The sequence below is a fragment of the Lepisosteus platostomus genome, chromosome 6 (genome assembly GCF_059453375.1).
Source record: "Lepisosteus platostomus isolate fLepPlt1 chromosome 6, fLepPlt1.hap1, whole genome shotgun sequence".
NCBI lineage: Eukaryota > Metazoa > Chordata > Actinopteri > Semionotiformes > Lepisosteidae > Lepisosteus > Lepisosteus platostomus.
In genome coordinates, this window is record NC_142616.1 from 55,972,398 (window position 1) to 56,549,113 (window position 576,716).

The following is a 576,716-nucleotide window of genomic DNA, read 5'->3' on the forward strand; positions in this document are numbered from 1 at the left end:
CAGTTTTAACTGAGCATCTGCAGGGATATTGTTTCCCTGGTTTTAATGTGACCTTTGTGACTCTTGATAACTTCAGAATGTATATTGCAATTCCAGAGAAAAATTACAGGAAATAAGAGTGCTTTGTTCTCAATTCCCTGTGAATACATTTCTAATTTATTTCAGTTAATGTATTCATATTTAGTTGAATTATATGGTTATGTGGATTGTTACAATTATTTTATTGCAGTTATTTTATTGACATTTGTATGGACATGATATGAATTTTTATTTTTTTTTATTCTGCATTATATATAGTATTTGTTCACCCCTATTGTAAAAGCCACTATTTTGATTATAGAATCCTTTTCTATATATATATAGAAAGGATTCTTTAAAGGAATGTCTCAAAATATAAATAAATATGTACAAGATTAAACATTTCCTTTGTAAAAGAAAGGCAATAATTTATTATTTGAGTTTTAAAAGACTAAGATCCAAGATTGTAAAAACTCTCACCACAGATACACACCATTGGATCTGATTAATTTTATAGATAAAAGCTTAGAATTGGGTTACAGTACATTATGGAGATGTGTGTAAATATTCATTGTAAAGTGTGGTTAACTGGAACTCAAACTGTATTTACAGTAGATTAATGTTGGAACGTTTTTTTTACAGCTGTAAAGTTGTCTGCATATTGAAGTGAACTAAAGAAAGTATTCTTCCCAAGCCATTACAGAGTCATCTCATTAAACACTCTGCATCTATTGTTTATTAGTGTTGATTTGTTCTTTGTTCTTTGTTGCCACAAAGTCTCTACAGACCTGTATGGTTATTGTTTTCCCTGGCTGTTGGAAGGGGTTACAGAATCTCAGATCACACAACATAACACCTAAAATCACATCTATCGGCGTAGGTGTCTATGGATGGAGAGGATGTGGGTTTGAATCTTGGCCAAGACGGCCTTAAAAGATGTAAGTCTCATTTCTTGACTCCACACAAAGAAATGATATCATCAGAGAGCACTCAGCCAAATCACAGCACTTGATCAAATATCATTTGAACCCATTTTTTTTTTCAGTTTAAAAACTGCTTGGATGTGAAAATCAGAGAAATGTGTGTTCAAATTCTGTGTTAAAAGAAAGAAATGAGTTCATTGGAAAATGAAGCTTTCTACAAATATTGAAAATATATTCCTTATACAGATTCTCAGTCTCTAAATTTGTTATTCATACTCTGGCTGTGTCTCATTTATACAGTTATGCTTATCGTTAATCCATAGAAATGTATAATTGTTATGCACATTACAGTTACTTTCTGCTGAACGTGATAAAAAGAACTGAAATTTCTCAGATAACTGATAAGAATAGTTGATTTCTTTAAACTATATGCAATTTCCAAATTGGTGAAAAACTATATTTAAGAACCTAATCCATTCATGCTTAAAACAAGCTAAGTTCCTAAATGAAAAATACATCAACATAACAAATGTTTCAAATGAGTTGAGGTCCTTTGGCTCTTCTCGTCTGTTGGGTAGTTCAGTAGTTAATTGATCTAAGGATCTCATTCTGCTGTTCCTTGGTAAGAACAACATTGCTAGCTAGTTTCTTCCATACTTATCCAAGGCTATGTGTAAATAACTGCCTCTTCTTATGGTTTTAAATGTAGCTTCCACTTACAGTAGTGTCCACTTGTGTCCTCTGTTTCCTGTTTCACTATTAATTATGAAGTTCACTGTTTCTTTGTCAATGGCTTTGAGGATTTTGAATACTTGGATCATAGTCTTCTCTGTTCTTCAATGCTGAAGACTAAAAGGTTCAGATAATTTAGCCAGCCAGTGTTCACGCCTTGGAATGTATGTGGCTGCTGTTCTCTGTACTGCACCAGAGATATATTTTTTATTTGTAATGTAATGACCAAAATTGTATACAGTATTCTTAATGAGCTCTTATTGGTATTGCACAGTTTTAACATGGGATCTCCAGATTTAATTTATATGACTTATAATTATATATACTAGCATTTAGTTTTGCCTTTTTATTGTTTACTTTAACTCAGGGCTCATCTATCTTTGTCCTACCGGTCCATAGTTCTGCAGGTTTTTCTAGAACATCAGAGTTTGAGAGATGTAGAAATTGGTCACAAGTAAGCCTAGTTAGCCACAAATTGACCATTTAATCCTCTTTTAAAAGTTCTTAAGATGTTTTGGATTTAGATAATCAGACTGCGTCCTTTGAGGATTAGAGTTGTAGACCCCAGACATGACCCTTTATTCCCACTGTTTTGCAGGTATGAATATTTTTCACTAGAAAGAGCTGGTCATCATACATGCTTTAAATCTGTTTTAAGATCATTTTATTGGCCATATACAATTTTTTTTTTATTAGGAATTTGTCTTTTCACATACCCCAACTTGCTCTCCATGAGACACACAGACAGGGAGAGAAGCTTAGGGTCAGAGCGCGGGTCAGCCATTTATACGGCACCCCTGGAGCAGTTGGGGTCAACGGAGTAGGATTCCTCTGCTGGCCGCGGGATACGAACCAGCAACCTTCCAGCCACAGGGGCAGATCCTTTGTCACAGAGCCACGGCACCACCCCTACACAATATATTTGGAACGTTTGCAATTTTTTACTGTCTTAAAACAATAAAGCCCTATGCAAAATTATCAGTTTTCCAGTTCTAACATTTCCCCAAAAATAATAATCGAAACTGAATGGCTACTGTAGATTAAACATAAGTCAAGTCAGAAGATGGTTGACTAAAATTACTGAAATGGCCAACAAAAGATCTTGAATCTGACTGAGGCCATACAAGATTAAGCCACAGAAAAAATAAGAAAAAATTCCAGAATTTTAGACTTGTGAAATGTTTTACAAGACATTCAGTATAAAGTTCCTGCAACAGTACTCCATTCGTGCACTGGAAACACAATTAAATTGTTGAAGAAGGGGCAAAGGGCAAAGGCTGGAAAAAAAGTACCGAGTAATTTTTCGGAATTATGTATTTACATGGTTTGTTAAATTTGTGCCAAAGTCGAATTTTACCATAAGAAAATAATACTAAAATACAACAGTAATATGTTAAACAATGAAAATTGTGATTTCACTGAGATCTGAAATATCTCAGATCTTTGCAAATTCATTCTTTCATTGACTAAAAGCGCACTGAAACTTGAGCAGTAGTTTGTAACAGACAAAAACAATCACCTCTGACTGAAACAGATTCATCAATACGTTATGTAAGAATCATTGCTCTTTTATTTACAGTACCTGTACACTGGTGAAAAAACTAGGGAAACATATTGACTTTTCTTCTTGTGCAGTTTACAAGACACAATATGTCTCTGTTTACAAGACACAATATGTGTCTGGCAAGACTCTGGAATCTCAAAGTTTGTGTTCTCTCAAAAGATAATACAGAGCTGTCTACTGGATTGAGGGGCCTATTTGTATAAACAGCTCTGTGCTTAAATTGGGCTGCACATCCAAACATATCTTCTTCCCCTGTTGTTTTCTGGGATGGGAATATCCATTCAACTCTTTGTGTTTCCTTGCAGCTTCTGCCTGACAGCAACACACGGTGCTGCATATCTGCTTAGCCCTAATAGCTAGAAAAAAAGGAAGAACATTCAGAAAGTGTGTGGTTGCTGTTACAGCAGAGAAATGAACTTGTTGAATTATGCACACAGCTATTTGTGCTTCACAAAATTGAAGGAAAGGATGCTTTTATTGAAAAACATCAGTCAGTTGTTGCCTCCACTGAAATATTACCGTATATCATATTTACTTATTCTTATTTGTTTTCATTTTACACCATTGCACCTGTATTATAGCTTCAAAAGGAAATGTTCAAAGGGAAATCTAACAATTGTCATAAAACAAATTATGTACCAGCAGAAGAACATTAAAGTCCCATTTAGTTTATTCCTTTGGATGACTGTTTCTGGTAAATGTAGTATAATTTGTTCTTCTATACAGGTTTCATTATATAATTTACATATAATTATAGACTTCTGATAAATTTATAGAAGTGCACTAGTTTTCCTGCAAGGAATGGCACGCTTCAACACCTGTCCTATTTTTAAGCCTCCGCAAAATAAAGCTAATGGTTTGTCTTTACAGACAAAGTCAAAAAGTCACAGTAAAAAGTCACAGTAAAGTCTGCGCCAAGGCTGTACGTAGTACTTCTCCTCACCATTGAGCCGATTGTGGTTCCCTATGTGCTCCTTCTTTTTTTCTACATTCTATGGGTGACGAGGGCCTTGTATTGATATGCCCCAAATCTCTGAAACCATTTCACAAGAAATAAGGAACTCAGCCATATTGGGTCTTTTAAAAGCTAGTCTGAAAACTTTCCTTTTAAAAATCCATTTTTGCATTTGTTTCATTTGTATACAGTCTGTGTTTCGTGTATTATACATTGCTTTGAGATGATTTCTTATAAAGAAACACATATATTTAAACAGGTCACAAAGGTGGCATGGTGAATCATTGCTGCCTCTCAGCACTGGGGCCGTGGGTTCAATTCTGGACCTAAGTTGCTATCTGCATGGAATTTGTATGTTCTCCTTATGTTCATGAGGGTTTCCTCTAAGTGCACTGGTTTCATCCCACAGTCCAAAGACTGGTAAGTTAATTGGCTTCTGGGGAAGTTGGCCCTAGTGTGAGTGCGTGTTTGTGTCCGTCTGCCCTGCGATGGACTGGCATCCTGTCCAGGATGTACCCTGCCTTGTTCCCATTACTTAATGGGATAGACACCAGCTCCCCTGCAACCCTAACTTGGATGAAGTGGTTAGGAAATGGAGGAATGGATGGAAATGGGCCGCATGGTGGCACAACGGTTAGTATTGCTAACTCCCAATGTGGCAGCCCTGGGTTCAATTACAAACATGGATGCAATCTGCATAGAGTTTGTATGTGCTCCTATGATTGCATGTGTTTCCTCCAGCTGCTCTTTTTTCGTCCCACAGTCCAGTGACATCCTGGTAGGTTGATTGTCTGTTGTTTGTGTGTTCCCAGCAATGGCCTTGTGTCCTGTTCATGGTACACCCCACCTTGAGCCTGTAGCTTGCCAAGATGGGCTCAGGCTCCCCTATGACCCTGAATTAGATGGTGTGGTTAGACAAAAGATGAATGTAAGCATAAAATAAATTGGGTTGACACCTTAAAAAGGCTCCACAGCTGAAACATTGTGTTTCTTTTCTTCTCTTTTCAGCATGAAATAAACCTTGATTTGTTCCTTTGCAGCCTACGCATGCTGACATACAGTAGCTACCTACTTGAACTATATATTAACGTTATTAGCTTAGCTTTTCCAATATAGAAAACATTGTGTTAAAAGGTCATGCAATCATCCCTCTACAACACGTTAAATCAAATTAAAAAAATAAAAAGACAATGGTTCTATTTACAGAAGCAATGGAAATACCTTGCAAACAACATGAAACAACAGGAAATGAGACACTAAACACGTGGGGTCAATTGCGATGAACTGAAAGCATGATCCCAGGGTTAGAATGCATCTTTGTTCTAAATCTGCAAGTTCGTTGCAACTGACCCATACTGTGAATACAATGTAGAGGTATGGTATACATTGTTGGTGTGTATTCCACGTTTATAGTGAATAAATGCAATTACTGGGTAATACTAACTGTTTGAGAAGTAATAACATCAGTGCAATGCAGAGGACGAGATACTGAATGGTGTCTTGACAGCTGAAAGATGGCAGGTACTGTCTAAACAGATGAGTCTTGAGCAGGTGTTGATAGGTGGTCAGGGACTTAGCAGTTCTGGTTTCTGTGGGAAGTTTAACACCAAGGGCTGAGAGTGGAGAGTAAATGGATTCTGGCAGGTAGGAAGATTTCATTCATTCATGAAATTCATCCTATGTGGCTTTAAAAAGGTTGCATTGCACAAACACTGAATCAATGAAAATGAAAAACAGGCCCGAAATCATGTTTAATGGTGCACAGGAAATGAAAAAGCACTCAAATGGCAGATGTCATGTCAATCTATATGGCTTTGATTTCTTTCTCCCAAGCAGTCAACAAGGAAACCAGTGAAAGAGTTATGTTCCAAATGCTGTTAGACAGGTTATCCTCAGCCCCCTCCAAATTAAAAGCATGCAGGATACAATATATTTTAATAGCATTCATTAGGAGTTTGGTTTTGCTGAACGTTTTCCTTAATAACCTTATTTGGTTAATTAAACTATGGCAAAATGTTATTTTAGGTGTATACACTATGTACTGTACTGTATATCCTTGTTTATCTAATCTTTGCTGAACATGTCATAGCATAATCAGAAATTGCCCATCTTAGGTTTCTTGTACAACTAGGGTTTGCCATCGTGAAGACTTTATGCTTCGCTGATGTGTGTGGTAGGTTATGAAACACACAAAGAAGTACAAAAGAACTTCAGAAAAGTTCCAAGTTAGGATTGTTTGAAACATGCTACTAAGTCTTTACTAACCCAGGATGTCATGCATTGCTTCTGGTGGAAATGTTTTCCATTTTCTTAAAATATAAGGATATTTAGGAATTAAATTAAAAGAAATTTAGCGTATGGTAGCAAACTACCACTCTGTTGAAAATATTTGCTGTAAGTCTGGTTCGTGATCAGTTCCTCAGCTGTTCCAATAGATGAGCAGATCCTTTTTGTTCTTCATACGGATTTGTTTTCATTTTAAAAAGTACGAGTTCACAGAGAGGACTGTAAATGATATTTAACTGACAGAATAGAGAATGCTTCATTTTTTTCCTCTAAAATGCTGGAGTTGTCTTCAAAGAAATCACATCACTGAATCCCAAGAGAGGGGAGAGCCCGAGGCCACCAGCAGTAATAGTCCTTAATGAGATCTGAATACTGGTGCCATGATTAGAAAAATGGAACGTATTTTTTATAAATAGAAAAGAACTAAAAATATTTAACTCACCATGAGGGAACTTTTTTGTATGAACAGCAATGTAGACAGCATGACCGAATATGTATTTTTTTTCTTTTATAATTGACACAAATCTGCATGAATTACGTCTGCTTCTGTAAATGTTCCGATATCTCTTGCGTTATGAGTATTTCCGAGCGGAATATGTGTTCTTGCTCTGGTGGAACTTGGCCTTTTTTCCTTGCCCACATTGCACTTTGGGAGGCGGGGTCGGAGGCGGTGGCAGCAAAGGTAAATCTCCGCCTTAGAGGCGTGTTAAACGCAAATAAGTGCATTGCATCCACCTGCCAGCACAGTTTTCCTGCAGTCAGGAGCTCGTAGAGCGACTCGAATGCGGCCGAAGTGTTCAGGGTACTTAAAAGAACGAGGGATAATACTTCAAGTCTTCTTTTCTACGGAATTGCAGTCCTGGGAACACCTTCCAACCTGGACACTCAACAGCCTAGCATATGAACAAGTTGGATTTTATACGACAAACCACCGACAGAAACAAGAACAGGCACAGCAAAAAAAGGAGCTCAGGTGTTTCTTAAGGATTTACGCGTATTCTCAGTTCCTGGTTGGGAAAACACATTATTGTGGATGCTGCCGTTTGCTTTATACATGACTTTAGATTGGAAATAAAGCACTTTGTGACTGGCAATAGGAATCAGGTAACATGATCATTTTGCACTTATGTATTTAGTTTAACACAGAAGTTTTTGATCTATGGCTATTTTTTTCCGTTGGTTATTGCTTTGCAAAAGCAGTAATTGTACATTTAAGTAAAAAAACACGGAATGTCATCCCATGTGCTTTAGGTTGTGTCAGACTTTGGTAAATAGTCAGATTTCGCCAACTGTGAAATTTCCATATGTACTAGTTTCCTCGAAGAAAGCTGATATATGTTTCTATACTGTATGAAGGTTGATATGTGTTTAAAAACGCAGCGGAAGGTGACTATATTACAGAAATATGATTTAAAAATAAAATTAATGCACATAAACGCTATGACGCAAAACATGTCAGTAAAAGTAATTCATGTTCAAGATTTGTAGCTGTCTAACTGTTGGTTATAGTCATTGTTTCTTAGAAGTGTACTTTGAAGCGGAGAGCAGTTCTGAGAATATTTGTAATTTGGAATTAATGGCAACAGTTAAAAGATAATACAGTGCGAAGCTATTTGCTGTTTAAACACAAGATAACTCAAAATAGATATGTTGTGTGTAGGCCTTTATCATACACATATGTCTACATGGTTGAAATCGAGAGCTTTTTTGTTTTAAGCTGTAACCCTTCGTATAGTTGTATGTCTCTATGATCGAAAATTTAGAACACCAACTCTGGCTTTCACTGGGGAAGGTTAACATTTAACACAAAGGCTCAACTGGGACTGTTAAAGCAGTTTTAGTTTTCACTAGCCAACATCTTAGCAGAATGATTACCCATAAATGTGGTTTCTCATACCTCTTTAAAAAAAATCAGTGCGCGCCAGCTCGTGATTCAGCCTGAAATAGGTGTGCGACAAGAAGGGTCGTCTGTTAATGGCATTTAATTCTGATTCTTTACTTTTAAGCATTTTACATTTTGTTCATTTTTGTTGCACAAAAAAATACATTTTATTTCTTGGTTGCCAGATAATTTGGTCCTGCTCTCTTTACTATATTGGCGCTGCGATATTTCCGAACATTAGAATTAACCTTAGGTTTTCTGTGCTTTGGAATCGGATGCACACCCAGGCTGCTAACCCAGCGGAGCATAAGAGAAGACATCTATTCATTTATATCGCCTTATTTAGATTTTAGCCTCAATGTGTAAAAGACTTCTTTAAATAAGTGGCAGAATTCTGCCAGCTTTGTTTTATTTATTTTTATTTCGTCGTCAGTTCATTTACACAAAATGAAAATAATTTTAAACGCGCTTTTGTTCCCCATTCGGTGGATGCGTCGAATCGGGGAAACCGCTATGATACAGTAGAGCCCTGAATCTTGAATAGCTCCAGTAGGCTGCTGGTATAGAAATGTGCATTTTCTTCCCCCAAGTTATCTGTTAAGATAAAAGGAGGAGAATGTGGGCACAAGGTTTAGAGTTTTTAGCTTTAAAGGCGCAGATCCGTTACCATGTGAAGTGTAATACTAGTTCGGGAGTTCACGCTCCCTCCAAATGAGAGTTCACGCTCCCTTCGGCTTTACCTGGAGCCTTCTGCGAGGAACATGATCTTCTGCCTAATGTTCGTGCTTGACCCGATAGCCCGCTGACCCGCGTTTACAAGCGGAACAAGACCGTGCCAGGGAAGTTTTAATGGCTAAAAGCAGGTCTTAAAGTAGACTATCTTTCCGTGAGTACCATAAATCATAGACGATACAATATAAAATGCCCGTGCCAAGCCCGAAACTCAACAGACAACCTTACTACCACAAGCGAAATTAGGCTTCAGGAGCTTTTTTGAAAGTCAAGTTTCTGTGCATGATTACTTTCAAGAATTTCAAATCACTCAGCACCGGGCATTCTCCTACATGAGTAATGCAATGAACATCTTTTAATCAAGTTTGTTTGCAAAATAAAATCCATATTGGTTCCTGACAGTCTGGTTTTGCATAACTATTGATTAATCTAAGACAAAAATGTTGTCAGTAGAGGTCACGTTTTACGTCCGTAAAGCATTCTTACTGTTAAAGTTTCGCAGTGTATGTGATTTTTAAAAGACTAATAATGGAATGTTATCGCAATCTGCCCATAATTTGCTAAGCTGATTTTAATTAACTAGTTCCCGTCTGGAAGTGGTGGCTGACCTCAAATGAATGGTTGGTTAGCCTGTTACACTTCGATTACCTCAAAAAGATAATCTTTCTCCATATGTTTAAGAAACAAAATATATCTGATATTTGAGAACACACAGAACGCCAATTGAAAATGAATGATTTTAAGTTAAACAGATACATTCGCCCGCAAAGAAATAACGGAGTGGTCAACTACATTTTTCCGTTTATTGTGCACAGCTGAATAAATTGTAATCTGTTTCGCTCTATCTCAAAAAGTTACCTTGTATATTCCTCGAAAAATCCTTCAAAGAATTAGGCACCGGAGCACACACAAAGAGATGCGTTTAAACACAATGAAAATGGGTTTTATAACCAATTGCAAACAAATAAAATGCCATGTTTAGAGATTATTTTACATAAAATGCAGACGGTTATGGCTACAAAAATGTATTTGGGAAAGGAAACTTTCAATATTTATTCGGAATTAATCATATTAAGTTATGTTTATTTCGTTACCAGTGTCAAGTTCTTTCAATTGTAAATGTGAGTTATTATGTTTTTAAGGTTGTTTTTCAACAGCTGACTCCGTTTAATCCCCACTTGTAGCGGAAACCACAAAGACTTTACAGTGTGTCATTTGCATGTAAAACAAATAGCCGGCCAGTAGAAAATGTGTTTATGTTGTCGCATCATAGACATCGCTTATTAATCAATTGGAGTTGACGTATCAACGCCTTTCCTAATTATGAAAATTAAATCATTTACATGTTAAAATTAAAAAATATATATATATATAATGAAAAGGCCAAATAAAGGCTTACAGAAATACAGTATTATGTAGTTTTACTGTGTATGTCTGTCAGTGTTCCCGGGAGCGCGTATTTATCATTTGTCTTAGAGGACTATTCATTGTTTTAAAACTTTCCCTTTATGTTCGGTGTTTAATTAGGCGAACCTGTCAGTTTTCTTCCCTTGAACAGAGTGCTAGCCTACTGCCTAGTTTGTAGTAGCTGTATCCAGAATCAGAATTTCCAGAAAAAGAAAAATCTTGCTTTAGTATTCAGTTTACTGTAGGGAACGTTATTGTACTAGCTGAAAAAAATATCTTAAGAGATTTGGGAGCAAATTTAAGGAGGCATGTGTGGGTTTTTTTTTGCATATGGTTTATTCTACAGAAGATACTGTCATCAAGTTGCTTCTTGAAAGATCCCGGTGTCAAAACGTCTCCTCCCCTTTCCTAGCGCAAATAAATTCTCTTTTTCTCTGTTTGCGTAATCCGATCCCAGTTACAACGTTGAGCCTTACTGTCACTGTTTAGATCAAAATAATCAGTTTCATATGACTAAGATAAGGATTGTGAATGCTTGAATCATATTGACATAGAACATTGTTAAAAAAATGAACTTGGGTTATGACATACCTTCCACGATCTAGGAAGTCTTGTACCTTTTCACTCCCTTTAAAATCCCTTTAATGCTCCATTATTACATGTGGAGAAAAAATTACGAAGACTAAGCACTGTATTCTGAATCTAGTCATACCTGTCTTTTATCTACAGTGGTTTTAACTATTTCGTTTGATTTTAATTCTTTTTGCACTGCATGCAAACATTTTTTGGCAGTCTTTGTTGCTTCCCAGGACCAGAAAGACAAAAATAGTGATGTGTCTACAAAAATACCCCAGGACATTTTATTAGCTGCCTCTGTAGGTGCATTAACCATTTTATATTGGCTAATAATTAGACCGACTTTACCAAAATCCTTTCTAAGAGAACATAGAGATGGAAGTACAGTAATGTTGTGTGCTTTTTAGCATTGTGTATAGTGTAAACAAGCATTTCAAAAGCCCTGCAGAGTCCTAGGATGAATGTTGTAGCATGTTCCTTACTAGGGATTAGCAGAATGCAGGGCACGGTGCATGTTTTCCTGTGAGATCTTTGCAGGAGGTGACCACAACCAGTTGCTGAAACCCTGCTGAGGTTTAAATGTCAAGCAGTGAGGGGGCTGGCTGCCACTTGATTGAGTGAGCAGGGGGGGTTGCCTGGCATCTCCAAGGATAAGCCCATGTGAGAAGGCTACACCCCCCCCACCCCCCCTTCAAAAGCTGAATCAGGGTTTTTAGTGTTCACAAATCTTTCCAGAGCAGAGGCGTTCTGGTCTTTGTTAGAGGTATCCTTCTTGCAGTTATAAAGGTAGAGGCCACAAAAGCATGCATGAGCAGAGATCTTGAACAAATCCCCGTTGAAGAACTGGTGCTAGAAGAGGCGTAGGAAGAAAAGGGAGGCACAGAGAAGCAGAAAGAGAGTGAGGAGGCCAAGAAAAGCGTCCTGAGCAACTTCTGTTCTCTGCCACATTTCAGGAGCTCACCATCCATACAAACTTACTCTTCATTATGAATTTTACGACCAAGCACATACCTTCTTTGAACTCAGCCTTTACTTGAAAGGAAAATGGCATGACACTGTAATCATTAGAGGCAGTTGTTTGCTGTACATTTTCTTCTTTGAAGATCCTTTGTTGGTTCCTGCTGTTTTGTCGGTATGTGCCTGGCCCAATAAAGAAGAATGTAGATTTTCCCTTTGTCCCAAAGAATGTGCTGTGTTATGGAATTCAGTTGATGAAATTCAAACAAAAGGAAATGGCAAAGTAGAGCTTGCCACGAATTGGGAATTGTTTACTAACCCAAACTGGTTGATGCTGATGTTTCTCTTCCATCAAAAGTCAGGATTCCAATGGTTTATTTGTAAATCTCATCAACACTCAAAAGCTTGTGTGTGAAATGAGGAATGGCTATAATTTGTGGATTGTTGGTGATATAAAACATGGACCACTCTTTCCAGAAGAGTGGAATGGATCAGAGCTGTAAGGTCATTCTAATGTTTCTGTACTTTCCATCCTTACATTGAACCATATGGCTTGCATCAGCATATAAACAGCATGGGATCAGACTTTACATTTGTAATATGTGTTTGTAATGTCCTATATGCAATTAACGTTATTGCAGAAAATTTCTGCTGGCTGTGTGCAATCACTCAGCATACTTTAAAGTACTGTTCTTTAAACTTCAGTTCAAATCGCAGCGCAGTGTTGTCAAATGGGCTCCATATGTGTTACTTTGCGGAACACGCAGCAGTTTTGACTACAGCACACAAAGATTCGTCTTGTGAGGATAGACACCAAATGTTGCTTTGTTTCTCTAGATCTTAAATGGCGATTTTATACACTGTTAATCAGACTTTAAGCAACCTCTTGTGGATAATGTATATGCCATAGCTGAGCATAAAACAATTTGCAATTTGCAAGCATGTATGCCATTATGCCTGTTGCTATGGGGGTTCCTAAAACATTAAGGATCATCTGTAGGTATTGTTCTTAATATATTCTAAAATAAACTTTTAAATCTCATTTGTCATGATTACATGATTGCGTGAGCAAAGCAAAGGTTAAACTCTAGGCAGTTAGAACCCCGAATTCAGAATTGAACCCAGTGCCCCACCACTGCGAGGCAGCAATGCTAACCACAGTATCACCATACCACACCTAGGAGTTTAACATTATGGAAAATAGGGAATAATACCATGTCTTCTGGGATTTCTTCTAGCCTCCCTGCACATCTTTCATGCTGCATAAAGGAGAAATAAAAAGTTGCTTCCCATTCCATATAAATTTAGAAATTCTAGTATACAATCTGTCCCAGTACCCTAATGGGGGAAGAAGACAAATCATTGAACTAAAAAACTTCAAGCAGCGAAGCACAGTCACTTTTATTACCGTGGCATGACTTGAAGAGTATTGGGAAATTAGTCCATCTGTTTAATTCAAATCCTTTCAAGTCTACCTGTTATAAGTGTATACTTATTCTTAGTTGTTTACTGTGATCACATGTAAACAAGATTAAATCTAAATACCAAGGTATCTGAAGTGTTTGACTGGCAGCACAATCAGAAGTAGGCTGGTGTAGTGCAGGTACTCTGTGATCCAATTGATCATATGCCCTTTTAGAGCACTGGAGTCATCAAAAGTAGCTAGCAAATTAAACAGGGATTTCTAGACAATGTCTACATCAAGACACAAAATCAAAATATAGTAATTGTCTATGTTGAGTATTGTTAACAGAAATAGGTGTGTAGATGGTAGACTGACAATTTATGTTAGTGTTTCAAAACACAGGAAAGACAACAGAGGAGAAAGTGGGTATTCCTGACAAGTATGCATAAGAAAAATTAAAAAATGAGAGGATGTTTTTCAATCTAGACTGTTTGATATTTAGTAACTAATTGGTTTGAGCTTACCCAGCCATTTCTTGTAAGAAGCCATGGAACTGGCTTTGACTTGACAACATGGTCAATGATGACATTTTAGACTATATATCACTGTTTTTAAAGAAATATAAACCAAGACAGATTTATTAGATAACTATTGTTGCAGTGGAAAACTACAGACCTTTAGCATGTAAACTAATTGTCTTCTCAAGGTCTGTCCTCAGGACAGATTTAACTGTCAATATGGCTTAGCTGAATGATAGAAAGATAACAATTTTCCTAAGAATATAAATGTTTCTGCATGGGTAAATTATTGGTTAAGTTATTATTTTTTCTAATAGCTCTTAAACATTCATCTTCAAGATCTGGCATTGTCATTGGCCCAGAAGGTAGTGCTGGTGGTATTGGAGAGAAATGCATTTATAATATGTGCTAGAGAATTAATGAAAGCCTGCTTTCCTTCCTCAGGGACCTGGGAGATTTTCACTGTGACTGGAAACAGACAGACCATGGTAGTGCACAGCCTCCTCTGGCTGGTGAAGAGCCTCCTGGTTCTCTCCGTCTGCGCACTGAGATCCAGCAGCCAGCCACTCTCAGCCCCGAGAGTATACCTCTCCTTCAAAGGTAAGGGATATTCAGTGTCCCAAATCCTGTTTTCTTCTCTTTCTGCTTGTGTAATACAACGCTAACTAATTGTTCATGCCAGTCCCCTGTAAACTTTGAGATCTATTTCAGGCTTTCTTGAAGTAGTTTTACCTTTTCTGTAATTCTGTCATTCTATTCTGTGTTCTACTTTGCATAATGTAGGAGCTCTTTGGGAATTATTTCCCATTTTACATTTGTGGACACACGGGTCCGAAAATACTTCTCAAAGCTTAGTGAAAGGAGGGGAAGGACAGAGGGAAAGACGATTACTGTACTTCTGTGCCAATGGTAGAAAGGAATGAGTGTGCCACTAGTTTGTTTCCCCCTGTTAACATCCTGGCACTACATTTTTAACAAATCATTTTCAAAGCTATTTTTGGCTTGGGAGTCTAATTCTGTTGTCGAAAGTAATCTTAACAGAATTTATAGTAAACCACATCAGATTAAGTAAAAGTTAAATAGTCAGAAATTAGTGTATTAAAGTGGGGAAAAAAAACGTCTCTATTGGCAAATTGACAGTTTTTAAGTATTTTGTTAAGTATAATTTTATTCTTTCTGAGGAGTAATGAAGGGAACTGCTCTTTGCTTAGAATTATCATGGGTTATAACTAAAACTAAAGATTAATTAATTTGAAATTAATGTCAAAATTCATTTTATGGAAGTAAGTAGTAAACAGTACATCTTAAATGAACCCCATGAATGGAATGGTGTCAAGTTTTCACTCAAAGTTATTATCCATTTTTATAATTGTATTATGTACTGTATAGCAGCCTAGCAGTTGTGCAGGATTACAAGGTTAGCTGGTAGAGAGAGTTGCACATTGCCTAAATCAGAAGAAGAAAGTAGAAAGTGTTACTTTTCACTAAGTCTGAAAGATCAAACTTTTGACTAGCAGTCTAAAATGAGCAAGTGTTAAACAACAAGTTTTTCTCATCAGACCAAAATGTGACATAATGTGCTGTTAAACTTCACAACTGAAGGGGTTTCCCCTTCTTTCCTCCATAATCAAGTGTGATTTCACAGTTCACTGGACATGAAGGCAGAGTGCTTTGGTTTAATTTGCTCTTTCCTTGTGGCTTTAGATTATTTTAATTTTTCAGCAAATCAAAAGATTCAGAATCATACTTTAGCAGCTCTTGAGATTCTCTGCCATTTGCTGTTCACCTAATAATCCTGAACATGAATAGTCAATCATTGTTTCTTTGGAATGCAACAACCTACGCCCTTTAAGAAAAAAAAGAACATTCCTTTCTGGTCCTTTCACGAAGACAGGAGCCTTAATCTAAATGGTTTCACGTGAAATGATTCGAAAATAATAAGAGCCTGTTCTCATGAAACTGTATTCTGGAAAACAGGTTAATTTTATGAACAGAGGCTTTAAAACAAGAAGAGAGCGACCAAATAAACATTTGGCAGTCAATACACATTATAGGTGAAAGGTCCAAACCCATTTCAATACAGGAAAAGGAAAGTGGGAATGGAAACTTCGTCAATGGGCAATGGTGGCAAGTGGTTATGATTAAAGAGTTTCTCTATGGTTTTAGAAGTTTTTATTAGATGTAATCACCCATGTCCACATCTATCCTTTGCTTCCTGTAATTTTAACTAAACCTCCTTGAGCAGCATGAATTAGTGTCACATTCTCAAGACCATAAATAGGAATTTCATAGCGCTGGCCATCACTGGGAGACAAACAAAAAAACCTCGCCTTTTGAATTGCAAGGGTGCAAACGCATTACCTTTGGACATCACAGAGGAAAAAGGCAAAACAAAGTCAAAGGGAGGAGTTCTGCAACAAATCCTTTTGTTCATCGATTTCATTGATTTCTGACTTAACTGCATTGTTTTTTCTGACTACAGTCGGGTTCAGCAGTCCCAGATTTGTTCTTTCAGTGCAATTCTCTCTTTTAAATTCATTTTTGAAAGGTCTGACATATGATGAGGGTTATTCATATAACCTAAGTGCTTCTGATTCATAAGTAGTATGTAGTCTAATTACTGTGACAGAAGGTATTACTGTCAAAATACCCCTATTCTCTTTCATGCATACACTAAAAGTGACTCCTAAACAATTTAATGATGGTAAAAGGCCTTGACTTTCATGGAAGATGCCACATACTCAACAGCTGATGGCAAGTGTATAGGCTTGTCACTAAGAAAAAAATAATGTTGTTCTATGCCTGATTGATGTTGGCAACTGACTTGATCATTTCTGTAGACACCAGCTAACTTGACTGGGATAGTTAAAGTTGCTGTCAGGAGAAAAATGGATTCATAAATTCTTTCAGACCAGTTTTATTAGTTATAATAGTATTCTGTTGTCAAGACAAAGTCTTCAGGTCAACAGGCATAACAGTTTTACATTTTTGCCAAGCCCAGAACAGGAAAGCAGAGAGCAGAAGCTAGGAGTTTACATGCTTGCATAATTTCCCTGTATTTCTGTGCTAATTTCTATTACAGAAATCTGGGAGATTATATTCTGGAATAGGCATATTGTCAATGTTTATATATGATTTAATTTTCAGTGTTTTCATTAGCCACCACAGTATATACATCTATTATTGTTTTTGAGATGAGCTAGATTTTCCTCCTTTTATATATTTTTGATAAATCTCATAATTCTGCCTGTAATTTTAAATTGAGAATACAAGCTTTGATATCTTTCAGAATTAAGCTTTGTTTCTCAAAGTGAATTGTCTTCTTCTTTTTTAATAATCTATCATTGTATTAGTTAATGCTGTTTCCATTTCAGTCACAGAGGTGGACCAGGTTAATATCTAGATGTGGCTCTCTCATGGTGTTGAAAGACTTCTTGATATCCTACTTCTCTATCATGAAACAATCATGATAAGAGTGGGCTACTACTTTACTATAATGCATGGTTAAGTCCTTCATATTTTTGGTCACTTTTTTTACTTCTGTATGTCATGAACAAAATATAATATTGTTGTACCAACCTGTATATCCCTATGGTGAACAAGGATAAATAATGGAGTCTGCTTGTGTTTCACTCACATTTTTCAAATCATCTGTCAGTGGTCTCAGCATTGATCCCTTTTCAACATTGAGCCCTTCTCAGCATTGATCAAGTCAAATGGTTTTTCTCTTTTACCGACATGTCTGATAATTTACGTCTGTGTTTTCTTAAATGTTATTACCAGAGAATTAGATCTTCCTCTGTCCCTGTCATATTAATTTGAATTCCACAAGCTTTTTCCACAGGACACTTTACCATCAGCTTGGCAGGCAGAGTTACACACTTTCCTCTAGAATAGTGCCTTCTATTGTTTGCTTGTCACTTTCCAAGATCTTCCTGTTCTCTTTAACTTGCCACGAGTGCTGTAACATTATTTATCCAAATGGCAACTACGTGAATGAGTTAAAAAAGGTGTCACTGTTTTAACAGGGTGGTATGAATACAACAACCTATTTTTGTTAACCACTCCCACTGTGTTGGATTTATTGGTGCGTGTGCTGGGAAATATTTGTCTTTATCCCATGATGTTTTAATATTTTCTAAAGTTGAAAGGACAGAGTTTTCCATTGTTGGCGTGCTGCCCGTAACGCTTTTGTATAGCCATGGTATCTGTTGTGGGCAATTAGTTTTAAGATCTCTCTCCTGGGTGTGCACACTGCAGTAATGCGTGAGCTTTGGATGAACTGTTAGCAAATTGTACTTGACTTAGAACAGTATTTTCCAGTCGTGTTCTCACTTGTAGAGTTTCTACTATATACTGCTTTTCATTTAGGCATAAGCAACAAACTTAAAATTAAATGATATATACTTACAGTATGTACATTTACCATGGATTTCCTGTTTGTGGTGTTTCAGTAGTATCTCTAAAGTTGAAGTTCAACTCCAATCTTTTAACATAATGTGTAATAACTAGTAACGTTCTGTAATAACAGGGGCAAATGTCTGAGTGAAAAGATGTCTTGTTTAAATCTGTTGCTGATCTGTTAGTCAACCCTGAGGTTATAACCTTGACCTCTAATACGAAAAGCACTTAATAACAGTAGGTACTGTTAAGTAGATCTGGCCGTCCATAATAAGCTGCACTTCCTCATTTAAAATAAATATAAATTATGTTTGTTATTCAAACCCTATTATTTCCTTTTTGTTTTGATAAAAACATTCCCTGTCATTGTGTTTTTCCTGATGGAGACTTGCAACATGCTTCGAACGTAGAAAAAACATTTAAATTTTATTTCAATTTTAGAGGAAGTGGTGATGTTGTGAAGAGATACTTGGGGGGAAAAAAGAGTTGTGTAACTTTTGTTCCCTGAAGACGGCCAAGTATTAATCATGGCTGAAATACTTTTAAAGAAGTATGTATAAGCAGCTCAGAAGTTGGATGCTCAGAATGGTTTTGTTTTGGGAAATATTGCTACCTCTTTTCTTAAGGTCATCATAAAACGTTAAAGTTATAAGTTAAAGCGGATGTAGGAAACTAATTTTACACTTATTTTGTTTTTTTTCTGTGCCTCTTTGGACTTAGGACTCTGGTCTCTGCAGATTTTACACTGGGATAAAAAGCACTTTGAAAGTTCTGTGATAGCACTTTGATAGTGTAGTAATGTTTTGTTTAAGTTCCTAGAGTTATTTTATATATGTGTATACCTAGAAATTTCTAAAACGGAAGGGCAAGCCACAGCCACACCACATTTTACATATTACAGTATTCTTTGGGGCATGAAAATGGATCCTAGGACTACATAATATAAATAATTTTTTGTATGGTGTTTAGAATTGAAATGTATATTAAAATAAGTGGAAGGGGATAGGTGCCCTTCACATTCCATCCAACACAAAACACGTTTACTGCTCAGTATTGACTGCAGTGCCTATTTAAGAAAGTTTTTGTTGCATAGCAGATTGAACTATGAGCTAATAGGCTTGAAGAACGGACTTTGTCCTGGCTTATCTCTTCTTAGACTGTGGCACTACACAGAAAAGAAAACTTCACGAAAGTCAGGAAGCATAAGCTGAGCTCTGGACAAGCAGTCTAACTGGGATATTTAGTAATCAATACCTCACTGCTTGGGGGGGTACTGGCGCTAACTAAGGTAACATGAGCTTCTGTGAATAATCAATTCACTTTTCTAGAGAGGGATGGGATAGTTCTTTTATAGTTAAAGATGTGTAACACTAAAGCCTGGTCAACAATGAAAGTCAAACAACATATCCTGGATTGATCAAGAACACTGACCAAGCTGAAAATCCCTCTGAGGAGTTTTACACGAGTCCAAAGATGCAAATATGTTTTGTCTTCGCTTTTAAATCCACATCCTGCCATAGTTCCCACATTTGCCTCAAATCACAACCCTACGTGTATAGAAAGAAGCTGTTTACCTATTGAGCAATCAGCTAAAGAATTACTCCAACTTTACGGTTTCAAATTTTATGTAAGTGATTTTCAGCAGTTTAAAGATAGTGAAAGGAAATTGAACTCCCCAGTTTAATTAGATAAATTAGATATGTATAAATAAATATTCATACATAATTCTCTCTTTAGATCCAGTAAGCAATGGGAAATGTATATAGTACAGCATGGATTATGCTGGAATGGATTATGAATTTTGCCAGTATACTGTAGCTATTGAACCTGCAAACTCAGACGGTCCCCTCACATTTTTCTAAAGCATGCAGTCATTTCCTGAAAAGATTTTTATATTTCATTTCAGTTCTCTGAATGCCGATGCATTCTGCACTGTATTTTGCAGAATAGTAATTTATTTAAAAGAAGAATCTTAATCACAACCTCCCTTATCAGTTAAAGCATAGGCCTTCTGTACCAATTGAGAAGTTTAAATAACATACAGGTGTGTTGTGAAAAGTATCCGGAGTGTTTTAAAATAGCCTTGAAGTTATGTTTGCCAAGAACATTATCTAGAGCAAGCAGTAAGGAATGTGTCTGGTGAAGACTTTTGATAGTAATTAGTGCACAGAGGCCCAGTTTATATAGGCTAAGTAAGCAAAATGTGAATATACTCCTACAGTAACTCCCTCCTTATCTCTAACTCAACTGGCATCCTGCTCCCTTCTTGCTCTTTACCATATCTGTTGTTTGCTGAAGTATAATATTTTGCTAAGCTGCCCTGTTACCTTCATATACAGTCAGCATATGACAACAAGTATTCTCTACATTAAGAAGGTGCTTTTATTAATGTGGTGGTTTAATTTATACACATTATCAACTCACTATTGGACACATTAGGGAAGGCAATGACATCATGGATAACTATACAATCAAATCCATTGTCTGTAAAACTCAAGACAGATGTCAGAGTCAGAGGAATGCCAATATCTTGTACAGTGACCTCTAGCATTGATGTGATGTGCTGGTATCGTTGTCTTGTGCTGCTAATCAAATTTTGGAAGTAGTGGTGAGGAAGCCTTTGTCAGTTGTAGAGAAATCTGGAACTCATCTAGGTTCCTGGGTTGGAAAGTACTAACAACTAATTCAGGATATTTGCATTTGCCAGACATTAGATTTGTAAACCTCAGGCCATTCAATACTTTAAATAGTTTGTTCATCCAGGTTAACAGCTCCTTCACAATGTAGACTAGCATTTAAATTCATCATCCAACAAAATAAAGTTAGGGTCTTAATGGCATCTGACAATACAGTTATGGAGTTAAGCATCGCGCAGCTTTCAGTGCAGTAAAATACATATATGCAAGAGTTTTGTCTAAACCTGTTCCTTTTTTTCTAGGTAAATATAAGTACTATAATTGTCCCCATTCTATAGCTGTCAGGCTTAGCAAAATTATGGCCCAGAAATCTGACTCTTCAAGTCTTTGATATCCTGTCTAATTGGACCATATAGAAATGGGGTTCACCTTTGAAGAGAACTTTCCTCCAATAATCAATTTCCTTTAGTGTTTGATTACAAATGAGTTCTTTTCTGAATAGCAGCACACAAAATAATCTGGACTTGCTGATACTGGCCATGCACACTACTGCCTGTGTCCATTATGATGTTAAGATGTTGAAGAAGTGATTGTTCTGGCTAACACTTCCCCGGTCTGATTTACCATGGCTATATCAATCTTCATTATTGGTGATACACTTGAATTGTGATATGAACAGGTATGTTTAAAATTGTGCACCAAAGGTCTTTTACACATTGTCACCAATGAATCATCCAGGTGTGATATCAAATCTTGCCATTTCAATAAAATTGAACATTTGGTATTTTCATTTATATCATCTTTGGATATCTCAGATCAGAAGTTAAGTAAGTAGCTGCAAAGTTCATCCTTGTAATGTCTGAGAAAAGCAAGCAATATAGGTTGAATACTCAGTTGTAAGTGGATGAGACTCTTTAGGGGAAAAGGAGAGGTGTTAAACTTTTTAATGAAGCCTTCCTTGGTTCCATTTTGAAGCAGATGGATTTCTTCAAGAATTGAAAGATTGATTATTTTAGCTTATAAAGTAGACTTCCATAAGTCTGTATACTGTATGCCATTCTTCTCTTGGCAAGGTTATATTGGACACTGGTTTTTTTCAGTTTTAACAAAACATAAAATATCTGATTTTTTTGCAAGCAGAAATAAGGTAGACTGAAGCGTGCCTTTTGACTTGAAGTACAGAAAAATAGAAGAGTGCTGCATATGAAACAATTCCATTTGCTTTAGATGTATTTCCTGTGTTCTCTCTTCATTTCTTTTTAATGAGTCAATGGTTTTCAATAGTGTACCCAAGAATAATGCTTATGTTTGAACAATTAGTAAGGTGTAAAAGCTGGAATAATAAATGACAAATAGCATTTCCTGACATTCCAAACAGTAAGTGATTATTCAAATAAATGAAGTAAATGTGAAATGTTTAATAAAAAGTCAAACTCAAGTAAGAATTGTGTGTTGTATTAAACATGCACACACAAATTACAGACAATCCTGTCCTTTAACAATGAAATCAGATTAATTCACATTCAGTGGACAATCTAGTGAATTAGTGGCCACATCACATTGGAAACCTAGACTTTGTGTTAATAAATGTTACCACAGAGCACGTGCTATAAAGCAGATTCTCCACCTTAACACGATGCCTTGCCATATCATTTTGAGCTCTCCCTTATGCTTCACATCTGCCTGCTTGCAGCAATATGAAAGCATGCTATGAATTTTATCCGTGAGCCTAATCGCAACCTACTTTCACCCAAGGTGAAGGTCCGTATCCTGCACTGGAATCAGTCAAACAAGAGGTAACTGCACCCAGTCAAGGATGTGAGATGTATTCCAGTAATACTTTAACACAGCTGACCTGTACTTATAACTGTTTTGCCTGCTTTAGATTATTTATTTTGCTGGGGGGTCCATATGGAATGACAGAGATGGTTATATGGTTTTAGCTGAAAATTGTGGCAGTGCTAGCTAAGGGTGTTCCAGGTTTGCCTTTTTTAATTGTGTTTAGAATCAGTTAGATTCGATATCTAAAATTTTGATTATGAAAGTTATGTATTCTTACGGATTGATATGATTTTTAGGATAAATTAAAACTGTGTTCGCTTCATGTATTTTTATAGCTATTTATTTTAAGTAATTGCTCCTGAAAACCTGCATCTATTTTATCAGTTGATCATGCTTATTCTAATTATCTGAATTCATTGTTCATTTCAAAGTTAATTTTCACAATTAATCTGAATGCAGTGGTTTGTGGTGCCTCTATGTTTGAAGGTTTTTTTTCCTCTGTTTGAACTGTTTAGAAGAGTAGACTAATAGATGGCCTTGTCCTCACACAGTCATATTCTTGCTGCCAAGGGCCAAGGTGATGATGAATTGTCAGTTACAGACAAGCTGCAAAGGAGGAGGAATAGTAGATGAACAGAGGCAGGATCTGATATCCTTGTAATAGAGACGGCAGCAGAACTGTTTGACGCAGTTGAAGTGATCTTTGTTTAGGAGCCGGTCAGTTCTGAGGAATGGATTTTAATCGATGAAGAGAGTAAAGTTTATCTCTTGCCAGTCTCCCAAAAGGGTTTTAATTGCATTTGTTTATCAGGATTGTTGACATTGGAGCCTGAACTAAGTGCCTTGGCAAGATTCAGCAAGAGCTCAGAGTTACAGGAGAGTCAATGGGGGGTTGAAATGTTATCCACGGGACCCTGGTGAGAGAACAGAGTAACACAGACTCACTGGTAACATTTCAATTACCATCTCATTTCTTCCCATGCTACTCTAAACTATGAGCTTCCTTCAGCCCAGTTGAATAATATCATTATATCTAAGTTAAGTATTAACCGCCCTCATGCTCTCAAAAGGAATTCTGGTACCTAATATGTAGAAGCAACCCATCACAATTATAAATTTAAGTTTAAGTCTGTTGGCCCATTTCAATGCCGTTTCTTTCTGCTATATAGCAGAAGTTACTTTAAGTTTAGATCAGGTATAAAAATCCTTTTTCTCCATTTTACCTATGAATTAAGCTAGGCTCGATTTGCATGTCTGAGATGCTGATATCGATCCATTATTGCTTCTTTTCTTTGTGAAGGATGCTAATCATTCGAATAGGTTCTTGCTACTACCAAGTACAGTACTATTGTGAGCAATTTTATACATTGATTGCCATGTGTAAAGATCGCAAAAAGCTACTTTTTCCACCTTGTTTAGCTATCATGTCTTATTGCAACACAGAGACCAATTTTACTTATCGCAATTGAGCAAGAAACAATAACTCAAAATTAGTCAAAAGCTTGACAAACACTTTGGAGAAGCCCCAGACCGCAATCACTCCCAGCGGCAATTATGCAAAAAAAAAACTTTTCTTGACTAATAAGAAAAACTCTGAATCACCCTTTTTTTAATATGGTGGTTAACCAGGAAAGAAAACACAGAAAGACTGTGGTGGTTTAGAAGGACCCAACATATTGGACTCAATACTTCCTTGGTAGTACAGGGAGGAAGAAGTGTCAAGCTCCCGAAAATCATGTCATGGCCTGTCATGTCATTCGCATGAAGCTTACTTCAGGGTACAGAAGAAAGACTGTCTCTGTTTTGTCAGGAACCATGATAAAATGGTTAGAACACTTATTCTCCTTTCATTCTATCGGAGAGATATAAAGTCACCAATCCTTTTTGCTGCAGGGACCTGCTTTTCCAAAATGGTTAATCCTCCACTGAAGAGCTCATGCCCTTAAGATGGAGCTAATTCTGTGTACAGGAGATTTGCCTTACAGTAGTTCCTTTTGTAAATAATGAGCTTAATTTTCTTTCACAAATATAAACTTGATTGTGTTTTGTTTTATTTTGTTTTTTGCCTGGAGCATAACAACATAAGCTACTGATGAATAGAAGCCATTTGGCCCTTCTAACTTTCATTGTAAAAACTCAGAGCAGGTCACATTCATTTTGGCATAGTCTTTCTTACAGAACTCCCACAAAATAAGTGTAGAAATCACATTTTAATGCTCACTTTGAGAACAAATAAGTAAAAAAAAAAATCTGTATTATCACATGTCCCTGATCCATTTACAGTATGTCACCAGTCTGTTACTGATCAGTCCAGATTGGATTTCTGTGCATTAGCTGGTTTTAGGCACGCATGCTTGTACACATGTCTAGATGTATATGTGCCCCTCGAAGGCTGCTGTTAAGAGCTTTCATTTGACCTTTGAATTTCCCTACATTCCATCAGTGCTTTAACATGGACAACAGAGTCACATTACCATTGAAAGTGCGTGTGCGTCTAAAATCCTCTGAAAGAAATACAGTTCATTTCTCCAGTCGCTTGGGTGGTCTGTCACTTCATTAAGCCAGTGGTGGTTCGGGATTGGGATTCTCAAAGGAACTGAAGAGAAGCATGGCCATGCTCGGTTTTCTCACAGTACTGGAGCCGGCACGGCACAGCTGGGAGAGGGGTGGCAGGGAGACACTTGGAAAAACTGAATCAAATCAGAAACGACGCAAAGAACTGATTACAGCTTCAGGGCCTGTGTCCAGCTCATATAGAAACTGAGTAGTAACAGCAGTGCTGGGTGGTTAGCAGGAGCCTCCTCTTTTTCTCATTCCTTCTCTTTCTGTTTCTTTTTCCTCCCAAGTCCTTTGGATCAGTGCAGCTGAAAGCTGCAGCATGCTAGCAGGAAATGTAAGGCTCACAGCTCTGCACCACCCGCAGCTCCACAGGGATCCTCATTGCTGAATTGGGAAACTTGGAGAAGAGAAACGAAAGGTGACAGCGCGCAGTCTAAATATAGTCTCTTGCTGTCTCTGGCATGCCGTTTCCTTGTGCATCACTGTATGGAGCAGCTCTTACATGCTTGTTGACAAGAGTGAAGCAATGAAAGCACTAATATCAGAAGTTTCAAATTCTTTGTCAAGCAAGGCAGCACTGTACCGTTTTAGAACTGGAAGCAAGATGTAAGGTTTCTAAAGTTAGCTACTGTCAGACTTTCACCTGTGGACATACCTATGGATTCAGTTAATAATCCTGCTGTTGTCGCACTTTTATTGACACTCGTATTGTTCCTCTACCATACCTGCAGCATAGACAGTTATTAATCTCTGCTGCTGCTTTTGTTGGTCTTTCTCTTTTATGTACAAAGATTCAGTGGCAATTATTCAAAATTGCAGAGTTTGAAGGGAGGATTCTCTCTGCATTGCTTTAAATGCCCCTTCCAAACCTTCAGTTTTTTTTATTTTAGGGTTATGACGAATAAGAAAAAATTAAAAGCCGAGAAGTGGTTACTAACGGGCGTGCAGCAGCAATGTTTTAAAGTTGATAACAAGATGAACATCTAATGGAATACTTAATCATTCTGTGGTGTGTCTCAAAGGAGAAGAAACAACACGCGTTCCAAATGAAATATATTTTTTTTTCCAATTTGTACTCATTGCCAAAATGCTCCTTTGGAACAGGCAAAGGGGTGGGTCTTAAGAGTTTAAGACAATTGAATCTGCCTGGCTATGTTTTAAGGCTTCTAATTAGAGGCAGATTATTTCTAACAAAGCAAAAGTTAAAATGCAGTATTCTCTCCTTGGCACAAAAATCTCCTCTTTTCTTGGTAACCAATCTACAGCACATCTCTACTAATAATCAATTACTAAAAGGCTGAAATCCATCTGGACCTTATTTCTTTGATAATATCTGGGGAGGTATAATTTAAGCCAGAGGGTTTTTTTTTAGAGGTCTAGAAGAAAAGTAGAGAAATAGTGTGCCTGCTATAGATGAACCTATGAATGGAATGGCTTGGCTCCAGTGAAGGTACAGTAGCTGCTCTAGGTGTCTGAATAGTCCTAACCCTGGTCCTGGAAACAAAACAAACCTGGAGTTTAGTGCAGAGAATAAATATATCCACGGAACAAGGAATATATTCTAATGATGCACAATATCTTCCATCCATCCATTGTCTAACCACTTAATCCTGGTGAGGGTCACTGTTGTAACAGGCTGTGAGCAGAGCAGACCACACTTCCCTTTCCCCACCAACTGTCTCCAGCAAATCCTGGGAGATTTCCAAGTGCTCCCAGGCCAGCTGAGAGATATGATCCCTCCAGCATGTCCTGAACTGGCCAAGGGTCTCTTCCCAGTGGGCCGTGGGCAGTACACCTCAGGAGGAACCTGGGGGGCATCCACACCAGATACCCAAACCCCCTCAACTGGCTCCTCTCAACCCAAAAGGAGAAGTGACTCTACTACGAGCTGCTCCCAGACTGACGATCTCCTCGCTCTGTCACAGAAAATACGCCCAGCAGGCCTATGGAGAAACCTCATTTCCGCAGCTTGTGCCCAGGATCTTATGTTTTCAGTAATTACCAAAAGCTCGTGTCCATTCTGTAGGTGAGGATGGGGACAACACAATGACACAACATTTAAGATGTAATAGTTTGTAAAGCTATTGGTATTTAGTGTTTTGACAACTAATGATTTGGATTTGAAGCGTTGGGTTGTAAGAATAGACATGTTATGTTGAAGATTTGAATGCTTGTGTTGCAGGAACAGTAGCGTAGCATAGTGTAGCTACTAGTAGTAGCTACCAAAGTCATTTCATTCTCAGGCAATCGGACAGAAGAGGCATCCTGGCGTGAAAATGAATTTTGCAGACACCTGTGAGATTACGTGAAGTGCAGCCTGAAGAATCTCTTATGACAGGTTCATTTTAATTTGCTAACGATATTGCCAAGGCTTTAGTACACCAAATAGTGTGTATAGGTCTGTCATTTTTACTTTAGAGAGCCAGTGAAGGATTACATCTTCTCTCTTGAGTGCACAATCGACTATTCCCACAGCATGATGCTGATCATTGCTGAATTAGGTTGCAATCTTTTGTATCTAGAGATCATCCTGTTGGTGTCTCCAGGCCTGTCAGTGCATTCATGCCACACCTTTGAAATGAATCATAAGATAAAAATAAGATTTAAGTTTGTAAAGCCTTTTTTAAAGCAGGCCAATCCAGAAAAACTGGAAGACTGACTTGGCAGTAAGGAACAGAAGAGGGTTTAATAGGAGAGTCATGTTCTTAAAAGAAACTGCACCATGATACTGAAGGTCTTAAAAATCCAAAGCCACAGGGATATCCTGTTTGTATTAATAAATTAAACTTTATTATCTTTGAAATCTTAAAAAAACAATTCCATAAAAGAGGGTTCATGACACTTGCATTCTGTGATCATATGAATTAATGTGACAATGAATAAGACAGCTGTGTTGCTACCTATAAGATCAATCAAACGTTATTTGACACATCTTGTGTAAGAATTTACTCTGTAGAATTGAAATAGTATGTATAGTACATTGTATTATTCTGCCTTCCTATGAACACTAATTTGAGTTTTTTATACACTTAGACTTAAACCAAACTTGTTCTCCTAAAGATCGGAAAATCTAAATTTTCTTTTAATGCTTATCATCACATCATGGTATCTATTCACTGTTTTTTTTTTTTTTACAATTTCCAAACTTTTAGAGTTTGATATTTTTTAGTTTTTCTTCTGAGCTAAATGTATCTTCTCTGTATGGATTTTGTCTCAGCGGCTGCCTTTAATGAGTCATTAGAACACAAGAGCAAATGTGAGAACAGTGTAGTGGTGATTTTAAGAGACTTTCTGTGGTTAGGCCTTGGCTTCCTGAGTATGAGTCTCCGCTAATGTGAAGAAATCACTATTTTACATTGCCCATCAATGGACCAATTTTATAGAATGGTCTGACTTCTAGTTGCACCATAAATGCACAGAGAAACTTTTGCAGTGTCATTAGCCCATTTCTCAGTCCAGGAATTTAGTGCACATGAGATTTCAAGAGCAGCGTTTTTAAAATGACACAAGATAATCATGGAATAGAAAGAGCAATGTGTTTTATAATCACAGAGAGGTATAAATAGATGTTTTAAAGGATGTACTTGTTTTATCAGTTGTCAGTGATGGAGCATTTTAATGATAATTACTGAGATGTAAGAGTTTAAATGGTAGTGAAGGGTTTGTGGGGGGTTTTTGTACATAAAGCATGCAGCATAATAGAAGTAGAAATGAAAAAAGCTTATGTTAGCCATTTTAACATATTCAAATATGAATTGGGCCTTGTTTTGTAACATGTATTTCAGTCCCCCAGCCTCAATATGCTGATATTTTGTGTAAGCATCTCATAATACAAATTACATGCATTATTTAAGCATCCCTGTGTTAGTAATATCTTTAATTCAACAGTATTTCAGAGAATGTCATTAAATGTTTTTCTCAGGAATAAATGTAAATAATCTGAGAAAAGAAGAGGGTTGTTTTGCTTCCAGCACTGATCCTTGAATAATTAATATACAATGCTGTTTAATGGTCTTAGATATCTAAAACAGTTATGTCATGTTCATTATCAGCGTGAACAATTTCCACTAATGTTGTCTTGTATTCTAACAAGGTTTGACTGTTATTAGTGCAACTTAGTTTGGGTGAGAAGAAATTGATCTTGTCACTTTGCACTTATTGATAAGTACTGTCAAGAGTCCAAAACAGTCTTCATCACAACTCAAAGGAACTCAAGGTAAACTACAGTATACACAAGCTATCATAATGAAGTATTGTAATAGTTAATTTATCACATTTATCAGTTGAATCTTATGGAGTCCTTGTCAGATATTCCTTATCATTAATAGAATTTCTTCCTCTCTGCACAGCCAGGCTATTTCTAAAAGACTACTTTTTGTACAGTAACATGATTAACTGTTACCAATTCCGATTCAGTAGAAGTTTGCTATGAATTTCTGCGTGAAGAAGGGCAAAAATTGAATGCATGAATTGAATTGAGCAAAATAATGCAAAACATCTTTTCCACTGTAGTGTACTTCCATATAAAATGCTGAAAATGGAAAATTGGTGCTGTAACATTAAAGATAAAAACATATAAAATGAAGATAAACTAATGACCAAAGGTTGTTTGAAAGAAGCACGTGTCCCTTTTAGTCAATAGACCAACAGTCTTGTTAAAAACAGTTTCAGTGTTCCAAGTGATTTAATTCAGTTAATTCAGTCCTCATTAATTGAGTGGCATTTTGTGAAAACATAGATGAAGAAATGTCTTAGCATCCACAGAATTGGAAACAACTGAGAAACATCTTCAGTACTTTTATGTTAGACGAAGAAAGTGTTTCTTTTGCTTCTTCTGCTTAATTCCGCTTCTTCTGCTTCTTCTGCTTAATTCCAAAGTACATTTAAAAACTTCCAGTGTTATTTTTGTTTTGCATTCATTTTCTAAGACACAACCACAATCAGCAGTTTTTAGGTCAACTTTCTTATTTTGTCTTTTTAATCACAAATAATTATCTGAATTTAGGAGAAAGAATACAAGAAATAAAGGTGGCTGCGAATGAGGAAAAGAATGCTACAGTATTTACCCTGGTCGTCATGGTATTAGTTTTTGTTGTAACAACCGATTAATTGTTAACTTACACTAAACATCTCTTTTCTTACTATTTTCAGCCAGAATGTACTTGAATGTGATTCCCACCAGGGAGTAACTACTACAACCCCATTCTATTTTTCACCCAAGGTAGAAACTGTCCAGGAACCAGACAGCTTTAATAGCTAACTTGTATTAAAAATGAACAGCCAGGATTTAGTGAGAACACCACAGTGACAAAGTGCCCAGTAGAAAATGGATCAGACACATACTTGGAAACTTGCCCTTCAGAGGACGGACATTTATAGCACAAATAACAAAGTGCTGTGTGAAAATCAAAAAAACTGACACCAGAATGGAAGGGGCTCTTTTAATTGGAGAACAGGGAGGCCCAATCCTAGTACAGATATGGAGTCTGGGAATGGTTAGGAGCTATGGAAAGCCCTAAGGAAGTGGAATGGTCTTGATATATGTCCTTGGCCACACCCCAATTGAAGCTAACTTTGCATTCCTATTTACTGTACGAAAGCATGATTTCTAATTGGTTGCAAAGTGAGAATAGAGATCAGCATTTGCCCCCACCCCCCCCCCCACGTTTCCAGATGCGCCAATGAGTGGGGAGCTCTCCAGAAAGGTCAGGCTTGCCACGTGACCCCAGGGTGAAATCTGTGCTAGCCTAGGTCAAGGGCACCTTTTCCCTGTTTATCCAGCCTGCCATCATTTATTATCATCTGTCCGTCATCTCTGTATTCTGTTACTCCGCTGCTGGGGAGCCCAGGGCCCGGAGTCGTGGTGAATGACCCGCGCTGGAAGACGGAAAACATTTGGATACGAAAGACGTGTTGCACTGCAGCTCGCTCGCTGGCTGAACCGTGCGGGGCTGCTATACCAGCGACTAACTGAAAGGAAGTGGAGTGGCTGGAATTTGTGGGGGGGGTGCCGGAGAATGCTGTCTTGGGGATTTCTTTTCATCAGGAGGGTTATTTCTGTTCATAAACCGTGGTCAGGCAAACAATCAGTGGGTATCAGTGGTCATTGCTACAGTATACTATACCAGGAACACTACAGGGATTTTCTTTTATTAGAGCTTGATGTTTTCTTTGCTATGTAAGGGAGGGGCTGTATGGTTGTTAGTGGCAAGTTACTATGGAAGGCTAAATCACTTCATTACCATGCCAGCTAGCTGTGACTGGAAAGAAAATGTTAACTGTATGACACAGCCACATTCAGGCACGTCAGCATTCTCAAGAGATTTATATTGTAGAACTGCTGCACTCCTTCCCTTATTTTCTTGGTATCTGTCCCACAAGCGAGCAACAATTTGAACTACTTAAATACTGGTTGGAAAAAAAGCTGTGGAAGTCCTATCCTATCTCTGGTAACCTATTTTGTGTCAACCTTGTAATGTTCTGAAGAAATACTTTACTTCCAATTGTAACATATGTGTATGTTGCTTTACAAACTATGAATTAATTTTAGGTTTTTAAGGATCTCTTGAAGGAATCTAGTGCTTCCTCCAGTTAGATGATGGACATTTTCTGAGAACTTAATTGTATGTGAATCCAAATACAATCATTCAAATATAGCTATTAAGAACAATGTAATAGGTGCTTGGTTTATTAAGTAAGCAACATTCTTGATACATTCTTTAATTTAAAATGTCTTTGCTCAAATGTGTCTGGAACTCATCTTACCTGGAAGCCTGCACAACCATCTGATAACCGAGGCAAAAGTACTGACAACCCAAACAGTTTACATATACACAGTTTATGCTCAGTCCTGCAAGCGCAAAGCCAGCATTGACATGCTTTTGCAAGTAGGAAAAAAAGTATGTAAGAATAATAGGCCAATGAATAAAACCAAAGGATTCCTCTAGATGTGTTTGGGAAGTCAACCAAATAGCTGTCAGCTTCTAGCCAGGACCATCTCTCTGGAGTGTTTGTTTGGCTTTGTTTTATCTTTGGATCAAACTGGAACTCATTTCTTGTAGCCTTTCATTTATGTAGTCCTTTGTGTTCTGCTTATCATCATTTACAAGAATGACTTTTTTTTTAGCAATAATCTTTTTTTCCGTTTTAAGAGCGAATATACTGTACCTTTCCAGGTTGAACTTTCTTAAAAAGAATTGATATTTAATTTTGTGTAAGGAGTGGAGACCAGAGGTATGGGATTTTCAGGCCTCGAAGTTTGGTTTTTTTATTAAAATAGTGCTGTTTGGAAACTGGGAGTTGGTGGAGTAGGTGTGAATACTGGTGGGAGGTAGCAGCTTCTTTTCGATGGTTGTTGTTGTTATTTGAGTTGTATTGATATGATATTAGGCTCTCTTGTCCCCCTGGTGTTGCTTTGTGAGCAGTCCCTCTTCACACTCTTTGAGGGTAAGAATGTTTTCAAAAGGAGCTCTGGAGTGAGCCCTGCACTTTGTTCAAGCCTTCAGTGTGGGTTGAGGAGAGAGTGTGGGAGACCTTTTGATTAATTTAGCAAATGGTATTTTTGTGTGGGTTTGCCACCTCATTCGGAAAAACCTGTAGGTGTTCATTCATATTGAGAGACATCTTTAGAAACAATAATAAAACAATTTTATTTAGGCGCTTTTCAAGTGAAAAGGCAGTGCAGTACAATTCACTCATACAATACACAGCAGGAGCAGATAGCAAGTGAACGGAAAAGGTACAGCAGGATTCACTAATGAAAGATGAAGACTAAAGTCTACAGTAAAAGCTTTAGTGAAAGGATTGGTCTTGAAGTGAAATTTAAAAATGTGAAAAACTGCAGTTTCTTAAATGGATTTGAGTGGAATTCCACAGGCGTGGTGCTACTCATGTGAAGGCTCTATCGCCCATTGTGTGCTGCCTGATCTTCAGCCAAAATCGGCAGGTCCAAGATTAAGAGCTTGACTATATTCATGCAGCAAGTTTTTAAAATAATCTGCAGCTGAACCATTTAGTATCTTATATGTGAGCAGGCTTTGAAGAGATTTCTAGTATTTGAACAACTTTGACTGTTATTAATACAACTAACTGTGGGTGAGAGGAAACCAAGCTGATCATTCAACAATCTTGATTCCGCATTGATCAGAATCTTCAAAAATGTGACCACAACTCAAGGTAAACTATACATGAGTAGTCGGTATGATGTGTTGCAACTTCACAAGTTCACGTTATACAATTTAGCTAATTCATTCGTATTTATCAGTCAAATCTCTGTATTTTCAGTTGTTCCTTGTCATTAACATTTGTTCTTCTTTACACATTCACAAAGGTAAAAGGTTACTTTTTGTAGAACAAAATGGTCATGTCTTAAGGTTAATGGCTAGTTTATTGACTAAAATTTCAATCAAAGTTTCCCCAGGAATTGTTTCTGCAAAAAAAAAAGATAAACAGTAATTGAAAAGTTGTTAATCCATTTGTATATTTTTCACATTTGCAGGAGTGTATATGGAGAAATTAGAAGATAAAACTGAACACTACTCTTTCAGATTTGTATTTTTTCAGTTCTGTCCCTTCCAGCTTTCTAAGCAGGAATCTTGTCTGCGCTATTCTAAGGCTATTAGGTTACCTGGTTGTATTTTAAAACTCATCTCTTCCCCTATGCCTAGAGACATGCGTCTCGCCAACGTTCTGGATTCTGCCATTCAGAAATCATTATTTATAACAAAGCCAGATCAGAGGTCATCAGTCCAGGGGTGTGAATGCCTCAGGATCAAATTTCCAAATGACCGAAGAAAATCCTCTTAGTTTGTGGGGACATTGCAAAGCTGTGCTTGAAGCCAATGATCCCAATGCATTTGTTAATGAAGATACTGAAGAACAGTCCTGGAGGAAATTCTCTGCAATGTGCATATTGGTAGCCAAAGAGGTGCAGTTCTTCACGCTGGGATCAAAGTAAGTATCTGTTTAGGGAAGAGGGCCTGCAGTTAAGTTTTACAACACAGATAACATTGCACTGAAAACATAGTGGAAATCAGACTCGGAATGAAAAGGTTCTGGTGTCATTAATCAAATGTTCGTTGTGATTTCCTTGTTTCAATTAAGGTAGTATCAAATAATTTTTTGTATAACTTTAAAATTATTGTTGAATGTTAAAGTTCTTTTAAGGTTATAATGTCTGGTTTTTCAGTCTTAGAATCATATTCTTATTTTTTTTTTTACAATCTCTGCTGAATTTAACGTGAAGTTTGTATTTAATTCCACCTCAAAGAGTTGTTTGTAGATGTAACAGTATGGTAGTTCATCCTTTCTGTAGTGATTGAAAAAAAAAAAACACTTAAGCCCCAGTAGGGCACAATTTCAGTGAAACATTTCAAATCTACATGACTCCATGGGAGTGGAGACCCCCAATGGGGCTACAAGAGGTGTTGGATTTCAGTTTAGGGTCAGCTGAATCCATTGTTGTCATGTAAACTGGCCTTATTTTGACAAGTTTAGAGCTTATCGGGTTGAGAAAGATGAGGACCAAAAATGCTGAATGGAAGGGAGAAGAATCAAGGGGTGCACTGACATCTTGGAGTACACTATTGAGCTACTGCATTGCCCTGGTTCCTACACTCTCGTCCTATTGCTGCATGTACTGTATACGATCCAGATCCCTAGTTCTCACCTAGTTTTGTCTCAGTCTTTCGTCTTCTCCTTCTTTTCCTTCAGACTTTCTTTTCCCTTCTCTGTTTTCCCACTTCTAGAGCCTGTTTATTCTCTTTCCCGAGTAGTGGCGATGCCTCGGTCCCTGATCACATTATGGCCGCTGCTCAAGACAAGACTCATCTTCTTTGTATATAAAAAAAATGAAATCCCTCACATTATTTAGAGTGTATTCCACTAATGTTTTAAATTCTTAAAATAGTTATATAGTATAATTTGCACATTGCACTTACTGTAAGCATGGAATACAGACATGGTGTTACATTATTCCTGTGAATTTATACTGTTTTAACTCGCATTGCTTTAGTTTTCTTGTCCGCTGCACTTATCTTCCAGCTTGTGCTAGCTTCATTGGCATTTTATAGATTTCTTTTCTTTTTGCCTTTTTCTTGGTTACTTCGTACTTGCACATAATGTCAATTTCGTATATAGTAAGTTGACCTCTGCTAAGCAAATAAATAATACAAATCATGTTGATTGTTGGGCTTTGGCATGTTAGACCCAAAGATGGCTTGCAGGACTGTGTAAGAAAGCCTTTAACATTGTTTACTTGGAATAGTGCCATTGTAATTCTTGATGTGTGATCCTGCATCGTCCTGCTGGAAAAACTACATGTTGGAATTGGCTTGCAGGAGAGGAAAAGCCTGTTGGCTTGAGGATTATTGCTCAGCAGTAGAGTTGCCCTCAATGTGCACTAAAGGCATTTTTGTGTTTGTGGAGGTTCCATCCTACATCATACTTTCACCATGTTCCACTCCATTGTTTGGCTTGAACACAATAATCAGCTTTAGGCTCACTCTGACGTCTCCACTCATTGTCTTCTGTCAGGCCTGTCAAAAGCAAATCCTCTTTTGGCAATGGACAGAAAAACTGCATCATTCTCTCTGCTGCCATCTCAGATGCTTTTTAGCCCCCAGAAGCCTGCAATTTCATCTCTCAGCTGTCATCCTGTTACCCCTATGTGGCCTCCTAGCATGCAGATGGCAAGCTTCAGTTTTTCTGCTGATGGGCAGGTTATTTATTCTTGGTATTTTTCATGCTGTATGCAACATAGCCTGAAAGCAATTGCACAGATAGATGTGATGATGCTAGGCCAATGTGGTAATTCAACATCTTCTAGGATATGGCCAGTCTGTCACACATAAATCTGTTACTTGCTTTCTCTGGAGTTTTCTGGTTGTTGAAGCAGAAGATTTCGTTCTCTAGGCACATTCTCTTACAGAAGTGCCGCTGCCAGTCATACCTGTGACAAACAAACAGTCTTCATTATTCCAACTGGGCATCTTTCATTGTTCTTGCATTAATTGAAAATAAGTCTTTTTAAAAATACTGTTTATGACAGATTTTTTAATTGGCTTGTTTGAAAAACACTGAGAAATTGTATTTTTATGAAATTATGTGACCAGGTACTTTATCTTGAGGAACACAACACCTCAAGTAGTCAACAAATCTACATGCTCACTCTTTAAAATTTGCACAACGCTGTGTCTGTGCCGAGTGAGCTCTCAATGTAAAACGCAGACTTGGTAAATGTTCTTTTTGATCTGGTCAGTAAGGGAGATTCAACAAAGTGGACGTACTCAGGGTTCTACCACAAAAATAGCTCAGAATATTGCCTGCTTAAAATAACTTAAGTTAAATAAACAAGCCGGTGGGAATATTTAAAGGAAAAAAGACGTTGTTGAAAACAATCACGTCTTCCTGTTTTGAATTTTCAGCCAGCGTTGAATAAATTAACTGGGTTGGAACTAATTAGTGGTAGCAGTGTAATTGCTGGTGTGTGGCATTATTGCAGGTTAATGATACACCAGGGGAGGCTACCAGATATTTTAGAATTAACCCCATCATACTCATGACTATGCTTCTTTTATTTGTTAGATGCTGTTAAAATGCTACTGAATTTTTAATGTTTCTTGATCTGTGTTTGAATGTGAATTGATAATATATACTGTACCTTTTCAATGGGTTGGACTTTTGATTTTAAAGCATGAAATTGCAAGCGTATAATGCCTTATTTTTTAATCTGTGGCAAAACCACTGTGCCGATTTAGCAATGTGAGGGCAGGCTATTCCTTGGTGGTAATATAGTGAGAAGAAACAGATTTATAGGTTAGATTAAGTAGAATTGAGTTTCCAAGGATTTTTTTAAAGACCCCACAAATATGTATTCTGACTCTCAGTTCCCCTACTGCAATTTGTCATGCAGTCAAGATGTTTTGAGAGGTGAGTACTACGACAGTCAGTTTCTGAAAAGAATACAATCCTTTTATAATTGTCACTTAGACCTTTTTTTGTTTTAATGTGAATGAAAAGCTAATGTACGCAGAAAAAGAAATACCTTGAGTATATTGTTCTTTTTGGAAATATTTTGGGCGCCTATCAAAACTTTACAAATTCAAAAACATTTCACTAATACTCTCTTTGAAAGACTCAAAATAGCAGCTCAGCTGCTGGCCTGCATTTCCTATCTGTGAATTGAGAAGAACCACTTAAACAGACCTCAGTAATAACAAAGCTTTTGCTCACTCTGAGTTAGCTATAGCCAGGGCAAACCTAGTTATTGGCTCCCATGATAGATTCAGGTTCACTTTAATCCCTTTTTTGATATGGTAGTCTGATATTTTGGTTCAGTAATGGCACCCTTGGGGTGCTAGCATTACCTTTCCTTTTAATATCAAGGTTATTTCAGCTCTTGGCCCTGCCTATAAAAAAAGTTTGATGTCTGGTGTGTTCAATATACTCCCCACATATAGTTGTAGTAGTGCTGTAGTTCCTGGCCTCCTGCAGTTTGTAGAAAACAACAACATACTGTGTTGTTGAGGTGAGGGATGTTGTAACCCATCTCTCTACAGGGTGTCAAAGCCGAGTTGTGTAGGTGCTGCCTGGTACCAGTATTTGCTAACCCTCAGTGAGCTGCATGCCAGCTGGCACACAACAAAAAGCCCATGTGGTGTTGTAACCATGTATAGGTCTGGTTTTGTTTAGCAGTTGGAAGAAAATAGTGAACTGTTACAAAATGCCAGACTTGGCAGGACCTACACTTGAAACAGTGTGAGAGTGACTTTAGTTTGATTCAGTTTTATAGATTTTTATTTCTCAGATTTCAGTTGTTGTGTAAAAATGGAAAAGGTGCTAGTAATATAAAGGGCTAAGACTGCAGGCTTTTTAACAGGCAGCTGTGGGGTTGGGTTTTTACCACAGAGCACCTTCTGGGATGGATTGCTAATGAGAACCTGCTGCATGTTCAATATATTGCCTGTATACAGCAAAGCAACAGAACAAAATTACTCTTAACTCTGTGGGTGGGTCTATCAAAGTTCTTTAAAGATGTTGACTGTTTTAGGACCATTTTTTAATCCCCCAGAAATATAACAATTTACAGTATGTTTTAAGCACTCAACTTGTACCCCAGCCACATTTAATTTAAGAACTCTTTAATCATGTATTGTTTTTATCTCATCCTTCATACAGTATAATACACATTTTTCCAAACAATTGATATATAGGGTTTATACTTCAGTACGTCTTGCAGTTTTTGCTTGGCATGTTTTAATTTGGGGAAAAAATGAAAGCTGTCCGTAAATTACTTGTCACTTAGGAAATTTCATGCTTGTGAAATAATATGTTAAACTCATATCTCTGTTTGGTTTACCTGTGCTTTCAGAGCAATTTAGAATGGTATGTAAAACTTCACATGATTTTAACATTATCTATAGCTTCAGACCAGTTGGAGACACTTCTGTTTAGATTGGATTTATTTCAACTTCACAATTCATTATTCTCCACATATAGAAAGGAAAGTGAAATGTGTCTACTATGCTGAGATGTACAATATATTCAGTAATTAATGGGCTTGTGGCAGACTTCAACATTTTCAATGCACCATAGTAGTGATTTACAAAGAAAATTTTCTTGCTGTAACTTAAAACTTTAACCTGGTGAGCACATTTCTGGTTGTTCATTGTTCATTTCCAAAAAGAACAATATACTCTGTTCATTCTGAATTGCTTACCAGCCCTCAAAAATACTTTCCCAACCGCATAATAAAGTACACTTTCAGTGAGAATCACTCCTTAAGATTTAAGTGACTGATTTTAATCTCCCTTTCAACAATGTCCCCAGCAAATCTATCGATGCAAAATAGCTCAAACTCTGTCAAGTTCAGAAAAGAACAGGTGGAAATTGTACAATTCCCATGTAAAGTTAGTAGAAAAGACTTATTCAAGAGTAATTTCTTAATTACTTTTTTCACTCATAAATGTCTAAAGTGACAAAAGAAATACTTTTGCAAGAAAGCAGTGCATATTCAAGCATAACATTTGCTTTTCATTTTCTTTTACACTTTCTTCTACTTTGACCTTGAGCTTTGCAATTCTCATGGCCATTGTTTTAAATCCTACAGTATACTTTATGATTTTTTTTTATTTTTTCCATGTACCCTCTTTAAGTAAACAAGTCATCCAAAACAGCTTTTAAGTGTAATCTGGCAATTTGTAAACCTATAATTAGTTGGCTGCAAATATCCCCCACTTTTCATTCCATTTTGTATTGATTAAGTGCTCTTTTGCGTTTGTAAGCACAACCAAAAGAATTGCATTTTCACAAAAAAAACTTTATAGGTTTTTCTTTTAAAATATTTCATTTTAACAGAGAAAAAATATTAAACCTTTGGTAAAATATTGAATAACAAAACAGAAAAGAGAGAAAAATGGAAAAGATAGAAAAAACGTATTTGCTAGAAAGAAACTTGCTTTTAATTTAAATAATCCTAGTGGCGCTTTTCTTTTAGAATTGCATGATTTCTTTGGCAGTGGCGTTCCTTGTTTTCTTATTAATTCAGAGTTAATAAAAGAAGAAATTGCCTGAGGATGGAAATTATTTCTAACAAAGAGGTTTTAAATTAACCCACTTATAGCTTGTCTCTTAAAATTATTATAACAATTAACTACCATGCCAATTTTAATGATAAATAATGTTACTGAAGGCTAGTCAATTGCTTGAGTTTGTGCCGAAAGGTAAACGGAAGTAGCAGGTTTGTACTTACTAAAAGCTTTGTGTCATTGGAAAAGACACCAAGAGAGCAGTGTTAGTGCACATTTTAAAACAAAACAGTTTCCCAGACAAAAATCCGATTTTGAAAAAGTGAAAGAGGTTTATTTCACAGTAATTTCACGGTAGCTCCAGTCAAGATCGGTGGACGTTTTTTTTTTTGTTATCAAATCTAAAATATAATTCAAGTGGCTTGTTGTTTACTAAGTACACAGTGAGATAAGAGTTTTTTGGCATCTGTGTGTCTTGTGTTGTCGGGCTTGCTGCCTCCTTCACTGACAGCGATGTGGGTAGCCGCTGGTGACATCTTGTTTCTCACGCATAGCCAGATTGGCACTGGTAATGTTCACGCTGTCCTGAGTGTGGGGAAATGAGAATTCAAAGACGCTCATTAAACCGAATAGGAAAGGAAGGAAACCAATGACAGAGATATGGGTGTGTTATTTTTTCTTCTTTTCCGTCATCAGCATGCAAGTCATGGGGGTGTTTTCATTTCCAGCTGCTTACGCATGTTACTATAAAGAAGCCGACTTCCTATAAAAGCACCTATGGAGTCAGATTGGAAAATAAAGCAATTGTTTCACACACACATTGATGCCACATCTCCTTTCTCTGGTTACTTCCCAGGTTTTGTAAAAGTTGAAGATTTGATTTGAGCAACTAAAGACTTTTCTCGTGCCCACTTCTAACACTGCATCTTTTTGATTAGTTTGAGTGTTTCATTTTTGACCAAGTTGAAATAGTTTCTCTTTAGGAAATAAATGAATAACTGAACACTGTGTGCCCGTGACATATTGAGGAAATGGCCGCTCATTACTGTGTAATCTGCATTAAAGAAGCTTAAGTGATCAGACTTAGGTTTGCTTGAGCACGAATTGAAAATGGCACCCTGAAAATAGGCTAAACCTGTCTGTGATTCGGTGATTTATATCTGAGACACCTTTGTTGGTTAGGTGTACAAGTCCTGGCATAATTGCAGTTTCTCAATATTCTTGAAGTTTGCTTTAATTCATAGTGTGCTTGAAAGTTTGGTGTAATGATTAAAATGCTAGATATGTTATCACTTTACAGCATTTGCAAAAGCTCCATCCTTACGATAGAAAATACAAATATTTATTGTAAGAACTCTAAGGAATGTCTAGATGCGTTTTATTTTGTGGAGATCCTCCATGTAGGAAGAAAAGGACTCAACCATATCAGTGCGATCCAAGACTTTTATGCACAGTAAGGTATCAACGATTATACCACTGGATGAGTTTTAACTGTTGTGAATTAGGCCCCTGGATGACTGTAAGCAAGCTTAGCATCAGATTTGTATTTGTAGGCAAACTTCCATCAGTGCGTACCATTGGGACTCTACTTTTCAACACATCTGACTCCCAGGATACAGTTCCTTGAATGAAAGTGTTGCGGAAAATGAGATTACCAAACACAGAATGCATTTGAGATCCAAGATGATGGCTTTTCCATGCTTCCCCTTCAGCAATTTTTATCCCAATTAATTGAACTGTTTAATTCCTCCATACACCTCTGTTCTCCCTTAGTACATGAAAGTGTGCCAAAAGCTTGATTGTGCTCATACAGGCTTTTCTAGGTCTTTTGCATCAGCTGGAACCCCAGCAGAAATTTTGAGAATCTTGTTATGGTCATGGCTTAACAGACACCAGCCTTTCAGCTGAAACTCACCCCTACTGTTTCATTCTGCTTCAGTTTCTTGTCTTTGACTTTTGTCTGCAACACTGTGGTGCGGTTCAGCTAGCAGTGAAACATGTTCTGAAAGGTTTACAAGACAAGACAGTTGTTTTTCTTCTTTGTTTTATATTAAATGGCACAGCAGTACACATTCACTGGCAAACACTAGCCAGTTATAAATGACCCACTCTTTTTTTTTTACCATTTCCGTGAGAGAAAAACATGTGCTTTTTAAATTGCACAGCATGCAATCTGTGACACCATGTACTGTGGCTATACACAAGGAATAATCACCTGGAAATATTTCATATGTGTCTTTGTCCAAACCTTTTTTTTTTGGTATCTGGGATCAAATTGGGCGCATCTTTGACCTTTTTGAATTCCAGATGTGGTTTGTAGGGATATACCAAAGGAAGAGAAGAAAATTCTTTCCAAGTTTGCCTTTTTTTTCTTTCTGTTTTTGGGAGGGCAGAAATCACATGTTCAAATTACAGTACACGGAATATATGTAGAATCCATCAACCTGAATCTGTGCAAAAAGGTGTAGGTAAAGAGAGACACCAGTGCTGTAGTGGTATACTGTATATTATATTACCAGGTCAGTATGTCAGGAATGCACACATCATGCTTCACTGTCTTTACCTGTAAAGGAAGTGTGGCATGCACTGCCAGGATTCGATCATCATCTCTCAGGCATGTTCCCATCCCACAGACTCCCAGCAACCTCCTCCAACAATTCATTCACACCACAATGTGGGCCCCATATCATGGGAGAATGATGGGATCTCCTAGGTGTCTACTTTACTGTAACATGTCACACCCTTAATGAGCCATCTTGCATCTCCTCTAACTTATGCAACTCACGACCCACACTGTCATGTGCCAGCCAGAATTTCTTTGCGGTCTCTCAGGCATGCTTCCTGTCCTGAGCCACATAGCATCTCACCAGCAACGGAGTAAAATGAACCACTAGGCCTAGAGGCCAGGAGGAGAACTCATATTTGTTGGTTGCCTTTGGGGCTGACATCCCAGTAACAAATTCATGCACTGGATAAACCCTGTTGCATATACTTGGCACTTTGCTGTCAAATTTTGTTAAATTCATTATTAGGAAATTCAGTAACTTTTTTTCACTGGACTTTTGCCATATGCCTTTTCTGTGCTAACACCCAAGTTGGGGACTTTAGTTTTACACTTTTAACTTTATTTGATCAAATATGATTTTCTAGTAAAAATATAAAATAAGTTCAAGTAATGTAATTTTGGCCTTTGTTCTATTCAGGATTAATCTTTTGATCAGTATGAGAGAATCTCTGCATTAATGGTCTGGTGCTTAGTTAATGGTTAATTGCAACTTAACCAGTGAAGAATGTTGTAAACATGTTAGGATGTATTTTGCTATTTAAAGTCCACTGAACATAGGCATCTACAAGGTCCTATGAAGATACAATCTTCAGACTAGCAGCATGTTTGTGTGCGGTAAACCAGAACAAAACATGTGAGGGAGTTCACAAACCATTATCAAGAAATTAAAGCGAAAAGTGCTTTTGGCTTCTGGCTTTCTGCTCCTGTTTTTTTGGTTTGTCATTGGCCAGGTGCTCCCATTCAGCATTGCAGAATAACTGTTGAATTCAACAAAGCCAGGGACTGTTTAGCAGAGTGGTACAATTAAGTCTCTTTTTGTGAAGTTTCTATTTATAAAACTGAGTTAAACACCACTACATACGTCAGCTTGATTGGCCATACGTTGGGGTGAGTGGATATATTGAACAAAGTAGGAGACAAGTAGTTGATTTCTAGTTAAAGTCATAATAGTAATAGTTGATTTATTGATGTCCATCCACTTTCTAAACATTTTTACGATACACGTAGCTTTGAACATTGAAATTAAAAGTCCAACCCAAATATCCTAAAATATTGTATAAAAATATGGATTTTCTACTGGTGAACAAGGTAAATTAACAAAATTCCTCTCTAACTTGTGTTCTTGCTGTGTTTACTTAATATGTGCATTAAATAAGTTGACTAATCAAATACACAGTCATCCCCTAGCAGCTGCAAGTGGGTTTTGTGTTTTTCTTTCGTTGATGATGCATTAATTCAGCTCTGCCTTACACACCCCTCCCACCCATGAGAAATGGAAGTAATTATGTTTTGTTTCTTATTTATAATCCTTTAGATTTGTTCATGCAGTGTGTTATAAACAAAGAATGTGTGGTTTGAATCCTTTGTTATGTAGGCTTGTTTGTCTTCAAGATGTGCATACTTTTATCAGTTTGCATTAATTAATGTTGCAAATTGTCAGTTTCGGTCTTGTGTTGTTGTGTTTTGGGTTTCGTTGTACTGATGTTGAAACCATTGGTAACAATCTATTTTGCAAGACTGGGAAAGAAGCAACAACTAACTAAGTTGGGGAAAATCTAAGCAGTAGTGCAACAGCTTAATCTTTAATGCATTAAAATCTCATTTGAAACAGAAATAAGGTTTTGATACTGTATGTTAGTAGGATTACTAGATTTGTTTAACTCTTATTCTCCCCCACTTTAATTATTTTTAAATTGAATATTGTACTTGTGTGCAGTGAGCTAGCATTTCTCAGGCAAAATCTAAATGCCTAATAAGTAAAACACTTTTTTTTTCTTAGTCAACCTGCAGGTTTAGCCTTCTTTCGTATGAACCTGTCAATGAAGTTCTTGTGTGTTTGAATACAGGATTAGCCAGGTCTTTTTTAATTCCTCTCAGGCGAGCCTGCTCTTGGCTTTGCTTTTCCCAGTCCCTGCTGGTCTCCAGGATCTCGGGCAGAAAGAGGCCAGAGGGTCACGGAGTAGGATGTCCTGCCTGTCTGTCAACATGAAAGAGATCAGCTAAACGAATCTTAGCTGATCTGCAGATCATGTCCTCTGGAGATTGGGGAGCCTGTCAGTCAGCAAAAAGGTTGCTAGATTTCAGAAAAAGATGGTAATCCATGAAGACAGTCAGTCCTCTTGTGCAATTCATTCCGGATCTGGCTGCTTAATTGGGGGGGGGGGAGGAGGAGTGGCAGTCTTTAAATAGAGCTTGCCATAAGGCTTGTGAGATCACCAGCACAGATTTCATGCAGGTGATGGGCTCTGAGAATTCTGTATGCAGTAGGTTCTGTGCACTGTTAGTCTGTTAGTTCTGTGTCCTGTGTCGCAGTCCCTTGACCTATATCTGTAAGGTTCAAATCATGGTGTTCTCATTTCAGATATCATCTTCTCTCTACGCTGAACTCTGCAGAAGCTTGAAAGGGTTTGCCATTAATGCTGGGTTATTCTTAAAGCTCCCCAGTGCTTCATATAATGAATTCTTCTTACAAAGCATGGGCAAAATTTTGGGCACTGAAAAAAGTATCATCCCTTGATATTTGTTCCACATGGCAATTATGGATGTTCTCAGTGCACATAGTATTGCCACATTCGTTTTTATTATTTATTTGCTTAACCTTCTAATTTAGTCTTGCCCTAAAGTATTTTTATCCACCCATCTCTCTTGTGTTTATTTTTCTTTTTTCAGTAAGTGTCAAATATAGAATCATGTGCTGTCATTCTTCTTTTAAACACTGATAATTTTTTATTATTATTATTCACCAGCTAGCCAATTCTGTGAAACAGTTCAACACCTTTTGAATTTCCTGAGGTTCCTGGTTGTGGTTACCTTCAGGATTTCTGTACTATTATAACCTCATTGGTTTTTTTTTTTAGGGTTTTGCACATCAACAGCCCATTGCTCTTTATGATGCTTGGCTCACTACTCATGATTTCACTGATTTTTACTACGTTTTCAACTGCAACTGCAATTTTCAACTACGGTTTATAAGTGCAACAGGCTATGCTGTGTACTTATTGGGATTTGTCCTGGATGTTTTGTGCCAAGGAGAGTTGAAGGTTGCTTAATGAATCTCGCCAGTTTGGACTGGATATTAGTGAGGTATCACTATGTAGATTATGCTCTCTGGATGACCCTGTGGTTGCTGGGATTATATCAAGTCATAGGAGGGTTACTAGGGTAAGATCTTGTAATTTAATTTATTTCCCTCATACCAATGGACAGAATCAGGAGATACATAAGTAAAACAAAACAAAATCCTAGCAAGTACAACTTGTACAACAGTCCTCAAATCCATGGTAGTCCAATGTAGTTTAAGTAAAGGAATCGTTAGGTTTACTAGAGATAAATGAGGAAAGTTTTGTACATGTTTATATAAATATTCCTTTAGATATTTACAGAGATGGATTCTATAGGCCAGCACAGTGAACTTTAAGTGCACTTTGGGGTGATGAGGCTGTTGCTCAGTGAGATATTTCTAGGGACTCCCATTAGCTGAGATAAGTTGGGCAGGACAGAGGCTCTCAGATTAATGAAACATTAATGAGGGATTTTCGTTGATGTGCTAAAGCACTGTTGAATTAGCTTAGCTGACATTGAGGTTCTGCAGTCTTGAAACTGTAGCCAAGAATTTGAAGTGCGAGTGTGTGATGATGAGGCTTACCACCTTACATTTGGTGACAACTAACAGTTCTGGAAATGCACTGCTTTCCAAAAAAAGTAAAGACGTGGAGCCCAGTTTGTATACAGTATTAACATATTCCAAGAAACTACACTGTGGATGAATTTAATAATTCGTTGGCCATTAAATTGTTTTTTTTGATTGTTATCCAGTTTTATCTTGGGATGCTTTGAATGTGCTGAATACGTTTGCTTGCAATTTCACATGTTCAGCAAATCGCTGTTTTAGATTTAGTTTGAATGTTTTGGTTTCATTCTCTAATGTAAATGGGGGGGGGAAAAGAATTTCAATGATCTCTTGCAGATTTTGTCAAGGTATTGTGTTTCAATGCAATGGAAATGGCTGAAAAATCTAAAAGTGAAGAATGTCACAATGACCAATAAAGAAATGTCCTCAAGATAAAAGTGGTCTGTCCCTTTATATAGCAACTTTAATGAGTCTGTAATTTAATGTGATGGCTGGTGTTTTTTTTTTAATATTCCATTGGTCCAAAGTTTGTAGATTTTTTTTGTTTTGAAAACATTACACCTCGGCTATTTATTGTAAAAAGAATCTCGACATTAGGTAGGTAAGAAATGTAACATTTCCCCCATTTGAATTGCTATCATGGTGCAATGTCTGCAGACTTCTAACTGTAACTGAGTTATCTATTCATATACCTTTTAAGAAGTTTTTTTTTTTTAAATTCAAATCAGTGCTGCTTTCTTTTTCTCTTGTTGGTCTGAAGTAGGATAATGGATGCTCCTGGTCCCACGGTGGAGGGAGTAGAATAAAGTTGCCTCTGTAGAGAGCAAAGACTGTACAGTACATGGCTTTTCCATAACACAGAAATGTAATACAGCAAAGAGCTTTCAGAGTGGATGCAATACCAGTTATAAAGGCAACATCTTAAAAGTACACCTGAAGAAGGCTCCACGGCCGAAACGTTGTTTTCTCTTTTCTTTTTTTCAGCATGGAATAAATCTATTACTTGTTCCTTTGCATCTTAAAAGTATAATAACTTTTTTTTCCCTTTCAACAGCACAACAGTGTTTTTGTGACACATGCCAGGCTTGAAGTGGCTACTCTTTTATCTCTTATTGTAAAGAGTCTAGTGGGTGTGGGCTGGCCAGTTTAGCCAGAGTTCCTGACCTGATTCAGCTACCCTGAGGCTGTTTGCCTTGCTTTGTCCCTAATGGCTTGTCAATATGATAACCCCTTGACCCCGTTACTCCTAGTCTGGATCCTGAGCATTCAAATTAAGCGAACAATCGCTCCTCCAAATATCCAGTGGTAATGTGGACTGGCAGAGTGTGAGGATTTAGAAGGGCAAAACTCAAGTTCTCACAGTTTTATTCAGACCACAAATGCATAAAATCAGGCTTTTCATTTCAAAGGCAATAAGCTTGGAAGAGGTTCAGTTTCCTAATTTTTGTTAAGCTTTTCACGTAAGGCAGGCCTTTAAGTCTATTATTAATTTTCTGATTCACATACATACAATGGAACGTTGTCAAAATAGTCTTTGAATGGTCTAGACGTTATTACTTTACACGTTCATCAGTTATACATTCATCATGTATGTAACTTGAAATTAAAAATTCAAGAAATCCTTGTGAACATCATCAATGGATCAGTACTAATGCATGATACAGAAGATTGTTATACAAGTGAAAGATTTTAAAAATCGTGGAGTTAAATGATCTGTAGAAACAAGCAATGTAAAGTGTGAGGTGGCAGTCTTTATCAAGGACTCAACAGTCCAATTGTGATATTTTCTGTTAATCAAAAGATAAAGATAAATCTAAGTGAATGAGAATTTAGGGCTTTGGGTTCGATCAGAATTAAGTTCCAGAAAACAATGTTCACTATGTCTCACCCATGAACATATTTGTAACATAGTCAAAGGGCATAGGGGCAGAGAATTACACCTTTAACATTTGAGAATGGAAATTTGTGCCTTACGAGTATCATTCTGGCTGTTAGCACTCCCTAATCACGGACAGCTTCTGTCCACACAGTCTCCAAAGCAGGAGAGTGATTACTGCTGTTGCCAGTGCAAAATCTCGCTCAGAAGCTCTCGGTGGTTTGTGAATGTGCAAACCACAGGAGATGGCCTGTGTCTTTATTTCCTGTCCCTCCTTTTCAGTCATTCCATCCTGAGCTCCACCAGTGAGAAACTCTTATTTCCATAGGGGGGATGAAAACCCAGAGCTAAAGGACAAAGCAGATGATTTAATGCTTCATTCCGCTCTGATTAAAATCCCTACAGAGCTCCACACCCTGTCAAACACAATGTAGAATAACTAAGTTCTAAGGGAGAATAAAGAAGAGGGATGTGACCTTGTCCAGTTGATTGCATATTCCCTGACATGGTGGTTCCATCTAAACAGGTGGTTTGTCCAGCTTCCTCTGTCAATGAAAGAATATATTTATTTTACTGACTCCTCAGACACTGCTTTTGGCTCATTTTGTCACGCAAGATACACTGGAAGCACAAACATACAGAAAGAAATTAAGTACTTTCATCCTGCCTGAAAATATCAAGACTGTTTAGCATTCCTTAAAATCACTATGAGTAAGTTCTAAGTGAAAGTCTGTGGTTTTGTTATGTTGATTTGATATTAAAGTACATCTTTACTTTTTAATATCTTGATACACCCCTTAACCAAACTGGCATGCAAATCCCCATAACTAAATTGGGAATCACCTGAAGGATAAAAGATAGAGTTTCAAACTCTACTATCGTTTTGTAGCTGGGAAGCTCTGGCACAAGACCTGGCTCTCTACTTGTCTGTATGTATGGGCAGCAGGGCTGGCATGGGGTTTTTCTTAAGCTTAGGAGCTTTTCTTAGTTCCTCAATGTCCCTGAGGTAGTCGCTGCTGTGACAAGGACTCCGTCACAATTCAGAGCCGGAGAGATGTGCACAATAGAAGGGAAGGGAAGAAGTCAGCTGGAAAATTAATATTTTGCTCCTGTGGTTTGTGTGCCCCTGTGGATTAAATTCAAAGCTGTGCTGTTTTTATTTTGGCCTGCTACAGTATATAGCCTAGTGACTGCCCCTGGCTGACTGCATCAACAGTTCATTCCATTCAGTCTTTGGTTGGACCAATGAACAGCAAATATCACTAAAAAGTCACATTTAAAAAGAATGAAACCGATTATGGCTGCACCACCTTGTTGCATATTAATTTAAGACTAAGGTTTTTTTTACTGACCACAAATTAGGAAATTGAAAAAAAAAACAAATTCAATAATACCTACCTTATACCCAACCATTGATTGATTGATCTGTCTGTCTGTTTTGTGCTATACAGTAATTTTGACGAACAAATGTAAAAGTTCAAATGAACAATTCATAATCAAAGGTGACAAAGAGAATCCTATTTTAATTGCGACGCCTTCAGTCTGAGGTACAGATTCATGATGTTTTTAAAAGCTAATAGATCAGGATTCTGTGAAGATATCACAAACAATTAGCATTCCAGTGCTGGGTCTACAAGTTATATCTAATTTACCAGATAAGCATGAAGATTGCAATCTCTCTTCCTTTACGTAAAGGAATGACTTTGGCAAATAGAAAAATGTATGATTGTGAAAGCACATTTTCAGGTTTGGGGGGATATTTCAAAGGCAGCCAGAGCAATGGGAAGCATTGCAGGGCCAGAGGGACCAGGAAGATCATCTGGGGAAGAGTTTAAATTGAAGGACGGCGTTCCTAGTTTCCTACTGGGATCTGTGGGCTCGACCCTTCCACGACAAAACAAACAGCAACATTTATTCCACCACAGGGGAATGGGGTACACATGCTCTTTCACACACTTTCTTTGTATTTTGTACTTGCTTTGTAGTCCTGGAAAGTCAACTATCTCAGCCCTGTGGCAGAATGTTGCCTGAAGATGTGATAAAATAGAAATAAACAGCATAGCTGAAACCACGTTACATGACATGCTTTTCATCTCTTTGAGCGAATCCAGGAAATTTGCAAAAAGACAAGAAACAAGATCCTTCCTTTGTTCTTTTAACATTTTGTATGCAAGAACAAACAGAAGTTAACTCTGTGCTGAAAATTAAGTACGAGTAAAAGCAATGTTTTGGCACACACCTGAAGAGGGTTCCACAGCTGAAATGTTGCTTTTTCATGTCATATCTCAATAAGGAACCTTTAATTGAGAATATGAACAGTGTTGCTTGAAAGGATCATAAGGCTTAATGTAACCACAGAAGAACACCTGAACTATAATCAGTATCGGAATTTAATGTCAAATGTGCTTAGATTTCCAAGCTAGGCCCAATACGGATCTTTTTTTCTAAGTTTCTGGTTACATTTTTGATATGGCTGGTAATGATTATAGTAAAGGTATAGGTATACCTATAGCATGACCAAGGTATAGTCATTTAACAAGCAACATGTTTGTTAGATTTGGACTCATGTGTGGCCAGCATGAGTTAATAAAAATTAGAACAAGAGATGCAGGATACGGCTTGGAAGTAATTAGGAAACAAAAAAGATTTTTTGCAAGAAAGTCCTGCATGTTTAAAAGGCAATTTGCCATTATTAGGGATTTATAAGTGGTGAGTAAGCACACAAAAAAACATCTACTTTCCTGCATTATCAGCTTTAAAGTTTTATCTCACTCCTCTAGCTGAGTGACTGGGGAACCAGGGAAGGAAGTACAAAGGGGAAGTACAGCTGATGGGCCAGATGTGTCTTTCTGGATCAGACACTAATGTATTCAGGCCCAAATGGCAGATGAGAATTTATATTTAAAGAGAATCGGCAAATGCCCTCAGTGGTGTCTCACAGCAACCTTTGGAAATCAGCACAACTGTATACACCCAAAACATGGGTCTGGATAAGTACTACTGTATGTTATTTAATCAAGACCTTTTAAAATGAAAAACAACACACGCTTTCATCTTCTTCCTGAGTCCCCAAGATGCTTTTATTGCATAATGAGATTAGCGAGAAGGGTTAGCCAACATCTGTAAAGGGGACATAATGAAGGGCTGTTTGTCCATTTTTTGGCAATTAAAAGAAACTGACACACAAAAGAGCAAACTGAAAAGATTGTGATCCCTGAGTATTGTTTCCTGCTAACAGCGTTAGTAAGCGTCTTTGGTAAAACTATCTTTGAAGTCTGATTTTAGACCTGTGGTTCTGAAACTGAAACCACCAGTGCTTGCATTAACAGTAATTTTCTCTAGAAAAAAAGCATTGAAATTGAGCAGGACTTTTAGACGAGGAGTTCCTTGGGTTTGCATTTGTTTTACAGATTGGGCCCAGCAATGTTATGCTTAAATAGTAGGTGAAAGACCAGATTGTGCCATATTTCTCATACCAGCACTGATCTTTCTGGAGTTATTGCCATAGCGTTTTGCAACATTCTTAGCTGTTAAGGAGCAGTGTCATTGTGCAGTTCCTGGCTACACGTTAAGCCGGTGCATGAAGAGTTAACACCCCTAGCTCTTTCCCATGGGAGCATGTGGAAGGGTTACGTAGGGTACTTTTCAGCACCGCTTGGTAAGGGGTCTGGAGGACTGTGAACGGACAAAAACACCACACTGTTTGTTAACCACTAATCGCTTTTATTTCAGATGAGCGCATTCTCAAAAGAAAAGAAAATGATGAAGCAGAAATGTATGGTCCTGTTTACATAACCGTGGGAAAATGGGATTTAACTCCTAATCCAGCTTCCTGGTCTGATGGCCTGGGAAATTGAGTACCTTGTAAATGAAACACACTGCAACGTGGTGCATTTCTTCAGAGTTCCTCCTTGATAGTTAAAATATTAGTTCCTCTCACCCTTCTATGCCCTGGCGCCCACAGAAGGAAACACCCCTCTGTGTTATTCTCATTCTGTGATAATATAAAGGTTGGAATTACATTCTGTGCCCTCCTCTATATCCCCCTTAAAAAAATACTTTTCCTGTGTGCCAGGGCAAGGAATCACAGCAGGTCATGAGGAAATATGCTGAAATAACTATATAAAGAAGTTGGCCAAACATTAAGCAACAAGCAAACAAAAAGGAAGACCATCTCCACAATAGCTGCAGTCACATTTGTTTCCTGTCATCGGTCAGGACGTGTGAAAAACTGTGCCCTTCCCACCACATTCCGCCCCCACTCCACATCTGTCCCCATAGCCCTTTGTGCTACTGTGCACGAATAGTAGAGAATACTCCTCGTATTGGAGCAGACTTTTAACTGTTTCCTGTTAGTTGACCAGGGGTGGTAAATTATTGAGCAAGGTTCCTAAGTCAAAGGGTTAGCTCCATAGGTTGCAAATTAATCATCTACTGAAGTAGGATGCCTTCCTGCAGGCTGGCATTGTGAATTTAAGCCCCTAGACAATCTTGGGAATCAACTGGAGGAAATGGAGAATGGACGTCTTCCTGCTGTCTTTTGACAATAGTCCAAGTCTTCATATTTGCCTAGCTATGCGTTTCACCTCAGCTGACCAGATGCTCATCTAAATTCTGGAATTGTCAGAATTGATTATTTTAGGGTTTACCCTTTTTTATATCCCCTGATATTGAACAGTGAACTGTTATTTTGTCTGAATTACCAGCGCAAGCCTATGCAAAAGTGTCCGTTGAGAACTGCACCTCATCTAGCCTGCCTTCTATTTGCAGTGCTGCAATGTGAATAGCAATGCACATCACACTCCTTTCAAGTATGATTGCTTTGTGGAGCTATTGGTTATACAAAGATAAGCTTCTAAGATTGCCTTTCTGTGCATTTCCATTATTAGGTTAAGCAAATATTTCATACCATTTTAAAAATAATAAACGACACTGGAAAAAAAAAAGCCATTTGCTACTAACTTTCTTAAAAAAAGAAATATTGGAAATTTTGTAATTTCCTCATGAGTTGGGGAATAATTGTGCTTCAGTATGGATGTTCGCTAACTGTTGTAAAGGGGACTATAGCAGATTGATACTTTTAAATTCTGAAAATAAATCAATCAAAGTGTCATTCTCCTGATAAGAATCAGAACCATTAACGCAACAAGCTTTGTTCTTATTCTTTCTAATGCATCATGCACCTAAATCAAAACACTATGGCAATATATTTTAAAAGAGAAATACAGATTATTATTATTTCAAAATAATCTAGAATAACACTTTCTAAGAAAGTTTGTAATTGATGACTTCAAACCTTTTGGGCTTCCCTTTAATATTTAGATTTTTAGAACAGGTATTCAGCAGTGCTGAGAAACATCTGCAAAGGCAGAAGGGTTAGAAAACGGCACAGAAAAAGAAATGTAAGTTCTGAATGACAACACACACTTTATTTATTGTGATGCACGTTACTAGACATGGAAAGAACAGTGGAGCAAAACACTGTGCGTAAACACACAACATCCCACACAGACAAATTAGTCATTCCAAGCGTGCCTATTCCCAATTTGAAAATGACAGCAGTTGTGGCGCCAGTAAAAAAAACATCAAAATTAAATAGACAAACGGTGTGCTGTCTGCCACAATCCAGAAAAAAAAGAAAGAAACATCGCACCAATCCTGTGGTTCTTAAGGCTTTCTAAAAAAGTCCAAACTCCTGTTTTGAGCCTTTTGGCAGTCGATGCCATTAAAGCCCTCAGTGCTTTTCTTCAGATTTTCCCAGAGTAGTCCAACCAGCGAGAGCGACAGTGTACAGAAAACAGCAATTGTGGGTTTTTGGAATTTACTAGACATCCATGTTGTTGAAGCTGATACCAGATCTGTTAGCTACTAAAAACCAAGCTGAGCTACATGGCTGAATGACCTTCTCGCATTTTAAAACATGTTTGTGCTCTTTACTACTGTGCAACAACTCTTGGTTAATGGAAAATAACCAATATTTTGCCCGTCACAGAATAAACTGTTTTTCTAATGAAGTTCTGCTTCATCTTTTCTTTCCCTTTGATGGGCACTTAAAATGTCTCTTTTTGAGGATATGAGTTTTGGAGGGAAGCCTCCTTGGCTTTCTTAAAGAGACTGAAATATAAAATCTAAAAATGGGAATGTATTTTGCTCATGAGCAGTTGGACCTGGCACAACACTAAGGCAGTACACATTTAGAGAATATATTCCGACAATGTCATTTCATGGCACTGGGGTGATTGTTTGCAATCTGGGGTGATTGTTTGATTGTTTTTAAATATACTATTCAAGAAATGTAGGCTTTTTTATTGAGAGAACATGCATAACACTTTCCGAAGCAGTTATAGAGTATCCTGTAACTGTAGCCTCACCTTTCCTTTTACTCTTGCTTTATATCAATGCTTTGGCAGACAAACTCTGTGAAAATGGTCCGTTTGATCATTCTTTTTTTCCTCTGGCAGTAAACATTGGCTTAGTGAATGGACGTTTCCTGCAGTATCACCTTAAGATTTGTCTGGCGAGGTTTTTCCTAGACCAGCATCTTTCTTTTGGTATCTTGCTTCTCTGTAAATGTTTATTGAAGGTGATCGGGATACATTCATCTAATTTGCAATGTTTAGCAAAGCTTTTGCAATTTAAGCATTGCCGTCTGTTTTTTTTTTTTGCCAGGTTCATCAGAATCCTTGCATTGTTGGGGTTTTCATCCTTTGCTCAAACAAAGGAACCTATGCTGGGGATGCAAAATGCACAGCCCCTTGAACAACCCGTACTGCTCAGCAGATTCCATTAACTTTGTGTTGCAGCAGAGCTGAGGGACCTTTTGGTTATGTATGAAGAATTAAGAGTAGTGCTGTCGTGGCAATTGCATGTTATTTCTCTCGCTATTGTCATGTGCTCCACAGGTATTGTCACTTTGCTTAATGTGCTGATTCAGATTACCTGGAATTTAGGTCTATTTTTCTTTTGATTAGAAAAGAACCTCTTTTTAAGCCGGCATTCTTCCTAAGTCGTTTCTGGTGCTGCCACATCAACTTCTCTGGGACTACTGTACATCCTCTGAAAGAGATCTGTGTCGAATAAATGAGAAAATTAACATGAACATGCTTGTTTCTTATTTTCTCAGTTTATTTTTTTGTATGGCCCTTTTGTATAGAAATAGTAAATAGAACAAGAACATTTGTAAAATAAAAGAGAGGAGTGAGGAAGAAGACAGACTTACGTTTTATCACAGTGCACACAAACCATAAAAGCACACTGATAACATATAAACATAGCTATCTGTATCACAACAAACTTAAAATAACATCAAAAGCTCTGGTCTTGAAGAAACACTGAGTCTGCTGATTTTCATTTCAGCTCACCTCTAAATCTTCAGTGCTAATGGATGACTAATCCATTAGTCAATTAATTTGTTTCTGTGGCCAGTTCTGAGTCCCCTACCTCAAGGGTACTGTTTCCAACCACGTTAATACACAGAACTATACACTTGCTTTCCTCAGCTTGCTCATCATGTGGGAATGACACTGTATTGGACACTCCCACAATGAGCACTTTTCCTTTTCTTAAGATCCAATTGGTTATTTGAATGAAGGCAAGTTCTAAAACTTAGAGATCAGTACAAGGTTGATACCAGTTATAATTTCCATTTGGCCTTTTAAGAGCAGAAAACAAGGTTACGAATACATCCCCAAATAGCAAACTGAGATAATTTAGCCTGTGATTAAGACTTTGATCAGATCAACAACAACAACAAGGTCCTCCCGGACCAAGATTTGGAACCACTTATTTAATTCACTTCATCACCAGGCGATGTACATTGGTGGAGTAGACTAATAAGTTGTGTAAAAAGTGAGGTCAAGTATTTGGTTTTCATTGACATTCTATTATGAAGAATCTCAGCATTTTTAATAACCTTCAATTAGTCATGATCAATACAACTGGAGTCCAGGGTCACTGTTTTTCCAGAAGCTGCTCCTTTGCTCACATCCTCTGCTGTTCATTTTCCAGTGCTGTCAGATGAAAAATAACTGTGAAAGGATATCCTTTTGCTCTGAAAGCTCTCTCCAAGTGGAACACTCGATCCGTTGAAATGTGGTTGCCATCCTCTGTAGGACCCATGTAAACAGAAAACAATGGCTTCCTTAAATAAACCAGTTCTAATGTACAAGGTAATTTTATACTTGCCTACCTGAGTGTTCAAATGAGACAAGGGTGGTGTGGTATAATAGGTCACAGTGCCAAAATAATTCACATCAAGGGGCCTATTGTGCAAATGAAAAGTTTGAATAAAACATTTCTATGGTGTGTGTTAGAAGAATTAGGCAATTAATGTGCCTGGAGCCTTGGATTGGAGTACACAGTTGTCACAATGGAAGATGGATAATAAGAAAGACAGAGACATTATTCATACATCTGTTATCGCATGTAACAATATCTAGCTTCAACATCAAGTACTATAGTCTATCTGGAGGGCTGTGACTGCACTTCAAATCTTGACATTCTTGCTTATGTTGTAGACATATTAATACTGTATGTTCCATAACTTTTATAATCTCATTTTTCCCTCTGTTTGTCATCCTATGACTTTGATAAGTAAACCAACTATAAACACAACTATTCTCATTAGAAAATAATTTGGGGGGAGACGGTAGATTTGGTAAATACAACCCACAACCTAACCTTCAATCAAATTATGCCCATCTCTGTACAAATGACAGAAAGAAAGAAAATGGTTTCTTCAGTCCCAAGATGGTCTGAGGGACTGTCTCTTTAAAACAAACCAAGAAAATGCAATGCAGTTATAAAGGGCAAGTATTGTTATTATTTACTTAAAAGTACCCCTTAAAGATTCTCTGTTTGCATTTCTCTGTTACTGTATAAGTAACAGAGTATGCATAAGTATGACATTTTGTTTTTGTACTGACATTCCATTATGTCTTATTCTTAATCTATTATGTCATTGGAGTAACATGTTCTATTTATTAAAAAAAAGTCAGCCCTCAACAAAGAAAAACTTACTGTATTTTCTATATGGAAGTTAGCAAAGTAAGAAATGAAGCCTTCCTTTGGGGGTTATCTGGTGGACAGTTTGTATTGTTCCATAAACCAGTTCATGACTGTCTAGGAGTGCGTTAAACATTGTCTTTTTCTTTATTGTTAAGCCTTACTGTCACAGATAAAGAACTCATTGGGATTCTGTTCAGGACACTACTATTGCCACTTATTTACCAATCCCTACTCCCTGCTCCCACTCAAAATGGTTGAGATAACCCTGACCTGACCACTAATCCCAGATTCAATCAGAAAGCATAAAGGCAGAAAACACTCTGATGCTGCAGTATGACCTTCGACCTTTGTGTAGTCACCTCTGTAGCATCGTTCTGCAGATTCAGCCTATGCATCTCCATTTCTAGGATCCCTGGAATTCATTTAAGGCTAAACACTTACCACAGTAATTGAAGTCACTAGTCTCCAAACAATCTCACAGGTCTTATAATTCAAAAATGTCCTTCCTTTGTATTTGAAGGGTCATTGGCATTTGTCCATTTAACAGATATAAACCTTACCTTTCATTTCACTTCAGAGATTATTTACAGATTTTCTTACATTGCCAAACAGCAACATAATCACTCATACTCAGTTATTTGCAGTTAAAAAAGGTTTTGTATGTAAACATTTTACTAATGGCATTTCTTATCAATAACAGAAAATAAGTGTTATTCTTGGACGTAGACACATGTTGAAATTCCATTGGCACATGGTATTTAATTTGCCTCATCACAATAACCTTTTAAATATTTAAACTTTTCAAAATTGTAAAATAAAATGCATTATCAGAGTGGGGAATATAAAGTGTATTCTATGAAGGAATAGGAGCAACACACTCTGGGGAGGGGAGGACAGGTGTAATAGCTAAACATAAGGTCAATCCCATTATTTTATGTTGTGTGGTAAAATGCAGTGCTTGCATAGACATTTGTGTATAAGATATACAATTTGGTATGGATAGCAGTGAGGTCTAGTGCATATTGATTTGTACAAGAGGCAAAACCGGGATAATAAGGGTCACGGATAAGTACTGGTGTCATACGGTGAAAAGCAATGTTTTCTGATTTCCTTTCGAGTGTCATAAGCCTCTTGATCTCTTGCTTTGTATTTCTGTGCATGTTTGCTTAAAAACTCCAATGCAGTATCGCACTCCAGGAACAGTGAATAAAATTGGGTTTGTCAGAGCAGAAGATGATAGGCACGTGCTTTGCAGAACTACTGGCACAGGGCTTATTGAAGAATTTAAAAATCATTTGATGAGACGGTACAGTATGTATAGTTTTGGAACACAGATGCATGGTACAGATGAGATATTTGGAGAGCTGGAGTCAATTTGAAGAACAGGTGTTCTGCGTAATAACTGTTTTAAAACGTGCATACATGCTTTAGCTTCTGGGTCTATAGTTGCTGTTAAAGGTCTAATAGCCAGGAAGTCCTGCAGTTGAATTCCTGACCATACTTCCCATGACTGAATCTGCACTGGATTCACACAGCTTAACCTAATTCACTGTGGCTTCACGCAAAGCCATGACATGATGTGTTGGACAAGTGCAGATTGGAGATTTATACCTGCAAAGATAACCATCATAAAAAACATTAGTTGTGTGGCAGGCTGAGAAGTGCACAGTACACAGTACACTAACCTCTTTTACAGTAAAACGTCTCTTGTTACTGTTAAGCCATCTATGGGCATAAGAAGATAGGACTATTTTTCTTCAAATATGGAAAAAATGCAGGTTTTAACAGAAACGAGAACTGTAGACTGGGAAAGTTATTTAAATGCCTTGTGGTATTTTTCAATTGGAAGAAAAGCAAGGAACATGAAGTACATATTGGATTGATGATGAATTAACCAGAAAAGTTGACATCTTCCTGTATATTGACAAAATGTCACTCTGTTTTGCCATCGAAAGGTTGCGTTTTCATTAAGCAGCCCTGTCATCCAAAAACTAATCAGCAGTAATTGGAAAATATTAGAAAATCTACCTGTCACTTATTCTAAGTGTGGGTGTCTGTGAAAATCAATGCTCTTTCTTTATGCCATTGAACATACTGTGAAAGCCTGGTGTGAACTGTCCAAAAGCAAAGCTTTAGACAGCAGTCATGGGGTCAAAAAACAGACTTGTTATCTTCTACACTGTGTTCTCAGTAATGTAAAAGCTCCTCAGTCTGAGAGCTTTGGACCCTTTTGTACCTTGCAACCAGCCTGTCAGTGCTGTTAGAGTGACAGGAAATAAAACTCAACTCAAGTGACAATTGACTAAATGGATCTGATAAGGGCATTATTTGCTGCAGTTTGCCCGTGAGAGCCCTTGAGAACAGACAATAAATACAAATTGGTGCCATTAGACTGGAAGAGAATTAGGAATCAATTTGTTTTAATTATAGAGCTTGTTTGCCAAGTCAATAGTCCATCCCTGAGGGGGAACTGTTGATAACGAAGTGCAAGGGGGTGCTGATTGGGATCAAATGGAAACCTTCATAGACTCTGGTGATAAGGCCTGTTTTCAGGCCTGTCAGCTCTTTAGTGTCTCTTCGCCTTAGAAGGGCTCGGTCTTGGTTGTCTTGGAAGTCTCCTTTCAGTCTCTGCATTTCAAGGATGTCTTCTGTGACACTGCACGAAGACTTCTGTAGCTGCAGTTTTCTATCACTTCTTCTCTTGTCTGCCTTTTATCCACCTGTCAACAGCAGTCAATATAGCTGCTGTATGCTCAGCTATTGTCACAGCAGGGCTGGACAGTCCTCTCCGTCAGCTGACTCCATTTCCTTCTCTTGCTCATTACACTTACCAATGGATGTTAGGCAGGGTTTACACCTTTTGCACTCATCTGGCTTCTTTTAAGCTTCTTTAATCTTTAAAACTGGTCAAAGAGGTTTTAGCAAGTGTGTGCCCTTCTTTCCAGCGGCTCCCAATGCTTTGTATTTTGTTTTGGCTATGCTTAACTGGAGTAAACCTTTTTAAAGTGCTGCCAATATCAATGAGCTACTTATCCAAGAGAAGTCTGAGCCCATCCCTGGGTACAGTGTGAATCTGAGAGCACACTGATCTCCCCTGGGTGGGAGGGGTCATCCTTCACAGGGCCATAGAGAAAGGAGGCATTTAAAATATCCTAATTAAACCTAGCCAGCACCTGCATTTGTGAGATGGGAGGAACCTGGAGCAACTAGTAAAAACTGCTGCAAACCTAGGAGAACATACAAGCTCCAAACAGACAGATGCCTGAGGCTACATATCCGGGCCCCAAACCAGCCAGTCTTTTTTAGTATAGTCATCTGAGCTAATGTAGCGTACTTTTGAACTCCTATTTCTCCTCTAATGTGTTTTTCCTTGTATGTTCTTCTGATACCATGACAGCTCCTTTTGTTGTGATTAGTTTCCATGTCCACCAGCTTAAAACACGTGTGGCTGTGAAAGTGTTGCACATTACAGTTTCAGTGTAATGAACTGAGAATCCCTGCTGACATTTTACAATTTTGGTTTTTAATTCCATAACATGGTACAGTGGTTCTGCAAATCTTAAGCCTGGTTTCCCAGTGTTAACCTAGATAAGCAAGTCTAGGACTGTGAACAATCAAGATGTATGAAACCTGTAAATTGGTTCATCCCTTTATTTTGTGAGGTTTTTTTCCAAATACAAAAAATAGAAGAAGAATATAATAACATCTAAAATAGTCACACAGCTAGAATGGAACCTTCCTGCTACGAGGCTTTAAATGCATCAGCAGACTTTTGAGTCTCTAAGGTGGGCACCTTTTAAACAATATCGAGATGGGCCTTTTGTCCTCTTGTCTGGTTGGGTAGAGCATATTCAATTCATAAAGGCTAATTGGGCTGTAGCATATTCTAGTTTCTAGGGGTCAAAAGATCAGAAAACACATGATTTCCCCTTGAATGGGACACAAGATCATCAAAGGGTCTACGTCTAGGATATGTGGTGCTCATTTATACCAAAGACTGGACTGGAGCAATGGGAGTAAAAAACCCTTTTTACCTGCACAGCAGTGTCGGGACTCTGCCAACCTGTCAATTATGAATCCAGTGCCTTACCACTACGCTATACTACGCCTGCCTTTGGCAGTTGTAGTGAAAATAGAGCAGAAGAAAACGCTATGTGATTGTGGGAATGTCTTTTGAAGTGATGAACCTTGTATTACCATTGTAATTGTTTCTCAATTTGTAGATGTAAAATTAAGGGGAGGATTTTAAATTAAATATGGATACATAGATTCTGCAATATATCCCCTACTTTTTGATGTGGCAACTGCAGTTCTAAACCAAACTAAACTGCTTAAGAGTCCAATATGTGCTGTCTGAGAGTCTTCAGCTTGCCTTTAGAGCTCTGTACACGGTATTTAAGAGTTTAAGTTTGACACCATTTTGAATTCACTAAATAGAGTTCAAAATCATCTGTGGATCAACTCTTTATATACTCAAGATCTGTAATAGTATAGTACATTTTGTGACATGTAAAACAAAATTCCTGATCCCTGCATTTCAAGTTGTCAAGGAATGAAACAAAAAAGTCTATCTTCCAAAAAAAAAAGTGTAGATTACTGGTTCAGGTTAGGTGCACCTAGCTTCTCCTGAAAGCAGGGTAACTAGGAATTAAGCAGACATTCTGGCACGGTATGCATTCTTAGATGAGCACATGCACGTGAGATGTTCACGATGACACTGTACAGATGGTGAACACATACTCCAGCTTCCACACATGGCTGGAATCAAGCTGCAGTTGTGCAAGGGCACATACTCTGTCATTTATAGGATTCTGAAGGTAGGTGCAGAGAGGGAATTCAAACAACGTACTGAAAATGCCTGGGCAGGTATGTGTTTTTGTCTGTGCTCTTCCTCTCAGCTTCATCCCCATTCAATACGCTGGATGGTGGAAGATAACCTTGCCGATAGGAGATCCCCGTACTGATAGATGATGACAAGGTCCCAACAAATCTGCTCCAAACCAACAACATATTTCATTACCTCCCTTCTTCAAAAGGAAGGATTATTGGAATGCATAAAGAAGATTTTTATCTTTAATAAGTATACTGAGTTGCAGCACCATTTCTTGCAGCGACAGAGTGAGGAGAGAAGAGATTGATCTTTTAGTTTGTTATGTAGTGGCAAAACACAGATAGTATTTTAAGTTGTTTTTTAAATCATTTGCCATTTATGATGGGGATTTGGGTTGGGAAATATTTTTGGAAGGGGGTCAAGTAATGAGAACTTTTTTAAAACATTGAAGACATGGGTGTATTTTTTTCTAGAGCTGGTAACTGCACATTTGCTTTGTAACAGTAACCCACATCAAGTGGCTCTTGACTGAAGCATTCTGTCATTTTCTGTGAGCAAACACAAACAAATACCTCTCTTTCGTTTTACTGAAGCATGAGAATAGATTTTGCAGGCAAGCATAGCACATTTGTGCTTTTAAAATGACTTTCCTGTCAAACCTGTTTGATATTAACTTTTGAGGTGTCTTCTTAAACTTGGTAGTTCAATTAATATTTTTTGTTTCCAATTAAGAATGGGGTATTGTTATATAAACATGTTTCAATGCATTGATATTCACAAAAAAAGATGAGGTTCACCGTTTTGCTCTCTTTAATATAGACTCTTATTAATGGAATTTTTTTACAAGTGAAGTAAAATGTTGTTCATCTTGTCTACAATGGCAAAAATGTGATATTTTAAATTGGCGTTAGAAGTCTCAAATACCAAACAGATCTCAGTAAACAGTTTTTTACACTCCATCATGTTTGGCCTTGATTCAGACAGACACTTAGGATTTTCTTGGTATCTAGTGTGATAAAATATAATGTGTAAAGAAATTAAGTATTAGGGTGCTAACATTCCATGCTGGATAACTGATGAGCTGATATTTGTCTATCAAGTACAAACATTATCCTTATACTGTACATGTCAGCAACAGTGTTGTAAGTGTTGTAAAATATACCCTTTTAAGATCTCCAGCACTGAATTTTCATCTCAGTTGAAGGTTTGAGTTTTATTTTACAGCAAGGAGAACTTTATCCCGTCTTTTAGTGCCTGATTGACATGTTTGTTGGGGGGAACTGGTGTGTCTTCTTAAGGTGATGTGCCTGGTTGTCACTCTTATCTCTGCTCGGAGTTGTTTGTCTTACAGAGGATCACCCTTATCACCAGACAACAGGAAATCAGCTTGATTAAGTTGTCTGAGATATTTACAGCACAAACAAGAATAACTCAAGTGTCTGATACCAAGCCATCTTTGTGTAGTGCAAGGTACTAATCTGAATGTCTCATAGCCGTGGAGCACACCCCAGATGCAACATTCTCAGTGATCTGGGTTCCTCATAAAATATGAAAATTCACGTCCTTGTAAAGAGAGCTAAAGAGAAACTTGTCTTCAAGTAAAACTATTCAATAGGTTGTATTGATGGTGGCAGTAGACTTGTTTGTCGTTCTTTAATATGTAAAAGTACTTGAGGTGGAGTGGAGTATAGGTTTATTTTTAAAATGCCACAGACTTTTGCAGAACCACAAAAAAAACATGTTTAACAGTATTGGAGACAATAAGTGAATAAGCTTCTCTTCTATAAGACCCTAGTGCACTTCAGCTCAGCACTGCAAGACAGTAAACAGATTATCCTTTTTAGGATAGACACAGCAAAGCTGATAGCTCTACAAGAGGGGAGAACACTGATACAGGGTAATGGGGTGTTATGTCATTCACACCTAATACAAAAATATCACATAGGATTTTTAGGGATTAATGTTACAGTGTTATCGTTCTGACTGGAAGTGGCTGGTATGGTTGGAGCTATGACCTTCATAGAAAAAAGAAACACAAGTAAAATGTGAACTGGAAAATTGTATTTGTGGATATTTTTTATGACAAAATGTAGTATTTTAATCTCTCCCAATCTTCCCCTCCCCGCCATGCTCACACACAAAGCATAGCATAAAGGGTTTATGGTTAAAGAAGGAAAAAAAAAAGTTCCATATGCCAAACATATAGTTTTTTTTAGATGAAATTCAATACGGTGGTGAAGAACTGCAGGTTGTAGCATGTTGCGAAAAAAGCCTTTTTTTATCAGCACAAAGTTGTCATGTCAGTTATCACCTCAAGTTATATCTGACTGGAAAAAATAATACACCTCCTGGTGTTCAGATTAATAGGTTGCAAACGTTGGCAAGAAAAGTCATTCTTTTGTCTCCCTTTGCTTTACAAACTCTATACCTCCAGACAGCCAGGGACATAGTATCCAATAGACAGAGCAGGCACTGTCTCTAGCCTTCAAAAAACATTCGGAATAACATTCTTACCATGTTTCTTTTATTTGGCAAATAAAAACTAACAAAGATCTCTTCTTGAATAAATATATATAGCAAGGATCGGTTATCCCCCAAAAAATAATTCCAGATATGTTTGATCACCCATCTACCTATAGAAAGTGTTAGGCACTTTGGTGGCATGTGAATTTTTATGGGTCAATGAAGTAGAAGTGATTAGGGCCTCCAAGGAGTTTATCTGGCTCTGCAAACAGCAAGAATGTATTTGTATATAAAAACTGTTCTTGCACTCTATATATAACTATAGGTACACAGAGCACAGAGATTGCCTTTTAATTTGTTACAATTTAAAGTACAGTACAATTAGGAAACCTAAAACCTAGTATGCAGGAGAACTTATTGGGGAGTTATTTCTATTGAATAATGTTTAAACTGTTTTGAATCAGAGAGAATGGTTTGTATTCAAGTGCACCATGGTTGTTATATGCATTTTATAGCACTTCATTAGAAGTCTAATAAGCATACCTTTTTTAGTATTCCCCAGAGCTGTATTTTGGACTACCTATATGTATGTTTCTTAAGAACTGGAAGAATTCTCTGATTTACTTTGTTTTAAGGCTGTTATCAGTATTTAACAATTCACTTAACCTTAGTTTTTTTTCAGGTCTGTAGGTGGCATGGTGATGCAGTGGTTAGCATTGCAGCCTTGCACCACCGGGGCCCTGGATTCAATGCTGGGCCCTGGGTGCTATCTGTGTGGAGTTTGCACGTTCTCCTTGAATTCATGTGGGTTTCCTCTGAGTGCTCCGGTTTCTTCCCGCAGTCCAAAGACAAACTGATAGGTTAATTGACTTCTGGGTCAAACCTGGCCCTGGTGTGATCGTGTGCGTTTGTCTGTGTGCCTTGTGATGGACTGGCGTCCCGTCCAAGGTGTATCCTGCCATGCACCTGCTGCTTTACCAGTATAGACTCTGGCATCCCTGCAAACCTGTATTGGATAAAGCAGTTAGAAAATGGGTGGATAGATTTTCAGGTCTGAAGTGCTGTTCCTTTTGTATTGTTCCTAATTCAGTTAATTTCTCACATTATATAACCACAGATTTGTTCCAAAAGTAAAGGCTTAAAACATACCAACTTTAAAGTATATACTCTGTGGAGTTGTGCAGGGTAATAGTGCATAAGGCAAAAATGACACATTCTGCAATAGAATTATCTGTACATATGCTCAGAAGAACAAAGCAGTCTGAGATGGAAGGCAATCTATACCCAAATGAATAGCAATCTGTATCACTTGCTGCTCAATAGGTCAGATACACTATAACTTTGCCCTCTGCCTGAGCCTAAACCTCCCCAGTTCAAGCCCAAGATGAGAAGGACATCAAAGTCTGTCCTGTCTTACGCAAGCCATGGGTACCTGTTGATTTACGAAGTCCCCTTAGGAGAAAGAGAAAGGGTGAACCTGAAGCTATGCAATTGGATATCCATCTATGTCCTCATGAATTCTCTCCCAGTCCTGCCTGAGCGGCCCTCTGCCTGTTGTCTCTGGATTATCTCCCTGCTGTTTGAAGAATTGTTTTTTTTTCTGTCTGAATTTTGCTTGCTGTGGTTTAACCATCTCTCAAAAGCTCTATATCTGCAGAGACGAGCAGAGCTGTGTAGTGTGTTGCTTTGGTCTTTGGTCTGCTAAAACAAAGATGGTAAATATCTTGTCGGACATTGGTTTGAGAACGTCTTTCAAGTGAAAAAAAGTTAAGCATGTTGTGACCCGTTTATCTCCTTTTGACTGTGTAAATTGACATCGGAATCTTAGCCTGCTGACTGAAATGTATTTACTAGTATTGATTCGATGTAGCTGACTTGTAAACCATGCTTGTTGTGCAAGTCTATAGGTGTAAATAATAGAAAATATGAGACAAGAAAAAGTCTTTATCCCCTCTCTCCCCTGCTCCTACCTCTAACTTTAGGTTAATGTAGTCTATCAATTGCTTACTTGCTTTTCTCTACTTGTGTCCCAAACACACTTCCAACTCGATTACATGCAAGAACATGCTCAACTGTGTGTTTGGCAGCAGCGATGCTTTTAATTCACCCCTTTGAAAACCAGATATATATCCTTCATTGTATCACAAAAAGTGAAATCAGGAATAAAGTGCAAAATGAAGTTATGAGCCAATTTTGTATTAGTTTGAAACTTAGCTGAAAAGATTTCTATGATCCCATAATGAGCTTCATTTACTATAAGGATTTGCCTGGAAATGTAAATGTGGGTAGGGCTATGTGTATTGAAAAATATTTCTTGTAAGAGAATCCTCATTTTTAACTCGCTAATCTTTCCAAAGATCCAGTACTTAACGAGAAATTATAAAATGTTCATCTCTAGAATAATACACTGAGAACCACAAGGGTGGATTATGATCATTTCCACTTGTATACTTCTTATTGATGTAATTGGGATTTTTTTTAAGTTTTAGTTTAATATTACCTTAACGTGTATTTAAAACACGAATTTCTTTAAATTGTTTCCCCTTTAACATTTACAATGTTTTTTTATTTGACCTTCACATTTGTATAGGTGCTCAGCCGATCAGTCCTTGCTACAGTCTCAGCATGGGCAAAACACTTTGTCTGTGCATTAGTGAGACTGGATAAACATAATGAAATCCATTCAGCTTATACATACCCAGCTCTGATTAGTTGTGCACAATGGTGTGCAGCCCACAGTTGTTGATGCAAGGTGTAAATTACCTGGACTCCTCTGTGAAATGAATAGAACTGCAGGGAGCAGAGGGTGAGAACATACAGGTAATTATACCCTTCTTGCTGGGAAGGAGAGTTACTTGGAGCTTCAAGGCAAATTGCTGCACAATTTGTCATAGCTGCATATCCTACATTCTAGGGATGGATGAAGCAGTAAGCCACCCTTTACATTTCAGCAACATGGAGAGTATTGCAAGGATAAGGGTTCAGCAGTGGCTCTTGGCTGTACAGTTCAGCATAGTGTACTTACAAAGGAACAGTTTGTTCTGGAGCAAGCAAGATACAAAAAACACAAATGTATAGCAACAAAGGAGAGGCAGAGCAAGACCAATACTGGATTGCTTGAGTGATAGGCAATGGTCATTTTAGAACAGAATGACTGGTTGTGTTTTTTTCTCAATTTTTTTTTTATAATTGATTGGAAGGCAGTTAATTTGGAAATCCACCTGTCAAAACTCCTGGCTTGGCCTTTTTTAGGAAATGTGAAAGCAATTACTCTGGATTCTGTTCATTCTAATATGCAGAAGGAACAATGTGCCGTGGAGAGTGGAGTTATTAATGCTTATTGCACAGGGATGATGGCAGTATCTTGCTGCCGTGACCTTGAGTCTGCACCTCTGTACTGCGATACTTATTGGTACAATGCAGAGCCTGTACAGTGGACAAATATGTAGTCATTACCTGTATGTCACACTTGAACAGGGGAGCAATACGAAACATCCTATGCAGTACTTTATGAAGATACTGTTATTACTCAGAACCTTTGAGTTTGAGTATGGAAGGCCTAGTTTTTTAAGAAAGTAGAACAGGGAAGTGGCGATTATCAGACGTTTTCTACCTTGTGTATTCAAATTCTTTTGTGAGCTGGAGAAGTTTAATAAGGGCAATGGGTGATCAGTCTAATGGAATGCTGATCGGTGGAGCCAGTGTCAGATGTTTTGCAAGAAATGCAGTTAGAAAGGGGACAGTGTGTTGGCTTTGGCACAGAATAAAGTATCCTGTAGATGGCTTCTTTTTCCAAGCCTGTCAGCGCCCGCACCTGTGCCCTTGCTCAGGTTACGAGGCAGCGGACAGTATGGCAGCCATCCTGGTGAGAGCAGGCTGAACAAGTGCCAGCCTGCGTTTGGGAAAGCTGGGTCATGAGCAGAACACGTCTCAGTGCTTCAGAGATACCCTGCTTTGGGAGGATTAAGGTTTCCTCTTTCGTTTCTTGGAGAGTCTTTGGCTTACGGGGGATTTATTGCGCTGATTTGTTTGAAACTCCCCGAGCACTTGAACTCACAAACCTCCAAATCTTCAGCACTGCTGCCTGCAGGGTCTGGCAGCCAGTTCAAATGCTTATGTCAGTCAGTGCCTGCTCAGCAAATGACATTCATTGTTGTGCTTCAGCCCATATAATCTAAATTACTTCATACACTAACCATTTCTGATTGTTATATACAATTAGTGTTTTGAGCATCATTCAAATATCGCATTCAAGTTAACAAGTCTGCACAAAGGATGTGTGATGTATCTATAAGTGGATTGTGCTCCTTTTCATGCTATTCAAAGCTAAAGAAAATATGGAAAGGCAAATTTAAATGAATTGTTTTATTTTTACTTAAGTAATTTTAGCTATCAGTGTTTTAGAATCCAATTGCTTTGGAAAACTGGCATTAAGCTCCAAAGGCATTTCTGTTAGGTAGAACACGATAGCCAAGATGAAATTTACGTTTAAATCAAAGCATAGTGGATCATTGCAAGGAATCTATAATGTTTTTAAATGGATGAGATAAAAAATGTCATTATTGAACCTAATCTCAGTCCTTAAACAAGCATTCTTACTAAACCAACGTCAAGTCCTTAATCTGACTGGGTGAAAGACGGGAAGAAGTGACCTGTTGCAGTAACTTCTTTGCTACATCTTCTGCAGCGGCTGCTAAGGTTCTAGTGCTGCACTGAGGCTCAGGAGGGGTGAGCGCTGTGATCGAGACAGCAGGCTCGATTGTCTGAACTCATTAGACTGGAAAACAAACAGGACTGTGATTAGACTGCCTGTTGGGAATACAGACCTCCAGTAGGGATCACCTTACCATCCTCTGCCAATGCCCACCTTGAGAGCCAGTGTGGATCGAGTTGCTCTTCATAAGCAACACTGAGTTTCACTTTTCCCTTTAATAGAGCTATTTCCATGCCACTGGGGCAAAGTCTTCAGAACAATGCCTGCTTTTAAAGAACTTTGGACCCCCCAACTTGAGACAGCAAAATTCCAATGGGAAATAATAATGGTCTTGAATGGATCTGTTGCCAGTTGATTCCATAATGGGATTTGAATGTGGTGTTTTTCCTTTTCTTGGTTCCTAAATGTGTTGGACCTGGAGAGCAGCAGCAATAATAATAATAAGAGATAAGAGTCCAGGTGAAGGCAGCACAGTCTCAAAGTGAAGCAGTACTCCTGGATTCTTTTCTCAATTTCTGTTGTCAATGAGGTCATCCCAGTTTGGGCTTCGTATTCTTCGTAATCTTTGTATTGCACAATGCAGACTTAGTTGAATTGTTATTATAATATTGAATTGAAGCATAGAAGAACATACATCAGGCAGTCATTTGTGGAACAGTGTGTGTATCGTACCTAATTGCTGTAATAGCCCCAACCATTTTTTGTATTTATTTTTTCAATTAATTCATTTCAATATTGGTGGAGTCTCAGTCCTTTTGAGACTTGCAGCTTGTTTCCACAGGTGGCTGGCCACAGAAACAGGCTATCACATTACACAGCTTCAGTTGTGTAATGTATCAACATTTAATATACACAGTGCAAATGTTTGAATCTTGTGAAAAGGGAAGATAATAGACGGTAGCTGACAGGCTTCGACCTTTTTTCAGGCCAGGCAGTAGGAAGTTCCTGTTCTTTTGTATAACAAATCCTAATGAATTTTGTTTGCAGTATTCTTTTTTTGAGGAGTTTGGGTATATTGTTGTAGTGGTTGCATGGATATAGTGTTAAACACAAGCAACATTAGTTTTGCTAGTTGTAGATGTGGATCAGTTGCATTTTGCAAAGTATACAAGTAGGGTTTTGCATAAGTAAGATGCTCTGTGTTGAGTCAACTGGTTGTTAATTGGAATAGTGCATCATGAAAATCGCTGATGCCTCATGAAGGAAGATCTGTCAGTGGTTAAAGAGCTTGAATAGCACTGTCTTTCTATAGAAGAAAAAGTAAAACAGTGCCATTTTCTAGCTTAGCCATGAGATTTGTATGCTTTTGAGTGAGTTATGTGAGTTTCTTTTCTCATAAATTTCTCAATCCCTTTTCCTTTTTCTCTGTAAGAAAAAATATGCTGATGTACGTATAACACATGGTGTGAATTGAGTATCACCCACATGTTACTAACATGAATAATTGTAGATTTCAAAGAGAAGTTTCACATGTTTACCATTGTGTAAGTGCGTTGTGCTAAGTTTTAAAAGTTACAATGTCCTCACACTTTTACCATGCATCAGCTATTTGATCCTGACCCTGATTTTCCAGTGTAAACACGATTCCTTTATGCTTCTCAGTTCTTGTTTTTTTTGCTGAGCTATCTTGGCATTGCATGGAAAACACATCATAATGCTACAGTATCCAACATATGAATAATGTTTATCTTCAAATATTATATTCTGCCAAAAGTCTCTTTGTGAAAAAGGATAAAGATTCTGTTACTATTTGGAAATGTGTATTCCTAAATTTTGAGAAAACTTTTACAGAAATACTTACAACAGCCTGCAGTTTAACAAAGTTTTGTTATTCTTTATACAATTCTTTAGGGATAGACTCTTGTAATCGGAAATACTGTATGGTTGTATTATGAAAATATAACACAGTAATTTAATTTGTGTTTAAAAAAGTAATTTAGCAAGAATAAAATTAGACTACTTTTCATTTGATTGTTTTTACTCTAAATATAGCTCACAAACCATCAAAGTGACTAATCAAAGAAAATGATATGCAATTACACTTAATTTGTACCCAATACTTATTAGTAATTATTGGTACAATGAATGTATGATTGATTTGACGGAGGAAAAATAATATTTTTAGAATAAAAAAATAATGCTGGCCTTCTTTGTCAATTAGCTTGTAGTTTTTGTCTGGTTAAGGGGAATTTTAGAAATTGAACGGGTCAAGTCAGTATTCTTTGTACAGGTTTTTCTTGCAGTATGTTTGCTTATCTGTATAGGCGCCCCATGAAGAAACGTTTAATAAGAGTTAAAAAAAGGTTTGTGAGGTACTGTACTTGCCTGGCAATAACACGAGACAGTGGACTTTTGTGACGTGAAGTGGAAGAGTCTCAGACAGTCAAATTTGTTCTCCTCTCCAGATTGAAAGACAGTTGACTTTTAGCCCTTAAACTGTCAGTCTTTTCCATGACATAGGCTTCATCCAGTTGTGTTTTTCTTCAGAGGTAAGACTTAAAGCTGAGCTGGGCCCACCCAACAGATGGCCACAATGAGCTTTTATTTAAAGACAAACAGACACTGATAAGTTATTGACAGGCTGATGGAAGAGAAGCTCAGGTCCGGCAGCTTTCGCTCGCGTCTGGCCTCTGGAATTCAGCGTATGTCTGTAACCTTTTTAATGAAAGCCATTCCAACAGCGACCCATCACCAGCCATTTATACTCTAGGGCCTGTGATTGTAGTGGTGAGGAGGGGTTCACTTTTTCCAGCTTCATCTGTAAAGAAAACACACCCTGGGCAGGGACATATGTTTTATCTTTGAGACCACAATCACTAATAGGCCTCAGTCACAAATATTTGATCAAGAATTGAATAATATTCAGAATAAAACTGATCTCAGAATAAAGCTTCGAACAGTCAAGTAACCAAAGACTTGGAAATATGCCCTCTAGTTCACTTAAATGCTACAAAATACTCGACTGGGTTCTCTTGGTCAAGAGTCTTTTTAAAGTTTTTTTTTTGGTTGACCTTTCTCTAACAAAATGTTGAATGGCTGAAGTTTTTTTCAGAGCCAAAAAGAGTGCTTTGTTTCATTGTAGAGTCTTGAGTGATTGTATGTGTATTTGAGTACCTTTGTGCTATCATTTATCAGCCTTATTATACGAGTGGTGTTTGCACATTGGGAGGTGATCTACTGAATGCCACTGAACTGACAATAAAATCTCAAGCTACCTGCAAAGCAGCATATGCAGTATATGGAGAAGTCCTCTGTCATTGGAGTTGACATTACCAATCATTCATGATAGTCTATTTAGTATAACCTAACTCTGCAATAATGGCATATGTTTAACATGTGGGGCTGTAAAAGATAAAGATTAAGGTTTTTTTTTGCCTTTTGGTCTGCGAATAACATTTCAGAAGCAGAGATGTCACATATAGAGAATTATTTGTGGGATAAAGCACCTTAGCTTGAGGAAAACATGGACAGAATCTCTCCTTTGACCCTTTTTTCCCCCATTTGCTTTTGACAGAGCTGAAATCCACTGGCACTGCTCATCATTTCTCCTTCTTGTTGAATACTACGGATTACCGGATCCTCCGAATGGATGAAGACCATGACCGGATGTATGTTGGGAGCAAGGATTACATCCTTTCACTGGACCTACATGACATTAACAAGGAGCCTTTAATAGTAAGAGACTTTTGCTACAGATGTCATTCATTCGTGTCTATGCAAAATTATCCTATCCACAGGTTATTGACTGTTAAATACTTTTTTTACCTGAAAAATATTTAGAGTTTTGAATAGTGTTATTAATATGGTCTGTTGTGAAAAATCCTTTCTTTACATCCGACATCCCCCTAGACAATTTTGTGAATGCACTGCATGGCTGTTTCTTTCAAAACTGTCTTCAACAATTAGCCAAGAAGATGTGCAGGCAGATTAAAGTAGCATGTGGATACAGAATTAACTGCACTTTGTACTTCTGTGGAATAACTTTGAATGTACTTTGTTGGTTGTTGGTGACTCAAAACTTGCTTTTTTTTTTTTTACAGATCCACTGGCCAGTATCTTCACAGAGAAAGAATGAGTGTGTTCTATCTGGGAAAGACACAAATGTAGGTTTGACTTTTGGAAACATTTTTGATGAAGTGGTTTGTATTATGTAAGGGGAAGCTCACTGTGATTTAGCAACAGCCCTTAATATTACAGGTATCACACTTAGCCAGACTTGATAGTAGAAAAAAATAACTGAGATCTTAACTCATTCTAATCAATATTAGTTTTGCTAATTTCTGTTAACTCTGAAAACCTACTGTATATGCTGGTAAGTCGTGGTACCAACATTACACTGGGTATTAACACATTTGTTTGGAAATCTATGAAATCATGGCAGTATATATGTATAGGTGTGCACACACATTCACTAAAATTTATCTTTGTATATTTGTGCCACAGGCAGGTCCTCTTAATTTGATATGAAAAGCTAGCACTCCCCAAAAACCATCCCCTAGAAGAGCAAATTTCCTTTAAAATAGAAAACTAAAGAAATGAGAACAACACTGAAACAGATGACAGATGGAATTTGTGTGCTTCATACTGCTGTTGATCTCCTTATTGCAGTTCTCCATTAAAATAGTTTTAATAAATTGTGTGAACTGCATTGATTACTAACCTAGCTAAGTACACATCCTACCATGTCTGGGTGTAGTGTTAGTATGTGCCTGTAGACATGTTCAATATTTATATTTTTTAAATGGGAAAGCAAGGGGCTTTTTTATATGTACAGCCGCTGGGCAGTGTGTACTTGCTGAGTACTATAAAGGCCATGAAGCTCAATGTGAATGAAACCTGAAAATAAACAGCAGAAGAGATCTTGTAGACCAATTCCAATAACAACAGTTATGATGGAGAAGGGATTAAGAAAACAGCAGTTGTTGAAATGGCCTGTTCAGCTCCAGGGCAGAGAATGTGCTTTGTGTGTCACCACTGCCATTGCTGACCATGTTTCCCTGCCTATCTCCACTTCCATCCAGCTTCTATTTATTTTCTGACTTGAACACAGATGAATTAAAAAAAAAACTTTTTAAGATGTTATAAAAACACTGACCTGTGCTCCTTTTGAGACGAGGGTTGTGCTAATTTATATACTCAGCTTGGTTTCTTCAGACTCCTTACCCTCTCAGTGGCTCAGACAGCATGTCCTTCTCTTTTTTTATTTTTTGCTGTTTTTTGCTGTGGCTGGGCATAGCAGCACACGTTCATCTGCTGAGATTTTTCTCTTCCATTTGCTCATTGAAAGGCTTTGGTTAATTTAATCTTTCTGCCCCTGCGATGGACTGGCATCTTGTTCAGGGTATATCTTGCCTTGCGCTTGTTGGATAGGCTTCATCTCCCCAGAAACCCCATATTGGATCTTTCTGTGCATTTTCACTTGTCTTTTTATTATTTAATGCATCACATATAGCTGTCCATTTGTTAGTGTGATCTTAAAGATCACATTGTTCACTACAGGCTTTCTTGAAAAGATGTCTTTTTGTCATTATCAATTTTCTACATCATTGTGACCACCCTATGACAATCGCATATTAAGAGAAGGATTAAACAGGTCTGCTTTAAGAATGTTTGCTTAAGGAGGAATTCATATGTTCTCTAAGGTTGCTGGGGTTCTGTAATGCCAGACTTGTTCCGGACAATCCCACACCACCTTTAAACACACACAAAAATAATAATCACTCTTCAGGGAACAAAAACATGACCCCTATGACCTGCAGAAAGAGAAGAAAAAGGAAAAAAAACATCCTTACGCAGATTACCTCTAGGTAAGACATGACAAAAAGGAATGTGATGCCATAATTTAGCAGAGCAATTGAGAGGCAGAATCGTTTGTACGTTTTTCATAAAGTAGCCGTAACTTTTAAGCAAATACCTTTTTACAGAAATACCACCATTGAAAGCTTCCATCTGGCTCAAAGGTTTGTGTATTCAATTAAAATCATGGGTAGAAACCAGAGCATATTTGAATTACTAAACATTTCATTTATCTCCCTGGGAGAGAGAGAATTTGTCGTTAATAACTGGTGTCTCCTGCTGACATGAGGATAGTTTGCCAGTATTTGTATGGCAGGCATGTTCATTTGCATGTGCTTGGCTTTCTGGTACAGTTTTGCTTTAGTTTAGATTATAGTGCTCCTACAGATTGTTGTGTAAAAAGACAGGTCCTTTACTCATGCTATTTTCAGATCATTAGCATGACTTTCACCTTGAATTCACCAAACAACACTGTCTGTGCCACTTATCACTGCTGTAATTTCAGTATTACAGTTTTAACCTTCCATGAATTAAAACTATTTGAAACTATTAAGAATAATTCCATTAATTAAGAATTAAGAGGTCATTGTACAAGGATTTAAATGAAAAAACTGCTTTTTTATTGTTGGTGTGTGAACGCACACTATATCTATTTTAATTCTGTGATTGAGGTAAACAGCGAAAGCTCATCACTCAGGCCTGGAACAATGCAAAGGTTAAGCCAAAAGAGTTGTGGTAACCATGGCAATGTGTAAGCAGGCTCCCTTTGGGGAATTATGATGATTCAAAAATTAGCAATTCATAAAGGACAGCTTCTTTCTAGAAGGTCCATAAATTAGTAAATGAGGTGATGGCAGTATTGCAAGGAATGGCTGTAGGACCTCTGTGGTAATCTAATCTGTAAAGGACTTTCACTAAATAACAAAGAAATGGACCAGAATATTACTGCTATCAACAACTTCTTTTTACTAATTCACATTATTCACAAATTTCTCTGAGCTGCCCAAAGAAAATCTACAAACACCTATTGCATCAGTATGAAAAAACACCAAATTCTGAATTAAATGTCAATCAACTATATGCATGCTGAGCAACAGAAGAGTCACTGTGAGGTTACTTGTTGATATAATTAGAGTGCAGGTTTTTATTACCACATGAAAGACAGCACATTCCCCTACAGAGAGCTGTATGTGGCTACCATAGGGAGCCAAATTATATTATTGTGGTATGCATAGCAATAAAGGCGTTTTGAATCTGAATTGTGGATCTTAGGGGGACTTTAGGAAGTCCAACAGCCTGAATTTGGTGCTTGGCCCCCTACCAATGTTTATGAAAATTCAGAAAATTTTAAACTGCTTCAAGATGTATTTTCTTCTTGGACTGAAAGCATACACCCAATGTGAAGTCTACTGAGATAGTCTGATGGTGTATTTCTGGCTCTTCATGTGTTTGGTGGGCCTCGCTCTGGAAGAAACTTGGTAATACGGCACTTTTTAGCTAAGAGTTTAATTTAATAACTGAAGAGAAACTATTTTTAGAGTTCGGTTATATTTATTATATTTCCAGTCTTCATTGATTCAATTTTTCAATTTTATTTTTTTCTTTTTAACAACTATAATCCTCATTTCTATTTCTAGGGTGAATGTGGGAACTTTATCCGTCTACTTGAACCATGGAATCGTACCCACTTGTACGTCTGTGGGACTGGAGCCTACAATCCTGTCTGTACCTACGTTAACAGAGGACGCAAGCCACAGGTAACCAATTCCAGTCTGGACTGAAGCCAAGACGGGCTTGTTGCTCAAGGTTTCTTTCATAGCATCTTCTCAGGGTTTTCATAGGTGAGGATATCAGGTAATTGGTCTAATTCATCAAGAAGAGGAATTCATCCCCCAAGAATTCTTTTATCTTCATCTTCTTTAAGATGAGAAAGAATCTTCCTTTTTTGTTGTTTTCATGTTCCTTGTCTCATGTATCAGCCATCACTCATCTCGGTGCTTTTCAAGTCAAAGTCTTTCACATATAAGGAGGGGGGATCAACTCCATGTACCAGTGAAGTGCGGCAGTCATTCTGTGTGATTCAACTGACCAGATGGAGAAGTTAAACATTTTTTTACCATTTGAATCAAATGTGAAATTTGCAGACTGAAGTGGGACTTAGTCAGGCTTGGATTAGAAATTCTGGAGCAGAGCGAAGAGCACCAACTACTGGTCTACTGACATCACTTTATTCTCCTGGTTTTCCTTAGAGGTCTCCCATCTCAGTACGGACCAGGTCCAGCCTTGCCTAGCATCTGAACAGATCAATCTAAAAGGTTTTAATGGTGCTGTTTTGATATTCATTTGTTATTTTTTTAATTTCTTTATTACTGATTTCCAAAAAAGTGTACAGTATACTTAATGCTTTCATAGATGTACTCCTCATCCTTGCAGGTAGGTTCGAAAGCAAGCATATGCTGGTGGTGGCATTCAATGTTGCATTGATTCTTAATAAAGCCAAGAGACAGGACTAATAGCTTCACAGTGTCAGAGTGACCCCTACTGATGAGGTTTGCAAAAGCAAAGCGAAGTAGTCCTAAACTAGCTACTGACCAACACCTGAATTGGGCATGTATTAATCCTTAACTTCTCCTCGGAAACTAAACAAATCGCTTCTGTTAGTGTGCACGCTGTGGAAATTGGATGATACTGAAATGCCTTCAACTGGAAAGCAGATGAACTGGGTCATTTGGAGAAGGAAACAAATCTTTTTCCCTTTTTTTTTGCCCTGGCAGTACATGGTGAGAGGTTCATCAGTGAAGCCTCTGAAAGTTCATCATTAACAAACTGGTCTCCCTTCCATCAACAACCTTGTTATTCCCCTACATAGCCCCCCCCCCCCCCCAGCCTGTGAGCCAAGCCATGGCAGCTGCTGTCCCTAGCGCCCTGTTACTCCTCGGCCTGTTTAGTCTCATAGTTTAATTGTGGGGCTTGAATTTCCACATCCGAGCCAGCTAATCCACTTTGGGTGTATTCCCTTTTTTGCAGCCCCCCCCCACACACACACACTTCTTTTAATTTTTTAAATCCCTCACTTGATTTTTAATAATAGTTAAGGGGATTTTAAAAAAATAATTAGCTACAGGTCATTTGTTGAGAATTGCTCCCCTTGTCCTTGTTGAGAGGTTGACGTAAGGACTCAGATGCATTCTGCACTCCATTCTTATGTTTATGCTTCTACTGCTCCTCCTAGGTTTCCAACATATTCACATGAAAACCACACAGGGAACATGTGGCCCAAGCAGAAAAAGCATGTGCAGTCTACATTGACTTCAATAATTTTATTTCACTGGGAAACCGTTTCTTAAGGACTGTTTAGTGAAATGTAGTTCTCTCTTGATCTTGCTTACCAAGCAACCTGTACTGTATTCAAAATGCAGCTAAGAAACTCTTACAGCTTAAAAGTAGCTATCCCAGTAGTAGAGATAAGGAATTTAGTTTCATTCTCATTATTACAATCAATCTTCTAATTTGAATTGTTTTTCTTTTACTGTGTACATTTAACGTTTAACACAGATATACATATTAGCCTTTCACTTTACTGATGCAGCTCTTGATAATCATTTATTATATAGATATAATTATATCATTTATTAAATATAGGTATAAAGCCTACAAGCTGCTTTTTTTCATCATTAAACCACAGAATGAAATAACAACATTCCAACTTTACCAGCTGCTATGTCTTCTGCTACAGACACTGCGGGACAGATTGCAAGTATTTACAGTAGTTTCTTCTCGATATTTTAGGCCTTGAGATTTCTACTGGCACGACGTTCTTCTTTGTTCTCCCTTCCCATTGAGTAACACTATAGACAGAAAATGTCCAAGTTCTGTCTTTCACTTTCCACAGTTTCAGAACTCCACTTGATGAGACACTTTACTGTATATTTCTTCCTCGTGTTTTCTGTGACAGAAAATGACTCCTCCTCCTTCCCAGTCGCTTAGTCGCTTGGACGTCGTGGTAAACTGTTGCTCACATCTTTCTCCGGAGCAGTGGGGGCCTCCACGGCCGATGGTTTTCCCAGAAGCGCCACCAAGACAATTAGCCGCTGGCGGTTAACCCCTCCCTGTGTCGTGTCTTCTGTTTTTAGGCCCCCTTAAACCTGCAGATGCCCCAGCCAGGAGGGAGGGCCAGTCGAGCAGCAGACTTCACTACGGCAGAGCCAATGGAACATAAGGTGGGGCATGGGCTTGGGTCACGTGCCCATCCTGTGCATGGGCATCCTGCCTGCCCCCGAGCCCTACCCATCATGGGCTGGGAGTCGGGGTGCCATCCCACACTGGGTCAGATCCAGCACGCTCTCTGCGGGGGGGTGCATGTCTCTGCCACTTAACATTTACTTTATTTTTATTTTTACGGCCTCCCTGAGGGCGATGAATGCCCTCGATGATATTTATGGTGAAATCACCACTTTTTTTTTCCTTCAGCTAAGCATGCCTCTTCTCTCACCTTTTTTTTCCCCTCTCTTTCAAATCCAAAGTTTAATTTTTTGGCCATTCTTTTGCTCAGTCTATCATATGCCCTCAGTCACTCTTTATCTCAAACCTTTCACAAGAAGTGGGCTTCAGAGCTGAAGATTGACTGCTGCTTGCCCAGATGGAGGAAACCCTGCATGCCTTAAGACTTTATTCTCTCCAGTGTGAATGCTGTGTGTATTCAGAACAGAGCAGTTGGCTTTTCTTATTAGTTTCACAGATTGTGAAAAAAAGCCACTTTACATTGGTTCACAACCTATTACAGGTGCTGTATCTTATAAAGTGTTCACATGAATCAGTCTACCTACCCTGCCTGTTACCGTTCTAGTTCAAATTGTGTATTTCATTGTCAAATGTATCAAAATCAGCAAATGAAATTTTTTACTGCAAACAATTTGCTTTGCATAAATCCCTTCTTTTTGATGCATGTTCTGGCTTGAATAATCTCAGAAGATGCAGAATCTATTTAAAAGTAGATGCAGGAATATATTAGTTACAAATCAGAGGAGGCCATTTGGCCCATACAAATCATCAGTTACTCGTAACTAACTGATCCGAAGATCTCATCTGTTTTTTGGCAATATGGCTGGGTAGCTTTGTTCCAGACACCCACAGCCTTTTCCTCTCAGTTTAAATGCACTTCCCTGTAGTTTCCATTTGTGTCATCAAGTTCGTATTTCACTGTGGATCCCACAAAAGTCCATTCAGCTGACTTTGTCACTACTCTTAAAAATGTATTCTGTCCTGACTGTTTTAAAAGATCTTCATGTTGAGTATTTCATTTAGGTTTCCTTATAGGCTTCTATGTTACGTATAGGCATTGACACAGTCTGTCAATGTACTGTACAGTAGGTTAATCATCTGAGGCCTTGAGTATATCTGGTTGTTCTTCTCTGGACTGATTGCAGAGCAGCAGTATTTTATATGGCATCTGAATCGGCGTATAACATTGCAAATGATTTCTTACTAGTGTATTGCACAATTTTGACACTACATCCCTAGGTTTGAATTCTTCACTTTTAGCCACATATCCTTATACCATATGCTCTTTTTTGTGTCTCCACATCTGTGCAATGCTGCAGTAGCTTGGTAAACAATGTACCTTTTACACTCTACTTTGTGGACCTTTCTTGACTTGTGTTTAGAAGAATTTATCTTCAGAACGCCAAACATATCTCCATAACAAATGTTGAGGTTAAAGAAACATGTTTTATGGTTTCATGTTACTGTCATCACTAACATCCTAAGCATGATGGAAAAGCCTATTCCTCTGCTTTAGTTAAGCTGGTTGTCTGTCCCTACTGATAATCAATAACTATTTACGAATACTGGAGTCTGAATCTTCCATCTTATTGTTGTCTTTCAGTCATTCGTGTCCACACCCTCAATAATGTTTGCTAATTCTTAGCTATGCATGGAGCTTCTGTTTGCACAGTTACTGTTTAACCTGCCTCTGCAGTCTTTTGTTAACCCTAAGTAAAGAGTAGGCTTCTATGGTCAGCAGCTAACTGACTGAAATACCAGAAATGCTGTTCTGACCATGACCATTATTTCAGCATTTAAGGGCTACAACTGTTCTTTGGTGCTGAACAATATTTATCCATTCACAATCCAAGTTGATTTTAGCTGTTTTTTTTCTGTTCTTCTTGGTGACCCCTAGACTACAATTGTAGGTTTCATTGGAAAAACACATTTTTGTTTGCAGGGAAATTAGGCCCTCAAGGCATCACCTTCCATTTAATTACCATGAAGGACTATTGCTGGGTCATCCTACAGAATCCTCACAGTCCTCTGAGTTAAATACGAAACAAGAAAACCTTTTTAACTGTTTACAGATCTACATCAGGCATTGTATTTCTGAGTTTTTGATTTATCTGGAAACTGTGTGGCACCCAGCCCTTGATACCAAATTTACTGGCCATTATATAATGACATTTCTGATAATAGGCCAAGTGGAACCTTTGAGGTGTTAAAGGGGAGATGCAGTCCCTATTTCGCTTGCGCGAATTGCAACGTGAAGTGGCCCTTCCTGCTCACTAGTCACTATAATGATTAATGTAATGCGATGTATAACCGAATAAGTAAAGGTTCTGTAGCAGACATTTCACCACAGAACAGCAGAAAAGTTCCAAAGTGATCTGCAAGCAGAAATAACCTGCAAGTTGTATTGTATTTTTGGCAAACCATCTCAAAGTCAAGAGCAATATTTCTGTTGGAGTAAAAGAGATGTATTAACGAGCCTGCTTGTTTACAATGTAATAGGGCCACTTCAAATTACTGGAAGTTTGGTTGCACAGGTATGGTAATGCACATAACTGGAAATTTTTTGTATTTTGTAATGTAAGTTGGGAGATTTTACACGTTACAGTACGTGTACATTATACTTTCATTGTGGTTTGAAATGCACTCATCAATGCCGATTCTTTCTGATCCTGAAATATAAAAATAGTGTTAAAGTTCCCCCCTTAAAATGCCTTGGTTCCAATTACAGATTTCATTCACAGCACTGAATAAGCTTTTATTTTTAATGTAAATATGAAAAAAAGATTATATTTTTATCAAGAGTTGATGTGATGGGAAAAGAACATTAGTGATGACCACCATGTGAAGTTTGAGTACAGGGTAGAGTGCCCCCATAATTATGGGATTACAAGTTCTTGCCATGAAACCCTTGTTAAATTGTATTCAGTCTTTTCTTTAACAACTGAAAAGGTTTTATATTTGCCAACTCAGTGTTTATTGGAATACAATGGTAAAATACAAAAAAAAACTATTAAGAATCAGTGTATTTAAAAGTGAATCCTTCTTTACTTAGCATAGTTAAGAAGATATTTACAGTAAGTAAGTTATAAAATTGGGTAACCAAGAAACCAAGGACTGACTTTGGCCAGATCTGTCCTATAAAATGGTCAATACCTTTGAATTCGAATTCGAATGACCTCCGAAAAAGATTAGTTAATGCTTATCACTATGGAGAGGGCTAAAAAAAACATTTGTTACTTGTTACTTATTAAATTTTGGGGACCATCCGCTGCCAAACAGATGACAAATGGAAAATATTCAAGATCATAATGACTCTGCACATTGCCTGTCATCCTGCAAAGAATTCCTGGAAAATCATCCAGGACGTCCCTTAGAACCCCAGAGTGAAATCGAAGGATTCACATGCCTCTCTCGCTTCAGCTAATGTCAGTGTTCACGCCTCATTCATCAGGAAAAGACTGAATAGGAATGGTTTTCATGGGAGGATAGCAAGGAAGAAACCACTGCTCTCTAAAAAGGTTATTGTCTCCCATCACACAGTCACTAAAGAGCACCTGGACAATCCACAAGACTACTGGAAGAATGTTCTCTGGACAAGTTAAAAGTTGATCTTTTTGGTCGCAATGAGTAATAGAATTCTTTGTATATATAACCTTCTATATAAACAAGGTTTTATATGAAACACTAGTAGAAAATGTCACAGCAAAATGATTACAAGATAGAGTTTGTTTAGTTATGTGCAAAAGAAACGTTTCTAAACAGCACAGAAAGTTCATTCAGTTTGTTGTAAGCAAGGACGGAGGTTTCAAAGGTCAATAGGCCCAGAGTAGGCATTTAAATTAAAACTATAGGACCAAGTCAAAGCTTTAGGTATTTCCCCTATTTGATTGAGTGAAACGTATTGCTTTCCCCAAGTAAGCAGTTTTACAGAATACATGAAGCTTCAGCAAGACTTTGCTGTTTATTATTGTGTCTTTGCTTGACTTGTTGTGGATCAGCAAATCAGCAATGAACTCACAAAACTTGTCACTTTGGATGACTGTTTCTGCTGCTAGTCCTAATCTGTGTGTTAGTGATGCAACATCTAAAAACTATCAGACAAAGGCAAAGAGCATGACGAACTGGCCACTTCAGACTTGATAAGCTCTGCTGCGTCCAGCTAAGTCCAGAAGTCCTGTGCATTTAATACACAGAAACTGGGGTTCTTACAAAATCTCCCAACAAGCAGCTCTCCATAAACAGTCTCTTTAAAAGCTTAAGGAGTTCCTAATATTGCCATAAAACCAAATCAATAATGTTTGCCTAATGTATACTGTTTAAGTATTTATAGATTGTAGTCTGTGTTCTTCTTTCCAGGAATACATCTTCCGCCTGGAGCCAGGCAAAGTGGATTCAGGGAAAGGGAAATGTTCATATGACCCTAAACTCAACAGTGTGTCTGCTTTGATCAGTGAGTATTCCCTGTCTGGGATGGTTCTTTCAAACAATTATAAAGAAATCACATTTTATGAAAAGAGAATTCTATTTCAGACATTAATTTTAGGTCCCTAAGGAGTGCTGTAATAGCTCCTTCCCAGTCTCCATCATGCCAGTTGTGTACTCTCAGTTCTTACTGTAGACTCCTAAATGGAGCACTGCTAAAACATTGTGGTGTTTCGGGCAAAACAGACAACTTGGAAAATTGATTTTACATTTTTTCCCACGGGATATATTAATACAGAATTTTTATCATACTTTTCTCATGAAGTTATGTCTTAATTTATCTATATTGGTCTAGAAATAAATGAAAAGGGATAGAAATGGCCTTTAGAATGTGTCCTTTGAGAAAAATACAGTTCAAATGTAGCCACTTCAGATCCTGCTATTTAAAATAGATGCGATGAAGGAATTTGCACAAAAGCATGATCTTACAGCATAACACAGGCATTTCAAAAATATTTTTTTAACTCTGCCCTGTTCTCTGCAAAATGGCCTACATGATCAGTATTCTTTATTACTGCTTTCTGGTCTTCCTTGTTTATCTCCACAGTACTTTAACACATAAGAAGGCAAAGCTTTTTAAAAAATATATTCAGTTTTCAACAACTGGGAAGGCTAACTGTAGCTGATGCATTTATCAGTCCATCTTACTTCTTGAATATGAAAAGGCTAGATTGTCAGATTTGTACCCTTCTCCCTTCCCACATGAATACTGTCCCAACTGAACAGACTGGAACAAATGACCGTGATTTAAAAAAATTTGCTCTCCGTCTGTTTTAATCGGATTCAACGCTGGGATTAGGTACAGAGTTCTTGAGGGGCACAACATGGGCACGCATTGGAAACAAAGTTCTGTGAATGATTACACATGTTGCTCCCCAGCTTGCTGCCTCCTCCCCTTTTCATCTTTGCACCTCAAATCGCCATTTTCATGGCTAGCTGTCTGGCAAGAGGACAAGGATGGTCAAGTGTTTCAAAATGGCAGGAGAATGCAAAGAATTTGGTTTCATCTTTAAAGACTGCAGTTCTTATTCCTTACTGTTTCCTCACCACAAATGGCACCACTCCCTTCACTGCCATGCTGAGACACCTGCTCATAGATGCTGAGCTGAGGCAGCTGCTAGTTAACCTCCTCCAGGCAGCTCCTGCTGCTTAACAAGGCTGAGTCTTGGCCTCCCCTTGACCACTTAAGCCACCTTGCCCTGCACATTACAGTGTGCTGTTCCATCTGACCAAGCCAACTGTTCTATACATTCTCTGGATCTGCTTGGCTGAACCTCTGACAGTTTACAACTGTAGGTTATTTCTTAAGAGACATGGAGCTACACAGCTCAGTATAGACATAGCCAACACACATGCCTGCTTCTGCAGTTTAATGATCTCAGACCCCTAAAGGGCTCTGACATGGCATGGATACCTTACTATATTAGATCACTGAACGCTAGTGTAGCAGTTACGTCAGTCCTATTCCCTGATCAGTATCATCCTTTGAAATTGCATTTATTTACTTCTGTGTAAATCTGTGTCATGAATACATGTTTACTTAAAATGCTTAGATTTAAAACATTCTTCATTAAAGAATTAAATTAAATAACTCAGGATATAGCATAATTGGGAAAAAACAACAACAACTGCAGTAATGTGAAGGAGACAAATTCAAGACCACATGTATCCAGACAGAGCCCATTTAGGTTCTCCTAACTGCTAACATTTCTCCTAAATGGAGATTCTCTGCATGAATGATGCACCACAGGGGTTTACTAGCATCTGAAACGCAGCCATTTAATTCAATCCTTCCCATGTGGGCCCAAGTGCTAAAGAAGTAACTGACACAGAAATCCCAGTGATGACACACTGAAACTATTCAGTTGAGTCCGGGGAGTGTGACACAGCGATGGACAGGGCACCTGTGTTTGGCGATGGCCTTCAATGTAAGAGGATCTTTCTTGCTTTGTGCCCAGGGTGCTCGCGCTTGAATATCAAAGAGCCGAAGAAGTTGGCTCCTCTCCTTGGATTCCATAGCTGAAGTGTGTTCTGAACTCTGATCTATGTCCTTCTCTGTCTCCTTGTATAGATGGTGAGCTCTACGCAGGAGTTTACATCGACTTCATGGGGACGGATTCTGCCATTTTCCGCACTCTGGGGAAACAGACAGCCATGCGCACAGACCAGTACAACTCCAGATGGTTAAATGGTACAAGTGCCCATTAACGTTGTGAGGTTTAAGAAGAATGGCTCCAGTTTTCCTTGCATTTTGTAACTTGTAACTGTGTTTTCAGAAACTGTCTAAATTTAGCAGCTTGACTCATATACTACAAGCCTTTCACTACATTTGGGATTGCCACTTTTCATTTATTGACTATAGGTTTGTTAACTTCAATACAAAATGTGGACACTCAGGTTTCCATGTAGCTTGAGTATAGATGCAGCTCTTTCAGTAGAAACAATTCCTATTTTATTGGGTCTGTAACTGTCTACAAAGTGTACACTAACACCTGTTGGTAATAATTCAGAAAAGTGGGATATCTATATGTTTAGCTTTTTGTATACTGTTTAAATTTGTTCGATATGCAGTGGCAATTGAAAATCACATAAATTGTTGATGGACAGATGACAAGATAGTGTTTTCTTGCCAAGCAGCCAATTCCTCCTGCCCTTCTCAATAATCCTCTTATCTAATGAAGTATAATTTAGTCATCCTGCAGACAGGTGGTTGGTCATATTAAATTGTCACCTCATCTGTGGGAGCCCTGATCAGTCCTTCAGCTCTCAACTCATGGGTTTGAAGCCAGATACTAGAGCATTAATCAGCAAAGGCTTACAATCCAGCTCCATTCCAAAAGTCCTTCAAAATGATTTTGGCCTGTGCGTCTCATCTGGGGAAAACCTTTGCCTTCATTAATTGTTTAGCTCTACAACAGCTCGTTTTCCTTTAATATTGCATATAAAGAACCAAATTGGGTGTGACTATGGAGGCACATTCTAGACCACTGTGTCACCTGTTATCACCTGCTGTACTATATATATATATTGAGTTTTCATGAGAGACATTTTGCATAACAGACTGCACTATTTTTCTACACAATTACGTGAAATAATTAAGGCACAGAAGGTTAAACTAAATGTAAATAATAAAAATTAAAACACACAATGTTTAGATTAATGACAGGAAAGGGTGGAACTTGCAGCTGTCTGGAAATCAACAGCTGCTTATGTCCTGCAGAAATTATAATTTGACTAATTTGTTTAGTCAGATTATTGTTTTAATTAATCTCATGTATGTAGAGTTTACCAGGAGACCTTTTTACCTTTGAGAACCACTGTTTCCCATCACAAAGTTAAAGTCCTTTGACTGTTAAGTTTAACAAAATTGCTTTTCTTTTTGTTCTTCAGAAGATCTTCAGTATTAATCTTCCCTGAGGTAGTTTCCAACATTTTAAATAAGAGGCTTTTTCTCCCAAAGAAATCATTCAGCTTCTGTAACACTTAAGACTGCTTCATTCTTTCTTATCACCTGCATGCCCCCTCACACCTGCCTCTTTTGTGTCTTCCTCAGACCCTGCATTTGTTCATGCTCGCCTCATCCCTGACAGCGCTGAGAAAAATGACGATAAACTCTACTTTTTCTTCCGGGAGAAGTCTTCGGAGATGGGTCAGAGTCCTGTGGCCCAGTCACGCATTGGTAGAATTTGTCTGGTATGTTGAAGTCGGGCGTCTTAATTCTCCTACAACTGAATGTAGCGAAAACTGAAAAACAGCCTGAAACAACAAATCTTGCAAATGTAGAAGCTGCCTGAGGCAGTTCTAATTTTGACTTAAAAAAAAGTTCCTTAATTGAACACAAGAAAATAATTTCAGGTTGCCTTGCTTTTGTGTGTAAAATGAGGTAATTTGATCATGCCTTGTACCATAACATTAGAACATGTTAAATATGCACAAAACCCTCAGGGAAAATTTACAAATGGTAAAAGTGTTTTATTTATCGTTTTTTTTTCTTTTTCTTAATGTTCCATGTTATTTTAAACAGGAATTAACTTGAATAATGAGTTTAGCATTTTATTTTGCTATAATACATACAGTATAATACAGTGTATGTTCTTTTCAATTTCCTGATCTGCTGCACATTATTTCTAGAAATTATTTCCTGCTGTATATATACAGTATATCCGACATTTTTTCATGTCCATTACTGCTATAGTATATTAACACAAAGTTGCTGAAGTATTTATTTCTAAACAGTAAATCAAAATTCCTGAAGAAACAGATACCAGTTTTGCTGTAATTGCTGTAAACTGCTTCTTTAAATAGTCTTAACAGTCCTAACTCCTAAAATGGTGTTTTATTAGACTTTTTAAATCTCAGGAAAAACTATATTATCAGGCAAACTAGTCAGCAGAACCAATAATGTGCAAAGAGAGTTTTCTGTATCATAAGACAAGACACCGACTTTGAATCACTGGTGACCAGTTATGAAAGTAAGGAAATCCTGTGTGCAATTTCACCAAGTTGGTCCCAATCATGGAAACTTACTTTTGTAACCTACGCATATGGGGGTCCAGAGATGTTTAGCATGTCAGTAAACAATCCTTTTCCTCAATGGAGAAAGGGGCAGCTGGACCACCCTTCCTCACTGACAGTGCAGCAATCTTCCTGCATACAGCGAGTCCTGATCTTAAGGAGTACTGAAAGTGAAAAGATTCTTTCTAAACATGGCTGCTATCCAAAACCATCTCCCTTTGACCTGTCAATGAATCAAACGTTTCACAACAATCTCTTGATGCAAACATTTCCGGCTCCCCTCTATAAAAAGAGGAATGAAGAAAAAACAAACAAACCACAATGTCGTCCCTTCCTATAAACCCGCAATGAGAGGTTCTTGCGCAGCTTGATGGTGTTAGTTTACACAGAGCGCTGTTTATCTGGCTGTGCTTGCATCACTCGTGCTCCAACCTCTGCAGTTTCTCACTGGTTGTTTATAAAAGTAGGGCTGTTCGGGACCTTCGGTATAAACGTTTAATTTTCCCTGTTTTCTTTTGGACTGTTCTTGGGGGATATTGCTTCAGTGGTTTGAGGCAGAGGTCTTGGTTTATATTGCTGTTCAATTCACTAGTTCTTTCCATTAAACTTATACTTCAGGTAGTGTTTTCTGACGCCTTCCTTATCAAGGCTAAGTAAGTTTCAGAGGGCAAGTATGTTATTGGCTGAAATGTGAAAGGACTGAAGTGATAAATCATATTTAGTGACTTTACTCATCCATATTCTGCAGGAATTTGGCTTGTGTCCACAGCAGATGGGGAAAAGCCTCATCTGGTTCTATCTTGGAATTAGAAAATGCATTGTAGCAGTGAAATGTCCTTATAATGTGGGCTTGGAAACTGCAAGCCACCATGTTAATCTGTTTTAAAGATGCTCTAGTGTTCCTTTATATTTTGGCATTTTACTATGCATTTCTTACAACGTGATAAATCTTTCAAACACATTGAATGACTATAATCAGTCCAACTACAACAGATTAATTTGTTTTTATTGTTCTGATACAACAGAGGTGCAAAGAGGATTGGTTAAATTGAGGAAATAACTATGACTAAATCACAACTTACAGAAATTGACATTTTACAGTAGCCTGAAATACTAACTTGGTCTAAAAAGAAAGAGGCTTTTGATGTACAGTGCATTTAAAACTTGTAATGACTACTTGAAAGGAGACATGTCCAGTTTAAATGACATTGAAGTATCCTCATTTCCACTTGTGTCTTTGTATTAGTAACTGAATGCATGCGTCTGTATATCTGGTCATGTATGAGTTTAGTGGCTACTGTGTGATTATAAGGTGTAATGTGACCACATGGTTTCTGTCTCTCAGAATGACGATGGTGGCCACTGCTGTCTGGTGAACAAGTGGAGCACCTTCCTCAAGGCCAGACTCATCTGTTCTGTTCCAGGGGCAGATGGGATTGAAACGCACTTTGATGAGCTTCGTGAGTAGACCTCTCTTCCTCAACAGTCAACTACCCAACTTCCCCTTTTCCTTTTAACAGAGTATATTTTGAGTAATTATTTTAAAACAGTCTATGTAGTGTGATTTAAACATCTCTGTTTCAGAAATTACAGCTAAGGCCTAAGGCATTTCTTAAAAATAAAATCCAATATAGCAAAATGAAATATGTATCATTGTTTTGATAACTTTTGAGCACATTTTTAAAGACTTTGGATGTTACCCAAACAGCACTGCTCCCAAACTGGCACACAGATCATGTGCTTCATGTGTCTAGTACTGGAAAAACAGGAGTGCTGCTAACAATTTGTTTCCAGCATCCAGCTCAGTCCTCTTTTACTGTCTTTGGCTTAGTCACTCTAATCTGTCTGAATAACAACAAGCAGAAACAGTGTGAAAGGCCTCACTAGAGCCAGTGTTGTGGTACATGAAAAAGAAGTATCCACTTTTTATCATTCAATATCATTTTCTTGATTTCTTTCTGTACGAATTGCTATGGCTATGTTCTGCAGCCTCCTTTTTCTGATTGGAAGCTCAATTATAATGACTGCTTCTTTACATGAACGTTTGTTGATATGTCAGCCATGTTGTTGAAGCCAATACCCAGATTTATTTCAGCTACTAACTACAAAAAGGCTAGATGGGCCTGCTCTCATTTGTAACCTTTCTCACGTGCTTGTGTTCTTATAAAAAGAAAATCCCCACACCTATATTTTGATTCTGCAATATAGCTTTCACTTAGATTGAACAGGGCATGACCAATGTTTGAACATAAAGTCAACAATGACCAACAGGAACTAAAGTTTTCCTTTAGTATTGTAGTACTTCCTACTTCCTTTAGTACTTGGTAAAGTTTTTTTTTAGTACAGCACTGTAACCCCAGATCTGTTATGCATTGGATTGTCTTTTGAATGGGCATTTGAAGGTTAAAATTGTAGTACTGAAGGAGAAACAGGAAATAAGGTTTTCCAGGGAAATAGAGTGAGGTTTTTTTTCTTTTTTGTATCACGTTACAAAGAACTGACACATCTACCAGATCACGTTTTGTTTTGTTATTGGACACATGGATCACGCAGAGGCCAAATCAATCCAACTGCACAAAATGTCTGTGATCGTGCCTTTCACAGCCCTCCCCACTCCCTTCTCCTGGTATTTTCTTGCTCCCTCGCTCTTCCATCCCCAGAGGAGAATTTGAATGAATGGATCCAAAAGGCTGAAATTCCACCAGCTGGTCTGAAACTTGTTCGTTTATCTGGGCCTGCTGCCAAGTGGTGATCAGCTGAGGGATAAGTGGGGGGTACTGACTGCCGAACGGCACTTGTTTTCAGGTTGTCCTCTATTTTGCCCCCAACTTCACCCTCCTCATAACTGTAACAAGTGTAGTGCCCCCTTTTTAGAACTTCACCATACTTACCTTCTGATGGCGAGAATGGCGTTTACCATTCTGAACGTCTCCCCCAAGGGTAATGCCAAATAATGCACTTCATTTCACAATGTCACCCTAGACCTTTGAGCATCTACTGACAAGCAGATAGTAATGAGAATCACATACACATATTTTAGAGATGTTGTCTCAAGCAGCTTGAAACATATAGCTCCCCTTTTTTGTAGGAGAGCAGGGTGATTGGAAACACTTAAAAGACTGAAAGTTATATGTCTAGCTGTTACTGCCAGGCCTTACGTAGAATGTGCTCTGTTCCTAAAGAGGAATTTCTGATTCATTTGCATCTCTAGGGTAGTGCTTTGCTATCTTATTTCCATTCCTGCTTTAAATTAGAACTTGCAGAATGTGGTTCAGGAAGAGCTTAACTGACTCTCAGAGTTTAATATATGGCTAGTCATGCTCCAGAAAAATATCATGTTAGATTTGAAAGTATAGACCTATGGGCACATCCATTCCGGACACTGTCTTCAAAAGTGCTTGTTTACACCTTCAGTTTACTTTTATTTAGTTATGATGAATTTCTATGCTAATATAATTAACAAACACTTTAGCTACATGGCTAAGTACTGTAAGTCTTATGCCAGTATATCAGTTTTTGGCTGCTGTACGCAACTTTCAGATTCATATTTTGTAAACAAATGAAGTGATTTCCAAAATGTGACAATAACGTGGCAGCTGGTGTTGGGACATAGTGATTGTAATTCGCAAAGTGTTTTTTGTACTTGTGTAGGAATTCTGCCTTCCTCCTATTCATTTGAAATTGAGTTCATACTCCCTTAATATTGTATGATGATGTAGTTGTAATTTCACTTTACTAAATGTAAGACTCAGACATAGGTGCCAAAAGACATATTTGTCATGTCATGTTGGTTTAGAACATTTTATAAAGTTTAAGTGGTAGATGCTGGTATTTTGGAATGTGCTTAGCACAAAAGGGCATATGTAAAACCACATGGAATGTTGCAAATTATTGTACTGAAATAATTTAAGTGCTGTTTAAGCATTCTTAGGTGAGGCTCACAAGTCTTTTGTTTATTCACTCTTTGGCCTATTCACAGCATGATACTTTAAATCCCATTAGTGTGTTTGAGTCTGATGAACCATAATGAATTTGGTTTCTTATTAAAGCCCCAAATGTGCACTGTGTTTGCTGTGCCACAAACACCAAGCTTTGTTCTATCTGCTTGGTGTTTGAAAGCTTGCGTAACACAATATAGCAAAAGTGTGTGGGCCAACTAAATTGGAATGATCTGTGAAAACTTTTAATTCCAGAATCTGAGCAGGTGATTACAGCACACTGTAATAAATGTGCCTATTTTGATTTTAATTGAGTCTTCATTTACAAAGGTCAGCTATAGGGACTACCTCTGATGGGTGGATTAAACCTGGCACAGGTACTGATTTGAAAATGCACTGATTCATTGAATCATGATTGAATAAACTGTAACTCTGCAGTTTAGTGTGATCCCTAGAAAGCTGTTAATGAACAGATGCAGCCCACCATTTCAAAGCAACATATCAGAAGTCCCAGCAGAGCACCATGGTTAGCGTGATAGTCCTGTGCTGCCAGTCAAAGCAACTTCACAGTAACATTTGTAGAAGGAGGTAGAAAAAGCTGTTTTTTTTTAAATTTCAGATTTTCTCAAACATGCCTCAGCTTGACAATTTGACCTGCATGGTATTAATTGATTGTCTTATACAGCTCTCACTATTGTACGGTCATCTTCCATTTTGGCAAAGAACATATGTCACATACAGTATATCCTGTAATTTTCTATAAACCTACACATTTTGAGTTGTTCATTATCTGGCCCACAGAAGAGCAACAGGACTTGCAAGAATATAAAGATTCTCCATGTAAGTGTTCTTTGACATGAAGAAAGGAAAATTAATTACACACTGTAAAAGAGGTGAAGTCTATCACAGAGTCACAGTGACTCATTAGGCCAGAGCTCATGCTGGTTTCTGTAGTGTTAAGCAGAGTAGAGAGTACATGACTCACCCCTGGATAGGACATCCAGTCCAGAACAGGGCTTGGCCCCCAACAATGCTGGTCCCCAAAGCCACAGCTGGGTGGTCTGGAGCTGCAAGGCTAAAGTACCTCTTTCAAGGTACGGCAGCAGTGTCTGCAGTGGGGACTTGAACCCACAACTTGTCAGTCAAGAGTCTAGAGAATTACCCACTACACTAACCCACCACTGGTTGCCAATACTAACTTTTAGTTAAAAAGTTATTTTGTTGGCTGAGACTCCAAATGGGACGAGCGTTGTAGGCAAGAACCTAGAGTGTGTACATGGTGAAGCATTGCGTGTTTGGTATACAGTTGCATACACTGTATTACTCTTTTGAAATATATACAAATATTAAGAACTACTCTGGCCAACTAATACTAATATTGGGGCTAACTTTTTAAATCGTTGAAGGATTGTATATTTTTTTACCAATTTAGTTTAAACTTCAGAAGAATTGATTGAGCTGAAATTCATAGGACTTGTTTTATATGACTGGAAAGCAGCAGAATTAAACATTGTGTGAAAAATGTGTTGTTTTCTCCTTAACTCAACATTTTCACTTATGTTTAGCCTATGTCCTAAAAAAGCCAACACTGCTGTCTTTTGTAACGTGAAGTTGGAAGTTAAAGTGCTACTGTGCTTTCCCACAGGAATTTGTCAATTTGCACATGCATTTTGCATAAACTTCACGACCTTCGAGACGAGGGTAGCCAGGCAGGAGTTAATCCAGGCAAGTGGTAATAGCATGGTGTCAGAAAGGACCCCAGAGGGAAAAGAGAATAAGCCTGTCTGCAGGACGCCACTATTAGAGCTTAGTTGATTCAGGCAGAGCTGCCGAATGTGCCCGAACAGGCAGCGCGAGACGGCTAGAAAGTATCAGCTTGATTCAGAATTTGCTGGGGAGAGGCCGCGATTGAGAATGGGCAGCATTCCAGAAGAAATAAATTCTTACTTTTTAAGGAAACAAAAAATGTGTATAGTTAGTTTTTATTGCTTACAAAAGCAGGAGGGGAAAGCAATTTTGAGCTTAGATCATTTTGGACTTATTAACTTGCATGTATAAACTGCGTTTTAATCTTATTCCTTAAGATACAAAGATATTTTTATAGAATTCTATCATGCTGGAGTTAGATTTGGAGGTTTGTCTAATGTTGTAATTTTTTTCCATATCACCATTGCAGATGTTTTTGTTTTTGTTTGTTTTTATAGCAGTGATCCAGTAATAATTATTTCAAATGTAAGATCTGATCTCATCTGACAGATCAAGCTAGCCATGACGGATTCAATTTTATCATCTTTAACGGCATTCCTCCACTGTCTCTCTCTGTGCATTTCAGTATTTTGATTTTATTATTATGGGTATTTGTGAAGGCTGATGACTGAGGTTTTGAAAAGAACCGAAAACATGGACATTGTGCTTCTCCTGATTTGGATTAGATACTGTACACTCAAAATGAAATTATGACAAAGGCTGCAAAATTAAATAAAGACTTGGCACGCAGTTTGTATAGATGTGGTTCCAGAAACACAAATCACCACTATGACACAAGCTATCAAAGACTTTCACTTAATTTAAAGTAGCTGTCTTTTCTATCACCGCAACAATAAAACAATGAAAAAGTTGATTTTCAAAAGCTCGCTCTGATGGAGAGTCCAGTTAATGTAAAATATAAATGATAATTTAGATGCATATTCATGTGATTCTGTAGGAATAGATTTCAAAGACCTACCCGCCAGTTGTCCACAGGTTTAATCCTCTGTTTTTTAAAGCTGTTTAGGGTGAAAGGAAACAAGTACTAGCAAAGCTAGAATTTATCGTTGTTTGGACACACCAAAAGAAATCCTAAGATAACTAAATAATGTAGCACATTCCAAGTTTCCCTTTTTATTCTTTTTTCTTTCCGTCTATAGCCCAGAGGTCTGTCAAGCTGGCGTCAGATATATTATGAATTTCTCTGTTTTGTTTGCCAAATGTTAATTCCTTTTCTTGTTCTTGCCCCTCCCCACTCGCTATACCTGTCTCTCTTCTCAGAAATTAATGCAACAATACTTAATGCAACAATAACAAATTCACTAATGCCAAAACCTATCTGGAAGTATTTATTATATCATACGTCAACATTTTTTTTTTACTTCAGTCGGTTTCTCTTTGCTTGGGACAATGAGTAAACCAATACCAAAATCTTTTTTTTTTTAAAAAAAAGAGTTTTGGAAAAAACCTTCTTCAGCTTAATTAATAGAGGCATGCATCTTTGTGGTGGGGAAAAAATGTATTTTTTTTTTTTAGTTTTCAAGCATACCAAAGGACAAGACAACGCATAACAATTCTCCAATGCGCCAAAATCCTTTTACTTGTCCCCCTTTCCGCATTTCTACTTAAGGACCCTAAAATGTGGATAAGAAGCTAGAAAGTTACACTGCAATGAGGCTTTGACTGTCGGCAGTAGTCCACAACCTCAACCCCCCCCGGCACCATGGATCCTAGCACTTGAGAGATTCTTATAAATAACATCAAGATAGCCAGAATCCCATGATACCCGTAGAGAGAATGGAGAGGCTTCTAACACAGTGCCAGCAACTTTTCAGCTGCAGTCAGTGCAGCCAAGCAGATACTTTTCTGCCCAGATTAGTGTCATCATCTAACAAGAGTAAGGAACAAACACAAAGACAAACGCCTGTCTAAAAGCTACAGTATATACTTTCTTCTCACTGATCCGTCATTAAGGGAATTGAATTAAGCATTGCTTTGTACAATATGTTTTGGTCAAATATGTTAGGTTTTACTTCTATTCATGTGGCAAGTTAGATATTTTCACAACGTATTGAGTTTCACGGCTGCATGAGAACATTTTGAGCTCATGCAGTAAAACAAATCCAACCTAGCAATGATGGAATTTAACAATATCTCAAATCAAATTTATCAAGTAAAAGCTGCAGTGGATTTTTATATAGTGGATAGTTTCAAACTATAATGCAGTTGTTTAGAAAAGAGCAAATAACAAAAGCTGTTTTATTATAGTATATAAGAACGTGCTTGTTCAAAGTTTCAGATTTTTTTGGATTGTACCCCACAAAATCTGCAGTTAGAGCTCATGATTGTTTCAGTTGAACTAAGGTGTTTTGAGACAAATAGGACATTAAATTAGGGGCAGACTGACCATGTGCATCTTCCTACATATGTATGTGTGTATATAGACTAGAGTGAGGAGCAGCTTAAGAAGGAGAGCTGCAAGGAAACAGGTAAAGTTTAGGACAAAGTATATTTGCTTTTCAGCTGTGGAGCAGCCTTACGGTATGTGGAGGAATGAGGTAGAGACCAGGAATATGAGAATCCGCAGAACAAGAAAAAGGGGTTGTGTGGGTCCTTATGGATAAATGGAGGTGAAAATCGGGCTAAAGAGATGTTAACCTGTAGTGTGGAATGTGGAAATCTGTAAACAAATAGTGCAATTTAGAAACAACTTAGTTGGTTATTGAGTGTTGGGAGAAGGCGTAAACCTATTTCAAGGACAATCTGGCTTTCTGATATCTATCTAATATAGGAGCCTTTGAATCCCCTTGAAAGGACACAGTCAGAAAGTATGATTGTGGACTGGGAGAAGTAAAATAGGAACTATCAGCTTGGAGAGATCTCTGATCCTCACTTCCCTGACAAGTTGCCTGAAACGGTCAATCTTCTTCCTGTTACACCAATGTAATTGAGATTGCCGGACAGACCTGATGCTCTCACTCAACACCCACGAATTTTTACTCTGGATGATATGTTTTATTAATAATGATGGTTATCTGAAAACTCATTTCAGGGCTTCTTTTTAACAACATCCTAAATTTAATTCAGCTTGTACATGAGCCTGAAACCTTCACTATGAACCATATTTCATTTTTCTGCTTTCTTGTTTCCACAACTGCATACAATCCAGGAAATAGATAGCGAGTCTTTTCGGTGGTTTAAAGCTGAGGCTTCTCGTGAAAGAGCCCATGGTGGCATAGAGGTAGTTAATACAGACTTAGGATTTATCTTAAAAATGCATCTGTACAAAGTTAGCAATTTATTTTGTACAAAAGGATAATTTTAACAGAACAATACAGTAATGTGGAAGAAATATTAATATCAGTTTCACACTCTTTTTAACATTTTTTATTAAATGTGCATAAATTAATATACACATTATTTGTATTGTATTGTGCTGTTATTGCTGGTTCTGCTGTAATTTTGCTGTTGTTATTTATATCAGTCAGTAAAAAAAAAACTTTGAATTGTAAACTATGAACCCTGAAGTCGGAAGTTTCGAAACTCCTGTTGATATAAGGGTACAGGGTGAAGATATGTCTTCATTTTTATCCCTGGATTACCTTTTTTTCCATATTACTGAAGTTACAAGCATGTCTTCTTTACATTACATGAATTGATCGGAATTTGTCTTGTGAGTCTGACTACAGTCGATTGTCTTGACGTTTTTACTAGGAAAGTTTGTGGAGGATGTTTGTTCCCTGTATAATCAAATTTGGCTTTTGTCGCAACCGAAATATTTTCAGTAAATATTAGACTTTACTATTTCATATTCATTGTTGATTTTGGGATGGACCATCTAATGTAAAAACCAATGCTACGGTGGAGATAAACTGAAACAATTGCACTATAACTGTATTTTAAATTTATTTCACCGTCAAACATAATTACCTTGCAAACACTACCAAGGTAAAAAAAAATAATGCCGTCAGTATTTGTGTGCTTATGGCAACACATTTTTTTCAGGTTAAAGGACCACCGATCATATGTTCAATGTTGACCATTCATACTACAATGGCAGTATGTCCTACCTGAGTGAGCTAGTTTAATTTTCAGGGAAAAGTCTCAATTAACCGACAGTCTGTTGTTTTTTTTTAGTTTAGAATTTTAAACTAGCAGACAAAATACTGTAATGTATGTCTGATTTATTACTGTTGGTCCCAAAATGCCTTTGTATATATATTTACAATAATAGCCTAATTACTGTACATACGGAGATACCACATTTTTAGGGGATGAGACTATGGGCATAGACAAGAAAAACCTCTTTTCTGCATGATTTTTACAAGGCATTTTTCAAAATGCTTATAATCCTGTATCTATTCTGTTCAGAAAATTGCATGTAATAAACCTGTTAGTTGTGTATTACTAGAAGAATGTCTGCATATATAAATGATTGTTGTATGCAAAATAGGATTATTCCCATTTCCCTGAACTCACAACTGGAGAGGATGACTATGTGCTGAAATCAGGGTTTACAGCTATGCTTTGCTGTTTTTCCATTTTTTATGATGACAATGTGCTCCCTTTTCACTCTGTTTTTGCTTTTCTGCCTGAGCGGTTAACACATTTCTTTGGAAATGATTCTTTAGTACTTTCTTCTGGGGCCTAGTGCCAGGCTTCACTTGGGAGTGTGATGCTGGGCTGTAACTGGTACTCCTTGGAAGAAAGACATGGTCTCACTGGTTCATTTATCTTCAAGCGCTGACTGATGGAGTATCTCTTCCAGTAATCCTTACAGTCCTACTAGGCTGACAATCTCAATTCTCTAGATTTTAAAATTCCTAGCTCCCTACCCAATCTTGTGTTACCCAAAGCCAGAAATAATGCAGTATCTGTTGTGTAGTCTGGATTAAAATGAGCTCAGTGATGCATCAGTATTGTCACCTAATAACATAGATCACCTTATGTGGTTCTTTTTTGTGTGGCAGGAGACGTCTACATACAACAGACCCAGGACACCAAAAATCCAGTCATCTATGGCGTCTTCTCTGTATCAGGGTGAGTTGCCATTGTGCTTTCTTCTAAATTATCAATGGATAATTTCTGCCAGCTCTGGGTTACACAGGAATCTGTCTGCATGATATCACCCGTGAACACTGAAAATGGACTGAACATTCCAAGCTTTAAAACACCCACTGGTATGGTAACAAATGCCTTTTCAATGGTTGTCATACCGCCTTATTTCTCTGATGAATTTACAGAGTATACACACAGTGTGCAAGAATCAACTTTTTCCAGAGTGCCTCAGGATAATGATTAAAGTAGTTTACGTTTCTAAGCATTAGCCTTAAACATAGTCTCTGAAGGACCTGGGACTAGTGGCGTTCAGCCACATGAGATGGAGCAATAACAGGTCTGTGATGCCCCTTCGATGTTCGGGGCTGCACACACGCCACACTGAATGGATCAGAGTGTGTCTACCCTTTGTCGACAGGCGCGGGTAACCCCCTGAACCCCATGCGTGATGGGGATCAGGGATTGCATTAATATATGTATATTGTGGATGAAATCAGAGTTTGTTTATTTGTGTAGGCTACTAGATCTGTGACTCTCTTACAAATCTACTAATTTCGCATTGTAGAATCAATTTGGTTACCATCGGTGCACTAATTATTTAAATTCTAATTATCAGGATCAATATATAATATAAAGTGCTGCCTGTATTAAAGACCGGCAGTGAAATTGTTTGGAAAGACCAAATGACAAGTATCCCTCCGTTGTCTTAAGTTGCAGTAGATGGTTGCGGTTTTTTGACTGTACCTTCAGTGTTTTTGGTTTCAACCCCATTTTAACCCCAGTTTGATCACTCTGAGGCTGCAGTGGTTAAGTGCTGTAAGTAGGTCTTCAAATCAATTGACAAAGAACAAGTGCTTCTGGATTTTAAGTTGCTAACCCTGACATCAATGTCAAGGGTTTCATGTATTTCAATAAATTAAGCTTAACGTCTTAAAATAAAAGATAAAAAATGAAAACAAGTATCCTTTCTACGCATCCTTATTTGGTCCATTTCAGGTATTCCAGGCAGACTAGTCTACTAGACCTGAATACCTGTATTGATTAGTTATTGAGTCTGTAGTTGATGGATATTTAGTGCCTTTAGATTGAACACTCAGATTCATGGTTTCCTAGCTAAACTGAGTGCACTTTTTTTACCTGAGGACTTCTGGTTTATGTTTAGGCAGTAGACATCTGTATCAGGATGTGAGCCTTACTTATTATCCCAGAGCTGATATGGGATTTCCGTGTAAGATCTTTATAGGTGCTTCTTCCATATCAGACTTTAAATGATATATGGGAAGATATCATTCACCAGACATTCCAAAACACAGGATTATAGGCAACAAGTCTACAGTAGCCTTATGCCCGGAATCAGAATGTAAGGTAACAGAAATAAACACATTTAACAGTACTGTTTAACTACAAACTTCAGTTATACAACAGACCACAGGTTTCATCAAAACCTAAGTAACCTAACTATCATGTGAAGACGTGTGGGCCAGTTTGAAAACTGCAAAGGTAACAGAAAGATGAAAAAATACATGGTACACTGCTGAAAATTGAGAAAATAGAAGGATCAAAGAAGGCAGACAAGAAATTTCTAGAACTGTCTTAAATATCTGGGCATCTGATATGAATTGAGGGTTTACAAACTCATCATGCAAGAGATCTTGTTTCCCAGAAGTTGACACTGAATTGGCTATTGTTCTCTGCTTTGGCTGAAAATGAATTCAAGAGTGTATAAATAAATGGATCGCTAAATATGCAGTGGTATGTGTACTTTTAAAAGTAATATTTTACATTATAAACTCATTACATTTGCAGTTCATGAATAAAACACTGTTAAATTAAGCTATGCAGTTAGAAATTAAAGCAAAACCTGGTTTATTAAAGACTACATAGAACAAAAAGAAATCTCTAACAAACCACAGGTGAGCTTCCTGTGAATTAGCTATTCTCCCTAGGATATCTTTAACAGCAAGCCATCAGCTGTCATGTATAATAAGCCTGGGTAACTAAACTGTCAAAAAAGAAGTAAACCAGCAGTGATTATTGACACGGTAATTGATTTTGAGAAAGTATGAGAAAAGGTCTCTCATAGAGATGTTTTGTGAAATCATTATACATACTGTATTTCTGCTCTGTTCTGAATGGACTGCTCAGCTTGTATTCATCTCTTTCTGTGAGAGATGAGCACTGACCTATTTTCCTGTCGTCAGTGAATGGCGTGTGGAAAGACACAGAAAACAATGGTTGTGCTTTTTATAACGGATCAGTTACCCCAGCACACACTGACAGCATTGTGGTTTCACCTTCCAGGTCAGTGTTCAAAGGTTCAGCAGTATGCGTCTACTCGATGGCAGATATCCGAATGGTGTTCAATGGACCATTTGCTCACAAAGAGGGACCCAACTACCAATGGGTAGCCTACACTGGGAAGATCCCTTATCCTCGACCTGGGACAGTGAGTTCACTATTTCCTGCCATCTCAACCTCGTTGTCATCAACTCATTGATTGTTAAATTTGTCAAATTGTCCAGGTTTTCTCTCATCTCTTCCACACCTGTGGAAAATGTCCATCATCTCCATAGAGACATTCGTAACACCCCCCCACCTGTTACACAGGGCCAACCTACTGGATATACACTGTGTATATACACTGGATATACACTCCTCCTTTTTGTGCTTTGTTGCAGTTATCTGAAAGTTGCTCAACGTGTTTAAAAAAGTATTTAACACTAACCAAACTTAAATCATTCTTTCCTTTTCAGCCCCGTAATAGGAAGGTATAAATCTCACTAGGATTTATTTTTAAAATAATGAGGTGCTATACATGAAAATGAAATAGCTGTGAATTTTAAATGATATGAGACCTCCAATGATCTCACTAGTGCACAGTCAATGCCAGACAGGTTTTGGAACTTTAAAGCTTTGCTTTTTTGAAACAGAAGCCCTTTGTCTATCCAAGGATACAGCACTGGCATCCCATGACTCAGTTTTAGGGTTTCATTTGTTACACTCATCCAACTTTTAGCTTGTTTTCTCCAGGTTGGCTGCAAAAGGGTCCATTTGTGCCAAAGATTCAAATGAAAACTTGTTTTCTTTAAGTACCATCAGCTTCATTATTTGTGCTATGTGGAGTAGCATGTGGAGATGTTTTATAGCTCATTAAATACAGTGGATAGACAACACTGGAAAATTGTTGTTAAAAATGTCATTTGAATCGTTGTCTACTTTGTGGGTTCCAAATCAGTAGTGGAGTTGGGGAGTGGGAATGTTAAGAGTTCTCCTAAGGGTGAAACCAATTAAATTGCAGCCTTTGTTAGCTTGGAGCTCGGTCTTGTGTTTGAAAAAGAAATGTTAAATTGAATCCTTAAGAGATCTGGTGTTCTAAGTTCTCTCTACGTGGTCTGATCTGCAGTGCCCAGGAGGAACCTTCACTCCAAACATGAAATCCACCAAGGATTATCCTGACGAGGTGATTAACTTCATGCGGAACCATCCCACCATGTACAATGCCGTGTACCCAGTGCACAAGCGCCCCCTAGTGGTGAGAACCAACGTAGATTATGAGTTCACCACAATCACTGTGGACCAAGTCACTGCAGCAGATGGGAGCTATGAAGTGCTCTTCCTGGGAACTGGTAAGTTTTTAACCTCCATATCAATTTAAAATCATTAAAAGTTTTCATTACTTTTATTCCCAAAATGGGCTTAAGTAAAATATATGTATATACGAGAACACATAATCCAAAAGTGACCAAACCAGAATTGGAAAGCCACAATAATTTATGATTTATAAAGGTTACCATTAAATCATTAGCATTTAAAGAATTGGAACACATGAATGAACATCAAGTTATTGAATTAGTTGATTCAGTTAAGTCCGGAATGGCCAGCCGTTGTCCTTTAGACCAACAGGGTGATGTTTTCATTCTGATTATCTCTTAACGTGACTGCGCAAATTTAGCGCAACTCAATGAAGGTGATCAGAAATTGAATTTAATAGTAAAAAGAAAACTTGCACCATTGTGGCTCTCCAGTACAGGGACTGGCCACCTAGAAATCACGAAATGATGACATAATCCATTTAAAATGCCTGACCCTCAGTGATCCAAAACGAATGCCATCCTGCGGCTGCAGGTAAACTCCTTTTTCACTTGTATTGGCCTGAAAGTAGGGTGTGTTTAAAGACAAATTAAACAAGGCGAACAACTGTCAAAATGAAGGGCATCGCAATTCAATTCGTTCCTGACACGAGGTCTTTTATTCACCCAGCTGGTGCTAGTCTCCATGCCAGGAGCCACAGCTGGGGAAAACAGCCTCCATCTCAAATGTCTAATTTCAGAGAGTTCACAGATACAGCTTGTAAAAGATGTCACTCTGGTCTTCACTGGCGTTTAGATACTGATTTAAAACACTGATTCTTTGTTAAGTTACTAAGTTTGTTTTTTGCTGTCAGGGACTAGAACGCTATGCCATGGAACCAAAAGGCTCGGACCAGTTAGAAGTAGTCACTGTTGACTGCATCTTCCAGATTTCTACCTCACTTAACATACTGTAGTATTGGTAAACCCTGAAAAGGCCAAAGAAGTCGATAGGGCCAAAAGCATATGCGTTTCAGTCAACTTATTCAAGTGTATTCAACAATAATATGCGTGTTACATCAATTCTATGTCTGCACATTTGGACTACTAAAATAAGCCATCAGTATCTGATGATTAAAAGAAAATGTGCTGTTAATGAAAACTGGATAGAGACTGTTGACCTTTTAACTTATGACAGATAGGGTGATCCTTTTAAATATCAGTTTATTAAGCAACATCGTACTCACCTTTTAAAAACAGAACCAATATCTCTAATTTAGAATATCTCTAAACTAAGCATATCTTGGTGCACAACACTTGTGCCCTGTAGCAACAAGAGCTGGAGTCATTGTATCTCAAACTCAAGTCATTAAGCAACCGAAGCCCTTGTGAAATTATAACATAATCTACCTTAAAACAAGAACTGACAGTCCAACTCTGCACCCAGGCTCTGATTTGACAGAGCAGTTGAGATCCTGGGGATTAACTTGACTTTTACAGACTGACTGAGAGGTTGAATGCTCCCTGCCCAGAGCAGCCTAGGGGAGATTGATACTGCAAACCATAATAGGAGTTTTATTTTTTACTCATAATTAACATTTTTGAAGAGTATGAATGGATTTCACTTTTTTAAATTCAATGTGGACAATTAGCAACAAGCATTTTTAGCATATGTGAGTCTTTGCAAATAAGAGTTTTTAAATGCCTTTAGGGAATAAGAGGCTACAATATATCCATTATTCTGGTGTTTGCAGTTTTCATGCCCACCAAGTCTTTTGTTACATTGCATTGAGCCTTTAAAGATAAATTACATCACTCTCCCTAAACATGGTTTAGTTTAAACAAAAGTGTTAATTTACATTTGTACAGTGTGGGCCTTTGTGTCAGATCTTGCATGTTGAATCTAGAAGTTAAAAGACTAATGAATTTTATCTGACAAGAAAGTCAAGCTGTCTGCACTTTTTAAAACTGAACTGACTGTTCAACCAATGTTTCTTATGAAAGGCTGTCAATGTTCTTTTTTGAAAAGCCTGTCTATATTGAATTTGTGCAGCTTTTATTCAAGGTAATGTATTCTACAAAGCAAGTGCTTCTGTTCTAATTGTAGTCAAATGAAATGTATTCTTGGAGGTTACGATTAAAAATCAGAAAATGCAACAGATTGTTGTGGTTTAAATTAAGGTACTGTATTAATGTGTTGAGTATTTGTATAATATGAATATAATACTGCTGTCTAAAGTTGTAGTGTTTTTGATTAGGGATTTGCAGAAGCTAGTTTTGCTGGTATGGTTTGCCGGCAAGACAATACAAGAAGACACTACACGTGAGAGCTAAAAAGAAACATTCAGGATGAGAGACAGGATCGAGAAATACTGTACAGTAACAGGAATCAGCTGTTTAAGAGAAAGGTGCATCTACTCCAGTGTAGCTCTTACAACATTTTCCATTCTTCTGCAGATCGAGGCACTGTTCAGAAAGTAATTGTGCTCCCAAAAGATGATCTGCAGACTGAGGAACTCATACTGGAGGAGGTGGAGGTTTTTAAGGTAAGGCTGTGTTTTTTTTTATTCTTGTACTGGAAAGGGTTTAGGTCGAAATTCATATTTACAGTAACACTCTGAAGTTTGACTTTTGATGACCAAGGCATAGAAGATAAAAACCCTTTACTGTGAAAATGTTTTTTAAGTGATATCTGCAAGCAGACAATCTGCATTGTTTTGCAAAACCCAAAAATACCATCTGGCATTAAACAGTTTTCTTAATGCAAAGCTCAGATGAGAAAATAAGCATTTAACCACAATCTTTCATTGCAGATATATTTTAATAAATGATGATATTTTGTTCATGCTTAACCAATGTTTGAGTTTTATAAATAACAGGTTTGAAACCAAATGTAAAACAGATGTATCCTAGTGGCTATGAGGCATATCATTTTTGCATGAAAAGAGAGGGCTATTTTTTTACAGTGAATTTTTTACACTATAATTTTTACAGTGAATTTACACAAAAGAAACAAACCAGTCAGGTGTTAAAAACTAATTATAACTAGACAGATACTTAGAAACAGTCAAAGTGAAAGGGAACAAATCTTATCTGGATTCTTCAGAAATCTGGGTATTAATGACGTGCCAAATAATATAAAAGTTTTCATAACTGTGATTCGCTTGAAGGAACAATTGATTCTCTTTATCCAGGACAATTGATTCACTGAGCTGTATTTTTAGAACTAAACCCTATTAACTATTACTGCCTTGTATTCTGCCAACCTCAAAGGATATATTCTTGGCTAAATAAAATAAAAGGGAGAATTATGCTCTTCTGAAGTTTGTCAAGGTCAACAATATATCTGAAACACCATATATTACTACAATCACATTTTTCTCCTTGACACAAATAAATTAAATTTAAGTTAAAATGAGTATGTTAATAAGATATTTCTACTAATGCATTATACTGCATTATCATGAGATAACAAAAAACCTATGAATGTGCAGAGCTTTTAACCTATTTTTGTATAAAAACAGAATTGTCTTGTATATTCCAGGTACCCACCCCAATTACAACCATGAAAATTTCATCAAAAAGGGTAAATGTGTTTATATGCTTCAAAATCCATCATTTTTTTTACATCCTACAAACTTTGAAATAGTAGATGCTGCCTCCGTCATTTACACAACTTTCTGAATGGTTCTCTCCAGAAGAAAATTCATTGTAAAACCATGATATCTGTGATCTTGCACAACACTTAATTATAATTATTGTTACTGCTGTGAAATCCATTAAACCTTGTACATGTCTTTCTGAAAACTACTGTAAGCAAATGTAGAGGGGAAAATAAGTTTCCCCTTTTACTGTAAAACTAAATTTCATATTTAAGGTCAAAGAATGGAACATAGAGTGTATAAACGTCAGCTGTGACAATGCAAGTACTGTACAAAGGGAAAGAACAAACTACTGTACCTATAGAGTGGCTGCACAAACACTCAGACGCGTTATAATAATGCTTCCAAATATGAGTTGATAATGAACACAAGGGCAGTTACACAACAACAGCAGTCATTAAACTGAAATTTGGAGCTTCCCAAAATAAAGCACAAGATATAGGGGTTCTTTTGCCTTTACTAATGCATCTGTGTTCTTTTATTACAGCAACAGCTGTACGTTTCTTCTACAGCGGGGGTAACTCACCTGGCCCTTCATCGCTGTGATGTCTACGGGGAAGCCTGTGCCGACTGCTGCCTGGCCCGGGATCCCTATTGCGCCTGGGATGGGAAATCCTGCTCACGGTATTCAGCATCGCTCAAAAGGTAAACAAGAAAGAATAAAGCCAGAGTTCTGCCTTTCTGGATGCCTGTCTTACAGTATGTTCTTGGTTTTCTCTGGAGAGGTTGGGTTGAGGCCTGAGCTGTCTAGTAAAATTAAGTTGTATGCCTGTGCCAAACCATTGTCATACTCGCATAGTCAGTGTTGGAGTTTTTATGTTTAGAAGAAAAAACATGTGCTGTGATTCTCAATTGCAACATGTGCATGACATTATATTACTTGACATTTTGACTGTATATGTTACACTCTTGCTGGGGCAGGATAGCCACCTCCAGAAGATTTTTTAATTCTCTGAGAGGAACTGAGAGTGCAAGTGGTGAGAGAAGGTGTCCTGAAATTTCAGCTACACAGATACAAGATGGTATTAGTCAAAGTAAACAGAATTAGACACAGACATTGTCATTATATTATGTAACCCCAGCATTACCTCTTATGGGACCCCCTTCCAAATTATTTTTTTACCATTACTTTATTTCTCAGAAATATTTACTGCTTTAACTCCTCCAGGCGCAGCAGAAGGCAAGATGTGAAATACGGAAACCCCATCCGGCAGTGCAGGGGTTATAACTCCAATGGTATGTAGCAGATTTCTCTATAGTCTTCTTAAACCAAGTCTATAGGTTAGCCTTCTCTACCATCTCTATACGATCAGTTCTAAACTACATTTGCAACAGTCCATGTGTTAAGAATCGACTGTAACACACTTTGTCTTTTGTGCTTTTTACGGAAATTTTTGCCAATGAGAATTGGAATACAAAATCACACAAATTTGTGTGGTAAAATAATTGTAAATGTTCATCTTCAGAAATGCTCAGCCTGGGTTCTCATTTGCATTTATATTAATCATTGTTTTGTGATTGCAAAATCAAATAACTATTAAACTTTTTCCTGAAGAAACTCTTCAATGAACTTTGTTTTCCACACACTGTGTTTTTTTTAAATGAGCCCCATTACACATTACACCAATCAGAAAGCAATTATAATAAAATATAAAAAATATGGATAGTCTTAGTCATGTCATTTGCCAAACCGCTTTATACCATACGGTGTCGCGGGAAGCTGGAGCCTACCCAGCAAACAAAAGCACAAGACAGGGTACACCATGGACGGGGCACCAGTCCATCGCAGGCCAAATGCAAGCCAATCATACATGGGGACAATTTGGAAATTAAGGCTGAGGGGGGAAATTTGGCCTGGACACCGGGATAACTCCCTACTCTTATCGAGAAATGCCCGGGAATCTTTAATGACCACTAAGAGTCAGGACCTCGGTTGAATGTCTGATCTGAAAGATGCGCATAGTCTTAGTACATGGACTAAATTTATCTTGAGGCTGAATGTGTCTGAAATCTATGTTGTGGGTGTTTCAGCCAATAAGAGCACACTGGAGATGGTGCAATATGGAGTGGAGGGCAGTAGCACTTTTCTGGAGTGCCAGGCCAGGTCTCCTCATGCTTCTGTCAAGTGGCATCTGCAGAAGGAGAACAGTGAGAGAAAGAAAGAGGTAAGCATACTGTATCTCTATATGACTGAAGTCCGCATGATGAGAGAGAGACCTCTCTTGCAAGGATACTTCTTGACATTAAAAAAGGTGTCATTTCATTTTTTGTTGGTATCAATATCTGCATGAACTTTGTGAACTGTATGCTGAAGGTCAGTATTAATCAAAGAAATAAAGGCATGGTAACATCACTCAGCACTTAACAGTCTTAACACAGCAGACAATAGATAACTTGCACCGAGGTCCTTAGAATGACGTATGTTAAGGAACTCTCCCACTCACTAAAGAAAATGGAATGAAAGAAGGAAAATTCTAGACTGAAGGATTGATAGATTGGTCTACAGTGTTTTTGTCTAGACTTTACGCATTGTAAATTTTTTAAAAAGGTTAGCAATGTATCCCTTGCCTTGCACATTTCTCCTGACTGTTCCCTTCAACTATAAATGCTACCACTCTTATTGGCCTACATTTTCATAGCAGCACATATCAGAATGTACCTCATTTTCAGTATGTACTTCAGTTCCTCATTGTACCATAGTGTGTATTCTTCATCAGGTAGAGGAAACAAAGGATTTCAACAAGTCCTTGAGTTGTATGTAATGTATTATATCAACACTGTTGATAAAAAAAAGATTAAGAAATATTATTAGTCATATTAACATGGAACACTTGAGTAGGTTCACTAGGATATTATACTTTGGGTGGGGAACAGGGAGGGAAGCAGAACTGTTCCCTCCCGAATGAGGAAGCTGGGCTTTGAACTGACTGGCACAGTTAACTGCCAGGAGGAGACCTTGGCGTGAGCTACACAGTGGCTTAGTCATTGCCCAAAGGAGGTAAAGAAAATATCCTTTTTCTCAAAAAGAACAAAGGACCTGTGCCTGTACCATCTTTGGTGGTCAAGAAAACAAGGGAGTGCTGCGCCTTATGGGAGGACCGTTCCGCTCCAATAACCGTCTGATGTCATTTATGAAAGCCGCTCATTTCCAGGCACATTTCCTGAGAACAAAACTTGATGGCCATCCCTGATTGCTGAACCTTGGGCTGCCATGACCAAGCACTTGCTTTCCGCTCGTGTCCAAAAATAACAACGCACGCACTGGGAGCAAGGCCTCTAATGTGGAGAGTTTTGGTCAGAACAATGAGGCAATCCATGGACAAAAAACGTGCCTGTAACACAGTTCTGCTGTGGGCTGTGAAGACTTAAACAGGTGGTCACCGCTCCAGCACAAAAAAGGAAGTTTGCTCACATTTACGTTTTGGATTGCTTGAAGATGCATCTACATATGCTCCGTCATTTCCTTAATATTTCCTCTGTTCTGCTTTCATCCCCGACTTGAAACATCCCTTCACAAAATATGTCCCACGGCACAGGACAAGAAGGGCACATATTTTTAGGGATAAGAAGAAGATGAAAATAAAACTATTGTTACAAATGAGAATCAATTAGCTAATTGATTCAAGCATCTCATTCAGCCATTTATTAAAAGAAGCCATGATTTTCCACAACCTTTTGGGTGAAAAGTTTCTCTTTCGGTTTCAAAAGAACTTCTCCAAAGGTTTCATTTGTGACCTCTGGTTCATGTTTCACTCTTGAACAAAATCCAATGGATTGACTTTGGCAAGGCTTTTGAGAATTTTGAATATTTAATCTTGTTTGTGACATGGGAGCTGTACTGATACACAGTAGTCTTAATGAGGTGCTCATAGATAATTGTGTCATTTTAACATAGGGTTCACTTTATGTAGGGTATGTATATTCTAAATGAGGAAAATGTACCTTAAATCTTTTTCACAATGAGCTGCTATAGTCTCAGTGTTTCATTTTTGAAACCATGACGATTTTGCAATTTATACTAGTTAACCTAACCGAATTTAAAAAATGATATTAAACCTAATCAAATAGAAACGCAATGAAAAAGTATTTTTGTGAGTACATGTAAGGAAATGTACACTCAATCTAATTTTAATTCATTAGCTATTTCCCTTTCACTTCCTAAAAGTTTTCCCATTATTTCTGATAAAAGTGAACTGAGTAACGGTACCACTTCAATTTCCATTTCTTAACCCATGAGGACTTTTCTAAATCCATCCGAAGAAAAGCAAAGCCTCCTGTGACAGCCATTTCTTAACCAGTCCAACTTGGCGACTACAAAGTGACATTAGAGAAAGTACCTCTCGCGTTCTGCTTCTGAGGTCTGGGTTGTTGCTGCTTCTCACGTTCTTCCCCTCCTTCCAGATGCGCTCCGATGGACGTATCCTCAAGACGGAACAGGGCCTCCTCCTGCGCTCCCTGCAGCCTTCAGACGCAGGCATGTACCAGTGCACGGCCACCGAAAAGAACTTCAAACACATGCTGGTGCGCCTGCAGCTCATCGTGCTTTCCAGCAGAGCGGTCAACAGCGTGCTGGCCGAATCTGGAGCCCCCGTGGCTGCTCCATTACAGTCCAGTCCCTGGACCCCCAGTGCAGGGCAGTACAAAGACCTCCTCCAGATCCTGAGCCAACCTGAGATGGGGCTCATCAACCAGTACTGTGAGGACTACTGGCAGCTGGGCAGCTCCAGTCCCAAAGACCCTCTGTTGGGAGCTATGAGAGGGAAAGAACTCAAGGAGCAGAAGAAACCACGCAATCGCCGGAATCACGATGATCAGATCCCAACGCAGCAAACATGAGGAGGCCAAGCCCCCAAAAGTCAAAGACTCAGACGTGAGAGCTAAATCTTAAAAGAATTGTTCCTTTTAACAATTTAAAAATTATGAAACAGTATTTATTGTAGGTTGTACATAGTATGATTCTGTGGATTTCTTTGTACTTAAATATAGGAGAGGCTCTTTGTGTATAGGTACCTTCTGGGCAAATATTATTGTTATTATTGATGTTATTATTAATTTTATTATAAAAACTTGCGTTTTACCCTCTTTAAAAGAACAAGAAATAATTCTATGTCAAGTTGAAAGTGTAAAATGAATAGTAAGCCTGTCTCAAATGGATCGATAAAAGGGTTTTGTAAATTGAGATGAAATGAATTTGTTCATAAGGAGAATAGGAGTGGGACAGAGATGGAAGGGTTTATCCAGATGACATGGAACCAGGAACTCCCTGAAAGCTGTGATGGACACATCGCTCCAGAAATCCACAGGGTCATGAGTAATTGGGAGAACATCTTATAATGCCTGGGTGAGCAACTTTTGGGAAGAGAGGAAGCTATAATAGGCAGAGCTGTGTCCTGATGCTGTGCCTTGGGATTCAGTGGTGCAAGTGTGTAAATACCCAGTATTTCACAGCTTAAGAGTCAGATATTTGTACACTGGTTAAGTAAGTCCATCAAAGCTGTATATAACCAGCATCAATGCCACAGCTGGTTATTTATTTAGTGCTACTGTAGAGGTCAGCACCAGTATGTCAGTTTAAATAGATTTTAACCATTTGAATTGAACCAAAGTACATTTTGTGACAAATGTTACACTATGTTGTACTTTTTCACTCAACCCCCCCCCCCCCCCCCCACCACCACCACCTTATTAATATTTGGTACTTGGGCACATTCACAAAAATATTTTAATAACATTGTGTTGCTATGTGTTTCAAAATATATAATTTTGTTGCATCCAAATACATGGACGGAGCTTTCTGTCAAAACCTTGAGTGAGGTTTTGAAACACTGTGGATGGGATTTTTGCTTGGTAATAAAAGGGAAGGGGAATGACTGGGGGGAGGGTCTTTTCTAAGCTTTATTCACATATGTTATTCAGTTGACTCAAGAAACATTTAAAGTAAAATGGAATGCAAAGTTTGAATTTTCACTAATGTTGTGCAGTGTCTGCTGTATCAAAAACCAGAACTAATTAAAGTAGAGCTGGTTTTGGTAGAAACAGGAGGCAGATCTGTGTCTCTCAGAGAAAGATGGAACTTCTCCTAACAAACTATTTCATTGACTATTAATTACAAGCTCAAGTACATTATTACCAAGAACAAAATTAGCTAGGGCTGCCTTTTCATAATAAATAGCATTCTGAATTTTTAGAGCTCCCACTTTATCCCTCTCACCCTTCATGGTTTTTGTTAAGGCAAAACGCTTTAATCAAATTTGGTCTTCAATATATTTGTAGAAAAATGGAAGAAAAAAGAAATTTATCTGATGTATGTGAATGACTGTTTGTCTTTGAGGTGTTAGTATTTTCTTTTGGAATAATTCCAAACATGGGAACACTGTGAGAACTTAAGGCTTGATAAAAAAAAAAATCACTATCATGGTTTTATGCAATTTCTAAGCTCTAAATCTTTAGTTGCGTCTTCATCTGTTGTTATTAAGGCTGTTTTCTTTTTATAAGAAAGAAGCTTAGAGGACCGTTTAGAGTGGACTCAATTCTGGGTTTAATCCTTCTGATTCTTTTATTTTGGTTTCACTTTGACCTGTTTAAGTGTACAAATTAGAATTAAAATATTATTTTTATACCTCCAGCTCTTCAGATTTGGTTTTGCCTGTTGTTACTTAACCTCTTTCCTGATCTCATGAGTTTTATAAATTCCTGAATTGTGCATATTGCCCTTAAAGACCATCGATATTTCTCAATGATATTAATATTTCCTCCAGATCTAGGAGAAACTCAGTGGACTAGACTTGATTTGGGCCATTTTATGTATGAGGGAGTAGCACCAATTGAACAGAGGACAGCGTTCAAACCCTCAGAAAACTATTTCAAGACCGGAGGAGGATAAATGATGGAAGAAGTCAATCTCTGACAATATAGGAAAGGTGGAGTGAGTTATAAAATGTTCGTTATTCGTGCAAAAATACAAGAACAGCTGAGCCGGGAATAGAGCTGGGGAAACCTTGAACCCTTCAAATCAGCAATATTGATTATTTTTATTCATGAAAAGACCTGTTTTCCCCATCAACAGATGACCAACATATTGGCTTTACATATGTATATATGTGTGTGTGTGTGTGTATATATATACTTTATGCATACCAGGACTTTTTAAAAAAAAGTGTTCACATACCAAAATGTTGGGAAGCTGGCTTTTCATTGTGTGCATGAAATTTATATGTACTGTATATACTGTAGATGTAAGAAAAAAATCTGTACTCTGTTAATGAAATAACAGGACACATTGAACTTCAGCTTTCATTGTGAATAATGAAATGTGACATGCCAACATCAATCCTGACCTAGAGACCCTAAGAAACTACACTAGGTAAAGCACATTGCAACTGGGCCATGTTTTTTTTTTTGCTTTTTCAGTTCTACAGTGAGTTAGCAGTAGAAACTATTGCACCTGACTGCTCTCACTTTTACTACTTAAGTAAAATACAGAGCTACAACACAGTTGTACATTTTTTTGGTATTTTAAAAATAGCGTTTTATCTGTTTTACGTTTTTTGCAGTTAGTTTATTAAAAAAGACTATTCTGTTACAAATAAGACAAAATGCACAGGTGATGTTACTGTAATGGCTCTGTGTGAATGATTCCCCCCTCCCTCATTGTTAATGTTGCTCACTAATAAATTAAAGCTCTATATTTTATAAAAAAAAATGTAAACTACTTTTACATTTCATTTGATTTGTGCATTAAATTTGTGCCTTTCATTTGCACCATTGGAGTTGTAAACACAACACTCTCTATAGACCCTGATTTACAGAAGCCTACTTTGGGTTGGGGTGAGGGAATATCACATACTACCAGGCAAGCAGTCTTGTCAATCAGAATGTTTTTTTTCCAGCTATACAACTGCAAGCCTGTACCAGTGCAGTCTTGCTGTAATCCATCCACAACAGGGGCAGGACAGTTCTTAGTATAGTATATATTGGCACCTACAGGAAAGTGATAGGTCCAGCTGGAAGAACTGAAATGCAACTGTTATCATGTTTGCTACATGTATCTTTCTATGATGATATTGCGAATGAACTCACAGAAATAAACCATTCTAGTGGTACAAGAAAGTGAGTGGCACTCAACATCACTAAAAATACAGATGGACGGAATATGCACGCATAACTGAATACCTGTCAAAAGTAACATCTCTGTTTAGTTTTTTATCTGAGATCCTCAATTGTCACCCTCGGGATCAACAAAATAGCAACATCTAGGCCAGATGCCCTTATCCTGTTTCAATGCAAACTCTACCAACACTGTTGTACCTTAACTGCCCATGACTACAAATGAGACAACTGCAGCAAGAAACTTTGAACATGATTTGATCAAAATGACGATCTTTGTCACCCATATAACCGGATTCCAACTGATAGAGAACACTGTCCACTAGACAACACTCACGATACAGTGTAAGAGAAAAGTGTTCCCTTTAACACAAGCCTAAGAGACTGTCCTTACAAGTTATTACAAAAATAAACTTTTTTAAATGCTATTGTGAAATGCATAAGAATACAGAAACTGTTTCCAGTAAAATAATTCCTGAATACTATATTATTCAAAACTGGATACTACTGTACATACCTTGGTCAATTGGAGATCAAAGTACTTCTCACAATGAGCACGGGCAGGCAAACTGAGCTTACTAGGATTTTTCATGAAATTTATATGACATGACATGTCAGCAGCCTGTGTTATTTAAGATAAAAAAACTGAATACAAAGAACAGATGAGCAATTGGATACAAATTTTAATGAAATTCACTTTAGTTACTTTTACATTTGCTGCTAGTACTCTTAATTTAGGTTTCCAAGGACAGAAATGTTTATCAGCCATTGAACTCAGGTACACATGGCATAGTTAGTTCTAAAGTAGCTAGTTGAAAAGGAGACTAGCAGAAAAGTACATTTAAAAATAAACCAATGATTTGTTATCAAAAAGCACAAAATTAAATGACTACTGAAAAGGTGGTCTCAGTTTTCGCTTGCTTCATCGTGTTCTTGGGATCTTCAAAATAATTCAAATCAAATAAGCTTCAGCCTCAGAATTCAAATGTTTTGCAAACTCTTTACTGAGACATGAATGCTTAGTGGGGACATGCAAAACATTAGACAATTATAATTAATAAGTTGTGCTAATTAGAATGAAATGCATTTCAGTACTTCACATTGACGGAGATTCTGTTTCACTAGACATTGTGACCCCATAAATAACTAAAGAGGAGCATATAACACAAAGGATAGTGTTCTTACTATTAATGAAGTCTTCATTAGTAGTTAAAAAATGCTTTATTGTTATTTTAAGATGCAAGAAGAAATGATTGTTTAGATCGTAATACATTTTAAGACAAACCCCCCATCCCCATAAGCCAGAAAAGTTGCCTCCTATTTTCCTAACGCTTTTCAAAATTAAACTGCAGCATTGTACAAGTGTATAACTATTGGTAATATTTACCTACACTGATTTTAGTTAGAATAAAAAGAAAATTCAAATACTGTTGCTGCTGGAAGTAGTATTTCCACTGTAAGTCTGTAAAGAGTTACAGTATCCTTTTCAAAGATGATGACCAATTAAGAAATGTAGTTGTCTAAAAAAAGACTGCTATGTTCAGTTTAATAATCACAAGATGGCAGCAAAGACTCACAGTATTTATTACGATATAATTACAGTATTCGTTATCATACTTATCAGCATGACTAGTGTAATCAGGGAAGATAAAAAAATATAGAAAAGCAATATGAATCACATTTTACCAAGGATAAAACAGCAGTTTAGGAAAAATGTTGATTAATTTGTTGATTAATTTCATTGCAGAATGTGAATACTATTGTGCATGGATGATACCTGATACATCTTTTATTACAACAGTTACTTTACACAGCAGTATGATTTTTAAGCATTATAATTCTATTTGCCCCAAGATAATCAATACAAAGTTTGGGCTTAACAGGTTTAATTTGTAACCAAACCAGTAGAACTTTGTGGCTGCATTTTGATATTTCAGTGCAGCCATTTTCATATCTAAATTCATTAGTGCAACATCACCCAAGTTACATTTCAATATTGAGCGCATGCTGAGGGAGATGTGAGACGTTGCTGATACCTGTCAATCTTGAAATGTCTGATTCTGAAAAGCAGTCTGAAGGATTTTTTTGAAGAGTGTCGACAGCTGCAATCTGAAATTGTCACGAGCCACTTAGCCACTAACCATCTGCCCTGGATGATGAAGATGTTTGACTGAACAGTATACAACTGAAGGAACAGAACACAACACATTCTGCATTGTATCTTTCTCAGGATGATACATAACGGATTTGGACTGGACTGGTTAAAGCAGCATGAAGGTTGCACTGTGATTTTATTCAATGGTACCATGGTTTACCGAGGAACACAGCTGTTGAAAAATTCCTAAGTCTTAATGTGTCAACTACAGTGAATGCCAACTACATTTTGAGCATGTGACGTATCCATCCATTTTCTAACCACTTCCTCCAATACAAGGTCACAGGGGAGCTGAGGCCTATCTCAGCAAACTACGGCCGCAAAGCAGGATACACATTTGAAACATTATAAATGTAAATTTGGTGAATAACATCATAGTTAACTGATTTAAGAATTCAGTTTCAGATTAAGAATGGAATGTTTTTATGCGCACAGGTAAATAAAAACTGTAGAAATGACGGAAGAATTGCCTCGCTGTCTGTCACAAGTATAATAATCACAAGAAGTTCAGGTGGGTAGCTGCGTCAGCATGCGTAGGCTGCAAAGGAACAAGTAATAGGTTTATTCCATGCTGAAAAAAAGAAGAAAGAGAACACAACGTTTCGGCCATGGAGCCTTCTTCAGGTGTCAACCTGAACCGTTGACACCTGAAGAAGGCTCCACGGCCGAAACGTTGTGTTCTCTTTCTTCTTTTTTTCAGCATGGAATAAACCTATTACTTGTTCCTTAATAATCACAAGAAGCCTCCTTAACCACCTCACTAACACAACCTTTACTGCATAGACAAACCTCCAGAACAATGTAATCCTTTCAATATCGCCTTCTTTTACCTCACAAAAGCACTGGACTAGCTTTTGTTCTAGCAAACAGCTAGAACTAATGACAACAAATCAATGATAAAAGACAGAGGCACTATAGGTATTAAAGTTATTCCACTATGACAGTTAATCATTAAGAGAATTTATGAAAGTTAAATTTCTACCAAATATGCTTCACAGGTGGGGACGTCTTTTTTGAATGAAAATGTTGAAAAAAGAAAGAAGTATGTAGCAAAATAAAATTGGTTGGTTCTTAAACCATTCCTGCACCACGACCAAAGGTTCAACTTTGGTGAACTTACTAGATGAAGACACAATGATGAGACCCCCCCCCACCACAACAGCTCATATAATAGGTTGACTGGTCTAGTCACCTTTCAAAAGCAAGCTCCTCCATGCACTGCTCCCTGTGAGGGTGTGTGTTGTCATGGTGCTGAATGACACCAGTGCTGGGAGCCATAAAGGAACCAAAAGAGAAGCCTGGCATATTTGCAAGAGTCTGTGTTAATTACTGAACATCTGCCCCAGGGCACTTTGCAAACCTTTGTGGATAATGGATAATAGGAAGAGCAACCTTTGTCGACTGTCCTTGCATATCAATTCTGGTCACATGGTTCTCTCAGACAGCAGACAGTGGTATCATAGGCTTTAGTTCACAGCACTCTCACATTTGTTCATCCTTTCCAAAATGTTTCACACTAATTCTATCCCAATTCTCCTGTGACAGATAGGTCGCACCATATTCTGCAGTCATTTTCTCATATTAATATCAAATGTCTGACAAAAGGTGATGCCACTAGGTAAAAACCTGAGAGCTGACAGCACTTTTCACTGCAAGACTGCTAGCACTACATGCAGGGAAATCAATCACTAAATTGTCAACAAGGTGTTCACATTTCTGCCTCAATATTGCACATAATAAAACTGTAGTACGCACAAGAACTATTAAGGATAGCAAAAGTCACTATGGACTTCTCTTATTCTTATAGATATACTATATATAAATATCCTGCTATAGTCAGTTCAGCTGGAGGATGAAGGTCTCTTCAATGAGACCCTCTAGGACAGGCTGTGGATAAAGCTCTTTTTGCATCCACAGATTGAGGTCAATAAGAGCTGGCAGGTGAGACATTAAAGCTCCCCTTTAAGCACCTCAAGAGATTTGGGAGTAAGCCTTGAAAAACTCCTTCAATCTGCAGTGATAACACAAGGAGGGAAAGGGAGATTCTAAATTCATTGCCATTTCAATACAATGACACGAAAAACACCATGCTCTTAAAATGGAGACCTTTTTAATATTTGTGAAGAATGGCACAGCTGTCACCACAGGTTTGTGTGTCCTGAAAACTGTTCATACAGCCACTGTTTAAATCTTAAGACACTTCACACAGATTTAGCAAGATTATTTTTGACTAATCACATACAGTACTAGTATTGAATGAAAACATGTAAAGAGACAAGTGGATATCCCTTTTCTACACCTTGGGCTGCTGTCAGAAGGACTGGCCTGCCTGCAGTTCTGACAGAGTGTATCATCAGTGACCTTAGCATTGCAGCCTGTTTCTGAGGACCATGGGTATCAAGTGTGAGGTCGAGATGACACCAAAGATGGCTGAGATGGAGACCTGTATAAAAGAGTCAAGCCCATTCTCTCTCACACACATCTAGTGTTTTTGTATGTTGAATCTATCAGATTATTACCCAAGTACTCAAGGGCTCTGTGTGCTTTCCCCATCACTATAAATGAATGCCTAATTTATGGATTCATAAAAATGAGGCACTCTGGGGTTTCATGCATTATTCAATATCTCCTCATTAAGCCATTCCCAACACTGAAAAAAAGAGCACTTTTCAATACAATTCAATAACATTTACTTCCCACTCTACAGATGACTAAACTCCTTCTTGACGTTTATCAATTGTCTACTTTTCCATCAGTATGTCAAGCACCACAGTTTGCAATGTTTATTACTACAGTTCAGGCCCCAACTCCGCACCAGTCTAGATTACTTTCATATTAGAAAAATTGTGTTTAAGGACTGAATTCCTTTCAACAGGCTTTACAATAGCCTTTGAGGTGTGCGAGATCAAAGGCTTCAACCGTTCATTAGCTTCTATAACACAAGTCACCTCATCTTCCATGAATCAGGTTGTCCGATTTCCCCTATCCAAGCATTAAACTAAACTACAGCGTGCACAGAGCAATTAAAAGCCTTGCGCTGTTACACTGCCTATGCACTGCTTAATGAGCATGCGTGTGTATATAATTGAAGGTAAGCGGTTTAGTCGACTTAACTGCATCACATTCTGCACCTTCAGCTGAGCAAAGCAAACTCTGCCTAAATCTTTTTCTAATTCTCCTGCCCCACCCCCCCTCCATCCTTTCACTTTTTCCTAGTTACCCCTCACTACCCTGTCCTTGTCTCCTGTTGGCTGCCGAGAACCAGGTGACTCCAGGGGTACACGAAATCCGTCTAAGAAGTAAAAGACGCCGGCATTTGCAGGCAAGCGAGAGGCAGTTGATGTCCCAGCTGCGTCGCTGAGGCCAGAGAAGGCTTCGGACGGTGAACCGGCCATCGAGGACTCACCTGAGGCCTCCCCCCCTCCCCCCCAATTTCATTTTTGATCTCATTGAGAAAAACTCCCCAACTTCATTCTCGTCGGTCAAAAAACCAAGCCCAAAGGTTCCAGGATGGGAGCAGGTGCCAGCGCTGAGGAGAAACACTCCAGAGAGCTGGAGAAGAAGCTCAAGGAAGATGCGGACAAGGATGCCAGGACTGTCAAACTGCTGCTGCTGGGTAAAGTCTGACTTGTGCAGGGCAAGGCGCTGTGTTTACTAATATAAGCTTTCTTGTTTCCCCTATCTAGTGCAAGAGGGAAAACCAATAAGACTCTGCTTTGAGGGAGTTTGTTCTGAGGGTTTACACTACTGGTGAAGGTTGTACAGAATTCACTTGCATTCTGTTGAATTCACTAATCTTAAGAGTTAGTTAGGCAAAAAAAAAATCTACTGGGCAAATCTTTTCCTGGGCATGAAATCAGGAGACACCTTTCCTAGGGTTCTGTGGCATTCAGAACTGCAGTTTGTTTGACTATCCTTTGGATTAGAATAAGTTATGGTGGGTTTCTTTGGAAAGATAGGCTCATTTAAATCTAGTGGTGTTCTGCCTGTATTTTTGTTGCTGTCTACAATCAGATAATTGGCTTACAATAGCATCTTGCTTTCATATCTCCAACAGTGTGGCAGATGATTTTGTTTTCAAAAAGCAAAGATAATGTGGTATACATTTGCTCAGACCAGAATTTTCTTAACAAAAAATGGCAAAAAAAAGTTCAAGTTTTAATACAGTGCAAAGGTTATTGTTGTACGCGTTTCTTTTTTGCAAAAAAGTTTGGAAAGCAAAATGCAAATATCTGTCTAACACCTTAAAAAGGTACAGAGAAAATGTAGCCTCAATGTTCTAAAGCTACTGTGACTCCTTTTTACCACAACATCTAAATGTAAGTGGCTGATTTTCGGCCTGTTCTAGCTCTGAATTTGTGTTTGATTCATTTTGGAACTAGTCACAATACTCCCCTACTTGGAAACAACGAGTCCCACATTCTCCAAATGTATCAACTTACAGTAATCTCATGAACCCTACAGGCTTTTAAACCATGTCCACTGCATTTGGGTAAAGATGTACAATAAATCACTGTAAAATGAGGAACCCTGGCACCATCTAACGGCCTCAAGCCAAACAATGCTTTAATCCCAATTATGTGCTCAAATTATTTAAATGCATTCACTAACAACATTTAAAACTCAAATATATCCTAACAGATATTGTTAAATAATGTTCTAAGGAATGTAAAAAAATCAATAAAAGTCCTTTATTTACTGTATATAACTATGTGATTACAACAAAATCATATGCAGTAGCCTTGACCAGACTAACCCAGTACTCCTGTGTAACACCTCAGAAACACTTGATTAAGTAAAATACACCCTAAAACCTTTCTTGAGGCTGGAAGCTCAGCTGTTCTTAGGCTTTTCCTATGGTGGTTTTTGTCATTGTTCTCTCTTTGCTGGCTTGGTGGTGAATTAGGGTGGAAGAGATGTATTAACACCAAAAACACTACATTGGACTAGAGGCCCATATTTATGCCTAGGAATCGGCAGGAACTACAGTCTTACTCCTAAAATTTCTTTGAACTACACAGCTGATGTTATGGTCACTTCTTCTTATACGTAGAAAGGATAATACTGTATGCTGTATATTGTTACATATGTCATTTTATTGTTAATCATTCTGTACTATTGTATTCTACAGTACACTTTGAGCTAGTACACTATTATTGGAGAAACAAGACATTCTTTCTGTTTCATAATGTGTGAAATAAGTTGATAATTTTAGTTTATTTTTTGTAGCAGTGTTCACTCTGAAAGACACGCTCCCAATATTAAACAATTGTTACAGTACATTGAAAGACATAAGTGGGTTACTTAAAAAAAAACTCTTTGTAATTCTACTTAGGTCAGGACCAGAATGTTAAGTAAGGATTCAACACATACCTGGACATATTCAGTGCCCAGGTTGGGCCTTCCTGCTATGTGTTTATCCTCCAGACAGGTACAATGTAACTGAGGCTTCAGATTTCTGTAGAGAAGTCAAAATGACAAGAGTTACATTTTTATACAGATACACAATTAGCAGTCTATTCAGAACACGACTAGAGGAGGCAGCAATCATCTGTAGCATGAGGGCTTTATTTTTGTTGGGCTACTGTATCATATCCAGACCAGCTGTGGGGATACACACAGGTTGTAAAAAACCTATTAAGGCGAGAAATAGCTTCTGCTGTGATCGATATTTAGTGACTCGAAGTATCCCATGCAAATATGGATCAAGAGATAAAAAAGTGCTTAAAGAGCTCCCCATGACGCACTCTATCTGTGTCCTGACTTAAAAGGCTTAGTCCAGGAATAATTAGCTTGGCATGCCCTTATCACAATCCCTACTAGCGGTACATGTTTAAAAACCTGTAGCTCCTCTATCTGGACACTATACTCTCTTGTTATTTATAAATGACCCAAATGCAAAGTACACAGATACACTCTGTGTTGAGAAACTGGATGAGGCCTTCCATATTTAAGAAATGTTTTTGTGTGAATTCACGCTAATTATAAGACTTACTTTGATACAAATGGATACAGACACTGTCATTCTTTAGTTGCAAATGGCGTGAAAACAAAACACCTTTTTTACAACAGGTCCTCTATGCTGGACTGCAAATTCAAAATCCTGTTTTGTAGAATTGCTAATATTTCATTCCACAATCATTTGAATATTTTTTTTTGTTCAAGAATAGGCTACTATTAGCTTACATTAACATATGTACGATACTCAATGCATGCAACATCACAGATAATGCAAGAACTCCGTGAATTTTACCTGAGAGCACATTCATGCACCTAGCATTGACTAACCTCCCTGACACAAGCTGAAAATATCAGTCCTTAAACTTCAGACAGGGTGGAAATTCAGATTTGAGCATCACAGTTGGTAAGCATGATTATCGCTTGTGTGGGCTTTGTTCATGTGGCCTGTGAACCGGCAATGCACAGACACCACGTAATAAAAACAAGAGACTGGAAAAGCCCCTCACTTCATATGGCCCAATGCGTGTTTCTTGATTAGTCTTGACTAGACACTACTGAAAAGTGGCATTGTGCTCCTGCTTTTATGAACCAAAAGAAACCAGACCAGAGACGGGTTGAGAGTTTGTTCCTTTCAATTAACAGTAAGAACCAAATAAAATAAAAACTTTATTTGGATTATTAGTGCCTTACTTGTTTTGCCCACCCACTGAGAGTATAGTATCTTCCTAAAGATGCTGAGCTCCTGTTACAGCTACTTATTCTGGTATTATTCCTCTAGACTGTAAAAAAAAAAAAAGAGTTTCACCGACTCCAAATGCAGCAAGTAATTTTAACAAAAATCCTCAATTTTTAAAATTCAACTTTAAAATATTTGGTTGATGCTACACAAACAGATGGAAGCTTTATTTGTCCATCAGCAAAAACACAAATAACGAAAATTAACGTCCACACCCACTATTTCTTACAACGGTTTTTGACTACTACCACCATGTTTGGGGGTGAAATGCCTTTACAAAGAAAACATGCCCGCTACTATAACATTTAGAGCTCTTGTGTATGAATGTGGAGAGGAGCCATATTAATTAAGGACTCCATCAATCTAACTCCAGCCCTCTTGTTTCATCTCATTTTGAGTGGATGACATAATACTCACAGACTCTAGCGGTTTAATGTTTTGCTTATTTATATTGGCTTTTCAAATGTTCATTGTTAATAAACAGGCCGTTGGATTAGGAAATACGTATGGCTTTGTTTTTAAATGAAAACAATAATGACCCAATACATTTTACCGCCGGAGGAAAATCCATGAACAATGTTATTTTAACCAGGCTTTTAACAAGACAGATATATCACCAAAAGTATCGGTATGTAAATATCATCATTTGTAAACACTAGAGAAAAAACAAGGAAACTGTAGAACCAAAAACATGTACATTGCCCCGGGAAAATCTGTGCATGTGAAATGAAAATCAAATAAGACTTTATATTAATAAAAAGTTAAGAAATGAGAAGTACGTTATGCAAACCCCCAAAGCAACAAGAAAAGTTTGTTCTGCCACGAGCTTCTCCTGCCGTATTAATTGGAAATGCAATTTGCAAAAAAGCAATTAGTTAGAAGCAATTAAGTTTTCTAATGAAAATGCAAAAAGCTCCCCCGAAACCATAAACAGATAAACTACTGAAACCCCAAGTGAATTTCTAAATACAAAACAATTAAAAATAATACAGTAAAACAATACAGGTACCTGCAATTTACTGCATATTTCCTTCCCCATAAAAAAAGGTTGACGAAATCATTACAAAATCTGTCAGTGTTTCTGCTTGCTTCCAAACATATTAAGAAAAAAGGAGTCAGTTTTGCTTCGCAGACGTAAACGATATTTATAGTACAAATAAAATAACAGCTCCACCTCGTGGCCATTTTATATAATAATTTGACATTACCTGTTATTGTAAACTAATCACGCAATGAATCAATATCAGTTTATTTCTTAAGTCTTTCAGCTAACTGCCCGGCTACATTTTTCAATCACTAACCTGACGGTCTGCTAGCTATGCATTCGCTGTTTTACAACGTATTTTCGTATTTGCAACTGAACATATACTGTATTAGTAATAGCTTCGACAGCATGCATTCACAAATAAATTCAAAGAAGGCAATAAAATAAATATCACAAAGAAAAAAGCACTTAAAAGCATCATTTAAAACCACCACTGGTTATGTGAGGTGCTGTAGAGGACCAGCTTTCTTTTGAACACAATAAGTGTATTTTATTACACAAAATAATGTATTTTACAGATATGTAAGCCAAGGAATGTTTATTTAAACCTAAAAGAAAAAAATATTTTAATAATTATTATTTCAAAAAGAAGGAACGTGGTTCTCCTGTAAACACCAAGAGATTTCAAAGTTTCTCACAACAGAAAGTACATTGCATCTCATCTGACCTAAGCATCCATTTTTAACCGCTTTATTCAGTACAGTGTCTCGGGGAAGTCGGAGCCTATCCCGGGTTGCAACGGGTTGCAAGGTGAAAGAAACCCACCTTGAACGCCGTTCTATAGCAGGGTATACACAGACATAAACGCACACACTTAACAGTACACCAGGGCCAGTTTTTTCCAAAGCCAATTAACCTATCAGTGCAGTATGTCTTTGCATTGTGTGAAAGGAAACCGGACCACCCCGAGAAAATCGTGTAAGCACAGGGAGAACCCAGGACTCCAGAGGGGCTAGACAGCAATGCTAATCACTACCATGTCACCCTTACCTCTGACCCCTGTGGTTTTTTACAGGTGCTGGTGAGTCTGGGAAGAGCACCATTGTCAAGCAGATGAAGTGAGTGTACTTTGTTGTCTCTCAATGTAAAAAATACTGATCATGGCAGGAGCACAAATCACATTTTCAGCTGTAATGTTTTAATTAAATCAGCTTTCATGGTACAGTGGACCTCATCTTAATGAAATCCCAGTATTTTTCCATCCAAAATTATTTTGTAAAGCAGAGTATGTAAAATGAGACCTAGAGATCATTCATGTTGCCTAGATGTAACAAACACTCATGAGACTGCACAAGTCATTAGAACCGTGTAGATGGTGTTACGTGACTACTACTACATTATTAAGCTCTAAAACAAAAAAAATGCAATACTATTATATTGTTCCATTGAGAATGTGCTCCTCTCTTGAAATTCAGATTCCATTAAAGTGGCCTCAGATTTCCTTCAAACATGTACGTTTCAGAACGTTTAATTTCCTTTTATTAATTTAGCAAAAATTCAAATATATTAATAGTTTCTTACACTTGTGAGAAATTACACTTACTGTATTTCTGGACACTCCACTAAAACCTATTTACAGGTCATGGGTACACCCCTCCACCACCACCAATGTGTAGCACCCACCTGAATGATGCAATGGAGTACAGAGTGATGAAGCCAGTTATTAGGATTATTGGTCATGATTTGTAAAAGCCAGGTGGAAATTTGGCCAGGATACTGGGGTTAACATCCTTACTCTTTTTTGAGAAATGCCCTGGGATTTTTAATGGGAGCTTTACGTCTCATCTGAAAGACAGCACCTTTTATACAGTATAGTGTTCCTGTCACTATACTGGGGCATTAGGATCCATACAGTCCACAGGGTGAGCGTTACCTACTGGTCCCACTAACACCTCTTAGCTTTCCCAGCAGGTCTCCAATCCAGACACTGGTCAGGCTCACACCTGCTTAACTAAAGTAGCTTGCCAGTTGTGATGATATGGTTACTGACTATAAAGAAAACAAGATCAAACTGCATCTTATGATATTACAAATCATATCGTACTTATCTTGTCATCACTCAAATGTGCCACATTTACTTCAATCTGTGTACAATTGAAACCGGAACCTGAGATGAACAACAGTGACACCCTCTGTTTTCCTTACAGAATTATCCACAAAGATGGTTACTCGCTTGAAGAATGCTTGGAGTTCATTGTTATTATCTACAGCAATACTTTGCAGTCAATCATGGCCATTGTGAAAGCAATGAATACCCTCAATATAAGCTACGGGGACTCAGGTAGACAGGTACAGTGTGAGATGGGCTTTTTAGTTGTTTCTTTTCCAACTTGAGCCATCAAATAATCCTGAAATAGACCACTCGCATCTTCCAGTGCAATTCATACAAATACAATGTGCCTCAATTGGCACTGCTTTTGTTTGCTACTGGAAAGTTTTAATGCAGGACCTCATTGGTCTGTTTTTTGGCATTGTGTGTCAAAGAATCCTGCCTATGTGTGACAGTGTCTCTCTGTGCATCTTGTCTATAGGATGATGCCCGTAAGCTGATGCATCTGGCCGACACCATCGAGGAGGGCACTATGCCAAAGGAAATGTCCGATATCATCCAGCGCCTCTGGAAAGACTCAGGGATCCAGGCATGCTTTGATCGGGCTTCTGAATACCAGCTCAATGACTCTGCTGGATAGTATGTTTCAGACCTTACAGACCATCTGTACAGCTTGAACTCCCGAAGCCCAGTAACTTGGTGTACATTGCTATACTGTTTTTTCAACATCATAAATCTTGATTGGTATTTCAATAGTACAGTTAACCCACTCAGGACTGTACTGTTCGTTTATAGAAAACAAAATTCTTCTTACATTATTCTTGAGCACAGCGGGTTGGTCTGTATGCGTTTCTGGTTTCTTAAAATTGACTAGCCTGCTCTCTCCTTCTCTCTGCGAGTTACCTGAATGACCTGGAGAGGCTGGTCACACCTGGCTACGTCCCCACTGAGCAAGATGTGCTGCGGTCAAGAGTAAAGACCACTGGTATCATTGAGACCCAGTTCTCCTTCAAGGACCTGAACTTCAGGTGGGTCTGAAAGCCTCCTGGGCAGGATAAGCTAGGAACGTAGAGAATGGAATAGATGAGAATTGTACATCATTGCTGGCACTTGATTTTTTCCTTTAGATATGCTTTTCAGCCAGCTTTAGATTAAACAAACCAACCAAAAGACGTTTATCAAATTTCTGAAAGAGCTGTGAGAGGCAAAGGAGTTCAATTGTAAAGCCTTGCCTGGAATTAGCTTCAGCATTGCAGTCAAAGGTTGCAATGATTGTCAGTTATCTCCAGTATAAGGTGCAGAAACTTAATACAGACTCGGCTGAGTCACCTCTCTCACTTGCAGGATGTTCGATGTGGGCGGTCAGCGCTCTGAGAGGAAGAAGTGGATCCACTGCTTTGAGGGGGTCACCTGTATTATCTTCATCGCAGCTCTGAGCGCTTACGACATGGTGCTCGTAGAAGATGATGAAGTGGTGAGAGAGCACATGGGGCCAGGGGACTCAGCCACAGACTCAGAGAAGTAAAAAGTCAGGAAACGGAACCCAGGCAAAGGACTTTTACAGGGGTCTTAAGTTCTTTCAGAAAGACCATTCTTTCAGGTCTTTTTCCAAACAATCTTGAATTCTGTAAACAAATATGTGTGGTAGTACAGCATTGTATATTTTGTAAGTCAACCTGGTTAGAGGTGTCTGATAAGCCAATAAAAAACAATATTAGTCTTATATGCTATTTTATTAACTCCACAGCGGAACCAGTTCAGAAACACTATTCTACTGTATGGTAGCAGACTGTATGTGGTGTAAGACATGTCAGAGTACAATGTTTCAGTTTCTCTTTCACAATGTATTTTGTGCCCCAAAATTGCCCATCCCCTGCCTTTTCCCAAGCTGGTCTTTCTGCTCTCTTCTTCTAGAACCGAATGCACGAGAGCCTCCATCTGTTCAACAGTATCTGTAACCATCGCTACTTTGCCACCACCTCCATCGTACTCTTCCTCAACAAGAAAGACGTCTTCATTGAAAAGATCAAGAAGGCTCACCTCAGCATGTGCTTCCCTGATTACGATGGTTAGTAAATAGCTCAACATGCAACAAGAAGATTATTTTCACCATATTAAGTCTGTAGAGATACAGTATTTAAGAGACTAAAAAGAGTGCTTTCTGCTAAGATCACAGAAATAGGACTAGGAATAGGCAGTCCTGGTCCTGGAGGGAAGATGTGTCTGCAGGTTTTCTAGGTCTCTTCAAAGCACCATTGAAGAGCTAGAGGAAGCTGTGAAATTGGTCCCATCAAACCAGTATTGAGCTGGTTGTTAAAAGCTGAATTGGAATGAAAACCTGCAGAACCACACAGGTCCTTATGGACTAAGATTGGACACCCCGTGCCATGTTCAGCCAAGCTGTGGGACTATATAGCTAGACGGAAAAGAACACAAAGACAGTCAGAGAACTGCATGGTTCTCTGTGACCCAATGGGAGTCATTCAATATGATAATCAATATTTTAAGACATACGTTCAAAGCCCAGTACTTTATCTTGGCCATGAGAAGAGGTGGGAGCCTGACCTGGAAAACAGATACTAAGTAGTAACAAAAATTGTGGAAGCTTGAGTGACATAGTACCAAGGTTGTTATACCCATGTCCTGTTTTTAAATGCTAAATTTTACTCTTCCTTCACTAGGCCCAAATACCTATGAAGATGCTGGTAATTACATTAAGTTGCAATTCTTGGAGCTGAACATGAGAAGAGATATCAAGGAAATCTATTCCCACATGACCTGCGCCACAGACACAGAAAACGTTAAGTTTGTGTTTGACGCTGTCACAGACATCATCATCAAGGAAAACCTGAAGGACTGTGGTCTCTTCTAAGAGCCACAACTTAAACAGGTACAGTGCTCCTGTTTTTCTCCAGCTTTGAAACTTCAACTTCAAAAATACACATCTTTGCATATCGTTTCCTCAGTCCCAGTGGTGCAATTAACCAGAAAAAACACTTAGCAAGATTTTTATGAGTAACAACAGACATACTAATTAAAATATCACCACTTGCTTTATTCTTGTCGACAATTTGTACTAGCCTGGAAATATTAACAATCAGAATCAATTAGTGCCAGCACATACAGTAGGACTGAAGATGAAGGAATAAAAACAATTAGGAATTACATACTAAATTATACAGATTTGCATAATGTTTATGAGCAACAATCTTTTCCTATTTTGACAATTTAGTTTTTCACCCAAACTGCTTCAGGAAATAAGCTATTATAAAACACTAGCCAGTCAGTTCTTTTGTTGCCTTAGTTTCAAACAAATCCCATTCCACACTCTCTAACCTTCTATAGGCACAAGTAATATCATTAAAACAATGCATACTGAACAAAGGACCATCACGTAACAATGTAATTAAATCAAGTGTTACCTACTACAGATCACTCCTACCCATCATTAGCAAGGCTAGGTTGAGGCAGACTAGCAGTCAATGTGTGATTTGGTGGCTCAAACATTCCTTGTTTGGCAGATTGAGACTGTGCTTCAAGCTTTCTATTTTACCCATCACCTTCTCTCTAACCTGCAGGCCAGACCAAGAAAAGCATCTTGTCCCCACTGCAGCTTTCAGCCCATAACATCTCCTAATCCTTCCAGTTTGTAATTTATTGATTCATTTTCAATTTCTACAGGTATGCAGCAATTCCCCATTCACCTATGAATCCCACCTCCCCAAAGAAAACAAACAAACCCCCGAAGAACAAAAAAAGGGTAAAGGACAAATGACCAACTCTAACTGAGACTGCAGGTGATTGAGCTGGACTGATATGCAAAACTGTTCAAAACTCACCTCATTAGAAAATCTATGACCATATGCCAGTCTCTGTTCATATCTGCTGTGGGCAGTAGCATAAGTTCCCAATTTGTATGGTAAAATGCCTGTCATTATCATTGATGTAAAGGTAAATTTATCAAAGGAGTTACAAGAGGAATGGTGTAAATTGCTGTTGGAACAGTGCTTTGTAAACATAGGGGTTACTTAAGCAGGTGTATGCAGCAGTTATTCAACTGTAAATCTTAAAGAGTGGTGTATACTGGCACTGATGTAGTTCATTCCAGGTAAAAACATCTTCTATGTACCATTATTTCGTGAGAAAATGATCTTTCAGAATTATGAAATCCAGTAAAGATGATATGTGTAAAAGTTTAATTCCACCTGCATATGCACTTGATTTAGCTATCAAAATGAAAAAAAATTGGCAAAGCATATACAGTATTAATGAAAACTGAATGTAAACTGGTATAAGATTGAGCTTTACTAGCTTAAATTAGGAAAATTAATTTAACCTGGAGCTCAACTTGTTTTAAACAGACACATCTTTATAGATTTGTAAATGAATATTCATTCCTAAATTGAGGCAACAGATTGAGACACCTACTTGTAGGTCTTTTTAGAAAGAAGGCACTTCAGTTACATTGTAAGCAGTGAAATAACTAAAAAGATAAAATATTTGTCCATATTAAATACATTTAATTATTTATTCTACTTTCTGTAACCACTTTAGACCATGTACTGTACAAAGGGTTGTATGTAATGTCACCAAAGTGGAATAAATTTGGTCAAGACAGCTTGCGTAGCAAACAGAACTCTCCTGATTTTCACTGCTGTTTCTTTCACTACTTTCTCTCTAGGATCTTAAAGTCATCCTAATATCATTCTTTCTGAATATTCCTATTATTGCCTTATGAACCACACCGAACATCACCACTTTCATCCACAGAAACACCAAGTCAAGAGATGTCAACTGAATGTTTATTAAAGAACACTGGTCCACTTACAAAGGGTTTCACAAAGATCAAGACTTGTAAAAATAATTTCCTTTTAAAAATATTGCAAATAAATTTTCTGAATAACAGACCATTCATTTGAGTAAAGAATTTCTCTTCAGGAATGGCACTTCAGGTGAAACATTATACCCACCAGCAAGCAGCAATAATAGACAAGCTGTTCATGCCTGTGGAAATATTGCTCAATATTCCAAATTCGCTTATTATGCAATCACAATAAAAATAAAATATCCATTTAATGATTTGACTTTCATGAGACTACCTTTTTGTTACATAAATCTGTGCAAAAAACTTATTGAAACAGTCATAGTGTGTCTGGATCAGTCTTTAATACTTTGTCACATTACATTTTAACAACAAAACAGGGCTAGATTCAACAAAGCAAGTTGTATCAACACAAATAACATCTTACCAGCTATGGATGTGTTGTACAATTCATTATAATTCCTTTAGGCTCCTGTGAATTCACTCCAGCTAAGCAATTATACACCAAATTAAATCAATTGCTTAGTAGGCACATTCAAATATGCTCATTAGATCATCTTTGATTAATTTAACCACTAAAACCATTAAGGACCATTTAGTTGTTTAGCCCTAAATGATTTCCAAATATCCTCGAGCTTTGTCCATTTGGAAAAACACATACCAAAGACCACAGACAAAAGCCAAGTACAATTTAGGAACAATTTTTAACCAAGAAAACTCAATCAGATCACACCTCCGGGAAACATAAAAAGTTTGTTTTTTCCATTGTATTAACAGTCTTTTGCCACTATTAACTCACTGACAGAGTAACAGTTACATGTTAATCCATTGCTGAAAGCAAACCAGAAACGCCAAAGGCCATGTTTACAAAACATTTGCACACGTGCTGAAACAATGTTATATAAAGTTAGTTTGTTTTTATAAGATGCTTGTTATTAGTTTTAATTAAAACAAAACTACATAGGGTGCCTTTAGAGGCTGGTGAAAAAGTGTATCCAACATATAACCCAACATTTTGTAAAAATGTGTTGGGCTGATGCCTTTATCCAAAGCAACTGACATCCGTACCCATATATACAGCTAGGCATTTGACTGAAGCCATCTAAGTGAAATGCCTAAACCCAGGGTACAATAGCAGTGTCACTCAGGATATAATCCAACAATTTACCACTTATTTCATGAACCCTAACCCCACATGCAAACTACAACCCCATATAACAAGTCAAAGTAGCAACCAGACTGCAAAAAAATGGAACAACTACTTAATTAACATGCTAAGAATGCCAAGAATTGCTTAATTACCTGGATATACTTGTGAAAGAGAAAAATCAGTTGCAATTTTATTTTATAAACACAGCCCAAAATGTTCATTCCCACACTTCAGAAAAAACTGGAAGATCTTTACAAATATTCTGCTCTAAAAGTGGGCATCAACTGGAAAACTTTAAAAAATACAAAGAAAAATTCCCTGAGTTACAGGCTTTTGTCTCCTTCAAATAATAGCCCTACTAGTGTCCCTAGGCACCAACGTTGTTGGGATAAAGGAAGACTATGACAGTGCCAAAAGCATGCTTGAACTCCACTGGTCACACACATTAAATAAGAATAACAAACAAACCAAGGCTGTGAAAGTGACATCTTATAATCAACACAACTTTCTGCTAAGTAAGAGCAAAATTCAGATCTAGAGCAAAAACCCTTGTGGATTCCCAGCTTTTTTTTTTAATAAGGTGTATAATAACAAGGTTCAACAACAAACCCTTATTCCTTTAACCCTCAGTAAATAATGTATACCTAGTATATTAACGGAGTTCATTAGTTATGAAGTTCTTACTTATTGAGTACTATTTATATATGTGTTTATATAATATATATACACAATACAGTATCTGAGGAAGACATTGAAAAACTTGCTGTCTAATAACTAATATCTTGTTTCCACTTATGAAGTAAAAAAAAGTTTATCAGGTGTCTTACATTCACTTTTGCTGGTAACAGTGCTGTTTAGACATTTTATAACTAATCTATTAACAGTGCATATACTATGTATTCTTTATCTATCAAGAGTTAATAAAGGAATAATTAAAGGTTTATTATCCACCTTATTAAAAATTAACTCAGAAAGATGCTTATTCCTGGCACTGGTTGCAGCAATCTGGAACCTATCGTAGAAATACTGGGTGCAAGATGGAACTACACCTCGCACAGGACACCAGCTCACTGCAGGACAAACGCACACACAGGGACAATCCAGCAACAATTCAACATGGGCATGATGAGAACATGAAAACACCATAAAAAAAAACAAAACAACAAAAGCAGCATCGGTGACAAGACAAAACAGAAGAGATTCTAATTTTAAGAATTGAAATACTGACTTTGGAAGACCTCATTCAGTGTACATTTGAATGTCAGAAAGAGCTTTACAACAAAAGATCATCAGTTAATTAAAAACCAAAATTTGCAGAGGTGAAAAAAAAACATATCTTAAGGAAGTTACAATTAAAAAGTGAATAACCTAATTGGGAAAATTACATTTTGTAAGGAAAGCTTGTTTTACTTATCACCTTCTATGTAGTACACCACAGAGATTTCTACAAATTGTGCTTGAAATAAATGTGTTGACATACTTGACAAAAATGCACAGGATATTGTTTTTAATGGCATTTACACAGAAGGACACACCTGTGATCTCAGTTAAAAAAAACAGTCAAATCATGATACATGTAAATGGATAAAACAGATAATGTATCCTGAATTCATGTTCAGATGAACTTTCTACTTTAAAACTGGGCAAGAGAATGTGGATTATCATTTAACCTGTCTAAGAAATTAATTTGATTAAAATAAGGCTTTTAAAGACTTTATTACTATTCACCCACTACCAATGGCATAATGAGTCACCATGCAACAGGTTGTAAGAGATAAAGGTTAATGCAACAAAATAAAAAAAAAATGCTGACCTGATTTAATTTATAAATTCTATCTGCCCAACTACATTTAAAGATCGTGCATGTGAAACATTTTGAGGGAGACGGAATTTAGATTCTAAAAAATAGGAAAACAATGTTTATGGGAAAGCTCAGTCAAGGCTCTTCAAGAAATACACCTTTATTCTAATAATAGTCAAAACATTATTAGTCAAAATCTCAGTTATTTCATTCTAGTACAATCATTTCACCCTCTGTCATATATGATTTCTGTGGTTTTACACATGGAATGTTTTATGCAATAGCAACAAAAATAAACTAATAACTGGGTAGCACTTAGTGAATTTATTGCATTAATCTTCTTAGCATTTAGACCACTTTCATGAAGCACTTGTCAGTTTACCTGAAAGGGCAAAGTTCTGCATCACTGTTTGAAAACAGATTCATTACTATTACAATCCCAGCGGCTTAACACTGGACATTGGTAGCACTCTGAACAGCAGTAGTTTATGATCATTGCTCAGACTATACCACTAAAGATTACAGCCTGTATGAAGTTTGAGTTTTTCACAGATCTGGTCTTTTAGCAGCAGCTCCTTAAACCCTTATCTTAACCCATCTTTTTTTGCAATGAAGAATTACTACAGCAATGCAATTAGCTCATACTGCATTAGCCTTTGAATTAACCACATTATTCAAAGCACAGACCATCACTGTAGTGTAAACATTGTATTCCTGGACTGATTGGGAAAACATAGCATCTCAGGATAACATTTACAGAAATAACTTCAAATACAACTAGTTCAGTAACAGTATAGGAAAAAGTCTTAACACTTCAGAAAAAAACGGAAGACAGGTCCTACAAGGGGTAGTTATGGATAAATTGTTCATAAAAGACTGAAGGTTAAGACTGTTTCAATAAGATATAGTATTGCATATAGTGTGTATACTAGATGTACACTATACATTATAAAAGAACCTAAAAAGTGATACTTATTAAATGGCTTAAAATAGTGTCCATATCTTATTATAAAACTGGTCTTTTCTTTAATAAAAAATAAATCTGTACTTTAATTGGTAATGCACATGTAATGTATGATGCACGTGAATGTAAAGCAGTAACTTTGCATTGTGGTCGTTGGCAAATGTGCCTTTTCAGATTTTTCCTCTAACCTGAACTTTAATCAAACGGAAGGAAAACTGGGAAATGTTATGATCTGTGACCGTGATACAGAAGCACATCTGTAAATTCCTGGAAAAAAATACAAAAACACCTGACAAGGCAGAGCCCAGAATATGGAGCCAACTTATCATCCAATAAGTTAAATGTTCGCATTAATTTAAAAATACATATTGAAAATCATCAATTAAAAGTGACAGAAATCCAGATCCTGTGCAATCCTCTGTGATTAGTCAGAATTTCTGAACACCTTCAACTTCTCAGGAGAAACAAATAAGATTGAAAACCCATTTTACTGAATAGCTTTAATAAGCACGAATACCTGAAATCGAGTATATCGGAGGTTCAGAAAAGCTCAACCCATTCACTCCCTCAACATCATGTTTGTACAGAGCTCTTTCCCCCGTCCCACACGTCTTTCTGCAGCACAGCAATGTTCCCATACAGAGTAACTTTTCTCCATCCCAGAAGAACTTCCTCACAGCAGCCCCACCATTTGATCAATCTGTCTCATGTAAACACTTTTCAAGGGCAACGCGTATCGCCTTTCGTCTGGAATCCTGTTGCACTGAAAGCACACACACAAAAAAAAGAGAAGCTTTAGTATTCCTGCATATTAAATTTACATCTTTTTAGGCAACTGCCTCAACAACCAGCGACAGCTGAAGATAATCAATTTCCTTAGCCTGCTACTAAATGAAACAAACTGCATAAAGAATTGGAGGCAAGGAAATGTTTTCATCCTCACCAATACATACTGTACAGTAATACTCGTCCCCCCCCCCCCACACACACACACACTCTGTAATAGCTTATATAGAGGGTACAAAAACAGATGTGGTTGTCTCAATTAATCTTTGTATTGTGATTTAAGATTTCAGATGCAAAAAGGGCTATACAACAATAGCTGAAATTTACAAGTATAAAGAAAAGAAAAACCTAAACTACCGGAAATATTTCTCTAGCGAGGACCACAGTGTTGTTCTACAGAACTACAGATGTCCCTTTCCATCTATTTACATTGTTCTACGATTTGTGCTCTAGAGGAGCTTGGCTGGAAAAGGCTAGCTTGAGTCATGCTACCAGCTGAATGAGACTGGAATTGCCTCAGTGGTACTGCATAACCGAATCAATACCAGCTGAGATAGGGTTGGGATTATCTAACCAGGGCTCTCCTATCTTCAGTGAAACAATGACCTTCCGTAACTACCTGGGTGAATGTAAGCTCACAGTGATGTCAGTGCAGGAAGCACCTCTCCTCCAATAAGCACTGAATCTCCTACACTATACATCACTGCAGAGCGAGAAATGTGTGAAAAGAGGAATAGACTAATAGGTGAAAAGGTCAGAGTTGCTGATCAGTCCTTTCGGCTTCTCCCCATCTGGTTACATTAACCATTTTACAGAAGTGTGATTCTCTGATAAAGGACAGATAAATCAATTTGAAGTGGGAGGTTATTTAAAGTTTAACTAAGAGCAAGCATGTCTCTAAACCCGTACATCACACAGGACAAAACATATACCCAATTGACCCACTATCCCTTGCGTATTTATAGTCAGAAACCACTTCATTATACAAGACCACAGACATTATACAAGTCTGAACTGGCAATAGAAAGTAGTCTGGAGTCAGATTTTGACCACATGACTAATACAATAATGAAAAGCACACAGAGTTCATTAACATCTGCCAAACGTTTTGTACAATTATAGACTGTAAGAAAGTACGTAATGAAGAAGGAATTCTGCAAGTTACGATAAGCAAGCCGTAAACACGCTTACCTAGTTCAACATTAATAACTAAGCAGAGTCAGTGAAACCAGTGAGTACTGGCGAGTACTGGGCTAGGAAGCATAAAAATGGTGCATTCTTTCACTAGGGTGGCACAGTAGCACAGTGGTTAGCATTGCTGCCTCACAGCACGGGGGCTCTGGGTTCAACTGTAGATCTGCTATCTGTGCAGAGTTTGTATGTTCTCCTTGCATGCACTAGTTTGCTTCCAGGTTGTCCAGTTTCCTCCCAAGGTCGAAAAAAATATACTGGCAGGTAAATTGGCTTCTGAGAAAAACGACCCTGGTGTGAGTATGTATGCGTCTGTGTCTGTGCGCATCCTGCAATGACCTGGTGTCCCACCCAGGGTGTACCTTGCTTGCGCCCATTAGGCTCCCGCTCCCCAGTGACCCCGAATTGAATGAAGCAGTTAAAAAATTGATGGATGGATCCTTTACTGAAAGCAAAGCAGACACTAACAAAGCTCCCAGATGCCCCTAAGGCCCATTAGGGTGAAAATCTTACATTGCTGGTGTTGGCTGGAGGCATATTTGGCTTTTCCCTGTCTGCGTGCAGGGTTTCGTCCCCAGGGAAGAGATCCCGCCAAGTTTTCTCTCGGAAGCGCTCGTCTATCGGTACAACGTGGCCCTCAGTGGTGAAGATGTACTTATTCTCAGACTTGTGCAAAGGGTTATCTTCATCAAACAGCTGGAAATGAAATCAAACGAACTCAGTTTTCTCTAACATTATTACACACACACATTCCCTGCACTGTATTTGTGGCGGTAAAATGTCACTTTATTAGATTAAGGATCTTAAAACAAAAGCATGAGTTAGCTGAGGAGAACTATACAGGGCTTACAAACATCTTTGCTTTTTTATTCTTTATACTACAAAATGGAGTTAATTATATTTTAAAGTACTGGGGTACTTAATTACTTTGGGCATAAAACAAGGAAACAAAATACTAAAAACAGACTATATAAAATATAAACATTAAAACAGATGTAAACAAGGACACATTATCATCAGCAATGAATACAACATTTCTAAAATAACTGATGTTTTTCTGGAATATTCATATTAAAACTATCATAGATCAGGAAATGTAACGCATACCAGATACAAATATTTACAAGTTTCACTGAGGAAAAAGCTCTCCATTCTGTCTTCTTTGGACTTGTCTACCACATGATGAAGAGTGGCATACCCACATCTGTGGAAAAAGATGCAAACACTTCAGGCTTTTTGATATTTCTGACACTATACAAACCCAAAGACAATGGCAGATGGATAAAAAGTATTTTGCGTCTCTATACAACGCTATACAACGCATCCACCTTGCGTCTGGGCAGAGGCAACATTGACAGTGACCTGTTTCTGGACTGAATGCATCTACTGCTACATCTGTTCTCTTTCTTTTCCCGTTTACAACCGTTTTTTGTGCAATATATGCCAGGGACCTGTGCAATACATTTACATCTATATTTATATTCATATGTGTGATACGATTTTTCTGTGTACTGTTCTGTTCTACTTTGTTCTTTGTGTGTCCGGACTGTGAGTAACTCTTTTAGTGCTCCCCTCACTGTACTGATTGTATTGTATGTATTGTACTATTATTATTATTGTATCATTCGTTACACTGTGGCCGTGTTGTCTGTGTAAAGCTGCTGTTGCACTGCAATTTCCCTCACGGGATCAACAAAGTATCTATCTATCTAGTTGTAGGGGAGCCGTGTCAGTGTGCAAGCTGGAAAGCAACTAGCAGAAATAAATTCCGCTCTGAAATGGAGAAAGCAGTAAAAAAACATGTCTCAGTGATGAAGCCCTCTTAGTGCATGTGGGAATGAAAACAGGACTTTTACCGCACCTCCATGTTCCACATCCATGCTGCACTATGTACAGGAATAAGGCTTTAGATTAAATGTAAGGTTTCTCAATGAAATTCTTCTATACATTCATTTGCTTTTTCTTTGAACCACTTACCTGACTTTGGTATTTTTTTCAAGGCTTTGAAGGATATCCATTCCAACATGCAAATAAAAGGGATTCTTGGTAGCCTGTGCAATAAAGAATACACCATTTAAAAGTATTTCTATCCATTTCCAACAACATTTTCCCCCCCCCAACTAGTCTAGACTATGGACAATCATCTTGGAATACATTTTCACATTGTACATCTTCACAAAAAATATAATTCCATTATGCAGCTTCGACAATTTCTGACACACAACAAGTGAGCTTTGAATTACTGGATTCAGGAGAAAGGTATATCATAGTTGTTCATCAATAATTGCCGATGAATATTTTAAATGTATTAATTATATAAATATTTAACTCTTAGGTATTAGAAATAAACATTTTTAAGACTGCTAGCAATTTAAAGAGCATTCAGTACCTGATATAAAAGGTAGGTGGACTCCACTAGCTCAGGTCTTAGTGGGTAGAAAAGGACATCTGGTGCCTGTAGCTGCCAGTTGTACCTCTCTGGTAGAGCACCGAATCGCTTCCATATGGCATAATAAAAGGCGTGCAGGCAGATTGCATTTTCTATATCTCCGTTTAACACCTGAAAATTAAATTTTAAAACAGTGTCACCTTCAAGACCATGATCATAATTAGAATGCTGTGCTTAAAGTATGGAAAGCAAGCCTTTAACTGCAAAAATCATCAGACTTTAACTTCATCAAACCACAAATGCATTAACCTTAACCGTTTTCTCAACAAATCCTTTGAATGTCTGGAGCCACCCTCGGGAAGACTGGCTGCCGATCAAGCCTCACGATGTACAGGGACATACCATTTCACCCCAAGAGCAGTCTCCTCCTAGGCTGCACCAAGATCAGAGGAAACTAAAGCTTACAGTGAATGCAGCCATTTTGGGTAACTTGCACTAATATAATAAAGCAAATTTATTATACAAATAGACAGAAGTAGACAAAAAGTCACATTTTATACCTGAAGACCAGGGAAAAAAGCCTGAAGGGAGTCTATCCAGGTGTTCATGATCTGTCCGTTGAACATGTTCACGTTGACATACAGTGGGGGATCGCCCTCCCCTTCATTGCAGGACTCCCGCCTACAAACACGGGGAATGGACACACAAAGCGAAACGAATTACGGATTTTAAGAGGCATCGTCTGAAAGACTAAATTAGCCGATTACAGAGGTAAAAGAGCTCCACACATCCAACTCTGTGAACCGGGCATCACAACTTCAAACCCGGATCATGTCACTAGCCATATGTGACCCCAAGCAGAACTGCACAAATAGCTCGGCACCACCAGGGTACTCTTTGGGTTTGTGGGCCATGACTTTCTTCGGTTCCGGTGAAACGGTGACCTTTGAACTTTCCCAGGCATCTGCCGGGTCATGATGACGCCTCTTCCAGTCCAAGACGAACTTCCTGTACGTTGCTGCATAGCATGTCAAAACATGCTCGATGGATGAGCTGGGCAGAGGAGCCCGTCCCTCACTTTGAAACCATGCGTTCCAGGCAGTTTTATCAGAAAACAATTTAGAGCCTAGAGCCCACATTTAAAAGCCAGTATGGATGGGGCTTCATGTGGTTTTGCGATCAAGAACACATAAGATGCATGGTGCTTGCAACTACAGAACCATGCAACTTGTTTCAAAACAAAAAAGCAGTTCTGGCATGGAATATAAGCGTATTCTTGGTTCTTAAACTAAAAAATGTTAATCACAAATGCCTTTAATTATTCCAGCTGCATAAAACAATTATACCGAGTGTGGTTTTACTCAGGGCTCTAAATGTTTATCCCTGCCTCTGTTAAATTAAGGGACTTTGAAGATATGACTCAATATTGTGAAAACTATAAAGTTAGTGTCCATCAATCTACAATAAAACTGCACTGGCAGAAGAGTAGCACCACATAGATATCTGTATGTTAAACTCTTTCATAAATGTTCTAAATTAAATATATAAATACTGCAACTCTGAATAACACACAATTTGACGTGACAACTGTTGGGACTAGTTATACTAACAGGATCTGAACATGGCTCCAGGCTTCCATCTTGAATGTCTTCTGTAGCACAAAATGATCAGTGCTCTGACACTGTTTCAGTTCTGCTTTGGTTCAAACTGATTTCCCTCTCCAGGTAGGATCTAGCATGATTCAGAATGAAGGAACTACATTTTACAAATAAAAATAGCAGGTAGGTTTCTTCACACACAAAACTGCAAATGGAGTGTTGACGAGCCACTTCACCATGACATAGTGACCATATATACTGAAAAGACTACATTTCACTTGAAACAGTGAAAATGTTTCAAATAATTATGATTAATAACGCTTAATAAACCTCCCCTACTCAGAGGGTAAACTTCTTTAAATTGGCATCTAGTGAAGACTTAATATCTGCTAATTGCACAGCAAAGAGAGATGTTAGTTGTAAAATTCATAACTAATAATGCAAGACACTCCATATTAGATTATGATGCTGTCTAGTATTTTGGAAATTATGGTTTGTAAAAGCCTCTTGAAGCAAATGTGTACCAAGGTTTGATTTCACCAGAAAACCCAATAACTCTGAAGCAGCCAGGCACACATTGCCATACTGATCAGAATTGAAGTAATACCAAGTTTAATTTTTTTTAAGAAGTTTGGAGAAATGCATTTTGCACATGCACCTACTTCCAAATGTACCAAGAAAATGTAAATAAGTCTAAGTATTGTTCTCCAATTCAGAATGTGCTGAAAGAAGTGTTCCTGACACTTAATTAATGAAATTCAACAACAACTTCAATCCATGAAAGCAGATTGGATTAGTAATATTCTTTTAAGGGAAATCCACACTCTCAGTCAGGTTTGTTTGTGAGAAAGGTGCAGTGAGTTTATTATGTATGCATACAGGAACTGCTCAGCTACAAAAGCTGTAGGCAATTCAGAGTACCAGCTGGGACTTTCCCATTTATCTAGTCAAACAATTACACAGAAACAAGCACAGAAGACAAAGCCTTTCCTGAGGAGTGATACCACTCCAAGGGAGTAGTTAACATATTAAGCAAAGATGTCGTAGAACAAAGACCACTTATTTACAACTCCAGATATCCACCCCCCACTAGTCCTTGAACATTATTTTTTAAGTCCGCAATTTCAGCTCCACAAATCTTACCTGACAACTTCTGTTACTCTTCAAGCAATTTCTCTGCCCACAATATGCTCTTAAACCCTTTCCTGCACAGGTTAAGCCATGTTGTATATGCAAAGCTATACCTTTGTTTTGAGGCTGGCCTACCAAATTTCTCTGTACTTTGCACAATAAAGGAAGGCCTGAAAATGTATGGCCCTAGACACAAGTATGATGTATTGCTAAATTCTGCACCAGAAACTTGCAGTAGTAAACATCTTCCACTGATTTATCAACTGCTTAGGTTACAGAAGTATCTGCACAGGAAGAACTGCAATGCTATTTTTATATTTCAGAGTTTGAAAGATTCTGCATTGATGGTTTATTTCAAACCACAATAAAAGTAAAATGTACACAGTAACTTGCAAAACCTCCAATCTACATCACAAAATAGACAATCTTCAGGTTTGCGTAGCACCATATTGCGCGATTCAGAACAAGGCAGCAAGGCTTCCAGTGACGTGTTGTGGCCTTATTACATTGTAAAAAGGCTTGAGAATAGATTTCTGTTAATCCAATAGAAATATTGGTTTCGATTTCGACAGTTTTGCCAACAAATACTACTTGTTAATTCTGCACGCAGATCACATTGTAACATTTATGCCGCAAAATGTCTGCTGCACACCTGTACTTATTCGCTCGTACATCGCATTACATTAATCATTATAGTGTATAGTTATGCGGCTCCTCTGGCTCATGTCGCAATTCGTGTGAACTCGAATGTGAGTTTGCAACATGGCGACTTACAGTACTTTCACACAGTTCACGATTTTGTGCTTAATTTGAAATTTGTAATTTTTTCCTATAATGTCAATGAATTTATTTTGTTACTGAGATTTAATTACCGGTCTGAGAAATTGGGACTGCAGTTCCCCTTTACAAACCGAGGAGTCGACATTTCATACTGACCCTCTTCTCATATGGCTCTGAATGCTCTCATAAGCAGCATGAAACATCTTGTAGTCCTCTTTTTCTCCAAACAGAATATAAGATTTGAGCAGATACTCATAGAAGGAGTCCATTCCGGCACCCAGTCCACTTTGCTTGCCAACCCACTGACCCGTCTGGATGTTGATCACATTGCCTAAGTTGAAAAAGGAAAGAACAACAAGAGATCGCATTTATCATCCAGGGCATGACAACCTGATTTACTCTTCTAAGCCCTAAAAGAAATGGTGGACTGCTTGATCTGCTGAACTGTCAAAAGGAACTGCATTTTGTAGAGAGATCTCAAGCAGACTTACCCAATAGGCCTGTCTCATTGCTCCTGAAGTTCCAAAGGGCTTTAACAGCCCTTCGTGCCACCCACTCAAATGTTGAGTCTCCCAGAAGGCGGCTAAGAATCCCAAACTCCACCAATAAGGAGCCAGCACCAGCTGTGCACGTTTCATTGATGCTGTTGGGAGGAACACCATTCTTCAAGTTCACCTTTGACAAGAGAGACCGTTTTTGATGTCAAACATCCAATGAATTTAAAAAAAAACTTATTTTAAGATAAAGAAATATTCTTAATATTATTTAATATTTACAAAAGGATACTTGCTTTTAAAATTGGACTTGAAAGGGGTGCAGTCCATGTAAGCTGAATAAACTTTCTTTGCCATTTTGACAGCACTTGCTTAATTAAACGCCAATTTAATCTTTCTTTTACTCTGGAATAGTTTGTATCCATTATGACCATGTCTATGGCGATTTCAAAAGCCTGGAATCCAAAGAGCAATTATGCTGACTAGCAATTTTCAATGGAGACAGCAGAGATTGAAAACCAAGTTATAGTACCAGCTCTTCTCTTCAAATATTCCCGAGATAGCGTGTCTAATAGTTGGAAGTCACCACTTACACGAGGATAAGGAATCCCTGTACTGGTGTTCTCAAAAGCAGGAAGGAGCCTGACGGCTAAATCACGAGCCAGATGCAGAAGCTCATTGTCATAATCCACCAGGCCAATATTGCCAAATGGCTGCTTGGAGTCAGTCAGAAGGATATGTGCCGAAATCAAGCTGCCTAGGATCCTGTGGAGACATTTTTGAGTAACAGTGAACCCATAATTTAACAGATGCTTTCACCTAATGTGACTAGCAATCAAAACAATTCATGCACTGAAAAAAGTAATATAAAAAATAATGCATTGCAGTGAACAGCCATGATCACAATCCAAAATACGATCATGCATATATATAAAATAAAAAAAAACTAACAACTGGAGTGCAAAATCTACCAATTTTATACTTTACTGCCTTGTGAAGAACCGAAGACCGTTAACTTGGAGTACTACCAGAATAATTTGCATTGGTGGTTTTCCATGTGTACTTTTAACCATTTGAATGCATTTAAAGTAGATTGCAAATTTTATGCTGCCTGAAAATGTTGTCACCGATGGTAACCAAAACAAGGCGTCAAAGACATGCAAGTTTTAAATAAGAAAAAAAACAGAACTGCACTAGTGAGAAGGAGAAAGCTAAAAATGCACAAACACACAGGAGTATGTTTTTGGAGCAAACGTCACAGGTATAAATATGGATTCTGGGGCCCCAGCTTGGCACCAGATTGAAAAACAAAAGAGATTAATGAATACCTGTTGTCTGAGCCTTCAATAAGAAATCTCTGTCAAGAACAGAGGCTAAACTGTTGGCGCAGAGCTAATGGGCCCCGAAAGTTGGGACTAAAGACATATTCCATAGCTATGGTCAATTCACAGAATTCTCCAAGATGCAGATCTCAATCCTGATAGGACTCCAGAGCAGACAGAAATAGAAAATAAACTCTGGGATCCACACAGAGAGCGAAGATAATGGCTTTGGCCACATGCACAGGGTGCAGATTGTGTGATGATCACACAGGCTGAGTGAGAACAGAAGGAGCAGACAGCACAGCAGCAAGGAGATCAAGGGAAGATCCGGGAGGTTTAAATTGGTGGAGCAGCTTGAGGGTCTCTGGACTTTCTACAGTGTGAAGTGGGTGCCTTCCAAGAGGTCTTTGCAGACTGCACAGGGAAACTTGTGGCAATCGGTTTCTGAAAGTCCATGCATGCTCAAGAAGGCGAGGTGACTGGATTCCTCAGTTTGCTATGTAAGGTATGTGGTATATTTTCAACCTAATTACAATTCAGTGTTCATAATTAGAAGGTTCAGTTATTGGAAACTGAAAATCTAGGTGTACAGGGGATTTGCTCTGAAATGCCTGGACAGACAGAAAATATCTGCAGGTCCTCACTGGCTGCAGAGTTGATGAGGTGATGTCAGCTTTGTCTGCAGAAGTGAAGTTTGAGCTAGATGGTAGAGTATCGGCTCTACCGCTTTCTTAACGTCTAAAAAAAAAAAAGTCACAAAACAAACTGCAGCACTCAAATGCCAGTAAAAGCTTAAAGTTTATGCAGAGCAAGGCAGAAACAATAAACGGTCCAAGGTTGAGCAGGTATCAGTGGAATTCAAGAACAACAGGTAAGACAAGTGAGCAGTAGCAGTACAGTGGTGCTTGAGCAAAGAATTCTGGGAAAGAATGCTCCTGTAGAACTGGTATCGTGCATAACAAAAATTAACAATGAAATACAGCGCAACGTAATGAATACATTTCTATCAGAGTGCACAGCACATATTCTACAGGGAAAGCAGAAGAAATAAGACACTATAGATCTTCACAGATGTACAGGCTGTGGAGGTAGAGCAACAGCAGAAAGCTTAATACAATAAGAGCATTTGACTGTCGATTCAGTTTATTAGGGACTTTATAGTTCTGTTATTTTTAAATTACATGTGGCAGACATTCAAGGTAATGCATGTGATTGGACTGAGAACTAATTAATGAATAGAAAATGTTACCCACCTGATATTAGCCTCAAACACCTGAACAGTGGAGTCTTTGTCAAAGGAGACCGTATCAATCACAAGTTTGACAGCTCTGTGAAACTCTGAAACATTCCCCAATACCTGGGAAAGAAGTGACAAACAGACTGTAAACTTTGAAAAGCATACATAACGTTAGGCAAAAACTAAACTCTTACTTTACTGCAGGCCTGAGAAATATATTTATTTCCTTGTTAAATGTGTATTTGCTAGGTTATTGCTGCTCTAAAGAAATAAAATACTAAGCCCAAGCAGCCTAATTATTCTACAGGACCAAAGTGTTCCTGAATGAATCATTTATAAAATTATTATTCTACATATCCAAAGTGATTTTACAAACATTTTAGAAGCACAGTATTTACCTGTATATTGTAAACTAAGATTTTCTGCTTTCATTAAAGAGTTTAACTACTTCCTGTATATCTAGTATGGTAGGGGTTTCCACTGTAAAAGTTTAATAGGTGACAGTTTTCACTGGATGTAATCCTTTTATGCCTTTATTTAAAATTTGAAAGGTGAAACAGCTGTATAAAGCAAAGGGCAAAGTGAATACCACTGAAGAATACAAAATAGCATTTCAAGTTTGGAATAAAAACACATCCATTATAAGAAACCTGCTTATTCCCGGTATTGTTTTTTCCCCAAATATCAGCAATACCAGGTCTGTAGTCATCTGAAGTCTGTCCAGGAAACATACAGTGCATAGCAAGACGATACCCTGGATGGGACACCAGTACAAATAAAAGACACCCATGCACACATAGAGACAGTTTAGTGTAGAGGAAACCAGGGCACTCAGGAAAAATCCATGTAAACCTGAGGAAAACATGCAAACTCCACACAAAGGGCACCCCGATCTGGAATCAAACCCAGGACCCCAGAGCTCTTAGCCTCAGGACTGCTAACCACTTGTGGATTCAATATTTTGCAAATAACTGTTTCATTTTTTAATTCTCACAGTGATTCATCAGGATGTAAACCAAAGCAGGGAGTCCTGTAGGACTCGCTCTCGAGACAGTGCTACACATTGGTATTGTGTTCCAACTATCTGAGACTTATCATGAAAGCAAAAATAAAGAAAATGGTGCAAACAACACTTCACAGCTCATCAGGATCCCTGCTTACAGCTTTTACTTAAAGCAGGTGTTCATTTACAGTTGACTGAGTCCCACTTTTAACCCAGCACGTTCGCATAAAGTCTTGAGCTAACCAACAAAGAGCGGAAGAACAAGAGACGTCATTCTAAGAATGATGTAGCTAAATAAGAGGGGGTTGTTAACTTTCAAACGCACAGGTGGCTTTCAACTCTAAAGGTTTATTTCTGAGAGTTAATCTAGGCATATTATGACAGGAGATATTTCTTCCAACTGCAACGCAAACCCCAAGACAAAACAAGAACTCAATTAAAAGACCATGTTGCAGTTATGCAATGTCCACTATAAACAGGACATGCAGTCTGGACGAAAGCAAGAGGGAATGATGAGCACAGGAGACCTGGGGTACTGCACACTCTGTAAAGACATGATAGGTGATGGCATGAGCAGTGTAACAGTGATGGGATGAGGTGTTTTCTGCCACAGGCCCACACTTGCAGCTGCTTGCTCATTATCTACCACAGTCACAAAAGCAACAAACACCGGAAGCACCCCAGTACATATGTACAGCAGTTAGGTTGCCAAGTACAGCATTAAAAAGATAAGGCTGAGGCACACCTGCATTAGCAATACAGTATATAGAATTTGGCAATGCCTTCCAAAACCTGCATGAACTTCAACGAGAATATAAAGTAATGACCAAAGATGAATTCAATCAGAGCTTCCAGTCTCAAGAATCCATGCTATGGTTGTCTAATATACAAGCTGTCACACAACAAGTACACACGGATTGTGTGGGCTGAGCTCAACATCATAGATAAATTATTTTCTCACAGCGATAGAAGATTTAAGCGAGATCAGGAGACACTTGTGTGAATTGAACATTGAATTGCCTCAACATCATTTAGACCACTTTGGTCAGATTTTTCACATTTGGGCACTATGGTACAAGCACGATATTGCGGATGTCAAGACATTATAAAGGAGAGCAACCAGACTTAATTCCTGGTCTGAAGAAACTGTAATATTCAGATTAGGGTAACTGAACAAATGTTTTATTTTTAGAGAAAATTACATATCACCAGCAACGGATGCAGCCAAGCAAGAGTACTAAAAAAGTTCCAAAAAGTAGCATTCAGAAGGAAAACAGGTGAAGTTCCACCTGAAGTATCATAGAAATCCGAAATACACTTCCTAACCCGGCTGTTGAAGCTGACACTGTGGGCTCCTTGATGAAGTTCTTGAATTATTAAGCTACTTGTTGCCAGATTAACCTCATGAGCTGAACAGACTTTGATCTCATCCATAAACTTTATGTTCTCACGCTATATCAATTCCAGGACAAAGGAAGTGGGCAACATTAGAGAGGGTGAAAAATAAGAGACGTTTGTATGCCCAACTGAAAACTCTCAGCTTGTTGATCCAAGGATTGAATCCAGCAGTTACTCGAGAGATCTTGCAAGGTCCCAAGGAATCACCAATGTACTGGTAGTTAACTCCAGACAACTTGTGTAAAGAAGTGCCACTTACATCCAATGCTGCAGGCACTTCTTGGTTTACTGCTTGCACCCTTACTTCAGAAAAACAAAGGTCTGCAAACCATGGTGTCATTTGGTAGTTTAGTAACCAAGTAAATCTCAAATTTTGGAGAGGTATTTCTTTAAGGTGCCCCAAGGTTGAATCTAAACTACTGTATCTGGCTGGGAAACCCATTCCAGATACCCACAGCTCTCCGAGTAAGGAAGGGTTGCCTATTCTCTGTCCTTAGTGAATTCCCCTTAAGTTTCCAATTGTCACCACATGTCCTTGTTTCACTGCTGAGTGTGAAAAAACACAGTTGGCTGGACTATGTTTACCCCCTTAGAACTGTGTACTGTATAACCATATCAAATCTCCTCTATTCTACAAGGTACAGATTTAAGATTCTTAACCTGTCTGTATGCAACAGTCTCCCTGAGACCAGGAATAACTTTAGTTGCTCTCCGCTGAGCTCTTTCCAAGCGAATAATATCTGCTCTGAGGTATTGTGACCAAACCTGAACACAGTACTCAAGTTAAACACTAATTGTGGAGTATGACGTTATCCACTAGATTTACTTTGCCCATACCTTCGCCAGTCTGAATACTCTGTTCAAAAGTAAAAGATTCATTTTCTTTAACCTGTAAATGACATTACTGGAAAATCAAGTATTGTTCTCTGTACCCTATTTGTTTATAGACCTGACTGATATAGTAAGAGTATAGTTCACTGAAACCCCATACAAGACATATGGTATCTCTGTATCTATGGATCTACACTTTTGTCAGCGAAACGTGGAATACTTACCAACAGTGTATCAAGCGTGTCAATGAGCGTCAATGAATAGTTTCCTAAGACATCGTTGATATTGATGTTGGACCTGGAAAAACAAGATCTCTATAAAACTTGTGGGATTAAAGAATGTTACTAGTAAATTGTGGCAGCGGTGAGGGCGCATACCCACGTGAACCCGAGAGCGCTACAAAATGAATGTCATATCTTGAATCAAGCTTGAAACACTCCATAGCTTATTTAAAGACTTACAGCATTTTAGTAACACATTATATCACCAGATAAACGTTATAAAAGTTACTGAATATAAAAAAAAACTTTCAGGAAACAAAAGTGTGGAAATATCTGGTGCAGAACGAATAACTAAGCACCACTAACAATACAGGGCTTATTTTCAGAGAGCAAATACAATGGAAAACTTAACCAATAATTAAACAGCACTTCATGTACTGTATATAAAGTTAAATCGAACTCCCCTGTTACAGACCAGATTGATATCAACAGAAACAATATATCCCTTTTTGAGATTTATTTTTGCTAATCCTGAAATAGCAACTGTGGCAGCAAGAGATCCCTTTTTAAAACCAAATTTCTATTCAAATGAACACGTTGCAAGCAGTAATGCTAAAATACGGCGTGAATGTCAAAGATCTAAAGGTTCATCAGTTAATGGTTTTATAAGTCGACTTTAGTTTTTAGTGCTTGTGAATACTACGTAAAAAAGTCCATCTGTAACGTTTTTTGTGAACAAATAGCTCGCCCGGACTGTACACCGACCAGGATATGGCTCAACACTGAATAAACCGACACATTCCAATATAATAAATGTAGTAGAGGTCTAGAAGCATACAAAGGTTGTCAGAGTTTAAACTTTAAATACTGGAAAACCTATTGATTAAAGGCCTAGCTGAGTAGCTACAGTAAAGTAACAACAAAAGAGAGTACCGGTAACTGTATTTCCATGATTAATAGCATTGAGTCCTATTACGAATTGTAGTAACAAGAACTGAATCGTCTCAAACAACAGGGACCATCTCTTCTGTTTTTGATCCACATATTTGACTAAACTGGTCAACTGGTTATCATCTACGTTTGTCACGATGACCTGAGAGAAAACTTCTTCTAGCAACAACTTAAAATTGCACTGGCGAAGCTTAAAAGCAGTTGTGTAGGAAAACACTCGGACTGAAAGACAACAGTAACATACGCAAATGACTTGTTCCCAGGTATTCATGGAGAACGGTAACCTACTTATGCATCACCACTGAGTGGAACCACTGTTTGGACTATGGTGCAGTAAATAATGAAAATTAATTACTGAGATTAAGTAAAGAGAAAGACGTAGCTAAACTTACGGGTTAAGAACATCGGGTCCTCTTCCTTGGCAGTCAATGGGATTTAGTTCGTCTTTGGGAAACGCGTATTTCATGTAATTTTCATATCCAAAGTAGAACATTTCTTTAGCCATACCCTTCATCTTTGCCTTAAGAGTCTCTGGGAATGTGTTGTATTTCCTCGCGTACTCATCCCTACCGTCCTCAAAGAAATTGAGATAAGAGTTTCCTCGGTCGCATTCACTATTCCTGGGGCAGGATCCACCGTGTTCAGCCCCATTCTCAAGTCCCTGATTAAGCCAGGTGTTACTCCGTGCATTCGCTTTCTCGTTCTCTTTGAAAAGGTCTATTTTTTGCACGTTGAAGTGGAAATTTATAGGAAAGCTTTGATAAAATCCCCAACTAGGTCCCAACCCAAACGCTAACCAAAGGACAAAGCTTAAGGCCAGTCTTAACAAGAGCAGACCAAGCACTATCGACCTCCATTGCATTTTTGCCCCGGCACGGCCTTGAAAACCATACTTCACATACGGCTGTTTTTAAGAAACAGAAAGTTTGATCGTCCTTTTACTTCCCCTTCGCCCCGCAGTCTCTCTCAGCCGTGTTCCTGTCAACAAGGTGAACCTGCCCCCTTTCTGGCACCCGATTGGCGTTCCATAGGGCTGGTCTCCCGGGCACGGCCACCACACGAGGCTCGGGGATTGGGCCTGCCAACCGTCTGTCTCAGACAGGCGTGTCTGGCTGCGGTGTCGTGGCAAGCTCCTCATTCAGTAAATTTCTTAAGCCAATTAGGCAGCCACAAGTAAAAGCAAAAAAAGCAAAACAACGCGATTACGTCTATGCTTTTGGGAGCATGCAGATTAATGCAATGTAGTATTTTCTTAAATTTACCTCATTGTGCGCGATTATTTTTAAGAACATTTTAAACTAGATGGTTTTCGTCTCATAATTTAAAGTCGATCAGCAATAAATCCAGTAATGACATTTAAGTGCGGAGGAATAGTAACAAATTACGTAGAAGAGTGAGAGTTTCTACATAGAAACTTTTTTGTAATTACCCCGTCGATCAAGGCCATCGATATTGACAGTAGTGACATAGCGGAGACTATCATTTTCATTATCTACATGTTGTGTTATTTTATAATCTTAGGGAATAATGTAAACCACGAGGTTAATTGTGTCTCGAAATGTCAGAAACATTGAAATAAAAATATTTTTCATAAATACAAGTGACCATTCCTTGAGACATTTACTGTTGTTCAGCATTAGGAAAATCCAGCTTCGCACAGCTTCACATGGAGATGGCCAATGTCCTTTTTGTGTTGATAAATAAATTATTGCGAGTTATTCCGACAGTTTTACTTTACTCTTTCAACCTCAATCGGAAGTTATACATTTATTTCCGAAGGAAGTTAGAATGACACTCGTTGAACTAGTTTATCCGCATTCTGCACCGTTTCATAATTAAAACATTTCTCACTACAAAGGTGGAGGTACTGTACTGTACGATCACCTGTTAAAGCACAAAGTGAAAAACATTTCAAATATTGTTTCTAACATATATTATATAAAATTGTATATTTTTATCTCGAGGTGATGGTATTGTAGTTTGTAAACTAATTTATCTCAATTCTGTTTTCTGGTTCGCGTTTTACGGTTGTCCAAAAATGGTACTGGTTGCTCTCTTTTTGTCGGGTTCCAGAGCAGCAGTGCCGTTTTTTTTTTGTGTGGAGACCAACATTGCACACTGTATTATAAATATTAGTGCATTCAAATGTTTAATATCACTTGCTGCAATCAACACAATTGTAACACCATATCCTAACACTGTCTTCCCATATTCTTTAAATGCATTTCCCTCAACTCATTGTTTTCCCAATTAGATCTAATTTCTGTTTCTGATCCTTCATGTAATACTCTGCACTTGTCAACAATAAACTTTAATTAAGTGTGTGCCCAGTCCCAAATTTTGTCAAAGTCTGATTTAAGTTTTCCTTAAATTTTTCAGAGTGTTTAGTAATCCTCCTTATTTGGCGTACTCCGGGAATTTGACTAATTATACAAAATATAGTTTACTAACTATACAATAATCTACATCAAAAGAAATTAGGATCAGAGTCCCAATATAGATCTCCATGGTACTCCACTAATTAGAAAAACCTTTTGAGAGTTCCCTCCCTATTGTTTCCAATAACCAAATCCATGAACTGCCTTGATACCTAATGTTTCTAGTTTAAGAATAAATCTAATGAATTAAATATCAAAAGCTTTCTCCTATTTTAACAGGTCTTTCCTAAATCCTTGCAGACTATCCCAACAATCATATTGTCATACAGATGTTCCACCAGTTTATTATTGTTTCAAAAACCTTCAATATAATAGAACTAACACTTGTTTGTATATTATTGGTTTACACCCCTCCTACTAATGGACACTACATTGGTTAAATATATTGTGCATTACTGCTTTACAAAATGAACATCTTCTATATGCATAGCAATACTTATGTCTTTTTTAATTCTTGTCCATATGTTTTTTATTCATTAGAATAGATCACTAATGTTGTTAGCTGAGCTTTTGGGTGCATGTACTAATGGAAAAACCACTAGTAAAGTAAGAAAATAAATAATTGCAATAACCTCCATTATTTTAAATATCAACTTCAATCAACACCACGTAAGTGCAGACAATAGTAAGAAATGTTTGTCTTACTATTCATATAATCCCCCTCAACACTCAATTTATTATAGCAGTCACTAAGGAAAAGAAACGTATGCAAGAAACACAGAAGAGAGCATTCACCTGAATAAAAAGGTTGTTTTTTTTCTTATTTACAAAGTCTGTAATTGAATGATTCTGTTTACACATGCAATTTTTAATGCACAGGGAAAAACACATCTTTCTTTTCATAATAGTGTCTGAATGCCATAAAATGCTGAAAGCAGTTAGTATATCAACACAACAAATACATTAGCTTTACCTACACCCCTGATTAAATATTTAAATAGTGACCTGGTCCCCACATAAAGCATATTAACATCCATGTTCTGTCTAATTAGGCACAATGCTGCACAAATACGACAAAAGATAAAGAAAATCCTTGCCACTGTAACTGCAGAAAGCAGTTTGAAGAAGCTATAACTGCTGAGTAATGCAAAAGCACCTACAACCAGTACAGAGTGCTGGGCGACATGCTCGAACTAGTCAAAAGAACAGTGGTGAACAAGTCTGTGTTTATTATGGCAAGGCAGTAAAAGCTCCATTGAATTCCTCATCCCCAATTTTCTTTCAGTTCCCTTGAAGTTAACACTTTGTCAAAAGAACATGACGTGATGAAGGAAAGCATGTGCTTTCTCTCTCTGTGCTACTTTAAATAACTTGTAGAACGATGTAACTATGGCCAAACAAGTACTCAAAGGAGATGGCTAGGTGTCCCAGTGTGATAATGTAATTTTGTTTTGGTTCCCAATAAGTAAATCTGGCTTCCTCAAAGCCAGCCTCGTTGCAATCTGGCGATATCGTCAAAATGTGTAGTACATGTTCTGAGGGCAAATGGAGGATTTAGGGTGTAAGATATACGTTTCCAATTTATGGGCATCTATACATGTATATTATTCGTTCAAATGAAAGCTTTTCTAAGCTACTTCCTTTATGTTTGACATACTTTCATAAAGTTTCTAATGGCCAAGCAATTACATGATTGATTTATACAATTACAGTAGTAGATTTTGAGAGTGTCATTCCTGATCTTCCCCTTTCTTGTGGCTAAGGTGGAAATCTCCCATGTGTCTGAACAGAACTGGCTAGGCATCCCTCCATTTACAATTCCTCTTCTCAACTTCTGCCTTGCAGACCCAACTGCATCTGATACCAAAGATCAAGACTCTGAAGTTGGGAAAAGGAAAAAAAAACGGTTTACAGTATGAGACAGTTCACATTAACGGTTAAAATGAAGGCTTTTGTGGCACTCAAGCTTGATACCCATTAAAAGTTCGGTATTAATTTGTATTATATCAATCTTTAAAAAAATGATAAGCTTTATATCAAATAACACCCAATGCAATTTAGTTGATCAATTTTCTTTACATCCAAATGTTAATTGCTTAAATGATTTTCAAAAATACAAAACTTCTTACATGCCACGCACAACAAATGGCTTATAAAGTTTCATAGATGTCTTGTGTAGTTGAAACTAATTAAAAGGGAAAATTCACATTTTAGTGCCGAACTTGCCTCGAGGTAGATTTAATGGAGAAAATTCATATAACAAGGTTCAGAGCCAATTCTGTCCTTGATTCTGATGTAACTGAAAGCATCTTAAGAGCTCAGAAAACCACAAAACAAATACTTCATAAAATAGATCTGAAGAGTAGTGCCATAAATCTGTTAATAGTTCTGATCACAAATTAAATAAGGAAATAAGCTGCCCCACTCTCAAAGCAACATTTTGTGCTGAAGTGACTTCTCTAGACACTCATGTAAAGTTTAGGTCACCGGTGGCAGTAATATATCACCTACTTCTGCAAAGCTTTTAACTTTTAACTGACAAAGGAACAGAGTGCAAATGCAACCTGATCGTGCTTCTAGTTTCTCTGATGGGACGTCCCACCCAGAAAAGCTCTGTAAAAAGGGCCAATGTTTAAGCATTACCTTTCTATTATTTTTCTCTAAAAGAAAAGGATGTGCATACTAAATCAAAAGTGCAAAGAGTTTGGGAGGCACCAGCATTCAAATAAAAATATAAATGCAAATAGATGTAAGGCTTCATACAGAATATCTGCAGGATAGCCATAAAGTGTTCGATATTTAATTGTGCGACCAATTCATACAGAGCTAGAGCCTAAATAGTCTAATCAGAATTGAGTGACGAAATGTATTAATTTGCCATTGGATTACTACTCGTCTTCTAGTTTGCCAATGGACGTCTTGAAGAAGGGCACCAAATTGTCTGAGTGACAGATTAAACCTGCTACATGAACTCTTTTTCAGTAAGGCAATTTGTGAATGAGATTAATTGATAAAACATGGCTGTTTGGTCAACCTAACTAATCTGGAGGCAACAAGGCATTATATGGCACCCTTTTCCACCAAAATTTCCTAAATCACATTCTGAAAGAAACAAAAGGGGAATAACACACAGTGTTTTCCAGGTTAGATGAAAACCACTTTAAACAATCATTGGAACAGCATGCAAACTGCTGTGAAAGTCCTGAAAAAGTGAACATTAGTCCTTCATTCAGTTGCTGGCATCTTGCTCTAGTTTAAAAAAAGGTGCAAAATGTGTCATGAGAACTACAGGAGCACATGCTCCATTGTTTTACATAAGCAAAGCAACAATTAGCATCATTTCATTGACTCCTCCTTGTGCTTTTACATTACTGTCTTCAACATTTTATCATACATTTTTAGCATATTTACACAAGTGCATTAAATAAGGTAAGGGAATGTCTAGAGTTGTCACAATATCTTAACTGCTTCAAATACAGAACCACAGTGAATTTTACCAGTCAAGCATCATAAGTACATCAAGTTACAATCATCCAGGTTAAAAAGCATGCTTTTTATTGTACTTTATCAGCTTTTATGTTTTCCTTTTTTCTTTTCCTACCCCACACACAATTCCATGTTTAAATGCTGTTTTGGTCCAGTAGTCAGAGCTATTGCAGAAGGCACTTTCAACTCTGCAGACCACTCCATAGACAGAAACAGCATTGCAGGTTTCACCTGACACTGGAAAAGTACAGACAGGACTCTTGGTACAAGACCCCACAATAACGTACAGCTTTACCTTTGAATTTATTACATTCAGACTCTTAAATATATGCTCATTAAAGTAAACTAAACTGCATGATATCCTCTCCCTGTTTACTACGTCCATAGAGTTGCTACAGTCTGAGGACTTCTGACTACAATAAAATAATGTGTCACATTTTGATTACTTGTAGGGATAAAGGATTTCTTTAAGCCAAAAGGCAAAATTCATAAAATGTGTACAACCTAACAAAACATGATTAACATAAAACTGGTAGAATCACAGTTAAACACCAATATTCAACAAAACAGACGAACTGCCCATTTTGGCTGACAGATATAGTGGATAAACGTCAACCTATTTACAAAACAAATATGACAGACGGTAACATGATCTACTTGTACAAAAAAAAACCTGCTGCAGAACAAGGATCTTAGTCCACAGGCTTATTTGGAAAATAAAAAAGGACCTGTGATTTGGCATTTCAAAGGCATATGACATTCTGGGCTGATCTGCATTTCCCAGCTTCTAACAGTTCTAAAGCTTTACTTACATTATCATGACAACTCTAGTACTTTAAGCTGTTTTTTTTTTTTGTTACTGGAGGTTACACATCATTAGCAGTGCACAAAATGGACTGTGAAGGAAATTAAGAACTGGGCTACAAGGGAGACTGTGGTGTGAAAAAGGATTACGTCATCACAGAGTGAGCGGGGCATTTTGGAACTGATATGGCCAACAGGACAAGGGCAGGGGTCTTCAGCCTCAGCTCCTCCGGGACTTTGAGTGCTGGATAAGCCACTGCAGTGTGATATCTGTGGAGTCAGGAAACATCTGGAGTCAGCATTACACAGGAGCTGTTAGCATTACCACCTGATGACATCTGAGGCATGACTATAAATACGATTTCATAACCGATGCATTATTGCAAGTCTTAGGACAATATTACAATATACTGTACAGATGCCTTATTAACCATTATCAGGTTAACGAGGCACCTCAATGTTTGAAAACCATAAATAAAGCAATATAACAAGGATCTCATTTACATTACATTAGCTATATCAAAATAAATTTCAAAGCCATGGTAAACTGATTGGGTTACAGTTGTAGCATTCATCTAGATTTTGTGCTGCCTAAACACTCATCTATTATACAGAACAAATATTTGCTAAGCTGATCAAAATAAGAGTTCAGCAGATTCAGGACTAAATCCCTCATTCTCCTATTTTTTTAAACCATTTCCAGTAACATATTCATGTGTTTCACTCTTTTTATATTACTCTCCTCACTGACACTTTCTTCCTTACCTATGTTGTCCTTTTCTTTGCAAGAAATTGAGTAGCAGCAAATCTCTCTGTCCTGAATAGCTGCTAAATTCCTGCAGGAAGAAATCAAAAGTTTTTGCTACAAAAATGCTCTAAACAAGACTCTGTTCTAATACAAGACAGATAAATAATATCAGGTTTAGTGATCATGCAATATTTAGTGATCATGCAATAACTTTTTGTACTACAGCACTTTTGCAATATTAATATAAACAAAGAATTTTAGTGTCAAAATGCACTTCAATCATGAAAACAGACAACAAACTACATAAAAAAACTATGCAGTGTATCAAAGGTTATGCTTTGTATACATAATGACCAGGAAAAAGATGTACTATGTACTATGCAGATGTACTATAATTTTGCTGTACTAACAAGTAAATTCATTACGATTACCATTTGTCATCAACAGGTTACCTACTATGAAAATCACAGGCAAACAACTTGCATGGTCACCTTTGTAAGCAATAAAAGCTGTATGTCTGCAATACATGCTTTGCTCTAGATTATGGATTAGATGCCATTTTGTGAATTTTCTACTATTCCTCTTGTACAACATGGAAAAACTTGTACCTATTCATTCCCCGCCGAGGCCTAGAGGTTAAATGTCACCCCCACTCAACCCACAAATGTTCAGTGGTGTTCAGGTCTGGCAAGTAGGCTTTAAAAAGCCTATGTGTCACATTCAAATCGTCTTGCTTCTCATTTGCCAATGACTGCCAAAAGCCGTTGGCAAATGAGAAGCACGAGGATGTACATTGTCAAGTCAGGATAACCCACAAGGAGGGCAGCAGATAAAGTCCCAAGGCTTGGACCAAGGATTAGCAGGCCATAATACAATCTTTGTTTTTTTACATCTAACGAACGTCTGACTATAAAACAAAAACTCAGAACATACTGCAGGACTGCAGGAGAGCTTAAAAGCTTACCATACCACAGTTCCTAGAATACTTTAAATATTACAGGTTCTACTTACATTTTTTCAATAAGCTGCTTCTCATCCAAAGCACTGGGAAGATCCCTCTTGTTTCCAAGCACTAGAACCTAAGAAATACAAAACCCCAAAACGTGAAAGAATAAAATGGCTGATTTACATTGATCACTCCATAAAACTGGTATTTTTAACACTTCAAAGGCAATAAAAATAATTCCAGGTCTAAGAGTATAATTCAAAGCTTTGTTAACATTTAAAAGAGGAGATCAAAAGTGTTCATAATAGAAGTATTCAAAATCCTCAGGCATACAAAGTCAACCCAATGGATAAATCTATACTTGGCAATGGAGCAAGGGTGTGTGAGGACACAGCTAGAAGACTGGAAGACTGATCCTTGGATCAATAAGCTCCTAGCAACCAAATGAGCCTGATGAGTTGAATCATCTCCTCTTGTTTGTAACTCACACACTCTGCAGACAGCAATAATAATTCAGCCGATTCATTATCTGCAGATGAAAATGTATAGTCTTCCGATACCTAAAATAAGACAACCATCCCCATAACCAAATCTGTGTATTAGAATTACTAAGATCAAGAGATGCCACTATATTCTCTGCAGGAACTGATGTAATTTTTCATTACTGTAACCTGTTAGGTTCAACCGATATGTCAAGTCATTTACCCAACTTGGCTTGGGTAAGATCAGGCTCCTAAGTCACAATCAAAATGCTTTGAGAAACAATAAGGCTTCCCAATTTATTTTATATGCTAAACCTTTTGTTCTTGGATATAAATTCAGGAACAGGTGAACATTTTTGCTCTTTCTTGCAAGAGCATGGCTATTAGAACCCGTGTTGTTGCCATTTACAAAAACGGATGAAGTAGCCCATCTTGCCTGTAGACCTGCTGTCTTAAAACCCCAGCTGAACTTCCTCACTTCTTTTCAAGCTGGTCCTACTGCTCCTACTGGTTGCTATGTGACAAGCTTTGTTCAAAACATCTGTGATGTAGTTACCTCTGGGGTGAGCCAATTCAGTAAGCAAATGACATTCATGCTGCCTATTGAAATCATGTGATTAAATTAGCTATTTAGGTGCATCTTGTAACTTTTGCTCCAGTTGTTCAGAGACGTACTTGTAATACAATGGTGCAACAAAAGCACCTTCCATCTGGAAAGACAGGCTTACTTACAGGGATGCCTTGTAACTGTGGCTTGTCTAGCAGATTGTGAAGCTCATTTCTGGATGCCTCTATTTTTTCACGGTCAGCAGCATCTACCATGTAACTGTGAAAAAACAGTTAGCAGGTGCATGATCTTCAGCAATAAAAAGAAGACAATCTAGAAATTACACATGAAGTCAAACAGTAGTGCCAACCAAGTTCTTTCACGCATTAAAAAAATCATTTTTGGGATGTTTCTGCATAAATACAAATGCAAAATATAAATGTGCTGAACATCGTGGTCTACCTTTAACACATTTAACAAATGTATAACAATTACAGATATATAACTAAAAGATGGTGGCTATAGTAATGTATATACATGCATAAATAAGAGGTATCACCATTAGCTTTCCTACTCAAGTCACTTAGATACAAGAAAGCGGTAATAGGTTTATTCCATGCTGAGAACACGTTTCAGCCATGGAGCCTGACACACCTGAATAAGGCTCCATGGCCGAAGCGTTGTGTTTTCTTTCTTCTCTTTTCAGCATGGAATAAACCTATTACTTGTTCCTTTGCAGCCAACACACGCTGACGCAGCTACCCACCTGAACTACAAGAAAGCGGAGTCCATTAGAACATTTACAGACGCCACAGACACAAATATGCCAATAAATCCAGACAAGATTTGTAACTACAATAAGAGCAAGTCTACACTCTAGGAGTGGCCTAATGTTTTAAATCAACTATCGTAATACTCTGTTAAATTTATATTGTGTTTTGCACCTCAAAAAGAACCCAGAAAGGTACCCAACTCATCCACCTGTGAAGTGCAGCTCCAACTGACAGCCCTTATATGCCAGCAGCCACTACACAGCATCTCAATAGGAGAAGCGAGAAAGCGCTTTACCCATTGAATAAAGGAGGAACTGTAGAAAGGCCAGACTGTATACACCCCGAGTGGAATTTAGGATGGACATTAAGGTCGGCACCACTAGTCTTCCAAAAAGGACCAAGGACCAAACAGAGATATAACTATCTAGACCTAGATATAACGTTGTTTTGGAAGGATAACACCTCTTACAGTAGTGTGTCCCCAGTCATCATTTTTATCCAGAGGGACGGATGAAATTATTTATTAGATTGATTACATGACCTTGACATTTACATTTGTTACCACAGTTTTTTTTTCCTATCTGACATTATTACTGAGCTTTTAAAATAACTGTCTTGGAGATACCCGAATTAAGGGTCAGGAAAAGTCATAAGTCAATAGCATACCACAAAGAACAGCCAATTGCATTAAGATAAATATTTATATAGAAATAACAGTTTTAAAGCAGGAAAGGCACCGTTAGGCAATGGCATTTTGTGAAGTTTCCTAGCCTGGTATGCCCTTTACCCAGTCTGTTACTTACACAATAGCATTCACTCCTCTACAGTATCGCTCCCACATGCTTCTGAATCTTGGCTGTCCTCCTATATCCCAAATCTATTGAGGGGGAAGAAGCAAATTAAATCACATTTAAAAATGACACCTGTTAATTTTATCACTAAAATCCTAAAATACTTAAAAACAGACTACAATAGCAAGATTGTTATTCCTACTATATGCAATCCCAAGACTGAATACTTGTGAAATAGAAAGGACAATTTGCATGGCTTCACAAAGAGAAAAGTGTGAAAATCACCAAAAGCAGAGAGCTTTTACATTTTTACCACTAGATGGCACTTTCTACAAAGAAATCTTCTCAGACATCATCGATCTCTTTGCAGGCTGTAGCAAATGAGATGTGTTTTCATCAAATGTAAAGTGAAACTGAAAACATAAAATGTCATAACTGATGGATACCACACAAAGAATAGAACATACCATTTACCATAGGGCGAATTAAAGCCAAATTGTATTTTATTACTTTGAATACTTTTAATGCTCAATATCAATTTGTAGTTTCCTGGAGAGGAGACAAACATTCATTACCCTGATGGGCTGACCATATAACAGACGCTTATGTCATCTGTGAAGGCTACCACAATCACTTTCACCTTCTTATTTGCAGCACATAAAAAAAAAAAGATACTACAAACAATTTGTAGGATTACACTACAAAAATTTTAATTGCATATACATGTTTTTGTAGATAAATTTGCACATGAAAGTACTTGCTTCCCAAATCTATATACAAACCACTGAATATTGGCAACAGTGTTGTACAGGAAATACATGTGCATGTATACATTTTCTTAAAAATGTTCTGATACATCTCAAAATGCTTATGTACAATGTGACTAAACCAAATGATATTCAACAAATTTGTAAAGCACAAAATAAAATAAAAAACTTCAATTTTGATTTAATATTGATTTAAAATATAATTCAGCCATTAGAAGCTGCATATTTTTAAACTGTCTATTGTGCCATTCTGAATTTCATAAAACAAATAATAGAAACAGGTGAAAATAAACCACCTACATACTACAGGTATGTCAAAGTTGTACTGGAGGGCTTGGCAAAACCAGCAAGTAGTCTCGTGCTTCAGTTTCTTGTGTTACATTCTCATGGTGTTTACTGCACTCAAAATTAATGTCACAGAAAGGAGAGCTTGTTAAAAAGCTATTACCTTTATTGTCACGTTGCCTTTGGTGACTTTTCGCATGTTAAACCCCACTGTAGGAATCATGTCTTCGCTGAACTGGCCCGACTACAATAGAAATTAAAGCATTATTTGTGTATGCAAAGGCAGCACGCATTTTAGAAAACAAAATCTAGATCTCGGCAAGATCAAAATACTTGGGAAGTGAAAATTGTCTACCCCCTCAACACCACAATGAGCGTTTTGTTCAGTTGTCAAAAAGTAACCAACAGAAAATCCCATCCTGGAGATGAGTGCTCGTTTCCTTTTCTGCATTCATCATAATCAGACATGGCTATTAATGAGTACACAGTGAAGTACAAAGTGAAATGGAAGCTCATATCAAATATATTCTGTCTTTAGTACATCCAGGTTTCAATTGTAATTTTGTTGCCAAATTAGCCATCCACAGCATGTATCATAACTATCAAAGAAAGACACTTGTAAAATTTCAAACCATGATTTAACTAGAGGAAGGACTAGTATCATGCACACATATCTGTACTAGCATGCATACAGGTATAAATATACACATTTATATAGCAGGTAGACTTCCTCTACCTCACAACAAAGTTTTGGAGGTACAGGGAGTCTGCATGGTCCCTTCCCTGGAAAAACAGCACAAGTATAGGCATCGCTATTTGATATGTGCACCAGCGCCACAGTCTGAGATGTGACAATGGTACTTGATTTTAGAAGTGGCTTGACAAATCAAATAGCTAATACATGTCCTTGAAGTGAACCCATAACCCTCAGCAAAGGAATAAAGCCTGAAATTCTGAAAGGATCCACATTAAATGAAAAGGGCTGCTGTGCGCAAATGCCCAGGGTAGCCGGATGAAACATTCTAATGGTGGCACAAGGCTGGAAAAAAAAAACTGGGACAAAGTTCAAATGACAAATATCCGGTTGGACTCTTTGTTGCGGTTTTAAAAAAGCCTCAGCTCTCACAATGCATTTTGCACATTTTTTACAGTAGTCACATGGTTTTTCCTTTACCCTGGAAAGACAAGAAGAAAAGCCTCCTCATGGACACACACGAACTACAGATAACCAAAATCGCATTTGTATGAGCGCTGTTCATCACCACAAAGTATGTACAATTAAATTAAACACAAAGTATGGCCTGTGCCAAAATAATTTTAATTTTATGGATATGTCTGAACTTTAACTGAACTTGGAAACTTCACTTGAAATGCTTAGACAAGACTGCCTAATTTCCACAGCGGTATTCCAGGTTATTTTTCAACTGTCAATGCTTCCTTCCTGCCTTCTTTAAAGGGCTCAAGTCAAAGTGTACTCCGCAGATCCAAAGGAAATCCTTAACCCTATTTTTTTTTAAACTTTCGCTGGAATTTGGAGTCTTAACCCAATTCTTAACACTTGTAAAGACAAAACCTTGCTTGTTCTTCAGTAAAAACACTCCTTTTTGTATGCGAGACGTTGTTGCCTCAAACTTACCACCCAAGCACATGAGTCCAGCGTCACCTGACTCATACTAAGTGGAAGTGAGTGGGTGTGTCTTGTGACTTGCACCAGTAATCCCCTCAGATTCCTGGACTGCTGCCTGCAGACACAGCAATGCTATATTCCTATCAGTTAAGATGGAATGGGGGTACATTACGGAGTCAATTTCAACAACAAAAAAAGAATATGAATACTTCCATGAAGCTTCATATTACTGAAGAACAACACGGGTGGACAATGGTAGCAAAATAAAGGCAATACATTGACTACTGTTCTCTGAAGGCAAATTACTAACTTCATCTGCTATCGTCCACAGTGCCAAGCAGCACCTCAGAATATCACACAATAAGACTACACCTCAAGTCTTTAGACATTGATATTGGCAAAACAGAAAAACCAATATGTCTGGGTGAGACAAATGAGACTTATAGACAGGATATACCAAATAAGTGAAAGGTCCTTAGTTATGGAGAGAAGAATTTCTCTTGCAGACACAGAACAGGTTACTGCACTGGTCTTTCTTATCCCGCAATTCATGCAAAACACAAAAAAGGCTGATTTCACAACATATCCATCCCTTTCTGATCACAAACTCAACACAAGACCTACTATTGTAAAAATCAGTCTTACAAACTTCCCTCATATTGAAGGTGCAAGAGAAACTCCTGATCAGAACCACCGATTAAGGAAAGGAAGGGTTACAATTCAGCACTGGTTTGCTTGAAAGTGGCTTACATGAATAAAAATATGCTGTGAACCCAGGAGATGTGGAATTATACCACATCTTAGCCTTGTGGTGCTCTGACCAAAGCTTCTTGCTGTGAATTGTCTTCAGGCTTGTGAATGGAAGTGATGTTTATCTTCCCTCTTCAAAATGAAACACGATCGGCTGTAGAAGGTTTCTTTTTAAAGCTCATTAAAGTAGTCTTTGATTGGCTTGAGAAACTATTGGCCTTCAAATACAACGGAGTAATTAAAACCACAACATTAAAAATATATTCCCGAAAAAGTAGACCACAAGTGTACTACAGATGTTAATAGCTCTCCACTCAGTAAATACAATAAAAGTAAAGCCGAACCCATTACTGCTTTTCCTTTCTTTCCTCAGATTGGTAGACCACAAGTTAAACCGTATGCTGCAAGCTGTTACAAGTGTCTACATTCAGTATTGGCTCAGTTTCTGCTCTAAGAAAATTACAATCCACTTTCAGATCTCATGGGCTGACCTTCAGGTTTTCATGGTGCATACCTTGGGATATGCTATTCCCTCCCTAATGAACCACACCACGCAGTATTTATGATGTACAGAACAGCTATCATTACTGGAACTGCCACCGGAAGGGCCAACTTACAATAAAAAGCCCTTTGAGCAGAAAAATAAATGCTGTGTACATTGTGTTTTACAGCTGAATTTGATTGTCTTGAAACCTTTTACATTTGATTACACATTATGCGTCTTATAATTGGGGGTTCACATCTGTTTACAGAATCTAATTCATAACGATAGCCTGAAAAACAGAAAATCCTTAGAAGATCACCAGGTTCAATGTCACTTGACCTGATATGGATTTCATGCCCACTTCTATGCTGTGCATATCCAGCATTTAACATTGCACAGCTCAAACCATATTATGCATCACAACATTATAATTAAGAGTAATTCAATGTTGTTGCATCCACTTTGGTAGTTAAAAAGTTAAAAAAAAGAGATGCAAATGAAATACCCATTTTCCTATGATTACAAACTGAATTAAAAGAAACATTCGACATGGATTCAACACATCCATGAATTAGAAATTACACTTTGGTTCTCGGAGGAAGTTTAGTGTTTGCTAAAGACCTCTTATCTTGCTGCTTCTTAGTGGAAACCTTACATCCTGTGTTGGTGTGTAATTTGAAAATGACAAGTGGGTGAATTAATCTAATACCAGCCTACATTGGTAAAGATCTCATATCAGAAAACATAGGCTCCGTGTTTTTTTATACCAAGGGGTATAAAATCCATATCTTCAAATCCTCAATGCTGCCTAGCAAGCCGATATTATCAAGGAAGGATTTAGACACGATAACCCCTAAAAACCAGTTACTAACCAGTAGCGAAATAGGCCAGTTACTAATTGGCCTGTTTCAAGACTGGATTACAACATCGCCTGTACCTCTGGCGAACTGAAAACTTGTTGTTGAAGAGGACTGCTCCTGTCATTTCTTGCTGTGATGACACATGGGTACCAAGTCAATGGTTCTTGATAAAACTCATCTGATTCCAGTTAGACTACAGGATGGCAAGTGTTCAGGTTTTACTGAAAAGTTCCAAAGTAATTCTTTAATGTTATAAATATGATATGATTCTTTAAACAGTCAGGATCCTGACTTTATTTCCCCACAATATCACAAGAGATTCATCATTGTATCATTGTAAAATGGCAACTTGAAAAGCCCTTTTTCCTGTACTGACCTGAAACAAAGCAAATAGCTGCTTCAGGCATTATCCTTCACATTACTTGTGTTATTAAAGCATAAATATCAGAAAATTTACTATCCGCAAAACATATTTAATTTATGTAATTGTTTCCACAGAGAAGCTGCTCTTAGAAAACAGCCACTCAGCATCCTACTTTCAGATTTCAGATACTTTCAGACACTTTTGAAACCTTCCTGGTCTGTGGCGGCTAATTCTCCAAAATTATTATTCATTAATTCAATTATTTTGATATCACAAATATTATCACTATAATCGCTGGATTTTATCACACAAACTGCTGCGACTGACAAATTATTTAGGTTAATTTGCACATTTTACCATTTGTAACTGTAGTAGAGGTAGCACTATTAAGCCTTAACTGCAGCACTAGTATAATTAAAGTGAGATTTTAAGCGATAATCTACAACTTTTGCACTCAAACAAGAAATGTTTTCTTGAGAATCTTCTTAAGCTCCACCAACCCTCCTGAATCTATATTTTCTTACTAGTGTAGTGACGATGTTAACTCCCAAGACACAGGAACACAGAAAATCATCTTTACTCAATGCAGTCTTCCAGGTTTCACTTGGAGCCATTACTATCCAGCAAAAAGAAACAACTCACAACCAGTTGGAGCCACCAAAGCACAATAACTACTGAATATAAGCTTCCTGCAGCTTACATACTGTACACATTTCAGTTACCTACGTTCCTCCTAAAGCTGTATTTCTCAAGATGGGTATGTGGAAAAGATCCATATTTGGTAATCTAACAGATTCTCTGACCTAACCTTCTCTGGCCAAATATTTTGACATCGAGGAATGTTAAGTTCTATTATTTGTCTGGGTCTCATTGTCCTCCTTCATTCTTTCTCTGGTAGATCAAACATTTGAGCTGCATAGTTGAATTTAACCCTTGACCTCCTGCCCCAGCTGACTAGCTATACATTACAGCACAATACCAGAAGGCAGGGCTGTCCAGTTACAGTATCGTAGTTCTCATTTATGGCACATAACCACACGAGTGACCAAAGGGAAACATCACCCACAGCACTGTAAAGCCCCTTGCTGATTCAGAATGTCCTAGGTGGAAATGAAAAAGTAGTGAAAGTACCGTACTTGCTTGCACTTCATCTTTATCAATGAAGTACTATGTAATTTAAAAAGATGAAACTGTGGTAACAACAATAGCTGCCTCTTCAGCCTGAAGGATGACAAAGAAACTACACAGAAAATCACTCAACTCAAAGTATAGTAGTGAAAAGCAAATTATAAACTAAAAATATATATATTTCCAAAGCATTAGAAATGTTTCTTCTCTAGCAAATAATCATATTTATCTCAGAAATAAAATGTGTACTCCTGCTTGTGATTTGTATTAACTGGATTGCCTAAATGCAAAGTAAACACTAAGATGTTACAAAGCCCTCCCTGTACAAACAAAGGACCAATGCTTGCTTGTATTTCAGCAGTGATTAGGTGTCAAACCAACAATAATAGATTGCTGAGTGCGCCTATGGCTTTTAACTGCTGATTAACATTTGATTCAACTTGTTGAACTTGTTGTACAGAATATGGCAACTGCTGGGTATAACAAACCAATTGATAAGAAGTTCGAAGTGTGAAAGTGTAAGCAAGAGTGTCTAGACACTACAGACAGGACATCAGTGAAGGCTGACATCATTTATTTCTCATCACTATGTCCTGCTCCCTGTGCATTAAACACTTCTCAATAGATGAACATCCCTCTCTTCTGTGTTCCTATTGTATAAAAACGTTTCATTTAGTTTTCAGTAAATCTAACTACAGTGTAAGATATTCCAGAGTTATAAAGCATACACAATCTTTAAATGTTAACAATATCAGTGTTGTCTGAAGGTTTTTTGCATCAAAATGGCATGCATGTCTTTCACAATCTGATTCACTATTCTGCTATCAGCTGAAAGTTTAAAGATGGTGCATTGCTGAAGAACTACATCTGAAAGCTTGTTTAAATGAAAAAAATATGTTTTCAGATCATTTTTCAGCAGCTCACCAGGCTTAACATGTTTTAGAAAGAAAGAGTAATAAATCTTCCTCCTACAGTAGGTGTGTGTCCCAAAACAGGTAGACTTTATGCTTCAAAGAAATCAGTGGCTCTGATTAAGGTTGTGGTTCATCTACAGTGACCAATAACATCTTATGTCTTCTCACTTGAACCAACATTTAAGCTCAGATGTCAAACTGAAATCAAGATAAACCATTAGCCTGTGCTGTTTAACCTTTAGCAATTGCAAATGCACTTTTTGCACTGTTATACCTCCACTAAAGTAAACTTCTAAATCCTTCATATTCAAAGAGATGCCAGGGATGCTCAACCAGTAAAGGTACTGACCCAGATACAAATCAGACATCACCAGTTCAAACCTAGGTCATGTTACTAGCTCACAGAGGCTGGGGTTCCCCAAGAGGTGGTACACAATTAACCAAGCAGGGTCTTGGGATTAACCACACAGGGTGCTCTTGGCAGGCCTGTAAACAGCAATGGCCTGTGACTTGCAGTGGAGTAAGTAAGACATATGCCACACCTCTGATCAGCTCAGACTCTGCTGTCAGTGGCTGTGGAGCTCACAAATTGTTAAATAACAACAAGGCAAGTGTGTCAGAAAAGAATATATGCTGTTTTTCATTCTTACTAGAGTATGTAAAGGAGTCAAGGCTAGAAAGTAGAGTATTATTAATAATTGGCCAATCTACATAGAGCAGGTATTGCTATTACTATTTTTATTACTAAAACATAATATCCAGAGTGAGATTTTATGACAAGCTTGTATTACATACATTGTCCCTCTACTGGAGCTGGCTGGGCATTTGGGCCCATTTTACCTTGAAGAGGTGATCTTTACCCTTGGGGAAGGATCTTCGGAGTCCAACAGAGAATAAATTAAAAAGCGACAGTTCAACGTTTTATAGGAACAGTCTGAGAGCTTCACTTAAAACATACAATTTTCTGTCATTTTTCCCCTTGAAATATATACCCATTCATGAATCATATCAATAGTGCCATTAAGTATACATTCAGCTACTGAAATTTAAATTATGCCACATTTCTTACGTTTTGGCCTGTTGGAAAGTAAAGTCCTCACTCATAAAAAAAAGTTCACAAACGTTTTAAAATATATATATACACCAATATATTCTTTGAATTGAACCTATGAACTATCACAATGGTAATTTATAGCCCTGCTATTAAAAAAACTAAATGATATATGTAGTTTATAACGAAGATTCAGGAGGGATGACAATTCCCGAATTCAATCAGTCTCAGCTGTCAGTAATTTTTAATCATTCCTAACGCCATTTCCTCATTTCAAACATAATAAATACTATGTTATCCCCTTCCCTCCCTCACATCCATCCTTAGCATCCCACCTCCACCTTTGCAGGTGTCCCTTGGTCACTCCTCACTCTGCATGGGGGTCTCAGCCTCCTCATCCTATGGCCAGGAGGTAAGCCCTCAGGCATGTGGAATAAGCCAAAGTTACTGTCTAAAACACTCCACAAATGCACTTGATTATGGTCTAAAACACTTGGAATGCGCTTGATTCTTGGGTATTATTCCTAGTAAACGTTTACTTTAATGTAACACATAGGTGGTCTAGCTACTGATGTGGCTTTACAAAGATCATTCCCCAAATACGTTTCATTCAATTTTTTTATGTTAATTATTCAGATTTACAAGCTACTGATATTGTCTTTGGTACACACCGTACTGAATTAGTGTAAAACCAATAGTTAGTTACCAATAGTTAAGTATTTTATGATTTATATCAGATATAATGGTCTTATGTGGGATGCTAAAACTGCAATCATCCAGGCATTTTATGTTTTTTAACCTATTTGTTAGGTTTAATAAATGTTATTCCTTTGGGACATCCAGATCATGATTCAGCCTTAAAATGACTGTGGTTGTCATGGCTACAGTGTAGCCCTCTGCAGACACCCTTGTGTAATTATATAACTGACTAGGTAGTAAGTGAAAAGATCTCGTTTGCCTCGTAAAAAGAAATCCTCCCTTCCGTGTTTTTGTAATATGCATGTACATGAAAACAATTTCTGCCAAGATAAAATTCCATCTACTAATATAAAGCATATTTCTTTACAATAATTCAATTGTTTATGTAATAACTACGGCCCAAATATGACTAAACTGTGTTTAACTGCGTGACGTTGTTCTTTTGACAGCCAGGATGTTTTTCCTGATTTGTTACACGACCACACGCATATACAAAGGTGCTTAACTAGTAAGTATTAGAAAGCGTGTAACGGTAGACTCACAACACACGACCGTCTGAATGTGTTTCAAAAACAGTGTCAGATTTCACATAAAAGGTGATGCACAACAGTGACATCGAGTCTAGTGACGTCGGTCAGGGTGAGCCAGTCACACTTGAGGCACACTCACATGATCCAGTCCTGTTGGCCTTCGTATGATAAAATACGAAAGATATTTAATCGAAACATCTACATCAATGGTATAAGAAAAGCTTTAAATTATTTCAAACCACATCCTTCGATGTGTACTGTATTAATTTCTCCTGATCAGTTTTAGAAGACTGACAAGTTTGCAGTGCTAAGCAGCTAAAGTCCTTTAAATTTCCAACCGCAAATCACCCCAAGATGTGTCACAAGATGCAAAACAAACACTTGCTTCAGGCAAAAGATTAGTAGTCACCGACTGCATGGCAATTTGGGAAAAAAAGAAACGCAAACGAAGCAATCTGTTTAGGGCTGTTTACAAGTGTAATGCTGATGTGTAACTATCGCAGCTTATTCCGGTCTTGTCAAGTCACCTGCTCCTATTACCCAATACCCTTGGCCTTAAACAACACCACGGGCAAGACCCATTTCAAAATCTGCAAGTCAATAACGTTTTCATGCTCCGTACGATTAAAGTTACATCCACATTCAATGCAGCTTCTCACATATAATGACATTCTAACTTCGTGGCCAGCTACAGCTGAGGGCATCGTTACCGTTGGCCAAGGTGCACATAAGAGAATGTAATAACCGCTTGGCCGGGACTTTGACCAATTCATCCCAAAGGACTCGTATTTCTCAAAACAGGGTCGTTCACCTGCGTGTCGACGCAGCCAGGAGACGATCTGGAGTGAAAAGGTTAGTCTCCCTGTGCACACACCAGCGAAGCACGAAAAGGAGGCCTAGTAAACGTTAAGTTCCCCATCTCTTAAATGACCGATTCATGCCACTACAGCATTACACGTGTACAACCGAGGCATCGGTATTCTTGAAATAATCTAAAAACGAGGTAAAGAAAACAAAACCGAAATTTTTTGCCGCACATCCGACAAACGGCCTCGGAGCCTAGACCTGTTGTGTTTACATTCGCAAACAGCTCAGCTGCCCGGTTAAAAAAACCCCAAACAAACCTATCTTTCCTATTTTAAATGTTTGGTTTCTAAAACATTACCATCATAGTCAATGTTCAAGCGTTACTGGCAATAAATAACGAAAACGCTTGCTTGCCGTCCCCTCCCAGTCTAGGGCCGGACAAATGTTATTATTCACCGGTTGGCAATATAATATTAAGAACTCACAGCTATCACGTTGACAAAGGTGGTCTTCCCAGAATACTGGAGCCCCACCAGCGTCAGCTCCATTTCCTCCTTCCAGAAAAGGGATTTGAACCAGTCCAAAAGCCTGTTTATGAGCGCCAGCATCTTGAGGTGCAACGACAACCACACGAAAACTGGGACAGAATGTTGTTTCTGTCTCCAAAGCCCCAGCCAGGAGTGCAAAGAGTCGACAGGAAGTGAGCTCTTGTCATATGACTCTGAAGCGCATGGAGACCTTGCTCGAAAAGGCAGATGGGCAAGTTTGGTTTACGGGCACAGCGCTGTGCTCAGCAGCTGAGATGACGACCTCTAGTGGTGGTTATTTTTGGCCAGGCGAAACTGAAAAAAAGAGATTCCAACATTTTATTTGGACAGGGCTGTCTGATATCGAAAGGAATCAATAGTAATAGGTGCCCAGTATGGAAACGTGAGAAATATCCATGTGAACAAAATAAAACTAAACATCTTAGAACATTTGCTTTTCAGCATGGAATAAACATTTACCTATTCTTTGAACCTTAGAACGTGTCTATACATTTATGCGACATATCCCCTCTTATCATCCCGACAAATTGTATCTTGATCTCTAGGATGGGGGCAGGTTCCGTCTAATAGATTTTGTTTTTCCCCCATCCAGGCTACACTTAACATTCTCTGTTAACATGGAACTCCAAATGCAATCCTAGAGGATTAAATTACAAAAACTGGATATAAGAGCAGTAATTCACATAAAGTCTCTGTTTTAGAGTCTGATTGATGCCTTACTGTCAGGGTTTGTTTTTAAGCATATACTTCAGTGCCACTTAACAAACAGACTAGCAACAAAGCACAACAACAAACACTTGGTTGCTGGAGGAAACTCACAGTGAGGCCGTCTGGTTTCATTCGTTGGTGTCTCTGGTGCTACAGGGCAGGATGTTTATTGAATGAGATTAAACGCAATGGTGATATGAGGACATGCAGATATACTAACTTACCTTATTGCAGATTCAGATCTTTAATGCAGATGCAGATTCAGACTTTGCAAAATAAAAAGTAAGCCTATACTGTGAGGCTTTCCAATTCTCATTTGTTTTAAGGCCTCTCGGTACTGTACAGGAATGCTTAATTTGAAGCAGCTCGGAAAGGTTAAATGGTCTTAATACATTTACGGAGTATTCTTAGGACCTAGCTCCTTCGGAGGTGGTGTCCTTTAGATAAGATGTGAAACTGAGCTCTTTATTTCTTGGTTGTTAAAGATTGCCTGGTACTTTCTAGGAGAGTGGTGGTGCTAAATTATTTTCTGGGCTTCTGCCATCTGGCCTACCCAAAATTTCCCCTTAATTCAACTGGTGAAGCAATTTCTTGTCTGATCTGCAGTGTGGTCACTGCAAAATAATACTTATCACCAATGTGGAAACTTCCTATATATAAAACACTATGGGATGCAAAACACTAAACAAATGCAAGGTATGGTGTAATACTGATCACCCTTCATCTAAAAACATTGAACAATTCCCTGCTGACAACAGTCATTGGTCTAAAGATGTGAAATAGTAATGCTTGGGCGTGAAAATATGAACAGCAAGTAGGATTCCAAGACCAAAAACTGTCCTCTTATAAACTAATCAAATTGCTTACTTTACAGATTAATAAAAAAAACTGACATTTGTTAGGTGTGTATAAACTTGTAAACTATTTCAGAAATGGTAATACATTTTAACCAATTCTAAGATGGCCAGTCCTGCACAAGGCAAACTACAGGGGAATTGTTATAAATAATTAAATTAATTTTAAGAGCAGCTTTTTCACCCTGCATCTCACAATTGGGAACCCAATGAAGCTCAGCAGATGTTGTCTTGGCCAGTACTTGGATGAGAGACCTCCAAGGAAAGCAAAGATTGCTGCTGGAAGAGGTGTTAGTGGGGCCAATAAGCTTACCCTGTGGTCTGTGTGGATCCTAATGCCCCAGTCTAGGGACACTATACTGTAAAAAGGTGCCATCCTCCATATGAAATGTGAAACCAAGGTTCTGACTTTCTGTGTTCATTAAAAGTCCCAGTATGTTTCTTGAAAAGACTAGTACCCAGGCGACCTGAACAATTTTCAAATTGGCCTTTAACAATCATCTCCTAATAATCCACATCTATAAATTGGCTCTTCACTCCTCCCCATTGATAGCTGGTGTGTGGTGAGCATACTGGCACACTATGGCTGCCATCACATCATCAAGGTGGGTGTTGCACACTGGTGGTGGTAGAGGGAGCCCTAATTACCTGTAAAGCCCTTTAAATAGAGTGTTCAGTGAAGTGCTTTATAAGTGTAAGGAATTATTATAATTATTGATTGAGTTTAAAGCTGAAATCTTTTTCACTTAAGTATGAACTTTCAGGATTCTACCAGTAGGTGGTACTCTATCACAATGATACAATACACTACTCTCGCGATTATCTATGAAACTCTCCTCAACAGGAACAACATTTAGCATTATTAACAACATAATAGCCTGCCAACTTGTTGTTAAAACCCAGATCATCTACTGTACGTCAGAATACAGAATGACACTTACATTGTGTTTCTAACTTGCCTACGAAAAATTGAGAAATTCCTGAATCAATTTTTGGTATTTTATTATTATTATTATTATTATTATTATTATTATTATTATTATTATTATTATAACTAATAGCCAACTCTCAAACTTACTTAATTGAGGCACGTCTGGAAAACATTCTTAATTGCTTAACAAAGTAACTGCAAAAAAACAATAAGAAAAAAGCACTACTATATTACGTTGTCGATATGTGCATTAAACTGTTGAAATTCTCAAAACGTTTGCATTACAAGGTCAGGACCACAGCTACCTGTGCCCTGTTTCTGTTTATTTGAAAAAATGAAATGTGTCTTTTTCTTTTTACAAATACGTGACAGTACTACGTGTACAGTACTTGTAGCATTTTCTGATGCAATGACAATACAAGAGGTGTACGTCATTAGTTGATTCTTGTAACCCAGGAATAATCTAATTGTACATCCATTAACAGTTATTGACACGACCCTGCGTTTCTGTGCAATGATGAAGCTCATTTCCGTCACCAGCAGAAGTTAAATCCAGGAAGAATAATCTTAGTTTTGGAAAATATATTGAAAGGGTTTGAAAAAATACTTTTATTGCTTTCACCTTATTAGATGTGACAAGCTCCAGGCTTGTGAATACATTTTTATGTTCTTTATCCTCAGCCACTCAAACGTAACCCGTAAAGCACATAAGTAGATATCATGTATTTCACAAAATAAACAGAAATGCTTCAATACCGAGTAGCACACCACACGATTAAAGGTCGTCAGCTATCTTTATCAAGGGACAGCAACCTGTAATGCCCAGGTTGTCTATGAAAGACTGATTAGTACAAATAAACGTATGTGTACTGATAGACCGGTAACGGGGTTATAGAAGGTTACCACCCATGCTTTCAGCCAGCTGAAGCTCCCTAACTAAACTACTAATCTACCATGTTATTTACCGGCTGTGAACAACGCCCACCAATCAGAGCCGCAGACCTGCAGGGAGCACAATGTGGCAGCGCATGTGACGGGCTGCAGCTTTTTTTTCAGTGTGGTCACACAGGGTGTCTCTTAAAGGCCTACTGTTTTTTTTTCCAGCGTGGAATCTGAAATAAAACACAGAATGTTCATAATAATTTCAAAGCCCCAGTTATAACAGTTAAGAAATGTAAATGCTCTTTCCCACATTAAAATGTATCAAACCAAAAAACCATTTCATTGTGATTACAGATGGTAAAATCGTATCAAACTGAGCTATGCAGATCTTTTATCGTATTTTTTTTCTGAATCGTGCATGTTAATATTATTTTTTTCTTCGCCCATCATAAAGCAACAGGAAACAGAATTGCCTTAATTTTAATATTTCTTCGGCTTTATGCGCATATCAAGTCACGGGGAGCTGCTTAGTGCTTGCTAAAGATCATCCTAACATAACTAGGATTAACCATTGATACGTACTATTACATATTAAAGAACACCTTTCAAGGTCTGCTTTGACTTTATGTGCAAAAAAGGTGTGATGAAAAGCTGAAAGTTCCACCCCCCGTAGCGATGTGATCGTGCGATTATAAATATTAATAATCATAACTCAATATCACAGCTACAGTACTCTCTGCACCCACTCTAACCTAGGAGGGTATCACTGTAAAAAAAAAACACCACAATCAACAACAACCGATAGGAGACCCAGCATTAGTGGGAGTAAAAAACAGTTCAACACTCTTATTCATAGAGTGTGACATTGACTATGGAGAAGCAGGTCAGCTGAGTCTCATCACCAAGGATAATGAAATTAGCTGGCTTGCCAAAGATGCTCACCAACAGGCCTTCTTAATTAGAGAGGGAAGAAAACAGGCATCCACATTTGCAATGCGCAAATGAGGGAATAAAGGAAATCACTATCCTTAACTTGGCGGTCTCTGTGATTGTGTTAATGTTGATATAAAATAAAGGACAATAAAGTTTTGGCCTTTAAAAGTTTCAAATGACCATGATCAAAATGGCTACATAAGTCCATACTGTGAAAACCCTGATGAGTGTTCCCTTTCATTTTCTGTGATGTATACTAATACCAGTTGTACATAGGGAAATACTATTTGATATGGTGTTCATACTGGTTAGGCTCCCACCAATATACTACATATTCATTAATTTGTATAGTACAACCCAGATTTCATGCTACAAATGAGCACTTGCAAGTGAAAGATCCAATTTATGTCTGTGATTTTTGTATTTCTTGTAATATGTGTTAATAACACCCAGTTCTTTAAAAAAAATATTAAAATGTGTCTGAATTCTGAACTGGGCTTATTTAACACGTCAGGAAGACTGCAGTAAAAATGGTGTGTTCACTTTAAGACCAACTCCACATGTGACCTGTTGATAATGTTCACATACTGATTCACCTTAGCCTTTAAATCACATTCTGTTACCAGGGAACTTTCTGTCTGGCACTCAAAGATTGTTAACCCTTTATTTTCTGATTATAAGAAAAGCTATTTTAAAAGGTGCAAGAGCCCATACTGTAACTGTACCAGTAAAAACATGAGCTTTAGCAGAGTGAAATCAGATGACATGGAGTGATTTGGGAAAGTTGTCCATCTTAGTATCTTATATCTATTAAAAATATTACTTTTATTTATAAGCTTGTCTCATTTAGTCACTTTGGGTTTTAATGTTTGAAACACATCACTGAATAATTGTTACCTGCCCTGGAAAGTCAGACTCTTCAAATTACATTTCTGATTTTTTAAGTGTTTTTTTTGTTGTTGCTTACAGCCTAAATGTATATATAAAAAAAAACAAAAATGGATAAACGTAAACAGGTAGGCTATGTCAAGCCAATATAGAAAAATAAAACTTGAAGACCATGGGGCTGGGGAGAACAGGATTCATTTTTAAAACATGTAAATGAGTTTCTCACCAAATGTCCCTTACAACACATCACGTGATGTAGAGAGGACTAGGGTCATGATACATCATCTCCACCCTAATCCTGCATCATGACAATGGGGAGTCTGTCAGAGGGCGGAAGTGAAACATAATAACCCAAAGTCTGAAAAGATTAAACTTTTGTATTTACTAAATATGATCATGTTCCTTATTAATACAGAATCACAGCACTTCACTTTACCTACTATTACTGTTCATACACAGAAAAGAATACGTGTCCGTCCTACAAATTAAGACTAGACTTCCTACAGTCTGGCAGACACTAGATGACACAGCATTGTAGAGCAAACCACAGTCCTTCTGACTGATTAAAACGACTTAAGAACACATTTCAGGAATGTAGTTAACAGCATGCAATGTTAATTTTTGTTTAAACAAGAAATAGGAACATGTCACAATAAAAAAAATACTTTTTTTTTTACAAAAAAAATCTCTAGAGGGCATATATATATATACATTATCTTCTACTAACGAACTTTGTTTAAAATCAATTATTCAGTCATTTTCTATTTTTACTCAGGACATTCTGGTAAATTTTAGATTGAAAAAAAAAGTATGAAATAGAAGTGAATAACAAATATCCCTTCACCCTTCAGTAAGCGTATTCAGTATCTTCTCCGTCTCCTCAAGTACTAAACCTCCCACTACAAGCATTCACTACTCGTAACTAGAAGAGGCTCAGCAAGCGTTACTGTGCCTAATCACGGTGAGATCAGGTTTCTATTGACCGGATGCCAGACACATCTGTTCCCGGAATCAACAGCACCGTATTTAGTGCGGAGGTTCACATGAAATACTGTGGAAGAGAACGTGACATTATTTCACTTCTTGGCGGAGGTCACTGGCAGGGTAGACCGTTTAAAACAAGAAGTCTTTAAGACGCGCACGCCCACCCTGTCTGACTGATATCTTAAAAGATAGCGCACATACTCCCACACCCTTTCCTCTCGGCAGTCTGGGCTTGCCTTCTGTGCAAATTTAGAGCTACCTTTCTGATGACCCTAACTCGTCAGAGGCGGCGTTGTCAACGTTGCGTTGAGAAAACAAAGGAAACATTCATCGCAGGCAGGTTAATCGCGTGATTTCTGGAGCGCACGCAGTGGGTCCCACCACAAATTTGTACACTGGAAGTGTGAAGTTTTGTGTTCTTTGATTAGCTTCTAGTTATATATAATGTACTGCTGACAGATTCGTCACTACTTTTGACAAGACCAAAAAAGGATAACACCAGCAGTAGCCTCAGCCGATCTCTTGAGGAGAGGAAACTTGGTGAATCGGCCTCAGTTTAGATGTTGATAAAATTGTATAAAATATTAACGAATGGGCCTTATAGTCACTCGGGTAGCTTTTTTGTATACAGTGTGAACGCAGGCGTTCCCCACTCCACCTGAGTTCTGAAACTTGTCGACCCTATTTGCATTTTCGCTAGCTGAAGATAAGTCCTGACTGGAATAGGAATGAATTAGACTTTACAGCCATTTTTTTAGGCGTGAGTAATGGAGCTTTCATTTACGAGCACTGATGAAATTATACACAAATCCCCCAGAAAGGTTGATAACTGGTATTTAAATCCTGATTTACAGTAAAAGAAAAGCGTGAAGTTCGGAAGCACGGCGGGTTTTTCAACGGTCTGCATTTTCGATGCCTTTTTTAAAAATATGTTAAAATACTGCCTACTAATAAAACATCACAAGAGCGTAGTCCTAAATGGTATGAATATTGTATGCAGGATATTTTATAGTTCTTAACGACCTGGCATTCACCTCAGTGAATAAGGTAGGTACAGAGTACAGAGGTGACTTTTTAAGGCGTGATCAGTCTAGTTTTGGACATCATCGGAAGGGATATTTTCCTGATATCTAAGGCACGTGTATTAAGCCTGAATGCCTTCAAATACTAGAAATGGTATAGAAATTAATAATATTGTTCAGAATACCGTATTATTGCTATATTATTCAGAATACAGCATAAGAGCAAAGAAAAATGATCCTTACACTGCCATGTGTTATTTCTACATGGTTACAGATATCTTAAATGTCTAAAACCCCGCAGTTTAAGCAGGGTTAATCGTGATCCAGGTGCTAGATGTAAATTTAATAAGTGTCTTGATTAATTCAGTAATTCAATTTCCAATGGTGTACAAATTACGTGTTCCTTGTCTCTGGGAGCCACTGTTACGTGACATTATATTTTAAATTGTAAAGCTACAACATCCGAAGTGAGTGGCACAAAAAATAGGTTTCTGAAAAGAATGAAGCGCCTCCTTCTTAAGGTGTGGGTTTCATTGCTTTTCTTAAGCAATGTGGAAAGATAGATCACACGAAAGATGACGAACATAAAAAATGACACTGCATCTTCATGCAAAAGCAGAAAAGAGAAGATTTGGAGACTCCTGAAAATGTGCACACCTAACTCAGGGCTCCCCAACCGGGGAGTCACGAACCCCTAGATGTCCGTGACGGTACTGCAGGGGGTTCGTGAGATTGGTGACGGAAACGTCAATGTCAAATTAAAGAGTCCTATTAATAAATAACAATGTAATAATGAGAATAAGAAAAACAACCGTAGTAATATTAATATTTTACAAAGTGAAAAGAAGCAATGTTAAGATGGTTGCTGTAGCATTATCTACATTAATTGAAAGGTTTGATTAAGTTAAAATTTCAAGGGGGTACTTGTGACAAATAATTAAGGTTGAAGGGTTTCAGCTGACAAAAAGGTTGGGAACTCCTGCTTTAGACAGATATTACCCCTCCTGGGGGTATAAATCCACCAGAGTTAATTTTCCAGTTACTAAACTATTATAATATGAGATCATTTCATTTAATAAAATAGCCTGCCTGCAATGTAGTTCTAGACCTAAGAGAATATTAATGAGAGTAAAAGGGCTTTATTGGAAAAAAGAAATAAGCCTCACTCATGACCATAATCTTCTAGTGCCACCTTCAGTGTGGATTGAAAAAAACCCATCCTGTCATCATGTCAAGTGATATATTCACATGATTCTCATCAGCTATTGGGATAGTAATTAACCCCAAGATGAACAGAGTGTCTATTTTTTACCACTATGTAGTGGGGTTGAATTCACAATCAGTCTGAGCTGAGAAGTAGGTTAAAAAAAGTTATAATGAACAGGTGGTTGACATGATCCCTAACAACTTCAAAGAAATATTCCCAACTCTTTGAGTCAGGAGGTTGAAAATGAATAAACTTAACAATGTATTCATCAAAACATTTTATTGCCATTGGCATTTAAACAAGAAAGCTTACATTCCACAGGGAAAAAATACTTTATTAATACGCTTATATAATGTATATCAACATTTACTTTATAGACAAAATATATACATCAGACAACCTTCTGGTAGGTCCCAAAATAAAAAAAAAACCCAAGTACCTCTTCCTATACAAAACTAATCTTGTTTAAAATGTTACATTCACTTTTCTTTCTTTACTTTAGACTCCAGTATTTATACAAATACATTTAATAAACATCTGATATCAGTTTATTAGCTTCAACAAGAAAAGGCAACAGCATGAACAAAGAACAGGTTGAACTTGAATATTAAGAATAATGCAAATCAGGGCTAGCACAGTGCTATGTACACGTTTCTTTTACATATATGACTCTTTCTAGCCGTAATGGTAATATCTGCAGAACACGTATCAAAAATAGAGATGTACAGGTAGTATAAACAAAGTAGTTACAAGAGCTTACATTACCATTTTCTTTCAAGGCTACTGCATAATGGTAATGAAATGCAAACTAAAAATTAAAATGCATTTGTGCAAATCCTTTCCCCCATCTGCAAAGAATGCTGCACAAGAAGCCTGAAGAAACAGCTGTTGTCTTCATTCTTAAAAATGCCTGGGTGTACCTTTCTTTCAGGGGAAGCAATGAAGAGTAGGGAGAGCAATTCCGTTACTTTATAGTGGCTGCTCTGGCCCACATAAGGTTTCAAACAGGGGAAAGCCACGGCTAATATTTGGTGTAAAAAACAGGATGATCTGTTTCCTTTTCAGCAGCTGCTAATACAAGTAGTATAGATCCTCCTGTCCTACATTTACAGCACATAAACTTAAAAGCAGCATCTACAGGGTTTTTACATTCAACCAAGGTGTCTGTGCAAAGGGGACGTCCTGGTAAATAGGGAGTTTCTATATTTCACATTCTCAACACTGCTGGACATTCAACAGAAGGATAGAGGGAGCCTTCTGGTATGCAACCAACGTATGTTTTGGCCTTTACATACTGTATAATTTAACATTTTCTTTAAAATTTACCTTCTTCACAGTGTCTCACTGGTACAACCCTTTGCTCTTTCTCAACACCCTTGTGAACAGATCAAGAATGCCGACTGGCATCTCTGTTTTTTTTCTCAGCATCAGGTTTAGAAGGTGGGGCTGGCTTCCAAGCGTGGTGGCGTGCTTCCACTGCAATGAAACTGGGTCAGAAGAACTGCTGCTACCAGAAGGACTCCATTCATGCTGTTGAGTTGTTGTTGTTTTTTCCTTCCTTTAGTAGTTAACCAACCGGTGGTTTTGTCTTTAAACAGCGCCAACCTTTAGAGCGCAGCGGTTTCCAAGTTCTCAGTCTTTGGTTTCTGTGTTTAAGGGAGGAACCTGTTTCAAAGCCTGAAGCAGGGCAGGAGAGTCCATGGGGGTCTGCGCAGCCAGTGGAGAGCCCACTCTCGGGGACATCAAGAGCGACGATGGGTGCTTCTCGGGGGACAAGCCCCCTGCCACTGACCCTGGCAGGCCAGGGTATAAAACTGGCAACGCACCGGGGTACCAGCATTTCTCCAGCATGGGCAAATATGCAGCGGCTGAGGGTGGGATCAAGTAAAAAGGCATGCAGAGTGGAGCCTGGTGTGGAGAAAAGCCTAGAAAGCTACTGTTATTCCCCAGCAATTCTCCGCCAGAGAGGGACTCCTCCTCTGAAGACTCAGTCCTGATTCTTTTCATTGGCGGGTCATCGCTCTCTTGCTTAATGGAGCCTGCCACTCGGTCAGCTAAGGCATACTTCAGTTCACTCTCCTTGCCGAAGTACTGCCGCTCCATTTTTGAGTCATTTTTCTCCAGCTCTCCACCGTAGCCACTGTCAGTGTCTGTGTCACTTCCGCTCTGTTCCCCACTTCCCTGGGGATAAGTCCTCTGAATAACGGGCACACAGTTCTTCCCGTGACCCTCGAAGATCTTGGGCTGCAAACCGGCAGGCTTCTCTTTGTGGTCATGAGCTTTGAGGCCAAGATCCTCCATTCGGGGGCTGGGTGTTCTCTGCAGGACCTCAGACGCTACCTTGTGCAGGTGGTTGATCATATGGGAAGGGGTCAGCTCTCGTCCACTCTCCTGGTTGGCCAGGTACTGCAGAACTTCCTTTGCACACATGTGAAAACCAGACCGGAACATTTCCTCGCTCACGTCAGGGCTGTGAGCTGGATGGTCACCTTAATAAAAAAGAAAAAAAGAAGGAACTTCTAATTAATCATCCTGACCGTCACAGAATAGTTGCACTGGAACTTAATTTCAATACAAGATGCTTGCAGACATCCCGTATTAAAAGGTTATTCACTAAGTTACTGCACTACTCAGTAAATAAACATTTAATTTTTGTGTTGGGATTTTGCTACTGAAAAGCTATTTTGAGTTCTGAGAAAAGACATAACATTTCATCTTGCAGAAAATGTCTACTGGAATAGAATGTTTCAAGGGAATTTTGCCATTCAGACATGACATTTTGAATGATACGCACAGGCTTATATTTACATATTATTCCTGATTTAGCAGCTTAGAAATGTCACATGCAATCGCCCTTTGCAAAGACTCCTTTCAATAAACGTAATAAAATCAAAAGCCAAAAACGTATGCTGTTATCTATTAATCTATGCATTTACATTTGAAGTTGCACATTACTTACCGACTTGCAATCCATTCTGTAGTGCGATGATTTTTTGCTGCTGTTGTTCTAAGAGGCTAGTGAGGGCTTTCACGTGCTTTAGGGTCAGCTCCAGAACCACCGCCTTTTCCAAATGGCCCAAAGTCTGTAAATAAAAAAAGTCTGATAAGCACGCAGATAACTTATGTAACAAACTGTGGCTGACAAAGCTGTGATCATCAAAAGCAGTTTAAGAATAACGTGATAGAATGAACAAGAACTTTGAAATATAAAATAAGTAAAAATACGAATCCCTCTAACTATAAATCGTACAATATTTGTAACGCATCAACAAAGTGCATACAATTACGCGTTACAATTGTTAAAGGATGGGCACCGAACGGTAATTTTAAAAGAAGCATTTTTATCAACAAGTTAAAACCAAATAAAAAGCCTTTGAATATCAACAATTCCCGTGTTTATATTGTTTCCACATAACCATATTTTCAAGTGATATTAACACAATTACCGTACCTATAATCACTTCATATCCGATCAAAAAATAAACTAGAATTTTTATTTTCAAATACGCCATTTGGCACCTATGATCCTATCCTGTGGAACTTTTCGGTACTTTCGGTACAACTGCAGAAGCTATATAATGTCAAGGCGAATGAATAAATCGAAGAAAGGCTTTGATCCATTCCCTTGATAATTTCCCATGTAAAGTCAGCTGCCCTTCAAGAAAACCCTACGCCAACAAGCAGATGGCGCTTTATACCACAGTTGATTTCTATTTAAAAAAATTGACTTTATTCCAAATTCTAACTTACAGTAAGTTTAAGGTGCTCTGGCAACAAATCCTTAAGTTGAGCAATGCATTCATTAATTCTGTCACGCCTTTTCTTTTCAATGAGTCTATGGGGCAACTTGTAAGTTTCCTAGAGAAAAAAAAAATCAACAGTTAGGTTCTTGTTCAAGTATGCACGTTTAAGTACACTATGTAAATTTAAAACCAGCGAAAGAATGAATGCATTATAAGTTTAATTTAAAATTATATTTACGTTATTGCATTTTTAGCCCATTAAATACATACATATATGGTATAAGCATACATCAAAATAATGATAAATGCCTCGATTAAATACATGTTTAACTTACAAAAACAGCTTTCAAATGACATATAAAAGATCCACCAGAGAGGTATTTCAAATTGTAATCAAGAAGAGAGAGCGTTTCGTACCTTGCTGTCTTCCCCTCGCTTTATTCCTCTTCTGGGCTTGTACACGTACATGGGGAAATCCATTCTACAAGCAATATGAAAACGGGGGAAAATAAGATGTCTGCATTTGAAGAACGGCTAACTTTATCAAACTTGCACGAATTGCGCGACACACAGAAGAAGAGACAAACTGCAGACTGGAAAATGCACAAATCAGCTGTTAATAGACACGTACATACCCTTGCATGTCAGGGATTTCCAACGATGTGTGTTTTGTCATGCAAGGGGGTGGCTGCGCAGCTGTGATCCTTTCCATTTTCTTTTCTGACGACGAAACCAACGTGAAACAAGGTACGATAGTCAAAAGTTTTTTTTTTTCGTTTCTCCCGTTCAGTCGCAAAACTGAATATGAAAAGTGTATATGATTTAGTAAAAAAAAAAATCAAAAGACCGCTCTTGCTCTGACGTTTTATTTTTTCTTCTTCAGATTTTGCGAGCTGCTTATTGTTCTACGCTTTACTTTTCATCATCCACGATGTCTCTTGAAAAGCAGAACGACAGCGCTCACGACGTTATCACCCAGCGATCCAAAGCGCAGTCGGCTGTAGTTTGAAGCTGCAGGCTGGGTTAAATGTATGGGAGTGGGTGGATTGGGCTACGTGTTAAATAAACCCTGTGACTACAGACACGTCTCTAGCTCAGTAACTGACCTACCTCCGTCACATGAGCCTCACGTGTTGGACAGCACTTTCAACTGAACTACGAACAACCCTTTTTTTTTTTCCTTGTTAAGGAGGATCTGCACGAAAACGTTACGCCCCCGTCACACTTGTGTGTCCCGTGTACCACCATGCTCCACTTAAGTGTGCTACAAAGCAGCATCCCCGGAGCATCAAAGACTTTTCATTACAGATGAGGTTTTCGGCATTGTAGAAAACGGGGAGGGTAGAGTACCCGATTTTAAAAGGGAATCGATTAATCTTGCATGCTGCTATGTAATGTTGAAATCACATAAAAGAATATTAAAATCGGTAAACGTGACACTACTTATATTCTTTCCAAAAATGAGAAACCTCGACCTCACCCCGTGCCTTTGAAGTGTTGCGATTATTTTCAAATTGTATCAACTACATGTCGAACATAGTACATTTTTCCAATGGCTATGTCGCTACTCCGCATTTTTTAATTTAAATCTCTGTGTGGATTTCTGACTCGTGAGGTTTTCTTATACCAACGCTGATGTTATTCACGGCAATCTGAATAGAGCTTGTCATGTTACCAATAATCAGCGACGCCACGTTTTTAGGATTTCCTAGGTATGCACGATATAATTCTGACAAGGCTGTGCCAACCTTGAACCACGGAATGTCTTCTGTACAGTTAGTTCACCTCTAAATCGTGCTTGACAAAAAATTTAAAATTACAATACTATTAACTAATATTAAGTACCGTGACCACAGTGCAGTGCAGACAGCATTACTAAAGTTAACTGATATGTGACGCAAGATTTTGGACTCCTAGTCTTAGCGCAATACGAATTCCTGCTACAAACGTGAATACCAGGCAATTCATTTAGCAGCTGTGCGGGTCTTTTAAGGTTACTGAAGACTAGCATGATCAGAGATGTTAATTTCATTTTGAAGCTTCGGGTTCAGACAGTTGCGCTTTTTATATATATGCAAAATGATATGTAACCACATACGGGTATGCTTGCATTGCGTGAAGATCTAATCCTTTCGGCTGAAGTGAGCTCTGTATACCGTTCTCTTTTACTTTAGTGTTCTGTTGTCGACAGCCATTTACAACATTCAAGTCGATGTGAATTCGCCATTAAAATAACTAGTCGTATATTATTCTGAAATGGAAAAAATATAAGCAGAAAATGCCGTATAATGCATTATTATTATTTTTCCTCCCTTGTTGGTTTGTCTCGAAACCGTACTTAGAATAATTTATCGGTTTAGCTATCCAGCTACTCAAAACCAGAAAAATAAGATGGTCCACTTTTTCAGCTATATTTTATAATATGGTGTGAGGGGCAAACGCTTTGAAAACATTTCCAGTTGAATAATATAACGCCTTCTCAGTGTAAAACCTAAATGCAATGTGTTTATTAAATGTTCTTGCAATTCGTAAATTGGGTTGAATTGAGAGTGCTTTAATTTAAAAATACAGCTTGCTCAACTTCACAATTTCCACTTTAAGGCAGAAACACCACTCTTCACGGTTTTTTAGTTAATGTCTGTATTATGTCTATTTGAGGAGAGCTAGCCGGTGAGTAAATAACACTAAACTGCTACCTAAATGTCAGAATGGACTACAGAAAAATGCAATAGAGAATGATACACAATGGGTTAACACAAGCTGTGATTTCTAGTCAGACACCCAGTGGTGTGCATTTTAATAGTGTTTACTCAGGGACCTGAGTGTTTACTCGACATATTATCTGGGTAGGACCTATGCAGACACGGTGTTATTTCGTGTTGGTTCCATCTGCCCATCCACGTGCACCTGTTTGACAATGTGTCTGTAGCAGATCGGTTTGCTGCTCAGTGCACCACCAGCAGTCACGTTGATCTCCTCATGGCAGCGAGAGGAGAACCAGATCCCTGCCACTGACGTCACCCACTCATTAAACCCTGAGCACCCGGCACGCTGAGACAGCTCTGCCAGCGCCGCCTGTGCTGATTTGCATGACCAGCGCCTTGCAAACAACGTGCTTTCGCCTAGTTGGTGCCGTAGCTGCCAATCCAAAGAACAGCAGACTACCGTTTTTGGTACAACGGAAACCCGACAGTGACAGACGAGGTACAAATCCTGCAATCTGCAAGTCGCCACTGAGCGCGCACTCGTTGAAGCTATTTTCCCAGTTTTAACAGTACGTGATCCTTAGCTGTGCCTTTTTAATCACATTTTAAACAAAATCCCGCGTATTCCCCGTTAGTTTAACAGATAGCAGTAATGAATCACCAATGTATTCCTTAGACTGTACTACATGCCAGTATAAATTTAATATCGGTATCCGACGTTTGGAAAATCCAAATAGGAAACCCCCCCAGGATTAATATGAAGCATTTTATTAATTTTCTTTGGCAGGAAAAAAATAAAATATACCGTAAAAAACTACTAGCCAACATAATCTGGGGTTTGTCGACAATTTAGTACATATTTAACGCATTGAAATTCACGATTCGAAGACGGTAAAGAAAAATGCCCGTTTACTGTATGTGTACAGTGACTATGTGTACAATGTGCATGCTTTCAATGTATTTGCAATACATTTTATTCAGATCTGGTTAGAGAAGGTCCAGGAAAATACATTTCTCTAACCTTTTTGTTTTCTTTTAAAGATTAAAAAGCACGATGCTCTGTGTGAGATCATGATTGCACCAACTCCAGTGTGACAGAGTGACGCGAAGCAGCAGTTTGCCTCCACCATTTAGAGTGTCTGAACCTTTTTCATAGGACGTAGAGCAACATCATGTTGTGGACATCTCGAATCGGCAAGATGCTGCCGTTCTGCCTGGTTCCATAAAACCAGCGAAAGAATGAATGCATTCATGCGCCCTTGTGGTTTTCCTGGAAACGTCGACTGTAATGAAATCCAAAGCAAGCAGCGTTTCTCAATTTTGCAAAGCCTGAAAGGCATCCAGCGAGTGCCAAGACCGAAAGAGCAACTAAAAATACTCTTGACACCTGATTTATAATTCATCTGCGCGCTGAATAGTTAGCATCACATAATAAGCCATCAGCCAAAAAAACGTATCGATATTAGCACTCTTAAAGGAAACACCCAAAATGCCCGTAAATGCAATGGAAACCAATTAATTTCCCGACAAAAATATGTACAGTATGTGTGCGCAAAAACAGGTCTGCAGGTTTGCCTAGCCTAACATTGCACCGTATGTTTCTCACCTGTACAGTATACGTAAGCCAACCTCCCAAAAACTCGTCTGCTTAATTGTAAACCCTATCTGGGTGCTGTATTGGTATCAATGCATTCCAAGAAAAAGTACAGATGAACAAAAGACGGTGTCTGAAAGACAAAAGAACTGTATTTCAAGGTATATCTTACCCAGTTCAAAAATAATGGCGTTTGTACGTTGTATAACACTATCATAAATAGCAGTTATGTTTTGGGAGCATCGTGATGATGCTAAATGTCTAAAATGGTTTACATTTATAGCGTTACACGGATTTCCGGTTTTGTAGTGTAATTATGTCAGCATTTGGTAAAGGACTATTTTATCAATAACAATTTAAAGCACTATTTAGTCCTTGGATTATTTTTTACATGGCTCCTTATGCATTATTTAGTATCTGATCTGAAAAAAACGTTAAACAAATCAGAGCATTCACAAAAATCTGTTGCATCAATGTGAATGGCCTTTTAGTCCAGTCACCATATTCAGGATTAAATACAGAAGAACATAAGAAAGGTTTCAAGTCTTTTGGCCCATCTAGCCCATTTGGCAGTTAGTAATTAATTAATCCAAGAACCTCATCCAGACCTTTTTTTGAAAGAAATCAGTATATCGGTTTCAAAAACATGGCAGTGTAAATTGTTTCATACTGACATAAGCCTCTGGGTAAAGAAGAGCCTCCTGTTTTTGTTTTAAGTGTACTTCTTTGTAGTTTCTACTCGTGCCCTCTGGTTTGTGTTTCACTGTTCATTCTGTGAACCAATATACATCACTGATAACTTGCAGAAATGTATAACTTTCCATCTGTGTAAAAACACCCCGTAACTTCAGGACTTTTTTACTCGAAAGCCCTAAAAGGCCTGGGGAATGTTGTTCTCCTTGTTGACCCCTGAACTAAGCCTTGGGTGTACCCCTTAGAAAATTAGATTTGCTTTAGTTTCACAGCCAAAACAGGCCGAAGTGTGAATTTGTGGAATCATGCATAGAAAGTTTGCGGCTTTTTGTTCTTGCCAATCGGTGGAAAATATTTCTCAGTTTGTCGTAAAGTAGAAATAACGTTAAGGAATTTGTCAATAAATGCCCAGTGCGCAGGACAAACTCAAAACCTCTAGATTGTACGTTTCTAAGTATACAGAATCACAAACTGACATACATTCTGTAAGAGTTGTTTAAAGCTGTTAGGTAGGATTATTTGCAGAGTTAAGTGGTGAATTCATTCGATATTAGTAATAACTCCATTTACTATAATTTTATCTTTTAGAAGGGAAAGATGCTGGAAACATATTCCCAAATGTATAAATGCACAGTTAAACATTTTTGTTAATATGCTCAAGGTGATACAAATGGTATATAGAAATGTCTTTGCAAGAGATGTATTTGTTAAAGGCACTTGACGTCGAGAGTGGAGCTAAAAAGACAAAAAATAGCTTTTCTGTTGCATTTAATTATGTCAAAACCATAAAGCTATCCTTTGAGACGTATTTGGAGCTAATAAAAAATTAAGCCGAGCAGACAGTGTATGACCGTACAGTTTCAGGGCTACAGCTTTTCTAATGTCTTTATATTTTTTCAAACCAAAAGTGACCACAATTACAGAATAACCCAATTTCAAAAGTAATACTATCTCTGATAACACACCATGTGCTTCTGAGAGTGGTAAACTTGTATAAATGAGTCGTGCATGATTAGAATTAACTTGATCCCTTTTGGAAAATAAATGAAATAAGAAGTAATGATCCAGAGAGAAGCTTGAAGAATCAGTCTACAGGCCATCCAGTGCATTGACTGAATGAAAGTCTGAGTGTCAGCAGCCATATCACTCTGCAACTCACAACTGGCAACCCACTGAAACTAAGCAGGTGTGAGCCTGGTCTGTACCTGGATGGGAGACCTCTTGGGAAAAACTAAGGTCACTGCTGTAAGAGGTGTTAGTAGGGCCAGCAAGGGCGCTCACCCTGTGGTCCATGTGGGTTCTAATGCCCTAGTATAGTGACGGGGACACTATACTGTTAACAGGCGCCGTCCTTTGGGTGAGATGTAAAACCAAGGTCCAGACTCTCTGTGGTCATTAAAAATTCCAGGGTGTTTCTTGAAAAGAGTAGGGGTGTAACCCCATTGGCCCTTACCAATCATGGCCTCCTAATAATCCCCATCTATGAATTGGCTTCTTTACTCTGTTCTCCTCCCCACTGATGATGGCTGCAGTCACATCATCCAGGTGGATGCTGCACATTGGTGGTGGTGGAGGGGAGTCCCTATTACCTGTCAAGCGCTTTGAGTGGAGTATCCAGATAAGCGCTATATAAGTGTAAGCAATTATTATTATTATTATTAGTATTATTATTAGTATTATTATTATTCTATTCCACTGCAATAATGGAATTTAGTTGGCAATGAAATAGGAGACATAGATTACCCTGCTCTCAATGTCCAGTATCCAAAAGTAAACTTTTTCTGTCAGGTGATAAGAGAAAGGAGCACTGATCAGTTCTAAGAACACATTTTGCATTATTTCCAGGGTTAAAACAGATGACTGGTTAAAAAATGTCATATATGTGTAAGACAGCTGCACTCTAGGATTTTTAATGCTTACTACTGCTCAAGGCTGTAGAAAGACAGTCCTTAGAATTGTTTATACTATCTTTAACAGTCACTTGGAGGCCTGAGGTGGTAATATTTTATGTAATTTCCATGTTTTCCACAGCTACACTCTCAGCTTACATATTGCCTTTTTTTCATTACTCTGCCATCAAGCCTGACCTAAAGTGACCATCTTCTGAATTAACAACAGTAAAATTATAAAAGAGCTTCTCACTTGGAAAACGCACAGTCACATATATGAACAAAGGCATGTATAATACTCAGTTACATGGCAGAACTTTCTATAAGCTCTCTACACTACTGGCAGCTCCATTTTTAGCAATATTAGTATGGACTTTCATATTAATATAAATTTAGGTGGGAACATAATATAAAATGGTTGCTTTAACAATAGAAAAGTGTGAGCTCTGAGTTTTTTGCTGTCTACAAATACATTGAATTACTATAGCGATGCAACGTAGAAAGAGTAATGCAAAAAAGTATTTAACAAGAACCTGTTACAGGATGTAGCCATAAAGTATAAGCTGTTACAACCAAATTTGAATTGAGATTTGGTTTAAAAACAGTTCAAGATACAGGTTTAATATTCTGTAGCTTCAAATTTGGAAATATTGCAAATGCATTTCCAATTGGATAATAGCAAAGCGGACTTGTCCAATGCAAAGTAAATCTATATTATTTTGTATCAGCCTTTTCCTAACATTGTTTATTCCTCAATTCCAGAATTACAATATGCCAAGAATACATATCGGAAACATCAATACCTAAATGTTCTAGAACCAAAACTTGCGCCAAGTATCTCGTGTAAACCAATACTTCGTTTCCTTAAACCTATCCAAATTTTCTTTCTTAAGTTGGTCAACTCATTTCTTTTTAATGGAGTGAAGATGTTCAAGATAGAACATTTTAGAAAACACCACGGAAAAAAATAGACCTTCTGAAGAGGCAGTTGTTCTGCACCTGGTGCTCAGTGTATGTGAATGAAACATGTTGCCCAGGAGATTTCAGTTAGTGTCCTGAATGATCCGTATGTTGAAGGCACCTCTTATCACATCCTAGGTACTTTAGTAGAAGTCAGATCTATTGCTTTGAATGGTTTGGATCTCAAACCTCAACAATTGCTAGCACTCCTTTACCAAACATGCATGGTATCGGTTCCCTAATATCACTACATTCTTTACATCCCATGACCCAGGAATTTTATCGTAAGATCTAGTGTTGATGAGGCAGAACAGTAGTGCAGTGGTTAGCATTGCTGGAGCACAATTCTGGGGCCCTGGGATCATTTCTGGACTTGGGGCACTATTTGTGAGGAGTTCGTATGTTGTTCACGTGATTATAAGGGTTTCCTCTTGGAACTCTGATTTCTTCCCGCAGTCCAAAGACCTGTTAATTGGCTTCTTGGGAAAACTGGCCTTGGGTGTGTCTGTCTTGGAGCTGACTGGGGTCCTGTCCATGGAGTATCCTGCCTTGCTTGTGCTGTTTGCCAGAAGAAGCTCTGTCTCCCCCACAACCCCAAATTGGATGAAGCAGTTAGAAAGGATGGATGGATTTACTGGTGACTGAACTAAAAAAAGTCCCTAAAACCAGACTTATTTGAAAGTGTTTTTCGAACACGAAAGTAAATCTGCTTAAATTTGGTTCCTGAATATATATGAATTCCTATAGAAGAAACAAACCAAAAACAAACAAACAAAAAGAACCCACATTCAAACTGGCAACAATTACATAGCAAATGACAAGTTTTACAGGTAAAGGGCAAAATCTAAACAACAAATATGGCTGGCCTCAAGGGAAATGGAAAACCCCTGAAAGTTTTTAGGTTCATCAAACCAAAAAAGTCCAAACCATCTGTGCATCAGAGGACTGCCGTGGTAGTTGAGGTTTGAGTAATAAAGACAGCTTGTGGGTTCGTGGGAGGCTGTGTGAAGACAGAAATGAGTGTTGCCCTACAGTCTGATTGTTGATTTAAGGTCATGTTCAACATCACTGCAGGGGTAAGACACAAACAAACAACGAGAAAGAGTATAACACACTAGGCTGATTAACCATGGGGGCTGGGATGACTGCACACTATTTTCCAACAGGGGCCAGATCTGGTTTGTAGGTAATGTATACACTAAAGCCCATTTGATCTTAAAAGAGTTTACAGAAATGAAGCGTCTGTGGAATAACTAACATATTTTCGTCCCACGGAAAACCCAATGATACACGAGCAGCATGAGGATGTATGATATCCTGCTGGAATGTAGTCACTTCAGGAACTGGCCCACAGGAAGGTCAGCAAGTAAAGAGTCTTGACTTGATCAATGTAGTTGTGCAGCCTTGTCACCTGCATCAATCACTGCAAGTGAAGCTCTGTAGCATCTACTCACTCCTCTCCTGACAAGTAAACTTTGACCTGCCCATCAACCCTAGCAAAGTGATGTGACTTGTGGTTTCCCCGATTGTGGTCTGTCATTGATGGACTACATTTTGACATCTTCCCAGGTTAGATATTACTGGCTGTGAACACCCAAAGATTGGCCAGCAACAGTGTGCTGGCTCGTTTCAGCCTTCAACATACAGTACTGATGGCATGAAGCTATTGTCCTCCTGATAAGTGGAATATTTTGATTATTTTGTTTTGTTCTTTCTGTGTTACTCTTTCTCCACTTCACCAGACTCAGACATTCAATGGTTTAAATCACTTTATCACCTGTGCCTAATTAAGGTACTGTTGAGCTAATTGAGTGTTTATGCAACAGAGTCACTCAGATTTACCATGTCAGCCATGAATAATCAAAAATGAAGTCTAAAACATTTAATATAGAAAATCTGTGTGCTTTTTGTAAAATGATTTCATTATTTATAGCTGGTATATATTAGGGTCAAACACTAATGATTTAGTCAATAAAACCCTACCAGTAATTTTCAGTGACAAGTATTTACTAAAATATTGATGGTTTCTTGTTAAAGAATCTAAGGAGACATTGGCTGATCAGATTATAGAGGGTACTCCATAAAATTGTTAATTGGACATCAGGGCAGGCAATGAATATGAGCAGCAATTAGAGGCTTTGCAGTTGTACCTGTAAAACAGGCCTACTTTACTCACATTTTAAGTTACAGTAATCAGATAAGGGTCTGGTCAACTGCATATCTCATAAAACCCGGAGTGCTGAATTCTGACAGTGATTAGTTTAACACTGCAACTTGTTGTCCTTTATGTGACTGCTGAATTGAAAGCCTTCGCTCTAAGTTATGAAACTCTTGTGTCATATTTTCCTGCAGTACATCGACTTCTGTCTGCACGTCTCCTTGGTGTCATCAGCCTGCAGAACGATTTTAAAGAGACAGGGGATTTTGAGAAAACCCCTGCAGGGACAAACTTTATTTACTCTTTGTTTCTTGACAATTCCCCCCAACAGGGTGTGAAGAGATCTTCTAATGAAAGCTCAAGAACTGCAGCTCTTTTTGACTGGAAAATCTGCTCTGAATCGGGTCTGAAATCATTACTGTTGATGTCAAATTCTGCAAACTTTGTTTAGAGACCCTTTTCTAATGGCTTCTATTACTCTGAGAAGATCATTTAAATGTCATAATCCGCATCCTGCTCTCCTCTTTGCATATAGTCCAGGGATTCTCCCTTTTCTACATAGGTCCTGTTTATAACTACACCCTTTTTCTCTCCTGAAGACTCTCAGACTTCTTCCTGAGTCTGTTTTGCCTTCAAGCCATCCCCTCATCAAGAAGTTTCATCTGCCCTCTTTGTTACTCCATGTCCCTGATCTGTTGTAGTTTAACCAGATTCTACAATCTCCTCTTTGCAAGCCTTTTTCCATTTAAGATCCATTTTCCCTTAAAATATAAAAACATGCCACAACTTTCTTCTGTCTGACCTTCCTACATCAGTCTACTTGTAACATTTGTAACCTGTCTCAAATAAATGCTTTGTTTTTTTTTTTAGAATAGCAGTTAAGTATAATGTAACATTTGATAGTAACCTCTGGCTTATTAAACTGCAGTTGTGTTATGTGACTATAAAGTCTTAATTTTCAGTTCCTCTACAACAAAACATGACACTATCTTTCACGACACTATCTTTTTTAGTAAAACAGAGGCAACCGTATTTTAGTTTCCTATCAATGCCTATCAATTATCATCTACTCCTTTCGAGGTCAAAATTGTTTTCTGAAGGGGGTGGATATTTTCCTGCTTCCTATAGAAACTAGAAAGTATATTCTCAGAATAATTAACCCATCCATCTCTGTTCTGTACCTGACACCTGAGAATACTTGTAGTGTTCTAGCACCACATGAGTGAGTGTAGTTAGTTATCATTAAAAATCCTTGCAAATTATAAAGCTCTATTCAAATCAAAGCAATGCAATATGCAAACACTAAGGTTAAAATGGCAAAACTCACCCTGCATAGACTGTTTACTAAGAAAATGTGCATACCACATTCAAATCCATTGTGCAAGGCCCTGGTCTCTTTAAAAAGCCTATAAGACTCCATGTTAAGTGTATATAATTGTATCTTATGCAATTGTACATAAGATTCTATGTTAACCAGACTGACATATCATATCAGGGAAAACTGAAGAAAAAATTCAGAAAGGTTGATTAAAGTGCATTTCCCCATTAGTGACATGGTTATATGTATCTCAGATTTCACATTCAGCAGGTGTATTACAGATATAGTTTTTCCTCGGCTTTTCCTGTGCATGTGATCCTCTGGGTGGACTGAATACATTAATTAAACTTGGTTTTTATAGGCCCGGTCACTGAAATAACACATGAGAAAGAAAAAAAGAAACGCAATGTAACTTATTCACTTAAGAGTTTTAACAAAAGTTTGAAAAGCAGTGTTTAAGAGGTTTGTAAGCTTTGAATTAGGGCAACAAAGAAAAATCCATACCTGCATTATAAAAGATAAATGCAAGAAAGGGAAAAAAGGTTGGGGCTAATATATGCAAACAACACCAGCTATTTTTTCAGCCTTATGGAATTCAGAGAAATTATAATTTCTTACACTTGCGTAGCGCTTTTCTGGATGCTCCACTCGAAGCGCTTTACAGGTAGTGGAGACTCCTCTCCACCATTATTGTGTGTGCAAAATGCTAACATGAGGGTAATCAACTACCAGATTTGAAAAATCTTCTGCATTGTATGATTGTGGTATGACTACCTCATTAGTTAATGGACTAGTTTATACTTCATTCATTTATACAACTAAAAAGCTGGCTCAACCAGTGTCAAATAGCAGAACTTTCCGTCTTTGCATCTTTATGGTTTTCTGAAATTCTGCTTGAAACTGCTGATTCTGAGGCACTAATCGGAAAATAATTCCTAAAAACGACTCTGTGGACACAGTACAAGAAGATAGACTGTTGTGGAACCCCTTTAATTACCAACATTGACAAAGAAAATTTGTTTTCTCTTTTCTTCATTCATATTGAAATCCTATAAGGCATCCAAGAAGACCAAAAAATGGATTATCCTTGAACTTTCATGTAGTTCTCCCTATGGTTTCTGATCATCTTGTGATAAAACAGGAAAAAAAACAATTAAACTGGGTGTGGCAGGTATTTTGAAGTATTCTTGATGTCTGAGATACTTGACATGAAAGACTATTCTGTGTCCTTCCTAGTTTGAGGGATTTCACAGGTCATTATCTGGATAAATGTGAACACTTGATAAACTTCAATCTTGATAGATGTAATCAAGATAACAAAACCTTCAGTAATAGGGTTACATCTGGGACAAAGATCAATTTGTGAAATTGAGGCAAAAGTGAGGAGGTAACCAAGACAATGTTTGGAAGAGACTAAGAGGGCAAGAGGATACTGGTACCTTTGACAGAAGAAATATTGTGAAAAATGACATTTTACAGTTGGGAGTCATTCCATCATTTGTAAAATAAGAGCTATAGCACTTATATCTTGTAACAAGCTCTAATACACATGTACAGTATGTAATAAAAAGGATTTCCATAACCATCACAGTACACTAGTGAATTATTCATTAATTTTATTAAACAGATTTAAATGCATTTGCACCTCCAACAGTACTCCAAATTATATATGTATTTTGTGAACCATTTGATTGTTTTCCGTAACACTGCTTTTTACGAGACTTTCCTTCAGCAAATGCAGAACCCTAAACAAAAAAACCTGACAGACTGATACACAGAAGTAGCATTTTTGATTTCTCAGCCATCAGAAAACAAAATAACCGTCTCAAAGTGTTGTACAATAAAACAAAAATCAGCAAAACGGAACACACAAAGAAAAAAAAAAAGACAGTGGCTCTTTCACAGGTAAAATCAGTGCTCATCTACAGGTCTTAAAGGGACAGATACGCAAGAATAAGATGGGGAAAAAACTCCAGGCAGAAGAGTCACAGAAGAACTATATGTAACAAGTACAAGATAATAAGTGTCTGTGATACTGAACAGAAATAAAAAGAAAAAAACATCAAATTATTATAGTGGGTTCTATAGTTTTGGGCTCTACCAAAATTTGCTGTCCAAAGACTACTAAGTTTAAAAGACATCTGGATATAAAGGCAAATATCATAAAGGCAGTTTTAAAACACATACAACACAGATGGCATGAGCATTATGTTTAATTTAAGAGATAAAATTTCTTATTTTCAAATGAGAATAAGATGCTATTTATTGTCTCTAAACAAACACTGTCCATTAATAATTTATGTGAAGAACTTTATTTATGGTACTTAAGAGTCAGAAGAACAGAGCCTGTACTCAATGGACTCAGTGTATTCAATACCACTGGTCCATGTGGACTCGTTATTCAGTTTAGAACTGTACCTGAAGTCCTTTGCAAACAAACTCTACTAGAGAAACCAAAAAAAAAAAAACTTTAAAAAATTGTACCTTCCCTTTAAGACATAAGGATTACACATTATGGTGGTTGCATATTAAAGTATTCATATTGCACATCATACAAAAATAAGACATTAAATACTGCTTGCTCTACTGTTTTAAATAAAAAAATGAAAATGTCTTTCAACAAATTTCTCTCGTTCCGCTTCTTACTATCCGGTACAGCCCTGCTGTGTTTCAAGTTCATCCAGTAAAGGCCATTTTATTATAATTCACTTCTTTTATTTAGAAAAGTTTGGCACCAAATCCAAAAACAAAACAAAACAGGGATGAGCTACAAAGTCTTATACCTATGTGGCCTGAACTCTGATACGACTAGTTATTTCTGTTTGTTGCTACTGGTGCACTACACACTCACACATTGCGATTCAGTAGTTGAAGCGTGGACCTCTACATAGCTTGGCAGTTCCACTTTAGTCTGGCTTCTAAGAAAAAATAAAGATAGTCTTCTGCCTTCTCTCTCAGGCTGGCTGCTGTGGGTTCACATTCATGTGGGGAGGGTGGCCAAGAAGTCCAATTCTTTGCTTCTGCTTCCTCTGTTCAGTCATCTGGAAAGATTGACAAGATTGTTTTTTTTTTCATTGCTACAAGCCATTTCCTGTGCTAATACAACACCAGTTCTGACGTCTCAGTAGCACTGCGGCAAACCCGCGGGCTGCAGGCACTTGTTTCCACTATAGGATTATAAGAAGCAGCTTCTTCCAAACCTGTAGTTTCTTGTTCTGAGAAACAAAACTAAGTCAGTTGAGAGACAGAGAGGAGAGGCAGGCCGAGAAGAAATGCTGTTTCAGACTTAATACCTTCAATGTCACAACAGTCTTTTTTTCTAGAAAAAAATCCCCTTTGATTTTTTTTTACCAATTCAGAATGTGTCAAGCCAACAATGCGGCCCCCTAAACTCCTGCCTCCCCCCACAAAAAACTTACTGAAGCAAATTTAAGTTTTCATAGGACACATCCATTACTGATTTCAAATGTTAGAATTAAAGGGAAACTGCACTGAAGTAGAGGTATCTTGTTTTGTTTTTGGTAAACTGTTATTTTGATCAAAATGGCAAAGCTTACCTCAAACAAAACAAAATACTTTAGTTCTTTTGGGCAGTTCAGCAAATACTTGAAGTTAAGGACCAGGCCATCTGAATATCGCCTGCATTATGACATTATGTGGCAGGTTATGAGGCTTTGCCTGTACCGAAACCGGTATGTCGAAAACCCTCTTCCTTACTAGAACGCTGGTGTTCTGTGCTAGTGTAGCTTCATGTGACTACTGCAAACAAGGGTCATGAGGACAGCATATTAAAAACAACCTTAAAAAAAACAAGTTTGCCTAACTAACATGAAAGATATCTGTCAAAGAAGCCTTTAAAGTAGAGCACGGCCTCGGGGACAGCAATACGATCACAAGATCAAAAGGGGCTCTGAAGGGGGAAGAAAAAAAAAAAGAATGAACGAGAAACACAGGGAACAGGGGCTAAAATCTCTCCTGCTGAAATGTAGGCCTTCTAAGCCAAAGCACTGCAAACTAATTTAGGAAATTAGGTTTGAAGTGATGTAACAGATGGAGCAGTCGGTTGTGGGAGTTGTTTTCGAAAGGATTTGCTTGTTTGTGTTCCAGTTGCGTGCGCTGCAGTGTCCGTTAAGACGCAATACGGGCTCCTATTCTCCTGCCCTACACGGCTCCTGGGTAGACACCTTCCGTTACTAGGCTACTTTATTAAAAAAAATAAAAACAGTCATTTGTAACTCTTGGACATTATTTGAAAACCAAAACGAGGAGAACTCCAGCCTGCTTTTGGCTGCTCTAAAATTAGCCATGACCTCAAATTCAAACACTCTTCTCATTTCAGTACATACTTAAAAAAAAACAGGTAGGTAGAAGAATAGAAGGCAAGGGTCCCGAGTGGCTCAAATGGTAAAGTCACATGCTCATGTGTAGCTTGAGGTGTGTGATCAGGGCTTTGGGGGGGGTCGAGTGGAGGCCACTTGAGGAATCCTGGTCACGACTGGCTGAGGCTGGTGAGGGAAGGGTTGGGATGAGTCAGCCGAGGTTCTCTCGACTCAAGGTGAGACGGTGACCCTCGCAGATTCTGTGGTGCATGAAAGCTGTCAGTATAGTAGGTGGGGAGTATGCCTCTTTGCCAGCAGGTGCCTGGCCTCCGCTCCGGAGCTGTAGTGCCCGTGATGCATTAAAAAAAAATGCGTTGATCGAAGGAGCCTACCTACATTTTCTCTTTCTTCCCCGTGTGCGGTTGTGGTGTTTGTAACCGTGAACTGAGTTGTGAAAAACACAACTGGTGAAACCAAATTGGGTAGGTATAACACAAACAATGGGCAAATTGTATACGGTGTTACTTGCAACCACTGTAATGTATTCCTTAGAATACCCTTCCCTCAAATGGCAGTAGTAGATTTGATTTTGATTGAGTTTATTTTTTCTAGCCTTTGTACCGTACACTGGCTTTTGAGACTTGACTAGACAGTGCCACAACCCCCATTTCCTTTTTTGTCTGGACCACAGGTTCAATGTCAAAAATTGGAGTTCCTTATTGAAACTTCTCCTTTCACAGCCTTCCCCAAACTTTACTAATGGTTTTTGCCAAAAGTAAATACCAATAGCATAAACAGCAAAACATCAAAAACACACAACCAAAAAAACATGTGAGAAAGAGATGTATATTATGAAGCAATACTGGATATTTTGTGTGGAGACAAAGGGATTGATGAAACAAGAACAAAGCAAAAATAGAATACCAGCCACAGCTTTTAAAACAAATTTCAGGGCCAGCCTCACAGAAGGCTAATGGACCAGTTGTTTCCGAGTTGAAATGTGATAAGAACTTCATGTGAACACCACCCTTAATCTGATTTATTTGGAGCAACAACAATTTTTATCTTTTCTGTGGCAAGACCTAGATGAATAATCAAATAAGAAATGGAATGCCAAATGAGTGCTCAATGCATGTTTTCTGTCATGATCAAACACTTGTAATGCTGAGTTAACTATACAGAATACAAGAATTTTGATCCACCCTGTCTGAACACTGTACTAAACAGCCCAGGCATTAATGAGCAGAGTGTCTTGGGCCTAAGGGAGGTGGGAGTCACCTCTCAAAGATCTTTTAGCAAAGGAGGCTCAAAGCAATAGACAGCAGGCCTAGAAGTGTTACCATTTTAAAGAGTATTATTGAAGGTATCACTCCTGAAACACTGACTAATATGAAAGTGAGCTATTATCAGATCATTGCTTAAAATACAACTTTAGTTTTAGACAGGATATAGAAAGAAATACTCTTAAATGCTTTTCCTTTAAGACTTTTGGAACAGAAACTGTTTAAAGCAAAGTTCTCCATAGATATTCTATATTCTATTATCCATTTTATTCATTCCGACAGGGATCACATAAGGTCCTAATGGAAGAGTTTGTTTTTGAGCATGCAAGGGGATTCTGTAACAATCTGTAATCTCATTTCATTATAAGTCAGTTGAGGACCTCGTGATTCACTTTCAGTTCAGAGTATTTCTTTGTTCCTAAATTATTTAATCAGAACTTAAAAGGCTCTTCTGAAAGTTTAAAAACATAAACGGGACAAACACTTTCATTTCATCCTGATTACTGCACTACAAGGCTCCCTAGATAAACTGTGAGCATGAGCAGTCTGTCACTCTTCAAGAAAAATTAGCGGCATGACACAAAACAGGAGAAAATACGCTTAAAGTAGGTGGATATAATTACTGGTGATGGCACTGCATTTGGATTAGGAGCAAATACCCCCAAAAAACAACAATGAGACATCAGAAAGAAAAAATGTTGAGCTTCTAATGTTTAAGGGAGATAATTACTGTAAAACGTTCTTGATGCAGTATCAACAGCACAACTCAAACAAGTATGTAGGAACAGTGAGTTAGACTGCTTAACTGGACTCAGTAGTTGTGGGATAATAGGACTGACAATGTCTTCACAAGTGTTTGTACTGGTGCATGGCTTTAAAATCTGAGTTCTAGTTCCAATCAGCCCTCTGGTCTGTGGATGCCAACTGCTCGCATGCAGTAAAATCATGGAGCAAGGCCAGGCTGGTTGGCTTTTATGTTGGCGGGCTCTCTCGGTGTCCTCTGCTACAAAGAGCGACCTGTAAAAATCTGCCCCACCGTCCCTGTAGCGGTGCAGTGCTGCCACAAGTGACCGGGTCAATATCCCATTACGGCTCTGTCACAGGGCAAGTGATACTGAGGCACGGCTGTAGTTCGTTTCCCTGTTCCACTTGCCTGTTCTTTGAGTTCCGTCAGCTGGCCCGACAGGTTGGAGACCAGTTTCATGGTCGACTCCAGCTTCTCCTGCAGGTTGCGGATCTCATTCTGCTCCCCCTCGGCGTCGCTGCTGACCAAGGACATGGCGCGCATCCGGGGGAACCAGTCAAGGTTGTGCTCCTGCAAACACACAAGGCACAGTGCAGACTGCCTCAGACATCCCAGCCTGCCTCAGGATGGAGCTCATCACGTGGCAGCTGGTCCAGTCTGTAGTTCGCAAGCAGTTCTCTTTCCAGTGAGCACTTCAGTAGGTTTTATCAGCAAGCGGTGTAAAGTTTATCCATCTTTGGCTCATGTGAGGATGATGACTGAAGATCTCAGGAATGCACCAGTATATTATTCCTATCACTAAAATCATTTACATTTAAGGTGAAATTATTTACGTTGTTGCTTTGGCTCAAACTAAGATCAATTACTTGACAGAAGTAATTTTCATATATTCAAGACCCTGAATCTGACCAACTTATACATTTGGTTTTCTTCAAGTAAAATGAATTACATTTGCAAGTCTTACTTAGCAAGACTATTGACATGGGATATCCTCAAAATGTATTGGGACAACACAGTCAAAAGTAAGGTTTTGCTTTACAGTTAGGCAAGTTGCATTTTTGGTTATGAAATTAACAGGAATGATGAGTACAGGTTTTATTTTTGGGTAATACCATGCATACACTTGATCATATAAGAACAAAAACACACTTTGAGCTCAAGTCATGTCAAGTAACCATAAGACTCAGGACACATTCACTTTCAGTAAACCTTAGGCTGTAAAAAATTTAATTTCTCCCTCAAAGGGATAACCAAATTCATTACTGTATTGGTTGAGTGTTTCCTAAAAGCTTGCAGAAAATACACGATTCAGACTATGCCCTTGGGGGAAAATAAATTTTTCAAGTATCTTGAATGCACATCAGCATTCAGACTCCCATATAATGACTATTAGCACAATTCCTCCAACTTAATTCAGATTACACAGTGGTTAGCATACATTATAATCCTCACTTCTGGGGGCTTCACAGGCTCTAAACCTGGACTCCTGACAGGTTAAAAACTTGTACAAGTTCTCAACCTGCCCACGCGCCTACTGAAAATGCCAAACTAAATGGGCAGTACAGCCAATTCCCCTCTGAAAGGAAATGCATGTACTTGCTGTATACAGTAATAGACAGATTTCAGACCAGGCTGTTGCATAGTCTGTCCATATAAACTACTTTTTGTATTAGAATAAAAGAACAAAATGACTGGGCATGGTTTTGAAATATAAAGAGAAGAGTGGTAAAACCTTTGCAAAAACATTAAGAAAAAAGCAATTAAATGCTGCATGTAGTTTACAAACCACAAACACAAAGGTGAGATGTGAGAATCTTCTGTCTGAATAGAAGAAATAATGCTACTATTGAGCCCATAGTGACTCAGACAATTCAGAGTGAGTGGATTTGTGTAGGATTTCTAAAAAATAATAGGAATTGCGTGGGTAATGAATTAATTTAAAAAGAGCAGTCTTTGAATAATTAAATTACACGGGTCTCCATAAAAAGCAGTCACTTAAGAGTGAATACTATTGTTTTTTATGTAACCTGTCTGACTTTTACAGATTTTGATAATTTACTGCACAAGTGCTTGAAAAACAGAAACCCGCAGATTCTCAAACAGCACAGATGTTGAACAATGTGTTCACACAGCAGTAAGGAAGAAAATATGAGCAAGAGCACCTGTAATTGTATACATAGACTGAATAAGCAAAGACATTCTTCCCCAAAATAAAGTTTAACAGGGAAATACAGCACCCTTCAATTCTTTCCACAGAAATAGGAAAAAATGTTTTAACTTAAAGCGTGTTCAATTGGGGAAAATGGGCTTAATCTCCAAGGTGTTGTAGTGGTGAGCATTGCTACCTCACAGCACTCGAGTCCAGGGTTCAATCCTGACTGTGGGGTTCTATCTGTGTGGAATTTGTATGTTTCTTTATTCACATGGGCTTCCTCCGGTTGTTTCGGTTTCTAGCCACAGTCTAAAAACAGACTAGTAGGTTAACTGGCATCTGGGAAAACTGGCCCTGGTGTGAGTGTGTCCATGTTTGTGTCTGTGTGCCCTAAGATGGACTGGCATCCCATCCAGAGTGTATCCTGCCTTATACTTGTTGCTTGCTGGGATAGGCTTCGGCTCCCCCTTGACCCTAAACTGGATGAAGCAGTTAGTGAGCATGGAAGTATGGAAGGACTGTGTTAAGAAAAAAAAAAGTGTTGAAAATGTCAGTGACCATCAGCAGGTGGAACAGGTGTGGATCATAAGAAATTAAATCCCAACAATCAAACCACAGGACTGTCTACACCAGCGAGACGCATGGCCATGTTCCCATCAAGCTTAGGTCTAGACTAAACCAAAACCCAGGCTCACCTGACTGTGGCACCTTTATAACTTGACAGCTGATGACCAGTGTTTCACAACCAAAAGCCAACAAGTATTGCTCTGAAACCTGGGACAGGATTTAATTGGTGCCTTAGTTAAGTTCCTCCTTAACTATTTCTCCGTTAGGAGCATTTTAATAAGCAGAACAATATCTTTAGGTTTAGACTCTCAACAAAACAATTCAGTATTAGGTTGGGATCAGAGATAACCTAAGAGAAAACAAGTAATAGGTTTATTCCATGCTGAAAAAAAGAAGAAAGAGAACACAACGTTTCGGCCGTGGAGCCTTCAGAAGGCTCCACGGCCGAAACGTTGTGTTCTCTTTCTTCTTTTTTTCAGCATGGAATAAACCTATTACTTGTTCCTTTGCAGCCTACGCATGCTGACGCAGCTACCCACCTGAACTACTAAGAGAAAACAATCTGCCTATACAGACAATTATTAAAAGCATTTATAATCTAAATTCTCTTTAACATTGTACAAAAGAATTCTGATACTGTATATGATTTGTCTGGTATTTATTGTTATTTTCTTAAAGTCTGACATATACAGAAAGGATTTCTAAAGTATATTTGCGGAAGCTGTGAGGCCATCATCAATGATAGATTTCACCTTTCAAATTTTCATTTTATTCACAAAATCCTGAATTGGCCATTTATTTTCACCTCTGTTAAATGACATGGGACTTTTAAAAACAAAAGGGAATAGTTTCTCCACCCTTATGGATTTCCTTTAGCAGAGTCTTAAAATGCTTTATGGGATGACAGTCCAGCCTTTTTAATACGTAATTTCCACATCCTTCGTCAGGTGACCATTAAAGGGCAATGAAGGCAGAACAAAATAACTAGAAAACATGTTTTAAAAACCTTAATTGCTTCCAAGCACAAATCTAATAATGTCATGTACTGGAGCTCAAAAAAGCTTGAGTCAAGAGTTAGTCTTTCATCAGAGACATGTGGACAGCACTGTATGTAAACTTTGTGGTCAAGCATTACAGATGTCCTCAACTTCTCCATATGACCAATCCACGGATGAAACACAGTTCCTTCATCAAACAAAACATCTGCAGGCTTAATGAAAACAGGGAAAAAAAATGGTTTATGGCGATTGTTAAGCATGTAACTCCAAAAAATCTGCTGCAGCTTTCAAACGCAGCAGCCACAGGGCAGCCCTGCTACGCATTCTTTCTGGTCTCTTCCTCATTCAGCACTAGCCTGCCACATACCAATGTTATTGTGTACTGTCTCAACTCGCCCTCCCACAAGCTTGGGCAGTGCAAGTGGGGGCTGCACAGCCTGCTTGCTTGTTCCCGTCAATGTTCACCGTCTGACTCGCTTTCATCTGGAGGGCACTTGAAACCACAAAAGGAAGCTGGCTCACCACATTTCACAGGCTTTCTGGTTAGGGCCCTTCTAGGTAAAGTGGAGAATGGAAAAGTCCCCACAGCACAAACAGCACTGCAATCTCAGACACGGGGGAGTGCTGACCAGCCTGCAGATCTGGCCGCAGCGCGAATTTCAATCAAACAGCGGAGTGCGAAGAGAGAAAAAAAAACGGAAGAAGAGGGGAATCACAGAGTTAGCAATGCATCACTACTCATTCTGAGAAGACGCACAAAGTAGCGTTTCTCAGCCTTCCTTCCTGAGACAGACGTGGCAGTTAAATTTACCTTCACTGCCCTCAATCACATTAACCTGGCTTAACCTGTCAGGCCCACTTTTTCCTTTAACAATTTCCACAAAACTTGTAAGGCTTAATGACTGTAAAACATTAACAAAAAATAAATAAAGTTAACATTGGCAAAAGCACTTACTTTTCTTAAATTAGCAAGTTGTATTGTGACTGATTACCTTCCAAAGGGCAGTAAGACTACCTTGTGAAGAAGGGAGAATTCAAGGCTTTCTTCAAGCTGTTGCCCACATCTTAGCAACAACGCAAATTAATCTCTCACTCATTCCTTGATTCACATCATTAAGCAATAATGGTAAAATACTAAATTAACAATTTGTCAATATCTCAGGCTGTATATACCCTCACATTATGTACTTCATTTGTCACTTCATAGACAAATGGATGTTCCTAACAGTTAACTGCTGTCTTGTTTTATTAGACTGTTTTGCCGGGCCAGCTAATGGTTGAGGCAAAGCATTGCTTCTCAGGAGACAAATAGGGTTGAATGTGATAGAGCAAGTGTGTGCAATGCTTTACAGGGTAAAATGGTTCATTGATGGGCTTCACAGTTCTTTGCCAAACAGATTTGCCTCAGTTTTTTATAACCCCCTTTGAATTATCTGTTCAGAGAATAATTATTTTCTTTCCTGGGATACTAAAAGACTGAATACTACAGACAATAGTAACGTAAGAATGGATATATGGAATGCTGTACAAGCTGAATACATAAAATCCTGTCAGTGTTGCATGTTTTATGTTTCTTAACCTGTGTGTGCTTTGAGATTAAGCAGCATACTATCAACACTGTGCCCACTTGTGTTTCCAGGAACGGAAGAAATAAACACTTGGCACATGAGAGTTCTGGAAAAGAGGATTCCAGGGACTCTCACATAGCTCATCCATTAGAAACCTCCCGCATGAGTGATTACAAACCTGATTCAGCTCATTTCTCAGCTCTGTTCCCGGAATCACCATGTTGAACGCTGTGAGCAGTGTTACAAAATATATCTTAGAGGACATCATCGCTTTGTCTGCCTTGGAAACAGGAGGTAGTCAAAGAGCAACTTGCAATATAAACTGATGTGTTTAAAAGACAACTGCGTTTTCAAATGAATTGTATTAAAAATATCTTGGACGCCACTTTCTGCACTAGGTTTAGAGACATACTGTCAATTACAAGATCTGGAGCCTTTAATTTCTTAATTCACCCCCACATTGCTAACGCTGTTTACAATTGAAAACATTGCCAGTAAGTCTGATATCACCTCATCACATTCTAGTTCGTCGACTACTACAATTTTATACCAATTCAAGTGGAGTGAAGGAAGTGCATTTTTCGTTTTTAAAACCACAAGGACCAACACACAAAGACAGGATGCTGTGCGGTTTTTCAGCTACAAAACAAGACGCAGCAAGAAGTGGGGTCTAAATGCTGTTTACGGAATCGATAACAAAACTACAACACGAATGCATCTGAATATTAACGCTGATAATATGCAACAGACAAAAAGATCAACCTGTAGGCACAAGTGAATTTGAGCTTCAGCTGTAAAAGCTGTGGTGGAAGCACTTTTGATAGAACTGTATCTGGTTGACCAAGCTAGCAAACCTCACTTGTATCACATCAGTTAAAGAAACATCGGTTAACACGTTTCACGAGCTGACGGCATTTCATTCAAGTCTGTCATCAATTTTAAACTGACGTTTACAGTTGTCACGTCTTGTTTTACTATGTATGGTAGTTCCTGTTTTTTTTTTCTCGCATACATGATGAACTTCACTAGGCTTTCTTTTAGATGTGAGGCTGATAAGCCTGGGAATACAGTTCTGACCAGACCGAAAAAACTCTTAGAAAATATTCTAGTGCTGATTCAAAGGTTCAGTCTCCCTGGCCAAAACATCTACTGAAAGAACATTTCCTGTTAAAAAAAAGTTATTAAAAGCAATATCTGAAGGAAAACAAAAAGCAATCCTTTAAAACGACTGAAACCATTCAGCCACAGCTGACTTTATAAACATCCGCAAAAGATCTTTAAGGCAGAATGGCAAACCATTACTGAAAAGCACATATAGAATAAAATACCACAGTCTTAAAAGTTTCAGTTTTGTAGTCCCAGTGTATAACTCAGCATGTCTAAATATTAGAATTATCCTATTTTCTTGTCGAAATTCTGTGGTATAAACAACCTTCTCCATCTTGCCTTCATTGTAAGGATACTGTACATAAGGCCAAGCCACCAGAAACATTTGCTTCTGTTGCTTTTTCCATGTTGTGTTTAGTGTTCTCCTACAGCAGTATCACCTTCCTCTGTGTCAAGGCTGCTTGTTTTTATGCTGTAAGGCTCTGAACCAACCTATCAAAATGAACGCCTTTCAGGTTTGCCGAGCTCTTTCGCTTCTGTACAAGCAGGGGAGAAAACAGTTAAGCACTTCAACACATGCCAAAGCAGGTCAGTGGGGGCTCAACGTGAGGAAGTCAATGACACGGCAGGAATGCAGGCGGTCTGCTTCACTGAGTGGCTCCCAGACGGGGGCTCCGATGTGCTTCATGGTGTGGGTCGGCTAATCCTCTCTCAGGTGACTACTCACAAGACTCTCAGGCTCCCTCGCATAAATAGCAGGACAAAAAGCAAGACTGCAGAAGCACATCAAGCTGAAAGGATTTCAACTCTCCCATATCGGAAGGCCTCATCATTAAAAGACAAAGGAACTGCGGAAAAAAACCCAACTATTTTCTATCCACGACCTCACGACTCAAACAACAGATAAGATGATTGTCATCACCTTTAATGCTTCCTTCAATCCTGAAATTCACTGGGGGAAGTAGGACATTCCACCCATATAGGGAAGATAAAACACTTCCATAGAATAATGCTTAAAAGACAAGTGATCAAGTAAATGATGAAAGGTACACTGCTTACACCAATACCAATACAATGTCAGGTTTCATAACTTTCCAGGTTAAACGCCATAAAAACGGTTAAATATTCAACAGTGAGTGCGGAGTATGACACCTACATTACATTTCCCACACTGCTCAACAGTCATCAGGAGGCGGCTGGGTTTCTGATCACCAGACTGGTGTGTTTTTGCAGGGGTGGGAAGTTGAGGATGACTAAGAAAATGCAGGACCAGCAAGATGATTGACATCTTGGAGTTTATCTAAGAATCTAGCAGAAATGCATTTTAAGATTAAAATAGTTTGATCACAATACAATAATTAGAACCTTTTACTCATTGGCCACATCTTTAATAAAATGCATTGGAAACCAGATATTTTTATTCACAAAAGATGAATCTCATCACAGAATCTTATTGCATTTACGTGTAAAGGGTAAAAGGTGTATTAAACCAGTCTTTACTTGCACTGTAGAAAAAATGATAATTCTTTCAAGTGGAACATGTCATTTGAAAGCATTAAAGATCTCTACGAATTTACCCTGTAGATTAAATGATATGCAAATAAAACCTTATACCATTTATGTCCACTTCTAACACATTTCCAAGTTTACTTTTCAGGAAACTAACTCGATTCAGTGTTTAAAGCTCAGATAAGGCAGAACTTTGGAAATGTGCGGTCATTCACAACCTCTACCACCCTGGTATGATGAAATCTGAAGTGGTTCCAGCTATGTCTTGGTCAAAAGGTATGAGTTGTAGAGACTAAAAAAAAACACTGAACAAGATAAAATAAAGGAGTGCCTACAGGAAATCCTGAATTATGGGTATTGTAGCGATACACAGTGCATATAATCAGATGTATAATGGGGTGGTTTCCAAAACCATATAGCTTCAACCAAAATTAAATGCCTCAGTACTGTGTTCTGAGACTACTTCTTTTAATCAGTGGCACGGTCTGACAAAATGTCAGGAGGCAATCTTCTTACTTCAAGCTGATCTTTTGAAAAATGCCCAAATAAAGTTTGTATTTGGTCCCAGCTCTTCAGCCATGCGATTCCTTGTGGTCTTACCTTGATCATTTCTGCTACATAGCTCTCAGGCCCAGTGTACTCTGTGGAGTCCTTCACTCTCACCAGGACTATGAAGAAAAGGTAATGCCACATGTTGTGTTCCTCCTTGATGTGCTCCTCAAATGTCACCGTCTTGTTGTCAAATTTGTCTCGCTCAAGACCTTTTGGTGAAAGATGAAACCACAAGTGGATTAAATGACTTAAAAAAGAATCATGTTTTCACACGTGTGTTCATAACAGGACTTCACATGATAAGATGATGCAGCCTTCCTCCAAACACTAATAGGAAATGGTAACCACAGAATCCCTAATTCTGCTTGGCTCTTTGAACTTTCGTGTTCGGTCTTTGACCAAAACTCACATGTAAAACACCCTCAAAATGTTGCTGATCATGATCATTTCACAAGGCCCCAACCCCAGAGAAACAGCACATCAACTCATTTGATTATGATTGCCTCTGTAGAGATTTGAGGAGTCCGACTACATAATCTCATTCTCCCTTTCAGACATTCAAACAATCATTCAATAACATGATTTCTGGGTAAGGACATCTTAGGGCAGAAGCTGAAAGATACTATGCAAGCAGAAGGAAACCAGGCTTCTGAGGTAATAATGACTCATATAAGCCAATAACACACAAAATCTAATGTTCTCTCATACAAAAAGATGTATGAGAGATGTTGCCAAATTTGTCCTTTCCCACCTATTAGCATATCCCACTAAGTTAAGACTAAGAAAGACGTGACTTTCAGGATTCCTTCAGATGCCTCCTCAGTTTGCTTTTATGTTCACTCCTGCTTTATTGAGAAAAAACATATGCATTTCTAATATGATATTTTTGTTCTCACAGTCTCAGTCAAGGTCAGCCAGTAGGAAACAACGGCTCTATGCACAACATTTTGGCATTTAGACATTTCATTTTTCTGATGTGAAAATTAATGTGTGCTAATCTTACAAAAAGATGACATCAGTGATGTCTAACAGCAAATAATAATAATCAGTGACTGATGAAAACACAAATAATCTACGTAATTTATAGAAGAAAAGCTCTTAGCAGGACCATCTAAATAGATTAATTATATGCCCCTTATACACCTGTGAAGTCAAAGTTTGACTTTACAAATGTGAAACCGAATTAGAAATCTCACTTCATGCATGCGACAGGATTTCGAATTCTGCTTTGAGAAATTGAGAGTTAATCCTCACATTGTCATCATTCCTAGCTGTAGCTTGCTCCTGAAACACTATAATGTAGATATCTGTTTCCAGCAAAAGATTAAACATATACTACAGAACCCCCCTTCCTAATCAATCAGTTGTTGGGTTTTGTCAATCTACACATTCAAAAACCTTCATTTAAAAAGAAACAGCCAAATGCTGTATATACTGTGTATGTGGTCTCCAGACTAGTCTCAGCTGTGATTTCTCAGCAGTGAGGATAACAACCGAATGGTAACAGGAAGAACTCCTCCAACACAATGGTGACTAACCATTCCAGGAAGAGGGGGTGGTTTGGTCCCTGGCTATCGCCAACGAGGCTAATATTAACTCTTGAAAAAATTAACTTTCTGTTGCAAGCCAGCTGCACAATATGCTGCAACAGTGCTTTGTCGTGCAACTGGACATATGGTACTTCTCCATGTTCATCCATCATTTTGGTTGCCTGCAGTCATTTGCTTCAGGACAATGTAACAGAAGCATGTCTCTTTGTAATGTGCACTAAAGCTAGTTTGTAAAACTGAATGCAATCATTTCATTTTCCAACATTTGTGAAGCTAGGCATTTTTTTAACTCAAATTCACTGGATCGCACAGCTATTATATGTGAAAACCCTGAACTTCCACCCATCCACCGATTCATTTTGAAATAGATTTTTCCAGTTCATGTTCGTGGGAGGAGCTGGAGTCTATCTGGAGTCTAACGGGTACAAGGCAGGGTACAACCTGGTCTGTGAGACCGACACAGTCATGCACATTCTGACACCAGGACCAGTTTTCCCAATCAGCCAATTAACAGTATATTTTTGGACTGTGGGAGGAAACTGGAGCACCTAGAGAAAAAAACATGTAAACCGGGGAGAACATGCAAACTCCACCCAGACAGCCCAGGTCTAGAACAAAATCCACAGATTTACCCTTGTTTAGTGAGGATGTTTTCTGTGATCTAAAACCAAAACACAGGACCACATTAGCGTGACAATAACGCCAGTGTTTATTCAAAACCTTACCACAAATAAAGCAGGTTGTCTTCAGGACTTCCTCCTTTTTCTGTTTCTCACTCCTGAGATCGGCGAAGGTGTCAATGATGACTCCAAAGATCAGGTTGAGGACAATGATAATGACCATGAAGAAGAACAGGAGGTCATAGATCACACGGGCAGCAAAGAGAGGCTCCTGCCAAGGTAAAATCGAGCATAAGAGACCTGGGAACAGCATGCCACAGACACTGTACTATCACTATTGGGAGATAGACAGCCTGTCAGAGAAACTCTACTATTGTCTAAGCAGTAGTTCTTGAAATGCTAATAGTGCCAAAATTCAAGTTTCAAACAAATTGAATTTAAATTGCAAAAGCAGGCTGTACTTGGATATGATAAACAAGGGTGTTGCTTCATTTTTGAGGTCCTCCACAACATGCAACACGTGACATCTCTCTTATGAGGGCATGTTGCATACAAGCTGATTAACAGACCTACAGTGCCTTGCGAAAGTATTCGGCCCCCTTGAACTTTTCAACCTTTTGCCACATTTCAGGCTTCAAACATAAAGATATAAATTTTTTATTTTATGTGAAGAATCACCAACAAGTGGGACACAATTGTGAAGTGGAACGAAATCTATTGGATTTTTGAAACTTTTTTAACTAATAAAAAAATGAAAAGTGGGGCGTGCAAAATTATTCGGCCCCTTTACTTTCAGTGCAGCAAACTCACTCCAGAAGTTCAGCGAGGATCTCTGAATGATCCAATGTTGTCCTAAATGACTGATGGTGATAAATAGAATCCACCTGTGTGTAATCAAGTCTCTGTATAAATGCACCTGCTCTGTGATAGTCTCAAGGTTCTGTTGAAAGCGCAGAGAGCATCATGAAGACCAAGGAACACACCAGGCAGGTCCGTAATACTGTTGTGGAGAAGTTTAAAGCCGGATTTGGATACAAAAAGATTTCCCAAGCTTCAAACATCCCAAGGAGCACTGTGCAAGCGATCATCTTGAAATGGAAGGAGTATCAGACCACTGCAAATCTACCAAGACCTGGCCGTCCCTCTAAACTTTCAGCTCAGACAAGGAGAAGACTGATCAGAGATGCAGCCAAGAGGCCCATGATCACTCTGGATGAACTGCAGAGAACTACAGCTGAGGTGGGAGAGTCTGTCCATAGGACAACAATCAGTCTTACACTGCACAAATCTGGCCTTTATGGAAGAGTGGCAAGAAGAAAGCCATTTCTCAAAGATATCCATAAAAAGTCTCGTCTAAAGTTTGCCACAAGCCACCTGGGAGACACCCCAAACATGTGGAAGAAGGTGCTCTGGTCAGATGAAACCAAAATCGAACTTTTTGGCCACAATGCAAAACGATATGTTTGGCGTAAAAGCAACACAGCTCATCACCCTCAACACACCATCCCCACTGTCAAACATGGTGGTGGCAGCATCATGGTTTGGGCCTGCTTTTCTTCAGCAGGGACAGGGAAGATGGTTAAAATTGAGGGGAAGATGGATGCAGCCAAATACAGGACCATTCTGGATGAAAACCTGTTGGAGTCTGCAAAAGACCTGAAACTGGGACGGAGATGTATCTTCCAACAAGACAATGATCCCAAACATACAGCAAAATCTACAAAGGAATGGTTCACAAATAAACGTATCCAGGTGTTTGAATGGCCAAGTCAAAGTCCAGACCTGAATCCAATCGAGAATCTGTGGAAAGAGCTGAAAACTGCTGTTCACAAACGCTCTCCATCCAACCTCACTGAGCTCGAGCTGTTTTGCAAGGAAGAATGGGCAAGAATGTCAGTCTCTCGATGTGCAAAACTGATAGAGACATACCCCAAGCGACTTGCAGCTGTAATCGCAGCAAAAGGTGGCTCTACAAAGTATTAACGCAAGGGGGCCGAATAATTTTGCACGCCCCACTTTTCATTTTTTTATTAGTTAAAAAAGTTTCAAAAATCCAATAGATTTCGTTCCACTTCACAATTGTGTCCCACTTGTTGGTGATTCTTCACATAAAATAAAAAATTTATATCTTTATGTTTGAAGCCTGAAATGTGGCAAAAGGTTGAAAAGTTCAAGGGGGCCGAATACTTTCGCAAGGCACTGTATTTGTTTTTTACACAGTAACAAACGTTTTCCCAACAGTTGCCATTCTTGCACTCACAGCTATAACGCTAACTTTTTGTATTAAGTAACAAGGTAACACAAAATACGTAATTCCCATGGTTGATAAAGCATTGGCAACGGAGATATTTACACCTAGAAAGCAAAAGGAATAGCCATTGTTTCTGAAGCAAGCTTTTCAAGATGTAAAAACAACCCTGAAAAAAAAACTATTTCTTGACATGACGATTATTCTAAGACAATTTCAAACCCAGCAGTCTTATATTACATTTTTGAATATTTTTGAAAAACAGAAATGTTGGGAGGAATTTCTTTTTATAGTCCTTATATATCCATATTTCCTAAGTGAGTAATAATGGGTTCTTAAATGAAAGTATTTTACAGAGGTTTGCAAACTTTTGTCATTAACTTAAATCTTTTCTCAAATTCAAACGTAAGATATCATTGAAACCATACCCCCATTGCAGAAGCAAATTCATTGTATTTTGTTTTTTCAACCTTCAAGAGACCAGTTTCACAACACATAACTCAGGACGTTTTTTTCCATTTTAACAAGTAAGGACAGACAAAGGATACTATTGCTAAATCAGTCCATGGGGGAAAGGAGCTCAAAGCCCCATGTGTTAATATTCAATTCTCTTTAAGGACAAGTATGCACCAAAACAGGCCTTGCATCACTTAAAATTCAAGACTCGCTGAAAAGAAACCAGCTTCTTAGAAAAAGAAAGGTTTCACATTTCTTTGGTAAACCATATTGACATCTCTGTTCTGAATTCAACATTTACTGATTTGCATTAAAAGCACCAACTACAGTAAAGGCTGCCTTTTTGTGATTTCCCCACTAGCAGAATTCAGTAACAATGGAAATCTCAAGCAACATCTGAAAAGGTACTTTTTTCAAGCTGCAAAAACATTTATGCAACACGACAGCCGATTATTTTTTTATTGGAAATTCTTCAATGTTTTTTTTTTAGAGCTTATGACATTTTTGTGCATGACTCGGTCAGTTTTGGCAATGCGTTCTGCATCTGCGCTGTTAATCTTGAAACAGTTTTAAAATGTAGTGAACTGGGGCACAACTCTTACATCGGCCGACAAGATGAAATAAAAGAGCAGAAGCCTGCAAATTGCACGAACAATATCACATTTCATTAAGGTCAAAAGAACGAAGAGCAAACACAAAACAAAACCTGAGATTAACGTTGGTGGCTTACTCAATGGTTTTTCTAGGCTCTACACTTAAAAATGTGGGGTTAACAGGCCAAAAGTGAAGTGAGTTGGACAGTCAGCTCAAATTTTGGTGCTGGAATACCCAAAACAGCAGAAATCATAAATAAGAAGTCTTGACTAAAATGATTCACTCGAAGGACCAAATGATTCATCAGGCCAGGACTTAGGTTCACCGGAAGATCTCCAATATATGTTCTCCCTGTCACCCATCACAGACCATCATATTTGACAGCCCCACAACCTGGTGGCACTAAAAAGACTCCAAATTCTTTGAAAACAACGAAAGGGAAATTGTTCCCTCCAATACCTCCTTGGATGGCTTGCGGAGCACGTCCCCCACACCGCCCCCACTCCTCAGCCCGTGGCTCAGCACAGTGACGATGCACATCAGCAAGGACTCGCAGGTCCGCTCCTTATCTTCGAACACAGTCGACTCTGTACTGTGAGCTGAACAAACAACCATCCAAAATGACATTAATAACATGTTTTTAATGAGGCATAACTTGAGTTCTAGGTGTTACGCATTGTTCACAAGGTAACATTTATATACTGTAAATATAGTATGTGTGCAAAAAGTTACAGACACATGCGCATATGTAAAGTGACAAATCACTGGCTATGAGTGAAAGTGATGGCCAGCTAACTTCTACCCAGGGTTCACTGTTCAGTTCAGCTGTAGGACGTTCAGAGCCTAGGAGAGCATGACAAACTAGAGCCCTCTGCTTTTTTTCTTTTGAAGCCGTGCATAGTGCTGGTGTGCCGATTAATGCCATCTGACTTTGCTTTGGGGAAAGAGATCTTGGTAAAAGAAAGAGCTTGTAAAACCTGGAAAGATGCTTTGATGAAGCAAAGATGATTTTTTTTTCTGAGGTGAGACACCTAGGTAGACATCCAAAGCTTTATAGAGGAGAGTCTTTGTCAGAGTTTAGACGAGACTTTAAAAAGAATAAGAGTTTTATTTGGCCTTTTTTCCCCTCTATTGAGTAAATGATATAGTCCTTCACTCTTTTAAATGAAACTACTTAATGATGGCAGCATTCCTACATGAGAGATATACTGTATATATACATATTCCAAACATTTTTACATATACTTTATACATACAGTACAAACACACACTTGCATTCTGCACAAATGAAAGTAATAAAGTATTTAGTAGAACAGAGAACTATACATGCCAAATAAAAACTAGAGGACTTTTGAAACTCACAAATTTGTTACATTTGAAAATTATTTACCTTTGTCTGTCAGGTAAGGCAAATCACACGATTGTAGAATTTAACCCAAGAACTATACTTCTGAAGCCCATAGATTAGTATCTCCTACAGCACTAGTTAAGACATTCAGAATTAATGAACTGCAACTATTTAAGAACAAATACATCAGAGTAATAGTTAAAAAAAATAAGTGTTGGCTTCGAAAGATCACTGTGGATAGAGAGTTTTGACTGCTTGGCTAAACACTTGAAGCTACTTGGTTTTTGACAGTTTGGGGTTATTTTTTGGGGTTTTGCACAGCTAGTTGGAAAATTTGAGTCAGCCCGACCTGAACTTTAATCCCGTCTCTGAAGAGGTGAAAAGCTGGCGCCAAATGGCATTAACCTTCTGGCTTAATTCTGCTGGTTCACCCACAAGGTCCGCTGTGGTAGTTTCTTTTCTGACTGGGAAACCTGATTTTTTAAAATCTTGTGCTTCCCTAATTATATCTGATCCCATGACAGCCATGTTTATGGATTAAGAGCTCAGAAAAAGTCAGGAAACTAAACATATATAAGCAGCTATCAAGTTGTAAAAAATCAGAAATTACCAGTATTAAAAAAAAATACTGTAATACATTTCCAACAGAAAAGATTACAGAAGTAACTGTTGTTCAAGAAGTGCAAACATTAGTGCAAGAGGAACAAAAATCGAAATACTTCTGTTCGTATGAAAGCAAAGCACAGGTTCTTACCTTCGATAGGCTGAGCTGAACAGTTTTCACCACTGTCTGGCCGACAGACTCCTGAAGACAGAAACTCCCCTGCCATACTGGCTCCACTTTCTGTAAATTAGCAATACAGATCTGTCAGAGTCTGAGGATCACCTTTTAAACGCTCAAACAGAAATTAAACCTGCAAAGAAACTGTTTGCAAGCATGTTACAGGTGGAAGTACGTTACCTGGATTCAATCTTTTAAGTAGCTACAATACTAGTTGAATCCAGATTTGTAACTCAGTTTATAACAACGTCTTGCTGTGAGAATGAAACTTTATACATGAAGCTTATAACAATTCTTGCTATGAGAATGAAACTTAATTTATATATAATCTACGCTGGATGTAATATTCAAGGTGCTCACAGAATTAAATATTCATGAATGTAGCGGAGGAATGAACCTTTTAAAGGCAACTGTAAGCAGAGCTCATATGAAGTATGGAACCCATGACAACCAGAACAGCACACAGTGTTTCAAGCGCATTTTCGTTCATAACGCACGGCAGTCCTGAATTCCTGCCAAGAATGACTGGTTGAGAATAAGAAACACCCAAGATACAACAAGAATAAGAAAATATCTCTCATATAATGCACAGATATACTCAATGTCAACTGGTCTTGACCTGGTCCTCATGCTTTGATATACGGAGGTCAACTATGAAGCACAAAGCAATCAAAGTTTCAAAACTCAAGCATATTATGATGGATAGTTGTATGTGCAAGCTGCCAAAAAAAGTAGGAAGTTAAATCAACACTGCAATGAAAAAATGAAAAAAAAAAATTTTAGCTATGAAAGTCTTCTTCAGGTGCGTGAAGACACCACAGCCGAAATTTGTTTTTGCTTGTTTTTTACCTATTTGCAGCACGGGATGAATCTTTATTGAGATACAGTATGTTGTAATTCATTAGATCATCATATGACTTCTTTCGCATGAATGAGATGCGTGTTAAGAGGGTGGGGCATGATATTCAACGGGAAGTATGATACATGCTCCGTCAAGAGCCTTTTACCTAGTGTTTTGTTTGGTATCCTATCGACCTCCAGGATGAAGTCATCTTTGAAGAAGATGTACCCAACAATGGAGAAGAGATAGACGAGGATGAGAGCGAGCACAGCGGTCAGGATAATTGAACGCCCATTACGCGTCACACTCTTAATGACATTAAGCAGCGTCTCTTCTCTATAAACCAAATCAAACAGCTGGGGAAGGGAAAGAAAGAATCTGATTGTAGACAGCAGCATTCTCAAACAATTCTACAATTATAAAGTCTTTTCTTAACCTACTGCTTAAGAGAAATAAAACGGTATTGTAACAGATCTGCTAACAACCTAAAGTGCAATCCCATGGTATTACATTCATTCAACAACTTAAGGCGATAAAAACTTAAAGTGATCAGGTAACGTTACTTTCTATGCTTTAGCTTCAAAATAATCATTTTTAATGTTGGTCACTTGGGTCCTGATCTTCATGAGGTGTTGAATGTAATGCCAATCACTATAGTCTAACCCTACATCAATCATCCTAAACTAAATTGTCTTCAAACAATGATCATTTCCAGCACAAATCTGGAAGGTTAAATATTAACCTTTGTCATACTGCAGAGATTAAGACAAAAGCAAAAGAGGAAGCTTGTGTGGTTAAAGACAGAAAGTAACAACTCAAACCTGAGATTCACAAAAATAGCACTTTATAGATGAGACTTATAGAGATGCTCTTCTGTGCTGTCTTAAGCAAGAAATATTATTATATCATATAAAATCAATTTTAAAATTAAAAGCAAATAAAACTGACCCCTGACCCCCGACTTCATTTTTATTTGCCAATGTGGCAAGAAGACTGCTGGTCACCTTAGAAATGATTTTTTCTGCTATTGATTTTTTATTTATTTATCTCTGCTCACTCACCAGCAGGCTGTAGAAGAATACATGGACAAACACCCCCAGGCTACAGATAATCAGGTACAGAAGATGATAGAGGAACTCCATGTCCAGGATCATAGCTTTATACCCACGGGTGAAAGTTCCACGATTTCCCACAAAACTCATCAGGAAGATAATTTTATTGCAAACCTGGGGAAGAGAAATACATTTAAACAAAAAAAAAACAGGAAGGATCAAAGTTCATAACTTTGCACTGATGTGGACTAACTATTCTTAAAATTTGGTGCTTTAGACGAGAGATGGACTGCCTTGTGGTTGCAAAAAAGGTGCATGGGTTTTACAGGTGTGGTTACATTATGACAAAGTTAAATTTGTCAAACTGCCAAACTAGATCAATTATGTCATTGAGGCCATAAGTCAAACCAAATGCTGAATGAAGATCCTGTGAACTTTGAAGAATAATTCAGACTGCTTAGATCTACTTACTAAAAGGGTAAAAATACATTATTTTTAAATATGAGGTAACAAAAGTCAAATGCACAACACAGCCCCGTTTTATGTTTTTCTATCCACGTTTGATCTAATTTATTTTAAACAAGTTCATGACTACCAACAATGCAAAAAGTGTGGCTCTAACTACAAGACTGCTTCTTATGATAATCGATAAAATCTTGCTCTTAAGTGACAAAAGTTTGTGTTACCACACAGTGCTGACACCAATATTGCCTACACTGCCAGAATTGTGACATATCTGACACTAAACCATGAACACCAGACCATTCTATGTGTGCATAAAGATATTGAAAGTCTACACGTTTTTATGGTCCTTTTTGCTTTGCTCATGTTTAAAGCATAAATTTTGAGGAAAGGGACAAATAAGTACAAGGACAGGAATTAAATGTCGCATTAGTTACCCTAAATCCTAACCTTAACGAGTAACAATACACAAAGGAAAACTACCGGAGATGCAACGTTTAAGCAGACTGAGTAAAGACATAAGCAAATGGAATTAAATTAAGATCAAGCTTTCTTACATTGAAAGCACCAAGCAGGAACAGAGTTGGCTCCAGACCGACTGAGAATATCAGCCTCAGAATGGTGGAGGCGATCAGAGCTCTTATTCCATGAGGCTGGGGCAGTGCAATCACTATGGCCAGAGACACAAACATTCCCATCCACAGAAGGGCTGACAAGTGTGGCTCGAGTGTACCTGCAAACCAAATACTGGCTGAAACATTCAACATCAGAGTGTTTCTTCACATTTCTTTTGTGATCAAAAATAACCTGCACAAATACATATATTTTAAGAAAATATTTACAAAGTCCAAATATGCCCATCTTTGAAAAGCGATGCAACTCAACAAGCAAACATCTTTAACATACAAAGAAAATGTCAGACAATTATAGTGCAAAATATCCTTTTAATGCAAATGGAACTGGCAAACCATACTACAAGATTTAAATTAGTCCGTGAGGGACCTGCAAAAAATCATTCCAAAAAAGGAGGTCAATAATGAACCTGTGCAACAGCCACGATGGGAATTATTTTAACACATTGGATGGGACTTCTCCAAGCTGTGTAATCACACAAAATACAAAGGTTATATAACGCAAGAAAACAGTGACATACTTGTGTATTTTGTACCTCCATGGAGATAAATATGAACCCACCTCATGTTCATTTAATCCATCAGTAAATCTCAGATTAATATCAACAGATTGAATTTAATAGGTTGCGAGGAACTCTCTAGATATCACATTTTCAAATTAGGGGTAAAAAAAAACATTAAGCATTAAGCTTGAAATAAAGCCTATTTCTTAAAGCAGGAGATCTTTCAGGGGCACAGGGATGGAAAATGTGTGCATTTTCTGAACTGGGTCAATTTGAGTAAGACAAACAGGAGGACCACAGCTGTTTACAGACGACCTGTCCTTTTTTTGATAAAGTCACATAACAGGTGCCAGTTATGTAGCTGTGGTACTAAAAATACCCCACGCTTTTGAAAGATTAATGAAAAATTCTGAGGGAATGACCATAAGTTATCGAGTGTTTAAGTCAAGGTGTCTCGATCTTAAAATGCTACTCTGATCATCTTTCCCTTTTCCACAGGGCGTACTGACTCACAGAAAGCAAAAAAGAACCTTGAGCTTTTGTAGCTATTAAGAAATGCCACTACAGTTCTAAAAAATACATTATTTTTGCTAAGACAAACAAGGCAAAGGGGCTTTGTGAAAAAGATGGCCCAACTGACGCCTGAAGAGTGACTGAAAATCAAAGACGCTACAATTCTTGGGTGAGAGAGGAGGTGGGGAGATTCCATTACATGTTCAATGATTCGGGAACACCGGAGCTTTAAAGCAGTCATGTCATACATGTTAAATACACATTTCTCACATGTTGATACTCTGTTTATTTTGACCTATTTAAGAGTGATTTCTTATCGAACACTTCTATCAACACATTGCTCTGTGCTTCAATAAAGGGTGGAGGAACCATCCAACAATAACCTGTGAGCAGAACGAGACCAAACGTATTTGGTTTTTCACGTGACTTACCGTGCTTGGTAAGAGTTTGTATTATCTGTTGTGGAAGTGGTTTTCTGTGCTGCCTCACATCTGCTATGTTATATATGAAATTTGTGTTTCAAACGTCTCAAAAGCCTTAAGAACTGTCCTTTCATTCTGAAGGATTTTAAAACCACATCACAATCTCAAATAAGTAGTTCCTGAAGTGTCAATTTTGATTTACTGTTGAAAATTAATAACAGTGTTTAGGAATTTAGTGTAAAAACACTGCATGTTTGCACATGCAACCCAAAGGCACTGGCAAGAAACAGTTTGGTGCATAGCAGCAAACTATTGCAAAGAACTTGCAGACATGGAAAACCTTTAAAAAAATATGACTTATATTTAAATTGTAGTTTGAAGAATTAAGTTACAGAAAACTCAGGAGCAAAGACAGGACAGATGATTTCATGAGGCACTGTGGGTGTTGCAGATGCTGATTCAAAAAGAACTTTCCAGTCACGTCTTTGTGGGGTTCCTGGATAATAAACTGCTATCTAACAAATGAGCACAGCTGCTGGATGTGCTTGTCCCACTTATACCAGACCATGTTTTTCACAGAAATTTGACGGGGTAAAATGTGGAGACCGCATTTTAAAAGTTTAAAGTTAAAAATTGAGACACTTTAAAAGAAATTTTAAGAATTACAAAAAATATTCCCATTTCTTTTATCTGTGGACAAACACTAGTGCTCAAGTCACTTTTAATTTTACAAAAAGCGGTGATTAAAAGCTCAGTGGAGAGAAATTCTTTTTTAGGCGGATTTGAATACTTACACATAACAATGGAATACAATGATACTTAAAAAATACTTTGCAATTTTTTCATATAATCACAAAAAGTGATTTATGTACATCAACACACAGCTAATATGGTAAGGCAAGATTTTCATTTCCAGTGCTGAGATGAAAGCGTCCTGATCTGAACTTTTCCTGGAGCAATACTGTCTTTAACAAGAGGATGTCTAAAGCTGGGGTTTCAGCAAAGCTCTGACATTTTTGGAGACAGATGAAAGTTCCTTGTTCAGAGCAAACAATTTTTTCCTTACACAGAGGAAGTACAGACAAAAGCGACTGCGCTGCTTGACCCCAAGTGAGAACAATTGAAAGTTTATGTGAATCACAATATAGGGTTTATTCCTCCATCTACATATGCTAACAAAGGAATACTTCATTGCACTGGTCACACAGACTATGACTGTTGCTGCTTCTTCATTTGGGAAAATGCCCTATTATTCAGGTATAAGAAACAAAATGCTTTGGGTTTGTAACGCAGATCAAAACATGAACAATCATACTGAAGCTTATAGCTTAAGCTAGCTTTGCAATACTGGTGCACTACAGGCTACCAGGTTTAAATGTGCATCTGAAACCAAGAGACAGAGATGCCTTTCCTTATTTTCAAGTGTAAAAACAGTGGATATTTTGTTCAGGTATCCTTTAAAAGATTAGAAACTTTCAACATTTACCTGTATCTTCAAAGAAACTTGGCACAAATCTAGATGCATCAAAATAAACCTCAAGTAGGTTGAGACCTTTATTTTCAAAAGGTCATGTTAACGCTTGATATGAAATTGTGACATGTGATATCTGTCCGAGTTTAGAGGCCTAAAAAAAGCCAGTAAGGGCTTTAAACCCCGCAAGGAGCAGAGGAAGGGGAATTCAAGACCATCACCTGATCTACACATGCAGTAGGAGAGGAAAATTCTGCTGAACAGAACTGATGTGTAATAGTGAAACTGTCTCAGAGTGAAATTTCATATTTGAAACAAAAGGTGACTGGTTTAAACACCTGCCCCAAGCAAATGTACCAAAACCTTTCTTCTCACATTTCAGGAATAAAAGTGATATCAGTATTCCTCAGTTTATTGTCTGTTACAGAATTTAATTATGTGTCGTGGAAAATAAACGTTTGGTCTCCAATGTTAACAGCCAGTGCATCTTTCCTTTGCATTTTTTTATGTAGAAGATGTAATTACATGAAGATTCCAAATTCAAAAGACTCCTTACAACCAAGGAGCCTAGAGCACTAAAATACACCGATGTGTTGAAAAGGAAGACTGCATGTTAATTTGATAGAAAATAATAACACTGACACAGCACACTTCAAATTAAAATCTTTGAAATGTAAATGCTCTTTTGGTATCCGTAACCAGGTCAAGCAGTCAAAATGAAAACTAATTAGACACTGTTACTTGTGACATTTACCCAGGTATTCATTAATAAGGTGCAAACGTTTGTATGTTTTGCATAATACCGTAGTACTTGTGTAAAAAGTAGATAATACTGACAGAGGGTACAGGTTCTTCATCAAGTGCAAGAACTTTGTGGGCCACAATGACTGGTGGATATAAAGAGCAAAAAATGTTTTAATGCAGTTAAAAGATTTTTAATACAAAAGTAACTTGTGTTACACAGTCTGAAAGCTTAGGCTTTGTCGACTTTAACTTTGTCACAGGGTCAGGGTATTAAGAACCAGTGTTATTATGAAATGAAAAGCTTTGCACGTTCCTCTATTTTTTGCATAGCTATGGATTAATGGCATTTCTGATGCAGCAAAACATTATTATTATTATCAATTCATTAGGTTGGTGTCTTTGTTTCAGGGTTCCATTTGGGACTGTATAAACCCTGGCACTCACTTATGTGCTTCGGTTAGGTAGTAGGTTAGCATTAAGGTAAAGTACTTTGCTCATGGGAACGACAGTGTCCTTAGACTGAATTTGAACCCAGGGCCTTCCAAGCAGGATTTCAGGACGCTACCTCTTAACGTCACACTGCCACTGCACGTGGAAGTGCAGAAGTGCTTACATGCAGTTACAATTCAGCTTTCTAGTTAGCATGCTGGAATGTTCCCTAAAACTCACTGATGCGTATTATTTGTACTTTAGAATAAAGCCCAAATCAACCAAGCATCCCACAGGTTTCCTGTTCTTCAACGGGTTTGTAAAGCATGTAATTGAAAAGGCACTTCTTAGCACTTTTGCTTACTTACTCCCCCTTCTTTTGTAGAAGCTCTTGAAAAGTTAGATATAAAACACATAAATAACTGGCTTCTTTGTTCTGCCAATGAGGAAGCTGCTGTGGAAGAAGTCAAATAAAGGTGAGAGAGATGAAAATTACTGAAGTGGAGGATTTGTTCCTACACATCCTGCTGAGGCTTATGTATATTTTAAAAAAACAGAAATATCAGATAAAACGCAGAATGATCTGTCAGCTCTGCAACTCAAGGGGAAAGATTTGTGTTCCTGAAAAACGAACCCCCCCCACAAACAGTATTTTGGGAAGGCCATTTCCAGCAGAAAAAGTGAAACCACTCATCTCAGACAAATCCTTACCACAATAGGTTTCTTTTTCAAAGAGTCAAACCCAGTATATCTGGGCACTTGACTAGAATTTCTTAGGTCCACTCACCTCCCCGGATTCCCTCCAGAGGATAGAAGAAAGCGACCAGCAGGTTCATGAGCACAGCCAGGTTGAAGGAGATGCTGCTCCAGAAGGACATATTGCGGGAGCACCAGTAGAGCACAGGCTGGGCTGTGGAGAAGGAGACAACACAACCCCAGACTCTTCACACACCATCTGACTGGGAACCTCATGGCCACATGTGTCATCACACCCTGGCCTGCAAAAGCCTTATGGAGCTGAACTCTTTACTTTTTATGCTCCCTAGAACAAGAAATGGATTCTGTTTAAGAGGGGGGAAAAAGGAGGAAAGAATTTCTCCTTTTTCCTCCTGGTTCTTGGTCCTCAAAAAGACTCAGGTGGTAAAATGAGCCTCAAGGAACCCAAATGTGACCAACAGTCTGCAAACAAACATCTTCAATTTCTTAGATTCAATACTAATCGGGCTGTGTGCATCTGACACTTGAAGAGAGAAGCTTTGAAGGCCTCCAAACCTAATTTATACAACTCTGCTCTGTTAACTTTGCAGCTGTACTCCACCTATAAGTCTCCAGTTTAATACAATTACAGCAAAATAAGACTCTTTAAGGCAGCATTAATTTTTAGGTGAAGTGTTAAACTGGATTTGTTTCCTTGAGCTATAAACTGCAATTAGAGATTTTAGATTTCTGTTAGCTGGTAAAGTATTCGGTTTAACGGACGCTATTTTGAAAGCACACTTTGGTTTGGTTTTAAAGGAAAAGAGGAAATAAGTGAGGGGTTTTTTCTTCTTCTAAACACAGGCAACACTCTCAAGTCTTTACATAGCACAGAGAGACTGCAACTGCACTTCTCAATTCTGATTCATATAGATAACTGTAATCATGTGTCTGGCACACAGACCTCAGCAGCACATAGTGTAATTCCCCTGGCAGAACAACTGCCTTAGACAATCCCATTCAGAAAAAAGTATGCCGAACCACACAATAGTTTAGGACGGCTCAAAAGCATTTACCAGGTAATGAATTCTTAGGAATACTTAGTGACGGAAAAACAAATGTTATATAACATCATTTGGAACTTTACAAAATAAATACTACTGTATATGCTTATGTCAGAATGTCTAAATACACATTGTGAAGTTGGACAATATTAACCATCCAAAGTTCTTTTTGCATTTGCGCCAAACTCAAATGACATAAAATTCAGTGCCACTGACAGGCTGCCTTCATAAAAATGTTAAAACAACAGTCAGTACATTTCGCCACTCTTGGTATTGCTCAGGCTCAGTTACCAGTGGGACGCTAGAACAAGCAGTAGGTGTAGTTGAGCACAAAGCATGAAAGTGAGTATGGGGTAGCGTGGAACGTCTGGGAGATTTCGGGTTTTGCTTTGTGAAAGAACGCCTGCAGCTCTGGGGTTTATCAGGCACCATGGGCCTTTCAGCTCAATTGGGCCAAACGTAAGAAAGGCCCCTTGGGGTTTTGCAAGTAGTTCGACCAGTCAAGGCACTCGCACAAGCGCAGGTTGAGACCAGGTTCGAGCCCCTTCATGCTGCACTCCGACTGCGAGTGGGATTCCCCAAGCAGCGGGGCACAGATGGCCGATAGCCACCGACGGTCTAGGCTGGGTTAGGTCAGCCACCTCAGTCAACTCCCGGGCGCTTCCAAGCATACAGTGCTGTCGGTGAGGGATGTACCTCTAGCTCCAATCAGTGTCGAACCTCCTTAACAGGGCTGTGAGGCAAGACGGGGTGGATATTTATCCCCGTGTGAGGTCACGGGGTTGGGATCCGAGTAGCGAGCCGAGATGTGAAAAGCAAGCAAATCGGCAAAAAAAAAACAGAGAGAGCTCTCACTGCACTTGGCATAGATCCCCGAGTGGCAAAGCTCTACTCCTGCAGACGGCTTGCACTGTCAGACACCAAGAGGAAATGGAGCAACTGCACTTTGCAGAGCCTCTAAGTCGGCACCCCAGTCATTTTAAGCCTTCTTCCCTTCACCAACCGAGATGCGTCTCTCACAGAATGCCAACACTTTGAGTGACATCTGCCTAAACTGTAATGAAAACATTTAGCAACACTGCTTTTCACCTGCTGAGATCTCAAAGAGATTTTTTACTTGTATCACATTATGATATCAGTTTAAGGGCAGTGTTCCTCCATACTTCTCTATTACATAAGGCTTTGAGATTACTTTTTTTGTACAGAGCTGTGAAGATTAGCTGCTAACAGAAAATAAATGGCTACTTTAGTAGAGATGACCACACAATTGTGTTTCTGAATAAAGAAGGTAAAAATATGTTTAAATGCATTTTTTCGCATGTAACTGTAGTTGCCAGACATTAAGAAAATGGTTACATTATTACAAGGCTTTGTAGCAGAAACTCCACCACTTTTAAGCCAAAACTGGGGCTTTTATTCAAGTTCTGCACGTCTCAAAGCAGGTATGGGCAATGGTGTGATACCTTGACCAAGCAACACTACATTGATGAGGCTGAAATGGGTTGCCTGTGCATCTCTTCGATGAAAATGGCAGATGGGCATTCCTATTGCATGCCTTTGTTCTTTTGAAAGAGCGGTTGTTTTCACCATGTAACATCAGTGCAATTTCTGAATGGGATTCCTGGCCAATAGCGATGCGCAGGTCGGCTTGTTTTTGACTGGCACCCACCCGACCCGATTTAAAATGATAGAAGGTACGGACCCGAACCCGGTCCGAACCTGCTCCATTAGAAATTACACCAAAGAATAGTGACTTTTTGGGACCCGTACCTGTCCGTGGTTGTGAGACACGAACCTGCACCTGCCCGACCTGATCGAAAATCTTTTGTTTTTCTAACCCGAGCCCGCCCGACCCGCGGGTAAACCGCAGGTGTGAGTCAACCCGCGCATCACTACTGGCCAACTTCGTTGCTGTTCCTCGGACATGGAAATTTAAAGTCAACTCACAATCACATGAAATTAAAACTTAAGGTTCTAACGTGCATTTATACGTCCTCACCCCCTGGCTCTTACATTCAATGTGGTTATTTGTTTTTTTTTGGGGGGGGGGGGGTACTTGACACTGTACGCAGCAGGATCAGAAGGCCGAGGTGGGTGAGCTCGCATAAACAGCTACAAGGAGAGTTACTTAGAAGACGCACAGGGAACCGTGTTTGTGTTACCAACAGCCTCTTGTGTACCTCGCAGCTTCTTCTGCCAGTTCATCTCGTTAAAGAGGTCTTCCGATCTCAGGAAGAAGTCATTGATCTTGCTGCCCTGCTCATCCCGCTCGGTGGTGTAGTAAACCCTCAGCTTTGACTCGTTGGTGAGAAACTCACAGATGTTGGGGACGGGGAATACGATCTGCTCCATGGTGCGATCCTGCCGCACAATCTGAACAAACAAAGCCCACAACAGTCAGTCATCCTTTCGGGTAGGGGGTTCCCTGATTCTTCAGGCCTGGAGGGACCACTTTTTAGGACCAGTGTCTTCACATGGGACCCCCTATATTTAAAATATCAATGCAATTTCATCAACAATACAAAAAGCCAGGCAGATTCACAGTTAATGCAAGCCACATTTAAAAAGTGAGAAAAATTGAGTCTGTGTGTCTGCGTAGATCATTGGATTATGTGTTCTAAGGCTTTCCTAGAACTGGACAGAGAAAATGGCTGAGGAGGTCTGGGGTTTCCCACACCTCCCCTTGGGAACCACTGCCGCAGACGCCTCCCCACTTTCCATTCGATTCAGCACTGAATAATGTCAGATCGAGGTACACATCTGCTCTAGTCTCTTAATTCTTGACATGTCTGGGATCACACCAGGATTTATGGGATTTTCAAGGGCACTCTTAGGCATATATTTTGCAATCTGCCCTGCATTTGAATGCAGACTTATTTAAAGTAAAAAGTCAGTGCTTTATCTAGAAGAATTAAAGTATAATGTGCATTCCCAGCTAATCACGTTGCTATGGGCTATAAAATTACACCAAATGACTGTGCTCTTAAGCTAAATAAGAGACAGATTTTTAAACTTATATACAACTATAAAGGGAATAACAAGTCAATCATACTGATCACATATTATTCTTAACCCTTCAGAGTCAAACTTTCTTTGACATTTTAAGAGGGTACCATCTACAGTGTATAACTGTTCAGGACTACAAATGTCAGCCACAACTTTCTAAATTAAAAAAAAACATTTACATCAAGACATCTGCTTAACATGATAAACTTTGGTTGCCCACGATATCCCTAATAAGTATGATAATAAGCTGAGGTCTCCAGAGTTCTCATAAGTTATTTTTCAGTAGATACGGCTTCATCTGACTTAAAAAAGAATGGTAAAATAGAATATAACAAACAGCACAAAAAATGCTTAGTGACATTATAAAATGCTAATTGGAGGGATGTGAATAATTTAAACATTATTCTATATGTTCTAAATGCAGCACATCTTTAGAAGCAATACAATTTTAATATGTAGTGGTTATTTTTAATTGCCGCGTATATGAAAAAATTGGCACTCTAAAATTGAAAAGCTCCTCATGAGCTTTCCCACTCCGTCTCCTCCAGTCTCTACACTCAACAGAACTCTGAATTGGAAAATGATGCAGGGGAATTACTCTTAATAGCTTTCAGTCAGAGGTGAAGTCACCGCTGTGAAGAACAACATAGGCAGTTCACAAAGTGAACATCCAGCATACATTCTCTTTGTCTAGATGCTTTGAAAAGAATGCTGTGTAACTAGAATTTCATAGTCTCCCTTTATATATATGGTATTTCTTGATAAATTCATTTGTCATTGAAACATTGGGAATTATTTTGTTTTGACTTTGTGTAACATGGTTCTGCTATAGATGCTAGTTTAAGACAGTAAGATCCATTACCGATGCAAAGCATACATAAAAAGCATACATCTTTCATTTGGCTTTATTTTTTTAAAGATACATTTAAAAAACAAACAAACAAACAAACAAACAAACAAACAAACAAACAAACAAACAAACAAACAAACAAACAAACAAACAAACATGATAAACAGGACAATATCAAAAGCAGATTTAAAAGAAACAAAACAAAAATATCAAATACCACTTTGAGAAAAAGATTAAAATGTCAGCTCGCAAGCCAGCAATCCCATGTGATTTATTGTAAAATAGGTTATGCTGAAAAGCACCTGGTACTGAAAATAAACAAGGGATCAAAGTATGAAATGCTCAAAGGACGTCTTATAGCAGGAGAGTACAAGAACGCCTTTATATTATTCGTAGAAAACTGGAGCTCTAAGGGCAGTTTCCCTGTCCACTGTCTGTGCTCACTGACCTCGATCTGAGCAGTGTGCTTGGCGTAAAACTCCAGCGCCTCATCTCCTTCTCCATTCTGGCCTCCAGGCTTCAGCATGTGCTGGAGCTCCTTGTTGTGGCGAGCCAGCTAAGGTTGAAACAACAAACTGCGTTAGCAGACATTACAGCTCTGATAATCCCCCACCACAGATGATGACATTTCTAAAGGTTATGCCATTTTCCCCTTCAAGCTTTCTGAAACTGCCTTTCGAGGATGAAATGCTTCACAGCAGCAAGGCTTGTCTGGAAGACGTTTTGGCTCATGGTTACCTCGGTGCTATCATAAAGCATCACTTTTCCATTTATATACAAAATTTGCAGGTGAGGCAGTGTTTCCCCCCAAAGAACACACATTAATAACAAAAACAAAAATGAGGTCTACACTGTGTGGGGTTACTCAAGCCTAAAAATGTTTGACACAAATATTAAATGATTCTTACACAGTAAGGAGGATAGTTCCCGGTCACTTGCAAACATAATTGCAATTTTTTTTGGCTAACTTACAGGTTGAGAGATCTTTTGTTGTTTTTCTGAAAATCTTAAAAAGCCAGCCAGATAAGAACATCCCCTAAGGGAAAAACTTTTTTGCTTGAAACAGAGTAGAGAACACAAGCAGTGCGCCCATGTCACATAGAGCTGCAGGCAGTATTTCTCAGACACCTTCAAACCACGATTTCAAGCACAGAAACCCCATGCTGCCCTTAAACCAAGTTTCACTATCACAATTTATCCCACGTACAGCATCTTTATGCACCACTGCCACTAAAAAAGAAAAATAAGCTGCAAGACTTTGAATGCTGTGGCCATCAAATGGAACTTGTGAAATGGGAGAATTAAAGCAGAACTAAAAAACAATTCTTATGCAGAATGGCTATTTTCACTGAAGCTTCATCTTCACCTAAAGTGCTTTTGCAATTGCCTAACTGAACTTTACAATTTTCCCAAAATAAATGTTTAGGCATATACTGTACCAAAATGGCAACAGCTTCTTTAGTGTTCAGGATTTAAGCACACCTCCAGAACAACATCAGAAACTGACAACAGTCTAACTCGATATAGAAATCTATGACCGTCTCAAAGGGCACACATGCATCTACTGTGCGTCTTGCAAAATAAAACTTCCCCCACCCTCCAAAGCAAAACGGGATGTTCAGCCTGACTGCTGCCTGCAATGACTCTAATCAGTGGTGTCCAACTCTGGTGACAGAGGAAGTTTCCATTGTGCAGATAGCTAACACTGTAGAATTACTGTACAAGGGTGGTGCTTTCCAATGCATAACATACTGTACTGCTTTTTAGCTGAAAATTGCACCCTCAAGCCACTGTTAAGGTCATATTCTTGTCCTTGGAGTGTCAAATATCCCATTTTCTGTCACTATGTCTCCTTAATACCACGTTCATCCTAGAGATAAGAAATCTTTTCTCTCTGCAGAGAAGAGAATGTACTTTAACAGAGGGTACTGTAAAAACAATCTATTCTCAGCTTTCGGTGGCTTTAAAAGTGAGATTTCCCACAGATTTACATGTAGGTTAAAGGTTCCACCTTGGAGTTGTATGCTCTATACCTGATGCGCCAGAATGTAGATGTTGTGACCCACGTTGCGGGGAGAGGCTGCATGATCTTCCCCATTTTCTCCCTCCTCATCGGTATCTTCAAAATCCAACTCTCCCTGCAGATATGCCTTCTTGATCACCTCCACCTGTGAAGGAAAAGCAAACTCTTGTTCACTCAGCACCTAAAACACTCTCAATAGTTCACCAGCAGGAATGGGGGTGTAAATGGAGATAACTCACATTTTTCTGTGTTTTTTTTCCTCCACATTTTGTTGCATTTTGTTATCATTTTAAATTATCCGACAAAGTTACAATAAATCACCAACTAGTCCTTTAAAAGGTCTCACTGGTGTTCCCAATTCTCAATTTATCGCCAGGATTTCATTTTTTGCTGTTCAACAAGCCAGAAAACGAGGTCAATAACTCTAATTCCTAAAACCGTACCAGCAGAAGAAAAAACAAACTTGGATGAAAAACTAATCACAGGAAACAAAAAAGACTACATCAGCTCCATCAGTATTTTCTGATGATTTAATCCCCTCACAAGTGATGCTTCAAAAGTAAAAGGCAGGGGGACTGTGGGTGGTAGCAACTGGGAAGCACACTGAAAGGTGTTAAGTGGCACACCCACGTTCAGGAAATCCTATCCACGCAAATGGAGCAATTCATTTTGAGCAGATTGGGGCCGACTGTTACATGAATGGAAATCAGCAGTCGTTTTTCACACCAAGCGGTCCAATTCTGAAGCGAATGCAAAGTGTGTCCTATTTTTTTCCCTTCCGCCTCAAAAACAAAGCCAGACCTGATTTTCCCGTTCTATGCTGTACTCCAAGTTCCAACACCAATCTCTAATGGCTCGCATTAGAGTTTTGATAACAAAGGAAACCAAATAAAGATGGGACAAAAGTGTCTAATTTTTACCAGCTCCTTCGGCCTCATGTTGTAAAGTATTCGCTCTGCATTTTCACTGTCATGGCGGCTTTCCATGATTGCCAACAGCAGCTTCGAAGCATTGTTCTGGTGGAGAAAGATTGTCAGATGTAAAGCAAGCAGCACTGACCTCTGCATCCTCTGTTTCTTCCCTACTTTTTTAGGTCTAATGTTTTTTAGCACAAAGACAAAAGTCAGAAGTTGAACACTCAGACGGAGGGGTTATAATTTCAGATTTCTGTTAAACCGAGACCACGGAATATACCAGAATAACCCAAATCATTTAAGAAACAGAGACGTGCTTCTTTTTTTGTGTTCTGAAAAAAACACAAAAGAGGTCTCCTGAGTGGTTCAACCACAAGTTGAGCTTGGAGATCACGAGACTGAGCCTGGGACTTGCCCAGGAATTCTCATGCAGCGGTGTGCGATCAGCTGAGCTCTGTTGAGGGAAGGGTGTGATCTGGCCTGGATTCTCTTGGCTCTCTCAGTGACCCCCTCTGGCCTCCTGATCATTTGCAGACATGCAATGCTGTCAGTGAAGGATGTGCCTTCCCACCAATCAGCTTTGCCAAAGGGCTGTGCTATCTATGATGTTTTAATAGGTGGGTCAAAGGTACACTTCCTCAGTCGCTCCTGTGTCTGGTCACAGGACTCGCAGTTCTGAGCTGACGTGATAAAAACAAGACTGGCTATTCCAAATCATGTGGTTGTAACTGAAATAATAGTCTATTAAAAACAAAAAAAAGTTTTTAAAAAAAGATACATTTTTAGGTGTCTAAATGTAAGAAGAACATGTGAATAATTTGGACACTAGCGATTAAAATAGGACTTGAAAATCAAAACTTTTTCTATGACTGTTTGAGCATGACCAGGCTCAAGACCAACCAAGGAACGACCCCAGCACTGATACAACTGACAGAATGCAGAAGCAGCTATTCTGCAGCCAACTTACCTTAAGTTCCAGCACTAAATCCATTCTCTTCTTACCCAGGGGATTGATGTCATTGAGAATCAGGGCAATGATAATGTCAATTCCATTCGACTCATGTGTAGCAATGCAGTTCTGAAAGAAAACATTAGAGCATAATAGCTCCAGCAAATATGGAAACTACAGTGTGAAGAATATTAGCGATAAAACCAAAAAAAAAAAATCAAAGAAGGAACTATATTAACAGACAAGTCCCACAACAGCCCAAGAGGAAAGAAAGAAAAAATGAGTAGTATTGACACAATAGAGGATTTTTATAGTATTGTTGCCAGAAACAATTCAACTGTCATTGTTTTTATCACCCAAGTATATTGAATCATCTCAACAGGAGAACACAAAACCTTTTAAGTGAGAAACTTTGAATATCCTAGACATATCAGAAAATGTATATCAAGGTGTGAATGCAAATCAAAATATTTGCAGCAAAACAATACACAATGCCTTATAGTCGTTAGTAATGAATCAGAAATACAATGCAAATTAGTACACTTTTAACTTAACTGAGAAAAGTGTTTTTGTTTATTTTGACTACTTGAAAACTGAATTTACCATTTGTAATAAATAATCCATTTAACTACTGCTGGCTAAGATGATCTTTATGATGTCTCAAACCCCCTTTACCTAGAGATCGAAAACATGACAGGTTTTTCGTTCAAGACAGATGTCTACAGGTTTTACAAATAAAAAGGGTGCACTTCCAACAAATTCGGACATAATATCAAGGGCAGGAGCATATCTAAAAATTAGAAGGCTTTTTTTTCTAGGGTTAATGTAAACCAATGTTGTCACCAGCAACCAGATGTGAGATTCAGTGTTCAGCTGGGCCTCAGCATTGTTATGAGGGTGTGGGGTTTTCTCTTATTAATAATAACTCCTTACATTTACACAGTGTTTTTCTGGACACTCCACTCAAAGTGCTTTACAGGTAATGGGGACTCTCCTCTACCACCAACAACATGGAGAACCCACCCGGATGATGTGACGGCAGCCATGGTGCGTCAGTACGCTCGCCCTACCCAGCTATCAGTAGGGAGGAGCACAGAGTGATGAAGCCAATTCACTCATCTGAAGGATGGCATCTTTTTACAGTTTAGCATCACTGTTACTATACTGGGGCAATAGGACCCACTGAGCCCACTAACACCACTTCCAGCAGCAACTTCAGTTTTTCCCAGAAGGTCTCCCATCCAGGTACTGACCAGGCTCCCACCTTCTGAGCTTTAGTGGCCTGCCAGTTGTGAGATGCAGGGTGATATGGCCGCTGGCTCTTAGGAAGCAACGTACCTGGTTCTCATGGCAGGGGCCCTGGCAGTACTCAGTGAGGCTCTCCACAGTCTGATTGATAAGGGCCACATTCTTCTCATTGATATAAAGGCCCAGGAGCCCCAGCCCCCCTGTGGTGCTGCCACAGATACAGTCCAGGAACTGCAGGGTCTCGCATACCAGATTATAGTTTGTTTTGTTATTCTGACAACGAAGAAAGTTCTGAGGGGAAAAAAAAGGGCAGAACATGGTGTTTCAGCATTTAGGTCTTTTGGGCAATATGAGCACTGCCAGTAGATCGCCTCATCCCATCTCATGCTTCGTGAAGGTCATCTGTTTCACCAACAGTGGCGAAATCCCCAACATAGCCAGTCCATAAGCACATCTGTGTATCTTCTCAGGATAAAAAGAAAAAATCCTTTTTGAATATACAGCAGGTGTTTTTGACAACAGTGGTGGAAAAAATAAATGCTTTCCTACACTTTAAGTGTTGTTGGTCGTCTTTCTCTGAGTGACAGGGCTACAAAACGTTTAATGGAAAACTAATGGCACTACACCAACATGGAGGCCAAATAACCTTACATCCCTGTACATTTGCAATTATCTTGAAGTGTTCAGTCAACGGCAAGATGTACGTAATTTTAAACACCTCAATGGGATCAGACATTACAGCAACAATTAAAGTGTCTCACAGAGGCTGACCTGAGAACAGTGTGCACTGTCCACAGAGAATATCCTTGCTCACACAATCTCTAATCCAAAGCAAACATTCAATGCCTGACAGCATTCAGGGCTAAGAGACAACTCAAGGCTACTTGCTAATGTGGAACTTCCCTCGAATGAATAGAAACTGTGTTCTGCTGCATTTTTTTTTTCAAGAGGGGCACATTGAATTGAATACAAAAGTCTATTTTAAACATTATGCAGATTCATTTCCACCCTGTACGGTAACTTGTGACATTGAAAACATCTTCTTAAAAAAAAAACTGGTCTTAAAATGTGCAGATAATTAACAAGGAAACTCCAGTTAGCTACTGGGTGGGACTGGATGTCTCTCTCATGCCCTTTCCCAGGTCATTCTCACAAAAACATGGTCTCCTCCTTCTCAGTACTCAACAAAATCCCACAAACCCTCCTTTCTCAGCACCAAGTGAGAAGTGCTTGGCCAGACATTTTCATTTCCTCCTGTACACAGATTCACACAAAACAAAAGCTTGAATTATACATCATCCTTCTGCTCCACTTCCAACAGGAAGGAGTAGCTGACTGACCCTTTTGCTTCAAGTAGAACTCCTCCTATTTTAAATCAAAACAAGAAGTGCACCTTCCAGCAGTTTGACCATATTTTTAGAGAACTGGTTTATCCTTTTTTCTCATACAGTCTAGAATGAATTACTTTGAATCAATTTGGAAACATTAAAGGGATCAATGCATAGGGTGAAGAAGGCTGGGATGATGACATCAGAAACTAAAAGTGTAGTCACTCATTAAACACTCATGTTTTTGTTCCTAGGTTCGTTTCTATAATAAATGCCTCCTCTTGGAAAATTCACCAGCGTGTGGCTTGCCAGCACAGCCCGCCTACACCACAACGAGACGGTGTTGCTCGAGGGCTGATTGTGACATTGAGAAATCCCCCAGGCTCAGGACTGACCTGCAAGTCTCGGTTGTGGTTCTCACACAGCAGCTGCAGGAAGCGGAGGATGGGCTGCATGATGGAGATGACGGTGCTCATTTCGCCGTCGTCCTTGTTTTTGTCTCCCGAAGTGGGCTGGCCGTCGCCGGAGACGAAATGCTCCTCCGAGTCGGCCTCCCTGCGGTAGGAATTGTAGGCTTTCTTGGTGGCAGAGGAGGCCTCCAGCAGTTGCTCGCGTACCTCCTCTGTGATCTGGGCTGTGGCCTCTTTGGCTTTGAGGTGGAAGAGTTGGGAAGGAGGAGAGAAGAGGGAGAAGCTTTGACTCAGAGCTGCTCTGACAACGACGGAACACTCTGTACACAAAGCAAACTTGCACCTGGGACCTTAGCCTCTTTGCTGAGGAGATCATTGGATAATGTGGAGAGGCGATGTGGCAAAGAAGTAATGTTGAGAAACCGGGCCTTGCATCCTGTGTCTGGGGGTAGCTGTGGCACTGATAATATTAATTTTAAAGTAATTTAAAGTAAGTACTTTCAAGTAAATAATTGGTGCCTTAATTCAAACAGTTCTTTGAATATTCAAATTAAATTCCCTGTGTGGTAAGGGTATCCAGTCTGGGTAATAAAACTGTGATATCAGATTGGTACAACAGTTCTCATTACGACTTTAACAATGTGATCACTATACGCTAAAGAAGCTGGCAGTACACAGATCTGCTGTTGCTCTTGGACAATATGCAAGAACACAGGCCAGGAAAGGGCTACTTCTAGCCCACAGCAATAACCTACACAGTTCAACAACAATAACGCCTCATTTTGCTTGTGGTGCCCACTGACCTTTCTTGCGGACTGGCACATCGCGGTCAGAAGCATCATCGTCCTTCTTCTTATTGCCGAGGTCGCTGGTGTTGACCGTGACGGTGGCTTTGATCTCCTGCTGGGCTAACTTCATCCGGTCATAAAACACCTTGAAGAACTTCTCGGACTTCTTGTCCTCTGTCAGGCGGCAATAGAAGGAACGCTGCAGATGAAAGACGCAGACCCAAAAAAAAAAGAAAGAATTATGCTTCTCTTTTTTGACTGTATAAAAAACTGTTTTATAGAAACATATTTGAAATTGGATTGGCTTGTCAAATGAGAAGTTATATACCTATGTAAGGAAATGTGAATGCATACGTTTATATATAAGAGTCAGATCCGCCACATGGATTACTTTAGAGTAAACAAGTTAATTGAATACTATTAACTCAGGTAAACCTTTTACTCTAAAAGCTTTCTTATTCAGAATATGCATTCCAATTCTCACTTCTGTCATATTTCACCTGTCATAAACAGTATGGATGGACTGCTATGTAGACGGGGGAAAAAAACACCTCTTAGAGTTTTACAAACAATACTTGTTAGTATGAACTTCCTCTGTTCAAGTCACTCATTATCTGCAGTATTTCTAAGTCACTTTCCTTCAGCAGTGCTGGATGGGGCCCTCAAACACCATTACTGCATATCACATCTTCAAAGTAGCTGAGGGAAAAAGCGTGAAGTGATCATCCTCCGGACCCAATAGGAATGTACTATTCTCTAAATTTTTAGAAAAGACATTTCCATTTGCAACATTTAGGAATTTTAAAATTTAAAAACAATTTTTAATTATGAGCAGGACTTACTTATTGTGCAACACTGCATTTAAAATAAAATATTTTTAACTCTCAACAGATGTGTAAAGGATATCTTGGTCATGAATAATTCTGTGTGGTGTGGAAGAGGAGTGTAAATTCCTACACAAGCTCTTGTTAATGTCCTAGGAAAGCTGCTATAAAACGGTAACTGAGCCATCAGAAAACAGCCATTTGATTCTCTTCCATTTCAATAAATAGCCTCAACAGAGAAGAGGATGAATGGCACTATGATTTAATCAATGTACTTCATTCCTTTTCTGCCAAGTTCCAAACCTGACAAGCGCAGGTTAAGTTAAACGCAATCAATGATCTCCATTAATGTAATGAATTTTATTCAAATCACACTGACAAATCCTGCCCCATTTTCATCCGACACTCCTGTTTTACGTAAGGTCCCGGTAATCTGCTAAGCAGTTATTGGAAGGGTTACTGTAAAGGCAAATTCGGCAGAATTACACTTGTTGGAAAAAAAAAATTAGGACAATCCTGCCCTGCAGTTTAGGGCCAGTCCGGTAATTATGTGTGAGAAAGAGATATCAGCTGGTATCTAGACCATTTTTACAAGCTTTTTACATAAGCAACCTTCTTACGGAATCAAAGCTCCTCTCAGTCTTTCTCCAGCTAGAGAAGTAAACAACGCAGCCAAGATCAAGCCAGTCCCATCTGGAAAATTGCACTGAATCATAGACATTTGCAATTTAACAAACTGTACCTCAGATCATTAACTGACACTGGACACCTGGACAATAGATGGGACCGCAAGAAAATTTAATTAATTTTAAGCCTGGATATCTCCAATCGCAATCCAAACAGCAGAAAAAGAGATTTGTCTTTGAACTGAAATAGACAACAATCTGCAACATGTAAGATAACCACAAGTACACCACCAGCATGCAATAAAAAACATTTTCTCCCATATTTCATTGAGTAGGGCAATCCACATATACATATGCATTTTGCAACACACTTTACTACACTTTTGGTGACCAACCACTCCTCCAATATGCCGCAGAACAACCCAGTATGCAATGCAGTTCAGGTGTGCAAGGGGTTCGGATACCCAAATTGCTGACTCAAAAACTAGGGGACTAATCTGTATGTAACAAGTGACAGGAAGAGGTAATTTTCACCGAGATATCAATCTCACCTCAAGATCACCATGATCAGGACACTACGAGCTACTGTTGCTCTGTCAATTTCCTGCTCAAGGTGTAGCAAACAAAAAAAAAAAGAACAACTTTCAACCTCTTTAATAATTCTGCACAAAACATCCAATAATTTCTATTGCAAAAGGTGTTCCTTTGTGTATATAAACTACAGAACACACAATGCATGCTACGGCAATCGTAACTGATGACTGTGAAAGACTGGAAACCAAAGTTATTGCTATAAATGTCATAATAAATCAGTCATGTAAATTCTTTTCTATTTCAGTAACAGATTTCCTTAATACACTGCAACGTGCCTTTACTACTATACCAAAACTCCAACCATTACCATGTACCTCCAGTGAAACCTTACATTGCAACTCAAAGCTTGTACACAAATATAATTCTGACTATTATTTGAAGCTTGGTTTTTAAGGGCTTTCACTGCCACTTATAGCTGAAACATTCATTTAACAACCTCCGCGGACAAAGGAGTAGTAAATAATCATGTCTTAAAGTTACGACAAAATTGTCAGTGCTCACTTTCAAGGAGTAAGTAAGCAAAGTTACTTTATATACTGTATTGATTTGCATTATAACCTCCAAGACATAAAACATCTGTTGGCAGAGTGAAGCTTGGATACATATACAGACATGCACGGTTCTCCGATTTTGCTACTGAGGGGGAGCCCCTGATTTTCAAGAAACGTTTTTCAGAGGTAATCTGACCCACTTTATAGCACTGTAAGCTGTGATATTAGCAGTATGTGAGTGAATAATATTTTAGGTTTTAAATGTGGACTGTGCCTTGTACTGAAATATTTGTTGCCACAAACCTACTGAAAAATCTTGAAAGACTTTCAACTGTGGAAGTATGTCCTTATAGCTTTAGATTATATCCAAATTTTTGGATTAGAGTGCCAGACGTTTAGATTTTGTCATTATACTGAAGTTGAAACTTGGTGGAATAGAATCATGTTATTGATAGCTAGACAGCAGAAAGAGATTTGAAATTAAGAGTCCTCAATTTAAAAAAAAAAGAAATTATTAACACGCATGAATATGGGTCTATCATCTGAAACACTGTATACAATACTCTTTTTAGCAAGAAATTAAGCTATATTTGTTTCTTTTGCAGTACATTAGCTGACGTAGGTCCCCACTCTAATTTATAACATTATACACATTTTATCCTAAAAATTACAACTGGCGCAAGAAAGAAATAGTGCAGGGAAGCTCTAGTTTCAGGTCTGTGGTGTGGGCAAACCTTGCGCATTTGTCCAAGCACTAGGTGCTGTCAATCTGAGCCGACAGTTCTGGAGGAGAGACAGCCAGAGGAAGAGGTTGAGCTGGAATAATAACAATCAGATTACAATTATCCCCTGTGCACATCACAGCTCTCGCCTATGCCTTCACCCATTGGAAACCTTGGAAACCTGAGCCACTTACATAACATTCACCTCACACTCTGCCTGTGGATTAAGGTCAGCTGCCTCTGCCAGGGGCTATCTGCAAAGTCCATCGAACAAACATTCATTCGCTTCACGATGAGCAACACACGGGGGGTCTCGGCCAGCTTGCAAGTCTTTGCGTTATCCAATACTGTTCATGCCCATCTTTTACGTTATCTTAGCAAGCGGGGAAAACCTCCCACACGTACCTGAGCTGGCAAAGGCTGGAAAAGACATTTTGCAGTGAAGAATTGTTTTGCAGCAAACAAAAACTAAAAGCAATGTTTTGAAAATGCATATTTGATAGATTTATAGTACATTTGATAATATATCGTTCACGAACACACCCTATAGCACACCCTGTGTAAACAAGGGTCTCTACTTTAAAAGAACCCCAGTAAAATAAGCACTCCATGACCCATTTTATTAACACCATGATTTTTTTCCCCAATGTTTTAGATTGTTACTGCAGTTCTAAATTTGCTTGTCAGTATGGAAATGCAACTATGAGTTCACAAATCTAGGCAGAGATGAATGGGAAAATCCCTGAACCTAAAATTGGAAGGGCTCATGTAAACTTTTCCAAGGCAGGTGACAGGCACGGAATCTGTGTATATGGGAAGAAAACCCCTTCTATTTATGGATTTATGGACCTACCCTATAAGGAACGGAACTACCCTACACTTGCAGCTGGGTTTCAAGCTGCTCCACTTCGTCTCTCAACGAGTGGCATCATATGTGCTTTGAATTCATCTTGCACCCCGATAGGTTGCTGGAAAAGATGGGAATAGCTCCCTGTATCTGCTAAAGGCAGTAGAGCTGCCTCAAAGAAGGCCATTTGCTTCTTATTCTGCACACCTGCACCATCGTGCCAGAATCAATGTCTTGAGGTTATTGAAAAGTGGATTCGTCAAGCTGCCATTAGATGCAGAGGGCCACTCCGGTGTAATGCTGTGTTCAGCAAAAGCAGCCGTGTGTAATTGCAATGGGACAGCTTTCTGTGAGTGCCGATTATTATACGGCTTTCAATACCTGTACTCTTCCCTTCCTACTTCAGATCAAGTGCAGGACTTTCAAACGTGTATCGATTGGCCTAGCGTGTGAAGCGTAGGTTGGCTAACATATCAGGACTCGGCGGGGATGACTTTACTGCGCACTACGGCACCATAAAGTTGTTTCATAAGAGGGCGGCGCACAGGGCTGTGGGGGAGGCCTACCCCAGTTCTGGTGAGAATTCTCTTTTTTTTTTCCTCTGTAAATTTATAATGAAGTCCTGCCAGGCTTTTTAGTGATGATCCCTCGGTGGAATAAGAATGTTCAACAGGCAGGCGGGGGCGGTCTATTCTGAAAAACAAGGTCATGCCGCTTCCCTCCCCCCCCTCCTTCTGTCCCGGCACTTGGCATCAACAAAGGGATGTTATATAACTTCTATTTATAACCTACATGTTCTCTCACTGCAGGCAGAGGAGCGCGCCGGAGAGGGGGATTTAATGAGCTCTGAGGACTCTCGCGCCTTTCAGAGCTGGCATTAGCCAGCTTGTTTTGAAAAGCAGGAGCAAATGAAGCTGGCAGTTGTGGGTGGACGACCATTGTAGGTGGAATCATGGAAATGTCATTCACAATATTTCATTCCCAAGTTTTTCTTTCATTCCCCTCACTCCCTACCACCCTCCCTCTACAGGAAGTGCTTATGGACATTTCCTTGCCTTCCTCACAGTCTAAAGGCATGAGCTAGTATATGACAACACTTCTGGCCTCTGAAGCACGACGCTTTGGTTTCCTATCACAGTTTTTGCCTCAGAGAAAGAGTAGTCGCTTTTTTCTCATCTTTTTTGCGCTTGGTGGTTTGAGAGACTAAAAACGTTATGTTCCTAATGGCACTAAGGATAACGGATTTGGTGACAGGTCTGACAGATGCAAAAGCAGGGCATTATGAAAAAAGAAAACTATATCAGTAACAGAAGTATCTGATGCCAGTTTTAAAAATAGTTCTCGCTGTTAACACTGTGAAGATGTCAATCACCATAACCTACAACCTTTTCCTGTAGCAGAGACCTAAAGTCTTACGGCCTTGTATTGTAGCAGGGAAAAGGCTGATAGAGATAATTTCATTGGGACAAGACACAAACTGGGCATTTATTGGAGATAAGCAGTCTTTTCTGCCTTTGCCTGCTCTAGTTCTTTCAAGGCAGGTGCATACTAAGGTATTGGAGCAAATTTCAAAGTTACAATGATTTCACAAATTTCAGTATGTGTCAGATCTTTGTGGTGGGGTCATACAGTTCAAAAACTATTATTTAATAGGACAGATGCACAGAAGTCATTATTTTTGAAAAAAATGTAGTTGCATGGTTGGAACAAACTGGCACTGTGGAGCAGTGGTCAGCATTGCTGCGTCACAGTCCTGGGGCCTTGGGTTCAATAGCAGACCTGGAGAGCTACCGGCATGGGTTTCCAGTGCTCCAGTTTCCTCCCACAGTCCAAAAACATACTGGCAAGCTAACTGGCTTCTGGGAAAATTGGCCCTGGTGTGAATGTGTACGTCTTTGTGTCTGGCCTGTGATGGACTGGCGTCCCATCCAGAGTGTGCCCTGCCTTGTTCTGGTTGCTTGGCAAGATGGACTCTGGCTCCCCTGTGACCCTGAATTGGAAATAAGTGGTAAGAAGATGGATGGGTGGCTAGTTGGATCTCAGGTTAACATGCAATTAATACAAGGCTTCTAACAATTACTTCATGGTTCTCACCCCTCTCCTCTCCTACTCCAGATTCTACTCTGCATACAGTACGTTCCTTCTCTGGGAGCAGCATTTGTGCCATATTCATGAACTTTGACCCACATGAGAAATATTTTGGCTTACAAAAACAAATGTCCTTATTAAACAAATTAAGCCACTGAATTTCAGCAGTAAGAACGAGAACTAATCGAACTAGCAAGTCCAAATACTAGTTTATTTAGTATTTACTATAATAGGATAAACTGGTCCTGTTATCTACCACAACATGAAAGAAATTAGTGGGCATAAGGGTCACGATTAACAATCAGCTAAACAATTTGGATTCATTAACGAGTCTATGAGTCCCTACAAGCCTGCCCATTAACGCAGCTGAAATCTGTTTATCTAAATACAACTGACAAGGGAAGGAACAGTAGCGAAGCAGGGAGCTCCTTGCATTTGTTAGTATGCACAGGCTGCGCCGTTGACATCTATTTTCAAGGCAGCTGTTTAGACGTCATAGAGGGGGCACAAAGAGGCAACTGCGCATGTGTCGCTTATATAATTGAGCAAATACTTGACCAGACTTTTTCACAAAAATACGCCCACATTTAGCTGGCTGGTTTCCACTGGTGACGCTGAAGACAACATTGCAGGAGGCTGCGGAATACTTTGCACTGAGAAATTACTCAGCTGGCGTACAGTACATCATACAGATCCTATATCTACGATCAGATTAACGCTTTTGACATATGTGGTTAAGGGCTTGTGCATCATGACTTTTCTTCTTAAACATTTTTCAAAACATGCATTCATTTTTTTAAGCTGTGGGCCTTCCAGTTAAACGGGCGATCTTGTGCACAGCCAAGTTTTTTTTTCCATTTAATTTTTGGCTACCCTTAGTTCGCCGAGGTATGTAGGTCACAAGCTAATCGTTCACCGTGTTGCGCAAGTATGATTAGGAGATCGAACTGTAGTGCGTGCGTAACCTGAGGAGTCAATGAAAGGGGAGAGGCAGGAATGAGCTGTCTCTCTCTCTATTGGGGTGTCTTCTAGGATTTTCCATTGGCAAGACTTCTCAGATCCCACCCCACTCCCCATCCGCCCTAATACTATAAATACTATTACTTGAGCTACACGTTATTTGGAAAACTCTTTTAGTGAACCTTTAAGGTTGCTCACTGCTGTAGCTTCCCTTCAATTTCTCACTATTATCAATATTGATACTAAGAAGCTAACATTCATACATGTCCAGAATCCTTCCCAGCAACTCCACTTCTCCTCAGAGAATGTCATTCGTTTTTATCACCCGGCCTTGGACGACCTCTGACTCCATCTGTTGGAACAACGTCAGCTGGAGTAGCATGAGAAAAAATCAAGATGCTGAGCCAAAGATTTCTATAAATACTTCCTGGAGAAAACCTGGGACCTTCCCTGTGGCCTGAAAGTGTTCAGATTAAAGGAGAGAGATCATTTGCATGATACCTTACGTGAATCAAAAAATGAATGGAATGTCAATATGCTTTATAACAAAAAGTTGTGTTTGGTCTTCAAATATATTCAAAACATCCTTATTGTAGACTCATTTACTTATCATAGTCAATATAATATAAAATCTCCTTTCAATCATAATTTATATATAATTAATTTCATTACTAGCACTTCCTGCACTTAGTATTAATGGGATGTTTTCAGGAGGCTGGAGATATGTGATGACTGCAAGGTTCTGCACTGGTCAGGCACATCAATGCATAGCGCTACTCATTCAGAAGGATCCAAAATTACTTCACCTGTTGGAAGAAACTCACTTCTTGTCCCACTGAAGTGAAACTGCATCTACATGATGCTCAGTAGCCCTTCTGTACTTTCAATTAATCTACATTATTGATCATGACTTAAGAAATGATTTCACCCATTGAACTAGGGGAGAAATTTAGGCAGCTTAGACTGACCACACCAGAAATGAAATTTAGCCAGGACCACAGGGTTTGTGCAGATGCAATTCCCAAACATTAAAAAAAAAATACTTCTCTAAATGGACTCGGTTACTATGATGTCAGTTTCTGACCACTTCTCATTTTCAAAGAAATTATATACAGGGGGATCTTTGCCACATTTTCTTGAATTTAGGAAACGCTCCATTTTTTTCCAAAGTGTACAACTTCAGATACAAACAGCTTTTTTATCTTACTGGATGTCAAATATTTGCTTTATGGGCAGAGGTGTTCTGAAACATCATTTGTTAACTATGCAACAGCACCTCGTGAGGAATAGAGGAGAGAGTTTCACCATGGTGGAAGTAGAGGCCTAGAGCTTCGTCACATTGCATGCTGGCTCTCCGCCTCCAGTTGCTCCAGTTGTGTGGGTGCCGTGTGTTAACTGGGCATATGGAAGTGCCGCATCATTGCCAGCTCCAGAAACGGTATTGCTCATCAATGCCTGCCCTTTCAAGCATTCGGTGACTCAAGAGTAGGTCTCGAGAAGCAAAATAGGCCAAGCTCTGCAAAGGATTCTCGCAAGCAGCTTGGGAGATAGCCTACATAGCGAACACGGTGACGAACACAAAAACCCACTTCTGCGCGACAAGTTTCAAGACGGTTTGGCCCGTTTTAAATGTAAAGGTCCGATAAATTACTGAAACCAAATGGGACATGGTCATTAAGAGTGACAGCCATGAATAACTCTGGAAAGCAATTCATGACAAACAGAAGAAATTCCCCTACAGGAAAGGAATGATGTGCAGAGGGGTTTGAAAAAAAAAATAACTCATGCTACGGAATGTGCAAACAGAGGAAGTCAGTCTAAGCTAATCACCCACATCAAAAACACAAAACGATGTCAGCTTGACATGCTAAAGAGGAACACTGTGAGATTTTAGGAAGATGCTTTATTTCATTTGAGGAAAAATGGCCAACATTTGGACACAAAAATCAAAACAAGCAACGGTTTTGATGGATAAAGATTAATCTACAGCAGTGGTTCTCAAATGTTTTGGACCACGTACCACCCCTGATCAAACCAAAGCATCCAAGTACCACCTACAAGTCACCTCATAGGAACCACAGAAAACCTCAATGACCAACATGAGTGTGCGCACGCACACACTCACACACACAAATAGCACTGAGCACTTAGTTAATTTGGATTGTACCACTTTGTAGCTGTTTTCCGATGCTTGCTCACACTAGCAGTGCTATCTGTGTCAGGTTCAGCAGAAGAGCTAATGTCAGTGGCTGATAAGGTTACCATACATCCAGATTTTCCCGGCCATGTCCTCTATTTTGATCCTTATATCTCCGTTTGGGAGAAATTTTCAAATATCCAGAAATGTCAGGGAGTTCGATCCCATTATTTTCACCATGAAGAATAATTAACAAAAGTTAGAAAGATAGTTAGAAAAAGAGATTATTTCTTAACTTCTCTAGTTCGCGTCGCGACCTACGTTGTAATTTAGTTTTCATCCTGTATGTATATGATTATGTCATGAGAGAGTGAAATCGGGCATCAATGTCAGTGTCTTTACTTCTGTGCAGTGCAGAAGTATTCCCTTGAAAGGCTCCCTATTCTGTTTCTCACTTTCCTACCCTCAAACAATGCCAAAGCGAAAGTGTAAATTCACAGCAGAAATAAAAAATAGACAGTGGCAGAGAAGACTAGGGAGCTGAATGTTTGGTGTGTAAGCCTGGTACTTTTGCCTACATGGCAAATAAAGGTGTACTTGATTTGCAATCTCATGTTGACTCAGACAAACACAAAAAGGCAATTCGAGAAGAGAGTTCGTCAACCAAATTAACAGATTCTTTTGTAAAATCTGGCAGCAAAACACAGGATACTGTTATTGCAACAGAGGGGACTTATGCATTTCACACAGTTAAACATCATCACAGTTATATGTTTTATGTAACGTTACGTTTCCTCTCTTCTCTTTATGGAATAAACCTTTACCAATGAACATAAAACATGGGATATTTTGAAAACCCTCTCCATCCCAACCCCCTTCCCAGATAAGGCAATTGGAAGGTTTCTCAGGGTGTCTTCTTTTTTTGATGTTCAAATATACTAACCCTAGTGGCCGACGTATAATCCTGCTCGTTCTCATCGGGTGTGTGTGATCTATCGGAGCTGGCGTCGGTACTCTTGGCATCTATTCCTTTCAGCCATGACATAATACTTGATTTTTGCGAGGTATTCATTTTTAAATCACTTTTTCTGTTGGCGAACTTGGCGCCAAGGTGTGTCTCTGAAAGCTCGAGAGGAGTATGAACACTTGACTTCATAGACACTTGTCGATTTGTTGGGACTGTAAGCACAATCAACAGGTTCTTTTCTCTACATTATTCCATCCAATGTCAGGTAGAATGCTAAATAAACTAAAACACTAGATGATTTTCAGGTGGAACTTCCTTGATTTCTAAGTTTTCAGGTTCACCTGAACATGCTTCCTTTGCTAATTCACCTTTGTGCAACTTGTATCACCTCAGAAGAAAGGAAGGCTTTTTCATTGACTAAACGTCTAAAAGCAGATTCATGACACACTTGTATAAAAAAGTATACGTCCCCATTCATCCAAAATCTCAGAGTTGCATATTTTTAAAGGTGGGAGGCGATCCCCTAACCTGATAACTCATTTCAAGAAATTATTCAACTTTAATGTGGTTATGAATCAGGTCAAGTGTAATTATACCAGAATGAGAAAATCCTTAATTAAATGGTTTGGTGAAAATGTTCTCAAAACCGTAGTACAGAAAATAACTAGAATACCTGTAGAAGAGTTTGAAAAGCGTTTTGCATGCTAGTTGTGATCTGGCCTAATTTCCTTTGTATCTCGTAACGTGGCTGTTTCTTTTCATCCAATGATGCATATACTGCATTCGGGAAATTTAATTTCTTTTTCAGTTAACCTCCTGTCATTCCAAACAGACGCAGAGCTCACAGTCAGCTTGACTACCGAATGGGATTATCCTACCACAAACAAAGCACTCAGAAGGGCAGCTAGCATGTTTTCTCCTGCTTTTCATTTTAAAAAACAAAAAGCTTCTGTCCAAAAACAAGGGCAACCACCCAACATTATATAAGAGAGAAATGTGATGCATCTGCTGATATATTTTAAATTTGCTATGTGCCATACGTGATCCAACAACAAAGAGCATTTGTTCCTATAAAAGCTGCCAAGAATTATGAAACAGGGAGGCTTTTTAACGTTCTGCAGGCATTGCGGCTAACACCAGAGGAAATAAAGCAGTGAAAATGTAACTCTGTCCCTGACAGTGATATCGTGAGTTATGACTGCGAAGGCAAAATTTTGCTGTTCATGAACCGTGTTATACTAGTCCCAAAAAAGAAATATTGCATAAATGAACTTGTTACAGGAAGCAGTTTTAAGACCTCAAAATCTGTGGTGCATTTGTTCCAATCCACCAGTCTAAAGTGGCTGAGCACTTAGCTGTTCTAGTTAAATTCATATAATAGTCCTCGAGAGATGTGGAAGGGGATATTCTCAAAAAGTGCAATGAGTATTCTTAGGCAGGCTCCAGCTGGCAGGAGAAAAAGTCCTCAAGAGGACCAGAGAGGACAGAACAGAAAGCTTCAGCTCAACTTTCTGAGAGCATTCTCACATAACACATCTGTGCAGATCATTCTGTGGGTCACGCCTGACCTCGCAATGTGGATAGCTGATAGACAAACTGGAATAAGGCAAAGAAATTAGCACATCGACAGTTGGAGCCAAAGACACTGATAATGGGATTTGACAACACTGCTGGCGCACAGTCATCCTGTGTAACACAGTGGTCAGGTTCATTCCCAACTCCTCATGCAGCTGGGGTTTCCCACACAGTGAAGTCTGGAGAGGCTAGTGAGTTCAACACTCCCACTGGTTCATGTCTGTCAGCTGCCAGATGTGACTGATTTCAGTTAACTGAGGACAGGAAAAAACAAGCAAGGCCTAACAGACTATCAGAATGACTTTCAAAGCTTTCTGCCCAGTACAAACTCTACTTTTTCCATTTCAAATTAAAGTTCACCCAAACCTCCATTTATAAGTCTTGTCAGCAGTGTGGAGTAGTGGTTAAGGCTCTGTTCTCCTGACCTTGAGTGTCGTGGGTTCAAATCCCAGGTGTGGTATTGCTTTAGAACTGTTGAGCAAGCACCTTAAAATTGCTTTAGGAAAATCCCCAGCTTTAGAAGGGGATTAAAGTCGATTGGGTTAAAAGCAGCAGCCAAATTAATAATATAGAAAGTTGGAACAAATGTTGCTTTGCCACTTAAGCATCACACTTTCTAAACTTGCCTGACTTTTAATATAAAAACTGAAAGGGCTACATCCAGACAGAACAAAAACAGCAAAAAAAAGATTAAGCAACAGAAAAGGAGAAGGTAGTCTAGAGGAAAACGTGGTATGAAAAAGGCGATAGTAAGGCACGGCCTCAATTGTGGGAGAGTGAGAGGCCTGGTCGGCAGACTTCCTCTTGCCTAGAGCACCCTCAGGTTGCTATCTGGAGAAGTTTTAAGGGTGGTAGACGCACCACAGACCATCTTACACAGACGCAAACACAAACCACAGTCTTTGCAACCGCGAATTAAGAGGTTATTGTGACTGGAAGAACACCCATTTCAACTAACAACATCATCTACCATGACAAGGATACTCAGAGTACTGGCATAAGGTCAGTGGCGAGCAGCCTTTGACAAACAGCTTACGTTTCACCATTTCCTGGGAATAGTCTGTAGGTGTTTGGTATGCAGCACTCCAAAAGCCTATACAAATTTTAACCAACTCAATGATTGTTCATTGTTACAGAAAGATCTGTAGCCAGGCAGCCAAAACACATGGGGGAAAAATACTCAGAAAGAAGTACAGTAACACACAGACCTCTGGCAAAAGAACCAATACGTGGCTCAATGTATGAAAACCAGATGACTCTATCATACACAATGACTGCATTTGATAAAGTTTTGCTTGAAACATTCTACATTTTCCAGTTTTAGGTAGTTTAGGACTAAAAACCAGAAATACCCAAGGGTTATTCCATCTACTACCAAGTGCCTCACAATTTGTATAAGTTACACAATTGATTCCACCATATGGACAGCCATACAGTATATCATGAATGTCCTCTATGCACAATGACTTCATAATCAAAATTTGTAGTCATCTAAAAGCATATGACTTCATGAAAAACCTGAAAGTAATTTACGGTATGGCATATTTTAAAAAACTAAAGCAGATAATTTATAATGGATAATCTGGAAAAAGAAAGAAAATAAACTGCAAGACATTAAGGCACAGAGAGAACAAAGCACAAAGCACAACCAGCTACAGTAAAAGCAAATAAAAGGCGGTCTATACTCTTCAGTGCAGGTCTAAGCAGACAGAAAAATGTAGTTCGTCCACGTCTTGAAACAGAAACCTCTATCCCCTCTGCGGCTCAGAACACACCTCCTCAGGTTGTTCCATTTATGCTGGTAAAACCTGACCCACTTCGGGACCTGGAATGTTTTGAAGCCTGAGCCTTTCTGCATTGTTCAGTGAAGCGCGGCTTATGTAACTCGTCACGTGAGCATCTTTGTATGCAATCGTGGGAAGCTTGGTATTATCAGGTAGAAGGGCTGTGTAAATATAATCTGATTATGTAAGCCACCCATTTGCGCAAGCACACTCAAATATCATGTGAAGCTGGGCGAACGCACTTGCCCTAAAAGCAGACCCTGCTTTTTGCTTCTACCTAGCAGAGAGGTTTCTTAAGTGATCAGTTGCCTAAGCAACCTGAGCCCTGCTCTCCACGTTCCGAAATGGTAAAAGGAAACTGTTCTTGTCTCTGCAGCTGCCTGGAACTCATCCAGCAGACGATCAATTAAAGGTCCCGATGAGCTTCCTGCCTGCTGACACAACCCCTGCTGCGTGTCTGATCAGTTGAGGGCTCATCTAGCAAGTAACCCATCCTTCAGATGGATGGCACCTCACTGAATTATTAACACAGCAACTGGGAGATGAGTGTCCTTAAACGGAAGGGAACTGTTAATAAACCAGGTTTATGTGACCCCTCTGGTGGCAAGGGAGTTTGGCAAAAACTGATGATAATATTAGCAAAAAATGTCTTTATCACTTTCATCATCTGGGTGTGCACAGCTATGAGAAAAATCTTTCCCGTCACACAATCTGTTTATAGGTTTCAGCTGGACGAACACAGTGATGAAAGTAATTCTGCTCATTTCCTAATTTTTTTTTATCACAATCAAGCCATAACTTGCACATCAATCTAGCACTGGAAATTGCATTAATGTCTGAGGAACCACTATCCCTCACGGCAAAACAATCTAAGCTCTCACAGAGGAAAACGAAGCAAAGGTTTAGATCTACTTCTTCTCTTCTCAGTTTGACCCGAGTCAGTGGCTGCACAAAAGCTGAACCAACAATGAGGACAAATGGGGAAAAAAAATAAAAAAGCAATGCGACCCTTCAGTTTGGTAATCATCTTATGAGTGACATCTCAAGACCATTTCAGAGCAACAAATTGTTCTTCACTACCTCCCTAGTATTCAAATAGCTTTCCAGTATACTAGGTCTGCCATTCACAAATATTGGTTAAAGGAATTAACTGTTTATGTCGCACACACAAGCAACTACATGGAGCCGTCATGAATCAGACAAATAAAAAAGAGCAGCCTGACAAAGGGACAACCTATCAGCTGCTGGCACAGCTAAAAGGGACCACGACACAGTACTCTCCAATAAATAATGTCGTAACTTTCATCCTTATGTCATTTTACTATATGTCCCAACAGCCTTATGTCCTAAACGGAACCAGGGGGCTAGTAACATTGACATTTCTAATTTCAGATTACTTTGCAATTCATTAATATCATATATAATACCAGATAAGTTGTGCAAAACAATTAAGTCAGATCTGAGTAAAGCTAAGAAAACGTGCATTACTTACTCATTCTATCAATATAACTTTGATGGCATGTATGGGCAAGAACACTAACAATGACACAGAAGTAAACTTTGCACCATAAATCAACGCAGTTATTTAATCAGAGAGACATTAACACAAAGAAAAACAGCGGCACACCTCGTGCTTTGTGACGTCTTTTCAAACTCGAGGCACGCTGGTAGGAGGAGACCACTCGAGCTCACCTGTATGGTCGTGTTTCCCCCCTCTAGCAGGGCGATGGCTAGCAGGATGCTCTCCTGGAAGACGCGATCGCTGGTGGCATTCATGATGAGATCTATGACCAGGTCTGAGGCCCCTTCCTTGTCCAGGTGACATTGCACCTCTGCTAGGCTCATCTCCCCACGGCTCAGAACCCCAGACCCCCCGCCTCCACCTGAAAGGTACAGGAGGCCACAAAGTCAAAACCTGCAATAGCCTTGCACCTGGACAGTCTGTCCTTTCACATGAGCCATTCATAGGACATTTAACAGACACAAATTTTACAATAAGGCCTTACCTTCTTACCATTCTGACAGTTCTGATTGACAGCACAAAACAATGATTTTCATATGGAAAGGTACAAATGAATGGTTAATAAATTGGAAAGGTGTAAGTTTTAAAAACTTCAATTCATGCCCAAAGTTCATTAATGCCATTTAAACTGCAGGTTGTAGCTTAGACAACTGCACCATGACCTTCCTAACATGACTAACTTGGAAGTGATGTTTTACATCCTTTTATTTGCCTGGCTAAACAATAGAATGCTCTTTAACAAAAATATTAATTTCTAACAGGATCATACTGCATTAAAATACATAACACAACAATCAACAGCCAGAAATATAATACACACAATTTTTTTATTGCTTCTTTTATTATGGAATAGTCAAAATCGGTAATAAAGATAAAAGCCTTTAATGTAGTTACAATGGACATTTTGAAAGCACTCCTCTATTATCTTGAATTTTCTTAAGCACAGCTGCATTAGGATTATTATAATAGTCCTTTTATGAATTTCATTTTGTGCTTTACTAAACATTCTTCAGGAAATCAATATTGGTTGCTTTTCCAATTGTTTGCCTGCTTCCGTTTATGTTCAAGTTCACATTGTAGCTGCAAGCAAGCTGCTCTTTCGTTACTTGCACAGGTGCAGAAGACAAGTCTCTGAGGAAGAAATCTCCTGTTGCCTAGCAACTTCAAGCCTGAATTGAAATGCGTGGAGATACTTCCTGTAATCTGGGACAGAGTGTGACTACGAACTGATGCACTATTCATGGGTGAAAAGGGAAATGATGGTGAACAGGGTAACAAAAATACATTGTAACATATCTTATATTTTTTTTTAGTTTGTTGTGAACAATTAAAAATGCAAAATCAACTCATGAAAAGTCTCTTATTTTAAAATTTGCCAAATGCAAAGAATTGCCCCCCCCCCCATCCTCTGCAGCAATACCTAAACCATCTTAACAGCAAGAGTTAACAAGGGCAAAAAAACACAATTAGCTCTCCCTCACTGTCTTTTTAACTGGTGAGAGATGCAGTTGTATTCAAACAGTGCCTCCAAATAGGGTACTGACCAAATGGCCTTTCCTCAGTTCACTGCGGAGCAGACACGGAAAGACTGCAATGTGTTTTAAGGTTCAACTGAGGGTCAGATTCATAAGCAACATTATTTACTTCCTTTTCAGTACTGAAAGAGGAAAACGCCAAGCGTTCAGATTTTACACAATTAGGATTGAAGAAGTGAGGCTTAGAGGGCTTTGGTGGTGTTTGGTTTTTGTGCAACTTTCCATCATAATCTTGGCTTTAATACATCTAACTAAATAATTCACTAACAAATAGCAGTGTGAAGGCCTACCAGCCAGCAAAAAGAGATTCATTCTATATCTCAACAATTGCTGATTGGCAAGCTATTAGGATTAACTTGTCACTGTTTAAGTGATTATGGGTATACTGCAAGTGATAGTTTTTTACTGCCTGGGAAAGAAATAAAAAAGTTTGAAACTAATATAGAGTGCAATTTCATTTTTGAAACAAAAAAAATTGCCAGTGACATTATACAGTTGGCAAACGATATTTTCAAGTAATGAAGAACAACACTAAGAACTCTCCTGGTATTGTTCAGCTGGGTGTTATAAACAAGGAATGAAGCTGCAGAACACCTGTTGGGCCCTGCAGGACTATGATCTGAAAACCCACAACCTATTCATCATTCAGTAGACAATTCAATGTACAACTTGCTCCTTGGTCTTACCTCCCTGTGGTTTGCTAGGTCCACCTGGGGTCAGTGGGCCATTGCTGAAACTTGTGATGCTCTCTCTCCTTCCTCCAGGCCTGAAGTTTCCATAGTAACGATTCACCAAAATTTGCCTGAGTGCCTCACCCTTTAGAAGGAAAGTGTATGGGGGAGGGGGGGGAACAGACTTTTTCAGTATTGGTTGCAAAATGATCCTTCAGTAATCTTCATAGAGTCATGAGTCACTGGGCACATGTGGAAAGAATAATTAATTTCCACCTTGATTTTAAGAGCCATTAGCCATGAAGATACTCTTCACAACCAGAACATTCAACGATAAATTGTTATTTATTTTTATTACTTAAATGGGCCAAAACTGTTTAGGCACAAAACCAAGAATATATCTGGAGTCAAGTTAAAAGCAACTAGAAACATCCCCGAGTAACTCGAATTTATTGCAGTTTTATTAAAAAAGCAAAAAGGGATATTAATAATCAAAGTTCAGAATAATAAACGTTAAACATTCACATATTTCCCTCTAAAAACCAGCTACACCTAGTGCTTTGCGTATCTCAGGATCCATCTGAACATGACCAATAACAGACCAATATTTCAGGACACTGCTTGTATCATGATTTCACTTGCAATTGGAAAGGCCAGAGAGTGGAACTGGCAAATGTAAACTAAATATTCTGGGACTGCTTTTCTGATTCCCTGGAGATAAAAAATAAAAACAAATTAAAAAGCAGTTATTCAGCAGTACCTCCAAACAGGCAGCACACAGCTAGAGGATGGGTCTGGGACTAAGTGACCATCAGGTCAATGTGTGAACAGAGTCATGGCACCAGGAGTCTACCGACTTCGGCCCTGCTCTTGCTGAATAAACAATTTGTTCTCGTCTGGGAAAGAACTTGGGTTGGGCTGGCATGATTTCAAAGAGTTCCTGGTAACAGATTTCCTAGATAAACCAGGTGGAGACCATGTGAGCCCAGCATCCTTTGCATTGCATGCATAATCGAACCACTCAGCTGAGTACTCTCATTGTTTGAAAGAGAAGATTGCCAAGACGAGAAATAACAAGATCCCAGTTGTGGCAGGGTGAATGTGATGTCAATTCGGGATTTTAAAAATACCCTCCTGTAGAAGTTCTAAAAAAGGGCAATGTTGTAACATGAATCTCTAGAACTAACACCACACATACAGTAAATCAAGTATTAGCCATGCACAGATCCATCACAGCCACCAGAGGGCTAAAAATAAAAACTACTGCTGGAAAATGTTAATTCTTGCTTCCAATTGACGCTTAAGACAAATTGTAACTTAGGCCATTAGTTAAGCATGTGTCTTTGGATTTTAAGGAGAGGCAAATGGGACAAACCAGAAGAGATATGAAGTGGTGATCTTCTCACATTTAAATATTATGGGAATTGGAAAAAAAAAAGGATGGGTCACTGTAGCAGGGTGTTCTTCTGGTACTAATAAATCTATGAGCACTGATTAAGGGTTTCGCATACAAACACTACTAGACCTCTTTAATTAATCATCCTACCTTTCTACAAATTGATATTATCTTACAATTTGACTTAAATATTTTGACTTGTTCTAGGAGAACACAAAAATAAAAAGGGACCTATTATCAGACACTTTTTATAGCAAAACTATTTCTTTTAAGGGGAAAGCTTAAACCTGCAATACCTTCCTTCAGTTCCTATTGCACGCATACTGAATCATCAGAAAATAGGAGTACTGCACTGACCACCGGTATTGTAACCCAAAGGATGGAACTGATTCTTTTGGAAATCATTAAAGCTCCATGCTGTAGATCCACCAGACCACAGTAATGAGCCAAAAAGTCAAATTCTTGCACACATGAAAAAATATATATTTTCCTTTATAAAAAGTCTGTTTCAGATTCTGCAGACACCAGCTGCCCTCTTTTCCTTGCAGGCTCTAGGGACCTGCACATGCTGTCATTCTGAGACATGCTTCACGAATCATTTCTTTGGTTATTTAAAGTGAAGGTGTACAGTTACCCAGTTCTTAAACATAAAAGGCTGCTGCCTTGAGACTTTGCAAGCGTTTCTTTCGTCTATCATGGTAATCTTCTGAATACCGTGCTTTGAATGTGTAACATCTGTCCTTGAACAGAAATGGTGTTTTATTTGACATTTTATTGCCTTTTCCCCCCCCAGTCAGTGTAATTTCAAGTTCTGTATATGCTGGCTTCATACAACTCCTCAAGCAGAACACTTCTTGTAATGAGGTCTCTCTTTAATCAGCCGGTCAATACAAATTAGGTTTGTTCATTATTTGAGGCCACAAGAACTAATTGCTGTATTGCAATATAACTGTTAAACTACAATAAAGGGAAGTACATGTATGAAATCCAATTTTAAAATAGACACATGTTTGCCTCCGGTATCATGGATGTACAGCAATTCTCATTCAGCACTGCACACAGTTGGTTAGTAAGTTCCGGTGTAAATTGCATGCGTTAGGGAAAGTCAATGCTGAACTCCTTGTGGCGAGCAACCATCCAAATGTTGAAGGAATGAAGAAAAACTGGTAGAGAGGACTGGTAGTGTTGCTTTCCAGCGTGCTGTGCACTACATACCCTTTTCTGATCCTCCAGTTGCTTCTGGGGCTGGTTTTGATCAAGCTCCTGAGGGTGAGGTGAGAAATGTGGAAAGCAAAAAAAAAAGTTTCAAAAAAGAAAGCAAACCGAAATGTGGCACCAGTGCAAAACGCTATAATTTCCATCATGCACAAAACTTGCAGATTATAACATGCAGTTAAACTGGAGGTGATAGCAGGCTGAGAAACATGCAGGACAAGTTGACAGAAACAACTAGTGCACTGGTTAGCAAAGTCCAGTAAAATCAAAAAGAAAAACAAAAAATGGTTATTACTTTTATTTTTTGCACATTTCAAGTAAAGACCCTGTGTTAAAAGGGTTTGTGATAAGTAACCTGTTAGTATGTAATAAGTAATAGAATCTTCACTACTACTGCATGAACCTGCTTGTTATTTCTAGCTTACAAATTTCAACACTGCAGAAACAACTAAAATGAAACCACCTTAATTACATAAGACTACTGATAAACTGCCAGAAAAAAAAAAAACACAAGCCTTGGACAAAAAATGGGTTTGAACCTGGTTATATAATGAGACTGAAAATCTGGTTATTGGGCTGCTGACAGAACATAGTTCATTTTCTCATGTTACCAAAAACACCCGATCTGCTCTTTTCAAAATCCCTAAAAGACCAGAAAACAGTCAGACTTTGTTCAGCCATTTAAGAAACTGTGTCAAGAGACGCCATGACACAATTAATTAAAAGAACGACCAAGAAAGAGGGCTTTGAAATGAGAAGATACTGGGAACATGCTTTCTTCTCTTGAATGGCTAAAATAAGGAATGGAGTAGTTATCTGATGGGATGCAGGCACAGGACATCTAAGATCAGCAACAACCCATATTTGTGTTGTGAAGCAAATATGGGTGTTGGACACACCTCAGCTGGGATTTCCGGTTCGGGAGGAGGGACCAGCTAATTGGAAATAAAAGTCTTCCATTAGTCGAGACATGTCTGCACAAGCAGACGTGTTACCTTTAGACATGAAGCACATGACCTTGCCCACAGGAAAGCTAATAAACATACACCAGGCTGCCAAGTCACCTGAACTTAGATTAAACAGCTTTTGCAAAGGAGTTAGGTGTGGTGACAGAATTCTGTTTAACTACTTTCCCAACTGCCAGACTTGATTTCTCCAACTGGTCTTGGCGGTGCTAATCATGGGGTGATCAGGTGACAGAAAATAAAGCATCTGACTGGAAACAACAGGGAAGCCAAACATGAAATATGTTTTTCCTCATTCTGTAACACCACTAGAAATCACAACTGACAGGAAATCTAGACCATTCTAGCAAGAAATCTACAGTATGTTGCGGACTCCTTGATTTATAGATTGAACTCAAAATTGTATATACTGTATAGGGTGATTACTGGCCAAAATGTATGGAAAATAAGGATACCTATTGAAGAGATACGAAGGCCACCTCTCGTGTTGCATTTCACACAGATCATTTTAACCTCAGCCAAGTTTTACGTCACCACCAAGGCTGCCTCACAATGTACAATTTTCACATAAGCATTCCAGACATGTTCAGTGAGTTTGTGCTCTGGCAGGCCAATTGATTTGAACAAACAAGACCTTCGTTTGGGGAACGTCTAGTCTTATGGCTTCTAGCTTGGTTTAGGAAGAACAAGGTTTGTTCTTGTCCAATAAAACTTTAAATATATGTCCCAACAAATTTGTTGAGAATTCAAACCCCCATGTCAAGACAGATACACTACCTATATTAAAAGCAAGGATTTCAGTTAAATTATCCATGACAATCATTCCTAAACTACAACCCCATCACACCATGGGGTTAATTAATTCAACTACATTGGATTTAGACTCCATTCCTTCCAAATTCCACTGAAAGTTCACAAAGGAAAGACAGGAAAACAAGACGCACTACTGCAGCTTCTAGCCAGGGTGAAAAGTGTGTGTTTAATGAACAATATTTCAAAATACTGTTACATTTAAAAAGAAAATGTAACAAGAACCTAAAAGGCAATTTTGTGATCATAGAAAACGTTAAAAGTATTTTATTGTCCCAAAATACATATTTGTGTTTTGTCACAATGCCATGAACGTCAAAGTTGCTGTAAACTAGCAAAATGTGCAGAACACATCTAGTAGAGCATTGAACATGCTGAACAGGTACATACTAACCATACTCCCTACTCTTACCAAACCTTGCTGCAAAAGACATACTAAAGTTCCACTGGATTCTCAATTCATCATGAAGTTCTACTGACAAATTTAATATTATATCCTCGTTCGTCCCTGCTAATGATATGGCTACTGTCAAAGTGACACTGTCAAAACACAGGGCAAGGAGCTCAGGAAGTTTCCATGAATTTGGAGGATTTTTTGTCTGCTGTAGCTGTGAAATCAGTCAACAATAAATTAATCACACACACCCGGTCTCCGAAACAAACTATGTGGACTGTGTCCAGTTAATATAAATTGATAGTGCAAATGGTCTCAAAGACCAGAACACCTGTAGAAAAATAAGTCACTTTGATTTTTTTCACATTGCTAAGCTTCTGTTGAGAAACCAATAGCAAAGTGTCCTGCAAACCTTCACCACCATATCGAGGATAAGGAGACTTAATGCACTTTGCAGTCAGCCGATATTCCTTGGAGTCCCATTAAATCAAAAGGTAACTTACTTTCCTAATGTCACACACTTAGATTTAATTGGACAATTTTACAAGGACTCAGACTTGGCAACAAGCCTCCCCTATAGTCGCCAAACAACATTTCATTTTAGCAGAAAACCACTTTTAGCAGTTCTATTGCAGTAGAACTGGGTGGCATTGGTTTAGTACATGGAACAATGACGATGTTAAGAGATAGAGTGATAAAAAAGAAAGCTGTTGTGACCAAAGGCACCCAATGAACAAGTGACATTTAATACTAAAGCACAGTCTGGCACCACTCAAGGAAATGGAAGCCTTTATCAAATAATGCAATTTGGCAAGATAATGGCAGAATCCTGTAATACAGAAGACATAATGCAGGGAAGAAACATACTAAGCATGATGCATAGTTTCCTCATTACAGTAGCTGTATTAGAGAAATAGTCTGAATTCGTGTTTAGGGTCCTGGACTTCTAACTGAAGGTTGTGGACTCATCCCAGGTGAGACACTGTTGTATCCTTGAGCAAGATACTTCATCCAAACTGTTCCAGTATAATACCCAGCTGTATAAATTGGTGCAAATGCAGACTGCTTTACATAAAAGTTCCAGACAATTATATATATATATTTTTTTCCTACCTTCACATATGTTTACTTTATGGGTTGTCACAAACAGCACCAGTTCATGTGTGCCAAGTACACCATTGCTCAAGCTGACTTCTTACCAAGCTCAGCTCAATGGATTATATCTGTCAGTAAAAATCAGACTATTTACTATAGTACAAAAAGACTCTTTGTCTGTCTCCTCTCCCTGTATGAGTTGGCAACTTCTTCCTGCCAGTACAATTTCTACTGGCTTCAAACGTGGTAGAGAAAAAAAAATCTGCATTGAGCTAACTTCCAACTCTGAAACCTCAAGTAAACACTGAGTGGGCTGACTTTAGAAGCTGAGAAAGACTCACTGATTTCCATATACTTTCAAGAGACGCAACAAAAACCACATCAAATGTGCGAGGGCTGGAGATTAGGGGAGAGAACCAACCTACCAGGACTGGGCGCTCTGTCACTCAATGAAATCTTTTCACAAAACTCAAAGGAACTACTATATTTCCCTAATCTAGTCACTTTTGCACCTTGCAAAGGTTGTTTGCCACAAGTCACACTACACATGACAGGTTTAAAATAAACCCAATAACCTTTTTTACTGGTCTTTGTTTGACTAACTGCTAGACAAGTCAGGAATCTCCCCCACTCTTTTTATTTAATGAAAGGAAAATGTGTGCAGAAAAAAAAACAACTGCTGTCCAATCTCTTCCATTTGCAGTTAATTTCCTCTGTTACTAACCAAAACCCAAACTACACATCTAAAAATTGGGAACAAACTCTTTTCTTGTAGTCGTATGGTTAAAATCTGGGAGAGTTGCTCTGAGATCAGCAATTCATGTTTTTCCCCAAATATATATATATATTCAAAAAGAACAAAAGCATGATTTTAGAGAAGTGGCCAAACAGCTGATGAGAAAGAACTTTCACACGTAGAGAATATTCACAGGCTAGACAGAGACTTGAGAAAAGAGAACCCAATCTCTTTTCATCCCTGAAGGTCACGTTATCACTCCGTAAATAACATTTCCCTTCCACCACTGCTGTTCAGTCTGCAGCTTGCACTCATCTTCACACCCTAGCTGTGAAAGTACATAGTCTACCTAGTATTCTGAGGATGCCGTATTCCTCTTCAAAAAAAAATGTTCATTTTAATAAAAACACACTGCTCAAACGTCACATTGCGAGAAACCAGAGGCTGTATGATAAATGTCTTGTCCACTTTTCAGAATTACAAATGGGAATCATAGTGCCTCCAGTGCTTCACCAAGAATTATTTTAAGCTAAAGGACCATTAATAAAAATATGAAAAAGAAACAGGAGCATAATTTACAATGAAATATTCATTTAAAACAATGCCGAGATCACTTTACATTTAATCTGATGTTCCATGTAAAACAGATTGCAGATTTCATGGTAATGTGTTGAACGTTTGGATACATTTGCATTAAAACATAGCCCTGGGAAGGAGCACTGAGCCCAAGTATTGCTCGAATGCTTACTAATGGAATTTTTGCAGCGTTGTGCCATTTTATTACATAAACCTTTCCTGAACAGAGCCCTTAAAGAGCTCTGACGACAGAGCTGTCACTGGAAGCAACCCAGTTCCTGCCAGCTGGGACATCCTGATGCCACACAGAAGCCTGAAAAGATTACAAGCCCACCTGAACGTCCGATCAGCCCGCATACATTTCTCTTCCATGCCTAAAAAAAAAAAGTTTTTTTTTCCTTTCTGAGTAAATGATTAGCAATGACACCTAGACTATATGAGGCAATTTTTCTAATTGAAACCTTAGCCAAACCAAAGAGCTTCTTGCTAAACCCCCACCCCGTGAGAATGAAAAAAAAATGTGGTCACAACGTATGTTTTCTGGTATGGCTTCCTACCTCACGAGTTTAAAGATCGTAATCTAGGGCAGAAGTGATAAAGGCAGCAAAAGAATTTTCAGACACTTTCAAATGATGAAAGAGACCATGATTTTTAGATATTAGGTTATTTGTATACAGAAACTCTTGTTCTCATGGACACTCACACACATTGCACGGTACATTTAAAAAAAGGCTTTGAGCATACATACTTTTCTGAAAGTGGACCAATGCAATTGTGCCCTGCAAATATGTCAATTATCTCAACCCGCATGCAGGTGCCATCGGAATAGAGTAAAATAAATTATGTTAAATAGTTGCTGTGGGCTCCATGAGTCTTAATCATTTTGCTTTAAGTCCAGTACAGCTTCCACCTGATGACTAGAATTAGTATACGTTTCCTGTTTTACAAATGCGTACAACACCCTTCAAATACACAGCAACACAGATCAGTAAGCCTCAGGTGACGTCATTAATAGGTTTAAAGTAAGGCTGCATTTCAGCCAGAATTTGGGAAAGAGTGAGTTCATTGGGGTGTTAACAGTTCACTCAGAACAGAACAGAAGGTTGTTCATTAAACATGCCTCCTTTTCAAAACTACCTTCAGAAACAATTTTTGTCTTGGTAACAAAGTTACCTAATGTCATATCCTTTTTTAGATGAATAAAAAACTATCAGGTTGTATTTGGATCCTCAAGGCTGAAAAGCATATTTTTAATCTTTTTTTTTTTTTTAAATGAGTTACAGTCTTCCTGGACTCCAAATGGGCATGTTAATTTAGGTTACTTTAAACACATCTGCTTCTCTCAAAAGAAGACAAAAAAAAAAAACATTACACGTACTGTGCGTTTATTTTTGAGATATGTGCATCTGGCACGTGAGCACAAAACGTTTTAACTTCAGGGAGATAACTTTCCTCCAGGGCTTGGAAACTAAAAAGGATGAATAAACAGAATATGCTCAGGGTCCAAATAAGTTGTGTTTGAAAAATGTCCCGTTTTCCTGCAGGAAAAGAAAAGCTCTTCAGCTACAGTCCTGGGCTGTTCTTTGCCTCTTGTCTTTAGATAGCCCATGAGTTACTTCAGCACAGAGGTGTGTGGTCTGGAACACGAAAGAGTTAACAGGCACTGTCTGCAAGGGCCTGCAAAATGGGCCGCTGCACTCCCCATGCACTCTGCCTGATCCGTGCTGCGCTGCCAGTATCTAACAGTAAACAGCTCTGCCGCCCATTTATTGGCAATTACTGCTGAAGGTCACACATCAGTGGAGAGTCTGAATTCCAGGAAAAAAAAAGAAAAAAGGCAGGTCTTATGTAACTGCTGCTTGAGAGCTGGCAGGGACCCAAGAATCGTGCAGCTCTGAAGGCATGAAAAAGTAGGACACGGCTGAGCAGCCGACAGACACATTCACAACGCCCCCTAGTGAAGGAAAAATATAGCAACAGCCAGCAGCCTGGAGTCCTAGGAAAGCCTGTATCCTTGTATGCATGGATTTTCCCCCCCTGCGCTCCTCAAAGTTCTTGTAACTTGAGGCAGGCCACATACACACACATGGATTGCACTGCTCTAGCTAAATGAACTCTTAGAGGTGCAAGAAATTGTCTTCACGTCATCAAATAAGCCAATGTCGAGGGACTGCTGATACCAGATGATGAATTCATTCAGATGCAAGTGGGATAAAATAAATAAAAAGCACTTGATATATTTTGGTTATATTTCCTGTTCTAATTATAGTGAAATTATCGAATTCTAGTGAAATTAATTACCTGCTGCATATCACTAATAAATTCCCTCTTAGATGTGACAGTTACTTAGTTTTAATATTATTTTAAAGGACAAAACACAAAAAATAGAAGTATTAAAAAATGCGTTTTGCAACAATTCACACCAGAGTTTCAAAGCTTACTCTGCTACCCAAGGACAACCTCAAGACTATAAAGAGATCAGCATTGACTGGCAGCATACTGGCTTCCTGCAGTTACCACTGATGGACATATGGGGCACAGGGAGAGTTACACTAGGGATGTGTTTCTTACAGTTCTTGAGGTCTGCAGAGGATGTGTTACTAGACATGCCTCTCTTGTTTTTCACTGGCCTTCTAGGAGCCAATTTTCAAATGTTATCTTAAGTGATTTATGCTTTCTGATGCTGAAAAGCCCCTGTACTTTTGAGACAATACAATGATAAGCCTGGACTGGTAATGGTAATGGAAAGGTAATGATTATCTTTAGTTTCCTCAACAGATTTACTATAAACTTTAACTATATGCTACAAGATGGTAAAAAGAAGCTATCCTCTGGTCACCAAAATCTGTTCCATCAAAATGTCTTTATGGTCAGGACATATTTTCGGTACTACTTTTGAACACCAATCTAAAATGTAAATTTGGTCGTTTAACAAATTAGGCATGCAAATGAAAGGACATTGCTACCTGACTACAGAATGAGGTTTCAGTAAATTGCTTCCTCTGAAGATACCTACTTCTACAGCTAACTAAATATTAGTTCCCCTTTAAATTGAGCAACTAGATTCTATCCGTTTGGTTACAACAGCTCTTTGTTGGCTCAGTTTCATTTCTAGAAGCTTACGAAAGGAAGGCTGTAATGTTGACAACATTACAAATTCCTGGATAACTGATACGCCCTCTCAGTCTAGTAGAAGTGGGGGGTAGAGATTTCAGCCTGGACCACTTTACCTCCTGGGAAGCTCTGACATGGACCTGTCCTCTCTCTTCTCAAGCGACCAACAGTATACAGATATACCGCCATTTGCCTTCCCAGAATTCCCTCCCCACACCTCACCCTACACTCCCCAGGCTTGTGTGTGAGCATACACAGTTCACATTCTCCTCACCTCTGGACTGGCTTTCTTTATTAACACTTACACCTGCTTCACAGAGGGGCAGGCTGAAGGTGAAAAGCACCTTTCAGTCAAGCATCACTTACGAGTTCAAACACATACGTTAGGACAGCAACTCAGAGCTCTTTCTTGGGCACACCAGGAAAAACTGTGGTTGACAGCAGACAGTGACAGAACTTTTAGGATATATAGTCATTGGTAGACTACCCAAAAAAATATTGCATGGAAAAAGGAACATGAATCTCTCACTGTAAAGTTACTCCTCGCTGGTCACCTTCTTAAAATACAGAATTGTTTCTCAATGAATGACTCACTATGCTCTTTTTGGTAATCCCCTTTCATCATCAAATGTTTCCTCATCAGAACTAATGTTCTGTAAGATTTGTGAGTCTGTTAAAAGTTTCATTTTAATGTTCTCACCCTTTTGCTTATTATTAATGGAAATTGGAAAAAAACAGTTCTGCTTTTAAGTCAATACCTCATTTGAACCAAGATCAGTAGCAGAAATGGACTCTCTAATTCAATAAAAAGCTTATGGAAAAAGTCAGACAGAGCCATACCACGCAACTGTTTTATGGTGAGAGGAACTAATTGTCCATCTCCTAATGTCCACAAGTACAGTGAAGCTGGACTATTAAGCAAAAATAACTCAATATTTCTACAAGTTTCAGCTGACATGACCAACTTAAGCTACAGATTAACACCTTAGTTGACAAAATTCTTCTATTCCAGTGTATTCCTAGGCAGATTTAATTAATGTAATAACAGGCGTTTGACTGCTTTTGTCTAATTGGATATTCGAACTTGTACTTCTTACATACCGTCAACCTCTCCATTTGGATGAGAGAAACATTGATTGTTGCTCAAGGTGACAGAGGTTGAAAAGTGAAGGCTGCTCTATGCCTAAAATCAAGAAATTATCCTAGTCTATGCAGAAAGTTTGGCAGCTTTGAAAGTAGCAGGTGACTGCAGACATTCAGGGACACCACAATACGAGTGGTTTCCATGACAAACAGGCACATGACACATCGAATCTGGCACATCTACACACTGGCACAAAGGAATGGGAAAAACAATACTGTGTGACACTACATAAAACAAAAACTACAGCACAGTTAAAGCAACACAAAAAGGCAAAAAGAAAAGGTCAACCTCATCCACATTCATTTCATCATCAAAGGCAATCAGCTGTGAAAAGAAGAGTTAATACCCAGAGTTAGTAGTTTAACAACTGTTAGAGCAGTTAATGTTTAAAGGAGTTAGGTGAAACAAAGTGCAAAAACAGTCTGGAAGAAGCACACACTGTCTGTTCAGTTCATCTTGTAAAACGACACTTCAAAACTGTGGCTCTTACCAATAGAACAAAATGGCATCAAGAAGAAAACAATGAGGATTAGTCAAAAATGAAAAGCCTACTGCTACAAACTTGTCCTGAATATGTTATCACATGCAGGTACTATCCATATCTGAATACATGCTCCCTAACAGAATGCAAATTGCAAACAGGACTATAGACTATCTGCTGAACCCTAGCTGAAGCCGATGTCAAACTTCAGGTTGCTAGAGTAAAGCTGTAAGCAATATAGTGATGAGGAATGAGACGCACTGATGTGATAAAAGCAAAATAAATGCATCTGTTTCTAGAATAGTGAGTTAAATATTACAAATATTAAGACAGTTCAGCAGCCCCCTTGACAAGGCCTGCTCTGTGCCATAAAACACAAACCTTCATAGACATGCACATCATGAATACTTCATTTTAGAATTATAATGGTCTCTGGGAGATCTGCTCAAGCACAAAACGCATACACACACCCCAGCTGTCTTTCTGTATGAAGTACAGCATAAATGAAAATATTGCTCAGCCTTTAATATGATCATGTTTAAAAGGTTGCATTTATTCTGGCAAACACAACTGAGAGCTGAGAGTGAGAGCTGAACCGTGTTAAACAAGGTGACCAGTGCTGATCCCGGAGGGCTGGTGTATCTGAAGCTTTTCACTCCAGTGAGCTTAGTGTTGCTAGCTTAACTAGACCAATTTAACATCTTCTCCCAGCACATGCATAGCCCTCCAGGACCAGAGATGGACACCCCTGAATGTAAAACAAACAAGCATTTGTTTCTACGTACAGTATGTCCCTTAACACCCCCTCGTATTTAAACAATTATCCAATTATAAAACTTCAAAGCACTTATTTCCTTAGCAGTGTTCAGAACCTGTGATCTCCAGAACCTGATAAACTAACAAATGTGTGGCAGTTTTAAATAACTAAGAAATGTAGAAATATGTGAGAGGACCCTTTCACATTGCTCATCGCAGACACTGCTGTCGCCTTAAGTCACGTCATTCTTGGGAAGCTAAACACCATTTTACCTCTAACCATTTACCATTTTGATCAGCTCAAATCTGGTTTTTAGGATACCCTATCTGGTTTTTAGGATACTGCGCTTTGCAGCCATTTAATGAGTCAATATTTGCTTGTAATCAGAAATACGTAACAGCTTATTAGAAGCTCATAAGATATGCACACTTAATCCATCACCAAAAATTTATTTTCCTAAAAAATGTCTGAAGTAAATTACAAATAAGCTCTGGTCACGGACTCTTATAATGAGCAGTTGAAGCTGCAGTAATTAACCTGCACATTTTAGTTCTGTCACGATTTGCATTTCAAATGAATTGAAACCAATTTGCAAATAAAAAGGGGGCTGACACTATATATCCCACAGATTACGTTCCATTGTGGTCCAGGAGGGATCCTGTCCACTGAGTATTATAGATAGCAATCAAACAGAAGATAGACTATGTGAACAACTGATTCAATCAAGTCACTAAGCATCCAGGGTGGACTTTAAAACCAGAATACAGTCCAAGACCACGAGTGAATATGACTGCTTAACATATCATTAAGCATTAAGTTCAGGGGATACTCAGCATAAAGTGCTATAAAGGGGCTATGGAAAGTCTTCACAGAGCAATGAGACAAAGACGTTGTACTATTCTTGGCCAGGGGAAACTCTGGTAGAGGTTTGTAGTAGTCCTGCTGCACAGTGATTTCCTCAGAGCTGTGAAATCTGTAAAGGAAGGAAGATTTTTCGACTGTATCTAGAGCAAAGTGGTACCAGTACCTTCTCCCCATAGCCTCTGTCTTTGGTCATCATCTCCCTCAAGGTCTGCAGGACTTTAATACACAGCCGTTCCTCATTCTCCTCCAGCAGCTGTTTAGTGTGCTTTATCAGCCTAAAAAAAAAGGAAAACACGGGGTATTCCTTTTGTTAAAAAGTTTCATTTTAATGTTCTCAGCTTTTTGTTAATTACATTTAACGGAAAGAGGAAAAAGAGCTTTTGGATTGCTGCCGAGTTCATTTTAGGCAAGCAAATGAGTTTTCACATAGAGGTTAGAATGTAGCGGGAAACATGCCCAGGACAGACGTCAACTCTGGTACTTGTAGCATTTGTAGGTAGTGCAGTTTTTAGCCATAACCCAGCAGTCAACATTCTTTAAGTCATCATGTTCCTCTCGTGTGACTTGTGTTACCAAACAAAAGTAACAAGGTGTCTTGCCTGGTTATTCTTATAATCAGGCACAAAAACATACACTTCTGTGATCTTCATACTTTAGTTTTCTGCCAGGACAAGAGGTGCTTCTGCTACAAACATCTAATTTTCACTAAAAAACCAAACAACATAAAATACCAAAGTATAACTCATGCTGGACATCAACATATTTTCTTTGATTGACTGCTCACTAGGTTAATCCACTCTGCATTCAGGGACAGATAATCCATATTTTAAATAGGGGCCTTTTCGAAGAGCTCCATATTTAGTATAATCCCTGTCACACCAGTGAGGTGTGATTAAGTGAGAATGGCTCATTCTATCATAATGCACCTGTTTTGTTCCGTCTCTTTGTAGCCATTGTCAAACAGTGGTCCAGGGGCATATGTACATGGAATACCTGAGTGCAGTACCGTTTAAAATATTGTTTTGTCTTATAGCATCCAATGTTATATTAAAACAGTCATGTTTAACCATTTTCACCCAACTTCTCTGATGAAAAAAGATTAGAAAAAATTGTAATTAAATTAGAGCCAACAGTGCACTGGAAAGACTCTTGACTCGACATTCTTTTTGCTTTATTCATGGCTGAAAGGGATGGGTTTGGTTGTCTTAGAATAAATGTTTCTGCTGTCCCCCAGTGGTATGAAAATGTAATGTCTGAAGATGCATACAGTATGTACGACATGTTTTTACTTTCTTCAAAAATCATTTTAAACATACTTAAAAATCTATTATTTTCTATTTTCACAGAAAGTTGTTCTTTGGGATGGGCTATAAGGAATGTTTTTTTAGAAGGTTATGTTATGTTCATTCCAACAGCATCTACTACGTTTTTAAGAAGCCATCAAGACAGCCAGGTTTTCCCACAGGAGATCTGGCCTTTAGTGCTCTAACAGGTCTGTCTGACCCACACAAGCAGACATACATTCTTCTCACAGAGGAGCCCCTAATGAAGTAACATGTCTGTGCCTGGTGAGAGTTTAAAGACAGAGAGGTAATGTAGTGCGAGAGCTTGGCAGTGAGTCACCCTGCCAGAGACCCATGGGCGGGATGTGGCTTTCACGGTGTCTGCACCCCAAGCCCTTCTGTTGATGTTAAATATGCATCTGGAAAAACTGTACAAATAGTTAATTGAGGAAAGTAGAAAGTGCTGACTTATCTTGATACGCCATTGCGTCTTGACTTCTGTATTGGATTTTACCTCACCCTTTCAGCAATCACCAGAGACTGCTTGCGCCTTCTCAATAAAAAAGTCCTGCATTTACAATAAGCAGTGGCACTGGTAAATCAGAATAGGTATTTACGATGTAACAAATACATATTTGCTGCACCTTTGTGACAAAAGAGTGATAATATTCCAGAAAACAAGGGCAAAGCAAAAAACTGTAATGCAACGCAATGTTGTTTATTTTCCGAAACATTTAAAATTAAAATAGGGGTTGTCTTTGCTTTTAAATAGAACAGTATCAAGAACTAAAATATTTTTAAATGTAGAGGAAATGCATGAATAATTCCAGAGCATGAAAAAATAATTTTGGTTATTTGGTTAATTTTGGTTTCTGCAACTTGTCTTTCCAGCATAACAGTGTTTCCTGAGAAATACTTTAAGACGGCACCTGCCTGAAGGTACAATTTGGTCCCATTTCTGGCAGATACATTTCTTGATACGTTATCACAAGTTAACATTAGTTATCAAGGTTACATTACCAGAAGACCTGAAAAGTTGTGAATGGATTAAAAAGTCATTATTCAAGTAGAAGTCACAAGGTTATTGATTGACTGAACTGCATGGGTGTGTTAATCTGGTTTCACGGTGACATTACCCTTCGCACACCCCAAAGCATAATGTCACTGTAAAACCAGATTAACACACTTCTCGTGAAGAGACCCATGCAGTTGCGTCAGTCAAAAACCTTGTGATTTCTACTTGAATTATGACTTTTCATGGGGCGGGGGGGGGAGGGGGATATAAATTGCAACGTGACTCTTTAGGAATCTTGCTAGTTTTTTATACTGTGTCTTGCAGACCCAGGCGATGATCCTGAGCAGTAAGTGCTGCAAATCGGTCTTGATGTGCGGTTTGGGAGGACTCATTCAGAAGCGGCAGAAGGACCGCTTACTTGCAGATAAACCCGCCACTCTCGCACTTCCTCCGCGCGTCAGTGTTTTCTGGGAAGAGCAGCTCCGGCCGATGAAGAACGTCGACCAGCACGCTGAGCTCGGCCTGGACAAGGGGCCGCAGCCGGTCCTCCAGCGCAGACACGATGTCCTGGAACAACAGGCCTGGGTTCACACATGGCTAATACATGCACGCATATAAAGAAGGTTTAACAGAAAAGCCATATTGAATTATCAGCTGATAACTCCAACCTGCTGACTGGTACAGGCCGATGCAGAAACATACGTTTTTACATCTTTTCCTGGGTGAGATTTGCCATAAGCAGCTCTTGCTAGAACATTCATGAGAGAGAGAGGAAAAAATGGGAGCTATGGGAGCCGAAATTAATGCTGAAGACGTTTTTCCACATGTCACAGGTGCAAAGGATCAATAGAGGAAGACAGGTGACAAACTGAACTTTTCTAGAAGATGGAACAGGTCCCCTGACATTCAGACATTTTCAGTGATTTCAGAAGAAAATGCGTGCCATTGGTAAAATAATAATCCCACTTATCCTGGAGATCAGAACATGAGGATGAGGTGTTAAATGAACTAGGAGAATTAGTATTGGGAAGGAGAGCTTCAAAAACACAGCTGGTTAGCTTGTTCCATACTCCCACAACCTTTTGTGTAAAGAAGTACCTTCTGTTCTCAGTAATAACGTAAGAATGAAGAAAGCAACATGCACAGGCTCATCCAGAATTTGAACCAGGGACTCCCTGGGGACACCTAGCAAACAAGCTGCAGATTGTCCAAAAAATGCCACTTGTTCAGTCAAGTATGGTGGAAATTGCATCAATCATGTGAAAACATGGGTCCTACCCAATGTTTGCTTTGATTTTAATATGTTCAATATATGCACAGAGCTAAGCAAAAATAAGATGTATATTTCATGGTCAGAAACACAAATTGCTTGGCGGTACAGCAAAAATAAGTTTAGATTTTGCTGTAACAATGTTCTGCAGAGTACTGTAGAATTTGATAAAAAATAAAAACTGGTAATTGTATGGGGAGCAATCTTAGAATGGAATGACAGTGAGGTGCCCAGGAACACCTACCAAAAATCCAGGATCTGTTTTAGTAAGTAAGTAAACCAATCAAATCGTAGATTATACAAAAATAAGTGTTGTTGCAAATAATTCAACAACAGAACAAGCAGGACAAGAAGACTTCATTTGGACTGGGAGATCAACAAGCAAAGTAAATTTAATGAGACTAAACAAAGGACATGCATTTCAAATATCATATGTCCTATTAAAATCTTTCAATGTGCAAGCTCACTTGAACTATTTTATAGTATTCGGTTTTGGACACTGTAATAGATATTGTTGCTCTAAAGGCAGGAAAGAAAACAGACTTCAATAAGATATTCAATTCCAAAAGGATTATCACCAAATAAAAAGCCTGAGTCACTATACACCAGGTACAAAAATCTATAAGAACAATTACCTATTTTAATAATACTTATTGTAATATTTTGGAGGAAATCCAAACTCACTATTCATAACCCAATTCAAAGCATTTTAACAAACAGAACAACCTGGAAGCATTCAAAATTCGGTGCAGGAAAATGCTTTCGGGCACTTGTATGGTGGATTGTGATACTAATTTAAATGTTATTTATTTTTCTGGGAAGTAAGACAGGACTAATAAGATTAGCTACAACATTACTTTTAGTGAATAAGTGGAAACAGAATTTTTCAAAGACCCATTTAACTGGTTTGCACTTGTCAGGTGCAGTTATTTATCTTGTTTTATTTTTTTGTGGTTCTGGAGCAGACTGTGACAGTCCGTTCACTTTCAAAAAGCCTCAATTCCCCTTTAACACTTCTGGATGGTATTACATCAACAAGTTACCTACTCACCAAATTAGTCACCACAGTGGGGAAAGAAATGGGGAACTCAAAATAAACTTCAGCGCCCTAATATAAACATATGCTGAAGACTCGAGGAATATCTGCACAGCTACAGAGCACATTAAACCACGCCAGACCTCAAAGGAACAAATGGGGCTCACACTATTCGAATGGCATTTTCATTTGATAACACAAAAATGGAATATTCTACAAAAGACAGCCGATTCAGCAATAATGGAGAGAGACTATACAGTAAAGACAGAATGAATCTGATAAAATCCAAACTGTCTGCTCAAGTTTTAGATTATTCTGACTTTAATTAGCTAAACAATCTACTAAGTAAATATATTTTGAGTGTAGCCTTACAGGAAGTTAATAAATAAGAGCTGAACGGGAACCTTTTTCAATCATATTCTGCTTTAAAAAATATCAGAAATAATACGATCACGGCCTAGAATTTTTGGGGAGTCTGTAAATTACTTTCTGTCCATGAATTATGAGCACTCAACCACAGCATTTAACCGGTCCGAGAAACGGAGTTCTAGTTGATCTTCATCTGTTGTTTTTTCCAGATAAACAAACGTGGCCCTGTAACCTCATGGTGATGACTCAGGAAGAAAGCGCTCATGACTGAGATGAGATGAACCTTGTGACCTGCTCACTGCTGACTACTCCCACTGGAGCTGGAGGGGCTTAGCCAGTGTCTGGAAATGCAGCCTCATCACCACTGTTCGAGGAACCCAAAATACAAAATTATTTATTTTTTTCCTCCAATTCTGAAGAAAACGGATGTCAGGAGGAATTGACCCCTCCCAAGTCAGACCACATTAAAGCCCAGTAGCTCATTCCATCTATTAGCTAATTGCTTACTTCCATTTAGGGTCGCTGAGAGCCGGAGCCTATCACAGCAAGCAACAGGCACAAGGCAGGGTACATTCCAGGACACACAGACACGTACACACTCACTCATAGTCATAATCACACTAGGGCCAATTTTCCCAGAAGCCAAATAACCTACCAGTATGTTTTTGGACTGTGGGAGGAAAGAAGAGCACCTAGAGGAAACCCACATAAACATGGTGAGAACATACAAACTCCACAAAGATAGCACCAGGTGATTCCGTATTGAATGTATTTATTAAACCTAATCAATTTTAATACTCAAATATACATGCAATTGGCACTTTCCTCAAACAAGCGGGTACTGGTGATCTTTTACGGGAACAATTGACTCTTTATAGGAATACAGATATTTCTTTTACAATTTATTACGTTCTGTATCTAATTACATAATATATTGTACATTATGATGCACAAATAAAGTAGTCAGCAGCTGTAAATGTGCTCTCACAGAACTTTAGTTTAGTAAGTCTCAAACCCAGTAGACTTATGGTAATGTTTACCTTCTTTCACAGAAAGAACCAAAATATGTATTCGAGAAGGAGCTGTAACATTTAATTGTAAGGTAACATTTTTCTCTATTTAAATGTAAGGGAGCATTTTCTTCTAAAATTCAACAGAATTTTGAACCGGAATTTCAAGGATACTCATCGAGAACACAGGTAGCAACAGGAAAATGTGCCATGTGTCATTCCAAAAGGAGTTACAAGGTCATTCTGCCTTTGATTTGGAGGCCTGCTTTACACAGTGCTACTTTAAAGGGAGAAAATATTAATCTTCAAAAATACTAATTATACAAATAAAATACTATATACTATATAAAATACTAATACATTTGAAAGTAGTTATAACACAGACCAAAAATCAAGAAACCCTCTTGAAAATACATGAATACTAAAAAAAAAAAAGATTTCTTCAAATTTTGAAGACCACGCAATTACTTTGATTCCACCAAAATAAGTGGTTAACACAACCACTAGAGCTGATCTAAATGCCAGACACCCAAAGCATTACATAAAGGCCACGTCTATATAGGCAAAAAACGCTGGGATAAAGGTGAAAACAAAAGGGCAAAAAGTATTTTTTACAGGTCAGGCATGCATTGCTGAGTGGGGGCATTGCAGGATTTGTCCCATAAAACAGGTATTTCAAATTCCAGAGACAGAGGAACGTCTCTTTCAGCAGATACAGGAGCACATACCTGTAGCCTCTCTATGATGTTCCTGTAGTCTCGGGAGGCAGCCAGCACAGAGTCCCTCCGTGCTGCGTTGCGGGCCGACATCCGCCAGCTCATGGCTGTCTTCTGGACAATGTTGTGGGATTTCAGGAACAGGTTATTCACTTGGCTGTCCAGGTCCACAGGAATGGCTATAGCTCTGCTTTTGGCTACATAACAGAAAAGAGTTAAATGGTATATTTGAATCTTTACCTTGACTATTTCAAGTGACTGTGGGGCTTGTGCACAGCTGTGAAGGTTGACCATCATGACAGAAATAATACTGCTGAGCACTAACATGCCTTCTTTCATTACAGTACATACAGGATGACACACAACTGTACACTCGTGCCATTGCTACCATTCCATCAAAAAAGCAAAAACCAGTGACTGACATTAGGACCTCCATGCACAGTAAGGAGTTACCCAAGGGGTCGGTGCAAGAGATGAGTTGGAGGAGGGATGTATGAGACGAAATATGAAAAGAGAGTGATTTGTGAATGACAGTTTTGAGAAATAACACTTGGAATGATGACAATTTCTGGCATGGGGTAAAGTTGGGGTGCAAGTAGCTAGTAGTTTGGTTTCTGACATCCCTCCCAACAGTCAGGTAATTTCCTCATTTAATAAACTACTGTACGCTAAGTTTGGTAGTAATGCTTACTACAGTTACAAGGAGCTCATGAGTTTAGCAATACTGAACCAAACCTGACGGGAAACAGCAAAGTCTGCTTGTAACCCTAGACTCCGGAAGTAGGGAAAACATTAATAAACAATAAATCACTATTTAATCAAGCATTATGTTCATTGAAATAACACACAGGAGTACAAAAAGAGACATATGCCTTAGGCTAATATTACAACTAAGTAATGAATTAAGGATAAATTTAATATGCTCTGGGACAGCAGAGGTTTGGAAAAGAACGATTCATTTGAACATTGAGAAATTCCAGCAGATAACATGGAGAAAATCCACTGCAGGCTTTAGATAAAGGAGGACCTTCTCCAGCTCAGCACTATTCACCCCTGCAGGATGAAGACTGCCAAGCGTCTTACCCACGTCAGAGAGCACCTTAATGCATCCCTCGACCGAGCCTTTCTGGACCGGCATCAGCCAGTTACAGTGGTAGACCCTGAACACACCCTGCAGGAGCTGCACAAACACTGGCTGCCGAGTCTGGGGAGAGAGGAGATGAGGGATTTTAGAGAGGAATCCCGGAACACCCACACCAGCGCCTGCTCTGAGTTGTGCTACTGCTGTCGCTTTGCCATACACAAAGAAGAAAATAAAAACCACAGGCCTGGAAAATGATCAATCAATGATACTTTTCAACCAAAGAGGGAAAGAAATGTCATACACTGAAGATACAGTACATTAAACCCCCCCCCCCCCCCCCCCCAACATTTTTCTTCTTCGGAGCTATGGTATGTTTTTCTTTTTGTATTCAAGTTTTGAAAGGACAAACCCACCCAGTTTTGGAACTGCCAAGTTTTTTTTAAAGTTTCATGTTTTCATCCAGGTTTCATGTCAATATCAGGAATTGTGTATAGAACTAGAACACTTCCTGTGTGTTAAGGTTCTTATTACAATTATTGTTGTACCAGTCACCCCAAGTGAGAACAGAGCCACTTCAGAGAAATCATATTACTTAAACAACAGCAAACACCACAAGATGCAAGTGAAAACATCCAAAATAATAAACTACTTACTTCCTACTTTCAGTTGTAAAGTAGTTGCTTAGAAGACCAGTACTGCATCGACTATGCACAGTACAAAGACTTCTCGCATATTGCTTACAAATCAACTAATTGATTTGTACTGACAGTCTAGAAAATTAAAATTATAGTATTTAGCATTTAGAAAACAAAGACAATATTTTACTTTGACAATGTTCCAAATATTCTGAGCATTTGTTACACCTTTTTGATATGTACAATCAGAAACTTCAATAATCAATATAACTAACTTCAGGATTTAGTAAAAAAATGGATTAACACATTAAGAATTTGATACTTAATTTAAATTGCCCAGAATTCTTGGTAACAGAATGGCATTGCTCTGTAATCCACTAAACCCTAAAAGGGAGAGGGATTTCTCTTTGTAGAATTCTACTGGAATCTAAAAGCATGTACAAGAAGTGGACATTTAACAGGGCCTCTCCCAAACTTGTGAGAAGCCGGTATCAACACTTGCTGTCTAGCAGGCCTGTAGGACTGCTAACATGGGCACTGAAGCAGCTTTTAATAACAGATGTAGTTCAAAATAGAAAATGTTTTGTAGAAAACTTGGCACTACAATTCTCTTTTACAGCCCTTCAGACCTACTACAGCAGTGCCATACCATCTGTGTCACTACCACCATAACCAGACCACACCCTGTGCACTCACTGCTGGAGAAACTATTTCAAAATACCTCTGTTATTTTCCCCAGAATCGAAGCCTGTTACGAAAGAAAAAGGGTTAAAATGTCAAACCACCACTGTACAATCCTGTGTGATTGCCCTGTGTGGCTTGGTTTGTAAAGTACTTAAGATTCTTCAACTTCAGGAATTTGGGTAGGAGATTCTGGCCAAAAGGTTGTTTCTAACTAGGCCAAAGTCCCCAGTTTAGACTATTCTGTTCACTATGTGCATTTTTATTTTATAACAATGTATTTCCAATGCATGTATTTCCATTGTGAGCCTCCGAGTACAGGAAAACCTGACTTTTAAAACAGCCTAAACATTTTTGATCCAGTGATAAAACCAGTTACAGCATACACAGCTACGTGTATAGAACTGACCATGCAAACAAAATGAAACTTAAAGGTTGAAATGTGAATGGCAGTACTTGAATTCCTTACAAAAAGGCATGTAACATCCAATGTATTATCTGACATGTGACCAATACTGATCTTGAGTTTGTATTTATCCTAACTTTAGTGTTAGAATTTTACTCAAATCAGGAAAGAAAAAAATATAGAGGCTATACATTTCCCCCTATAAAATTGGATTATATACTGTGTGGAAACCCCTGCATATCAAAACATATTTATTCAAATTTTAAGGGAAATAAATGTCAAAAATAAATTCCAAAATCAAAACAAAATGAAAGGGAAAAAAAGGACCATGAAGAATGCACCTTTCAGTTGGTTTTAACAATAATGCTGGAAGAAAACATATGGAAATGTATTTTCTCAAAGTATTTTTGTTTTCTTTCAGTTATATTTTTCTATTTTGACTTCCAGTCCCCCATTCTTTCATTTAAATTTTGATTGTGTATAATCAAAAAGCACAAAAGGACCCCAAAGGCAAAGCACCGTATTGTACATTTGGTAAACAGTAGGAGAGTAAGACTTAAGTAACAATACAGTATGTTATATACTGTTTTAATCAATCTGACATCTGGCCATGTTTAAATACATTTTCCATTAGCGTAATGTCTACTGCAATGCTTTATTTCCTGTTCTTTCAAGTTGTCATTCATGTCTTTTGGAGTATTGTGGAGTGCCGATGCTGAAATGCCAAAAAACGTCCAGAGCACTGATGTGTTGAAATGGTTGTACTGGCTGCTGGTGCATTACAGAATCGAAAAGTACAAATTATTTTACTTGTGCTTAAAGCGCTTAAAGACCTGACACCGGGTTATTTAACTGAAATATATCAGTCAGACCTTACACTGAGATCAACTGATGTGGTTTATTTATAGTTTAAGAGTAAAACAAGACACTCCAGAGACTGGATCTCATTACCCTCTTTCACGAGAGCTTTACACTCAAACAGAAGTTTTAAAGTTTACTTGAATTGCATCCTTCATCTGATATTTTTCACAATTAAGTCTGCCGCTGAATGGAGGGGTACATAAAGCATTTTGGCTAACTAAAGCTAAAGCCTTTTCAATTCCAGAAAAGGTTGCTTTCAATTGTTTTCTTTCCAAAATAAAGCACTTAATTACCACAGAGTATGTGGTACACAATTCATGTTGTAATACAGGCATTAACACAATCTGAGGTACGATTACATTTAAACAGTGGCCTGTGTGCATTTAATATAAATCAGTCATCGTAACAACTAACAAAACAGAAGTTTTTTTTAAATCTAAGAAAATGCAATTATCAGTAAGGAACTGTTTCCAAGTTAAATTTGTATAAAGGAAGGAAAACAGCTTTAAAGGGGAGCTATGTGGGAATACAAAGCATATGGGGTTTCCAGTCTATGGTGTTACAGCAGATTCATACTTACATATATGTTACGAAAGACCTATATGAAAAGAAACTGTATATTAGCTTGGAGAACTCCAGAGAATCCCCATAAGACCATGAAAAAGAAAGGTTTGCCTGCAATGTCAATTACTTCAGTAATAAAATTCAATCCATGTGCGTCTAATGAGTGCAGAGGACAAAGTGTTGCACAAAACAGGCATTCTTGTTAGGCCTCTCAAGTACATCTAACGCAGAATTACTGTTACAAGAAAAAAAAAACGTGGTCGAGTTGTTTTCTCTAAGCTGCACTGCCATATAAGATTATAGAGCATGGATAAAACCAAATCTTGTGTTATTTACTTAATCTTGTGTATTACAGCTGAATGAAAGGAACTCTTATAAAGTGGAAAAAAGTTGCACCATCTCTAGAAATGTAAGTGTGTTGAAATGTTGACCTTATGACACTGGTTTCATAGACAAGTTTTCGTCAATCTCTATCTTGTTTTTTTTAATCCTCAGACCTTCAAAGGACATTTGTACAGTACTGGAAAAGGACATGCAGATGTGCGTTCACAATAGAATGTTTTTGGTGGTGGCTATTTTAGTTTTTAGGACTGTGACTTCATGATTGCTAAACGGAGTCTGTCCCGAGGGCATGTGAACCGGGTTACCTGTAAACTGGTACTCTGGTCAGAGAAGGGGGAGCTGAAGAAGGTAGTGACAATGCTCATCACTGTCTCCGTCACATAGCGCTCCAAGATGATGTCTGCGTGCTTCCTGTCGCTTGTATTGTTGCAGACCTCAAAGGGTGAAAACAGACTCTTCTTGAACAGCTGACATTTCATTCTCTTTCACCACTGTACTCACCACTTGGTGAGAAAACATGCTAACAAACCAGTTTGTTTTTTGGGGGGGCTATTAATAAGGGCAGCTTGTAGCTTGACCAAAATAAAGCAATTACACAACTAGTTCAGTGTATAAATATAACAATACTACACATAGAAAAAAGGGAGTGCATTTTTCTCCAATAGGGTTTCACCGAGTCATTTTGTCATGTTTCAGACAATCAGCTTTATTTTGCTGATATGACTTGAAAACCTAAATATTTGTTCAAAAATTCTTCAATGCTTCGAGGAACAAAACTACAAAACTATTTAAGAAATGCAAATGTGTTACTGGTTACAATATAGTGTTTGATGTAAACCAATTACAAAACGTTAACATGGTATTATTATTGCAGCATAACATAACATAAGTTCACAACAACTTCCATGCACCTGAAGTACCCATCCTTCCACATAGAATTACAGACAGAAATCGAAAAGAGACTGGAAGATACACGTGGAATGCAGAATTAACTCTAACATTCACAATATGCACATAAAGGATTTCACACCTACCCTGCATATGTCAACCAGGAAATTCTCAAAAAGTTTCCACATGTGATTGCTGGTATAGATTTCTTTCATCTCCACTTCAGTGTCCACATAGCAGTGATTCAAAAAGTTGATGTATGCAATTTTCACCTAGGAAAATAATCAATCACTAATTTCATTTAAAAGAGTGAGATGTCTGCAGTTAGATGTCTAACATACAATATTCTGTGAGTACAAATCCTCTACCTAGCAATTTTTTCCCCATCTTTTCAAATTAAGTACTTTATTTCTAACATCTTAAGCTGCAAGCCTGCACCTTTTCTATAAAATCTTATGCCTTCCAGTATAACATGGATCTGAAAGGTTACATAAACCTTTATACAATGCAAAATAATGAATTTGTCTGTATAATAATGCATAGTTTAGATCGATGTAGTCATTACATTATATAGATACATGAAGTCTTACAAATATTTCCTCAGAAAACCTAAAGATTTTACTTAAATGAAGATTTGCTATGCTCTGGACATAGTTCACCTACACAATAATCATATAAACTGTTTAAAATAAATTTCTATGGTGTGGGCAGAGCTCTGCAAGTCACTGGTGTAGAATGCAGATGTAGTCCTCTCGTGCAACACACATTCCAGGTATAGGCTGCAAGTCTACTGTGACTCTTACCAGCAACTTTCACTTAATGGGTGGATAGAGAGGGCAATTTCCCTGAGGTGTCTAAAATGAAATCTAACATTCTGTGCTCGTTAGCAACCATTCCATATTCCAGACCAGACCCTGTGCATGCTCCTAACTCACATTTAACTTTAAAACACTAATCACCAGCCTTAAATAAGGCTTTATTTGGACAGTAGTTCAACTGTATGACACATCTTTCCATTTTCCATGTGCCACCACCCTAACCACTGCTAATCTTTCTGGAGATGCAGAGAAACCAGAGGCATGTGCGGACAGATTTACACTTTCAGGACAACCCAGCCAGAGGTCTTACTTCAGGAATGCAGTCCTCGTGCGTCACCACCCTGACAATGTCATCCAGAGGGAGCAGCGAGTTGCACTTGATCTCGGTGTAGACGTTTTTGCCCTCTGTGCACACGGCCAGCAGCTCCACCAGGTGGATGTGATACATTAGGGGGCTGTTCTCGTCCATGCGGTCCCTTTCGGAGCGCATCATCAGCACGAGGGTCTGGAAGGAGGCCCGGTCATTGTAAAAGACCAGGACGTCCTCTCCCGCATTCACCAGCTACAAAAAATTTTGGTTTTTTTCAATACAGATGTTACACAGTACACCTTTACTTCTTTTGTCTTCCCATCTATAACATTTTAGTACTGCATCATTCAAATAGCTACAGTATTTCTTATTTAGCTTTATAAAGCTATACATAATATATTACAGAAACTGCTCAAAGAAAAAGTGGTGGGAAATCCAATTCAATACACTTTCTAAGCATTTGTCAGCTTGAAGTGGGCAGGACTCTCTGGTACCTAGAATACAAAATGTAAGTATTCATTGCCTGTGAGAAAAGACAGATAAAAGTAAAAAAAAACTCAAGTATACCCATTACAATGTATTTTGTTATACAAAAGCAAGAGGATTCTTTAAATGCAAGGAAATGGAGTCATGTTTTGTCTTGTCACATGAAGGGTCAGCGTACCTCAGCCATGACTATATCCTGGCACTTCTTGATGAACTTCCCTTCCGCTTTGACAATGGTCTGAAGGAACTTGAGATACTGGACATTTCGGCCGTGGGTCTCAATACAGTGGACAAAGTGCTGCACCACGCGCTCGCTGATTTCACTGCACAGCTGAAAATTGTTCATGAAGATGTGCTGCATAGTCACAGCTTCCAGGATCTGAGATAAACAGAAACAGAACAGTTCAGAACATCAGCTTGTCACAGAAATAAGCAGCAATACCTAAATCTGAGGAATCTGAAGACCTTTGGTTGCATTCTTTTAGGAGTCTAAATAATAATCATTTGGACCTGATCATCCTGTTAAGTAAGACAGCAGATATCATAATCCATATTCAAATCCTAATGATTTCTTAATTTAATGAAAGATGAAGCCCAATTTGCCAATAACAAAAAAATGGTTTATCCAATTTCAAAATGGAACACGACAAAGTCCTCCACTGTTTAACAGCAATGTCTGAAAGAATAGAACTATACAAGAACTGGTCTCATACCATGCTATTTTCTAGTCATAAGCAACTGACCAGTGAAATTAAGCCAGGCCCCACATTTTTAATGAGTATTCAAAGTTTAAAATGACATGAAACTAAAATCTCAGTTTCATTTGAAATGTCACATTTTCTGCATCTTTTGCAGCATGAGACTATACTGTATATATGCATTACCGAGAACTTTTATAAGCACTTTCTATTTTGCTGTTCACCCAGAAGAACCCGTCCCCTGGTGCTGCGTACCCCTGGGTTGAGGAAGAGGTTGATATGTTTGTGAAGCAGCGCCTGGTTCTGTTGATTCCCAGCACAGAAGTTCTGCAGGAACTCATGAGCCAGTTTCATGATCTCTTGCATACGGATGTCCTCCCCCTGCAGCCAACACAAACAACCATTACTGACGCACACTGGACTGTTCACAACCACCTGCCTGCCAGAGATGCAGAACACATTTTCGAGTATCTAAATTTCTGCAGTTAAAGCCTAAAGGGCAATTAAAAACATGTCGCCTAAGTAACTTGGAGCCATTTTCAGAAGGAACACAATAGCTCTCCCACGTCACCTAGGTGATATGTGGCAGCCACTACACGCAGATCAGGTGGAGAAGGAAGGCAAGATCCAGTGGAAATTTAAGAAGGCCAGCTTTGCAAGCAAAATTCAGAAAGGAGACAGGTTAACGCAGAATCTTAAAATAACCAAATAGTCAGGACTTTGGTTTAACAGCTCATTCTGGGAAACGTGGGGCATTGTTATTTTGTAAATTTGATTCCAGAAGGAAGAGAAGGTTGTCACCTACTGATCAACCAACTCCATGTACATGAACAAACTGTTTTTTGTAATACCTCTTCCATACCAGTGCTGGCTAGGCCCAACAATTATTAACTTCCAGGAACTGACAAAGTCATGCTACAAGGTGGTAAATACCACTGTCTAATCTAGGTAGGACTTATCCAGTCAAAAGCAGCTCTTACAGAGATGAGCCCACAATGCAGCCCCCTACCTTCTCATAAGGGATCTGCAGTAACTCCAGTACCACTGTGTGAGCACCCATATTCCTCAAGAGTCTCTGCTGCTGTTTCTTGCTCTTCCTGCCAGATGAACCCTCCTGGACACACAGTTTACTGAGCCTGATCAAGATCTAATGGGAGAGGTGTCATTAACTCATTAACAAATGAATACAATACAACAGGTCAGGTGTTTATGGTTTTAAATAAATGAATGAATGTGGAGGATTTACAGAATGGGGGGGGGGGGGGGGTAGTTCTGAACAGTGAAGTGGTTGAAGGTCTTCAAAATCTCCTAAATTGTGTGGTTCTGTCTGGGATCATGAAGGCAGTTTAACTCATGAAAGGGCTGGAATTCACTGGGATACAGTGTGATGGAAAGGTAGAAAATCACTTATGTCTCTCAGGATAAAAAGCACTGCAACCTCAATATTGAGGCAGAGAATGAATACTTAAGGGACACCTTCTGCAGAGTAAGTGTTTTCATTTAGCAGGGAGCTGAAAAGAAATTGTCATGCATCAAAAAAGAACCAAGTGTTAAAAGTTTGGTAAGCTTTTATGTACTGGCTTGACACAATGAGCCATTAAAACATACCTCCTTCACTACTCTGTAATTATAGCTGCTGGTGCTTTCGGGCTTCTTTGCTTTATCTGAACCACTTGCATTTGCATCTCCCTGCAATGAACAACAAACTAAAAAAGCATGTTTTCACTCAAGATCTAAACAAGTGAACAGAAAGAGAGGAGTGACTCAGTTTAGAGAGTTAAGGGCACTCCATCCGAACATCTTAACAGCTTATGTAAATTAACTGTTTAATCATTTGGTATAGGAATACATTACCCTGTGTTGGAAACCATAACATATCTGATGTTATTAAAACCAGGCTGTGGATACATAAAAAATTCAACACAGCGGACTTGGCCAGTATTGATGAAACAAGGAACGCTTCCAGCGTTACCTTTGTCTTGCGCTCCGTGTCACCAGCTGGCCCATCTCCTGCGTCTATTCCCTCATCGGGACCCTGTCGCTTATAAACCCACAGCTCTGACTTCTCCACAATGGACCTCAGCTGATCCAGGTCCGACTTGATCTGCTTGTAGTTGTCAACGTCTTGGCTTGTGACAAGGAGCTGAACCTGGCAGAGGAGTCTTTGCTTAGTTAGAAATTACTGCAAAAAACACATAATACATTCACACAAGGTCCAATACTGACGACTTACGTTATGATCAGAATATCTGGATCTAAGGTTAGTGAGACTGGATTGGGAAACCTTTTCTTTCCAGGAATATTCCATCAGAGAATGAGTTAGCTGCAGCACACGGGGAATACAGATACCTGTTTGAATGCTTGCAGGACCTCCTGCCTCTGGCTGAAGTGTCTGAAGAGCAGGTGGAGAGCCCCGGACACCAGCGGGGGGTAGTCATGCATGGTGAGATGCAGCAGGACACGCAGAAATGTCCTCCCTCCATGGTCGTCCAGGTCCAAGGGCGTGTTCTCCTCACTAAAGAGAGCTGCTATGAGTGAGAAGCTGTGCTGCATAGTTCCAGACAATGGATAGCCAGTTAAAACTAGCACAGATCAGCCCTCCCCAGTTTCACAGTGAAGCACCTGGGACTGTACAGAACTAACCTCCAAACGTTTAACAACATTTTTGTTAACATGCATGACCCAAGCTCACTGCATCTTTGGATTAGCATCTCATCCTGCTATTCTGCACCTGCAAGCTGACTTGTGCTTTGTAGCAAAAGGATGATCAACAGCATTTGCCATCTTTGACTGTACCTGCACTAACACCCTCTATTTCAGAGGCTTCAGGGAAACCATTCTTGCTCATTTGTGTATTTGCAGAACATTTTAAAATATTTTTTTAAATGGAAAACCAGGAACTCCCTGCATAGTGTTTCAGATCCCCAATTAAATGTATCCATATTTTTGGAGAGCTACAGCAACAGTATATGAATTACTTCACCTTCCGCCAAAAATCCCCTCTGCTTGCTCCTCGATGTGTTCAAAATCGAGAGCTCCTAAGGAAGTGAAAAACAAACTTAAATAAGAAGAAACATTTCCAAGTTCCAGTAATTGATTTGAAAATTGTCTGTAATGTGCCAAAATCAAAATATACAGCCAACTTAAAAGGCCTTCCCGTAACTAGATACATTCTTCTAATGTCCTCTGAGTGCCCTCATCAACTTTTAACATCTCTACAGTACAGACATGAGAACTATGGTACGTCATTCTCCTGACCTTGCATATTGTTGTGTCCATCTTGACTGTTGCCTGAAGACAGGTCTGACTGAGAATTGCTTTCATCGAACTCCCGTTTAAAGATGCACAAGAGACATGATATCCTGTAGTCCAGCCTCACATTTAGAATGAACTGCAAAAGAGGATGTAAATGTGTTTAACCCAAGCAGTGATTCAAAAACTAATGGACTTACTATGGGTAAAGTGGACTTACTATGGGTAAGGGCCAATTTCCCATCGGCCCTTACCAATCATGGCCTCCTAATAATGTGTGGTGAGCGTTCTGGCACACTATGGCTGCCGTCGCATCATCCAGGTGGATGCTGCACATTGGTGGTGGTTGTGGAGGAGAGTCCTCATTACCTGTAAGGTGCTTTGAGTGGAGTGTCCAGAAAAGCGCTATATAAGTGTAAGCAATTAATATTATTAAAGTTCTACTTTTGATTCGAAATCACTTTTTGATAATATCTTCATACTGACCACTAAATATGTTTCTCACCAGAAACTTTAAACATATTAATGATTAAGACTTTCTGCTAAATGGTGAAAGCATAGCAATTTGCTCATGGGAAGCATAGACTGTTAGAAAAAGAATCTAAATTAGTATTTCTTCAGATAAATTCTGAAGTACACATACAGACAGAACACAAACGGACTGTTTAGAGGAAAATAAATAAAAGAAAACTGAGCAGAGAGAGTATTCTGAACCTGGAGGATTTCAATGATCTTCAGCTTGGTGTCCATGACTAAGATGTCTTCTTTCTCTGGTTCAGTCTGTGTTTTAACAACATCCCCATCTGGGGGATTATTTGTGGTTGCTGGGAGAAACCCCCCTCCTCTCAAAACCACCTGGGTCATCAGCTCCCCCACTCCATGGATGGACCTCATGACATTGCTGCCTGTGTACAGAGGGAAGCTCTCAGTAACACTGATCTGAATGGAATGGAAACCTTTTAAATGCTGTTTAATATATATATACAGTATATAGTGGAACATATACTTGACAATTATGTAGCTTTATATAAAATCATGATGGCACTTGATGCTTTTAGGTGCATTTTAGATTTATAATTCTCTGATGAATATGTTGACTAAACTTGCTTGAAAACACGATTCCTTACTATGAGAAACACCTGGTGAAAAGCACACAACTTCCAATTGACATACAATTCATTCCTTCAAAACACAGCACACCCCCCCTGAACACAAGCTAGTAATCCTGAGCAATAATTAAAATAATCTCTGTATATGATAGACTCTTAGGGAAACATTACATCCTAAATGCATTTCGGAGGTTTTGTGAACAAAAATCTTCTAATTGAAAACAACAAAAAGAACAACTTTGTGCGCATGATACTTGAGTAGCTATCTTTTATAATACCATATATTGAAAAGGTACATAACTTAAATGAAATCTTATTATCCAAATTAAAACATATACCCCCCCTTAACAGCAAAAAAAAAAGGCTTATCTATTAGTACTGACATACTGTATACAACTGACTGTCAGAAGCCACAAAATCATGATTTTAAAACCAAACTCTCACTTCACATTTTACCTTTGGCTTCATCTCCTTTTTCCAACTTGTTGATTGGAAAGATTGTAGTGACATGGACACAGTCCAAGATAGCCAGGAGGATTTTGGTCAATCTCAAAAGATCGTTAAAATTGTAGAACCCAAAATAAATGAGGTTTCGGGCTAAATTCACCACCTTGAGAAAGAAAAAAAAGTAACAAAAAGGTGATTAGTCTATCTCTTAGCTCATTTTTTAACGTTGCAACGTTCATTCCACTCCCAAGACAGCAATACAGATTTTTGTCAATGAACATACCTCAAAGGTGAGTTTATTTTTTTCCTTGTCTGCAAAGGGGAAGTTTTGAACAACGACATCTCTCAAATAACTCTCCACGAATTCCATTGTCTGGGCAAACCTCTCCTTGATTTCATCCTTTGAAGTTCCATTGTTGTCATAACTGGCAGGGTGGGGAAGTCTTGTTTAGAAGGCGGCACTGAGAGCTTACAGCATTTAGATTCAAGACCTAACTGATCAATTCCTAATTTCACAAACAGCACTTACTCATCAATGGCGATTTTGGAAGGGATCTCTGACCATAGACGGGCATACTTGACTGGGGTAACCTGCTCTTGGGGGTCACGATCCACATGCATGTGTAACATCAGACGGCAGAAGGATGCCCTGAGATCAAAGGGCAGGTCCTCATCCGACATACAGCGGAGGATGAGATCAACATCCAGCTGGCTGGAAATCTTATTGATGGCCAGATACTGACGGTCCAGACACATTCGAGCAAACAAGTTTAACTGATACCTGCAAAGACAGAAACGTTATCCTACACCAGGGAAAAATAAGAATGGTGTCTATAGTCTAAGACCACTTCCACTCAATAAAACTTTCACATTTTATTGTTTTTTTTTCCCCATTGGGATCTGAAATATTATATGAAGTAAAATGTTTTCCACATGAGTAGAAAAATGGCTGAACGTTATCAATCCTGCAATATAAAACTAAATCTCATGCAGGCACACAGGGTGAAAACAATATAGTGTAACCTGCTGTCTGCACACAAAGCAACCAAATCCTAAAAGTGCCACCAATTTACTGCACAACTAGCAAATCAGATGTTAGTGTCATGAAGAGAAACAATGCACATAGATCTCAGCAGGAGATTGTGAGTGAGTTTTTTTAAATGCCAGACTACAGGGTTGAGAGTCTGGCTCCATTCTCCAACGTAGCAACAACGCGTCTCCTTTGCTGGGTTACTGCTCACCGGTAGTAGCTAATGACCTCCTGGTCCTCCTTCTGCCCTTCCTTGGCATCCTGGGCCAGCTCGCGTATGCTCTTGCTGCGGATCTCCTTGTTGCTGTCCTTCCAAAATAACCACACCTCCTCTTCATCTTCCTCCGATTCCAGGGGGCTGTCCCCACATGGGATACCTTCAATCTCGAATCGTGACAGCACCAACCTGTGAGGCATTGGGAAAGCACATCTCACTCACTGTGAATAGCAATCTGAACAGCTCAGGCCTCAAAGCTCGGCCTGTGACTAGAAACCAGAGAATATCACACTGTAGATAGGCTCATTACAAGCTGAATCGAAGTCTTGAACATAAATATGTTGCTTAACATACTTGGTTATATTCATAGAATACTGAAATTACTATTGCCAGGATCCATATGAATACTACAGTGCAAAACAGGGATAAATTACAACTTCATAAAAATGTAATAATTTCATAATTTAGCCTTCAGGCAAAAGGATGCACCGCCACTGACATTTTTTTAAAATACCCAGTTGTGCAATGTGATGGGCCAGATATTAGTTAACAATAATACAATTTTCCCCAACTTTCATTTAAACTTTAAAATGACAAAGGTGTGAAAATGCATCCCTGTCGCTTGGTGCCATTTTATATTTTAATAACCAAGCTCAGGTTCCATGAATAAGACCAAACACAGAAAATAAAATATTAAAAAGATGTAAATAACCCATCAGTTTCAGTCACGACTATGAGGTTATGCTATAGACTGCCATCTTTATTGTTAGTTGATCAGTGGGGGGAAAAAAAAAGAAAATTTGAAAATGTAACACTCAGACATGTCTGCACTAAGAAAACTAATTACAGTGGAATGAAGACTAATATATCCTTTAATGCTCGTGGAAATAAAAGTTAAAATTATTCTTTAGTGTCCTACTGCTAAAACATCTTGGCTTTATGTGACAAGTCTGTATGTACCAGTCAAGGTCTGTGAGGATAAGTTATTTGAATGGTTTAAAACGTATATGTAATAAGAAATTCCTTTAAAAACCTGTATAACCTGCGTGAAGAGTATCATCAGCTCTTAAAATGTATTTATTATTTTTCAGCCTATCATGCAAAGATACTAGTATTGTGAAGAACATAAGATGAAAGATCTTGCCAATTATAATTGGAGAACACTAAATACTTGTTAAATACTCTTTATGAAATGAGCACGTGAAAAAAAAACTCTGTAGAGTAGATGGCATTTGAAATGGCATGTTAAAGAATTTTATCTGCTTAATGTAAAAGCAAGGTTTGTTCACTCCTCAAAAGCATATGTTGTGTTTATATTACGCTGTACTGTACATCACAGATTATACTATACTATAGTGCAAAATGGGGATAAATTACAACTTCATGCAAAGGCAAAAATATGTAAAGACCGAAGTTTATCAAATGTGCTGAAAAAGTGAGTCAGAAAGTGGTTGGTACACTAATTGCTACTCACAAGCTTTCACCAATGGGTACAGTACATTAGCTGTTACCTCAGTCTTAGCAGCCAAACTCACACAATAACAAATATCGGAGTTGAACTAATTTCATGGTATGGGTCAGAAGAGAATGCATTATATCCACTCAAGTGGCAAATGATTGTAACACAACCACCTACAGTAACAGTTTCTCACTTTGTCTCAATAAGAATGTCTGAATTAGCAGAGTCCAGGACTGCAGTACAGATGAGCTCCTGGGTGACCGGAATCGATTTGTTCATTGACACACACAGATCTGACAAGTAATCCAGGAATCTGAAAAAAAGACATATGTGGTCACATTGAGATGTCACAAACAGTAAGGACGTTTTGGGTTTTGAAGCCCAGCAATGTGAAGCAAACTTAATGTGTTGCAGCTGTGAATACTAACTGCACAAAGGGGAACATCTGTTGAGCCAAGTGATATTGGGCAATTTCACCTTAAAATTAAAATTGAAGACATGCTGGTACTCCATAATGTAATATTGTACATTTTTCTAATTATTAAGCCACCAATCATGACTGCATCCTGAAATGTTTTCACATTTAATAGCATGCAATCATCTGCCTTCTATGCCTTCATGTAAAACACTTACACATATGAATGTATTACATTTTTTGATAGGCCCATAAATTGTGCTTTTTGTCATTTAAAGCACTGATGAAGATTCAAAGCCATGCCCGTGTGTCATGTACAACGTAAGAAAAAACGTGCTAAAATCATACAGCTCTTACATGCATTTTGACAACAATACTTTGCTCACCTGGGCTCCCGGTTTTTTCTTACTAAACTGACAAAGGTGTCAATCTCCGCAGCAGTTATGTGTTTTTCTAGAAGTTTCCGGTTGTTGTGCAACAAGGCAGTAATTGTGTCTTCAGCCAGTACATCATATCCAATTTGCTTCTGCATGAAGCGAAATTGCTTAGCAATGTATTCCTTAGAAGATAAAGGGATAGTATTACTAACACAAACTACGCCTATAAGGCACAATTGTATTTCTCCTACTGCTGAAACAGCTTAAGTTTAAATGACCCAAGTCACAATATGCAAATACAAGGCCCATTACAGAGATGTCAAAAGAAAATCTGCTGCATTAGAATTCATTGGATAATTATTTACACAACTAATTTATCCCTGAAACATCTTAAGTGAATAAATACGGGATCAGAATCATTTCTGAATGAAAGACCTTTTACTGTATATTTCTTGGTTTATTAAGCATACATGCTGTGTGGAAAATCGTTTATCCAAGCGCATATTAGCTTGTTTAACCGAGCAGTGCTGAAATCACTGGGGCTATGTGAGCAAGCCCTGAGGCGCACCTGGTTTTTCCTGTAGTCCTGCTGAGAGTGCCTCAAGACCCTGTAGCACAGTCTGCAGATGTGCCTGAAGGGGGCGTGCCGCTGGTCCGCCAGCTCCTCCAGTCGCAACATGGGTCCGTCCCCACTGTCGGTGAAGGGTGCCTGTAGCAGTTTGAAGATCTACACACCACACATACAAGAAACACCTGCTGATAAGCCAGTTACCAGTCGCCAGTAAGGCATGGGCAGCACAGCAACAGGACCTATTTTATTCCCCAGTCTTGCAACTGCCATTAATTACTTGGCTCACCACTCAAACCCTTAAAACCACAGTTGGGAAACAAGTCAAGAAATTCTCCATTGACGCCAGATTCTAAATCTGACAGCTCTGCTTGGGGAAACCTGGTTGCAGTGGACTAATGACAAAACCCAGATCGCAGCTACTTCCGTTCTACAAGGATCAACGCGCGCTGCATGCAAGCCCTTTTAAAATGGCCAAGCCACCATGAATCACAAGGACATCCCACTGAGACAGGCAGGCTTACCTGTTTCAGGATGTTTTGCTCTCTCATTAGCTTCTGCCGTTCCCTGTTTGGCTTGTTGACCATTATTTCAAGCACGTCCTGGCCGTTATTCGGAATGTCCACAACAAAGAAGACCAAGTCCTCCAGCAGCTTTGTTACAAACCTGTTTGTAACGATATGTAGCAGTGAGACAGAGTTTTGTCGCACTCTATTAGAGTGATGTGACATGCGATGAATGTTGGTTTCGATTGTAAGATAAAACATTATTACCAGTTTGTGTTTTTGCCTGACGGGCAAACTGTATGTGTAAACAAGAAAGAGAAGGAGACAACTATCTTGGCCAGTTCAAATCTTCCCATTAACAGAAAAGGGCTGGCAGACAGAAGAGGCATCAATATTCCCCACTAGCAAATCAAACTAAAAAGAAATCACTCATCTTTACTTTGTAAATACAACACCAAAAACAAAATCACGAAGCAATATTTATCTCCTCTGATTTTACATTAGAATAAGACAGCCGATTAAAAGGCTTGTTTGGTTCACAGTCTGATTTCTGACAAATGCTCATTTCCTTCAGCTGACATGCTGTGTCATCAGGTGTTTGGATACACAGCTACATATATTTTTTTTAAAAATGCAAGAAAAAACAAATCTGTGTTGTTTAAAAGCTTCTACTTAGTGGGTTCTGCTTCAGTTGGGTTTTACAATTTTGAAAACGTGCTTACTTACAATTAAAGTCAAGAAGCTCCCAAAAATAACAATTAGAACTTCAATATAGTAAAGGACAATTATAAAATTTGAATAGCCACAAAGTTAATATTCCTTTACATTTGGTTACCTTTATATCTTGTACAGCTGTTTTTTTTTTAAATGTTGCAATCCCTGAGGACTTTTCTCATCAGAATGTGACTGAAAAACCACAGAAGGTCTCCATGGATTCCGGATAGAAGCACTCACAGTGTTTATGGGAAATATTGTTCATGACGTAACCATAGAAACCCTCAGAAAAATGCATCTGGAGCAAGGCGCCGAATAACAGTACTGAGACATAAGTAAGAGGATTCACTTTAAATCATTAACAGTCCTAACGGCTAGAAAGAACTGATGAAAACGACATTAATCCCACTGGGAGGGGAATCTGGCTAAGGCAATGCTCTCCTTCTCCGTTGTTCCCAATGCACAAATGTGAAATTCCTCTGTTTGTACAGCTTTTAGGTTCTGGAAACAAACTCTTCTCATAATAAACTGCCTTTTTTCAACAAGGTTGCTGAATCAATATGCCTCTATGTGGGAGTCTTACCTCCTTTCATTCTGGGTTATTGTTCCTTTCTCCAGTTTGCCAGCTATAGAAGCCAACACTTTACTGGCATCATTGGCAAAGTCCAAATCTCGCACTTCAGCTGGTGACACTGGGACAATTGCAAAAGCTTCTTTGTCTTCTTTCAGTGGAGATGTGCCAATCTTAATTGAAAAAAAATGACATGTTTTTAGGCATAGACAAAAGGGGAACACATGCAAATCTTAATTCTACATCTCTTAATAACACAGTGTTTTCAAATAAATTCTAAATTACTGACTTTAACATACTGTATGTGCCAAGTTCAAACACATCAGTGAAGTCTAAAAATCTTGCCTATCAAGATTAAAATTTGGCTTGGCTGTCATATGATGTTCATTTCTAACATTTGATGTGGGTTGTGATTTTATTAAATTGCATCAAGTAGACACGAGTAAGCAGCCCTCAGATAATTAAATTGAGAGCCACAAAAAGTGATGTTGGTGAGGAAACCAGCCCACTTACTCTAAGCATAACAGGCTTCTCTTCATCCTTGTCTATGGGGTTGTTGGTACTGTGAACCCATGTGTTAGTGCAGAGATGTCTCAGCCTTACGTAGGAGTTCCTTAGAAAAGATGAATTTAATGTTAGAGAAATTTATTTCTTGCAGCTTGCCCACAAAAGCCTGCAGAAAATGTTATCTTTACCTGAAACAGTTGACTAAGTATGACTTACAATAGCTGGACTAAGAAAACAGGAAAAGCTCACTATTCATTTATTGATTAAACAGTCATCTCTGCACAATTTTAATTCATTATAAAAACACTAGGAATGTACATGTCTGGAGCCTTAAAATGAAACAACACATGTTGTGAAAATATTCCCCTTTTACCTCAACTTCAAATAAACCATAGCTATCTTTTAAAAGTAAAATATACATTTTACTTTTAAACTTCATTCCATACCATAGATACAAAAGGCATCCAATTTATACATAATCTATCCTTAACTCAGTGTTTAGCAAAAGCAATGATCCAAATCAAGTTGAAAACAGATTTTCGGGACAAGACAAAATTCTAAACTTCCACAGAGCAATCTTAGCCCTTTCACAGCTAGAACACCAGAGCAAGTCTTGTGTTGTATAAAATTCCACATATTGCAAAGGAATTGGAGAAAGGAGCCTTTCAGTGACAGTTTGTAAGAGAGGAAGCATTTCCTTTCTGAATTAGTCTTTTACTAAAACCAGCCGAATAGTTAAGGCAGGGTCTAATGTCTCGCAGATTATTCGGTTTACCCAAAATAAAATACTGTACTTAAATTAATCATCTTAAATTATAAAAAAAAATTCAATTTACTTCTTGCGTAGCAGTCAGATCCAAAAGGCAAAGTAACAAAGGCCATGTGTTCCTTAACACAATGAGTGAAATATTTTTTTGAGGCAAATCTAAAATTAATTTCACACATGGACAACTAAGACATTCAGTGACCATCAAGCCAAATCATGTGAGAAGCTGGAGAGCCATCAATTACAAATATGAAAGCATCAGTTGAAGTGAATCCAAAGTGTAATAAGATCCCGTTACCCCAAAAGCAAACTTTGTCTCTATTGAGCACAAAACCTTGTAAAACAATACAGAGCCAGTTGATAATAACTCAGAACTATGAAGCCATAAGGAATGAAATCTTCCAGAAAGTGTCACAGCAGTCTGACAACTGTAGACATTAACTGTGATGCATTTTTGAACTGCATCCTATTATTCCTGGAAAATAAATGCCTTAATAAAAATCTAATTTTTCTGGATTTATGAGACCGAAAAATAATCTCAAATGTGAAACATCTCGCGACAAAAGTGAGAAGGGCTCACTTTCTGAAGATTACACCAAGCTGTCTATAAGCGTCGCTTGAAATTAATAAAATAGTTACCTTCGAATACATGGTTGCTCAATGTCTAGAACATTTCAAACATAAAGCTTCAACCATATCTGTAGTATTTACCATTTCCTAGAGTTCCAAAGAATACTGAAGTGTTTCTACAGCTGTTCTTTATATTTAAAAGTAAAAATTTAATTTGAAGATGCTGTATTTTGCATACTGCCTCATCACAACTATTGGTTCAAAGGCATCGAAGACTGTGATGTGCTGTGAAGAAAGTCACAGACCTTAACATTTTAACTTATGTACAGTAACATGAAAGGTGTAATGGTATGAATTAAGGATATGTTTAAAATGTGGGGAAACATTCTTAATTTTATAGGTTGGAAAGTCAAGATCCTTTTATGTTAAATTGGGCGTTTATCATTTAACTGAATATTCCATTATTAATTTTAATATTTTTTTATAATTTTAAGTTCCTTATTTTATTGGAAATTAAAAGTTCAGTACAGTCTGATGTGCATGATGAACCAAAATTAGGATTCAGTTATAGAAAAGGGCCACTAATATTGAATATCCGTGCTCCGATAAAAATGAATGAAAACAAAGCGTTTCAAAACATGAATTGCAGATATTGTGCTAGAAGCCCACCATTCAAATCTTACATGTAAAATAAACAGGAGACAACTTTCCAACTTTATGTACTGTATTGCACATCACCCGTGTCCTACTTAAAACAACTTTGAAATTAAAAAATGAAAAAGAAAACAACAAATCACTAAGACACCTGCAGCAGTTCAAGGTAGACTGCTAGAGTTTAAACAATGACATTAAACCCTTCAGTTATCCAAATGTTGCCAGAGACCAGAGTGTAAACACTGTGCTTGGCCTACCCCCAGCCTTTTGGTGAAACAGTTCTGCAACCGAGATGATGCAGGTGTTTGGCACAATTAGGTAATAAATTCTTAATAGTTTATTTAATTATGTTATTTCATAATTGCAGGCTAAGATAAAAATTGATCAAAAATGGTTTGGAAGGTAGTCCAGATTCTCATATAAGGGAAAATGTGTGGATATGACATAGTAGACATAGTAGAACATAAAAATATAGTGTTCTTGCAATTGTGATAGTTGCAATCCTCAATCTATCCCTTTACTTTAATAGCTGTCTGCTTATGCAGTACATACAAATAAGACCTAAAGAAAATGTAAGATGGCAATTAGGTCAGTTAAGCTAATTAATTTAATTTAGTAAGCCAAAACAATGACTTCTCTTGAACAACAGAAACTGCTACAACCAGGTTTCATAAATCTGTGAAACAGATCTGTAGTTTTACCAAAGTTTACCCTCCTCTTAGATGCAGAGTTACTGTAGATCGTTGAATGCCAACAGCAACAAGCAACTACTGTACTTGACAATAGTTCCTTTAGGATTTCCAGGAGAGTTGTCTTGGAAATGATGCAGTACATCAAGCTGAAACAGGAAGTTACTTAAAATCGCACATGAATGCTCCTCACTGGCTCTCAATCAATCAATGGGTATCTGTAGCAACCCATACTCCTTGTTGGCTATATTAAAACAAGCAGTAAAGCCCAAGTTATAACTAGTCCATATAAACCTGTTTCTACTGTCAGCACGTAGTATGTCAGAATTTCTCATTTCTAGGAAGAATTCATGTTAGAATTGACTGCATGTTATTTCTATATTTTTCTGTTAAATTAAGCCCTAATCTGCCACCATCTGCTACACTCTTTAGGAAAAGCCCATTGTATTGGGGAGAAATGACACAGCTAAACAAAATAAATCATAACAGCTGGTTATCCTGTTTATATGCATAACATGTGAAGGTCAAATTGTTCATTGTGCCCCATAAAGAATAATTGATTATTACCGAAATTTCATACAAATCTGGGGAAGGAATGGCTCCCATTAGCTTTAATGTGAAGTTCTGAGGTTATGTCTACTTGTTAGTCTGTGCTACCACTTTGAGACCTGAGATCATGAATCAATGGCATCCATCTGTTTAGGAGATACTGCAGCACAGAAAGGTTTTTGCAACACCTCATTCTTTAGCTCTGTACACATATTGAACACATGGTAGCATATCATAACTAGTTGAAAACAGCATAGTTTTTAGTGCTATGTTGCAAATACAGAAGCTTTGCTAAATTGGAAGAGTAGACATAGAATAAATATTAAAATATATAGCTCACATAATGGCTTGTGTGTGGAACTGAAAATCACCGAAGGCAGTGTCGGCATCTCTTATCGTGGAGATGAACAAATGTTAATATTAATAAAGTAACAAGTAACAAGTAACAAATAAAGAACAAAGATTGCCATGAGTCAGCCCATTGACTGTGGGCTGTCATTATGGTCTACTTGCAATTGTAATGACTGGAAAAAATACCAAGACATCCTGCCCACCTCTTATCAAGGACAAAATTCCCAGAGCTGTCTAAAAGCAGACGGTGGTCATGTGACCAAGAAAGAAATAGCTAGAGAAGGAAGATTTTCATGATCTCACCAATAAACTTTAACAGGACCAGGATTTAAATAAGCATGTTGTATGTCAGATTATACATTACCCGATTATACATGCCTAACCTCTGGCATTTCTCAACACTGACATAAGTGTTGAGACATAGTAAGTCTCTGAAATAGGTTTCACAGCTAATTAGTTTGTCCAAATAAGGAAAATGAGATGTGGATTAAAGATCAACTGCTATGTTTTTCACCCGACTTTTCACCTTCACTATGCATTTAATTAAGCTCTTAATCCTTCCATCATGGCGATCACATAATGAAGGGTTTCTTTATGCCACACAGCACATTACTCTGTCGGATTCAGTTTTGTCTGTGAATTAAAATAGCCATGTCCTGCAAATGGCTAGTTCAGAAAAAGGAGGAAAATAAGATATCTTGAGCCAGCAACAGCAAAAAAAAAAAGTTATAGGAAATAAACATGAAGCTAAGGTAATTTTGTCTGTTCATGTGGGTGATATATTGCACAACATCTGCCTTCTGTTTTTAGAAGAATGATACGATAAGATTTACAAGGCACATTACAACATCTTCAGGATCAACGAATCTATTGTGCCTTAACAACAGGCTGTCTGGTTGTCATGGTGTCCTACTTTAAACAGTAAATGGGTCTTTTCTGCAGCAGAATCCATCCGGCTTTCTATCACTATGAACCACGCTTCCAAACTACAGGATCAGGAATCACTTCATCCCCAAGTCATTTTTTATATGTGGGGCCACAGCTCTTAACATGGTCCTCTTGTTTACAGTAGGTTAGTAAATTACAAAAAAGCACCTTGAATTTAAGGTATTTGAGAACTGCAAGCTGAGCAGCAAGACTCCTGCAACCATGAAGGACTGAGCAGATGAAAAGACATATATTGCAAATTCTGGAGCTGAACATAATGAAAATGCCGAGGTAACTAATAAAAGAGATGCTTATTTGGAGTCCCTCAGATACATTAAAAAATGCCAAAATTACCAGTAAGTTTTATTTTTTTGGTGCCTATAGGCCTAAATATTTTAAATTCGGTCCTCATTTTTTTTTTGTTTAAAAGGGATGTACAATAAATATTTAGCAAAACCCAAATCCAGATCAAACACACAGATAGAATACTCTAGCAGAATTCAAAAATACATTTTTAAGAACCAAAAAACATTGATCTTGAACTATATAAAAATCTTTAGCTGGTTGTAACATACACATGCTCTGCAGGAAAATCATGCAAGAAGATTTAATCAGTAAATCTTGTAGGCTGGAGCAGGAAAATAACTCCAAGCAGAGACCCCCTGAGAGTGAAATCTATTCAAATACTCAGCTCAGTTGAATCAACAGGGGGGTTTGGTTGCAATATGTTTTCAACACCATGTAACATCAGCACACTACTAAATTGGCAAACAGTTTTTCATAGACAGAGCACATTCCAAAAAACATTAAAAAACTGTTGACAATGAAAAAGAATCATGAGATGTAACTGTAGCATGTTCTCTGTTTAAAAAAACATGTACGAAGAACACACAGAATATGTGGTATAATATTAAGGGTGACATTATGTGGATCCATATTGGATCAACAGAAGACATACCCCTGACAACACGTACTAAACCTAACCAATTTCATATGAGCTGTGATGCATTTAGGTAGGTAGCTGTCAGCATATGTAGGAACAAGTAAAAGGTTTATTACATGCAAGAGAAGAAAGGAAACGCAACGTTTCGGCTGTGGAGCCTTCTTTGGGAGAAGAAGAATGTGGAGCCTTCTTCGGGAGAAGTCTCCACAGCCGAAACACATTTCCTTTTTTTCTCTGGAATAAACCGTTGACTTCTTCCCAGTCAAAACTTCATTTCTTTAATAAATGCATTTTTTTTCAAAACATTTTTCGGACTATTAGCATGCGTTGTTCCTTGAATTGCACAGAAAACTAATAGTTTCTTCAAACCAAACAAAGCCTTATAACTTGACTAATTACCTGGGCACCAGTGAGTCACCCCCTCTCAGCGTGGTAGGGTCCAGCTCAAAGATGGAGGAGATGTCATTTCCGTCAGGCACAGACACCAAAGTGTACATCACCTTCTCCTGGGCAGTACGCAGTCGCGCTCTCAGGGCTTCCTGCTCGGAATCCACCTAAGGAGACAAGAATGATTACAAGTGAGAGGAGGCCATTTGGACCATCTAGTCTGTATGACAGGAAAGACAGATATCTGATCCAAGGATCTCATCGAGTCGTTTCTTGAAAGAAGCCAGGGTATATCAGCTTCAACAACTTGGCTGGGTAGCCTGCTCCACATTCCCACAATCCTTCAGGTGAAGACCTGTGGGACAAGCTAGCTAACCAGCCTTGAGTCCAAGGACACAGATCAGCCTACTGCTCTCCCTATACGCGATGGAAAAAAAAATGATTCAGAAGACAAAGAAAAAGGCTTAGACTGAATTTCTTGTAACTTCTTTAAAAAGACATTTTCACCATTGGGTTTAAAGATTTTGCTGTGTATGTACGCTCTTGTAGTGGCATGAACTTCTTATCCAGGTGGCACTGTACAGGGGAATTTGGAGTATCTGGTTAAATAAAAAAACTGACTGATCTTGGTTTATAGACTTGTCCATTTGTTTCCTTCATGTGGACACCCATTAAAAGGACAACTATGGCGATTTTCGAAAACATTAACAATATGCAGGGATGTTAAAACAAGCATATCAAAAGAACCCATCTATTTTTATTTTCTGTGACAAAAGATGCTTGTACAAATGCTACAGGAATGCTAAATTTGAACTTCAAGAACAACCATTTGATGATGTCTGGTAGAACATGAAATGTCTGCAAATATTTAATTTGACAGAGCTAAGGGACTGAAAGACATCTTTTCACTCACTAAATTGAAAATGCGCAAGTAAAGCCCCACTAATTTATCATGCGTTTTCATCACTGACTTATTTAGTTATGCTCCTCTTATTTAATTAAAGGACAAATTAAAACAAAAGACAATTGTGCAAAGTCCTGAAAATGAAAAGGCAGGATACAGGAAAAAGTCAGCAGCACAATCTGGACTTCAGGTTTTGATGCTAAACTGTCACTGTGTAGCTCACAATGACAGAAATGTTACATTTTTCCTTACATCATGTTAGGAACGTTTATTGGCTTTGTTTATTGTGTTCAGAGAGGAGTGAGCCTCTTAAAGCAACCAGCCACAAATTTGTGATCATACCAAGTTTTGTGCTAATACAAATGATAATTTATTTGTGAGTAAATGTGTCAAAATTATGACAAATCTTTCTATGTCAATAAACCCCCATCTTCAATGCGTGAAACTATTGAACACTTAACCCAAGCATAAAATATAGTGGGAGTGAATACTATCACCTAATCTATGTGAATAATGTTGAGATGGAAAGGTTGTAAAAAAAATGATCTATAAAAATTAAGTGTTGTGATTCAGATTTTAGGATTACTTTAAAAATACGTTTTAGGAGGTAATTTGGTAAAATTGGAAAACAAAAGGGTCTCTCATCTGTCTAAAGCACAGTGGAGCCTGAATAGATTCAAAGCTCAGCATAAGATGCTCCATAAGTGTGGCAAAACTGGGCAAATCAGGACTCTTATTTTTCTCCTCTTAATTTGTTCTTCTCTTCAGAAAAGCCAAGCCTAAGGTTGATGGTGTGTTAAATGGAAAGCCCTACAGCTGAGGGAGCTGTTTAGAAGGTACACCAGGTTAAAACACATTAATAAACATAAATATGGATAGTGTGCCATCTGTAGGCAAAAACTCATATTACAGTGCTGGTGCTATGATATAAATTACTATTTTCCATCACACTGGATGACACCTAGTGGTGTAAAAACATAATATTCCAAGCGACAGATTGCAATGGAGACTTAAGCCATGCCACAGAGCATAAAATTCCTGAGGTCTGTACTGTAGGTCCCACTACCCTGCTCACAACCAAGCTGGTCTATTTAAAAACTGTACTTAACCTTCCACTCACATTCATAAATTCCAGGCGAGAGTTCAAAGTAAAAGTACTTCATAAAAAAACTGACATTGGTATGATTCTCTTATGATTCAAATAGTTAGTTTTTAAGATGTCAACCCATATTTTGAAGACACTCAATGTGATATCTTGTTTTATATTTCCTGTTGAAGCTTCAAAAATGAATTCAACTTGTTGCTTATTTTACATTTTCCTGTCATAGCTAACTTACGGGGTCACTAAAGGATTTGATTTGTGAGAGCGTGTTTTCTAAAAAGAAAACTAAACACTTTATAGTGTTCACTGCTATAACCACAATCTGAAAGTACCATGTACTGCATTTCCAGTCAGATGCACTGTATTTCAATACACTATTGCTGGTATGTTACTCTATAAAACCCGTCATGCATTTTTTTTGCAGTGTGCACTCTATTAATACACAGAACAATGTCATGTCAATTGGTACTTTTTAGAAGGGGTGAGCTATACAAGTTTAATGAGACACTACAACAGACAAGGGGAACTGGAAGGAGGAATTGCTGTACTGGAGGCTATTATTACCATGACAGATGGAGAGCAAATTGGTAATGGCAAGTGTTTGTTAATTGAACAAAGGGATTACAAAAAAACACATAGATTTAACATTGCTGTCACTAGAAATTGTATCTATGACCTTCAAGGCCAGCCAACCCCCCAAAACAAGTACCACTGCAGGCTGCTGTTTATACTACCAACAGACAGGTAGCATAACAAGTCAGGGCTCAACAGATGCAATTTTACTTTAAATTGTTGACCGCTACTCACAGAGGATCGGGATTCTTGGCATTCTTCTTCGTAATCTGGGTTTACCTGTGAAAACAATACCTTAAGGTAAAAACCAATATAAACGATATCGCATGGATCTGTCCACTTGTAGAAGACAGACTAAGACAACAGCTAAACTGTGACAGGAATAAAAAAAATTGGCTTGGAACTGAAGTTTGAGAGACTGCTTCCTTGCTTTCTTATAGAACAATCACCTAGAAAACATGAACTAACGCGGAAAACAAAGTTGACTGCAAACAGAACAATAAATGAGATCTACTCGGAATACAGAAACATTTTTGGGGAATCCAGTGTTATGAACTAAAGGGCAATGTGACAGGATCAGGCACTGTGTCGTACCTCCATTACATGATGCAACAGGCAGCACCAACTAGAGTGAACTATAAGTGGCCCGTCGCACAGAAAATTGAGTTGTATCTCTTACCTCTGCTGCCAGGTAGTGGCCAGTGGCTAGGTGCTTAAATCTGAACAGACTGTTCCAGTAACCAGCACCACCTCTACAAGGGTCATGCTGGACAACCTTTTAAAAGAAAATAATTGAAAATAAATTAGAAAACTCATAGCTGCTACAAAAAAACCCCCGAAAAGCCTGTCAGAAAGAGATGCTCCCCTCCAAACCACACCTTCCTTTCCAAGTGAAAAGGGCAAGTTAACAATAATGCCAACAACATCCTCCCATTGAAACGTACCAGAATATCCCCCAAATAATTAGTGCGGTTCTTTGCACAATTCAGTGTTGATCAGTTTTTTTATGGGTTGAGATCCCTGCGCATGTTTTTAAGTTTTATTTTACGATACGAAAAAGCCAGCTCTTCAGCAGTTGCTCACCTCCACCTCCCATAGAGCTTTCGAGCTGGTTGCTGAGGTAGCTGATTGGCGTCCTGTGGTCCTGAGGAACACGTACTGCTTCTTACGATGTTCGTCGCAGGTCAGAAACTTTTCCTGCTCTGCGTGGAACAGCCGCACTACATCTCCCTGAGACAAGTGGGAAAAGTGAACTGATTACCACAGATTACTTGAAACTTTACAGGAACAAAGCTTAAAAAGCACACAATTCAGGATATAACTAAAAGAAAATATTCAGGTGCAAAGTCCAAAAGGGCACTAGAAATTAGCAACAAGTTTCAGTAATCACACAAAGAATCAGCTACCTGGTGGCAAAAAGAAGCTGGTCATGATCTGTCCAAGTGTAAAAGAGGCAAAAATGTACCAGCCATATATATATATATTTGTGTCTAAATATTTATATACTGTATATAATGAAATCCTGCACAGGCATGTGGTTTCTGATATGGATTCATTCCAGGTTCATCCGATATAAGATGAAGTGTAAAGAAAACCCAGGGTAAGTGCGTGAAAGACTTTGAAGTAGTCTATTGTAGTCTCATAAGAGCTACTGTAGTGTGGTCAGGGGTTTATTAAAATTAGAACTAAAACCAGCCACCAAGTTCAAAACACAAAAACCTCTCACCCCTTTTAAAATAACCTCTTTGTTGTCACTCCACTTCATGAACAGAACTATCTTCCAGCTAGTATTACAGTTCACAGAGTTCACCTGAAAAAGTAAAGAGAAAGGATAAAAGTGATATAGCAAATTAAAGAATGTTCACCAAAGTGGAGCTGAATTTCAAAATGAAAAAAACACTCATTAATATCGGTCTATCACTTAACAACACAGTTAAATCGAAAGCTTAGAAATCTGGTGCTTATGGTACAACATGCCCCTATGGATTTTTTCATTTTTAACAATGTTATGAAGTTAATTTTTCACCTGGCTTGTAAGCATTTGTTATCTTTAATAGTCCTCCATAGTTCATGTTAAACAAGACAATCGCATTTTGCGCAAGTTTTTTTAAAAATCTATTAATGTTTCAAGTAATTTAATCAATTTTGTGGAAAGCTAGTCAAATAAAATTAAAGCAATTTATGTTCACTGATTCACTGATTTTGTGGCTCACCTGATGCCAATGGTTATGCTACAGAGTACTTTTCCGGCCAACAGTGATGTTTGCGCAATAATAAATAAATCCTCTTCATTTCATGCCTTGGGTAGTATAAACAAGGCTTCAAAGGTTTCATTTTTTAACAAAATACCAGAACAATGAATACCTAGATGAAACAAAAGCTTTCTAAAGCCCTTCATAAACATGATGCAATATGTTTCAAAAGTTTCGTTTTGTTTCCTAGTAAAAAAAAAAGTCCACACTCTAAGGCAAGCCTAAAAAAGGCCATTTTCCTTGTACAAAGTGGGAAACTTGGGAAAACTATAGACATACCTGTTGATCTAGGATAAACCACTACACTTTTATAACATTTATTTTACATTACCATTCATTCTTTTCTTTTTTCATTCATACCTTGTCTGCTTATTCATAAAAAGTTCAGAAAGGGGGGTGGGGGTGGGGCTCTTGCAAATTTCCTCTACACAGCTAAATGTTGCATGTAACAAATTCATCTTCAACTTGCAAAGGAATGCAGGAGCTTGCTGGTTCAGGTGCATCCTTGACTGGGATAAGAAATTAACAACAGGCAGCCCACTGAAGCTAAGCAGATGTGAGCCTGGTCAGTCCCTGGATTTGAGACCTCCTGGGAAAAGAATTAAGGTTGCTGCCGTAAGTGGTGTTATTGGGGCCAGTAGGTGGCGTTCACCCTGTGGTCTGTGTGGGTCCCAATACCTCAGTATGGCGACGGAGACACTACATTGTAAAAAGGCATCGCCCTTCAGATGAGACGTACAACTGAGGTCCTGACTTTCAGTAGTCACTAAAAATCTCATGGCCTTTCTCAAAAAGAGTAGGGGTGTTATTCCTGTGTTTTGGCCAAACTACCCATTCGCCTTTACCAATCATGGCCTCCTAATAATCCCCATCTATGAATTGGCTTCATCACTCTGTTCTCTTCCCCACCGATAGCTGGTATGTGGTGAGCGTTCTGGCGCACTATGGCTGCCATCGCATCATCCAGGTGGACACTGCACATTGGTGGTGGTGGAGGGGAGTCCCCATTACCTGTAAAGTGCTTTGAGTGGAATGTCCAGAAAAGCGCTATAATTGCTTGCATTTATATTATTATTAATAAAACATAAATAGGACACCTCTACACACCTCATTGCACCCTGGGTTGTCTACCAGTTGGTGACTGCTGGCGTGCAGGGGCTGTCCAGCATTCACAGGGTTCAAGACCACCTTGTCTCCTATCACCACCTGCACAGACAAAAGCAATCATCTTCACCCTCTCCGCTGCTCTGCAGAACAGAACACTCACACCCGGCAGAGACTTACTTGAAAGCCACGATTTCATTGGAGAGTTGTACAACCATGTCATCTAACAGGCAGATTAGAAACTTGTGCTTTTTATTATAAGAAATAAATTGAGGCTTACAGCAAAAAAAAAACTCCCACATGCAATAATATGTACTACAAATAAAAGCAACGTTAACTTGGCTGAATGAATACTCCCAAGTTCTGAAACAAACCAGCTCCAAAGACATTATACTTCCAAGGAAAAAGACGTTTGTTTTCTTTAGCGTTATTGTTTACTACAGCAGTCAAATCCCTTACCCACTGGTATTTATGAGACGTAACAAAATTAATGTCTGAATAGTTGTTAAGCATTCAGGAAAATGACTGGAGTTTTTTTTAAATGCATCTAACAGAATCAACACTAGGGGTCAGAGTTCCAAAACAGGGAAAAAAGATAAATAAAATATTCCAGTCAAACAGAGGATGCCAGAATGAATTACTCCTGTAGACTCCATTCTCATTACGGAACACAACATACAAAGAAAAATCAGTCCAATTAGACAAATTCAAGATGACACACCAACGCTTCTATAGTATAGTATAAAAAGAGTTCTATAGTAGAAAAAGAGATGGTAGAATAATGTGCCACAAGGTTTTGGAAGGTCTGATGTATTCCAGAATCGAGATTCCCATTGGCCACCTCGGTTTGTCCCCGTTTAACATGTCAGTGGGACAAACCAAGACCCTTCATTAAGGTCAATCTGATCCATCAGCAAACCTTCAATTCATGTGCTGAATTATGGAACGTCAAATAAATCATGTGAATCAAAAATGTATCCAATAAATGTATTCTAGAATATGGTGTGAGCAGAACTCCATTTTCCATTTTCTGGAGCTGGAGCCTGTCCTGGCAAGAAACGGGCACCAGGCAGGGTACACCCTGGGTGGGACACCAGTCCATCACTGGATGGATACGGACACATACAAACACACCTATGGCCAATTTTCCCAGTAGCCAGTTAACGTACAAGTCCTTGCACTATGGGAGGAAACCAGAGCACTTGGAGGGAACCTAAGCGAACACTGGGAGAACATACAAACTCCATGCAGACGGCACCACAGGTGGGAAATTAAACCCCGCACTGCGAGGCAGCAACGCTAACCACTGCGCCACCATGCTGCCCCAGAAGAGGAATGAAGATATTGAAATCCAGTTTATTCAAATTACCTGAGGGGTTCCGTGGTGAGGAAATGGCTATAAATCTGTCCCTCAAAAGATCTTTTCAACCATTTCCAATGTATGTATATAACCCCAGCATTAACGTAACTTACGCTGTCCCCAATTGAGCGCAGTTTGTAGAAGGGCTGGATGTAGAACCAGGAACCCTCATTCCCCGCAGCGTCTAGCGTCACTCTCATGGCATTCTTCTCCAGCAGGGCAGGCAGCCGCTTGTTCACGGTCAGGTACTTATTGCTTTTCAGGTGTAACAGCTGAAACACAAGGATGCGGAACATGACCTATAAAAGCTACAGCTAACACAACATATAGGGCTAAACACAAGGGCTTATTGTGCAACTTCAGTCTGAAAAGGTTTAGACTTATCAAAAATAAATATAACTTAAGGGTCGTCTATGGATCCGGACTTTACAAGCAGTGTAACCGAGTGCCACTGGGACAGGGAGTATTTCAGCCGGCTAGGGCTCCCTGAGTTTTCAGAGTCTAGGGTGCCAGTGAGTTTGCAATGACATCAGCGAGACAAGCTGCTCTGCCAGTAAGGCACTGTGGAAATCCGGGAAAGCCAAGAAAAGACAACTCCGACAGGAGGGAATGTTAAAGGATTGAGGCCACAGGTCCTCCATCTTCCCATGCATTACAGAGGATGTGGCTATAAAGCAGAGTGGACACATATTTGGAGATTTCAAATTCAAGGCATAAGAAACAGAACAGAACTCTAAGCTCCATATTCACAGTAAATACATTTAATGTGAAGGACATATCATCTCCGTTTTGGACTATAGATGCCATACATGTTAAAAAAAAGCAGTTATTAAGTCATATAAGGCACTTTCAACTTTCTGAATATTCAGGCTAACCAAATGCATCTGGAAAAGCATTTCAAAGCTCCTGTCACTACAAAACAATACATGTATTCAAACTCATTGTACCAGATGACTCTGCTGATTCAAACATGATGCATACAACAATTATGTATAAAAAAAAATCCTTGCTGCATATTCCACATAGCATCTTTCTCAAAGTAAAATGCACCTCTTTTATCCGCTGTGTAGAAAAACCTGACCACTGGTGTTCTGTGTCTATTAACTTGAATATTTGCTTTATTAGAAAATATGAGCACAACATAAATCCACAAACAAGAAACAAAAGTATTTTGTGCCTCTATTTGCATTATTAGTGTCAGCTGTATTTTTTTTTTCAACTTCATAACAGGGACAGAGGAAAGATAAGAAAGTGTAATAGCAATGCTACAGAACACAAACACAAGGACGACTTCACTGAAAATGGTGAAGTGACTGTGTTAACACAGTTTCAGATGAGCTATTTCAGGCCATCTACTTCCCCTATCTAAGTTCTGGTGATAGGTCCCAAGGCCAGGGGAAATCCTTTGAGTACAAGCACTAGCTACTCTTGCGACGCACATGCTTTGACAAGTCAGTGATCAGGAAGATCGATACTTCTCTCTCTGTTGTAGCTATGGTGGGGCTCAGTAAGGACAAAATGTCCATCACTTTAAGGACTGCTGAACAGAATAGAGCTGTATTAAGGAAAAAACAGACTTACAATAAATGATGATTTTAACATGCACTGGTATCTATGTATGGACACCCCTTTTCCAACAAAAGGTAATGGTGTACTTATATAAAAAAGAGGCGATTTACACTTCCCTGTATTTTTCCTCATAATATAAAAAAAAAGATTTAGCAAGGTGCACATGGATACAGAAACAAACCACAACATATTAGATGGTATTAATGAAAGTTCGTAGGCTTCATTTCTTGATGTTTCAATATCTTGGGTTTTTTATTCCGATATTTAACCAGATGTGTCAGTTGAGAACCAATTCTTATTGACAATGAGTTTGGAGAACCATTTATACAGCTGCGCAGAGGAAAGGGCTGTACTGGAGCAATCTGACTGAAATACCTTGGCTCAAGGGCTCGTTTATCTAGAATTTAAACTTATTTCTCTCTGGTCAGGAGTCCTAACTACTACTCCACACTGCCACCTTTATTTGCTTTGTTACCTCTTTAGCGTTACAAAATATTTAACAGGCTAAAGGCTTAATCTTTATAAAAAGGTTAAAGGTTAACTTCCAAATTGCCAGTTGACAACAGAATACACACGTGTGTAGTAAAAATAAGTCAGGAAGGCTAATACTGTTCTTACCTGAATGACATTTCCGTACTGTATAACTGTTCCCAGCAGCTTTCTGTTTTCAGACTCATTTTGCTTCTTTTCTAAATCAGCAGCGTGCTACAGCAGGAAGAAAACAGCGAAGTATTAAAATACATATTCCACTAGTGTGTTCAAAAGGATTTTCACCTCAAAAGAACAACTTGCAGATTTACCATACTTGGGCAAATCATCGTATGTTGTTATTTTTTAAATGCGTTATGAAAAATACTGTATCAGTGTGCTGGTTATGGATTTTTTGGTCAATGGACGTTGAGACAAGTGTCATGAATCTGTGCTCACTGGTTCCTGTTACCGAACTGTTTTCCTCTCTTTTATTATCCTTTACCAAGCAAGCTTGAATGAAACTCTAGAAGAATGGCAGGGAACAGAAGAAGCAGACAGCTGGAATGGCAACAGCCTCATCAATGCTGCTGAGGAAAGCACAGCTCTTGCTGGTACATCTTGATCCGACTCTGCCTGGTCTGTGCCAGGGGCACTGCGTGTTCTTGGCTAACTCTTCTGTGTCACAAAGGAGCTAATGTGACTAGATTTAAACCTGTTGCCAGTGGGATGTCACAAGGTACAGCAGAGACCCTAAGTCATTCTCATTTGCTTTTTTCAAAAAAAGGCACACCTGAAAGCGTGTCCAAAAAAGATCTTACTATTGGCCTCAAATGTTTTACAAGAAGGCTTTTAACACAGTGGTAAGAGAGCACCTAATATTTATTTTTATTTAAGCTATAATGTTTTAGACAGCTGAAGAAAATCTAAACAGGGAAAAGCTTCATTGAGTTCTAAGATGTCTTAAGTGCTAATCGTTTACTTATTGTAAACTGTGAAGCTTTAGGGTTTTTTTAAATGCGCTGTAAAAAAAGGCACAAAGTGTTTAAATATTTTAACACTGTCCCTTAACCACCTGTAGGTTGTGCCGATCATAGACCGAGCTTGAACAGGAATGTCAGTAACAGCCCATAATCATAAATTATAAAGGTCCACAAAATCAAATTTTATATGAACATTGTGAAATGCTTCTTTTGCTCCAAAGAAACTCAGAACTACGTTTTTAGGTGTGTAAACTGTGTATTTAATTTAAAAGTTGTTCAAAATACAGCTTAGTTGGTGGTTTCTAATTCAGCTTGAAATATGTTCTGAATCTGCATGCCGGGAAGAGACAGAACAAAATGCATAATACTGGAATTATAATAATCCTGGGACCAATCATATCCTGCATTCCTCCTGTGATGGGATTGCTGGCCAGGCTTACAGCATTTCAGCTGTGCCCTGAATAGTCTTATTCACAATGAAAATGCCTAAAGTGGTTCCCTTGTAAGACTCTCCTTATTTACTGTAGATGAAGTCACTGGCTTAAGCCCTCTGCCAGTGGAAATGTAACTCAAGGTCTCTGGCATACTATGCGATGAAAAGCATTACATTCTCAATGCAATGAAGGAAAAAAACTCACATGCAATTTATTCAAAAGCACTGCATCTGTTGTGCTGTTTCCTCCAGGTTTTGCAGCTTTCCAAAACTGCTTCTGTGCAGAATATCTGTTCATAGGACATAGTTTGAAGAGGCAGTCTGAAGGAACAGCAAAGAGAGGAAGGACAGTTAGTTCACTGTGATAACATTCATCAAACAACATGATATGATCTGTAATGGTAAACATAAACATAAACATTTTGAGGTGACAACCTTTATGCTTGAACTGTTCAAATGTATATTTGGAATACCGTGTCGTTAAAAAAAACAACACACCTCTATTAATTTTCTTAACCCCTTTCAAAAATAAGCAAAAGCTGTCTGAAATAACTAGATAATCTCATATAGCATCAGCACTCTGCTAGTGAGAACACAACACACAGGTACTGTTGTGACAATCACTACAAAAAATATTTAAAAGAGGACAAAAGGTTTTCCCAGATCCAGAAAATTATATATAATTATTCTTCCCCAAGAGGCCGCAAAATAGAATGTCAACCAATATTTCCTTAAACTGCAACCAAAACATTGGCCAACTGTGACAAAATGTTTAAATGTATTATTAACTGTGGGCTTAAAAGATGGAACCAGAAGATGAATAACCACATCTAATTTAGAATTAATATAATGGCAGCTATGTAATAACCTATATAGTATATTTGATTCAGTAGAAAACCTGTTAATATTTTTGCTTAAACAGAGCAGAAATCAATCCAGGAATCTCCTCAATACAAGTGTTGCTGTTGATACCTACTTTTTAAAAGAAGGGAATTTTACCCAACCATTAGTTATAAACCATTTACCTATTTGTTAGTAGAGAGTGTCTTATTTGTAAGAATATCTGTTTCCACAGAAAGAATGTTGGATGCATGCCTGTTCCACATGCCGAAATAATATCTGCACAAAATTATTGGTCTTAAACCGTGACTGGTCATCATTTTATTTGTTCTTCTGGCATTTTATTCTGGTATCAAACTGGGATAAATTGCCTGTGAATACAGTGTCCAACACAGTGTCACCCTTGTATAAAGCAAAGGAAATAATATGACTTTACAAAGTCATTTTTCAACAACTTCCTGTATAATAAAAGAAAACCAAACACCACTTCTCAATTCTACTGCACCTAATCTGACTGCAATTGTGGGACTGTGGCACCCAGCCAAAATCCCCGAGAGGAAGCAAGCATTTAAACGTCAAGCCAAAGCCCTCTGGAAACTCTTTCATTTAAATAGCTTAAGCAGGCTATTAATACATAACAGGGATCTGCCGATTTATCCCCAACACACTTGCACATCTCTCTACCCTGATGCTGAGCCCTCAATCCTTCTGGCCAAGCCTGAGTGGAGGACGCTGTGCAGAGCAGTATCGCAGAGAGACTGGACACGTGGGCGGTGGTGACAAAGGTTCCCAGCCATTTCTCAGGCACGCAACAGGACACTAACCGCGATGGACCTGACAGGAAGCACCAGATTCTGAGAACTTTCAATCGCATACCACTGCTCCTATCACAATGCCACAAGGTATCTAATCCAGAAACAGATTAGCCTCTATATACATCTGTATAGAGAGACAGCATGAGAGCTCAAAAAACAATTAAGATATTTGTTCCAAAAGGGACTCATGCAATCATGTTCAGAAGCTATCAAGTTAAATGTTTACAAAAGGTGGCGCACCATGGCCTAAATAGAAACAGGAAGCACAAATGATCTTGACCATGAAAATACTGAAGTAACACTTTTGCAAGCTGTAAGGCACAGGACAGCATCACACAGCATCCCATTTTGTTTTTGCATAGCAACTTCCATGCACAATTAGCCTAGTGTATCAGAAAGAATCCACGTACAACTGACGGATACAAACATACAACATTGATTGCCTACTGTATGTATGCACACTTAAGAAATTGTTAACAAGGAGCTTTTTTAAATAAAGTGCTGGCAGGACAATCAATAAGAGAGGCTTAATTGCCATGTGATCCACTATGCAAAACAGAAAGCAAACTCTAAATATACATATTAAAAGTATTTACAACCTGCTGCTGGCTTTAGAAAGCCATGGTTGTGGTGTATTTATACAATAGGTATTGGTGGCCCATTGGGGGAACACCACCTTAGCTTCTGATGTTTGCATCCAGTTCTAATGCACCACTGAACAGAAATGGTGTTAGATTAGGGAGCTGTATTGAAAATGTCGGTTATTTTCATACTGACAATGAGAAGCAGCCTAAGGGGAACTTTCCCTTATTTGCATGAAGAGTCAGTTAGATGAGCATAAACCTCTACTACTTTTAGAAACTAGGAACCTCCAGCTGCAAGGGATGCTCACCGCTTTTTGAACGATACAAAAGAAAGTTGTTTCGCTTCAATAAAGAACAGACCAGCGTATCACTGGTATAGTAATATACATACTGTAATATTCAACACAGATTTGTAAAAAAATTCCGAAGCCAAAGTCTGACTGCTTTTAAACTAACCGGTAAGAAAGGTGTATTTATCATTACAGTTCATCTGAAACAAAGGGCCCAACCATTTTTTTTTTAATTTTGAGAATGCAATTACTTTAAAACTACATTTACCTTTAAATGAAAGAAAGAACTTGAAAGAAGATTATGCTGAAGTTTTAAACGAATGAAGAAACCTTGTTTTACAAACGGGAGGTGAGTTTAAGTTGTTCCTTCAGTTAGACAAACTTAATTAATGATGTTCCAAATAACAGATAGTCTAGGTTATAAAAAGGACATTCAAAATCTATTTAAGATGTACAAGTATGGCATGCCACTAACTCTTTCACTTTCTGTTCAGAAGAATTCAGGAGGTTGTACCAGATATATCAAGGCCTAATCTGGCTGTAACATTCCATTTACATTTGAAAATATGGTGACCAGAACCAATTTACTAATATGCATGTTTAGCTTATGATGTCGGGTCAAGTATTCTCATTTATCCACCAGTACATCACTAACTCAAAGTTATTTCCCCAAGGTAAAGGTAGCAGTGCAGACACTGTAATTTTGCAGGGAGAGAGATGTAAACATGCCATATATAGCTCTGTCTGCTTTATTTCCTTTTTTCTTCATATTCTGCCAGCATATGCTACCTACAAGAAAAGTCTAGTTCAATATGCAAATCTTCATGTGTCCAAAACATTTATTCTACAGTAAATAGCTTTGAGGTACATTGTAACATGAGTGAAAGAAAATAAAATTAGATGACTGACTCTGGTCACAGGCAGCATGGTGGCATAAAGGTTGGTATTGCTGCCTTGCAGCACTGGAGCCCAGGGTTGCTATCTGTGTGGGGTTTGTATGTTCTCCCCATGTTTGCTTTTGCTTCACTCTTTGCTCTTGGTGTCCAAAAACCAAAAACATGTTTAAATGGCTTCCGGGACAGTTGGCCCTGGTGTAAGTGTGTGCGTGTTTGTGCCTGTGTCTATGTGTGTCCCCTGTAATGGACTGGTGTCCCATCCAGGATCGATCTCCACTGCCTTGTGCCCATTCCTTACCAGAATAGGCTCTGGCTTCCCTGTGACCCAGAACTGGAAGAAGGGGTTAGACTCTTACACCCAAAGGTGAATGGCATTTCTGACATCAAGCCCCAGACTTCTTCACAAAACCCAGCAGCAAGTGGTTTGAGACCAGACTTGTGATGAGGGCTGCCTCATGGTGAGAGCTGTACTGCAGTGCTCATGAATTTTCAGATTTCCACATTACCCAAAACCAAAAGAACGCCGTCTTAAATGTCCTCAAATGGCTGATAGATTTGTAACAATATTAATCTTTCTTTTTTTCTTTACATCTGTCAGACATGGTTACGATTTGCTTTGGCAATTCATATCCATGTGGAGGTAAATGGAACTATGAAATCATTCATGCATTTAAATCCCAACTTTTTTTCAAAGAACCGAACAGGTCTTCTTAATACTGGACAGCAATTCAACATATTCCAACATTTGGTCTAATGAAAGCAGATCTGCTGAGGAAGATCTGACAAAAAGCCTTCTTTAGAGGTTTAAAACTGCACCAAAAAAAATCTTCCCTTCATTTCCTTGGTCTCCCCTTTCACTAGAAAGATCAGATCATCCTCTCCAGAAAAAAAAAGGGAAAAAAAATTGTCCGTCCTTCCCCATTCCAGCTGCAGCAGTGTTACCAAATAAGGGCAGTGAGAGTGGAAATCGGGTACAAACCCACCCAGCCTGCGTCCTTTCTAGCTCAGTTAGTCTGTTAATCAGAAACTACGAAACACAGATTTACATGATTTAACCTCAAATGGGAAAGCAGAGCCTGAACAGGGAGCTAAACGGAAACTGTAGGGAGAGAGGGAGGAGCTGGGGGGGGGGATCAGCCAAGATGTCCAAAACATTCTTCTTTTTTTTGCCCGTGTTGGAAGTCACTTTTGTTTCACTGAACTGAAGCAGGCAATAACAGAACTTGTATCCTGATAGAATTGGCACCAAAGCAAAACAGCTCTATACAGTAATAAGAGCATGATAAAGGAAACGGCAGTAGAGCTGCTATTGCCATCCAGGCAATTCTGATTTAAATCCGACAAAAAAACCAGATGAGAAAATGGCACTGTCACCTTACCCACTACTGGGAAGATCATTTGTAAGTCTCAGCACATCACCAATCAGTCTTGCCTGGGAGAGTGCCAGTTCTTTTTTTTTTTTTTTGAGGGGGGGGAAAGGGGCAGGTTACATATGTAAAAAGGGAAACCAGAAATTCTGAAATTGCAGAATTTTCTTAAGCACTCGACAGACATGATAACGCTTGAACCGATAATAGCACTATAGGGTAACTGTAAAAAAGAAAAAGCTCACAAAGTTCTGTATGAAACCCATTTCTAGACATGATCATTGTAAGGAAAATAAAGTACTACATACTGCACGCCAAATCAGCTCTCCTAGCAAATTCCGTGCACTCTCAACAGTCAGCATTCTGAATCACCCACATGTGCAGCAAGCTAAATTTGAATGACCTATAGTAGAGGATTAAGCTGAAAACCAGAAATCTTCTAGCCCTTCAGGACTGGAATTGTGTGCCCCTGATCTATAGTAATTATAATGCAACTAAATCCAACACTGTTGTCTTTTTCCTTTTTTATTTTTAAATCTTGGAAAGCAGTTAATAAACCCCAACTAACACATTAAACAAGGAGCTGAAATTAGTTTGTTTCCCATTCTTCTTACATGACATATACACTAAACAATAGGTGAAGCTCCATAAGAGGAGATCACACCGTCATCAAATTTCTGCTTAAATTGCTTGCTGCACTTACAAAAATGATGAATAGGAGGTAAATGTTCAGTACAAGGAAGAAGTAAGTCCTGCAGCTACCCTCAATAAGGCAGTCATAGAAAAACAGCTGCTGATACACTTAACTTCTACAGTATCGCCAGTACTGCAGTTCAAAGTGATAATACAGTACTGTATGTAAAAGTCTTTTGCGATCATGTACTGAAATTTAATCTCTGTGACCTCGACTTCAAAACATGACATTAGCTTTTGGAAATTACACCCGTAATCAGGCTATTTCTCTCAAATACCTGTTTGCAAAGCAAGAACTGGCTTTATGCCATGGACTACTTTATGCACAAAATCCATTGCTGAAGCCTTTTAAAGTCATTTTCAGATTATTTTTTGTTGCCTAAATAACAGGGTCTGTGGATTTGTCGTTTCGAGAGAGGACAATGGTCAGATATGCCAAGTCTTAATTCCTCTTTGCCAAATAGCATAGATGTCAAGGATCAAAACATTACTGTATTAGCTGAAGTGCTGTACATTTTACTACTACTGAAAAATCCCTATTTTTCTCTATGCTAAGCAATCCACTCAAATATGAGCTGAACATTTTCAAAAAGCTGAAAGCACCACAAAGCACTCCAACACACTACATAAGGGGTGAAACTTTGTTTGCAAATAAAGGCTAGAATCTGACTTTTTCCAAATGATTTTTGTAAACACTGCTTTGCAAACACTGCAGTGTTTGCAACAGAGAAGTAATTCCAACTAATATAATTAATATTGTTAGCACTAGTATTGATGGGTTAATACAATTTTTTAAAACTATTTGGTCACCTACAAATAGTTAAAAATACAAAGCTCTGTCAAAGGAATTTAAGTCCACTAGTGGATAGTTTTTATGACTTACAGCTTTCATTTACACAGGTCACTTATTTTTGTAAAGTGGATACTACATCTGGGAATATCTACAAAAGTATGTTCTCAGAATGATCTGGACTGTTTTCAGAAAGCAGTGGGTGGACGAGGATCCAGCAGAGGCTTATGAGCGATGAAGGATTAATAAGATTTATTAATTAAAACCTTCTCAGGTTCTTTTTGGCAAGGTTTTATAAGATCAAAACACAGAGTGGCAAAATACGCTGGCTATTTTCAGCATTTCATTTCCAAACTGAGAGTCAGTGCATTAATAAAAACAGACCTTCTGCTCCTCACAAAGACTTGATCAAGCTCAGCTTTAAAAGAAAGAATATCCATGCGCACACATTATGCATCGCATGCTACAGATACAGTAAAGCTGCACAGTTTCCAGTCTGCTCAAAGCCAATCAAATCCTCATCTCTATGGTCTTACAAAAATAGAATTTGAAAAAGTAAATACTTCACATTTTTTTCTGCAACACTTGCCCATGGAAAAAAAAAATTAAGCAAACATTGTCTGACGCAAATAAAGACTTGGCCTGCTTGCACTGCTTGTGGCTACCTCTCAACACTAAACAAGACCTCACATAAACATCCAAAAATCCTAAACATCTATTTCCAATTGATTAGATAGACCTGACCTTTGTCAACATTACCCACTTCAATCACTGCACATACTGTACATGTGATGGAGGTAACAGCCTGTACAGCACCAATGGTACGGTGGAGTTTCTGCACTGTTTCACTTTAAATTACATTGAATTTCTAATTTAACCTCCACACACACACTAGATCTTTAAATGCAAAGCTCACATTTTACACAGAAACTATGGTAACTAAACTGCCCTAATTCATGTAATCAGTGTTGTCAGGCTGGGGTTTAACTTCACTGCAGTAACACCAGAGAGGAGCTAGACCCCCATCAAAGCACAGCCACAAGAGCATACAACGATCTTCTGTGTGGTTATCACACACGCAGAAACAAACCTCTTCCCTTCCAAACTAGGCCTGCACACATGATGTAGTCAGGGTGGAAAAAATGAGAAAAATATAAACATCGACAACGGGCTTGGGCTTTATTTCAGAGGTACTAAACTGAATGAAGACATAATAGAAAAAAAAAGTTGTGAAAACCTTTTCTGCAAAGGTTTCAGAGGAACTACTTAAGGTAAAGAAATACTATTTTTAAAACAGCAACAAAAAAAAAAGATTCTCCTGGGAGTGTACTGAAGGAAACACACCTAATATTTATACCCATACTGTATATAAACATACCAAGCAATACAGAAAAGAGGGAAAAAATTGGGAATTCTAGATGCAAGTTTTACTTTAATACAGGCATCACAAAGAATAAAAAACCCAGATGTCTTGGATATAGATATATACCAGGGAAAGAAAAGCTTATCTAGACGTTCTTTTTCAAAAGTTTAAATGCCTTTACTACTATGTTGTTCAACTGTTTTATTGTTAAAGAGGTTTGGCTCAATCATCAAGCATAAAAGCAAAACCACAGGTGGAACATAGGCTCTCAGATCTCTAGCTTCAAAAGATGTTCATAAATTACTAATAGCTAACATGTAGCGGTTATCAAAGTGCAATGGCAGCACAAACTCGGACATTAAAGGTGCACAACAAACAATTCTTTCTTTAACAGGACCCCCTTTAATATAATATACAGTATTTCTGGTGCATGTATGTGACTCCAGATTATTAGGTATACTGGTCATAAATGTCTTTCAATGGTAAACTGTCATTCAAATGGTATTTTACCATGTGCTGTGTTCATAGCAAGCACCACAGCAGAGCACTTTGCAATGAGTCAGATTACAATAGGCCATCCAAAGGTTGACCAAATAATATCTGGAGCATTTCAAACAGCTAACAAAGGTCTATCATTTTGGTGAGAGTGGATTTGATGACTTCCCTTTTTAAAGAATCTCTTAAACATTTTAATTAAAGCTCTACTTCACTCTGAATGTTTCTAGCACGGCCTCCAGACAGAAGACTGCGTACTTAGCGCTTCAAAACAAGAACAAATTACTATCAAGCGCTGTCTTGGAAGAATAAAACATGGCGAGCTCCATGAAAAGAAGTACTAGCTCCATGCTGATAGATCATGCAGGGGAGTAATTGTTGGAACAGAAGTGATTTTCAGAAATAATCTTTTTCATATTCCACTGGTTTTAAAACAATATCATAATTTTATAATATTATTAAAAATGTTTGGAACAATTGAAGTCCATTTCCTCAGATTTTATTGAGCAGGACTATGAAGTTTGGCTCTGAGCCACCAGGATTCTCAATGGCTTTTTAAAATGATCATTATGGCATGTGCTGCCAACAATGAAAAGAGCCAAGAAGAGAATGAGAAAACATTAACTTTTTATGTTTAATGAATGGTTCTTATTAACAAGTGTTGGGTATTTCCAGTTATTGCATGCACCATTGTACCTAGCTTCCACTGCCGAGAGTACATACAGTACAGTAAACTGTATACTTAATATAAAGCAACAAAGGTTTTTCAGCCAAGAACATAATATCAAAGGGCTACATTCATGCTTTTGAGCCCAACATAGTATATCATAGGGCAAAAAATGAATAGATGTTGCCTATATTTTAAATATAAATCTGTAAGCAGGCATTCAAAGTTAAAATGCTAAATATCTAATGAAGCAAGAAAGAAATCAAATCATTCTCTATTCATCATCTGAACATATAAGTTATTTACAAAAAGGGCAAAATCTTTACAAAATTGTTATTTTTAGTAAAAACTTTGATGTTATTTCCCAAAGGAAAAACTACACTAAATATGTTAGTTCACGACTCCATAAATCACACAAAGTATTAATTCACACGAGCAACATATGGATAAACAACAACAGAAAGAGCAGACACTTGGCAGGACAAACTCTGCAGACTGCCCTGTGGCCTACATACACTAAAGCTATAAAAACGACTTTCAACTAGTTTACAGGCTGCATTTAGAACATTGTGTACAATTGTTACCATGTAAGAACATAAGAAGAGTACAAGAAAGGTTACAAACCTTTCAGCCCATTTAGCCTGTTTTGTATGAGTTAATTGATCTAAGCATTTCTTGAAAGAAACTGGGTAACAGTTTCAACAGCATGGCTGGATAGGTGTTTTTAACACTACCGGAATACAAGAGTATTCTATAGAAAAGATATTGCTGCTCTGGAAATCAGTCCAGAGAAGAGCAACCAGATACATTCCAGAGTTTAACAGAATATCCCACACTGATTGGCTAAAAGCAAACATACAGTATAGGTAAAGGTTTATTCCATGCAGAAAGAAAAGAAAACAGGCTCAACGTTTTGGCTGTGGAGCCTTCTTCAGGTGGATCCACAGGCCTCACCCTACAGGTGTAGTGAAGTCTCTTGTCTTTTCAGCATGGAATAAACCTTTTGCTGTCCCTTCGCAGCCTACACATGCTGACGTAGCTACTTACTTGAACTTCTAAAAGCAAAGATTACAGGAAGCCTGTCACTACTGAAAGTCCTTAAAGACATTGACAAAGTAAGAGCAGTGGACTCTTCTAGAATGAGCAATGAAACTTACATTAGGTCAGAAGGCACGTCTTTACCTAGACAGTTATGGGAGTTGTGGGGCCTTCTTTAAACAGATGCCATGTGACAATATCTGGTAGGTATTATGTAAAGTACCTTAAATAATTTGAAAATAAATTTATTTTATTTTGCACAGAAAACTGCAATTCTTACAGATCAGCCAATTTTAAAGATCAGTTTTTGGGTACAGAAAACGTTTTGTAAGAGGAATCCTTTTTCTCCCTAACTTTATGACACATATGACTGTGAAACTCATTAAATATAAATTAATTTAATAATTTCATCCAATTCTCAACTGCAGCTTTAAATAGTGATCTTAAAATGCACTACAAAGTACAGGACGCTATCAGCAGTTTTAAAAGTGCTATAAATACTGCTAATAATAAAAACAGTGCAAGTGTGGATTGGATTACTCTCCACTACAACCACCAAAACAGGATGTGCCTGTTTCTCAGATCTGCTACACTATTTTTCCAAGTAATAAATAAAACTGTAAACATGGCTCCAAATATATTACTAGCCCAGCAGTGCTGTAGTCCTCGTTGACAATCATAAATCAGGGTATAATTTTGATTACACTTTAATCTAGGACAGTTGGTGAACATGAGGTTAATTAGATTTGGCCATGATTCATTTCTAGATTGGAAACAGTTGCAGTTTAACAGCAACATTACCTCCTTGCATCTTTTCCAGGAAAATAATTTTGACGCCACTCTTCCATCACAAAAAATGTCTATGAAGTTCTAACGACTTGGTTTGCTGAAACCATATTTGGGAGAAAACAAACCTTAATACAGTATTGTACAACCACTTCTCTTTCAAACTATTGAGCATTCCCAAAGCAAACCCAGATATTGTCTTCTGGCAAGCCTCTCTCTCCAGCAGGAAAATAAAGAACAGGGCTGCTTACAAGTGTCACAAGCAGATGTGACAACAAAGCAACAGCAATTACAGCTTCAGAACTGACATCAGACCCGCAGGTGGAGTCGGAGACGGACAATCAAAGCTAGCAGAGCACCAGTCATGCAAGCTGAGCTCATCCCAAAATGGCCAGCATTTCAGGAACAGTCTACCCCTTCTAACAACATTAACCCTTCACTGCTCACACAAAGATTTTATAAAGAAAGCCTCAGCATTCTCCTGTCTTCCAGAAGGGTATGACAGAAGTACAATGAAGCGAAACTGGGAACCTCCGAGTTGTAAGATACTGTAAACCACTTTGCCTTTCTACATACAGGTTGGAACTCATTCTTGCCCCCATCAAGGTGGCCATTCTGCACCAGCAGCCCCACTACATGGTAGATCAGGTGGGGAAACCTTTATCAACTGAATTAAGGGCAAACACAGGTGGGCCATATAGTCCAAGACCAGAATAGAATTTATCCAGAACACCGGGGTACATGCCAACTCTTACAAACAGTGTCTTGGAGTCAGAGAACAAGCAGTCAGGACCTCGGCTTAATGGCTCATCTGAAAGACTGCACCTCATACAGGACATGTTTTAGAGATACTGGCCCAGTGTGATGATCACTCCTTCCTGGTCCACCAACACCCCTTTAGCAGCTACATGGTTGTTGTCGGCCTAGTATTGATCTGGCCCAGAGTTGTTTCGGGTCTGAGCTCAAGATCACAATACAAGGTATGAACACTGCAGTTCATGGGGGATACACACAGTACTAAGTACTAATAGACTGCTGTGTATTACATTGTGTATTTAGATTCCAATATATTTGATTTCTTGGTGCTTTAGAAAAGAGCAATTTATTACCAATTCCCTTTGTTTTTATTATGTTTATCTATAACAATAGAACTTAAACAAGCACAAGAGGGTGTAAACTCATATTTTTCAGTGGAACAGTATTGTGTGCAGGAGAAGCTTAAAGGAAGCCTAGAAAGGGATGGTATTGGCCTCATATCCATAAACATAGAGGTGACTTACATTGTATGCTCCGCATGTGGAATAAACATCCTCACAGTGATGCAATTAATAGTCTACTGTACCAGTAGCTGATGTTCCAACTACATATTAAAAGCATATTGCTGCATATACTGTATCTACATAAATAAACCAACCTTTTAGCGCTTTAAACCTATACAATAACAAAACCGTTTTTCTAAAATTGCACATCGCCTATCAAATAGCTAGCGTTTATTGTACAGGAAGATTCAATAAAATGAGACACCAAATGTCTCTGGTGAGTAGCAGGCACAACTGTGATTATGCTCACTACAGGAGTCAGGCAGCTTAAAAATAATGTTTCACAGATGGAAGATAGAATACAGTTTCAATTCAACAGCTTTGAGTTCTGTTATAAAGCTCAATTGAGTAAAATCACAATATACTATATTAATTAATAATTAGTAGTGATTTGATTTTTTTCACTTTTTGGTATTGTAATATATTTGACATACAGTGTACAGTATGAAGATGACAGTTCAAAACCCAATATAGTCAGTGTGTACAGTAACTTAACATATTTACACAACTTCTTTTTATTTAGTTTTTTCTTTACTTCAATTGTAATTGAAAAAAAGGCTGGATTGATGGCAACCAAGTGAAAATGTCATTTTTACACAAACTAGTCAAAAAAGTAATTGCTTACCTCGAAACTTCTTGGGAGGGTTATTAAGATCCCCAGCCTCTGGCTGCACCACACAGCGGTCATCTACAAGACTGAGGAGAAATACATTTAGTAAAACATATCCAGCTCTGTTGCTAGGAGTAAATGGAAACCTACAGGAATCCCTACAATATCACCCTTAAAAAATACTTTTAAAATCTTGTCTGGAACTGATTTTAATTTAAAATATCAAAATGGCACCTAAAGGTGTAATACTAATTTATTATGGGACTCAAATGCCTGTGAGATGTGCTGTGCACAGGCCCAGAGTAAACTTGTGGTAAACCAACAATGTCAGCTATATCAACAATATATTCACTCTTTTTTTAGATATAATCTTGAAGGTAAGACCGTGGGAAGAGCAGTACTTTATCAGCATGCATTGTATTTTCCTGCAATAACAAACCACGAGAAAGAGGGGACGGCACTGTTCATCGAGTAGACATTTGAAAAGAAAGAGGATTATTTTTGAACGTACAAAACAAACTGATGCTCAATGAAAACAAGACTTCCATTAAAAAGAGCAATGGGAAAAATCATAATGTTATTTCCATTTTAAATCGTAAACATAAAAGTGTGTTCATTGAATAGCTTGGGAACTCAACCTCAAAATCACAGCTGCTACCGAACCCAGCAGCACATGTGGACGAGGGCTATAGATAACAATACTCCCAATCCATGTTGTCTTCCGGTTTAACTCGTGTATTCATTTCAACATGAATGAACATGAAAGATACTTCATTGATACTGTGAGGGAAATTGCAGAACATTTACATATGTTGATACTGAAATAAATATTTTCAAAGGATAGCTCCACTTTATGTTCTTGCCTTGCTAACACCACATCAATCTGTTGAGATACCTTGTATTTAGAAGATTCTAGACTTCTGACAATCTCTGGGGTTTAATGAAAAAAAAAACTTTTCAAGGAAGAAGGACACTCCAGTTTTGTAACCTTTGGCTTCCAAATCATTTTCTTAGTCTGAAAGTTAAAAACTGACATATACAACACTTATTAGAATTGTCTTTCTTGGAAAGACACTGTGGAATGTGCTTCAGTTTAGTTTATGTTTTTTAAGGTTTACTGTATATAATTCTGAAATGCATTGCCTGTGTGTACACAAACTATTATGTGTTAACTTTAAGTTCTTACCAAAGATCCTCACTTTGCAACAAAAAAGGATTTGGCATCTTATGAATGTGAAAAGATTGTTTTGATAGTGTTTTTACAAATGAATACAAAAATCATCTTCACTTTTAACAAAATGCAAAAAAAATTGACATCCTTCACTAAGTAAACACCTATTTCGAAAAAAATCATCTCAAATTTTTCATGCAGTTCTTTTGAAATTTAATAAAAATCCTTGGCTTTCATGGAAAAAAAAAGAGATGTGGGAGGTACCACACTAAATCATAAACTAAGTGTTTCCTCACTTTAAATAAAGAGAAAACTGGATATTAGCCAAACCAAATATTCATTAAGTGATCTCCATGTACCACAATAAAAGCAATATTTACAAAGCTTTTACAAGCAAGCTTATGTATTTTTTCTAACAAAAAACTGCATCTGACATTCTATATATGCATGTTCTCTATGTTAATATAAAATTCTTATTATGCACTAGAAGAAAAAGTTTAAGACTATGTAATATTAAGAGTGTTTTTTTTTATTTTTGTGGTTAATGTAGAATAGGGGAAAAAATGCCTCATGACCAACTCACAGGCATTCATAGGATTATAGATAGGATATAATAAGGGCTAGGTTAACTTTCTACATATTACCCAAGGCAGTACAAGACAATTGATTATTACTTGGATATTTGATTTATACACTATAGGTCTACTGAGTCTTTTACAAATATATATAGGTATAACAATCCTCATTTCTGTAGAATACTTAAACTGGTTGTGCTTTTTTGTCCACCATCATCTCAAGTGCTCTGTCACAGGACAGAAAGCTATTCTTATTAAAAGCAAGCCAGATAGCACACTGGAGGCATAATTAAAGCTATGAAAAGAACATATATTAGGGGCATTTTTCAGTAGAATAACGGGATCTCTCATGGTCAGAAAAAGCAGCCCCCAGGTGGGCTTAACACCACTGCCTCCTTTGACTCCACGAACCTTTTTAAAAGATGGATGGCCTTGACAAGCAGAGGTGCACAGCATGATTTCATTTCTGTGCAGGAAGGACATGAACCTAGCTGAACTTACAACTCCAGGAGAGCTACAGATCCAATGTTATGTCACCAACGCAGGTATGGGTAAGGTGTATAATGCCTTTAATACCAGCAGGATGGATGTTTAATAATATGAGCAGTAACCTAGGTGTCCAAGGACCTTCTCCATGGTTGAGAATGTCTGTCAATCAAAGTTTATTTATGAAATGCACAACAATACAGTGTGCAGCAGTAGTTGCTGGCAATGAAATGTCTTTTCTGCGAGCTCATCGGTTACAAAAAAGGTTACATAATAATACATAATATTGCAATAGAAATTGAATAAAATAAACTCAGACAGAGCTCGATATAAATAGAGCTGAGATGTGTCCAGGGTGTATGCAGTACATTATGTCCAAGTAGTGCAGTATGCCGAATACAATGAAAACTGTATATTCATGTAGCCATTACGGGTGATTTGCTGAAGGATCTGCAGCTTGGCTATTTAGCAGTCTTATTGCCTGGCCAAATTTCCAATTGGCCCTTACCAGTCATGACCTCCTAATAATCCCCCTCTATGAATTGGCTACATTACTCTGCTCTCCTCCCCACAGATAGCTGATGTGTGGTGAGCGTTCTGGCGCACTATGGCTGCCTTCGCATCATCCAGGTGGATGCTGCACATTGGTGGTGGTGGAGGGGAGTCCCCATCACCTGTAAAGCTCTTTGAGTGGAGTGTCCAGAAAAGCGCTATATAAGTGTAAGCAATTATTATTATTATTATTATTATTATTATTATTGCCTGGAGTTAGAAGCTGTTCTGTAATCTGTTAGTCTTTGACTGAATGCTTCGATTTACCGGATGGTATGAGAGAAAACAGTTTGTGACTGGGATGACACGGCTCCTTGAGAATGGGCCTAGACTTCTTAAGACAACTAGCTGAGTCGATATCCTGGATGTTTGGTAGCTCCCAGCCCATAATGAGCTGCGCTGACTTTACCACCCTCTGTGGTACTTTGTGATCCCGAACAGAGCATTTACCCGTCTGTCACACCGGGGTCACAAACTGTTAAACTGAGCCGCATTTTGAAACCACTCACATGGGGCACTCTCTGCTGCATCTGGGGTATAGTTCCATGCCACTGTTCTTGTGGCTAGTGGTGTCTGGACCACTATGTTTAGCTTTCTTAACCCTTTGTTATCCCTGAGTGCAGGAGCTTGACATCAATTCGTTTTACACTAGATTCTATGCATTGGTGTCAAAGTGGCACACCTAACTAAACTAATTCAGAGGCTATATGGAAAGCAATTTTTATTTATTCAGTTTTACCCTTTTTAATTCTACCTGTAGCTAAACAGTATATGAACAAGTACAATGGGAGCTCCTTAACTGATTTATTGAAATACTCTTGCACATTCAGCTTAATTAATGATAAGCTCATAATGACATGCACCTACTTAAAATGGTTACAAGAAAAAAACGAGGATCACATTACTTTTAGCACTTATCATGTAGATAAAGACTGTGCATGCTTACATGCTATAGAACTAAGACACATTATAATTACTGACCAATATTTCTTTATGCATTCACTGTTCGAATGAGATGTGCTTGGTAACACAGGGTGTAGGCTAGCTGGTATGAAATCCTGGCAATTTTATTTAATGCAGTTATTCTAAATTTAAATTGGTCTGCTCAGGAACCTATAACAGTTACTCAAGATTAATTTCATCCTACTATATGGGGAGCACCTTCTGCAAAAACAATAAGCTGAAAACTTGAAATACATAATTTATGAACTATTAAGGGCTTTAAATTCTGTAACAGCTGAAAAGACATTTCTGATAAAAAAAAACTGTCAGCATACCATGGTTAAATTTCCCACAGGATTCTTTCCTTAGGTTTTTAATTACATGTGCTATTTTAAGAGTGAAAGCCTTTACAAAGCTACATTTCTTTTAAAAGATGAGCTTGAACACTGTGAATTTTGTTTCATTAACAGCTGAAAAGCCACCCTCTTATTGAGGAGAGAAGCTTCAGAATGTCTTTTTTTTCCCCACACCCCCCCAGAAATGTTTTAAAAATAAAGATTTAACTACCACAAATTGATTTTGCACTATAGTTAAATTTGTCAGCCAGTGTATACACATATCTATTACATACACTATACATTTGTGTATAGTATACTTATATACTATAATACATAAAACCATTAATAATTAGGACATATAACTGCTGTTAATGGTAAATCTAACCTTCACAAAATTTCAAAAAATATTTAAAGTTGAAGCTCTTGATTATTATTAGAGTGGCAAGCATGTTATAACTGTGAAAAGAGCACTGTTCTTTCTTTGTGATATATGTTGACTAAACAAACTATTTTGCTGTTTAGTTAATCAATTTATCCATGTGATTTTTCTACGCATTCCTGGGGAAACGATGATTGAGTATGCCAGGTCTATCCAGGGTCTTACAAACAGCAGCTGAACAATCCAGAAGTTTATTCACTTTCACTTGCCAGTCTTGAGAGGTTAGTTCCAAGTAGAGTAGTTTATTGCCATATGTACAAGTACATTGGAATTCTTAATCGCGCTGATCTCTCTGGACATACACAGTACAACAGACAACACTGCACAATGTAGACAGTAATAAATAATAACAATACATATGTTGAGGGACAATAAATATTTAGTAGTGAGAAAACAAAATGTGGTTTTGGCTGTGGAAAGTGAATGAAGTAGAGAAAAAGATATCTAACATGTTTTGCCCACTTTTAAGGACTTAGTACAAACTCAACTGTTGAATCGCACTGAAATTAAAACATGGCAACTATGTGTGATGGTCAGATGAATAGTAACAATAACCCTATACCAGGGCCTGAGAATTATCCAAAAATCACAATGCCAATCCAGAAACAGAATGTTAGATCTTGCAACTTAATTAAAATGTCTGTTTTTCAATTTTTCAGAAACACAAATCAATTAAAATTGGATAAAATGCAACTGCAAAAGTGCTACACTGCAATAATACATACAAAACAAAGACTAATTGTCCTATCAATGCAATTGCCTTTTCTCACATTGGTAATATAATGAATCAATGAAGCATGGATGGTGAGGAAGAGAGGCAGCAAAATAACACTTTGAAATCTGCACCTCGTTTAAAATATTAACACAAATATGCTGGAAAAGGCAATGACTTGCTTTTTCAGTTTATGACAACACATGTCAAGTAAATGTCCTGTAAAGAATATAACCTCCCTACACAGCTTCAGATCTTTTCAAAACAATGTGCATGTTGGAGGAAACAATCTGACTACTAAAGTGTACTGGGCATCATTTGTTTGTGGCTAAAGGGTTACAGAGGGGGCTAAATACAGTAAATGCAGTGGAAAGGCAGGACCGAAGACATTCGTATTGACAATATGGAAGTTTTTCAGTGAAGCAAAGCTTATTTTTTATGTCCTTAAGAAATTCGCCTAACATGAGGCGCTGCCACCAACATCATGTTAATCCAAACCACAGACCAATATATTACAATGTTTAAAACACAATCTGTTGGATAGCTCTGAAATAGGATAAATATTTATAGACAAATTCATATAGCTATTTGAAGCCTAATGAGCTCTAAGGTTTTACAAGGTCTCTTCACAGATCATCATCACAAGATCCTCACAGTAATTCCTCTGGCCAAAATCAATTTTAACACAAATTTCAGTTCTTTATCACTGCTGAAAAACTTACTCAAAATGATTCTAACATAAACGATGGAACACTAGGGCACTATTAAATGGGTACTTATGTACATAGAATGGGACCTAATGGCTGTTGACCTTTATTAAGTGCTTTTAAAACATGAACAACTTACCCTAAAGTACTGATAAATCCATTTACTGATCCCTCAGCATACAGAGAGACAATATCTCCAATGTGTAGGAAACTAGACATTTTGTCAGACATTTCTCATTTCCTCCTTCTCTCCTGTAAAAACAAAAACAAAAGCATGATGTTTTAGAAGCATTTCATGAACCAAGAGAAAAAAATAAGACTTTTTCACAGTTTATTTCTCATCAATATTATTCATGAAAGTGAGTTTCCTTATTTGCAAATACTAAAAAAAGGTGCATCTTGGGAAAATAGCATTATACTGTATTATTTTGTCAATATTATTGACTTATTTGGTAGAACAAACATATTTAAAATGAGAAGACTCTACATCAAAATACTTAAATGAAATACTTTCATCCACAAATAACACCGAAGTAACAAAGACTGCATCTGAAATTACTTGAAAGTCCCTTTAATTACATAATAAAGTAATAAAATACAGAAACTTTCAACAGATGTCCAATTTTCATTTCTTCAGTTTTTCAGTCACTGTAAGATATAACATATCTCTTTTTAGTAATTGGATCAGATTAATCCCAAATGTCCAGTATACATGGTATGAATTACAAAAAAATGTTGTATTACTACAGAGGAATAACAGGACATGTTAGAGACAGGCCATGAAGAAAACATGCAGAAAAGCCTAGAGATAGTAAAACAGGCAGTATTAGAGTCTCTTCCCCTGTATAAGTGCGGTACAGTTTTCAAAGAGGCACAAAGTTAAATTAAAGTTTAATTTCTGCATGATGAACCGAAACCCAAATGATATGCAAGAGCAAATGGAATGGTGTTAAGAATTTTATTTATTCTTTGAATACATTGATCAAATTTTGCCAAAAAAAAGTTTGATAAATCATGATCAATGTGATTCAATGTGCCTAAACAGTAAGTTAAATGTAAGATAGCCACACTGGCAATACTCAGGAAGAACTACCTACTTTTCTAGAGAAAGCCTTTGAAATTCTACATTCCATAAATAAAAGAGTTTAAAAACACGTAGAACATAGAACTATTTAATCTTACGTTCATATACAGCACAAATAAAGAAATAAAATTTAAGACTGCTTTTAAATGGAAGCTGGATAAATATGCAAAAAGAAACAACTATTGCACAAACCGATTGTGATTATTATATCAAAAGTTCCTTCCCAAACTTAATGGAAGTTCCAGGTACCCTCCTAAAGAATATTAAGCTAAGCAGAATTTACAATGCTATAAAAGACGATAGATATGGTAACAAATGCTTCTAGTACTGGGTCAGCAGTGTGGGGAACTTTATTTTTAACCAAATTTTGTTACCTGTTATAATTCCTGTGTTCATCTTTGTGTATGTGCATGGATATTTTCACATTTTTCCCCATTGTTTACAATGTTATGATAAAAAGACAAAAGTATAGATAGTAGGGACTTTCTCGAATATTCTTGCAGAAAAAAAACCCATCACTTGGACAGGGAATGATATGCAGTCTAAATATAACCACATTAAGGGTTTGAGTTGTTTGGAGAAGTTGTGATTAATAACTTAAGAAATCTAAAAAAATCTTAAAACCTTAATTGTCCTGAGAGTATACTGGGTTGAATACGCTATTTCCCTTGAGAAAACATTCAGACTATTTCTCTGCCAAAACTGAATTCAAAAGAAAACAAATGAAGGCCCTAAGGATATCAAAACCTTCATTCCTTAGTAATGATCAGCTATCACATATTCTTTAAATATCTTTACAGCAAAACAGCAATAAATTCACAATACACTTCCTAATGTTTTCTAGTCAATCATTCAGTAACATAGGCCAGGAGGATCTCCACAGCTCTGAATTTAACATTCACAAATTTGCTTATTCGCGACTTGGTGTGGCCGTGGAGTGGGATGAAACCAAGCCGAAGGATGTCATGCACAATTTTCAAATTAGACCAATTGTGAGATCAATGTAACTGGTGATTCAGCCTCTTCCTACCCAAGTACCCAACACCCAACACCCGCAACTCAATGGGGTCTTGTTTTTGTATTGTAGAGAACGCTTCTGGTTCTGTGTTGGCAGTGTGCAGAATGACAGACACAGATTCATGTTGTTTATTTTAGCGGATTACAATTAGGTTTTGCAATGACCATTTGTTTCAATTGATCAATGTTATTTTAACTAACTTTGTCATATATGGAGGGTTACTCCTATCTTTTAACCATATATACTATACACTGGAGCAGATTATGCACCAGTATAGGGGTGGACTTGGTTATATACTAATTTGGCTATTCGTAACAGTTCTATGCGCTGAAACCTCACAAAATGTCAGGACCCCACTGTTACTACGATAAAGTGCATAAGAAAGTGTATTTTAAAACAAGAAAAAAGAGGCACAAAGGGCTTTGGGAGTATGGAACAAGCCACATTGATGAAGACAACACTCTGGTTTCTTCCAAAAAAGGGGCTCAATGTGTTACTGAAATCTATTAGCCAACGTCTGGCAAACAGGCAAGATGGGTCGGATGGCTTCCTTTTCTTTCTTATGTTGTTACATGTATTAAATTACCTAGTGTCATCACCAATGTCTGACTATAGTTTACTAGCTCAAAATAATCTTCAAGTAAATAAAGCATGAACTGGACCCTGTGTCATAAAATAAACCAAATACACTGCAAGCCACTGTACCTTCATATTAACAAATCCATATTGGAGAGCAGACTGTATGCAATCTGAAATGGATATTGCTCAGAAAGACCAAAGGCCTAGCACAGATGTACAGTACATCGCGGGGCTTGAGTCACTGTGTGTGGGAAGACACACATACAACAAAACAAATGTCAGAGACTCCAGCAGGAACTCAGAGGCCAGACTGCCCAGAAACCATTCACTTCCAAAGACCACTTGCAGATATATAAAACTGCCCCAAGTCTGCCTCCCTAGCAATTCTGGATACAGCACCCTCTGAAAGTGTTGGGACAGTAAAGCCATGGTATTACTTAGCCGTTTCTGCTCTTCCTAGGGTTTCAGCTGCAGTCAAAAAACAAAAGGTTTTGAGCCAGAGAAGACTGCTAAATGAGACAGAGAAGAGTCTCTTGAAATCATTGGGATGAATACAAAACATGCTTCTGTTCCATCATCATATGTATTCTTGAAATCACCCAAACATAAAATATCATATTAGACAAATAGATCCTGTCAATGTCATGATTGCAGATTTAATGATCGTACATAAGAAGTTTTGACTGTCGCCTCAATTCATCTGGAGGGCACTGAATGTATTTCAGGAACTCATTTCTGAGACGGGTAAAACCATAAACAGCAACCTGTTTGACCCTGTTTCAGTGTACCAAACCACACACACACACAATGTTTCTCACTGAGAACTGCTGAAATCCAAGGAAGAGCAGAGAGAAGCTAATTGATACCCATTTGCACAAAAACCAGACATCAGCATCCAAACTGCTTCCTGCACTAGATTGCTAGTGATTCTGATTGCATCAGTCTCTTCTAATTCATTCAGGGCTTTATTTTTAGAAGATCAATGTCCCCCTCTACCATTATTCTTTACCCAAGGTAAATCGGTGAAGCCACACTACTGCATGATTTTACAGAATGGATACTTCGGCAGAAGTATGATTACAGAATTTACAGCAGTGGCATGAGGTGATGGGAAGAGTTTTATTACCATTAAAATACAGAAACTATGTTTTTAAAAACACTACATAATTCAGAGAAGAGCAGATATGGGACCTCTAACCTGTCAACTGCTTAAAACCTAAGCTAAAACCTACAAGATAAGGAATTGAAAGCATTGTATTTCTTGAAAAAGTGTGTGGCCTTATTGAAGTCGACCATTAATTGTAAACACAAAAAGAAGCAACTTACATTCAGGAACACAAACTTTGATAAATATTCTCACATAAATGGTGTCCACATTTAAACGTTACCGATCGACTAGAACACTTTATTTTCATTGCTCAGTGTAAATAAGCACAGTAATTCAACAACACACACTTTGCCTTCATACTTTCCCATCTGTACCCAAATGCACAGAAATGAACACATGATCTGTGCCTGATTCTAAGATGACAGCCCACTCACCCACTCAAGACTCAGATGTTTTTTCATTACTTCTACCAAGGCAGCCACAGTCGCTATACAGCGTTGGACATAAATGCAACAAGTGACTTAATTAGAAGACACTGAATAGAGCATTCGGTGCTCTAAAAAAGAACTGTGTCGCAGTATACAGACGTCAGTCCACTTATGCATCACTAGTTACTGGGGAGCTACTCAAAGAAATTGAATTGTCCGTTTAAAAATATCAAACTGGTTTCATCAGATATTAATGCCGGGAATGTTTTGATGTCGTTTATTCATTGATTGTTTGCTTTGTTTCTGACACTTTTTGTTTTCTCCATTTCTTTTTTAGCCAAAAGGTCATTCAAGAACACACAAAGAACACATCTATAATTTACCTGTGTTGAAGGCTATGACCAAGACTACTCAATATACTATAGTACATCAGCGACACAGTGAATGTTTTGTCTATCAAATTAATCTGATTGCGTCGTTCAATTTTCAAACAAGAGCCAACCATTTACAAAACTAGGTGCATTACAAATTTGAGAAAAGAAATCAAAATACCACAGTTCACTAATTTCCCAGTAACACAAAAACAATGAATTTGGGCATTCATATTTATTTAGTAATGTCATTATCCTCCTCCTTACTTAAAGCTATTATCATCAAAACACTGTATTTAAAATGATATTTTGAGAATGTTAAGGCTGGGAATAACAATGAATCATATCTTCAAATACTGTACTTCATTCAAAATATTATACATCAGTTTTAAAGCAGCTTACAACACATTCATATTACAAAGCCACTTTTCCGAATTTTTGTATGGCTACTAACTAGAACCCATAAACGTCCTATAATGTCCACAAAACTTAAAATGCTGACCTTTTAAAGCAGAAAAGCAGATTTATTCTGCAAAACACATGATGTCAGGTCAGCCAACATGTTCGGAGTATAGGTATGTTACTTCTTCGGATAGACGCTGCTTCCTTCCGTCATATTTTTAATATTATGAAACCACCAGAAAAGTTTTAACATGACTTTTACTCACAATGGCAAATGATTACAAATAACCCAATCTCTTTTCTGTCGTATATTCTGTCACCGAACATATTAAGCTATCCTGGGAACGCGACTAAAAGTTAAGAACAACTCGAACAAAAAAGACCGGTACCGCGCCGGCTTCAGTACGGACACAAAGTATAACAGGGTATTACAATTTTAAAAACGCACATCATATTTCCTGAGGCCTTGTATTCCATGTCCTTCATTTTGAAGCTCTTAAAAGCACAGACATGCGAGTCTTTGCAGTAGAAAATGTAGTAGTGTATGTGCCCAGTGGTATGCACTTTTCACTATTCGTTGAATCTTGGGAATGGGGTGTGCTGTGCTGCAAAATCAAATGGTACTGTAGCTATTGCACGCAAAGAATTCCCAATAGTGACGGTGAACGCTAGTTTTTAGAGTTACGAATGCTATCTATTAAATAGAGGACTAAACGTTTTTTTAAAACACGATACGAATACTAAATACTTGCGTTATTAAAGCAAAACCTTAACAGTTCTCCTGAGCGTTACGTATAGCGTACAAGGATACAATCTTAACAGTTCCTCTGATTTTTACTATCACTTAACCATAATGTAATTCTATGCCTATTTTTGATAAATACGTAAAAAAACTAAAACGTAATCACTTCCATACAGGATGAACTTGAGTTGAATTCATTAGTGCTTTACGATCAAGAACTCATTCGAACCCCTTAAGAAGTTGACGGTAACAACTCCATTGAAAGCGATCTGAGGTTGCTTGGAGATCACCGCCTGAAAGGTGCGTCGTAAATTTAACACATTTAAACGAGAAGTAAATACTAACAACACAGGTTAAGATGCTTGCCTTTTAAAACTGCAGAGATGCATACAACTTTACCTTCGCTCAAGGAAGAGCTGGTCTTGGGAGCTGCAACGCTTCAACCTTAATTAGTGGATGATAATTTCCCAGATCCCGTTTTCCTTTAATTCCATGTTATTTAAACTCCCGTTAGAAAAAAAGAGGCGGATCTTTAAGCGCTTTACCTCCCCTCTTCACTCCGCTCTGCACTACCTCCACATGAGCACTACAAAGCTGCCCTTCTTTGCCGATTATTATATATCCGCAGTGAACTCTGGGAAATGTTGTTTCATAGATCAACTGATAAGTGAAAGTTGACAGTAAAGAATTACTATTTATAACTACAAATCCCATACTGCCAATTATGTGGAGGAGGAGTTAAAGTAAAGGTACTTGAATAGTGTATGTAGTTTTAGATGAAAGAAGTGAACTTATTTTGTCGTGCTCTTTTCGTTCATTTCAGAATTGCAAAACGGACTAAAATTATCCGACATTACACCAAATTATCATATATTAACAAAATTATTTGGTATTTTGAATATATGCGTCTTCCTCGATATTATTCCGAAGTATTCGAAACCAACCAATCGAAAAATGTATCTTAAATTTTAAACTGGGTAATCTTAACTATTAGCATGCAAGCTGCTTGAAGGCAATCCTTTAGTTTCATATGAAACCTAATTTTTCCAAGTTTAATAGTATATTTTACAAGTCGCGTAAGCAGCTTCAGTTTTGCTGTCAAGTTCAGTCGGAAGAAGAATTCAGTGAGAAGACAACTTCAGCAACAGCACTTAGCTGGGACCTCAGGCATTAAGATTGCCATCTTAGTGTTTTATTTTTTAAATGGTGTTACATCGCTTTATACTGTGTTCACACGAAAGGGAGGAACCCAAAATATAGAACTGATTTTTCAATGCCTTTGCTTTTTTGATTAAAACAATGCTGAACGGACACAAAAAGTCAGCTGACTAGTCATGTGACGCTAAACAACTATGGCTGCACACACAAAGAAATGATTAAGTCTGAGACTGCGGGACTGAGGAAGTTGTAACGATGTTAGCCTTCTCCGCTTTGGTTTTTTTCTCAATAAATATTTTCTTTGCATCTCACGCCAATGGAGCAGACGAAGAGAGATCAGCGACAACGAGAGCGGAACAGCTTTCTTCCTCTAATTCGGCGGGTCGAAGCTGTGGATGTCAATCTTTGAACAGAGAAGTTGAGACTGCGGACACAGAAAGTCTCTCTTCGTTGTCTGAACAAGCAAGTGCCAAATACGGCAAAGAAGCAAACGAAGAGAAGGCGCAAAATGAGGTTAATGCAAAAGCTGCAGCCATTCATAACAAGGTGTGATCGATTACCTAAACATCACGCGATGTTAGATAAAGTTTGGGACAGAAAGTTGCGTTTGGAATTGTGTAACGTTTAACATTGGTTTAATTTATCAGACATGCATCTAAGTGTGATGTCCTGTTTACTTCATTTGAACTTTGTTTTGCTATAAAGAGGCTTGCAAACTCACGGTTAAATCCTATTGCACTACGGCCTAAGATTTTCATCTCACCTATGGTGTATAGTGGTTAAAAGTGAAAGTATGCAACGTCACATACATACAAAACGTCATATAACAGAAACCAAATACAGCGAATCTGCTGTAATACAACGTTTTTAAAAACAAGGTGTCTGGGGTCTTGAATAGTTGTATCAATGCCAGCACTATACCTGTGAAAGTTTTTTTTTATTGTTATCTAATGTTCACTGGAAAAAAAAAAACTGTTTTCAGTTCATGAGACCGTGACATCTCAAGTAAATGTCTGCCGGTATTCTGATTATGGAGCTGTGGTCAATGTTGTGCAGTCTTTTAGGTGTTGTAGTGCTTAAACTGAATTAAAACAACAGATTAACTCACTCAATGTACTTGTGAAATGCTGGGATTTTTCACAAAATGACAGTTTGAGTTTAAACATTTGGGTCTATCCAGTCATCCAGAACACACGCATGATGAGCTACGTGCATCATACTGGAAGTTATGACTACTGTATGATGGATAATAGATGCAATCCAAACATCAGAAATGTAACAAATAGGAGGAGAGGATTTAGCACATTGTGCTGATTTGGTTCTATTTAAATTTTTATAGACAGTACTGGTTGCACTGGCAACAACGTCACTCCTATGAAGTCCCCGAAACTAAAGACACAATTTAGAGGAGCTGGGTGCTGGGGGGAAACTGGAGCATTCAGGGGAAACTCACATGAATATGGGGAAAAACTCCATCTAGACAGACCTCAAAGCTGGAATGGATCTCGGCACGCTAGTGATATGTGAAGCAGTAGCGTTTGCTACCACACCACCATGTCATAATTGACAAGACAAGTGATTCTTTTAAGCAAACCATTTCTTTTTTTTTTCCCCAGGGAATATCACTCTCCGGCATGTAGGGTTTGAAGCTGTCAGTCTTCCTGATACTTAGATCTTAGTCTCAATATCCGAACAGAAATCAATGCAGTGTCCGTGACAAGGGCTATTCGAGTGCAGCGCATTTTTTTTGTCTTCCCATTATTTACATGTTGTAATCACGGGGCTGTCTTATTTCAGTACTCGCTCTCTTTGCTCTAGATGGTGCTGATCCCAGCGGGGAAGTTCACAATGGGAACAGATGAGCCCGCAATACCTCAGGACGGGGAAGGCCCAGCACGCACAGTGCACATTCAGCAGTTCTACATGGATGTCTATGAAGTCAGCAACTTGGAGTTTGAAAACTTTGTCAACGCCACCGGCTATGTGACAGACGTAAGGTCTCTCCCCTGCCATGGATGCCATGAAGGAATTAAATGTTTTTTTTCAATTGAAATATAGCCTGCCATGGAAACAGAGTCTGTATACAGTAGCCTCCACATGTTTTCATACCAATTATACAGTGTTGCTAAAAGTTCATCCATCTTTTGTTTTTAAGCCCCAGAAAATTAGGGAACCGCCTATCCATTCATGTTCTAGCCACGTATTCTAATTTAGAGTCATGGGGGTGCCAGAGTCTATCCCAGCAAGCAATGGGCACAAGGAAGAACGGGTCTCTAGTCAATTGCGGGGCAGACACACACTCACACCAGGGCCAATTTCCCCAGAAGCCTTACTGGCCAGTATGTTTTTAGGCTGTGGGAGGAAACCTGAAGGAAACCCACACGAAACACTAGGAACAGATATAAACTCGCATCCCAAGTCTGGATTTGAATCCAGGGCCCCAGCACTTTGATGCAGCAATAGCATCTACTGTACCACCAAGCTACCCCTAAAAGTTAACTGAGCATGAAAATCTAGGTGCGTTTTCAGTTTTTGAGATACAACTGGGAGTCAATTAGTTGATATCTCCGAGCCTCAAAACGATTCCTGTTTGAGGACAGCTGAAACTATTGATTTGTATAAGCTGTGAAATTTGTTTGCAAGTGTGCAAGATATATTTCTTAAATGTTTTTTTTTCTCAGGCAGAAAAGTTCGGGGACTCATTTGTGTATGAAGGTTTATTGAGCAAACAAGTAAAGACGCAAATCTCACAAGCAGTAAGTGTTCTACTTCTTGAATTTTCAAACGTGTGTGATTATCATTTGCATGATTACTGTAATTTTAAGAAGAATATGTTTTCTTATTAAAAATACAACCGTGGTTAAACTGGAATTCATGCATGAAGATACATAAGGTCATCATTCCACATTTCACCCTCGGTTCATGGGGAGTAAATATTTTAGGTGGTTTCTTGGATCTCAGCATGCAGTATCTAATTTTCTGAACAGGAGTATAATTTCTTAATGAAAATGTTACCTCTTTGTTGAAGTTCAAGATCAGATCTGAGGAATTTAGGTCCATGTTACTAAGACATCAAAGGCTTATGAAATACACTACAGATAGTTCATTATACCCTTTCAAGATTGCAGATATTTAAATGAGGAGTGGAACACAAAATCATTTCTTGTGATGTCTCCAAGAAAGCAAAGTGTTCCACAATACCAAAGCCAGATTCACTCTTATGAGGTTTTATTAACCATTTCAATCTGGTACCAGACCTCTTCTGGTTATATTTTTGTTAAATAAAATGAGTAAATTAGTAAATGCACTGTCAAATGCTTTTTACATATACAAATTCTGTTTCAGTGCCTTTGGGAATTCAGTGACCTACAAAGAGGGGACAGAAATAACTCTGGACATTTTTGATCGTTTTCCAACATTTCATGCAAGCTTCTTTATCCCAGCACTACTTATTTATTAATGTTTTATTTACTTATTACATTCACCTAACTTTCACAACAAGTGACACCATGAGTTACTGACACTCAGTGTGTCCAGGACAGTAAAGTAGATATAACCAATACTTAAAACATCAAACAAGTAACAGAAGCAATGGTAACTTGTACAGTGGTGTCTCTGTAAATGTGTCTCTACAAAGCCATCTTGTTCTGTTGATCTCCAAGTAACAAAATAGGTTAATTCCCTTATAAAGATTTGACAAAGTTAAATTGGCTCATTGTTCAAGTTTATTTTAATTGCATTTTCACTTGTATTTCCCCTTAAGTAAGTTAGGCATTAATTAACCTATTTAAGCAATCTCTCTTTACATATTTGACAGTCCCGTCAGTCTGAAGTTTGAAGGATATTTTATTATTGTCTTTATTTATCCATCATCCAAAATAAGTTTAAGAGAAATGCTTTGTATGAATCCAGCCTTTCCTAATGGAAGTGTTATTTGCATGTCATTATATTCAGTTTTCAGTTAAAGACGTTGTCCATAGGTAACAGAATGTGAGAGGTTATTAGCATAGGAACATACTAAAGATATACAGTACAGGAGCAAGTAATAGGTTTATTCCATGCTGAAAAAAAGAAGAAAGAAAACACAACATTTCGGCCGTGGAGCCTTTTTCAGGTGTGAGGTATAAATAAAGATATACATACAACCAATAGTGAAAAGTGAATATTTCTTTAAATATTTATGCTGTGTATTGTATACATTATAGTATACAGTACACTGTATATTGGACAACTTTGAGTTAAATACGTTTCAATCAAAGAATATATAACCCCAAATGTATATTTTTGCGAAAGTGAATTTGATTTGAGAACATCTTGAATGTATTCCTTTTTAATTGTATTACCCATAGTTTTATTGTTTTCTATTGCTATCATTATTCTGGCAGACTATTATATTTTTAGATATAATGATCTCTAGATCAGTTCTTTAAAGATTATAATCGCTGCCCTCATTGATAGATTTGTTAAAAAATCCAGATTTTCTAATAAACATCGTGACCTTAAATAAGTTGCAATGTTCAAATGCTTTCACAACACTGAGAATTCATAAAGGCTTAGACACAGACAGGCGTGTTATTTATCGTCTTGTCACCAGGAACTGCTTAGTGCTGTAAATAGGCTTCATTCATATGTTGATTGCAGAGTTGCAAATCGTTAGAGAGGTGAGGGAAACTGAGGTAAAATTAGCATGAATGGATCCCGTTTTGCAACATTCCAGAAAAAGCCGGCATTAGTTCCACGACTGAGTGCTGCAGATTTTTAATGGTGAGGTATTGAAATGCAAATGTGGAAGAACCATTGACTTCAATCACTGCAGCTGTTGCTTTGAAGTTTGTTTGTTAAATTCCCTTTGCACATTATATTTTTCTTTGGGAAGGTTGTAGTGATGATATTGTTATGGTTTAGTGAGTTTCCCATGGTACCACAAAAGTTCAAGAGGTTATCTTAATGGTCAATTGCTTTGATTAAATAAGATCGTTTTCTGCACATGGGTGATTTACTTTTTTACTAGTTTGTTATGCTTTAGTCTTCTTACTGTTCCTTCAATAAGAGGTTTTCTGTACAGTTATTTAAGACTAAAACACAAGAAAAATATTTGTAGTGAATAAGGTAACTTTTAATCTGAAGATAAGGAATTACATATTAGCAGCTTTTTGTTAGAAGTTGTCCAAATATTTTCAGAAGGAATATTATTAGAGGAAATATCAATTATATAAAATAAAAAAAATACAAATGACTACTCTTCAGTTTGCTGTACAGTTTTACACCTCTTGGTTTTGAGTGTTATCAAATATCAAATGCTTTATCTGGGGTCACAGTTAGGACAAAGAAGAGTTTAATGCTCTTCAAATCAATTACACTGATTTCACGTCCCCTTCATCCTTCCTCTATTTTATAGTCTTCCCCAGTAAAGTTTAGTGTTCTTCAGGTCAATATACTACAGGAAAGTAGTTCAGGTGGGTAGCTGCGTTAGCATGCATGGCTGCAAAGGCACCTTACACCCGAAGAAGGCTCCACAGCAGAAACGTTGTGTTTTTTTTCTTCTCTTTTCAGCATGGAATACACCTATTACGTGTTCAAATGCTACAGGAAAGTTCATTCATGATCAAGCTTCAACTTCTTTGCAACATAAGCCCAGTTTTTGAATAAAATAACCCAGTGTATTTTGGAATCAATGTGTTCTAACATGGGCATCAGGACCAAAGGATGCACATTTTGTATTATTGGGCAGAATTATTGTTGACTTTTTCAATATGTGCTTCTATACACTTTGATCTGAACCTTAGTCCGTTATGAATAAGAGTCCAGTTGGATTTGTATTTTTTTTTCCCACAATGCAGAGAGTTATTTTCCATTAAAGTGCATTTTTTTGCCATATATTTCAAATAAAGGTAGGATTTAATTAATATTGAAAAGTATGTATTTTGCACATACTATAAAAGCAACTATTGTGGTCATCGTCATCATTACTACAACACCCAACGTACCTTCATTTTTTTCCAAAGTCACTCTAGTGTGTTGAAAAACTAATTCTCAAGTTGAGGATGTCCATAATTTTTGGTATTTATTATATACACGTAAGTATACTCCATTTAATTTTGTAATATGTCTTTTATGGCATTAACGTGCTCCAGAGCAGTTGGAGGTTTGTTTCACTATGACACTCAAAATCGCAATCAGCAACCAGGTGAAGTTATACTGTAAAATCTGTATTGGAGTTCACTGTGCTTTACGCAGTACATTTGACATACATTTGATTATATTGGCTCATAGTTGTTACAACTTCTCTGTAAATTTGAATATTTTCAGAAAATACCAGCATGTTTTACAGAGGTAGAAGACTTTGTTCTTAATGTAATGGTGTGGCTTAAAGTAATGTGCTAGCATGCATATCAGTATGTAATCTCTTACAGATGGTGCAGCATCAACACAGTCAGTTACTATGGAGATTGAAGAGGGGGCAGAATTTGGATAAAGTTGTTTTTGGCATGAATACTGCAGTGCGTGCTTGACACTGAGACATGCATAAAACAGTAAGCTTCTAGGCTTTTCTTGACTTGTGATTGCTAACATCATATCTGTTCTACAGATTAAGTGCCACCTCCTTGCTGTCCTAAGAAAAGCCTTTAAGTTCAGTGGGGCTTCAGTACAACCCATACAGTGTGTTAAGTTTTCTTTATCACACTTTTTAGATCATGTATTATAAGAGTTCTTTTATAAACAATTACTTTGGCACTGCTTCCAAAAAAAAAAGAGATTTATACTCTAATCCATTTTTTCAAGGCTAAGCCTTAAAATGGACAGCAAGTGTTTTCTAAAAAAAAGTCGCCCAACATATCCAATCTTGGCAGTATCTACATTACACAACTCAGCTGGAAGTGCATCAAATTTTCCATCAACCCATGTTGGCTCTTAGTTGATGTAAACGTAAAAAGACCTATAAAACTTCTTGTTCCATCTCTAATTGATCTGTTTATTTAAACTCTCAAAATTTTAATGTAGAATGCCTTGGCTTTTGCTCTTATTCATTGAGGTATTAAACTGGAAATGAATGTCAGATGATGAATAAAATCAAACCACTAATTTAAGTGCCCTAAGAAAGGATATGAAGAAAAGAACAATGGAGCTTCATGACAGAAAGTCAAGAAACTGAACAAATAAAAGACTGTCAATCTTTTCAAATCTTCACTGGGTAGACCAAAAGCAATATGAGGGTGAAAAGGTAATTCAGCTGGAAAAACACTTTACAGTCAGTACCCTTAGTGGAACCGCATAGATTTGATATTAATTTTAATTAAGCATTCATAATTGAATGCCTTCAACAGGTGCAGCAGCCTTTAGATTCTGAAAAAAATCCACATTTCACACTCATTTATCAGAAGGAGATATATTTTTCTTTGTGCCTCATGTTTTCAGCACTAAGCAGTTTCAAGTGATATAGGTGTGCAAATGCATTTATGATTTTTTTACCCTTTTACAGAAATGAAGTTGTTAGGCCTTCAATTACAGATTCATGCAGTGAAATCCTATGGGCAGGTGTTCAGTGTCTAAGAAACCCTCACAGGATGCACAAAATGTCACAGTTCAGTCGTGGCAAGAAATATCAATAATCTCCTTTTAATTAGAATACCTAGGCTATGTTTATTGAAGCATTCACTAGCAGTAATTCATGAAGCTTCGGCTTTTTAATATTCCAGAATATACCGTTGCCTATGGTTTAAAATACAGTACCAGGAGCAGAAGGGCCTGCAAGAAATAGTGACTGGCAGAACAGCAGCAGTATCTGAGATGAGGTCAGTGATGAGGCTTGCACATCACAAACCAGCACACTCTTTTGGCTGTGACCTACTTCTCAGCATATTGGGAAGACTACAGTGCTGTCTCAAATATGCCATCTTTTCCGTTTGACAATGCACAGCAGCGTTATCTGTTTTATTTTTTTGCTGCAGTACATTATAGTGTATGTTAGCACAAAATCCAACCTGCCGGCGCATTGGAGAAAGTGTAATTAAATATATTACACTATATACTGTAGAAAGTAACTAGCAGGTCGAGAATGGTCAGCTTAATGCTGAATCCACAAAATGTCTCCAGTGAGTGAGGCCATGAGACATTTTCTGTCTTGATAGGCATCTTGTAGCTAATTTACAATACAATACAATACAGATGATTACAAATTGAATTACAAATCAGTGCTATCAGAATGCAAATAAAAAAGCACTCCATAATAAAATGAATGTCTATGGAGAATGAGATTTAACCTTGTGCCATAAATTACAAATGTAAAGCATTGTGACAACCATGTTAAGGATGCTGTGCCATGGTTTTGAGACCTATTCTATTGTGCTCTGACAAATTTTGTAGGTGTCTTTGAAATGTACCTGTAAATTAGCATTTGTAAAATAGCTATAGTAGCATATCAGAGTAATTAACGTTATATATTACAATTGATGGTGACAGCGTAATTTCTTACTGCACTGTTTGTAATGCTTTTTTAATCACAGCCGTGTTTTTAGATTCAACATTTACAGATTGATGGGCTTTACAGTTCTTCTCTTGGTCTTTTTAGTGCGACTTTTATTTTAATCAAAACCACAATGTGAAGTACCTAGAATACATCCTGGTTGAGGACCAGCAGTTGAATGCGATGCTCGTGTGTGCTGTTTTTTCAGGCTGAACTAGATCTTTCTCTAAAATAAGTAGTGCATTCTTAGGAAAGCTCGCTGGCATGTCTATGGATTACATTTATACTTCTGTGCAAAAAAAGTCTTGTATATCTTGGATACAATAAGGAGTTTTTAATATATGTATATAAATGAGAATCGACAATTGATTCAAAACCTCTGCTAGTATTTTTTACTATAACAGCACCAGACTCATTGTCATGTTTTCCTCATTATTAACATCGTGTTCCTCTCTTCATGTCCATTAAGCCAGGAGTTTACTTTTTGAAATCCCAAGTACAGAACCATTAGTATTAATGTTTTAATTAAAAAAAAGCTAAAGTTGTGTACTTAATCACAAAAAAAATATTTCTGCCTTAAAGAAGAAAAAACATTGAAAGTAGTAGAAAAATGCAAAATGTCCATTTGTGTCCTCTGTGTTCTTAAAGAAGTCCATAGATTTAACTTCGTAAGTGTCTGTGAAGATTTTAAATACTTGAATTAGGTCCCCTCCTCTGGTGAGGACTAAAGAGATTAATTTCAGGAAAGACAAACCTGCACCAGGTTGCTCTTTTCTGAACTGATTTCAGAGCATTGCCAGTGGTGACCAACATTGAACACGGTATTCTAAATGGGGTCTTGCTTGTGCATTGTGCACTGCATGACATACATTTGAATATGATGAGGAAATGTATGTTTTCTCTGAAGAGGACAGTGGTGCTTTGCATAAACTGTGGCTTTCTCTCCAATCCATTCTAGCTTACAGTCTTGTCCTATAATGTGACCCGAATACTGATTGTAAATATACAATTTAAACATGTTTTTACTGTTATATATGTTATATGTACTGAGATGGATTTTTTTTTGCCTGCTCTTCAGCTTCTTCTAATTGGTTTGAATCAAGTTAGTCTCTAAGCAAATACAGTAATTAAATAAAATTGATCTTTAAATAATTAAAAATAAGTGGGTAATTGGCGATTTTATGGGAGGAGCATTAAAAACATACATTGGTTGGACCATGTTATCAGTTTAGAGTGCTCTTCTTTCTTCGGGCTGGAAGGGCCTAGCAAGACCACAAGCGATGGAATTGTCCCAATTTTTGCATTGTGGGGAAAATGAAATCATTCCTCATATGGCTGAACTGAAACAGACAGAGGTAACTCTGGAGATAAGAGCTGAAAATAGCTGGTAAAGGGAGAAGCCATTTAGTAACTCCAATGTGTAGACAGACTGCATAAACATGGTAGGGTCAGGAATTTCAAACAGTCACAGAGTAGGAGACCTAGCATTCCAGTAGGAACAGAGAACTAAGTCACTGGAAACATGACATTAACAGGCACGAAGACGCTGCTCAACAAGCTTGCATCCATTAATAATGCATACATCACGAGCTGACAAATAAGGAAGGAGGAATTTGAATTTTTTTTTTAGTTTTGTTTGATGAGGAACTGTTCAACCTGGGAACAGTGTTCAGGAATTTGTATGATTTCAGTCTTTAATCTTTGGTTTGAAGTCTGATCTTGGTATCTATCCAAGTTCATTTTGGTTTGTTATGTCTTTTCAGTTCTGTTATGTAAAAGGTATGTGATGCTCTAATCCAGCAGGATTCACATGGGTTAGCTTTGCTGCCTCACAATGCTGGCGCCCTGGGTTCAATTGTGGACATGGAATGCTATCTGTGTGGAGTTTGTATGTTCTTCCTGTTTTTGTGTGGATTTTCTCTGGGTGCAGCAGTTTCCTCCCACAGTCCAAAGGCATACTAGTAGGTTAAGTGGCATCTGGGAAAATTGGCCCTAGGTGTGAGTGTGTGCATGCCTGTATGTGTGTCTGAATTTTCGCTCTGCGTGGTGTATCCTGCCTTGTGCCTGTTGTTTGTCGGGATAGGCTCCAGCTCTGGCTCCCCCGTGAACCTTATTTGGATGAAGAGGTTAGAAAATGAGTGGATGGGTGAAATTTAGAACAGTGGTTCCCAGGTTAGGCTTTTTGTTTACCAGTCTCTGCACTCAGTCCTTATTATAAAAATATGTTTGAGGCATTGTTTCCAACAGCCTCAATTTACAGACCTGCAAGATGTCTCTCCTCAAATTCTTTAAGATCTCGCTCCATTATTTGTGCCAAAATAGTTCTTAATTACTGATAATCAGACACTGGAGAGAAAAGCTATGAACCCGGCACTCCTACAATAAGCATTTCTCCTGTCTGCAGGTGTCCAGCTGGGTTATGTTTCAGGCAATAAACACAAATCAGGGGATCTGAAACTCAAAAATCCGTACAAGGTTTATACCAATTTCAAATGCAATTTGAGCTTTTGAAAACCAGAAAAGGAATATGGAAACCTGCTGCAATAGAAAATTGAAGTTCTTTGGCATGTGTTAATACCTCGCCTGGAACAAAACAGACAGTGGTTCCCAGGACAGTATTCTCTTCCGTATAACAAGCTCACAAGACTGGTGTGCAAACCGTCTGCAAAACAAATTTTGAACTGGATTGAGCAGTCATCATGTGTGTAATTACTGGTCTTACATACCGTATTTGTGGTAGAGACTTCCAGATTGGACTCAACAACCACGTCAGGACACATTTAAATCAATCTTAATAATCTCTTGATAGTCGTGGTTTTCATCGACATCGATGGACGGACATCACAATTACTGCTTACGTTGCTCGGGGATAAAGATTTCTTTGTATTGATGACCTGGTGATTTATTTAGCACTCACGTTTATTCTAATTACATTACCAGTTGCAGACCAAACAGCTCTGCAAGGTAATTAAAACCTTTTCACAGGGTTTCTTAACATTACATTTTGAAGGATTTTCCTCCCTGTCCTTGAAATGCTCTTGAAATGAGGGGATTTTATGGATTGTGGCTTCAGTCGGTGTGTCCAGCGTGAGGGGGGCAAGGGCACTGTTGCAGTTATGCCGCAGTCTCAGAAATGGCCTCTTTTCTGTTTTCTGTCTTTTAAAGGTTGCAGCTGCTCCCTGGTGGTTGCCAGTGAAAGGGGCCACTTGGAGGCATCCTGAAGGACCTGACTCCAACATATCAGATAGGTAGGAAAGTGCACCATAGCCACATACAGTACACTAGTTCCGAAGCCTAATTAAAGGTGTGGGCACAGGAAAACTACAATAATAGCGTTTTTCTCTCACACACTGTCTCCACTACACACTGTCTCTTTTTATTCTGCATCTAACATACCTCTTAGCAACTGCTCTGGTGAGAGTGCTGAAGTTGCTAGGAAGTCACTGACCAAACAAATGTTAACATCTGATAAACAATTTGCATATTCATTTTAGGGGGTTGAATTTAGTTCCCTGTTTGATTTACAAGAGTGCGAGTTCTGTTCTGACCTGAGGGATGTTGTATTGCTAACATGAATTCTTGCAGGGTTTTTGTTAGTGCATCTTGCCTTAGAGACAGTTATGAGACACCAGCACCAATTAAATTGCATTCAGAGAGCTGAGGAAACCACTTTTTAAACCGCCTCAAGCTGACTTTAAGAATTGGGAGGGGAGAGCCAATCATCTAAAAAAAAACAGTCATTTGAAAACAGAACAAAAACAAATTGAATCTTTTGAAAATAGTAAATACCTAAAAAAGTACTATGAGTTCCAGAACTGAAAGAAATATAAATCCCCTGTATGATCAGAACATTTGCCACCCGTAAGCATTACTCTCCGTTTTGTCAGATAACTGAGCAATAACAGTGCATTGTGTCACATTCATCCGGCTTCCTCTGTTACAGACTTAACCACCCTGTTTTGCATGTGTCCTGGAATGATGCCATGGCCTACTGCTCCTGGGCTAAGAAGCGCCTACCGACAGAAGCTGAATGGGAGTTTGCCTGTCGCGGAGGGCTGGAGAACAGGTACACTATTACAAACCATCTGTTTGCATGGACATCGTGGAGGGAGTGCCCTCTTCTCAATTGGATAGGGCGATTTTAGGGCATGGACCCTATGTACAAAGACGCCTATCAAAAGTACCAATCCTGGTGCATAGGTAATAGTGTAACAAAACTCTGATTACAAACTGGAGCAGTTGGAAACAGATTATTGTCTGGTATCTCGACCTTGTCTACGATGCAGTCCCAGACAGTGACATTTATGCAATATGCTAATATTTGTGGGTATGGCATTAACTGTGGCAGAACATGTTTTTTCTAATGGTCATTTTAATATGGAAATGCTAATATTTCCATAGGTTTCAAAGTCTTCCCCCTCTTTTTTTCGTGGCTTCTTCAAATCCGCACGGCACTAAGAGGCAGTCTAGTTTGATTTCCCTCTATAGCCTCGCAAAAAAAAATCCCAAAAAGTCATTCACTAGGTCTTTGTATCTGACTACAGTCAAGGAGATGACATAAATCTTGTTTCCACAAAGAAGCCTCCTATCACAAAGAGGGCTCTGTGTACTTTATATGTATGTAACTGTATACTAAACAGTAGGATTCTCCTGCAAGGCTGTTAGGTGGGGCATCTGAAATAGAAACCTGATTAAACTCATATTGTAACAGCTAAGCACTTTCATCGGATAAACTGCTGCTTGGAGAGAACACTAAGAGATAAAACTTTTGTTCCAGTGTCGTGTTATTACATTGCAGTGGCTCAATAAATAATTTTCATTGGTCATACTGTACATCCCTGCTTTAAAGAGTGAATAAAAAAAAAAAACAATTGTATGTAAGTTCCAGTAAATCAGCGGGTCAAGAGATTTCCATTTTAAATTGGTTTGTCATTCTTCCACAGTGCAATGTCTGATTTTTTTTATTAGGCTCTTCTCAGATAAGCCCGATTTAATGTCTCCTTTCCCTTATGCCAGTTTCCTTATTACTGCTCTCTATGTCTATTTGCATTTGGGCTGGAGGAAATGTGAAAACAGAACTGACAGGTGAAGCGAAACAAAATTGCCTATTGATAACCGTTTTGTAGTAAATGAAAGGTCAGCGGTCTGGAGACAGAAGAGCACTTTTTTTAAAAAAAAATGTAGCAGTGAGATGGATTTTCCATTTTCCAGAGATTAATTGAATCCTTATTACATAACATTGCAAAATATTCTATTTTTAATTTGTATTTGCCAAAGTGCAACCCCCATTGTTTTATACCAACATCCAATGTCATAAACTTCCAATTCTACCTCAGCCATTCAAGTTTCAGTACCACCAGATATACACTTAAATCCTCATTATTTTTCTGGCACCACGGATCTGGATTACATCAAAGGGAACCTTTCTGCACTACTCATAAAATCTAAGAAGGCTGGAGAGTCCTACCCCTTGTTGTTATCTCGGTTAACAACAAAGAAAACAGCCTTACTGGTATATATTTGAATGCTCGTGTTGATGTGATGAATTAGCTCTTCAGATTTTCTGTTTTTCTTTTTCTTTTCAGAAATAGGCTCTTTACTAAAGAGCCTCAACCCCTGGGGTACAAACTTAACTACACTAAAAATAACCGATAATAAAGCGGATAATTGCCTTAACGACCCCAAAGGCAATATAATTATTAAACCCTTTGTGCGCTGCTAAAATTAGTCACAGTTTTGACAATTCGTCTTCTACACCCCATCGTTTTCTTTCCTATTGTCTTTTTTTTTTGCTTTTTTTGTAGACTGTACCCATGGGGAAATAAGCTACTTCCGAAGGGACAGCATTATGCCAACCTTTGGCAAGGTGAATTCCCAGTTCACAACACAGGGGAAGACGGATACGTCAAAACTTCACCGGTGAGCGCACATACTAAAAGATTTAGCCTGACTTTGCTTTTTAGGGTTCCTTAAATCCGAAGATCTCAGAATAGTGGGAAATGAGCTCTTGAAGATGAGGGAGTCTTAGCAGCAATGTCTGCCGATTTCGGAACACACAAGCGCTCACGCACACAGTAGTATGATTTGTGCCTGAGCAGTGGTTTTAGAATTTGTTGAGGTGTTTCGTATTATAACAGCCAACATATTTGTAAAAGATTGCTTAAAAAAAAATTGGAAAAGTTTGATGATAGTGTGCAGATTTGCGATAATAAATGAGTACAAGTTGAGATCCCACGATGAAAAGAGGAATGAAGAGGTGATATTACATGGATTCACATGGATCCGGTTTCAGTATGTGTTTTAAAGTAGAACTATTAGGAAGTGGAATTTCTGAGAAAACTTCTGAAATTAAAGTATTGGTTTGGGATTCTGTAGGAGATGTTAAAGAGTCATTTTGATGTTCTAACTAGTTAGAAAATCACACAACACTGAAAATGTGAGAATGATACATTTTCAGATGTATGCCATATACTGGATTTTGGATTTTTTCTGTGACTATTTATAAGCTTTTAACAGCATACACACAAACACATTTTCAATATAAATACATGTCTTTGAAATCTCTCATTTCTGATAACCTGTCTTGTACTGCTGTCAGGTACAGAAAAGATCCATTAAAACATCTGTGTGCTCAATTACCTTAAGCAAACGCTTCAAAGTGGTGGCTATGAGCCTCTGTGGGATTGTGAAGACTGTGCCTTCTCATACAAATTTGTTTGCTGTTTTTTTATCAGTTCTGAGCAGCACAGCATGCCTGTACAAACTACAAGTTATCTGCTTTCCAAATCCCTGCCTGTAGTTAAATCTATGCAGATTGCATTGCCTTTTGCCTGTCAAACTCCACCATGTCTGTAGTAATTATAATGCTTAAAACTACTTTACAAAACAGTGAACTCACACTGGTGCCAAAGAAGACTTGTTTGTGGTTTATATTGTTTTCAAATTACAAATAATTTTAAATTATTTGTAAAAAAAGGTTACAAATGATTAGAACAAATTATTTCAAATGTATTTTAATAGAAACAAGTCCATAGATTTTGTTAATTAAGTCAGTTAACCTATGCAAATTATACGTTAAAATATCAGGCATCAATACAATTAACATATTTCAGTCTTGTTTCTGGAACAAAAACTGGCACTTTCTTTATCATCAAAGGTCATTTGTTTCACAATGAACTTTGTGCATGTTTTTCAGCATAACTGTTATTTTTACTGCACCGGCAAATGTGAGCATATTACCGTGCAATAAACAAATGAGTCCTGACTCAGCAAGGAGAGCATATGGCAATGGCAAAACACAGATGGAAAAATCAGTGATTCCGGTTTTCACCGCATTACACTGGGAAAGCGTCCGTTACGTTTCCTGCAATTCGTGTCAAACTTAATGATGCGCGAGACCAAAAAGAGCTAAGTGAGAAATGGGAGAAATAATTGATGCATCACGAGCAAAGATCACTCCATTAATTGCAAAAGTCACAATTGTATAAAAAAACAATTCTGAGTGGGGTTTTCACCAGTGCTCACATTTCTCTGTCATCTTTTGTCACACAAAAGTATCTGAAATTGTTTTAGAATGGTGGTTCATATAAAGAAACAAACTGACAGGGACAGGGCAGCCAGATATAGGATGAAATGTAGAAGCGATTCTCCACCATGCACTAAACCAAATGATCTTCCTTCCATATACTGCAGGTGACTTCATTTCCTGCCAATGGGTATGGTCTGTACAACATTGTGGGGAATGCATGGGAATGGACTGCAGATTGGTGGAGTGTACACCACACCACTGATGAGGTTCACAACCCTGTAAGTATCACGCTTAAAATTTATTAGAACAACTAAGGGGGGGGGGGTGATTTGATTTCATTGATCTAAACAAATCCAGATTCATACTCTTCTCCTCTCATTTGTAAGGCAAGAGGCATCATTGCTAAATAAGAATAGTGAAAGATTTTTCGGTGATTTAACTAATGCAGCACTTCATAATTGATTTGTATTTCTAGTCCCGTTCAGTGTGCAGATGCAGGTGTTAATGACACAAAGGAAAGAGTAGGAGCTGAACTTAACGATTCCTTGAATATTAAGAATCTGAACATTACAAGTACAGAGCAAGCAGCCACAGCAATAGTGAAAGTGCTAACTGCAATCCTTTGGATTTAGATATTAAAAACAGAGGCAGGTTATAAATTATGAATGATAGATTAATGCTGAATTTTTAAAGAAATTAAAGAAATTCCTCAGATGCATTACCTCTGTTCTTTACATCTCGGTGCCATAAAGATTAAAAAGCAACTTGAATACAAACCAGCTTTACTAAATGCAACAAAGAGTACTAGTGGCACTAGTGTGATCAATTATGTTTCTTTCAGTCATGAAAGAATTAATTGCTTAACCAGGACATTTTCTTTTGCCACTTTCTCAGTTGTATTTCTCTCTCTCATCGGCCTGTTTCTGTTTTGTTTGTGGTTATAGCAGTGATTCAGGTAAACAGGAATGGAACATTAATATCTACAAGAAACGACAATTTTCACATTGTGCTGATTGTGGACTGAGGAGTAATTGGTCAATTTTTCCAGAGGCCAGTTAACCTAGCAGCAGGGTTGTCTACTGACTATGGGAGGAGACCAGAGGATCCAGAGGAAACTCACGTAAACATAGGGAGAACATACAGACTCCACGCAGATAGCGCCACAGGTCCACAATTTACCCCCAGGGCCCCAGGCTGCGAGGCATCAATGCTAACCACTGTGCCACCTTGCCACCCTAGTATTATCATAAACATTTTAAATAATGCATTGAATGTTATCAAATTATAGATGATACTGTAGATTGTGCTATATGCTTTGTAGGATGTTATCAGACTGCTGTCTTGCTTCCTCTTGTAGTCCTTGCTGTAGTCCTCATTTAAAAGGCCCCAGATCAAAAGCACACCACAGACATCTTTGTTCTCTTGTTTTTCATTGTTCAAAAATTATTTTTGGCAACAAGAAATACTGCAGCAATAAAAAGATAACTCTTCTTCTTTTTTTTAGGGATATTAGTTTGCTTAGCTTTGTTTCCAACATAGACAAGTCCTTTTTAAGACATAAAGAGACAGGGCTGTGGTGTGGCATGGTATACTCCTTCTCTCATTGGCTATTCTTCCTTATTTTATTAGAAGCTAAAGCACTCTGTTAATTTATTTAGTAAAATGGGACCTAGGTTCAAGATGAAAATAAGTAATATTAGGTAAATTGCTTCTTGAAAAAACCTAGGTGTTATGGCACTCAAACTAATGAACTTCTGCATACACTTCTGCTTCTACATTTTCAAAAGAAATTCTAGGAAAGATGTTTAATAAATGAAAAATAGCTATGCATTATAACTAAGTCAAACTTTTACAAATTTAATTTCCGTGATGTACTTATGCACCCTATTTTTATTAAGAAATATTTCTTTAATAAGTATATCTAGATGTTCAAAGTATTTCTAAGGGTTTAATACAAGAAAATGCATGCACTTTTGTGGACACCTTTAATGAATAATAATTAATTCTGGGTATATTTATAGTAATGAAAGAGGGAATGGGTTTAAGTTTAATGTTACTTTAATGTGAAGCCACTGAAATTACTTGCACATTACACACCAAATTAGTACTACTGACACAGTTGGTATCCTAATTAGGCAAGACCATGCCAAATCACCAGATGGTTGCCAGGTGACCAATTCAAAGTTCAATTCAAGTTATAAGATGAGGTTCATTAGGTCTGGATAATGAAAATAGCACTTTTCCTAGCTGAAGTAATTTACTCGTTTACTGTGAAGTGAAAAACAAATTGGGCTTAAAAAGGCACTTTAAACGTTTGATTACAAACTGCACAACAAAGTCGTCAACAATGTTATATTAAAACGGGGGTAAGCATTATTATGAAGGAAATTAATCTTTTGTGATTTTGTTGTGTATTAAGCATTTCTCAATAATAAAACAATAGCACATATTGGCTTATTCTGAAGGTAAAGGAAATGTAGTCCATTGATACCTACTTGTTTATGTATCTGACCATTCATCAAATGTACCTGCCAGTTTTCAATATCTAGTGAACTCTAAAAGCTGAATTTAGATGCTTTATTTCATTTTATTGTAACTTTTTTCTTAAATCTTTCAGAGAAGATAGAAGTAAAAAATATGTATTGATTGTTTTTAAGACTGGTTTAACACAACTCAGAGTCCTCTGTGACAGCCATACTGGGAATTCTCAACATTTGTTCAAGTCAACATTTAAAGGATCAGTCTTCAGGAGACTTCTCCTAGTTCCTGAAGTTAAGAGAGTCCTGGCCAGTTAATCACAGTCCTATCCTAGTAATACTCTGTACATTGTTTACTGCCATTTGGGGAATCAATAGGTGATATAACCGAGGTTTGAACCTCAGTGTTTTGATTATAGAGAGGCACTTTGTCACTTAGGTTTGTCAAATCATCATGATTTTCAATTTAATGCTGACAGAAAGGTAAAGCTCAGGTCAGATAATGTTACTACAATCAAGCCTAATAAATTTGCATGAATTACAAAGGCGTCTATAAAAAGCAAAGTGATTTTTATAGACAAGTTGAGAAAACATGTACAGTAAAATGTACCCATCTGAAGCAGTTTTAAATAATTGAGAAAAACTCACTTAGAATAAAAATGGCTATCAGACTCGGTAGGAAAATCACGCGTCAACCATCAGAACTGTTTTCTAGGTGTCCAAAAATACAAACTGCTCCAGCAACAGTGTGAGCAACTTCAGTTAGTTCCACGGATCTAAAGCTGCATCCTCACAATCCAATAGAGGGTGACTAAGAGCTATTTTTAATAACTGGACAAAAGCAATAACTTTAAACTTTTTTCCAGGATGCTTTTGTTTTTTAAGTGTTATAATTTTAGACACTTGTAATCCTTGCTATTGAAATCCATTTGTTTTCTGCCATAAAATACGTGAAATGTGCCAGAAGGTGACAGTGATCCAAAAGGTTCGTGGCTAATGAGAAGAAATTACAACCGGCACACAGTACTCCCCTTTCATAAGAATATCCATTTAGTACTACTGGTGCTATTTAACAGGGTTAATTTTGTAACCATTGAATGTTTGCAGCTTGTTTAATACAGACAGGTCTAAGACATTTTTCTAGGCTAAAACTTTGAACTAAATGGAAAGAGTACAGAATGTTCACAGTGTTTTTTTTTGAAGAATTATGTTTTCCAACATTGTTTTGTACGGCACGAGTTTAATTAAACTAGAAACAAAACATGCACTGCCTGCCCCCATTTTGGACAATCTTGTCTACTGAGTAACATTCAGAAATATCTCAGATATCAATGATGACATCATTGAAGACAATAATGAAACTTTGTTTTGTGGGGACAAGATTGAAAAGTAGTAGTACAAACTTGCAATGTGTTTAAAAGGGGCAGAAGTTAAAAGAATGGAAGTTCTCCAGGGTATGAATGCTGTAGCTGAATCAGACATGAGTGATATTTGAGCCTTCTCTCTGATAGAAGCAGGAAGGCATAGGAAGTGGTCGGTCCTTTGTATTTTGTGGTTACCCAGAGAGCCAAAACAGTAGAGTTACATTAAGGTCCTTTGCCTTTAATCTGATCAAACCCTAGGCTCTCAATTGCTCAGCCTCTAACATTACTCAATTTTTAACATGCAGTGTAAACATTGAATAGCATAGTAGTATTTTGGGAAATCTGAAGAAGGCTCAACAGCCGAAAAACAGTGTTTCATCTTTATACTTTCCAGTGTGGAATTAACTTTTGGCTGTTCCAAAGAAGGTTGAGTTCGATATGCCCATTCGGCCTTACCAAAGCATTAGGTTTGTTTTGCTTATTAAAAAGAAGTCGTCTTACTTAGGGCTGCTAAATAATTTTCAGTGATCAATATTAAACTACCTATTCCCTTTGAAGGAGAAAAGAAAATCAGGTAATTTAAGCATGTTTTTCTTAAACATAACTTCCTTTTTATGAGCAACACAATCTGTGGATTTCATGTACATAAAGTTACAAAGGATTGCCAGTGTCTTTTTTTAAAATAGAAAACATCCCCACTCTATCACTCTAAAATCATGGCTCTTTTGGAGTGAAAATGCCAGCTATTTCACACAGGCGGAAAACAATATTCTGTTGCGGCCATAAAAAAAAAAAAAAATTCATAGCCCAATTTTTAAAAATATGATTGTTGACTTTATTTCAGAAAGGACCAACTACAGGAAAGGACAAAGTGAAGAAAGGAGGATCCTACATGTGTCACAAGGTAGATTTCTAAGCAGTCTCTACCTCAATAGATAATTAATATGTCAAAATGATAAACCTAGTGAGATGTGATTGAAAGAACAAGGTCTAGCTGATGGTGTTTTAGAACCATAAATATGTGTGTGTTTACTCCCCTTGCACTACTGAGCAATACTGAGTCAATTTTAACTTCATTGTTTGTTCATTGATTATTTTAAACCATTATTTCAGTGTGTGCATTTGAAATAACTGACATGGTACCAATATCCAAGATATCAGTACCATAAAAGTTTACAGACAAAATACATGTTTGGAGATATCCTGAGAGGTATTAAAAATTGAAACAAATTGCATTGATTGCATTTTTAATGCCTCTCAGGATACTGTATATTGCTGCTCTGCTTTTGAATTGCACAAATTAGCAGCACTATTCTAGCTTTTTAAAATGTGTTTTCCTTTGTGGGTATTACATTTAAAGGAACAAAGCCATGGTAGGGGAGAATGAATGTTGAATCACACTAAGAATTCTTTAAGAAACTCTTTTGATCTCTGAAATGTATTGTATTTTAATCCATTGATGCCTCGTATTGTTTCAAGACACACTATAATTCTTAATGGGCTCTCCAGTCTGTGATGTAACATTTTTTCTAGCTACATACCCAGATAATGAAACTGGCTTCCCATCAGTATAACAGTACACATCCATCTTCCTTTGAAAAGGTTCAATAATAACAATTTTAGTCTTTAGAGTTTGATGGACTACAGAGAGCTGTGCATGCACTCCAAATGATTGCTTCTAATGCTAGTGCATACAGTAAAAGGCACCTGAACAGGTTCCAGTGACACTGAACTTGGACTGGATTTTCTTCAGTGAATTGGTACACATTCCCAGGGGCTCTGTTCCATTTTCATGAGAAAAAGACTGCAAGCTGTCTGACCCTCTTTTTCCTGGTGCTGTATATTTTATTCATTAGAAAATATTTTCCCATCAATAAATCCTTATTAAGTGGGGGACAAATGTACAGTATCTTTCAAGTTGTGTGTAGCCTGCAGCAGAGAAACACTAAGAAATAGAATTTAAATGTGGTTCCTGACAATTTTATTTTACTAGAAGAGAGCTTTTTTTTAGAAGATTAGGATCTTGCAAGTGAGTTATTTTCTATTTTGAAATAAACAGGAGCTTCATCTCTATAAGGATAATTTTGTGGTGCATGCTCAGGAATGCACCCTGAGCATTCCTAGCAGTTTTCATCCACGTCAAGCTGCTAGTTGCGGTGAAGGTCAAGGCAGAAGAACATTTTAATTAATAAGAAAATGAAAAAGGATGTAAAAACTTGAAAATGGTTACAAATAAAGAGTCTGGTCGCTCTAAACAGCCATATTTGTTTTTGTCCTGTGTTGAAAGAATCATCCCCAGGCTCTCCTTTATTTGTCTTGCCCCTTGTACTCTAACAGAACCCACTGTCAGCAGGTGTCCTTCTACAAGGACACATTTATCATAGCTCTTACACAAGTAAATATGGACATACTGAGCTCACAAAAATAGCAGCTCCAGTGTATTTGTTTTTAGGTGAAGGCAAAGAGGCATTGTTTTCTTACAGCTCCAAATCTGTTTAACAAAAACTGTAAGCACAAATGTAGCTCAACCAGACCTACTGTAGCTAAAATAAGGTCTGTCAAAAGCTTTATTCATACACAGTGTTTATCTGTAATATTAGTAGTCAACAACGCTTCAAATCTTGGAAATAAAGTTCAAGTAGCAATAATCGAAAAATAAGGGAGAAAAATTCATTGTATTGTACTAGTATTGTAGTGCGTTCTGTAACCCATCCTGCTATTTAAATTAAGCATCAGAATTTATGATTAACCTATATGAGGTTAGTCATAGAAGTCTTTGTATGTAATGAATTATTAAACTTTATCAGAAAAAGTTAGCAATAGGAACATAGTTGTCCAATCTAAGCTGAAGAGCCTCTAGCTGTTTTTTCTGTAATTGGAATAAAAGTGTACATACTATAATTTTAGAATTATGATTGATTATTATCAAATGCTCTAGTTTGTACATCTTCTGTTAATTTGAAAAAAAAAACTTTGAATTCAAAAGGTACATTTCTTGATTCTGCCCTCCCCTTTTTAAAAAATTAACTAAGTTCCTCTAAAATATGTTTCTTTTGAGAAAACCAGTTTTCAATCCCTCAGAGTTTAACCTTGAGATGGACAGAAATAGCAGTTCTTATTGAAATTCAGATTGGTATCTGGGTCAGTGTAATCTGTTCTCTTTTTTTTGGGGGGGGTGGGGGGGGGGGTGAGGATGAGAAAATCTCTTGGTGCTCAGAAAGCCCAGGAAAGTACAGAAATAGAATGTAATATTCTTTTTTAATTCAGCAGAATCCATAATGACCAATGACAAACAAGTTTTTTCAGCTTGTTAGCAAAGAAGTAACCCATGAGTTATGTTTATTTTGATTAAAAAATCATATTAACTGAGATATTACTGAGGTAATATAATTGGGGATTTCTTTAGTGGCAGTCTGTTTTGTCTAAAGGATATTTGAATTAATACCAAAAATTACTTGGGTATAGGCAGCTTTTGACATCATAAAATATAGTGCTGAAAAGTTCCAAAACTTGAAATCATAATAAAAAAAGAGTGTGTCTATTTCACCTGGCTAATTGTGTGCCCAAAAAGAACTGTCATATTCATCTGCTGATGGCTTCATTTCGCTCCTCTGTGAGACTTGAGTCGCAATTGGGCATATGAGCTTCCTGGTATAGATTACATTATTATGTCTATAATCTCCACATCTCTTCAGAATCTGACTTTTCTCTTTTTGTTTCTCATTTTGAGCTCTTTCTAGGCCATAAACGTGAAATAATGAGCAGGAATTGAGCACCCTGTGAGGTGACAGAAGGGTTGCTAGGTGACTGTCCTGGGAGTCTCATTTGCTAAACAATGTACAGAGGGCTCTTCCTCCCAGCTGACAGCTCCTAACAGCCCATTACTTATTCAGCCTGGTTGCTATGGTAAAAGGGCAAGCTTATTCATAAATAACACACATTCTAAAATGGTTCAGTTTGCATTGATCTTAAATATTGATACTATAAATTCAGTAGGTTTTTAATATGTGGAAATGATTCCAAAAATAGGGGAGGTTTTGAAAATGGAGTCTGTGAGCAAATTCACAAGAAAGTTTGGGAGAGGAGTAGTTGTGGGTAGTTTCATAAAAACAAAGCTTGTCAGTAACACCTTTTCTATCAAACAGCCCTTGAGGAAGGGCGTTTCTTCTTTTCTGTTTCATAATTTCACTAGCATACTGTTGTCAGGAAAAAACTTTATGTACTGGTAGTTGTATGTTTGTAAATGGATAAAAAGTACAGTGTCTTAAAACGTGTGTGAAGATTATATTGAGCCTTGTCCTACTTATTGCTGTATTTGGGATTGGAATGAAATATTCTAAGTGGCATTAAAAAGACAACAAATACTATTTGTTCTAATACTCATTAGTTGTATTTTTAATGCCACAATATAGAAAGAATTTTTCAAAAATGAATATCTATTAATTAGAGTTAGAGGCCACTCGGAATGTAAACCTGCTTAGTTGTATAGTTTTGCTTTTACTTAATGGCATGAGAAATTGATAATGTTAATGAATAGCAAAAGTTTTCTCAAATTAAAGAAATGTACATAATATAGTGCTTAGTAAGTGAATAATGAGCATGAAATTTGTTCCAATAACTGATTTCTAGATCATTTTTTAGATTATCAGATGAAGGCACACCGCAATATTATATAATATGATCCATGCTATGGAATAAAATGCCTGGACTTCATTATATCGTTTTAACACATCTGACAAAGCCTCTTTGTGAGCACTATCAAACCTTCCAGATGTTTACACATAAAGTATAAACTGCACATTGCATGCTTTTGCATTGCATGCACCGAGTGTTGGCAGGTTTGTGTGCATTACGAGTATGTCCCATGTTCTCCTAACAGAAAGCATTGTCTTTGTGTTCAGTCCTATTGTTACAGATACCGATGTGCTGCTCGTAGCCAGAACACCCCTGACAGTTCTGCCTCCAACTTGGGCTTTCGCTGTGCCTCAGAGAAGCTTCCATGAGGAGAAGTGGAGACATGACTCTCTCGGGGAATCACACTGCCTTGCTTTGCTACACGGGCTAAGAAGAGGCAAGAACCCTAAATATAAAACACAAGAATAGTGTAGAGCACCTTTCATAATGGGTATCCTGAGGAGCATCAATGCATTAGATGGACCTTCAATCCACAGAAGATTTCTATGTTGAAAGGAATAACTTTATGGTTATCCTAACTAACAGTTGAAACAATCTAATCACACTTGGGTCCACAGCTCCAGTGCAAGGACATTTTGTCCACTGGGGTGTATTTGTGACCAAATGTATGTATGGATCAATAGCCAAGCAGAAATGCTTATAAAGGTGGGCAGAGGGGATCTTTTCACACTGTAGATGGCCCTCTGGATTTAATGTGAGCAATGCAGATAAGCCACCCTCATTATACTGGACAAGACTATACTGCAGAAGTCAAAACAATGCCAGTGTGTATTTTCAGGATTGCTTTTAAAGCATTTTGCAAAATTTCCTGAAAAATCTTTCTGCAAATAAATTATTTATTTTCCTTGTCCTTCTTTCTTGCTTGACTTGTGCCTTGAGTTTCAAAACTCTCTGAAAATAATATGATTGTGTAGTTCTTCATACAAAAATGTCTTTACAGCGTTTGTTCTGTATTTATTTTTCCTCTATCTGCTTCTGTTCTGTGAAAGTTTCATTGTATTTACATAGCGAAAATATATAGCAGTCTTCATGTGTCATCTAAGGCAGTGGTCTCCAGCTTTGGGTCTCAATCCAGTATATTTTATTGGTCACTCTACATCACTTATTTATAAAGATTAGTAGAGCTTGCATATTAACGATTAAGCAGGAAGCTTAATTAAATGATCTCTTTTCATTGAGGATTGAAGATTGTTGTAGATGATTGTGACGTGACTTAAGAGCATTCCTTGGAAGATGAGTTTATGCGGGATATTTTTTAACATGACTGTGCCGATATTTGTTCCTCAGCTGATGATCAGAGCAGAAGATGTCCCCAAAAATACAAATTCCTTCACACTTCTGTCTTGGGAACTTCATTTGCAGTGAAAGAGTCTTACAATTATATGGATAATTTTGGATTTTGGAGACCTTCCTATATTTTGGTACTAAATGTGGAACCATTTTGTGATAACGGTAATAATACTGAATACAGGTTGAGAGAGGTGATTAATTTTTGGACCTCAAAAGCATATTCTGTCTGTGTAAACCTTTAATTCCATTAAATAATGATGTCCAGAAATTACACACAAATGTAGTTATTTTGTGTTCCACTAATGGCTGTTCGGTGGTAAGGGATCTTTTTCCTCTTATTGTGAAATATTATGTAGCCTCCTGAAATGTTAGTTTGTGTGGGTGTGTAGTTGAGCAATGCCTTTTGTCACCTGATGGGGGTGCTCCTGGAGAGCATCTTAAGGGATAGGGGACAAATAACTGGCTGTGAATTTGTCTGGCCTGAATTCAAGCTCTCTCCATAAAGGTTTTCCTTGGATATTACATTTAGTGGAAACTAATTAAATAGTCTATGCCACATGTTTAATAAACCCTGTGGAGGGAGATGCAAGTAATTAGTGTAAATCCGACAAGCTGTTGTTCATAGATCTATGAAATGTATTATTTCTGTGGTGGTGTTCTCATTTTCCAAGCTTCTGAAGAGTGACATCAACATGTGAGGTTTCAGAGTAATTAAACCTGAACAAATGTATTGTTGTTACTGTCAAAGAACATTTTGTTTATTAAGTGGTGTGAGTTTCTTTTTTGTTGCTGTTGTACTCTCCCGGTTGTTAAATTAAGCACAGTTAGGTTAAGAATGAAGACCTTGCATACAAAAGGAAATGGGTCTGTGGCAGTGAAGGTAAAGCCTGTGGAAGTAATAATGGTCCACTGGTGTTTTTCAGGGCATTCAAATAATAATACGATAATTGGAATCCTCACCAAAGTGAAATGCCGCTTAGTCTGAAAGCTGATTGTTTTTTATGAATAATCATGGGAAAAGTGTCAAGAGTGCCTTTTTATCCATCCATTTTCGAACCGCTTTATCCATTTCAGGGCTGTGAGACAGTCTAACCCAGCTAACAACGGGCACAAGACAGGATACACCCTGAGGGGGACATCAGTCCATCACATTGCACACATAGAGACACACACACTTACACCTGAGCCTGTTTTCCCTCAAGCCAATGAACCTACCAGTATGTCTTTGGACTGTGGGAGGAAACTGGAACATCTGGAAGAAACAGGGGGAGACATTCTTTTTTGGTAGAAAGAAATAAAAAAACGAATGACTTCCGTGACTGAAAATATTGAATGTATAAGTATGACATCTGTCCAAAAGTGTTGCATATCTATTTTTTATTTTTATTTTAGGGAACGGATAAAATAATTTTAAAATAAAGATAACATAGCAAACAATCATTTTATAATACAAATTTACACATGAAAATTTAGCCTTTCTCTTCCCTTTATATTTTACAGTTATTTTACTTCTAATTGAACTATATACATTCACAATAAGGAAAATGCGTATGTTTTGTTTATGATTTATGAAGAGGGGGGAAAAAAGTATGTACTGTACATACATATTCTTAATTTTAGTTTCAGTTATTCTGTATCGTTACTGTACTTAACCCAATATTTGACAATTTGTGAATCTGTAATTTAAGTGATTTTCATTATGTAAATTTCATTTATTTTTTTTAATGTTATGTTTCTTTATTAGCCCTATACAATTTCTTGCATTAGGAATTCATCTTTTCGCATACCCCAGCTTTTTCTCCAAGGAGACACAGACACACAGACAGGGAGAGAAGCTGGGGGTCAGAGCGCAGGATCTGCCATTGTACAGCGCCCCTCAAGCAGGTGAGGGTTAAGGGCCTTGCTCAGGGGCCCAACGGAGTAGGATTCCTCTGCCGGCTGCGGGATTTGAACCGGCAACCTTCCAGTCACAGGTGCAGATCCTTAGCCGCAGAGCCACTGCTCCACCCAAAAAAGGTTTTAAGACAACCTTTCATTGCTGGCAAATGTGGGGTGTTGCGTATATATTTCTAAATATATGCTTAAAATTAATGCTCAAAATTATTCACACTCCAGCAATATGCATGTTGTGAAACCTCCTTTGGCTTTGACAAGCTTGAAGAATTGTTTCTAACTGATACTGTCCAAAAAGGTCAATTGCTATTTCATTCAAGAACATGTGTGCGAGTCCAATAGTTACTTTTTGGCACTACCACACCTTTTGTTTTACTGTTGCCATGTGAAATTGCCACATACTTCAGATTCATGAGGTCACCCCTAGTAATCGTGAAGACTTTGTATCTTGAATATTTTTCCCTTTAAGATTCCCAAATGTTGCCCTCGTGCTGTATCTCAGATGACTTTTCTGCCTGCACATTTGGATTAGAAATTCTGCCATTCTTGTCCCAGTGGAGTAGGCCTTGGACTTCTTGACGATGATTTCCACAGTCCAAAGCAATGTCTTATTGTATTATTGCTAACACCGCAGCTGTTGGGGTCAATCATCTTCACTGACCCTGTAATTTGCTCAGATTCAGCCATCTTTTATACCCAGTAGCTATTAAAGTGACATCCAGAATTTGTTCTTTTCCGGGGCTCAATGACACTACCAGATGAGTAGAAATTGTAATTCATTTAATTCACTGCATTTATGGTCACCATACAGTAGTGACAGGCTTTGAAGAAATGTCAATTGTGGATTTACATGTATATAATTTTTTAAGTTCTGCTTTTGATTAAATCAATACTCCCTTATAATACATTTTGGGGAAATCCAGCTCTACGTTTCCTTATGAAAGGCACAGATACATTTTGAGGCCGCTCAACATTGGCACGTAATCTAGTAAACTGCGTGTGTAATGATGTACTGTAAGACCTGTGTATTTTTTATTTTTCTTTTAGGATTTAATACCTCTGCTATGGGAGTTGTTTTAATCTCCAGTTGAAAGATCACACGCACACTGTGAGGAGATTTATTCAACACACAGGACTTCCTGGTGCTTTTTTTTAGTGGTGATAAGAAGTTCCATCTCATATCGTCACCATCATTCCCACATTAGTCTAATTTCCAAGGCTTTATAATCTCCGTAGTAATTAACCCAAATTTTTAAAATTAATAAAGTGAAATGAGTATGAGATTAAAGCAGGTCTAGACAAGAAATGGGGCAGCTTCTGAGGAGTTTTCAAAGTGGGAAATTTAAGAATGGTTATCAGAAGTAGGACAGATTCACACCTAGTGTGATAAAATAATATTACCATCTTACTATAAAAGAATACCCACAGGCTCATTTTAATTGCTTTTGCCAATTGGGGCTAAAGTAGGTGACCAGATGTTCGAAGTTTTTGAACCAGGACACAATGTAACATAACACAGACAATACATACCGTCATCTCTAGTATAGTACTGTATATACAGTAGCAAAATAGGAGGTCTGGTTACCTAGCTTTAAGTACTATTAAAATCTGACTACCTATACGTAAAACATGTACAGTTAAGTAGTAAGTTGAGGGTTTTATTGGTGCTGGGGACAATATCAAGAAGAAATTTAGAAGAATAATTACATCAACCCTGCTGTATTCAGTAATGGCCAAGGTCCCCTTGAAATTCTACAGAAAGCCCTGATGAGATTTCAGTATCTAATTTGATAGAGTTGTGACCTCTTAAATGGAAATTATATATTTTTTGTGATCTACTGATGTATTTTAACGCTTTCTGCTGTTTTGCAAATGTTGAGAGTTGGAATCTTGAACCCTTTTGAAGTCAGACAATTTTCAATTTAGCCAACTTGCAGAGAATAGCCAGGCTTGGATCTGAGTTTTAGCAATTTCAGGCATTGTAATTCTACTGTTACAGGCAAATATTAGTCTCTTTACATCATTAGATAGGACTTTTTGGCCTCCATTTGATACGGCAGCCCTGCTATACAAGCACTAGTTTTATAATGTGAAAAACTAGGAGGAAGCAGTAGTAGTTCAGGATAAATAATAAAAGTGTTTTGCAAATTAGGGTATAAGAAGTCCAGAAAACTGGCAAATTATGCATTGGATTTGAAAAAGGTATTTGCAAGGAAAGATACTCTGAAGACACCTTCTATCTCACCTCTTCTGTGTCCACTGGAAGAGCTTTCCTGTATACATTTATTCCAGGATGTTAAAAACATTTCTCCAGGCACTGTTTGTATCTCCAGCACTGGCACTTATTACATAAAAGGCTGTTTCTTATGTAAGACAAGTAATTTTGCAGCAAGCTTTTCAGGTCAAATTTCACACCTTTTCAGATAAAGGGTATGAAGATTAAATCCGTCTGCTCATTACTCTAATTGATTGTTCATGGGAATAAGTTTCAGTAACGGATGAAGAGGGTGCTTTGTTTCACGTGAAAAAAAATCTCATGTAGAAAATTAATGTATTTCTGATTTATATTATTTGAATTACCACACATTCTCTGGGACATCAAACATCTTTATCCTAATGGTTAAATTCATATCCTAATCCTAATTTCTCCTAAATGGTTATACATTCATAGAAAAACAAGGGACCATTTAAATATCACTGAACGCAGTACTAAGATGTCTCTTTTAATTATAATTTAATAACATATTGTATACAGATGAGATTACATTTCAAGAAAAAAAAAACATTTTAATTGGACACTTCACCATTATTTATAACAGAAATATCCAAGGGCAAAAATCCACAGCAATCCTGGGATCCGCAGTAACACGGTTTTCTCATCCAACTCTCTGCACTGATGGTGCTTGGAGCCTGGCCATTCCCCAGGCTGTTTTTATATCTCCCCGAGTAATCAAACACAAGTTCCTCCCCTGATGCAATATCACGCCCGGCGAAGAGGGCCAGGCGGGGAACAAGAGAGTCCACCCGCACTGGCACCATGAACAAATTCGGTTGGCAAGAGTGGTTGAGGAACCTTCCCACATTCCCCACGCGAGCTGGGTCGACAAATGTTTCGATGGTTCCGCCGCCACCTGTGTGTTCCTTTACAGCTATGATGTAATTCATATCTTCGGGTTTCTGGGAGGCTTGTCTTCTGCACGCTTCGGCGAAACCGATCACTTCCCCAGCGTATTCGCACACAAACTGTCCCTTCTGTATGGGCTCCAGTGTCCTCAGACCCCATCCTTTGGTGTGAGTCTGACACACCTCGAGTCTGAAGCCCAAGCCTCTTTGCACAACTCGATTTGCACAGTTCTCGCTGCATCTGCACATGACGTTACACTCAAACACCGGCCTGCTGTAGTCCTCGTTTTCTTCCTGGTCTCGGAGACGGAGGTTACCATCGTACATCTGCCCGTGCCTCTCCAGACACGTGCAGCTACCTGAGAGACAGGAAGTCGCATGGCAGCCACACCCTGGAAAGGTCACTTCAGAGGGGTCAGTATCCGTGCCAGGCCCTGGAACCTGTTCTGGAGAATACTGCAAAACAACAACATTGGAGGAGTTAAAACTGAGGACTCTGTTGGTTAATTAGCAGGTTGCATCTGAGGATAATTACCCTTTTAACCTCATAGCTCTGTTCTCTGCTCTGTCCCAGGCCTCGCTATTTATCTGAATCCTTGTGTTAAGATAAGAGCACTGCAAAAAGACTATTTCTCAGACCAAGGGTACCATGAATACAGTAACCAATAACAGGAAAAAAAATAATTTACAAAAGAAGCTTCACAGGGATTGAAAAAGATTTTTTTTCTATCAAAATAAACTTTATTGCAAAGAAAACATCTCACAATAAGTACACGTGCTAACAAAATAACAAAAATAAAAAAAAAACTTTCCAAATGAGGTTAGCAAGTGGTTAGCGATCATTGCAAGTAGATGACGGGGCCAGATTTGCAATGAGATAGTCCTTTCCAGCGCTCCCTCGCTGTGGTTAAACATATTTAAGCAAAGTAATAATGCTCATTGCGGAGCATGGTAGTGAAGTGGTAAGTACTGGGGCCTGGATTCAGTTCCAAACCTGGGGTGTTATATCTGTGTGGAGTTTGTATGTTCTTGTGTTCACGTGGGTTTTCCTAAGAATGGTTTGGTTTCCAAAGACATACTGACAGGTTAACTGGTTTCTGGGATAACTGTCTCCCTCCTAGCTCCAGTCCCCTGTTTCTACTCAAACCCCATCCTGCTCCTTCTGCTGTTCCTCTAGGGGACGTGCTACTCTCTTCAGCCCCTTCTAAAGCCCTTTTTCTCTCCAATCATCCCTCCCTCTGATGAAAAGACCAGCCTACAGACCTCCACAGTCCCCGACTACCTCCCAGTGCCTCCTCAGCACTCACCAGTTCTGACGGTACTAGTTGCACTAAGGAAGTCATGCATATGAAATCTGGAACCCCCTACTGTCGCACTAATTGTATTGTTTTGTCCAACATACAGTACTTTCTGGTACACTTACACAGTACACTCCACTACCATATACTTAATCAGTTGTGCACTTGATTCCTTTTTATCTGAATTGTAATTACCCCATAACCAGGCACCTGCACTTATTCTGTTATACTTAACAGTAATTGTATGCTGATATATTTTACGTTTATGATTTACTGTATTTTATTTAACCCATTTTGTTTATACACTTAGTATATAATTTTATACAACTGAAAATCAACATGGATAAGGATAAGGACTCCTGCTGAGCAAATCACAATTAGTTGCATATGCATACATGAAATGCAGCCTAAACTGTAATATGGCGTTGGTCAATTATTACATTTAGCCAAATGTCAGTGTCAGCATATTGCTCGAGCCAGAGTTTGTTCCAGCAAGCACTGGGTGCAAGGCGGGGGAACACTCTGGACTTGATGCCAGACACAGACGTTAACACCGACACGCACACACTCACACCAGGTTTGATTTGCTCAGAAGAAAATTAACCTTCTGTTTTTGGACTGTGGGAGGAAACTGGAACACCCAAAGGAAACCCACGTGAACACGGGGATAACATACAGACTTCAGGCAGATATCGCCCCAAGCCCAGAATTGAACCCAGGGCCTCAATGCTATGAGGCACCACTACAGCACCCTCTTAACTCTTTCATAAAAGTTAAATTATCACTGCAAAATCTGCACAATTTGTGAAAGCCTATTCAGAAAGGAAAAGGTTCGTGTTGGCCGTAAGCAATAGCATCACATTTCTGGATCAACATCCATTCAAAACAAGACTGCAAACTGCTAGAGACCTAATGCAACTCTCTCCTCCTGCCCTGTTTTCCATTCCTTCTCATACACATCACTATGCCTGCTATATGATATGTATCTTAAGGATGGCCAGTCTGCTTATTCAAAACAGAGTGGTGCAACTGCTTAAATGCCGTTTATTGACTCCAGTTAGTCCTTGCACATAAATGGCTCAATCTCGCATGACTCCTGCTTTTGCAGAACAGTGATAATCCCACATGCTGATTGGCTGTCTGGTAGACTGACCTCACTAGTTAACCAGTTTTACACGCTGTTCAACATGCAGGTACGGCACACTGTATATACTGTACCTGAAGTCTACACCTCCACCGAAGAGTTTTATTTGAACCTCCACCCTATCCACATTGATAAAACTACGACAGCACCTAATATCCCCATGGTACCCAGCCTGACGTCAGATAAGGTTAATCAGTGGCTATTAAAAGATTAGAATTGCAGGGGAACTGATGTGGGCTGAAAGAGGAAACATAGTTTGACCAACAGATGTGTTGCTTGGGTAAGGTCATAAGCAGGTTTAAGGCAGTATTTTACTGATGGGCAGTTCATTCGAGCGTAACTTGTAAAAGTCAACGAACCAGAAAGCCATTTCATTGTGATAAAAACAGATCCACTCATACCACATTTACTATCATGTTTAGTCTCAAGCCCTTCAACTGTGATCTCAGCAAAGCAAACTCCAAGGCTCACAAAGAATAAGCAGTTCAAGAAAGTTCCACATTCAGTCAGATCAGTTAGACAAACTTTTTTCTGATCAACCTTTATGTGTTTTTTTCTTAAATATTTTGATTTTTAAAAAATTCCAATACAATGGGAATAAAACAAGCATGTTTCAGCAGACAAGTCCTAGTCAGGGTACTGATGAAAGATAAAAATACCAGAAGTAAAAATTGTAGCTCATGCAGTGCCTCATGTGCAGTATTTACTGCTGTGCAGGACTAATGGAAACAAAAAATGTAACTATGAGGAAGGATGAATAAAATCCATAAACAATTTCTTATATACGAAAATAAACAACTTGCGCCAATTTTATCTGTATGCTGCGTATTATGCTTTATTTTTAGTGTTTTCTAATTCTCTGGACATTGTTGAAACTCTTTCAAAATACTATATAACTGGTCGAAAAGGACCAAAATAGTTATCTGAACTATAAAGGAGCAGATTTCAAAAGCACATCTTTGTTACCTTATTACCCGTCTAAAAATGTTTTGAACAAATTAAGATCATAGCGCCATCTACTGACATTATCTGTGAAATGCTTGCTTTGCAACAACTGGTTTCAAGATTCATTAAATCACATATTTCCATACAGTACAGGACATTTTCTTTGTATTAACGCACAGCAAATATCCGCACATGAAATAAACTTTTGTATTCTAAGAAAACTTTCATATTCTCTTTCTATAAATAATACGAGATATACAGTACTCAAAGCATATATCATGACAAATAATGGAACGATTTATTGTATTCTAATATATTCGAATTTATTATACATACAGAAGAGCTTGCTTTAGATAGCGATTTTGTTTTTTGCTTGTCTCATACTAGGGGAAACACAATGCGTTATTCTGCAAAATGTATATCTGTTTTACCGACGTCCATTTTGTTCGATTACACGAGCTCTTGCTTTAGCATCTGAATTTTCTAATTTGTATTTCCAAAAACATATACATATATAACCACGTCAGAATGTTAGTAGCCTGGTGAATAGGAGTCTCAATGCCATCTTCTAAATTACCTGAAACTGGGGCAAATCCTCTTTATTGATTTTGTTTTCAACAAAGACTGGCAGGTTCTCCAGAGCACAGCACACATCATATTCGGAATTCCAGCTCATTTGTAATCTGTAACCCAATTTACTTTAAATGTATATTGAGACAAGACTCGTTTCAGAAGTTCTTACACCCCATCTTTAAACGTGAACTAAGGGATAAGGGCAGAACTTCCGGGAGGTCTGTTTCCTAAACAAGAGATTACCAATGAGAGCGAAGAAGCACAGGATAGTCCAGCCCATGATTCCGTTTGCTTTTCTAAAATGTGGTTTGTAGGCGTCTTTGTATGAGCTCTTTGAACGAGAGGAGTTAGTGTGATACAGCGCGTCTAAAAAGAAAAATGACTCTCGATTATAGGACAACCAGAAAGATTTGGGACATTTCTATAGAAAGTCTTCGGTTATTTTCACAAAAATGGTTCGTGTGGGAAATGAGCAAATCGCTTGCACTTTGAACCCATGGTGTAGATTAAACAAGAGTTACTTGATAGTTTATTATAGTAATTACCATGCTCTTTTCGACAATCTTTTCTTGATGGCTAAGTACGGTGGCCGAGAGAACTGCAATTAATAACTTCCCCCACACACCTGTTGGTCCCTCTTAATAGGAGTCCAATTTGTGATATTGTTAGAGCTTTAGCTCGCTTGTACGTTTCTTTTTTAAATTACATTTATCTTTTTATTTACGTTTTATACCAGTGCATCATTAACCCAAAATGTTACTATTTATAATGGCTAAACTTACACGTCACTTTTAAGAGCTGTTTTGCATTTTAGAGATGCGGTTACAAGCAGGTATGCTTTTTTTGCCCAAATTGCTGTTTACATAAATATATAAGCTTGGAGTGACTCTCTAATGGAAATTATTTGATTAATTCCTGCAATACAAGTGTCCGTCCGTCCCATGATGGATTGGTGTCCCATAAAGGGGCTACCCTGCCTCGAGTCCTTTGCATGCATCAGGCTGTATATAGTCCCATGTGACACTGAATTAGACGAAGCGATTAGAAAATGGGTGGAGGAAATGAATGTTATGTGTCTGTAGCAAGGGCGGGGTTCTCTCATTTAGGGGAGCCACATTTTTCAAATTCTCACGAGGAAATCACTGAATTGGCTGCACCTGGAGTCTCTGGCTTCCTTTAAATGCAGTTCGTGAGGCAGTTGGTGCTTGTTTTTTCACAGATCCTGATGGTTTAGGAAAACATTAAAGCATTTCAAAAGAGGATTTGGAGGCAGAGGTTTTTTTCAGGTACTAGAAATCAGAAAAAAGACTATAAAGGATTAATATGGGTAGCAGCCTCGGTCGCTTTCCGGGTCGGGACGCCGGTAAATAAGATGACGGTTAATGAGCGCCCCCGGCCAACCGGAATCGACCGAGCGAGGTTCTTGCCACTGCTATCTGGGGAAAGATACGGTTACAGCTCATGTGGAAACCATTTGCCATGCTATCAAAAAAAAAAAAATCTTGCACATTGTCATTAAATAGTGTATTAGCTTTGGAAAGCCAGAGTGTGACACTTAGTCCATTATACAGTAGATGTAGTAGGTTCACAAGACTTTGTACTCCTGAGTGTGAGGTCACAGGGCAAAGTACTAGAAAGTCAATGGAGAGAGAAAGCTGTCATAATTTCTTTAATACTACCAGGTCCCATTGTCATAAAAGATTAAGCTGTTCTTTTAAAGATTAGTGAATTCTGTATTTTGTCCTGGAAAAATATGTAATTTCCTTTGTTCAAACAACATAAAGGAAATGTTAGACAACAGCTGCGAAAATGTTAAGGTGACTGTTATTCATTTAACTTAAAGTTCTTAACTGTTACAGTCGCACAAACCCACCAAAAGACGCAAAAAGGAAGAAAACATTTTTCATTTTGTCCTGGAGTCCCTGCACTGGCTTCCTTTCAGGCTCCAAGTTAAATTCAAAATCCTCATGCTCACCTGAAAGGCTCGGCATGGCTTGGCACCTCAGTGCCTATTTCACTTATTTTCCTCCTCCTACCCACCTCGCAGTCCTCGTTTGTTTGTTTGTCCCCCCAAGCTTGCTTACACTCTGTCAGGGTTTTCTCTTGATTAAAAAGTTTGGGAATTGTATCCCGAGGATATCAGGGAGTCAACTACCCTGAGCACAGACATTTCCAATAATTTCTGTTTGTGTGCTAAATTTATCTTCTCCTATCTTTGTTACTATTTTTGTGTTTTTTTTAATGGTTTTTAGTTTTACTGTAAATTGCTTTGAGTATTCTAAAGTACTGCCTATTTTTAAATGCTAAATTAATCTAAACAAAATAACCTAAAAGGTTTGACACATTTTGTTGCTGGTAAGCAAAACAACTGAGAATGAGTTAATAAAATTGATGCCTGTTATTTTAGAATCAAAGTTTTTAAGGGTCTGTTTTTTTTCTGGGCAATCGTACAGCTATAGAAATGAATGCTATAGGTAGATACAAATAAACATCAATTTTCTTCTCTAATAGAAACAAAGATATCAAACTATACTTTGTATATACTTGTAAATGAAAATGTTCTACACTTAAACTATCTTTCTGAAATCTTAGAATTTTATAATGTATGGAAGATTCCACCTTATCAAAGTTTAGTACTGTTTGTCAAATTTCAGGTTCAGTACTTTCTAAAGAATTTTCTTTGGATAGCAATCATTACCCCAGGCAGACAAAACACCTTGAAGTAGTAGGTTTCTTATTGGCCTCTAGGAAAATTTGGCTGTGGTGTGAATGTGTGCATGTTTGTCTGTGTGTGCCCTGCAATGGACTACCGTCCTGTCTGGGGTGTATCCTGTGTTGTGCCCATTGCTTGCTGGGATAGGCTTATCCATGGCCCTGAATTGGATAACACAATGAGAAAATTGTGTGGTGGTGGAGGGGAGTCCCCATTACCTGTAAAGCGCTTTGAGTGGAGTGTCCAGAAAAGCGCTATATAAGTGTAAGCAATTATTATTATTATTATTATTATTATTATTAAAATGAATTGATTAATGGAAGTACCAATTATTGATATATTAAGTCCATTAAAATTGTCCTGAAATGTGTTCTAATAAGAGCCATTCTATTTATGTTGTTTTAAGGATCGGGAAGACGTGGTTGAAACCTGTGATTAGAAGTGCTTAAATCTGACAATGCTCTGTGATCTCTGCAAAAGAAAGCATGATTTCTGTCATACTGTCTATGCATGACAGGGGAAACAATTCTCACATTTGTCAACAGGGGGCACTGATACACCATAGTCAAGATGGTCCACGATAACCAAGGTCTTGTTCATAAATTAACCCCTCCTGAAACATATGAAACACAAATATTGGAGTGTAAAATGTGTTTCGTTTATGCTACAGAAAACATTTTTTTTGTATCCTTGGTATTTTCTTGTTTTGTGTTCAGATGAATCCATCCATTTTGTAACCACTTTATTCAGCCTGTCCAGGCAAGTGCAAGGCAGTATACACCCTAGAGAGGGTACTAGACCATCTCGGGGCACACAATCACTCACACCAGGACCAATTTTCCTAGAAGTCAGTGAACCTACCAGTATAGCTACTATGCTGTGGGAGAAAACCAATGCAAATACAGGGAATGTATAAGAATACAAACCCCATGCATACTGTATACTACAACAGGATTTGTACACATGGCCCTAGTGCTGCAAGGCAGCACTGTTAAGCACTGTGCTACCATGCCACCTGTAAATCTTTTTGTAAATTCTGGTAGCATCATAACACTTCATTTAACACTCATCTTTCTGCACATTCACAACTGTTCTGTATGAAACAAAATTTAGACATCACAAGTAAACCTGTTTAGTGCTGCTAATAAGTCACCACAAACATCTGTTAAAATACAGACTGTAAAGCACCAGATAGCATAAGTATTTCCAAAACACTGAACGCAGGTGTACATCTCATGGGCAAGCTGCTAGCTCGACCTTTGTAATAAATAAACTGCAGAGCAATGACACTGTGTGTGTGATTGAAATTTTCTCAATCTCATTTCTGACAATCTGTTTCCGTTTGTAAAAAAAGGTATCAACATGAGTGTCCTTTGAGATTATGGTGGAGATACAGTACTTGATGCTGGATATGACTGTAGAGGTGACACCACTGTCCCATTAGTGACATCACATAACATTGAACTGCTTTTGCAGTTGTAGTGGCGATCCATCTGTTTGTACTGTAAATCCACCAGGGGTATATCATACTGCTGGAGTAAAGAAAAAAAGATGATATGAAATCCAGATTTTTTCACATTTAAAAAAAATGAAATAAAGAAAAAAGACCTGAGGCTAACAAAGTCTGTGCTGCGGAATGGTCAGTTAAAGCTGTAAAACCTTCGTGAATCACCAGTGAGGTGTCTGATTCTGGAGCCAATGGCTGTAGAATCTCCATTTTACAGCTTAAACGTTTATCTCTTGAAGAAGCCTCTTGGTTTCCTGGGTAGGCTGATCTTAAGGAGCTGCTCTTACATTTACTGTAAGTTCAACTTCAGGCTAAATGACACTTAAGAGAGTGGAGTTGAGTAAATCATGGCCCTAGAGCTCTTCTGGGGCTTTGTTTTAAGTCGCAGAAAACGAGGGAACCTTCTTGCTAAAAGATTCTTAAAGGGAAAGGGAGATTAATTCCCTTTTTGATTTACCAGAGGTTGGATTTAAAAAAACTGCACTCAGATGCTGTCAACGGAAATGAGATCCCTTAATTTCCCTTTATTAACTACATGTATATCCATATTTATTCTATATTTCCATTTTTTTCAAAATGGTAGTTTTAGAGTACGATAACAGACATTTTACTGAACACATCTACCATGAATAAAATGGTATACACTAATATAGTTCCCTCTGCTTACTCTATTATATGCAGTATATGATACAGTAATATGTACTTGGGACTTTCTTGGGCTTATTGACTGTAATGAGAGGCTAACTTTAAAGAAAATATCGTTAAATCCACTACTTGCCATTAAGAACAAAAAACTACGGCTTTATTAAAATCAATAAACTTAGAGGTTAGATGTTTTTGCTGAAATGCAGAGTCTTGAAGAAAAAAAAAACAGCTGTGGCGACGTAATTATGCGCCGTTTCTGTTATCTCAGCTTGTGCGCTTGCAGATTGTTGCCTGGTGCTGCTGTGAGCCCACACCTTTGCCACTGAGGCTGTTTGAAATAAGGTTTTGAAACTAGCAGATGGATAAAGGTCATATTGCTGGGATAGAGTCCCAGAGCTGGCTGGCATTTTCAAGCCATTTGTCATAACAGCACCTTCCCTGTCTGTCAGCCATCACGACGCAGTAATTTTCTAGAAAGAGTAAAATGCCTTGTAAAATTATGGATTTTTTTTCCCCAACAGATTGTTAAAAAAAGATACGCCAAGCACTACAATGTCATACATCTTCACATGTCAGACCTATTGATAACCAGTTGTCAATATTTGTAAACATCTAAGGATTCATAGAGACAAGAAGGTAACCTCAAAGATGTTAGTTATGTGCACTCAACCGTCACCACCACCATTTTGAAAGAGGGATAAAACATTGAAGTTTTTCTAAACAGAATCCGAAAGATTACAGAGATACTGTAAATGTAATAGATTGTGTCCATCACATCAAAGAGTGTAAAAGAAGCTGTGGAATCCAAGAAAAAATGACTTGATGACAGAATTAACAATAAGCCCTGCAAATCATTTCCAAACGAGTCTGTTTTTAAATAGGATTCTTTCAAAGTATAAAGGCATTTCTTTAGATCCTTTTGTGTTGAAAAATGAAAAGTTGCCTAGATTTTCCAATATAACCCGTATCTGCACTATTATTTTTAAAGTTTCATTAATTGTCTTCCCATTGAAATACACTATTAGTATTTTAATATCAGTGCTATGTTTATGGAAGATCTTAAATGATTAATAGCATAATATATACTCTCAGTGTGAATCAAAGAATACCAAGGATGTGTCAAAGAAACTGAATTATTAAGGAATAAATCTTCATTAGGTTGTATGGAAAGTATACAGAAATTAGTCACTCCTTTTTGTCACTGTCTTTGAAGTATTAAAAGCTTTGGTTTGAACATGTGTATGTCTTATGGATGAGAAGGGGTGAAAGAGACCTACTTTTCATGATGAAAGGACTGCAGTTAATGCTTGTGTATCTTTGTCTCCTGGTAGAGCTATTTTGAAGAATATCAGGCTTTTATATATTGACTGTAGGGAAAAGCAAACGCAGTATTCTAACAGTGTAATAAAGTTTTTTTTTTCAAACTGCTCTTCAGGGCATTATCTTATTAATTTGGAAAGGTTAAAACGGAAAATGATGCCATTTTCAAATTTTGAAAAGCTAAATAAAAAGTAGGATTCTGCACACAGCAAATCTGAAAAGTACTATAAAGTAGAATGTGTCCTCGTGCAAATGAGACCAAATGGGCTTGGTAACACTTGTAGTGTTGCCTTTCTGAGGAACAACAAAACAAAGTTAGAAAGCGTCTCATACATCAGGATAGGCACTTAATGTGCTTATTAAGAGTTTGCTTTTTTTAAGCAAGCATTAAGTATAGCACAGAGGAAAAGGGTTTATGAGAATGGCCCTTGGCGGTATGTTAAATGATGCATCTTGTGCTATTCCTCGGCACCACACTGATTTGGTAAACCTTTTGAAAGACTGACCTGGATAGTCGCCATCAAAATGTCAGACATTGGCCTTGCTCCTGTCACACAACCCCCCCCTGACCATTGACTGGCTGCTGGCTGTCAGCCATTCACTCAGCTGGTTGAGCATTTGAATGAGGTCCATTATTTCTGCAGGCAGGCATCCAGCCTGATCAAGGATTATCCTTAGAAAACCTGTTTCTTTTCCCAAAAGCTCGGATGTACCAGCTACCTATAATTAGTTACATAATGGTAATCGCAGGCGCTATTGAAGATCTGGAAATTATAAAAAGCAGTTTACCTAAAAAGTGCATCACATTTTTTGTGATAACGGTATGTCCCTTTCCTATAACTTTCTGTGCTGCGAGACGGAGACATGACAAGGTTTTTTTTCTCCCTAAATTTTCCTATTTTCCATTTTGCAACCTTCACTTTGTGTCAATCAAGTTTCTGTACTGCTGGTGTCAACAAATATGTTTTTAATAATTAAAGGACAGCAATGAATAAAAATGTAAACTGCTTCACAATCTAGATCACAATCAGCCTTATACTCCAAAGTCAAACGAGTACTATTTCCCAGTAAAATTTAATTTAGATATTTTATTGATGTTTTAGTAACTTTTCTTTACTTTTGATGGAGTAAATGTTTCTATCATTCTATCAGTGAGATATTTCCTTGAACATCAAGATACAAATCAAATTACCACTTATAAGTAAACTGAAACTATCATAATGGTGATCATGGGTGGGGACGAGTAATCCAACATTTTATTAGCAAAACTATTTTGATTATTGTACAATCTACAGTATACCAGATAAAGGAGAAAATTATGTTTTAGTGAAGCATTGGCATTTACTGCAGTAAATTATGTCTCACCCCATTTTCTCAAAGAAATTGGTCTTAAACTAAAACAATGAAAAAACATTTTGGGTACCATGTGGTGACTGATGTCTATTTCTGTCCTAGTGCTGAATTTTTAATAACTGTTTTAATTTTTGTTTGATATACTCTACAGAATAGAAACCCTTTGACAATCTAAACCATTCCCCTTCTTTGGCTCTGTCAAAATCCAAAGCATGTGCCTGCAAGTTTACTTCTGCTGTGCAACAATACAGTAAACACTGAAAGCAGGCTTTGTATATAAGGGCCAGAGCTAAGTGCGACTACAACAGAATAAAAAACTTAAAAACATAAGACGAATTACACAAACAAGAGGAGTTTATGTAGCCAGTCTTGCTCATTTGGTTTTTTTTTTGTGGCTCATCAGTCCCAAAATACTGTCAAGTTGCTTACTAAAATGACCCTAAAATGAAGTATTCACTTCCTGATATGAAAACATTTTGTTACAAATGCCATAAAACAAAACTACCAAAAAATGTATAAAATGTGCTCTTTATCTCCTATGACTAATCATTTTGATATTATTGCTGAACTTGACATGGTCCATTTGGATGACTTTATACATGAGTTTGATGATATTGAGCACTTGGACCATCAGAAAACTTCAATCACAGTTAAATCAGTTAAAGTTTAAATCTGAAATTTGATAAACCTTGTATACTGTAGGTACGTTCTGAGACACTGATTGATTATTTTAGAATAGGCAACATAAGGAAGAATATTACTGGAACATTTACTCTAAGCATTTTAAGTTCAGTGTCTGTACAAATATTACTTATAAAGGTAGACACATCAGTATTTTACTTTTTGTAGAAAAAATAAATGGGAGGGTGTATACAAATACTGCAGCCTATTGCAATGAAATACATTTAGATGTTTGAGTTATAGACCCTTCAGCATAAGTGAAACTCAAGAAAAGAGTTCCTTTTAAATATTTTTGATAAACAGTCTCAACCTCTGAGTGCTTCTGAATTCTTGGACCCTTTCTGCTCTCTGTAGAAGGAAGTAAATGTAGACAATGTTCTTTATGAGCCCTAATTTGGCCTCATGGGGGTTAAAGAAGTCATGTGGAATTATGTAAATGTCCATTAACAGGGGGAGTGCAATCTGGTCAGTAGCAAGTTGGATAGAGGCAGTTTTTCTCGATGATATTTCCCGAAGCAACGTTTAGTGTTTTGGTCTCTCATTTGTGCTCCTGATGTTGTCCATTAGATTCTAATCTTTTTTTTCATAACCTGAACCTGCTGGAAAGGAATGAAGGAAACAGCTGGACAGGAGATGAAAGTAGTCCTTCTTTTGCATTCTGGGGGTGATTGGGAGAGTTTATGATGCTGGAGGCCTTTCAATTGCTTCAGAAAAACACGGAGCAGGGAAAAACAGGTGGATGAACAGCAAATGTGTACTTGATGCCTATTGTATCCTGCTTTAAAACAGTTAGGCAGACATAATTGCATTGAGAGATTGTACAAGCACAAAAATACATGTAGTGAATGACTGCAGGTAAAACACCAGCAATATTTATACAGTACATCAGTCATCCTAAAGTGTAATACAGAATGTTTTTTAAACAACGCAGAAAGTTTTTTTGAGCCTCATTTAGCTTTATTAAAAATATTTTTCTGTAGTTAAAACTGAATCTACAATTGTTTGAAGTAATATGCATATCTAGAATTAGTTTAATTCCACTCTGCAAACAGGAAAGAAGAAAAAAAACAGTATGTGTAGTCTTTTTCAGATGTGTGAAGCCACAGCCTTAACTTTGCTTTTTTTATTCTTTCTAACTTTCAGTGTAAAATTAACCTATAGCCATTCCTTTGTAGCCTTCGTGTAGATGTGGTATTCACTATGCATATCTGCTGTGGAGGTGATAGTGTACAAGTCAACTAGTAATCAAGGATTTTTTCTCTTTCCTGAAAAGACAAATAATTAAACCGATCTTGTGAATTTTCTTCATTACAAAATCAGGAAATAAAGAAGTCTGCTTTTTTTGCACGCATACCCAGCACATTCTCTGCCAACACTGAGCACACATGAGGATAGGCTAAAAGTGTTTCTATAGTAGAAGATGCTGTTCAGTAGTGGGGAAAAATGTATATGAAATCCTTGAGAGGAGATCAATATTTTCATGTAAATAAAACATCTCATTATCTATCATAAAGAAAGAGGCTGAAATATTTGATACTTTTTACCCTCTTGGGTAGAGTGAATTTCATATTATAAAATCAAAGTGCATCATCCCCCAAAAGGCAAATCTTACAAAATTCTCTCTATTATGGAATGGAATAACTTTTCATTGGAGACTGTTTTCTGGTGTTCATACAAATTACCCATACCTAGGTGTCTTGCTTTAATTTTATATATGAAATAAAATGTTTATCAGCAGGCCATTCAGTAGAAAATTAAAGTTAGAGCATATAAATGAAACATAAAATTAATCATACACTGTTGTGACTGACACGTTTTAAATCACTTGTGCTACTTTCATCTAGCATGGTAATGTTTCTTGTATACAGATTTTGTTGCCAGTCAGCCTGTTTTATTTGATTTAAGACGGCAAAGAATTTAAAGACTTTGCTGTCTTAATTTGTTACCCTGCAAGTGCTTGATTACCACAACATCCCTCTAAACCAATTACTGGCAATTTTCAAAGAGACGCTCAAGTTGATTATTATTATTTTTTTGTAGAAGGCAGCAAAGTCCTTAAAGCCGAGACGAAAACAAAACGGTACATGAAACAAAATCCACCACATGCAGAAGGGGCCATTTCACATTAGGCTATAAAAATTGGCTCGGGGAACGATTGTTTCTTTGCCCCTCAAAAAAGGATTATTTTGAGATTAAAAACTGAGTCAGCAGGAAGAGTAGAGGAGCCTGTCACAGCCAGTCACATGAAAGGGGCAGATGGTGAGTCAAGCTAGTGGGGTGGCTGCCGGGGCTGCTAGGCAACCAATTATGGAGGAATGATTTATTCACATGACAGGATTTAGCACAAAGCAATTAAGGAGTGTCAGTGATGTGCACTGTACACCTGAGGGGGTGCAATTTTTTAAAATTCATTTTGATGTTAGAAAGATAAACTACCTCTGGGGCTTTCAGTACCTTACTCGTGAAAGAAGGAAATTAATACAAACCGTTTTGGGCTATGTGAAACTCAGGTACTGGTCTTCTGATATTCCTATTCTACTTACGTTACTCCACAATGAGCCGGAGCTCCCATACCCTGGTCTCCACGGCAACATGGTGACTTGGCTCGCACGCCGAGTCAAATACTACCTGAGTGCCACGAGAACGTGATCTGGAAAGCTGTCCGTGCCACCTGCCCCCACTTAATGGGTAATTACCTCATCAGCACTGGATACTTCATGGTTTGGTGTTATTAGCAACCTTTCTGATCTGCTTGGCTTTGCAGATTTCCCTTAGTCCTGCCATTTAGTCCAGCACATCCCCAGCTCTGCCTGGCTGCCTGGTTGTTTCTCCACCTTACTTTTCTACATGCCTTCACTTGGACCTAGTCATTGAACTCCTCAGCCTGTCATACATACATGGCATTCTCCAGGTCAGCAACCACGTTTCAACAATTTGCTAAAGTTATTACTCAAATCAAAAGCCTATTCCACTTCTTTGCTTTCAGTATCCTACCTACTTAATATAGACATGATGAAATAGGGTGGATTCTGTTGGGATATTAAAGGTAATGTTGCTAAATACTGATGAAGGGGAGGATGGAGGAGAGGAATGTGGGATGCTGAGAGATGCTGATTTATTTGGGGAAGTATTTGGTTTTCAGTCCAGTTATTAAGTGAGGGGGAGGGAGAGTAGGGGAATTTGGTTCGTGGGAAGGAGCAATGCTGATTTTTTTTTTTTGCATCATTGAGCACTCCAGTAGCCCATGTTACTAGAAGGTTGAGACACCTCTCTTACATTGGGGATGTCCCTTAGAAGCCATGTGGATGAGCACAAGTCTAGTCTCTTCCAGGTCTTTTGACGGTACTGTGCTGTGTGATAACTATAACCTCAGGTGAGTTACTGGCATTCTTCCACACTACCCCGTGTCCTGCTGCCTGTTTGGTATTGTGACAGGCACACAAAAGCATTTGTTGCTGGAAAACAGATGGAAGATTCAAGGGAGGTCTGTTTGAAACAGGCTTTGCTTGTTGCCTTAAAAAATGATATACTGTACTGGGTTTGCCTTGTTCATCCCTACTTACCACACACAGCACGCTACCCTATTTCTGAGAGGGCTTCAATTCTAGAAACAAACATCTTATAGAGTTTAAAATCCCTTTAAGTGTGTTAAAAATGTATTTAACAGCTAACTGAAATGTTATCTAAATAAAACAACTGGCATTCAGCAGGTTTTGGTTGACATGTAAGGCTGGAGTAGAATTCTTTGATAACAAATGTTCCTTTGAATGTGAACACGGCACACTGCTTTGACTTATGCATTGACTGACTCAACTGTGATTTTTCTTCATTTTAGCTAGAAAGGGGAAAATACATTAGTAATTCCAGAGATGTATGATTCCCTGCAAAGTAAAATGACATTAGACCAAGGCGAAGTGGGCTTGAGGTTACTATTAAAGACTGAGTTAAAAACATGTTCACCAGGATTACACTGAAAACAGTGAACAGGGTTGCTGTCCGTTGGGTTGTTGGATACACAAGACCACTGCCAATCGGATAGAATTCCAACACCATAGCTTAACTAGTGTTACTTATACAAAAATCAACTACGTGTGTAGAATGTACCCAACAACCTAAACTACATAAAAATTCACACAAATAACTAGGAATACAAATAAGGGAAAACGAGCGTAGACAACAGGAACGGTACAAAAGAACACAGAGGTTGATATAGCACATTAGGGCAAGGTAATGGCAAAATAAACGATAAACACAAATGAAAGTATGAGGAAAACGCAAACCAACAAAGCCGTAGCTATACAAAACGTGCACGAACAAAGCGAAGCCGAAGCAAAAACCAAAAGTGAAACGAAACCGAAGCTAAGCCAAGCGGGACCGAAGTCAAACGAAAGGCCCCTTCGTTCAGAAAGCCTCCAAGTTATATAATTAATAACTTGCTTTCTGATTGGCCAAGAAGCTGATTGATGATGTCACACAGAAACAATGATGTGATGATGAGCCATTGGGGGAGGGAGAACAATCAAGGTCCAGAAGTGTGGAACAGACACAAAACACACAAGGACCACACACTGGGATGTAACAAGGAACATAGGAAGAACATAAAAATTGTTCCATGACATTGTTCTATGAATTTGCTGAATTACTCTGTTCTCCTCCCCACTAATAGCTGGTGTGTGGTGAGTGTTCTGGTGCACTATGGCTGCTGTTACATCATCTAGGTGGATGCTGCACATTGGTGGTGGTGGAGGGGAGTCCCTATTACCTGTAAAGCGCATTGAGTGGAGTGTCCAGAAAAGCACTATATACTGTAAGTGTAAGCAATTATTAAATTCCATGCAGATAAGACTCCAGGTCCAGAGCTGAATGTAGGGCCCCAGTATTGCAAAGCAGCAATGCTAATGACTGTCCCACTGTGCCACACCCCAGAGAATAACCTCATTTCCCAATACAAACCTTTAATATCTGGGGAACTCTTCTGAGCTGTACTGTAGGAATTATGATGTGCAAATTTGGAAAAAATACATGGATATTGTCTAAAGTGAGCAGCACTATGGCTGCAGTAGAATCATCCAGGTGGGTGGTGCACATTGGTGATGGTGGAGGGGAGTCCCCATTACTTGTAAAGTGTTTTGAGTGGAGTGCCTGGAAAAGCTTTATAAATGTCGGGAATTATTAATTAAAGAATGTAGAGGGGGGAGTACTTCTCTCATAGTTCTTCCCGTATTTTCCACACCTGCCAGCCAGAGAGAGGTGTCAGATGAGACAGCTCAAACAACATCAAAAGAGATTCTCTGACTTTTTGCATTATGTATTTTGTGTAGTTTTAATTACACTTTTTGAGTTTTGTTTGCTTATGATACTAACATTTTAATTAAAAGTAAAATCAATCACTGCAACACACAAATGGATTCCAAAGCATCCTCAGTAACTGGAATGGGCATCACCTACATTAGCTTATTAATAGCTTCAGAAGGCACAACTAGTGTTTTCCCCATTTTCTTGGGGACCATCATGCTTTGGGACCCCTTTTAAACAAGGTTTTCATAAATAGGAATTAAAATATGTGCATAAAGACTAGCTCTCCTCCTAAATTGAAAGAGAAAACCAATCATTTGAGAGAGAATGAACCAAACATGCCTTCAGTCAACACAACAGCCAAGGAAAGTGAGTGAATGCATTTCATTTACTGTGACTTTCCACTCCTTCATACTTACTGTCTCTTTTGGCTATTCTCCCTTTACCACAGTCTTTCCAGTTTAATCAGAGTGACACATGCTCTCTTTATAGATCAGCTCTTCAAAGATGTTGCATTCCTTAAGCCCAAAAGCTTAACCTATTGATTCCATGTTCTCTGTGATTTTTCAGAACTTTATTAAAATCAATCGTTCGAGCAGAACCTACCCACTGTGCACTCTCTTCAATTTGAAGCCAACAATCAACTGGGAACAATACTGAAAAACAAAATGGAACAATAAGAAGTGGCCAGAGCATACTGACATGTGACTTATAGCTAGGACAAAGGTCACTGAGTTCAAAGAGACTAAGGTTATATGACTAGGCATATAACCTTATTCATTTGGTATCCCTAAATCAGGTTAATATATGTTCAAGTCTTTAAAATCCTGCTATTTGTTTCATAAAAATACAGGACCAGTATGTAGATTAAATAAAAGGTTTAACCTTCATGTTCTCCAGTAAATGTCTTTGCCTGCAAGCTATTCAAAAGAACATAATCAAAATGTTAAACATCATAAATAGGCAATGATGCTGGTATTCCATCTTCCCATTTGGCAGACTACTTTGAAATATGATTCCAGGTAATATTGATAAAAAGATGACGTTACTACTGTATATATTGCTAACATGAAGTGGGGGTATTTGTGACCTCATTATCAGAATGGCATTTTTTTAAGTATCACTCATTTTTGTTGTAGCCTGTAGTTTCTGGACTTTAGCTCTTGTCCTGACCTTTTTAAGTCCTATCTCACTCTTCCAGGCCATATTTTTGTAATTTTAAAAAGGGTTTTGAATTGCATCAGGGCAGATACTGCAGTATATGCCACTGTCACCATTGATTCCCCTAAATCAAATGTCACAAAAGTCACAAAATCTTGACTGTGCCACTGAATTGTAAAACGGCTAGCTGCAGTTTCCAACTACACACAGGTTTATGTTGTGATTTAAAGTATCCTGCTTGTTAAAGTCCTGGCGCTGAGTAGAATCAGCCTAGGTGCTCAGCGATGTGGATTTCTGGTTTTGACCAACCTCAGCCCATCAGCCACCCCCTGTTCACAGGACGAACCACAGTTGGTTTGTCTGGACAAGGGTGCCAGAGAGGGCCTTTTGCCAATATTGAGGGGCTGGAGTGTCCAAGTGGCTGCCACAGTTGACCCAGCAGGTGGGTGACCAAAGGTTTAGAACTAGAGTCTGCGGGGCCACAGCATAGCCACCGAATGACGTGTATCTTTGTGATTTACACACTGGCAGGAAGGTATAAAAGATCTTCACAGGGCAAGGGTGGCTCAGTGAATTGGTGCCCAGAGGACAGTCCTGGCCCCAGAGAGAGAACGATGCCAGGCAGGACATCAGCTCACTGGAGGCGAATAGTTTCACTTTAGCCGGACCAGATCAATCTTTCACCTTACAATTCCCCGGATGACACTGCCATTCTGCACCACCTGGGTTGCTCTTGGACAGCAGATCAACCACAGTGCTGAAGCTTCCAGGTGGTGACTGCATCTCTCCCTGATGAATTATTTACTGGACAAGGGAAATATTGGTTTAGATGGACAACATCTGGGTCCCCTGCCATAAAGGGAAAATTTAAGGCACTAGATGGTGCAGATTTACGTCATTATTTTTTTATTGATGTGATTTATTACCCTTCTAAGGAAAATTAATTTAAAAAGCTAGTTGGAAAATACACAACTTAGGTGAAGTTGCCTGTTCTTTGAAAAGTCAGGTTAGCCATTTGTATCTACATTAAGTCGGTCACAAAACCCAGTTCAGCCTGGGTCTCTATTGAGATAATCAGTTTAAAATTAGAGTTAGGATTGTCCATGAGGATAAGGCTGTTTATGAGCAGGCTCTTCCTGACCACTTTTATAGTTAGATTGATATTGTGCTAGATGCACTCCTGAAAAGTGGCCAGTTATGGTCATATTTTGCAGTGGGTTGGGTTTAGGTTTGGGGTAATCAATGAGAGGTGACATTTCAATTTCTTGGGCTTGGTCTTGGCCCCAGTGAACAGCAGGTTCTAATGCATCTCCTTAGGAGCAGACAAGGAACTCCAGGCACTGAAACCCAACAGCTGATGGGAGCAACATTTGAATCCTTGTCTGTGAAAATGTAAATCGACAGTGTTCACAGCACAATTGTGACCATTGCTTTGGATTAGAATCTTGTTCATTTGTCAGTCTGAAGCTTTCCAAATTTTAAAGGCTTGTGTTTTGTGACAAATTTCTAAAAACTTTTCAGGAGTAGTTGAATCATTGAAATGTTTTATTCTTTGTAGGAAAAAACTAAAGTTGTATTAATTTGCAGTGTATATTGGGGTTTAAAAATGATAGCAAACCATGGAAACTATTCATGCTATCGGCAGCCATATCACCCTGCAGCTCACAAATGGCAACCCACTGAAGCTAAGTAGGTGAGAGCCTGGTCAGTACCTGGATAGGAGACCTCCTGGGGAAAAATGAAGGTTGCAGCTGGAAGTGGTGTTAGTGGGGCCAATAGGGGGCGCTCACCCTGTGGTCTGTATGCCCCAGTATAGTGACAGGGACACTATACTGTAAAAGGTGCTGTCCTTCAGATGAGATGTAAAACTGAGGTCCTGATTCTCTGTGGTCATTAAAAAATCGCAGGGTGTATCTCGAAAAGAGTGTCCTGGCTAAATTTACCTTTGGCCTTTACAAGTCATGGCCTCCTAATAATCCTCATCTATGAATTGGCTTCTTTACTCTATTCTCCTCCCCACTGATAGCTGATGTGTAGTGAGTGTTCTGGCGCACTATGGTTGCTGTTGCATCATCCAGGTGGATGCTGCACATTGGTAGTAGTGGAGTGGAGTCCCCATTACCTGTAAAGCGCTTTGAGTGGAGTATCCAGAAAAGTGCCGTATAAGTGTAAGGAATTAATAATATTAATTAGTATTAAGTAGAACATTTAATTTATTATCAGAGTTCCTTTACTTACAACATATACACAAACAGCAAAAACATAACTTTGTTTGTTGAATTGTTCAGAAATATTTTTTTTCAGTAATAAATGTGCAAGCCTCTCTCCTATGGAGAATTTCTCTGATACTCCATCAAATCGTTATGCTAATCTGCATTTAGGAATAAATATGTATGATTATCAATTCTCAGAACATCTGTCTCACAACTAATTCAGAATAGTCTAATAGCTTTCTTGTGACTAACAGCAGTTCATAAACTTTCCTCAAGGAACTGTTAAATCTACAGCAAATGTTCTGCCTCACTTGTACTGCTTATAAGTTATTTAAAGGACTGTTAAGTTGTAGAAGCCTTTGTCACTACAACAATGAAACTTAAGGGAAAAACTAATTTTGTCTTGTAGAAAGAATTTTTAAAAGCTTAGTCTAAGCTTCATTATGCCTATTATCAATCCCTAACCTTTTGTTTTTCTATGTTCAGTTTAAGTTGCTGATAAAAAGCTGAGAAGTGTTTAGGCAAATAGAAAGTACATTTCAGAACAGTATGCAAGGCATGATAACAGCATGAAGAACTCCAGTTAAAAAAAATTTAACCATGTGAAAAAAATATCACTCAGCTTCCCCGTCACTCTCTGCTGCACAGCTAAGCAACCACAAATTTAATTGGGTTGGTGCAATATGAAAATGAAATGAGCCATTTCTTTTCTTTTCCTGCTAAAACACTGCGCAGCATCATAAAGCTTATAATACACTCTTAGCCATCGGTGCCTTGTGTTTAAGAATAATAGTATTTACATTCCAATACGTTAAGCTCAGTACAAGCATTTCTGTTTTGGCATTTAAGTGTCCATAAAATGCTGACAGCATGACTGAATGAAAAATGTGTACAACGGATCTAGAAGACCTAAAAGACATGGAGCAAGAAAATCTGTTTTATTATTATTTCAACCACACTAGTCTAGCATGCCATTGTCCACCTAAGTGATTTTGACAAGAGTGAGTAAATTCATTCTAAAGCTCATTTAACACAGGAATGTTTACATTGTTGTCTACAGGCTCCTGAATATATATATAATATTTTCATATACCCGCCTGTTGAGGTAATGGGTTCACTGGAATACATTGATGAAGCGTCTACTGCTTGAACTGTTCTGATGTGTTGCAAAGTGAAACTGGCGGATGTTCATTTTGGTGCTCAATTTAAGATGAAAATGTAAAGACAGAGGAGTGGCATGGTGCTGCAGTGGTTAGCATTGCTGCCTTTCAGTGCTGGGGCCTCGGGTTCAATTCTGGACCTGGGGAGCTACAGTATCTGTGTGGGTTAATTGGCTTCTGGGGAAAATTAGTCCTATTTGTGAGTGTCTGTGTTTCTGTCCTGCAATGGATTGACATCCTGCTTAGGAAGTACCCTTGCCTTGCCTGGATGGGCTCTGCCTCTCCTGTGACCCTGCATTGGAAGAAATGGTTGGAAAGCATTTAGAAATTATACATAATACAAGATCTAAAACATTGCATCAATATGAAATCTAGTAAATCTAAAAATAAAAGATTACTAAACACATGCTTCAGATCAGACAAAAATATATAGTGCAACAGACAGTACCTGCAAGGTGAGAGTTAGGTTGAGGGACAGTCAGGTAGTTGTTGGGTCCGCAGCTGTGTGTGAAGATAACTAGTTAGTTTATAACTTTTAGTTATTCTTTTGCTTAGGTTCATCAGCTTTAAAATGGACACTTCACTGAGCAATCTCTTTTATAGTATGAAGTTAGTATCTGCTTAGCATTGACAGAACACAAATTGAGCATAATGTTTCCTTAGATTTAGGGAAGCAAATGTGCTTCACAAGATCACACTGGCTAAACTAATGATGGCTTGAGCTTAATAGGCAGAATGGGCTGAGAATAGGAACTGGACCATTATATGAAAAAGTATTTTTTTTTTCTTTGGAACAATTATTTTGCAAAACAAACAAAGAAGCACGATTGTGCTGTTCTGCCAAACACCAATTCTTTTTGATTCTTAGTCATTCTGCTAGGGCACTGTCTTGCAACATTATGGTAACCCTGCTCTGTAGAGCAATGGAGTGCATCAATTAATGAGCGTCTCAGCGGTTTTGAGAAGTATTTTCTCTTCCCTCAGTCATCATGGCTAAGAGGTTCAATTTGTCACGTCCTGAGTGGGGGGGGAAATGTTCCAGTGCTGAAATAATATAACTACAGCATCTGTAATGGCCATGTAGTTCCCTTTTTCTCTTCTCCCTGTCCCTTTACTACACCATCTGGGTCAGATGTGGATGTGCAGAGGACACAGTTCACAAGTACACTAGCACTTCATGTGTTTTTTTTTATATTTTTAGTAGAAAAGTTTTAATTTTAGAACAATAACCTATATATGACCTATATTTTTCTATAGAGAATTGCGCCATTTATAGAAACCTTCAGGGTGTCTTTGTAAAAGCTATGAGCTTTCAGGTGATATTGACGAGGACTAACACAATTACAGTACGTCCATTCCCATACAGCAACCAATTTTTTAATCTGGGATAACATTTAGCAATCAAGTATGTCTCTGGAGTACAGTTACAGACATAAATGCTGGTATCCTGTGTTTCCAGTGTCAATCTCTCTCACTAAACAGTAATTCATTCTAGAAACAGCAGTTATCATTTTTTATTAAATTTAAGATAATTTATTTCTGCATCTCTAGATATACAAGTCTTTTGACATTCAAGCACTGACAATAACGTAGGAAATGTACACAAGAAAAAACATATCAATTCATATGATCATGAACATGATTAATTTCAGTGTTTTTTGTTCATTTAACCCTTTTACAATCTGTCAAGCTGTTACTGCCCCGATATAAAAAAAAATCTTAGCAACGTAACATTGATAAACTGTCTACAACATCTGTTGAATGAGGAAGGATTTCTGAATGTAGCCTTAATTAGGAACAAGTAAAGGTTTATTCCATGCTGAAAAGAGAAGAAAAGAAACGCATTGTTTCAGCTGTGGAGCCTTCCTCAGGTGAAGCCTTAATTATATTGGCTTATGATATTTCTATTTTATAATATAGAATAGAATTATACTATATAGAATAGCCATGTTATAGAATTAAATTGACTTACTCAGCAGTAGCTTTTTCAGACCATAGTGACAGGGGCTATGGTCTTTTGCAACGAGGATGTGAAGACCCATATCCTTCAAGTCAAGTCCTTGCTCTAGGCCAATGGGAGGAGCTGGTATCTGTATATATTACCGATATACAGAATCATAGACCTGGGATATGTCAGAAGGATCTTTTACTGATAAAAATGATTAAGCAGAACCTATCCTTTTATAATGGATTGACTCATCCTGTGCTGAACAAGAGATCCACCTCCCACAAGACAGGTGTGAGTTGACAAGGGAGGTTTCCCAGAATACCTCTGAATGAGGGAACATCTACTCCATGAATTATAGCTCTCTGAAAATGCTAGCAGAGTACAGTGGTCTGAGCTCAATGCTTGCAACTAATTTGGGTGTTGCATGCTGAAAACAGATATGGTGCTTTATCACAGCCTAAGCTTATTGCTTATGAGAGGAGTGCAGGGTATCACGTGACTGGGCCAGGAGGACAAGGTAATGTCACAAAAATGAATTTATATCTGTAATGCTAAAATAATTCATGGTAATGGTAATTACAGAATTCTGCCTATTTCTGTGGTTCTTCACTTTTGATCAATTAGCTCAGCTTCCCTGATAATGCTGACTTAACGTTGGAGCAACGTTTTACCATGCTAGCATGATTGTGCCCTGCTCTATATTTATGGAGCTAGTGCCAGGGCTTTGATTTCCGGTTCAGATAGGAATTGTCAGAGTTTCAGAAAGTGCTTCATGAAACTAAAGTGCTGCCTCAGCAGTTGGTAATGGTCACCAAGGTCAGCACAACCTGGAATGGAAATCAAAGTGAATAAGAGGTGGTGTGGAGAAGGAAAATAATCTCTGCTCTCTATTGTATGTATCAGCTAATAGAGCTCAGGGCTTTTTCTCAGAATGCTGGCTGGGTGCAGCTGTGTTAAGAGTATTCAAAGCTTATGATAAATTGTGTAGGATGAAAGAACACCATCTATAGCTTATTTATTTCTGTGTCAAATTTGACCTTGAAAGTAATTCATTCATTAGCACTCGCCTAATAGCTCCTCACCTGAGTGTCTAATAAAATTAAAAGCACCTATTGTGTGGGCTAATGTTTTAATCCCCACCTATTTTGTTGTACACAAATTTGGTCCTCTCAAGTAAATTACATGAGAGGTCACAGAAAACAAAATTGTCCTCCATTTTTATGTACTTAATAGATCATCTAATTCAAACAGTTATTTGCAAGCAGAAATAAACTATATGCATTGGATTCAGATTGGGATTTGCCAGGAAATATTTTAATATTCTTTTCTCCATTGTGCTTTCACATTCCAAGCAAAGATCTGTGAGAATAAAACTCACTGACATTCAGAAAAAACACTGGACATGGTGAAAGTGGTCCAGCCAAATCTTCTAATTAAAAAGTGCATTAGGGTAAGCATTGGAGCTTAACCTTGATTTCTACACCTCTCATCTTTACTGTTGTCCCACCATTTTGATCACCATTGTATCTATAATCTTAACTTTATGCAGTACTTTCACAAGATTTATGCTATTTAAGGACATGCTGACAAATTTAAAGATCGAAAGCTGAGTAACTGCAGTCAAGAGTGTAATTCTTTTTGATTTTGAATCCTTTCTGTTTTTGAAAATCTGCGGCGCATCTGGTTACGTCTGGTTAACTGGTGGGTAAAATCTTTGGTTTAGTTCCATAGGTTGATGACAGAGGAGGATCATGTAACCCTGTTTTACAAAAGCTTTGCCATATTGTCACAGTGTGCTGAATTTCTGTCTGGCTTACTGTGCATGTGAAAGACCTGGAAGGTTTTACGCTTTTTGGCAGTGATCCACTCAGAATGTGTTTCTAAGTACTACTTAAAAGGTAGCCTTTCCTCCAGAGTTTAGCTTCGTTTACCACAATAACAAGGGGACATACTGTAGGAGAAAGAGGAAGAACACCTTGTATTAAATTTCTGAATGTTACACTAGTTTCCTACTAGGATAGTTCTCTAAAAATGTTTTTTCCTTTGAACGATATGTCCCTTACACATTCCTTCAATCATTTTTTTCTAAACTAAAATGTGTTTTAATACAAAACAAATGTGTCATGAGCATCTTTTCCTTTGGCAATAATTTGGCTTATTAAAAATTTGGTGGCAGTCCTTGAGTTCATACAATACCTTAATGAGGTGGGGATTTTACAGATAGCTTTTTTTTCTTGCAACGAAGATTGTAATTAACACAGATGACTGGTTTTCACTTTTACTTTGCAGCAGTTATGAACACACTAGAGGACTTAACGCAGATGTCGAATCATCATTCTTTACTGTTCTTTCCCAAATGATTCAATGTCTTTAATTGTGAACATTAATTAAAACCACAGTTCTCCAATTGCAATAGGGTAGACTGCTGACCAGACACATCACCTTCACTGTCATCTCATTTCTGAGACCTTCTCTTCTGGGACATCCTAAGTCATTTCATTTTGAAATACAAAAAAGCCTAGATTCCATCTCCATGTCCCACAGATGCTCTCATCCTGGGTCACTGGGCATCTGTTCTAAATGACTGTGTAACCTGACCCAATCTTGTGGAAAAATTCACCTCTGCTAGGTGGCCTTAGCAGGTACTTCACTGTAAAAGGCTCCCAGACAAGCCCAGTAACTCAGGCATATTCAATAAATCATAATTTCATGTATAGAATCTTGTAATCCTGTGTAGAATATAAAGATAAATTTTCAGCCTTATCACAAATCTTTTTTTAAATTACCAATATGATTAATTGAAACCTGTTGTCTGCACTTTTGACCAAGGAGCCTAAAGTTTAAAATGGTAAAACAGGAGACTTTTTCTAAATTTTGAATTGGACATATGCCCGAATGGATTGACTCAAATGGTACATCCAACCTACTGGAAATCTAAAGAACTGAAAGGAAATGCAGTACTTCCTTCTGTCACAGCAACACCAGTCACTGAGAGTGTTATGACATATACCACTTATTTAAGAACAGACAACAACGTTCATGTCACTTTCGCATTCATAATGGAAACAGACATAGACATACACATGCACACACTCGCATCAAAAACTAGTTTGCTTTTGGACTGTGGGAGGAAACCCACATTAACACAGGGAGAAGATTCAAATTCCATGTGGCTAACACCTCAGGTCCAGAAATAAACCTAGGGCCCCTGCACTGCAAGGCACTACTAACCTTGTAGTGGTGCCTCTCACACCTGAAGAAGGCTCCACGGCCGAAACGTTGTGTTTTCTCTCTTCTTTTTTTCCAGCATGGAATAAACCTATTACTTGTTCCTTTGCAGCTGAAGCAGCTACCCACCTGAACTACTACTAACCACTGTGCCATTGTGCCACCCCACTGACAAATCTATTCTGGAATTTAATATTCAAAAGATCTGGTAATTCCTCCATCATAATTTATCTAAATGTATGACCTCTTTCATTCTTAGATTGTGGGGGAATCCATTCTCCTCTAGAAATAAATAATTAACATATTAAGAACATATTGCTCACACCTGAAGAAGGCTCCACGGCTGAAACGTTGTGTTTTCTTTCTTCTTTTTTTCAGCATGCAATAAACCTATTACTTGTTCCTTTGCAGCCTACACATTCTGACGCAGCTACCCACCTGAACTATATTAAGAAAATTACAATTTAGAAAAAAGTTGTCTGTACAAAAAGTTTTATGTCTTATCTAACATACATTGAGGCTGCTCAGTACTGATGAGGTGTAGTTAATTGGAATAAGAACCTGCTGTAGTGGAACCAATCTGACAAGATATCCCACTCTCAATGCACTGTCTTTCGGATAAACTTCCCTTAATGGACTAGTTTGATTTATGAGTTGGATTGGATCCAGATAACAAGAGATCAGAATATGGAAATGATGACAGTAGATGTGGCAGAGAGCAGCAAAACAATGTATACAGTATGGGATTGAACTTTCTGTGGCACTTTGCCTGCAAATAGCTTCTTTTCAAACTGAACAAAAACAAGGGAGACTTTTTAATCCAGTACTGAACTGCAGGACTGGGTTAATGGACTTCATGGCTAGGACATCCATCTACAGTCTAACAGCAAACACATTCTTCAAATACATTGTAATTTAAACCTGTGGTTTCCAACCACTTTCACACAGATTTTGGTGCATCTTTTCACTTTGTCACCCTTTAAACACTGTAAAAAAAGTATTGTATGAGTGACTCAGCTTTGATGCTGGATTATTAAAAATCATTATGTATTTGATTTCCTTTATGATCTATTACAATGAAATGTTCTTAAGTAAAGGAAATCTCATAAGAACTAATTGAAATATTGAAAATGAAATTTAGTGACATGCTTAGGTTACTTTTTTACCTTATGAACATCAAACAAATTTCTTAGTTAACATGTTGTACTCATACATTTTTAAAGTATTCTGCAATTTTTAAAAATTGAATTTAATGATAAAACACTTCACTACTCCTTCTATGTAAATTGCAGAGAGCTATTAAATGCAATATATATATAGTATTATATGCAGTACAATGAAATATTTATAGAATAACTTTTTATAAAGGTTTAAGAGCAGTTTACAAATACACACAGTTTAGTGGTGACTTTTTGAAACATCTGATCTTCACTATAAATGTGAGAATTTTATAATAAACCGAGTTTTATAATGAACATAAAATTTTATTTTGACATTAACTTGGACCAACAGGTAAAAAATAAAAGTTAATAGACACTCTTAAGATGTTTGTGATACATATAGCAATATAGTTGAATTTTCCATTACATGTACTTTAATATTGCCATACAGGAGAAATAAAATGCAATGTTCTGGTTGTGGAGCCTTCTTCACATCCGAAGAAGGATCCACAGTTGGAACGTTGTTTTCTTTCTTCTCTTTTCAGCATGGAATAAACCTATTACTTGTTCCATACTAGTAATAAGTGTTTGCAACATTACTACATATGCTGAGATGACATGTCTTCCTAATTAACCATGGACATGATTCATAGATGCTACCCCTCTTCTTGGATAACTGTCTTTGGCACGTCACAGCAAGACTACAATTTACTTTATATAGCATTACAACAGGGACTGGTTACCATTGCTCAAGAGACTGGTGCTGCTCCATGTGACCAAGAGTTGAGAAACACTACTGAACACTTTAAATATTCATGAAATGGAGAGAAGGAAAGCAACTAATAATAGTCTTGGATTTCTTGTATTCTGTGATTTCGCAGGGAGTGCTTACAATCAGCAGTAGATTTTGGAGAATATCTGACCAAACAGTCTGATTGCTTTGGCTTTTGCAACTCTTTTTTTTTGTTATCAAAAGGAATTGGAAACATATTGGCAGCATGTGCAGGTATCCATGGTTACAGCATGACTTGCACTGGATTGTGTATATTCAGTTCCAACCCTGCACACTCCACAGAGATCAGGATTTCATAGGACGTCTTAAAAACATGCACAGTATGTGATGGTGGTTAAAAAAATAGGTAAGAATACACAAGGTTATAGAAATTTAACCATTTAACCCACCTAGCTCATTTGGTATCTAGTGACTGCAGTAAGCCAGGTTTTTCTTGAAAGTACTTAGGTTATCCACTTCAGCATCATGTCTCATTAGTGTTCCAGACTACCATGACTCTGTTCTCAGTTTTAGATGCACTCCCATGAATTTTATTTTTGTATTTGTGTTTCACTGATAATTAAGCCTATTGAAGTGACTAACCTATCACAAACCGTTTTTTAATAACAAATAAAACAAAAATATTTAGTTTTGTCTGTTACGTTGTGTGATATTGTTACAGCTGTAGGTGGCTATGGATGTGTCTCAAACGGATGTCTAGGTAGTGTCAACATTGCCTGCTTCAAAGCAAAGGGGATATTTGCTGAGATGTAGGAGGCCCAGATTCAGCAATCAAAGCAATAGTAAAGTTTACCTTGGTTAATCTTACAGTAGCTTATTATAAGATGACCATACAAGACACTATATTCGAGAATATAAGGATAACAGGACGAGAAGAGAGAGAAGTGACAGGAGGAGGCAGAACCAGAGTGTGTGAAAAATCCTTATCAAGATCATCTGAAAATATCAGATTTGAGCTAAGAATTTGACCCTTGCTACGAGAGCTCTGATTTCTCTGAGTAAAGAATGCCTCGGTTAAAAATGGGCTCTCCTGATTAGTGGGTGCATTTTATAATAGGGGGATACTGTAGGTCCTCATTTAATTTCCTGATTAATTATAATTTCATAATACCCCATTTGTAATAATATACATGGTCCTCTGCAGGGGGGGGGAGAGATAGGACAATGAGTTTGGACAGCCAGTAGGAGAATGAGGAGCAAGTACCATCCAGCAGCCTGTAGCCAATTAGTGAAGAGGAGGAGAGGGTGTACAGAAAGACCAATAACTAAAACGTTTCTTTGGATTGGTACACCATGAATCACTTTAGAGGCTAAACAAAAATTTAGGAGCTAATTGTTCCTGCAATAGGATGTTAGTACACGCGTGGCACAAAGGAACCAACAAAAGCTCAGTGTTCACAAGCAGGTCAGTTAGTGTCCTGAGGTAAAATTACAATGTCTTAGAGTCTATCCCTTGTAAGGATGAAAAATGAATGTACAGTAAATCAGATTTTGGCATTTGGCTGAGACCAGTAACCTGTAACCATTCAGGTCTGTGACACAGAAAAAGCACAATTTGTTTTATTAGCATTGTGATCAACTAAACATCTCCTGAAGAAGGTGCAAAATCACCCTATTTAATTTTCTGTGATTTAGTATTACTTACAGCATGCTCTTCTTCATCATAATAAACTCCATCTATCCATCAGTTATGAGAAAGGCGCTTATTTATCTTAAGGACTATGAAACTTTAGAGCCCATCATTAAAGCACAGAGTACAAGGCAGGACTAAACCCTGGACAGAAGGGTTGTCCATCACAGAACATAAACAAAGTTGTTTTGGTTTTTACATTGTTGTGCATAAATGTCTCCCTTTTTAGGTTTGTCACTTGGTTATCTGGTACAAGCTGTGCCAGAGAACAAAGGAAACATATGTCTATAATTGTTCTAATTGTTTTTTTCTTGATGACAAAGGGTGTGAAATTAAGAATGCTGACTTTAAAACCTTATTTTTTAGATTTGTTTTGTATTTCTTGACCTCCCTTTGGTTTAGTTTATTCACATAACCTAATTTATCATTTTCTTTATGGTGGAACAAAATTATCGTGCATTTGTCTTTGTCTCTAAGGACCTACTGTATATAAGTAAGATTGTACAATCCATTTTTCCTTTTCTAATTGCTGCAAGATCATGTCTTTGTCATTTAAAATTTAAAAGTGCAATAACTGAGAATCAAATGGGTGCCTTCTGAAAGGGAACAGAAAGCAATCATAAAGGAACAATAAGAAGTTAAAAAAGATATTCTCTGAGTTTCAGAACTGTGACACTAATTAGAAAATACTTAAAATCACAGGAAGGCGTACAGCTAAATGACAGGGTTTGTTTCTTGATGTGTTTAAATGCAATCAGAGAGTGTGCAATTAGCATATGAACTCTTTCAAAAATTTAACTCTAACTTGTTATACAGTACTTTATATTATCTTAGGGCCACCACATTACTACCACATTAGATTATAGTATTAGGTTGGAGGACAATGAACCTTTTTGGCAGTAATTTTAACGGTCTACAAATAGATCACCATCGTTTCTTTTATCAATGATTTAAAAAAGCCCTGAATCCATTTATGATTCCCCTTTGTATTTTATTTACCACTTTTCTTTCTTTTAGATGTCAGATGCTTGTAACTTTGCAGTTCCAGAAAATGCCTAGATTTAAATTCAGAAATGTACAATTTGTTTAGAAACATACACAAACAGCTTGCCAATTGCCTATGATCCAATTTTCCATTAGGACATTTACATATGTGGCTCACAAGACAAAGAAGAAGTGAATACAAAAATAACTAATAAAGACTGTAGTTGTAGTGGAACATACCACAATTTGCAGCAGTGTTGTGACAAAACATTACATCCATCTGTTTTCTATCCACTTCTTCCAACTCAGGGTAGCAGGAGAGCCAGAGTCTATTCTGGCAAACAAACAGTGCAAAGCAGGGTACATCCTGGACAGGATGCCAGTCAATCTCAGGCCAGACGCACGGACATACACACACTCTCACCAGGGCCAATTTTCCTGGAAGCCAACTAACTTTTTGGACTTTTCCAGGAAACTGGAACACCTGGAGGAAACACACACAGACAGGGGGAGAACATACAAACTTCATGAATCTAGCACCCTAGGTCCGGAATTGAACTGGGCCCCAGAGTTGCAAAGCAAACCACTGTGTCACCATGTTGGCCATTCAAAACATTACATGCCCCTGCAAATCATTCACATTACAATTCTGCGAGTCACTTTTACCAGCAGCTTTAGTTTAATACTCTTACAAGCATAATTACCACTCAATTTTTCCAACTTGTAACAATGCCCTTAATTAGCAATTCATCAAGGGCTTAGTAGTAAAGAAAATTACCTCTGCAAAACCTCCTAAAGAAATTTAAATAATGTCGTATTTACTTGATATTGTATTTTACATGTTTAGTACTGCACTCAAATGTCTCAAGTAAAGGTCCGCTGTATAAATAAGTATTCAAGTTGCCATTGCAAATAAGAATTTGTTCTCACTTGACGGATAAATAAAAGAATTTAAAAAAAAGCCAGGAACACTCTTGAAACTGGTACTGTATGCTTGAAGAATTTGGGGTGATAGTAATAGATGAGAAATGTGGGCAATATGAAACATTTAATATTGCACATACAGTACCCAGGTGAAAGTCTCCATAGCAACACATTTAATGTTTAATTTGGGAATTGATAATACCGTTATTACATAAGCAAGTAGTGGTGTTAAGAAAAATACAGCATTGTTACTCCTGTCCACTTTTGTACTGTGTTTGTATTATTTTCCACATAATATTCAACATGGCTTCTCTCTATAGGTTGTCCTTCCTTCCTTTCTGGCTTCTGGGGGCTTCTGCCACTTGACCCCTTCAAGAACACATTTAACACATCAGAAATATTTAGTTTCTCTTCTGGGACATTATATATACTTCCTGCTGTGTTATCAGTCCCAAAATGGAGGCTAATAATAATCAGCCGATTGTGCTGTGTTTTTTATTGCTGTATTGGAGAGGGAAAGACGTTATATGGGATGCATTACAATTCAAAAGAATCAACGTGGACTGAATGTCAAAAATTTAATTGAAAAGTTTCCATTTTTCTTTTCACAGCTGGCATCCTAATAAGCAGGTTGCTTAAACAGCCATCACATGGAACACATATAGGTTCCCTATATAGGGAAATATAGGCCTGAATGTTTTGTAAACTGTGTTGTTAACTACAGAAGGAGTAAATATTTTGAATGTGTTCCCATTTGTTGCAAGGTAGCATCAACCCAGCATATGTCTTAATCTTTGCAATGGAAAGCTCTGTATGTAATGAATGTAGGACATGTCACCAGTATTCTTCCTAACCTTGGACAGTGGCCTGTAGGAAAACAGGAAAAAAAAAGATCTCGACAGCCAGAGTGACATTTATAAATCACAGCGCAGTGTCTCCCCTATGGTCCAGCAAAAGGGTAACCATGCAGGCTGGGTCATGTCTGCGCAGGGAGTTGATTATAAACTGACACCCCCAGGATCAAAGGACAGGAGATAACAAATACCTGCTTTACAAAAACATTACAGAGAACACATGCTGAATATTTGTCAGGTGGATTAATGCAAAGGTAGTTCTTGAATATCTACACATTTCCTGATTAAGTTTATGTAGAGGTTTAAAGAATGCAGATGAAGCCATATCAACACATCAAGAAATAAATGGATTTCCACTGTTTAAGAAAGCACAATAAGCTATATTGAAGCATTTTAAATGGAAAGTAATTAAAGATGTCACAATATTAAGACATGCTGAACAGACGTGAGCCAAGAATATTGCAGGAAAACTCCCGCACTTACAATAAAGTTATAGAACAGCCTGGCTCAGTAAGGATAGGTTTTATTGCATTTAAGGTGAAGCTTTACTAGTAGTGTCTATAGATTGATAGTACTGAGTACAAGCATACGAGAGCAGTTGACCCCTTATATTGGAAATCATTACATCCTTTGGTGATTTAATCACATGGATGTAAAATAGTAGATGGCATTTTGTGGACTGCATTATGATACCTCAGTAAGGAGCATAAAACATCACTGCTCCGCTGTGGAGCTTAAATTAACTTTAAGACTTTTACTCCAACAGCAGATTTTTTATGCAATATATTGTGGATGAATCTATTAATGACAACACCTGCAGGGTACATGGAATACATACTTCCTCTAGGTGGGCTAGAGCCTAGGCTGACTAATTTCTCCATGTCTGCCTCTCTGAGTCAATTTGACATGGAAAGTCAAATGTAAAATAAAATTAATAAGCTAATGAAATAAATCCTTGACTGCCTGGAACCTAAGACCGAGATTTACTACATACTATAGTTTTCACCCTATAAAGTCATAGTCTCTGCTTTATCCAAAGGATTGGCTAACTCTTTCTAAAATGATGTGCTGTACAGTACCATCACTGTGGCTAGGCATGCACCAAATTTCATTCCAAAGATATGATCCAGATTCCTACCTTCCTATCTTCCTCAATGTAATTCCCCTGTGATCAAGTTCTAGTATCTAAGGGGACACACAACAACAAGTTAAGAGCTCTTGTTTGAACACCTACGTAATAAAGTCCTCTGATTAAACAAAAAAAAACAGTAAATGTTAAGATTGTGAGGGAACTGCCTTCCCTTACTGTTTAGTTCATGTACCTGTAAAATACTTGAGGTTAGGCAACCAAAAATTACCTTAGGTTACCTTGACTTGCACCTTCAAGGTCAAATCTTAATACTATTAATATTCTTTTTCCTTTTACAAGTTTCTAAATTGTAAATGTATCAAGAATTAAGGATAACCTCAGAGTGGAACTCACAGAGACTCCCAGGAAGATGAAATGTCTTGTGGTAAAACCTATAATAAACATACTGTCTGTCTTTGCTATACGTATACATACTGTAGGTGTTGCTTATGAACATTTTTGTAGACATTCACAGCAAGTCATGAAAAAAAGTGTTGGATGCTTTTCTTCTAGAAATATGAAAAAAAACGAAGCACAAAGTTGAAACGAGTGGCCAGTCATACAATTTCTATCTTCAGAAAAAGTAACATGTTAAACTTATTCATCTTTAAACCTGTATCCACATGTGAACCTAACCTAACGTCACTGCATTTCACCTTGGTCTATTCCAGCTAAAAGGTTATTTAGGTGGATTTCTCAGAAAATAGAGGCATCTAAATTTTAACTTTTTACTGGGGTAATGCACTCGACACTGCATTAAGAAAATTGATTATCCCAAGCTCTTCTGCAATGGATATTGCTCAGTTCATTAGATGAAGTTTTCTATAACATGTAAAATGTCCTTTTTGTATCAGAAAAATAAGTACTCAAAGATTACATTTCAGAATCTAAGCTGATTAAAATGACCTCAAGGTTGCATAGCTATTCAAGAACTACTTATTAACTGGACAAGTAAAACAATATGCAATAAACTGCTGAGCAAGTTCACTGGAATAATCTAACAATGAGGAATTTAGCCTTCATGATAAGCAATTGATACCTTGAACTGTCCTCCAAGCATGCTCAATCACAAACTGCTAATATCTACCACTCACTCAGAAGACTGACATTTTCTGCACTTGTTACACCATGATAACAGTTACGACTGAGGTACTAAGTATGATGTAACCAAACAAAGTGTACAGTACTGTATGTATATTTTTGTATGTTTTTGTGACAGATGGAATATCATACATAATTTTGTTCATCTATCTCCTTGCAGACACTAAAGCAAAACTGAGCATCAAAACTTCCTCTTCCTAGAACCATTTCTCCTGTGTTCTATTTATTGCACACAAGGCATTGAAGTTTTGTCATCCCTTTTGAATTGCCCTAAATGCAATTGCTTTGCTGTGCATAGCCGATAGAGTTTTGGTTTTAATGGCAAAGTGAACCATTACATTTTCAGTTAAAAAGGACTTTAAAGGACTAATCCATTAGCGTGTGTATAATTAGTGAAACAAATTTGCCTTACTGCTTCCCAACAGGCCAACCTTAAATTACACAACAAATTGCAGGTTAAGTGCCATTCAAAACCCATTAACTAGGCTCAGCACCTCTTTAAGTGAAAGGTAGTGGGGCCTGAGGACACGAGAAATTAATATTTGAAATTATGTTTTGCCCGAGGATGTATGTCAAAAGAATCGCAACCAAAACATGATGGCCATCTATAAATGAATTAACACTCCACTGACAAACAAACAAGAAGCAGGGATGGAACAAGAGGTTTTGGGACTCTGCATGGTGCTGCAAGCAAAGCTCTGAAATGGGAGAAGGGGAGTGTTGGTAGCTGTCAGTGAAGGGGTGTCCAGGTAGCTAGGTCCCTTTTCAGGCCATAAAGGCCCATGGGGGGAATGGGGGGCAAGGGCCACCATTTTTCTTTGACCATCCTACACTGGAGGTGGAGGTGATGTGGTCAGCATCACGCTCCGACTGGCCTATTACCCCTGTTACTCATTTGGAAAGAAGGCTGAGTGGACCTGGGAGCCATCTGGAAGGAATTAGAGCAAGCTACAGTACATCACTTGCCCCTACCTGGGATTGAACTCGGGACTTTCCAGGCAAGAGATAGACAAGGGGTTTTCAGGAGTGGTGATAAAGAGGCCTAGTACCCAAGAGGACACAGGAGGGAGTTTCCAGTGTTGGGGGAGGTAAAACGCCACCTACTGCTCATCCTGGGAAATGGCAGGGCTGGAGTGGGAGCAGAAGCTATAACTGAAGCAAGGAGCTTTGAGGGAAACAAAGTCATTTTGTTCCTTTATTTCAGCTCTGCTGTAGTATTTCAAAGCATAGTTTGGATACATGGCTTTTAATCATTTTAGTATTTATTTTTGCAAAGAAAAGATGCCGTGTGAGTTTCTTGCACATTGTAGGGTGCTGGAGTTGATTTTTTTTAAGTTTCAATTATAGTCACACAGCTATGTCCAATACTGTTTTGTAATGGCTTACTTGTATGCTTGTATTTTTTCTACTAGCTCTAAGGTAATTATCATATTTTTTTCACATTATTTTTTATTTTTACTATCACAATTAATTTTGATCACAGATTTACATTTAATACCTATTTCGAATTCTACTAGTTACAAGTTAGCTTCACACTGGGGTTAAAATTACCCTGAAAGAGGGAGGGGACAAGTTAAAGGGTATTTTGCACCATGTTTTGTACTAATTTTAATATCATTTATTAGACTTCAAATTTTAATAATTGGAAAATGAAATAAAAAAGGCTAATGTTCTATCACCCAAGTGTTTACAAAGGAAAAAATCAACAGCATGATTCAGGAAAGAAACAAGAACATAAGAGTCTAAGCTATTCGGATCATCTATCTGACTGGTAGCTAGTAGTTAATTGACTCATGGATCTTATCCAAACATTTGTTGAAAGAAGCAAGGGTATCATCTTCAACAAAGTGGCTGGGTAGCTTGTTCTGTACTCTCACAACCGTATGGGTAAGGAATTGTCTCATGTGTTTGATTTTAATGCATTGCAAAATCTTTTCCACTTGTGCCCTCCAGTTTGGGGGTTTTGGAGGGGTTTTGAATGTCTAATTTCCACTTGTATTATCAAGTTTTTAATCAAAATTAAAAATGTTCAGTTCCTTTGCTTCCCTCAACTCTGCGCTCTGACTCCAAGCGTCTCTCCCTGTCTGTGTGTCTCATGGAGAGCAAGTTGGGGTATGAGAAAAGACACATTCCTAATACAAGAAATTGTATATGGCCAATAAAGTGATCTTATCTTACCTGTTAGCAACCAAACCTTCTTAGATTACTTTTGTTAGTTTTTGGATCACTACACACCCTTATAGTTCTGGACCTCCTAGTATTTTAAAGGTAGTGGCAGAGGATTATGACACTTATTTAAATAAAATCTGGAAATGAGTAAAAAGCTAGATTTTGTACAAGAATATTGAATCTGTTTCTATATTTAAGACTTTTGAGTGAGCTGTTCTCCTTATTGCTTTTACTGTTATTTTGGTTTCAATCATCATACTACAATATATATGGCACCCATTCATCTCTGTTAATTTGTATATATATATAAAGTGTTTCAGCTGAATAAATTATCAAATTAAAAGGCCATTTCCAACATGTGCTAAGAAAACTGAACATCGTTTTAAGATATAAATGTTAGAATGTGGCCTTTTGGTCACAGGTGGCAGTATCCAGAACCACTTGATACAAAAGCTTTCTAAACTTTTTTTTTTTGCTGTCCAGAAGTTAAGACAATTCAAACAGCCAGACAAATAAAGTCTATGTAAAAAAAATCAGCATGTCTTTCATTTAAAAAGCACCTGATTATTAAGAGCTTAAGTCCTAACACTGTGCATTTTGTTGCATTGTTCCCTGACACTTGACAGCAAACTTTCCTCTTGCATCATGTGGCCAAAGCTTGATTTACAGGTGGTGGTAATGGTCTGGCTTTTGTTACTGTTTTGTTTTCAGGTTTTAAATCCTGCAGGCTGTTAAATTACCCAACAAAACAAAGACGTATGATGATGGTGTAACATTTTCTCGTTTTCTCTGTCTTGAATGGATGATAAAAAGTCCACCATTTAGCCTTCCCTAAGGAAACAGGGCATACAGGGATGATGGAGAGGGAGTCTTCTTAATGGCTACTTCCATGCCATAAATATTTCAAGGGGGTTAAAAAATTACATTCCTCTGAAGATTAAAATAAGAAATGATAGATGGCTGAATTGATAGGTTTGTCACTGCACAACTCACCCACGGTGACAGTTTTATCACCTTAAGAAAACTTGTGGCTCTATATCGATTCCCTCTTTTACCTCAGATACCTTTATAGAGATTCATCAGGGAAGTTCCACTGCTGAATTAGGGTGAATCAGTTGATATCAGGAGGATGAATGACTGTAGATGTCATTCTTCTGCTTTGGCAGATGAGAGTATATACTTCATACACAGTGGCAAAATCTGGACTCTAAATTGATCATGTTTGCTCATTATCCAGACATTTCTTAGTTTTTGTGTTTGCTTCATTCATATAAGTTTGGAATTACTGTATGTAGAAGTGTTTCTGTTAATTACTTTAAGTGCTCGTGCTATCTTTAATTCAAATCAATCTGAGCATTTTCAACTGGTTTTAGTATTTTATGCTTATTGTGCTTATTGTTTGTGCTCGCAAACACAAATGAGCTGCAGTGCACTCCAGCTTCTATTTTGCCCAGGCATTATTTCACTTCATTTATCTGAAAGAATTGTACTTGTGCAGATTAAGATTTTAAGTGGATCACAGTTTTAGCAATTTAACATAAAAAATCTGATCTGTGCCTTCCAGGCAAAATTAATACTAAAGATCCCAACAGATCTAATATGGAGTTCTAAATGTGATCACAAGTAGCAATTTCTTAAAACATGAAAACAATTTCATTTAAAAAAGTATGTCAATGGAGATGGATAGAGAAAATTTATTCAAATAACTTTTGTATGAAAGCACTGAGACTAAAATGAAGAGGCAACTTATTTAAAACCAAAGAGATTAATTAGATGTGGCTCAGATCTCAACCTAATTTTTGATCAGTCTACTCCATCTTACTGCTTTTTATTTCCTGTGCTTTTAGGGGTAATGAGTTTTGGCTGCTGAAATCAGGAGAAAACAATTAGTTAAAAACAAGCTAAAAATAGATGAAAAGTACAGGAGACTTTTATTCATAGTTTACAACATTCATGAGTGATTCCAGGAATTTTAGTGTAGCTGTCACCTGATGTTATCAAATGGCATAAATGTGTTTTGTTAAATTATGAGAATTTAAGTCATTCCCAAAACTGATTTTACTGCGTGGGTGATTTCATTCCATACATCCTGAATAAAATTAGTTTGACAATTTGCTCACAGTAGACAAAAGTAACTCTAGTCATCATTAAAAAGAAGAAACTGTATACTGTTACTGTATGTCTCTAATGTTCTTCTTTTTGAAAAACTAAAATGAAAATTTTAGATCGGCACTGATGATATTACTTTAATCAATTCACTTTCTTAAATGTGAGAAGAACATTGCCTTTGCCCTCCTATGAAAGAAACATTGGATGTGCTTGTTCAATATATCTAGACAGTCTACAATATAATCAAAATGTCAATACAGAATGAGTAACTATTTCATTCTGGGAAGATGTCACTGTCTATGTTGAAACAAAATGATGTCATTTGCCATCATATTCAAGAGTAATTAATGAAACAGACTGAATAATGCCATTTATTCTACAATTGAGTGTGGTGTGTGAATACTGTATGTATGATGATGGAACTACCGCAAGATGTAGCATCAGGAGTTCTTGCCATGAGTCTAGAAAACATGCAATTCATCACAACTGCAGGCAAAAAATACACCCAGTTTTCCACAGCTGAAGATAGAAATATTCCTTCAGTGAGGAACACAGCATCTGTCAGCAGACCACATGAGAATTTCTGGTGGAATTTGAGTACATTGACTTTGAATAGCAGTGATGTGAAGGTTGATTGTTCTTGCATTGTGTGGTGCACAGAGAAATCATATTAGGCTGTAAAAGCAAAGGAGGCTAGGATATAGATTGCCTTGAAAAGAGAACCTAGAAACATTATTTTTGGTGTTAGATGGTATTTGATTCTCTAATTTAGGAGCTCAATATCCATTGTAAAACCACATACCTACATTATTAGCAGTCTTACAAATGGTTTAACCAACCAAGACTAGTACCTGCCTACAGATTGTGGAGTTTTATTTGATTAAGGATTTATTACAGGCAACTTACATTTGTATCTATTGATACAGCAAAGCATTTTCTTGAAGCAGTCTTGAATGAAGTCTCTTCCTCAAGGGTACAATGGTAGGGATCCACCCAGGTTTTGAGTTCGAAACCTTACATTTACAGTACCAAAATCCTGGCCACTATTCCATTTCTGCCAATTCTGTTTCTGATGTAGTCTAGAAATATTTATTTAGCTGTGTCTTAGTATGATCATCATATAGCTGGAATAAAAAATTCAGTTGAGCAGCAATGCTTTTTCTAGCTAAATTAATTTTAATATTGCTATTGTCATTGCATTCTATATTGAACCTGCAGGGGCAGTGTGTCTTCTGCAGGTTTTAAATGAAGTCTCTTCTCAAGGACCGACAATTGGTTTAATATTTCTGTAATGTATTTTGATGATCCATTGCTAGTCCTCATTTAGCCTATATTAGAGCAATTCTCCCATCTCAAACTTGATACAGATATTTTCTTAGCAACCGTGAATCTAAAATCCCTTACTGTGCATGGATTGTTTACAGATGTTTTACAAAGTACAAAGACAGACATTGTTTCAAGTTGAAGCAGACCTGAAAGTCAGCTGAAGTCCAACAATGTCAAAAAGAAAACTAATTAGATCCTATGGGAGATCATTAGACTAGTACAATTAGAACAGACAATTCATTTTACATTTAGCAACTAATGAGCTGCAGCAATTGAAAAAAAAAAGAAAAACAGCAAAACAAAGCCATTTCTAGCTTTAAAATGAATATCTGAATTATTTCCCTCTCTGTGAGTATCTCAGTGGGCTTGCTCCAAATCAACTCTTCAACAGTTTAATGAGCCCCTCGTAAATTACTGTCAATACATTCGTAATTTGGTACTGCTTGAAGAGAACAGCAATCCATTGGAGGAAAAATAGCTTATAATTTAAGCAACTTAATAATAGTCTTACCACAAAGTTTTCCCCATGCTTTTATAAATCCCTATAGTTACAGAAACAAACAAAAGAAACGTATTTCCCAATGATGAAATTCAATTTGACATGATACTGACTGATGCATTTCAAAAGAACGGCCCTCTGATTTGTTCACTTTTTTGTGATTTAGCCTCTGGTGAAATCCAGTAATCTGATTAGTTGTTACTCATGCAGAAAAGCTGTAAAATTGAAACTTTTTCTGAATATTTATAACACACGTACGGTTCCCAATGTACACCCTAGACTCCAGGCAATTAATCAAGCAAAGTATCAACAAATACACTGTGCTCAAAACAAATGTAATGACCAATGATTACAATTATTCCATGTCTTTGGTAACCAGTCTTTGCTTACAATACCACAGAGATAACACAAACGATTGTAATTAGTCTAGTTACTATGTAAATCCATCCACTCATTATCTAACTGCTTCATCCAGTCCAGGGTTTCTGGGAGAGCAGGCAAGGCAGTGTACATCCTGAATGGGAAGCCAGTGCATCACAGAGCAGACATACGGACGCGCACATACTCACATTGGGGCCAGTTTTCCCAGAAGCCAATTACTACTAGCATGTCTTTGGAATGTGGGAGGAGAATTGAAGCACCCAAAGGAAAAGTCATGTGAAGATGGAAAGAACATACAAACTCCACACAGATGGCACCAGGTCCAGAATTGAACCCAGGGCTCCAGTGCTGCAAGGCAGCAATACTAACCACTGCACTATCTCTACTACTGTATGTAAATGTTTCTTGTTAAATATTCCTAAAATTCCAAGCCCAAATGCTATATACTGTAGACTAGTTTGAAAATGGACTATTCTAAAAATGTTAATCAAACAATAAAACGTTATAATGAAAGCTTATAAGATGGCCTTATCCATTTAATCAACTGAGCCATTAGAAGAAAGAAATGTAACGGAAGCAAAGCTCATCAATAATTTGAGAGACATTTTGCTTAATGGAAAAAAAAGATACTAAACTGCAAATGTTGGTGTGTGACCTTCTTTTAAAACAGTGAGATCTAAATCTTTAAAGGTACTTGTTTTCATAATTAAAGAACACTAAAATAGACAAATGATCAGTTAAACAGTATTCACTTCACTCTCCTTCAGCCTTCAGGTGGCCCCACATGAAGCTTTATTAACTGGAAGGAACAATGACAAAGAGGTGGCTCTGGTGGGACAGCAGATGTAGTCTCAACAGGCACTTGGAGCTCCATGGTGACTCAAGGTCACTCGTGCTGTAAGTTCCTTTCCCAGCAAAGTAAACAGCCTCTGTCAATCCACACTGCTGGCTATTTATCTGCAATGGAAAGGATCAAAGTAAAAGCAAACAATCTCAAATCTTGAACTACATCTACTGTATTGGCGATAAATTACCTTCATAACTGATTGACATTGATAACATTTCTGCTCCTTTTATCTGCAGTGCTTCTAGTGGTTTCTGTACCTCGAAGACACCATTTAGACTCTTAAGGTTTTCTGACAGCTCTGTAATTTCTGCTTGTTGCTATATACTTTTTGAGGACTTCCCTTGTTATCTCTTAATTTTTCATTTGCTATTCTGGCTGTTTTGAGTTAGAAATCCACTTAATCCACATAGAAACAAGCACAATCAACTGCTCTCTCAACGATTTTCATTTCAGAGGCAAGTATCAAGAGTGTGAACTAATATTACAGCACTATAGCATTGGATGAAATATCATTTTTGGTTTAGAAGATTAATGGAATCTGCTGCATTGCTATGTGATAGGATCCATTTAGTTTATAACAAGATAATGACAGAGATTGTCTCGTGTCTAATTTTTCTCAGGCAGGCATTTCTTCAATCATGCTGTAAGATTTTTTAACTAAGAAATGTTGCAATCCAAATTCCAAAAGTTATCAAATTAAGGTCAAGTGTAATTGAGGGCTGCCTAGAATTACATGAAATTGGATGCTTTGGAGGAAGGGTGTGATGTTTAACACCAAACCTACAAAAAACTAAACAGGCTTTTAGCTTAGAAGGAAAAATATCACACTAGACTCAATTAATAAGGATTTAAAGGGAATTTTAAAGAATTTCAAAAACATCTTGTAAAGACAGTATGAGAACTTTAAGATGTGTGATTTCACTTAATCCCAAAAATAGCTTAATTATGGGACTTACGTAGTCAGCACTCCAGACTTTACAGCTGGGATATGCTTTTAATTAGCTCTACATCTCCTTGAAATGTGGCTGAAAATACCAGGTATTTACTGTAATTGGCCTGTTAACGTCTCATCAGCTGTGATCCTTTAAAATAATTGTCAGAGTAGAGATTTTACTACAGGATATTTTGTTATTTCCTATCAGGATTTCTAAAGTATGTGTGGTCTTGTAAACCATAAAGTAATGGAAGGAATAAGTTCATACTGTACATAACTTCAAACATATTGCCTGGTACTTTTTGTTTTCATTTGTTAGGGGGCTTGGAGATTTCATTAATATTCTAATAATATCCAGGCATTTATGCAGGATTTATGGTCACTAATTTTGCTTATATTTTGCTCTTACTTTTTATATTAAATTATATTTACTGGTTCTATTGATACCATGTTATAACCTTGGGAGACTACACAAAGTAGCTACACACATGCTATGATCAATTCATCACATTTGTACGTATATACCAGGCGTTCTTAACGTTTTTAAGAGTGTAACCCTTTTTTGGAGTTCAAAATATTTCACAAACCCCACTGCCGCCGATCACTAAGTCACCCTGCTAATGTAAATAGTCTTCACTGTGCAGGTGTATATCTTTAATTATATATACTATAGTATATCTGCTATTATCCTTTGATGTGTAACCACCCTGAACCTGTGTACGTGTCCTGTTTACCGCCCTTGTGTGTGTGTTAACCTTTGGTTGATTCTGTCTCTGTTTCCTATAGCGTGGCTCCCCTGGGACTACTGGGGTTAAGAAGAAATTTCTACCTTGCTGTATTCTTATGGGGCTTATGGGAGTTTTTGTAACCAAAATTTATTTTAAGGCTGGGTGTATTTCCTTATGTATAGATCATATGTTGATGTATTTTGTGGTACAATGGTTTTAACTTTTTTTCTCATAAATATCAAAGTAAAATGCTCTTTCTGCTGTTCACAGACAGGTGAAAAATTAAATGTGTTAATGTTCTTCATTCAGGCAATGCAATGCTGATCTCATGATTCATAAACCTGATGAACTTCACCAAACACTTCCAAGAGCAAGGATAACTTGAATGACAGGCTAAATGAACTATTCTTGCCCTACCATCACAAAAGAGCAGAGAAAAATAGTGTAGTGTGTGTGGTTTCTGCAGACCTAGAATATGTTATGTAAAAGAAAACTATGTAATACCATACATTTTCATATTTGTCTGTCTTTTCCAGAACTCACATTTAATTAAAAAAAACACGTTTTTTTATTTAGTTGATCTTGGAAAAGTAAGTCACAGCTTGCTTTAATGATTAAAACTTGCTATTTCAAAGAATATACAAATAAAATAATGCAAGAAAGTACTGAAATGCTTTTATATCATGAGGTACAGTATTGTACAAATTGATAATACTAGCATAGATTTGCCTTAAAATATTATTAATGTTCTAAATATAACAAATTACAATAGTGAATGGTGTTATTTGTTATCCATGGTTTAAAAAGACACCACCCTCAAATTACAGTAGGTTGTTATTGTCCCTTGTGAGCAGGACTGTTTGTTAGCATTTGGCAAGTATTTAGGACTATGCATGTTAAATTAAACACAAACTATGAAAGTTAAGTGAAGGAATACCTATAAGTAAGTTAAGTGAATAAATGCATATTCTGATAATAAAATAGTTATTTTGCTAAACATTTAAACAGCTCTTATGCTCTTGTCATGAAAGGAGATTTTTTCATAACCCTTGGCCATTGCTGTTACTCTTAAAATATAAAGAAAATCACAGATTATCAATTGGTTTTGTCACAGTAATGAACAAGACTTTAGCGTGAGTGTGGCAGGCTGACTTCTCTTGATTTTCCTCTGTGTTTTCACAGGGATGTGATATTTCTATTAATATGGATTCCACTGAACTCCTCACATGCCTTCAGGATGTAAATATGCAAATTTTTAATGTATTTTCACATTGTAAATAAGGGACATTGCTACAGAATAAAACAAAACAGCAAGATATCACCTCTCCATATAACCTGGGATACTATTTTTTCTTCATCCCACTTCAAGATATTGGTCTTTTTTTTTTCAAATTATTGGGATTATTTTGCTAAAAGATCAACTGCCTGTAAACAAAAGCCCCTTAAAGTCAGCGGATACAGGAAATCAATGTTACCATGGAAACAAATTCAGGGGAGATAATGGTGTGGACCACAGGGAAGCAAAACTCTAAGATAAGTGTGAGAAAATTTTCATTGGTTGCGATGTAATATTGTCCTTGTGGTCTAAATTTGGTTGTGTGCCCTAGCCATTCACTCACAAGCACACAAATGCAAATTAGTTGATTCAGGGTAAGGACTTCATATTCATGTCAATTTAGGGTTTAAAGAAACACATCCTAGAGTTTTGCTTAATGACATGTTCTTCAAAAACAAACATTGTTTGAAATTGGAATGGCTCGACTGTAAAAATTGTATTTAACTAAAGTCACCATAATGTTTTCATTTCACCTTTCAACTAAATATCATTCAAAATTCTATAAGGGTAATTCTGTTTGTGTAAAGGTCAAAGTTATTGTTCGAGCTGAAAATTGCTTTCTTTATTAAAGTTGACAGGTTTATTGATACCCTTATGATTGCACCAGGAAACAAATGGAATCTGTTAAGTTTAATGAATGTTGCAGTGATTTAGATGTCTTTCATATGTCAAAGTATTTGCATAACTTTTTGTCCACTTAGAAAAGCAATTTCAAGTTATGCTACAGTGTGGCTTTTACATTCTCTGTTCATTCTTTTCATTGTGCCAAATCTTCTGAATCACACTACTGAAAGCATCTTTCATTCAGAAATGGTGTTAAATTATTTACAACTGTAGAACATCAAGCATTCTTTCACAGGAACCTAATGTTTAATTACATACAAGAAAATGTATGTAAAGTTAAATTTGACTAAAGTCCCACAGAAATATTACCACTATCATTTTATTTTGCAAAGGGCGGCGTATTTGTGTTTAAAACATATCTTTTCCAACTGTAGAATACACCAACTGTGATTAATTAAAGGAGATCAAGAACTGCTCTGACAACCTAGTGGGATTTCTAATTTGAGTTTCTAATTTCTCTGGTCAGATATTAACTAATAACGGTGGACAAAAAAATCTCCTAACAGCAAAAGGCTATTCATTAGCCAAGAAAAGAAAACTTGTTTCAGTGCTTTCATGAGGAATAAAAAAAGATTGTCCTGCTGCTAGAGTACGTCCTTGTTTCTTATTTGCTTAGTCCCAGTTGAATACGAGACTGTACTCTTCTTTTTGTATCACAGTGATGAGGAGACTATTCTACTGCAGGCATGAATGAAGGTCAAGTGTGACGAAAGAAGTTCCCAATAGAAAATGTAGTAATTATGCACTTGCCACAGCGCTGGTTTCTACTAAGACACGGTGAGCAGAGAGAAGGGACAAATCAGGTAGAATGACATTAAGTGCTGGCAAACCAATTTAACCAATAAAGAAACAAGAATAGCAGTGAATAAAAGCTCTTGATCAGCACAGAATTAAACACAGATGTTCAATTGCACCAAGAAAAAATATCCCAATGTAAGATAATTAAATTTGTATGCTCAAACTCTGTGAATTCAGCTGAAAAATTTATATTAATTGAACAGATTGAAGTCACAATGTTGCCCAAAAGTTTTATTAAATCATGTAAGCCATTACGCTTGAGAAACAGAAGTCGTCTGGTTTGGCATTCTTAAAATTACAACTGGTCACTGAAAGACCTTGGAGAGATTTAAAACAAGGAGAGATTGAAATCAAGGCTGAATTACTTCATTTTCAATTTTATGTCCCTGTGATGACGCAGTGACATCCTCTCAGTCCCATTGAGTACTAGGCTTCAGCTCAGAATTCTAAGAATTCATACAGTATCTTTAATTTAGCTTTAGTTTTGCCAATTTTAGTCTAAATATAGTTTGAATATTTTCTAGCCTACATGAACTTATTCCCAAGGCTGGAATTATATTTTCTGGTTATGTGTGGCTGTTTGTTTTAGTAAAATGTTGAAATTTAGATGGAAAAGCAAGCTCCCATTAGATAATGTATCTTAATATCCTTACTCTATTTACAATCCCCAACTTCATATTGTGCCCACAGCTTCAAGTCTCTTTGAAAGATTAAAACATTGAAGGTATTGTTTTTATTTCTCCCTTGAGCCCTTAGTTGAAGGATAAAATAATTACATTTTGGCAATATGTCTACTGATTCAAATGCCTCAGCACTCTCGCCTCAGAGAGGAACCGGACTGTCACCATTCTCTGTCCCATTGAATCACCTGGTTGTCCAGCTTGTCTGTGCGTGGGATGGTGAACAGCTAACAGGGTGTAGTAAACAGACAATTTGTAATTATGTTCCTTCCTTTCCTGCTCAACAGATCACCCACATAGTGGAGCGACTGCAATCTGTTTAATTAAACCCATGGTGCTTCCGTGTCAGAAGTAAATCTGCAGCAACAATGAATGCAGTCAGCAGAACACTACTGAGGCCAAGGTTAAATTAAAGGGAGCGTGCACGAAAAAAAAAAACTCTTTCTGCACTTTTGGGAGATCCTTGGCAATATGGGAGAGTTCAGTGTTAATTAATTTGGAACTTCTATGAAGACATTCACTCCAAAGTTTAATTGGACTTCTTATAAAATATAGTCACATTATTTGGTTCATTAAGATTTTAAAATTAACTGAATGGTTTTGGTCAGCTGTTGGTATTTTGTTCATACAGTATGACAATATCATAATGCCCCATTATTGAAGCTTGTGAAATTTTGATGTGGTGTCAAGAAACTAATGTATTTATGTCCGATGAATTTGCTTTTAGGCCCATTTTTAAAAAGGTAGTCTTGCCCCCAAGGAATTGATTTAATGCTCTTTCATAACTGGGTTCCAAGAATCCAAGGTACCAAGATCTAATCAAGGCCTAAAAACATGTCATTAAGAAGCACAATATTTAAATTATGCACAATGAAGCCACTGTGATGTTCAGGATGCTGTAAGGCTTTTAAGTGAGTCCATTTCTACTTGCCCCTCTTAATAAAGCTAGTCATAATGAAGTTAATTTACTCTACATGTTTTGGTGCAATTGAATTGGGGATCATGAAAGACAAGTAAAGGAAGTATGTATCCATTTTTATACTGGAGATTCTACCATGGAGTGTAAGGAGACACTCCTCCAGTAAAGAAGACAATCTGGCCAAGTCTGTTTTGATTTTGTTCAGGGCATTGAGTATTCTCTTTACGATTTGCTGGAAGCAAAAGCAGGTATTAATTCCCAGACAAGTTAAATCTGAGCAATGCAGAGGAGGGTTTTACTAGCTGCAAGGTTCAGTGGCAAATAGAATTAAATGTCACCAAATTTTCTATTCTGCAACATTTTCAAATAAGTCCAGAACATGGTGAACAGGGATAGAAATATAAGAAAGAAGCAAAAAAACATTAGCATAAAGTGATTCGGATGTTTGGACCCCTGTATGCTCATGATACAAGAGAAGATACATTTCCTCGAATATCACATATCACAATATAAACTTGGAACTTAACATCCAAAAAGGTAAAGTCCTTGGACTCAACATTAAAATCGGACAATCCAGTCACTCTCAAAGGAGAAGCACTAGGGGAAGTTAAATCCTTCAGCTGCATGGGTAGTGTCATAACATAAAAGGCACAAGAAGCTTTCATCTCTCTCAGGAACATCTGGGGGTCCAGAGACCTCAAACCTCTCACCCAAATCTGTTTTTCCAAGTCAAATGTGAGATCAGTGCTGTTATACTATTCAGATACATGGAGAATAACAAAAGCAACAGTAACGGCAATTCAACCACTCATAGACAAATGCAAATAATTATTTTGATATCAGATGGACAGATAAGGTCAGCAACACCAACTTATGGGAACATACTGGACAGGTCCGCATTGAAGAGGAGATCCAGTCAAGAAGGTGGACATGCATTGGCCATAACCTTCGCAAACCCAAGTCAAACATTAGCTGATAAGCCCTTACCTGGAGCCCGGAAGGGAAAAGGGAAAGAAACACCTGGTTCTGGTACAATAGATGTCAGAGGGAAAGAATATCCAAATTGTGTATTGATTGAACTGGATAAGAATGTTCAGAACAGGATGCAATGGAGAAATGATGTTGATGGACTATGCTCCAAAGGGGAGCTATGGGCTTAAGTAAGTATGCTCATGGGGCAACACTGACATGCTATCTAATAGCCTAAACCATTGATTGTGATAAAAGCCAAACAATAGAGGTGACTGTAATGAGCAAATGGCTCTGTACATTGTTAGAGGCAAAGTGACCTTTCAAAGAAACTGTCTGATTTGTAGTGTAGGTGAGAACTATGTTTCTATTGGGTCAGAATGAGCCATTGCAAAAAAAAAGCATATTGTTGTAGTTTAGCAAAAACTTCTAATGAAGATTCTTACTGTTGTTTAATATTGGAAATAAAAGCTGATTTTTGAGGTCTATGAAAAAGGTAGTTTCCAATGACTTGTTTTAGTACATAACATTTAAGGGCAATCTTCTTCCCACAGTGCCCATGCACAGCATAATTCACATGTTGCTTGTATGACCAGCACTGTTGAAAGTGCTAAAATACAGAAGAAATACAGAATCTGAATAAAAGGCACATTTGGAGTATCCTTTATTCATTTTCATTTGCTAACTAAGTATTGGTTATTTTCTCTTTTTTCGTAATAAGGGTCATAATAGCATGTGTACATCATAAAAGTACCCCTTCTGTTGGACTTATTGGGTACTAGATGTTTTAAAAACCCAGCAAAACCAATTAAATTTAGTGTTCTCAGTAATTACTAAGGCCTGTTTAATACTTGGTGACGTTAACAGAAGGCAATTTGAATTTGAAGTAAATGCATAATGTGGGCAATCAGAATCTGTTACAATATATAATTAGAGGAAGTGATTGTGCTACTACCTTTCTTCTATATCTCTAAATCACCATTAATTACTCTATCAATTTATTTTTGTTGCAGGAGCCAACCCTTCAATGTGGTTAGGGCTCCTGAGAATTCAGTTTATGCACGATGAATGCATTGATTTTCTGTGACATGCAAAACATACTATGTGTTTTATCAAAGTGAGTTGCTTTATTTTTCTGCATTTTTATGGTAGGGAATCATTGAAAGACTTAAAGCCATGCCATAACCATGAATTTGTACAGGAGGGCATTGTGGCAGGATTTAAGGATAACCTTAACACAATATAAAGTACTGTTGGGAAAACAAATCTTAACATACAACTCTTTTAAAGACAGCAGAGAAACAGAAGCAATTTTAATTAGTTTGAAAGGTCTGTAATATCTTAAATATAATGCTTTCTTTGTATGAGATATCTGGGATGACAAGTGACACTAACAGTTGAATAATGACACCCATAAATCAGTTATACACAGCATTTCTACTGTAGTGTTGAAACTTTACTTACTGTATCTAGCAAGGGAAATCCTGATTGGGAACTAACTGGAATATGTGGGAGTTTGGAGGGCAGTCTGAATTTTAAAATAGAAACAAGACAATATTTAAAATTGGAGGTCTAGTAAAAAGGATACCACCACAACGTCTCAGAGATGAAAAAGACCATGAATTAAGGGTAAACAAATTTAATCTTTCCTAAATAAAACATAATCATTTGTAACAATAACAGAAGATTGTGAGTGCTCTGCCATATGAAACTACATGCAATATTCAGTTTTTGTTCCTAAATTTAAGTAAAATCCCTGAAAGCTGTAGTTTAGATTATTAAAAAATGACTCACTTTAACATGCAGTCTAATGGAAGCTGTCAAAGATTGGCAACAGCCTTGGATTTCTTCACACTGTGCAGAAAGATTAAATTTTGATTAATTCTTTCAGCTAACATGTACTATGAATGGTTTATAAAGCAGTGATATTTTCACCAGGATCTAGAACGGCATTAGGTCACTTGGAGCCATTACTAGGTTTCTGGAAAAGTAACAAAGCTCCGTCCATGGAGTCTGATCAGAAATTGTGAACCAGGAATCAGAATTAAAACTAGCAACAACAAAAAAAACAACACTTTTCTAACCTGCCACCCCATATCACACAAAGCATTTTTAGTAAGAAAAAATTGCCAATGCTAATAGAATCCTGATAAAATGGTTTAGGCAATAGCATTTTTAACCCAACGACCTCATATACAGTGGTACACTGTATAAAGTCATACATTATGTACTCTATATTAATTTTCCAAAACTAAGAAGCTTCACATAAATGTTAATTTTCTTTCCAGGTGATGTCATTCCAGGAAATCAGATTTTAAAGAATCTACCATTAGCCCTCTGATTATTCCACATTCAATGAAGGGAAGCAATGTGATTTTATCAGATTGCTTTGGTCTGTGTCTTGACATCTGGCTTATTAAGTATGATAAAGGAGCTGAACAGGGCAGATATTCCCTCCACAAGCTGGAAGATATACTGTACAGTAAATACCAATACATAAATAGTCCAACTGTTGTGTTCGTATACTCCAGTATGGATAATTTCACAAATGGTGCATCAGAGTACTCAGTCATCAACAATTCTGTGGACCATTAACATGAGTAGTCATATGTTTTAAAAATGTGATTAATTTTCTTTTTTACTGCCCCACTCACATGTGTAAATTTAATCTGTATCTCCTGGGCATTTTCTTCTTATATTTCAAAAGATAGCAATTGGAACCAGTTGGAACAATGTACAGTATAAACAGTTAAAAGGTAAAACCACCAAAATGGCAAAATAAATTTGAAATATCTGTTTAGTGCCATCAGTATGAAGTTCTGGACAGAGGCACTGGACTTGAAACGAAGGTTTCAGTTTAGAGTTATGGGTGCCTTTTTCCAGGACAAACTAAATTATAAAAACAAAGGCAATGTTGTTAACATCTTATGTAAAGATGTCTTTCAGACATTTACTACATAAAAACACCCTGCTTCTTTTCCTTAAGTGATGAGCAACTGAATTAATTCTATGCACAGAAATGACAGCCATATCTCTGATTCTTTTCAATCAAATCACACCTTCTTAAAAAAAAAAGCAAAGACTTCTTCTAATTGTCTTCTCTCTGATATTAACATGTGGATGGCCCTTTGTTATTTTCTTTCCAGAAAACTTGCAGCATACTCATAACCAGATGGTCACTTTCATGCATGCATCTTAGTTAGATTAATTTAAACCGCCTACCAGTGGTTAGCATTGCTGAGGCCCTGGGTTCAATTCTTGGGATGATATCTGCTTGGAGTTTGTATGTTCTACCTCTGTTCATGTGGGTTTCCTCCAGGTGCTCGGTTTTTGTCTCACAGTCCAAAGTCATATTGGCAGATTAACTGGCTTCTGAGACAATTGGCCCTGATATGAATATTTGCGTGTTTGTATCTGTGTGTGCCCTGTGATGGACTGGCATCCCATTTAGGGTTTATCCTGGTTTGCGGCTTTTGCTTGTATGGATAGACTCCAGCTCCCCTGTAACCCTGTATTAGGTACAGTGGTTAGAAAATGGATGGATGCATAAACCTCCTACCTAATTCCTTAACTGCTACCTAAATATGATTGTCCTTATTCTGTCAACCAGTGACAAACAGCAATTGAAGATTTCCATTCTTGTACTGTATATAAGAATCTTTATGTGATTCATCTGTATAGTCACATATTTAGTACAATACAATGCAGATTTTCATAAGCTAAGATTTAGTACTTGTGCATAATTTTTTATTAATATTCTAACCCAGTGCCTCCAATTTTAAAAGGTCTGTTTTCTTGACTTATCCGATATAAGAGATCACTGCCAATTTTAACACAATCCTAATGTTTTAATCATTTTCCACAAATGCCTGATGACTTTTCCCAGCTGAAAAGTGTGGGGTTGCCTGGGAAACAGCCCTGCAAGTAAAGGACGAAGGTCTATGAAGAGTGCCCAAAATAAATATACAGGGCATTAGCGACAGGCAACTTGAAACACAGAAGTGTCTTCCACATATATCAAATAAGCCAAGAAAACAAACCAATTAGAGATGCATACTAGGAAAGAATACAAATGATTGCACAAATCAATAAACAGGTATTGTAGCTAGGTACGATTATACCCACAACCTCATTTAATACTTTAGGTCTTAGTCAAACATTAAATTAAAACATGTTGTATTAGTCAAACAATACTGTTCTACTGCATTTGTTACAGGTCACAACAACACAAGCAAGAGATCGCAGTAACTATAAAAAGTATTGAGAGGAGATGGTTAGTTTCGGTGTTGTCATTGGCACTTGTTTATTGAAACTAAAAGAAAAATAAAATAACGTCTTCTAAAAACATCTTTTTTCTAACTGAAACAAAATTAATATAAGCAACTGAGAATTGTAATTGTTACTGTTTGCACTGCTACATGAAGACAAATTTACATACTGTACATTCAAGAAACTTAACAATCCCATATAACGTATATTATGTGTAATAAACTCATTGATTTTTATAAGGAATTCATGTTCTTTATAGCCAATAAATTATTACCAGACTGTAAATAGAGTGTTGAGAGGAAACTGTAAGCTTGTGTTTTCATTGACCCCGGTTTATTTTAAACTAAGAGGGCGACTTTTAACATGTCCAACTCCTCTAATGGAAAGTTTCAATTTTCAAGGCACACTAAAGCAAATGGAAGGAACACATCTAGCATTGCCATGCCATAAATCAAATCTTATCTACCCCTTACACATTTATCGCAAAATGTGTCCAGTATGGTATCTATACCACAAATATCAATATTTAATGGTTAATGAAAGGGTTACTCTCTCCCTCAGAACACACTATCTATGAGGCACAAGACAAAATTATTTTTCAAATTATTTTAATTAATTATTTCAAAATTATTTTTCTGGGACAACTGGCTTCTGTGGCAAATACAAATTACTGAAAAAAGGACTTTACACATATCATTACATTATATGATTTCTAACACTTTTTCTGATATAAATTGTTTAAGTAAAATAGTCAGTGATGGTGACTAGAATTGCCATAGAATAAGGAAGCTTCTGAAGATGTCATGAGATTGTAAAAATATTATTAACATGCCTGGCTGGGACTAATAGTCTCAAAAAATAAAAATGCTTGTTGAACTCTGTTGGTCATGTATTGCTGGTTTGAACCTGGGATATTCCAGAAACTAAATGGGTGACTGAATTTTCCCAACCAATGGCACACAATTGACTCAGTACTGCCAGGAGTGGGTAGATGTGGTAAACTAGGGTTTGATTAGATTTAACAGCACTGTACCTGCAAGCCTACAGTGTTGTCAGAGAGATACTCCTTGTTCCACCAGTTACTTACTCTCCTGTAGGGAACTGTAGAATATATAAAGATAATGCATCAGATGACAGATTCGTCTTTAGCTGGTTTCTTACAGCTTTCCACAGATAAAAGACCAGTGAATTGAGAAAATAAGGGTTAGTTTGTTCCCACTTCATTTGCATCCAAGAATGTAGAGAAATGAGAGCATTCTGAATACCAGACTGACTAATTGCCAACCATTTTAAACCGCTCTTCCGATTCATTTACAAAAGCAAGAGTCTTTAATTCTTACTTCAGTCAAAACATTTGCAGCTTAATGACCATCAGCTACAGCTCATTATGTTGATGAATATGCTGATACAATTACATTTTTGCCTTTCTTATTATGCATAATTGGTGAATCATCTGTTAAATCCTTATTATAAATAACTAGATAAAAAGGTTAAATATTTTTTAATGCAAGGCATATTTCTCAGAAGATGAAGTTTTTTAACTTTTAACCCCAATTCTTCAAAGCACATTGTAGATCTCAAGGAGGACGTCTTGAATTTTGATTATAATGGTATTAGATGTGAGATTTATATAATGTTAGATCTAGTCATTCTGTTTGATTAATATCAATTATGTGGAATGTACAACAAAAAAATTAAGTTCCATTAAGAATTATCTACAAGGCAGACAATCTCCTACTTTCATCTGCTTAAAAAAAATTAGAATTTTCTCTTTTTCTCACCCGTGTTTCCAGTCATTCTAGCAACTGTTTCTAATTAAAGCAGTGTTCTGGATTTCATAGTACTTTTTTCCTCCTAGAGGTCACCAGAATTTTTCAAAAGTTTTATTTGAAAGAAAATGTCACCATACTTATAACTTGGCTCGACCATTTACCAGAAAAGAAGATAAACGTGTGGAGAGTTCACAATATTCAAGTGAGCTAGTTCACCTTAGAAAATAAAGAAATGAGGTGAGAGTCACTCTGTAACTCACAACTGGCAACCCACTGAAGCTTAGCAGGTGTGAGAGCCTGGTTAGTTCACCCTGCGGCCCATGTGGATCATAATGCCCCAGTATAGTGATGGAGACACTATACTGTAAACAGGCGCCGTCCTCTGTGGTCATTAAAAATCCCAGGGCATTTCTCGAAAATAGTAGGGGTGTAACCCTGGCGTCCTGGCCAAATTTCCCATTGGCCCTTACCAATCATGGCCTCCTAATAATCCTCATCTATATTGGCTTCATCACTTCGTTACTTTGCTCTCCTCCCCACTGATAGCTGATGTGTGGTGAGCGTTCTGGCGCAGTATGGCTGCCGTCACATCATCCAGGTGGATGCTGCACATTGGTGGTGGTGGAGTCCCCATTACCTGTAAAGCGCTTTGACTGGAGAGTCCAGAAAAGTGCTATAAAAGTGTAATCATTATTATTATTTTTATTAGAGAACCTAGAACAGAACTGAAACCATATAGTTAAAAAATGTCTGTTGTTGGATTCACCTTACTATTTGCTGTATCTCCACAGACATCCTTCAGTAGGCCTTAGAGGATTGCCAGGGACCAATTAACAGCTCAGGCAGGAATGAAAAACAAAAGCTACCATACTAATTGGGTAAATGAATGGGAGGAAGGTATATAGTTGAAACTTACAAAATAAACACATCAGATAATTTCATTTTCTTCTTTTTTGCATCCGCTCTACCTTCAATGTAAAGGGACAGCATGAATAAATATAGAAACATTCAATTTAACTGAACTTCTTAAATAGAGTCATCATAAAAAGGGTAGCTCTTGCAAGACCTGTTATCTGTTAACGCTGCAATTTCTGCCATGCTGCAAGTGGAACAAACTAAAATATTTATGACTAAGGATGGAATGTCATAAAAAATTTGATGAAACAGTAAAATGGGATAATCAACAAACTTCATAGATTTTTACATCCAATGTATCAGATGTTGCTGGTCGTCTGCAGAATATATTTTCCCCAGAGACTCAATTATCCTGAATCAATATGAAACTGACAGGCTACATTGAAGCTTTGTTAGATCTTGTACTGGAGATGCTCATTTGGAGGTTTAAATGCACTGAATGACTGGTCATTCCTTACCTATGACTTACTCAATGCAGGCTACAATGTAGCAAAGGAAAGAACAGAATTATTTGCTGAGGGCTAATTATTTGTGGCCCATTAAAAATGAAGAGAAGTATCCATAGTCCTTTTTTATTTCATTAGCATGACTTGAGAGTAGAGTATCAGTTTAGCCAGAAACGAAAGGGACATGCTTTCAAACAGAGGAAAAGTTTCACTAATCCTTGAAAGAAAGTTTTAAAAAAAGCGAACACATCCGGTGAGACGTTTCTAATCAGCCAGTTGTTTTGAAGCAACATCCCTGTGAAATTTAATTTACTTTATTTCAAATCAAATCCATTGACTTTTAGCAAGCAAGAATTAAAAGCTTTGAATAGAATACTATGAAATTTAAACCAGAGCCACATTACATTGTTTACGTCACATTTACTGAAGTTTCTTAATTGCTTTTTTTGGCTGCAGTTATAATTTCATCCACATTCATCAGCCCTCCATACATCTGAGTAAAAAAAGCGCATTATTCTACATGATCTATAGCAATCACCTAAGCATCCAAGTTATTTACGAAAATGACCAGGGCTTGCTTTTACAGCAACAGTATGCGAAATGAATTGACACCTGCTTACTCAGGAAGCACAAAGAACACTTGCAGAAGTATCACTTTCAAGGATATAATGCACATCTCTGCATTGTGTGATTGTGGGAGCACTCTGGCCTTGTAGCCTGTTACCAGTGCTAAATTAGGATACACTCTATTCTGTGATACTGTATACATTTTGGTGACAGTTTTACATGCCTGAACATTGAGTTAAATATAATGGCTCAGCCATGTGCATTCATGTAATATTTGGAGTCAAGGAAGGTAAGAGCACCAATAAAACCAAATCATTACATTTTAGCTGAAGAGCTTAGGTACTGTATTGTGTAAAGAATACTTCTACCTGTTAGTCTGGGATCTGGACACTGCATTACCTCTACCACTGAGGTCACTGTATCACTGTTAGTTCTGGGGTCTAGAACCATTTTCCTAATCCCATTTGTCATCTGGTCAAACTTCATTTGAAACTGAGCCTAATTTGTGTTTCACTGTAGTGAACAATATCTAAAGATGATATAAGACAAGACTAGTAATGCAGCAATCCGTGTTAATGACCTATCCAGTGGCTGATGTAATTGCTACTAAAGAGGATTGCAATAAATGTACATTTAATTGTTTTCTCATGTAGATCCCATTGTCAATTCATAGAACATTACCAAGCACAAGGACAATACCAGGTCATTTCACACTTCACAGCTTGAGACCAATGCTCTTCAAAATGTTTAGTCTGAGTCTCCCTTAGCGTTATCCCATTTAAAAGAGCTAATGTACTTGACCTGGAAACATAACTGAATACTGTACATCACAGTCCTCTTATGGCATGCAGTGTACCTGTAAATTAGTCATGAAGAGACATTTAAGGAGAAGAACTTCAAAAGCTGCTAATGGGCAATTCCAGAATTGACTGATCACTGTTCTGTTTGATGGAATTGCCAGATATTTCTTCCCCCTGGCAAAATGCAGGGCAGGCGATCACTCCTTTGTCTGCAAACCTACTCCGGTCACTTGTTTCTCTTCGTCTTCCCCTCTGAATTGTCGGTGATGTCTGACACTGCTATTGTCTCATATCTACTTCCCCAGAAAGGCATCATCTATGTGATTGCAGGGTTTATTTATATTTATATTCAAATTATTTGACTGGAAAAAGTGGTTTAGTATCAACTGAAAGAATACAAAATAGTTTTTAGATTGGGTCTTTAGTGCAAACAAACTGGAAAAGAAAATTACCCTCTTACCCAGAATGACAAAAATTAGCCCATCTCTCCACTAGCAAAGAAACATCCTGTGAGAGTCCTCTCTTCCTTAAAAGCAGCATAACCTTGCATCACGTGATCTGGCATCTCCAATCAATTAACTGAAAAACGAATTTGTAAAATGGTTTAATATTAGAATGTACTTTGGAAACCCATTGGGATCCAAATGAAAAATTAGATAATTATCTTAAGTCAAGATATAACACAAACAAAAGTGTGTTGCGAGATGAGATTCTAAATGCAACACTTCATTTTATACCTACAGTTGTAAGTGAATATACACACATTTTATTAAATAAAGCTGTGCATGTTTTGCTTCTGCCTTTCAAATTAAACATGCTCCATTTGTCTCAGGATTAATAATTGAGTTTTAATGGAAACCATGATTTGAGTTTTAATAAGATTTCATAAAGTGGTTTTAAATATCAGACCCTATATTTTTTTTTGCATTGTTATTAAAGGGAATTGTATGACAATGCTAGACATAATGGATTTTCTGCATTTCAGGGATCTTTATTTTCTGCCTCCAAATGGAATTTACAAATACAATTCAGCTTCTCAATTGCAGTTTTTAGCAAAAGCCACAAAGCTACACGCTTCATTTCTCCTACAGATAGATTGCATTTGGATTCCAGACATTTACTATCTCTTCAGCATCCATCCACAAACATCACCCATACCCTGCTTTCTGTAGTTGTCTACCATAAAAATACATAAATTGCCACCCTGTTCTTTTAACTCAATCAGCTCTACAGTGAAATTTGGAGTCCTTTCTTTAAGGACTATATTAAATGATTTTATATGTTATATACTATATTATTTTTTACCTAGATGTAACAGCTAGGGAATAAAGTGCAAGTGACTAAAATTTAAAACCGCCAAATAGCACTGCAGAACTAATTGATCTATATGGGGGCAGCAGTGTGGTGTAGTATTTAAGGGCTCTTGACTTAAAACTGGGATCAAATCTTAACTTGGGCACTGCTGTTGTACTCTTGAGCAGGATATGGGTACTTCAGTCAGACTACTCCCATAGAAATGCCTTGCTGTATTAGCTGGGTACTCTCTAGCCTGTCACAGTATAATCACTTGTTCTCAATTGGTATCTAGTTAAATAAATCTGTGCTATTATCTGCTCATTTCAGTTTTTGTATGCTGCTAGTGCTGTCTCGCTCAGGTTATGCATTTGTAAATTCCACAGAAGTCAGCCTTTTGTCAACCACATACAGTACTTCAAAGAAAAGCTCTGTTTCAGCAATTCCCAGTTCACCCTACGACAACCCTTCTCACTTTCAAATATGCTACAGAGGTAGCAGAAATATTCATGTTGGATGCAAGGAACTGTGTTTTGCTCAATACCTGAGCTTAGTCATTTGAACACAAAGGCAAATCTAGTGCCAACTGTAAAATAGGGAAAAGCCTCAACATTCCAGGCTTCACTCACTGAATCTACTTTTTCAACTGAGCAATGAATCAGGAGGAGTTTCGACAGTCTGTCTAGATAAGAGTAATACAATAGGTCACAAGAAGACATGAAACTGAATCACCTACTACACACTACATTGGATTGACAGTCCCACATGGACTAGTAGTAGGAGTAAATCTTCTGAACGAGCTTGTTTTAACATAAAACAGTTAGTTAATAGTTAATAAGTTCTTACTGAAGATCAAACAAGAACTGTTTGTCTGATTTTGCACTTATGCCAGAAGTGAACAGCTGTATAATAAAGCATAGGATTCTTATTTTAAAACAAAATATAAAATAACTTTCATTGGAATTTCCTCTGAGGTGTTCTCCTTAGTGGTTTCTTGAGTTTGAATGTTTTTGGTTTCTTGAGCAAAGCAGTTTAATGGTTTAATCAATAACATTAAGAGAAGGCCATCTGTTAATGTTCTATTTGATCATGTAATATTTAAGTAGTTTCATGCAAACAGGAATGTTACGGGTCATAGGTTTAAAGAGTGTTCAAATCCAAAGCATTCAAGGTTTTTTGAGGCAAGATTGACAAGCTCTGATTGTGCAGTGCAAATCTAGTTTGTTAAGAAAGAGATTTAATTTGCAACTACTCAGACCTTAATACAGGCAACTGTCAAACTGCAACTTTTTTAATCTTTCTTTCTGTCTGCGTAAAGCTAATACATTTTCAAAACTCATGATGTGACTTTTTAGGTTGATTTGTACAGATCAAAAAAGTGAACAGGAAGAATTGCTGATGACCCGTCCAATCCAGGTTACCACCTGTTTCCTAATTTGCCTCAGGAAGATGCTACCGGTATTAAAATCTGAACCACCTCGTATTTGAACAGGTTCTTTCCATGGACCACCTTTTTGCTAAACCAGAATTCCTAATTATATGTGTTTTTTTGCACCACCAAGTACGCCAGAGTTAATTCCTTGTACATGAAATGTAGTTGGTGAATAAAGGTGATTCTGACTCTGAAGGATACACAAGAGCATGCTATCGCAGATGATCTAATCAAGAGAGTTCAGTCTGTATGGAGTGTCATTTTGCTGCAAAGACCTTAGGTGTCGGTCATGAAACAATCACCTCTACAAAATTAAACCTCATCTTTCTGAATCGCAAGCCGAAGCAATTGCAGGATGCAGTAAGTGCAGCTTGCAAGCAGCTTGTGAGGCACTGAATTGACAAAGCTTAATAAGTAAATCTGCCATGAAATCAGGAATGCATTCGATCAATCCAGATCTTGCCTTCTCTATACCACATTTTGGTCTCTCTGGAGGTCTTAACATTTCCCCCTGGAGCACCAACCAGTGATGCAGCGCCAAGTCTCATCTCCGGGAGGCCAGCAGAAGACTCGATGGCCAACCCTAATAGATAACTAATCCTTAATTATCGTTCACTATTCCACAACCTATTGCTATGGTGGTGTGCCACCGTGCTACAGGAAATTAAGATTTTTGATCATATTGTGCATGAAAGTTGTACATCCTTAATCTAGGAAGAGTACAAAAAAGTTACATTAAAAAAATCCTTTGGGACTTGCTGCTTGCTTTTGAATGTACTGGAAAATCTCTACGTTCCTAACTATTCCCTTAGGGTTACCTGAATATGCTTAATTAAGAATTCTTTGGCTCAGTTTCTGCAGTACAAACTCAATTGTCTCTTTCTTTTTTTTAAAAAAAAGAATCCAGATTGAAAATGTTTCTATTTTTCAGAAAGTCAGAAGGCAGAGAATGCTGTTTGTTACTACAGCTAATTCATTTAGATGGTTCTTTACAGAACTTTACTTTTCACATTAAAAATATTTCATCTCCTGTTTTGTTCCAAACCTTGTTTGGTAATCATCAGCATTGCTTTTTGAGATTAATGGACTATCGAGAAGTTTTTTTTTCAGTTCGTTGAGGTAAAAGTGTGTTGCATCACAAGCTGAACCAAACATAGACCATCTGCGTCTTATGAGACTGCAGATATATTTTAGAAGCAAAAATCTCCAAGTAGCATGATCTATCCCCAATTACATTCATTGTGCTGATGTGATCGATGGCGCTGTCAGCTTTTATTGCTAAATTGTATATTGTACTCAGCTGAAGCTGCCAGAGTGATAGACTTTGCAATAGCCTACATTGATATATGGAGATCACTGGGTTGTGGGATTTAAATGCATAGATATTTTCTTTGTATTAATCATTAAGCATGAGAGATCAATTCTGCCTCACAGTTTGAAGTCTGTTGCAATATTTTTTCTTTTGAAACCATGCTCATGTTATGCAGTGCTGTACAGCCTGCCGGGTATTGAAAATGTAGTGAGCCAGGAAGACAAAGGGCTTTGCAAGAAACCCTCAAGTAATAACCTTCACATTTACTGGATAAGAATAATTAAATCATAATGTGCTGAATTATCTATGCAATGTATTCTGCCTGTACACTGTGTACAAAAAATGGGATCTTATTTAAAAGTGTTTTTAGTAACATAACATTAAACCCAGTCATTCTTTGAAAGATTATTCATTTAATCTGAGGTTTTATGCATGTTTTCAATTGCCGTTTATTATTTGTTATTGTAAAAACGTCTGAAAAGACAAGTAAACAATTTTGAACCAAACAAACTTATCCCATTGTTAATCAGCCAGAAATTAGGAATTTGGAACTTCAGTTCTCATAAGAGAACACAAATAAAAATAATTCAACCATTTCACTAACATATGGATCACACATACTGAAAATGTACCTCTAGTAGGCCACTTATTCATTTACACTACTTAGTATGGGTTTTTAGTACACAGGGGAAAAATTGGACAGCTTTCTACTAGCTGCCTATGATATTTGACTTTTTACAGCTGAATTCAAGATAGTACAGCCATTGGAGCTCCTCAATGGCAACCATTAGTTGTAATAAGTTTATTTATTGATCTGCATTGATACAATGTATACTGCATTGATCCCCCTGGAGAGATTAAGCCATTAATTTAAATTCCATTACAGAATATTTGCACACAAAGTTTAACAAATTTCTTTGAAAACATTTGCACTACTATAGTATTTTCATTTTCATTACCACTTAACCGATACTGGTAGTCAATCCCACTAGGCAAGTTCAGTTAGACACTCTTTTCCTGTTTTAAAGTCAATATTCAGGCTACGGGATGTGGCCTGCATTTCTGGAGATGTCTTAAAATTATCACTAGGTTGAAAGGGCTTTTGTTGAGATAATTAGTGCCTGAAGGAGGCGAGATTTACTATGTTCTGTTAATTGCTTTCCTGACGCATCTCTAGCATAGACATGCACCACAGCTGCCTGCAATTAGAACATCCCTGAAACAGCTTCACTGTCCTAAAGAAGTGTGCTCATGACCTAATTAATGGTGAACAACCATTAACTACTTCAGAGGATTATAAAATCTTTTGGCAAATCAGCTCTGCAGTGCTAAATATCTGTTTAAAACATTTACACCAAGAAAAAAAGTGACACAACATGATCACAACATGCTACGGCATCATCGTCCTTCCTATTATTTTCCTCTGGGCAGTTTATCGTATCATAATCACACCTGGTATTGTGTTTCTTCTGACAGATTCTGAATCTGAACAGATACAGTATGTGGGCACTAGAAAGACGTTGAAATTCTTCTATTCACTCAGTACTTTCTTTTAGATTAGAATTAGACAACTACTATTCACGAGATACAGAATCCCCCGGTTTACAATTTATCTCTGATCTTAATTAATTTCAATGAATAATTTGGCTAAATCAGTTCAGCTGTTTTTAGATCTTAATCGGTTGTTAATTGAAAAGCACTACAGGACTGGCCCTAGAAGACTAGATGCAATCTATCCCACCTGTAGAAAGTGTCTTTCAGGGTTAAAAGTTATAATAAGCCATTAGGCTTATTGGCTTCAATAAGCCATTTATCTGTTGGGAAAATTTGAAAGACCAGAGTGTGCTGATTATTAATATTGTATCTCACTGTTAACCAAGTAGTCTCATTTTCATAAAAGTTCAGAAATAAAAAAAAACATTAAATAAGGCAATCTATTTGCTTGGAGATAGTAGTAGTCTACTGTACACAATACTCCCTATGCTTTTTTCTGCTGAAAAGTGAGCTAATTTGTGAGCTAATATTGAACTGATACACGGATGCATGGATAATCTATTTGAATATCTTGTACTGCATATCCTACAGTGTTGGAAAGTAATCTCTTACCATTGGTGTTTTTCATTAATGAGGTTTATGAGTAAAATATCTGAAAATGGTCAACATTATTTCATACCAAAAATCTGTACCAAAATCTCACTTTTGTCTACAAGTTGTGCGCTGATCACCCACATCTGTCCATTAATTTTCTAACTGCTTCATCCAATCCAGGGCTGCCAGAGCCCATTTTGGCAAACAACAGATTTGCCAAAGGCAGGGTATATGTAGAACTGGACTCCAGTCCATCTCAGGGCTGGCAGACACAAACACAAACCAGGGCTAATTTTCCCAGAAAGCAATTAAATGACCAATATGTGTTTGGACTGTGGGACGAAACCCACATGAACACGGGGATAACAGACAAATTTAATAAAAAAAATGACCCCAGGTACAAAACTGAACCCAGGGCCCCAGACCTGCAAGATAGCACTGCTAACTAGCATGCCACCATGCTGCATTTTCCTTGTCTTCAACTTATTCAAATATGAACTAACTCCTTTTTATAATATAAATACATTTTTACTTTCATCTCTTTTCTTGGTTCTGTATTTCAACCGATAATTAGTAGATTAGACTGTGTATGTACTGTACAATATAAACCTTGTCCCGTTGTGTTAAATGACTATCCACTTAGTTGCAAGTGAATATGGCCATCATGCCTGAGAAGGAGATTTCCTGACGAAGAGATAAAGTCAAGCATTAGCAGCAATGAAACTGATTTCTTGACAAAATGTTGTTTAATGTGTTTAAATGAACATGTTTTGAGGAGTTTGAGTTAGAGATGGACACTTTGGTTATTTCATTGTGTTTTTTAAAGATTTATACAGTATACCAATAAGGCAATTGTGGAGTTTATGTAACAAATGTGCTATCAGCAGTGCTTTTTAACTCTCTCACCATCATCCTCCACCTGTGTTAATGGCTGTGCGTTTGTACTTACTTTTTAAGAAAAGGTTCTTCTTTAGTGATACAATGGTGTTGAAGGACCTTCTTACATTAACTCCCTTTTACTATGGGGGAAATACTGAACAGTGCCAAGGCCAGACTCATGTGCAGTCAAGCTTCCTGACATAAGTACTAGACCTACTGGCTTTTCCTTTTCCATTTTAATATTTAAGGTTAGTTGTTAACTTGACCCAATGGGCAGTGAACCCAATCAGTCACCCACTAATATGCTGACTCAGAAACAAAACTTATGTAGGCTCGCCATGAGACTACCGGTCTATTCTTTCCATTATTTTTGCATATCATGTACCTCTCAACCTGAATGTTTACCAGTCTAATCCAGGAAGACAGTCATTCTCCTTTGCTGAATCTTTATGTAGAGGAAACTGATGAGAACCAGCTGAATTAAATTCCTCTTAACACCTTGTGAAAATGTGTACCCTTTGCACTCTCTTTCTGGCTCTTTGGAGTATCCCTAAATTGCCCACTAGTGGCTTAAACCAGCACTGACACTCGCAATCCATCTGCTATGCTACAGGCAGTTATTTGTTTAGGAATTCATGCAAGTCTGCTTTGGTGAATGTCATTGTATTACATGATTAAGAATACAAAGTAATAAACTTGCTTTGAAAACCAAGGTCCAAAGGCATACCTTCTCCTATTTTTTAGCTCTTCATCTCATACCAATACAAATTTTGTTTCTAAAATAAATCCATTTTGACTCCTTGCACACATGACTATCTAAATTTAATGAACATGTTTCCAGACAAGGATGCACATATTTCTGGTGGAAAAGTTCCCAATGACATGCATACCCTGATACAGTACAATTTAACTGTGCATTTCCCCACTCCTATCAGTGGTGATAAATGAGAGCCAATCACTGAATGTTTAAATAGAACTGGACAGAAACAATTTTTCCATATTCACTACTGAAGCATTACTGTATGTTGGAAGCACTATGAAATCGGTACAATATACCTGCATTTAGCACTCCAGAGTAGGAAAAATAAACTGTGTCTCTTGAGACTAATACCTATGGAAGCACATTGCTGACATCAAGGAAAATGAATATTTAATGTTTATCTTTTAATTATGATAAAAATATATTGTAATGACACGAAACCTATCTTGTTATTACAACATAGTAAAGTATCTTGTTATTATGAGATGCAAATGATCATTTGAGTGTATGAACAACCTATTTCATTGTGCAATAACAGCACCTAGAAGCTACTGGCTTAGTGTTTGTGACAATGTCCAGAGCTACAGAATGTGTACGGACTTACTTTTCGACTGGGGTTTAGTCACAATTTTTTAAAATTTATGTGAACTTGATTCCACTGCTTAAAACTGAAAGTCAAATAATGATAATCTAGAATTGTAAGACAATTGTACCCTCACGGAATTATCTCATAAAGTACATGATAATGTACAATCACGTTATTACGAGATATTATTTTGTAGAATTGATATCGTTTTCAAATAATTATGAGATACACATGATTTGTTTTTCCAGATGGCAGCAATGTGCTTCCGTAAAAATCTACCTTAAGAGCATCAACCATAGGGGATGTGTGTAAATCTAATGAGGACCATCAAAATGGCAAATTAAAATTAAAACATTTAGCAAACTACAGTAGGGTTCTGACTAAATCAAAGTTGTGATCCAATCACACAATCATAAATTGTAAAAATGTACACAAAGGTGAGCTTTGTTCACAAGACTTCCTTATCTCCAAAGAAACACTGCCACCTAAGAAGTGTAGAGTTTATGATTGGCAGGTAAATCCAAGAAATACGTATAAAGTACTTGGTATTTTTTCCAGTTGTTATTAAAGTGTACTAAACTGTGCACCTTACCAAGGGTATGCATGCTTGACATTATATCAAGTGTAAGTACAATATATTTTTGAAAAGGTAAAACTTTCTTAATTATAATTGTGTGATTACGCTTTTGACTGAAATGTATTAAACTGTCACCCATTATTAATATTTTGCATCATATGAAACAATGAATGTTCCAGTGAATTTGCCGAAACTCATTCCATTTGATAGTTTTCTTCTAAAGCAGAGTGAGACAAAAAAGTGGAGATTCCAATCAATCATACTGTAGGATTTTGTCACAAACAACAACTTTATATTTTTTAGGGTCAGAATTTTATTAAGTAACCTATTGTACTAAAATCCTACATTCTAACATATCTAAAAGCCTTTTGCCTAAGTACTGTACTCTGGTGGTATGAAAACCTAGGTTCTACCTAACACGGCCCTTAAATACTGCATGTTTGTGTGTTTGCAGTTTTTCATAATGCGTATATAGTTAGGTGATGATGAATAAATGACAACTCATGACATCCAATGTTTATATAAAAAAAATATGAGAACAAAATTGTAATTTATTTTAGTCTCATCTTCGATATACAACATATTTTGTGTGTTTAAATCACATCAAAATTAAGTGGTCATTTTACAGAACCTAGCAAATTAAAAAAGAATAATCAAGAGTAATTAAAAAAAGCTTAGTGAACTACCTTCCTAAACTGTTATGTTATCAAACATTCACATTCTATTGCTTGTTTACAGTACGCATATCTGCAAACTAGTTCTAAATGAAAAATGCTTGTTGTCCTCGATGAAATTGAGAAAAAAAGTTAAAATTATAGTTGATACAACATTACAGTACAATTGCTAACATTATTCAATAGACAGTATATCAAGTCTAATCCCCCTTTGTCAGCGTGTTCAGTTCATAGACAAAACTTGTTAATGGGTTTCAGTGCACAACAGTTAAACTGTTTTACAAAAAAGAGAAAGAAAGGCTGCAAAGAATACTGCTGAAGAAATGAATCAAGCCACTACTGGAGCATAAGCTGACCCTTGATGTCCTTGAAAATATCCAAGCTGTGCAGTTAAAAGAGAGCATCACAAAAATAAAGCACAGCAACTAAGAAGTATTGGAAGCTAAATAAAGCTGCCATTTTGAGTGTCAAAAAAACCCATAAAAGAAGGCGATACGCTATACTAAAAAATGTCTGAATTATCGTTACATCCTTACCACTCTGCCACAAATTAGCAAAGCTGAAAATACAAAAAATTCTCAACTTCTTACTTTTGCACCAAAAAAGCAAAAGTGTGTCTTTTGTGCTCCTTTGCTAGTAGAAGCAAAGTCTCCAAGGGTTTACCAAATGTAGTAGCTTCTTGTTGTGTCAACTTGGGTGGGCTTGGTTTCTGAAGATCCATCTTTGTCTTTTTCACTGTCTCCCTCCCACAGGTTGATAAGAGGGGGATAAAGCTCGTTCAAAGGAATTGAAGACGTTTTCTGCATGTACTTCTTTAAGGAATGGTGGTAGTTCTTCCGCTTCAGCCTTTTTGCTATATACACTGCAATGGAAGCGAGGCTAATAATGGCGAACATTGTCCCCATTACAGCAGCCAGGGCAGTGCTGGTTCCTTGATCTGAAATGTCTAATGCAAAAGCTGCATTCTTGGTTGTGACATTGACACAAGACTTTTGAGTCTGCTGATGAATGTTTGACACGGTCAGGCATACCTCGTACTCCGTGGATGGCTGTAGGTGGGTCAGGTTGTATTCATGAACATCAACCGGCACCCTGGCTGTGTACGTTATATGCGGGTTATCAATCTTCATGGTGGCTGAAGACCATTTCAAATTGGATGTCATGACATTGGAGTTCACTTTCCAGGACACTAAAATTGAATGGGACTCTGTTTGTTTGACGTAGATTTTCATTACTTGAGTTCCATCCAGCAGGGTTCCATTCACTCGGATAGTGGAAACCCTTGTGTCTGCACCTTCTGTGTTCTGTGCAACACATGTGTAACGGCCAGAGTCCTCAATCTGAATGTGGGAAATCTTAAGAGTCCCCTCACTACTAAGGTGGTATTTTTCCGATAAGGTATCCACTGTAATTTTATTCCCTAGAGGTGTGACCCAGTAGATTTCTGGTTCAGGTTCTGCCATGGCCCGGCAATCCAAATTCACAGTCATGCCAATATCCAGGTTTAGATGATTTGGGAAAGTGTCATGGGAGATCATTGGAAGACACTGCTCAGATGAGTCATGCATCAGGACTTCTTTCACATGTTGTCCTCTGTATTCAGGCGGCATGGCACAAAACATTGACAGTGGCTCCATAAAACGAATGTTGGTTTTGTTAGAGTTCATCCACTGGATGACACAGTCACACCTAAGTGGGTTGCTATGAATGCTTATTTCGCGCAGATTGGGAAGGGACTCAACAGTTTTCTGGTAAAGAGCATTCAGTGCATTATTATTAAGCATAAGGCTCTCTAGAGATGGTACATCTCTAAATGCTAAGCGATTTATATAGGACAATTTAGGATTGTTAGTAGCTTCGAGCTTAGTCAGCTCAGGAAGGTTGTCAAGTGCATATCGATCAATGGAGACCAGCTCTGCCATGTTGTTCACACCAAGTTCTTTTAGACGAAGCATGTTTTTGAAGTCCCCTTCTTGGATCTTGTGCACAGGGTTTTTATTCAAATCAAGGAATTTCAAGTTTGGAACTTTCTGTAGTGCAAGCTGAGGAACTCTTACTAACTTATTGTCATAAAATGAGAGACTTTCCAGGTTGTCTAATCCCACGAGAGCATTTCCAGGAATATCTGTCAAGTCCATTCCAGCAAGAACCAGGCTGCGTAGGTTAGTCAGAGGTTTAAAATTCATGTCCAGGATGCTGATAACAGGATTTTCACCTATCATAAGAATTTCAAGGTTTGGTGTAGATTCAAACCAGCGGCTGTCAATTATCTTTAACCTGTTGGAATTAAGATGGAGCCTCAGGAGGTTCCGGAGACCAGAGAAAGCCTTCGCCGCTATGGTGTTGATTTGATTGTGGTTGATATACAGTTCTTGCAGGTTTGCAAGGTCCTGCAGACAGTAATCGGGCATTTCCATGATTTGGTTTTCCTCCAAATGAAGAGTAGTAAGCTGGGTGAGGTTTGTCAAGCCAACATCCTTGATACTGCTGAAGTTGTTCTGAGACAAGTCCAGCTCTGTTAAGTTAAAAAGCTGTTCCAGTTCATCTATGGTCTTGGCGATGTAGTTGCTCTGCAGAAGCAGCACTTGAGTGTCAGTGGAGAGGTTGCCAGGGATATGGGTAAGGCGAAGGTCATTGCAATCCACAGTTGTGGCCTCCCTGTAGGTGGACTGGGGAGTGAACCAAGGTCTGATCTCGCACACACACAATTGTGGGCACTCACCGTTCGGCACTGAAGACACCATCACAGACAACAGAAGCAGGCCCACAAAGGCCTGACAGTGGCGTGAAAAAAATGCCCCACTTGCCATTTTGTTTGGATGGTCTCTTTACTATTGTATTTTAGGAGCAATCTAACACAGAAATGAGAAGTTCATTTGGATTTTTTCCACCAAATATCTTGCCCTTTGAGAATGATGGTGAAAGTCTGAACAGCAGAAAATGATTCCAGTCTCTGTTTCAACTGTCTTCTTTGTACGCAGGTGCTCAAAAGAAGCTTCTGTCTCACTTTACTCCGTAAAATCAGAACTGGAGAATGTACCTGCAAAACAGATAAGGATACCCATTACACTTTTTTTAGTGTATGATACATGACTCACATAGCAGGGCAGCTTCTGTTTCTCATTAATCTTATCTTGTGTATTAAAAGACATACAAGTAGTCATAAATCCAATTGGCCTTATGGAGAATAATTAAGGGAAACGGTAGTGCTCAAGTTAAGCAATTTGAGTGCATAGAGTGGAGCATGAGGCAATTAAGAGAAAATGAATGATTAATCATTCATTTTTAGTTTTCACTAGTTTCACTTCGGAAAGCTGGTTATGTACACCTAGCTTGTTCTATCATTTACAGGTCTATACACGTTGAAACAATCACTTGTCCAATCATTATGCTTGCAAGGTTGTTCTTCGACCTAAAAGACAGATATGCTGTATACATTACACAAATCTTGATTTGGGGATTTAATCTATTTAATAAGCTCACAAAGTGTTACAGTATTACTAAATTTTACTAGATACTTTAAGATTATGCACGTTTGTAAAGGTACGCAAAACCTTAGGCATTGTTAAATTTATATTTCATACAGGCATTGTGCAAGTTATAATTTGTACAGTTAAAAAGGTGCAAAATATTCCATGCTATTTTAAAAGTATTCCACCGTAGTTCAAGAACATCTTGTTTTCAATTTTCATGGTATAATCATTCTTACAATCTTGTCAGTGTAAATTTCAATATTGTTTTTCTTGCCTGAGCCTTCTTAGGGGAATTAAAAAGTTATGATGGCTATTCTTTTAGGAGATTTTTTTTGCATATGTTTGCAATATAATATTTTCTATATTTTTTATCTCTACCAATTTTGAATTACCAATATTGACCCAGTACTGGACTAAAATGAATGCAGAATTATGATAAGAATGTTCATGAAATCTTAGATCATCACGCAACTTAGAATATGTGACTGCCACATTAATGGAGAACTTGATATAGCTAAAGCGTTATGAAGAACTTGTATACACACAGAAGGTAGCAGAGTTGATAAAAACATACCATGTCCTGTGGCAAATTCTCAATGTTAGCACTTAAGAGCAATATGCTTATTTACATTAACCTGTGGCCTATATTCTTTTCAAGCTTACAATCAAGTGTTTCTAATACTGCTTTTCCCATTATAATCTAATGAACATAAACAATTAACACATGGTTACATCCAAAGACACACAAATCTGATGCCATGAAAAATGTAGAAGATGATAAAGTTAATGTAATAATGTTAATAACCGCTAATGTTACCCCAGTAATGGGCAGAGTGACAGTGCTGTTATTACCTGATCATTTACATAAACATAATAAAAGCAGGGGAAAATGGCTTCACTGTCTCGCCTGGATGAGATCCTAGGATCAATTAGCTGCCAACTGCCAAATTGTCTAGATGGGATGAATAGCCTCTTCTCATTTGTAACCATTTTTACATTCGTACATACTAATTGGAAGTGAATGATTTAACTTTTTATTTTGAAAAACAAAAGTCATGGCGTAACAACATCTGTCAAATTTTTAAACGAACTACATATAATTTCCTGTTGTGACAAAATATCATGCTAGGGTATAACAGGAAAAAAGGGGTGAGAAATTTGTTTCCTTTGTAACCTTGCCACTGAATTTTGTTTTGACAAGTTTATAGGAGTGTAAGATTGCCTAATAAGGTGTGCCCTCAGTTTCAGTGAAACTCCTACTCTGATTTATGCCTCGGGATTTAAAAGGGTGTAATAAACAACAATCCTGGAGTTTTTCTACGAGACCTGGCTTTGTTTTGGTGCTGTGTTTGGGACTGTGCTCATGCAATTACCTGTGCTGCCAATGATAGCGAAATTTTCGAAAAATAAGTAAAATTGGTTTAAACTGTAGATATCCAATGATTTAATAATATAGAGGGAATCGTAGATACTTTAATTGAAATCTCTGTTTAGATCCCTCTCACTTTGAGTCAATCGTGCAACAAGATGGAATTTATTCTCGTCTAATATGAGACAAGATCCCAGTGTATAAATTCTGACAGCTTTTATAATCCAGAGAGACACAATTGTGAATGTAAAAAAAAAAGAACTATGAAGATTTTTTTTTTCCCATCAGAGAAATTTGAGAGACAGCTAGTGGACAGAATATTTTTTTCTCAGGGTTGAGTTACCCCCTTTAGGACTCAATGCATCTGTCAGGAGAAGCATTAAATTCTCAGAGGCATGACACATGATTACTGTCCCACTTACAGTCAACATTATTTGAGCTAAGCCATTTCAGCAGTTTGTGTTAGTCTATTCCACAAGAATAACACAAAAAGACATAGCTGGAGATGCAAAGTATGAGATGACAAATTAGGTGACTGTGTGTGGCAGTTTGTCAATAGAGTGTTGATTTGACAGGCCCTTATTCTATACTGGACCCCATGTGCTACACTGTATAATCAGAAAACTGGCCAAATTGCCCATAGATATTCATTTATACTTGTAAACATAACTGGAAAAGGAATCACATTTAAAAAACTCATTCTTTGTTGACCAAGATGTATTTTCAGCTCCCAGTTCTTGAGTGTAGCTTTTGCTGGACTGCATCTGATTCATGCAGTGACACTGGCACCTGTTACAGCAGATGGCATGGTGCTGACTAAACCATTTGGCGCAGCACGTTAACATACGATGCAAGTGGCAAGTCTGCTATGGGGAAATGTTTTTAAAATATGAGATCCTTCTTTAAGTGTTGAAACTGAGTACTCCCCCCCCCCCAATGTTTGCATATTACTGCATTTTGAAAAAAAACAAACAATTGGTGTTGCTGTATAATACCATTCAAAGCGTATGTTCATGTAATAGACACAGGGCTGCCCCTAGCTTTCTGGGAGCCCTAGGCAAGATCTTGGCAAGGTGCCCCTCACTATCACGATTTGCACAGACACAACTATTATTATCCCAACACAACCTTATTGTACTATTTAGAACAATTAAATAAATGAATTATATAACTAGAAAACATATTAACCAGCTTTGAAGAACACATCATAAGTTAAGAACAAGAATCCCAAATTTTAATATCGAAAGTCATAAACAGGAACATTAATAACAATAAACAAGATCTCAGTTACTTCAAAATTATAGTAAATCATAAATTACAAATGGCTGTATTTGTAGAAAGGAATTGTAGAAGTAAATATGTAAGTAAGTCTGAGCAGATGGGAACATATAAAAATTACGTTCAAGACATCAATTGACCTAGATTTTGGGAGGTAAAATCATCAACTACATCTTTATATGATAGTAGCTGTCTCAATGCATGATTGATGCTCATTATGACCATTCCACTGAGACGGTCTTGTGCCATGGCTGACCTCAGGTATGTTTTAATCAACTTGGGCTCTGAAAAGCTCCTGTCTGCTCCTGCCGCTGTCAGTGAGAGAGTAACTGCAACCTGAAGGGCCACATGTTGGGTTTACAAAACCCCCGTTTATTGAAATTCAAACTGATTACAAACTGAACAGTCTTTGTACTGCACATTTGCTCTCATGCTTTTGTTTGGCTGTGTGGTGCCAATTTTTAGCCAGGTGACTCACATGGCATGTGTACAATTGTGGGAAATGTGTTAACTTCAACTACCCAAGTAAAATCTTGCAACCATGCCACTGACTAGTGCTTACAAAATTGGTTGTAAAACCAACAGAAAGCACATACTTCTATAACTATAGTCCTAGTTGTATAACGATAGTAAGTATAAGGATAAACTACTGCAAGGAATTGGTCCAACTGAGCAAACAAGATCGTAATAATGTTAACGCCCAATAACATAGACACTATGTAATATGTGCCGTTCCTGGACAGATAGCCTTCCTGCACATCAAACAGTCCGATGTAGTAACTGTGAATTCGGGGTTAGTGTAGTTCTCCAGTGTTTTACTAGAAAATAGTTCACATAACCATAAGTCTATGTGTCTAGCTTGTCTAGCTTGAAAATGTGGCTTATCTACCATTCGCTAGTTACAGTTATCTGAGAGACTCACAACCAAATGAAATACAAATGCATTATTTGAGTGACTCTATTTGGCATAACTCCGGTTTGAGATTGCTTATTTCACTCTTCTTTTCTGCCCTTCAGAAACATATACTAAATTATGATAGGTCAGTTTTTGATTGGGCTTTCATTAGGATAGTCCACAGCAGCAACAGAAAGAGGTGCTATAGGGAATTGTTTGCTCACATTAAAACGTGGTGATTAAAAAAAAATGTGTTGTACATTGAGGGGGCCCTCTGCAAGCCTCGTGGCCCTAGGCAGTTGCCTACTTCTCCTATACCAGGGGCCGGCCCTAATCGGACACATTCATTTGTTGTTTCATTATGTTTTTGTTGTGCCCCTATTACGAATGGCTACTGTGGTTTGCAGGTTCCAGCCAACTGCAGAATGAACATGTGAGGGTATTAGGAGGAAGTATTGGAGAAGGTTACTTGGTTGCCATCATAATGGAGAATGTCCAGGAAATTGTTGAATTGAACAGATATACTCTGTTTTCAAAAGAATGATTAGGAACTCTGCTCTATCGATCAGAGTATTGCATCATAACTTGTATTTGGGAAATACGGTAAAATGGTATTGTTTCAAGGAAAGGCCCAGTTTAATAATGGCCTTGTGGAAACAAATAACAATAAAACAGCATTAACACATCTACTCATAAAAAAGTTCATAACCATTATTTTTCTTTTCCTAGCTATAAGCTCTAGCCACCCTCAAAATGAGAGGTAGCAGAATCAAAACTCTATTTACAACAATCTTTTCATTGCTTTATGCTTAACATGAAGGTTTTCTGTTATAAGGTTTCTTAGGACCACCTGGGACAAGACTAAATTAAAATTGCCCTATAAAAATGCAGTCTTTAGTTGTATGCACATCTGGAATGCTTATTGCATTAGACAGTCTTTGAATAATTAACATACTGTATCTGATATTGTGTAGAATATAGAAAAAAAATGAAAGGCTGTTGTATCAGACGTTAACATCCATGTCACTAAGAATACCTTAATAAATGTCTAAAGATTTCCAAAAAAATTAAATTACTCTACATCTCAGAGGCTTCAGAATTAACTGCAGATAATAACTTATATCTTACCCTCCACCATTTCCTTTTTCACACTTCAAGCAAAAGCTAACAAAAACATACTTTTCCATTAAAATTACTAACACTGTAGCTATGACCCTTAATTTGATTTCAGCACCTTCAAACATGAAACATGAACCATAAGGTTAAAATCCATCAGTCTGCAACCCTTTTCCCCTTCTAGCTTGATAGATTTTGTTAAAGCAGCACATTTATGTAACTTTACTTGATAGAATCAAGAGTTTTGTGACAAAATGTGTTTTTTCTGCATGTACTATATTCAAGGATGTTCTTTATGGAAAAAATAAAGCCTTTACATCTCATTTAACATTTTACTGAACTGGTCTCTGTTCCATTTACACTCTGCAAGCTTCATCACAGCACCTGTTTTTTTTCCTTGATCTAGTTTCCTTCATCTCCATTTTAGATTTTTTCCCCCTATGGTTCAGAGTATGTGAACTATTTAACGTTTTTACCTATTTCTACTCATTAGGTATAAGCTCTTGTTAGATGGAGTCAGTGGGTGTACGTACTAAAGCTACAGTCAGCCCTCAGAGATTTGCAGTCTTCAAAGGCTGACAGCTAGTATGCTACCAGTTTCATATAAATATACTGGGCTCTTTATAGAGCTTGTAAAAAGCCAGATATGTGAAAGAGAAAACTGGGCATTTCTTTAAAGGCAAAAATATTCAGCTAATGAAATTCACCCACGTACATACAAAATATGTAGAGAAAAATCAGTTGAGCTTTGGAATGTATCATCTCGCTTTTCGTCACATTTATATTGTATGAAACAGTACAGGTTCCACTTTGATGACAATATAATAGTTGTCAATTGTAACTAAAGTCTTCTCTGCTTTACGCTAAGCATTTTTGTAAATAGCATCTAATATAAATTAACCTTTGGTGTGTACAATTTTAACTATGCCCCTGTCAGAATTAATTAGATTGATTTATTTTTCTTGCCTTTTTCATTGTAAAAATGATTTCAATTTAAGTGTTTTAATGAAAATTGAACTGACAGGTCTTTGCAAATGGACACAATTCCAAACTTGTGTTGAGGGTTTAATCATTAGACCTGTTGGAGTAGTTAACTGAAATGCTATGGATGTTAAGAAGTTCCTATAGAATTTCTTCTGCCAAATTGGAAGACCACCTATTGCTTCTTTTCTAGACAATATCAATTAGGACTTTGGAAGCTGCCAGTTCACTTAAACAGATTTATACTGATGCACTTAATAACTTTGAGGAAACCAAAGCCAAATTTAAAAAGAATAAAATCTCGGCAGATTTGGAAAGAATGAACATAGGAATCTGTATGGCAACAAACCTGACCTGATCAGACTAGTGTCTTGAATAAAAGCAGTTATCTTTCAAGTCCATGTCAAAAAATGTTTAGCTTATTTCAGAAGACTTTCTTTCCCGCAAAAAGACATTTACATCCCCACTAATTATAATTAAGACTAATGTGGATCTAATGTGAAGAGATTTTTATGTAACATTAAGGTCCACCCGATCACTGGCTCCTATAGTTTCCAACCAGTGAAAAGCTGCTGCATACTGTAGATCATTGCAGATTTTATAGGTTTCAAATACTTCCAATTAAATCCTTTTTTCATGTAAATCTGAGAATGCAAAATGCACATTGATTTAAGTTATATAAATCCTGTGACTGACCTGTGGGTTACATTTCAGTCTGTAAAAATATGAAACACTCAGTAGTATACATTGAACATATTGGTTTATACCTTAAAGGTTTATTCTCTGAAAGACATATGGACCAAGCCCATGTACAACAATAAAAACAGAGCATCATAATTTGCAGTGATCAATGCAGAACATTCTGCCCTTTTCTTATTTCATAAGATAGAGAGAAAAGACCTAAAAATAGAGCCTGAAATAACAGTGGAGAATTTATACATTGACAAATGATCTGAACAAAGTTTTGGAGTATAGAAAAACTGTTTGCAAGATATTTAGATGACAGAGGCAATATTTCTGAAGCACTGAATTCCATTGAGTGCTATGCAGTATTTTTAAATTGTACAGACTACGATTTTCTGCTTTGTGAGAGATGAAGCAATAATTATTTGTATGTCCCCTTTTTATCATTGATAAAAAAAAAACATTTGTAAATATATAAATTATTAACTCACAATTATATTATATATAAAAGATAATGAAATAAAATGGCACTTTACAAAGTTTGAGGTTTATTGCATGTTATTTTATAGCTGAATAACACCTGAAGCAATGGTCAAAGTAAAATGATCTTTTAAATGAAACCCTTTCTTTTCTACTCTGTATATGGTTCTTGTGGAAAGTTAAACATTTTACCTCATCCAAACCTCTATCTCTTAAACTCTTTCCCACAAAAAGGAAATCTGCTTCTACTATAAGATCATTGCCTCATACAGTGTGTGTATTTCTCTCACATCACCCCTGCCTCACCATCTACACCTTTGTAGCAGCTCCCTAGCTCAATCCTCGCAATAGTGAGGGGGGTTGTGTGTAGCCATTCCCTCAACTAGAGTGAGTCACACCAAATCCTGTAGACATATTTCATTTCTGTCTCGCATTCATTAGCATCTACCATTTATATTTTAAATTAAGGTTCTTCAGTGTATTACATATGATTTGTATAATAAAAAAAATAATAATAATTGCTTATACTTATGTAGCGCTTTTCTGGACACTCCACTCAAAGCGCTTTACAGGTAATGGGGACTCCCCTCCACCACCACCAATGTGCAGCATCCACCTGGATGATATAGGTACAGTATGTGTCATCGAGACCAATATACAGTAACACCGCACAAAATGATAGAAGCTGCAAAATGCAAGAAGGTGTACAATTCCAAGATTCACAAAATTACAAGATAATTTCCATGGGTGTAAGTCTTACGTATATGACTTAAATAGCAACTCTTGCAAAGATCTCCCATTGCAATTTAAAAACAAATCTATTTTCTCTAGTTTACCAGACGTCAGCATGCTTTCCAATATCAGGCATTAGAGCAAGATGGGATTTTCTTCCATTAAATCACAAAATTACAACAAAAATGCCTCATACCTGTATTTCTTCAAATTGGGTTTCAAAGATGTCTCTTTCTTATGGCGTGTCTGCAGGAAAATATTTTATCAAACCCATAAGAAACATAAGAAAGACTGTAAATGGGAGAGAGACATTTGGTCTCTCTTGCTTGTTTGGTGGGTTAAGCAACTAAGTGAATCTAAAATTTAATTGAGTAATTTCTTGAGGGAGACCAGACTAATGCTGGTAACTGCACATTTCACAGTTGGGTTTTTCAACCAAGGTTAGGGGTCATTTCCAATTTTACACTTTTGATTCAATTTTTCAAACCAATCCCCACTTCCAATCCATTTTTACATTCATAGAACTGGAAGTAGGAATTGGGTTGAAGAGGAAATCTGACATGAAAAACTGGTAGTGACCCCATACCTTGTCAGAATCACCCATGTGACTTGAACTGCATCCTGTGTGGAGGTACTTGGTACTTATGGGCATAAAATTGAATTTGCCTGCTCAATGCATGATTATGTAATTGCTTTGCTGCTGTTTGCCACTGTCGCTCTTTTGTCGTGTGGCCATATGTGAGCTGGAAAAAAAGCCAGGACATACAGTAGTAGCACCCTGTCATCAGGGAATTAAATATTCTCACATTGTGAACTGGTTTAACTGTTAAGTTATTCCTATTGCAGATCCTATCACACATCCGTGAGCCAAAATTCAATTAACCACAAAGCTAATAATGCATGCAAACTGTTCTAGTAAAAATAAACACACCTAGGGAGGAGGGAACCTGCAACACACACAGTTCTTTTCCAAAGAACATCTGAACTATGAATAGAAGCTCTCCCTATGTTCTCTCATACACAATTCACCAACTAACTACTTGATCTAGATTTGGTCCAGCACTGCGCTGGGTTCCATCTCTCATCAGCCTCTGGGTCATCCTCTGAGCTCACCTGACCATATCTACTTCAACTTTCTGTACTTTGTTTTCTTTGTATTCTATATTGCTTAAATTCTATAATTACTGTATTATACAATCATGAATAAACCCTTGTAAGCAGCCCTTGATGAAGGTTTTACATTAATAATTCTAATGCCAACGGTATTACTCACTGGCTGTTAAACATCATACAGAATAAATTGCAATGGATTTAGAATTAAGAAGCCATGATAGACATATCATGCGTTTGCAGGTATCTTAAACAATTCACAGATGCTTGAAGATGAAACAGTGACCCCAAAAACTGCTTAGGTAATAGTTAAAAGCTGTTTATGTAATAAGCGATATTAGATGTACTGTTTGGTGTCTAGTGGACAGTTAGGCAACTGTGTAGTACAACACAATGTGTCAACATTTAAGCATATTATCCATATGCAATACAAATTGCTTAACAAGAACAACACATATTTACAAAGTGTTCTCTATATCCTTTGAATTTACAAATTATTTGTATACATCTGAAACACTATCAATTGCAAATTAGTTATCATACTAAAATCTAAAAATAGGTAAATTGTGTTCTGGGACTTGATAACAAGAACAAGGAGTATTTCTAAACATTTTAAAAAAAAATTTAAAACAAATGTGTCATTTGTGTTTTGAGTCATATGGCCCATACCAACGTGCAGAAATCTGGAATTTAAATAAAGTTTGACTTAAGTGTTTTCTTCTCTCTGAACAGGTGTTTGTGTGATTGTAAGATGTATTTCCAAATACATCTGTTGTGATCACTCTGCTTTTAATGAAGAATACCTCTGTTTCTTTTTCACCTCCTCCTGGGAGCCAGAGAGTGACATGGGCCTTCATGGTTGCCTGTTCTTGGTGGGTTCCAGCTCTGAGCTCTTTAATCAAAGGTGACGACCGTGCAAATTGGTGTGTTCACGCTAGTCCGTAAAAATCAAACACCTGGCACTGAGATAGTTTAAAATGTCAGCAACGCCAGGAAGACAGGGGCTTGAATCCTCTCTAACCATCCTGACTAACGCAATCCCAGCAGGATACCTCATGGCACCACAATAAACCTTGTTTCCACTCAAAGCAGAACAGCTCAAAAATTATCTTAAAATAAGAGCCGCTGACTCTGTAATTGCAAGCTTCTTCAAAGCAACAATAAAGTACTTGCTTCTTCTTTATTGTCAGAGAGATGGCCTTTGTTTCGTTTTGCCTATTTTAGATCGAAAAAAAGATTTCACACACTTGCTAAAACAATGTCTGTGTTTTTTTTTTTTGCAGAGGGGATTAATGACAATGCTGAAAATCAGAGCCTTCTCTTTCACAACTCTGATGCAAAAGAGAATTATCTTTTCAGTCTCGCAAATTTGTATCTGCACACCTCAGTTTTCCCATAGAGAGTGAAACTGTTTTATCTATAATAGTAAAAAAAATCATATTAAGCCTGCAAAGGAACAGGTAAAGTTTTATTCCATACTGAAAAGAAAAGACACAATGTTTCACTGTGGAGCATTCTTCAGGTGTGACACAGCTACCTACTTGAACACATTTAAGCCCGCTTTGCTGGTATAGTTATTTGGGGAAGGGGACAAAAAATGTGTAATCCAAATCTTTTCTAATTACAGTTTTTCAGATATTTGTGTGTCTCACTGTCAGTGCTGGAAATCATGTGTTATTTTTAACAGTTGATTTGTTACATATTAATCATGTCACTCTCTAGAAATATTATGTACGATGTGCAGTAGACAAGGAATAAAACTCCTACTCTGTGGTGTTTCCCAGTAGTCATCTATTTTTATTATGGCAAACATTTGTTTGTTTTTTTACTTGTCCAAAAACATACAGTAGTAATTAAAATGTTGGAAATTCAGATGCCTGTTTACACTGTACAGTAAATATTGAAATTACACGTTTACACTTACACCTCCACTTCTACTTATTTAATAAAAATGATTATATCCGTTTATATAATGTTTCATCTCAAAGGATACTCAAGTACTGTACATAAATGATGGAACCTACTTCATCCATTACTGAATATAGGCACCCCTTTGGGTGACACAGCACACCCATTGCGTGCCAACAGCTGCATTACACAACAGATCAGGCAGAGAAGTGAGAAATTCCTCAAAAGAAAAGCAGAATGGAATATAGCCAGGATATCAGGCTTAATTCTTCTCTTACAAAGAGCCTTAGAAGGCTGTGGTACTGTATTGATGGTGTGTTAAAAGATGAGTGCCTCAATCATGGGTGAGCTGGAGGAATCTGTCTTCTCTTCCTCACTGTCTCCTGTGTGCAATCACAGGCTTTGTACCTTAGGTAGAGTGTTAATGGCCCTGTACTTATCAAAACAAATATACCATCCATCTATCCATTTTCTCAACACTTTATGCAATAGAGGGTCATGGGGGAGCAGGAGCCTATCCCGACCAGCATAACAAATATACATTTTTTAAACATTCTTATTCAATATATACTGTACCATAAGTAAGATTATATATATATATGATAGGGCAGATGTCTTAAGTTCATACAGATAAATCTAGATTTCTGAAGCATTTTTTAGAATGAAATGAAGGAAAGCTCCCTGCCTTGTGATTGTTGCTTGCCAAGATAGGCTTGGGCTCCCCCACAACACTGAATTGGATGAAGCAATTAAGAAAATGGATGGATAGATGAAGGCAGTTCCTGGTGATCACGGACATTCATTAACAGTGCCTGATCCATGTTTCTTATCCACACTTGAATACATCACTACAGAAAATGGCCTTTTGTAGTGTAGTCCTCGTATGAAGGACAACAATAAAAATGTATTTTCCATGGTGTAAACTGAAATATTGCATAACAAAACCTATTTTGTTGCCTTTTTTTTTAAATGGGAATCAAGGGTTTCAAGAGTGCACAAGCTCCTCCCTGGTTACATACAGGAAAGAATGCTCTATAGCTCATGTATATTATAGAAAGCAACAACACCAACCCTCAAACACACATGCACACACAACAAATCCACTGCCTTTCAGAATAACACTTGTAAGATCACATGGTGTTATCTTTTTTGCCTCGACTCTTGTGATGAACAAGGTTGTATCAACATGAAATGTTTCTGCAGCTGCAGCCTCAATAAAAATGCAGCAAATTACAGCTCCAGAATGAATCTGGGTTTCCAGAGGAGTAGATGAGAAGCAAGCTCAGCTTCTCCACCCCCGGGAGCAGCCCCCACTGTGTTAAAAGCAGTCAGCTAACTGCAGGATCCTTGGCAGTCTGTGCCCCCCCAGGCTGTTCTCTGTGGCTTAGGGAGCACAGGGATTCTGGGAGGCAACACCAGAAGACGAAACGCCCCACCACCGTTGCCAATCTGGGGAGACGGGTGCCACCCTTGGGAGACAGGCTGGTAAAACCACTGCTGCTACTGAGACCTGACAGCTCTCTGCAGTTTAAATAAAATCAACTGGCTAGCAGCGTCCAATTAGATTTTTTGGATCTCTTCCCATTCTTTCCCACAATACTTTACTGTATGTGTGTCACGTTTTTCTCAGGGATCTGCAACACCCAGGCCTTAAATGTACGAAGGGAATATCTAATACCTTGTGAAAGGTTTAAAACTTAAAAACTGATTATTTTTAGCCTTTGCTTTAGAAGGCTGGATGCAATTTTATTATTTCTGCTTCCCAAAATTTTATACAATTTTGTCCCATTTAAATGAACAGTTCCTATCTTGTGCCCATTGTTTGCCATTTTAGGCTCATCTTACCCTGACCCAATGGATTATTATAATTTAATATTAATTTGATTAATTTACAAAAGGAATGAATCCGGCATCTTAGATTGGCCTAATGTATACCGTATATACTGCAGTCCTTAATTTTTAAATCTGGGAAAGAATCACATACATTACAAATACAAAAACAGATGGGTAACAAAGGTATGTGTATAATGTATACAAAACCAATTAGCAATAAATATACAACAAATACAGTTTCTGCAGCTTTGAAGCTGGCTTGGTGTTTGTTGAATTTTTGTTCACAAAGTCCATCAGGATTCTGTTAACTGCTAAGGAAATACTAAGACATTAAGACATTTATTGTGCATCCATGTCAGATGGCTTTGTGTTGTAGCCAAATCTACAGACAAAATATTTTACAGAATGTAAATTTACTGTATTACATTGTTAGTCTCCCTTGGACATGTGATGATTTATTTTACATTTCTCCACTGCAAATAACTCTCAAACATATTTTTTTCTATTTAAAATCAAGCTTGTTTTCTTCGATGTAATGTGCAAAACAGCCAACTGCAATTTTGTATCCAATAACATTAGTGTTTATGGGCACTGCTCAATATAAATGCATTATAAATAAATTTAAGCTTATTTTAAACTCTATCGAGATGAAGAATCCCGCACAATTATGTATTACTTAAGAAATTCTTACACATCACATACGATTTCCATGATACCATTCGTTCAAAAGAGCACTACACTGAAAAAGGAAGGAACATAAGAATAGATCAATTGGAAGAAAATATAATTTGAAGGTGATATCATGTATTTTAAATGGCAACATTAGAACTATCTTTGTTCTGTCTCCAGTAGAAGGAAAGGGTGAGTCTTCAGAAATTTTCGTCAAGGCACTCAACAATATTTCAGAGCAAACAAGAAAATTAGTCTGCCAACGTCATAGTAATATTGTACAGTACACGGTTCAGAGGCACAAGGGATGCTCTCTATATCCCTGCTGTGTTTGTGAGCCCCATGAGAGGGATGCTGAGAAAGAAGAGAGTCTCTCACGTACACTAGATTACTACAGCCTTAGCAGTGGCTTTAGATTCTGTACTGTTGTGCTTGTGAGTAGGGATAAAAATTGACCGTGCTTGGGAAAATCCACAGCTTAAACAGAAAACTAAAAGATGCAGATGAAGTAACAGGAAGCACAGTTATTGGCAGTCGATTTGAACATCCTCTCTTTTAATATTAATCTGTGTCATTGCGTGAGCAGCTGGTGGTAACAGTAAACACAGCAACAGTATCATCCACTTGGGATTGTGTGGAGTGTTCTATGGTGAGTCTTAGTGGGAATTACTCCTTCACCTTTACAGTTCATTTCTAAGAAAGAACCTGAGGTGCACCAAAGAGCATCTGCCACAAAACACAGAGGACAACAACAAGGACAGCTACTATACTCCCACCTTCTCCGTGACGCTGAATGGACAGATATTAGGAAGATTAAATGTTTTTCTCCGGAAGCCTGCCACAATTGATATTCATTTTATACCATGATCCCACAGGCAGTTCAATTTTAATGTGCAGTATAAGATTCATCTAACTATTGTACGATAGAATTTGTGTCCTAAATCAATTTTCTAAACGGCAAAAGAAATGTTTACCTACAGTATATCTAAAATTAAGGAAAAAAGCCTCAACATGAAAAGACAGTGATAACCATTTCTGTATACACTATGTAAAAAATAGATTGCTGTATTGTTTATCTTGGTTCTAAAAGAAAGAAGAGCAAATTGCTAACTGAGAAAGAAAAGTGATTCTCCTATACAAATACAATTACATGCAGAGTATCACAGAGTTAGAAAAAAGTACTTAAATGCCCAGTTAGAACTGCATAAGACAAATATTTGGTAAATCAGCATTAGAATGGTACTGTATTTTTCAATCCCAAGGTAAATCCAAATATTGTTAACATTTTTGTCAATTATAAGTTTTTCCAAATTAGACTAAATTAGGAGGTGTAGCAAACACTGCAGTAGCAGCAAATTCAAAAAGATTTATATAAAATTCAAAACTGGGCAAACATCTGGAAAATTAAGTTTAATGTAGACAAGTGCGTAGTTTTGCATACAGGTAGCAAAAGTATAAACTATGAATAAAAAAGAGCAACAAGAAACTATTTATCAAAAAACATTGTTTACATCTTCTAGACAACGTGAAATGGCAAAAGTTTTTTACCATAAAATGAAAAGAGTAGAAATTAAATCAAGGGATGTTACTGTATGTTACAATTACCTGGTTAGGCCTCATTTTAAATATTATGTAAAATTTTGGTCACCTTGTTCTGAAAAAGCTGCTCTGGAATCATCTGCAGACAGACGCAGTCCAATACTAAAATGATTTTCTGACTGAAAAAAACTAACCTTTTAGATCAGAGAAGACTAGGAAGGGACCTGATAAAAGTATCCAAAATCCTCAAAGACACTGGCACAGTTCAGAATGTACAGTGAAACATGAACCACAGGTCAGAGGACAAAGGTGGAAACTATGTGGAAGTGCATTTAAAACTGAGAAGCCATTTCTATACTCAAAGAGATGTGGGAGTATGGAACATGCTATTAATTACCAAATGGGCCCAATGGCCTCTTTTTATTTGTGAGCTTTTTATGTTTTTAGTAGTTAGTTTTCCTGCAAATATACAAATATACAGATGATGTGTTCCACCATGATGCCATACAAATATATTTAACTAAAATGCTGTACCCTAAAACTTTGATTTTGCAGTAGCTGTTAAAATATACAGTAAAAGACTTTATATGCCTCAATATCCCGTCATTTGTCTTGTATAAAAAGAAACTTACTCTTGTATTTTTACCAAGGACACTCTTTATTATCTGTCCAGTCATTGTTATTCTGTCATTTGTAATAATCAAAGCTGGGCAAATGATTTATGGTGCAGATTTTTGAGGTTTCACCTTAGGAGGATATACAGTTTGGTTTCTTTGTTTTAAAAGCTGCCTTTTCATTCTCCCAAGCACAAATTTCCTTCCATGGGAGAGTTTTCAGATTACCAGAAGGATTCAAAGTCAACTGAAATCGAACCTGTTTCTAGCTCTTCAGATTTTTCACTAGATGTATATTACATATGAAATGCGCAGTGATACTGTATGTCCAATGTTCATATAAATGCTTTTTATGAAACTGTACTGTATGTAAAGAACCAGCTTGTTATACTGAGCTAGTTACTGTATATTTTTGTACATGAGAGCATGGTGCAATGAAAATCCTATATCTTAGTAAACAAATTGTATGTCAATAGTGACATATGTAAATATTTCAAATATTTCTATTTTGCTCATTTTAAGCAATACATTTCAAATACAACAACAGAAAATTTTCAATTTATAACATTTTTCATGCAAAGTAATTGATCAGATACAGTAACATAAGAAATGGAATTTTAACATTGCTTAAGCATACAGTAGCAATTCTATAATTATACAGTAAATTGATTTCCTTTTCTTTCACAGTGTTCTTACTAGATTAAAACAATTATGTGGGAAATGTGCATGATTAGTGTAGACTTTCATAGCTACCTGTAATGTTTAACATAAATAAACTGCAATTAAAATAATCAAAATTAGAAAAGCTAAGTAAAAAAAATAAACTAGCAAAACAGTTTGGGAAAAAACTGTGACAATTATATGAAACGCATGTATTTATATTATTTATGTTGATGTTTCCTTCTATGTATGTTATAGGCTCATACAGCATAAGTACTGAATCATAAATACATAGATTTTATTTCAGTAAATAGTAAAAATATGAAAGAGAAAATGTGGTTGGTCATCAGTCTTAACAGAAACACATATACAATAATTACCCAAAAATCATGATAAAAGAGGGGAAAGTATTAAAATAATTCTAAATAACAACAAATAACATACTGTATATAGTTTACATTTGACTTTTTTTTTTTCAAAATGTCACTATTATCTATTAGTGAGTATTGAGGGAAGCATACAACAGGCTTGTATTATTCTTGTAGCTATGGCAACCCACTAACGCCACCACTGTGTCCATTTCATATACAAATGAGGGGACAGCTGTGTGAACCACGTCTGTCAGCAGAATAATGGATATGAACTCTGAATACAGGCTTAACCTGCAACACTGCATTCAAAATTTGCTGCTGCTTTATCATATTCTAACATGAGTTAGTGTGATAAAAGACAAAACATAAAGGCTTAAGATGATTAAGTTAAATGGTTCTCAGTCTCTGAATTTGAGCTGCGATCCTTAAAGCATTCTAACTAGGTGACCATCATTTTGGTTTTAAGATTTTCTTCAAATGTTCTTCGAAAATTCTTAACATAACAATAGATTATAGCATATACTATACCAACTATTCTGGACTAGCTGTTTACTTGTCCAGATAAAATAGATATCATATCATTTTGCAAACTAATTTTTCAAAGAGTATTCTCTAAAATTGAGTTACTGTACAAAGTATTGGACTGCAATTATTCTAAATAAAATGTACATATAGTGTACATATACAAAAATAATTAATCCAGATTCTTGTGCCTTTTTAATGGTGTTACTGGTGCTCAAAATGTTTAACACATGATAAGATCTTTCTCCAATAGCAAATGCTAAAAAAGGCCAATATCCACTTATCTGTTATTTTTAGACAATTAAAAAATCAGTATAAAATAAAATGGCTTTCAATAAAGCTGTTAATTTGCTCAGAAATGTTACTAATCTTATGACTAATTGTTGAGATTTTAGTATTACATGTCATCAAATGAAATACATCCATATTAGCAAATAATGGGACTACTCTTGGTATGCATAAACCCTGCAGGATGTGAAAAGTATTATCCATAACACCTTTTCTAAAGATTTTCACTTCTGACATATAATGAAGAAATGACGTTCAACACACTTGCTTTTAATTTTCAATTTAGAATAAATTTGTAACATAGGATAAAAGGAAACACCAGAAATGTTATCAGAAAACCAAATGTATTAACATCTCTTCAAGGATTGAACATAATATCCACAATGGAAAAGTTTGTACACTTTATTTAAACACCCCTCCTCTGTTACCTTATTTTACAGCTATAAGCTGTATTGCAGATGCAACCTACTTAATCTTAACAGATTCATATTTTGGACTAGAAATTCTGTAGCTAACTTTTACACAAATGGCTGAAACGTAATTTTATTCAAAACTCCTTTCAATCATTAACTTTTTATTTTTAATACACATGTATGACATGATCATGAATTGAAAAGGAATTGTTTCAAACTCACATAGCTTCCAAAGTTGAAGGCTGTATCACTGACTCAGTCTTTTGTTCTTATTCTATAGCTGACTGCATTGGCAAAGCAATGCCAAAGAGCTGTCATCTCTGTAAGGATCAAACATGCTGATTTTAGCAAGTCCTTTTAACACTCTGCTACTGTAAAAAATGCTTACAGAAAGCTAACCTGACTTTCGTGTCACAGAAAGAATGCTTGTGACACAAGTATTGAAATACTTGTGTTACATGTGTTGAAATTACATTTGAGTGATCAATGGTCTGAAACACCCCAAAACTCCTAGGATTTAAAGTGATTTGACAAATAATAATTATCACCGAAATACCGAAAAACACTGGGTTTTATTTTACGTTTAAAAATATTTATCTATGCAGAATTGAAAAGTGAAGTGAAATGTGAACGTTTGACAGTAATGAAAACAAATTTGGGTCAAAACCCAATAATTTCATAAAACCATGAAGAATCCACCACCTGCTGATTTTTTGGAAAGACAAGTTGGCATCAATGAAAAAGAAAAGATTGGGACTGAATTTAACTTGGATTCACTGGCTGATGGCCAGTCCTTATTTTGCTGAAAATCAGAGATTGCCAGCGATAAAAACTTAAAGAAAATTCGGATGGCAAGAGCTCTTTAGAGCACTAACGTAAATGGAACCTCTTTTTAGTAAACATGGGCATCTCTTTTATTTGGATGAGCAGTGTGTCTGTCTTCTGTTGGTGATTAATGTAACAGAAAATGAAAAAACACAAGTAGAAAGGACTGTTTATGAATAACAACTTCAACTACAAGCTATTCTTTGAAGCACTATGCAAACAAAACAATGTTTCGCCTTCAATGTACTAATTTCTTTAAATGCATACTACATACAGCTTTCGTGTTACATTTGCAACTGTAACCGTCTAGGTTTTGTCATTTATTTAGTGTGCAAAAGCTAAAATGGGGGAGATTTCATAAAATGGTTAAAGTTTTTCTAAAATTCTAAATTTAGTCAAAATATGACACATTTGAGAAATTATTTTTATAATGCCTTTATAATAAAACTGACTTTGCAAATAACACTTATTATTATGAATGTTATCAGTTAAGGGAATCGATATTCACCTTTAGTTTTTTTTTCTTCCTGTTTTTATGATGTCTTATATTTTTTTCCTAAAACTCCAAACTCCGCATAATCTCTGCAAAGTCCTTACTGTTCGTGGAAAGAAGAATGAAAAGTATAGTTTCCAAACCCAAGCACCCTGCATTTTCTTAATTATGCACCATGTGGCTCATTGTCTGCTCATTATTCTTGCTGACCACAGTCATATTGTTATTTTTGTCCAGTCAGCACAATACCAAGTAAACAAGGCATTCCTTCTTCTTTCCCTTTGTTGTTTATAAATATATAATCAATCTAACAGCTGCTCCTGTACCCCGACCCCAAATCTTTTCATACCCTACAAAACAGTGGTCTGGTCATGATGCCCCAGCTCTCCGAAATAATGTGAGGAGGCAGGACTAGACCTCTGGGCCTCAATGGGCTTTTCACTTTGCTGGTGGAGAGCCTCAGAATCCTGTGACAGCTACTTAAATAAGTGCATCTGCACACACACACAAGGCCAGCAGTCTTTTGTCTAGGAACATTCACACGATTTCCCAGCTGAGAAAGCCGAGAGTGCTTTATGCCAAACAGAATCCATAGTATGACCTCCAGACCAGGATCCTGAAACTTTTCCTCCCCCCCTTTGCCCCAAAAGTCTCAAGACATTTTCTTTTTCAGTGCAAACCCTAGACCTCCTATAACAATCAAAAAGAAGCCAATATAGTAAACGTTTAGATATTTCAATGAGATAGAAGATGTTTGAGAGGGCACACAACTCAATACACATACAATTGTCAATCACTAATATTCATTGGTATTTCTGCTCTTACCATCAATCATCTGCATATTTTTTTGAATTATTATTGTAGTCTGTTTTGAAGGCATTTGAATTATTAATGGAATTACAAAACAAAATAACCGACAGTCACAGCTGCACAACTTTTGAGACAATTCAAGAACTTATGTTCTTTAGATGACGTCAAGAGTGTATCTCCCATTAATGCAAGGCAGCCTTAGAAACTAAGCATGAAGACACACAATTAAATTGAGAAAAATAAAGACATGTCATGAAAAGAACTTCTTGATAAGGATTGATTGCATTGATGACCTGACAGCATTTAGTCAGTAAACATGAAACAATTTAACAGAAGGACTGCTCTCGTTTTTTAAAACCGGTTACACCCGCACAACAGCTGCAAAAAAGGCAGGGCTGTCCTTGAGTCAGGCTAAAGGTGACCGACAAATACAATACAGTTACCCAACCTTCCCACTTTTTTTTCCTTTCTAAACTTCCTCTTGTGAAGGTTTATTGTTTCGGTTTCTCTTAAGACTTCTTGTCCATTCGAATTCCTCCATGTGAATGAAAGAATCGAGACATCTGCCAGAACATTCACATTTGAATGCAAATCAGAGCTTAGCAGGTCACAGAAGCCACTGCCACAGAGCAGCTCACGGAGCCAGCGAGCATCAGCTGCTGTTTTGCTCAAGCGAGACCTAACAAGTGAATTGAAGTTTTTAACAATGCAGTCTGTCATCTGCAGACGCTTAATCATTTTAACAATATTACATTTACTGAGACACAGTTTTGGACAAGAAACATTTATTGTGAACACCATGAAAGTTTTAATCACACTGCATCCGTTTAAATGGTCGATAACCTTCATATACTATATAGTTATTGCTATTCTGATTTGTTTTAGTTTGAACTAGAGTCTTACACGATAAGTAGACACCGGACCCAATTTTGCAGTATTTTTTTTTCTTTAAAGATTTATAAAACCATTCCAAAACTGACCGTTGCTACACATATTTTACAGAATCAGCACGTGGTTCAGAGCAAAAACAAGGTAGGATTCAACCTTCAAACTCAAATTTAGATTAATAACATTTAAAATTCACATTTTACATTTCGAAAACATCGCACCTATGCGGCACAGCATTTATACCTCTGCTTGACCGAAAGTTTACTTAAAATTACTTCATTGGAATTCAGAAATGAGGTCTGCAGATTTTTCACTCAAGTTTAAAATGCGGCACTTGTAAACGTCAGGTGTTAGTTAATCTGTCCTTTTCCACCCAAGTGTGCCATATCAGAAAGATGCCTTCATGAATAAATTATAACAGCGGAGGCTCAAGAGTGTTCAAAAAGAGGCCCATGAAATACTCGGCTAAATGTCGAAGCTTCAAGTGCACAGAATCGGTGCGGATAGGATGCATATTATTACAGATTGTCCTTTGAAAGGCATGAAAAGCGTTTTTCACAGATACCAGATTTTTAAAATGATTATCAGTATTTATATATGAATAGAAATATCTGAACATTATGCATTTTTTTTCTATGTGAAAACACATTGATAAATGCGCTTTTGCTTGAGAGGCAAGTGGCAACACCTTCCCTTGTTTTCAAAGAAGGAGCGCATGTGTAGTCCTAACATTTTCTTCACTGCGATAGTGAGTGCTCTACACAGTTGGAGAAAGCACGTTTATCCGAAGCAATGTGTTTCAGTCCATAACACAGCAAGTGCCAGATCTCGGTAAAACAGAATTTATTTTTTCACAGACGCGTTTAGGTGTAAGGTGCAATGCTGTAATGTTAGCCATGTCTTAATAAATGATGTAATGTTGACAACATTCGTCTATTAAATCGTTACCTGCTCTTTACCACGTCTATTATCTAAAAAGAGCACCCACAAACCTGCAGCACATTATGCAGCTTTTCTAAAAACAAGATGCTTGCTTATCAATGACTTTCCAAAGGTATACAGTATGATTGAAAAAGACTCACCTTTTAAGCATGTCAGCCTCCGTTCATAAATGCTTCAACTAGAACCTTTCCACACTTTTGGAAAATAGGGTGCGCAGGCAGAATAATAGATGGGTATATGGGTACCAATACAATAATTCGCTGTTGAGATACGAGCAGCAGACAAACATGAAATCTGACTATACCTTTGGTTAGTATCCACAAAAAGGGATGCTACTATTTCTTTCAACAACTGCTGTAAAACTGAACCCTATGCGTTTGCCCCGTGTCTTGCGTTGACTAACAGCAGAAATCCTAGCTCACCACCGGCGATCCTCCCTCTGACTACCAGCGCTCCCCTACATAGCGCTATTACTTGCACTCCCAGGCTCCGCTTACAAAATATGATGGGAGCACCTGGTGCTGTCCAGGCGAGTCAGCTGATCCCTAGCACCTGATTGGCTGCCTGCTAGTGTCTGTCACAATGGTCCAAGCTGAACACCATCTGTTCAGTTTGATGTGGTAAGAACAAAAGCTAGATGCAGGAGCGCGTTGTGGGATAGAGCCCCCCCCGGGGCTATTATTCTAGTCCACATGTAGAAAAGTCTCATACTGCCTATTTTCCATTTTTCTTTTCTCTGAGTGTGAGAGTTATGGCTGTGGCCAATAACAATGATAACATCTCATGTTTAGAAGTCCAACATTGTGGAACTGTGCTAGGCTGATTACATTCTTTTAACTATTTCAGATAACATTTTGACTCGTTGCTTTAATGTTTTGTTTTTGTGATGGGAATGCCAATTCAAATGCCTTTTACTGGAATTGTGAATTGTGACTTTTGTCAGCTCTTATAAAAAATACAAAAAATACATTCTATGCCCTTTTCTTTAAATATGCACAAAGTGTCTGTTGAGTGATATGGCTCTGGTGAAAGTTTGCCTAGAGCATACTCATTCACCATGTGTAGTTCTTCAACAGTGCCATCAGCTTTTCAACAACCTTAGGCTGAGAAGGCTGAGACTCTTTTAACCAGTACAGTATATATTGTTGAGAATTTTTTTAGCTAAAACATTTGCACATTGTTCAGCCAGCTCATCCACACTGTGCTGTATGTACAAAATACCGTGTATGTTTATTTGTATTTTACATCTGCTTCATGAATGATTGTAATTTGTTATTCCAACAGTCAATCAATCATATAATTGCTGTATTTTTTCATCCAGACACTCATAAGAATCAATGAAATATCAAATGGAGTTTATGTTCATACTCTATAAGGATTACCCTCACAGTTGTGTGATATATCTAATGCCGATTAGCTGGGTACAGAAGCATTCTGTACAATGAACTTTAATGAAACTATTTAGTTCAAGTAGGTAGCTGCATCAGCATGCGTAGGCTGCAAAGGAACAAGTAAAGGTTTATTCCATGCTGAAAAGAAAAAAAGAAGCACAATGTTTCGGCTGTGGAGTCTTCTTCGGGTGTAACACACCTTTACTTGTCCCTTTAGTGAAACTATGCTAGCAGAAGCGAGAAGGCCAACAAGAAAACAAAACGAAAAGAGGCTCAATTTGAGGAAAATAATTTTGGACTTCTGGCTCATACTTTTTGTAACTCTGAGATGCACTTAATTTTATGGTGGGAAACTTAACTATTAACATAACGTAATTATTATTTTCCTGATGGAGATGGGTCAAGCTCCTCAATACTGTACTTCCAGTTCAACAATGGCAACAGCAAATATTGATAATCTTTCCACTGAGAACAGGATGAATCGCATTTGCTTTAAAAAATATACGCTACAAATATACTGTAGAACCACAACCAATAACACCAAGAACACCAAAGGCATCCCAAATACAATCATTTGAAAAGTAAATTTTCCGAAGGCTGTCATCCTCTTTTTTTTTTAGTCCAGTTAAATTAATTTAATTAATTAACTATTGCATTTTTGACATTCCCAGTTTGAACACTCTGGCTTCAATTATAAGTAACAACATTCTGGTGGTTTATGACTTGTGAATGATGGACACAAAACCCTGGGGAATGCATTGTGCATAATGTATCAAATTATTGAGAACATTAAAAATTTCAATGACAGTGCTGCTTAGAAAAGACTATATTGAACACTGTGGTCTAAAGTGGCTGAAAAAATCATGAATGCTATATTTACTGAGTATTGATCTAAAAAATATAAGCATATTCAATTAATTTGCAATGTACAGTACATAATGTTATATGTTAGCACTAATACACGTACTGTAGAGTACTGCTGCAGAAGAGGCTTCCGTTCTCTTGTTTGCCCTTGACAGAAAGGGCAGAGCTTATAGTCAGATTCAGATGATGTCATTTGACTAGTATAAAAGAGAAAATAGTGCACCTTCACAGACTGAGTGAAGTGAGGAGAAAGAATAGAAAGTAAAACCTCTAAAATAACTTTTCATCTATTTTAAGTGAATGTCCATTTGCATTTTGGGGAATTTTTTAAACGCCTTGTCTAATTAATAACAAATTCGGTTTTAACTCCCTGATGAAACAGGGAATAATATTTTCTTCATGAAAAGCAAACCAGGTTTTTCCCAAGAACAATAAGAACACTTATTGTGGAGAGATTCATAAAAATGCAATTAATATTGTCTTGTATTTTTTAAATGGAGAACTGTGTTTCTTAACTTCTTCCAACGATTATGGGATATGAAACAATTGTCTCTGTCCTGTAAAAGACACATGCTTTTACTGTGACTAGAGTGTCTACAATAGAATTGGGAAATGCAAAGTTTGCTTTCTAACATCTGAGGGGTATGTTAAGTTCCAGGTACTGTATTTCATTTAGATACTGTATGGAGAATATTTGCTGTGGATAAATCCAGAGGAAGTACTTTAGAAGAAGAGAGCAGCAGCAGTTTCAAATAAGATTAAGATCCTTCACATATGACAATAAAACTAATTACCAGCTCTAACCATGCAAAATCCAATTCTAAAATGAGTTTATTTGGTTGTTTCATGGAAGCAGTCAAACTAATGAAGACAAGGAATCTTTCAGCATTTATACTGTATATTCTTATTGCTACCACCTCTGTGGATTTGATGAAATTAAAGATTTTGGATGTATCTGAAACCGTTAACAGGGCCGTTGAAAACTGTCATTTGCTAAAACATTACAAGTTCATGGTTACTGTAATGATTTAAAACCTCTTCTTGTAAATCTTCTCTTTTTCAGACTTCTGATGGTTTGTGAGCTAAATGCCTTCAACCTCAATATATCAATCACTATTAATAATTAAGAGGAAGTAATGGAATGGACCAGAATTTGATCATATAAAAAGTCTTAATTTTGTTCTGTTTGCTATTTAAAATATTTATATTATATATTACTTTAATGGGTGCTGGCTGTTGGAACTGTATATTTGACTTGTAAAAAAGGAAGTCATCTTTTATATACCATTGGACTTTAAGATAACCTTTGGCCTTACTGTTCATTCAGCCATTTCAAACACAATTAAACACTTAGAGGTATAAAATCAGTGCTGAAGAGCAACATAAAAGAGGAATGTTAATATTTCAATTAACATTGCTGTTTAAGTTATACTTCAGACAGTCATGGATTCAATTTATTGTCATGATGTCCATATAAAAAGAGCCATGAGCAATTGAATTGGTTCATTTATCTTCATTTCACAAAGAAACATCAACCTAGGAAGCAACAAAGATAAGCTCTTCATTTTCTACCTCTCCTGTGCCTACCTTTTCATGTAACATGGGGAGCTGTGAATTGACTGACCTGCAAAGTTTTTATGTTTCATTTAATTTTTGTACCATCATACAGTTATGTTATTTAGAAACTGTTAAACACCGCCCTGTTTCAATTTCAGCAGTTCTGTGCCGTTTGTAGCCCGACACATTTTCCTGGTTTTAAAACTAATTATGGGAGAGTCAGGGTGCTTTTCAAAATTAAGTTATGGATTTCAACAAGTTGGTCAGTGGGAAAGAAATATAAAACCTTTTAAACGGATATAGAATTCTGTGGCCAATTAAATGGTTTTGGACCCATGGAAACTAATCACATTACATGGGCTTTTAACACTTTGTATTGACTGTGAGATTTTGAAAAGAAACCTTTTACGGTAGTATTGCCTTAGAGTTTGATTAAATGGACAGTATGTGAGCTGCATTTTAAGTCCAGTAACATTGTTTAAGGCCCATGTTGACTTGTAAGTATGAACAGCCAAAACTAGAGTCCCTTAACATTTTCACACTCGTCGAGAAGACCCAGTATTAAGCTTCAGATAATAACAAGCAATCCCAATGGTGCTTGTTACTAGGAAAATAGCATGAAAGTACTTTCAATTTTTCTGTTTTACATTCACTTTTTGCACCTTGTTATTTTAAGCAGAAATTGCTGAAATAGTGTAACTAGGGAACATGCTTTGTATATTCTTTTCTTTTGAGAGAGAAGGGAAGGAAAAGATTAATTTGTAGCATCAATAAAAATATAGTAATAGAGTGCTGCTATTTTTGTGATGTTCTTCAAACACAAAAACTCTAATATTAAATCTGTCCATTAAAAACTACTACAACTACACTGGTACAAAATACTTGGAACAATTGGAAGTGTGGTTTTATCTCTTTTTTTCCTTAGCCATGTAACCGATTTCAGGATTCCAACAACACAGTGATGGAAAGTGCTGTCTTCTCCTAACTGCATTTTAATGGTTCTTTGTCCAAGATTTTTCCATCAGTTAAATGAATGGGATTGTTACTCTCTGATTTTTTTTATCCTATTGTTAGTAATTCTAAAGCCCCTTTGGATTTTAAGATCAGTGAACTAATATGCTAGGTGATATGGTAGCATGATAGTTAGCACTGCTGTCTCAAAGCTTTTGGGCCCAGATTGGTGGACTGTGTATGGGGTTGCCATGTTCTTCCTGTTTTCATAAGAATGTTTCCCTGGTGCCAATGTTCCCTCTAATTTTTAATGGCCTGTGTGCGCAAAAATTTCAAGTTGGCAATTTTTTTCCTCAGTGACAAAAACGTGTGCCCACCAAATTGAGTGTACAGTATGTAAAATTGTAAACCTGAAATTATTTTTTGTTAATATAGTCATTCTCATAGAAGCATAGAGATCTAAAAGACCGGGACAGCGATTTCAAGGAGCCCAGTCATAGAGACTGAGTGTCAAGCGAGCACGAGCAGTGAAGTACGAGACTGCAAGAGCATAGCATAGACCGTGTTCGTTTTATTATTATACATTTTTTTAATTATTTTTTTTTGTGCAGTTCAATTTCCTATGTGGGCTGATTTCATAACCTGTGTGCGCACACACACGCGCAAAGCTTAGAGAGAACATTGCCTGGTGCTCAAATTTCTTCTTACTTTCCAAACTTCAGTACATACTGGCAGGTTAACTGATATCTATAAAGTATACCAGTGTGTGTGAGCCCAGTAATAGACTAGTTGTCCATCCATTGTCTAGTTACAACTTACACCTTCAATTCTAGAATATAATAGATTATTATTACTTGTAATAATCAATTTTCTGTTAAGGGGTAAACGGAGATATTGATTATAGTTCAGTTTGATTTTTTGGTGACTTTAGCCAATAAAACAAACTAAATGTTAAACCTAAAATTAGAAGCAGATGCTTAGATCAGATATGGTCAAGGGCCATGATGGAAGAATAAATTCAGTAGACCAGTTTTGGTGTTTTTAAGGGATAGTGACTAGAATTATTCTGTAAAATTTCCTTTAAATAGATGGAAATGCCAGTAATGCGCTTCTTCATAATGTGGGGTTATTCAATTAAAATAGAAATGTAATTTCAGGTCAGATTGTAGTGAGTGGCAAAGACTTTAGTAAAGGATCCTCAGGAACATATGGAAAATAACAAAAAAGTATGTTATATGAGGACAATTCTCAGACTCATACTATTTTATGTAAAAACATATTCAAATCTACCAGAAACAATGCAGCTCAAAAGCCTAAAAAAAAGAAGACTAAACAATGTGAAAGCAAAACATTTCTCTAATGTGAATGGATGATTAATTTCTTTTAAGTATGTGGGGGAATCTAAACATAACATATCTTACACAGTTATTAATTGTTTAATAAAGATGCTTGCCTGTAAGGGTGCATTGCCCAAATTAAAACACAAAGCTTAGTAATTCATGTTTTATCTCAGTGTGCAGATCTGGTCTTTCCTTAATTTATAGCCATATTGAGCTACACACAGAGCTTTAGAAGCTGACGAGAAAAATGTATCGAGCTCTTTAATGATGAACAGTTAGTTTGTTTTGCAGAAGTAGTGTAAGCACACATTACTGTGAGGATTGGAAACTGGAAACAAGGGCAGGGATTTCTGATTCACGTTAAATTTTAAACCCGGATCATTTACTGTATGAAACGTTAATTTGGATGTAATGTATATGTTGAAATTTCTCGAGCACCTCTTTTATCAATGGCAAAAGAAAAAAAAAATATCGAGCAGTGACACTGTTAGTTGTGTTTTAAATTCAAAAGGATACGTGTTAAGCATGCTGCAGTGCAAAATGTAGAGATTTCAGAACATTACAAAAGAGTATATTTACATTGCATAAGTGAAGGTTCCTGGACTGCTTTACTTTTCATGTAAATAAGTCTCTAAGCAGACATAATAGTTTCAAGCTGAACAAAAGGTTCTGTTGTACCAAATATGCCATATGAACAGAGATGGATACCTTCATTCATCGGGGTTTCAGTGTTTTCTATATCTTCATAACCTAACAGGAATGGGGTTTTCATTCCATGACAGGCCATCGCAAACCACAGTGCTTTTATGTTCTTAAGAAAGTTTTGTTGGTCTCCAAGACTGAGGGCTCTCCTGCAATCAGCTGTCACTCTTCTGTGTTGCAACATATCATTAAAAGTAAACAAAAGCCTTTGGATAATGGGACACAGTTTCAAAAACTGAATTGAAAAGAAACAATTTTGGCTTCTGGAGATTTTAAGAAGTGCTGCCTCTTTAGTTTGCGTTTTGAGGCCATGTATGTTGTTGTTTTAAATATACGTGAACTGTGCGACTGCTGTTTAAATGGGCTACCCATATGAACTTGATAGAAATGCAGACAATTTGCTTCTGAACATTTGCTCCAAAACTGAGTTATTAAAAGTTCAAGTCCAGTTCAGATAGGAAAATAGGAAAAAAGGCATGATCTCTTTTTGCAAAACCTCTCCAAGCCTGTGCCTCCTAGATCACTTGAATAGAGGAAAAAAAAAAGATTAGCCTTTACTTCCTAAGCTCTGTACTTTTTTCTAAGTGGATGTGCTAAAACATAAAATCTGTCTATTCAAAAGAGGATATGTGCAGTGCATTACTGGTATGTAGCAACGGCAGAGGAATTAATTAATATAAAACAGTGGAACAGAAGATTCTTCCAGTTACCAACCAGAAGCATTGTTTGTCTTGGAAGAGAAAAGCTTATGTCACTGTGAGGTATCATCTAGCCAGATTGCCTACCTGCATGTCGCAAGTATTGAATCTGCAGCCATCATGCACCCTGCTGTAACTTGGATTGCACAGGCCTGCCAGAATAATGTGTCCCAGTCTAACATACAGTAGCACAAGGTTATTAGAGTAAAGCGATGAAATTCATATTCACCTTGAGGATCATATACAGTATGATCTCTGACCAACCAGAAACCTCCAGGCAGGACAAAACTTTCAGAATGCCAATATTAGAAAGTACAATACACAATTCCACAATTCTTTTTGTCAGTATTGTCCAATTTTTTGCTTGAACAATAAATGACCCAACATAAGTAATACAAGTATTGCATTTTGTGTTGTCAATATTGGGTCTTTAATTTTTTTTAATGGACACTTATGGGGGTAAAGGATGAGTTGAAAAAACTATCACCAATATTGCTAAAACTCTTTGACTCTCACAATAACGATACTACCTCTGCTGGCATATTGTGTTTCACAGACTTTGCCCCATGAAATCTGCTTGAGTGAGTTTAACAATATCAGCAAGACTGAACTGCTGAGAGCCACTGTTCTCATTTAATTTACAAAATTGACTTTCACAAGTTCAGGTGAAAAGCTGGAATTGTCTTACTGGAAATTTTGTTAAGGGAGTAGAAAGTCACCTTATAGTACTCTGTGCTAAAGAACCTGCAATCAGCTCTGCACTGTGCAGCCCAGTTGTCCTCTTCAACCTTTGCATGATCCTCTAAATGTATGAGTCAGGAAACAGTCTGTAAGTCTGTAAGTCCATAGCAGGAAGACAAAAGAGGGCCTTAATGGAACGTTTCAGTCACAAACACATTGTATTTCTATTCTATTACATTTATAACACAAAGATGAAACAGACATCTTAGTTTCCATTATCTTTAGCTTTGTGGGGTTGATCTACTGTAGCCACAATGCAATGCAGTCTCAACCTTGGGGAGACTCAGTATTTGTTGGATTCATGATTTGTATGTGTAGCAGCAATGAAAGCTAGTCAAGGACAGTAGGCAGTTGGCAATTGTGGCTTTACGGGAACAGATGTGTGTTTTAGAAATGCTGTGGTCATCAACTACAGGGGAAGTGCAACCAAAACAACATCCAGTGACCTATGGAGGTCACCTCCTCCTATTGAAGCCAATTATTTTTTTAATAATACCTATGTTTATGGCAACAATCCCTGAATTGTAAAGGGAAAAGGGAAAACGATGATCCATCACAACCATCATCTCTAGACATGTTTGTGAGCTCCAGAGTGCCTTAGAGAATAATTAGCATCAACTGGAGGAGCAGCACATCTCTTACACACTTCACTGCTAGTTTATAGGTACAAGCATGTCCCAAGAGTGACAGTAACACTAAAAGCCAAGGGGACCCCGTCCTCCATAAGCCTAAGCAGTCACCATCAACTATTGACATGGCTCATGCTCAAACCAGTGGCATTTGGATCATCAGGCTCAGTCTGTGCTCTGTGTAGTTGTCATTATTACTTGTTAAACCCCCTGTAGGTCTCTGTTACAGCATCTCTGCTAGTATTTAAATAGCAAACGTAAAAAAAATGGGACAGATGTGAGGAGAATAAAGGGATACATTTCATGATGTGACTCTTAAGCTGATTTACAGCCATGCTTCTGTTACATAGTGTAGCAGGTGATAAAGTGGCTTTGATAGATATGAGAATGAGGTGATTAAGAGGAAAAATGAACTATGAAAAAAAAATGTTAGTGTAGACGATACATGCTAGATACAGTACATTTTTTTCGCCAGTATCCATGATACTGTCACTCACCAGACAGTTAAAGCTGCTGAGTGCAGCCGTTAATAATTGTCTTGTTCTTTATGGATTCACTATTTTTACTTCAGGGCTTAGACATTAAACCTTTTTTATTGACAGTATTATTACGAATACTGTCTACCGTGATAAGAAGAGTTCCCAGAGCATTACTAATTACACCCAGAAAATCACTTTAAGTAGTAATCATTTGTTTTCAGATCACTGCAGTAATAATTCAGATGAAAAACATCACTTTGACCTAAGACAGTAGGTCTACTGACAAGATGTTTTAACTAGAAAGTCATTGGACAATGCAGTTCAAGAGAATATGGGAAATTTGAAGCAGTAGTCCATTGAACCTTTGATTTTGTTAGTTTTATTAGTAATAGTTTTCAACGATACTCTTCCATGGCATTTTTGTTAATATGGAGTCTTCATTTAAAAATATTTTTTGTAGAACCAGCTATACATGGCCATCTTAAAGGTGCAGGTATAATCTCCAATCAAATCTTCTTTCTGCCCAATGAACTTGTTCAGCAGATGTTACTGAGTACTGAATGTTACATGAACTCGGGAACTTTAATTTAGCTGAAGTATTTTTAAGGCCTAGCCAGGTGTGTGCTAGACAAGCTTCTTTTGCTTGACTTTTCATCGATACAAACAGGCAAAGAAGCACTACCTCTGGGTTAATAAAGAAGCAAGACAGAGCTTATGAGCAAAGCGTGGTCTGTCAAGGTAAGACTACTGCTTTTTCTTACCTTGCATCCTTAACCTGTCAAAATAAAAAACATAATGTTTAAGCTGCCTAGAAGTACTCTCAAAAGAATGGCCTCTCAAGCTTTACAGTTGCTAACAAAAGGAGGCCTATATCAGACAAGGTTTCTCACTGATTATTAAATGTAATTCTTCTTATTAAATAAAACATTTTCTTGCTAATTAATCCTCTTCTGTGTTCATAGAACATCTGTTCCTCCTGGCAGTAGTTAACAGGTTTTTATGAATTATCTAGGAAATACACTTTAAGATAAATGTTAAATACTTTCCGATTTCAAAAATTCAGAAAGCAGAAACATCTTGGTATTTAGGTAAACTGAATCCTCGATAGTCTAGAGTTATAAAACAATTTACATAAAAATAAGAACTTTATATCCAAAGTACTCCAAACTACTTTTTCTAAAATAAATACAGGCTTCTGAAGTTAAGAAATATTACTTTTATGAGAGCAAGGTTTACCCTCCAATGTTCTTTATGTGGGCTATGTTGCACAAAACAATATTGCTAAATTATCTTCAAAGTTGTACCTTGCAAATTGAATTCTTTGGAGCACACGTTAAGGAAATAACGATTGCTTTCCAATGACCAATTAAGAGTGTACATGTGCACTAAATGGGTCTAAATGGTTTGTTTTCAGGCAAACAGAAAATTCATAAACTCTAATTTTCAATTGATCCCTCAATGAACAAAATATAAATGGTTAATTAACATGCTTTCTGCAAGAGGTTTCTGCCTTCAGATAACCTGTGGTCTAATTTAAAGAAGCTAAGAGGCAAAAAGCAAGGCAGTACTTTCGGTCCTTGTGTTTCAGAAAACAAATAATGCCCCTTTGTATTCCAATAAGTGTTTTCCAAACTGCTTTCATAATATGGCTGTACGACAGATTGCAAGTGTCTGTTGTTGCAGATCTTAATAACTATTAAGATCTGATGAAATATGGATAAACTGTAGTTAGTTATGAAAACTATACCATAAATAAAGGAACAAATCTCAGAATGAAACTAACTGGTTATTGACAAAGTGATAATGTGTGACCTTACATCAAAACACCCAGTGTTTCTTGAAACATAATACTGAAGATCATGATGCAAAAAGAGCTTTATAAAAAGGAGATACACAATTTGTTAATAGCTTAGATTTATAGTGAATGAGGAGTAAAACCTTAACTTTAATAAAACTAAAGGTTCACTAAAACATACGTTGAAGCTATAACCCGTGTATGCCAGCTGTGATCCAGTCCTCTGGAGAAACATATTTGCCTTGTTGTGTAATAAAACTATTATTACCCTTTAATTAAAAAATCTAAATGTTTTTTAATTATTTCAATGGGGTTATTTTCATGCCCTCTCCTGTTCTCGAAAGATACATTATTTTAAAGTCCAGCAAGCTTTTTAAAATGCTTTATATCATTAGCAGGATTACTGTAGATGTCTGCTTGGAGCTTAACTAGTTCTGTTAGATTGCTGTCTCCTGGCAATATGCAAAAATCTGTATTTTCCAGAACAGAAGTCTTGTTTTAACTTGTTTTGTTTGGAGAAGGTTACACTGTTTAAACCAAACTCACAAAACCTCAAATTCTCTGTAAAGCATTATCTAGACTTAAGGTTGGCCTATTCTTCCATGTTTACTGCAGAGCGAGGTAAGTCCTGTTCCCAACGAAACATACTGTCATCACACAAAGCCTTCAATTTAGACAGCTCCACTCTGCTTCATTACATGAAGTAGGTAATAGATAGTAGTAGAAAGTAGATACTGTAGGTATATACTGTATATCAACTGGCCTAAAGACACCTGTGCTCAATTATTCAGCTGTCAATAGTGAAATTTGACTACTTTCAGTCCACTTAAGAGCCACAATGGCCAGCTCCCATGAAAGCTTCCCAAACGCTACTGAATAGTCTACTGGTGGATGCAAACTCCTGCACAAGGACCAATTAAACCTTAGCTCAGCTAATTTAATGTATATAAAATAAAATATAAACCTCTTCCTTGAGTACTGTGCTCCTGATGACTAAATTGAGAATACAGAACTTTCTGAATTTGGGCATCCTTGCCTTACATCATCTGCAAATTATGATCTCTTGTTTTCAGGTGACCAGAGCCTATTTTTCAGGTGTCCAGAGCCTTTTATTTGTCTGTTAAAAATCAGATGATCACAGTAGGCTCTTACCCTTCTAATTCTCATTGTAACAGGACCTGTGCAAGGTTATAGCATCCCCTATATGCTTGCAATACCTGTGTGGAAACAGGATTGCTTCACAAAGAAATAATTAATTTCACCTTTTTTCCATTTTATATCCCATTACTGTACAAGTATACATATACGTACTTGTTCTATGCCTTAAATTTCATGGCTTTTCTTGCCCTGGAAGCATCAGCTGAAGTAATGACCTAGACAGCCAATTCTGTACATCTCCAACATACAACTGAGGAAACTAAAGCTCACACACAGATTCCAGCTAATTTACCCTTACCACACATATCATCAAACCACCAGATGAATAACCAACATTCATTACTAAACAAACACATAGAAAGGAAGGGATGTTTAAAGCTATCGGTAATAATCAGTGCTGTGCGTTTTGATTTCGTCCCACTTCCTTTGCCTCCGCCTGCTTTTTGGCTTGGCTCAAAGAGTCGCAGGAAACTGCCTCCTTGCCCAGGGATTAAAGTTTGTTGGCATGCTAGGCTTCAAAGTGTTGCTTAGGGAGCAGGGGTACCTCAAAGCACAAGACCTAAATCTAATAATGCAATGTAAATAATTTACTGCTTCATAAGCACCTCCTGTACTTGCAGGAGTTCTCCTGCCTGAATTCCAGATACCGTTATTAAACGGTACTTCATATGGGATTATTTTCACTTATTTATTTATGAATCCATGAGTATGTTATGCTTAAGTGTAATGAAGACCTTAATGAAATCATTTACATACCTTCAAGTACAGTATGTTCCTCCGCCATATGTTGTTTTAATCAGGACATTACTGTACATAGCTGTAAAACATGTGGGGTTTGAAGCATTACATAAGCCATAACAATTTCTTTTCCTACCACAAAGTTAATTTTTTTAATGAAGTAGTAAGCTCAAATTAAAAAAAATCAAAGGTAGACATGAGACATAATATTTGTTTAATAAAATTAAAGGTCACTGGTTGAATTGCTTTGAAGTATTGCATACTGTTCATATCAGAATGTTGTGTATGGCTTTTCATAAACACTAATTAAATAAATGCCTTTTATGCGGCAAAAGACTATTACTTGGATTTTATTAGGAGAAACAGATTGGAGGATACAGTATTTGGTTTCTACTTCATTTGCCTCATAAGAATTAGAGAAACATGTGACAAAGTGACAACCACAAGCATTGCGGTAGTACTGGCAATTTTACCTATGCAAGTACTGTAAGTATCCATGATGGTACTGCATGATTGTATACTGTACTGTATATCAAATGAACATTTCCAAAAATAAAACAGGAAAAATAAAGTTCAGATCATAAAAAGAACTAGAAGTTCTGCTGAGGACTATAATAATTTAATTTGTAGGTTCTTGAGTATCTGTGCAATACAATAAACAATGATGATGACGATTATATTATTATTATTATTATTATTATTATTATTATTGAAAGTGATTATTGTTTTGTTTTGACTAATAACATTAAAGTCAACATTTTTGCAAATTGTTGTTCCCATTCTCCGGGGAAAAGAGAAAATGAGCCATTGTGCCTGACAGTTCAAGTGTTCCAAAATATTGCACATCTGTGCAGCATGAGAAACAGATGATGTTAGAATGCTGTAAAGAAAGTCTGTCAAGAGCTGTAATACCAGCAGGTGAGGATCTACCTGACACTGTTGTGGGGTGTCAAAAATAGACTTGTGCTTTACATGGGTGACTTCAGTGTTCGGAGTAGAATCGGCCTTTAGAATCTAGACCTATCTACCATTTATTTGACTCTAATTTAATTAGGTGGCTTTTTTATTCAAGAGAATCTACCATTTGATTTACATTTATATGACAAATAAATAAAAAGCAACCTTTAACAGAATCCTCACAGAATCTATTTCAATGTAATGCTGCTATATTCTGACATCAGAACTATGGATATAAAAAGTACTTCTTTGTCCAAACACAATGATACAGGATACAGAATTGATACTTGGTCTGATTTATATACTGTAAGTCTGTGCCAGTTGTTAATACTCTATATTAATTATAATATATAATAATATATGTTCAAGACTTCTAACTTTCACTTTATAGGATCAAAATGTGGAATAAGTCATAAGACAGTTATATTTCCTGTAGCAGTATGCTTGAATAAAGAGGTACTGTAATTACTATTCAAGCACGTAAGTCTTTTCAAGTGCTGCTCTTAATTCTCACCTTAACTAGGATGAGTGTTTCTTCAAATATAGTTTGATGTTTCTGTATTCCATAAAGTATGATCTTTTGAGCAATAAGAATGCATTAGGCAAGTTGCATGAAATGTTCATATATACAGTTGTCCTTAAATCAGCTTCTTGTAAATTCTGGTACAATGACAAGACGGTTGTAACATTAAAACTCATTTATCATCTTTCGACATTACCTGGAGCAAGGGGTGTGTTTAATTGCAAACATGTAACAAAACTGTTTTCTAATCTTTATTAAACGTTTTGTCACGAGCCATAATGAGAGCAGGTTTGGATTGCTCCAGGATATACTCTTTCAAATGTTTTCTCCTCTTTAGCAAAGGGGAAAATAGATTAAAAATTAAAGGTGTTAAAATGAATGCATTCCACGTGTTTTCGAAAAAAAAAGACAGCATTCATTTATAGGGGAAAGATTTTTGTCGTTATCTTGTCTCAGGTGTGTTTCTTTTTCTAGAATCGTTTTTTCTACTTTGGTTGAGTATTGAAACTTGTAACTTTTTATTTCAACCTGTGTTTTACATATTTTTCACTGTAAAAAGAACAATGGAAAGGTTTTAAATGCATAACACTTAATATATTTTAGTGTAGTGAAATACTGTTTTTTCATTTATAGTACATGCAACAATGAAGCATTTTTTCATTTCTTTACGAATAAATATATGTATTTAAATATATATGCTTACAAAACCTTTTTACATTTCAGTCCTTGGAGAAAAAAGTGAAAACTTTCTGAAGTCATCTTACCATTGACAGCAATTCCCACCCTCATTGTTAGTTTCCAGAAGAACAATTCCAACTTCAGACATTCCCTAGGATAAAAGCTTCAAATAGGGCTGAAATTGCTTGTGCGTGATAAAATACCACTTGATTAGACCAAAAAAAAATGTCCTGCTTTTCTTGTGGATTTTTCTCATTACCACTCATTAAGACGATTGTAGCTTTAGGTGATGTTGATGGATTTTTATTGAAAAGGTGTCCAGTTAAAGAAAATAGTCTGGAATATATAAATCAGTGCCACACTCACCACTTTGTATAAATTCCTGGCCTTAGTACTGTACATCCACAATATCACTTCCTAGATCACTATTTAAATTAAAAGAGAGTGAGGTGGTTTAATACATAGTACTGGTTCTATTTTATATGTCCTTTGTATCTTGGACTTCAGCTTTGTTTATATGAAAGATGGATAGTGCTGCTCTCTGAATGGGGATGGATTCTCAGCATGAGAGGGGTTTACATCCACAACATACAATACCTGGAAAAAGGATACATTCAGCTTAAATGTCTGAGCAAAAACATCAATTTTCTTTTTCCCATTAATAAAGTTCAGTAGTTTGGTTAGATCCTAAAGAATGTGATAGAGAGACAAATTAGGTACTGTAGACAGTGTTCAACTTGTTTGCCTGAGGAAATAGCAGCCAAACCGAGAGGGAACTACAACAATATTTTTATATTCTGGGGTTAGAATGAATCAGCACTGATAAGTGCATTTCAAAACACAATAGAAGTAAAATGTACACAGTAACATGTAAAACCTCCAATTTACTTCATGAAATAGATTACATTTCTAGGTATGCATAGCACCCTATTCTGCAATTCAAAACGAGGCAATAAAACTAGTGTCATGATGCAGCCTTATTACATTGTAAAGAAGCAGGCTTGTAAATACATCTCTTTTAATCCAATGGAAATATTGTCCTTGATTTCAACCCGGCATTGCCTACAGATTCTTCTTATATGTTAACTCAGCAGATCACTTTTGACCATTTCTATGGTGAAACCTGTACTTATTCGCTCACACATCACAGTAAATTAGTCATTACAGTAACTATTGAGCAGGAAGGGTTACTTCACATCAAAAGTTTCACCGACTCTTGTTCTCACCCGTGGAGAGACCAGCCGTTTACAGCAACATGGTGACCATACAGTACTCTCACATAGTTCACGATTTTGTGCTTAATTCAGAATTTGTAAAATTTTCCTATAATGTCCATGAATTTATTTTGTTGCTGAGATTTAATTGGTCAAAGAAATTGGGACTGTAGGTCCCCTTTAAAGAGACCTAGAAAAATGGGCAGATGTCAACAGGAGGTAGATAACCCTGTTTTAAGCAATGTTTATTTTGCCTTTCAGACAAATACTTCAGCATAAATCAGGGTTCTGGATTACTAACTGGAATTTGTGGGTTTGAGTTTGTGCTGCAGTCACAGCTGCTGTACCCCCGAGTTTACCTCAATCAGTACTGTGCACCCAGCTGTAAAAATGGGGTACCAGCACCACTGGGGGGCAACCCTGAGATGGAAATATACTCTATCGAGGGGTTCAGAAACACATTCTCAGTTTGATTAACATTAAGCTCTAGCCCAAGTCTAAGCTTCAGCCTGGTGAGCCTCTGGGATAAAAGTCCGGCTTTATTTCACTAGTCACATCCTTGAACATTCCCTTTACAAAAGCGCATGTGATGGGATCACTTCCCTCATTATCAGGGTGCTCAAACTGCCAGGCCTAAGGTCACGCGAATGGCCCAGCCCATGGTAAGAGGGAAGACTCATTAATTTGTGTCAGGGTGAGACAGCATTCTCTGAGGATGAAGGAATTTCACGGTGAAGTGGATGGGCTCCCCTCAAAGAAATTTAGTTGCTGGGCAGATTTCAATGCAAATATTTCAGATTAGCCTGTCTGTCCTTACTCAGGCAACTCATTCACTGGTCTTGGTGTTAACTTGACATTGCATGTCAGTGCTCCTCCACACTGATTGTGGTTTAATGCAACGAGGCCCTTTTGTTTGTCTTGCACTAATGATAAAACAGATTCTCAAAAATGCTTACGTATTTCAATAGTCATTTCACAATGTAATACAGAGCCTGATGCTACACAGAAATGGAAATTCTACAATGCCACTGTGTCCCTGCTATACACTAAGTTAAATTTAAATAAATAATTGTTAAAGTATGAGGAATTCTGATTTGTATGAATGTTTGGCAAATTATAAGTACAAATGCATAAAAATGTTCTTTGTTAACAAAACAAATCACAAAAGAAAAAATATGGATATTTGAATATTCAGAAATGTTTGGTTTTGCTCATCTTCATTTTTTGTTTATTTCAGATTTTATATTTTGTAACATTCAACCTGCTTTGAACTCTGGAATTCACTTTCCAAAGTCTTTAGAGACTCTTTGACTGTCGACATTTTTATTTTTTGAAATTATTGGGTCAATTTACTGTTCTCTTTATTCATTCTTTTTTATTTTGGTAATGGGTATTGCCTTTGGTTTTGTACAGTGTGGCGAGCGTTTAAAAAATAATGTATTAATAAATGCATTCTTTTTTTTAACCTTTAGTAAAACAACCCCTATGACCTACTGTACATGTTTCTACTGAACATGTCCAATTTCTCTGTAGAATCGTTTTTAGTTATTTTTAAGTGAAAGCACTGAAAGATGTCATTGTTAAACCAAAATTAAAATGCATCTCTATTCATAGCAAGATGTTAACTATTTTTCTGCCCCATTTGGAGGTTAACAATCTCTAAAAGTTAAGTACATCTTTCACATTAACAAAATTAAGAGGAAATGATCTACACGGCACAAACAAACCATGTGTTATTCTCTACTTGTCTGATGGTTTGTTAATGTCTGAGCACTGCTAACTCCTAATTGCAAACTGGCTGTTGTGTTGGACTCTGTGGGTAGAATACAAGTACAATTCTAGTATAAAATGGGATATAATTCAAACATCAGAAGTTACTGTGATTTGTTCCTAACAGCAGAGAAAAGAAGACAGCATACTGTATCATGCTCATCTTCAACATTCAACACCCAAACAGAAGGTTGTGCTCAAAACAGAAGGTCTGATTCAAAACATGTCAGAATGAATTCTGATCAATGATGCATTCTCCCTGAAACTAGCAAGGGAAGGTTTTTTTTCAGCACTGCATTTACTTTGTGCCTAAGAAAGATGCATAATCCAGCATATTTTATTAATCATTAGAATCTGGCTGATCTCTGGTTCTGTAAATAAACGACAAAGTGGGAATCATGAGTGTGTAACTCTGATTGCTGAATTCTGTGATTCGTGTTTTGCAAATTCAGGTGTGTTGTCGTCAATGGCAGACTACAACCAGGCTTCCCCAGGCCATGGATCTTTCTTGGGTAGGGTAATGCTAAACTTGCAAGCACTCTTGAACCCTTTGACTCCCCTCCCCCCCCTTTTGCTTTTTCAATTAAACAGAAACTAATTTCTTTTTACATCGTAGCCAACAATGAAGAGATATAAAAGGGGAGTAATAAAAGAAAATAATCTTTTGAATGGACAGGAAACTTAATTTTGTTCAAATATTCAGTGTAGTCTTTTAAGTTCATGTTATTTTTTTATGTGACTTACCAACAGAATGTTACCATCATGCCAACTGGGAAAAATGTGCTTTTGTATCCAATACTGCAGTTACTCCAGATCAATGATGTGGGGAATAATTGGATTTTAATACAATTCAATTATATAGTGAAATATTATGCTTGCATAACAGTTCCCATGCCAATAATGCCTGTTCATAGCCTTTTCTGATATGGATCCCTGCAAGCCTGTGGTGGTGTCAGTGAGGGATATGCCTTCGCTCCACACGGTGTGTCCAGACTAATGTGTCAAACATTGTGTGAGTGACTCAGAAAATACCTGTCTCTCCTTCCTTGTTCTCTGCTCTGAGCTGAGATGTAAAGATGGTAAAGTGTTCATTGCATTCACAATTGTTTCCCATCTTCATTTCACTTCTTCTTATTAAATAGATTTCTGTACTCTACATTAAGAAATAATATGCACTTCACATTATGGTTGCAGTGCTTTTTCATTTTTAAACATATATTAGTTAAGATAGAAGTGGTCTGCAACATACTGTAAATACCACAGAAAAACATTTTTAAAATACCGTGACCTACACTGTCCTACATCCTCAGTGACACATCTTAAAGTATCCATACAAATCCCTGACCCCTCTAATTTTTCTCAATGCTTTTTCTGCATCAATAAAACAGCAAGGAGTTTTTCTACTTAGCGCACAGAATGTGTCTTTTAAATATTAACAACCTTTGCCTGGAAACCACATGTATAATCCTGGAGTATCCCTGTCCTTATAGTCAGAGACAGCAAATTGCGAAATGCAAGAAAGGTTATTCATTAGTTATAAGTTGACAGTGGTGATAAAATTAATGAAATGCTAAGCCTTCTAGGAGGACTGCCATATTGACTTCCAAAGAAGGAAGGGAGGTGACACTGAATACAAAACGCAGATCCACAAGGTTTGCTTTGCAAAAAAAAGTTTGTGATGCCTGAGGTCTAGATTGCAATTGACCTAAATCTATAACAATTTCAGCTACCCACAGACAGTTGGTAATTTTAGTGCTTAGAAGTGCTATACAATTAGTAGTGTTATATTTAGCAAAAAAGAATTTAATATATTATTTTCTAACTGCATGAATAGAATAAAGACACTTTTTTCCATTAAAATTATGATTATGTTCAGATGACTTTTTTAAAAAATAGGTATGGATAATAGGGTTCATACAATAATTTCTAAAAATCATTTGTGTTTTATTTACTTATTTTGTAGAATTTTCTAACTTACAGTAAGTTGATTGGATTGGTAAGATCATCGGTCTTATCTATTGTGAAAATAAATAGACTTGTCTTAGTATAGAAATAAACTTTAACAAATCAGTTAACGTGATATTGTGAATTGCTGTTTTATAACAGAACTTGCTATAATCATTACATAGCACTATATTGTTATGCGTTTATTAGTGTGTGTAGGCATCCCATATTTAGAAAGGTTTCAGTATTACAAATAAATTTGTAAAGTATACACAGTATTCTATAATGAAAAATGCAAGTTTAGTGAGCAAAATGGACAGAAATGACACAAATGCGCAGCCCTTTCTAAGGAAGCCCCAAAAGGGTCATTTTCAAAGTTTCAATAACTTTCTCTTTGCATTTGGATTGACTTTAAATTTTATTGGAAGATGATGAAAATCCAAAGAAGGATTGTACATCTCAGCTTCCCTGTCTCTTACCAAATTTATCTCCAGGAGAGCTGTGGTTTTTCCTTTGAAGGCTTTGTCTGCACCAGTCCTTTGATGCAAAAGGTGACTCTCTGGAGCAAGTGCATATAAATGACTAATAAACTCATAAACTGAAGGTTAAAAAATTGCCCTTAAAGCTTAAAACTTTCACAGAGTCCAGGTGCTTACACTACTAGAAGGAGATAAGAAAGAAAATTATATTTGAGTTGTTAAAATAATGAACTAAAAAAAAATGCAAACACTTGTGTATTACTGTGCATCTATTACTTCACCATAAAAGAGCAGCATAAATTCACTTACACATGAGAATCCTAGGTTCTAGTTTAGCTTTAGTGAAACACTGTCAAACTGGTGTGGAATCCATATGGATTGGTTACTGTTATTAACTGCTTTAAACGGTATGCACAAGATTTAGAAAGGCTTTGGATAACAGTGGCCCATAAAACTGGCATAGCTCATTTTAAATCGGTGCTTTATATGGAAACAGAATTGTTGTCTTAAAGGCAAACAGCAAGTGCTCTTAACAACTCCAAGAGCTTCTCTTTACTGTTAACATAAAACTGCTGCTGACAGTTTACCCCAAGGCAGAGATCACTGATGCACTGGTTATGACAATATGCTTCTCACATACGCTGTATAAACCCTCGGCTAACAAAAAGTCCTTGCACATGGTGTTTATACAGGGCTTTCAGACAGAAAAAAGCAACTTGTTTTAACGTGGAAGAAAATTTACCAAATCCATCTGTCTTTATGGCTTGTTTGATACTTTATTGACCTGAAAATAAAAAATGAATCAGGAAACAAAGAGAACCACAAAAATACAACATAAGTGTTCATGTGTGGCTCAACCAGTAAAAGCTCCATGAACACAAGCTGGGCTGTGTGATCCGGATAGTGCCGGTTTGAGTCTATGTCATATCACTTGGCGATTGTAACCAATATTTCCACAATGATGGCTAACTGGCTCACATTACTGGCTCAGTATTAGCAATACAATTGAAATTAGTCAGCCAGACCTCTCTCAGTGAAACAATGACTTCCCAAGCACCTGCTAGTGGGGACACGAGTGAAGGACACATCTCTCCTCCAATCAATCCTGAACATCTGTACTTCACAGGCCACAATAGCTTGTCCATTCTTCCTCATTCTGCCTGTGTGATTGTTAATTGAGCAAACACCAAAACACTATTGGTGGATCCAGATGTAGGGGAGATATGATAAAAAATAAATTTAACCAATGATACACAAAATTACTTAGTGTGAATGTTTTACAGAATATTCATCAGTTATTCTCAGTCTTGATGTCTTGTCTTGATGCTTACCCTGAAATAAAACAGAAAATGAACTTGCAAAATGAAGAAAAATGATATAAATTGATTTTAAATATATATACTATATAATTTTATACAACATAAACTGTTTTGCTGGGATACTATTATCTACTAAAATATTTCAAATAAATGTTCTTACCCGTTTAAAACATGATAGCCGAATCTTCTCAGTTTGGTTATTGTTAAACTTTACATTAAATAGATAAGTCCTTCCTAGCTGTTTCATCCTATTCAGTTTTTAGCTCATGTCCTTGTTTCCATTTAATGGGGTACCTTGTTTTACTTAACCTTATTTAAAACTGGCTTCTTCCTAGCCTTACAGCCTCAACAATAGTGTTCTGTTGGCCAGTGATATCTATTACTCAAAGTTTGATCTACAGTACCATCCACAAGGAAAGTAATGTACAGTTCTGTAAAGTTCACATCTTTAAAAAAAAACAACTAAAGCAATATCCTCATTTTAAATTCACTATTCTAACATACCTTTCAAGTTAAAGAGCACCTCTTGTACAAGTACAGTAGGTAGAAACTGTATTATATTGTAAATGAATTCACTGCTGCTAACAGCAAAATTAATGTGATTGCTGAAAAGGCCTTATCAAAGTTACCAACTTTACAAGTTACAAAGTTACACTGTGCATTAAGGGCATCATGGGACAAGAGCTGTTTGCATCTTGTATACCCATCTGGAGTGTAAATGAGACTTGCTGTTCAGAGCAGTGGGGAAGAGATCACAAGTTGCCTTGTTTTCCATAATTCTAAGCACTCCAATATAAGATCTTCAGGGAAATTTAGAAGACACTAATGACCAGCAAACGATTACACTTCTGACTTCTTCAGTATTGGCAGGGAGTAATTTGTCTCAAGAGCCACCACATTGATCTTTACAGAGCAGAGTTCTCAACACAAAAATAAGGAAAAGAAATGAATATTGTTCACTGAATGCAAAGTAGTAAAAAGCTGTTTGTGATATACTGTATCACACGCACAGCTGAGGGATCCAGGGTTTCAAACAGGATCTGCTTTTCTGCAACACATTCACTTCCTTCTCTGTTGTGAGGAATGGTCGATTTAAACTTGTCTTATACAACAAAATCAAGAGGGGACCCCCGAGTGGCTTCTGGTCCCAGGTATGGGACTTGTTTAAAGTGTGGCTGGAGCCTTGCAAGTCCAGACATTTGCCATTTTGAAACTAATGACTACAAATGTATTTAAACATTAAACAAAATATTGCATTTTGTATTACTAAGTTTTGAGAAATTATTCCTTACTAATCCTGAAAACAGTCTCTTACTGTACATCTGTTCTAAACAACTTTTCAAAAGCATTTACTGTACATGGTACTTCTAAAGTATTTATGGTGTGCATGGTGGCACAGAGGTTATCACTGCAGTCTTGCAGCACTGGGGCCCTGGGTGTCGTTCCAAACCTGTGGTGTTATCTGCATCCTCATGTTCGTGTGGGTTTCCTCCCACAGTCCAAAGACATACTGGTAGGACAACTGGATTCTGGGAAACCTATCTCTGGTGAGAGTGTGCTTGTATCCTGCCTTGTACTGGTTGCTTGCTGGGATTGGCTCCGGCTCCCCCAGAACCCTGTATTGGAAGAAGTAGTGATCTAGTTTTTTTCAAGACACTTTGCCTTCCCTAGCTGAGGCACAATTGAGAACAGTCTTTGAATGCAGTTTTCTAGTTAATTTGTTTGGTATGAGTAGATTCCAGATTCTTATTGACTTACTAAATTTAATCCCCAAAGAAAGGGGTAGGTAAAGGCAGGGAGAAACATACAGTAAGCTTGCTTGAAAAGTGGAATAAAAAAAACAGAACAAAGCACAGACAATGCACAGGCTGACATGGTATCCTTTCAATTTTATAATCTTTACATTGTGACATATTATTGTTTTACTGTGTGTCCCACCTGTTCTGTACTTCAAGTTGACATTCACAACCCTCCTTCCCAAAAAAACCTTATGTAACAAATATAACTAGATCAAATGTGGTTTTTAACAAATGAAGTAGCTTTGAGAGAAATACTTTTTCACATGTATACCAAGAAAGGCAATGCATTCAAAAGTCACAGCAATAGAAAAGAGAAATAAAATATTAATAAAACATATTACAATCAACAGCATATCTCTGATTTAGGTGGCTGATAAAACATTGATTCACAATACAGAGCATAAAATAGAGTTATAAGCATAATGTTCAAAGCACAACTCAATTCAAAGATTAGGCTTTATCTCAGGCACAGTATTTGTCACACAGCATGACACTGTAGTTAATGTTTAAGTAATAAACATAGCAATAAAAAACAATGCCGTTGTGTGACTTATTGAGGAAGGGTATTCTGCACAATGCCATTTATATTTCTTTCACTTTCTCATAGTCTGAGAAATGAGACACCCCAGTGGGACATGCAATGCAAACACATTTCCACACAACATAAATTCAGAGTGACAATCTTTTCATCATTTATGCATGTTGTCTACAAGATCAGACCAGGCCTCCTAGTTGTGGATGACTTTCCCATTAAGTGGACATGGAAGCTAATAGATTTTTCTCTCTCCCTCCAGCGGAATACGTTCCATACATAAATGCACTTTCAGGGACGTAATTGCTTTTTACAGAGTTCTAATATGGACAAGGTGAACGCCAATCTACAAAAATCTAGTCAACTAACTAGAGTCCTTATTTTGATGTTAAACCTATTTATTCTTTCAGTTTTAAATTCAAGTTCAAGTTCAAGTTTATTGTCATTATAGTCATATACAGGTATATGGTTTAACAAAATGCTATTTAGCTAGCTCTCAGACGATACGTAGTACAAAAAAAACAACGACAATACAATTGTATTATAAAAGAAAGACAGAGACAACAGGCAGTTTGCAAAAACAACAACAGGCAATGTGCAAAACAACAAAAAGGTAACAGGTAATGTGCAAAAACAACATCAGATGTGCAAAAAACATGGATCAACAGAGTGAAATAAAAGGATAGAAATTATGGGGAGTGAGCTTTTTGACATGTAAGGTAGAGGTAAATTTCAATGTGTGAGTTTTTGGTAAGAAAGAAGGCACTGTGAGGTTTAGATCATAGGTGAGAGGTGAGGTGAGAGTGAGAGAGGCTGGGAGTTTAATAGTTTGATAGTGCGGGGGTGAAAGCTGTCTCTGAGTCTGGTAGTCCAGGCCCGAATGCTCCGGTACCGTTTTCCAGATGGTAGAGGGTCATATAGTCTGTAGCTGGGATGTGTGGGGTCTTTGATGATGCTTAGAGCTTTCCTCAAGCACTGTCTGTCATAAATGTTCTGTATAGATGGGAGGGCAACCCCAGTGATGGACTGGGCAGTTTTCACCACCCGCTGTAGGGCTTTGCGGTCAGCAATACTGCAGTTGCCATACCACACTGTGATGCAACCTGTCAGTGTGCTTTCTGTAGTGCATCTGTAAAAGTTAGTGAGGATCTGGGGAAATTGTGTAAATTTCCAAAGGTTGTTTTGAATCCCAAAAGCTTACTGAAATAATAGCATTTTTTTAATTTAACTTATTTAGAACCAACGTTTCCAAAATACAATACATTTTTATACAATAAAACCTATACAGAATTTAAAAAATGCTATTATTTCAGTAAGCTTTCAGGATTCAAAACAACCTTTGGAAATTTACAAAACAGAGGAGGGCAGCATGAGTCTATCTTACTCATCTGTCATCAAACATTCCTTACTCAATCCCATGGAGGCAGCTTCAATGAGATGGTTCTGGTATTCTTTCTATAATTATTGATAACTGTTTTGGGTGTATTCATCTGTAATAATGAACATTTCGCGTGAGGAAACTGAGAGAAGTACCTTGCTCAAAAGTAACACAGAAATTTCCACCTGGAATCTGAACTGAGATTGTTATATACAGTACAGCAGCACAGAGCCTCTTAGTGCTATTCAACTTGACAGCAATAACCAACAAATGCAGAGTCAAGAACTCCACATCTATGAATGTTGCCACCTTTCACTCACAAGGTTAATTGGGTAGGAACATGATCTGGCTAAACAATAATGCTGCAGGACATGTCCTCCCTTGATCATATTTGTGTGTCAGCAAAGAAACAATATCCCTCTTTGAAATTGGGATGCTAGATACAGTAGATTGAAAAACCTGAGGTTGGGTCATTTTAATATAAAACCAAACATAAACTACTTTTTTGTAGCCAAGCCAACCAAACAAACCAATTTAAAAATCAATAATTTCTCAAAAAAATTATTTAAGAGTTACTGCAATTGCCTAAACATAAAAAGTGGCATTTTCCTTTATCTACGGGGCACTGTGTATATCCTACAAAGACAGTGAACACTGAAGAATAATGTAGTTAAATTGAACAGAAAAGGCAAGGCAGCCCATCTTTATTTGTCAATTCCCTGGGGTTAAGTTCTTTTCAAGGTTAACTTCTTGTAAATGGAAGAATAAAAGAGAGAACACAGTGCCTTGTGGGTAGTGCAATTCTTTTGTCTCTTCACTGTCCACTAATTTCTGCGATGGGCCTCTTACCAGCTCATTTTTTTTCTTGCCTCACACAAACTATCCCAAAAAACTCTAAAAAGCATCTAAGATTTTTTCTCAAGGAAGTGTCTTTTATGAAATTTGTAAAAGATGTGAAAGTCAAAAGCCAAACTGACCAAAGAAAGATGCAAAAGCACAAAATGTCAGTCAGTTGCATCGTCTGATCAGGGTGTGTACAACAGGGACTAAATAAGGCATTCTCCAAGACTCTACAGTCCAGTGAACCCACAATAGAAATTTGTTTTTAGGAAAACTAAGTTCTTCAAACTTTTAGACCCTTGTATAAATAGTAGAAAGTTTATTCCATGCTGAAAAAAAGAAGAAAGAGAACACGTTTCGGCCGTGGAGCCTTCTTCAGGTGTGAGGACTTCAGGTGTGAGCCCTCACACCTGAAGAAGGCTCCACGGCCGAAACGTTGTGTTCTCTTTCTTCTTTTTTTCAGCATGGAATAAACCTATTACTTGTTCCTTTGCAGCCTACGCATGCTGACGCAGCTACCCACCTAAATAGTAGAAGGTGCTGTACATTTAAAGGAAGACTAAGGTTTAGCCATAGTTAAAAGTTCTTTTTTTGGGGGGGGGTCAAACCTCTGTTTAATGCTCACAGAAAAAAAGTGCTTATGGAAATATATTATATTTCACAGTAAATCAATCAGCACAAAAAGAACACATACTAAATGTTCACCAATTTTTCAATCATATTTTTTTAAAGGGAAGCTATTAAAATAGCAACAGTCCTGAAACCTTTACACCATTTTTTGAAGTGTTCTGATGTTTGTTTTAGTTTTCTGTTGGTCAAAATATATATTATCATAAAACAAACAAAAAACTATAACATATTTTTTGTGAATTATATATATATTTCATGTGAGTGTGACAGTTCTGTATTGTGCCTCACAATAATCTACCAATTGTTACTTTAAGACACAGTTTCTCCTGTTCATCATCAAAAACCTAACCAGTGTTCTAATCAGAAAAATAAACTTGTTCCACCTTGCTGAAATAACCACAGAATCAGTTCATTTAACATGAAATGTTATATACAATTAATAAAACTCTCTCTATATAAATATCTGTTCAATAATAGCTGTTAACATTGCATTATCATTTCTTTTTACACCATCTTTTCAGATAAACCTGATTGCTGCTGGAAAAGGATAAACACTGTGAGCATCTGCATCACATCATTACTTCTTCGTTTTTACCACAAGCTGTTCTTTGTCTTGCCTGCCTCAGCAGCACAACAAAAACTTTCTTTCATCTAACAAAACCACTTGAAAGTACAGCATCTATGTTCCAGGGACAGGCAGATCGGAAGGAGCTCTCAAAAGTGTCCCTCTCAAGATGAGAAAAAATCAGAACCAAAGGCCCCCAGATTAATCCCACTGCCGCGTTCCTTTCACTTTGAAATTGGGTTGCTTCGCCATCAGAATGGATTTTAATAAAGAACTGAATTCTTAAAGCCACCTGCATCAAAGAACAATACTCCAGAATAAAGGCATTGATCTGTATCATCCAAGTATTGAACCTCATTTTCCACACACATACAAAAGTAGGCTATGTGTTGAGGGTATATGCTCAAATGTTGTTGACTTCTGTATTTCTTTTTTAAACCTCTGCATGGCAGCAAATGGTTTTAGCTACATTACCGTCTAGTGCAGAGACGGAAAAAAATAGTTCATTTCAAGCTGAACGTGAAGAGAGACTGTGGTCTCGTTCCTGTGATTTTTATCAGTGCACACTGTAAAAAAGAGCAACAACTTTGTTAAAATAAAATTCCACCAAGTGGTTCACGAGCACTCCATTTCAAAAACTGTTTAAATATACTACTCTAAGTTATTCAAATACATTAAAAAGTATGATCTTTAAATCATTTCCAAGTTGTCGATTTTGAGCGAACAAAATTATTTTTAAATCTTCTGTAACAGTACAGTACATACTGTACTACTGTGTGTGTGCCTTATTGGGAATGGAGTGTGTTACAAGACTGTCCACAGTAAACTAAATGAACTCTTTTCAGATGTGAATGTGACACTTCCTTGAGAATATTTCATTATGCATTCAAATGTCTCTCCTGATATCCACTTCTGATATTGGGAGCTTAAATCGTCTCGCCTTCATGGAGGCTTAAATACAAGGCACCACATAACAGCCAAGTATTAAGAACCACAAGCAAACAGCTTGAGATAGTTATCAAGGTCACCAGGCAGTAGCTGGTGATTGCTTTCTCACAAACCATGTCTCAGGCGGCATAAACGTTTTGTTCCACATGTTCAGTCATGTCTTATTTTTCTCAAACTGGAGTAATTAAATCTTGTAGCTTTGATTCAAAGAGAGAAATATCTTTTAGATGCCTTCATTACCCACTCCACTAAATGTAACATTACTCATTGTATATAACTGGAGAGGTAATGAAGTCAGCATATTACCTTAAGTTTAATGGATTTTTTAAAATGGAAGTTTTAATTTGAACCACTGCTGCGTGTGTGCTGTTTCTTAACAATTTTCTGTCTTTCAATTTATACTCACCCAATTTGAAGTCAGCAATGGTTTCTTTTCATCTTGACCCAGAGCACCAACTCTTGTTGAATAGGAAGAATGAGGAATGGCAGGCACACTGCTTTGACCCCACTCACTGATTGGTAACCTCCACAATGCCTTATGTGAGAGCTGGAGCCAAAGGATGAAGCTTTGTGTTTCTCACTGATGTCCTTACAAGCCTAGGTCGGGAGCAGTTACAAGACAACCTACTGTTTAAACTAGGTTTTACTAGGCGATAGTTCAAGTATGTGTATGCAACTGACTATGCTTATACTGTTAATTGTCAAGTTTTTCAGACTAGGTGAGAGGAACTGCCATGGGCAAGAATATCAGAACAACTCGGTGTCGAGTTGAAGAAAAGATTCTGTAAATTAAGAGCTGCTCCAAGCTTTGCTGCAGCAACAGATCAGAGTGGAATTTTTGACGTGAGACTAGGATTAAGTTCCCTAATCATTTGAGCAGTGCCATGGAGATCTTTAATGATCAAGTACTCAGGATTTTGGCTTAACATCTCATGGAGAAGAATGTCACCTCCTCTTGTATAGTATTTCTGGTCACCATATTGGTTTGGAAATCCTGTTCCAGAAGGAAAAGTGCCTCCAATACCACTTATAGCAGCAGCCTGGTTTTCCTTAGAAGTCTATTATTTCAGTACTAACTTGGCTTAGCTACTGAGAGTCAGATTCTCTGTACGTGTGTTTCTTACCACCCCTTGTTAACTATCTGTATCTGTCAAAGACCTTTACAAGATCTCATGTTGCAAAATGCAGGCTCTTTTCAGGAATATTTCCTGTCATTGTTATCTAACAATGCAGGATTTTTTGATCCTCCTTAAAAGTATCATCAGTCTTGGGATTCTCAAGCACATCATCCTTTCGGGAAGTGACTGAAAAGGTTTAAAAAAACCTGAGTGACATCTTTGAAGTTCTATTAATGTGATCACCAAAAAATGAACCAATTTAACAAGGGGAAGAAAGACCCCTTTTAACAAGATGAGAATGGTATCCACCCTTGTCCCATCTACTCTCTTCACTTGAGAGCCTTTAACAAGGTCATGATTGTGCATTCTGTTTTAATAATGCCATATTTTCTTAATTTATGCACCAGAATATTTGTTTAAATTGAAAAGCAGATTCTTGCTTTTGTTTATCTTTTTTTTAATTTTACAGTGAACAGATGGTTCCTGTATTTCCATACATATTAATGAAGAGATACTCCTTATTTTGACCTAAGAAGTTCCTCATACACTCGCTGTTTTAGATCATCACTGGAAGTCGAGCTGAGTGAGCAGTGACGCACTGACTAGGCATCTCGTCTCCCCGACAACAAAATTATCAGCTTGTCTTGGTCTTACGTAGACTTCCATTTGATTTTCCTTGTAAAAAGAATCATTCGTTCTCTCAGTGGCTCTTGTTTTAGATACTGTTAATTTGTAACAGCTCATTGATTTTTTTTTCTCTGAAGAGAGCTAGAAGATTGAAGCTTGGACATTTTCAAGATGTCCTCAAACAACCAGATTTTCACCTAAAAAAAAGCAAATAAAAATGAGGGAGCCGGATTGTAGTACTGGTAAACTTCATTTTACCAAATTAGGAAGGTGTATAAAGCTTATTCTGAGTATACTGCACATGCAATGCTAGAAAAAAAAAGATATTAACTGCACACTCAATAGCACTCAGAGGAAACAAAGATTTATTTTATATTTCTGAAACAAAAACATTTTAATTATTCTTCAAAGCCATTTGTTTGTTCCATACCACAAAGGTCAAAACATAGTCCAATAAGATTATACATGAAGTGCCAAAGACTGAAAATCAATGAAGACTTAATATTTGAATTTCTTGAAAAATAAATTGTGCCTTCCTTTTTTAAAGTCACAAACTTGTAAGTGTTCTATACATTTTCAAGGCAGTATCCCAAGATACAGTACAGTTGAAGACTAAACAAATACTTCCTCACCATCTGTTCTTTTAACAAGGTTATAAAAAATTAAAAATATATCAAATTAAAATGTAATGGTTTCTTTTTATGGGAAAAAGCCCACTACAGTATTCATATGAGCCCCAAAGAGACTATAAATATAGTTTATTATAAAAGAAGCAGGTCATATGCACAATACAATAATCCTTGATATACTGGATTTAACTTTAATCGGAAAACAGAAACCATCATGGTAGAAGGTAATTGAATTTAAGTAAGAGAATCATGTTTACATATGCAACGCAACTCCATTTACAGTGCAATCATTTAGATGTCAAGGCTACAGAAGTTGCAGGTCTATCCCTTACAAATGGAAATGTGGAAGACTTGCAGGTACATATTTGATATCTGTTCTGTTTCCCACAGGTATCAGCATAGAGCTGAGTACTATCTGACTTCTGTCTCCTACAGATATCACTGTACAGTATGTCTCAATGTGAATAAATTGTAGAGGAAATACTGTTTTCTCTAAAATAATAGCAGTTGAGTTTAAATTCTGGAGTCATGAAATGAGCACAGAAATAAACAGTATCTGAATCTGCCTGTAAAACAACTTTGACACAGCCAATACTTTTTAAATTAAGTTTGTAGAAATTGCAGATATGTAAATATTACCTGTATGCTTACAATTATGTTGTACTTTATTATCATATAATTATTTAATTGACTGTTTTCATCGCTGGACTTAGATTAGCACTTTTGAACACTAATATACTTAGTGGTTTACTGTAATAGTCTATGATCATCAGTGGACTGCCTGCTGTTTGTTGAGGCAGCTGAGATTTGTGTCTATCTGATCCCTGGCGGTGTAGTAAGTCCATTGTTGATTGACAATTGAAGAGGATTTGTTCTGTGTCTACATAAAAAAGCTGTATACTTTGCATGTGTGAGTGTGTTGAAAAATTACTGGTCCTGCTCTTATGGGTCTACTCCAGAATGACAGTAAGCAAGTGAAAACAAAATCACAGCAGCAGGAGTTTTGGATGAAACTGGTGGGTGGGGTGATCTCAACTTTTTAATACTCAATGTACAGTACAGAGTTTTAAAAAGAATACCAGACTCCAACACTGTATAGAAAATATGACTAACATAGCCTCATATAATTCTGGGTGTATTTCCCAACAATTCCCAAAACACAGGGTTCAATAAAGAGATCAGGAGATCATATCAATAAAAAAATGTTTTACCACAAACTTACAGTGTGAAGCCTACACAATGTTCAGGATGTTCCACCACCCATAAGAAATGTACGAGAAAGGTTGTTATTAGGTAATCGTTCCAAAGATCTCATCAAGTTATCGTTCTGCTTTTGTCCACCATTAGGTTCAGCCCCATTGTGCTGCCTTAACTAGAACTGCTGCAAGGTCATGAATGGAGTAAGGATATATACTAGTTCTACCGCTGCTTTTTTCTGCATCCTTTTACCATCCTCCTGAAATCCCTTTGTGGATTTTTATATCTCATGTCTTCAACAAAACAACACAAACAGGCCACAAATGACCATTACTTGATTATACATAGTCTCAGACATTTGGAGACTGTTTCTTTTTTTGAAGACAGAAGCACAGGCAAGAACAAAGAAGAAAGCAGACAAGCCTAATGTAAATCAATAAATTATGTATGAATAAAAATGACCGTAATTCATTTTTTTGTGGCTAGGCGGCCATTTTACAGTCTTGCTAAAAATGTAGATTTTTACAATAAAAGAAGGACGTCTTTCCTTTTTAGCTATCACAATAATGATTACAGAAAATGTAGACATGGCAATTATTGCTTCATGAAAAGCAGCTGTGGGTTTCATTTAACATCATTTTGTTTTGGGGAAATGCTCTTAAAATGTTGAGAACAGATAAAGTAGCTATTCATTAACAAAAAAACATATATAAAGCAAAAGTATTTTCTTAATTGTTCCTTGTTGTTTTTAGATGTGCTTTGACTACCATAGCCCTGAAAATCTGTACAAAAATTTAAGCCAATCTATGAGTATTCCTAAGGCTCAAATACTATAGTCACTAAATCATTGTCATTGCATATCATACAACACTTTACACACTGATAAAAAGACAATAACAAACTTTCCTAAAGCCATTGTGATAACGCCAGCCCTCGCAGTTTATCACAACCTCATTTCTTGTGAATTACACTGATTCACAAATATTTAGGAATTTTTAATGACCTGGCATACTATAGTTAAAAGTTTGGGTCCCCTCCTCATCTTTTCTTAAATCCCCTTCTGGGGAAGATTGAGTGGACTCAGATATTCCGTTCTCTTCTCTCAAATGTAACTCTCAATCTTTAACATCTTAGAACTTCTTACAAACTTTTACACAAGGTATCAAGTATTCATTCTGAGTGGCACATAGCTCTTTCTCTTCCCTAGGCATACACTTGAAGTATTTCTAATGATTCACACCTTGAAACCTTGACTTTCAAACTCATTCTTTCTTCTGGTCTTCCAAACTCTCTCTCAGCTCTCTCATGATCTTTCTCTGCCTCTCTCAGCCCACTCATCTGTCTACACCTATTATGCCTCAGAACGTCCCTTATGAATTACTGTGTGATGACTAGACTGTATTAACCTCTTCTGTGGTGATAAGATATGCTGATACCTTTAAAGGCAATACCTCAACCCTGCAGGTGAAAATGCATCCTGTCAGGTCAGGTCAGTGCTTTTCCTTGACAGTGCACAGCTTCACCATTAGACTTTAGTGGCAGGAAAGCTTCCATGCTGGTCTAGAATTTGCTATTTTGACAGACCCTGCAGTTAGATAGGTAGGATCTGCACACATAAGAGCTCCACAATGGTCATCAAAGTAAATTCTGAAGGCTTTATATCTGGTATTGTATGTCTAATTAAGCAGCATATTATTCAGTGTATAACACTGTGATGGAGTAGGAGGTGACTTCTTAAATATATAACACTATGTATGATATAGGTACACAATATATATATACAGTACAGTCCTGTATTTGTTGTCTGCAGCTAATAAAGGTATTGCTTTTTTACTTTTGAGTACAACGCCAACTAAAGTGATAAGAAGATAGAATGAAGAACAAAGATATCTATGAACTGGAAAGCATGCAAGAAGATTTAGAAATACATTGCAAATTTCTATTTGATTTTAGATTACATATATGACGATAATGATAGAATCTTTCCTAATACTAATGTGGGTCACATTAATCCAGCTTTTATTTTTATTATGCTTCAAAACAACTTGAAGGTGAGTTTGCAAAGACTGTTAATCTCGGATTTTTCCCCCAGTTATTTAGAAAAGGAAATGATGATCATTAAAAGGTGTTCTGAAATTAAATTCCTCCAGGGCCCAAGCTTCCATTTTGCAGTGTTTATATTCTGGAGTTTTGGAAATTGAGTGCTTTGTTGGTCAGATTAGACATCCTTTTGCTTCAAAATGAAAAATGCCTTTATAAGATCTAGCCTGCAATAATGTTCTGCTTCAGAGACAGTTATTAATTTCTTTGTTCTCTGTACATGGGACAGACACACCATACAACTCATGTTCCTTACTCTTTGGAAGAAAAATGTACTGTTTCTGTTATTTTATCAGAACATTGATATAATTTAATTAGAATGCACACTAGATTATACATTGGGCCTCATCTCTCCAGGTTATCTCCATACAGTATGTACACAACAGTCGATGGTTTTCTGTCTCTGCAACAGTTTCTGGTTTTCTGTCTCTGCAAGAGACCAGGCACTTCACATTTTTAACCCTTCTGAAAATCTAGCAGTAACAACTGTAGGTGAAAATAAGTACTGTACAGTATAATCACTGCATTTATGCATTAGCTGTATGTAATCACCTGCCTCCAAATCTGTTCCAGCACTCTTTTAGATTAAAATATTCAAAATTAAAGAAAACATCTTCCTTGCATTTGATTCCATTGTGCTGTCTTCCATAACTGTGCTACAAAAGTACGGGATGGGAAAAAATGATTTGCTAGCCAATCTTGCTATGCATAATTGGGAACAAATCATGTGAAACAAACAGATTCGTTTTATATGAGTTTACTGATTTCCCACTTTGATTACTTTTAAGCTGATGTATTCAATTAACTGTAATGAGATTTTCCCTACAGGGACATTTTTGCCTGTGATTAATAAAATAAATCTGGTTTTAAAATAGGTGCAAACCTTCATTTGCTCTTTTAACCTTGGGATGGAACCTGGAGACCCGTGTTTACAGATCTGAATAAGAGAAGGAGAGCAGCAAGGGACTTTTCCAGACAGCTTGCAATCCATCTATGAAATTTAATATTCTGCATCTTAACAACTCAGGTTCAAAGATACAGAACATGAAAAGCATTCCCTATCAATCAGATAGACTGCACACAGTGTTTAGGATAATAATAGAGATCTGTGACATTGCTGTCATCTGTGTATGTGTGGGGTTATGTTCATTTCCTCTGTAAAAAATACGATTCCATTAATTAATCTAATGGTGCAACTCACTGCTTCTTAATCTAATTGGATTCACAATAAATCACTCACCAGAAAAAAGAATATCTTTAATTCTTTACACACTCTGTCATTAGAACACAGTAGGATGTACACACTTGTCCCAAATATATACAGATTTGCAGACTGAGTGTTAATTCTTTGTCTGTGAACAATGTTGAGAATGTAACTGTTATTGTATAATTAGGTTTGAAGGGTCCTTTCAAGATTTACTGTTGTGCAAGCAGCTGTAGCGCAGTCAATTTGCAACACATTATGGTATATACAGTATTATTACAGAACAGATTAGCTGCCACCATATAATGAATAAATCTCAGATGGTATTATCTTTTATAATGCTTTGAGGATGATACCCTACTGAATATTTATGTGTGGAGTTTGGTCAATAAACTGGGAAATCAGTCTGGGATTTACACACATTTAAAAATTGCTCCACAGTAAGGACTGTATTCCTTAATATATTATGATGTAACCATCATCCCATACAGTCTATGTATTTTGATTTATGTAGTATGAATAGCATATATTCTGTGAACCAAGGTGTTTACACTGTGTGACTTCAAAGGCAGGGTCAATGGCTTTTCCATCCTTAAAACATCACATTCCATGTGAAGCAGAGTTTTCTATTTACAGGATCCAAACCCATTACTCCTCAGTGCAACAGCCATACCAGAACAAATACTAGTAGCCCAAAACATAATTGACATATTTTCAGATAAAGACATATACACAATAAAATTTATTATATTGTTGACTTGTAATTTTATACTTCTGTAACATAAAAATGTATTTTTAACTTATGTGCATACAAGATTTATTTTGTATGGATAGTTCATTTGCTTGTACTTATTTAAATATTTGCTTGTGTATAACAAAAAACAAAGGAGCAAATTCATGATGCTGCAATTATGCAAAAGTGTCAGATAACTCTTTCAGGATGTTCCTTTGATGATGGATGTTTCTTTTTACATCTGTAAAACTATTTTACAAAGTATGGTTCAGCATTGTGGGAGACACTGGGATGAAAGTACTAATTTCTGTATTTTTGTGTTCCCAAAATACATTGTATGCAAATTAAGATAAACAGTGCTCCTGAGCCCGAGATGCACTCAATAGCTCAGAGAGAAAATAACTCAATGCACAAAAGTGTCTGAACAGAGATGAGCAGTGGTGCAGGTCATCCTAGCAGTACCTATAATCCAACAACAATTCTGTCCAGAGGCACCCCTTTTATAGAAAGGTCAGTGATGTACTATAAGTAGTGCTTTCTTGTGAACTCAGATGCTCACCAGAGTAAGCATCCCCTTCTGGGACAAAGCTTGAGAAGTTCCTCTCACACCATCTTGTGCTCATAAGCCTTCATACAACTTGCCCAGTTCCAGTTTATCTGTGTCGCCAAAGTCCTGGTCTGTAAATTTGACCATTACTATACTTTGGTGATTTGGTCTTAATCATCTATTGTTAGTCATTAATGATCACTCTTTTTTGACACATTGCTTTCCACCTGCCAACAGGAGTGAGATGTAGACATTTTTTTCATGCATCCTTATAACAAACCAAACACTGACCTTCCCCTGCTTTGTTTTTACATTACTGTCACCCTAACATATTCACAGTGGGACTGTAACATTATAGATATATTCTGATAATTCAGTGCACAATGTCATAAAAATTGTCTGGGCAGCAATGAAAAGAAGCTTAAATATTAAAATCCATCTACTGCAGTACTTAAAGAAAAGGAACTACAGTACATTAGACTAAATAATTTAAATTCAGTGCATTATATTAAGACTGGTGTTTATATTGTATATTTATAATATACATCATAAATATTGACTGAAAAGCTAAATAGTCCTAAAAGTGATGTGCTCCTCTGACTTTCAGAGCTTGACCTCATTCTTTTGTGGATTCAGTCACGGTCAGTCACTGATTTGCAATCCATCTACTCTTCAAAGCAGAACTAATAGATGACCATTATTTGCAACTTTTCAAATTCCGCATGAGGCAGGAAAATAAACATATCATACAAACCGCGGACGTAGGGCATAGGCTTCCTATCGCCATCCCGAACCAGCCGAGTCCGGGACCTGGAGCGCCTTTTCCCGTTACCCCTTTTTAATCTCCCCGACCCCTTCACCGGATCCCGCTCCAGTTTTTAACTTTGCCATGTCTCTTGGATTGGATCACCTGGCTCTGGACTTTAGCCTGCACTGCATTTCGCTTCGGACTCCCCTTGGACTGTTTACCTGTACCATGCGCCCCCCCCCCGACCACCAGCGTACCTTCGTCACTCCCCCCTGTTCATCTACCAGCCCAGTTCCTTGTCTCCTCCCCGTGTCTGTTCACTCCCTTCTGGATACCGCTGTCTGCATAGGGTCCTGAAAAAACGCTTCGTAACAGCTAGGGTTTCAGTTTATGCAGATTTTGAAAAGGTTAGTTGCTGAATTGATCAATTGCTTCAATAAGCGTACAGAATCTCTAAATAACCAATGAATTAGGGTAACCTATTGTATAATAACTAGAATAACTAGATTGTGATTCTCTACAACCAGGGTTGCAGGCCCCTGGTCTTCAAATAACCCTAGATCACCACCATAGAATATTGCTGACAAAATTATAGGAGTATAAAGGCAGACACTCAGACAGCTAAAACTAGTAGTTTTGAATTTTCTTTTAAAGTTATAGTATTAAAATTAAGATTTTTTCAATCTTACCCATTGTATAATTGAGAAGAATTGAAGGAGAGCAGTAATAGTATGTTTATTGGCTCAGCTGAAATTGCAAGGCATGTGACTAAATATGGAAAGTGGATCTTGAAAAATGTTCATTGCCTCAGTGCTTCTCGACCAAAGTTTTTTTTTAAAATGAGAACCCACGTAAATCAGTGGAGTGTGTCAGACAGATACAGTTAAATGAAAAATGAATTTATGTTCCAGAACCTATGGTGGCAATAATGGAATGTATTAACTGGCTGACCAAGATACATTGACTTAATTATGTTCCATTCCACCTCAGTAGAAGACAGGCTTCTTGAAGAAAGTAAGTCTGGGGGAGAGGTGATACTGCTTTACCTTAGAATGATGGGTTAAAACAATGGTTTCTCTTGGCAATTGTATCAAAAAGTTTTACAGCAAAGTCACTTACCACAATACCTGTTCTCAGAAAACTCCTAAGCTAACTACATTTTTAAACAAACAATAATTTATATGGTTGAGTATTAAACAGTAATGCTTCAGCTGGGCAATAGGGGAAGAAAAGCACTTTTCATTAAGTTGAAAAAAATCCTTCCAACTATAGTTGGAAATCTGTAATGATATTTATTTGTTTATATTATGAACAGTGTTTACACATTTAAATATATCCTGGAAATTAAGCATCATTTCCAATTTTCTATTCATTTAAAATTCATTTCTTCCTAAAGTAAGTATGCACAAATTAATTTCAACCTCCCAGCTCTTTTCTAATCTCTCATTTAATCCTATTTCCATTTGTTATAATATACACACAGACTGCAACTTACAAGTAAGGAGGTGACTAAAACCTGATGGTTTTCCTCTTCTGCTGTGCAAATCCTATTAGGAGGAGAACTATAATAAATGGTTCTACTTAATGTCTTAATAACAGAAATAAAGTATTCTTAAACCAAGTTCCTATTTATTCTCTCTCCAGTCATCTCCTGTTTCCTCTTTGGTTTATCAAGCTTACTCCAGGACACTGAAAGGCTTGATAGTGATACAGTATTATTAACAACCAAGTAATACCTTTAATTTAAATCTTCAGTTGCGCATAACGTTGGGCTATTCGTTAAATACTTTCTAGAAGTCCAGGGAAACAAGGAAACTTGCTCTGTGAGGGACAGGCCACTTTCTGGATAACAGAGAGCCACCAAACTGGCCCAGGCCTGATGTCGACATTCCTAAAGTTAGCCCTAAAAGAAAAGGAGAGGCTGTCTTCTGTATAGCCTTTTTCAATGGGTTTTTACATGCTTAATGTCTGTTGTGTTAGTAATACAGTAGTACTATAAGTGATATGTGTTATTTTGTTCTATTTTTTCTTTGAACATATTGTGTGATAACATCATTTATGCAAAATATACATTTTTTGGGGCACGGTACTGTTTTTTTTAAAAAGCTTGAATTCATGACTAATAAAGTGTACTTTTTCCACTGCTCTATTGTTTTTTGTGATATACTGTGTGATTTAAGTATTTCAAACTTTTTGGTCTGTATTCTTAAATGTATGTATATGCAAAGCACTTTGAGTTGTGTTAAATGTGAAAAGCACTGCAGAGCATAACGTTTTATCATTATTATAATATTAAGACAGAAGGCCTGACATACTGTATGTCTGTTTTGTTCAGTAGCTTCATGTGGTCTGAATTGCACTTCCTGTGGGATTTTTTATCAACCACCCTCTGGAGCAAACCCCAGAGACTGGCACTGAATTGACAAACTCCAGGCCTGTTGTTGCCTTCAGAAACATATCTTCTTCTGTGAGGTCACATATCGTACATTTGTCTTTTTTCTGAGAAAACAATCCAGTCTGCTACTACTTTACAACCCTTAGGGACAATGTCTGGTGCAGGTCCACTTCCTCTACTTTGGAGAAGATGGGTCACTCTTTTAATAAGTTAAAAATAAATCACATAGGAAACAGGCAATGAAACTGTACAGACGTGCTCTTGAATGTGTGTTTTGGCTTGTGTCAGTGGGTTTGAGATGCACTATATAAAGTATGTCTGTCATTTAAAATCTGCTTTAAATAAAAAATCATCGAGAGTCTGAACCATTTCAGGTTGTAATGGCAGAAAGTGGTGCCCAATCCTTAAGGGAAAAAAACATGCAATACGGCTGTCATGTTGAATAAGGTCATCATTGATTCCAACTGTAAAAGGAAACTGGGAATAAAATGTCAGTGTGGATGGATTTTAATGCTGCATGAATCTGCAGAACTGAATTCTGAATCATTTTTAAGCCTACTGTAGTCTGGAGGGCTATCATTAGTGTCAGTGCTGCCTAGGGTTCATTAGGGTGCAGTAATCTAATTTATATCACCCTTCCACAGGATAATAATATTCTTTGGATGAGTGACAAATTGCTTCAGTTTTTTTAATCTGCCTTGTAGACATTTTATGACTGGTCAAAGACTGATTGTCTGCCTTGCCTCTGTTATTTATCTGTTAAAATATAACAATTTAACATAATTTTAAAAGTTTCTCCAAAGGAATCCACACAACACTGCAAATCCTTTCATTTAAGCACAGATAAGATTCCCTGGCTCCTCACTTCACAAAACATACAGCTTTAAAGTAAAAACTGTAATTTATCGTGAACAATATATGTACTGAATAATGGTAGTTATGGCTTTATGAAGCTAAAAAGTCCCTTCTTTGTGTTCTGACTTTTATTTCAAGATCTTGAATTTGCCAAAAAGGAATAACAAGTTCAGTCCTGGTCTGTCAGTTTTCCAAGGAACAAAACCTTCTTATTAGCAACCTTTGTGAAAAATTTAGCTTCGTGCTTAAGAAAAAATAGGGACTGTTAGGATGAAAAAACTTGAATTCTTTAAGAACAAGTTAAGAATTAAAATTGACGAACTATGCCTTTGTCATAAATTATTTTACTGTATATTGTGTTGTATAGCACATTATGTTATAAAAAGATATGTCCTGAATTAAATTATATTTACTTTAATGCAATGACCCTAGGAAATGTTATAATTTGATGCACTGTAGTAGTTTTCCCACCATCAATAAACACATGCTATGAACACAATAAATGCTTTTCACATTCTATTTTTCTACTTGGGAGATTTATCCTAATGTTGTAGCATCCTTTCCTGATTTAATTGTCTAGTTGAACAGCAATGAAGTGTCAGTGCCAATTTAAGCCACCATTAACATTTTACGTGTGCTCTGAGATGTTTTAATCAACCCACATTAAGTGAAAGGGAAATTGGTGTCCTTACGGTTGCCTTTGTCAAGTTGTGTCCAATGTAAAGAGCATCTGAAGAAAAAACACTTAATGCAGAGACCACTGAAGACATGATCTAATGAGAATTTGTGTTTTAAAGGGGAAAAGCAGACAAGACAAGCCAAAGCCATTAGTCTTCTTGTTGCATTAGTAAAGACCTTGCATTTTAAAAAAGAATATGTACAGTAAGTGTGTTTCAGGTGTAAGTAGATCACAAAAAGCTCATTTCTGGGTGCTGGTTGCCTTAATAATGGCCACTGAATACCATTATATAATTGTAACCTACATTTCAAAATTAATTATCTACAACCATCAGCTGAAAACACAAAACTGAACAAATCAGCCTTGTTTTTTTTTACAAAACAATGTAAATACTAAAAAGAGGATGTCAGAGCCGTACAACGTACGTACAACCGCAGATGAACTCTCAAGGATTACTATCATATTCGCAGTGTTTAGAAAATGTCAGTGATGATAAAGCTAATGGATTAACACTTATTGTTAATGCAAGCCTTCATCACTGCAGTCAAACTCCCACTCATGCTGTGAAGTATGTCCAAATATCATCAATAGAAACCCTGTCAAGGACTATACTATTGAATGATAACCTGAATCAGCAACGTAGCTCAAACTGTAGAGGAGAGTGATGGCCTCTGAGATATGGATCCAGCTATGTACTGTACTGCTGGGAAACAAGCTTCTTTTTTTAGTTCTTGCTCATGAACACAGTAACCAACTGGGAACAGCAATCAATAAGCAGTTTTACAATGAAAACCCCTGGTGACTTTTACTACTTGGCTGTTCTGGACATGAATGTCCTTTGATTAATTATTTATAATAATAACCATAGTATTAGTGAAGTCGATTTATTATATTAATGCTAATATCTCCTGAAATTAATGTTTTATAAAGTGTCTTTCTTGACAGGGCTCATAAAAAAATGTTGTTGTTTTTTCAATTGTTTTTTAAGCATGTTCATAGCTTTTAGGTTTGCAGTTATTGGAGTGTTATCTACCATATTTGTGTATAATTTTAATACACTGCAATCTAACAGGCAGATTTTTAATAGCATATTAAATCTTAAATTGGACACTGCTATTAGGAGTGCAACCTATTATCCCCGATGTAAGGCCTCCTGTACTTTTTTTAATAACTTCAAGGTACACTTGAAAAAGAAGCCCTATTCAAATTAATTTTAATCTGCATATTAATGAAGGTTTTGGAAATAAACTAGATTTTGACTGACCTGGCCATCTTGCTTGAGTGAATACATAATTTCACTAGTGTGGTTCCCATTGTGTTGCACTTGCAGATTCACAATGCATCTTGCTAGATTGCAAAGTTTAGTTAACATAGAAGTTGCACACTCACAGAATGCATTATTATTTTATGAATGAAGAAGTATGTATTTACTGTACATATGATTCTCAAAATAACATATAGAGTATGTGAAGATATACATAACATAAGAAATGCAACAGGAGTAGCTCAACACTGAAACAAAATTTGTGCTGCTACTGCAATATTCAAGGCATTTATAATGAAAGGGATGACAACAGCCATTTTCAATCTACTTCAGCTGTCAGTAATTTGTAATCATTTCTGATGTAATTTCCTCACAAAACAATTACATCTGCTTCCCTCATCCACCCCACCTGAACCTCTACAGCTACCCCTTGGTCACTCCTCACTCTGCAGGGTCCTCATCATCCTCCTCATCCTATGATCAGGAGGTTGTTAGTCAGGCAAGCAGGTTAAGCCAAATTTACTGTAACCAAAACACTCAAAAAACATTCAATAAGCTGAATTAATGGGTGGTGTTGTTCTTAGTGAATGAACAGTATGCTCTTCTTTCTGCACTTTCTGCAACAACTTTTTTACATCATTATACTATGTCATATTGTCATTATGTCATATTAGTATTGTGGCCCCTGCTGAACATTTTTTCTCTGGAATTACATCACTAATTTGTACTTTACTGTACGTTCTGGCTTGGACAATGTAGGAAGAAACAATGTTGTTCAACTCATATACATCCACCAGTCGAGCCATTACTAGGAGACTGGTCATCCTGGTGAAAGTAGTTGCAAGCTGGAGCCTGACTTAGAAGTTCACAGAGGAAGGCAGGATTGAAAGCATATGACTGCTCTCTGCCTGGATGGAACACATTTCTAGTTAACAAAATGCTCAATGAAGCATAGAGAGAACATCTCGGGGAAGTGGGAGGAAGTTGGACCGCCCAGCAAAAGCCCACATGCTCACAAGGAGAACATAAAATTGTAGCCAGACAGATTCCTAGAGCCAGGACTGACCACAGGATAGTAGAGCTGTATACCAACAGTACTGACCACCACATGATTAAAACTATGGTATTCATTCTATGTTAAATTGATACTAATTTCAGTGAAAAAATATTTTTTCAAATCTGAATGTTACAATTTCTTACAATTTTGAGAGACAAAGGACGGCCCTGGGGACATGTATAGTACCAGTCGGGAATCGACAGGAAGGAGGGTCCAGTGTAAAAAAAAAAGTCCAGGATTTCACAGCAAAGCCTTGGAATCTCCATGCAGGGTGAAGACTGAAGAGGCAGAACTGCAGTACAAAGCCTAGAGGAGCAGCACTGCAGGGTAAAGACTTGACCTGGAGCTCATGGCGAAGACTGGAACTGAAGAGCAGTGCAGGATGAAGACTGAATAGGCAACGCTGCAGGACGAAGTCTTACGAAGCTGAACGATGGACGCTGCCCCCAGACTGAAGTCGGACATTCAATGGACAGAGTGGGCCAGTGGAGTAGTCCAGGGTTCTGTGCGAGTGTAGAAGGCTGCTTTAAGGCCACGGGATGAAAGCAGCGATGAGGAGCCCTGGGGCTCTGGATGTTTGACACTGCCCCAGGAGAGAAGTCAGGCAATCTACATTAAAGCGAGAGGTGCCCAGGGGAGGGAGGTCCCGGCTTCCAGGGTGAATCAGCACTGAAGACATACTGTAGGTCGCAGAAACAGTGGAGAACAGAGTCCACGAGGGCAGTACAACCACCGAGTGAGTGGGGTGAGAATAATGACAGAGCGCTGCAATAGAGGGGCCTGGGCATTATATAGCAAAAGAGACGATAGAATGGTAGGAGTCCTAATAATTAGAGCAACTAAGCTGAAAGGGGATCAAGTCAGTGTGTCAAGCCTTGGAAAACCGTGAATCTTTGTGAGAAGGTTCCTGTTTCCCAGGACAACCGCAGGCTGAGTGACGCTGCAGGACAGCCATCATAACACTCTGGTAACAAATTCAGATTATATTACAAAAGGAGCTTTTTTAAAAAACTGCAATGAAAACATCAGAAGCAAAAACGTCACTGACAGCTTAAATCTAATATTTACCCATCACAAGTTGTTAGGTTTTGCCAGCATTTTTATTTTGGGTGACTGAAAAAACAAGGATATGTCACTAGCAAAATAATTCTTATTGTAAATAATTACACAAGACACACATATTTACAAGCACAAATGTTTTAAAAGTTGTGTATCATGAACTGATGACTTTTGTCATGCCTGGAGCCTACCTAACCAATCCAGAGATATTTTAAATTAATCCTCCTGGGTTCAGAAAAATATTGATATAACTGTGAATGGATAAATCAATATTACTCAACAATGCAAAAGGCCACAAATAAATCAAAAAGCTTTTCAAATATAACTTGTTTACAAATATTTCTAATACCTTAAGGCCCCATTAATTCACCTTTTGGGCCATATCAAATAAAAATTCATGGACAAATACGTTCACGGTCATCATCTCCTTTGTGAACATCCCCATAAGCCATGAATAACCTTATTAACATCATACACATTGCAATGTAAGCAAACCCTGTTAAAATTAACTGCAAGGTATTGAAAAACTAATCTCCCTGTTCAATTATATTTGCTTTGCATGAGAAAAGATATACAAAGTAAAATTACATTTTACAGCTTCTAACACTATTTTGTAAGATAAAGTTAAAGGATTGTAGGGATATGGCTGGATGTGTTATAGAGGATCTGTGCTGCGTGGGCTGGCTCAAGCGGTGCTTTCTTTATGGAAATACCACTGACTTGGGTCGCACGAGTATTGGATTTGACGCCCCTTATGGCATCTGCCAGTACTGCCCCTGAAGGCTCTATAAAAGGGAGTGTACCCCTGCTTGTGCTTTCCGTAGTAGTAGGAGTCGGCATCACACTGGGCATGACCGTTCAAGTACTTCCACTTCATTTCTTGTTTTACTCTTATTCACACTGTGTTTGAGAGCCTCAGGAGGCACTTTGCCTGTGAAAATTGCTTTCATGGACAATTCTGTCCTAGGACACCTCCTAAAGTAAACATTCTAGAACATAGCTTAGCATTATACTGGCATCCCATCAAGAGTGTATCCTGCCTTGTGGCGTATACCTACTTGCTTTAGGTTCTGTCTTCCCTATGACCAGGTATTGAATAAAGTGGTTAGAAAATAGATGGATGGATATTAGCATTAGTATATTACCTACTACATAAGTCACAGTTCTGAAATGCTCAAATATGTTGACAACATATACTGACTGTATATGTTTAATTTCACAAACGCTACTGTATATACTGCAAACCAGAATATTCTATGTTGTGAGATGTGTTGCAACACTGGCAGAAGACAAACTTTCTTCTTCAGAAATGGGAGACACCAACACACTCTACATCTGACTTCAAATGTAAATGATCTGGTTTATCTTGCAGGCCTATCTAGATTCAATATGATTTATTGAGGGCCTAGCCTCCTGTTGGCCCTCTTTAATTATAGTGAAGGTGTGTTTGATGGAGAAATTAAACTATAGTGACATTTCCATATTTCTAAGTCATGGCAGGCAAGTAATAATTTATTCCTTATCTTTTTTCTGAATTATTTTTTACCTGTTCACTTTTTTTGGCTGATAGGCAGCATTCCCCATTAGAATTAATGGAGCTAGCTGGGGGAAGGTGCAAATATTGAGAACAGTTAACTGATGGAATTGTAATGCAAATATAACACTGTGCACTGCAACAGACAAAGATGGATGTACTGAATACCCATAATGTCAAAGGGCAAATAAAAAGTTATATCTGGAGTTGAAAGGAAATTGGTAGTCTTATTAAGTGGATGTGAGGTGTATCATTTCTTGACATCACAAGTACAAAGCATCACTTGTAAAAGGTAAAGCTAAATTCCATTTAGATATAGAGATGCATTATTTTGGCAAAGTGTTTTTTTTTTCACATTTAGCCTTTCAGGCTCCTGTTTTCTTTGAAAATTCATCATAGCAAATGCCAAAAGAAAATCACATTCAACAAAATATTCCTTTTATAGAACAATTTGTGCAAAACCCATTTCTTAAAAATTAAGAACTTAATTCTTAATTTTCTCTTCTAGTACAGCTAATTTAAATGATGTAATTCTCTTTTAATAATTCTCTACAATAAATTACTTTTTATGTAAAGGCATGTTATACAGTATATCTATATATCCCCACCTTGGCAGATTATTTTTTATCCTGTTATATAGAGTATAGAAGTTTCTCTATGGATATCCTTTTCTTGTTTTCTATACAATGAGTACAGAAAGAATATTAATTTAATTAAATGATAAAAACAATGGCCAGACAAATATCTTGACAAGAATGGGTGTTTGGTTTTCTTGTAACCATTGTCATTTTTCCAAAATATATATTTATCTTACTCATACAGATCATTATTTTTTTGGCATTTAGATGTTTTCCTTTTCTGTGATCTAAATTTGCTTTAAGGATCAACAAAGTGTTCAAATCCAGATTAAATTCAGATTAACATTTTTCAGTACAAGGCAACACAGTGCTAAATAAATCTTTTGACAGTAAAGGCACATGACTTCCCTGTAAATTTTTTGCACAGTACTATAATATCTGATAGAAATATTTATTTATTCCATAAACTGTATACAGTAGGATCTATGTAACACTTAATATTGTTCAATCTTATTCTGATCACTTTATTCTGAAGGGTAAATGTGTGCCCAATAGTCATTTTTAATTAGAAGGAGGTCTCACAGGAATTTTAACTGTAGTCTTTAAAAGCCTCAGGCATCGCTTACCCGCTAAGGGCATGCAAAAACCCTCTAAGCACAAGCACATTTGGGAGAGGAGCAAATGCAGAAATGTGGCCTACTTTTGGTGTTTAATTACCTTCTAAGAACTACAAATTCCAACAAGACATTTATCTGATTAATGACCTTCCTCTTACAATCTTCTGTTCATAACATTGCTGTGAGCTGTCATTACTCTTTTAATTGTAACTGCTGCTATTTTTAAGAATATACTGTACATATCTTCTCATTTACTAATTACCATTATACAAAATACTAATTAAGTATTTTAGTATATGGAATATATATGGGGACTATACACAGTAACTGGTGCAATTTCTGTCAAACCATCCACAGTACATACAGTACATATCACAGCATAAATATCCTCCATTATATCAGATGTTGTTAAGGTTATGATGGAATTGTTCTTTATTTGATTTTTTTCTATTCCTAGAATCATGCTTAAAGACAGGTGTGGGGAACAGATTTGAGGGATGAGACTGAGCAGAGCAAATGTTACAAAAGATGGGCTTAATGCCAGCAAATATGCAGCAATAAAGTTCAATATCCAGGGCTCCTCAATGGCAGCACTGGTTCCACTGAAGCAGACAAGCTGCTGCTTTAGCAGGGAACTCAGTATTCACAAACAAAAGTCCTAAACTATTGTAAATCAATAATGATACTGTATGTATTTAGTCATTGTTCTTGATGTTGATTGGAGTAGAACAGCATATGAAGTCTCTGAAGATGCTAAAAGCAAGACAAAAATCTGTGATTGACAAAATGGAAGAAAAGCGGGAACTGTTAGACTAACAGGACTGTAATCAAAAGATATAGTTTGAAAAGCATTAATGGAGAGTAAGAAGCTGAGAGAGCTTAACATCCGCACCTCACAGAATTTGCTGGATAAGCGAAAATGAAATGGAAGGTGGGGTGTACATCTAGGAGTTGGAAGATGCTGGAAGTTGAATGACTGTAGGAAGAGAACAGCCGTTAGTGACCAGAATGGAAAGTGGAGGGGGATCAGATGGTGGGAATTTATGCTCAGTTGTTGAAGGAAGGGAAAATGTTTCGTGTCATAGACGCTGAACAGTGCTGGACACCAAATGGGAGAAGAGAAAGGTTTGTAGGAAGCTTGCCAACTGAGCTGGAGACAGGATTCCAGATGGGGAGAGGGGATGCCATCAAGGCAGGGTGGAACTCAATGCTGATAGCTTCAAACATGTTGGGCCATGTTTTACTGCAGGGATGGAGACAGAATAACAGATAGGCATAGGATGTTGTAGGTTGCCCACTTCCTGAACCAGAGGTAGAAAGATGTTCTGTGTTGGATACCAGGAATAGAGGCAGGAGGAAAAGCAGACATTAAACACTATTGGATGCCTGATATCTGAGCTGGAAGTAGGATGACAGATGACAGAAAGACCCAGGACCAAGAGAATGGTGTCAGAGCTTTCCTCAGTGCATTTCAATTAAAGAGAATACCTTGATTATACAAAACCTCTTTGTTTTTACACGTACTTTGTTCATTTTGAACCAGTGAAATTATAGCAGTGGTTTTCTTTCTGTCTTCTTGATTGTATAATTTTTGAAGCACCATAATCTTAGAGAGTAGAAGCTTTCCTCCGTCTTCTTGGTTACATAGTTTGTATGTTTTGAAGAGACATAATAAGACAGTACCTAACAGAAGCTTTCCTTCTTCTGAAAGTAGATTTTTTTTTATCGACCAAGAGTGCGCCAAGAAGCAAGGTACTGTACCAAAGGCATTCCCTGGAACTGGTTGAGTAGTGCGCCTACTGAGGACCGCCTGCTGCAGAGTCCCAGCGGTGGTGCCCAAGTGGTAGGCAGGCTGACACAGGGCAGGAGTGCAGGCTGGGCAGGAGGGTCTGCACCTGGAGCTGGGCTGGACAGGGCACATGTTATTGGGGTGGTCAGCTGGGAGCTTACCAGGAACCGGGCTGAACAAGGCACGCTCGAAGAGGGGATGTCACCAGAGACAAAGTGGTGGTAGTGGTTCAGGAGTAACGTATTGCTGGATTGCTGAGGAGAAGTTTAATTAACCCAGAACACTTGATGCTGTATGACTCACTATGTGACTCACTACAGCCAGGTGCTCCAAATATCCTGTCTGCTTGGCAATCAGTGCAGGGCAGGCAGGAGAATGGAGACATGGCCTATGTCCACTACAGTTGCACACAACCTGCCGCTTCAGGGTTGCAGAGTGGATGTAACAATAACTATTACACGCCACTTCATTGTGGGGCAGACAGAGCAACATTTTGTTATTTATTACACCATGGCATCTGTGAAAATGCCACAGTCTGCCCTCACTACCTTTGAAATTTAGGTTTATGTGCTTTCTGAGCATATCTGTTGCTGCATGAAGCTCAGTATCACATTCATTAACTCCTCTAGCTGTTTGTTGCACATACTGTACCATTTGCTATACAGTATGTATGGATTTCTTGCAAGCTTTTATCATTAGCCAGTTACATACTGTATGTTTTCTTGCAGCAATAGTTGATCCATCACTAGCAGCACCAATATAAAAAGTTAATGGAAATTGCCAGAGCTCTTCTTTGCTCTTCCTAATATCAAAAACTGTTTGTTTTTGACCCCATACTCCCAAACATGTGCTACAGATACAGCATGCCAGATTCCCACTTTGCAGTAAGCTCTAATTTCTACTTTCCATTCAAATCATCATGCTTGCTTTTTATATTATCTTATTAGGAGTTATTGCAGGTTACATTACATGATGTATTTTTAAGCAAAATACAGGCATAAACACTTTTTCAATAAAGTACACGCTCACAGATTTGGTATGCTGTGGCTAGCAAGGATGTAAACAGACTGGAAAGATGGATGTGAATATATTGTTATTCTAACATCACATGTGTTTGGAATTTTTTATGTATTGGGATAGGTATGCATATCTATTACAAAATGTGTGCTAATAAGAATGATTACATTATTATTTTTACTTAAATATTTTAATACAGTGTTGTATTAAATCTTATTTCTGCTGTATTCTGTATGTATGAACTATTTTTTATGGTCCTTTATATTGGCCTACAACAACACTATTACCATTTTCATTTATACATTCTTCATATTCAATCATCTGTATGCGATCATGAATGCAATAAATCATAATAAATAGGGTTATACCAGAGATATTTAGGTTTAATGGACACTGTGTATTGATTTAGAAGATGTCAGAGACTGTCCATTAAATCCAAAATCAGTTATATCAAGGTCTGCTAAATTGAGGATTTATTGGTCATGTGTGTTCAGTCTGTGAGCTATCAGAAGTGTTTTCAGAAGCTGTCTTTTGTATGGAGCAGTACAATGTAGAGTTGTATTCCTTTTTAAAATCAAATCACATCTTTTGATTTCTGCAGCAGCCATACATCTGTACATACATCAAATAAACAAGATTCTCTCAAGAAAGATATATTGTTGTCATGGCTTATTAACTATGGGGGAAGATCCTTTGGGGATCACAGAAAAAAAACTAGGTCACATTCAACCCTTCATTGAGAAGACTAAACAAGAACTAATGCATTCTGAGGTAAAACCAGTGAATTACACTTTTGGTATTTAGAGAGCCTATACCTCATTACCTGCAGAGAAGGGTGATTGCTGTCTTTAAGTGGCTGAGAGCACTGTTTTTTCATACAGTGTATAAGATCAGGGAAACAGCACATACATGTATACACTCCCTGCTTAATGGTTTTGATGCATGTCCTAGCAACACATACAGTAGATTGTTTATCTTAGAGGCCCATTAAAAAAGAGATTTGATAGAAGCACAGTCTGGATTGACAGAAAAGGTCACATTTGCAGGTTAATGAGATTTAAGATTTCTGGGGCATACATTATGTGTTTATATCACATGTGTAAAGTAAATCTGGAAAAATAGAAATAATGAAAGGCCGTGACAAGATTTATTTTTTATGCATACCTGTTTACGTGAAGTGAATACAAGAGCTACTTTCTAACTTTGCTTATTTAAACAGAGAAATTAGTTTCATTAAATGCAAAAATTTCATTTCAATTCACTCCCTTGATCAGTCTTAACAACATAGATATTTCTTTTATTAGCTGAAACTGATTCTGACCATTCATGAAAAAGCAATTCAAAATTCTAATTATTGCTGTACTCAGCGGCTGGTTGTACATTGGCACATACTGTACAAATATCCAATATTAATGGAGTATAAAAAAGCATTACAGCATGTTTTATTTTCTTCAGTAAAAACAAGAATATAGGTTTTATTTAAATGTTTACTTTCCCTTAGAACTGTGGATTTTAATAATAAATTAAAGGATTAGCTACTAATTAGGAAATGAAAAGGTATTAAAGTAACTTTTTAGCACTGTAATATATTTTTCTCCCTCCATTAAATGCCGTACATTTTTTACTAATTATAAAGGTGCTGATTTGTTCAAATAGCACATTTCTACAGACAGAAAATGGTCTATTGTGTTTCATATTTAATAGGAATGAATTAATAAATTATTAATAGAGTTTATTAACTGCAGCTGTATAGTACTTTTTGGTCATATACATCTGTGATAATAACTATAAGCTCCATATATTCTATACTGTGATGAAGCAAGCTGAAGCTCGGTTAAAGACTTCTAGAAAATAAATTGGGCACACCTGCCTTAATTGACTGATTTGCCTCCTGTGGAATGGAATTCCACAGGCAGGAAAATGGTACATGTATATCTGATTGGCCCTGTGCATGATTGTGCATTCCTCAGGAGTAGCAGAAGTCTACCAGCAGTCAGGAAGAGAGTTTGAGGGGCTTTGTGTTTAAGCTCCTGTAGTTCAGGAAAGGAAGGAGAATGTTAGTGGAATTCTGAACTGAAGAGAGTTGAGGTAGCACAGTAGTTTTTATTTAAATCCTGTGCTTTAATGTCAGAAGCAAGCTGGCAGTCCTAAGACCACCTTAGGTCTGGGAAGTTAGAAATACAGTGGAAGTTAGCAAGGATTGTTAGAAAGTTGGTGATTAGTAAAAAAAACAAATCCAGAGAATACTTAACTATTTGTTTTTCTTGTATGTATTCCTGGATTAATTTAAATTCCCAAGTTTCTGTAACTTGGTGTTCATAGGTGGGTACCATGAGATAAATTGGCATACCAATAGGTTTCTGATGAGACAAGGAATGTATAGTATAACTTCCGGTGAAAGGAAGACTGGCTGCCGATGGGTGAGCTCAGTTGAGCATGCCAAGGGGTCCAGGGAATGAAAAGAGTTTAACAGAAATTTGTTCTGGCTCTTTTCTGGAATAGAGGATTATGGAGTTGAACAAGAGAACAGAAACAAGTCTTTTTGCTGAATAATACCTGTAGTAGTACTGTACCTCTGTGATAAACTGTTTTTTGCAACTGAGTAGACTTCTGTGAAAGGGGGCTACTGGTGCATTCTAGAAACCCTGAAGGGATTTGCAAGCCAATAGTGACAGACTACTCAAACATGTACTGTATGTATAATCTGGTGACATACTGGCTCAGCACTACAGTTCGTGGCTTGGGGCTTGGCATTTTCACAGCACCAACTTTATTTTCAACACAACCCCAATTTATTGTTCACTCTCTATGACGAAACTAGTGGTGCTTGAGCTAAATCTATCAAAATCTCTTGTTTAGGCTTTTAACTCCAAAGATGCATGTAGCTCAAGTGTGATGTACTGTACCTCTGTAGGTTTTTAGCTGAGAATTACAGACCTTTTTGGTGGTGACATTCTAAAACCTTGATTTCGTTGTGTATAAGTTATACATTTTATCACATTTTTACAGAACTCAAATCTCTCTTGAGCTCATTTTCAAGCTAAGCTTTTGGCAAGGAGGGAAAACATTGTTGGGTTTTATGTTTTTAGAGACTTACTGCATTGATGTTCCTCTAATAAAAACAGATTGGGTCCTGCTACTGTCACATTTATCCTTCAGTCACTCTCTTCTTCATATGTGCTGTCATAACCCTCAGTGATGTCATGCAGAGAGTGCTGAATGTATGAAGATGAATAATGTGTCAGGTGTTTCAGCACCAGGCTGATTGATTCTACTCACTGGACCATATAAATCCATTAAAGAGAGGGTACATTAATATTAATTTTTAGTTACACAATACAAATCATGAAACTTTGTGCTCATTAGAATAAATTATGCTTTAGTACTTAACATTAACAAATGAAAGACAGAGTAAATGTATCAGACCTGAAGAATGCAGTTTATCATCCTGATTATCTTCTGACTAGAATCATTTGTCTTGAATTCCCCTTCATTTCAACAAAACATTACTTGCTATTTGAGTCCTGTGTGGGCATGTACACAATGTCCTGTTACCCCATAGCAAACGGCACTTATTAGTAGTTGTCAGTTGTTAAACCTGTAGATCTTTATCCAATAAGCAATATTCAACCCAGAGTTTGAGTCAAATCCACATTAGTTTTGGCTGTATCCTCTATTCTTAAAAACATCTTCCAGGTCATAAAAATTGAAATACATCAAATATGAAATTTCTAATATTTTAGTGTGTTCCCAACTTTATTAAAAGTGCCTAATAAATCCTATTATTGTAACTCAATCGTTATAAAATCTGTAAAGTTCAAAACATTCTTCTTTTGAATTTGTGTTCATGTGTGTGATTTTAGCATACTGTGTTTCCACATCTACAGTAAACCCCTTTGTGCAGGTTTTCAGTTCATTCACCAGTGATTCAACTTCTCAAGGAAGGGAAAAACTCAAAGCTATAAAAAGGTTTGCCAAACTTTTTACACTTTGCTGGAAAGATTTTCTAGAAAACGTTAAATCAAAATTGTTACTTCTTATAATGGAAAAAAAAAGAATTTCAAAAAGTAAAGAATAATAATAAACAAGACAGATGGGACAGATGATTGTATCTTTTCTTATGTATAAAAGATACTTAACTAATAGATTACTAATAATGAGCAATATTAAATCAAAATTGCCCAATAAGTCACAGAACATAAACCTAATACTTGGTATTCGTCAATGTCCAGTATGTGTTCCCATTGGTAAATAACAGGAATCATCTATCAAAAAAATCTTCCATCAATACCAGCACAATCCTATTAGTATCTGCCAGGATAATTATCCTATAGTGTTATTCTTAAAACACAAAATGCATGGAATTTTAAGTATCAATTTTAACGATGAGTTGATCAGTAAGAAAAAAATGAGGATTCTGAAGATTCTGAAGATACTGTGTGAACTGAAATTACTTGGCAAATTATATTTTACGACCAAACCTTGTTATAGAACTCCTATCTAGATGCAATATAAAATGTAAATTCCAGGTGGCCAAGAAAAAACTTATTTTGAGGAAAGTAAATGAAGTAAGCCTTTCATTTTTCTCCAAATCCCATAGTTCTGAAGAGCCTTACCTTTTGAGTCCATCTCCCATGTACCCCTGGCACTCTGCCTTGAACTTGATAGCTGAGTAACATGTGACACCAATTACAGACTTACAGCTGTACATGTTTCTTTTATGTATTGAATATAGTGAGGTCATACTCATTACAAATGTGTTATCAGGAGACGAAGCCTGAGCTCAAGGAGGTCTCTTGATTAATGAGACACTTATGACAGTGGGATTTTGAAATTAATTTGCTAGCATCCATTAGCGACAGTAAGCAGTAAGCTATTGAACCCTGAACATATACAGAAATTCAGTCTGTGGTTCTCCCTTTTTCAGAGAGAAGCTTAATTTTCTTTCTATGATTTGTTTTGTTTAAAAAGTAATTTTACAACTATTACTTCAGAATTCAATAAATTATTACCCCTAATGTACTGTAGCTGCATGCTTTATGAACTACACTATGTGGTATAAGTAGACTTTTTCAACTGTTTACCTGCTATCAAGACCCATATTCAGTCAGTTTGTTGAAGGTCAGTATGTCATTATCTGAAAAGCATCTATCTGAAACAATTGTAAATTGCATAGCTTTTAAAAAAAAAATCATGGTTAGAAGCAAATTAGCAGGTAATAATGCAGGAGGGGAAGAGTTTATTTCGTTTAAAGTTCTGCACCCCAGGGCTTCTTCTGTAAAATGTATAAAAACGTATTTGTTTTTGCCAGTTACATAAGCTACATGATGTTCCTGATTATGTCCAAAACAATAGATAGATAAATAAAATAACCATTATAATTGCCTAGAAGCCATCGTCCCACACAGCTTCCCACACAATTGCATTTTATTGAGAAGACAAAAACCAGCAATCTAATAAAATCAAGCTTTTGAAAGATGTATTTTTCTTTTAATTGCACCATACAGCGAAACTTGACAGCAAATAATATAGATCTATATAAAATCTCTTTGAAGAAATGGATTTCTGGAGGGAGTACTCATCAACCTAACAGTAAGCAGAGAGACACCAAAAGGAGCTGGCTTTAGTGTGTTGGAGAGCTTCACTTTCCTTCCTGTTGTTCTTTATTATATTGTTACAGATTAGGGAATGAGAACAACAAAGGAAAGAAAATACTTAGATTAGAAAATATTAAATCCAAATAAACCTGAGTGGTAGGTATTTTCTAAGGCATGTGCGTTCTGCTATGTAAGTTCTTTATTCTTTTGCCCAACTCTAGCAAAAGTAAGAAAATCAGTCATACTTTGAACACAAATAGTTATTCTCAATTAAAATAACACAAGGCAAAACAAGACAAAACGTTCTATAAACCCAGCAAACTCAAAACGCGAATTTGCTAACTCTGTACCCAAAATACCTTGACAGGCCAACTAGAGAAATACTGTGTGTCCTAAATACCCTGTTACCCAGCGCTTAATTTTCCTTTCTATAACATAGAGTCCCAAAACTGAATGGGAAAGATATTTAAGAATATACTCCTAAAAACATTTTAGCCTGAGGATTAAACAATAAAGGAAATCATAATTTTAAAAGGACAGCAAGCTCTCTAAAACAATTTCAAATTATTTTACTTTAGCCCAAAATCTCACATGGCACAGAGTTAGAGAAAGAGTTGGGTGATGGTGCTTCTTCGTCCTGTCTCTCTCTCTGTCTTCCTTCTTCCATGTCTTTTCTTCTTTGTTTTTGTGCTTTGTGGCAATGTGTTGTTACTTCCAATCAAGTAATTTCTCTCTGCTCTCCTACAGCTAGGTTAACACCTCAAATTCTGTTAATCATTTTTAAGGTCTGTGTTTAGGCTTTCATACCAGACTTTCATAACAGAGCTGTAGATCATAACAACATTTAGGCAGTGTTTCAAATATGCTCTATATCGTGTTACATATTAAACATGTTTTAGACATTCTAGATGAAACTCTCACAAGAGAGTGAGACCGAAATATTAAAATACTTCAAGCTCAAGATGAGAGAAGCTTTGTTCAGACAGTGTATGTTCACTGTCAGGCTTCTTTTGGTCAAGGATGGTCTAAGACTTACAGTGTTTTCCACTTTACCTAATTATTAGTCCTGAACATTAGGATATGTTTTCTAGAACAGTCAATAGATGTTTAAGTTTAAAATATTAATATTAATAATATTAATTAACATAAGAGAATATATTTAAACATTGGATGCCTAATGTCTAGGATATGATTATATTCTATATACAGTACTCCTCTTCGAAATAAAACATTTAATTGTATAACTAGTTAGAATTTGTGATTTGTATTTTTACAAATCACATATTCCAATAGTACTTTATGCCAAGTAGTGGTAAGGCATATTATCACATATAGAATAAAATGTTTACCGTAAATTATTAGAAATATTTCTGGAGCCTTGACCAAGCAGTTTGGGCCTCTTCGTAAAAGTACAGAAATGGAGCTAAAGAGGCCTCTCTGATCAGATACATTGTTATCTGTGAACACTTTGAACCATCTCATGACATTGTAATGCATACGGCCTCCATTGCTTGCGAGAGCTGAGCTGGCTTATCAGAGCGGTGACGTCACCACCCTCCCCTGTGGATAGCAGGGGCCGCAGCTGCTGGGCTGATGGGAGATTTCCCTTTGGCTCAAGAGGCTGGGTCCCTGTTGAGTGATGCTGAAGGCCCGGGTTCGAATCCCCGACGGTGGGGGCCGACCTGATGCAGCACCAGCGAGGGCGCCCATGTGAACCCCGAAGCGTTACAATATATAGTGCAGATAGGCTCCATTATGTCTTGGTAGACTTTTTTTGCTGGGTGAAAGGTCACTGACCATCACCCAAAGGAAGATCCACTAATGAGGGACCTGCAGAGTCGGTACCAGGATTATATTTGAACATCCTAAACCAATCATCAACTGGGATGTCATACCTTAAAAGCTAGTACACAGCTCATTTTTTCTTTGGTTCACTCACTGGCTCTCATCTCTGTTTAACTAACCTGGCCTTCTGACTTTTCCAACCATGTGATTGCAAGCAGTCTGAGTTAGGGCTTAAACTTTGTTCGAAGACACTAGGCCAAGAGAGTGAGTCAGTGAAGTCCAGAATTCTGTCCAAGAACAATCACCCATCATATCTTAAATAGCCTCGCAGTTAGGTGCAAAAAGGTGGAACTGGTCTTTTTGCTGAAACGTGTCGTCATGGCAATGGGTTGTTCGAGAGGTCCATCTGTTGCATTGGTAAGTGTGGTGAGATTTTGAGCCCTTTGAAGTGAGCTGACATAACAGAGACATAAACAAAAGTCCTCACTACTTGGTAATTAGATATTCCAAGGCACATTTGGAAAGAATACTGATTCTGATCTTAGTTCATTAAGTAAATACATTTCTGTTGTGTAGTGTAGTTGTGTAGATTATGGGCTAGTGGCACAAAATCTAGCTACAGTATGTGTCTATCTACTGTAGCTATGTATCACTTAGATGTGGGCTGGATGATGTTGGTCCTCCCTTTCTGTGTGTAAAGAGCTTTGGGATCATTTGGGATAAAAAGGAATTCTTTTATTTCACCACGTAACATTCCTGTAATAAAGGATCGAATTAAAATATCCGTTTGCTACTCCATTGCTTTCTATTGAATTTTATTGTACTAACACCTAAGAATCACTGACCACAGAATTATAGAGAACCTTTTATTTTAAAATATATAAGTTAAAATGCAGTGTTCCACACATTTAGATAAAGAAACAGTGTAGTGGGTCACACTGTAGAAATTAGTTCAACAGAACTTATATTCCATTAGAATCCTTTGAAAGTCTTTTTCTCAATCTCAGATTTTTCTGTTTCTTTGTTTGCTCCTTTGGGTTAGGTGTGTTTTATTAAGAGGGTATTGTTTTTTTTCACAGTGTGGCATGAAAACAAATGCAATATCCATCAGTGTTCTTAAATATATTAAGTATATTTATATTAAATATATTATATATATATATTAAATTCTATCTAACCAAAACACAAAACACAATTTGTGCCTAAATGAATGCAATGTGCTAATGTGTATTCAAATTAAAGTAAAAATAAAATACATAAAAATAATAAAACATCAGTGTAACTGTACATAGTAAATCTTTAAAACATTCCACTACTTTAATTACTCTTTTCCAAGACAAAGTCATTAAATTGTCCAATGTGATTTATTTTTTTCATGATTAATAGGTTTTTAGATAGGAATAAAGAGAACTGCATTTATCAAAATCTACCCAATTAATTATACTTTCAGCAAGAAAGGCCATTAATTTCTGAAAAAGCCCAATGACAAAAATAATTGTTTTGGTTTTATATTAAATCATATATTTACCTATTTATTATTTTACAATGTATATTTAAGGCAAAACAGTCAAGTTTTTTTTTTACATGTATCTCTTTGTATTGGTAATGTACAGTAGTACACTATTAATAATATTTAGGCTCAATAATGTGTATATTTAATTTAAATTTTAATTCAGTGCTAAACCAATGCCGTAAAATTCTGTCATAAACTTCTGAATTTTTGCATAATTCTAAATACAATTGTTATGTTTAATATTTTTTTTAATTATGTACAGTTAAAATGTAAACTTTGGAATCAGTTAAAAAGTCTTAGAGTAGGTGATAAAATAAACATACTCACTTTAGTATTTGCATTTCATAAGCAAGGTGTCCTATGGCTTACTTTAGCTTTTATTTTCACGTTTACTTTAATTTATTTTAAAATTGCACAGCAACAATCAAAGATAGTTTCCAAAATGAATAAATGTAAAAACGCAATGATTCAAATTTCTTTGCAATAAAATCATTTTAAACAGTTTCTTATCCTTCTTCTGACTTCTATAAAATTGTAAGAAATTGTAGAAGAATATGCCTGGATTTTAAATGCAAAACCTTCCAAGCATTTCCATAAAGAAAGCACAGTTTATTCTGCCTTATGCAAACAAAATGTAACATTCTGATATCTACCAAATAAGAAAATGTTCATGTCTATTGTGAAATCATACTATGTGCAGTGCATCAAAACAGATTAATAAACAAAAAAATCTTTGTGTCGTAATTTATATTCACACTGTAGGTTGCTGTCTTATAGTCTGATAATATGTACCCTTTTAAAGCATGACTGATTGACAGATAATTCTGACAAGAATGCTGACTATACAAGAGAAAAAAAAGCAACAAACAAGATCTGTCATCTCTTTGGAATAATTCATTCATGCAATGTGGTGCTTATGAGACTCCCTCATATATAACATCCTTTTTTCATATTAGAATCAGAATGTTCCCATATGAACGTCAAACAGTCTTCAAAGGTGATCAGCATTAAGCAGTTCCCATGTAAATTCACACTGTCCATACAGTAAAGACAAAATACAAGTCCTAGATTTTACTGACTCTGCAGTTTATCAATGCTATGCAGTGTTTTTTGAGGTAACTCCCATGTCATCACTTGACTGTGTAATCTTTCTTCATTAGCTTCTCTATTAAACAGTTCCACACCAATCTTAGCAATTCACAGCTCAGTGCTTTCTCAAGGTCGTTGCTGGAGCTGGGGGAGGTGGGATGGGGCTGTATTCCATCGTCCAGCAGAATGACAGAATCTGCGTTCTTGTTTGACAGAGCTCTGGGACAAATGTGCCAAGACTGACAAGGAACTTCATAGCAATCTAGCACATTCATCACAAAGCATTATATATCTCAAGATTATCTGCTTGTTTTTCACAGACAGTGGAGAGGGCCCATACCAACAAAAGTATCTGGTCTGACTAAAAACAAATTAGTATCAAACAAAAGCCAGCTATCAGTAGAAACAGTAAGAAAAAGATCAAGACTCTTAGTATAAATAAGGGATTATCTATCGTGTCTGATATCTGTTTTGCATCCTGTATTCATTCATTTGCTTTGCTTGCTTATTCAATTCATCTGCCCTTTGGGCATGCTTTGGAGAATAAATACATAACAGATCAATAGCGGTAAACATCGGAGCAAGATAAAAGACACTGCAAAACAGTGTGAAACCTTCAATTTCAATAAATTCATTCATATACAGTAGTACAGTTTTATAGTTGCCAATATTTCTGCATGTCACTATACATGTATAAATATTAACCTTTTGAGTTAAGAAAAGAAATGATCCCTTGGTTGGTTGGCACATCACCTTTAAAGAAAAACATTTTCTTAGAATGAAGTATACTGTACTATTGGGTGTTTTCAGATCTTTACCTGCAGTAAGGATCTTGGAATAAAATATTATTTAAGGTTTTTCAGTCAGATTAAAAAAACAGCTCAGAATTTACCTCTTATTTGAATGTGGGGAAAATGCAAACAGCATATTCCGACATTGATCTTTGTTTGTGACTAGTGTTGTGGTGCCGTTTGGAGACTATGGTCAGGAGTGGGAGCAGGAGTGAGATTAAATACATACTGTAGCATAGTTGCAGATGTTTTCTTAAGAAGAACGAAAATGATCAAGAATAGTGGGTAAGACTCTCAGTTCATTACTGTCAGGTTATGGGTTCACATCTCCACTGCAAACACTGCTGTTGTACTGCAGTTGAGCAGGGTACTTGCTGTATAAGTAGGGACAAGTATATGTTGGTCTATATAGACCCTATGATATAACAATGTTCCATTTGAGGTGGAGGGGACTCAGACTGCTTAAAACTATGGTTACTTGGTTGAGCTCTGGCCTGATGAGCCGTTCAACACTAGTATGGACTTTACCTTTTTACGTATCTTAAGAGGTTTAGAGGGTGACTTCTCTATGTGGTGTGGAGCAGGATGGCAGGCGATAGGCCCTGCATGCCATAAGGCTGCCCTGGGTATCCCACAGCAGGAGTTATTCTGTTTTTTTCATTAGATTCCTTGTCTGGAACTGTCAACTGAAAATAAATAAAATAAATACCAGTCTACTATTTTCAAAATTCTTAACTTCTCACATTGAGGGGAAAACTTTAAAAACTCTGCTCAGGCATACTGTACCATGTTTTGAAAACATTAAATATTCAGCACTGCAGCTGGAGAACAGTTTGGCCTGCAGGTTCTGAGAAACAATAAAGCAACATTTCCAGGCTCTTCTGGAAATGTGATGTGCAATATTTTATTTTTTTGGTCTGCAATGATTTAACTTTTGGTATACACACCATTATCATCAGATCACTTTTAATAACTGTTATCCAAATCAGGGTCAATCTCAAGAAGTATTGGGCGCAAGGCAAGAAAAACCCTATACATGACCCAAGTTTAGTCTTGGTATGGTTATTACATTTAAATACAGAAAATAACACCCATACTTAAGCTTTACAACCGCTCGTCTGATTAGTTCTTAAGAACTTCACAAACACTGTTGAACAGTTAAGTATTACAACTTCACATCTTCCAGAGTGAAAAGAAAGTAATGTAGAAACAGACTAGACCCATTGCCTTCTGCAACATTTAAATCAACTACTGGGTGGAAGTATAAAATGGTATTCCGCTGTACCTTGAAGCCATGAAGGAGATAGAGGGCATTGAAATGAACACATGAAATAAGAAAACTCATGGAACAATTAAGTCTCCCTTAGATCAAGAAATGGCAACAGGTCAACAACATCAAGGATGTCACCACGAATATGAACACTTCTTGTAGAATAGGGTGGAAAAATAAAGAACCAAGAACACACCATTAAGAGAAAATGATTCCAAGCCCATGTAAAGTTATGGGCTGCCAGGAAGTTATTAATCTTCCTCCAAATTCCCAGTAAGTTTTTAATAATTGAGGCTAATGTGTGGAGCTTAAAATAAAAGATCCTGGAGTCATATTGGCCATGTGACTCTACAATCTGACTAAATCCTCACCTGAAAGCTCAATAGTCATATGTAAAAATCGACCTTAGATGGATGATATTTAATGTGGTCATTGATAGATAAATAAGGAGGTTCTGAAATAAAAAGCAGTAAATTGGAATGCACGAAAAAGAGCAGAGCTCTATTATGAGGTGATGCATCTAACTTTTGTGTCGCCTGAAGGATGATCTGATAGTCAGTATAGTGAAGAAGTTTGAGAAAAAAATGAAAAGCCTTTTAGGAGTCAGCAAAAGCAGATTCTTGGGCAGATGTTAGGGCAGTTTGACAATATCTATCTACTGTTGTAGCCTGTGAGGTATGAAATAACTTCCTGCCTTTCTCTGACTTGGTTTAAATTGAAGGGATACCTCCATGTTGCCAACAAGGCAACCTCCTTTGTACAAAATCCAGAATTTTTCATTAAGAAAGCATAATAATATTAACTTGGCCTGTTTATGCAGTTTTATATACAGACTTTCTTGAATGAATAAAGACTCTGAGGTACTTTTAAAACATGCATTTTTTCCGTGTATTTTGTAGCATAAAAAGTCAGTTCCTTTTTTCCTGCAATCTACAAGCACCATCTGTTCTCCACTTGAGGCTCCTTGGGCGATAGACAGCAGGTCAAATTTAAGATTGTTCAATGAAGTGCAGCAACAACAGTATCATCTGGTACTTAGACAACTTCAGAGTCTCAGTCTGACTTTATGGGAATAAAATACAGTATAGAACAATTAATGAATCACAGTTAATCTCAGTTTCAAATCAGTAGACCAATTCATGCATTCACAGATTATGTTGAGAATCTGTATGTAAATTTATTTTCAAAAAGTTACACACAACTCAAAATACTTGAGTAGTTTTGAAATACAACAGATAACCACACACCTAAAGGGTAAGCCAAATAACCATAAACCTAAAATATGTTCAAGAAATGTTGTTAATGTCGTATTGTTCTTGATCCTTTAAAATTTACATGATATAAAAAGTACTCTGTATTCTACCAAAGAAATTAATAATATTTGCTCAATCTACTTTCAGAACTCCTATCATCCTTGTAGAAACATTCAGTGTCGTTCCAACAAGCAATTCATCCATGACAGCCATTGCAGGTTTGGAATATTCCTTCTTTCAGACCTCCTGTTGTCAGTGGGTATTCTTCTTTGTTTACGGACCCTTTGAGTATAACTGAAAAAGGTTATAGGGGCAGCCTTGAATCCTTCAATCTTCCAACCCCTGTGCACTATAAAGAAAAATCTTAATGATTCAGTGTGCTAGTGGTACCATTATAGTTGTAATATGAAAATAAATTGAGTAACACTTTACTGAAGACCCTACAAATAATACCCTGTAAGATTTGATCACCATTATTAAAAACACAATATTACAGATTAGTAGTTTTGATTTTATATAGAGTGCTTGCACAATATTTGACAACACATTGTGAAATTTGGTACTGGCAGCAATTTTGGTGGATTAGATTCAAAACCCCATTTTGGAATAAGTGCATAGAAAAAAGCAATTCTGAAAGGAACAAACAAGCTTTAAAGTTTTATGTCTAGAAAGAACAAAGAGTGTCCAGCACTCAGCTTAGTAATTCAACGCATCTCAAATGCTTTAATCTATTTGGAGAAAAGCCCTTTTATTTTTTGCTGGCTAAGTTTTTGAATTTTGCCTGGTGTCCACAAATTTGTGAAACTGTATGCACTATTGTGGGTAAAAAGACTTACATTCAGTGAGGATTATGAGAATGTATTTTTTATGTTATCCTAATTGTAATTGTAAATATTGTAATTTTGGAAATGGTAAATATTGTAATTTATTTTCTACTGGTTATTGCATGCAAATTCCTCCTGCCTAGCTGTCCAAATTGGAAGTGTTTACATGGACAAATCATTTTATTATCTCTCTGTGCTCTATTCACCCGGTCCAGGAAATGTGTTACAGTATACAGTATGCAGTTTTGCATCAGGAAGGGGAACCAAGTATATTAAATCTGTTTAATACACGTGAGGGCTGCATAGTGGTGTGGTGTGAATGGTGCTGCTTCAGAGTTCTGGGGTTCTGGGTTTGATTCTAGTGGCTTCTGTGTGTCCTTTAGCAGAAATGAATGACTTTTCTGAAAATGTACAAATGAGAGTTTCCCTACCCTCCTGCTTTGTACATAAAATAATACACAATGTGTGTGTGTGTATAGAATAAATGATGAAAGCTTAAACACTCTATGCAGTTTTTCTTATTAGCAGTATTTGTTCACCAGTCTAGCTGTTCTGCAGAGGTGTAATTTACAGTATATTTACAGAAATGGGATTTTGAATGCCAAAGTCTTGTGAGAGTCAAAAGGAATTCTTCTTCTGGTTTAGATGGCATTTTGTTGTTTAAAGCCAGGAATGTAGTTAAATGATTGCCTTATCCCCCACACTTAAGGTTGTGCTGTCATAGTACCACGTTTTTCGATTTGAGAGAGTTATTTGTATGATACAGTATATGCATGCAGCACCAGAGAAGTCCTTACTGTAGAGGTGATTTTGAGATGCATGTAAACCTTATGAATTACTCCATATTTTATGTAAGGTATAATTTACAGGATCTGCAGAGAAGTGAGTATATTGCATTATATATGCCATTTAACAGACTTTGTCAATACTGACCTGGAGGAGCAAATTGATTTTAATCATATACTGTAGGTGCAATAAACGTGTCTTTTGTTGGCAAGCAGCCAGTGTTATATAATTGCATTGATTACTGTTATGTGAATCTGGAAACTTTGGTTGTGTCAATGTTTTGTGAGTTGAATTAGCCCCTGCTTGCATTTTATGACAACCTTTCTGTTTTGGATCACTAATCACATTAATCAAGAGGTCACCTTTCATCTGCGACAGTTCAAAGCAGGTCTTTATCCATTGCTTTGATGAAAATAAGTTCAGATTTGCAAACTCACTAACAAATGTTGTTTGGCATGTTTCTTTATGGCCAATTAATGAAGTAATTGTGTATCAATCAACAAATGCTTATGCAGTAGCTCAAAGAACAAGGTGTGGCTTGAAGAGGATTGTTTAGGACACTGACTGAATTAATAGGATAAATATTCTGTAATCAGTTGCAGAAAATATGGAAAACTGTTCTCATTAAATCTGAAACTTCTATAATTATTTTCACACTGCAATGTTTTCCTCAATCCAATGTGTCCATTGATAAATAGCAATTAATCACATACAGAAATACATAATACAGAAATGATCAAAGTGCAATGTAGACTAGTTTGACATTGAGTATCTACAGTACAGTGATGATGTAAACGGGAGTAGTTGTTATCCTCCTCAACACCATTCCTCATTATTTTACATTTCATGTGCACAGAGTTTACTCTGGTGTAATTGGTGCTGCAATACATTCTACATACACCATACACAAACATGACTAATATCATAATAAAATGGATATTCTGTATATGTAGGAACTGTGGTACAGACTAAGGAAAGAAACTATTCAAATACCAGGTGGTTCTGGTTTTAAGAGATTAATAGTGTCTTCCTAAGGGAAGTTTGTTATGTTTAAGCTGCTTTGGTCTGAAATTGCACAGATCATCAATGGAGGACTGAAGACAACTAGTGACCCACACCTCAGAGTAAACAACATGCTAAAGTTTGCCTTTGGAGTGGACAGACACATTGCTAAATCAAACAGTGGACTCAGAATCCTATCAATACTGGCTTTGTAAAACTTTATTAGAATGAGTTGAGAGGCACCAAAGTTTTTCAGTTGGTGCAAAAAGTACACTCTGTGCCGTGCTTTCTTTGTGATACTGGTGATATTCATGTCCCATTTAATGGTATTAGAGAACATAATTCCAAAAAACTTAAAGGACTACATCACAACTCACAGCCACTACATTAATTACCTGGCGAGAGGTTTTGCAGAACATTTTCAGAAATCAACCACCATTTCCACTGTTTTAAGAGTCTTAAGCTCCAGGTGATTGTTAGCAGACCATGATAACATCTGACTCACCTCCCTCATGTACCTGTCAGTTACAAATAGTGACATCAAATAGTTACTCAAGCTTGCTTCAGTTTTGCTTTAAAAAGTGTTTACATACTAATGGGTCATTTCCATTACATACAGGATGGACCAGTGCAAGGAGAATACCAACATTCCAAAAAAGAACAATGTCAATAGCCTTGTACACATGGCATGTGTTTATGCTGATTATTTTCCTTTGGATGTGACCCATTAATTATCAATATCTAATAAGCAGTCACATTCCACAGAAAGTAAGATATCCACGTTTGCTATAGAATGTATTATTTATTTAAATATCTTGTTTTCACTGAGCTGTGATAGCTTTCGTACAATTTATTCAGATATGTATTTGCGCATGGCTTGTCTCTGACTTGACATTTCGAAAGCAGAGAAATATGAACTTAAGAAGCTGTTTCCAATGCAATAGAACTTATAATTAAGGCAGTTCCCTGCAGACGCCTAACCCTGACTTTGCAATTAACTTAATTTGGATTTGTGATTACAAAGTCGTTGGCAAAATTTATTTTTTCAATTACACTTATGATTCATTTACATTTTTTAACCTGAGGTGAACAATATCATTTAAAAAGTTATTTCTGTGACATGACTGGTGCTAATTAAGCATAGCAGGGAAATGTCTCCCCATAGAAATAGCAATACCCCCTCCCCAGTTCTTTGTTCCAGCACTGTGATATTAGCACCATGTAATACATGTAATACAAAAACATATACTGTACTGTAAGTACTAAAATGTACTCAACAATAAACATACAATATTACAGTATGATATGGCTGTAATTTGAGAAATTACATAAATGGAAGAAGACGCCTTTCACAAAGCTCCTTTATTTTGACTGCATATCTATCATATCTCCACTATATTAATATGTTTGGCATGAAAAAACATGATTTTATTTTGCAAGCCAGATGAAAGAAACTTATATGATGTGTGGTGGAGTATTCAACCATAATATGTTGGAGCTTTTTCTGTGTGACGTGTTTAAAGATATGGGTCAGATTTTTAAGAGGTCGATGAACGATTCTGTCTTTTTTCAACTTTCTGTTTCAGTTATGTAAAACTATAGATGATGCAGAATACAGTAAAATTATTCTAAAATTGCAACTTGCAAGATATCCTCAGACATCCTCAAATTGATAAGGATTGATGTGGATTTAGAATGGAGAGAAATGTATACAATAAGCACCTTATTGGTAGGTTTTCTAAAATTCCGGGAAACAAGGCTTATGGAACTTGCACACTTCCCCAGGCAGGATGCATCCTAGACAGGACACCAGTCCATTGCAGGGCATACACACAGACAAACACACACACACACACACACTCATGGTAAAGAACATCTGAAATTTAAAAATGTAATTAACAGCAGGATGTAAGCTTAGTAAAGACATGGCTGAATACATTATGACAACGCATATTTACAGGAGTAAACTCTCAGTTTGTGCAAGGACACTATTAACAGCATGCATCACCCTATTCTAGTCTGATCTCATCAGATTTCTTAAGCTAAGCAAGGCTGGACCTGGTCAGTCCTGGAATGGTAGACCTCTGAAATATGTGAGCACCCTGCTTATTGATTAAATGCATAGTATTGTTCATAAGATTAGCAATATCAGCCCCAATACCCTGGTCAAATTTGCATGGCAGTGTCCATAAGAGTTAACCCTAATTCACAAATCCTGGCGAAATTTCACCCTGGCATTGCACAATACGGCCTCTCTAAAGTTCCCCCTTAATTCAGTTGGTAGTACAATTTCCTGTTTCTCTGTCTGATCTGCTGCATAGTGGGACCAATAATGTATAATGGCTGCCATGAATCAGCGAGGTACATACTGCAGTTCAGTGGTGGATAATCTGATTCCTCCCCCACACATAAGGGATCCACTGGGAGGCAAACTCTATATAAATTCAAATTCTTATTAAAAGATCACTCTCCTGATGTACAGTGGCACCACATCTAATATTTCACGGGCTTTAGAATCACAGGTACTGCAAAGCACACACCAGTAAGTAACAGATATATTGTTATTTGTTTTAAATCTTTTTAAAGAGTTACAATTGCAGTTAATAAGTATTCTTTGGACTGTGACAATATGAGAACATGACAGATCGTGCTTCTTGTGAATTAAATTAAAGCTGAACACATACAGCACGAGGGCAGGAAATCAGACAAAATTCCTTCTCTGAATTATTAAAGACACAGTGGAAAGACAATTATATGAAGCTTATTATTAATCATTTAAATCAATATCCATTATTTAGGCATAGAAAAGATCATTATTTAAACTGTTTTAGATACATACTGGGAGAACTGAAAACGTTTCTTGGATTAATCCCCTAGAATTGATGTGGCAGTCTTTATCCAAGACCATTCACTTTCAAGGGGCTTAATCTCTTCAGCTACAATAGCTTTTTCAATATGTAAGCGATTTTAATAGTTATTTTGGGAAAATGCATCCGCTCTTTGTTTCAAATATTCGTAAGAAATCAATTTTAAATGAATTAAGCCTACAAACCGAACAGAATAATAAACGTCATGGATTAAAGTCCACAATTCAGTCTCACCTATGCTAAACCTAGAGTGTATGAGACAGAGTCTAACATACAGGTTTAGGCACTGAAGCTCTCGAGGGACTCTGATTCACATTCAGGTTGTGCCACTAAAACTACAGAGAACATCATTTAATACACAAAAAAAAACATTATGTCATGTGGTGAAGTTTACTCTGCTATATTACTAAGCAGGCTGTGTCAGGATTAATGGAAATGTCAGTGTAAATATTAAAATGCTCTGTCATTCAACTGGTATGGCAATTATAACATTCTCAGTGGGCTGGGGCAAACACGCAATGAGGGGTCCTTTGGGAAATTGTGGGATGCTGGTGCCCTGATTCCCAGCTAAAGTTTATTATTCTAGCAATGTACTGCAGACAGCACTTCAGTTCCATAATACTGAAACCACTTGTCAGCGTGTGGTTATTTTGAGAGTCTTCTATTGTCATTCGTATTGTCCACCTATGTTGTTTTAAAATCTTGCTGAATACAGATTCGTTTTCTGTTCTTTAATAACATCTGTTATAAGATCAAGAAAGACCAGCTGGTAATTTCAACCAAATGATGTGCTCAGATTTGCAAAACATTGGTTTAAACTGGATGACAATAACCTGTATTTCTTTACAATAAATTCTCCCAAATAAGGATTCCAGTGCTATCCAAATTGGACCATTAACCTTAACTCAAAAGCAGCCTCTGAATAATATAAAGCGCCATCTCATTAACTGTCAGTTTTTATTTATCCTATATTTATAAAACCATGAATACAACCCACATTGTGTATACATTTGAGTGTAGTGCACGACTGATGTTGAACGATGTTTTTTTTGCTATAAGCTTTTTTCAGTGTCTGATGAGGGTGCTTCACTCTGTTAAGTTCCATGCGTCCATCTTCTAACTGTTTCTTCTAATATTCTCATTGGAATTTATATTTCACTAGGAATGACAGCAGCCGAAAGGTTGGGAGAAATGAGAATCGTTTATTGGGATGTGAAGACTTGGCTTAACCCGCTTGGCTGAGCGCCAACCTCCCGGCCGTTGGACGGGGAGGATAGGACTCTGATGCGACCAATTGGGCAGCTGCAAAGGTGGAGAGGGGGTGGAGGAGGGATGCAGAAAATGAACGAGGGAGAAGATAGGGTGACGTTTGGTATATACAGTATGGAGACTGGTTGCTTATGTCAGAGTTAGTTGGAATTGCGGCTGCTGTGTCGAATGAGCTCGGCTGCCTTCATTCCTCCCGAACTTTCATTAAAAACTCCATTTGGAAAGTATGTTTTTGAAAGTGGAAAGAATCTGAAGCACCAGGAGGAAACCCATGCAAATAGTGGGAGAAAGTTGAAACGCATACAGATAGCACCCCAGGTCCAGAATTGCTTACCACTGCACCAATATGCCACCTACCCTGTTGATTTCCCTTGTTGCTCATTGCTTGGCAGATACTGGAAAAATCCAACGGCATGAGGTGTCCACCAAGTAAAATCTCTTGGTGCTTTCACCTTCGTTTTTTCTTCTTGTTGACTGCTACTCAGGGGCTTATTACTTCAATCTGATGATCTGGTGAAAACACGTACTGCATAAGAGAAACCAAAAGGCAGGGTGAACATTTGAACATTTAGACACCAGCTACTGTACAAACGGAACCACCATTGCAAACTAGCCCACACTGTCCACCATATTATCAAGGTTTCAAAACGTGTTTTGTTTTCAGCATCAATCGGTTAACCGTCTCCAATTTATGAAATTGTGCATTTGTGTGACATTATGAAAAATTATAGATGGCCCCTTTTGTTTCTGTGGCATAAGCTACAAAATATGACGTTCCCCCGGTGCTGTTAACATGTTCATAGTAGTATAATCCACCATTATGGCATGGTGAAATATGTTTTTTAATGTGCTTCTTTTCAAAATGTTGCGAAAATATCAATAGCAAACTCCCAGGATTCCCATATTTAGTCATGACAATGGTGCCTGTGAGAATTTTGGCAAAATAGATGAAGATCAAATAAAACATTTAGTGAGAAGCTTGGGTGATATTAATAATACGGAGATTAAATTAGATGTGCTGTTGTGATATTGTAGTTCTGTCAATAAATGTGATTAATATAACGGGCAAAATGAATTAAGGAGGCTGGTCCTCACCAAAATTAAATTTTACGTTGAAGCTAGAAGTTTTTTAAAATATGCCCCTGTTATAGTTTTATTGCTTGATAGCTTGATTTCATCTCAGTAAGTATGGCATGCATTGCACTGCACTGCAGCCGATAACATATTGTTTTGTTCGTATCAATACCACAATGCTCAGGGGGAATAGTTTTGGAATCAATTCAGTCAGCCTGCTACTTCATCATCATATGTCAAAGAAGGTTATTTAAATTTGTTAGCCTGAGGTACCCAGAGATTTGGAAGCTCTAATTCCAGTTGATACCAAAAGCCAAGGGTAATTTGTTTTTATTGATGGCTATAAAATAACCAGGAAAACCATTGCTCACTTACATGTATACTGAGATTGCCTGTGTGGCCCTCATTTAAACCAAGTTATTCATACTTTGTTCAATATCCACATATTCAAGATTTTCAAAATTAGCAATGTGCATTTGAAATATGCGAGCAATATGCAATGTAAACTTTTTACTATGTCAATATACATGTTTACAGACACTACGGTCATAGTTTATAAGCAATATACTGTAAGCATTAGTTACAAGAGGAGAAAATCATTATGAGGATGGCCTTGTTAGTTTTTCTAAACATTAACAAAATGCTTACTTAAGTTTTTTTTTCTTTAATTTGTTCAGTGATTTTGTTAATAAAATAAAGCTTGGAATCTGAATTATACCCATAATAACGCTTTTGCATAATCAAAATGTAATGAAAACTTAACTTGAAAACATGTCATGAAGAACTGTAATTTTATTTTCCAGAGGCAGTGCTTTGTAATAATGCCATCTGCCTCTTTTTAATACTTACTCTCAACTCAACTACTGTAACTGGTCTCTTGGGCAACAGAAATTATTCAGCAGTGACAAAAAGAGCAAGTCTTTGAACAGTTTTACTATTATTATGATATTATTTTCATTGCATAAATAAGCATCATGGGGAAAAGCCTTTAGCATTTTTTCTACAAATGTTTTCATTCTATGCTTCCCCATTCCATTTTAGAAATTTGCCTTTTTTCGGCACTATTTCTTTCAGGTATTATATATATTGAACTATCATATAAAATATATATTTTAGATATTATGTACTGTTACAAAAATGGTGAAAATCAGGAATTGATCGAGCTGTTTAGTCAATAAGTGAAACAATTATTCATAACCCCAAAATTTTAAGTGACTTTTCCAGAACATACCCAAGCAGTTGGTACTGTATAATTAGAGGCATGTGAATTCTTTGTTCTCTGGCACAGCTTTTGTGAAAATTGTAATAATCCAGGCACACTTGGTCAAACAAATACTTATGAAAAATGACAAGACACAAGCTTGTATACAACAACACATTCAACAAAGAAATTACTCTAAGTATAATATTTACAAACAAGGCATTTCAGAGGCCTAACATTCTGGTCACCCAGAAAATGTTGTTTTTTCTTTTTTCTGTGCTCTTAATGTGATCTTATATGGTGTGTTTCTGTACTCATTGATAATCATCAACCCACAACTTACATACAGTGCCCTCCAGAATTGTTGGCACCCTTGCTAAAGATGAGCAAAAAGGGCTATGAGAAAGTGTCTTTGTTGTTTATCATCTTGATATTACACTGAAAATATGAGAGAAATCTAACCTTTCAGTGAGGTTAAATTATTCAAAGAAAAAAAATCCTTATTAAAATATAAACATTTTTCTCAAAAACCCATGTTACAATTATTTTAATAATATAAGATGTCTGCTTTTATGACTCTTTTGCCAATAGTATTTCCAAAGATTAAGGATTACATTTTCTTCACTAGGGAAAAGGTTCTACATAAAATATTTTTTTTTGGCCTCAATGACTTGTGGAAAATAAAGTCAATTTTAAAGTTCCCATTGCTCCCCAGCCAACACTTAAACATCTAAGTGAGGCTGGCTTTAAGCCAGAACATTTGTTTCTGTTCGAAATTAGCCATGTAATGGCTTACAGAGAAGCAAATAAGACTCATAAAAGTCCTACACAGCACAGCAGTGTGATATAGTTTTGTTTTTATGAGCTGGATGCTCTTGTAGAAAATGTACCATGAAGGAGAAAAGCAAAACATCTAATAATATTTACTGTAATCCCAAAAAAGTATCTGAACAAATTTATTTAAAATAATATATTCAGTCTGAAATATCTAATATCCAAAATTGACTTACTGTATAAACTTATAAAAGCATGTGACCCAAAAAACATTTCAAACATTGAAGTAAAAATGATTTTTTTTTATTTCTTCAAAAATAAGTAAATGACTCAGAACTCTCAAACAGCTATTTATTTTTTTACACATAATTTGAACTTCCTACTAGTAGTTGACTTAATGTGCCAAATGTTTGTAATACTCAAACTACAGTACAGTATTTATCGATATCTGTCTCAAACGATGATGTCTTGTACTGTAACTAGTAACACATCTCACTCATTTTGTTTACTGTAAAGTTATTTTTCAGGATAGTGTTGGAGTAAGCTCATTATAATTTATACAAGGAACTGGATCTTTTAAAATTAAGCGTCAAATTGGGACAAAATAGACATTTAACTACTTGACATGTCTTAACTTTAAAAGAGTGTCTTCGCAAAATCCACTACAGGAAAATTAATTATTCTGTCAGGAAAGAAAAGGAAAACATTTTCAACATCACCAAGGCCCTAGACAAATTCACCTGTCAAAAATATGCATCCCTGGGATGGCAAAAGCTAAATTGCATGTATGATTAGGGTTGTTCTACAGTAAATAACTACAATATATATTGTGTATTCCCAGTTTGCAGTTGTTAGAATTACTCTCACCGATCTGTTGTGATTACAGTTTGAACCTCTCCTGATTAAATCAGAGGATCAGTATTCAGGCAAGATTTGTTTAAGCAATTAAAGCAGGCTTCTTCTTTATTTGTTCATTTAAAAGATTTTGCAATTCAGATTCCCTAAGGAAGACATTCTTGGTAGAGCAATTACTAAAGCACTTAAGACTTTTATGCTTCTAGAATGTTGTTGAGCTTTTTTTTTTTTGCTTGGGATAGGGGAGCAGTGGTCAAATGTTAAAGATTACAAGTACTCAGTAATACTTTCTGTCTAAACAATAGAAACGACTGTGATCTAATGACTTTAAAAAACTCCTTGTCCCCATAGGTTTCAAACAAATCTGTGGCCCTGACATATTTAAGATAAAGAGAGCAGGAGCACAACTTTTAGCAAACGTGTAGAAGGAGTTATTCAGGTTATTTATTTGCTTCAAAACAAATCTTTTCTTAAACGTATTTTGGGTCATTTGACCACAGAATCAAAGCCACCACAGTACTATACACTTAATGTTAAAAAGAACAATGTTTCATTTCAACAAAAAAGGATTGTTTAGATTTCATTACTATGCCCAGTATCATGACTGTGCTTTCATAGGGTTATCTACCCATGAGAATGATTACTATTATGTGTCAATGAACTGATAACGCAATGGATGAAATAGAGGTACTGTATAGCCAGTTTAGAGTAGAATTAAGTATATTATAGTTTACTTTGCTAGTCACGTTTTCATTGTATCTTTTTGATGATGGTGGCAAGCAAGTATCCTAGATAGAGCTAGATTAAACACAACATGGTAAAAGTACTTTAGGGCAGGATGCTGCAATAAGCATTTCCAAATAACAGGATATACAGTTATTTTAACCACAATAACAGGTTTCTTAAAAAAAAGAAATTAAACAAGTTCATAATGCTGCTCTATCACTAAGATGAAAATTCTAAAGATGTCACTTTACAACTTCATACCTTTCCACCTGTTCTGATAACACTCTTCCATCATATCCTTCTTACAAAAGATTTTCACTTTTAAAACTTTAAATATAGGAAACCACATCTTTGTGTGCCTCTTTTTAATAACCGCGTGAAAAACAACTGATGAGATCACTCACAGATCAAGGAAAGAGGTTGTGCTTCTCTTTAAATAATGGTGAAGTTGGTAGCGAGTGTCATCAGACAGGTTTACACATGAGAAAGGTTCAGGAAACTCATGTTTTGCTCATCAGTAACATGATCACTGTGAGAGAGAAGGCAGGGGCTGGGGAAAAGATAGTTTTTCTGACTTTAAGAGAAAATCTCCCAAGCTAAGCAAAGCAGAAAGCAGGCACAAGGAAATGCTACAATCACTTAAATGTAAATGGCTGTCTGAGAATTCACTTAGTTCTGCAGAAACACTTTATTGTGCAAAACACATAACTTAATAAATCTATGCTTTGCCCAAAGGTGTTGTTCCCAAGTAGCTTGGCATTTAAAGTGACATTTGAGACACAAACACTGCTCCACATGCTGTTTACCACAGTGGCTGTGAAACACTATGTAACGATTATTTTTAGGCAGATACTGTTTTCAGCTTCTTTCTAACATGTCATATCTGGGGGTCCACAATTCAATATCTGTGTACATGTGAAAAACTGAAGGGATTTTTTTTTCTTCTTTTAACCTTTCTAGAATTTCTTTTCAACATGGTGCAATGGAAAACTTGTCTGTGTTTTTTCAACAACTGACCTTCTTGTAATTGGGATACTTTTTTACAATGGGCCACAGTAACCAATTTCAAAGTCATACCCTTTTGATTCCTTAACATTGCCTTCCAAGGTATTATGCACATAAAACAATAACATAATAGAGAAAGATGTGATTGGCTTAATATGAAAGGGAAATACATGTTATGTCTTTAGTAGTTTACAGTTTAACTCCTTTATAGAAATCCGTAGCTGACGTAGAAAGCAGGCTACGTCCAGTAGATTTATTCTCTTTCCAGGTCACTTACAATTCCATATCGGTTTATATTTATTTTAAATTTGGAATATGATGTACTGTATGCTTATTGTCTCCATGTTCACTGGCTCTATTTTATCTGTTAAAAATGCAATAAATATTTCACTTTTATGCTACAGTTACAGTTTTCATAACAATCCAATTCTTACTAACAATCGATAGTGTGTTTATCATATTTCATAGTGCTTGTGTTTTTGAGATTGTAACTGTCTGGTAAAATCAAAATGTTGTGGAGGGTGATATTAACTTTACACTAAATTAAACTAATAAGAGTAAAGCATTAAAAAATATTCCAGTATATTGCTTTAATTCCAATAATGTAATTATGGAAACTAAATTGCCCCCCATTACGGAACTTGGCCCTTAAATACAAGATTTGCCCACAGTTTTTGCATCAGTCGCAGTGAGATCAAATTTTTACCGTAAGTCACCCTATTGTTAAAATTAAATTGAAGAAATTGAGTATTAGCTGCACATTCCCTCACCGTGCACTGTATTATATCAGAGTTAAACCCAATATAATGGGGTCAAGCTTAAATAATAGGATTGGGCACATGAGAAAAAGAGTTGTTTGTCACAGGTGACAAAGCTGGTCCTTAGAAATATATCAACTTTTCTTCAGCTTTGCTGGGCCAATCAGCAAAACAGAAACAACTTAACCTGAAAAAGGCCATGTTCTCTTAAATAACTTAATTAAATGTGAATAATGGTGCAATTATGAAATTTCACATTCTACTTTTGCATTCTGTGATGAAAGTTCAAATTAGAAGACTTTGAGAACTGTAGTTGCTGTTAAGAATAAGAAATAGAGTGGTAATGCATTTATTGAATTCATTGAGCAGACTCTTCATACTACTGTATAAGCACTATACTAAACACTTGTCATATTCTTATTTTTTAAATGAAAAACAGCCAAAGCCACTGAGGATGTTTTAGGATGTTTGCCAATTGCTAACTTTTAACTGCTCGGTGTTGTCGAAAATGTAGACAAACATTTTGTATAGTATGATGATACTATAACGTTTTCATCCGAAACAAGTCAATAAAAGGAAGTTGATTTTTCTTTTGTTTTGTGCAACCAGGCACAATTTAAAAAGTGATGCAAGCCAGTGTTACAGAAATATTTTAGAATATTTCAGCCAGTTAATGCCTTAACAAAATTTCGCCTAAAAGCATTTAAATCCTTACTTTTTTAATGAACTCCTTGTATGTAACAAAAACAAAACACAACAAAAAAAATTAGAGATGATGGAGAAGAAAGTCCTCAGGTTCTGTCAAAGCTTTGATTCTCCAGTGCTAACAGTCCGGATCTGCAAAATCTGACAGTCTTTTTAAAGGGTACAGCAACTCATGAGGTCTCATATTTACCTGAATATGTATAAAGACTTTTGTTCTAATTGTTAAATGTTTACATATGTTAATTATGTTTACATAATTGATTTAATAAAAACAGATACTAATGCCAATACTTGCATTTTCTGGTTAATTCTGTTCTTTAACCACATGTGTGTTTCTCGTGCACTGTCAGAAGCTATCCTAACAAACTCAAGTCTGCATCTTGTGCTCTTCTCATAAGACTGTATATCTGAAGCTACTGTATTTGATTTAACATGTTGAAGTCTGCATCATACGAACTTTTAATTCGTTCCATATTATACGCGCGTTCTGCTCAGTTCCTTTGAAACTGTAGGCAAACCCACTGGTTCTTAGCTCAGTATTTCAATATGCATTTGTGGTTTGGGGGTTCTTTTACGGATATGACAGCGCAGATCTCTGACCTGCATAGTCTTTTCAACAGCATGGCGAGTCGAAGCCAAAGTATAAAGCACACTATCCATCCATACGGATGTTTCTTTACTAGAATTTGAGCAGACTCATTAAATGACGTACGGTTAGAGGTCACATTCAGATTTCGCATCTCTGCTTCCCTATGTATGAAAGCACCCTGGCTCTTCACGGCGCACCACACTCCACACCAACTTTACCGTTGCACCATTTCCTCCCTGCACAGCGCTGTTGTTTCTCAGGCAAATTCAAGCCAAAGGGATAAAAACGCTACAGTATCTCTTTACATTCGTCGGCTTGTTTCTTCATTATTAGAATTTAACCAAACCACTGAAATACCAAATGCCAAAAACATAATTTTATTTGAAAGTGTATAGTTTAAAAACATAAACTTATGACTTAATAAATATAACATCAAAGTATATATATATATTTAAACTGGCACATTTCGTTGTTATCAACGACATCGGTTCTTATGGGTTCATAGTATAAGGGATTATGAGCTATTGAATATAACTAAGCTGCAGGGAGTTTGTCTTCATCAAAACCTTGTGAGAACTGCCTGTGTGCTGCTCAGATAAAGTACAATACATTACCTCCACTGCTATTCTTAAGTATGGAAAAGTGTAAAATCATGATTCAGCAGAATTAAGTACTTCAAATATATACAGTAAACTGATGAGGTAGTCAACCTCAGTGAGCATTACGAAAATGTAGCAGTATAAATAATTGATTTTAAAAAAAGGTACTCATTTCCCATCAGAAGCAAAGCAATATGCCAGTCTCTCAAGCAGCATTAGAAACATTATTGCCTTAGAGTTTTCTTTTTATTTCACTTGTTTTGTACCATCTTCACTTTCACTTGTTTTGTACCATCTTCACATTCATTTAATTCTCATTTTACCAAGATGCCAAATAATGACGGACACTATGTAAAAATGTCATTACACTGTAACTAGTTGAGAACACTGTGATGAACTGGCGTCCGTGAGATGTACAGTATGGCCTTGTGCATGTTGTTTGCTTGGATAGGCTCTGGTCCCCTACAACCCTGAACTGGAAGAAGCTGTTAGAAAATGGATGGATAGTTGGGAGCAGCTGATTAAAAATGCCACCTTACATTTACATTTTTTTCAGCTTTCTTTGGGGTCTCTTTGTTTGGGGGGGAGCTCATTCTAAAATAAATGGTTGGAAACCATGATGCAGTTTTACCTTTGCATGTAAGAGGTGCCCCCATATGACCCAGAAAATGTAGCCCTGTTTTGTTTTCCTCTGCTTTTAGATGCATGACACTTCTGGTCCCTCTTAGCTTGTCACATGCTTCGTACCTGGCATCAGCATCATTGCCTTGTACTGCTGTGACAGAGCACCACATTGCTGAATCAATTCAGCTCCACTGTTCACTGGTGTCAAAAAGAGGAAACAATGCAGGAAACATGCAGCAATAATGAATATTCATAAGCTATCAGACATTCAGTGCCAAAGTTCTACTGGTGCTATTTTAATACTTTAAAAAACTCCTGGAAGAAGCTTAGCCATCCAGCCAAGCATAGGGAGCAGATAAATCTCTGGAACACTTTTAAAGTATATTTATGACATTGTTTTATTTCTCCACCTTTGGGGATAATTGCTAGCAAATTCAGGTGCCACGTAAGTGCCTAATTCTCTACTCCATTACACTAAAATAAGAGGTGGGATCAGACTAATTAACCTTCCCAAGGATAAGATGATAATTGCAAGGGTAGTAGATCTCCAAGGCAGTTAATTCCCTTTCTTTTCATTAATTTACAACAGCAGTCCTCCAAAAGGAGAAGGCCATTATCATATACCTTCATTAGCTCACTGATTGCACTTTTCTCTTGATTCCACTGCTTGAACAAAACATTTTTTTTAAAGGAAGCCGAACTGTGTACTGTATTCGATTATGAACTAACTCATCAGTGACAGTCTTATTTTAAAATGAATGTGCTTGCGAGCTTTTGGCAGATGAGTGTTGATACACTGTATACGGAAAACAATGTAAATGCAGCAGTTGATAAAAGCCCCAAGTCATCTTTATACTTGGTTCATATATTCTCTCAGTGTTCAACAGTCAGCTAATCTTGTTTCTTTGCTGAGTGTTACCATGCAAACGTGCCCAGGTTTTGGTTCTGAAGAAGGCTCTACGACTGAAACTTTGTGTTTCTTCTTCTTTCTTGTGACTGTACAGAGTGGAATCGACTTCTACTCATCCCCCTGCAGTTAATGCACTGATGCAGCTCCTCACTCTAACCCATTTCAAATTTTTTAATCCTAAAGATTTGGTTGTACAACACAAATCATTTTACAGGGATGAGCTGTTTTGCACAAAGCCCACGGAGTCAATATTACATTGGCTGATTCTTTTATTCTAAGAGACAAATTATCACTTTTCTTTTTTTACATATAACGTTTGTTAACCTTTTATATACAGTAGCTGGGCTTGCTGAAGACATGTCCATGAATCGCATTGAAGGGTACAGAAGAAGTGTCCTGATCTGCAATTGAAATATTCCAATCCGGAGTCCTAACCGCTACATTATACTGGTTGTCAATGTTAAATTCTGATCAGATCACCCACAGAAGGGAACTTTCTCCCTTTGTTGAGTGTGTAAATGTGTGTCTAATTAAATCTCTCATCCTACAAAAAAGCTGCCTTCAATCATGCTTGCCACAATCAGTCCAGTCTTCCAAATTTATCAACTACTCAAATAAGACATTAATGCATTTTCCCTTGTTCATGTTTGAGTGAAAATTATAGAATTGCGTAAGCTTTATACTGTTGTTACACTACAATTCAGCTGGAAATTTCTGCTCATCATACTGTAGAGAACTCACACAAAAAGCTTGTTTGTGACATATACCAAGTCCATCTGAAGAAAGCACAATAATATAATTATTCACCAGGTTTGTGTCTCTATGGTTCTTCTTATCTTAAATTTGAAATGTTGTGTTTTCATTGTTCATTGCCAGCAGATATACAGTATCACCCTATAGTAGGGGCCAGTAGGGGGTGTTCTCACTGCGGACTGTGTGAATTCTAATGCCCCAGTATAGTCAAGGAGACACTAAAAAGGCATTGTCCTTTGGTAGAGACGCAAAACTGAGGTTCTGGCTCTGTTTGGTCATTAAAAATTACCAACCAAATTTCTTATTGGCCTTTGCTAATGTAATGTTTCTTTATTAGCCCTATACAATTTCTTGCATTAGGGATTTGTCTTTTTACGCATACCCCAGCTTTTCTCCATGGAGACACAGACAGGGAGAGAAGCTTGGGGTCAGAGCACAGGGTCAGCCATTGTACAGCGCCCCTGGAGCAGTTAGGGTTAAGGGCCTTGCTCAGGGGCCCAACGGAGTAGGATTCCTCAGCCGGCTGCAGGATTTGAACCGGCAACCTTCCAGTCACAGGCACAGATCCTTAGCCACAGAGCCACCGCTCCGCCCCATACTAATCATGGCCTCCTAATAATCCCCACTTATGAATTGCCTTCTTCACCCTGTTCTCCTGCCCACTGATAGCTCATGTGTGGTGAGCATACTGGCACACTACTGTATGGCTGCCCTCGCACCATCCAGGTGGTGGTAGAGGGGAGTCCCCATTACCTGTGAAGCATTTTGAGTGGAGTGTCCAGAAAAGCATGATATAAGTGAAGAAATTATTATTGTTTATCAATATACTGCACTGCACATTGCTTAAGATCCATCAATTACATCAATTAATCAGCTGTTTTAAATGGCTGTGTATGAGTCTGCTATCAAAGTGCATTTCACTTTCAGGTTACAATAGGTCAATATGAGCATTTCATAAATATAAAACACAACCAATGCACAAGAATTAAAATAATTCTATTTTAAAAAAGCTATAAGTACTGTACATGTAAGAGTATAATGTCAAACTTTAAGAATCCTTTCCATTATAGAACAGTATTAAAGTAACTGTGAAAATTACTATTTCTGATATTGTATTGTTGTGCAAGTTCTATATACAGAATTTACCGAATAATTGTGCCAGGGGAACACAACATTTATTCCAGATAACGATGTTTTTTCCCCCACATAATGCTGCACTGGGAACTTCAGACTCTTTCCCGACGTTTAAGATAGTGGTCCAATTTATAAATATCCCTAATCAATCACAGTATTAAAAAATAAAATCATATTCTGCAATTAATATTAATGATAGTAAAGGTTTTAGAAGACAGGTAATCAATCATCAAAACAGAGAAGTAAGGAAAAGGTTTCTGTGTATTGTGCTGCTGTCACTTTTGTCCTGCATATCAAATTACAGATCCTTACGCTCTTCATGTTTGCTTAGAAACCACAAACACCTTTAACATAAGAGGGAGCACATTATGAATCATAATTTGTTTACATCAGTGATGAGATTTAATGAGGTCTAAATAACCTTGAGCAGACAAGAGTGGAGTTCTACTAAACTTTCAAACACCTTTTCTAAATTACACTCGATCTTAGTAATTCAGTGAGTCATAATTATTCAAGGATCTACTAAATAGTCCACTTTGAAGGAGTAATATCGTCATACCTTCTTGTGGCATATCATAGAAAACACACTCTTATACTATTCTAAATTGTCGTTTCTTGTTTCATTTATATTTTTTGGAAAACAGCTAACAGCTTCAGAAATGTTTTTCCAAAGATGATTGGGATATTTAGGAAACCCACATGAATGTTGCAAATGTTAAAACAAAGGTGTGCTGCATACAGTATCTGTATGCTATATTTTGTCTTCTTACAAGTATTTTTAAGCAGATTTTTTTTTCTGAAGTTCAGGTACTGTAGGTAGCTGCGTCAGCACGCCAGGCTGCAAAGGAACAGGTAAAGGTTTATTCCATGCTGAGAGGAAAAGAGACGCTACGTTTCGGCTGTGGAGCCTTCTTCAGGTGAAAGGAAAAGTTGTGTCTCTTTTCTTTTCAACGTGTAATAAACCTTTACATGTTCTATTTTTTTTCTGGAGGAGGGGTTTTTCTAACATTTTTATTAAATGTTTTAGAGCACTTTCTTTGACCACAAACAAAGCAACAACTTAGAAAGGGAGTTCAAAATAACTAAACAAATTAAACAACTAAATTAATTGTTGAGTTATTTTGAACTCCCTTTTTAAGTTGTTGCTTTGTATGTGGTCAAAGAATAAGCCATTCTTTTGATGAAGTTAATTCTTCAAAAGCTTAATGTGTGGACACACGAACTAGGTTCACAAAAATTATTTTCAACACAGAAAAATATTATTCTCACTTCTTATATTTATGATGTATTGTGAATTGAATTAAGAACTTTGCACCTATCACTGAAATCCACACAATATTTCAATGAAAAACACTAACTATCCATCTAAAACTCTTTTGTTAATATCCAAGATGGCTAAATAACAATCATTATAAATTAACAGACACTAGCAGGACCAATTTTCTTTCATAATCCTTTTATCTGTCTATTTGAAGGAGAAAATTAATTATCAGACTTATGTTTGAGTGGAAATTTTACAGGTCTAGCCCTTAATCCTTGTTACTTAAATAATAATGCAGGTATTGAGAGATTAATGAAAGACTGATATTATATCTTCAGATTCCAGCTAAGAGGTGCCATTGGGGAAATACGATTTGAGTCAGAAATGCTAATCAGCATGGTCTTGGATTTTATGCAGTCTGCGGGCAAAACAAAGTTGAGTTCCTGCATTGAAACAAACAGAATTTTAATTTAAACAATCCCTAGGACAAGGTAAACAGGATTGAAGGTGCAAACCTTCTATCAGCATGAAATGACGTTTTGCTAATGAGTCCCTATTAACAGTATACAAAGGCAATTGGATCATGTTGGCTTGCACGCTGCCTTGTCAAAATCAATCTCATCATTGCTATTGCTTTCAGGTGTGTGGACTGCCAATTGCTGTTTCTGTGCTGGAGGGAATTGAGACTTATCAAGATGTGCTGTCAATCATGTGCACTACCTAGAGGCAGGCCTCAGCGACTCACAGAATGGCCTTTACTTTCTCCAATTCAAATCAATGTCAAGGCATGCTCAGCTTCAACCCTGCTTGTAGTAGTATGGCTGTAGAGATCTTTACACATAAGCCACTGTAGACACTAAATTAGTTCCAAAAGGTACATGCTATTCCCTGGCTTTATTAAGTTGTGTAATTAAAGATTTAAACTGCTCTCAGAGTAACTAAAGATTTTAAAATGCAAGATAACACTACTCTGAAATCCAGATTTATAGAGAAGAAGTAGCAATACCACTACCTCTCATTCTTAATCTACTGTTGTTTCTATATTAATGACAGTGACAGCCTTTATATTCAGACAGTGACATTCTCTGTATTCCACACAGCGAATATTCAATTAGTGTTTTTTTTTACAGTGCAACTATTTACACATTAAACAGTCTATGGCCTGTATTATTGTCTTTACAGCCACTCTTCAAGCAGTCTGTCACAAGTTCTCTTTGAGGTTCCTGAGAATATGAACCAGCTCACAAAAAGATTAGTAATTCCTACCGGGACATTTTTCTTGTCTTGTAATGTTTCACCTCAATGCATTTTCCTCTTGTTGACTACAACCACACTAGCTCTTAACTACTAGGCTCGTAAGGCTTAGTCATTTTGTAAGGTTTTACCATATTTTTTAACCTTTCTTCTCCATGCACCCTTGTTATGATGTGACAGTTTCTATTTTCGTTGTTGAGTACGTGTCCTGACCCCCCACATTAATCTGAAATTGGACAAAGTGTTTCAGTCTTTTCTGGCTGTTTCTTGGATTTCTGTGGCAGTTGTGTGAGTGTGATTTTCAAGAGTGATAAGAAAAACATTTTACTTATAGACTGGAAGCAAACACGGAGAGCCAGGCCAGATATATAACTTTTTTCTACTTTTCTCCATGGGATAGGTGACTGATGTCATTAATCGCAACAATCATCAACAAAAATTCACAATAAAACTAAATCACAAACTTTCTGTAAATCCTCTAGCTGTACCACATGGGTTTTTAAAGTACAGTTTTACTAGAAGAAGTATTTCAGTACTTTGGTCAAACTCTAATAAAGGGCAACAAGAGGCGTGATTCAAATTATTATTGAGTTTACTTATGTATTGAATATAAAATACTAACCTCAAAATGAATTAAACCCCAAAAGCTATAGGATTGAATCATGAATTCAGTGCATTTCCTTCTATCTATGTTGAAATAAACAGATCAAATTAACATCTTTAAAATTCTGCTCAGTCCCATGAAATATGAAAAAAGCAGATTGTAGCAAGTGATTTCTTATTTGAAGCTCCAGTGCCTAACGCAGACAAGGCAAACAAGAGGCAGATGGCAAGCTCTTTCAGGATATCCACATTTCTGACTTGCCTTCCTTTAAAATGAAGCTATAATGAAGAAGGATTGTGTGCTCAAAATCAAGAGCTAAGGGAATTTCCTTTGACAGATTCGCAATGAAAATTTTCTGAATCTGCTTCTCCTCAAATTCCTTCTTCTGACAGAGTACTGTAGCTGTGTGAAGTGAAACAATGAGACAGCATGTGGGTTTAGCTTGCTTAATATACCATAATGACTGCACTGAAGAAAATAATTATTCCTTTTATCATACCTTTACACTTCTGCATGAACTAGTAACACTAGAAACACCTGCAGTACAGCTAATTTAGCCACATTGTTGAAAATGCACCTGCGCTCACCTTTCCAGTTGAGTAAAGGCAAAACAATCCCCCATATACTATGCAAAGATCATGTTAACATAAGATGCAGTCAGGGTGATATTATAAATAAATTATAACTGCACTGCAGTGGATTGTGCTGTAGCGTTAAATAATAAAAAGGCAAAATCCACTTTTGACTACGTCACCTAGAATTACAGAGATCTAGGATCTCTCAATTTTATAGTCTGTGGCCTCCCTAAAGAAAAAAAACTATTTGATTGGGTGAGGAACTGTAGTATCGATTGCACAGTACAGCAGTTTCTCGACATTCGCACTAATTTGGTGCAAAGAACTGTAGTGAATAGACCAAATCCAGCCATCTACCATCAGATAGTGATCTACAGTCACAGTATGTATGGTTAAAAGATGTACTGTATCATAATTAAAGTACTAATGCATTTGTTGAGTTACTTTAAATAACATTGATCAACCAAAAGAAACACCAGTAATCAAAAACGTATAATAATTGGTTTAAATTAATCTGAATCTCTCCTCTGCATCCAGGCTGCAGTTTCCTCCTCGATGAGCACACCCCACTGTAATGAAAAAGGTAATAAAACTGTCAATGAGCTTGTAAAGTTGTCCTCAACCAGTCATTGCCCATGCTGATAGAATCACAACCGGAAGTGTTTGTTACAATATATAAACAAGACCACATTGAGATGCGAAAGCTGGGTAGTGGGTACTTGGGCAGGGAGAGGCTGAATCACTAGATAGATTCATCTCTCAATCCTAGGCTGTTGCGGTAATTTGAAAGTTGTACTTAACAACCTTCAGTCCTGTTTCATTCCACTCTGCTCTTCTCTCATCCAAGACCCTGCAGGCCAGAATGAATCAAGAATAAGCAAATAAGCGGATGTTAATATCAGATGTTTGGACACTGCTGTATTACAAAAAAAAAACTAATATTTATTTTCAGGGGCACAAAAATGTTTAAAGTGAGTTTCACAAAAAGACAATGTACAGGTGTTCAAACTAGTACTGAATATCTTCACTAATGGCAGCTAACTTTTCAATTTCATTGAGACTGTAACAATTATCCAGAGTTACAATATAATCCATGCCTAAAATAAACACACATTGTTGAGCTAGGATCCAGGCAAACAAGACTAAAGCAAACAGTCTTTGCAGAATAGCATGGAAAACAAGGACAATGCAAATCTTTAACATTAAGACAGGTTTACCCTCCATATTGCCCACTTCTGTTTGCAAAATGATTTCTTGCTCTTAGTCTCCAAGCTGTTCTACTGAAGACTGAAGTCTGTCTAGCAAAAGTACCTTGTGCAGTGAAAGAAAAAAAATTATCAGGTATGCATAGGTTGTACCAGGAAATCTCTCTGCTCCCTTGCTATTGTGTCCACTCCTCTCTCTTGCTAAGGTCCTTTTGTGGCCCTAACATAATCAGTGTAGTGGCAGCAATCTTCACACACTGAATCACTGTTTTTGTCAATTACCACACAATCAGTCTGTGATGCTTGAGCTGCATAGAGGTGCTGTGCCATGTGGGGACCGGACCTGGAACAGTGAACAGAAAGAAACGTGCTATACTGTACATGCAGCATGGACAGCAAATGAGGTCCCAGGATGTGATCGAAGTAGTGCTGTGGAATCAAGTTACTATCAATCATTACTAGTGGAGTTTACAGCACTATAAACGGAAGGTTTTGTTACTCTTACTTTTCTCTAACCCCAAAATGACCAAAAACTCACAAAATGGCAGGATCGTTATGTAATTTGGTAGGAGGTTGGTCCTGGCACCTATGAGTTCACCGCACCGCACCGGGTGAAGGTAAAAGTGTTTCATGAGACCTTCCTAAAAGAATGGACTACACTACTGTACATCACATTATGGACATGAAGCGTAAAGATCAGTTCTTCCCAGTGAAAGAGGATAAACTACTGTCAGATGTTTCCCACCTTCAAACACAAATGTAAAAACAAATGCAAAATCTATCAGATACGTTTGCGGGTGTGTTCTCTGCATGATATTCATCTGCTAGAGAATCCTGGATGAAGCACTGTGACTATAGGATTCAGGAGAAACCTGTGGAGAGAATAAGGGAAGAAAGTGACTTTAATTCCATGTCATAGAGCCATTGTGCTTTCAGTAGAACAGCATTGGTACCAAAGAAGGACAATACAATCAGATATTGTGTGGATGGTGTAATGTTGAATGAAATCTCTAAGTTTAATAGCTATACCATTGCTTCCTGTTGATGAGCTACTGGACCATCTAGGCTGTTCTAAATTTATTTCTGCTTTGGTCATAAGGAAAAGACTACTGGCTGGTACATCTGACATCTGCAGCTAAAGAACTCAAAGCATTTCACATCCCATCTGGCTTCTTCCAAATTAGCATTCTTTGGATTGTAAGGAACTCCAGTAACTTTCCAACACATGACGGAGGAATGTAAGATATTTCAAAGAGCCTATGATACATTATCCACAACAGAATCTGGAAGAAGCATTTCAATCATATCAGAGAAATGTTCTCTTGCCAAAACAGAGGCACAATATTTAGGTAATACTCTGGGGCAAGTAGATATACTGTGTGCTATTTGGGACAGTACTCAGAAAACTGCTAGAAAAGCAATGCGATCCTTCTCTAGTATGGAAGAGAGGTATCTTCATTTTATACCTTACATTGCTATTATCACATACCCACTGAATGAGTTGAGTAAAACAAATGGATAAGCAATATTTAAATAGACTATTGAGACCAAAAGAGCTTTCCAAAAGCTTAAGGACATAATTTGTCATGACCCTGTGCTTCAAAGCCCAGACTTTTCACAACTCTCTATACTTCAAACAGATGCATTGGATGTGGGCCTAGGAGCTACAGTATGTCAGCACAAGGCAAGGTAGAAATACAAAAGATCTGTGGTGTTCCTTAGCTGGAAGCTACAGCCTCAGAAGTCTCAATACTATGTTATCGAAACAGAGTTCCTCATCATAAAATGAGCTATGGAGTCTCCACTACAGTAACGTTTCAACAGATTCGATTTTTTGTGAATGAAGGCCACCGAGATATATTTCGCCTGCAATGAAAAATAAATTTTGTAGGATGGGGCTGCAAAGCTGTTAGGCAAATTTCAGATCTCAATCACTGGGTGAAATTTGAGTCTTCGTGAGTTAGCGAGTTAGCGAGTGAGACTCATCCTACCCATCAAACCATCTGCCCATATGTACAAGGTATATACTGTATGAAACCTGTCCAGAAAGATTTGCAGAATCTCCCAAGTCTTTGGAGACAAGAGGTTCTTATTCTTGTTGTGTAATGTCCTGTGTTTCACAGACCACTACAGCAAGTCTGGCTTTATCCTGCATTATCACACAGATGTAGCATCGCTCGGTCCTTCGCCGCCTTCCATCCTGCCTCTTGCGTCTCTGTCTTCGAGATGTATTTCTGGAAGATATACAGTATTTTCTTCCGGAACAAGCCTGTTTCATCTGCATAGAAGACTTATTGAATCTTATATCTAGATATAGGCTAGAGCGCTATATAAGTATAAGCAATTATTATAATTATTACTATAATCTTGTAAGCTAGCTGGGCATTGCAAAAATTCTATAGGCTAGAGCCTATATCTCCTCTCATTAATGAGATTCCTCAGCTTCTTGGGTAATACTTCTAAAACCATGTGATCAGCCAATGCCTCCTCCACTGTCAGCTTGATGATATAGAGAGAATAGCTCTTCTTGAAATTACATTTCATTATTTAATAACATTTCATTGCTGAATGGTATTCTCTTCCTTGTTTAGATTATACTTTATGGAAAAACTAAATAAGGAAATATTAGTAGGAACCACAGGGTTTAATAACCCCAGGGGTATTATAAACCACAGAGTTATTCACAAATGTGATCTTTTGGTTTTAAACACCTAAACCTCACAAATTTAAAAATCCCTACGATACTACTAAATAGGAAGACAGTTTACATTAGAGACAGATCATAAAGTTTTTAGCTGGCTAATCCAAATGAAAGATTCTAATCACCGAATTACATGTCAGTTCCTTTCACTACAAACTTCTGCATTTACCCCCTATAATCAACTGGGGACCATATCTCAAATTGTGATATTGAACATGAAAGACTACTGTAATAGTGTATTACTCTGTATATGTTTTGGTAATTTGTTGATGTGAAATCATGCATAAGGGACTACATTTTGACTATTTTGTTATGGCCCTTTAAGAATGTATTGTCCAACAAGGGAGGAGGGGTTTCAGGTTGACTCTAACTCCAGGTAGGCAGATCTGGGAAAGAGCTGCAAGGAGGCAGAACTGCTGACTCCTTAGCTAACTGCTGTCTATATTCTTAACTTAGAATATGTTGACTCAGTGTTTTTGTGTTGGTTATCAATATTCATGGTCTTTTCTGTTGGATTTCGGAACTGCAGAGAATCGAGTGTGGCATAATAAAAAGTGCCTTTTTGTTTTAAAAATGGACTCAGAATTTTTGCAATGCCCAGCTAGCTTACAAGATTATAGTAATAATTATAATAATTGCTTATACTTATATAGCGCTTTTCTGAACACTCCACTCAAAGCGCTTTACAGGTAATGGGGACTCCCCTCCACCACCACCAATGTGCAGCATCCACCTGGATGATGTGATGGCAGCCATAGTGAGCCAGAGCACTCACCACACCACACATCAGCTATCAATGGGGAGGCGAGCAGAGTAATGAAGCCAATTCATAGATGGGGATTATTAGGAGGCCATGATTGGTAAGGGCCAATGGGAAATTTGGCCAGGACGCCGGGGTTACACCCCTACTCTTTTCGAGAAACACCCTGGGATTTTTAATGACTACATTTTACATCTCATCCAAAGGACGGCACTTGTTGCCAGTATACAGTATACTGTATACTGTATACTGCCAGTTGCCAGTATACAGTATACAGTCACTATACTGGGGCATTAGGACCCACATGGACTGCAGGATCCTTAGTTTTTCCCAGGAGGTCTCCCATCCAGATACTGACCAGGCTCACACCTGCTTAGCTTCAGTGGGTTGCCAGTTGTGAGTTACAGGGTGGTATGCCTGCTAAATGAAAGAAGACCCCTGAGAGGGGCCCATGACATTCAACAATGCATATTAGTCACAGGGGATAATCATTTGAATATCATATTTTAAATAACATACTCAAAAGACATGCATTAGGTTTTATATGGCAACGCAACTTTGAAATTTTACATTTATAGTACGTGGTATAGTATGACTTTGATTTGTTAATTCAGTAGATGTCCTGAAGAACTTAAAATAGACTTTCAAATCTTACAAGAAAACATAGCATGAGGATGTGTGTTGTCTTGCTGGAATGTCACATCATAATAAGCCTACAGGAAAGCCAGAAAGTGAGGTCCCAGACCTTGATCAATGTAGTGACGTGCTGTCAAGTTTCTATCAGTTACTATCAATTATTGTCAGCTCAAGAGGATTTCTGTAGCTTCTGATATTTCTCCCCAGAACAACACAATTAAACCTCCCTGTAGACTGATTGGTGAACATAAGGATTGACTTAGAGTTCTATACATCAACACCATATTCATTTTCATCTGTCAGCGTGGTCTACAAAAACTCTTGATTCATCGCTGAAGAGAGCTTGGCTCTACTACTGGCAAGTCTATTTGAGGCGTAACTAATGGTACGAAAAGATTACTTTCTTTATAAGAGGATAAATTGATTCCTCTCTGAGACTTTCTTGATTTTCACCATTTTCAACAGGCTGAATCTCCTCGTCACCTGTACCCAATCAGTTCTCTCAATAATTAAATGAGTGCAAATTAGTGCTTAGGCAGCACTCAAAGCCACTCAAGGGTATCACTGTTTTTCTCCTGTGAAAACCGCAGGTGCTGAGAAAGAATTTTGTATACAGTGCAAATGTAAGCAATTCCCAATATGGAACCAATCCAAGAATTAGTTAAAAAAAGATTGCATGGCAACATTTGCTCTGTCATATTTTTACTAGTCTGTAGTAACACTATCTCACCTATTGCATTAGTTGTCAGAGCAACCAGACTAATGCCAAGCAGACTGGAATATCATACACAGACTGATTAAGAAAACTGAATCTTTAAGCTTTGAACAGAAATGAATTTTATTGTTTCAGGTAATCCAAAATAATCTTGTCAACTCAAGGGCCTTGTATAAGGAAAGCAATAATATAAGAACCAGAGGACACAAGTGGAAATTGAATTTAGGTGCATTCAGAACAGAAAACAGGAAATATTTCTTTACACAAAGGATTATGGGAGTCAAGAAATAATACCCTAACCACCTGTCTCTGTCTTGTGTACGAGAAACTGATGCTGTATAATCCCTTAAGAAATCGTTCGATGGAAATTTTGGTCCCTTTGTTTTTTTATGTTTTGATGAGTAACATTGCGTGAAGGTAAAGTGATTTTGATTAGATATTTCTTTTTCATAGAAAATAGATAAATTGGTCTTGTCAAGCCATTTCATTCTTGCACTGAACTAAATGAGAACATTTGCACACAACCCTCTAAGCTTTTGAGTAAAAAATAGGATGTGAATGAACAAAATGGATAGCTTTCTAGGTGCTCCCATCACACACCAGACGTTTTATCCCTTTCCATTCACTTCATACTTTATTGCAAATGACATGATGCCAGCAGCTACAATGAGACAGTGAGAGCTATCTCTCATGGCTATGTGAACATACATCGGTCGTGACCAGAATGTTGCCTGTCAGTCTACACTGCCCTGTCCACCAAGTGAGACCGATGAAGGTGCCAAGCTGTGCTGTGTTTTTGAAATAGGAATTCATTCATGTGTTGCATTTCTCCTGTGGTCTGAAACAAGTTCGAACCTACAGTAGAGCTTCATCTGCTACAATGCTAATATTTCATTTCAGTTTTCCTCTCCTTGTCTTGACCTCTGGATTTAGAAAAACAGCTGCAACCGAAAAAGCAAATACCCTGCATTTACTGAACTCTCAGCTATTTTGTGAAGAATACCAGATATATTGTTAATAGTCTGTCATTTTACTGCGGGATCACAGACTTCTTCTTCTAAAATTAGATTTTCTTACATTGATGTGCTTCCATGTTTTCTTCTACACTTGATTTTGGCCACGCACATCCCTCTTGATTCCAGTACTAAAGTCTGTATATGGATCAAGGATTCAGATTCACTTCATTTTCAATTAACACTAGCAAAAGCAAATACTGTATTCTATATATCGGAGAAGTAAGAGATTGAATCACCGCTCGTCTCTGACCTGCAAGACTGGTACCATGCTGATTGAACCACACCTGCATTTGTTTCTGTGAGCTGACACATAGTCTCACCATAGTTGGTGAATTTCTCTTTGCACACAGAATCATTCTGTATACCCTTCATTTAATTACATTTGCATAAGACAAACCATCTTTTAACAGATACTCAGAATTACAGAATTACCATGGGCTGATGGCTCAAAACTAAGAAAACAGTGGTGTTACAGCACTCTAAACTTTTCAAACCTGTGAGGATAGTTTGTGTTTAACTGTGAGAATTGTGTTATGTACTGTATTCAGATGTTTTATCAGTTTGCAGTTCTGAAATCATATTAAATTTGAAAACATTACATTTTAATTTATTCTGCTAAAATGTCAAGATTTTTCTGCCTGAGTGTTAGTCATTTTGTGGCAAATCTGTTGAGGAAGTACTGTACTTCAAAGGCTCTGGAAGACCAACTTTATGATCATTTTATTGTTCCAGTATTACAGTCAAAAGCTTCTTATAACTATTAATCCGGCCAGTTTTGCAGATTTGTGGACATTTGAAGAGTATTATATAAAAAAGTGTTTTTGAAGTATAAATTTCATACAGTATGACTCATTAATAACAGATTAGCCTAATGTTGGTTTACTGATTTATTTTATGACCATGTTAGCATTCTCAGATTTATCCCTGTGATGTTCTTAGTCTCCCTTGTCCCTTATGAAGATCTCCCTGTAACTACACACGTTGGAGTAGGATACTTTATCTGGGTGTCCAAACATTTTTGTACCAACTAGGAAAGCTGAAAAGCTCAGATAGAAACACCTTCTCTCCATTTTGTTAATGAAAAAGTTCCTCCTTGAATGTCAAGATTGTCAGGAAAAGATCCTTTGAGTAAACGGTGACTATAGGGAAGAAGTCTTTGTTACATTTTGATGAAACAGTAGTTCATGTTCATTTTAGGGCAACAAAAAAATATTTCCTATCACTTTTAAACTTTATGAGTCACTTGAAACTGGTTTCTGACTGCCTGTTCCCATCAATTACTAAAAGCATACTATCCCGACAGCTATCTGAGTATGAGCTTACAACCAAGGCTAAAAAGGACCTTCGGGGAACCAAATGTATAAATGAACACTAGCACTGATAGGCAGGTTTATTCGATTTTGTTGTTGTTATTGTTGATCCTTTAAAGTCCTGAAGCTGATCAAGCTGAATACAAACGCATTCTTGTCATGCTCTACAACTACAAAGAGGCTTTATTGGAAAAGATAAACCTGAAGTGTATTGCACATTAAAACTCCTGCTGGAAAGAGCTTTGTAATTCCACAGACTTCTGCACATGTTCAATCTTTCTTAACTGGCAAGGAAGAAAGGTGGCACAGAGTCAGCACTCCTGAATGATGGAGCGCTGACCAGATAGCTGTCTTGTTGCTCAGATGTTGTATGGGTGAGACATAAACTGGAATCTGCCTCCCTTTATCCAGTTATCCACTTAGGAGAGCCCGTTCTGTTTGTAGACCACATCGTTAGTCATTTCATCAGTAGCCTAGGTTTAATTCAGTAACATTGGCTTCTATTTAAGTTTTAACCAAGACTAATACTTTCAATCAGGTTTCTCTGTGCATTTTTCCCCACATGTATGCCCAGAAAGCTGTGATATACTGTAAACGGGCTTTTCCAAAAATTGTATAAAAGGTGAAAGGGGTTTAACAATAATTGTATTTAGGAAAATGAAATTTGATTAAGAGTCAATATTCTTGCAAAGGGCTAGCAAAGATTTTTCTAATAAATTGTGACTTAATTCTTACAGTAAGCTGATTCATAAATTATGATTATTTTAATGAAGAGTTAGATAATTATGAGATTAGCTTGAAGAATTAGATGAAGGAGGTCAGCGAAAGTACCTGGATCTGGAAATTAAAATGCAAAATAATTTGTATCACATTTTTCTTTCAGATCTTATTTATAAATCATACAGTGTATGACTTTCCCACTGTTTGGAACCTACAGTTTTAGTTTTATTTAACAGGAAACTACTAATAAAATCACCTCTGAATATCTTTGTGGTTGATATGATTACACAATATCATCAGAAAATGGAAAGCAAGCAATGTTTTATTGTCTGCTTAATCTTTGTTTTGAAAGTCACATTGAAATTAAAAACTTTTTGGCAAGAGAGACCTAACCAAGGATGGCAGCAGTAACATAAACAACAAAATCAATTATGATCAAAGGCAAACTCTAGCAAAATAAATGGCAAAGCTCATAACAGCTGGGTTTTCTATATATATATATTAATATACTGTATTTGGCTGATGATTTTATCCAAAGAGACTTGTATTTGTACTCATTTATACTGCTGGGTATTTTACTGCAGTGATCTTGGTGAAGTACTTTGCTCAGCACCCTGCCTAGAATTTGAACTCACAGTCTTCGGATTATACTGTACGTTCAGAGCCATAACCAAAACTCTTAATCTTAACCAATTTATTTAAAATGAATTCCTCAATGACTTTCAACTGAAACTTTAGCTGTTTGCTTCAAACCAACATCCTGAAGACTATGTTATTTGTGGTACAAAATGTAGTCTTTCAGCTTTATGGATGGTTTGAGAGAAACAAATTCAATGTACACGACAACAAATGTCTGACAATGAGTCAAATCGATTTGACTGGTAAAGGATTAGTGAATACTGTACCACACTTCATATTGGTTTCTAATTAATGGTTTATCTTGAGTTGTGATCACATACTGGAATATTTTGATCAACATGAATTAAGATGTAAGTGACAAGATTAATTTCTTGTGAACCACACTAACCTGTATGAATAACAGTTTCTGTTGTCAGCAGTAGAAAAAGTAAAGAATGAGTAAATGATCAATGTTCATAACAAACGTTCTGTATATGGTAACTTCTAATTCTAGTTCCATGACTTTTGCACATCCGATGTAGCACAACTTGTAAACTTACAATCAGAAATGTAAGATTTAAAGTTTTAGAGACTTGAATTTTAAGCATTAAAATGTATTAATTTATTTTTTCTACTTTTTCCACTTATGGGTTTTCTGCCACTCACATATGTACAAGTTATACAGTACCATTACCCATGTAAAGATCATTACCATGTAAATATTTGCTGTTTCTTGCCTTTAATTTTTTAATTAAAAAAATTAATTTTATTGATCATGAAAAAATATAAAATTTGAAGATGATTACTTTCTCCTACACTTTAGAAACAAAAAAACAAGTCTTTCTATCAAGCCTTTCTAACATATCCTGAGGTATAGTAACCAGAAACACTTTAGTTTATGTGTTGGTTGTTAATGACGCTATATAAATGCATAACAAAGAGCTACAGACACTAAACTGTCAGTCCATAAAATGCTTATTAATAAGAAAAAAAAATGTTAATAAACGCAATATTAAACACTTCATTATTGTTCTAAAAACACTATTGATGTGCCTGTTAATCTATTACAGGTTATGAAGAATTAATTAACTGAATTTGTACACAGCAATGTAAAACAACAGAACATACAGTAACAACAGTAACATAAATGTTAATTTTCCCATCCATTCCTTTATTTTCTAACTACTTTATCCAACACAGGGTCGTGGGGGAAGCCAGACACTATCGCAACAGAACAAGGCAGGAAACACCCTGAAAGGGAGGCCAGTCCATCACAGGGCAGACACAGACAAACACACACACTCACACCAGGGCCCATTTTCCCAGAAGCCAATTAATCTACCGCTATGTCTTTGGACTGTGAGAGGAAACCAGAGCCCCTAGAGGAAACCCATGCAAATATGGAGAGAACATACAAACTCCACACAGAGAACACCCCAGGAATTGAACCCAGGGCCCCAGTGTTGTGAGCCAGCAATATTAACGACCATGCCTCCATACCTATTGTTTAGAAATCCTGTAAACTGGCTGACTGCAGAACTGTAAATGTTTTTATTGTTTTTGAATTACCAAAGAGGTACAAATGTTTTAAAACACTGAATGGGAGTAAATGTTTTTTTTTTTTTTTTAAAGCTGACTGTTGTTTAATTTGTCTAAGTGAGGCAGAAAAAGACGTGCAGTGGATTGCTGATACTGAGAAGGTGCCCTGTTCAGAATGCAGAGGTGGCTCTCGGAAAGGAGATTGACAGATGAACCTCACACATCTGCCGTCCAAACTGCAGCTGACCAAGAAACTGTCTCAATAGTTACTTTTTAAGGTGTTTCTTACACAAGCACATCTCTTAAATATACACATGACTACTCTCAGGGGAATTTTAAGGACCTTTTAAAACATTGAAGCCAATCAAGGCCATAGTAGGTACCACTCCTAAAAAACAGATTTTATTTAAGAAAAATAATACATTAAAACAGAGAAGATCAGGATCTTAAGGCTGATGAGTTACAAGTACCCGTGAAATTTTACAAATTGAAATTATTTTATATAGGTTAATTTGGACAATGGCATCTGAATGAAAAAACAACTACAAATTAGGTGATTTAGTTTTAAAAAAATGTTCATGACTACCTACAGTAACAAACCTGAAAATGCACAATATTGACAAGAGGTACAGTAAGACAACAACAGAAGGTTTTCCATTCAATCAACATTCACTGTGTGAAATCAGTGTGTATACATTTATTTATATGGTCTCTATAAATGGGTAACAATTAAATTTTAGATAAAGATTTTAGCATTACATGGGAATTGAGGAGAGAAATATTCTTGATTCCAAATAAATAAAGCATGGAATTATTCCTGTGATCATACAATACCTTCTCTTTATGGGAACAACAGGATGTATGACATATTAGTCAAGACCTAATATGCGTCAATCCTTATTTCGTCCCAAGATACCTTTATTAGAAGCACCATATAATCAATGACTGCAAACAATTATTGACATTATTATTCAGTAGAAGTTTCAAACTCTCCAGTGTGTTCTGACAATCCTTCTATCTTCCATAAAGAGCAATTATCTTGTTGGACTTATTCTCTACATTTTAGATCTGATCAGCATAGGGCTGTAGTGTTGCAGGTTTAACAGAAATACTGAAGTTTGCCAAAGACAGGTTACTTGCACTATGCAGTATATATTTATTCATCTAGCAAAACAAGTATTTTTAAATTGAATTCTTGAAGTCAGCTGGAAATTCAAAGCAGAAATCCCTGTCTTGTGTTCTACACTGAGAGTTCAAGAGAAAGTGGAGTGCAAATGTGTTTATTTTAAAACGGAAAATATAGGCTTTCATCAATGTCAACAGAGGTCTGGAAGCCAGCTTTCTTCAATAGTGTTTTGCTATCATTAAATGAAGTTCAGTGTGTTGTTCAAACAATTAGAGAAGTGACTGGGAAAAGCAATAGCAATCAAATAAAGAAAACACCTATTGTAATTAAGTGAAAAGAAACCTAAAGTGAGAGTCCAAAGAAAACCAAGAATTATATTACATGGGAAGGAAGAATAAACGGCCCAGATTGTGATCGATTAACTTGCACAAGAACTGTCCACCTCCGATTTTTTACTATTTTATCATTTGTGACTTAATCAAATACACAAAGCAATTGCAACAATATTAAGAATATACATCAGAAAGAAAGGCATGCAAAAAGGAGAATTAATGTTTTGTCAACAGGAAAAATGACAATTGTGTGGATTCATGCAAGATGCTTTTTCTAGCTACAAAAATACAGAAACTCTTTCAGCCACTAAGTGCAGGAAAGTGGAATATTTGAAGAGAGCACTCCATGTAGAAAAACAGGGTGATGAAGGCCAATGATTCTGCAATAGATTGTAGACTGTGAGAAATTTAGATACACTACAGTGAACTGTAAGTTCACACTTCCAAACTGGTCAAAATGTCCAAAAAGGATCCAGTTAATGTACATTGTGGATAAGATTAGCAGGAATGTGATTATGGTGCTTATAGTAAAGCATGTCTAGCAGAAATGGAAAATTCTGTCATAATACAAAAGTTTCATATTATGAAAAATAATTAGTTGTAATTATATAACAAATATATTTGGTACAATTCAGCACACAATTTAAAAAATGCCTTTGTTACATCCCAGCCAATCCCAGCTGTTTGAGTAGTACATACACTTTATTTTCTCTAGAGTAAATCCAGCATACTCTACAGTAAAACAACTGGTGCAGAGGGACCATTGGAAATCATGTATCCATGTACAGTACCCGGAAAATGTGCTAAAACCTTAAGAAAGGGTAATGAATTCCACGCATAAGCACAGCAACACAAAGAGAACTGAAAGATATTACAATCAATTTATATAAACTGATATCTCTGTCTCCCCTGATCCCATCATAATCAGAAATTTCTCCTCCAAGTCATAAAAGCAGTTTATAGCATGCAGAGAAGAAGAGAGGCACTGCACACTAATCTGTTATTCTTTAACCTCTGAAGACCCATGGTGAAGCCTGGTCAGATATTAAGTTAAAAACAGAGAAAGGGAGGTGGTTTCATCCCAGTCTCTAGTAGGCGTTAGTCACCTACAGAAACTCTCCTAATTTAAGTTAAATTGCTTAGTTACTTAGCTGTTCTAGTACCAGCTGAAACAAGCTTTTCCAGCTGTCAAGGAAGCCTCTCAGGGTGTCTGCTGGGATTTGTGCCCATACTGCAGGCAGTGCCAGAGTGATTTTAGTTTTATGGGCAATGAACTCAGAAGTGAAGAAACACAAGGGGAATGTTAAAATATCGGGGAAGGGGGAAGGAGGAAGGAGGCAGGAGTTTGGATCTCAAAATAACCCTCTGGTTAAAGTACATTTCTGTGGAACTGGCAGAGTGAAGTTTGAGTGTGATAGTAGTCACTCTCCACAGAGCTCTCTGAAGTGTGAGAGCTGCTGAGAGAGCACAGCATAACTCTCCCTGGCAGTCTTCAGCTGGCGCACGCAGAGGCCAATCAGGGACTGCTGGAAGGCCAGAACCCGTTCTCTGTGATAGTTCTGAATCTGTTAATTACAAGACAGGACAAGAAAATTATTAGAGCAAAGCTAAAGCATTATTAAATTAGCAGGACTAATTATCAGTCTGCATCAAAAATTACTGCAGAGCCTTTGAGTTAAAAGATTTCAAAGGCACTCTGCCACAGGCACAGTTTCAAGGGAATGTTTGTGTGTGTATGTCTTTGTGTCTAATTATCACTTTTAATGAAATAATGTTTCACATTTGTTTTCTGGTACAGTATATTTTATTTTCTTGGTTATTACTCTTCTCTACACAGGAAATCTATAGGTTTCTGGCTACTTACTGTATAGGCAAAACTCAAGTTTCCTCCCCTTGATCATATTAACAAGTATCCTATATTTAACTGTCCAGATGACTACACATGGCCATCCCACACTACGATAAATGTATTTATCTATCTGGAGTAGCTGTTAAAGCAGTTACACTATGTTGTTTAGCAGATCAATCTGCATGATGTCTTAGTGTGCATAAAAGCTGTTTAGCAGATACTGAGAAAAAATAACTTAGTCTTGAAATTTAGTCTACAGTCAAATACTCACTTACCTCACATTTGGCCATTCCAGAAATCTCAAGAAATTCTCTGTCAGTAGCCTTTTTAATTTCTTCCATCTAAATCGCAATAAAAGCTATTTAGAATTCAGGACTGAAAACACAGATTTCATGTTATTTTGAATTATTCTGAAGACAGAATACATAAGAAGTATAAAATGTAACTTAAATGTGAGAAAGCATGTAGTTCTCATATTATTGATAATTAAATAAATAAGAGCATACATGGTACGCCTTCAGGTTTCCTTTACTAAAATACAGCTATTAAGTCATGTTAGTGATTTTTCTATTTCCAGTCAACACATCTGTAGGCTTACTTCTAACTACTGTATCTTCATAATATTAGAAAGAAATAATGATAAAGCACTCATTCCACCATAGTAACCATTACTAGTGCATGTAATGTTCATTTTTGATTTGCAAGAAGACTGGCCTAGCATGAAATATTTTACATAAAGATTGATAATTCATTCTAATCTTAAATGTGTTTAAATTATGGATGGCTTTCAAGCCATACTTATTTCATCAGCAAGCATCAAGATAGAATTGTTTAGTTCTTCTAAGAAAGTACTGTAAGTACTAGACCTACAGTAATTGAGAAAACCTGCTTTCAGCCTTAAGTATTAAGTTTTAATGGATGAATTCAGTGAATGCCTCCAGATTGTATTCTAGAATCAAGAAGAATTTGCTGACATCTGCTGGCAAGTTATACTTCTGAAATGAGTATTTAAAGGTCCTTGCCAGTTAACTTGCAATAGTATTTTATTGCAGATTGGGGTTATCCAAATAATTACATTCTGCATAAAAGTACCCTATTCTATAAATTAATACAGTGTTGCTTTCTTTGAGTGTTTGAATGGCTATGTCAAGGCTAGGACTAGGACTAGACCAGTTGCAGTTAAATCAATAAGCCAGCCTCCACAGGGCTATAGGCAAAGAAGGCCCCAAGATCAGATAAAAGATCACACAGAAACAGAGCCAGGATAGGATAGAATGAACAGATGCATGAATAGAAGCAACTGTGCCGTAAAAGAGTTTCCATCTTCATAGACTGGGACTACAGAACTTCCAGGTCACTGAGCACTTAAGAGACTGATCTCAACCCTTAAAGGGAAACTGCAGTCCCCTTCCAGTCCAATTGCTCAGAGGGGTTGTTAAATCTCGGTAACAAAATAAAATCGGTTACAGTATAGAAAAAAAATCACAAATTTTGAATTAAGAACAAAACAGTGAACTTTGTGAAAGTACTGTAGGTTGCCATGTTGTTGCAAACGTGCACTCTAGTTCCCACGAATTGTGATGTGAAGCGGCCCCTTCCTGCTCACTAGTCACTGTAATAACTAATGTGATGCACAGGCAAATAAGTACAGGTTGTGCAGCAGATATTCCACTGAAGAAATGTTTCAACGTGATCGACATGCAGAATTAACAAGTATTGTAAGTCGTTTTTTTTGTTGACAAGATCATTTCCAAATCGAGAGCAATATTTCTATTGGATTGAAAGCGCACAAGCCTGCTTCTTTATAAGGCTAATAAGGCTGCTTCACATCATCGGAGGTTTTGGTGCCTCGTTCTGGATTACAGAATGTGCCACCGTGCAGACCTGAAAATTTAATCTAGTTTGTGATGTAAAATTGAAGGTTTTACAAGTTACTGTGTAGATTGTACTTTCATTATGGTTTGAAATGCATTCATCAATGCTAATTTGGTCTGACCCCAAAATATAAAAACAGAACGTAAGGAACTTACAATATTACAATATTACAAAATTACAATATTTTTTAACTATAAAAATGTAACAAAATAATTAAAATATTAAGTGCATGATTTCCTAATAATCTATTTTTTTTTTGCTTTCAGGAATATCTTAAGATATTCATAGTACTTACATATTCAGCATTCATTGTTTTTGTGTATTTGTGTGTTTGAATGCTTTATCACCATTATTGAGTTTGAATACCCAGCACAAAGCTCTATGCAGCAGCTAGGTGCATTGATAATCCCTGTGCTGCCACCTACAGCATACTTAAACTATATTAGCAACTTGCTTCATAGCAAAAACTCATTAAAAACACATTTAGCCTAGAATGAAATACAATTTGTACAATACAATGTGAACCAAATGACAATGATAATTGTGGCGATGACTGTTTATTCTTATTTTAATTTCATTATCAACAGAAATTCATGTTTCAGTGAATCAGCCCATTTATTAATTTGAAATTAATTTTATTTGTCGCTTATAAATTCTTCTTTTTGATTTAATTTTATTTTGTCATTTAGCCAGAAACCCATATGAGTATTAAGGCCTTGAATATGTACAAATAATAATAGGTTTATTTTAGCAGGAATTAAACTCCATGGGATTGCTTACTTCATACGAATTCAGGCATGGACCATGTAATGCTACCACAAAGAAAGCTTTTTTTTTTAGTTTGTTCAGAAAGAACCCAGCTCATCTGTATTTCAATCATTCCTTAAAACTTTTTACCTTACAAAAGCAAATAAAATAAATTGCCACAATCCCGGCAATGTTGCCTTTGCTGTTTCCATTGGCCCATCTCCCATGCTCTGCCTTAAACATCTAGCAGTGAAAGATAAAACCAGCCTTTTCACATACATTTTGCTGTATTGTCCACTTATAGTATACAAGAAGTAGACATCCAAAAACACCACTCACATGGAAACAGCAAAACCTATCTGAATGTTTCCTATGTGTAGAGAAGCTTATAATGCTCATTTTGTTGTTACTTTAGTAAATGTGTACTGCAATATACTGTACAAATTCTTTTCACCACACCACCCAGGAATAATTACTGGCACAGAAAAATACACTTATAGGGAAGTGGAAGTACTGTAGTTTATTTTCTTTAAATCAAATAACTGACTGTTAATGGATTTATAGTATTTAATTATATAATCACTTACTATTGCCTTCTTAGTGCTTTTGACCTTCACAAGACTTTTATTTACGTTTTCAACCTCAACAAGTTTACAGGTTCTCCTGAATAGCATCTCCTGTCCAAAACACAAAGACAGATAAACAGGAATTCAGAAATAATCAATCAATATTAAGAATCTATCTCTTCATGGATAGTTAAAGGTTAAGGTGTCAAATACAGTACATGTGTGATTAATGAAAGTCCAATTTCAGGTGTTTATCAGTTCCATACAATACATCTTAGAATTCCTCCTTGTTTCCAATCTAATGTTACTGTACATGTACACACAAGAGTTAGAAATATATATCAAAGTATCGATTCACTATAAACAAAATATTTTAAGCACTGCATCTGTTGGATAATAATAATGAACTTTATTTTTATGCAGTGTTTTTAATTCAAAGCACTTTACACAACAACAAAAATTAAACATTTAGAGGAAATAGTAGATGCAGGTATGGAATACAGTAGGGAAGAAAAGAGGCACACCGAATCACTTCAATAACATCACTTCTAAAGAAGGTTTTGAGTCTAGATTTGAAAGAGTTCAAGGTACTATAGGTGACTCTCTAATATGCTTAGTGATAGAGTTCCAGAGCATTGGGGTGTAGCAGAATACCCTGTCATCCATAGAGTGTAAACGGGCTTTTGGGAAAGATAGGAGACCAGAATTAGATGAGTGAAGCTTGCGAGGTGGGGAGTAGGACGATAGTAACTCAAACAGGTACTGAGGAGACAAGCCACACAGAGCCTTATACAGTAGGTGAGAAAGATGATAAGAAAGAAGATAGAAAGATGGAGATAGTAATACAGAAGTCCTGCAAAAGCCTTGAATAGTATATCTGTCTTAAACCCCTGCTTTATAAATGTATGTAGTACTTTTATTCATAAATTATATACTGTACATTTGTGACTTTGAAACAAACACAATTGACAAATTTACAAAAATGTACAGAGCAGGGCTTAATATATTAACATTTTCTAACTAGTTCTCATATTCTTTTTCTTTTGACATAGAAATCATGCTCCAGGAAAAGCAAGTTTACCTTTTCAGTTTCTTGATAGCGAGAATACAGGTCCAGATAGAGGCCTATTGTGTTGAGATTATTTTCTGCAACACTTTCATAATTTTTCTAATAAAAGACAAATACACAATCAAAATAAAAAGCTGATTTCGCAGAATGGTCTGATTTTACTCCAATGTATTATAATATGCTGTACTACATTTTGAACAGCCAAAACATTATGCACAAACCTACAAACCTTTCTAAGAAATGCTCAAAGAAACGCATCTCAACTTATCCCAGCCTTGCTTGATTGGAAGTTTTATTTTTTTGTTGACTGTTATTATAGAGAAGAAATCAACAGATTGCCCAAGCAACACTCTGAGTGTCTACGACATTGATATGAGCTCGCTGAAACTTCACCAAATCTCTTTAACTACATTTAATATGTGTTTACAGACAATGCGCCTTCTTTTCAGCTCTAAATATGACAAAGTGGAATCATAAATCTACAGCAGGATTTTAAATAGACCACTTCTCTTTAAGTGCTTGCCTTTGGAGTAAGAATTTGAAAATAGCAATAACAATTCTGATGTATTCATATGTAATTTAAATTCATGCTTCTTTTGGAGGGTACAGTTGTAGCTTATAATCATATTTAAATGTAACTGACAACCATTAACATTCTGTTGTGCACTTTTGTAAGCATTGCTTAGCCTATTTAGGTCTGATAGTCCACTTTAAAACCATATTTTAGGTTCCATTCTCTAATTAGCCATATTCTAATTATGTATCATTAGCATAGCTCATAAATACGCCTCTTGTAATTGCCTCATTAAAACATTCCCTCTAGTTCCTAGAAGATCAGATGCATTATAGTGCATGATTTTTATGCTCCAATAAAATTGTCAGTGAAAATGATTTTCTCCTGAATTAGATTAATCTTCTTGTAATATAAGGACACTAACGTTTTAATGGTTAGTTAATTTGCATTGCTTTTCAGATCATGTACTGTACTGTCATACTGTATAAGAAAAGGATCCTGTAAATGTACAGTAGGTTAAATATAAGGGTTTAATGATAAACTGAATCACTCTATTTGTATGTTCATTACAAATGCTGTATTTGATAGATAATAGCAGTAAGTGCCTTTATCCACATTTTATCTGTTTATCTGTTCATTTTATTTGTTTATACACATCTTTATAATTTAGAAAACAATATTATATGGCTTTTATGTCAAACAGCTGAAATCAAACAATATCCATGAGCATAACAATAAAGCACAGAACAGATGCATACAGAGACCAAATACCATAACTCTCCTTTCTCATTTCAGAATTCTTCTGGTATAACAACGAATGAAACACATTTCCTAACACAAAATTCATTTCCTAAAACAAAAAGACAGAATGTTTATTAATTATAACATGTAAAATTGCCACAGGTGTTAAACTTTAATTTCTGTCCATCCATTTTCTTACCACTTCATCCTATCCCAGCAAGCAATGGGCACAAAGCAGGGTACACCCTGGATGGAACACCAGTCCATCACAGGGCTGTCAAATACAGGCACAAAAACACAGACTCACACCAGGGCCAACCCAGAAGATAATTAACCTACTATACCTCTATGTCCTTGAGCTGTGGAAGAAAACTAGAGCACCCAGAGGACAAGAGGAGAACATACTGTATGCTGTACAGTATTTGAAACATAATAACCTTAAGTGCTCCACATACTGTAGATAGCACCCCAAGACCAGAATTGAACTTAGGGCTCCAGTACTGTGAGGCACCAGTACTGTGCCATCTGCTTTAATAGGTAAAAATATTAATATATTTATAAACATGAAAAAACAGTAAAACCACCTGAGAACAAAATATTGGAACATTTAAAGGTTTGTTCCATGCTGAAAAGAGAAGAAAAAAACATGTTTCCACAGCTGAAATGTTATTTTCTTCTCTTTTCAGCATGGCATAAATTTTTACTTGTTCCTTTGCAGCCTATGCATGCTGATGCAGCTACCTACTAAAGGAAATATTTCCTTTCAAATATCTGAGTCAAATTAGCACTGAGACACTGGTAGAGTAACAGTCTGAGATGAATTTTCCAGTTGCTGAGTTCGTGTACTTGAAGTGGATAAAATCAGAAGTGTAGTTTTCACTACTAGTTAAACATCATAATACATGAAGAATAAGAGGCCAATGTTCCACACATTTTATAGTTAATCATGGTCTGAAGCTGGATTTTTTTATTTGGGTATATCTGGTGGTTGGCTGTTTACTGCTAAAATAAATAGGTGACTTCTTACCTTTACTGTATCTATCACTTCTGACAGCTTTAGACATATCCTGAAAGAATAGGGAGATAAACTGATGGCTGTGAGACACCTTACTATGGATAAAACCCTGGCGTTTGATATTGTTTTACAACAATGTTTACATTTATCAAAAAACGGCATTGGAATTTATTCAAGCATACCTACAAGTAAATAAAACTAAAAATTGTACAAAACAATTAAAACAATTGTGTGCAACTTTATAGATTATATTTGAATATAAATACAGATATATATATATAAATATAATAACATTATTAAAATCCTTTACAAGGTGAGCATACATCTTCCATATTTATATTTAAGGCTTAATCAATGAACATTACAAGACCTCCCTTGTGGTTCTTGTTAGTGTAATAGAGCAGTTTACTTTGAAATACGACAGGCTGTGGAATCATCTTCCTGCCCGATCCCCAGCTGCAGAGATGTGGAGAAATGTCCACAAGCGACCATTATTTCTGTTGAAACAAGGTTAAAAGAAAAAAAAAAGCCTTGTAGTTTCGAGCATCATATCTCTTTTTGGTTCCTTGCAATTGCTTTTACTCCACTTTTATTCAATCCAAGAAATGGTGAGAATTCTTAAGAAGGTGCACTACATGCTTCCTGTCATGCTGCCAATTGGTTGTTACTGTTAGACTCCCTAACAGCCAGGAAGCCCAATTGTGCCACACGGTTATGAACTTTTTCATTGGTTTTGAACTATGAAGGCCAAGTCTATCACAGTGATTTTATATACAGTACACTATAAGGTGATGTCAACACTAGTCTCACTGCATGAATTCCCAAAGCTCAAACCATGCTTATCTCTGCCAAACTTATTATTAGGAGAAATGATTGTCTGAGTCAACCAGTCTTAATTCACAATAATGCTCTTTTTTCCAGAGAGTGTTGTTCCCATTTATGCAACAGAACCGCAGTGGTAAGAAGAGTGATATAATCATAACCTGTCAGAAAAACATATAAAGGTACTTCTGATCAAGATCAAGAAGGCAGCAATGACAAACATTGAAATCTACAGTGATAGCTCATGCTGATGCCTTCTGTAGGATGACAGCCACTATTGTCACTAGACACCTCCAGCTTTTTCATGAGAATCTCAAATATAATAAATCGCAATATCCTGAAATGCGCTCTTTTGCCTTTGTCATTGTTCATGCATAGACTCTGTGCTTTGCCTTTATCAAATATGGTTATTCACAGCGGGGTTTCTGTTTGTTGGATAGTTAATGAAAAATCTTTCTAGATTCCTAGATAAGCCCTGGATAAATTGCAAGAGTCATAGACAGTGTTTGATTCCTCTAACTCGAAAAAAGAGAAATCAGCCAATGGTAGATCAATTTAATTTGTTTACAACATTCGAAAATATAACAGGCCTACAATATTTATTTTCCAAGCTCATTCTAATTGTGAAAAAAATACATTGAGTCAATTTAATGCAGAGAGGCTAAATGTTGTCAATTTCTTACATCCACATGAAAACTAATGTATCTGCAGTTACTGTATGTTTGTGTGAAGCTTAGTTCCACTATGTACATCAGCCTGTATATTTTACAAACACAGATGGAAAACCTATAATATGAACCAGGTAATGTGTACTTTGGTCTGTATATTAAATTTTCTCCACTTTATCCTTAACAACCATGAAACAGTCATGCTTATGTGTGCTTCCATGGAAACAGTGCACATTTTGAATACTAGAACATTGCTGATCTCATAGTTAAGAAGAAATGGCTTAGAATTATGAATACTGTGATGTTTATTTGAATATTAATATGGTGATCATAGAAACTACACATACTGTATATGCTCAATATGCTGTACTCCTGATTTCTGCTGTACAGTTCCATATATTGTAGGTTTAAATTTCAAGTTTTTTCCCAAACCAAGCTTTCCTTTTAATTTGAATGTTAGAATATATATGGGTATTACAACAAAGCAAAATATAATATTGCTAATGTAGAATCAGTTCTGAGAATAACAATTGAGTTCTTAGGAATGTTCTACTCTGATAGGCTAGAAGAACTGAACTTTTATATAGTCTTCAAAAGAGAATACTACAGAAGTACAGATTTAGGTATTCAGAATTCTCCAAGGTATTGACAAAACCAACCCAAAGGAGAAACATAAACCAGAGAAAACAAATAAAAACCAAAGGAAGTCCTTTTAAAATGGAGAACAGGTGGCAACCTTTCAAGAATTTGAGGGAGTCCATACAAGCTACACAGACATTTTGTTGAAGCAGATATCATAATATACATCAAGAAATGGCTAGATGAAATCCTCATGCCAGTTATCTAGTAAAAAACAATGGACAACTACCTCATCTCATTTGGAAACGTCCTTAAAAACAAACGTTTTTCAAGATTAAAAGACTTGCTCTGTCGGGTACAGTACTTACTTTGTTCAGCTACCACCATTTCAAGGAACCTCTGTGGAATGAACAATAAAACCAAAAATTATATTTAGGTAGAAAATAAGATTTTAGCAAATATCAATGGTGCTTCATTAAGATAATCACAATTTGAAAGCAAAGACCTACTTCTGACGCAGCTTTGGTAAGTCCAGTGAGTATCACGTTACTGTCCCTCTCGTTTTGAAAAAACTCATCAATATCCTGAAAGGGTCACAGGGTAAAAATTATTCTGCACTCACCACTTAACACTATCACTACAATACTATACTTAGAAATGATCTATTTGATCTACAAAACATGAATAAATCAAGAAATATAACTTTGAAAATAAAAGTATTTCATACTGGACATTTTAACAAAGAGAAACCATACACCTTCTTTGGCTTACATGCAATCATATTGGATATGTTGTCTTGCATTTAAACAGTCTAATGCTGCATACGAAACTATATACCAGGTATGCAGCTCTTGAAATAGAACTGCCATTGTGGAGCTTGAGCTATTCTGTTTCCGATGATAAATGCTTTCTGAAGTGAGAAGCCGTTCCATTTTAACAGCATGATACTGAGGTAATTACTGTAATTTGTATTCAATAGAATTTTGAATGTTAAACGATTCACGTTCTTTGTCTGTACTGGGGATGAAAAGTGCTACTCCCTCAGTGATGTACCTGTACCTTGTGATGTTCCTTCCTTAGTCCTTCCACAGCCTGGCTCAGCTTGTCAAAGATCCCCTTCTTCACAATCTGCTTTCCTGGAGGCTGACAGGGATTCATGTTTAATATAGCGAAAGCGTCCTTTAACAGCTTGTACTACATGTGCATTGAATTCCTCTACTTCACATGCTATTTATAAATGTCTTCAAATCGTACCATATGCTGTATACAAAAATATATAGCATGTGTTATATTTAGTATAAAGTAACTGCATGATTAGATGTGTTTTCAATACTTTTTGGGGAAAATATTTCTGACATATCATCATTTAGATGGTAAGGCAGGTGCATTCCTCATTGGAATCAAAGTGTGAATGATCCATTGCTCTGTTTTCAAAAGTAAGTTATGGCTTCTGCCCCTCAGCTTTAATGGGCAAAATAAAATATGAAAAAAATCTAGTGAAAAAACTACACAAGAGGGCGTGCAGGGTGATGCATTGGTTAACACTGCTGTCTTGCATTGCTGGGGTCCTGGTTTTAAATAATGTGTAACTCACTATAGAACATAGTATCAGGTGTTTTCATAAAGTCTTCAGTGTTGATGTTGATACTGTGTCTGATATATGGCATAGTAAAATATTCCCATATTTCATAGTGCAGCTTGTCCAAGCAAACCTGATAAGCAATGCTCAAACTGTATGTTTTAAGAGTTTGTCATTCAGTGTTATCTTGAGAACATGCAATCCAAAAAAACTCCATCATCTCTTATACAGTCTTCACTAGAATTACAGAATACACAGAACTGTTAAGAGTCCTGATGAAAGCAGATTCAAACTGTCAGTTTATCCCCATTCTAATTTTACTGGACCTCATGATTCTTATTGAATGTTAAAATGGTTAATATTTTAAAGAACCTCTTTGATAAAACATACCTCTTTATGTGTGAGAAAGCTTTGCAATGCTGAATTTTTGACAAGGATGGAATGTCCTGATACAAGATGAAGGTATTTCTCCAGAGCTCTGTAATATGTTTGCCAGGTTCCTCCCAAGGCTAGAAGCCCTGGAAAATAATTTTGTGAAGCACTCCAGCTCAGTCACTTTAACTTTCTCCATACTCAGTGACAGATCACATAAACAAGTTCCCTGCAGGATTAAATTGTTTTTTATTCACACTTTGTTGGGCACTTAATTTCATCTTCGGCAATAAAATAAAAACAAACAGAAAAAGGAAGGAATTCTCAACAATTCACTTAAACAGAAAAAGCAGGATTGCTTGAACAGGATTCATAGGTTTCAAAATGTATGTAGAGCACAATACGAGTCAACACTGCTCAGAAGACATGACAGCTACTCTTATAACTCAATGAAGCTTACTACAGCAATCCATTTTCACAAACTTTAAATCTCTGGAGCAGGTAGCATATATCTTTTTTAAACTTCAGTCTTTTATTGTATTATTCTCCAGAGAGTTCACCATGGTTTTATGAACACCATCTGAACGATTAAACTAAAATATATGCATCTGATTTATTGATGCCTTTTTGCGGGATTAAAAGAAAAGCTTGGGAAAGGGCAGTGAATTGTTAATAATTTGAAAAAGGAATTAAATTAAATTACAAGAAATTACAACATTTTTTACCACATTGTAATAAGCAGTTTCCACACGTTAAGCTTCCGTTTTGGTAGTATTTGTAATTTGAATATAACTAAAAATAACTTTATTCAATAACTTCATGCATATATTTTACATACCTAGCTGTTTAAAACGTCTTGCATCTGAGCTGGGGTCACATGTCATCGGTTTAGCTGGTAGAGGAGGAAACTGAAATACAGATTTTAAGAAAGTGCTTAAATTATTTCAGAATAATCACTCTTTACTTTTAACTAAGAACAAAATCAGAATTGTAGAGGGGGCATTTCATTGTAGCATTCATCATTTGAAACTTTTTTAAATGGTAAAAACTTCTGCAATAGACTATCCAAGCACAAAAGGTTTTTTTTTTGCACTACTGTACATACCTGTACATGTTCAAAATGTTACATTACGAAAAAGATGATGCACAGAGTGTAAAATTACGTGTTATCATTATTGAAAATAAGGAATAAGTGGTGTTCTGATAATGAATAAATAAACTGATAAACTAGAAGTTACAGTCTCATAGTCCTCTTTTAAAAGATTATGTTGTCTCTCTGGATCAAGGCAAATAAAATAGTAAATTTCATCAATAAGGTTAGGTTGCAAAAGGTAAAAAAGATCAAATGGATACTAACAATAATCCCTTGAAGACCAGGGACACTTTCTTGGGTAAAAAGGCAGTGCTGAAGCCACTCAAAATCTTCATATGTTCGGTCAACTTGGTACTGCATATTGCTGGACAACTGAAGAAATAAAACGAACAAGTATTTATGTGCCTTAAAACCACGACCCTCTTCTGTTTCTATTGTAAGGCTGTTCAACAGCCACTTTACTCGGTTAGGCCTACTTCAAAACAGATCAGAAGTCTGCATCAAACTGGTGTAACTGATTAAAGTTGGGTTTTTTTGCACATTAAGAAGTGGAAAAGAATAATCAGTATAATCTGAAAAAGACTCAATTAAAGCTCCTACATATATTTAATAAAAAAGTAAAATTGTATTATGGAAAATTTAGAAAGTGAGCATTTTCATCTATACTTTGGTGACTTCTTTTAGGAATAGCGACATTTATGTTTAGAGTATACAGTATGACTTATCTACAAAGAGAATAATACCAGATAAGGCCAGATTTGTACAGCTAAAAAGGCTTTACATTTAAAAGTCTAAAATGATAAACCAATAGCCATGATGATCCTGGGGTTACAGCAATGCAAAAAATGACATTTACAGTATCTTGTTTCATAACAGTCGTGGCACTTATCATTGTGTTAAAATCACTTTAGGTTGATATGAGGCATTTACACTTTTAATCATCTTGCTAAATACACAGGGGATCTTTCACAAAAATACTATCCACACCACGCTGATATACCTGAGTACATTTTCACCTTAATTGTTTTTAATGCAAACCATTGATGCATTCATACCTCTTCAGATTTCACAACATAAACCAGTGAATCCCCATTCTTTATGGCTTCAGTCACTCTGATGCAATAAACACTACAGTTGGAATGAGATGGAACTTCAACTGCTTCCTCCTAAAAAAAGTTGATTGCATCCATTATTGTCAAAACCTTCTGTAACTCTGCTTATCTACAGTATTAAATTAAGGAGGTGATTATAGCACAGGTAATTGCCTCAGTCCTTGTGCTGTAATTACAGTACCTTATAGACAGAAAGCCTGACAGAGACTGCACTAGGAGAAACAGATCTCACTTTTAAAGGTTCAGTGTGATTCATTCACAGTGACCTGCTTCTATAGTTTTCTGAAGAAAAAAAAACATTTCACAAAAAATGAGGAAAATTATACCTCCTCACTGCATCCTTCAAAGTAGAGACAGTTTTCTTTGCAAAAAGTAGGGTGACAAAGAAATATTTCCTCTCTGGCTAACTCTATAACATTTGGATGTTGCACAGTGTTAAGTCATTAGTAAAATCCTGGTCTCAAAGAGAAAATGCCAGTGAATCCTGATTCACTGGGATCCCTCTAGACATTGAAGATAGAGCAGGCCTAGGCCTATCGTTCTGACAAAATCACAGCAGTGCTCTCCCTCAGTGCTTTATTATACCAATAGGTCAAACTAAAGGTCAGCTTCATCTGGGTGTTGCAAACAAAAGGGCTAGCACTTTTAACTTTTAATGGCTCCTGCTGCATAACCTAACAAACCGAGTGGTCAGCAGACTGTTTGAATATTAGCTTGCAATGAGTGCTCAAACTCAATTCCTTACTTCCAGAATGTTGACTAATTAATTGTTCCCCTGCGTTCCTACTGATATAATTTACAGTGTAAGAAAAAAAAGGCACTAGAAGCAAAATAAAAAGGGGTTAACTCTCTTGGGTAGCTTATTGAACAAGCATCAGCATAGCATATCAAATATTTTCAGGTAATAGACAGAAATGTTTGCATGCCACAAATATTTTTATTGTAAAGAATGAGTTGTAATTCTGTAACGTGTACTGTGCTTTGTTTTCCAGCTTCATGAAAAAAGCAACAGTAATTGTATAAAGTACCTAAATGCACCACAATATCAACTCTAATGATGACCAGTGTCTTCATTGTTGTTACCAGAGACTGAATTTGCAAACAAGTTCATTTTATAACAATGTGCTCCATACGAATTTAGCTAAAACATCTACACATGAACACACACGGTGGTTATAAAGTCTTGTATTCACCTATAAGCTCTCTAATTCATCATGTGAATGGTAGCAGGAAATCAAGCCACTTTTAGAACATTTATTAAGACCTATAAATGTGCAGTATATGATCTTTTGCTTCCATGCTTTTCCTTTTATTATTCTTATTACACTTTATGACAGTCAGCCTTCTATGTGCATGAATGTCGCAAATGTCACTTGTTTCCCGTTAAAATACAAAATATAAAGCATTGAATAAAGATTTGTATTAGACTTAGTGCATTTACAGTACACTGTTGCTAGGCAAGTGTGAGATGCAATACTGCACATCATATGATACCATGAGACAGGAAGCAGATACTTTTTAGATGAATAAAAGTGTCTTACCATCATTTTTAATAAGCAGGCTATGTGAAGTCTTCTGCCACTGTCAGGAGTGTAAGGGTGCACAACTTGAAAATGTCCAATTTTACGTGTATATTTCAACCACGCTACAACCACAAGCAGTGCAACCTCCTATTTCTGTGCCATTCTGGCCAGTGTTGGAATGTATTTGGTCAAAGTGCATGATTGTGCTCTGTGCAACTGTACAAAGTGCTATCTTCATTCAATCAGACAGACCTGGAGTGTAGTAACAATGTGTTACTCTATAACTAAATGTAAACTGGCTGCCACACCCTGAAAACAGTCACTGCATCCCCCAACAGGAATTACTCTTCATATTCCTGTTTAAAGCTTGTGACTTAGTAGCACCAAGAAACAGACAACTCAGTGGAATTTATTTAATTCTTCAAGCAGGAATCCTCTGCTTAACGTATCATCAAACATTTAATCCACAAAGGAGTAGCTTTCCTCTAAGGTACAGGCTCACTATTTCAAACCCAGGAGATTCTAAGAGTATAATTTGATGTTGCTTACTAAAGGCTTTTTACATACAAGGTACCCTATGAATACTCATTCAGTGGTATGTTTCTGTGGATTATGGAAATAGGCAAAATATAATATCTAAGAATAATCTTCTAAAAATAATGTTAACACAATACTGTAAGCAAAGGCTGTAAGCCATCTGCTTTAAATCTAAATTTTGCTAAAATGAAAGAAACAAGTATTAGTGTTTTTCTGTACTTGAAAAGGGTATATTTTTCCATCAGTATATATAATTTTTTTAAATATATATACTGATAGAAAAAAACAACAACATTTTCTGGAATGAGAATACTATAGTAATAGGTTATGTATTTTCACAAAAAGTTGTCAATTTGTTTTAAGCCCTCTGACCAGCAATACAGCTTGTGCAGTGAGGCACTGCAACGTGCCAAACACATGAAAGCTTGTTAGGTACACTTTTACCCCACGAGGTCAAGGTGGAACAATGTCTGATCAGGTCACCTTTAAAAAGGCCTTAATTCAAAGCTTAGGTCACTGCGAAAAAAAGGCCACACTTAGTTTTCTGTGCATTCCATAATGCCTCGAATGTCAACAGAAGCAAGGGAGAGGGC

At 37.4% G+C, this 576,716-nt stretch overlaps 10 protein-coding genes across 24 annotated transcripts; 3 read left to right on the forward strand and 7 right to left on the reverse strand.

Annotated features, from left to right (window-relative positions):
* Positions 1-7,216: 7,216 nt before the first annotated feature.
* On the forward strand, positions 7,217-113,913 carry LOC148661931 (semaphorin-3F-like). 2 transcript variants are annotated; one of them, XM_088636434.1, is made up of 19 exons: positions 7,217-7,582; positions 14,400-14,555; positions 72,679-72,839; positions 73,205-73,267; positions 76,598-76,717; positions 79,094-79,180; positions 83,598-83,691; positions 85,795-85,914; positions 87,277-87,416; positions 89,584-89,698; positions 98,893-98,962; positions 101,282-101,426; positions 102,384-102,606; positions 105,007-105,095; positions 106,094-106,135; positions 106,699-106,856; positions 107,380-107,447; positions 108,243-108,376; positions 110,613-113,913. In XM_088636434.1, the coding sequence occupies exons 2-19, from the start codon at positions 14,441-14,443 to the stop codon at positions 111,045-111,047; spliced, it is 2,379 nt and encodes a 792-aa protein (XP_088492560.1). In that variant the 5' UTR covers positions 7,217-7,582; positions 14,400-14,440; the 3' UTR covers positions 111,048-113,913. The 2 variants fall into 2 exon arrangements, with proteins under 2 accessions (XP_088492560.1, XP_088492561.1); XM_088636435.1 differs by lacking the exon at positions 79,094-79,180.
* Positions 113,914-119,751: 5,838 nt separating this feature from the next.
* gnat1 (guanine nucleotide binding protein (G protein), alpha transducing activity polypeptide 1) lies at positions 119,752-130,900 on the forward strand. Its single transcript, XM_088636437.1, has 9 exons — positions 119,752-120,088; positions 125,230-125,272; positions 126,362-126,503; positions 126,746-126,903; positions 127,164-127,292; positions 127,609-127,738; positions 128,179-128,332; positions 128,946-129,154; positions 129,946-130,900. The coding sequence occupies exons 1-8, from the start codon at positions 119,983-119,985 to the stop codon at positions 129,134-129,136; spliced, it is 1,053 nt and encodes a 350-aa protein (XP_088492563.1). The 5' UTR covers positions 119,752-119,982; the 3' UTR covers positions 129,137-129,154; positions 129,946-130,900.
* A 149-nt stretch (positions 130,901-131,049) lies between these two features.
* edem1 (ER degradation enhancer, mannosidase alpha-like 1) lies at positions 131,050-151,414 on the reverse strand. Its single transcript, XM_088636436.1, has 12 exons — positions 150,726-151,414; positions 149,386-149,458; positions 145,946-146,049; positions 143,964-144,135; positions 143,368-143,551; positions 143,033-143,207; positions 139,928-140,048; positions 139,368-139,538; positions 138,956-139,029; positions 138,086-138,182; positions 137,492-137,674; positions 131,050-135,764 (listed from the first exon to the last, which is right to left on the reverse strand). Exons 1-12 carry the CDS (start codon positions 151,193-151,195, stop codon positions 135,675-135,677), a joined length of 1,914 nt encoding a protein of 637 aa, XP_088492562.1. The 5' UTR covers positions 151,196-151,414; the 3' UTR covers positions 131,050-135,674.
* A 2,087-nt stretch (positions 151,415-153,501) lies between these two features.
* On the reverse strand, positions 153,502-172,265 carry arl8ba (ARF like GTPase 8Ba). Its single transcript, XM_088636438.1, has 7 exons — positions 172,040-172,265; positions 162,504-162,584; positions 161,301-161,374; positions 159,910-160,003; positions 158,761-158,828; positions 157,767-157,837; positions 153,502-157,271 (listed from the first exon to the last, which is right to left on the reverse strand). The coding sequence occupies exons 1-7, from the start codon at positions 172,160-172,162 to the stop codon at positions 157,222-157,224; spliced, it is 561 nt and encodes a 186-aa protein (XP_088492564.1). The 5' UTR covers positions 172,163-172,265; the 3' UTR covers positions 153,502-157,221.
* An 8,510-nt stretch (positions 172,266-180,775) lies between these two features.
* bhlhe40 (basic helix-loop-helix family, member e40) lies at positions 180,776-185,380 on the reverse strand. The gene is made up of 5 exons (XM_088636439.1): positions 184,890-185,380; positions 184,672-184,735; positions 184,262-184,369; positions 183,471-183,594; positions 180,776-183,000 (listed from the first exon to the last, which is right to left on the reverse strand). The coding sequence occupies exons 1-5, from the start codon at positions 184,964-184,966 to the stop codon at positions 182,144-182,146; spliced, it is 1,230 nt and encodes a 409-aa protein (XP_088492565.1). The 5' UTR covers positions 184,967-185,380; the 3' UTR covers positions 180,776-182,143.
* Positions 185,381-197,170: 11,790 nt separating this feature from the next.
* Positions 197,171-336,239, reverse strand: itpr1b (inositol 1,4,5-trisphosphate receptor, type 1b). Of its 14 annotated transcripts, none has more exons than XM_088636444.1 (63): positions 336,038-336,239; positions 330,046-330,158; positions 324,000-324,070; positions 311,637-311,752; positions 310,166-310,252; positions 308,092-308,250; positions 306,622-306,720; positions 304,989-305,072; positions 304,346-304,492; positions 303,942-304,037; positions 303,497-303,541; positions 300,696-300,850; positions 294,854-294,953; positions 294,353-294,513; positions 293,074-293,215; positions 292,550-292,708; positions 291,991-292,163; positions 291,383-291,502; positions 289,725-289,919; positions 289,013-289,264; positions 288,767-288,908; positions 288,493-288,646; positions 287,642-287,832; positions 286,934-287,066; positions 286,659-286,713; positions 286,025-286,190; positions 285,648-285,824; positions 285,284-285,364; positions 284,685-284,822; positions 283,931-284,056; positions 283,156-283,356; positions 282,492-282,743; positions 281,510-281,635; positions 280,781-280,909; positions 280,150-280,167; positions 278,343-278,369; positions 276,986-277,106; positions 275,915-276,099; positions 271,920-272,068; positions 269,367-269,478; positions 267,390-267,425; positions 259,167-259,202; positions 258,268-258,315; positions 255,672-255,801; positions 253,621-253,811; positions 238,329-238,512; positions 237,511-237,764; positions 235,878-236,078; positions 234,558-234,668; positions 233,597-233,692; positions 232,687-232,821; positions 231,102-231,209; positions 228,978-229,170; positions 225,825-225,947; positions 220,881-221,056; positions 219,871-220,035; positions 218,976-219,165; positions 217,942-218,031; positions 216,299-216,438; positions 212,647-212,812; positions 210,420-210,580; positions 202,327-202,488; positions 197,171-198,612 (listed from the first exon to the last, which is right to left on the reverse strand). In XM_088636444.1, the coding sequence occupies exons 2-63, from the start codon at positions 330,135-330,137 to the stop codon at positions 198,526-198,528; spliced, it is 8,319 nt and encodes a 2,772-aa protein (XP_088492570.1). In that variant the 5' UTR covers positions 330,138-330,158; positions 336,038-336,239; the 3' UTR covers positions 197,171-198,525. The 14 variants fall into 14 exon arrangements, with proteins under 14 accessions (XP_088492570.1, XP_088492567.1, XP_088492568.1 ...); XM_088636441.1 differs by having other exon boundaries at positions 228,939-229,170; XM_088636442.1 differs by having other exon boundaries at positions 228,939-229,170; positions 336,005-336,239.
* Positions 336,240-336,384: 145 nt separating this feature from the next.
* sumf1 (sulfatase modifying factor 1) lies at positions 336,385-363,342 on the forward strand. Its single transcript, XM_088636456.1, has 9 exons — positions 336,385-337,342; positions 338,615-338,788; positions 339,478-339,552; positions 348,426-348,508; positions 349,204-349,326; positions 351,065-351,179; positions 352,953-353,066; positions 357,474-357,533; positions 361,531-363,342. Exons 1-9 carry the CDS (start codon positions 337,052-337,054, stop codon positions 361,630-361,632), a joined length of 1,137 nt encoding a protein of 378 aa, XP_088492582.1. The 5' UTR covers positions 336,385-337,051; the 3' UTR covers positions 361,633-363,342.
* A 3,857-nt stretch (positions 363,343-367,199) lies between these two features.
* Positions 367,200-371,802, reverse strand: setmar (SET domain and mariner transposase fusion gene). The gene is made up of 2 exons (XM_088636458.1): positions 371,595-371,802; positions 367,200-368,086 (listed from the first exon to the last, which is right to left on the reverse strand). Exons 1-2 carry the CDS (start codon positions 371,691-371,693, stop codon positions 367,295-367,297), a joined length of 891 nt encoding a protein of 296 aa, XP_088492584.1. The 5' UTR covers positions 371,694-371,802; the 3' UTR covers positions 367,200-367,294.
* A 64,118-nt stretch (positions 371,803-435,920) lies between these two features.
* On the reverse strand, positions 435,921-461,481 carry lrrn1 (leucine rich repeat neuronal 1). The gene is made up of 2 exons (XM_088636457.1): positions 461,112-461,481; positions 435,921-439,118 (listed from the first exon to the last, which is right to left on the reverse strand). The coding sequence occupies exon 2, from the start codon at positions 438,886-438,888 to the stop codon at positions 436,738-436,740; it is 2,151 nt and encodes a 716-aa protein (XP_088492583.1). The 5' UTR covers positions 438,889-439,118; positions 461,112-461,481; the 3' UTR covers positions 435,921-436,737.
* Positions 461,482-557,615: 96,134 nt separating this feature from the next.
* Positions 557,616-575,778, reverse strand: LOC148661940 (sorting nexin-6). Its single transcript, XM_088636459.1, has 14 exons — positions 575,605-575,778; positions 574,007-574,117; positions 573,216-573,323; positions 572,697-572,766; positions 571,877-572,004; positions 570,967-571,050; positions 570,417-570,491; positions 570,276-570,306; positions 568,248-568,335; positions 567,851-567,890; positions 565,581-565,667; positions 564,521-564,610; positions 561,587-561,652; positions 557,616-561,027 (listed from the first exon to the last, which is right to left on the reverse strand). Exons 1-14 carry the CDS (start codon positions 575,608-575,610, stop codon positions 560,884-560,886), a joined length of 1,128 nt encoding a protein of 375 aa, XP_088492585.1. The 5' UTR covers positions 575,611-575,778; the 3' UTR covers positions 557,616-560,883.
* Positions 575,779-576,716: the final 938 nt, after the last annotated feature.

Coding starts and splice junctions, on each gene's coding strand:
- LOC148661931 (XM_088636434.1), top strand. CDS start 14,441: ATGGTAGTGCACAGCCTCCTCTGGCTGGTGAAGAGCCTCCTGGTTCTC. Junction 98,963..101,281: donor GGCGTCTTCTCTGTATCAGG/GTGAGTTGCCAT, acceptor TTCACCTTCCAG/GTCAGTGTTCAAAGGTTCAG. Junction 107,448..108,242: donor CAGGGGTTATAACTCCAATG/GTATGTAGCAGA, acceptor TGGGTGTTTCAG/CCAATAAGAGCACACTGGAG.
- gnat1 (XM_088636437.1), top strand. CDS start 119,983: ATGGGAGCAGGTGCCAGCGCTGAGGAGAAACACTCCAGAGAGCTGGAG. Junction 120,089..125,229: donor TGTCAAACTGCTGCTGCTGG/GTAAAGTCTGAC, acceptor GGTTTTTTACAG/GTGCTGGTGAGTCTGGGAAG. Junction 125,273..126,361: donor ACCATTGTCAAGCAGATGAA/GTGAGTGTACTT, acceptor TTTTCCTTACAG/AATTATCCACAAAGATGGTT.
- edem1 (XM_088636436.1), bottom strand. CDS start 151,195: ATGCAATGGAGGTCGATAGTGCTTGGTCTGCTCTTGTTAAGACTGGCC. Junction 143,552..143,963: donor CAGGGATTCCTTATCCTCGT/GTAAGTGGTGAC, acceptor CTCTTGTCAAAG/GTGAACTTGAAGAATGGTGT. Junction 139,539..139,927: donor CTTTTTTCCCTGGTCTTCAG/GTATAAAATGTG, acceptor TTTAATTTTCAG/GTGTTAAACGGAGATATAGA.
- arl8ba (XM_088636438.1), bottom strand. CDS start 172,162: ATGCTGGCGCTCATAAACAGGCTTTTGGACTGGTTCAAATCCCTTTTC. Junction 160,004..161,300: donor AGAGGAGTGAATGCTATTGT/GTAAGTAACAGA, acceptor GTTTTTTCACAG/TTACATGGTAGATGCTGCTG. Junction 158,829..159,909: donor CACAGTTACAAGGCATCCCT/GTAAGTAAGCCT, acceptor TGTATTTCTTAG/GTTCTAGTGCTTGGAAACAA.
- bhlhe40 (XM_088636439.1), bottom strand. CDS start 184,966: ATGGAAAGGATCACAGCTGCGCAGCCACCCCCTTGCATGACAAAACAC. Junction 184,736..184,889: donor GAAATCCCTGACATGCAAGG/GTATGTACGTGT, acceptor TATTGCTTGTAG/AATGGATTTCCCCATGTACG. Junction 183,595..184,261: donor CAGAGCACCTTAAACTTACT/GTAAGTTAGAAT, acceptor TTTTATTTACAG/ACTTTGGGCCATTTGGAAAA.
- itpr1b (XM_088636441.1), bottom strand. CDS start 330,137: ATGTCTGACAAAATGTCTAGTTTCCTACACATTGGAGATATTGTCTCT. Junction 292,709..293,073: donor AGCAAAACATCCTGAAACAG/GTAAGCCTGCCT, acceptor TGTGGTGTGTAG/ATCTTCAAACTGCTACAGGC. Junction 219,166..219,870: donor TATTCTTCTACAGCCTGCTG/GTGAGTGAGCAG, acceptor TCCCTTCCCCAG/CTGTTTGATTTGGTTTATAG.
- sumf1 (XM_088636456.1), top strand. CDS start 337,052: ATGTTAGCCTTCTCCGCTTTGGTTTTTTTCTCAATAAATATTTTCTTT. Junction 349,327..351,064: donor CGCGGAGGGCTGGAGAACAG/GTACACTATTAC, acceptor CTTTTTTTGTAG/ACTGTACCCATGGGGAAATA. Junction 357,534..361,530: donor GATCCTACATGTGTCACAAG/GTAGATTTCTAA, acceptor CTTTGTGTTCAG/TCCTATTGTTACAGATACCG.
- setmar (XM_088636458.1), bottom strand. CDS start 371,693: ATGAGCTGGAATTCCGAATATGATGTGTGCTGTGCTCTGGAGAACCTG. Junction 368,087..371,594: donor AGGATTTGCCCCAGTTTCAG/GTAATTTAGAAG, acceptor GTTGTTTTGCAG/TATTCTCCAGAACAGGTTCC.
- lrrn1 (XM_088636457.1), bottom strand. CDS start 438,888: ATGGCAAGTGGGGCATTTTTTTCACGCCACTGTCAGGCCTTTGTGGGC.
- LOC148661940 (XM_088636459.1), bottom strand. Junction 572,005..572,696: donor AAGACGTTTTAAACAGCTAG/GTATGTAAAATA, acceptor ATTATTTTCCAG/GGCTTCTAGCCTTGGGAGGA. Junction 571,051..571,876: donor GCTTTCTCACACATAAAGAG/GTATGTTTTATC, acceptor AATCCCTGTCAG/CCTCCAGGAAAGCAGATTGT.